At 40.8% G+C, this 450,770-nt stretch overlaps 4 protein-coding genes and 1 long non-coding RNA gene across 7 annotated transcripts; 2 read left to right on the forward strand and 3 right to left on the reverse strand.

Annotated features, from left to right (window-relative positions):
* Window positions 1-63,375: 63,375 nt before the first annotated feature.
* Window positions 63,376-129,284, forward strand: PRMT8 (protein arginine methyltransferase 8). The gene is made up of 10 exons (XM_068400479.1): window positions 63,376-63,948; window positions 95,181-95,366; window positions 100,998-101,153; window positions 107,328-107,391; window positions 111,092-111,234; window positions 111,624-111,711; window positions 115,323-115,438; window positions 122,361-122,511; window positions 125,759-125,880; window positions 127,715-129,284. The coding sequence occupies exons 1-10, from the start codon at window positions 63,874-63,876 to the stop codon at window positions 127,796-127,798; spliced, it is 1,185 nt and encodes a 394-aa protein (XP_068256580.1). The 5' UTR covers window positions 63,376-63,873; the 3' UTR covers window positions 127,799-129,284.
* A 14,509-nt stretch (window positions 129,285-143,793) lies between these two features.
* Window positions 143,794-197,876, reverse strand: CRACR2A (calcium release activated channel regulator 2A). The gene is given in 18 exon segments (XM_068400475.1): window positions 143,794-144,461; window positions 145,342-145,418; window positions 150,415-150,516; window positions 152,161-152,207; window positions 152,210-152,274; window positions 153,929-154,010; window positions 156,470-156,602; window positions 160,228-160,555; window positions 161,972-162,084; window positions 162,878-162,923; window positions 165,239-165,310; window positions 167,289-167,476; window positions 173,538-173,633; window positions 176,458-176,548; window positions 184,678-184,824; window positions 186,393-186,561; window positions 192,713-192,824; window positions 197,668-197,876. Coding segments are annotated over 18 exon segments (2,127 nt in total). The 5' UTR covers window positions 197,836-197,876; the 3' UTR covers window positions 143,794-144,370.
* Window positions 197,877-208,338: 10,462 nt separating this feature from the next.
* Window positions 208,339-212,612, forward strand: LOC137663343 (uncharacterized). The gene is made up of 3 exons (XR_011048174.1): window positions 208,339-208,502; window positions 210,767-210,928; window positions 211,940-212,612. It is a non-coding gene; the product is annotated as an uncharacterized lncRNA (long non-coding RNA).
* A 13,239-nt stretch (window positions 212,613-225,851) lies between these two features.
* Window positions 225,852-238,953, reverse strand: PARP11 (poly(ADP-ribose) polymerase family member 11). Of its 2 annotated transcripts, XM_068400477.1 has the most exons (8): window positions 238,835-238,953; window positions 235,044-235,172; window positions 234,825-234,945; window positions 233,456-233,531; window positions 231,830-231,902; window positions 231,612-231,742; window positions 227,600-227,751; window positions 225,852-227,158 (listed from the first exon to the last, which is right to left on the reverse strand). In XM_068400477.1, exons 1-8 carry the CDS (start codon window positions 238,868-238,870, stop codon window positions 226,845-226,847), a joined length of 1,032 nt encoding a protein of 343 aa, XP_068256578.1. In that variant the 5' UTR covers window positions 238,871-238,953; the 3' UTR covers window positions 225,852-226,844. The 2 variants fall into 2 exon arrangements, with proteins under 2 accessions (XP_068256578.1, XP_068256579.1); XM_068400478.1 differs by lacking the exons at window positions 234,825-234,945; window positions 238,835-238,953 and having other exon boundaries at window positions 235,044-235,156.
* A 13,311-nt stretch (window positions 238,954-252,264) lies between these two features.
* TSPAN9 (tetraspanin 9) lies at window positions 252,265-438,901 on the reverse strand. Of its 2 annotated transcripts, XM_068401620.1 has the most exons (8): window positions 438,821-438,901; window positions 351,504-351,583; window positions 261,425-261,616; window positions 259,677-259,751; window positions 258,047-258,148; window positions 257,353-257,484; window positions 257,152-257,235; window positions 252,265-256,345 (listed from the first exon to the last, which is right to left on the reverse strand). In XM_068401620.1, the coding sequence occupies exons 2-8, from the start codon at window positions 351,564-351,566 to the stop codon at window positions 256,274-256,276; spliced, it is 720 nt and encodes a 239-aa protein (XP_068257721.1). In that variant the 5' UTR covers window positions 351,567-351,583; window positions 438,821-438,901; the 3' UTR covers window positions 252,265-256,273. The 2 variants fall into 2 exon arrangements, with proteins under 2 accessions (XP_068257721.1, XP_068257720.1); XM_068401619.1 differs by lacking the exon at window positions 438,821-438,901 and having other exon boundaries at window positions 351,504-352,467.
* Between the last annotated feature and the right edge of the window lie 11,869 nt (window positions 438,902-450,770).

The following is a 450,770-nucleotide window of genomic DNA, read 5'->3' on the forward strand; positions in this document are numbered from 1 at the left end:
GGTCGGCAGATGGGCACCTCTGTGCCTCTCAATAGAGAGTCACCTACCACTATCACCCATTGCTTTTTCTTGGTAGCACTGGTCTTTATACGGGGAGAACATTGAGCTGCCTTACTGGGCTCCAGCATCTCTCCTGATGCAGCGGGTCTTTCCTCCTCAGACTGCAGAGGACTGAAGCAGTTCTGCAAGGGCACCTCAGGCTTCAGGGGAAGTCTCTTCCTCCTACTAGTCCTTGCCTTTGCATCCTTCCATTCTTCTGCAGTTTTATCCCCCCTTCCTTCTGTGTGTGCTGCTGGCAGCGGGGTTCAGCTGTTTGGCCATGGACTGCAGGGCCACTGCAGACTGCACTTGGACCCCGTGATCCAGCTCCTTCACAGCCTCCTCACTGCCTCCTGCAGCTCAGCCACCCTCTGCAGGAGGTCCTCCACCCGGGCACACTTGATGCAGGCAGCTCTGCTGCTGCCCTTCCCCGCCCCAGGCAAAAGATCCAGGCACTCACCGCATCCTGAGGTCTGCGCTCCAGCCTCTCCCTTCAGCAGCTCCGTCTGGGCGGAGGCACGGTCACGGCTGGGGTCGATGGTGCAGATGCCCGAGCCGGAGCTGCAGCCCTCCTTGCTCTCAGGCGAGTGCCCACCATTCTGCCTTGACGGTCAGGTAGGGTGTCTGCGCTTGACCTGCGGCGCCCTCCCGCGCAAACTGCCGTGCCGTGCCGTGCCGTGTTTGCCCGCTCCGGCCGCTGGCGCTCCCGGGGCCGCCTTTTGTTGCTCTGGCAGCGCCCCCGCCTCGTCAGCGACTCCCGCGGGAGCCGCCGGCTCCGGGCGGCTCCCGCCGCTGCCCCGGCGCTTGCTCACCTCGGGAAAAGCCCCGCTGCGCCGACATCTGCCGCTCCCTCGGCGACTGATGATTACTTGATTAAAGGTAAAATAAACGAGTGTAAAAAAGACTGTAGACTGCATGAGTCATTCTAAGCAAATCTTGTTTTATTATTTATTTTCAAAGTTGTTTTTGAGGCTGTGTGTGTTAAAATTCGAGCTCTGTGTCTGGTCTGTCAGCACAATAATTAGTTATTTGTCAAAGCTGTTTAAAACACTGATCACAATAAGTGACTGCTTCTACATTGGTCTTAAGGTGAAGTTTCCCCTAAAGTGGAAGGAGATAACATGAAGCTCAGTGCATCACATATGCATTTTGTTTGTGTCTACCTGTAAGCATATGAACAGTCTTTTTACCTACATTTGTAAGTCCAGCATGGGTTTAAACTCATTTTCAAGTCCAGATTTGTCTAACATGCGTATTGCACACATGAGCACACTTCAGACTTACACTCAGTTCTGTAAGTGTTTGGAGGAGGAGTGAGTCTGAGCATACTCAGGATCCTGTTGTCAGTCATGTGGCCTGCATACTTGAGGTATAACAGATCCCAAGCTTGTTTCTTATTAAGAAGAGTATAGATTGCTTGGATGTGAGTTACACCCAGTCATGTAGACAGGAAGTCTACATTGGTCACTTCTCAGCCACTCTTCATCTCACAGAGTAGATGTAGTAATAAAAGGCTTTTGCTGATTTGGAAATTTTTTGACAACTCATTCCGCTGGCTTTGGCCATCCCTTGGCAATGGATGAGTTTCATCTTACAGTGCAAGGTTTGGGGAGCTTTTTCTCTTTTTTTTCTATGTGGTGGTATTAAAACCAAGCTGCATATGAATCTTTTGTAGAGCAACTTAGCTAATTTAGGCGTAAAGTTGGGAATGTAGTATTACAAAATTTTCTTCAAAGGTCTTTTTGTTGATCTTTATTGTCATTCATAGTCTATTTTAAGGTTATGTTTTCCAAAGCCTATTCCCATCTGTGAATAAATAGCAAGGGAATATCTGTTTGGATATGTACCTATGTGGGCTGTAAGACTTTGAGGAGGTTATACTTCATAGTATTAAATAAACAATTGTTTGCCCATTAATAATCTTAGAAGTACCTCAGGGTGATGGAGAGTAAAATCCTAACTTTATGCAGCAAATGATATGTACATGATTACATTTCTAACGTGCTGAGTTCACATGCAGCTTGTTCCGTAAGACTAAAATTCACTGCTGTGTTAATGGGACCATATAAGCCCTGCAAAAAATGCTCATACATAGCTATTTGCTATAAAGTTAAGTAGTTATTTAAGTAGGTTCATTGGAATCAGTGTTGTGGCATCTGAGAAAGGTGATACTGCATTCCCTGTGTACTTTCTCATGTAGTCTTTGCTCTTTGCTTGCTATGAGGGTACCTAGGAAGTAGCCATTTTGCGTTTCTGTTAAGATGAATGATGCTACAGCATAAATCAGCACAGTTCATCTGTACACACTTTTCTTTATTTATCTTTGTCCCAAATTGTTGTTTTTCATCCTTTGAGACAAAATGGGTCCAAGGGGAGAAATACATATTTTGGGCTTTCAAGAACCCGAAATATGTAACAGGCATTCTAACTTAGTTGATTGAACTGTTTACATTGATCCATTTGAAGCTCAATGTGAATAATTTGAATGTGAAAAATTTGAATGTGAACATCTTGAATGTGAACCTCTTTGACACTTCCTTTTTTTTTTTTTTTTTCTTTCCAGTGGTTTGTTCTTACCCTACCCTAACCAGAAAGGGCAGTCAGACTCTTGGAGTATAGTCAGATGAAAAGGCAGGAGATTTCTTAAAACTGTCTATTTAGTCTGTGTCAAGCTCCTTTCCTTCCACATAATTTCTGTTGTTTCTTAAATTTGCTCTTTTCAGTCAAGACACTTGACTTGAAAGGAATTTAGATGCTGCCAAGCAAAGAAGTCCAGCTGTGGATTCCCATGGTGCTGCAGCACCATGGGGAGATGCCATTTTATTGTCATGGTTTGAAGTCATACTTGCTAGAATATTTTTTATTTGTACAGCAGTATACTTCCTCACTTCTTCCAAACCTGATGCTTTTCAGCCCTGGCCTCCCTGATACTAAGAAATACTGAAGACCAGCTGGCCTGCTTTATAGTGCTTCCTCATGTAGGAAGCAAAAATTTTGGAAAGAAAAGGTCATGTTTAGAAGAGAAGGAAGAATGAGAGGTCATAGGGAAAGATGCAATAACAGTAGCATTTCAACCTGCCTTTTGTCACCTTTGCTTGTATACCACAACTTTTCCACTCTGCAATGCACTGGAATGAACCTGCACAAAAACAAAGGAAGAATATTTGGGATGATCTGCTCTTAGTCTTACCAAACCCATCCCTGACCTCCTTACAAAGCATTGGCTGATCATCTGTGTCCAAGAGGATGCTGAAAATCCAGGCTTGGCGTTGGAGGTCACTGAGTGTTAGATATATTTTTTAACTTCCTTTTGTTCCTGTACTTTTCATAACTATTATTTTTTCAACTCAGTGCCTCTAAACAGAAGTAGAGTTAGTGCAGAATCTCTTTGTGGTTCTGGTCTTAAGACAGGTGAATTGTAAATTTCCCACTTGACCATAGTGGAGCCAGAATTGCGTGGTTTGTGTTTAAATAAAAAAAGGTACAAAGAAATAAAAACCAGAGAAAGAGATTCTTCTACCTGCTTCTCTGCTCCCCCATTTATCTTGACAGTCAGGGTTTAACACAGTCTAAAAGGAAAAAAATTCCATGGTCCCTTATTAAGTTATTGCCAGCTTGTATTTGCAGCTGGCCTTTATTACCACTTCCCGTTTGCTTCACACATGCAAGTATTATTAGCCTTAATTTATTATTGTGAAAGCAGCTAAAAGCATGAACCAGAGCAGGATTCCTTTCTTCCTAGGTACTGTGGATCAGATTCTTGAAGAACGTTAAATGCCTGACTTAAGCAAAATTAGAAATTGTTCGTATACATTAAAAAACCCAAGAAATATTATGTAATATGTTATATATAAAACCAAAGGGATAATACTAGAAACAGCAGGATAGAAGCAGCTAAGTAGGAAGTAGATGGTTGAACACATTAATGGATCTGTCCTGGTTGAAGCACATAGTAAAGGACTGCTCTTGAATAAAGGCATATGGTTTGATTTTTTTGTTTCAACAAATGTGTAGGGTTTTTAGTTTAAAAAGAAAAATACAGAAAATGGGGCGAAAAAATATTAGGAGTTACGTTATAATGCTTTAATAATAAAATGCAGCAATTGACTTAAAGTTAGATGTGTTTATGGTATATAATAAATGTATACAGCACTTAAACTGATATAATGCATTTATTATTTTTGCGGTGAGGTTCTAGTGATTGCCCCGTAGCAGAAGCATCCCTGAAGTATCCCAACCAAACAATCAAAACATGGCCTTGGAGGAAAAAAAATCTTCTTACCCAACCACTGCTTTGATGCAGTGCATCAAAGACCTAGTGACCAAGTGCAGCTGCACAGAATGTTGTGATAGAGGAATATATGTTTGCTATGTGAATATGATTATGAATATGCAATGAAAGACTGAAGAGTTTGCACTGAGAAGAGAAAGAAAAAACAATAGTGGTTTGGAGTTTATCCTTTTAATAAATGTTGGGCACTCTTCTGTTTTCTTTCCCATTCTCTTTAGGAAAAGGAGTGCAGGAAATCTTGCATTATATTTCTGCTCTTGGCACTTGCTTGTTTGATCTGCAGCAGTCACAGAACTGCAGAGTTCCTCAGCTTGTCTGTCTGTAAAATGATGTTAATATTCTTTGCGTAGGCTAGGACTCTATTGATCTACTGGGGTTATTTTCAGACCTCATAAATTTGCATATGAAATATTGTGTGCAGATTATGGTGTCCTTGCATTATTTAGCATTGTACCAAACCTGACTAGCCTCACAAATAAGCCAGCAGTCTACTTACAAGTTCTGCCAAATTTTTATTTTTATTCTTTCCTTTTCCAGAGATCTTTATATATGTGGTTCCTAATAGCTAGAAACATGGTAAACTTTTACTGGATTGTTTCTTTTTGGAGATTAAAGTGAAATTGGATTATAGTGAAATTCAAGTTTTGCAGCAAATTGAAAACATACAGAATATAGATCTGAATATATATTATTCTAAAGTAAATTCTTGAAGGTCTACTGACTGAAAGGCAGCTGTCATAAAGCCATACATATAACTCATTGTAATCTGTGCAGAGGTACCTTCTACCAGCAATTGGCTAGCTTTTTATACTGCCTTTATGTACTTCTGTTGGTTAAAACAACATACTTTTTATGTACATCTATTGATGTTCATATGTGTTGATACACTTGTATGCTGGTGCCTGGGTTTTGGTATTCCTGCCTATTGAGTATTCATTACTTGACCGAATAAGGTAGTAATATCATCCCTCAAAAACTGAGTTAGAGTCAGCTGTTGTAAATCTGTTCATGATCCCCAGCACATGAATGTAATCGACCAGTAGTTTCAGCCAGCAGACTTTAGTGAGTCACATGCTTTGGTCTACTTTTCACAGTTGTATAAGATATATTAATCAACAATGCATGCATGTTTAGAAAATACTAGGCTCAGTCAGGCTGTCCTGGTTTGGACTAGGATGGACTTTGTCCTGGTTTGGCCCAAACCAGGCCAATTAGTCTTAGAGAACCCAAGGTCACTGCTAAATTCCTCACTGCTTATGAGTGAGGAGCCGAAAGGGGGTCGTACCTGCAGGGAGGAGCAGACAGGGCAGGTGACCCAAGACTGACCAACGAGGTATTCCATCCCATACATATCATTCTCACTTTCCTATTTATCACTAACCCACTGCCTCCTGGAGGTGGGGCCCAGGAGGAGGGGCCCTCCTGTCTCCCACTGATTGGTACCAGCTTTGCCAATTTTCCAGTTAAAAGCCTGCAGGTGTGATGGCAGGGGGAGCTATTGCATTTTGCCCTCTGCCCGTGCTGGGTGGAGCTACTGCATTTTCCCCTCTGTCTGTGCTGGGGGGAGGTACTGCCTTTTCCCCTCTGCCTGTACTGGGGGGAGCAGCTCTGTCTGAGGAGGATTTCCAAGCTCTCAGTCTTGGTTTTGTATATATTTGTATATATTTGATTATTTTTATTATTATTGTTATTATACTCTTTTTCATTATTATAGTTTATTAAAACTGTTTTAACTTTCCAACCCATAAGTCTCTCTCCCTTTTCCCTTTCCCTTTCCCTTGGGGGGGGGGCAGAGGGTTAACAGAGAGCATCTGCCACCTGGTTAATAGCTAGCCCAGCTTTAAACCGTGACAGACTTTTAGTTAAGTTTCTTTCCAGTGACGGTATTTTCTGAGTTTGTTAACATGGAAACCAGGGTCCCTGCTGGGTCTCTTCATTCCACAAAGGAAAGGCCATAAAAGTGTCACACCTGTGGGGTGACCCGAACTGACCAACAGGGTATTCCCTCCCACCCACATGATACTCAGTTTAAAGCTGAAGGACCAGGAGGGTCGCGCTCCCTTCCCCTGTGGACGACATCCAGGGAGGACCCTGCCCATGCTCCTGCCGTCACTCCTGAACCCGGTTCCCTCGTGATGCCGCGTGTGCTCTGGGACTCCCCAGCACCTGCCCTGCAGCGTCAGCGGGAGCTCAGTAGTGGTTTTGTATATAGTTCATTGTTTATTATGCTCTTTTTCATTGTTATTGTTTATTAAAACTGCTTTAACTTTCCAACCCATAAGTCTCTCTCTCTTTTCTCTTTTCCTTTTCCCCTCTGGGGAAGGAAGAGGTAAATAGAGAGCGTCTGTGGTCCTGTCCCCTTAACAGCCCCCCAGCCTTAAATGGTGACACAGGCTTTGCTTTGATATTTTAATTTTTGACATTGCTTTGATGATTTTAATATCACTTGGTATAGAGGATGGTTTGCTCATCATAGTCCGATGATTTGCTTATGATTTAATCAATCACTGAATTCAGAGAGGAATATGACTGCACCTGGCTTCCCTGAGAGACACTACTATTTTTGAAGAGATGCAGGGCAGTCAGTAATCCAGGAATATGAAAGCTTTGCATGTTACTTACATTTAAATTTATTGTAAATTGGTTCATTATTTGAACTGTTTGTGCTAAAGGTGATTATGAAATCAATGGTGAATAAGGGACTGCCTTTCCCATTTATGAAGCCTTAATGGGACCCTGGACCACTCTTGCAATGTCCAATCAAGACAGTGGGAAGGTGACCCTCTGACAAACTTCATATGTGATTTGAGGAGCTGGTAGTGCAAGGTGTCTGCTTAGAATAAATGAATTTCAGTGACTAGTGTTAGAGAGAAAAGCACTCTGGCCTGACTGGTATAGAAAGGAAGGTGCCTTAATCTGAAAGATCCTACAAGAATTTACAATATCAGTATGCAAGTTTTTAAAAGCTTTTTCAAAGTATTGGGAAAGGAGTTTTTGTGTTTGCTTGAAATTTAAGAGTAATATGAGATTGTCAATGGTACTCTGCATATAGAGCTAGCTAAAAGATATATTGGTGATGAAGGTGAAATTGACTTTATAAGGCTTTTGTTTAAAGAGGCTGCAAAGTAGAGCTGGCTTTATGTCTGTTTATCAGTTCCCAGTGTAGCTTCCAGGTTCCTTATTTAGTATCCTATGTAACATTTAATCTATGCCCAGTTTCCATTACACATATCAGCTGAAAGTCCAGACATCGTTGATCATTTTTTAATTACCTCATTCCAGAAGTAATTTTCTGTCTCATTATCACTACTTTGTCTTCAGCCATCAGGTGTGATCTAACTAAAATTACTGTCTTGCCAAGATAAACAAGATCAAAAGGTACTTTTCTAATTCTCACGAGCAAGCTGTGACATGTAAATTGTTATACTGCCCACATGGTGCTCCTCTGACTGAGACTAACATTCCCTAATAGAGCCTGCAGAAGTGGATGACCATAATTTTTAGTCACTTTGTCTCATGGTCTATCACATTGTCTTAAAACATAGCTTAAAATGGTTTTGTGTTACAATACCAGACCACAAATAGAGTGTCTGAGGTTCTTATCTGTCCTGGCTACTCCACAATGGACGTGAGAATCTCGGGCAATCTGCAGTAACTAGCAAATAGAAAGTAGTAATATCTTGGAACACACAGTAAAAGTAGATCAGTCTTGAGTGTCAATTGAATTGGAACAGTCAACTCTCAGTGAACACAGGTATTTTGCAATTTTACCTTACAAACTTCTAAACTTGAAAGTAAAAGAAAACCTGGTTGAAAAAAAAAACCCAAAAATCTTCAAAATATTTAAAGTTTTATAGGTTGTATATTATATTTGAAAGCACTATGGACATTCTCTTCTAGGCAGAATAGTGTAATTTTTCTGCTGAAAATGTTGTGATACATTTGGCTAGTCTATTTAATTGTTGTAAATTATTACCTCCAACTGGCCTCATTATGCTGTATTATTATACGAGCCTTTCAGGTAGCCAGTCTACTCTGATAAATGTCTACATGAAAATGGCATCTTCTTATTGAATGGACTTGTTCTGTGTGTATAGTTAGAGATTCATTTCCTCCCTTTAGTTACTGAAATACCTCTTTTTGCTAGTTTTCATCTCTATTTCTCCTTCAAAGCCTGAAAAGAGCAATGAGAGCACTTGGAGAGAGTGATAATATGCTTTCTTTCACACCATCAGTCTTTTTGACCTACTAGACAATCATTTACAGCAGGAACTCAATAGAATTCCCTGGGAGTTATTACAAGAACATGACTGAGGTGGTACATTTACATAGATGGCAAAGAGATCCTAATTTATTCTGCAGAACTTTGTTGCTCATGGCAATAGGAAAGAAACTAAGTTTGGCTCAGATTCCAGACTGTATTTCAAGGGATAACAGCTAAACTGTAAGCAAAAACTATTTTGACGATCCTTTCATCTGAAGCTTAAGCTTGGTACTTCATAAAACTGTGCAATTAGAATAAAACAAAACCTTATGAGCTATACATCAAACAATCAATTGTTGTTAACATTGTTTAATATATGCTACTACCAATACATATAGCCCTTTACAGAGTGCAAAAGAGAACTCCTTACCTTTACATCCCACTCTGGTTGGGAATGGTAAAAATAAAGGAAGAATGCTTCAAAAGTCTTTTCACAAGAATGACACATGTTCAGACAGCTGACTCTTGGACAGGTCTGGTACTGGAATCTGTCTGTTCCTTTCCTGTCTTTATTACCTTCTAGTAGACATAAAGAAGTGCAGCGGTTCCTTTATTTGTTCAAGCTTCATGATTCACACCTGAAAGCTTGCTTGCATACAGTGAACTTTCTATACCTTGTGGTGAAAACAGTGTGCTGATGGAACAGCTGTCTATTAACTGTCGGTGTTGACAGTGTAGATTATAAGGGTCTCTGAGCCCTGTAAGGAGTGTCTTTGCTGTTTACTTAACTATGACAAACAAAAGAATGAGACAGAAAATCAGCAGAATAAAAACCAAGAGCAATAGTGGCAAGTACTACGATTTTGAATGTGATGACTGACAATATGAGGAGGTTGAAGAATATGGGACAGTAGTAAGATAGAGAGGCCTTTTCCCTGTGATCTCTCTTCAGAGAAAACTTCTCTTTTCTACCATAGTTTCTATGTAAGTTTGTATCAGAACTGCTCCTGATAGGGAGCTGAAACAACACATATTGCTTCTCAAAGGGTCAACAATGAGCAACTGACCATTCTTAGGTGTGTGCTATTTGGCTTGGTGCTGCCCTCATCACTCAAAAAACTGATACTTGTTCATCTCAAGACTTCCTCCTTGGATGAGCTACTATGTGGAGATGGCAACAGGTTGTCTCCAGAAAGACTGAACTTTCTTAGCATCTTAGATACCTTCTAGTCGGTATTGAAAATTGAATGTGTTGAGAAAAAGCAGTTCTTAGTGTGTCAGTGGATGGCTTACATGGGACTGCAGATCTAGGCCAAGAATCCAGCTGACAGTGTTAGATTTGATGTAGAATAACATAAATCAGAGACGAAAAACCCTAAAACATGAAGATGTTCAGTCCATGTCCGCAATGTTACAGCGTTGCCCTCTACAGCTTGCTTCCTATTAATGTTCTCAGTACTACTTACCATTATTTATTGACTTGCAAGAATTTTTAGTAGTGGATAAATTTGCCATTGTTTACTCATCTCTGCCAAATCCCAAAGGGTGGTGATTGCAGCTATGCTCTTTTTATTTTAAAGTTATTCCTATGATGTGCAGAGCTCAGTTTTAACATGTTATTAGTTAAATGTCTGGTTACTCAGAAACACCACAGTAGTCTATAGCATTTTGTAAATGCATTCTGTATGTTGAACACATCCTGCTTTCATACCTCTCCTGGTGAATACAAGCCCTAATGTTTCCCAGTTCAGTCCCTGTGAAATGAAAAGTTGCTAAGGTAGTTGATTAGAAAGAAGCTTAAAATAGGAAAAAGATAGCAGTTGCATTTTTAGGACAGCAATGTATGTAGGGGTTTTTTTCTTTTCTTTGCCTTTGCTTTGCCTTTTTTTTTTGGTTGGTTTGATTTTACTAAAAAGGTAGTATATCTTCAAAGATAAATGTAATCAAGCTAAAGAACAATATTGTGTTAAACTTCAGCCTCTTTCTGTAGGGGTTTTAGACAGAACTATAACATCACTGAATGGCTGCAAGGTAAAGCAGACCCTCACTCTAACTGCCCTGATTTTATTGTCTAAGATGAGTGCTATGAAATTAGCAAATGCTTGGTGCTGACACTGAAAAATTGATTAAAATCATCACCCTTTTTATTTCCCCCTAATTCATCTTAGGGTTGTATTAAAATAATCAGATGCCATTTTGATTATGGTATCAGAATCATATTTGTTGTTCTTACCCTGCTTCTGTAGCTGTTTTTATTCAATAATATTTAGTGGCCTTACGTGTTGCTGGCAGAGTTTACTGTTTAGTTGTGAGATGTTTATTAGCACTGTCCTGTACAATTTGGATTTATTTTCTTTAATTAGAATATCCTCTGAGTTCATAAATGAAATTTTGTTTAAAAACCTATAACATAGCTGATATAAGACATTTTTATTAAAATGTACTATGGTCTTAGTGGTCCCTTTATGTATATGCACTCTTTTTACATAGCCTGAAACTTCAGCAGTGATAGAATAAACCATGCTACATAGAATATTTTTTAAAAAAGAATGGATTGGATTCTTAGCTTCTGGTATAAATCACCATATCTGGAAGGACAACAGTAGTGCTATTCCAGTGTACATCACTGAAGCTCTGACCAGTGGTCTTTTAAGATATGTTTAAAGGTAAATTCAGATACATTTTATGTGAGAACTTTTTAATACAGGTGGTCCATCTTCACCCACCTTCACTCATATAATTTAATTTCCTTATGGTTTATATCCAAATGTCAGACATTCTTGTTGAGAATTACTGGATAAATCCGTTTGGTTTCACTAATCAGGATAGATACAACATTGCTTACCATGTATTTCTGTACATTTGTTTTATTTCTCATAGCAGGGAAGAAAGATGTATTGTTATTTTAGACTCAAATAATTCTTCATTTATCACTTATCCTTGCAATAGTCTTCATTTAGAAGTCCACAAATAAGGAGGCTTACTTTATTTTTATTTCTTTTTATAGTCTCAGTTTTCATTTACCTGTTGTTATTTAAAAATGCCAGTACAGAGCAGTTTTGGACCTAACCGAGGAGTTGACAAAGTCAACTTGCTAGTATGGCTTGCTAGTATTACGCGTCGATAAATCTAGAATTGCATAAAAATCGAAAATATTAACAATAATATTCTCAAAATGCCAAATGCAGATGCCTGGCATTCTGAGTTTCAGTACAGTCAATAGTATGTATATATGGTTAAATCTGTATTCTATGACACTAGCTCCCTTAGGATTGACAACTCAGCAAACAAAGCATCCATGACAGAAAAAAAAAGTGATGTTAATGTCTTACTAAAGGTTTTGTAGCTCATAATAATAAGTAGGGAGTTGAGAGCAGGTAATTTTTAGGAGCTTCCTACGTGATTTGTTGGAGGTTTAAAAATGCCATGTAAAACACATTTTTGACCATATGCAGCTGACTGGAATTACTAAGCAAGGGAAAGGAGGCTTTTAGTTGTTGTTATCTAGGTTTGGCTACAGCAGATTTCCGTGGTATAACTGCCCTCATGCCAATGCGGCAGTGAAACTCATTTGACCATAATGAATTTAACCTTGATTTCAGTGAGAAGAAAATTAGGCCCATAATTAGGAGGCGAGACTTGCCCCATAAAGCAAAACATTGTAGTGTTGACCTGACAAGCCTATTGGAATAACTGAACATTTTTTATATTGCACGCTGAATAGCCCCTAAAACGAAGAGGAATCCCTTAGTATTAAACTGCTTTTCTAGTAGGGTCTTTAAAATAATAAGATGATCTATCTCATGTCAGAATCAAATAACTACTGCAGAAATGTTTGTGGTAGCATCCCTTAGAATCCTTAAAATCTCTTACCATCCTTGCTGCAAAGTAGAGCATCTGTGTGTTCCTCATTATTTCAGTACAAAGGTCAGAAGATCCAGAGCTGGATGCAAGGCTTCCTCATCAGGGCAGGCAAAATTGTTTTCCCTGTATTTAAAGGTTCGGTAGAGGTTCCCAACTAGCCACAGTGTTTTTGAGGTAAATGTTGCATTTGAGTTAAAGATTACTATTTCTGGCAACCTCACTGAAATATCCTGAAACTTTCTTTACTGTTTAAATTACAATATTTTTGGCTATAGCTTACTTTGAAACAGGTAGCTGTACTGCAATATTAAGGGAGAGCAGGTTGTTTCTTTTTTAGTTTTGCTTTTGGGTGGGGTTTTTTTAGTGGTAGAAAAAAAGCATAGGGAAATTAATACTGTTTTTTTGAAAATAATTCCTGAGTTAAAAATGTGCATGAACAACTTGATTGTGTTTGCTGATTTTGAAAAATGAAAAAAACCTTCACATTTCAGATTTAAATCAAAAATATGGTTGCCAATTCGATAAACTTCAGCTCTTTCCTGTTTACTTCTCTCCCCTGCCAGTGTTATTTGAGCAAAAAGAGTTTATGAGGCTTCTCTCTAGGTTTTTGCATGTAATAACAGAGGTTTGGTCCACGCCCTGTATGTTAGCGGCAGTTAGGAAATTACCTTTATTAAATTTAAGGTTTATGTCTCAAGAGCCACTTAGTCAGGTAATCGGAGTTCGTAATGTTAACGGCATTCATATTCCCAGCTCTCTGTCATTTTGCCTCCAATCCATCACTCTGAATACAAAATTTACATTTTTGTTAGATATCAGGAGCAGTATTTTCAGATACCCTTTATTTGCTCTATTTGACCTCAGTTCTGACTTCTTATGCAGATGTTTTTGTCTGAAAGATCCAAAAGTTGTTCATCTTTAATGTTAGCCTATGGCCTGCTACCAGACTTTGTGTAGTTGGATATTTTCCTCTTGCTATATTATGCACCATGGACCAATTCCACTTGCAGTCTACACCTTTTGAATTTTAACTTAAGCTTGTATGCCTTTCAGACACTGCTCTCATCAAGTTGTAGCCACTTTCTGTCACATCTTCCTCCATAGCATCTCCACAGTAGCACATTTCCTAGGAATCTCTCTTTTATGTCCCAAATTCCTTGGTCTTTTTCTTTCTGCTGTTCATTGTCTCTCTTACTAACACCGCTGGTTCAGATAGTGCAACTGTTTTGATCATGTCTCTCCCATTCTTCCCATTCTGCCCACTTTCCCCTTCATCAAAACCTCTGGTTCAAACTTTTTGTGTTCATGCCTGCATCCTTCTCTATCCTGCTTTGAATGCACCTACATTACAATTGAAGGATGTGTTTGCATAGTGTGCCAGCCTGCATAATCTTCTTGGGTGCAGAGAGCAGGAATGTAAGCAGGAGGCCAGTAGTGCAGAAAGGGCCCGAGTACAATGTGCAATTATTTGGCTTACACAAGGCCTCAGCCATTGGGGCCCATTGAAACAAAGAAGGTGACTCGAGCACAATGTGCTGTTAAGCAGATATTCTCTATTAGCGGCGCAGGGGCAGAATTGGGGGGTTTCCACCTTAAATGCTCCCAAAGAGTGAATATAATCAAGCTCGTTATATTTACAGAATATATACATATTCATTATATTTCCGAGAAATCGTTATCTTAAGCCTTCCCAGTCCTAAAACTAATTACATAGTCATTAACTGAGTTATTTTACAGTTTCGTGCTGCCATCTAATGTCCGTTTTTATGTATCACAATCACTCCGGGGGTCTCTGGCGGTCGTTTACTTCCTCGTGTGGTCGTATCTTCCTCTTCATCGCGTGTCCTCTGGGTGAACTCGAGCTGATTTCTCCTTTGTTCTTGCTAACTTGGCAACTCATCCCGTCCTAAACCAGTTTGTTCTGGCCTTGTGGTTACTTCATCCCATTATCTTAAGTCCATAGTATGTGTTGAGCTCATGCTACGCATCTTCAAGGTTGTCTTATCAGTTCCTGTTTTATTAGCTAAGCTTGTTCCATCAATCACCTACACAATTAAGCAGCAACCTCAACGTCTCGAATTCACTGTTACACCCTGAATGTTTTGGGTCTGGCTGCTGGTACCGATCCAAGTGTCAGTGTGTGTGTGTTCCTGATCGTGGAGTGAAATTTGTCTCTGACCCCATACACTATGTTAGATCTATTATTTTTGAGGTTAAGTGGTACATATACTTTCTCTACAGTTACATAGTTTTCTGAACAGGTTTTCATTTCATGAGACTCTTCAGCTGGAAGATGGAAGCACTTTACTTATTTTGTCTTTATTTTGAACTAAGAAATAATCAATTACATCAGAAATTATATTGTCCATTTTTTTCTTCTTCGTGATGGGGCAGATTTGAAGTGGGACTTTCTATTGGATTTTATCAGGAGGAGTAGCTTGGGGTGGCAATAGAGAATTTTAATGAATCTAATCAATCCCAAAACATAATTTCTAAAATTTAATACATTCGCAATGAATTGAAAAACTTCACATGCCAGTTTGGGAAGGCTAAAAGACTGAATCACAGAATCAGCTAGGTTGGAAGACACCTCTGGGATCATCGAGCCCAACCTTTGACCTAACCCCACTGTGTCAACTAGACCATGGCACTAAGTGCCACCTCTAGTCTTTTCTTAAACACCTCCAGGGATGGTGACTCCACCACCTCCCTGGGTAGCCCATTCCAATGCTTAATAACCCTTTCTGTGAAGAAATTTTTCCTAATGTCTAACCTGAACGTCCCCTAGTGCAGCTTGAGGCTATGTCCTCTAGTCCTGTTGCTAGTTGCCCGGGAAAAGAGGCCAACCCCCACCCTGCTACAACCTCCTTTCAGGTAGTTGTACAGAGCGATAAGGTCTCCCCTCAGCCTCCTTTTCTCCAGGCTAAACAATCCCAGTTCCCCCAGCCGCTCCTCATAGCACATACCCTCTAGATCCTTCACCAGCTTTGTTGCCCTCCTCTGGACTCACTCCAGCACCTCAATGTCTTTCCTGAAGTGAGGGGCCCAGAACTGGACACAGTACTCGAGGTGCAGCCTCACCAGTGCCAAGTACATGGGGAACCATCATGTCCCGAGTCCTGCTGGCCATGCTATTCCTGATACACGCCAGGATGCTGTTGGCCTTCTTGGCCACCTGGGCACACTGCTGGCTCATGTTCAGCCAGCTGTCCATCAACACTCCCAGGTCTTTTTCCACTGGGCTGATTCCCAACCATTCTTCCCCCAGCCTGTAGCATTGTATGGGGTTGTTATGGCCAAAGTGTAGGACCCGGCACTTGGCCTTGTCGAACTTCATGCCATTGGTCTCAGCACATCCATCTAACCAGTCCAGATCCCTCTGCAGAGCCTTCCTACTCTCAGGCAGATCAACACTCCCACCCAACTTAGTGTCGTCCGCGAATTTACTGAGGGTGCACTCGATACCTTCATCCAGATCATCAATAAAGATATTAAACAGGACTGGGCCCAGTACTGAGCCCTGGGGGACACCACTAGTGACTGGATGCCAACTGGATGCGGTACCGTTCACCACCACTCTCTGGGCCCGGCTATCCAGCCAGTTCTTAACCCAGTGAAGAGTGCACCTGTCCAAGCCGCGGGCTGCCAGCTTATCCAGGAGAATGCCGTGGGAGACAGTATCAAAGGCTTTGCTGAAGTCCAAGTATACTACATCCACAGCCTTTCCCTCATCCACTAGGCGGGTCATCTGGTCATAAAAGGAGATCAGGTTGGTCAGGCAGGACCTGCCTTTCCTAAACCCGTGCTGACTGGGCCTGATCCCCTGGTTGTCCTCTATGTGCTGTGTAATTGCACTCAAGATGATCTGTTCCATGACTTGCCGGGCACCGAGGTCAGGCTGACAGGCCTGTAGTTCCTGGGATCCTCCTTCTGGCCCTTCTTGTGGATGGGCGTAACATAGGCCAGCCTCCAGTCTTCTGAGACCTCCCCGGTTAGCCAGGAGTGATAATAAATAATGGAGAGCGGCTTAGCAAGCTCTTCCGCCAGCTGCCTCAGTACCCTTGAGTGGATACCGTCCAGTCCCATAGACTTGTGAGCATCGAAGGGGCACAGCAAGTTGCTAACTACTTCCTCTTGAATTATAGGGGGTCTGTTCTGCTCCCCATCCCTGTCTACTGGCTCAGGGGGGCAGTTGCCCTGAGGATAACTGGTCTTACTGTGAAAGACTGAGGCAAAAAAGGTATTAAGCACCTCAGCCTTTTCCTCATCCCTGGTCACAATGTTCCCCACTGCATCCAATAAAAAATGGAGATATTCTCTTGATCTCCTTTTGTTGTTTCTGTATTTATAAAAACACTTTTTATTATCTTTTACTGCAGTGGTCAGATTGAGTTCTAGTTGAGCTTTTGCCTTTCTAATTTTCCTTCTACATGACCTAACAACATTCTTGTACTCTTCCTGAGTTGCCTGCCCCTTTTTCCAAAGATCATAAACCTTCTTTTTTCCCCTAAGTCCCTGTGAAAGCTCCCTGTTCAACCAGGCTGGACTTCTTCCCCCATGGCTCATCTTTTGGCTCATGAGGATGGCCTGCTCCTGCGCTTTTAAGATTTCTTTCTTAAAGTATCTTCAGCTTTCCTGGACCCCTTTGTTATTAAGAACTATTTCCCATGGGACTCTCTGAAACAGTGTCCTAAACAGGCCAAAGTCTACCCTCTGGAAGTCCAAGGTAGAGGTTTTGTTGACCCCCTTCCTTCTTTCCCCAAGAATCGAAAAATCATTTCATGGTTGTTGTGCCCAAGACGGCCTCCAGTCACCACATCTCCCACCAGACCTTCTCTATTTGTAAACAGCAGGTTTAGTGGGGCACCTACCCTGGTGGGCTCACCATTCTCATTATTCTCATTATGGAGAATAATGTTTCTTATTAATGAGAATAATGATTCTCATTATTCTCATTATGGAGAATAATGAAGGGAATCAAGGGCTGAATCTTTGTAGTTCACACTGCGTGGGTAATTGGAGTACTTTATCCAGTTTTTAGTTAAATATGAGAGTACAATCTGAATTTAAGTACCTTGCTGAGATGTCCATTCTAGATCTTTTCTGTAAATATATATCTTTGCATAATATTACAAACATTGAAGGACGTTTGGGAATCTGGAGAAAGTCTCTTTAAGAGCTACACCACCAACAAAAGAATTTCATTTGCTAGAGGTCAATTACATTCAAGACAACAAATGACAGAGGGAGACTGAGAATTAGTTTATGTCTGCATAGTTTTAGGTTTGACTGAAGTCAGTGGTAAAACCCCATGACTTTTAGGGAAGCCAGTATTTTACATACAGGATTTAAGACCAGGAGGAACCAATAAGATCTCTTCTGGCCTACTCCACAATGCAGACTGTAAAATTTAATTCCATAATATATGCACTGAAACCATGTTCTGGTTGCTCTTACAAGTATAGTTGGTTGAAACTTGCAAAGTAATTTAGCTGTTGCACCAGAATGATTAAGATCTAGACCCCTGGCTGAATTGTGTGGGCTCTGCAAGGAAACAGGACAGGAATAAAAAGTTGTAAAGGCATATTTTTGTCTTCGCGGTAAATAGATCTGACTCTGAATAAACACAGCAATCAAATCTGTTGAGTAGGAAGGTGGAATTTTTATGTAATCACTTTTGGAATAGAACTTCCAATAGTCCATAGAGTTATCCAGTTTTTAGTTAAATGAGTGAGTACAATCTGACTTTAAGTACCTTTCTGAATGTCCATTTTAAATCTTTTCTGTAAAATAATACATTCACCTTTCCCACTTGACCTTTCAGTTTAAACCTGAGTGCTCTCCTGGTCTCTCCTTGTTCTCATAGCAGCAGTTTAAATTTTATTGTCACCTTTTGAGTCTTTCACTACTTCAGCGCAGTCAGCTCTTCTTAGGTGTTTCTCAAGACTATGTATCCCCTGATTCTAATGTGAAGTGTATATCTATCTTTCTTCTTTATCACTTTATTTGTCTTACTGTTTGTTTTTTGTTTGCCTGGAAATGCATTTTGTCTTTCAAACAACACATAACTCGTGTTATGGAAAAGAACAAACTGCCATGGAGATTGAGAGCATTGTGTTCCTAAAGTACTCTTTGCACTTACCTTTACTACTCTTTGTGTGCCTTAGATCAGAAATTAAAAATTGAGTGTACCACCACATGCAGATTCTTCTTCTTTCCCTCTACATTTGACAGGTTGCAACTGTTTATGTTTACCTGTAGGCATTTATTTTGTTCAAGCATACAGCTTTAAATAAAATATTATATTCTACTTCTGAATCTGCTTGTCTAACTCATTTCTCTACACTTGGTTGACTTCACCTGTTTTCTATTAACTGCAGTGTTAACTGATTTTACATGGTTTAATTTGCATAAACTGTTAATGGAGTTATAACTTGCCCCTCACAAAATTCAACATAAAACATCTGTCTGCAACTTCTAGTCTGCTTTCAGGCTCTCACATGGACCCCAATCAATTTTATTAGTTATTTCTTTACTCCTTTTCCAATACATACAGTAATACCTGGGTGAATTTTCTTTGAAGTTTTCTGAAAGTGCAACTCTTAAAGGAATTGAAAGATCCTTTGTTCTGTAGTCAGTGAGTTTCAGCACAGAAACCAAATTTAACACCTCCTACCTTCACTATAAACAGCCCAAATCTTTCTTGTACCGCATATCATATCAGGATTTTTAAAAAATCTCAAAAAATTAGTCAGTGGTTTAGAATTAGCAAAAAATGTTAAAATTTTCTCAGCATTTGTTTTCCAGAAAATTCTCACAAAGGTTTTGTTTTGGTTTGGTTTTTGATATGAAATTTCAAAGAGAGACAGAGAATTTGTTTTTAACCACTCTCTCTCTCTCTCTCTCTCTCTCTCTCTCTCTCTCTCTCTCTCTCTCTCTCTCTCTCCCCCCCCCCCCCCCCACCCCCTTGTCTTATATAAACCATTGAAGTGTAGGAGCTACATTGCTCAGAGATAAGGTGTATCTGCTTGTTGGTAATGTTTCCCAATGTGAGTTGACATCTCTAGATGCTTTAAAGCTTCTGCAGGAACTCAGATAAACATCCAGATGAGGATAGTGTGGTAAAGTCGAGGCAGAGAAGGATATTGCAGACATGGAAGCAGGGAAGCATCAGATAAAGAACTGAGGAACAGAGCAGTGCAAGGTGGGGGTGGATAAGGTTAATTCCTGTTTTGGGTGAGATAAGTAGCAGTGACAGGAAGGTGGGATTGGATTTCTGATTTGGAGGTATAAGGATATGTGATGAAAGGGTTTGGGATTGATAGGACAGGAGATGTAGGATCACCCTATGTTTCAGGTCAGATTTCTAACTTCTTTTCCCATCTCAAAGAGACATAAAATCAGGGAACACCTGTAAGATCACCTTGTAGTCAGTGGTATGTTTTCTTTGTAGTATGGTGGTGCACATTTCTCAGGAATGCTCTGGTCACTCCAAAATAGCATATGTATGGGACATTTCTAGAGGCATGCAGTAAAAATTATGGGAAGTTGAGAAGCATAAGCTGAATATTTCTATGTGAGAAGCAGATAACCTGCTATACCCACTTAGCTTAGAAGAGGGAGTCATAGAAGGAGTTTTGAAAGCTACAGTAACTAATATAATAAGTATGGAAGGAGGATTTGGAAGGATTCTTGTTTTTATGACAAAATTTCAGTAGCACAACTAACTGATTTAATTAACTAGTATTCGTGAGTCTCCTTATCCAAGCATATGTGGTATACCAAGAATATTTGCTACAAGAACATAATGCAGGATTTGGAACAGTTATGAAAGAAATACTGGTGTTGAGGGGGAGGAGATGACTAAAAATGTACTGTTGTGGTTTAACCCTTGTAGGCAGCTAAGCACCACACAGCCACTCGCTCACTCCCGTGCAGTGGGATGAGGGAGACAATTGGAAGGGTAAAAGTGCAAAAACTCATGGGTTGAGATAAAGACAGTTTAATAGACGAAGCAAAAGCTGCATGCACAAGCAAAGCAAAAATAAGGAATTCATTCACTACTTCCCACCAGCAGCCAGATGTTTTGCCATTTCCACGATAGCAGGGCTCCATCATGCATAACGGTTACTTGGGAAGACAAATGCCATAACTCTGAATCTCCCACTTTCCTCCCTCTTTCCCCTAGCTTTTATTGGTGAGCATGACATCATATGGTGCGGAACATCCCTTTGGTCAGTTGGGGTCAGCTGTCCTGGCTGTGTTCTCTCCCAACTTCTTGCACACCCCCAGTCTCCTCGCTGGCAGGGCCATGTGAGAAACAGAAAAGGTCTTCATGCTGTGTAAGCACTGTTCAGCAATAATGAAAACAGTGGTGTGCTATTGACACTGTGTTTGGTCACAAATCCAAAGCATAGCACCATATGAGCTACTATGAAGAAAACTAACTGTCTCAGCCAAAACCAGTACAATGAGTACTTATCATTCTTTTAGTCCTATTAGTTGTTCATGGAACATCCGCGAATAATAAATATTCATAAAAATTGTGGACTTCTCTTCTGGCAGTTCCTCAAGAGTGAAAGTCTACTCCCGTGCATAAAGAAGACTGAAATGAGCAGATTTTGCATTTCTAGCAGAATGAAATACTAACTGTTGAACAAACCTAGCCTACTGCTTGCTGATGTCAAAGGAAACTACTATACTGTACCTCAGAGCACTTTGGATCATGCTACCTTTGGATACATTGTCTACATTGCAGATGGTTCATTTTATTTAGAATGCAGAAATAAAAGACATTCATTTAAATGCAAATTTGCTGATACGTTCTATGGAATTTCCTCTCACTGAACAGTGCTGTGGCATACATTTACTGTGACTGGAAAAATACTTACACTCATGTATGACTATCCCTTTTTTCCTACAGTAAAGTACAAGAGCTGTTAACCATCATGGTTCAGGACAAACAATTGCCAACTGCCAAGAAGAAACTTTACTTAATAAGCTGTTGACATACTGACGTATGAGTAGGAGATATCTGTCCGGCTTAATGCCTTAATTAAAACCAGAACACTGGACTATTAGCTTTTTGAAGAATAAAAAATTCATTTCCTCTGCATTTTTCTTGACTGATGCAAAGATTTCCAAAAGACAGTAACCAAATTTAATATTTCATGACAGACAATTTGTATATTTTCAACGTACCACCTTCTAGTAGTTGTCAAATCTCTCACTGTTGCTTCCAAGCAATGGCATGAGTCTGATTGCTACAACAAATATTAACAAGATGACCCTGAGTCATTTGTTTCTCTGTTTATGTGGTGTCAGGACTGCAGAATGGATCCCAGAAACTCACGTTATTGTGACATTTATGCTTTCAAAGCTGGTATCAATGTATCTGGGATTTTTGTTTTGTTAGTTTGGTCTGTATTGTTTTGTTTGTTTGCTTTGTTTTATTTTTCCTTTGAAACAGCAATTGGGATGAGGATCAAGCCAACTTAATTATGAAGTGTGTCTAGTATGTGGTGGCCTGGGTTCTAATCTTACATTCACTCTTACTATGAAGTGTTTATTTTGCTTATTTATTTAGTGTGTTTTAGTTTCAATCACATGAGATTCCTTAGTTCTTGAACAAATTAAACAGTCCTGCAGTTAAATCTAAACATATCACTTTAGTCAAAGCTACACTGGGCCTTGAAGTTGAGCATATGTTTAAGAAATTTGCAGAATAATATCCCTTATTTGTGTAGGAAATAATGCTTTGGAAAATCCTGTTGGAAAGTACATTATTTCATCCCTTTCCCTCTATAGAATCATAGAATGGTTTGGGTTGGAAGGGACCTTCAAAGATCATCTAGTTCCAAACCCCCTGCCATGGCAGGGACACCTTTCCTCTAGACCAGGTTGCTCAAAGCCTCATCCAACCTGGCCTTAAACACTGCCAGGGAGGGGGCTGCCACAACTTCTCTGGGCAATCTGTTCCAGTGTCTCACCACCCTCACAGGAAAGAATTTCTTCCTAATATCTAATCTAAATCTACCCTCTTTCAGTTTAAAACCATTCCCCCTCATCCTGTCACTACTTGCCCTTGTAAAAAGCCCCTCTCCCGCTTTCCTGTAGGCCCCCTTCAGGTACTGGAAGGCTGCTATGAGGTCTTCCCGGAGCCTTCTCTTCTCCAGGCTGATCAGCCCCAACTCTCTCAGCCTGCCTTCATAGGAGAGGTGCTCCAGTCCTCTGATCATCTTTGTGGCCCTCCTCTGGACTCGTTCCAACATCTCCATGTCCTTCTTATGTTGGGGGCCCCAGAGCTGAACACAGTAGTCCAGGTGGGGTCTCTTGAGAGCAGAGTAAAGGGGCAGAATCACCTCCCTTGACCTGCTGGCCACGCTTCTTTTATTTCAAGCATATATTCAATTTGCTGTCCACAAAACCTTTTAGGTATCATTTGGCATTATTGTTGTCCTTGTTTCTTTGTCCATGGAGTATTTGTAAGGTATAATGCTATTTAGAAAACGCCCCAGCCCTGCTCTGAGAATTGAAGAATACAGAATGCAATAAATGATACCATAATTAAAATTCAAGCTGTTAAAATTAGCTAGATGTCTCCAAGTTGTTGTTATGTTTGTCACAGCGGTCAAATAAAGACAGGAGACAGAAGGATAGTTCCAAGCAGGCAGCAAAGCAAGAGCAAAAGCAAAAAGAGCACCTGTGTTTATTTTGCTCCATTTTTTATATCTTCCCCCCTCTAGCTGGCTAGCTTTATGATTGGTTGCACTCGCTATTCACGCGCCCGACCACAACCGCTGATTGGCCGTCACGCGCCAGCCATGAGTTCATAGTTGGCAGCTGGAATGTCACTCCGTATCTTATTTTTCTCACATCCTGTTTTCTTGCTAAATTCCTCTTCACTCTCAGGTTTAACCGTTTCAAGGACATAGCTCCATTCCTTCAAGGTCAGGGCTGCCAGCAGCCCAGTCCAATCCCTCACCAAGTTGTGTTGTGTTCCCCAATTTTCCTCTTTCTGCTTTTTTCTCTCTACTGTAAAATTCTTTTCTTTAACCTGTGAAGTCCTGTTGTTTGATTTTGCAAGCCATGTCCTGGGGGATTTTTTATGTAAAAGCTCTAAATTCCTTTTTCCAAATCAGTAGCAAGTGTAATAAATAAAGCAGAACTTGGCACCAAACCTATGCTACCCCATTAGAGATGTTTCCCTGTAACACTCTTCAGTTTGGACTGGAAAGACCATAGGCACTGTAGTAACTTCCTAGCTTCCTCCTCTCCCCACTAAGTATAAAAAGAGTTATCCTTCCTCTGCCAACACGTGCATCTTTGGACTCTCTTCCAGTCTGTCATGCACCTGTTTAAAGTAATCAGTGAGAGAATGGCACATTCTTTATAAAACACTCACTGTATTAGTACCTGAGCAAGCTATGCTTTACATCAGTGTACCTGTTTATGCTTATTATTTATTCTAAATTATTATTTAGGAAGATCAGATGAGATTAGTGCACGTTGTTCCCAAGGAAGAGAAAGCGCATGATCTGACGAATTTACAGTCAAAATAGCTAAACCAGAGCGGGGAAGAGGAGACTCTTTTTTAGCATGTGAACACAAAGGCATATGTAGAATCTACATACAAGGTCTACATCTCCAGCTCATTTTCCTATTTTGTAAAGCACAATGTGCCACATTGTGTCAATCTATGGCAGTGTCATCATTGCTCTGAACACAAGATCATATATCAACCAAGATATAGACTTCACCACTATTTTACAGGTACCTCTTTGCTTAAGTGCCAACTATGTGGTTGTAATAAACTATTTTGTGTCAGGACAAAACAGATCAAAGGACAGTGCTTTTGCAGCAAAGATGATTTCAATGCACTGATCTTGTGATTGAGGTTTGTAGATCAAAGTCTCTTCACTTAATAGGAACAGTAAAAACTGGGGAGAGATTCAGTTTGCAAAATGCAGCAGGATCAAAAATTCAAGAGGTAACACAGGTGTCCATGTTTGCTGTAAACGTTGCTTTTCAAGAAAAGGAAAGTTCATTGCAAAACCTGATATTTTGATATCAGTTTGATATTTTTGTGGTAATTAAGCTACAGAGCCAAAAAAATCCAATGAGAATTCTGTAACAGCTAGAAGACCTCCTTTGCTCGTTTGACGTTGAATGAAGTACAGCACCTGGTTCCACCTCTTGGAAGGCTGAGTCCCCAAGACCTCGTCTATCTTTCTTAAGAACTTAAAACATATGTAATTAGTGAAATGACTTCAGGAAACTTCACTCACGATGAGCTGAAGAACTCATGATAAAAGAAGGATGTAGAGAAACTTGAAAAGGGTCCATCAGAGGGCTGCCACACTGGTGTGCAGCCTAGAGCACATGATCTACAAAGGGGAGTTGAAGGAGCTGATGTTTAGTCTGGCAAAGAGAAGACAAAGAAACAATATCTAGCAACCCATAAGAACCGGGATGGGCTTAACAAAGGTGATGACACCAGATTACTTTTCTCAATAGTACCAGACAACAAGAGGCAACAGCCAAAAAAACTGTGGCTGTGGAAAATGAGATCAAACATTAGGAAAAATACTTTCACCAGTAGGTTAGTACAGGACTGGAACAGGTGACCCAGAAAAATGGTAACATTTCCTTCCATTGAGGTTTTCAAGTGTCAATAGTGAACTGTTAGAGTGTCAAAAGGGCACAGTTAACCTGATCTAGTGTTAGTGATACTCCTGCTTTGAGTGGGATTGTTGGGCTAGAGACCTCCCGAAGTAATTCCAAACAACTCCTCTTCTTCCTCTTGTCCAGTGAACGTGACGTCAACTAACCACTTTCTTCAGTGATTTTTTTTTAATGTAAGGGAAGACTTAAAACATTCCTCCTTAGTTTTGTCTTTACCAGATGAAACAATCCAAATTCCTTTGGTCTTCCCTTTTAGGATGGGTTTTCTCAAACTCTTGGTCACTTTTATAGTTTATCTTTGAACTTTCTACACCTGATTTACCATTTTTTGAAGTCTGATGACCAAAAATGGTCATGTCAGGGCTGCAATTTCAGTAACACCTCACAAGGTAAAAAATTAATTCCTATATTTTTCTTATAATCCAGTTGGTATTGTATTCTGGAATGATTTTGCCTTTCTATGCAAGAGTCAAATTAAGGACTCAGGTTTAGCTTGTAAACTGTTGCACTATAACTGGCTATTTCCCACTTAGTTTTTACAGTTGTTTCTTCTTCTTCTGAGCTCTATCTTGTCCTTATCTTTTGTGGAACTGCATTTTCTTGATATCAGAGTACAATTTTGCAAGATCATTTTGAATTCAGAGTGTATTCTCTAAAATGTGTATATCCACCTCCTAAGAGGCAAACTCTGCCAGTGCATTTTGTATTTCAAAATAAAACATTAAATAAAACTGGATCCACTACAGACCAACACAGTATACCTTTAGATTGACAACAGATCACTGATAAAATGTTCTTTGAGTCTAATCTGTTTCAACCAGTTTCCCAAGTATAATCTACTTTCAAAATAAGCTAAAAATTTGTATAAACTACTAAGAAATTGCATGAGGATGTGTCTGTGTGAGCAGACAAGATAGTTAGAAATGCCATTACTGTGACTGGTAAATCCATCCTTCTGTCTACTTAAAGGAACCTACATTTCTGTGGAGGGAAAATTTAAATGATTCATGCATTTTAAAATTGCTGTGTGTAGGCAAAGAGTAGTAGAGTCACTATGAAATAAACAAAAATAAAAATTGTAAACACAATTAGTTGTTTCTTATTTAGTTTTATATATTCTGTGCAGCTTTACTGATTTCAGAAATGGATATGAATTATATGGGGAACATTCTGGAAATTTAGCACCTGTAAGTCAGTCCTTCTAGGAAGGTATTTGACCTTTCATATGTTAACAAGTAATTTTATAGGCAAAGCTCAAAACTATGCTCCTGTATTTTTACACATATGTGTCACGCACACAGTTGTCTATGTATTTATTAGCACACACAGTTTGGAAAGGCAATTTAAGTGCTTATGGTTCTGAACACTGCCATTTTCATCTTCAATATCTTTTCACAGTATGATACAGTGGGGAATTTCTTTTCTGTTGTTTTGTATTCTGTCAGGTCTCCTTTTTGGAACTCAAGTCATTTTAAGTAATTTCTGTTTCACTGTAAGGTTACAGCCTACTTTGAACAGTATTTTATTACTTTGATGACTGCTCCTTTGTTCTGATATGCTTAGCCAAAACTATCAAGTTTGCACTATCAAATGTGGCTGATATGGCTATTGCTGCTTCTACTAGTAGTAGTTGAAGTCTGTTAAACTTACTGCTCAGATTCTCACTGAAATGCTTAGAATGCTTTGCTAATTTTAACGGGACTTTGTGGGGTAAGAATAACTGGCAGTAATACTGCAATATATCCACCAATAAGCACCATTTGATCATGCATATGGATAACACCACAGAAGAAAACAGGTTATGTGGAACTTCTCTGCTATGTGTCTTTGTCAGCGTTATGAAAATGTGTTTTTATTATTAAGATATTGAGAAAGACCGTCGCTATCATCTCCCTTGCTCTTACCCTTTTTTAAAGCTGATTCGTATTTTCTGTATTAATCTGTAAAAAAGAGATTATCTAGTAGACACAGCTTTTCTCCAATTTTGATCATTTACATTTCCTCTCCCTTTTCTGACTGTGTAACATCTTTGTTGTTACTACAACAATGGGGACTCGGAGGAAGTATAGTGAGAAAAAAATGAAAATCCAGATTCTGATTTCCCCAGGCCAGAATAAATCTTAAATTGTCCACTAAAATATCAGGATTATCCTGAATATAGATGAGTAGAATCTGATGTCTTTTTTTATTTAATGCTGTTTGCTGTAATATATAATTTGCTCTTTTGACAGGAAAAAAACCACAGGAAAAATAACTTAGATGCACATACAAATAAGAATAAGGAAGTGGAGACAGCATCATACTACCTGATAGTCTAAGGACAACAACATGTTCCATTTATCACAGGAAGTTCTCAGACTGTAACCCTATAAATTGGACAAGTATTAAAGTATTGCATTTTAAGTTTTACAAAGATATAAGGAATTTGAGCACATCTTTTAGTACCAGTACTATTTTTGATCACTTTGACCATTTTGTGGGGAAATGCCAGTTTCTTCATAATTAAAGTGGAAGCTAACCTAAACCTAATTTTTATCTGCAGTGAAGTTTGTCTAGTTCTTTGGCCTGATGATGCTATTAGACAATTTGTAAGGATAGAAGGTGTGTCAGACATTGTCATGCAAGTATTACAAGAGTGTTACGAGAAATTCCACCTTTCTTTGGATACAGTTTCTCAGCAAGTCTCTTTCCCCTTAACACACCAATTAGAACATCATTTGCTAACTATATCCAATTTCCTTGCTATTTGTCTTGTATCTGAGTGGCAGATGCATGCACATGAGCATCATGCTCCCTGCCAAATGCTCATTGGCTTGGCTGCTGCTTCATTCATTTTGATCAAACAGATTTTTCCCAGACAGACACAGTTTTGACTACTTGGCCCACTAGTGTCATACATCATATTAAATGTATCTATGCTTGGATGTGCAATTTGGACCCTATTTCACTGCAAAACATTGAACTGATTTAATTTTCTTTTTTTTTTTTTGCAGTTTTTTGAGTTTTGGGTTATATCTCCAGGCTTTTTCATTGCTCTTGCATTGCAAAAACTGTGTTGCTAACTAATCTATATGAGTTAGTACAGACCTGTTTGCTTTCTCTTCATTTGCAAATGACACATGGAAACTACCTGAAGGCAATGACTTTGAAAATGTTGATGTTTCATATGGTCCTCCATCAAAGTCAATGCCACAGAATTAAACTGAATTGATTGCTGAGAGAGTCATTTATTTTACTCCAGGAACTGGATGTTAGTGGACATGCAATCCACTTTGGTAAGGTAGATCCTTACCAAAAAACTGAGCAACACTTCTTTTCTTGCAGTTACTGTATTCTAAGTTTCTTTCAAATTATATATTTTCTTACCTCTTCATTCCCTCTGTCCCGTATTCCATCCTGACTGATACCTCGATAGGGATTTATACATTTATGTGTATTGTTTTTATACATTCCCTTAACCTTGTGATGTTGTTCTTTAGTTTTTAAATAACATCTTGTCTGAGGTTAAACAAATTTAAAAGGTGCAGCCAAAGGTTTTCTTAGTCCTAAAATTATTAACCTTTAATATTAATTATTAATCTTTAATATTCAGCTCTCAGGTACCATCCCTTAGTTACTACCAAGCAGTGTGTTGTACTCTTCTTGCCCTTCTTGAAGATAATAGTGACGCTTACTTTCTTCTCGTTCTCAGGAATCAGCCTGGGTTGACATGATCTTTCCATTTCAAGAATGAACTCTGAAGAAAAAAAAAATTCCCATACTTATCTAGTACATTTTGAATATTGAGAAGCTTTATTTCAGTTTCTCCAAATGAAAGAATTGGATTGTAAGGATAAACAGTCTTTAACTTATATATCAAATATTCAGCTTTGCTAGGTGCTCTAGCTGCTGTAAAGATGAACTTACTCAGCTCTAAAATTTTGTGTGTTAGAAGGACTGTTCTAGAAAAAGCAGGAGAGAGCTCTCTGTTTGAAGCAGGGAAAAATTTTTCCATTGAAAGTCAACAGGTTCATGGGAAATCTCTAAGCCCACATAAGTTTTATTAGAAGCAGCAAAAAAAGACTCAAGGTTGCAATATTCACCTGGAGTATCAACCAGGATCTAGAGCTTCTTATTTTGGCAGGATTTTCAATTTTAATAACAGCATTTTTTCTGGTTATTCTATGCACTAATAAATTTGTGGTACTAGAATCTAACACAGATCTCTTCAGTGGAACAACTACTTCATCTAACAGAAAGAGGAGGAGCAGAAAGGATTGGAAGAAACTTCTGCTGCTTCCTGTGTTCTAGACATACATTGTATAGAGCACTGTGATGATCGGTAGAACTGCCATTCAGAGGGACCTCAGCAGACTGGAGAAATGACACAAGCCTCATTAAGGCACATGCAAAGTCCTCCATCTGTGACTGAAGAATCCTGTGCAGCAATACAGGCTGGGAGGTGACAGGATAGAACGCAACTTTGCAAAAAAATGAGCTAGTGATTTGGGGATTCTGCAAGCTGGTCTTGTGTAGTAGGTGACCAAGGACATAGTGGGGCTGCATTAGCAACAAGGTAGCCAGCAGGTCAATGGAAGTGTTAATTCCTCTCTATTCCACAGTTGTGTAACCACATCTGGAGTACTGTGTTCAGTTTGGGGCTCCACATTGTAAGAGTCATTGACATACTGGAGCAAGTCCAATGATGGGCCATTGAGATGGTCAGGGGACTGAAGCTTCTGGAATACAGAGAGAGGCTAAGAGAGTTAGATTTGTTCAGTCTTAAGATGAGAAGTCTCAGGGGACATGTTATTGCACTTATGTGCCTAATAGGGGGGTACAGAGAAGTTGGAAGCAGACTTTTCTTGCAGGTGCACGAGACATTAGTTAAAACATGAGAAATTCTGATTAGATGGCAGGAAATTTTTTCCATGGTGAGGGTAGTCAAATACTGGAAGATGTTGCCCCAAAACATTGTGGAATTCCTGGAGATTCTAAGAATTTGTGTAGATAAGGACCTGAGAAAGCTGATTTAACTTCATAGTTGGATCTAACTTTGCTTTGAACAGGAGTTCATAACAGCAGATCTTCGAATCATAGAATTATAAAATGGTTTGGGTTGGAGGGGACCTTCAAAGATCATGTAGTCCAACCACCCTGCCATGGGCAGGGACATCCTTCACTATATCAGGTGTTCCAAGTCCCATCCAACCTGACTTTGAACACTTCTGGCAATGGGGCATCCACAACTTCTCTTCAACAGCCTTCAGAGATGTCTTCCATTTTACATTATTGTCCAATTCTGTTTCTACATAGTATTCCGATTAGCATGTAGAAGGCCTCTGTAGCATGCAAAAGTTCCCAGGCTGCTCCCTCTACCTGCCTGCCCCACTCTGCCTCTAAAGAATGAGGGCCCGCTTGAGTCTACTGTAGCAGGTCAAGAAACCACATTATTATTGTGTGTCAGTGCATCACCAGGCTCAATTTGCCCTAAACAGCTTGTAACATTCTCTGTAATCTTGACAGCATTTTCCACGCTGTTAGCTCAGACCATCTTCAGCCATGAGCTGAGCACAAGGGATGCTAGCCCTTAGGCTCGACAGGAGCCTCGGGCTATTCCACAGCTCTAGAATGACCTCCAAAACCTGCAGGAGGCTGCGGCCTATAAAGGGGTCACAGCCCTATAGACTTTTTTAATACCACCTTCAACCACGGTGACCCCAGCCCCCTCCATAGGTCCCCAAACCCTTCACTAGGGTGAGGGCATGGAGATATACTTGTTGGATGTGGCTAATCTTTGCCACTCGCTGGGGACCACCTGACAGATGTTAGTCCCTCAGCAGTAATAATCTCTTCACTGTCAGAGACGGCCTTAGCTTGAGTCACCCTGTATGATCACAGAGGGTCACATACACCCTATATGTCATGACTATCCAAGGCCCTGAGAGCTTACTAAGGTCTTAGCAGTTCTTTAGTGACTGTAACCACATGGCCATGATTGACCTGCCTTGCTTAGAGCCCTGACTGAGAAAAAGTTGGCCTCTACCTACTCAGTTCAATTCACTAAGTGGACCATAGAAAGTAAATGCAGGTGCCTGTTGATACAATGTACTGGTTTTGGCTGAGACAGTTAGTTTTCTTCATAGTAGCTCATATGGTGCTATGCTTGGATTTGTGACCAAACACAGTGTCAATAGCACACCACTGTTTTCGTTATTGCTGAACAGTGCTTACACAGCACGAAGGCCTTTTCTGTTTCTCACATGGCCCTGCCAGCGAGGAGGCTGGGGGTGTGCAAGAAGTTGGGAGAGAACACAGCCAGGACAGCTGACCCCAACTGACCGAAGGGATGTTCCGCACCATACGATGTCGTGATCATCAATAAAAGCTAGGGGAAAGAGGGAGGAAAGTGGGAGATTCAGAGTTATGGCATTTGTCTTCCCAAGTAACTGTTATGCATGATGGAGCCCTGCTATCGTGGAAATGGCAAAACATCTGGCTGCTGGTGGGAAGTAGTGAATGAATTCCTTATTTTTGCTTTGCTTGTGCATGTAGATTTTGCTTTACCCCCTTTCTTTTACCCCTTTCTTTTCAATTTTTTTCAATTTTTTCTTTCATCAGGTCTGTGATGAGTAAGAACCATCTTTTGATTCCCATACATTTTGCTTTTTGTACAGTGTAAGAAAGAAAAGTCTCCTATATCTACAGTTGTTTTAAAGATTTGAAATCTTACCACATAAGTATGTGTTCTGTCTCTCAAGAGCTAGAGTTTAAAAGTTCTGCCTCTCATGCCTCTCTCATATTGTCAGTCCAAAAAGATAAGCACAAAAAGTACTTTCCTTTTGTACTTCATTGCACTGCTGTCTTTGTGAAACCTGACTTTGGTCTAAATAGATCCAGTCTAAATTCTGTCAATAACAAGAGATTTTTGCCTCCAGACTTTTGGTAAAAATCTTCTTTGAAATCAATTACTGCCAATCCTGTGATTTTACTTTAGGAAAAACAAAGCACTCATCAATTCCCATTGGCCAGATCCCAAACTAGTTATTCAGCTCAAGGTACTCTGAAAAGTCAGAACCCAGTGTCACAAAAATTGTGAACATATTATTTCCTTTAATTAGTCGTGCTTTTATACTGTCAATAAATAAATCATGATTCCTATTAAAAAGAAAAAGCCAGTAAGTAATATAAAATAATAGAAATTATATTGGTTTGACATTATTTTTTGCTTACCAGAAGCACGATTGTGACAAATGTGAATAACCATCTCAATATCTGAGTAAACATTTGAAGAAAAAAATGGAAGAAATGAAAAAAAAAAGACATGTTTGGAGAAAGTTCTTTTTAAAAAATACTGACTTGCTAGAGCTTTATGGAATTACATGAAGATGGAAGACTTTGTGTTTTGATGCATTGACTTTAGCAAGGATTGCATAAGCTCAAACACTTCCCCTAAACTTTCAAGGCAGCCCACAGAACAGCTTCATTCAAATGCACTGAGACCTAAATGACCAGTGGTATTCTGGCTATCCCTTTAGATAAGCTTGAAAATTCTGGTACATTACAAAAGGCTAGTTAGATATGTCATTCTGTAATTTCTTAAGATCATTAGTTATGCATGATTACATAAGTTTGTGTTAATTAATAAGTGTGTAAGACCAAATGCCTAAGCATTTCCAAATAGAAGTGCTTAATGAAAGACTGAGATTGTATATATTTTCTAACGGGGATCATTGGCACAGCACTTTGATTAGCTGGTTTTACTTCTGGATATCAATATGTTAACATCTTTCTAACACTTCTCGTTCCTAGATATCGAAGAGTGTCCTTAAAGCAGAAGATTCTTGACTTTTAATCCAAAATTTTATTACCCTTGGGGGAGAAATTTTGGTGCATCTCAAAAAGAAATTTCAAAAGATAATGGCTTCAGAATTCCTAAATGCATCAAAATTTAATCTGTAAAAAGAAATAATAACAAAAAACAAAACCCACAAATATGTGGAAGAGGCTCAACTAATGAAGATAACATCAGAGGCTTCTGACAGTAGATAGCGCTCTTCAGTTAAACAGTTGCTCACTTCTTGTTGATACTTTCACATTCCTAACAAAACTGGAGGAACTATCAAAAGAAAAAATGGGGTCCTTAGCCTCATTTTCTTTCCTATCCTTATTCCCCTATCAAACATGCATATGACAGTAACCCTGGCACTTGATGCGTTACAAAAGAAAAAGAACTGACAAATTGTGTAGGAATGCTGAATGCCAAGATAAAATCTATAGCTAATATGTGTAATGCAGGATACAAAAAAGACTGCCATACAAAGCCAATGATTATCCCAACACATTTATTGTAAGTGGAGAGAATGGAGAGGAGTTGAAAAGAAGACAATGTGCCTTTAATGAAAAAAAATTACATTTTAGCATATTGCAAGGCAATACTGAATAACTGTTAAAATGGAAGTCACAATGAGCAAAATCCTTCTGCTGGATTTTCCCTAGTGAGAAACACTTTACAAAGCAGGTGTCAAAAAAGCATAGGAGGCTTTGTATATCAATTAGCTGTGCCTCTTAATTATGAGACTCCCTCAGAACTCTTGGCAAGTCAAGCAAAAGCATGCTTATATAAAAATCAGCTGGCTGTTTTAAGTGCATTGTAGGACTTGTGCCGTGTACTGGCCTGACAGCTCTGGAGGCTGAAGTTGTTCAATAGTAAAGAAGGAAGCAGCTGTGCAGACTTTCCTACCTCTCTCCTGCAGAAGTGTCTTGTTTCTATTCTGTCAGAGTTCTCTCAAGATACTTACACTTACTCTCTGAGCCTGTTTCATCCAAGGCCTTTCTGATAACTACTCAAGGTTTAGTCCTGCCACCACACAGAGTCATGCTGCACTTATGCACATGACTTAAGTAGGGAGTAGGGAGTGCTAAGTTTGCCGCTGACGTAATCAATTGTGTTTTTGTGAATAAAGCAATATGCAATTTCTGAAAACATGCAAATGGATTTTTATCTGCTTTTACCCTGTAAGTTATTACTGTTTGAAACTTAGATAAGAATCATTTCTTAAATTTAAATGTAGCCTGTGCTCCTGTGCGAACCCTGGATTCCAGCTCAGAATTTGTGTCCCCACAGATTTATCAGGGGCCTGTACATGGAAGTTTATTGGCCTTTTTCCAGCTTCCCAAAGAAAGCTTAAAGCAATTCTTAATTTTAAACAGGTTCAACCAATTGTAACAGTTTTTCTATCTAGCATTGCTGCTGATCTACAGCTACAAATGGTCAAATCTACTTCATGTAAGAATTGAAGCATCAGCATATACAGGCTCCCATAAATCACCTTTGGAAATACCTTAGTGAGATCTGTAAGAGAAGACTGTTTCATCTTGTTTTGCAGAGTAGAATAAATTAAATACAGATAAACCAACTGATTTTGAGTGTGTCTGAAGTATCTGGAAGAAGGAAACCTTGATTCACGTGATCTTACTGTTCATTTTCTACTGTTTAGCTACTTCCTTTTATAATGATGGTTTCTTCTTAGGTTTGTACAATACAGTCCTTTCTTTCAGTAGCCAAGAAGACACGTTGTCTCTATAAATTTGCTAAAGCAATCATGCATTAAAACATGACTGTTAAAGCACTCAGGTCAGATTCTTACTGTTGTCATTTTTACTGTCTTTAGAAATGGTGAATTTCCTATTTGGTAGATGAAAAACTTTCTTATTCATCACATATGTTAAGCAGCACTTTGAAAAAACATGGAAATCAACTCAAAATTCAAAGAAATTATTTTAATTGATTTTACACTTGAGTGAAGCTGCTGTAAAGATGTTGGATATACAAGATATGTTGGATATATAAAGTAGTTTATCAAATTACCTGCACTGAAAAGGAATCCTTTAGTAAGAAATATAACTATTGGCTATAATTACAGAATAGAAATACATTGATTTGGATCACCATGCCTGATCTAACAGAAAAGAAAAACTAGGTTTGTCTTGGGGATGTTTTTTTTTTGAACAACATTTGTCAGTTTTTCCGTTTTGGATAAATCAGGCATTAAGCAGCTCTAGATGAATAGACTCAAACCAAGCGACTGTTCTTTCTGCATCCAGAGGATACAGAACTAGTTGCCAAAGGCAACCGATGGATTGATGGGAACAGGAGAAACCTGAACAGAAGACAGTGAGACACATGAATAGTGCATTGTCAGTTGATGTATTCTACACAGAATCTGATCGTCACTGGCTTTGATGGACTTTCATGAAATTATGAGAAGTTCTATCTCATTTTAAAATGTTCATAAGCAGAACATAACACTCGTGAAGAATGATTTAAGTTCAGAGTTTATTTTTAGGGGCAAAATCTCAGAGTAAATCTGGCAAAATTATGGTCAAAGCTTAATTTGCCAAGTTACACCTGAAGAGAAAATACGTTTTCCAATGAAAGCCAAACATTATTTGGATTATATACTCTAAACCTCTTTTTTTTTTTCCTGACAGAATCCTAATATTTAACTTACAGCCTTTACAGTTTAAGTTTTTACAATTAAGAGAGTTACATTTTCAGAGATTCACACACAGTCAACAGCAAAAGTTCCTTTCGTCAAGAAGTCCATCCCGACATACTTTGCCAAGGAGAGTGATTTTCAATCGATGACTTTGTGTTCTCATAGAAAAAAGGTTTCTCTGATTCACATTGGTTAATGCCTGCACATTTGGAGTCACAGTTAATAACAACAGTAGTTCTGCAGGTAACAAAGTGCTTAGATTTATGACTGACAGTATATCCTGGGATTAGACTTTTTAAAACAAAGGAGTACATGCATATGAGAAGGCTACCCTTTTTGAAGATGTACTGAATTTGGTATTATAGGAGACGAAAAACTCTGGAAACTAGTTTTTGTGGAGTCTGAGACTTCTGACAGAAGAATCTGCTGACTATCGCTTTGTCAGTTCAAGCGATTCCTGTCTGTAATTATCCCTCTTGGCCACTATCCTACTACCATCTGTTGTGGGAGTAAGGATGATGAAAGGGAACATGAGCCTTCATATTAACCACTTCGGTGGAAAAGCTTGTACCTTAACATACTCTGCCAATAAAAGTGGTTTGCTGTAAAACACCATGCTGTGAACTGGAGAGTTTGAGAAACAGACATGTGTTGTCTTCTTTTTATTTAGTGGTTGAATGAAAAGCTTCTATGAGCAAGGACAGAAGGCAGCTGGGTAATGCTATATCCTCCTTTAGAAAGGTGTCACCATTTAAAGCTGGGCGGGTGGTTAAACAGACAGCAGAGGCTTTCTGTTAACCTTCTCCTTCCCCAGAGCGGAAAGGAAAAGAGAAAAGGGAGAGAGACTTGTGGGTTGGAAAGTTAAAGCAGTTTTAATAAACAATAACAATGAAAAAGAGTATAATAAACAATGAACTATATACAAAACCACTACTGAGCTTGCCCTGATGATGACCACGTCCTCACTGATGCTTCAGGGCAGGTGCTGGGCAGTCCCGGAGCACACACGCGGCAGCACGAGGGAACCGGGTTCAGGAGTAATGGCAGGAGCATGAGCAGAGCCCTCCCTGGATGTCGGCCACAGGGGAAGAGAGCACGACCCTCCTGGTCCCTCAGCTTTATACTGAGTATCACATGGGTGGGAGGGAATACCCCCTTGGTCAGTTCAGGTCACCTGTCCTGTTCGTCCCTCGCCGCAGGTGTGGCACTCTAGGGTCCCTTCCTCTGTGGGACAAAGAGACCCAACCGGGACCCTAGTTCCCACAGCAACAGGCTGTGTAGTCCACTTCAGAAAGTAAAATAACTTAAAAGAAACTTAATTGAAAAGTCTGTCCTACTCCAAACCAGGACAAAAGGAAACACCAGAGCTTGCTTATGAAGATCCAGGTTCTTAACTAAGTTGTCCCTGGGTGTCTCTTTGCATTGTGAGGTTCTGCAGTAACTTGAAAAAGTAATCTATTATGGTTTGGTCTAGCTGCTTCTTTTCCTTAGCTGATGATTTTTATGGCATGTTAAGGTTAATTAATTTTATTATTTGCTGGGTGTTTAATACTGTATATTGCACTTCTGTTCCTTAAACGGAACTCAGACAAATAAAGCTGTGATCAGTGGTTTTGAAAGCAAAGGAATATATACTTGGAGTAGGAACAAGCAGAGTGCTTTGAAATTTTTCTGAGATTCACTTATGTATGACAAAGTAGGGTGTGTCTAATTCAATTAGCTCATTTGCTGTGTTAATAAATTGCTGTTCCTTTGGGGTCATGTGCTTTCTTTTATGGAATGATCCAGTGAAAACTTGTACTCTTGAAAAAGACCATAATAAGTTGCATCTGCAAAAGCAAGGTTGTGTTCAATCACTGGCTGTAGAAGTCATCCCACTGACAGTGATGCACAAACCATGTTTGTATTCACAATCCTCACACAGACTCCAAAAGTATGATTCTCTCCAGAAAAAAATGTTATTTCTCAATATATTCTTTAGCATATTTGCTGAGATTAAAAACTAAGGGAGTTTTGGTGGGTTGGCTTGTTTTTTCTTTCAGAACCAAGAATTTAAATCTCACCTTGAAATCAAAGATGCAGATTTACAATAAGTAATATTTGGGTTTAGCTGGGTATAAAATAGCCCAAGGTGTTAATGATTTTTTCTGATACAGAGGCTTGAGGGGTCTCAGGAGTTGAGAATCTGATTGTCTCCTGTGTGCTTTATATTTTGTATCTGTGCTGTATGTATAACAGTCCCATTCTTTCCTGCAACATCCTCAAGAAGAATATGCTGCATAAGAGCCATTTTTAGATAGCCATTTCTAGAGCAGAACTGCATATTAACTTCTTTAAAATTCCTGTTTGTTTACTCACCTGCAGTGAGTGATGATTTCTGATAGGTAAGTAAAATATCATTACTTTCTTTTCATTTTCTTTTTTCCATGAAAAAAAGGAGGGGAGTGGGTTTTGTCCCAACCTAGAGCATTCCATGTGTGCTTAAAGGGAGACAGCAGTGAGATCCTTCTAAGCGCACTGCAAAGCAGGTATTCAAACACCTAACAGAGAGTGATAGTATTGGCTAAACTTCCTCTGTTGAAATCATGAAGTCAGATCTCCAAGTTACAAGGTTCAAAGACCTGGGAAGAGCAACCACTGATATGTCACCTCACTCCCATGAAAGCACAGACATTGAGAGAAATTTCATTTATAGCTTCCCAGCTCATTGGACTAGCACCAGTTGCCAAAACTTTTCATTAGCAGTAGAGTGTAGAACCCTTCAAGTCTAAAATTCTTCTCTGCCATGTCTGTATTTTCCTTTTGGGGCAGATTTTTCTGCACTGTTCTTGTTTAAGAAGCAAATCTCCATTGAAATGGAGATTAAGACATAGAAGAGAAGTAGAGTAACGGTGTGTGAAGGAAACATAAGAGGCTCTGAAACGAAATGTGATAAAGTTAAGGATCACTAAGAAGTCTCAGAGTTGCTTAGTTTTCATTACCGTGGTTCAATTCTTCATTATCCTTGATTATGTTTGTAGGAAAGGCGTTACTGGATTTGCTCAAATTCAAAAGTAAGTCTGTCTTTTGAGGTGTTGCAAAATATTCATAAAACCAGAAGATATTAAAGGGAGCTGAAGGTGTTAGGAGTATGTTAAGGAACAGGTTTTGGAAAACATAATTTTAGAGGCCGATATGTGATTGGTAGGAAATATTCAGAAAGAAGTTCAACAGTATTAAATTCAGGATTATTAAAGAGAAGAATTAAAAATCAGACAAATTTTTAAAGGAATATACCAGCAAAAAAGGCCTGTGATATTGAACTTTGATTACACACAGCAGTAGTCTCTCTCTCCCTGGAGCAGACAGAATTGTCCTGTGGGCAGTTCTAGACATGTTCTTAAAGACAGATATTCCCATAAAGGAATAGTTTAAAGGGAGGGAAAGAAAAAAATTCTGATGGGTCTGTTTGGAGGAAAAAATACATGGAGAAACCTATAAATATGCCTTGCTTGGCTAAGGAACCATTAAAAGGGAGGAGGGACAGAAGTATCTACAGTCTTCAAAAAGTAAACAAGTCTTAAACTTATGATTATTTTTTTTCACTCAAACACGTATTTTCATTGAAATTCCCTAGAAAAAAAGCCACCCAGGACTAAACCCTTTCATATAAGCAAACACAGAGATCTACTATCTCTAATGGCAACATCAATCAATCTGCATTGTCTAGTATAAATTTTAATATGACACTTTATAAACAGAGTAGACATATTTATTGGGATTTATAAGTTGTATAGGTCAAAAAGAGAAAAAGTCAAGAAAGATTCATTTATTGGTTTAAGATAGTTAGAGATTCCTTCATCTCCCCTATGAAGCAAAAGTTCTTACATAACCAATATTCACTGCCTGAAAGACTGCATTAAGATGTGTAATGATGAAACGGAGTAAGCATTCTCACCATCCTCTAGTGAAAGGCTTTTGTAGCACTGCCTCTTATTAGCTCCAAGGATAGCGCTTCTCAGGAGTGGTGTATGTGAAACATTCTGGTGCTGTCTGGCCTGTGCTTTGTACCTTTAACTCAAGGGATCTGAGAATCAGGCCCTTCATGTTTAATTAGGATTGCTGCATTTGTCTTTTTTTAATTTACAGTTGACTGTTAAAATCAACATTTATTTTTAATTTACATAGATTATCTTTAATTTCTGTTCAAGGTCAGCCTACCCACGCTCATTGGCCTTCGGACCAAAAATTGTAGCAGGTGACAGAGGTTTTGCATGGAACAAGGGGAGCTTGGAGAAAGGAAGGGAGCAGTTACTGACACCAAGCAGGAAATACCTAGCAGGTCTTAAAGAGAAGGGGCAGGGCTGAAGGGAGTGAAAATCAACATTTAGCAATTAAAACCATATCTTACTGGCTTAGATTTAATCAAGAAAAAGAACACAGTAATACAATTAACACAAATACTACAATTAGGGATGATACAACTCTGTTTTGCAGTGCATGTGGCATGATGAGCAGAGTTAATTTTTCATTGCTTTTGGGAATGTGATGTTCTCTTGTTAAGGTGCAAACTGACTTGTCATCACTCCTGTGATTAAATTCAGCTATAGTGGTCTGGTATTATTCCCTGGGGTACATATACAGTGACATTACTTAACATACATTGGCAACAGAGTGTGCCTAGCTGTGAAAATGCAAATCCTGAGTTTTAAGACGTCAATATGGAATATCAACCTGGCAAAGAAAACTCGTAAATCTAAATTAGTGAGATTGGTAGATTTTTTTATTCTGTCATAGGTAATCTTCTACAACAAAAAGCCAAATTTTAAAATATTTTGTCTCAAGAAACCAAAGAAGATAAAATATAGTTAAGAGTCATACTGGAGTCTCTCTCTTTATTAGCCATAATTTAACAGATACTCTCCATGGTATTCTACAGTAATTTGTTAGATGACCGGAACAGTTTGAAACATACTTTTCATTCCATTGTCCATACTTTTCTTTTTACCTACATTCTGCAGTTCACTGTATGTGGACAATAAGACAAAGGTGATTTATTTAATTGGGCTTGTGGTCAGAGGATCTGATGCTCACTAGTGTCTCACTAACAAACCTGTTATATCATTCTTACATCATGACAGGTTAGGAGAAGATTAAGCCCATATCCTTAAACTGTTCTTTTAAGCCTCAGTTCAGAAGAACCTGGCCAGGAAGAATGCTTAGGCACACAAATTAGATGGGACCAAAGCCTGATATTAGAGTGTGTACTTAATGGTTTTTTTTGGATCCCAGATATTCCTAATACTCAAAGGTATTTAGAAATTCATTCATACACACACTTGAAAATGAACTATTTCCATTTCTTTTTCTGTTTATTTCTGTTTTGTAAACACCATTTGTCTACACTACTATGTACCAAATATGACTTTTCATGCTCCCCTCAAGGCTGCTGTGCAGCCTGAGCATTTTGGGCCAGCATAGTGCTCTGCTCCCATTAAGGCCATCCTCCCTGCAGGGTCTGGAAAGCTGTGGTTGTACCCTGCTCCCCTCAAGGCTGCCATGCCTTTGGGACCAGGCAGACCAGCATGTTGCCTCTCTCTCACAGAGGTCACTGTACCTCCTGGGGACAGTGAGATAGTATGGTGCCCCACTCCCCTTGAGGCCGCCCTGCCTCCTGGGCCTGGCAGAGAAGCTTGGTCCTCTCAGGCTACCCCACCTTCAGGGCTCAGCACTGTGCCCTGCTTCCCTCTAGACTGTCCTGCTTCTGCGATCTGGCAAGGATGCCTGGTCCCCTTGAGGCTGCCCCACTTCCAGGGTGAAGAGGGAAGCCTGCTCCTCTCAAGGCCATCCCACTTCTTCAGCCTGGCAGGCTGGTGTAGAGCCTTGCTCCCCTCTTGGGCACCCTACCTCCAGGCCTCAAGGACGCCCTATCTGGGGCATGGCAGGCTGGTATGGTTCCTTAATCCTCTCAAGGCAATCTTGCCTCTGTACCCTGGTGGGGATGCCAGCTCCCCTCTCATACACCCTGCCTCTGGGGCATTGCAGACTGGTGTGGTGCCCCACTCCCATCCAGGTTGCCCCACTCCCATCCAGGTTGCCCCACCTTGGGATCTGCTGGAGAGGACACTCGTGTCAAGAGCACCCCAGCTCCTGGACTAGGCCCACTACCCTCGATGCTTTCCCGCCTCCTGACCCTTTGAGGCTACCCAGTGTCCTTGACCTGGCAGGAGGACCTTCAGGGCATGGTGTTGTGCCTCACTCCCCTCAAGGTTGCCCTGCCTTGGGCCCAAAGGGACAGCATGGTGCCCTGCTTCCCTTGAGGTTGCTCTGCCTCCAGGGCCCAGTGAAGAGGGCTGCTCCCCTCAAGGCCATCTGGTGTACCCAGCCTGGCAGGAGGGTGCACTCCCCTCTTAGTTGCCCTGCCTCTGGGGTCTGGCAGGCTGGAGTGGTGTCCCGCTCCCATTAAGGCTGCCCTGCCTCGGGGTCCATCAGAGAAGCCTGTTGTCCTCCAGGGCACTCCAGGCTGCCCTACCTCCAGGGTCTAGCAAGGAGGCCTGCTTCCCTCAAGGCTGCTCTGCTTCTGGGGCCTGACATGGATGTCTGTTCCTCTGGAGAAACTTGGTCAACTTGGCTCAGGAGAATGCCCCACTTCCCTTGAGTCTACCTTGCAGCCAGGGCCTGGTGTGGTGCTCCACACCCCTTGAGGCTACCCCATTTCTGGGGCCCAACAGGGAGGACTATGCCCCTTGAAGCTGCCCAGTCTCCTTGGCCTGGCAGGTGGGCCAGTTGCCTTTAAGACTGTCTTGTCTTCAGGGCCTTGTGTGGTTCTCCACTCTCCTTGAGACCACCCTGCATCTTGAGCCCCGTGTGGTGCCCCCCCTCTGTGTTCGAGACAAGTATTAGGGCCACCTCAACCTCCTTTACAACTCCCTACTCCACCTTTAGATCAGGGCGGGGGGGGAGGTTTGCGTCCATCTGGTAATGTGGGAGGTGAGGGAGAGGGTCAGCTTCCGCCCGCGTATACAGAGGAAGGGGGGGGGAGGTGAGGGAGGAGTGAAATGGGTCACTCGAGATGCGTTATTAGAAGGAGTTATAATTCCACAAGCATATCCGGTGATTGTGGGTGCGGGTCCTGAGGGAAGAAATATTTGGCAACTGTTAGATTGGAAAATTGTAAAAGAAGCATTACCACTATAGTTAGCGAAAGACAACACAGGTGAGGACTGCAGAAAAGTTGTTGCAGGGATGGCAAATAGTAATGCCACCTTAACTGAGCTAATGGATGCTTGTGAGAAAGTAGGAACCACCACATTTCAGGTGGAGCATTTAGCAAAAACTTTTGCGGCGGCAATTAAGGTAGTTCATCGTTGTTATACATGCGAACAGGAAGGTCACTTTAAGAAAAATTGCCTTAAGAAGTTGAAGCTGAGTGGGAGAGATAACTCTGTTTTGATGTGTCATTGCTGTGGGAAGCTAGGGCATTTTGTGAAGCTGTGCAGGTCTCAGTATAATGCTCAAGGTCAGCTGATAACAACCAGCTGCAGAATACAGGGAAACTGGAGAAAGAACGCGGGGGGGGGAACTGTATGCTGACACAAATGAATCTTCCCAACCAGTTCCAGGCCTATGCAGTTAACTCGCAGCCCAAACCGCAGGGAGCGCAGGACTGGTGTTTCCACGCAGGGTTAACCTGTGCGGCCGCCAACCCTTGGACCTGTGGCAAACAGGGATAATGCTAATGCTGATTGTCAAAAGATCATTGAAGCTTTACCTGGAAAAACAGATTTGAATGCTATGATAAAGGCATGTGCAAAAGTGGGTACTGTGGAACATAAGGCTCAAGTTATGGCTGCGGCCGTACTTGGGGCTTACGTCGTCACAATTGCAGTCTCTATTCCAATTATTAGCAGGGGACACAACTTTAACAGCACCACGACACACTACTTCAGAGATACAGCAACTGATTACAGAAATAGAAAGCAGGCTACATTCCAAATTTGTACATCGTATTGATTTGAATCAGGAAATACAAATTATCACTTTGTTTGATAGGCAAATTCCGTATGCAATAATTGGTCAATGGAATTCAGAATGATCAGATTCGTTACAGAGCTATTGGCACAGATTATTCATCAAAGGACGGATGCGATGTCGGGAGCTTGTGGCCAGAGATCCCTGCATCACTAACCGTTCCTATTGCAGCTCAATATTTTGAGTGGTGTATGGCTAATAGCTTTGCTTTGCAAACAGCTATGGAGAATTTCTCGGGACAGGTTGTTTACCACTTGCCCTCCCATCCTGTTATAAAATTGAGTGCGGAACTTCCAATTGCCACAGGAGTGTGGTGCGCAGACACTCCTGTGGATGGAACTACCATTTTTATGGATGGATCTGGGAACACAGGCAAGGCGGGCCTTGTCTGGTATTCTGATGGCAAGTGGGAATCTATGGTAGTACAACAAAAGGGTTCACCTCAGTTGGTAGAATTACGAGCTGTATTAAAAATATTTCAGAATTTTCCCATTCCCTTTAATTTGATTACTGATTCAGCATATGTAGCTGGCATTATAAAGCAATTGGATAGATCTGTTATAGAGCATATATGTAATCAGTGTGTTTTTGAATTGCTACGAGCTCTGTGGCAAGAAATTCAAATCCGAACTGCATTGTTTTATGTTTTACATGTAAGAAATCATACTAATTTGCCTGGGTTTATTGCAGAAGACAATGCTCGAGTGGACTCTTTGGTTTTTCATCCTAAAACAACACTTTGTACCAGAGTGGAAGCAATAGCACAATTGCTTATCAAAGTACATAAAAGGATTACAGACATTACCGGACTAGACTCAGATGCTATCTATTTACCTATCAGAAAGGAATATCTACAGTGGTTAACAAATCAGTCAACTCTTTTTCAAATGGCCTTACAGGACTTTACTGGACAATTGTTAACACATTTGCCAAGAGATAAAAAGCTACAGTTTATTTGCAAACAGGATTGGGAAGAAAAACCTATCAGATCAGAGATACCTGTGACTGGACTAACTGTTTTTACTGATGCAGGAAAGCGATCACATTCAGCAGTTATTACCTGACAAAAGGATGGACAATGGAAACATTGTAAATTCTCAGGAATTTACTGAGGACTCATTGCAGACACTTGAATTTTTTGCGATATATCAGTTTTTTGTAAAATGGAAGGATTTACCTGTAAATATTGTAACAGACTCTCTTTATGCAGCAGGCATTGTAAATCGAATTGAAAGAGCTTTTATACGACCAATAAGAAATATGCGACTTTACACCATTTTGCTACAGTTGCATCAAGCAATAAACCTCAGAGAGATACCTTATTTGTCACCCACATTCGTAGTCATCAATTTGATCAAGATTTGAGCATTGGAAATAATAAAGCAGACACACTTGTGTCCTATACGCAAATATCACCAAATTTATTTGAACAAGTACACCTATCCCATCAATTCTTTCATCAATCAGCGAAAATGTTAGCGAAACAATTTCACCTCACCATGGCACAAGCACGTGAATTAGTTAGTGTTTGTCCTAGTTGTCAGAAAATTGGCATGGGAATTGGAATAGGGGTAAATCCTCGAGGACTGAGTGCGTTGCAACTGTGGCAAATGGACGTTACTCACATTGCAGAATTTGGAAGGCTCAAATATGTTCATGTATCTGTTGATACGTTTTCACATATAATATGGGCAACAGCACAAACTGGGGAAACAGGTCGTCATGTCAAATGACATTTACTTGCTTGCTTTACAAGTCTTGGGGTTCCACAACAACTTAAGACTGATAATGGACCAGCATACTGTTCATAAATTTTTCGTCAATTTTGTCAACTATGGGGTATTACACATGTCACCGGGATCCCTCATTCGCCTACGGGTCAGGCGATTGTGGAACGTGCTCATAGTACATTGAAACAGCTTCTGCAAAAACAAAAAGGGGGAGAGGAAACTGAACCTTCTGAGAGACTTGCAAAAGCTGTTTATGTACTTAACCATTTAACTTTAGCAGGAGATAAGGAGCGACCCCCAATTGTAATACATTGGGAGGCAGTTCGACAGGGAGCAAGCTATGTGCAAAACAAAGGCAAAGTGTGGTATAGGGAACCAGGTACTAACGAGTGGTTGGGACCAGGGGAACTATTACTAATGGGTCGAGGTTATGTTTCTGTCTCTACAGGCGCAGGAGTACGGTGGATTGTTTCTAAAAGGATGATTAGCCACATTATTAGAGGGAATAGTTTATATAGTTGTGATTATAATTATCATGGGGATCTGCGTGGGTTGTGTTGAGGCAATCATTGAGAATAGTATATGGAAGTAGTGAGATAATAAATCTAACTACTTCCAAAGGGGGAAATTGATACCGGATGGTTTAGCAACGGTTTAGCAAGAGTAGGCCTCAGAGTAGGCTCTAAAAGGCCTGATCTGTGTTACCTTTAAACAGAATCAGCTTTCCTGTCAGTAATTTTCCTTTCAGCTAGAATAATAGAGAATAACAGTATGTTCTGAAGTAAACTGCATGTTTTGTAGATAGAGTCTGCTTATGGGAATGTTTATAATAGGCATTATCCTACTTGTGTTACCCTGTTTGTTTGCATGTTTGCAGAAAACTGTGCAACGCATGGTCAATACAACCTTTGTGGCTCAACAACAGAGAGCAGGATTTATGGGTAACCAAGGCTGGGATTCTCTGACTGGGCTCTGCGAGACACAGGGAACCAGGTTTGAGTAAGAAACAAAAACACAGAATTAAGATTCTTGGGGAGGGGGAAGGATTCCCAGATGTAATTCCTGTCAACTACCAATCTCACATTTTACATCACCCTCTTTATTCTTTAAGTCATTTTGCCCGGGGAGACCAAGAGCGTGCCCCAATTGAGCAACATTGGGGTCCAGGGGTGCCAGAAGTGGGCCCCCCAGTCAAGGTTTGGTTCCCTGGGACAGCGGAGTGGGAAACAGGTTGGGAGCTGCTACATCACGGGAGGGGGTATGCCACCATCAAACGGGATGATGTTATACAGTGGGTCCCTACACGCTGTTTGCGCCCTGATTTAAAACAAAATCCTAACCCAAAGTAATATGTACGCTGTCCGAGCTTTATGTTTTGCAGGAGTACCTGTGGGGGAAGCCGAAACAGCACCAGCCTCGACCTTCAGACGTGAGGAGTCATGACAGTACAGAGAGTCTGGTAAAGCGGCGGGGCGCCAAGAAAGATGAGGAACGGCGGCCGTTGCTGAGTGAAACAAAAGCTTTAAACAATGCGCTTATGATTAGCTTGCTTTTGCTTTACATCTCAGGAGTTGCAGGGGAATCTTACTGGAGAACCTGGGCTCGGGATGTTGTATCCGCCAGCTACGCTTATGCTTTGACGCAAGGCTCCAGAATCAGCGATACGCTTTACTTTGCATGACTTGAAGCATGGGGAGGGGGAAATGTAGGTAGATTAGGGTACGGCGACCGGAAAATCTCGGGCTGTAACGGAAGGTAGGCGTGGCGAAAGGAGCAGGATGTGTCATTATCGTGCGAGTTCGTACGGGACAAGACGACTATATAAGGCTGTTGCGCAGTTAAATAAACGCCATTTGTTGCATCCTCACATTGGTGTCAGTGCTCAATGGCCCTGGGGTGCGGATAGCCTCAGGCCAGCCAGCAACCGAACGGAGCTTGCTGCAGACAAGCGGCAACAGACCAGAGAAGAACAGTGACTCCCGTGAAATGGACAACCTGTCCTGTGGCAGCCCCAAGAGGGCCGATAGCCCCACTATTCAGGTGTGAAACCCATCAAGATGTGTCATCAGGAGCAACCTTCTGATCACATTTTCAGACTGAGGGAGAGTTTATTGCCTGAGGGTGTGGTATACAATAGGGGATGTAGGGGAAGAGAACTTTGGAATTGCACAAAACATGTGCATGGGATGTTTAGAAATGGAACCAAAGGTGAGGAAAGGGATTTGTGGAGGAGCAAGTGTGTGAAAATAGATGGGTAGGGGGATAAAAAGGGCTGGTTGCGTACTGATAGCTTGCTGTTTGGTGTACTTGTCTTGCCATGCCCTGCGCCTGATCAGTGTAGTCTCTCATACGTTCTTATTAAATTCATTTCTAACTCTTTTCCTGAGTGTCCTGGTTTCATTGGGATTTTGTTTCAGTTTGTGGCCAGACATGGTGATCAGGGCCATTAGCAGCTAAATCCAGGGCAGCTGACCCAGGCTGGCCCACAGGTGTATTCTATATCATTAACAATCAAGTTCACTATAAAAGGGAGGGCTTGCTGGGAAGAGGTGGGGTTGTTTTTGCTCTCTTCTGGTCGGTTTTGGTTTTGGTTTTGGTTTTGGTTTTGGTTTTGGTTTTGGTTTTGGTTTTGGTTTTGGTTTTGGTTTTGGTTTTTTTTGCTGGTGATTGGTATTCTTGGACAACCTGCTGCAACTCTGTAGCTAAGTATACTTTAGTGTGTTTTGTGTTAGCATTTGTATTGGATTCTTTATTTTATTAAATCTGTTTAATTTTAACCCACAAGTCTTCCTCTTTTTCCCCATTTCCTTCCTCAGGTGGGGAAGGGACATTGGGTGAGAGAAAAACTGCTATTGTTTAGCCCTGGCTGCAGACTGAATGAAGACAGGGAGTAAGGGACTCTGCTTGGTGGGGGTGGCCGTGTCTATGGGTGTCTGAGAGCAGCAACTGGAATCAGATCACAGGTTGGAGGGTCCTGTTTGTCTGTGATACCAGCAACTGGAGAGACTGGAGTGAGTAGACCTAAGTGCTAGCACATGGAGTGGGACCATGGGTCATAGCAGCCCATGTCTGTGGCAATTGCAACTAGAGTGAATGCAAGTTTGTGAGTGCGTAAGCACTAGGGATGATCAAGCTGGACTAGCTGGCATGTAGGTGAAGCGATCTGGGAGCTACACGGTACTTGGCTGTTGGGGCCAGGGGAGTCCCAGCCAGCTCTGGGTGTGTAAGTGTGTGTGTGAGATCGTCTGTACCAGTGAGTGGAGTAGAGCTACAGCTTCTGGGCTCGTATGTTAGTGCAATCTGTTCATATGAGTGCTTCCCCTTCCCCCCTATCCCTGGAGGGACTTGCCACTGCTCTATGGGCTAAGTACAATTTTGTGTCTTTTGTATTAGTATTGACATTGGTTTTCTTATTTTATTAAATCTGTTTAAATTTCAACCCATGAGTCTCCCTCCTTTTCCCAATTCCCTTTCTCGGCTGGGGAGGGGAGATTAGGTGATATAACAACAGGTTATTGTTTAGCCCTGGGTGTGGGCTAAACAGGGACAGTATTGTATATTTGTGCTCTGTATGGTTGTGCCTACTGTGAACACACTTTCAGCTTTGCTGTTGGTTGTACTTGGGGACATGGAACTTCAGCAGCCTCAGCTCTTTCATGTTGTCAGAGCTGGCATGATATATTTTTCTCCTAACACTCTAGCTATAAATGGTAAATATCCTTCCAGTTGCAAGGTTGTAAAAACTTCTCTGACTGGTTCTCTCACTCCCTGAATATGTTAATATTTATCAGTTTATTTTTAGGGTAATGGGATGAATTTCCATGAATTAAGGTAATTTCTTCACAGTACCTAGAAGAGCTGTAAGTTGTTGCTTATGATGGCAGCTCCAATGTATTACAAGTGCAATGGAACATACGGGTGACCCTCCTGCACAGCCATATTTTAACCAGCAGTCTAATTTCAAAGGCTGATGTTATTCCAGTGCTGTGGGTATTGTATTCCTACCAGCCCCACTCACCTTTCAGTTGCTAGGGAATTCCAGGGTCTTCATCTGCTGTATGGTAAAGTTTGAGCTGATCTTTTGTGGAAAAGTCCCGATGTTAGTGTTGATGGGCAGCATGATGTAAATTCTTTTTCCCCCACCTGAATCCAAAATACTAGACATGATAAACTTGGGAGGCTTCTATCTGGCTGTTACATTTTGGTACGTGCCATGCTACTTCACCCGTAGCTGTTTCTTTCAGAGATGGCAGAAAAGTTTTCTTATGCACAGGGAATCTTAAAGAAGCACCAAGAGCTAATAACGTGCAAGTACTGTGAATAAGAGTGCTCACTTATTGTGAATAAATGCAAGGCTGATTGTAACCTTGTGTTTTACATTTTTCAAAATAAAATAGAAAAATCATGTAAAAAATTCTCTAGCCTCTAATTTGGAATTCTTTTTTGGATGCAACCACCTGACATTGATCTCTTCTGTGCTTATATTATCTTCTCAGTGCTGAGTATGGCAAGTAAAAAAATATGCATCCATTTATATTATCTCAGCAAATGTCCATAAAATATTGAGTGCTGTCTTATAACTAGGCAGATTGCTTGCCCTGCTGCCCCTAGTAGCTGGCTATTCCAGACTTCCTGCTCAGAGGACTACTACCAATTTCTAACCTCATTTTCCTTGTGTCAGCTTTCTCTTTTTAGCCGAGACACTGCTTCCCTGGTCTTCTGTTTATTCCTAGTATATTGATAGAGTAATTGCTTTCCGCTCAGCCTCTGCTTTGGTATACTAAACAAGCTGAACTCTTTCAGTCTCCTTTTGTGCAATAATGATCACTGATCTCTACATGATTTTGTAATAGCCGCTGTATCCTTGAAGATATCAACCCTCTCTTTCACTCTTGTCTAATATCTCACATTCACTTCTTATCCTGAGGAGTATCTGTACTGTTATTAAACACAATTTCATATTTGGCTCCTGAAAGCATATTAGTATTTGTGGCCATGATTTTTCAGGCATAAGATACAAGATAACCTGTCTAGTGGGAAGTAGTCTCAACAACCTAGCAGTTGTCCTCAGCAGGATTCAAAAGTATAATTTTCTGGTTGCTTCTAAATAAAGGAACAACGTTTACTTTTCTACCTACTAGCTGAACATTTAGTCTTCAGTTTAGTTGTATGTCTCTACTTAGAAATATATGGCTTGCTTGCAGATCTCTAGGCTCCCATAACTTATACTATGCTCCAGTTCTCAGCCAGTGAAGGAACACTTTAAATGAAATTAACTGTATTAAAGAAAAGTATTAATGGCTTTATTAACTTGAAAAAATGTCTATCAACATTTCTACATCAGAAATTTAATTCAAAAAAGAAACTACCCTAAGACCATCCAACAGGCCATAATCTTATTCCTGTTCCACTTGCTTGGTCCCACTGAAGCAGCCATAAATGCTCTCCTGTACAGAGAACCTCCACCAGGCTCAAAGTCTCTTGGGAAACAATGATGTTTAATACCATTTAGTACATGCTTGTGGTATCTAACCTGTGATCAAGGGCCTGAGGGGAGCTTTCAGGAGCTGTAAACACTCTGAAGGGCTATAGAAAGTCCCTTAAATTATACAAGGGAATTGAAGAAAAGACAACATGTCCTCAAGCATTCTGAGTTTTCCCTAAACACCACAAAACTGGGGACAGTATGAAGGCATGGGGGTATGCTTAGAGATGTCTTCTCTTGCATAGAAATTTGGATGTCTGTTTAAATTTTGGAAAATAAATGTAATAATAAAGGAAAAAGGAAGCTGAGATTTATCCATTGAGCTTTTGGTTATGCAGAATATTACAGGTAGAGCAATAAGAATATTACTAATTAGCAGAAATGCGTCAATACAATGAACTTCAGCATTTCAGTATTACAGCAGCAGGAACATTCAGGATGCAAATTCTGGGCAGTTTAAAAGTCCTCTTTCTTATTCCTCCCCAGGTGCTATTCCCACACCTTCCTCTGGTGGTGTTCATATGGGAATTCTTTTCAAGGAGCTGATTTTATGAGAAACCTCACCACCCTTCATTCTGGAATAAGTCAGTCCTCAGATGGTAGAATAACATACCAAAAGTGAGAAAGTCAGTGTTTCAGTGGCCACATACCGAAACCTACTGGCATATTCAGAATAATATTGGAAGCTTTACTGAAATTGCTGGTACAGGTGTTAATGAATCACTACCTCCACCATAAACATAGGATTGAAGCTGTGGGTTTAGTCACATTTTTCTTAGTGATAAAGGCAAAATTTCTGTACCTTGCCCTTTGGACCTACCCTCCAACAGCCTCAGCATTGTGCTAGTTCAACTTTTTTTTTTTTTTTTTTTTAGCTCTACAGTGAATTAGCTTGGTAAATGAAATGGAATAAAAGTAAACCCTCTAAAAGCACAGTGCTACACCGCCTGAAAAAAAAAATTAAAAAAAGAAATATTTCTTTTGTAATTCTAATTAGTGCCTTAATCTGGATCAACCTGCATCCCCACAGACAAATGGGCTAGCAAACAAAGGAGACAACAGTGTACAACCAGCCTTGCTGTTGAGAAAATTGCCTTGTTGAGCTGCATCTTGAGCTTGCCAAATCATTTCATACACTGGTTCACATAAGTGCCCATTAGAGGACAATAATTTCTATAACTATCAGCTTCAGCAAATTTCTGGTTCTGTGATCTAGGGATTAAAACCCCTGTTCCCTAATAATCTCTTGAGCCCCAGTTCCACTCTGGCATGCACACTCAGATTGATCCTTGTGAGATTGAAGTAGGACTCTCAATGGAAATAGTTGCATATCTTTCTGGAAAACAGACCTTCCCTACAAAGCCCGTACAGACCTACCCCAAAAAGTTTGCACATTTTGCAAAAACAAAACAAAAAAAATTCAACTTGCCACTTTCTCCAGAACACAGTGCATGGGATTTTCTTGCATTTTAGATGAAGGCAGACTAAAGCATTCATTAATTATTATGCAATAATTGGATCCACATGAAGGAGTTTGGGTATTTATTGCCTGTGTGCAAGAGTGGTTACTGATGCATAAAACACTACAATGTTACAGAGCAGTGGTTATTTCTATTTCCCTTTTCCTTGCTTACAAGAGCAGCAGCTGACTGTCAGTGTTCTGGAGTAGCAGGCTGTTAAGAGTGTTCATTCTGGCCATGTGAGCTTGGTTCCAGGTGTCCCTGGAGGTGCTCCAGAGTTAGCTATTGCAGAAGGCAGAGTTCTCCCCTTCAGGCCAAGATGGATGAGCAACTTCTGGATTTTTAACCTTATGACTGGTGGACTGCTCTGAGGTGCTATACGTTGATTAGTGTAGCAAGCTGCCAGGCAAATATCCTTTTGCAAAGCACAGTTTGAGGACTTTTTGCTCTTTGGTACTGCAAATTGTAAGATTGTACTGGACAATGAAGCATGTTTGGTTTGCAGTACATGGGATGATTAGTATAGTATGAGTTCGCAGTGTATGAGTGTTTACAACGATACTACAAATATCATTGTAGTACCTGATGATGTCCCATTACAGTACCTGAAATGATAATTCAGGTGGTCTCTGCCGTCCTTGTGTCACATATAAGAAATGCTTTAAATAATACTTTGCACTTAGGGAGACTTTTGTATTGTCTCTAGATGTGTACAACACAAAGTATGTGCAGTCATCAACTAATTCTCCACACCCCAAAATGCAGGCTAATATTACAGATTGGTATTAACTTAGATATTAAAATTACAGATTGCAAAACTGGAAGATAGATAAAATCATCTAGTAAATGGGGGCAGAGACAAGATGAAAATCTAATGCTTCTAACCATGTGTGTATGTCACCTATAGATGTTAGAAACTTCAATAAGCTTTCCCATTAAAATTGTTCTTCAAGGTTTATACTTCTGTTTGACCATAATTTGCAGGGACCATTATAGGATTCATTGTGGCGTAAGGTTGAGGGGTTTTTTATTTATCCTGACAGCAAAAGACAGAACAGCATATTATTTTTGAGACCAGTGTGTCTCAAATTCCTCCTGAGCTCACACTCTTACAGAATTAACATGACTTTTCACATGCCATTTTAAAAACGTGCCTTGAATTTACTTGTAACGTGAATCATCTGGTTTAGATTGCTGTAGGTTTCCTTTCTCCTCCTCACCAAGCTGGTAGTTCTTTGGAAGCTGGTACACACATGGATTTACTACTTATAAATCACCATTTTTATGTATTTCTAGAACATATTGGTGTAAGGGAGAGAATGTAAAGCAAGAATCAGGGAAGTAATGCTTTGCTGTCGTCTACTTAGTGGCAAACTACCAAAGCAGGATCTCAAAGGCAATACCTAGAACAATGCTGTTCCAAGCTTGATGGGCTCCTCTAGGCCACATCTGTAACAAAAATAGATAGTATCAAAAGCTCTTTCCTGAAGGAAGCTTTGCCTTGCCTTTAGTAGTACTAGTTATGTTCTTACTCCCCTTCCCTTTCCCTTCTCAGAAACAAGTTTTCACTGTCATCCAAACTGTGAACAACTCTGCTGTACTAACTTCAACAAATACCTAATACATCTGTATTTCCAGAGGTTTTTTATTATATCAAGCAGGTTTCTGAACACTACAAGCAAAACCGTTATGCACTGCTCATGAAATGCTTTTTTTCCCTGAAAGAAAATACAAGTATACCACATACAAAGTTCATGTACTTCTCAATTTTGGCTTTTTTGCATCTACCATCTTCTATTTTGTTTAGTTCGAAGAAAGAGAAACAATGGGTACCATTAATACCTAGGTCACATAATTACACTTATATTATGCAGAGTTTAGTATAAATAAGTCAGTCTTCTCTCTGGCAGAGACCACAGATGAACTAGCAGACTCTCCAGATTCTGCCAAAGTCCACAACCACATCGATTGCCAAAGTCCACAATCAGATCAATAACCCAGGAGGCTGAGCTCTGTTTGCAGCCAGAAAAATCATCATCTTAGGCACCTCAGAGTGCTGACTCTATAGTATAACCTGGCCAAAGCCTGATTGTATTTAATTTATTGGGGACCATCATCAGGCAACATTGTAAAGAAGTATGACTTCACTTTTGCTAAGTTCTAGACTGATTCTGGAAAATAAGCTACGTTGCTCTCAGCTCATGAAATATATGCAGTATTATCAAACTTTCTTATTTTTCATGTTTTAGTGGGAGGCAGCAGCATTTTGGCAATTTTTGTGAATAGAAGAGGAAGGAAAATACTGAACTGGGAAGAAAAAAAAATGCCAACCCACTATCATAGTTACAGTTGGTTGCTTGTCGACAGTGACAGCTGAACACGTGCATGTTTGAAGAAAATTGTTCACAACAGGAAAAAGTGAGACACATAGGAGCATGACTTACTGTATAAGACAGTTATGGAAGAGAAAGCAAGAAGACAGATGGCTATTTGCCAGATCTGACAGAGCCACCTAAGTGATTTTCATAGATCTTTCAGTTTAAATGCTTTACAAGAGTGCTCCCAAAGCCTTATGCATATCATTGAAGAAGGCAAATAAATATCTCTAGCATTTTCCAATCTAGCAAGAAATCAATAGTCTATCCCTCAACAAAGGTGAGAGGGAAAAAAGAGAGGAGAGGAGAAAGGAAGGAAAGAAGGAAAGAAAGGAAGTTTGAGAATAGGTGAAAACCAGAAAGCGACAGAATCCAAGAGTGCCTGCCATTGGGCAAAGAAAGAAAAGAGAGAAGTAATCTCAATTGCTGCAACTTCATCTGTGGTCTAGTTAAATTCCTTTAACCCTATGTGACACAGCAATTTAAAAGTTTAAGCACAGACTGTAGCCTAAGAAGAGAAACAACTAAGATTTGATACTTACAAAGCAACAAAACATCTTGTTTGAATGAATAGGGACATTTTTACTTACCTGGTCTTCACCTCAGACTTGCTAAGCATGCTATAATCCAGCAGCACAGAAAAGGAGGGCAGATGAAATAGAAATGGGTCTTTTATTTAAATATAGACATTCTATCTCAGATTCTAGCAAACAATATAAGGCAGAAAGGTAGACTTTTTTGCAGAAAGGAAAGTTTCTTAAAAGCTGTCACACAAGAGTAGAAAGTGACAAGACAGGATGGAAGCTGGTGATTTGCCTTTCATTTCAGTAAAGATGGGTTCATTATTCTAAGAGTATTACTTCACTTTCATTCTGATAAGCTGTGTGCCCAGATGCAATATTCGCTACCCATTGATAGCTTGTGTGGGATGGCATTATAATGAAGTTTAGCTCTTCAAACAAAATTATATGCCTTCTCTGAGCACTCAAGAACAGAATGCAAGCAACAGTCTGTCACTTCTCTCAGCATATTTTTTATGTGAAAGCATTGGCTGCACTTATCAAATCACCTTGGTACGAGAGTATACATATATAATTTTCTCTTTTCAAGGCTTCAAGAGTAATATGGAAGAGAACACAAGAAGACAGATGGCTATTTGCCAGACGTGACAGAGCCATCTAAGTGATTTTCATAGATCTTCCAGAATCACACAGAATCACAGAAACATTGAGGTTGGAAAAGACCTCTGAAATCATCTAGTCCAACCCCCTACTCAAAGGATTGTCAACTAAAGCAAGTTTCTTGGGGCCATTTATAGTCAGGTTTTAAATATGTCTAAGGAAGAAGATTCCAAAACATCTTTGGGCACCTGCACAGTAAAAAAGGGGGTTTTCTTACATTTTTATGTCCTGGATTTCAATTTGTGCCTATTTCCTTGTGTCCTTTTGCTGGGTACCACTGAGAAGAGTCTGGCTACATCTTCTTTACCCCCTCCCCCAGCAAGTGCTCTTAATCTATCTTCGTATGAGAGAGCTCTCCAGTTACTTAATAATTTTTGTGGCCCTTCAGTGGACTCAGTCCAGTATATCCATGTTTTTCTTATATTACATGGGAAAATATTTTGCATAATATTTCTTAGGCTACTCATATCTTGAAGATGACTTTGCTATCAAACTTCAGAGGTATTTCATTGTCTGTTCTCAATGCATGTATTTGTAACTGTTCAAAAAGTTAGGTGGGAACTGAACAAGGTATTATCACTTACGCAGGTCAGCATCTAACATACCATGATATTATGCCCATTTATCTCTGCCGTTGGAGGTATCTCAATTCTCAATAGCCTGCTTAGCTACTCTAATCCATAGAGGACTGGAGACCCACTTTGGTGGCCTTTATAGAAGTTATCAGAATAGGACTTTCTTTCAGCTTATCCAGTTAGAACTTTTTAAGAGTTTTGCACTCACCATGAAAAAAAATGGAAGGAACATTTTGGTTAAATTTAGACTAAGTTTTCAGTTTTTTGACTGCAAAATAGAGTTTCTGTTGTTAAATCAAATGAAGGCTACAACCTTAGAAAAATATAAAAATTCTGGTGATGAATCTGCAAGGGACAAGATAGTTCTCTGGTGTTTCATTATCTGTAAGCATAGCTAAGGGTTCAGTTCATGACATGGTTTCTACAACACTGAATTATCTGAGCACTGGACATATATTCTTGGCTTGTGGCAGCGGGTATCTCAAATCAGTTTAGCTTCTGATAGACCCTTCCTCACTCAAACCTAGCATCAATGGCTGAAAACTGGAGTGATTCCCAGGAGAAGGTTGGAATGTGTTAGTGCTCATGAAGAAGGATAAGAAGAAGATGATACATGGCAAAAAAGTTAATGAGGAAAGCTAGAGGACCAGGAAAGAGCAGCATAAATAAAGTAAGTTATTTAAATCCACAGTGTCAATTAGAATTTACAGAATTCTATGGGTGAATGAACATGGGTGAATTGAAGGAAATAAGAGAAATATTTGAACTACTGGCATTTTTGAGAGACATAGTGGGGACAGAAGATGCATGAAGAGATTGGAGAGATTGCCAAACATAATTATGTTTTGAGGCAAAGGAAATCACTGTGACTTTCTGACCAATAATATTACCTACAATAACAGGTAAAGAACTAACATCACTCAAACCCAGTAAATTTCTCAAGATTGCAGAAGAAAAGAAAAAAAAAAAGAAAAAATTATGAGAACGAGTTAGCCTTGGCTCATCACTTACGGCAGTTTTTCACTTAAAGGGCAAAACCCACAGCTGTTATCAATTCATGTAGTGCTATTAATTTGAAAGAACAATGCAAAGTGATACTACAAAAGGATCCTGACTCATGTCCTCTTTTGATCAGATAACAAACAAAATTTGGTGGAGATTTTGGAGCAGGAATAGATTTTTGCTACGGTATTTTCTCATCCAATTAGGAAGAGGATTTATAGCCCAATGGTTGCTCCCAGTCTCTGTGTAAAGCCCTTCCCCGCTTTTCCAAACAACCAACAAGGAAGAAAGGCACATGATACCCAGTCTTTCTGCCGAAGTCAGAGGTCAAACAGAAGGGGAGAAGTCTTTCCTAGACTGATTATGCCCTGTTTTCTTCCTTTCATCAAGGTATTAAGAAAAGGTGGAATTTCCTGGTTTAATCTTCCTTATGACCTGTGAATAAGTGATTGGGGAAGAGATGGCCAAAGCTGCAGAACTGGGGGTGGCAGGAGGGCTTGGAAGACCCAATGGAAGGACTCTGTTTTATATGACAGAACATTCCAGTGTAATAAATGTAACAGTTTAACATTGATCCAGGCCATATGAATATTATCTGTGTCACAAAGTGCTATTCTATTTTACCTTCTCCCGCCTTCAGCCTTTTCATTGCTGCTTTTCTTTGCCTATCATGGCTACCCTATGCTTCCCTATGCAGAACTTTGCTACACATTTTTTCACCTTCTCTGCCAGTACTCTTCTGCCAGTCATCCACCTGACCTCCTTCCATATTCATATTTTCTTTTACTCTCCTTATTCATCCTTGTATTTCCTGTCCATTGTTTGACTGGAGCATTGCTACTGCCTCCTACTTGAAATTATGCCAAATTGCCAATGTTTGAAGTAATTCTTACCTACTTCAATTGGAATCATCACAGCAGCAACTTGATTCGATCATCTTCCCCAAAAAATTATTTTGGGGAGAAAGTTTTTATCAGAGGAAAAACATGTTCTCCTGTTCATGTATGTCCTTAGCTTTATCTTTAGCAGATCCCATATTTCACTGATGTTATCCTCAGGCACAGATGTGCAATTGAAAAGAAAAGGCTTTCCTTGATGTATAAAGCACAAAGAAAGGTTAGCTTTTTTTATGTGGAGGGATACTTGTTTTGCTAATATTGAGTATGAACTTCCCAAGCCACAACTTGCAGCTGTTGCCCTTTTTCCTATCATCTGACTGTACCAAGAGAAGTTCGACTCATCTTAGTTACAATCCTTAAAGCTAGTCATAAGCCACTACTGGATGCCCCTTGACCTCTTTACCAAACCCAACAAGCCCAACTCTCCTTGGAGGTTAGTGCTCTAAGAGACCATCATATTAGTCTTTCACTGAACTATCTCCAATGTATCCACCTTTCTCTTGAACCAGGGGACCCAGCACTGGACACAGAATCAAAGATGCAGTCTCACCAGTGCCAAGTAGAGAGAGAAACATACTTCTCTTGCATTACTGGCCACTTTCCATTTAATGTAGATAATTATACAGTTCACCTTTTATGCAGTGAGAAAGCATGATGAGTCATATTCAGCCTAGCTCCACCCCTACCCCATAACCCCCAGATGCTTTCCATCAGGACTGCTATGCAATTTCTCAGTCTGTACCAATGCACAAGATTATTCCACCTCAAATGCAGACATCTGGATTTCATCCAAGCTAATAACAAAGCTGGCAACAAGTCTGAATCTTCTGAGGGCCAGCACAGTATTATTGCCATGCTCAGCAAGTAGCAAAGCAGTCTCAACCACAGCTGCTATTATTGGAAATCTGAAGTAATAAATGCTTCCCTTTCCATTTTCTCTTCAGCACCATCCCACTCCATTTGTAATACTTTGTGACCTTTACATGTACTTATACATGATATATTTAAATTCAGGAGATGCTTTTGACATCTCCTGGCTTTGCTACAAATGCACTTTTACTGCCATGACGTTTTCTTCATGATAGTAGTCTTTTTCTTGAGATTTAACAAAACAGGGGATCAGAAATATGTTCCCAAGCTCAGTTCCAATGGCCAACTATCACCCTTAGGTAACCACAGATGTCAGCAGGATTTGTATTCACATGTCTGAGGGCAGAATTTGTCCCCTAAACAGTATTGATACCAAACACTTAAATGGTTTAGTAAAAGCAGGCCCCCTTTGTGTAAACTTTAAACAGAACCAATTTTCCTTTCAGTGATTTTTACTTTCAGATAAGTAACTGCACTTTCTGAAACTAACTGCATGTTTTGCAAACAGTGCCTGCGTCTAGGACTGATAGCGCTCGAAGTTATAGTTATCACTGAGGTACTGGTGGGAATGATTTGCAGAAAGGCTCTTGCTTGCGCTTATTCCTGGAGAACCCAAGGTCTCTGCTAAATTCCGTCACTAATTAGGAGTGAAGAGCTGTAGAAGGGCCAAATATAAACAAGCCTTCAAACAACACCCTTGTGTCTTAAAACGACTTGATTCACAACTCTGGCCTACAACTGTGGTGCCAGAGGAAGAGATAAATCCTGCAGAGATAGAACAGTATCTTTTCCTTGGGACGACCTGCATGTGCAACATCTTTGCAACATGAAGGCAGCAACCACGCTTGCACAGAAGCGGGGTCATACAGCGGACAGCATAACTATGGGGGATTACAACCACTAGAGACCACCAGAGACCCCTTCCCCAATTTAGTATGCACGCGCAAAGACAGTTTCAAAATATATTAGCATATGCATAAAGTTTCTTAGAATAGGCGGGATTTTCTTGGAAATTGTATGAATATTCATTTTTTATAATGTATATAATGAGTGTGCTTTTGTCCCTGGGTGTGCATGCTAGGAGGAGAGATCCCCCATGCACCCAGTGCTGCAATAAACCAATGTCAGATTTCTAAACTATCATTTGGTTTGGAGAGTTTTCTTGGTTACTATTTTTCGGTAACAGTATGAAAGCTCATAGTCCTCAAGTTCAGTGTTCATGTGAATTTCAGTATCAACAAGAACTTACACTAAGCCCCGTATTCAAACTGATGGACTGGCCAAGTATCTGTGTGTGCACACACATCTATATGTGTAAACACGCTGCTTTCAGCCTCTTAACTGATATTACTAACTGATCCTTGCAAGGAATAACTTCTACCCATCACTGATTAAAAAGAGTCCAGAAGGACAAACAATTTTCCCTTTGGAATAGAACAGATTAAGCAAATGGTGTATGTTTTCAAAGCAGTTTCTGCAATCACATATAGAACATAAAAGCAGTGAGGACACCAACCATCTGGCAGGTTTCCAGTTCAGGACCAAAACATTCATCCTTATGCTGGAAACCATGAGACTGGAAGGTTTTCCTGGTATCTGTAAAGCATCAGCACCACGTTCAAGGATGAGCAGTCAGGTATCATCTGTGTTGACAAAGAGTTGGAGGAAGACAAGAATAGGTGCAAGGGCAAGTCATGCACTATCTGAAGCAGAAAAAGGAAGGATACATTAAATCTCTGCCTGACAGTTTTGCCAGTTGCTGAGTGCTTTTGAAAATCTGATGCCTCATTTAGCTGACTAAAGAGTGATTGAGCTGTACCAGAAATACAGACCCAGCTGTCAGAGAAAACTGGAAAATATGTCCTGGAGTAGTTTTGAAAAATCTAATTTTTTTTCTTTATATAGAACACTGGTTTATTTTAAAAGATTTAATTAGACTGAGTTTAGCTGCGTCTATCACCTGAAAATAGACAAGACACACTAAAACTATGTAGGTTAGCCCAAAGGCATGCTGACTAAAACTTTGTGCACTCACTAGCCACCACATTCATGACATAGCAGAGAAAAACACTGTGACAAAGACTGCAGACACATTACATTTTTATTTACACATTTTTTCCCTTATCACTCCACCTAGAAATGGAAGCACTTAATGAGAAAGAGTTCCATAGCCTAAGACTCTGAAGGTATACTCTAAAATAGCTTCTGTTGGCAATGGCTATAAGGGTTTTCATGTTTGAAGGGTTTTAAGACCTCCAAGAGCTCTATGAATGTCCCAAAGAAAAGGGGGAATGGCCTGCTTCCACTTCTGTCATTATTTGAGCCTCATGCCTAGAAGGTGTGAAATAAAAGTCTACTTTATAAGCAAAGGAAGTGTGGATGATTATCTAAAAAATTAGCAGTGGTGGGTGTGGAGCTAATGAAAGAACTTGAGATGTTAGGATAAATGTAAGCTGAAGGGAGCAGCAGGAGATCAGAGGCTTGTGAAAAACTGAATGGTCAAGTGGCTCTGCAAAGCATCTCACAGACATCCAGTCTCAAGCTGTATGGCGTGTGTGTCTATAACATACTCTCAAATTCTGAAACCTTTTCATATGGTACTATTGTGCCCTACATTACATACTCTCATTGTCATTTGACATTTCAGCATACCACACAACTTCTGCTTCCCTGGGTTGCTTACTTCTATGTGATTTATTACAAATCCCTGAAATCTATTGCATACTTACTGATCTGTGTCTGAACAAGAACTTGTGAGGGTCATTCAGGTAAAATGGAGAAATTTGCTTATTTAATTTTCTTGGTCCCACCTCCTCATCCCCATGGGGTAGGAGAATAATTTTGCTCTCCACTCTAATTCACATTCTCCATCTCCCATTTCCCCACCGCCAGGAATATTTCAGCCTCCTATGTGCCCAGCGACCTCCTGTTGTTCTGGCAGTACTTCATGGTACTGCATGGTATTCCAGAGGTCAGCTGAGGATAAACTCTAATTAAAAGACATTAAAATAGTCTGCAGGGGACAAAAATTCAAAACCCCAGATCTATCATAATCTGTTACTGATGTAGCATCTGAGCTGGCTATGTGCTTAAAATATGCATCGAAAGTAATCTTTCAGACCTCTTCTTTAGGTCTCCATTGGCACCCTCAGAGGAAGTTATTTCAAACTGTTCAGAGAGCAGCAATCCTGTTCTGGTCGTTGAAATCCTTCGAGCAACACACGCCCCCACACTGGCATTATTTTCTCGCCTCCTCCGTATAAAAACAAAACAGAAACGTGAGAACAGTGGGCTGGAAATGGAGCTGCGGAAAGTGAAGTTGGAAGGATTAATTATGTAACACGCCCCCTCTACCGCCCTTACCCACAGCAACACGAGTGAGGTAAACCTAATCCTCCAGCTGACAACTAAGAACTAGAAAGTGCCCGGAGGAGTTGAAGCAAGATAAACGTGTGGGGAAGGTGGCAATGCACTCCCGCAGAGGAAGATGTCATTAAGAAAAGGCTAAAAAGAAGTTCAAAACACCTTTAGCCCCTTCGCTTCCCCCCCCCGCCCCCGCTTTCATCAGGAGCTGCATCCGGATCGGGACTGTATTTCTACAGTTCCTGGCTATCTGACGGAGTGTGGATCCTTGCTGGAAAAGTTAAAGTAAAACAGAAGCTGGGAGCATACACACGAGAAGATATATTAAGAAAGTAGGTTTGCTACTTAACTCGGAGGAAAGAAGTTGGAACAGATTTTTTCGGTTGCTCTCTAAGAGCCTTGCCCAAAGTCCTTGCAAAAAAAGTGTTGCTGATTCAAAAGAAGAGGAGGGATGGGGAAGAAAAAAAAAAAATCGTGCATGCCTGTGTGAAGGAGACAACGTATGTGTGCGTACGTGTGAATGCGTGCTTGTGTGCGAAAGGGTTGTAGGCGACGGGGGGCGGGGGGAGCTTGGTATAATGTTTTTTTTCTACGGAAGACACGTGAATGCAATTCCCAGAGAAGGGCACCAACCTCTGCCCAAGAGCAGAAGGGGTAGGGAGAGGGAAGGGGAGAGAAGGGGGAAAGGGGAAGGGGCGGGGGGGGAGGAGGAGGAGGAGGAGGAGGAGGAGGAGGAGGAGGAGGAGGAGGAGGAGGAGGAGGAGGAGGGATTGCTATTTCAGAAGACATTCATAGAAAGAGGGTGGCAAATTCTGTGAGTATCTTTAAAGGTAGTTTCCTGGGACTTAGAAAGAAAGAAAGAAGCCCATAGAAGGAAAATAAAGGGCTATGATTTCGTCGTCCTGTTGCTTTATCTCTGGCTCCCTCTGCCTCTGGAAGAGTAGCCACAGGACACAAAGATGCCCAGCTGGTCACTGCACGCCCAAGTTCAGTTCAGCTGATGCTTCTCTCCTGTTTAGCCCGACTGCTTTCTCTGAAGGGGAGGACTCACAGCCCGACAGCCTTTTAGTTTAACCTGAAGAGTGTGTGCCGCCTCTCTCTGCTCATCCCAAGAGCTCGCTGGAGGTGGAGGAGGGGGGGAGAAAGAGGAGGAATTGAAAGTGCCCGAGGACCTCCCGATGCCAAGAGGAGACAAACATTCCCGTGGACGACGCAGAAAGGACAAAGCTGACTGATTTATTGCTGTTTTCCGTAATTTCTTTTTTACTCCCTACCCTTTGGTGTACACCAGTGTTTGGCAACCTTTGAAAACACTAAACAAAACACCAGCCCCGAAGCCCCAACCCCTTGGCTAGCTCTTATGGGAATGAAACACTCCTCCCGCTGCCTGCTCCTGAGGAGGAAAATGGCGGAGAACGCCGCCGACAGCACCGAGGTAAGGATGCGAGGCAGAGCCCGGCGCCCGAGCTCCCCCAGCCCCGAGCTTAGATTCCTTAGCAGAAGCAGCAGTAAGTGCAGATAAACTTTCCCGGCTCCTTCGGCTAGCCCCTGCCTCCGTTGCTGCTGTGATTTCCTGCATGTGCCCCCCCGCCCCGTTGCCCCTAGGCAGAGAACTTCGCACCCCGCTGAACCCTCCTGCCGCTCGGGCCGCTTCCCGGAAGAGGCCGCTTTACGGCTGGTTCCCCGGGAAGTTGGGGTGGGCCGGGTGGAGGTGAGGCTCCGTGCGGGGGACTGGGAGGAGAGGGGGGTGTGTGCGGCGGTGAGGAACGGGGACGGTTATTTGTCTGTTTGAGGAGGCTGAAAGGGACGGAGAAGGTCCCTTGCGACAGCGCCTTGGCCAGCTCTGAGCGCGTTTTGCCTGGAAGAACGCCGTGGAGCCTTTGCTGGGACCGTTTGGGGGACTTTAGGAGCATCCGTGTCTCTGCAGCATCCTGGATATTACCAAGCAGAGATGCCCGAGGCGGGGGCGGAGGGCAGGAGGAGCGCTCCCCCTTGTGCCCGGCTGGCTTGAGCAGTGCCGGGAATAGTTTTGCATTGCCTTCGGGCCAAGAGGGTACCCTGCGAGCTCTCAGGTTTTCCTCATCAAATCCGCCCCCCTCCGCCGTTACCTTCGGTTTCCTCAACATTGGGGCTGAGCAGCCCTTGTTTACTTGTCTAGGGCTCTCTTGACTTCACTGATACTTCTCAAGGGATTACAGCAGTGTGCGAAGTCTCAGATCTGGAAAAGCCAAAGGATGCAGGATGCAGTCACAGCTTCTCTGGGAGCATGTGAGAAAGTGCGAGTGTGTGTCAAACTCCCCGTTTCTATTAATAGACTGTGCCTAGCACTCCGAACGCTTAACACGTCGTTAAGCGATGTGCAGCACAGCCACGTACAGACCCCCAAGGACATTGCACCCCAACCAACTTCAACAGCTTTGCCCTAACATGCACGGGCGGCAATTGACCCCCCTCCTCGGTTGCCCTGCAGAGGTAATAAAGAACAAAAGCACCACTTCAGTGTGAGTGAGCACATGACTCTTCTCTCCTTTATTCTTTTAATGTCTCTGCCAAATATCTTCTTTCAGATAGTCCTCCCAGTAGGTGTCCTGTTCCCTCATGAATCCCACATTTCTCTTCCTATTAGTGCTCTCTCTTGCTTGACCTTCCTAAATATGCCTCCTTTGCCATGCGAGGTGAAGAACAGAATTTTCTTAAATGAATGTGATGTAAGCACTAAGTCAAAGAACGTGCCTACTACTGTATTACAACCCCATAGAGTACTGTTTGCAGAAGAGGAATCTATAAATAGCAAGCAGTCTGGCTGCGCATCTGTAAACTATTGTAATACTGACAGCACATATTGCATTAAAGGTCCCAGGATCCTGGGCAGTATTGCAAGGAGAAATTTACAAGTAAGCACGGCCAGTTCCTTTCAAAGCCATTTTTCAATGGAAATTGTCTTTACACAGGGAAAATAGGTGAGGGGAGCTCTTTAAATATTCCTCTTCTATTTCAATTCACTGTTAGTACATTTTTGTTGTTTGACTGCCTTTGTCTTTCTGCTTGTGCAATGCTGCACACGCAGCAATGTCATTTTATGGAGAAGGCTTTCTTAACAATGACAGTTGCATTCCAATGCTGCATACAGGTTAGGAGAACATTAAAATGCATGCTGCTTCTCCTCAGAGTATCCATCAGCGACATATTTGTGAAATGAGAGTGAAAATATTTCAGATTAGGCATATCCTGCTGTGCTTCTACCTTAAGAAAATCAGAAGGGATACATTCATAACACCTGCCAAGATATTTTCTATTTTATTAATTTTCATATTTGTGATGATCTGTTAAGTACTGAGAGAAGTAGCCTGCATACATGCAGACTTAGAAGTGCGCCAAGCAAAATATGCCAAGGCTTTTGAAGCTCTTTCACTCGTCAAGCATCTATATTTAGCAAAGTCATATGATACCAGTTTGACCTTCAAACCTGTATTTCTCTAACTTTCTCCTAAAGTTAGCAAATGTTCTGTGACAGAAGGAATACAGGACAAAGCATCTCACTTTTGGACTTACTAAAGTGTCAGAGCAAATTAGGAATTGGTATGAATTTGCTTCATTTGAAACCAATGGGGTACCAGTATTATGCATGATTTGATACTCACTAAATTTGTGAAAGTACTTTGATGCCATGGTGATAGGCATGATGTAAAAAATGTCAGCTATAATGAGAGATGAAGAGTTAAAACATTTAACAAATGGTCAAAATGCCCCACTTCCAAATAATTCCAAAAACCTTCTGGTTCTTACTCAGATTGATTTGAGCCAATTACTTACGTTACAGCTTCATAGTAATTTTTTTTTTAAATCTACCACAACTAAGAGCATTAATCAAACTTTTGGTCAAATATGGCAAGTATGCTGTTTTAGTAGTAGGGTAGTTTAAAAAGTTACATTAAGACAAAGAACATGGACACTGTATGAAAAACAGTGCTAGCTCACTAGCCTAAAGAGCTTAAAGAAATGATGACAACAAATACAGACAAGAGAAAACCAAAGCTACAATAAGACAATATTCACTGTTTCCTCAAATAAGAATACAAGAGAGCAGAAAAGGAATAGCTCACTAGCATTACTTTCCAGTCAAGGAAGACACCTTGTGTTATCAGGAAACTTACAGAAGTGTGCTCCCATGGCACCAGACTGTACAGACAATTTACATTACCAGTATCCCCATAGCCTTATATCTTTATACAAAACATAGTTAAGTGAGTGGAAGCGTTGCCACAGGTGCTATTGGATCTTGGATCAGGCTCAGAAAGTTTTGTAATTTTATTGTACTGATAACAGCCTGATATCAGTCTGTCTGCCAAAGTGTAAGTGGAACCGGTGTTTTTTTGTATGGGTTTATAGCAGCCTGAGAGTACATAATGCTTTGTATAAAAATAAAAGTCAAGGGGAATAAAACCATAAGTCTTCTCTATTTAGAGCCTCACTGAAGGCCAAACCAGGACAGGGTCCTAGAATGGTTTTGGATCCTTGTTTGGAGTGCACAGGGAAAAAAAGATTCAGAAAATCTTTATTCCCCTTGGCCATCTCATGAACTTTAAGAGAAGTTCCATTGGAACAAAAGCTGTAGAACCTCTCCTCACAATAAAAAAATTAACCTCTCTATCTTTAGTCATGAAAGATGACTTGTCTAAATAAAACAGGACTGCTTGCATAAATAACAGATCCAGAATTGAGTTCTCTGCAAATAATTAAAGGCACTCAGACAGAAAACAAGGTGAAAGAAATTGTTCTTTGTAGAACATATGCATGAAGATTCTGCAAAATTCATGGTGCTGGCCTGCTGTAGATTTCTGGTTTTGGGTCTCTTAAATGTATTAAATGGAAGCCATATTAATAGCAGGCCTGGTATCAGTGATGGGAAACAAACTGAAAGAAGTGAGATTTCAGAAGTGTGCCTGAATGTAACTTGTGAACCTATACCAGGTGAAGGGAATAGAATCATAGAATCATAGAATAGTTTGGGTTGGAAGGGACCTTTAAAGGTCATCTAGTCCAACCCCCCTACAACAAGCAGGGACATCTCCAACTAGATCAGGTTGCTCAGAGTCCCATCCAACGTGACCTTGAATGTTTCCAGGGATGGGGCACCTACCACCTCTCTGGGCAACCTGCCCCAGTGTTTCATCACCCTCATTGTAAAAAAATTCTTCCTTATATCTAGTCTAAATCTACCCTCTTTTATTTTAAAACCATTACCCCATGTCTTATTGCAACAGGCCCTACTAAAAAGTTTATCCCCATCTTTATTATAAGCCCCCTTTAAGTACTGAAAGGCTGCAATAAGCACAAAGTGCTGCAATAGCACAAAGCGCCAGGGTTTATGTACACATCCAACAGACATATACATCTACACGTAACAGGTTAGTTGCTGACTGAAACAATTCTAGAATCTAAAACTGGGATGATTTTGTACGGTGCAGTTGCACAGTAACTCCATAAAAGGCAGTTCTTATGCTGCAGACTTTGCAGTTGTAGAGAGAAAAGATGCCTGTTTCATTGCTAAGAATAGAGACATTGGGTAATTTATTAATGGTAGCAAAATAGAGCCCTCCCTGAATGTTCTGTTATACAAAGCTTGGGATTTGGTTAGGAGAAAAAATTATTTTGAAGATTTGGGGTAACAGACGTGCTTTCCCCATACAGATGAATATAACTGGCACAGTATCATGAGATCCAGGTCTGTGAAAGGAACTGCTCTGTTATTAGAAGTGAGATTATAATGTCCTATCTGCATGAAATCCAGCCATACCACTACTGAGGGGAAAAGAGATTATAAAATCTGTTGAAATCATGAGCTTCTGTTTATGATTATGAGTAGGAAGAGGGTGCCTAACAGAGAACAGTGGACTGAATTTATTCAGTAAACATTAAGTTTTGTTCCTGGCTATTACACTGGATGGTCTTGGAGATACAATTTAATCCCTCTAAGCTTTCCCATTCATAGTGTTGAATTCTGTGATTTATTGGTGAAAGGTGCTGTAGAAGATTATTATTTGGTGTTATTAAATTGCTTAGAACACCATATATAAATGAACATTAATGGTAGGTGATGTTTACCCAAGAGAGACATAGTGCTGCTATGTGGTGTACTTCTTAGGCTAACAGAAGTCACAACAGATCTGACATGGTGTCAGATAGCTATCTGAAGAAGCAGGTTATGACATACCTTTTAACCTTTCTGAATGGTGTGCCACATGCCTATGTCACATAACTTTGACCAGGGAAAGTTGTGGTAGCTGGTGTATGCAAGTAGTATAGGTGAGCTATAGAGACCAGAAGAGTGGCCCATGCTCTAGATGTTTTGCACTGCTAACAAGGCAGTCAGAAAGCTGACCCATGATGTCAGTGAAGAATCTTTCACTGTGGATGTAGTCAAATCTCCAAGGGCTATAGAGGCAGCTCTGCATTAAAGCAAGCAGTACTCCACCACATTTTGATCCTGTACAATGCTCCTACTAGGACTAAGTAGCCAATGCTACTTAGGCTAGTAACAAGGCAATTCTAATATAGTCATGGGAGCTTTTTTTTGTTTCTAGACAATTCAGGAGTGGGAGAGCAGAAATATGGCTCTGAGCCATCTTCTCCTACCATCTTCAGCTGTGCAGAACATTAATTTAGCTTTGCTGAAGATCTCTGTGTAGTTAAATGCATTCCATTCCTTTCTCAAATTTAATACTAAAAATTCAAGACATTGACCATAATATTTTGGTCCCATTGAAGAAATAACTTTTGGTTGGCATTAATAATATAAATAAGATCAAAAAATGTTTATGCTTAAATAAAGAATAACAGCAATCACTCAAAGCAGAGTTTAAAGATAAAGATATCTTAGCATGGATCATCCTCTGCCAGCATAGGGTTGTTCTAGTGAACAGCATTTTAGTGTGAAGATGACTGGTATTTTTTAGAAATTGTGTGGTTCATCTTGGTGATATCATGGGCCATATCATGTCATTGTGGCAATGCTAAAAGAGAGGTTCCCTGCTAGTGAGCACTTTGCACAGAAGTTGCCATAACAACTCTTTTTTCCAACCTTAGTCTGTGAAAAGCACCAAATTCTTCAGAGTTCTACGTCCATGCCGAAAGTGAGCTTAGCAAGACTGACTCATGTGCCTTCCAGAGCTTCACCCTCAGCCTGATTGTGAAAGATGAAGGCTTGTGCCCTTCCTGGTGCAGGCAGAGCAAAGAAATACATACAGGTAAAAAAGCATTGAGCCTAATCTTTTCATAAGATTTTTGCCTCATCCTTTCTGAGTTTGTAACAAAGTTCAGTCCATTGACAGATGAGGTGATGAACAGCTAAAGGGAGTGAATGATGAAACTGGTTGCTCCTGCCTCTCATTCCACAGAGAGTCCTGCTGCCTGCTGTTCTGCTCACTAGCTTTAATGCCAGCTTTATTTTGATCTAGAGTTTAGGATAAAATGGGATTGTCCTTTCCATAATGTTGTTTCTTCTTGGGGAATAACCTCTAAACAATAGAAACAAGAAGCACTCATCTTAAGGAAGCAAAGAGGAGATGGCCCATTAAGTGGTTGAGTTGATGGCCACAAGGGTGTCTTCACCATGCAAGATGGAGCAATTGCTGACTAATCACAGCCTACCTGGTTCTTTCCTGTGTTCTTGAACAGATACTGACCCCATGGAGTCCCTTGGCATGCTATTGCTTTCAAGCTGTTGCATGGGAGCTGAGACAACTTTATCACTTCACAGTGACTGTGAGAGGATGGCCACTATTTCACTCTTTGTATGTCAGTTTTAAACTGAGATTTAAGAGGTGTAGAAAGATGAAGGATGATGGCTTTATTTATTTCTTATAAGCTAGGTTTTTCAGCTCCCAGTTGTGAAAAAATTATCTCAAAAAATCCAAATTTTAAAAGGTATGTAAAATTTTGTCTTTTCCATAATCTGCGTATTTCTAAAAATAGAAACTCAGTTTGAAAATCTGGTATGGAAAATCTATTTATCTTCATTTTATTGCATCAGCAATTTTGAGATTTAGAGACCAGAACTGGAAATAAGGCAGACTTACCTGAAGAAGCACTCACTGCCAAGTTTGCTTTTCTGAAAGCTCCGTTAAGTGCAGAAATTAAAGATACTTTTGCTTTGTATTTTGAGTATGAAATGTTAGGTGATCATAAATAAAATCCCAATGTCTTTGCTTTTCAAAATTAAGAGACTATTTTAGTAACAGAACATTTGCAAGGAAATTATTTAGAGTTGCATCATTGTACTATTCATCAATCCATTGCCCTGAAGCTTGACCCCAGCTTGGGATAAAGACCAGCTACTGATTTTGTTTTCCTTAGTCACAGACAGAGTAACTAACCCTTCCCATAAATACTTCTGAACTCTTTCTATTTGAGGACCATATACCTCATGACTGTGCCCTATATTAGACATTGCCCTGTCTGCAGTACAGGACGCATAATTTTTTTTTTTTAGTCTAATCTCAGTTACATTGGGATATATCAGGAGTAACGCCACTGAGTCCTTTATAAATAGGAATCACAGTGTCATTGCAGAAACACAGATGTGTTGGTTAGAAAGGACTTCTATAGAACATCTCATGCAATGTCACAGTCAGTGTAGAACAGTGTCTTCGTTTAGCCCGCACCCGGTGCTAAACGATAGCAGTTTTTCTCTCACCCAATGTCCCTTCCCCAAATGAGGAAGGGAACTGGGAAAAAGAGAGGGAGACTCATGGGATGAAGTTAACCAGATTTAAGGAAATGGAGAAAATCAATATAAATGACAACCCAAAACAGACAAAAATATACTCATCCACAAATCACTGGCAAGTTGCTCCAGGAATCACAACAACAAACAGAGAGGAGGGGCAAGGAGAGCAAGAAATGCCACCCCTTCCCTGCAAACCCTCTCTTTTATAGTGAGCTTGATGTCAATGACGTAGAATACACCTGTGGGCCAGCCAGGGTCAGCTGCCCCAGATTTAACTGCTGATCACCATGGCTGGCCACAAACTGAAACCAAATCCCAGTGAAACCAGGACAAACAGTCAGCAGCATTAGATCACGTTAGCCATTGCTGTCTCTAGCCAAGTCTTTAAAACCTCCAAGCACAGAGACTCCACTGCCTCTCTAGGCAACCTCTTCCAGTGTTGCAGAGACCTCTCAGTGAGAAAGTTTTTCTTATTGTCCTGTCTGAACCTTCCAAACTGTAGGAAGGAAAGATAGGGAAATACAGTCAACATCCAGAGAAGCTGCTCATTTCCATAAAAGCAGGAACAGTAGAAATACATACTTAAATTTACTGTAATAAAGTCACAGAATCACACCGTGACTCCTGAAGGCAGGTCTTACCAGTAAAGACTGAGGTGAAGAACACACTGAGTACCTTGGCCTTTTCCACATCATTTGTCACCAGGGCCCCTGGCCCATTTAGCAATGGGCTCACATTTTCCCTAGCCTCCCTTTTGGTGCCTATGTACTTGTAGAATAATTTCTTGTTGCACTTTATTGTCCCATTGTCGGATTCAACAAATGTCCGCAGTCAAGGAGCTGTAGGTGGAGGTAGCAGGACGTCGTCAGGAGAGTAATCAATTCACCCTTTTACAGATTGTAAATAAGGAAATGATAGGGGGTTTTGCAAAAGCTGGTAAGGTCTAATGAAAACCTCAGTTTCTCTATCAGAGAGAATAAAACCAACATTGACTGCTTATTGACTACTTTAGTCAGTCACAGAATAAGAAGAGATAGTATGTAGTTCTAGCCCTGTGATTCACCCCAACCAACCATGAATGAGGAAAGAACATAACACAGAAAAACACAAGACTGTTTTAAATTAGTTACCAAGGTGTGTGTATTAAAGCTTCCTTGAAATTCTCCATTGAAATTTGCTTTTATCAGTATTGTCTCGCAAATGGTTAATCAATGGTTAATCCCACAAATAACTGGCTTACCATACTGTGAGAGAGAGACTCTGTCAGTGAAAGCTTTTCACCCACACTCATACCCTTGCACACACACATACTGTTTTCTGAGCCCCACCCCAATCACCACTGCTATGAGTAGAGCCAGGAGAAAATGCGATGCTCCTCACTAGTCTCCATGTCAGGATCTGGAGTAGCAGCTCAGCTCCACCTCACCACAGTTCCACCTCAGGCACTCATACCTCTCACCTCACCTCATGTTTGATCACAGTCACTATGTCATTGCTGAATTTGACATATTAATGAGAAGATAATTTTCCTAGCTTGCTGTTTTAACTACATTACCCTTCTATTAATATCTAATCTGCTGAATCTTTGTATTCTATTAAATCAGAAAGCTGATTGTAATTTTCAAGGCCATTCGAAGCATGTGTCTTGCTACCTATCATTTCTCATTCAGTACCAAGAGGTTAATTCAAGCCTCCAGTGCCAAACTCCATCTCACACTTATTAGATTTTGCAAATGTACTTTAATGAATTATAATACTAGTACTGTGACAGTATGTGTACAGTTTTAATGAAGGTTAGCCTAGAACTTGTAAAACGAGGCCAATTCAAAACTGGGTTTATGTTTCTGTTTTCTCTGTATTTGATATTAAATTTCTGTCCTGCTTTTCTGAGAGAATTTTTGTTTAAGCAGATAAACTTAATGGGAGACAAAGATAGATAAGGATTTTAAGCAGAGAAGGTGCTTTCACTTATTACTGTGAGATTTTCATGAAAATGTGAAACTATTCTTTTAGGATTTTTTTTTTAGTAGAAGACATGCTTTCATGTAGCCTCAATACAATTATTTTATTGAAGAAAAAAGTCTCTGTGCCATCTTTCTATCTGATAGGTCTGTTCCTTTCTCAACAGAAAGCAAATAATGCTCCTTAGTGCTCATAAAATATGTCTTTGTCACTTTGTAAAGTGGGAGGCAAAAGTATTTATGCTTGCAAGATCTATTTCCACCAGGTAAAACTGAGTATTCTAACCATGCCTACTGGAAACAACGGCATTCTGATCTCAAGATAAGTTTACCCTCATGTAAATGCACCAGTTTCAGCAGAATTATTTGTGATTTGTGCAGATTCAAAACCAGCTCACATCTATGTATAAAATTGTATTTAAAAGGATGAATCACCAGTGGTTTTGCTCAAGAATAGAGTTTTCATCATTCTGTTTCATGATTGTATAAAAATGTTAGGAGCATACTTTCTCATATCCCTTTCTTAACTGTGTTTGAAAGATGGGTCTGAAATAGCAAAAGCTTATTCTCTTGTTAACATGAAGCCATACAAGCCTGATTTCTATCAACATGACTATCAACAACTGCTTTTGAAATACACTATTTCATTAAGATATCTTTTTGAAATACACTAATACACTAAGATATCTTTTTAACGGGTGTAGCTCAGAACCTATTGGAGTTAACATTAATCGCTGAAGATCTTTTTTACTTCAGTAAATGTTCTATTAATAATGCAAGAAATGCTGAACACACTGGTTTGCTCATGTGTGTCAGTAGCACTCAGCATGATTATTTATTGTAGAATCAAGTTCCATACTGGCAGGATAGTTAAAAACACTCCCCATCCACCTTGCATAATATGGAGCAAAACTAATTCCACTTGAACTAGTGGGATTACCTGTGTTCTGAATGTTAGATACATATCCAAGTTTCTTAAATAACTGCTGAAAACACATTGAAGTTAATTGTCATATTTGCAGCCCTCTTGAGAACAAATGCACTACCCAAGCCTGGAGTTGATGGGTTATTAATCTCAGTCTCTTACAATGAAATTTCTCAGACTAGGTAAACCAAAACCAAATAATGTTTAATGGCCAAGTATGAGCAAGTGTACTTCATTAGGCTAAATTTACAGAGTGCTTAAGGACATATATGTTGTCCTTGCTATAAATGAGGACTAGTCAGTCTCAGACATACACAAGATTGCCTTTACAGTCTGCAGAAAGATTAATATTTCTTTGTCCATTACTAAGCAGACTTATGATAAGCTTTCCTTTACCAGGGTTTTTTAAACTCAAGATTTAAGTTTAAATAGCTCTTTCAGTGTGGTTAAAAAATACCATCACCGATAAAAAACCATTCATATCCAGTGTAGTTCCAGAGACTGGTAATTAATGAATTACCAACAAGATATCCAGTCACACTGACACAACAGTTTCTACTCTAACACTATTTCAAATCAAGAAAGTTACTCCTTGTCTTAGAACTAAAATGCAAATGCAATACACAACACTAGTTCTGAATGAGCAAGACTATGCTATTTAATAATTCAATGACAGCCTTAACATTGTGATCATTTGTCATTTCCGCCACATAGGAAAGTATGCAGTTCTTTAAACACATTAATATGCTTACTTACAAAATTATTTATCATGTGTATGTGTCTTTATACATATGCATATACACACAATGTTTTATATTTGCATAAATTCAAACTGCATGTTATGCTGTGACTTTCATTTCTCTGTGTGCCGAGGTTGTCAGTGTTATTAGAACTACGTCAGAGAAGACGCTACTGTGCCATGGTGGGCTCATATACTGTATAATGATAAATTCCTGGTTAAAGTCTTATACCACATCAAATGTTTTTTATATATGTTGACAGAGAAACTCTATGTTTGAAAAGGCAGTTTCACAGAAAAGTCCTAGCTTTTCATTCAATAACATCCTTTATATTCACTGTCTTCCTCTGTATGAATGTTCTGACAAAATTCAGTTTAATTGTGGAGAATTACAGGAAGATATGGCCTTCCATTTCAAGTTGAAATAACAAGCTCACATTTCAGATACAGTCCTAACAAAACTCAACTAACTTGGTGAGCTGTTAGGAAAACAAACTCCTGATTCAGAAAGGGAGCATTTAAAAATACTTGTCTGTTTCAGTTTAGATCACTTCCAAGCATTCACACCTTCGATTCAGCAATTAAATATAACTGGTCTTGTTTTCTTAAATTCTGTAACACCTACACATCTCAGAGGTCAGAGAATAAGACAGCACACTTACAAGTCAGACCAACTCAATTAAAATGCATAAAATGCAGTTTAATTACTCTCAGAGAGGTCATTCATTTGAACATTTTTGCCAGTAAGAATACATTGAGAAATATGTAAAAGCCTGGTTCTTAAAGATATTTTTTCTTCAAAAACCCTTTAGAAATTTAGGCACTGTTACTATCATTCCCTCTGAGTCACTCTGTTCATGGGCACCTTTCACCATGCCAGAGAATCTCTTGTAGGCCGAATATATTCAACTCAAAAGTACAAAGCAGTTATTTATTGTCTAACATAGCAAAGGCAGTCAGGATTAACAAGTTATTAGGCAAAGCACTAATACGCTTATCATTCCCAACAGAAGACACACAAAGAGACCTTCCTGGAAGTGGCACCTGTGATTTCTTGATAGTCCATCAGTTAGTTTGAGTGGTGAGGTTTGTTTCTTGCTGTTGTCTCCACGTTTGTTTTGTCAGGTCTGTGTCTCCATGTATTTTGTTTCTGGTTTCCCCCTTTTCCCCTTAGTTTCCCAACTGACAGGTCCCCAGTCAGATAACCTCACTGGAATAAACTTTCTCATGTTCTCACGTGCCGTTATCAATTGATGTGACTGACCAGGTTTGGTTCTCATCACTGCCTCCCTTATCATGTCAGTCAGGTTTGTGTCCCGATATGTTCTTGTTCATGGCTTCCTCCTTTTCTTATTGTCCCTGTTGCATTGGAAAAGGTCCTTGACCAGATGCCCTTAAAGGAGTGACACTCTCCTTCCACATACCCTTCCACATACCTTTGAAATCCTGGCCTTCGTCTTAGCTATCGTGTATGCCTGTACTTGCTTAGACATTTATTCTAGTTCTGTACAGATATTTTGTATAGGTTAGATTTAGGGATTTTGAAAAGTTTACCTGGGATTATACTGTAATTGGAATGGCTGAGTGAATCCTGTGTTTTTGAATGATGATTGTTCTGCACACCACACACATTTGTATAATTTAAACCAAGTCTGGGACTTGTAGTATAATTTAAACTTGTAGTATAATTTAAACCAAGTCTGTAGTTTATTTATTTAAACCAAGTCTGGGACTTATTGTGCGTATTGTACAGTAAGTTTGATGACTCACAGATGCACTGGATTTAGCACATATAAACCACAATTGTCTGTGAGCAGGTCTGACATTTCCTGAAACATATACTATATCTGTCCAATCATAGACAGATACGATAACTCTGTGTTAAGTGGTTCAAGACTCTAAACTGTACTGAAATATTTCAAATAACTATACATCCACTAAGAGAATGAATGGAAAAATCAGTTGTACCTTGTAGATTAACTATGCCAAATATGGATAGTGTGTTAAGTCATTGAAGTCCTAAAAAATAAGATATCTGTTTTGCTTCGTTTAGAATCTCAATGTAATAGTAATCATGAAGTCACTCTTATGCTCTTCATTATGTATGATCAAGACCTATCTTTCTTGGAAGCCAAAGTTATATCCCTACAGAAGTCCATGACCAGTACAATCTTACAAGGACAGAAATATATGCTACAAGTACCTAGTTATAGTGACAATTTTCAACAGGATTTAGCAAGTCTGAATTTTGCTATGTGCACAGAGTACCTTTTCTATAAAGAATTACAACAGTTCTTTAGCAGCTAGTATCTCCTAAGTCATTAGCAATGCATTTTCTTGTAAGATATGTCATGATAATAAACATCAATATTAATCATATTCTACAAAGTACCATTTATATTTTCCATGCCGTATATTATATTTATGGCCTCTTGACTGCATCTGACATGTTTCATTACTTGCAGACTTTTCAGAGGTGTGAAAGTCTAATCCCTATTAAAAACACAGAAGCCACTGGGGGTCAAGGTTTTTCTTAAAAGCCACTACTACTTACAGGTCCACTAAGGGACTTGTGAGTTATAAGTGTATAGGAAGAGTGAAATAACAGAGAAATAATATTTTTGCCAGAAAGAGGAAATCTGGTATGTGGTTCCTGTTTCCACCCATTTCCTTGTTTGGTGATCTCAAATCATGAGGAAAAATAAAATCGGAAAATAGCTCAAACACTGATTTTACATCCAAATAAATTTGAATAAGCAAATCAAGGCTGAATAAATGGGCTAACAGGAACCTCATGAAGTTCAACAAGGGGAAGTGCAAAGTCCTGCACCTGGGGAGGAACAACTGCATACACCAATATATGCTGGAGGCCACCCAGCTGGAAAGCAGCTTGGCAGAAAAGGACTTGGGTATCCTGATGGACACCAGGTTGAACAGGACCCAGCAATGTGCCCTTACTGCAAAGAAGGCCAATGGTATCCTGGGCTGCATTAGACAGAGTATTGGCAGCAGGTTGAGGAAAGTGATCCTTCCCCTTTATCCAGCCCTGGGGAGGCCACACCTGGAGTTCTGTGTCCAATTCTGGGCTCCTCAGTACAAGAGAGATGTGGACATACTGGAGAGAGTCCAATAAAGGGCCACAAAGATGATTAAGGGACTGGAGCATCTCTCATGTGAGGAAAGGCTGAGAGGGCTGGGAATGTTTAGCCTAGAGAAGAGAAGGCTCAGGGATATAATCAATATATACAAATATGTGAACGGAGAGTGCAAAGAGGACAGAGCTGGGCTTTTTTTCAGTGGTGTCCAGTGACAGGACAAGAGGCAATGAGCACAAACTGAAACACAGGAGGTTCCATCTGAATATGGTAACCAAGCACTGGCACAGGTTGTCCAAGGGAGGTTGTGGAGTCTCCCTCCTTGGAGATAATCAAAAGCCATCTGGACATAGCCCTAGGCAACTGGCTTGAGGTGGCCCTGCTTGAGCAGGGGGGTTGGACCAGATGACCTCCAGAGGTCCCTTCCAACCTCAACTGTTCTGTGATTCTGTGATTTCATAAAATCAAACACAAGATATAAATAAAATTATAAATCTAAGAGCTTTATATATACATTTTATGCATTGCATTCTTTCTCTTTCCTTGGTTGATATTTTAAAAATCTGCTAAATTTAGGAATCTGTGACAAAGGAACAAAGTCCCTGGGTTTCCTCAAACATTCAGTCCTGTGAAGTGCTGCATATTTTCACATCTCTATTGATAATGTTTTCTTTTACACCAGGTGAACTGAGGTCTCAATAAAATGAAAAGGACCAATGATTTATTACAGTCACTGGATTGTATGGTCTGCACAATCCAGAACAAAGGAAAACAAGACAATTAATTACTTCACCTACTTGCCAACAATTCCATATTTAGCTTTTATCACTTTGCATTAGTTTAAGTATTTTAACTGCTAGGTATGACTTCACTATCTCTGACACCAATTTAAGATCAAAATCCTACTTAATCATCTGTTTTTAGTGAGAAATCCTAGGTTGAATAAAGATGGTATTATTTATTTGGACCTTTTTAAGGAGGTAGGGGAGATGCTGTTCTCAATTTCCTTTGTTCTTCCTTCATCTTAATCATTTAGATCTTTCTTCATGGTATGGTCTTCAAAAGAAACCTTATTGCTTGTGATATACAATTTGTGTCAGTTGTGCTGCTGGTGGCAGAACAGTGCATTCCTCTGACTCGCATTGTGCTTCAGAATTCTGCTGAAAATTACTACGTTGTCAGTAAAAGGAGAAAAATAAGCACTGTTTTTATTTGATGCTGAATGGTTTTACCTCCAGTGATTCAGTGTCTCAAGAAAACCAGTTTTTACAAGCCTTTTGCAATGCTTATGTTCCTGAAAAGGTTCAAGAGTTATTCAAGGCACTCTTTCAGGATTTTCTTGATGGCAGTAATTTGTTTTCTGTGCTATTTTAGCAAATATGCACAACTCATTGGTTAGGGTCCTGATGTTCTCTGTCATCGGATCAACAAATCTTTATTATTTTCTGTTCTTATAATTTTACTTTAAATGGATGAACTAGGATCTAGATTCTGCTCACATAAATTCAAATGCTTTAAGAAGGTGTCTGAGTTGATGGCTTACTTGTCCTGTTTAATCAACAGAGACAAACACCTCTGAATGGCAACTCTGCCCATCTCAAACCTGAATCATACTTTAAAGAAGCCTCAATCTTTCTGTTGATCCTAGACAGAGACTAGGGTGGCTCGGCTGCCAACCTTCAGTCATATTAACAAACCAAACACAGTGTTCTTTCATTTGTATGACAGCCCTGAAAACATATTCCCCTGATTCATAGTCCTATAGAAAATCCCATTTTTTGCTGTTTTTCACATTTTCAGAATCTTCTTCCTGTTAGAAAGCTCTCTCTCCCTATTAATTCTAAATGTGCAGCCAGTTCAGAAGTAAGAGGTGATGCTGCTTCTCCTTTATCCCACTCAGCTGCCAATCATTCTATGAACAGGGGAAATATTTAAAGAAACAGGATCCCAAGAAACTTAATATGTTCCAAAAAGGAAAAAAAAAAAAAAAGCACTCTGTATCAATAAAACCTTGAATCACCTTGAATCTTCTCCCACTCTGCACATTAATTTATTGTGGCTTCCAAGAATCACCACTAGACAAACTGGGAAAAAGGTTTTTCTTGGAAATGAGGTATGAGTAGTACTGGAATGAGCCAAATGCTGTTCTTGTGGTCCTGAGATTCATGAAAAAGATAAATCAGCTTTGGCAGATCTGAATTCAGTGACATGGCCAGCAGCAGGCTATAGGGAAACACTACTTTTGCTTCTATTATTTTTCTCTCTTCTGTTTTTGTTTTCCTGTTTCTTAAATCATGTTAATGTTCAGAAAACCAGCAAGCGAAACTTTCAGTCCTATCCTCTGACTCACAGTTATCTTAGCCAATGCACAGATTTTGGTGGGATTTTTCTTTTTTTGGCACATCCACCAGCACATCAAAAGGCAAGAGAAACTGAAGGCCTGTTCCACCATGAGAACACAGATGGGACTGGTGCAGTAAAGAATTTTGCATTGCTGTACATCATGCTGTGCCCATACTGTGGCTAAAGAACAATAATGCCAACCTCATATGTGTAAAGGTGATAAGACTGGCTAAAAAAAGACACTGAATTTGCGTCAATGCGTTCCTTTTATAGGCCTTTTGGTACCTGGAAACGTTTACTCAGTGTTTTCAAGGTTTCTCCATAACTGTGAAGAGTAAAAACCTTTCTAAAGCTGAGATTCACTCCAAGCTTTTCAGGTTAAGAGAAGTCACATGAATCAGTGAAAATCACAGGTCAGAAGCACTTTAATCAGAGAACATCTGTCTTCATGCTAATCAGCCTATTTACACAGCATCAATGTAAGACTGATTTGAACAGAAGCCCAGTTATACAGATCTTTCTACCGTCGGTTACGTTTTCTGCTCATGTTGTCTCTAGTAATTTCCTTTTTGCTCTGCAGTTCTTCTAAGTGAAGACATTTCTTCAGTCTGTAGTGATTCTACAGCAATCAGTTGAATTACTTCTGTATTATTGCATAAGTAAAGAAAAAGATGAACCACTCATGCACATACATGCAAGTCTTGCCGCTCATGTGCTCTTGTGAATGCATTAGACAGAGCCAAAGCTTTTCACAGGAAGGAAAAGTCAGGACCCACACAGGATATCAACAGAAAAGCATGAAAGGGTGTGTGGCAGCTACAGAAATGGGGTAGCAGAATGCAGGCTGCCCTTTCATGCCTGAGACCTGCAGGAAGGATTCAGCTTCATCTGACACCATGTGGTGCAAGTAGCAGTTGCTTGTTGCAAAGAGGCAAAATCCAGGATGGAGACAGCCCCTTAATGAATAGCAATGGCTGTGGTTCAAGGTAGACTGTTCATGATATTTTAACTTACCTGAAACTGTTCAGTATAAAATTCATACATTCTCACTGCAAGTTAAGCTTGGAGAGGGAAGAGAACATGCACTCTTCATTGTAAATCTCGAGGGAAAAATGTCTTCCTCAACTTCCAGGTGCCCAAGAGAGAATGGAGTCAGAACTCTCCTCCCACCATACACTTAACCATGCTTGTGAAGCAGAAAAGCTACTATTTTCATTTTAGCAGCTGGGGCTCCTGAGCACAAGTTAAAGGCTTTTTGCCAGTTTTCTCCCCAATGATTTGTTTACAGTTGGACCCTTTACATTTGATAAAAATAAAGCTTTGAATGTCTTCACAAGAGTTTTATTCCAATGATTACAAATGAAAATACTAGTTGTATATAGGTGTTAAGAGTCTAATACTGTCTTGACCAGTTTTTTATAGATATTCCATGCATGGAGGGTGTAACGTCAAATATCAAATGTCTTATTAGTGTCTTACTTGAAGACAGTTGATGATACTTGGGATTTCTGATTTAGTAGAATGATACAAAATACACTGATAACACAATACAAATGTAGGTTACACTTAGCAAAATCAATCATAATACTGATGTGATTCCCATTAGTGGTTTTTGTAATATGCTCACTGTCATGATGCTGGGTGTCCCCAGTCACCGGGAAGGAATATGTGAGTTGAAGGCATCTCAAGCCCATTGCTCTCATTGAAATTATTCTGTTAGTTGTTCAACTTTTATACTTTATGTTGGGCTGAGCCATGTAATCACTTCCCCCACGCAGGTCTGGCCAACTCAGGGAGAGCTGGCGCTCTATTAATGAACTCAGGCACAAACATTTAAACCACCAGTTGATCCACTCAACTGTTGATAGCTGCTTATCTGAAGCAAAGACCACCATCTAGTCTCCTTTGTGTTGAGATAAAGTAAGTCACACCCTGCATTATTCTCTGACTTTCATGGGCACATCGCCCTTACCCATCTCCAGTGAGCCTTAATCCATTTTAGGGTTTGATTCAGAGAGTCACATCCAATGTCTAGGACTTTAGTAGGTCACAAGAGGATGCAACACTGATAACCCACACTAAGAAATGGGTGACTCCTTCAAGGTCACACTGTGAGATGGACTTAAAATCAACACAGAAGACAAAAAGTCTGCCAGCCTGGTTATGACCAGTGATCAAGAGAAAATCTGTGCTATAACATATTAAGACCCAGTGAGCTACAGCTCCAAAGGAAGTGGCAGGGTGTCTTTGCTCTGTGCAGGGAAACAGACTATTTTTTGCTAATTGACAAATGAAAGTACCAAATGTGGGATCCAAAATGATTCTATGATTCTATGTTGGTGCCTGTTTGCTGGTAGTTCTGAAGCAGCACTGAACTGTGTAAATCAGTGTGCTGATATTCTCTGGCACTTCAGCTCAGGAACTGCCATTTCTCAGCCTTGTTCTCCTTTCTGTCCTCATTTATCCTGCAGAGGTTAAAAAGTACTGATGGATAAACCTGGATACTTCTTAGGCAGAGACCTCCTCTAGAGCTGAACTACATCTGAAACTGCACTGAAGTGTAGATCAAAAGCTTGGCTAGGACATGGAGTAGGTGATCAACTGGAAATTTTTTTCTCCTCCCCCATCCTAAAGCTCAGGAAAGCCTACAGAATATAATGTCTTCCTACATCTGTTGTGAAACATCTGAAGCTCAGTGAGAGGGGAGGAGAATGACTGGGATATCAGATGGAAAGTGACTTTCAGGGATCAGTGCATTAGAAATTTGCTAAGCAGAGGAGGGCTTCCATTAAATTTTCTGCTAATTTAAGAAAATAATTTGTACAGATAGGATCCTCTGGTTAATTTTGTTAATAATTAGCCTCTAAAAATAGCAGAGCTCCACTTTTTCGTGTGAATTTCAGCTTACTGCCTGGTACTGAGAAAGGGCTTAAAAATAACTGGTTTTATAGTTGATTAGCACTTTCTGGTTCTTGTTCCCTGTCACTAGAGAGTCTGTCAAGATGATGATGGGGTAGGGAAGATGCTGTCCAGTGGTACAGCTAGATCCCCTACAAGAAACACATCATGAGCATTGATAATGGGGGCTGTAGGCCTCCCCCTCTTTTCTCAACAGATTTTCATGCACTTGCCAGGGTCATGTAAACTAGCTTTAAAGTACCCGGCTATTTTTGTTTCCTTTCCATTTAGCATCTACCTTAAGGAGTTTCTCATAATGGGGTGTATCAGTTGTTAACTCTTTGTACATCACTGGAACCATGATTCTGTTCAGTAAGGCAGGCACTTAGCAGCAAGGATAGTAACAACCAATAAGAAAATCACAATGGACAGTTCACACTTCTCTGGCTTTGTAGCTTCATAACTGCAAATGAATTCAATGATCTGCAACAGACTCTTCCTCTTCAATGTGTTCAACTTTGATATTTTCAGTACGGGCTCCTATAACTTCTGTTGCTATTTCTACAACAAGCTGTGCTTTGTGATGTGAGGCATTTTAAAGTAATCTGGCACATGAATATATCTCTTCACTTGGAGATGAATAAAAACCATCAGTCATGTTTACATTTCTGCTCACTGCTTCAGATAACAGTAGCATGTCTTCCCTGGCTTATAGTTAATCACAAAGTAAAAACAACTGCTAACAAAGCTAGGGTTTCATGCCTCAAAAAATGACCTTGTCCTTAATTTTTTTTTTCCACAAAAAGAGCTGAATTGCCTAGTCATCCTTAAAATACCACTAACTACCATCTGTTAACAGGCCTCTAATGTTCTGACTATAGATCCCTATGCACCATTCATGGCTTCATAGCCATGATGATAAATAGTCTGTAATTCAGAATTTATGTGGAGTTACATCAGCTTACCTGGACGACCCACCAGACATTACAGAGGCTTCTTTTATAGGGCCTTGCACACTGAATGTTGGACTCTGCAGAGAAGTGAAAGGGCAGTCTTTTTATTCTCCACTGCGGTTTATCTACACTGTGACCTGTACTGTAGAAAAGAAGTATTAAAGTGACACTGATGAATCCCCTCTGATGCACATAGAAGGGAAGGGGGCAACAAGGGCAGAGCAGTGAGAAACCTAGATCCTCCTCCCAGCTAGTCAAACAAGTTTGTGCAAAGGTAGTCCTAGAAAACTGCCTCGTTGTTTACTGAGCCTCACATTACAGGAAGAAAGGAAACTGAAGCATGACTTGCTAAATAACAATATAGGCTTTGAGCTACTCCCAGGGAAACATAGCATGGAACAATTTCTTCATCCTATTTGATTGCAAAGTGCCAAATCTACCCAAGCAGCAGAGAACATTACTCACCAAGAACTATCGGTGTTCATGTGCACATAGGAAGAACTATTACCCTTGTTCCAGTTACTGCTTCACAGTACCCAGGTGCCCTAGAACTAGTGCTGGATTGACAGGACTTGACGACTCCACTCAGCCACACATAAATCTGAGGGTTTCATCCTGTCTCAAAAAATGAGGCAAGACTGGTGCTATTTGACTATTATTGCAGAATACAAGGGGAAGGGAAAGACCAACAACTGTAGTTTAAGCCAGTGCTGTTCCAGCAGTGACACCTTTGCAACCTTCTCGCTCTGTCATGCCAAACCTGATAATGGGAGTTAGAAATGGTAGTGTGAGTTTGGCCCCTGAACAGCACACCATAGCTGAGTGTTACTTGTTGTTGGTATAGAAGTGCTTGCCCAGTCAGACTAGATGGGACATTAAAACATCAGTATCAGTCCAAGTAGTAAGCATTTAATGTTAACAATTGTCACTACCAAATATAGAGGTGACTCTGCAATGAATGCCTAGGAATGAAATTGATACAGTTTATTTTTAGATTCCTTGAGTTTGTGGGAAATATTTTAAAATCAGCTGGAAGACCTGATGCATTTTATTAATGCAGAGATATTTCTTCCCCTTGTGCAACTCCCTGAAAGGCAAATTAGAAAATGACACTGAACTTGGAAAAGCTCTTTATTACCCAGAGGGTATAGCCTAATTCAAATGGAAAATTCTGCTATCAGCTTTTCCTCTTTCATCACTTTCAACAATAAGCAGGCAATAGACATACCTCAAACCTTCCCTCTGAACTACCACAAAATCTAAGCCTCTAGTAGCCCTGTCAGAACAATAGTCTGTTTCCCCTTCTTATACCTCTGCATCTTGATTGCTTTTGTTATAGAGAGTTTTGGATGTAGTGCTGCAAAAAAGAAAAGAAGGCTGAGGTATTCAACGACTTTTTTGCCTCAGTCTTCACCAGCAAGTGCTCTAGCCACACGCCCAAGTCGCAGAAGGCAGAGGCAGGGACTGGGAGAATGAAGAACTACCCACTGTAGGAGAAGATCAGGTTCGAGACCATCTAAGGAACCTGAAGGTGCACAAGTCCATGGGACCTGAGGAGGTGCATCTATGGGTCTTGAGGGAACTGGAGGATGAAGTTGCTAAGCCACTATCCATCATTTTTGAGAAGTCATGGCAGTCTGGTGAAGTTGCCACTGACTAGAAAAGGGGAAACATAACCCCCAATTTCAAGAAGGGAAAAAAGGACGACCCAGGGAACTACAGGACAGTCAGTCTCACCTCTGTGCCTGGCAAGATCATGGAGCAGATCCTCCTGGAAACTATACTGAGGCACATGGAAATCAAGGAGGTGATTAGTGACAGCCAACATGGCTTCACTAAGGGCAAATCATGCGTGACAAATTTGGTGGCCTTCTACAATGGGTTTATAGTGTTGGTGGAGAGGGGAAGAGCAACTGATGTCATCTACCTGGACTTGTGCAAAGCATTTGATACTGTCCCGCATGACATTCTTGTCTCTAAATTGGAGAGACATGGACTTGACAGATGGACCACTCGGTGGATAAGGAATTGGCTGGGTGGTCGTACCCAAAGAGTTGTGGTCAACGGCTCGATGTCCAAGTGGAGACCAGTGACGAGTGGCATTCCTCAGGGGTTGGTGTTGGGGCCAGTGCTGTTTAACATCTTTGTCGGCGACATGGACAGTGGGATTGAGTGCGCCCTCAGCAAGTTTGCCAATGACACAAAGCTGTGTGGTGTGGTCGACATGCTGGAGGGAAGGGATGCCATCCAGAGGGACCTTGACAGGCTTGAGAGCTGGGCCTGTGCAAACCACATGAAGTTCAACAAGGCCAAGTGCACGGTCCTGCATGTGGGTCGGGGCAATCCCAAGCACAAATACAGGCTGGGCGGAGAATGGATTGAGAGCAGCCCTGAGGAGAAGGACTTGGAGGTGGTGGTTGACAGGAAGCTCAACATGAGCCGGCAATGTGCGCTTGCAGCCCAGAAGGCCAACAATATCCTGGGCTGCATCAAAAGCAGCGTGCCCAGCAGGTCAAGGGAGGTGATTCTGCCCTTCTACTCCGCTCTTGTGAGACCCCACCCAGAGTACTGCGTCCAGCTCTGGGGGCCCCAACATAAGAAGGACATGGAGTTGTTGGAATGAGTCCAGAGGAGGGCCACGAAGATGATCAGAAGGCTGGGGCACCTCTCCTATGAAGACAGGCTGAGAGAGTTGGGGTTGTTCAGCCTGGAGAAGAGAAGGCTCCGGGGAGACCTCATAGCAGCCTTCCAGTACCTGAAGGGGGCCTACAGGAAAGCTGGAGAGGGACTTTGTACAAGGGCATGTAGTGATAGGATGAGGGGTAATGGTTTCAAACTGAAAGAGTGGTATATTTAGATTAGGTATTAGGAAGAAATTCTTTCCTGTGAGGGTGGTGAGACACTGGAACAGGTTGCCCAGAGAAAGTTGTGGATGTTCCCTCCCTGGCAGTGTTTAAGGCCAGGTTGGATGGGGCTTTGAGCAAGCTGGTCTAGTGGAAAGGTGTCCCTGCCTGTGGCACGGGGGTTGGAACTAGATGATCTTCAAGGTCCCTTCCAACCCAAACCATTCTATGATTCCATGATTCTATGATAGATCTGTCAAAACTCCTGAAAACCAGAAATCTCAGAAGGAAAATCTGTTGCAGGAAAACATACAACATAGTTTATACCTACCGCTTTTTTTCTGGATAATTGAATGGAAGAGAAGGAAAAGTGACAGAGACCATTACATGCAACAAATCCATATTCTGTATATTTGGAGGGAAAGAGCATGGTTATATGAGAAGATTCGTGTCCAGATTATTGATTGCAGTAACTTAGTCTCTACCCCATGAAATGAAGAATGAATTTAGCCATCTGCCAGCTGTACTTCACTTTTAATATTATCCACCAGAGGGCAACGGTTCTAAAACATGATTCCCCACTGAGCTGAGGCTGCAAAACTGACTTCAATAGAAGCAGGTTTGAGACTTCAGCCAGCACTTGAGAAACTCCTTATCGTGCAGCTTAGCTCACTCTTCATGAGGCTCAAGGGGCTTTAAACAAACAGATGGGCAACAGATTCTAATGACAGACCATCTGCTTTACACAACGGAGTATAGGTGAAAACACAAGGCATTTCTCCAGCTGTTCCTTGTAACAAGGATCTTGTAAACCAAGAAGGTGTTTCAATAAAGTCTGTGACATTAAATCTAAAGCAATAATAGACATTAGATCTATCACATGCCAAAGATAATCAAAATTCAACCTTGTCCTAAAGAAAGATACCTCTCAGTACTTTTTAAATAATGCTTTGCTATCCTTTCATGAGGTGCTTTGCAAAGAGTAAATTTCAGTTAATAGTAATACATTTCTCTTATATTTCCTTCTGTTCTATTCTGAACTAGGACTGTTCATGCCCTGCACTGGACCTTCTGCTCTAAATGCATTGCAAAATCTCCATCTTTATAAAAAGGAATACAACTTCAATTAAATGTCAACACCCATAACTACAATTTGTCACCTGTTTTTTGCTGCTGTACCCAAGCTGCACTGTAATGTGCAGTAAGCAGTCAAGAGGGCAGGTTGGATGAAGAGCATTTTTATTACCTGCACTGTCACACAGAATGGTCTAGAACTGCTCAGACTTTATAAATGCTACAGGTACTTAACATCACTCCCATCCTTACATTCTGTCTTCGCATTTCCTATCATTTCAGTCCAATTCTGTTACATGTAGCTTCAAAATCTTTTCATTCCATAGTGTCATGTCCTTGTGTTCTTCTCAACGTGTGCACTTTAATCTCATGAAAACAGTTTCTGTTCCTATTGTGTGTACAAATCTATAAACCCAAATTTATAACCCACCCCATAATCTAAACTAGGCTGTTTTATAAGTTTGTCCCGCCATTAGCACCTGTATCTCCTGCATAGTACAAATATAACTGTCCATGTCTTACTATCATAGAATACTATGGGTGGAAGAGACCTCTGGAGGTTATCTAGTCCAGCATCCTGCTCAGATAAAAGATAACTTTAAAGCTAAATGAGGCTGCTAAGGACCTTTTCCAACTGTGTTTTGCAATCTACAAGGCTGGAGACCCCACAGACCCTCTAAGCATTTGTTTCAGTGCTTAACCGCTATTAGGGGGAAGAATTATTCCCTTATACCCAACTGGAAATTTGCTTGCTTAATTTGTGACCTGTCACTAAGAAGATGCTGGCTTTTCCCCAGCAGATAGTCCCCATTAAGAATCTTGACAGTATATAGTACCCTGGGTCAGATCCACAACGGTATCATAGTACCTATCTTGTATTAACATTTAGATATCTAAATTCCTTTTTAACTTTCAAAGAAGTAACAGATTTGCTAACCTTTGTGATCTTTGCATTCCTTCTTGCTACTTGGTGTTACTTCTGCTGCAGCCTAAATATGCCAGCCATGCCTTTATCATACTGAAGACCTGCTTGCATGTTTTACTTTGACTTTTTGTATCCAAATGATACACTTTGGACACTTAGTGTATCATCAAGTTCCTTGTATGACTGCTCAGTCTCAGTTGTTCTGTACAGAGGCTTTATTCTAAAGCAAACAATAGAGGCTTGGATTTTAGAACATGCCTCAGCGTTTTCACAATATTTTTACTATCACTATTACGTTAGGGATAATAACATGTAGCAATTGTAATGTACTCCAAGATATACTTGTCTGTAAAGGACAATGAATTTTCTGCTGATAATAAATGGACAGGTTTGTTTATGACAAGTTGATCTGGCATTTCAGACACTCCATGTAGAAAGTTCAGGGCAGTGTTTGACTTTGAAGTGGCTGAAAAAGGTGTAGCTTCAAAGCAAGCAGTTTTAAGAATCAGTTCTCTCTCCCAATTTTCTTACAGAGTCTGCCTGGCTAGATTTGCAGTTTTAGGGTTTAGAAAGATTTGCAGTTGCATTGAACTCATTGAACAGCCTGCCAGATTTACTTATAGGTGTAAATTGAAAATAAATAATACTTATAGGTATCTGCAATTGAAAATAAACTGAGCCTAATTTTTATCAAGCAGAAAGTCGATTTATAGCTGCTGAGGAACTGAGTATTTCATTCTGATTTTGAGAAATATCACAACATAAAGCCTCCACTAAGAAAAACAAAATCCACAATGAAAGGCAAACATTCTTTACTGGTCTTTGAGGGCCCTACTTCCTGAAAACATGTCCCTAATGCAGACATACATAACATCCTTGTTTCCAAGCAGTAACGTCTGTCTGCAGTTGAATGTTTGTCTCAACTGGTCTCTGTTGGAACCCCTTGATTTCTGGCCATTTTCCACTCCTTGTGGACTTCACATCCTTAGCATAAAAAGGTTTTTCCATGAGTAGGAAAGTTACTGAAATCTTGTTTCCTGCAAGTATGTGCTCATTCTCCCAACTTAGTTCTGAGCTCTGCCTAGACTTCTTCCTACGTCTTCATTACTGATCATATAGTATGGTTAGTTTGGAGACTACACATTACACATATTACACAAGCCAGTTAGCTTAATGAACCTAGAGCAAGTAGAAAGAATGACAACTGAAATCTGACTTCTTCAATTTCAGTGGATCATCAAATTGGCCATCCTTCTACCTAATTTCTGATTTTCAAGAAATGCATAGGAATACAAATGTGTGTGATATTTCCACTCTTCTTTCAAATCAGACTGAGTTGGACAAGCTCAAAAGTTATCAATGGGAGACACAGACAAGATACTCTGGCAGCTTCATTTCCTCAGAAAATCAGATTAAAACTTCTCAGAAAATGGACTAGATTCTTTGCTTAATCCAAAGATCACTTAAGATATGCTCCCACAAGCCTGGGACAAAGACTTATCTCAGAACGATAAAGGAGTCAAGGGAGGTTTTAGCCTGTACCATCGTGTAATGACTTCCAAGAAGCTGTTGTAGAAGTAAGCCGAAAATTTGGCAGGAGGATACCAAATACCTCTTATATTTGGCTATGCCTTTATATCTGCAGCAGGAAGATGTATTGTTGGAACTGCTATGGTGACTGTATATCAGGTGATAATCTCTTGCCTGCTAAAGGTGTAGATTAATAAATTCAGACTAATGAAAATGCTTCTAGGCATATTCTATTCCAGTAGTTCTGACACAGAAAGCTATCTGGCCCAAGAAATGAGTATAATCAACATTTATATACAATAAAACCATTTGTTTAAAAAGAAGAGAATGCTGAAATTGAATCATATTAAACTATAATTTCATTCTTAATAAGTGTAGTTTCTTAATGAAAGGGTAGGCATTATCAGACAGAAGATACTGTTAACCTCTTCAATGCCAGAAAAATGTAATGAATAACTAAGAATTTGTCAAGGAGAAAACACTGCAGCTTGAACAAAAGTTTTACATGGAATGGAATTTTAACCTCCAGCCCTGTGTCTCCATAGTAATATCAAGAAACGAACATTGAGATTCAAGTTTATTTGTACTCTACACACCTCAGCTTTTGTCACAAACCTCCTAAAAAATGAGTTGTGCATATTTCACCATCTTGCCTCTCTGTAGGCAGATGGATATATCTAAAAGGCTCAAATTTTCAAAATAGCCTATGATTTTTGAATACTTGGTTCTCTTTTGTACTATGGGAGTTGTACATCCAGATAGCCTCATAAGTCCATGTTGACTTAGGTCCAGTTTTCAAGAAAGAAGAATTTCAACAGTTTCCATTGATGCACATGGTCAGCTCCACATATCTGAAAGTCACATCCATGACTGAAGTCCCTATATGTGTTTTAGAAACCTATGTTAAGATGTTCAGATGTGACATTTTGAGAAATGAATGAGGGTTATGAATCTTGCCTTTTGTAAGATTCAAAGCTTTTAAAAAAGCAGTCTTCTGCTTGATGCATCTGTAATCTACCAACCTTGTCCACAAAGAAAGAGGAAAGAAACTTTATTTAATTTTTAAAAGTAGGAAACTATTTCCTTAATTTCCTTTGACTTAAGTGTTAAAATGGTACAGAACAGCAGGACCTAAGTCCCATAGTAATGGTAGAAAAAGATTGCTTCTCAGATCCTTCAGACCCTCCAACTCTATCTTCAGCAGCAAATGGGAGATGGAAAAGTAGAGGGCTGCCCATTTAGCACAGTGATGAATGGATTCTGAGGCAGCTACTTGCATTCTTTCAAACTTCATCTGCATTCACAGTGGCCAGTGGACTGTGTGCAGCTGGCAGGAATCCGCATTTGTAATAAATATCGTTCATTCAGATAGAATTTGTTAGATTCTTTTCATTGATATGAGGTTTACCTCAGCCCAGATGCTTTCCCTTTTCAGAAGTTACTCAAAAGATGAGTTGTTTCTGACAGTTGGGGTATTATGTGCTAAGCTTGTAAATCATGTCAAGGATTCTTTTCAGTTCTGGAAGGAATACAGGAAGCTGTCTTTCCTTGATAGCTTTTCTTTTGGAGGCATGTTTTCTCCTAAAGCATTTATACCATATCCCTAAAAGCTTAGTTGTTTCTAGTTTAGCAAGCACAGAGCTGTACACCTGAAGACTTTATTGCTTCTGATACAAATAATAGCTTACATTACATTTCTTTATTTTGTAATTGTCCACTGTGTTTATATGTTTTCCCCGGGTATTTGTTGTCATAGGACATGAGTTACTCTTGTCTGAAATTGTTCACAGTGTCTATAGCAAATCTATGACAGAAGGATTTCCTGAGCCCCACTCACAAAATTATTCTCATAGTTGTGACCTTGCCTTGGAGTTTCAGAATTACAGTGCTACACTCAGAAATTATAGCAGTGGGTATTACAGATGCTGAAAAAAATTGCATTTTAATTTGAAAGGTCTGTGTTGTGTTATGATACCTAAACCAGAATGAAGCAGCTGATTTAAGGTCCCTGTGACAGAGTGCTGCTGGCTGAGAAGACACCACCCCTATCCAGTTTTCTGTTACCTCTTCTGCATGGGGCTATGATACTCGTAGCATAAGATGGACAGTGCGTGGCCTAATGGTATTCACAGCCTAACATTGTCACACAACCACCATCAACACATTTTACCATTTTGCTTGGCTGAAAACTAAGACAGCTGAGAAACAGACCTAATAGGCTTCTACTTCTTCTGCTACATGGGATATATACTTTCTGGCAGAGAGGTAGATGGACAGAGAGCAGTAAGTCTTCAGGTACTTTACCTGAAGAGTACTAAAACCTGAAAAGTACTGTGAGTCAAAGGTCTAATACTGTCTCAGTGTCTTATTAAAAGTTATCTTGCCACTCCTTGGCCGTAGCAGAATTCAGCTGACTTGCAGCCTATGAGATAACCATGTTAATTCCTTTATAGCAAACAAAATAATTCAGACAACTTTCGTAGCCTGAGTTGCTGAATTTAGTTTCTTTCTGTATCTTTAGTCAGAACAAGCCTTGTTCTCACAACCATGTCTACACATATTCCATGCAGCCAGGAGCAGAACTGATACTGCCTGAGACCCAGACAGAAGATTCAACTTCAAGACTAGTCTCTTTTCCTGTAGAAAAGGCTTTCTCTAGTACAGCAAACCACATCTGAATTTGTAGTTTGTCAGCAATAGAAATGCCAATACCTCTTTGGTTTCATTTACAAAAACTGTCAGATCTTCTCCCCAGTAGGTAGCTTTTGAGCAACTGCCTGTGATGTACTATCTTGCTTCTGGAGACCTTCTTACCTAAGACAGGAACAGAATGAAGGGCTCAGTGACTATTCTATTTACGTACTTTGCTTGTAAAATGATGTGGAGGACAAGATTTAGGAGAAAAGTGTAGGACCTTACAGAGTTCATATGAAATTAAAACAAAATTCCGAACATCTACTGTTTAAGGCTTTGTAATCCAGCAGACAAATACAGAAAGGACTGCAGGGCAAAGTAACTGCAAAAATTTGATAGTGTGTACACCCATGGAGAAAAAAGTTAGGACATAACCTCAAGTATGTATTTAAAAGTATCACGATTAAATTAGGAAGGGTTGAATGTTGCAACCAACACGTTGACAGAATAAGCTGTCAAGGTGTTGCTTGCAATGAACAGGCAATGAAATAGTGTCTTAAAAGAAATAACTGCGGATGGACATTTTAAAACCAGACAGGACAGAAATACAAATACCAATTGGGAACAATTTTATTCTGTGTGGGAGGTGAACTGGGTGAGGTGATAAAGTAAAAATATCAGAAATAGAAAAGACGTCTGAATAAAGCACTTCTGGATCTTTGGGGATGCAAGGTGTTACAGGAACGTAAACGACTAGTATTCATTTTTCACAGATGGACCAAAGAAACCATCAAAAGATGGTTTAAATCTTCAAATGAACAAGGGAAAAAAATGTGGGTTTTTTTTTATATTGAAGTAAACTGAACTAGGCTAATTGATGCTATTCAGAGAGAGCAGGGATTGACGTCTTGCAGTATCAAGGTATAGAAGATAGAGTGAACTTTATGAAAGTATCTAGGAGAGGCTCAGGCAAATCTGGTCCCCACTGGGAAACTACTAAATCTGAAAATTAAAAAAAAAAGTACAAGAAGAGGTGACATATTTTAAGTAGGATTGACCTTCTTAATGTATGAAGTTGTTGACCCATAATTTGCAGGTGACTTAGTGCACGTGTGAAGCTGTAGCATCTTGCTCAGTCTTTCTCAGTTTTCAGCATTTTGCTTTATGTTAAGGATAAAAGATGTAGGTGTATGTATGGGCCAGACCATGGTCTGTGTCTCATGTTTGTGAAACATTCTGTCTTCTGTCTTAGATGCTGCAGGTGTCAAATCAGAGTCAAGGGGGCGTGAGCATTCTGGCTCTATTGAAATTTTCATGTTGGAGATGCAATATGCAAGGTAAAACAAAGTGCAGTGAGCCAGGGGATGTTGTTAACACCTAACTCCTGCATCTCCCAACAACTAAATTAAGGGAATGACATATCCCACACAGCTCCCTGCAGTGCTTTCTGGACACACTGAGAGACTTTTGGACAGTGTCAGGGACTTTCAAATATTGTGAGCATTCTCAGACCTACTTCATCAATACAGCCAGATATATTACCTGACAATTAAGAATTGATTGTGTATCCTGTCCTTGTTGGCAACACTGTGTTCAAAACCCTTTGATTATGAGCTCTTCTTTGCAGGGGAACTATTTATTTATTACAACTTACCTCTCACAAAGCTGTGGCAGCTTGACAGAAAAAGACACTAAAGGAGAAAACCTAGCTCTTAACTGCCTTGTGTCAATGTTTGGAGTCACCCACTTCAGACAACACCAATAATTTGTCATTACTTTGCACTGACGTAGGTATCTGCAGAGGAATATCAAGGAAAAAGCCATTAAGGAAATTTTCCAAGACAGAGCAAATAAGTTAAAGAGCCAGGAACAGAAGGCAGCCTAAATTTCTCTTACGATACCCCAGGTGTCTTTGGTCTTACTATCTCCTAGCTAGTTACAATAATATCACTATGCTAGACATAGAAAGAGATGTTTTCTTTTAATGATGCCTCTTAACGATATTCCATGTTCTCCTAGGTTTGCCCCATCCCATCCCAGACTCCTCAGCCTACTGTTGTTCCAAAGCCAGTTCAATCTGTCATACATGTCCCATTGCAACCAAGCTGCCCGGGCAGAGGCAAGATGGCAAAGTTTATCAATCCAGAAGAGATGACATCCAGGGATTATTACTTTGATTCCTATGCTCACTTTGGAATTCATGAGGTAATATTTATTTTTATTGCAGCAATTAGTTAATAATAATAATAATGATGATGTTTTCTTTGATTTATTAGTTATTTATCTCCCTCCCACTTGCTCATGAGTATATTCCTCTGCCTTTCCTCAGAAGATTGTGTAATCTGGTTAAGTGCCAAAGATATCGCCCACTTCTCTAGATACCTGTACTCAAAACCAGTGTCCCACTATGAGTTCTCCACAGAGCTTATATAAGCTATCTGTACAGTGGTGATCTTCATGAGTGCATCAATTTAGTGCACTTATGAGGGCCGCAAACTAACCCAACCATACGTGGAAACTATCTTATTGCTAAGTTAGGTCTTCTGTTCTCTTGGATACTTGAGCACAGGTGCCAGCAGAACAGCTACTCAACTGACATGAGAAGTCAAGTAATTTCTTGACTCTTGGCATGTTGCTTGGATGCACAGGCTGCATTAATGGGAACATATAGCCCAATAGCCTCCAGTAAATACACTCCTGGAAAGAATTCAAAATACACAGTGGACCATATTTACGATCAAAAAGTTGACTGTAGACCAATTCTAAAGAAGATACTAATATCTTATATTTACATGACCCAAGAGGATGGGATCTTAAAGACAAGGATGCAAAAAGGCCAGCAGTGTGAAATCAGTGGCACTTTTCACGAATCACGTAATAAACTATCTATTTCCATTACTCTAGTAATTGTTTGTGGGGCATATACGTAAACAGAAGATTTCTATCTGCCAATTGCATCTTGCCAGTGTAGCATTCAGAAATTCAGTCCAAGAATGGAAGAAGATAGAGGAACAATTGAGTGGGAAGGAGACCTAAGAGAAATATTGAAGACACATCAGAGACCTCAGATCGAGCTCCTGATGGAAGGATGCAGCTCTGTAGGTCTCAGGGAGTGCAGGGAGTACCCAGGGCCTCTTGCTGAGGCTGGGAAGTGGGAGGTTGACTCCTTGCCTGCAGGAGGTGTGCACTGGTAGAGGATCTGTGTCAACAAGTAAAGGAGCTGCTAGAGGAGGCTGGCAGATTTTGCAGCATCAGGGACATGAGGAAGAGACCGACTCGATCTTCTCCAAGATCCTGAAGGTACAAGAGCCTAAATCTCTAACTGTACTGAAAGGAGGGGCAGTCAGAGTCTGTACTTACCAGGTTTGGAAGGGGAGACTCCTCTGATGGTGCAGGCTGGAAACTTGTGACTTCTGGCAACAGGAGGAAGGCTCCTGATTTACCTGCAGAACTCTAGCTGCAGAATAGGTTCAGTGCCTTCCATTGTAGATGAGGGGCAGGAAGTTCTGTCCAATGAAGCACCAGAACCAGTTGGCCCTGAGCCACACAGAAGCAGTGGGAGAAAGCAACAAGTGATAGTAGTGGAAGGCGCTCTCCCTGCAGGGGACAGAGGCCCCCATTTGCTGACCTGACCTGCTGTCTAGGCGTTTGGATCTGGGACATTGTGGAGAGGCTGCTGACATTTGTCCAGCCCTTAGACCAGCCTTGGATTACTACTGCTACTCTTCCACATGAGCACCAATGAGACCTGCAGCATATCCAGTGTGACTACACAGCTCTTAGGATGATGATCAACAGCAAGGTGTGCCAGGTGTTTTTTTGCCTCAATCCTAACAGTGCAAATAAGGACTTGAGGAGAAGTGTTCCTCTAGGTCTGCAACTGGTTGTACAGCTGGTGTCAATGACAAGTTTTCAGCTTTTATGTCTACAGGACGCTCTTTGAGGATTGAGGTCTGCTAGGAAGAGATGGAATCCACCTGACAAACGAGGCCAAAAGCATCTTTGCCAACAGGTTGGCCAACCTGGTGAGGAGACCTTTAAGCTAAGAATGACAGAGGAAAGATATAATGACCCACAGTCACCTGGGGAAGTGGTGGACCGAGTTGGTATACAAAAGATGCAGGGTGGTGTGGACAAGACCTTATAGTCAGTCAGTAAAACAGAGCAGAAGGGGCCCACCCCAAGTATAAGCACACAACAAAAGAAGTACCAAGAAGCAGCATTATAAGGGAAGGTCTCATACATTGTCTGGAAAATCAACATGACAGACAGCCTCTCTGAAGTGCCCATACACTAATACATGCAGCCTAGGAAACAAACAGGAGGAATTAGAGGTCAATGTGCAGTTGCATGGCTACAGTCTCACGGGGATCCAAGAGATGCTGTGAGATTGCTCACATGACTTGAATGTCGCAATAGCTGGATACAGGCTCTTTAGGAGGGACAGACTGGGAAGGTGAGAAAGGAGACAGAGCAGCTGAATGCATGGAATCATGTCCACCATGGGACAGATGATGTTCCAGCTGAGAGCTTATGGTTCAGGATTAAATGGCAGATCAACATGGTTGACATTGTTGTGGGTGTCTGCTACAGAACACCTAATCAGGAAGAAGTAGATGAGGTCTTCTTCAGACAGCTGAAAGAAGTCTCATGTCTACATGAGATATGAGTATGATTTCTGGTCCATGGGAGACTTTAATCACCCAAACATCTGCTGAAAGGCAAACAGAACAGGACATAAGCAATCCAGGACATTTTTTGAGTGCATGGTGATAAATTCCTGGCACAGATGACCTGAATCAATGGTGGGGGGGTGGGGGGTGTGTGGTGCTCTGCTGGTCCTGATACTTACTAAAAACAATGAACCAGCTGGGGATGTGATGGTCAGGACAGGCTTGGCTACAATGACCATGAGATGGTGAAGTTCAAGATCCTGAGAGCATGGATGCTCTTTCAGGATCCATGCTATTTGTCTTGTTGACGGCCCTGGGTTTCAGGAGAGCAGTCTTCATCCTTTTCAGGGATCTGCTTGGAAAAATCTCGTGGGAGATGGTCCTGCAGGGAAGAGGGATCCAGGAAAACTGGTTGATTTTCAAGGCTCACCTCCTCCAAGAACGGTCCATCCCAATATGCAGAAAGTCAAGCAGCAGTGTCAGGAGGCCTGCATGAATGAAGAAGAAGCTCCTGACAAAATTCAAACAAAAAAGAAGCATACAAGAGGTAGAAGAAGGGTCAAGTGACCCAGAAGTAATTTCAGGGCCAGGGTTAGGAAAGCTAAGTTGCATCTGGACATGAATCTGGCAAGGGATGGGAAGGGTAACAAAGCAGGGCTTTTCTAGGTGTATTAACAGCAAAATGAAAACTGGGAAAAAGGTGGGACTGTTGCTGAATGAGGCACAGTATCTGGTGACAAAGGACATGGAAAATTACTTCTTCAGTTCTGGTTTTACTGATAAGACTTGCCTTCAGGAATCCCAGGTCCCTAAGATGAGTGGCAAAGTCTAGAGTGAGGAAGACTTACCCTCAACAGAGAACGATCACTTAAACAAATCAGACATATATAAGCCTATGGGACCTAATGTGCTGTCTCCATCAGGGCTGAAGGAGCTGGTTGATGTCACAGGCACGAACTTAATTGGAAAAGAAGATTCTTTACTGGGAGGTTGGTAAAGTTCTGGCTATGGAGCCTCCATCCTTGGACATATTTAAAACCTGATTGGACAAGACTCTGAAAAACCTGTTCATGTCTTTTGTGCCTCTTGTTCTTTAATTGGTTACCCCTGAGAAGACTCTGTCTCTGCCTTCTTTCCTCCTCCACTCAACAGATAGAATCCCCCTGATCTCTTCTCCAGGCTGAACAATCCTAGCTCTCTCAATCTCTCCTCACATGTCAGATGCTCCAATCCCTTAATCATCTTCATGGGCCTTCACTGGATCTGCTCCAACATCTCTTGTCCTGGGGAACCCAGAGCTGGACACAGGAACCCAGATGTGGTCTCACCAGTATTGAACCACCTCCCTTGACCTGCTGGTGGTTGTTTTTTTAGTGCAGCCCAAAATGCTGCAAGGGCACATTGCTGGCTCATATTCAAATTGCTGTCCACCAGGTTCCCAAGGTCATTTTCGGCAAACACTGCTTTCCAGACAGCCAGTCCTATACTACTGCATGAGGTTATTCCTCCCCATGTGCAGGACTTTGCATTTCCCTTTGTTTGCTTTCTTGAGATTCCTGTCAGTTCTTTCTTCAGCTTTTTGAGGTCCCTCTGATTTGCAGCACAACCATCTGGTGAATCAACCACTCCTCACAGTTTTCTACCAAGTGCAAACTTGCTGAGACTGCACTCTGTCCCATCATCCAGGTTATTAAAGGTATCCAACAGTATTGGTACCAGTATTGACTCCTGGGGGGAAGCAACTAGTGACTGGCCTCCGGATGGACTTTGTGCTGCTGATCACAACATTTTGAGAGGAGCAGTTCAGTCAGTTTTCAGTCCACTTCACTGTCCTTTTATGCAGTCCATATTTCATCAGTTTTTCAATGAGGGAAGCAGTGTTGAAAGTCTTGCTAAAATCAAGATAAACAAGCATCCACTCATCTGCTGTCATCCACAGAGCCCATTATTTCACCATAGAAAGCTATCAGGTGGTCAGTCATCTCCAAATCCATGCTGAACACTCCCAGTCACCTTCTTGTCCTTAATATGTTTGGAAAAAGTTTCCATGAGGGTGTACTCCATCAGCTTTCCAGTGTTGTTGGACTGTTCCTCTGCCTGTTTCTTTGCCAGATACCAAACTATGCTTTATGATGATAAAAATAGCCTTTTATTCATATACAGTTATTGAGCACATAGAGTCTCCTGCCAAGACAGGTAAATGAGCAACTGATATATGTAACAATCCAGTGCACTAGTGCTTCAGACTGCTGGGCAGTGAACTGATTCTTTTTATCCTAAAATTCAAAAACTCATTTGCCTACTTGCTTAAACTGTGAAATGATGGCAGTAGAATAAGCAAAAGTTGAGCCTTCTAGACCTAACAGAAGCATTTTGAGAAAATTAAAGTGTGTATTGAATGGCCTACCCTTCTCTTAAAAAGACACTTGGATCTTGACCTCAGTGCTCTTTATTGATACAGTTTGACTATGCACACATGAGAGCAAGGTGTCAATGGAACGAAATGCATGTACTGCTGCTATCAGTGAAGCAAAAATCAGCACCTAACAATGACAACATAAAATAGTGAGGTAGTGGTATAGGTTATACATTAATATCTTCTGGAAATTGGTTGTATAAATGAATGAACAGAAGAGCAGTAAGAAAGTATCATACAGCACAGTATCACTAAGCTCTGCTATGGGCTTCGTGCATCACTTTGGGCAAGGCTATCAAGACTGCTGTCTTATAATGTTTTATGGAACGATTTCTTTTATGTTCAAAGAGGAATCTCAGGAAGTCCCTCCACTGAGGCTCTAGGTTGTGCATGATTTAGGAAAAGGAAAGCTTGGGTTTCTGTTTGGCTTCTGTCTATACCCAAAGGTATAGACATTATATTCACATATATTCGCATTACAACTCAGTGAATTCTGGTTGTCAATTGTAAGTGAAGTAATATTTAGAGAAATAAAATTGTACAAATGACATCACGTTTCTTAATAATCCAATTCTGAATAGCTAGTATTTTACAGTTGCTTTGATGTGTGCACCCCAAATTACTTGAAATACTCTTCAGGCTGTGTGTTATTAACGCTTAAATTCTAATAAGGAAATGCATTCAGCAGCAGTGTTGAATGCATATAAGCACTTCAAATAACAACACAATGGGTTTTTTTCATCACAGGAAATGTTAAAGGATGAAGTGCGCACATTAACCTATAGAAACTCAATGTATCACAATAAACACGTATTTAAAGATAAGATTGTCCTTGATGTTGGAAGTGGCACGGGAATCCTCTCCATGTTTGCTGCAAAGGCAGGAGCCAAGAAGGTATATGGGGTAAGAAGACTTTCTTTCATATTTTGAGTTTGTTTGTTCATTTTGCCTGAGAATTTGGCTTGGTGATTTACCTTTTCTTGTCTTGGTTTGAAATTCTTCTTTCTAAGCTCTTGTATGGCTTGATTTACAGTGACTTCAGTGGAGTTCTGTTGCTTTCCATGACTTGCAGTAGTGTGCCTTTTCCAAATCGAGATATAATGTCTTTTCTTGTGTGGAATCTTTGGTGATCTGGTACATACCCACATCTCTTCTTGGCTGCAAAAAAATATTAAAGGAACTCACGCCTACTCAGAGGGGTCAAAGGAACTATCTTGCTTTTTTCAATTCCCAAGTTCTGCAACTTTGTAGTCTTGGAAACGAATGTCTTTAATACATTTTTCCCTGTGCATTACAACTCAGCGAATCATGCAAGAAAGCATGTGCCAATAATAATGCTTTTCAGAGGCAGAAGGGAATACATTGAACTTTAGGAGCATGAATGTGCAGTTCTCTGCAAAGAAGTCATTAGAGAGAGTATAGATTTGCTTCCTAAGTATATTCAGAGTTATTTTTAGTGAGTCTAAAATTACTTTTTGCATTGGACTTCTGTATGCCCTGCAGACACAACACCACATAGAAAAGGGGAACTACATTCTATTTCTCTGTGTACTTCTTTGACAAAATTATTTATTAGAACTTAATTGGCTACATCTGTGCATTTGAAGACACTGATGTCACTGAGTATCTAAACTGTGCGTCTTTGTAATGTTACATGAAATGCAAGGACTCCTGTTCAATTCTCAGGCTTATGTTTTCAAAATCCAATGTTAATTCCAAGTGCCTCATCTGAGTATCAGACTAGAGCATGGAAGTATAGATAGCTGAAATCAGAAGGTTTTGAAGTTTAAGCATGAGACTTAATATACAGAATTGGCAGCTAGAATGTATTTCTTGTAAACCAATTACACCATTTATCTCAAAGCCTAAGGGAAAATAAACCTGTTGCCTTCTCTGATGCAAGAATGAAGGTCTCATGCAAGGATGTTGCAGTGCTGTAAAAGTATAAGCATATACAAAATGATGATGCTGTGCTCCCACCTTCCTATCTCCCAGATCCCTGGCCATATGGTCTTCCTCCCTCCCTTGTGCTGGCACTGGTGTACCTCAGGCATTTATAAAGCTCAGTGGCACACCAGTGTCATGGACTGTTTAGTACTGAAGCTGGGGGTTGTGTTATCCAGGAAACTTGGCTCTCAAAGGAACTCACTTAGGTGTGAAACTCCTCTGCTCCAGCCTAAGAGTTTCAACCTTCTTGTCACATGAGCTACCTCACCATGAACCCTATCACACAGCAAGCTGCAGAGTTGTATTTGTGTTGGAAAAGCAGGTATTTCAGAGATCTAGCAGTGGCAATCTTACAGTCAAATTCAGACTTTATAGTCCTATTGGCAAAGAGTGCCAATTGAAACTGTGAGTGCTCCTTTTAAAAAGCAAACATTTGCTATGATTTATTACATAGAGCTGAGATGTTCCAGTTTCTTCTCTACAGTTGGATGTTATTTTGCTGTGTCCCACATAGCATGATGTGGGAACTGTTGACAAATGCAGAGTGTTGGTTTTCTGACTACAGTGCCTCTGAAATCACTCTCCTCTTTCTCACTCTTTCCCTTCTTCATGTTCAAATTCTGTCTGGTTCTTCCTATCCCCTCTTACTTGCTGTTGGAACTCATTCCTTGCCCTTACCTCAGCCAACTGCTAGAATCATCTCTGGGTCTTCAAGAGGTGTAAATCATAGAATCACTGACTCATAGAAAGATTTAGTTTAGAAGACCTTTGGCGGTATCTAATCCAACCTCCTGCTCAAAGCAGACTTAAGTTTAAAGCTATATCAGGTTGCTCAAGGCATTGTCCAGGCCAATTTGGCAAATCTCCAAGGATGGAGACACTAAATCCTCTCTCAGCACCTATTCCAGTGCTACAATCAGCAGGAATTTCCCGTGCCACAGCTCATGATAACTGCCTTTAGTCTGTCACTGTGCACTTCAGAGAAGAGTTTGACTTTGTTTTCTCTGCAAGCCCTTTTTACATAGTTGAAGATAGCCATTGGATTGAGGGGATCTCTTCTATAAGCTGAACAGAACCAACACCCCCAGTTTTTCTTCTTTCTTCATGTGCTCTGACCATTGTGGGAGAATAATGGTAGATCGTGCAATGATGTTCATCTAACTGGGGAGCTGTTGTAAGACATGTAGAGATAGGATTGGCATGTGACTGTTGGTGCTTGGGAGGGGCGAGTGAGGGACAGAAAAATATGTTCAATTATCCCTTGAAGCCTTGGTTCATCTGCTGCATTTAGTGATACAAAATTCAGGACAATCACTGCAGTAGAACACAGTGAATTCTGTGGTATTTTCAGACAAACAAGACAGTGTAGGTAAGAAGGAGTTAAACAGACACATAAAATGAAGGCACATGTCAGATATTAGCTGATTTGGATAAAAAGGTGGTGATGAGGACACAGCCCAGGGGAAGAGGAAATCTGGGAATGTGGTGACTGTTTCAGAAAAAGACCCCAATAAAAGAGGAGACATTCACAGCATTAGATTGAAGATTGAGAAGTAAAATGAAAGTAAAGATGAATATATACACATAGAACTAGATACAGCTGAAGAAACTCAAGGGTCCCTCAAGGGTCCATACTGGGACCACTAATATTTAATATCTTCATTAATGACATAGATAGTGGGATTGAGTTAACCCTCAGCAAGTTTGCAGATGACACAAAGCTGAGTGGTGCAGTTGATGTACTTGAGGGAAAGGATGCCATCCAGAGGGACCTTGACAGGCTTGAGAATTGGACCAGTATGAACCTCATGAAGTTCAACAAGGCCAAATGCAAGGTCCTTCACTTGAATCAGGGCAATCCCCAATGTCAGTACAGACTGGGTGATGAATTGATTGAGAGCAGCCTGCAGAGAAGGACTTGGGGATAATGGTGAATGGAAAATTGGATATGAGTCAGCAGTGCATGCTTACACGTCAGAAAGCCAATTGTATTGCAAGCTACATAAAAAGAAGTGTGGCCAGCAGGCTGAGAAGGGAGATACTCTCCCTTTGCTCCGCTCTGTTGAGACCCCACCTGGAGTACTGCATCCAGCTTTGGGGTCCCCAGTACAAGACATAGAGTTGTTACAGTGGGTCCAGAAGAGGGCCACAAAAATGGTCAGAGGGCAGGAGCACCTCTCCTATGAAGAAAGGCTGAGAGAGTTGGGGTTGTTCAGTCTGGAGAAGAGAAGGCTGCAGGGAGACCTTGTTGTGGCCTTCAATATATAAAGGGAGCTTAAAAGAAAGGTGGAGAAAGACTTTTTACCAGGGCCTGTAGTGATAGGACAAGGGGCAATGGTTTTAAACTGAAAGAGGGTAGATTTAGACTGGATATAAGGAAGAAATTTTTTACTGTCAGGGTGGTGAGACACTGGAACAGGTTGCCCAGAGAAGTTGTGGATGTCCCATCATTAGAAGTGTTCAAGGTCAGGTTGGACGGGGCTTTGGGCAACCTGATCTGGTGAAAGATGTCCTTGCCCATCACAAGGGGGCTAGACTAGGTGATCTTTGAAGGTCCTTTCCAACCCAAACCATTCTATGATTCTATTATTGCAAACTGAGGTACAGACATATGTTACTGGAACACACAGTTTTTGTAAAATCCAAATGCTTTGTGAAATTGGATGGATTTGAGCAGATCACTGACTTGAAATGGCATCCTGGCCTCTATTAGGAATAGTGTAGCCAGCCGGTCTAGGGAAGTGATCGTCCCTCTCTACTCGGCACTGGTGAGGCCGCATCTTGAGTACTGTGTTCAGTTCTAGGCCCCACACTTCAAGAAAGATGTTGAGGTGTTGGAGCGAGTCCAGAGGAGGGCGACCAAGCTTGTGAAGGGTCTGGAGGGTCTGACCTACGAGGAACGGCTGAGGGAGCTGGGGTTGTTTAGCCTGGAGAAGAGGAGGCTCAGAGGTGACCTTATTGCAGTCTACAACTACCTGAAGGGAGGTTGTAGTGAAGTGGGAATTGGCCTCTTCTCCCGGGCAACTAGCGATAGGACAAGAGGACACAGCCTCAAGCTTTGCCAGGGGAGGTTCAGGTTGGACATCAGGAAGAATTTCTTTACAGAAAGGGTTATTAGACATTGGAATGGGCTGCCCAGGGAGGTGGTGGAGTCACCATCTCTGGATGTGTTTAAGAAAAGACTGGACATGGCACTTAGTGCCATGGTCTAGTTGACAGGGTGGTGTAGGGGCAGCGGTTGGACTCGATGATCCCTGAGGTCTCTTCCAACCTGGTTGATTCTGTGATTCTGTGAAAGAGAACTGGGGGAAAACCTGACAGCACTGATTTTTTTTTTTCCTATTTCTTCACCTGCAGAATTCAGTATTTTCTTTTTCTGAAATGCTTTTTTTTCTGAGTTGCTTTTTAAAATAAAATTGTACCACAGTATAGAGTCCAAGTCAAAATAGAGATGAACAGCTCTAACCACCCTAAAGCAAGTTTATTTCCTGAAATATATTTTCCTTCCTGGAACATTTGATTGTTGTTTTTTTATTATTTTGCTGCTTTGAGAATGAAGGTTATTTTTGGAAACTCGTAGTCATTCTTGAAATAGAACTTTTTGTTTCTTTCTAACCTTCTCTTTAGAAAGGTTGGAAAGCCACCTCCAAACACCTACATACCCATGCTTTATTTAAAAATCTTCCAAAGCAAACAGAAAGAATGGGCAATGGAATTGAAAATGACAGACAGATGTGAATACAGACAGGAAAACTGAGTATCTTATAATGGCTGTAAGTATAGACCAGGCCTATAGTCTATACAGTTTACAGTAAGGGAAGAAAAAGCTGGATGGAGAAAAAAGACGGAGTTTTCCCCAAGGGATTTCTTTCTTGGACCCTCCAGACTGGCACTCCGGTTTGGTTTATGTTCAGGCCATTAAGTCAGACATCTTAAGAAGCAGTTTACATCCACAGGCAAGCTAAGTAGAATTAATGCTCATGTTCCCATGGGGACAGGGACTGATATTATGACCACTATTATGTCTAGCTGTTTCATGAGCTATATAAAAAGAATAAGGGGGTTTTGTATCCTTCCATCCACTGTCCTGCCATCTCTGAGTGCCATCACAAAGGTCAAGTACAGTTTGGCTTTTAGAGGTTAAATGGAATTCACTGGACATATAAACACCTCACTAGAGATAATGCAATTCTATTTGACATTCCCATAGGGGAATGAGAGAGACAACAATTATACAAAGTATTATTGGCAGTTTAATGTTAAATTTGGAAGAGGTAAATTAGGAACTGATTCAGTGACTACCAGCAAGTTTGACCCTCATGATTTTGAAAAGGCATAAAAACCAGAGATATTCATGGAATGCAGTATTTCTCTAAAAGATATCGAAGGTCATTGCAAACATGGGCTATTATGCTAGAACTCAGATTTTAACAAATTTAAGGGCAAGTCTAAAACTAGAAGGTACTTTGTAATTCCTTTCCTAGTACAAGCACAGAACTGGTCATAGGAAAAGACATGCAGATCTGGATGTTTTTGTAAATACAATAATTTCAGTCATTTCTTATGTGTAAAATGTCTGTATTCTTTTTTGATAGCATGCATGGCCAAAGATGATGATAGATTTTTCACAGAGAAAAGCAATTGCTTCTTGACACAGACCAGTATTGGCATAGTTTGAATTTTAACATTATTCACAAAGTTTGAATGTATTTTGTTTTAAAATACATGACAAAATGTAGCACCATGCTAATTCATTCACTTCAGTGGATTTTTTTGAGGGGAGAGGCAATATTCTGAAGTAGCAGGATTAATTTAAATAATATGATTAATAAATTATGTAATTTTGTAGTTAGGACCTCTTTTTTCCACATTTCAACAGTTTTAAAAATAATCTTTTCTATATGAGCCAGTTTAACTCAAACACAGACTGCAGTTTAAATATTAAGATATCATTGATCCTGCCTAACATTATAATCCTGCCCACAAAGGTTTGATTTACTCTTTATCAATGGTTACATGCTCTGTAGAGTCTTTGCTGTCTTCAGTAGATTTTGGTTTTATTCATATAGCTGAGATCTTTAACACATAATTACTCTTCCTCTTGCTTTTCTTTTTTTCTTTTTTTGCTAGATTGAATGCTCAAGTATATCTGACTACTCAGAAAAAATTATCAAGGCCAACCACTTGGACAACAGTAAGGCATATATAAAAATATTTTCTTCAGGAGAAAAAGAAGATAACTGTTTCGCTTTTTCTGATTAATTTATGTTGTGTAGTTCATATGTAAATGGTAGTTTTGCATAATTTACTTATGTAAATACAAAACTAAGCACTTCATTCTAGGCACTACAACAATTCCTCATGGGAGAAGTTACTTCTACATTTACTTCTAGACTCACAGGCGACAGAAGTGAATAGGACTCATCAGCAGGCGGTTTGATTTAGCAAAGCAGACAGAAAGCCCCATATTAGAGCTGAACTTCTCAAATTAATTCTACCATTTGAATTCCACCTTATCTCTTAAATAGAATCGACACGCACACATGCACACACTTACATTCAAATCAGAATAAGGTTCAAAGCAAAAAGTATTCCGTATCAATAAAGATTTTCACTGAGAGTTTCTCCTGACTTCCAATGTTAAAAAAAATATTTTTTTAAAAAAAATATATTGAAACACACACAATGAAAATGTTGAATTCTCAGAATAAAATTATCATAGAAGACTTATTTTCTTGAAAACTGTTGAAATTTCCAGGGATGTGGAAACACTTCAATTAAAAAAAACCAAAACTAAAAATAACCTCAACCTACTCAAAACTCTTAACAAAAAATAATGTCCAACAAGCTCTATTTCACGTCTTCAGTCCTCCTCCAAATCACTGCATGCAAGATGTCTTTTTAACAACCTGAAAAATAAGGCTTTTTTTTAACTGAGAAAGTTCTTGTTTAAAAGTGCTCTTTGTGAAGAGCTTGCCTTTGCTGCAGAGCAGCACAGGCCGTAGCTGACTCGACTGTATCATTTGCCCCCACAATTTCCTTGTGTCTGTGCTAGTGCTGTGGTAGCACATGCGCAGGAATAGATTTCTGTTCTGGTTTAGATCTGCTCTAATTTTTATTGCTGTCACTGGCAGCTTCTGACTAACATGGACCTGTTTGGGAGGAGAATTTATTGTACAGCATGCATATTCAAGTGGTGTGGTGTGAAAGGAACAGCAGTGACGTGGGATGTAAGAGGCCAGCCAGTGTATACAACTTTTGGTTCAGAAAAAGAAGCAAAGACCAGAAAATACTCTCCTCCACAGTAGGGATAAGGCACTAAAACAATGAGGTGTTGACCTTAGTTTGGTTATCTTGGACCTTTGGTGCAGAGCCATATATTCCCAGAATGGCCTTTCATCAAATAGCTACACAAACAGCATACCACAAATCAGTTCATGTTTGGATTTCCAGGAACAGGAATTGCGTGTGAAGGGACCATTGTCAGAATAAATAAGAAGGATCCAGTGTACTCCAGAGGTTGCAGAAGGTATTTATCTCTGCTGCTTCTTCCTTCTGTTTCTCCAAGGAGCAAGTCCTTGGAAAAACTGTGGAGGAAGAAGGAGAGACCCCTCCCCTTTGGCAGGAGACTTACCTGGACAGGTTCAGCGGTCTGTCCGTCTGCAGCTTGGTCTCCAATATAAACACACAACTGAACTAACATTTACACACTTTACACTGACCCACATTCACTTTTATTTTAATGCAACCAGGTACTGAGCCAAAGGATCTTGTTGCTCATGGAAATTTTTCTTTTTTTCCCCCCTAATTGTTTAGAGAAATGCAGAGTCAGCAAAAGGGGCTGAACCAAGAGAAAACTCACTGTTTCCAGAACAGGTACAATACAGCTGGGGACAGCACAATCTGTTCCCACATGGTGCCTTATGAAGATGTTTCATCAAAGTGAAAGGAGGTGGGAGGAACTTGTGCTGCTGCTGCTGCTTACACTGTGACTGTTCTAGGTACAGAGGGCTTCAAAGTCTGCAGGTGTGTCACTCTGGCAGCTATCAACAGTGCTAAAATTCACCTCAAAAGAATTGTGGCAGTCAAAGTTCTCAGGAGCAAAGAGAACTAAACAGAACTCATGGCTGGAGCTTACAGACATGGAGAGTCTCCAGTATAACAACAGGTGAACTATTGAGCTACTAACCGTGAAAGGAAGGAGTTTAAAGAATGGGAAGGAGAAGAAAACTGCTCTTTTCCAATCAGGTTGCTCTTACTAGCTCATACTTTTTGTTAGGAGTCTGAATTAGAGTGTTCACAACTTCTTAGGGGGCCAGTCTGGATTAAAAGTTTGCTATGCAAATAAAGTGGTTAGAGTAATACTAGTACTGCATGTATTGTGAAAAGATGAAAATTATTTTCTCTGGGCTGAGTTCTAAAAATCATTTAGCCCACAGTTCCACTCTTAAACAGCTAACCTAGTTCTAGCTAAAGGAAAGTACCTTCATCTTCCTCAAACTGAATGTTGACCACTTTCATCAATAAAAATTGCCATCTTTAAAAATTGCCATCATTAAAAATTGCCATTTATTAAGAGTAATACAGTAATCTTGTCAATTAGTAATAGAAAGTAAAAAAGTTCCTACTGACTTTATTCCTGAATTTCAAGTGCATCAGTTACCTTGTCAAGGAAGAATCCAGAACCATGAGACTTTACCCACTGCAACAAACAATATAAATAGCAGACAAACACAAGCTAAAAATTATTTGTCTACAGATTTTGGAATACATTTGTAAATAGGAAATATATTTTTAAAAAAGCAAGAATGAGAATGATTGGTGAATTGTGTAGTGACCCTAAAACAAAATTATTTGTTACAACTGAACTAAATACAGACCAGCATTTAATTTTCCTTTAAGCAAAATATCTGTTCTAATATCAACCAGTTCTATTAATTGCTTGTTGATTTGCTTTTGCAGTGTATACCCAGTCTCCTGTAAGTAGTATACAGTATTGCCAGTAATTTGATGCGCTGTGTTGTAATAGTGTGTCTGAGGATCTGGATCTACTACACTAAACTTCTAGGAAATTAAAATTAAACTTTCAAGGAAATTAAAACAATTTCCTTGAAACTAATTTGGTGACAAAATACCTGACAGCAGTGTTTTCCAGCAGTCACTTTAGATAGCTGTGGAAAGTTATGCAAGTCTAAACCAGGTAGAAGATGCAGAGTGAGAATGCCAGTGTGTTACAAAAGATTTGATCACGAAGCAGAAATGAATGAAAAATGATTTTTCTTAGGAGAACCATGTTTGCACAAACTTTCTTGTTTCTGTACTGTCAGGCTAGACTTTCTCAATTGAGTCAGCTCCCCAGAGTTCATGGAAGAAATAAGCTTTAGTTTCCTCATTGTGAAGCCAGCATAATATGTTTGAAAAGCAGATGAGAATTAGATGCTAGTTCCATAAATCTCTAATATCTCAGTTAGGAGATCATGTATGTGTAACCCTACAGGGATGTTTAAGGGATTCTAGGTGGATTCTTTGCATTCCTTGGTCAATGATCTAGAAATCTTCCAAATTCCAAAGGGCATGTAAAATAAGATCATGCAAGTAACCAGGTAAGGCCTGTTTTTCTGTTGTTTTTTATATATGGTTTTTATTTTGTTTGGGTTTTGGTTTTGGGTTGTTTTTTTTTTCCTTTTATACTGCTACTAAAACTTCTGTTTATTATACTTCCTGCAAGTAGTTTTAAAACAGTGTAAAATCCATTGAGTCGCATGGAGTCACCCCTTATCTACAGGCATGCAAGAAGAGAATCATATTGAAAAGGTCAGCGTGACATTCACCAGTAAGGAACTTAGCCAGGTGTTTTATTATGTGAAACATATTTCTTTGGATTCTTTTTTCAGTAATCACAATATTTAAAGGTAAAGTGGAAGAAGTTGAATTACCTGTGGATAAAGTAGACATCATCATCAGCGAGTGGATGGGTTACTGTCTGTTCTATGAGTCAATGTTAAACACAGTCATCTTCGCACGAGACAAGTGGCTGGTAGGTGCTCTGCATGTCATACTCCTTGCTGGAACAATCATCATTTATTTTCTGACTATAAGCCTTCCCTCTCCTACTGTCACCATAACAAGACACAGTTACATCTCCAAGTGCCATTTCTTAGGCTTTAACAAAAAGATTAACAAAGGGAATCCCAGCGAAAGAGCTTTGCTTTTGATTAACTGCTGGTGAAATTCATATCGACAATTCTAATGACATTGCCACAGGCTGCAAGAGTTGCTAAGATGAAAGCTGATGTGGCAATATGAAGAAAAACAATAAAGGCATGCAAGGGGTGCTTGTCTGGTTTTTGTATGTGCAGTTCAAAATGTGATATCTTTGTCAGGTGAATAGATTACGAGATCCATTTCCCCAAAATTCATCAACAGAAACCTGGAGGGCTAATGTTTCCAGACCGAGCTGCTTTGTACGTGGTAGCAATTGAAGACAGACAGTACAAGGACTTCAAAATTCACTGTGAGTAAATGCCTAACAGTAACCCTTTTCTATGGTTATTTCCCTAAAATATTTGATTTATAGTGGCCTACTGTAATCTCTTTACTGGCAAAGTTTTGTAAAAGCCAAGAAATCATGCTGCCCAGGCCAGAATTCCAATATAAACATGAACACTGAGGAAACTCTAGTCTGGTGATAAATTCAGGAAATTTGCAGTAATTTAAAGCACTCAAAGGAGAGATGCATGAATAAATTCATTTTATTGTAGACCTTGCTTAGAGTTATATTGATACCTCTACCTCTATTTTTAAATGTGGATTTTAGGAGATTTAGTTTTGTTGTTGTTTTGATAAATACATCATCCCACATGACTGCCATTAAAATTGGTAATATACTTTTGCCATCCAGGTGCTATTGTTTGTTTTTAAAATGACAAGAACAGAAAAATTAATAAGATGCAGATGAATTGTAATTGTTAAGAAATAAGCCTAGAAAAAATGATATCTCACTAATAAGCTTGTCAAGAAGAAAAAAAAACATGTAATGCTTTTTTTAACTTTTTAAAACATTTTATGTGAGAATTTTTAAATGAAGAATAAGGATTAGAAATTTCCATTTTACTTCGATGGGAAAAAAGTTCTAAACTTTTTTTGGTTTACTTCATAGATGCATAAAATTGACTTTTCCTTTACATTTAAAATGGTTTGGGTTTTGGTTTATTTTTTCCTTGAAGCTTCATTGAATAACTGGTGCTGTTAGGGATTTCTACAGGTCACCTAGTCCAGCCTCGTGCTCAAAGCAGGCCAGATTTCACAGTTAAAGCAGGTCGCTCAGAGCCCTGCCCTGCAGTCAAGACATGGGGATTCCATAGCTTTTCTGGGCACTTGTTCAAATGCTGAAGCACCCTCAGGAGTAAACATGTTTCTGAATATCTAGTCAGAATTTTCCTTGCTGAAACCTGCCTTCATTGTCCCTTGTCACCTGAAGGGAATCTGACTTTTTCTTTGTGTCTGTAGCAGCAGATACTGATTAGATCCCACTGTTAGCCTTTGCTGTTCCAGGCTAAGCAAACCCAGTTTTCTTGGACACACCTCATATCTTATCATGTGGTTCACTTTCATCACAAGGTCATACTCCTGGTTCACACTCAACTTGTTGTCCCCCATGTCACCCAAGTTTGGATTTATTTGGTCATAATAGTTTTGATGAAATGAGTAAGTTCTACATTATTTCACTCTTTTTTTTTTATTATTTATTTTTTTCTTTTTTGTCTTTTATTTCTTTTTCAGAGCTGGTCAATTTAACTTAAAGGCATTTTCTATTAGGGGTGAAAAAAACCCACAAAATTCCTAAGTAGTTTTATTAATTAAAGATACATGCAAAAGCTTGGGTAAAATTAGTGGGTTCAGTCAACCTTTAAATGAAAATGCCTAGCTCCTCATTCCTTGCCTCTCAGTTCCTCTCAGAAAAGAAAGTTTGGTGTTTCTGTAATTGAATTCAGTGCCAATACACAGAACTGCCAGTGGGTCAAAACTGCCATTTTGGGTCAAAAGCAAGCCCAGTGCAGTGGGGCAGTGACAAAAAGTCTGTGTAGGTGCCAGGGAAAATTATATCTACTCAAGCACAGCCTAGATTTTTTCCTCAGTTATGTGATGACCTTGACAGCTAAATTCCTTACAAAATTAACATATTTAAAAGGATGTATGAGGCATCCATTCTGTAAAGGAATCAAAGCCATTTTGGCCTAAAAAAATCTCTTATGCCTTCTTTCATCTTGATTTTGAACCCCTTCCTTTCTAGGCCTTGAGCCTTTTTCTTTTCTCACAGACAATACACCTGTTTTCAACTCATTTATTTTTTTATCATTTAAAAAAAATGTTTCAAGTTCTTTTTCTCTTCTAAAATGTTGTTTTCCTTTAAGACACTTTTTTTTCTGATTTTATAGAAGTCATGTCTTCAAGAAGACATAAAGGTATCTCTATGTCTTCTTATTTCCATCTCACTACCTATCTGCACCACCATCTTTTCTCTCTTCAGTTTATAAATCCTTGATGGTATCTCCTTACACTTAAATTTTTCTTCTTCCTTTTTTCTCTCTTAAGGTGGATATAGTCTTACCTTCATATGAGATTCCAAAGGGCACTCAAGAACCATCATATTGATTAAGAAATAATGCCATATGAGGTTTCTGAAAAAATCTGACTTCTGATTTCTCAAACTTTATTAATGCCACAGAGTACTACTATAGTCAATTACTCTGATTTCCTGCAAAATGTAAAACATATAATTTTATCTTTAAACCCCTGTGACAGGTCTCTGTCTAATACAGACTGGGGCACATATCTCAAAGGCATTCCATGTAGGCTTAAGTACATCAAGTGATGGAGGCCTCAACAACTCTGTTAGTAAATTATTACTTTAGGGTTTCCTAGTTAATCTTTTCTGAGTAACCGTGTAAAAACATATGGCTTCTATAAATATCATCTGAAGTTCCCACATGCTCATGATGCCCGAAAGGGAAATTTTCATCACCAGCTCCCCTGAAATATTGAGAAACTCACAGCCCAATAAAGAGATAACATATCAAAGAACTGTTCATGTCCAGATTTGTTCCAGTTTAGAAATATGCACATTTTTTGTTCATACTACATTTTCAATCATAGTCCTCTGGGAACACCAGTATCTCAAATGCTAGGCTCTGAACAAAACAAGACATTTCAAACATACTCACTATTGCTGTTTATCAGTTTACCTTGCTCGCGTTCAAACAATTTTTTAAAAATTTCACAGTATTCAGTTTAGACTTTGAGATGGAGCACTGAATGGACCTTGACTCATATGATTCATAAGACTAAGGTTTCACTTTTTTGGAGGTTTTTGTTTTCATTTTGTTAACCAATCTTAAAAACAAAGCCAGTGTACTTTTCAATGTTTCAAGGTTTTCATTTTGTTCAAGAAAAAAAAAGAAAAAAAAAAGGAAAAAAGGTAAGAAGCATTTGTCGGAACAATCAGAAGAACAGTTCAAATATAGAAGATCAGCATGGCTTTTAAATCTTTTAGAAAGTGGACATTTTGCTTTTTTGTCATGATGTACATGCAGATTAAAACTTGGATGCCCCAAATATTGAAACACACCTGTAATTATACTCCTGTCAGTAATTCACTTGCTGAAACTAAGACTACCTAAATAATCAAAAGAGCATGGAAAGTGATGGTTGAATAGCAAACTATAAAAAAAGGAAATATTGACCAGAATGGATAGGAAAGGATAGAATAATCTTAGCAGCTATTCCCAAGTCTCAACCTGACATATTATATGATTTTGGGCAACATTCTCAAATGTCTAAAGCCATGAAAATAATCGACAAATCTCATATAACACGGTTTTGGGGACACCAAAAAAAAAGGGCCACTTGTTCAAAGATGTACATTGAGGGGTTATTTTGCCACAACGGCATTATCTGTAAAATAGCAATGATGACATAGACAAGGCAGGGAGGAAAGAGCTAAATTCAGGAGAGATGAAAGTTAGGGGATGGTAGAAATTCTTTCAAATTAAAGATGCTTTAAGAAATAAAAAAAATATTTTTATTATTACTGCTAATCTTTGACACATCCATTTGCATTGACAGGGTGGGAGAATGTGTACGGCTTTGACATGACCTGTATTAGGGATGTTGCCATGAAGGAGCCTTTGGTGGACATAGTAGATCCAAAGCAAGTGGTGACCAATGCCTGTTTAATAAAGGTTTGGTAATTCCAAATATACCTAATTATGAATGTTTACACCTAACTGTAGGATTCTTTGGTGACCTGCTGCTTATGTTTTACTGCTATCTTTGTATGCTTCTAACTAGCTGCAGAAGCCATCATCATAGAATGCTATCACACTAAGAAGGAAAATTGTGCAGGTTTAAATTAGTCAGTAGTAATATGTGGCACATGCCCAATGCTGTCACCTGAGCTAAGCATGAACATTGATACCTTGATCACTTATGGAATACTCAAAAGCAAGACGTTCCTTGTGTCTCTGTACTCATCTGGCTATTGCTAACTGTAACTTAAGACTCTTACAAATTATACATATGCAAATACTGGATAAATAGAGACATTGTGTATTTCGATTTGAATTTTAATTGCCCTACCTTCTTGTAAACAGAGGCTGGAAATTACTGATGCAATGCTGCTGAGGAGAAGGGGTAAATTAATTCTGTTTGCAGTAAAAAAGACTGAAGCATCAGTTTCTGAATTGGTCTGCTCTGATAAAATAACTCTAATTTACTCCAGAGCATGAGATCAGAATTGGAACCTAATTTATTTTATAACTTCCTAATTCTTAGCCTTATCCAGAATGTTACTGTGCTCTCCCAGCCCCAACATCTGCAGCCAGAGGTTAGCTTGTACCCTGTTCTACATATAAGACAGAATGGTCACTACTCCCTGTTCACAAGATCAGGTTAAGAATCCATAGCCTACAGGAACACATGAAAGATCTAAAATTCCTTCCCTGTGAAGGAATCCTCCTCATGTGAGACTACTCTCATGAATAAGGCTGTCTGAATCAATAGCAGTGGTAGGATGAGGTCCATGGATCCAAGAGTGTGCTCATTTATCCCAAAGACTCAGTTCTAATTTTTCCCTTTCACTTTTTGCCAGTAACAAACACAGCAGTAAGTATTCCCTTATGCAAAAAGGAAAGACATGCCTTTAGACTGCAGAACCTTTACTGAAAGCAGCAAAAAGGAACAGAGGCAGAAACTCCGTGTGAGCACATATGCATGCACAGTCCATCTGCACTGAGGGGAACACAAGATGTCTGAAAACAGCCTGCGTCAGAGCAATTTAAAATTGCAAAGCACACAAAATAAACAGCTATTTAGACTGCAGAAAATATGTCTGGTAGGATATCAGGTGGCAAAATCAGTTGGCTTCTCTGGAATAAAAAGTTATAAAACCTGCATGCCCTTAAATGAAGTGCAAATCTAATGCTTTCTTTAGAAGGACTTTTAAAGTAATTGAGCTTAAGAAGACAGACAAAATTTTTCAAACTTCCTATTCAGGTTTTATATTTAATTCTACATTGCCTGACATCTTTTGTCTGTACACTGAATGGTGCTTTACCATGTAATGGCACCTTGGGAGCAAAGCAGGTAATAACTGCAGAAGCAGAAACCACTCTCCGTTCCAGAATCTGTCCCTAATCTCACAAACTGATCATTAAAAAAAGAGAAAATTGTCCATGAAAGGTAGGAAGGAGGGAGGCTTTTGTTCAAGCTAGCAATATGGAAGCAAGAAAAACTGAGGCCGCATTTCTTTTTTAAATTTAATTAACTTCTGCATATGGTTTATTTATATAAAGTGCGTTTCTTTGATCCTGAAACTATTTGTGAATCCTGAGAATAATATTAGCCTAAGAAAACATTTGAGAACAAACAAAGCAATAATGTTTAATTATTCAAATGTTTTATTGTAGCATTTCACGATGGCACAGCTTATTCATATTAGTTCCACAAAGGGATTTTTTTAGGGGTGTATTCAATCCAAAGCCAGCTAACTTAGGGTGCCTACCAGATGAGTCTGGTTTCCCTGTAATTAGTCAGTAGATGGACAGTCACTAGATGCATTCCTAACAGACCAGTCAGAGCCCTGTGCTTCTGCAGTTGTTTTAATTCCCAATTTAGATGCTCTGAATCGTTCTACAAAATCAGCAAAATAAGACATCAACCCCTCCATGCTATGTAACCATGACACATATCTAGAATGCTGGAGAATTGAGTCAAATTTTCTGATTTGTACTCTTCAGGAATTGGATATAACCCAAGTCTTGAACCCTTCAAGGAACTCTAGCCACTGAGCCACAGGTGCACTGGGGGTGGTGCACGCAGGGAATACAGCATCTTCTCTGTTATGGAGGCAATTCCCCTTTGAATGTTCTCTTAAATATATCCCAGGGGCACAGGAATTTTCCTGTCAAGTAGGAGCCCTCTCTTTAAGTTCCAAACCAAACCAGCCAGGGAGTGTAGTGGGACCAAAGCATCTTCAAACCACCAGAGTCAACAACTGATCTCAGGAAAAGTGTACAAGTGTCCTTCTGAGGGCCTACTGCTTTCAGTAACATTGCCTGAAAAAATGGAAAAGTTTGTTTCAAACTCAGTAAAACAGTTGTGTTTTCTTCTCTTATCCCCTTGCACATTAGAGATATACAAATGGGTTTGGGTTGACCCAAAGCTTTTCCTCCATGTTAATTTTGATTTGGTGTCAGCACCAGAGACTACAATAACAATAAATCAATGGTTCACACAGCTGTAGAAAAACCTGCAATGAGAGATTGACAAAAACTCAAAAAAAACAAGTAAGAATGAAGAACATGCCACATCCAATTCATAATAAAAGATACTGTTGGGACTTTCCTGAACATCGTCCCCTATCTAGCCACAGAGAAAGAACAAAAAAAAAGAAAGAAATGTACTTTTATTCTCTCATTTGTCCCACACTTTCCAGGAACGGTTTAAAGTTCCTGCAGGTCACACACTACTTTAAGATTACACAGTTTAATGCTACTTACAGCACAAACTGCCTTCCCTGCACAAAAAAAAAAAAAAAAAAAAAAAAAAAAAAAAAAAAGCAACATTCTTGTTTATCAGACAACATAGCATAATAGCAAAAAAACATTGACCTATATGTTCAAATATCCACTTATTTGAGAAATTTCCACTGTTTTGGAAATACCATGATTCATCTGTATGAAGCCTCATTTCACAGGACCTGCAGTATTTTCTGCAAAAAGGTACTGTTGCTCAGAGACATCCAGCCACACAGGTGTGGCACTTGTCTGTGAGCTCCGATGAGTCCCATGTTCTTCTCCCATAGTAATCTTGGCCCATAAGATTTAGGACAAGGCATTCCTCATGAGACTTTTCTCTTGCTCCACTGCAACGTCACTGAACTCCTTTATCACATTCCTTTCTCCCAGCTTCTCCTGAAGTAAAGCAAGAGGCACCTATGCCACTCGTTTTCCATCTTTCCTCAAACACTGCTCTTTTTTTCTCATTTTTCTTCTCTACTCTTTTCTCCACATGAAAATCTCCCTTCCCTTTCCTAAGTTACTTTCCCTGTCACACTTTCATTTCCAACAGTTCTCCCCACAGTCCTTCCTTTCAGCATCCTCAGATTCAACCTATTCACCTCCACCTGCCGAAAAAAAAACCAAAACAAACAACACCCTAGTAATTTTCAGGCATTTCCTTCTGTGCAAACAGGAAAAGATGGCATAAGAGGGGCCCTGGCAGGAGGCTGAGCTCTCTGTTATCTAGAAGCCATAGCTACACTTCCTTCCCTGTTATTTCATCTAATAGAAAACCAACATATGCTGCAATATCTAGTCAAAACAATCTCAGATATTCCATTCTTCCTTTCACTTCTTCCCTGAAACACCCAGAATTTAATGTTGTTTCTTCTCTGCCCACATTAATACTGTTAGTTCTCTGCACTCCTTAAAAAAAAAAAGAAAAAAGAAAAATCATTTTATTTTGGAAAAGTGAATGTGTTTTGGGAGCTGACTATTGCATTCAGTGCTCCCCTCACATCTGTATACATGTGTGCAACTGACAATATAGGTCATTTTCTCAATGCTTGTCAGAAAAGAGGGTTTGGGCCTTTCTGTTTCCCTAGTAATTAATTTTAGTTCTCAGCCTTCAGATCAATCCATTTCCTGAAGCTGGCAATACTGCTTGTATCAATGCCGCCTGTCCTCCAGCTTCTACATCAGTTCAGCATTTACCTGCTATGATTAGCGCTGCCTTCACCATCTCAACCTATGTTGGGGTGACCATTTCCCTCTTTGTCCAACCCAAGACAGCTGGTGCAATGGGAGAGCGGAATGGGGGAAAAACCCCAACCCCAAATCCAAAAAACAAACAACCCCACCAAAACTAGACATTCACTGAGATTTGAATCTTTAACTTATCTTCATGCTCACACAATCCTAGCTGAGTAAGCTGACTGGCTGGGAAGTGGATCAGAAAAGAGGTGTGGTGGCAATCTAGAAGCAACCTTAGTTACGATTTGCATGAGGAAACGGGTCAGGCAGCAAGTCGGCGTTTTTCCTATCAGCAAACCTGATTCAGGGCTGTTTCTCTCATTAGTTAGGTTGCCTTCAGCTAGGGTGATACCATTCAAACAAGAAATACGTAGCAGCTGGCAACACTGAATCTCAACCTCACTGTCATCATCCCTGTGATTCGAGATGATCTTCTGTACACGATTTGCTCAGTCCTAAAGCAGTTTGTGCCACAGGACAGCCCAAGAACCATTATTTATGCAGTGAATGTAAAAACTGGACCTTTATCTGTCTCTCTGCAACAGGGACATGTAGCATGGGATGTCTCACGGTCTTCCATGCAGTGTCAATCACAGTCTGGACCTCCTTATTTAGCTGATAATTCTGACACTTTTATTGTTGCTCAGGTTAACACATTTTATCTTTTTAGTATAACTAAGAGCTGCATTTTGATCAGATCCCTGCTTAACTATGCCCATTTTGTTGTTGTCTTTGAAATCTGAATGAAATCTGGTAAATCATTACTTTTCCACTTATTTTATGCAAAGATAGCATTTGTCCCCTGTGCTGTTAGCTGTAATTAACATCCAATGAACAGTGACATTTAATGTACGAATATACAGTAGCCAGAGTACGAATCAAAAAGATCACCAAAACAGGATCAGGCCAGTTTCAAAACTATATTATTTAATTAAAAAAACCCACATTTGTCTCATAACCTGCATAGTAAAAAAAAAAAGTTTTTGTCCTTAAAAAAAAAAAAGACTGCAAAAGTGACCACCATTTTATCCAGCACATCTGTTCAATATTTCTGAGTCATTTCCACTAACTTCTCTAATAAAAATATTTCCTACTGCTTTTCATTCCAGTTTACCCTGCAGAGCCAACACAGCTCAGAGAGAGGGAGCTAGATCCCTTTTATGTGCCTCATAATCGGACTTAATTCACAATTTCTCCCCACAGTGATACCACTAAAAAGCCACTCAAAATTACAGAAATCTGCAGCTATCACCCATTAGTCCAGTCTAGCTTGTCAAAGCAAATTTTGCAGGCTGCTATGGAGGTCTCCAGGAGACTTCAGAAATTCTTATTCCTAGTATGCTTTTTTCATTTTATCTTCTTTTGAGGAAAAAAAATTACATTTTAAGGCTGTCCCAGCTTTAAATGACCACTTATAAGCATGGGTCACTTATAAGCACTAGTGATTCAGCTTGACATTGCAATATAGTCCAATAATTTTCATTACGGTTAAGTTATTCTTGAACAGTATTGCTAATCAGACAGGCCAAAACTATAGCTTGCTTAAATCATCTCACCATATGTTTTCTAAGTCTCAGAAACACAAGATATGTGGTCCATGCAAAGACCTCAGTAACTGCAATATGGCTGCATCTTTTGATGTCTATTTTTGCAGACTTCTCTTAAATTATAGAATGCAATTGCTAAAAGAGCCCTCTATTGTGCCCTCAAAGAGGCTAAAAGAGCCTCTAATGAACATTCTAGGCTCTGTTCTCCATTTTTGCAGTGTAAGTCTGAAGTAATGCTGGTGAGGTGAGTGATATGATTCCTGGCTTATGTTGGTAGAGTAGCAGAAATTTGGATTTCTGCCTACAAAGCTTCTATTTCTCTGTATGCTTGAGCAGTTTTGTTGTTAATACTGACTTCCTGAATAATAGAGAGACAAATATTCTGGGGGTATCTGGCTCTTGCCAAATATGCTCTGACAAGGACAATAAGGACTGTGAAGCCAGATACGCTTAGGAAGATATCAGAAAGTGCACTGATAGGAAACATTTCCCATAGCATTAGAATACAATTGGTATTATTTCAGACTTAGTATCCTCCCTATCATGACTACAGGTTTTGGAAACAACCCAGATAAAAGCGATACCTAGCTGGGAAAATCAGATCCATCTAAAAAACTCAGTTTAAGCCTTGAACAGTGAGATTTAAATATTGATGGAAATAAGCAATGTTGGAGACTACATCATTGCTCCCAAATAATGCAATCAAGACAACATGATTTGCTTCTGTCTAGTTCAAGAGTAAGATCCCTGTGCTTACTATTTGGAATTCTGACACAGGACTAGAAAGCATTATCAGCAAAAAGCAGGCTCCTGTCATGTCTCAGATGTTTTAACTGCTTGACACAGTCAAAGCACATTCCCTTCCAGAGATGCTCAAACAAATCAGAAGTTTATTTTTATTAAAAACCCAACTCTGCCATCTTTCCTCATGCTGACAGTCCCTGATGATGAAAGGTCTTAGAACTGGGACCTGTATCTCCATTTCAACATCCATTGTGCCTACATTTGTCAAAGAACGGTTTTTACCTTGATTACCTCCAGCTCCTGCAGCCCCTCCCTGCCATTCCCAAGGATACGCACTCTTCTGTGAGTGGCCTCTCTTATCACTCTGTCAACTTAGTCAGATAACTGGATCATTTGCTGATGATTTGATATATTCAAATATACCATTGATTTCTTACAGTGTTAAAGGGCTACCAGTTGTTGCTGATCATTAAATAAAATGCTTAAGTACATCACTTTACACTTACATTAGAGTCACAGACATCTGCATGTAAATGTCTTTTTCGTTCTCCTCAAAACAGGAAGTAGATATTTATACAGTGAAAACTGAAGAATTGGCATTTACTTCTGCGTTCTGCCTCCAAATTCAGCGTAATGATTACATTCATGCCTTGGTCACCTATTTTAATATCGAATTTACGAAGTGCCACAAGAAGATGGGATTTTCTACAGGTAATCTGTATTTCTTTTCATTTCATTTCTGTTGCTATCAGTATATCAGTGCTGCTGGTCAGATGGTACAGGAGGGGTTACTGTACCATCAGGTTTGAATTTCAGTGATAAAAATTATTGTCACATTTTGGGATGTGTGCAGGATGGAGAAAGGACATCTGCCTGTAGGAATTCTGCAAAAACAGGCAGGATTTCACAATGGCTACCAAGCTTAGAGCTCAGTGGGATTTATGACCCAGGAGTTTATTCCCATCACCAGTTATATCTAAATCCTGTGTCAAGTTTCTCAGATTAGACACGGAATTGTCATCTCAGTGAGAGACAGCAGCTCTGCATCCTAGTTTCCCCAAAATGCAAAACTCAACAAAAGGTCTTGCTTATCCCAGAGTCTAAAACAAAACCATCATTTTTTCCAAGACATAATCACACACATACTGCTTCTGTAAATCAGCTCTAACAACTCAAATGTGAAACTCTTAACTTACCTTAGTGAGCAGATATTTAAAGGAATAATTCCATTCCTGTAAGGCATTGTTTACCAGAGTGAATAAACCAGCCAGTGTTGCAAGAAATGTAAAAACCTCATGACTGCTTTAATGACAAGAACAACAAATTACAGTTGGTGCTGGTTGCACTTAGCATTATTACACAACTCAAGCAGGTGTCAATGTCACTGTAAGGCTACCCTCTAACATCTTTAAAAGGTCATGGTGATGGGCGGAGGTTCTTGATGATTAGCTATCACACCCATCTTCATGAAGTGCAGTAAGCAGGATCTATGGAACTATAGGCCAGTCAACCTCGCCTCAGTTCCTGGGAAGGTTATGACACAAATCCACCTGGAAATTATTTCCAGCTATATGAAGGACAAGAAGGTGATGGAGAACAGCTAGCATGGATTTACCAAAGCCAGTTATACCTGACCAACCTGACTGCCTTCTAGATGACTAGCTGTGTGGATGAGGAAAGATCAGTGGCTGTTGTATACCTTGACTTCAGCAAGGCCTTTTGTACAATCTTGCATAGTTTACAGCTATATTGATGAGATACACACTGGGTAAGTAAGTGAACAATAACATGGGTGAAAAATTGGCTCAAAATGTGTCAATCAGCAAAGTCAAACCAGAGGCCAGTTATTAGTAGCATCCCACAGGTGACCAACAGTGAGGTCAATATTGTTCCTCATCTTTATTAACCACCTGGATGATGGGATAGAGTGCATCTCAGCAAATTTGTTGCTGATCCCAAATTGGGAGCAGCATAGGCTGGAGAGAAAGAGCTGCTATTTAGAGAGACCTACACAGGTTCAAAATGGGTTGATGAGAACCTTATAAAGTTCAGCAAAGCCAAATGTGAAGTCCTGCAGCTGGGACCAAAAAACTCCATGCTATTGCTTGGGCCAGCTGGATGGAAATCAGCTTTGTTGGAAAGGACTCTTGGATTCTGGTGAACAACAAACTGAACATGAGTCAGAAGTATGCCTTTGCAGCAAAACTAGCCAATCGTCTTGACCCATATTAGCATGAATGTAGACAGGAGGTTGAGGGAAGTGGTTCTCTGCCTCTATTCAGCACGTCATTATAAAGTAGGTGCAGAACAAGTTACTCCATAAAAAGGTCATTTGGCCTTCTGTAACTGAAGGAATAGACACCACTGTCTAGAAGACCAGTCTGGATTCTCAGATAGTGTCTGTTGGCAAAGCTCTACTGAATTCAGCAAAATATCCAAGTTTGTAGGACATGAGGAAGTGACAATTCATTGATATATCATTTTGAAGTGGACTTGAAGACCTGTGCCAACATTACACACACACACATACACTGTTCATGGAGCACAAGTTTGTACATGCGTCAGGCTTTTGTAAGGAAGATAGCTCTGCATAAGGTCATGCGCACATGTACATGTGTATGTACAAGATAGCAGCTAAGATTTAAAATATAAGTTCAGCTTAGTTTTGGTCTAACATATTTTCAGTTAGCAATTTTACAGAAAATTTTACAGAGGCATGTCCAAATGGAAAACAGATTCCGGATCTGAACTCCTGCAAGAAAATCTCTCTGTTTAGCAATTGACATTAACAGTCATTAAAACTGTCTAGACACATAGCCAGAAATTATCTGGTAAAATACTTTTCTTTGGAAGATAACAGTTTGCCAACACAGTTTCTGACAAAAGTTTGTTTATATCAGTCTTCTGATTCTAGAATTTTGGAAAAAAAGAACGGGCAAATATTCCTGTCCTGACATTTTTTTTAAAAAAAGCTTAATTTCCCCAGTAACTAACAATTTCTAAAGCCAGATTTTTTTTGAAACATTGATGTTGAAATGAAATGAGATCATTGTTTTATTAAACAGTGTTAAGATATTATTAGCATGATTCAATACAGGGGGCCCATGTCTGCATCAAAAAAGTGATTAGGGAAACAAACGGAAGAAAAATAAATTTATCAGAGGCTTTTTTGCCAGGTCAGGAAGTCTCTGAACTTGTATAGCTATTCTTATGTTCCCAGATGCTCTTAACTGCAAGAATGCTAGGAACAAGAAGAAAGCAATGCAAGTTCATCAGGCACTGCTCAAAGATTTGAATTTAAATCAAAAATAAAAACAAATAAGTAAAATAAAAACTTGAAATAGCAGAAGGTCACAAAAGTGATTCTGCTAAGCAAGACTAGAAATTAATTTAGACCAGTATCCATCTCTGGCAAATTTCCCATAGCATATGCCTTTACTAAGTCCAAAAACAGGTCAAGGTGCAAGTGCCCTTTACCCAGCTGTATCCTCCTGGAAGTCATAAAATCTGCTGTTCCCGGATCATGAGTCAAAGGTTTCATCTGTGTCATTGTTATTAATAGTTTTTGATGAACTTTTCTTTCATGTTTTTTTGTAATTGTTTTTGAGCTAATTAAGACTTCTGACTTTCAAAGCACTTAGCAGTAAATATTTCCTCAATTTGAATGTGTGTGGGTTGAAAGGAAAGCATCAAAAAAGTGCCTATCATGCCCAGTAGCCCCCTTTGTGGAATCCTTCTTGCTGGGTGTGATTCACACCTGACATATTCCAGTAAAAATCAGAAGACAACCCACTGACAGTCAATAGAATTGTGATGTTGTAAACATGTTTGCTAATATAGTATATAAGTTAGAGCATTCTATGAGAAGAAAGGCTATTTTCAATTGTTCCCAAGTCTTAATTTGATTTGTAAGACAAAGATGAAATTTCTATAAATAATACCCATATATATTTTTTAGCACCTGATGCTCCCTATACTCACTGGAAGCAAACTGTCTTCTACTTAGAGGACTATTTAACTGTGAGACGAGGAGAAGAAATCTATGGGACTATATCCATGAAACCAAATGCAAAAAATGTGGTGAGTCAGCATCACTGATTCTAATTCCAATTCTGTTGATCACAAACTATAATCAATAGTAAATGAAATGCATATAATTAAAAAAAGATCATGCTAAAGGCTCTAAATTAATGTTTATTAGTAAGAGCTCTAGTCACAGCTTCACCAAAGCTGGTGACAGCAATGATAATGCAGTGCTAATGTTACAGAACTCAGCTTGCAAACAAGCTAGCATGGGAAGGAAAAAAATTATTCAAGTACATCAACAAGTCAGCTGCCATCTGCAATCAGCTTGGCTCACATTTTGTGATGCAAGTAGGCAAGGGTCTCTTCATACTGTCACTAAAATCAGCAGTAAGATCCCTTCTGCCAATACAGGATGATCAAGAGTAAGTACTTAAGTTCCACATCTATAGCCAGATTTCCCACTCAGTCCCCAAGAACTCTCCTTCAGTAAATTAAGTAACAGATTTCAGCTGAACATCTGTATGAATTCACTGATCAAACGTACTTGGAACTCACTAATCAAGTGGTATGGTTGTTTAAAAATTATGGCTTTCCACAGAAAATACAGATGTTTTTTTTAAGACTAAAACTAAAGCATGATAGATATCACACTATCATGACTGGTGAAAACTTCCTCAATTTCTCTGCTACAGGCTGAATCTCTCACCAAATACAACAGTTATTCAGTGCTTCTTTTAACTTGTAAGGAGACTATGAGATATAGTCTGATGGACAATCCATGCCTGTATGGAAAAGCAAAACATGAGAAGTGTGGCTTCTGGGAGAAACACTGGCACCATTTTCTGCCAAAAACCTTGAGCAGAATCTCTTCATTTTCTATTACAAAATACAGCCATTAAAATAACCTGGTTATAATCCATCCATGCAATTGCTGTAATTGTTGAAATACTGCTTTTGTTGACTGCAGCAAATCTTAACATATCATTGCCTTCCTTTTTTGCATTACTTTTCCTTTTTTGTACCAAATCCGGATTGGATATGGTTTTCATAGTAGTGTTGATACAAGGGAAGAAATAAACACAAACTTGGCATTAAAACAAACATATTCACTCCTGAAGCTACTGCTTGCTGTGAAAGGAGAGGAAAATAGTCTGTTTCCCACCTTTACGTTGTCCTTGGGGGACTAGAACATTTTATTTTCCATTGAATGTATCAATTTTCTTTTGAGGGAAAAATGAGGAAAATATTGCAAATTTGTTTGCACAGCAGCAGGCACCTGAATGCAGATTTAGGTGCTAAAATTTACGTGTTCTTGGTAGTTATCATAAGACAGAGAGACCACCTCAGTTCAAAAGGATTTGTTAGTGCTTTGTTCTTCTGAAACATGAAGCCTTGCAAAAGCTTGTAGAGAGACAGCTTCGTTTTGTAGCGCTATGTAGTGCCTCTTTCCAAAATACATGTCATTGTAAGATAAAGAATGACTGAGGGCTTCTCTACAATGGGAAGTTTACTAGATGTATTCTGGAATAACTCCTAGTGTGAAAGCCCTTCACCCTAGATTAAGACCATCTCAATGGGGGATACCCTTAAGGAATTGTTACAGAATATGTATGATAGCACGGTATTTCAGAAGCTTCCTGGTTGTAACCAGGACACTAAATCAGCATTAAGAAGAGTGCACAAATATGCCCTAGACATAGATTGTATGGTGAATGCTATTGCACATCCTGCTTTTTCAGTGTTAGCAACATTTAAAAACAAAAGATGTTAGAAACCACAGTAGGTATCTCTTGAAATCTGCAGGTCTTTTCAACCTGAGCAATGATAACTGAATTCATACACTAAACTTATGGTCTTTCTTACATGTTACATTTAAATCTTCTTACAGCGTGACCTGGATTTCACAGTAGACTTGGATTTTAAAGGACAGCTATGTGAAATGTCAGTATCTAATGACTACAAAATGCGCTAGCAAGAAACCTTTCAGAGAGATGAAAAGGAGAATTTTATCAAGTCCTGAACTGCTGAACTTCAAGCGAGGAACAACTGTTCACAAGATAATTATATTAAATACTAGAATGTTTACTCTGATGGAAAGTGGTAACCTGATCCTTCTTGCAGACAGTACAGGGGGCTGGGATCCCACTGTGAATGTACAGTATACAGAACTGTAGCTTTTGTCAAACATATAGGAAAAATAAGCAACAGTCTTGAGTGTTCTGGTTAACTTTAGGATGGCAGAAGATGCGTATACAAATTGTACTACTTACTGTGAATTTCTGGTTCTTCCAAGCTTTGCATGTTAAAGATGATTAGGGCAGTTTTCTCACTATGAAAGACCACTACAGCACATTACTTTGACAGTATTACTGGACTTATATTCAATATAAATGAATATATATGTTGTACATGAGAAAAAAAAGTAATTTCATAATAGGAATTCGTTTTGTGATTATTTAATTCTCATTATGCGATTATGGAAAGACAATGATGTTACCTCTGGCAGTACTCTAGGCAGTGATATATTCTATTAACTGTCCAAAGTTATAGCTTTGGTAAATATTCCATGCAAAGTGTAGATAAGAACTGGGCTTTTACAGAAAGTTCAACAGCTATCTTTTTGAATGTGCTCTGGAAAATGTGGACCATTACTTTTAAAATTCACCTTCACAACTGGATGCCTGTTAGAGATTTAGAAAACATTAGCTTTTTATCCTTGACAATATTCTATGGTGAGTTTTTATAGCTGGATTTTGCATGAGACCTGAAAACAGACACTTAGTATTTAAAAGTGATGAATGCAAAGTCTCTGAAATGGTGGGTAATTCATGTTTCTTGGCCATGCTGTATTTCAGTTCTTTGCAAGATTCTTAATAAAAAATAATTTTCAAAAAATAGGAATTAGTGTTTCCTTTTGGTGATGTTTTAGATAAGTTTTAAATCGCAAATACTATTCTCAAGAGTGCAGTAATTTGCAGGAACAAGCTAATGTCTTTAAAAAAATGCCTATGGCTTCTGATATTACTAAGATGTCTGTAGCTTCCCCCATCCCCTTACGCCCCTTGTTTTTCTTACAATATTTCCTGCTTATACTTAAAATATTAATTGCTTGTAATTCTTCAAAGATATGTATCAAGTCTTTTTACTATATTAATGTTGACCATTTAATCACATGTAATTCGTCAAAAACTGCATCATCGGTCCTATCTACCCATTTTCCAGTCTGTCTGGCATTAGGCACTAAACCATGTTCCATCATGTATTGGATGAGATTGACTAGTTTTTTGCCTAAAAATCTTTTTAATCACCTGCAACTAAAGCATACTTGAAGATGTATTTTGCCAGTATTCGTCAACTTTTCACTTTTTAGAAACCTATTTCTATTGTTTTTCCCTTCACAAAAACTGTACAGTGCCTCCATTTTCTTATGGTCTAAAGATTATGGTCTAGAGATTGTATCAGATGGTATCTATGTAGAACGAAATTAAACTGTAATTGAGCAGTAAAACATATTGTTTGCAGTGTAGTTCATCACTGTTGTTTTAAAGCACTTTTCTTTCATTTTCTTGGAATGAGGATGAACAACTTTCCTCAGAAAATTACTAGGATTTTATCTGTCAAATATTACAGAGTCACAGAATCACAGAATCAACCAGGTTGGAAGAGACCTCAGGGATCATCGAGTCCAACCGTTGCCCTGACACCACCCTGTCAACTAGACCATGGCACTAAGTGCCATGTCCAGTCTTTTCTTAAACACATCCAGAGATGGTGACTCCACCACCTCCCTGGGCAGCCCATTCCAATGTCTAATAACCCTTTCTGTAAAGAAATTCTTCCTAATGTCCAACCTGAACCTCCCCAGGCAAAGCTTGAGGCTGTGTCCTCTTGTCCTATCGCTAGTTGCCCGGGAGAAGAGGCCAACTCCCACTTCACTACAACCTCCCTTCAGGTAGTTGTAGACTGCAATAAGGTCACCTCCGAGCCTCCTCTTCTCCAGGCTAAACAACCCCAGCTCCCTCAGCCGTTCCTCGTAGGTCAGACCCTCCAGACCCTTCACCAGCTTGGTCGCCCTCCTCTGGACTCGCTCCAACACCTCAACATCCTTCTTGAAGTGTGGGGCCCAGAACTGAACACAGTACTCAAGATGCAGCCTCACCAGTGCTGAGTAGAGAGGGACGATCACTTCCCTAGACCAGCTGGCTACACTATTCCTAATAGAGGCCAGGATGCCATTGGCCTTCTTGGCCACCTGGGCACACTGCTGGCTCATGTTTAGCCGGCTGTCGATCAGCACCCCCAGGTCTCTTTCCACCGGGCCGCTTTCTAACCACTCTTCCCCCAGCCTGTAGAGCTGCATGGGGTTGTTGTGGCCAAAGTGTAAGACCCGGCACTTGTTCTTGTTGAACCTCATGCCGTTGGTCTCAGCCCATCTATCCAACCTGTCCAGATCCCTCTGTAGGGCCTTCCTACCCTCCAGCAGATCGACACTCCCACCCAGCTTGGTGTCATCTGCAAATTTGCTGAGGGTGCACTCAATCCCTACATCTAGATCATCTGTAAAGATATTGAACAGCACCAGCCCCAGAACTGAGCCCTGGGGAACACTGCTAGTGACCGGCCGCCAGTTGGACTTTGCCCCATTCACCACCACTCTCTGGGCTCGGCCATCCAGCCAGTTTTTAACCCATTTAAGAGTCCACCCATCCAAGCCCCGGGCAGCCAGTTTGTCCAGGAGGATGCTGTGGGAGACAGTGTCGAATGCCTTACTAAAGTCTAGATAGACTACATCCACAGCCCTGCCCTCATCTACTAAGCGGGTCACTTGGTCATAGAAGGAGACCAGGTTGGTCGAGCAGGACCTGCCTTTCATGAATCCATGTTGGCTGGCCCCGATGCCCCGATTGTCCTGCATGTGCCATGTAATGGCACTCAGGATGATCTGTTCCATCACCTTGCCTGGCACTGAGGTCAGGCTGACAGGCCTATAGTTCCCTGGATCATCCTTCCGACCCTTCTTGTAGATGGGCATTACGTTTGCTAATTTCCAGTCAGCTGGAACTTCCCCAGTTAACCAGGACTGCCGGTAGATAATAGAGAGTGGTTTGGCAAGTTCGTTTGCCAGTTCCTTCATTACTCTGGGGTGAATCCCATCCGGGCCTATAGCCTTGTGGGTGTCCAACTGGCACAGCAGGTCACTAACCGTCTCCTCCTGGATTACAGGAGGTTCACACAGCCCCCTGTCCCTAATTTCAGGCTCTGGGGGCCGAGTCTCCTGAAGACAACCGGTCTTGACATTAAAGACCGAGGCAAAGAAGGCATTGAGAACCTCTGCCTTTTCCTTATCCCCTGACACTACACTACCCTCCTCATTCAGCAAGTGGTGGAGGCTCTCCTTGACCCTCCTTTTGCTGTTGATGTATTTGTAAAAGCTTTTTTTGTTATCTTTGACTGTAGCAGCCAAATCAAGCTCTAATTGAGATTTGGCCCTTCTAATCTTCTCCCTACACGACCTGGCCATGTCCCTATAGACCTCCCAAGTTACCCGACCCTTCTTCCAGAGCGAGTAGGTTCTCTTTTTTTCTTAAGTTCTAGCCTAAGTTCTCTGTTTAACCAGGCTGGTCTTTTTCCCCGACGGCTTGTCTTTCTACAGACTGGGACAGCCTGCTCCTGAATATTTAGCAATTCCCTTTTGAAGCATGTCCAGCCTTCCTGGACTCCTTTGCCCTTCAGGACCGACTCCCAAGGGACTCGGTCCACCAGCCTCTTAAACAGGCTAAAGTCAGCCCGCCGGAAATCTAAGGCAGAAGTTCTACTCTTGCCCCTCCTTACTTCCCCCACTATCGAAAACTCTAACATTTCGTGGTCGCTACTCCCAAGATGGCCACCGACCCTCACATCTCCCACTAGTCCTTCTCTGTTCACAAACAACAGGTCAAGCAGGGCCCCTCCTCTAGTGGGCTCATTTACCACTTGCATGAGGAAGTTGTCCTCCACACATTCGAGGAATCTCCTAGATTGCTTCCTCTCTGCCATGTTGTATTTCCAGCAGACATCCGGCAAGTTGAAGTCGCCCACGAGTACAAGGGCCGGCGACTGGGCGGCTTCTGACCGCCGCTTGTAAAACGCCTCGTCCGCCTGCTCATCCTGGTTGGGTGGTCTATAACAGACTCCCACCGTAATGTCCGCCCTGCCGACCTTCCCCCTGATCTTCACCCATAAACATATTGCTGTCATTTGCAAGGGTTCAGTTCATCGCTAGATCAGCTACTCTTTCAGTAATATCTTGGACCAGAAAAACCTCTAGAAGTCCCTTTCTACTACACTTCTGTGATTCTAGGACTTTAAGGTAAGGAATTCTACCAGATTTTTTCTCAGCCCCCTCCATTTATATAAAGATACTCAAACAATGTTTCATCTTCTCCTTTGCCAGTAATCAGCTGACTATAACTGAAAGAGGAAAGACTCTTACTTTGTTGGTCTAACTTACACTTTGACAGCACTTCAAACCATCCACTTCTCTTGCCCACTGCATGAATCTTTAATACCTTTAATATTAAAAGAATAATAAAGAAGGCAAAAAAAAGCAAACAACCTTGTTTAAAAAAAGAAAAGACAAATCACACACACACAAAAAAGAATTCACAGTCTACCTTTACTGAGAATGTGTCATTTTTGCCTGACAGAAAGCATTGGACAAGAAGCAGCAAATAAAACTTGATCAGAACAGCTCATTAACCAGTTTGAGAGATATTTTAAGCATTGCTATGTGCTGCCTTTTCTGCCTTATCTTTCACATAATGACAGTGAGATGTAGCTTTCTCTTCAACAGTTGCCATTTTGCCTTCTTACTACAAGTGCCCATTCACTTCAGTGTTGCAAGATTAAGTCTTTGCTGATATTGTTAATGGCACAGTTCTGGGGTGATGACTAGACTTCAGTCATATTCAGCCCTGGGAAACTGGCCTGTGCTTTTCCTCCAGTCAAAAGGATATCACATATTCCTCCATCACATAAAGAACTGAGAGTGCCTACTGCAGTGCTGAGTATCTTCAAATCACAGTGATCAAAAAGAAAATTGAGGCTTCCAAGGCCATTATAGGTGTTACCTATCACTAAGGTTTTGAAAGCATCAAGTTCAGCATACGTAGGATCTGTTAGGTCAGTATTAATGAAACAGATTTGCAAAGAGCTTGCAGGGCCAGATGCAATCAGCTGATAGGCTTTCCTCAGTAATCCAACAAGTCTGGGTAACTACCGCACAGTCTGAGCCTAATCTTCTCAAGGCTTAAATAAGAAGGTCTGTCATGGACTCCAGGGTTGAACCCAAGCCACTGATCTTCAAAGCTTTGCATTAAAATACTAATGACAAAATGACCATTGACATCTGGAACAGACATACGTTTAAAGCTTTTCTTTTCCTTCCCACTGACAGGAAAAGACCATGATCTGAGGACAGAACATGAGAAAGAAACTGAAATACAGTACTGAAATACACAAAAGACTGTCCCTGATGAGTAACAAATACAGCACTGGAGAAAAGAGAAAGCAGGTCGCTTCTGCCTTGACTATAATCTTAAGGCAAAAGTATTAAAACTCTCCTCAGGGATTGTCCTGTCACTTGAAACACAAAGGAGCATCCAAAAAAGCCAGATACTGAGCATGCCTCTAAAAGGCACAGTGTGCAAATAACACTTGCAGTGCTTATAGGATTAGGGAGGTAGTCCCTAATGTTGAGAGGGCCACTCTGTATTCCCAAGGTTTTCTACAGAACAGTATGACTGTATTCTCACAGGCATTTCTTATTCCCAGCACCAACTAGCCCTTGCCAGATGTTATTAAAGTTTCACAGTTTGGTTTGGTTTGGTTTTTGCAGGGCTTGTTCTGGGGACCTTCCTATGTGCAGAAACAGGAGTTTTAGAGCCTTTTTCAACTGTCTTAGACTTTTAATAGGGGTTGAAACAGTCCAGAATATAGACAAGAATATTAACCAAGACAGCTCTGTTTTTACTACAGAGCTAGTTTGAAGAACGTTCTCAGAAATAATTTCTTACAGGGTTTGTCTTAAATTCAATATTAATTCATGAATTAATTTACCACATACAGATTTGATTGTAAATAATGAATCATAGAATCACAGAATCATAGAATGGTTTGGGTTGGAAGGGACCTTAAAGATCATCTAGTTCCAACCCCCCTGCCATGGGCAGGGACACCTTTCCTCTAGACCAGGTTGCTCAAAGCCTCATCCAACCTGGCCTTAAACACTGCCAGGGAGGGGGCATCCACAGCTTCTCTGGGCAACCTGTTCCAGTGTCTCACCACCCTCACAGGAAAGAATTTCTTCCTAATATCTAATCTAAATCTACCCTCTTTCAGTTTAAAACCATTCCCCCTTGTCCTGTCACTACTTGTCCTTGTAAAAAGCCCCTCTCCCACTTTCCTGTAGGCCCCCTTCGGATACTGAAAGGCTGCTATGAGGTCTCCCCGGAGCCTTCTCTTCTCCAGGCTGAAGAGCCCCAACTCTCTCAGCCCGTCTTCACAGGAGAGGTGCCCCAGCCCTCTGATCATCTTTGCGGCCCTCCTCTGGACTCATTCCAACAGCTCCATGTCCTTCTTATGTTGGGGACCCCAGAGCTGAATGCAGTACTCCAGGTGGGGTCTCACGAGAGCGGAGTAAAGGGGCAGAATCACTTCCCTCGACCTGCTGGCCATGCTGCTTTTGATGCAGCCCAGGATATTGTTGGCCTTCTGGGCTGCAAGCGCACATTGCCGGCTCATGTTGAGCTTCCTGTCAACCACCACCTCCAAGTCCTTCTCCTCAGGGCTGCTCTCAATCCATTCTCCGCCCAGCCTGTATTTGTGCTTGGGATTGCCCTGACCCACATGCAGGACCTTGCACTTGGCCTTGTTGAACTTCATGTGGTTTGCACAGGCCCAGCTCTCAAGCCTGTCAAGGTCCCTCTGGATGGCATCCCTTCCCTCCAGCGTGTCGACCACACCACACAGCTTTGTGTCACTGGCAGACTTGCTGAGGGCGCGCTCAATCCCACTGTCCATGTCACCAACAAAGACGTTAAACAGCACCAGTCCCAATACAGACCCCTGAGGAACGCTACTCGTCACTGGTGTCCACTTGGACATTGAGCCGTTGACCACAACTCTTTGAATGTGACCACAAAGAGAAACTTCGTTCACTTATAAGGTAAATTTATAAAGGATACATGGTATTCTGTGTATGCAGTGAAGAACAAATCCCTGGTTTAAGAAAATAATCTAACAGTCATTCTCCTTTACCAGTAAAATACATCCCACACATGCTACTTATATAAAAAATACATACATATATATATATATATATGCTGTAATTTCAACATCTTGTCAATAACCTTGTCAGTGGCCCGATTCATACGGACTGAATTCAATGTAATAGAGGACAATCTGTCAGTGTTGGATAATCTGCAATGTACTGTGCATACTGGTAGATGTAACATGTTCTCTGTGATCAGAATACACCACAAGCCAATTTTTTTAAAAAAAAAGTGTAAATAACACTTAAGAAGAATGATTTACTTAACAAAAGCATGTCCCAGTGTCACTGGTATAATAGAAACAACACCACAGTATTATAATTACTTTCAATTTACAAAGCTCCATGAGTGTTATAGAAATGGGAAATTAGATTTTAGAAGACTGCTTTCATTGGTAAGCATGCTTTTCTTTTGCAGGCAGGAGTAGCAGGAAAGAGGGGTGGGGAGGGTGGTGGGGCAGGAAGGCACCACAGTGACCTACCTCTTTATCAGCCTGTCAGTTCCCTTGTTCAGGTGGAGTCAGAGGCTCAGAACTCCTTTCTCAACTGAGTAAGAGTCGATTACTTTAGCTACAGGCAATGACTCCCGGTATATATGGAAAGGACAGGTGAGGGGGAAAAAAAAGGCATTCAAAGTGCAAAGGGGACAGCAGAAGAGAGTAGCTGGAGCTATTTTGCTATAGAACCTCACAGAATCTTAGAATAATTTGTAATAGAAATTCTAACAAATATTCTAAGACTTCTGGAAGTCTTTAGTCTAATCACCTGCTCAGAGTAGGGCTAACTTCAGACCTAACTCATGTTGCTCAGGGCCTTGTCCAGACAAGTCCTGAATATTTCCAAGAACAGAGATTCCCTAGCCTCTCTGGGAAGTTGTTCCTCTGCTGTGCTAATCTCACAAGGAAGCATTTTATGTTCAACTGGAATTTCTCTTGTTATAACTTGGCACTGTTGGCTCTTGTTCTTTTACTGTTTGTCCTTGAGAAGAACCTCTCTCTGTTTTCACTGTAACTCCCCATCAGATACTGGAAGATACAATTAGTTCCCACCTTAGTCCCCTCATGGTAGCTCATCTCTTCCCTATACAACCCATGATTGCATCCTAGACTTTCATACGATTTACACCACCTATCCACTTGTAATCACTCCCCCCCATTTTTTCCTTCTAACAGAGGCTAGGTGTATATTACTGCTGTTACACACTGCTTCGCAAGTGTATCTAAGGGTTTTGCAAAGAATGTAACTCCAAGGGTCACTAATAAAAGACAACTTCAGGTTCTCTTACGTGTTGTGTTGTTGGCACAGAGGACACATGAGTAATTTTCAGGTTGGCATATGAGGTGTAAGTTTATGCCAGCGTGTGCACTTGCTTAGTTTGAACATACAAAAGAGCCAGGCAATTTCTCAACAGGCATTAAGCATTCACAGACTAGTTCCAACTGGAAAAGTGGGAGGTTTTTAGTCTTTTTTTGAAACATTCCTTTCAAAGTTTCTCAGAGAGAATCTCAGATGTTAACCCCCAGAGCACACAGGCAAGTGGGAGTAACGCAAATCTTTTCGATCATAGCTAAACTTCCTAAAAATTAAGTGTGAATTTACAGCACTTACAAATATTTTTAAAAAGTAACTAAAGAAACAAACCTGATGTTTCATATCTAACAATATGTTTGTTTTCTAATAGCCTCATTGTAAAAGAAAAAAAAACACGTTACTTTAAATTCATTTTTCATATATTGTTTTAGAGTAAAGAGGATGTGAATCATCAGCTAGAGACTCCCCAGAATATTGGTATTTCTGTGCAGTATGTTGACTGAGGTGAGCCAGGGTAGTACTATGCCTACTGGGAACAAGACTGTTCCCTGAAAATAGCTGCTGCTTCTGGAAATAGACACAAAATGGGTAAAAAAGGCATGTGCTATACACAGCTGAGATGGAGAAAGAGGCAGATCACTGCTCACAAATGACTGCTAAAGCAGAGCACTGGTCCTTTAGACAAAAAAAATTATTCCAGGTCTGGATACTGCTGAAGGGAAAGGAAAAGGTTTTTTATGGTATCAAAATTGTTACAATCTCTGCTATTCTCTTTACCTGTCTTTCCAGTCTCTATAGGTACTGATACAATTTCCCTGACTCCCTTCCCTTTCCCTTTTGTTAGTACGTTTGGTATTTTTCTCATTTTTCAGTGGAAACAAACATTGGAGAGAAGTAATGATGCAAACAACATGAAGATAGCATTTTTTGAGAAAGCTTGGAGAGAACTACTGTGTGATTGTGAAACAGAAAGGAACTGTGTTAGCTTTGAGATGACAACTACAACCAAAGATCAGTCTTACTTCCTCACAGAACATACAGGTTTGGGCTACAATCCAAACAATTCCTTTGAATCATCAAACATGGTCTTTTTAGAAGCACAGCAGTCAGCAAAATCAAGCCTGAGCTGACCCCTGAATCCTCATGTGGAAAACAGAACCTCCTCTTCTGCAGTTCAGTTCTGTGCTTTCATGTCTAGCCATTTTCATTTACTCAAGTATTTGCAGTACAACACAGGCCTAGAACCAGAAATGGACCCCTGTGTCAAGGTCACAACAGAATTTAATCACAAACCATACATGCCCTACCATTTTGATGCAGAAATATTACATAGCAGTCCAAAAAGTCATACGTAACTCATTATACTAACAGTAACTTGTAATGCTGATCAGTTAGCAGAAGTACTTTATCATCATAGTGGCATATTTTTCACATTTATTGGCATGACAAATCAATGTCATTAGCTAATGAGAACTGATTAAAGCAAAAACTATTTACCTCCATAATTGTCTGATTATCCTATAATTGCTATTATTACCACTGACAGAGCATCTCCGAAAAAAATAGCTCACTATTTTGCTTGCTTTCCCAGGGGATCAGTGTAGGTAGGCAAGCAAAGTAAGTGCTGTGTGAAGCTGAAACAGCAACATGAGATGGACAGAATTTGTATATCAAGTAGACAACAACAAAACACATGATGACAACAAGATCTGAGCTACGAATTGAGGATATGGAAGCAGCAGAATTAAAAAACTGAAGGTATCCTTTACCAGTAAAGATGTGGAGACAACTGAGAAAAGAACTTCTGAAAATATTCAGAAAATATTCAGAAGACGAGGTAAATTGGTCTGACACCTCCCACTAATACATGTAGTGGAGACATTAAAGCATAACATTTTCTGGGAGAACTTTCCATTTGAGTTCTATTGCTAAATGATACCATTAAGTAGGAGTTCTGTTAAGTAGAGGGACATCTGGTCTCAATCTGGGCAAATGCCTAGACCCTTCCAACCTAATGTTCATGCGTCCAAATGCAAAATTCACTTCTCCTTGGCAGAACACTGATGCTGTGTTACGTTCTTCCCATCGTTGTTCTTTCAACAGTACTGACACAATATGCTGTTTCTTTTCCTTCATCTCGAGATGTTTCTAGCTTGTACTTCGGTGATATACAGAAAAAGAGAATGCTCTTATAAATCAAAACCAAACCTAAATCAAACTTTTCTTCTAAGCTGTACTCATATCATATTTGTTTGTGTGTCATGTGTTCTTTTTGTAATGGTCCACACTCACGTAATTGTCTGTGGTAGTGAGGATAATTCTAGTCAGTCTGGAGATCCTGCTAGTCCCATAGGGCTTTGAACATTATATAGAGTCAGAATTTCAGAAGCCAGAAAGTACCACTGTGATCTACCAGTCTGCAGAGAACATCTTGTCCAACCTCACTGCTGAAGCAGAATAAGCTGGAGCAGCTTGCCCAGGACTGTTTACAGTTGGGTTTGAGTATCTCCAAGGATGGACACTCCACAACCTCTCTGGGTAAACTAGTCCAGTGTTTGACCACATCCACAGTAAAAAAAATAGTATTTTCTTGTGTTCAGATGGAATTTCATGTGTTTCAATTTGTGCCTGTAGGGTGGCTCCCTCCTCTTCATTCCCCACCTCCATCACGTATTTACACACACTGATAAGATCCCTCTTGAACTTTCTCTTCTTCAGACACTCTGGGCCCAGTCATTCAGCCAGTTTTCAAAGTACTTTCCTGTCCAATTATCTAACCTGTACTTCATCATCTTGTCAATGAGGATGTTATGGGCAACAGTGTCAAAAGCCTTACTAAAGTTGAGGTAAACATCCATGACTCTCCCCTCATTCACCAAGCTAGCCATCTCATTGTAGAAGCTATCAGGTTGGTGAAACACAATTTCCCCTTTGTAATTCCATGCTGACTCTTCCTAATCACCATCTTGTCCTTCATGTGTCTGGAAATGGTTTCCAGGATTGGATGCTCCGTTGCTTTCCCAGGAACTGTGGTAAGGCTTACTGCCCTGTAGTTGTCTGAACCCTCCTTCTTGCCCCTCTGGAAGGTAGGACAGATATTTGCTTTCTTGCGAATGTCTTGCACCATAGAGTGCTTTCATGGCACCCTTGCATGCTATGTTGCGGGTGTTGAAGCAGTCCTAGACTAACTTGTTAGGCTTTAAAGTTGGTATACAAAGCAGACATGCAGAATGGTTTGCTTGACTAAAAGATACCTGTTTTTTTCCATCTGTACCACAGAAATGTTGGTTGTAAGGAAAACTTGGAGGTTTCTAGTCCAACTTACTGCTTCAAGCAGAACTTTTCTCAAAGCTATGTCAAATCACTGTGGCTTTGTGTAAAACCTGTCCTGAAAACTTCCAAGGATGGAGATTTTATAAGCTATCAGCAGATCTGATAAAGCACATTCCCTTTCACGATAGCTCATGTCTTGCTTATTTAGCATTATATTTTGAGACCGGCCAGCAGATAACTTTTAATCATTTGATAGATGTCTGTAATGCTAATTTTGTATGACTCCACTTTCTTGATCAATGGTTCCCTACAGAAGTCTAAATATATTAAATTTGCACAGCTACATCATCTCCACAGCAATGACAAAAAGATACTTTAGCTACTGTTCTACACAACCCTAAGAATCATGTCAATGAGGAACAAATATTAAACAAAATTTCCACTACTTAATCATCTGTGTATATGTTCTCCATTTGCCTTGATGTGAGTAGCACTCAACTTTCATACAGCATGCCCTACGTGGGGCACAGACATGACAAAAGCAAGTGCTTCAGATATCCTATCTGAGATTAGTAATTCCTTGCACAACCTCCCCTGGGGCTTTTCTGACACCAATGCATTTCAGTGTAGAAGGTGACTTTACAATGTGGTTACAAATAAAAATGTCTATATATACATTTAGAAAGTTTCAAGCTCACCATTCATTTGTCTTTCTCTGCTGACAGACATGTCACTTAATGCAAATCAGTTTCTCCTTTAGAATATTTTAATAGATCCTGTCACTGAGAAGCTGCATTAGTGATTTATGCCTTATTTCAAAAGGCATTATTGGAGAAACTCCTCCGCTTAGTGACAGAGCTCCAGGAAGAGGTGAGCAGGTTGAGGAGTATCAGGGAGTGCGAGAGAGAGAGAGAGAGAACATGGGAATTGCACCCTACCATCCCCGGGACAGGCCCGGCAGGCAGAAAGGGCACCTGATAAGGGGGATTCTCTGTCTTCTCTCTGCTCAGCTGAATATAGTGACTTAAGGGATATGGGGCAATGGTAACAAGTTCCTGCCCTGCGAGCAGATACATCTCCTTCATGACTGCCCCACCTCCCCAGGTGCCCTTGCATAATAGGTATGAGGCCCTGCAAGGGGACCAGGGCATTAAGGAGGATGATGGTTCAGCTAGCTCAGAGGTGTTGCTGAGGTTAAGCGGACCTAAGCACTGCGTCGAAACAGCATCCATGAAGAAAAAAAGATGGGTCATTGTCACAGGAAACTCCCTTCTGAAGGAAACAGAAGGCCCAATATGCTCAATATGCCTTTTCTGCAACATGCTCCTCCTGAGCACACCAATCGTTGCAAGTCTTTTCCCATTCCCAGAAGAACCCAGATTCAGAGGGGCTTTCTCACTGGAAATGACTGATTTTCATAGGCTGAACAGGAAAGGAGTAGGGAAGCCAGTTGGACTGAGACATTCAAGTAGAATACTATGTGGCTCTAAGTATTACTCAAGTACTCATATTACTTGAGCTGCTGTTTGTGTGTATGTGGGTGATGAGCAGTGAAGACACTGCTCTCTGTGTTGTCTATGTGGCTGATGACATTAGTGTTGTGCGTCATCTGCATCTTTGCAATATGTGCTCAGCTTGGGGTTTGGCTGGACTTGCAAAAAGCAACAGCAGCAGCCACAACTATCAGTCTGAGATGGGAGAAACCTCCTGAGTCTTAGATCGCACCAGATTTGGCTCCAGTAGATGAAGAAAAAGAAATCCCCGTTGTCCCAGGATTCAGCCATTCCTTCCATTTTCTGCCCTCAAGTTGTATATGTCTTGCCAGCAGGGTCTCACTGCACAGTAAAAGATGTCCAAATAAAAATGATCCTCTAGAAGTCACATAAAGAAGATCCACCTCACATGTCACTTTCCTCCAAAATCAAGATGAACTTCAGTGAACAAAAAATTAAGGATCTGAATTTGGAGTTTTGTGGGGCTAGAGTTAGTGGTAGTAAAGGTGAAATTAAGCCTTCAAAGTGTCTTTCTGAGGCTGATATTAGCTGGAATAAATATTGCCAGTTCTGATATTGATGGGGTAGGAAACACACTACTGCAGGGGAACAGAACATTCAAAGTCAATTAGCAAAGCCAATATTTAAACTGATGACACTTCTTCCCTAACTGCAATTGGGATAAACAGTTGTTTTTGTTGAGGTTTAAATTAGGGGTTTGCATTAGTTCAACTCCAACCAGGACTGAACAGAGGTCATTCAATTCTGAGAAGATTTCCATGATGGATAACATGTAACAGTCGACAAAGTGATTAATTCCTCCACAACCAGTAATGGACTTCAAGAAGCAATCCTGGGAAGTGAACAGAAAGCCTACTGATTTTCATTAATGGACACTCATTTTGCTCCTTTTGGGTTTTAGGGGTTCTTAAGCACCTCACTGGAAGCAAGGGGAGTTTTTTTCATTTGGATGAGCAGACTCCTGTGAATCAACAAGGGAAAAACCCCTAAGCATTAGCTCATTCTGGGCTACTTGGTCCATCCATCATTCCTGATAGAAGGAAAATCCTGGTTCTTCTACTTGATAGGGAAAGGGGTCATGTTTGGATCCCAACTCATAGGAAAGGGCATTTGAGTGCCAATATGGATACAGGAATTGCTGTAGGGGAAAGTTTGCAAATCTCTATCGTATAGTTCTTGGTACCAGATAAATACATTTGATCATAACAAAATACCAAGAGCCCAATTAATTACTGATGAAGTTTTTATACCAAAATAAGAGTTGCTTATTGAGTTTGTGCTTAACTTTCACCTTTAGTTTCAAATTGACTCATTATTCAAATGAAAAATAACTTTTTTGAAACATTTACATGATCTAGGTAATCCTGCTCCGGCAGGGGGATTGGACTAGATGATCTTTCAAGGTCCCTTCCAATCCCTAACATACTGTGATTCTGTGATTTAGAAAATGGATTGAAAACATAATGTCTGTAACAGTTTCATATAATAAAACCTATAGTTTTGCTTGATACTTTAATGAAATAAATTATGCCATAGGTTCCACTTTCCCAACAAGCTCTCCATCATGAATAATCATTCTTGAATGCTTACCACAATAGCTGGATGCAGTGAAGACAAATACCAACAGGAATAATTGTTGATCATGTGCTGGCTAGGTGACCCACTCTCAAGTTTCTTATTTTCATTTATATTCTACAAAGGCTTCCAAAACTAATTATGACATTTGGGTTTCTTATGATCCAGGGTAGGCCATGATTTGCTAAAAGATGTCCCCATGGGTTTGATTTCTCAAACACTATATCTCAGTGCTATCAGGCCCTGGTCAAACCAAAGGGAAATGCTGTGTGGCAGATGTTTTGAAAAATCAGTCATGTATTTAGGTACATGAGGAGGAATTTTTTCTTAACGTTGCTAAAGAGAGCCATATCTAACTGGATTTTGGTGAGATTTTTTGCTCATTAAATGCTGGAAAGTTTCTCAAAATCTTCCTCAAAAGAAGATCTACTATTTCTGAAAATTCTGCCTCCAACATCTGGTATGAAACCTTCTGTGACACACTTCTGGAGACAAAGAGCTTTTCAGTCGGTCATAATATGCTTTGTACTACAACAAACTACACCAGTGAAATGAGCTTCCTATGTAGGTGTGTGTTTTCAAACAGCACTAATGACTGTGAATTGATTTGAATGTTCAAGCTGGCCACAGATTACTTTGGAACTCCTATAGGACACCATAGCCAAACAGAGGTTCAGAGCAAGCTCTGCAATGCAAAGCAATACAGCCATGTCAAATATGGTGAAGAGCACAGGCTGATTTGCTGTGAGTGCAATGCTAACTAGCCAGAGCAAAGCACTGCACTACTATGACTTTACTCTTTCTGGAAACTAAGCTTGATATTTGCATAGCATCACCTGACCATGCAAACTTGCCAGCTTATTTGCCAATAGTTCAGGCAAGCCTGTATGGTATCTCAGTGACCTGCCTAAACATACCTAATTCATCACATCTAAGTGGGAGGGTTTCTTATCAAGGACCTACAATATGCAACAATGTGTAGTATAAACGAGTTAATGCTACTTATAAAGATCTTCATAGTTCTTCAATCCTTTGCTCATATATATTTCACACTAAGCTTTAAAATATCACCTTATACTTTGCAATTGCTCATGTGCTACTTTTAAACAACCAACCAGCTACCTGTTTCCATTTTTAAAAAACTGTAACAAAGGTCAGCACAAAATCAGGATCTAAAGAGCACTGAAATGAACAGAAGTATTCAGAAGATAGGTCATCCACACTAGTAAGAATTTACTTCACATTCCAAGTAGTTTTCTTTCTATAAAATTATTTCTTATTATTAATAATGTGGCAGCTCCTACAAGCTTGATCACAAAGCAGGATTCAGTGCTGTTAGGTGTCAAACAGCATGAAAGACTCTTATTGCCCCAAATACGTTGTCAATTAACTAAAGGCAATATTTGTAAAAGTGAAGATCAGAGCATACAAGGATTTTAAGGTTCACTTACACCTACACTTAGAACATAGCAGAAGAAATATTTGGAAGATAAAGCAAATCTGATGGTGCCATGTAGTGTCATATAAATGCATGACTTTTGTCTAAACATGCCCCAGCATTTTATGGCCTGATACAGCAAGACTTTTTATGCATATCAGATTGAAGTTCAATGGTTTTCTCTTTCACTTTATCTTCATGTTCCTTTAAAATCCTGGGGGAAAGAAACAATACTTTTGAGAAAAAAGTTACCATATAAATACCCATAAAAGATCAAAACAAAAAAAACCCCATACCACATTTCCCCCAAGCTTATAAAATTGTCCAGAGATTAACAGAAAATGACAGAATTTTGTGAACTAACAAACAAAAGTGCCTTTGTTCATTTAGTTAGAAAAATGTAGTTGGTGCAGATTGTTAGCATTTATTGTATATCAGAGACTCAAAACAGTGACTTTCATTTGTTATTTTTGAGGCTGGAGCAAAACAAGAACACATCTGGCTATGTAGACATTTACCAATTACCTGACACATTCACAAAATTTCACTAACTTCAGCACCAACATTAAAGATCTGCCAAATCATTACCAGTGTTTTCACCTCTGTAAGTAGTTCAGAGGGGATGGATGTATTTTTACCCTCGCCTTTATGTAACTTCAAAAATCCACCTTTCCCTCTCTCACAGCCCCCAGGCAGGCAGCAGAATTTGAGCTGTAATGAGCAGAGGGAAGAAAGAAGCACATCCAATGTTCTGCTGCAAGGACTCAGCAGCATCCATTTCCAAGCATATTTCTCCAAACCTCCAAGAATTTCCTGCAAGAACTATCACAACATCCCAGGCCCTCAGCTTTCCTAGAAACAATTCAGGTGTTTCTGGGTCTATACGGAGCTTCACTAGCTTACACAGGACTCTCTATGAACCTGAGCAACTGCTCAATTGGAGCAATAGCATCAGGCTACAGACCAGTTTAAAAGGAACAAAAATTTTATCACTGTAAGTTCCTATCAAACTAATTTAACAAACAGAATTCACTCTCATCAGTGACAGGGAAGCCAGGCATGTATAGAACTCAGAGACTGAGTTTTCTTCTTACCTAGCTAAGTGAAGCACGGACTTTCTGGTATTATACCCAGAATACGCACTGCATTCATAGAAAATTAAATTGTAATCCTAAAATCAAACAGAAAGACCATTTCAATTAATTTTGCACAATATCTCACTCCAGCTTTAAAAAAGCAACACAGTTATACTGAAATATGCGAATAAACAGAAATAGATCCTCCTAGGAAATATTAGGATTTAATTCTAGAGCTAACAGTAAAGAGCAGCAAAAGAAAAGAAGTCCAAGTGTGCCTCCCAAACAACTATACGCATTTCTTAGCAGACATTTGTTCTATATAGTGGCTTTTGCTGTAAGACCTTGATCTCTCAAAGGCTCAAATACAAACATGCCTCCTAAGGTACTGAAGTCTTGTGAACTTCCCTTGTGATGATGAGGCAATTAGTACATCACTGAGTGCTTGACAAAGCAGGTGAAAATAATTCCAGTGATTTTTTTTTTTTAATCTTGGAAAACTTAAGCAGCAGTGTTTCTGACTTCAACAGTTTGAGACCAATGTTTCCCAGCAAATGACCAGTTAAAAAGCTCAGCAAAAAATAACAACAAATTAATTCTATTTCATTTTTTGTGCTTGTGAAACTTTTCTGCACCTTCTTTTGCAGTCAGCCTGCACCTTTGGTTTTGTAGCCCCTGGGAGTTTTGCAATTAAGAACAGTGGATAAATGATCAAGCCCCGGAGACATTCTCAGCACTTCAGCTGAAGCCTTATCACAATAAATTCAAGAGATCAGCTGCAGAAAAGCCTGACCTGGCAGCTATGATGGCAAGAGAAGTTTAAGAGGGAATGACAGATTATTCTCTCCAAACTATACATCTCACTACTTTCACAAGACATTATGTTGAAGCTCCCCTACATTGCCTCTATGGTATTACTACATGCCCTTTTACCCATACAGATTTCAACTTTCTATTCACTTTCCACTTTTCTATGTGTCTTATTGCTATTTATGACAGTAGCTTAAAATTCAAATAAATAAGTCAGTAGCTTAGGAAATGACAATCAATCACATGTCTGCATATTTTCATTTGTTTGCTAATAACTGTGGTTACTGCATTTGTACTTATATACCACCCTTCATAAGACACTTTACAATTCAGTTTTGAAAAGTTCCCATTAAAATGACCAGGTATTTCAGTTTGGGGTTGTTTTGCTTCCAAAATTGCACAGCTTTTTGAAATTTTTATCATCTTCATGACATTTCAAGACAAAATGGGGGGGAAAGAAGTTTCATAAATATGGTAGTTTATTTTAGCAGCTCTAAAAAAGGCTTCAGGGTTATCAAATGTCGGTTTTGAATATGTTGTCAATGGTTATATGGTTTGTTCTAATGAACATCAGGACTGAATCACTTCTAGTAATTTCTGGGTGGCCAGATAAGCACAGAAGAGCAGAGATGGGAAGAAATCAGGCAGTGTTAGTGTTGGATGGATATTTCATTTATTTTTTTTTTCCAAACAGTGTTCTGTATAATATTTACAATGATGTAACCCTATGATTCTCTTGCTTTCCTTAGAGAAGTTTTAAGATAAAATTTGACCGGCTCAAATTTCTTGCTAGCTGTGCAAACAGAAGTTTGAAATAAAATTTACACTCCTTTTTTCTGCTCAGCTGATCAGAACTCTAATAGAAAACCTACTGTGGTCGGTATCTAGCTACTTTATGTCAGTCAAGCAGAGAGTGATAGTACCCCTACATCTTCCCCACATATAACAGAATTTCACTAGAGGAGAACTCTCAGTGATGACAACATTTATGCTGGCATGACTCTGAATGGATTTTTCAACAAAAATACAACATTTATGCTTCAACAAATTCCATGGGTAGAGCAAATTCTTACTGGTGAAAGATAACAATTTAAACTCAATTGATATTAATTGCTTATTTCTGTCAGTCTGGCAAACAGGTCCTTCTCTGGAGGGGGAGTCAGCCTGGAAATGCAAAGTGTCATTCCTTTGAATCAGGGAGGAAACTTTTAATTGATAGCACACACAACAAGAACAAAGTAGCAGAAGGCAGGACACACATAATAAGCCAGGAAATGCCATCCATCTCCATCCAGATATTAGCTATTGAACCTGGGAGACCACTGGCAATTACTTCATTTTAAAAAGTTACATACAAATCAGCAGACATCTAAAGAACAGGGAGGAAAATGAATGATTACCAGAGGTAGCTGGGCAATTTCTGTCCTGTATAGTATCACTCTCAGCAGAATAGATCCCTCATTAGCAGTATTTGTGTATCAATGGCACTGACAGGTTGATAAAGGAGACACTGTATGAACACACAGTAACATTCCTCATCTCATGAAGCATACATAGTCTGCAAAGTCAAGGCAGACAAAGGCATTATTATCTTATTTTATACTTGAGGAACTGAGATAAAGGAGGATTATTGACCCATTTAAGATCATTCAGGAAGTCTGTGCAGGGCCAAAATAAAATCATGCTGCCCTGAATGCCTGAGCAGCACCTATATCATAAGCCATTTTAGTTAAATAATTGGCAGTGGTTACACTAATCCACTCAAATAGAACATCGTCTGTTCCTGGATGCTCACAATGTGATCTGAATACTCTCTGTACTGTTGTGCTCTTATGAACTCTTGATCAGTGGATCAAGCTAAGCTAAACAGAAATTTGTTAAATGGCGTTTTCCTTCCAGATCATCTGCTAAAAAAAGTTAAATGGACTTGTCTTTTTTTTTCCTTTTTTCTTTCTCTCTCTTTTTCTTTATACTCCCAGTAGCTCTATCAAGAGAGTTTTAGATGTTTTCCATCAGGTCATTCTTGTACTGCATGTGAACATTTTGTTTTGTGTCTGCTGTTTCTCCCTGCAAAGTCAATACAGCAAATTCTCCTTGCCATCATGATGTTTACTCTGTAATTCATCCAACTACAAATCAGCTTCATCACAGCCTTGTTGTTTCCTATGATCCCTTCCAGAATCCCTGTCCTCATTCTGTTCTCCCTTTCCCAGGGTATCTCATACACACTGCAACTACCAGTCTTCTCAAGGGACAAGGAACTGAAAGGACTCCCTTCAGGCTGCCATTCTTCCTTTTCATATGCTTGCCTGCCTTGCAAAGAAGTTATGTGCTACATGCATTATAATGGGAGCCTCTTGGGTTTCTGACTGAATTTGTAGTACACTGACTTGTAAGATGTGGGACAGAAGTAAAGCAAGAGTTAATACAGCTGATCTGCAATGCCCTCTTGACTATAGAAAGAGACTATAGAAAAAAACAGGTAAAAATGATCCCATCCTGTGAATCCTTGAAACAGTCCATAAAAACTGTTGGACTTCAGGGTCAACAGGCTAATCTGGTTGTTTGCCTGCACAAGAACAGGTTCAGAGTTTTTTTCACCAAATAGGGCTATACATATTTGTATCAGCTCAGCATCTAGTCCCATGTATTTTGGATCATTTGTGAGTAATACATGGGATTATTCACAAAATATGTAACTCAATTGCATTCACTAGTAGAGACAGTGGTATGTGGTTTCACAGGAATTACATGGCTATTTAGCAAGAATAATTCATTAAAATTCATGGTTATTATTAGCTCAGCAAGCAAATTGTTACAATTTAATTATACCTCCGCTGCTTTTCAACTAATCCATTGTCATTAATCATTCCTTCCCTTAGCTACCTCAGGCAGCACATTCAAACATTCACATGAGTCATTCAGATCCATTCATTTGATTATAACCATCTTTAATTTGACAACTTTCTTTGTTTCACTTATGCAAAACATTTTATTTTCTTGCATGACGTGTTAGAATTAATGGCCTGGTGGGCTGTGAGTTCTATATATTAGAATGATTCATCTTTGTTTTACTAGTACAATTTTTTAAGAGAGCTAAATGACACGTAAGACACCTACTCTGTCCATTTATCATTTGTGTCATTTGTTTTTTCACAGAAGGAGTCAATGTTACACCCTGCAGGCCCTCCTAGCCTCCAGGGTCTCAAATCTATCTTCATTTCCATGCATACAAGAAAATAAAGCAGATTTCCTAAAGGGAGAACCTTTGAGGGATGAAGTTCAAGGCTGATATTGCTCCTTTTTAAAAACAAAATAATGGACACAAACCTGAATACGGAGCTATGCTTGTAAAAAGCTGTATGAATAATCAAAATAAGATAAAGAGAGATCTGGCCCTAATTCTTTCAGTTATAGAGAGGTGCCTAGAAGCAATATTTCCTATAAACCAAGAACAATTCAGCTGCATTTCAAATTTTGAAAATATCCTTTTTGGTTACCAGCAAGCACAGCTGTAAATCTCTTTTCAAGAGAAACAAGTACATATGTGAAATTGAGCACATTGTTTAATTTAAGTAAATTCCTACCAACTCAGTTAATTTCTCAGGAATATTGGGATGACTTATTTCTAAATAAATGAATATTCTGGAGGCATTAGTGTTCAAACTATATGCATTTTATAGGGAGACTAAAAAGAAAAATTGATGGGCGTGGTACACAGGAATATAAACAAGTATCTGCTATTTGCAGTCCATTAATGCTTAAATTATGGCCCACGGATCACCAGTGCTCTGGCTCCTTGATGGACAGTTACTAAAAGTAAACATTTTCTACTCCTACCATAGGAGTAACAGATGGTTATCTGTGGCTTTACAGGAGGTAGGAGGGAGAAAAGGTCCCCAAATTATCTCTCTGTTAAGAATCCATCCACAGAGAAAAGAGGAACAAAGAGAGAGAAGAGAAGGGAGGGAAAAATAGAGAGAAAAGGAGAACAAAGAAAAAGAGAGAGGGGGAGGAGAGACAATGAGAGTGAATTCTTAAATATTTTTTGTACCACTCACATTTCATTTTTTTTTTCATCAAGACAGTTTTATAACCACTATAATTATCAACACTTACAGCACTGAGAGCTGAATTGATGAGTGTGGTGGTGTTTCTAATCTTTAAAAAAACTTGTCTGAATAAAATTAATCTGTGTTTCTATGAATTTAGACACATTCAGACTCCATTTTCAAACCTTCACCTTCCCCTTTGTAAGGGGTCTCCCTCTAAGTATAGTACCTTAGCAAGATGCTCTCCCATTCCCATAGGGACTTCACGTTCCTTTTCATTATCAGTTTTATTACCCAACAAAAGCACAGGTACATTCTCCCCAGTTGTCTCCTGCAGAACAAAGAATAAATATCAGCTGAGGCATTGTATTTAAAAAATCACAGATCAAGAGGATAAAAACTAACAAATGTCGCACTGCAACAACACTTTTAAGACATCACATATGAGCCAGCTAGGTCCCACTTTACTTACAAACATGTCAGGAATTAAAGTTGGATAAAAGGCATAAAAAAGACAGAATGATAGAGACTGCACTAACTTGGCATTTTTTAATAACAGCACAGCAGCTCATCAGACTTTATATTAAAATGGGAGAGAGTTTATAACCACTGCTTTTCTAATTACATGAACAGGAAAATGACAACATCTGGGTACAATTATGCCAAATAAATTACACAAAGTAGTGGAGAGATACACAGAATAGGCTCCAAAAAATACATAGAATAAGCATGAATTAGAATTAATTCTGAAAATAGTTAGAATTACCACAATGAGTACATTCATAAAGTGGGATGAATGCTGCAGCAGTAAATGGACTTGGCCATATGTCTTCAACTTAGCAACAGTCAGGAGCAAACAAAATTAGTCAGTAAAGATGAGTGAACTATTACAGCTTAGAAAAAGATTTTGACCACAATATTTGATTTTTCTGGATCAAAAACTGGAATCCTCCTCAAGCTTTTACCATACTGAATCATAACAATCACAGATTCGTTAAGATCATATACTATAATAAGCGCCTGTTCTTACAAATGCATGCTACTATTACTTCAGTGGAGCTACTCAGGTGAGGAATAACTGTGCCTGTTTGGAAACATTTGAATGAATGTGTCCTGATTTCAACTCGCTAAGCCACCTATTAGCCATTACGGAAAACAGTGTATCTTACTAGAACACTATGCCCAATAAAATCAGACTAAATGATCTTTGACATGCCAATTTGTCCCTTACTTTTTCAGTAGCAATACTCTGCAATAGTGAGCAAATAGGAAGTCACACTTTTGTTCTCTCTAGCGACTCAGTCCTTTATGGCAGCAGTCTCAGTTTTATTTTTATTTTTTTCTTTTGGCCACAAGAAAATTCAGCTGCTTGCACTCTCAGTATGTTGTCTACAAACTACAGAGGTATACCAAGAGAAAAAAAGAGGATTTTTAATTAACTGAAGCCACTCATTGGCATGGACTATAATTTTGTTTTCATGTGGTTGGAAGGATGATCCCCAGGAAACTGAACTGTCTACCATAAGACAGTTTTATAGCACTAATGTAGATACTACAATGTTCACAACACAGTCAATTTCCTGTGAGCTACATACCTGGTTGTCAAACTGCTAGTGATGATCAGTGATCATCAGACCGTCATCACTGATCCAAAGCACCTCTCAGTGCTCAGTGATCCGACGGGAGTCATCAGCTAGATAACCTTTATGAGAAATCAGAGGACTCCATGCTGGGCTTTTCCCACCACTCTTTTTAAATCCTTAAAACCCTGGCACTGTGATTATTTTCATGTACACAGAGATTCTAAAAACAGCTTTACTGGTAACTGTGCAGAGGAAAATCACTAACAAAAATGTAATTGTGACAATGCAAGAAACGTGCTGCTCTCTGTGCTTTGCCCTGCTAACACTCCCTGTCCAAAAGAAGATAGAGAATAATGACACCAGAGTTTAGATTTAAAGTTTTGTCATGTTACCTCGATGCTTATCAGCCACTGCTTGACAGCTGTGAATGTGTCTTTGCTGTTATATCATACATCACAATGACACCATCAGCTTTTCTGAAAAACTGCTTGGTAATACTTCGGTACCTACAAGTAAGAACCTGTTATAGCTCTCTTCAACAGAACTAGCAATCTGACAATATATGTAAAATTTGTATAGCCGATCTGCGCCCCACCACTGCCCCCCCCCAAGGAAGATGTTGCATACAGTTTCTTCTAATCATCCAGTCTTAGTAAGGGTTAAACCCCTGCTAATTTCATTTATGTACATATTCTAAATTCCATTAAACTAGACAAGGGAAGAAGCTGTAATACCGATCTTCACTGCAGATCCTGTTTGAAAGGTAAGGTTTATTATGAATTGCAGTAAGCAATCTCATTCTTCTTGAATCATCAGGCCCCTTTTCACCACTCAGCAGAACATTCACGGAGGACACTACTACCACAAATTAGCTGCAACAGCAAATAAATTCTTTGCAAAAAATATTTTTTGAAAGGAAGTGTTGGGAAAAGTTCCCTCTGTCTTCTTTAACCGATTCTGGGTTAGTCTGGATCATCAGCTGCATATCTCACCTTCTCCTATCCTCTTTCATTTTAAGCTTGGAGCAGAAATTTCCCCTCACAAAGTGCTCTGCCTAAAGCTAGCTAGATTTCTGTTTGGGGCTTTTTCCCCAAGCTTCCTGTAGAAAACATAAATCGTCATTATCATCCTTGCTTTTAGTAATAGAAAACTACACAATAGGTGAGGAGATGGGGAAGGAAATTACCACTGAAAACTTACAAAAACTTGGAGATCTTCAACTACAATAGGATTGTTTTGGTGAAAAAAACACCTCTTCTTTTTTAACTATTAAGGCATTTTCTGCTATAGAAATAATTCTAGGTATATTTTAAAATCAGCCTTCCTCCTAAAGAAATTGTGTGGTAACTAAACTTTTAAGAGCTTTAATAAGAATCTCTCTTTACCAGATTGGCAGTTTTTCAATGAACACTTAGCACCAAATCAGCATGTTATTCCTGCTAGGGAAGGATCTGAACAGTGAATTCACTGGCTCTATTAGGAATACTCTTATATTTGTTCCTCTCCCAAGAAGCAGGATTAGGTCCATGCTTACTAATCTTCAAACAGATGATACAAGGAAGCAAAACCTTACAATGTGTACTGGTTTTGGCTGGGATAGAGTTACATTTCATCATACTAGCTTGTATGGGGCTATGTTTTGAATTTGTGATGAAAACAGCGTTGGTAACACACCATTTTAGTTACAGTTCAATGGTGTTTACACAGCGTCAAGGCCTTTTCTGCTTCTCAGACTGGCCCGCCAGTGAGTAGGCTGGGGTGCACAAGAAGTTGGGAGGGGAACACAGCTGGGGCAGCTGACCCCAACTGACCAAATGGGTATTCCACACCAGCAATAGAAGTGCAGTGGGGAGAGAGGTTGGCCGAGGCTGCAGTTCCTCAGGGACTGGCTGGGCATCAGTTGGTTGATGGTGAGCAACTGGGATTTTTTTTCATGACTTGTTTTTCTTGGTTTTCTTTCTTTTCCTCTTTATTGTTTTTTTTGGTGGTGTTTTTTTTTTTTTTTAAAAAAATATTAAATTGTCTTTATTTCAACCAATGAGTTTTCTCACTTTCACCGTTCTGATTCTCTCCCCCATCCCACTGGATGGGGAAATGAGCGAGCAGCTGTGTGGTGCTTAGCTGACTACCAGGGTTAAACCACAACAGAATGTTTCTCACCGTTCTTGGCCAGCAGTGTCCCAGAGTTGCAGGGCTACCTGGGTATTATCTACTGTGATGATTTTCACACTGTAATCCACACCTATAACAGAAATACAAGGCAGGTTGTCTCTTTATATGCTCAGTTTGATCTTTGAAAACCTGATCAAGCAAATAGCAACAATTCCAGAAAGGTAACAAGACAGATACTACATTAAAAATTACGTCCATAGCCTCTAACTATCAGAGAACAACAAGAGCTTTTATTTGCCAGAAGTTCTTCAGTAATAAAATACTGAATGTTAACAGAGTAGTTGAATTTTGTAAAAACTGTAAGATAAATAACTTTCCAAAATCAGGGTACATGAGTCAAGGGTCCATTTGACAGTTCACAGCAGTCTAAGCCATTTAGCCTGGAATTCATTCTGTATAACTTCAGTTGTCTGAAATTTCAGCGTTTAGTCTGAGATAGCCACATAGGTGCCTTCTACACTTAGTGGAAAAACACAAGGCACCACACTAAGGGGACAGTGGAACCTAAGGTAAATGCTGAAGATAGATGGACTGAATATGTGGAGAACCTCCTCCCCTCTTCAGAATATAGAAGGAGATGAGCTGACTACAGTTAGGTTAGTCCCCTAATTTTTATGTGGCTAAATGGAAGTGAGACAAAAATTAATTTATATAAACTTTTAAATTAATCCTCTCCCAATTCCCCTAACCTGTGATGATACAAGTATCTTCTGGATATTTATAACAATAATTAGAGTCTTAAATATTAATCAGTCACTTCCTCCTCCTAATGACAACCTGCATTTTCTTGTATCATACTGTACTGCATCATAGAATCATAGAATCAGAGAATAATTCAGGCTGGAAGGGACCTCAGTAGGTCATCAACAATTTCTTTGGGGCCATTTTCCACATCAGTGGGATTTTTTACCACTGGCATTAATGAAGCAGCATCCAAGCCTGTGTTCCTTCAATGGCCATTTAAGAAATCTGGATGGAGGATATATCCATTGCTTATATCTCCAGGGAAGCAATTTGAGCTATTCTGTAAAAATTCAATGAGAACACTCTTCCCCAGGTTGTTCACTTGACTTTTCAACTGTCTGTATCTTGCCAGCCACAGTCCACACCTGTGAAACTGATTGATGTGAAGACTAAATCAAAGCTATGACGAATACTTTCTTGCCATTGCATTTGCAAGAACACTGTATGACTGCGAAAAGATGAAAAGATCAGACCCGTTCCTGTGCTTTTCCTCTGGAAGCTCCAGGCAATTGCACACACTATGTAAGACCTCAGAGTCTAGAGAAGTGTATCAGTCTTTTACAAGACAACATGGATAGGACATTGCACCAGACTCTTAAATGTAGACAATTGCATATAGGTGGCTAAACTCCCATTACAGTTAATGAGGATCTACTCAATGAAGAACTAGGACTCTAGGAAATTAATAAACTCACCCTGAAGTAGGCATCAAGGGTCAGATTAATTGGTCCCTAGGCTCCTCTGACTGGATTGATTTGGAGAGGATGGCAGGGTAGAATTCAGCTGTATGCTCACAGGCACTTAGTGCTATCTGAGATGCCATTTGGCATTCAAAATGCCTGCTTCATTCTGGCAGGGCACCCAGGAGACCCGCTCTCTTCCAAAGCAGCAGCTGAAGGCCAGGTGAAAAACCTTATAGTGCCAAAATTAATTTAAATCCCTATGCTAAGATCTTAAATCTTCCCTAACTCTAATGTGAATTTAGACACTCAACATACCACTAGAAATTTAAACTCAGGTGTCTTTATCTACACTGTAAGAGCTACAGCAACTGCTCACCTGAGTGTTCTTAGATTGTCACAAATGCAAGAAAATCCATTAATTTAAATAACTTTTCATGTGAACAAGTTTTATTTCATATATGCTGCAGAATAAGTAAGGCCTAAATACAGACCAGGTATAATGAATCTGGTAATTTACAGTAACTGAGCTGCGTTGCAATAAGCTATACTTAAGGTTTTGTACCTTGATTATATGTCTGAAAGTTCGGTTTACAACTTCAGGCAACGTAAGCAGAATGTAGGCCTTGATATGTTTGGCTTTGAAAACACTGGTCCAACATATTTCTTTGGTGCTTAGTATAATGCTAAACCATCATCCCTAATTCAGATATTCTGCTTTCTCTTTAAAACAAAATCAATCAGATTACTTACAGGGATAGAGATGGGGTATGGAGGTGGGATGGTTAGTACAGAGGACAGGATATCAGTTTCAGAACAGTGAGAACTACAAGGAAATTCTAGCTTCACTGAAATCAATAGGATTTTTCTGATTTATTTCAGTGCTGCCAGGATTTCAGTACGGAATCTACTCTGAAACCTCTCCATCAGTTATCTGCTTCCCAGTTTAGAAGAACTCACTTTGCATGCCCTACTCTCCTTTTGGATAATGGCTTTTACAACACCTGTATGTTTCTGTTTTATAACACAGAGCCTGATCTCAGTAGAAGCTGCTAAGTACTGTTGGAATAAAAATAATAACAGCAATAATGTTTCTTAAACTTACCTACAGTAGCAGCTGTGCCTGGGAAAAAACGATCTTCACAAAATCTCCTTAAGAACGAAGTCTTTCCAACGCTTGAATTGCCCACAAAAATAATCTTGAATAAGCGGTCTGGGACAGAGTTTATTCTCTCCTCCTTCAAGTAAGAGCAAACATTAGTCTCCAACTGTTCTATAAATCCTGTTGCATCTCCAATTTGCCTTGTCTTGAAGGCTAACTGAGATGGGAAAAAGAAGAGATTTTATCCTATCATGTTCTCCATTACTCATAAAGCAATATTCTGTTTCTTAAAATAACTCAGTATTTCAGATGTTTGCTATGCATCATTCTAGATCATTTGGAGTGCTGTGATTTGGACTGAGCTCTGGAAGTATACTGAATATGAACCTTGACTTGAGACTGCATTGAAAAATACATGAAATTGCCAAAAGAAAACGTTTTATGTTCATCCCTGGAAATCAAAATCCATAAAGCTTCACACAGCTCTGTTCAGTAGTTTCATGCTATACCAATGACACGGAGGAAATAGCACATCTTCACCGAGATTACAGAAGCAAAGTCATAATTTTTTGGCTTATGCCATCTATCACCAGATTCTTCTCTCTGCCAGTACTTTGGAGCCAAGAGCTTCCATGGCATTACTGCACTTCTACATCTGTTTAACATTACAGGTAGAAGCATGGGGGAAAGAGATGATAGACAGAGAGAGAATTAGACCCAGTTAATCAGGCTGTAAACATTCAGCTATGTTTCTGTCATTTAGTTTTTTAAGCAGAAAGAAGAACAATTTGTTCTGCCTATCCACGTCCTGTTTACTGCAGTCTGCGCTACGTGCATGCTGGAGAGAATATTTATATCCTCTATCAAGTAGGTCATTATTCCCAAGACCTTTCTATGTAGGTCAGGAGTTGCTTAGGGAAGAACACTGTAGCACCAGCTGGTTTGCAGGGGCTGGCCTCTTCTATTTTGTGCAAAGGTGGAGAAGCAAGAGAGAGAGAGAGAGTTTGTTCTTAATGCTGCAGAAGGGGAGCAAGATCATGGATGCTCCTGGCATTAGTTTGTTGGAGTGAAGGTTGTGAGGAGGGAAGGGGAGAGAGGGAAAGGCCCTCTGCCAGGCATTTGAGGTACAGAATCCCCGAGACTGCTGACTTCAAGAAGACATCAGAACTGAACTCACTGCCCAACAGTTCTTTGAACGAGACATTCAAGTCTGGCCTTGCAAATGTTTTCTACAAATATACTGAAGCCTTACAGAAAGAAGCAGAAACAATACAGAGCTGCACTTGATGGGGACAGAGCTGCACTTGATGGGGAAAAAATAAATAAAAACTCGAGCTGCTGTCTTCCTTAGTATGAAAAAAAATCACTGCTGTAAATTTTACGGACAAAAATACACGCCTTTCATGAGCTGGGCTAATAGCCCATTACAACTATATAGAGATTTCTTATCTCATTGTTTACTTCTCCTTTTCTATTAAAATCCCAAACTCCACTGCAACTATAGGATGCTAGTAATACACATACATCTATATAAAGCACATATTCTGTTCTGCTGAAAAACGTTTCCAGCTTATTAGTCTGCACGGTCTGGGAAATAAAACAAGTTAGCACACAATCATCAGCTTGGCACCATTTTCACAGTGCTTCTGAGAACAATAACTAAATACATGCACTACATGACCTGAAATACCTTGTCCCTGGTGGTCATATACACCTTAGTAGCACTAAGACTCAAAGACACCAGAGGCCTTCAGCCCAGCTTTATAGTCTGCTTCAACAAAGTGCTGATGGGAAAATGGAATAGCAGTGGGATGTAAATTTACTTTAGTTTACAATGCAGTCTGAAAAAGTCTTCCCTAGATGTGTCTTTTGAGTCACCTTCATATAAACAATAGCCAGGTCAAGTAACATACATAGCTTTTGTGCAATTTAACACAAACGCGGAAGACAGCAGGTATAAACATAGTGGTTCATATTGCATACTGAAAGAACAGAGGGGAGAGGAATTGCATCTCAGGCAGAGGTTTTGGACAGAAAATCGTGCTTTAATTTCCATTATGGTTCCTTCTCACCCCTCCCTGCTTGCTCTCAACTGGTTTTGGGGAAAAAAAAAATTACAAGAAACAAGATCTGATGGAATGGCCAGTTCTTACCCAGCTGAGAGGATGTGGTTTCAAGGGGCATGACTGCCGAAACAGAGCAGGCAGGACAGGTATGTCCTAGCTGGACCTGAAGACCTACCTGGCTTTTCCTGTCCTAAAGTCCAATGATGCCATACTTCGAATATGTGATACAAAATAAGTCATATAGCAAGCAAAAAGTATGCATTGTATTACATCATTTCAAAGGATGATACTCTGCTCTATGCCCTAAACTTTTTATTAAAATGTACCACTTAGAAGTTATTATATATCCATGGCATAATTCTATCATAATTTTTAAGATATGCTTGCTTCTTCTAAAAGAACTGTATAATTATGACCAAGTATACCTATTTTTCCTATCCTTTAATATCTTTAATATGTGCTTCAAGAATCTAAAAATGAGTAATACTTAACAATGATACTAAAATTAGAAAACAAGCACAGCAAGCTCTAAAGCAATAGCAGTGCAAGAAGGACTTTAGACTCCAAAGTAATGTATGTTCCAGCATATTTTTTTAAGGATTATTACTGCCTGCTGAATTCATTGTTAACATGCACATACAAGCTAGAGCTGAAAAAAACCCCTGGATTTCAATTTGCTAATTAAAAGTCTTCTCAAAAAATAATTAGAAAGTAAAGATATTTGCTCTTATTACTTCTCGGATAGTGTAACAGCTACCAAAGCTGACTCAAAAGTATCAGAATATGAGAAATGTCACTTTTTGGCAAAAAAACCCGCAACTTTTCAAAAAAAGAGTTGCTTCTTTTTTCAGACAATTGCTACCTTTCAGTGGATCTTCTTGTGTCATCTATTACAAGGCTTAGCTCCACTTTTCCTAAATAGTCCTTCAGACATAAGTCTACGTACACACTGTCTGCAGCTACCACTCCTTTAGGCTGAGTTTCCCTTCTTTGCACCTTCAACATTTATCTGCAGTATATTTCCATCTCCCTCTTCATGCAATGGCTTAATTTGTCATGCTTTAACTTAAAAACAGAAAACGAAATAATTTTAGATTCTAAGAATAACGCATTACCCTTCAACACCATTTCATTTTTTCCAAGGTCCTTTAGAATAGAATAGAATAGAAGAGTTCCAGTTGGAAGGGACCTACAGTGATCATCTAATCCAACGGCCTGACCACTTTAGGGCTGACCAAAAGTTAAAGAATGTTATTAAAGACATTGTCCAAATGCCTCTTGAACACTGGCAGGCATGGGGCATTGACCACCTTTCTAGGAAGCCTGTTCCAGTGTTTGACCACCCCCTCAGTAAAGAAATGCTTCCTAATGTCCAGTCTAAACCTCCCCTGGTGCAGCTCTGAGCCATTCCTATGCATCTTACCACTGGATACCAGCCAGAAGAGATCAACACCCCCCTCTTCACTTCCCCTCCTCAGGAAGCTGTAGAGAACAATGAGGTCACCCCTCAGCCTCCTTTTCTCCAAACTAGCCAAGCCCAAAATCCTGGGCCGCTCCTCACAGGACATGCCTTCCAGCCCTTTCACCAGCTTTGTTGCCCTCCTCTGGGCATTCAAGTACCTTAACAACCTTCTTAAATTGTAGGGCCCAGAACTGCACACAATACTCAAGGTGAGGTCGCCTTTGCCCCCTTACATTTGACAGTGTTTCCTTCCCTACAGGCTGCTCTCTAGAAGATGATGGTGAGTGTTCAATTGATTGTTCTGTGGTTTTCTTATCCATTTCCATCTCAGAAGAAGTTTTCTCATCTTCTCCAGTCCACCTGTTCAGCTGCTTATCAACAAGCCTGTCAAGAAGCTGGGGTAGGTGATCTTCCTCAATTGATATTATTCTTTGGAGATGCAATACTTTAGACATTCCTCCAGTGGCTCCAGCATCAGGCTCTACAGAGAGAATTCCACTCGGTCCAGCAGAATTCCTTCTCTTTGAGTTACTGAAAACATCATCTTCATCAAATGAATGGCTAGACAGAGAAAAAAGTAAGTACATCACAAAAATATATTGGACCTGGATTCCTATTGTTTTACTCTAGTGTAACTGAATTTAATCTCCCATGTTTTTACTACCCACAGCAGGCACAGCAGATTCAGTCCAATGTCTACTGAAAAGTCAGCTCATCATACAATGTGTATATATATATATATAGCATGCTTGATAATTGTAAGCATCATGGGGAAAGCTAATAACTTATGGGGAAAACTGGAACCAGAATACAAAACATAAGATTAGCCTCATTTCTAACCTCATGGAATAGCTAAAGTAAATTTCCCTACTGTGATTACCTACTCCCCCCCACTTATATTCTGGAAGAATAAAACAACCCCCCAACCCAGACCCTTTCTATGTGTAATCCTCTCTTTAACAGGTAGGAGGGAGATGGGTTTGTTTAATATGGATGAAAAAAAGGCTAAGTGGGGATTCAATAGAAGGGTGAGTGTAGATAAAATAGATCCAGAGTCTTCTCAGATGTGTGCAATGACCACAGATGCAAGCTGCAATAAGAGAAATGCTGACTTGATACAGGGAACAAAATTTCTTCATGAGACTGGTGCAGCAAGGGAACAGGTGCCCAAAGAGGCTGTGGGACCTCCATCCAGGTGTTCAAAATGTCAACTGAACAAGGCCCTGAGCAACCTTATCTAGTTTTGGGGTTCTCCCTGTTTGAGCAGGAGATTGGACTAGAGACATTAGAGGTCCTTCCCATCTAAATTTTTCTATGATGTTTTTTGTGCCATAACTGCTTTTCCCAATTGTGTTCCACTTCTCAGTACTGAACTTACTGAACTGTGTCTCTGAAATGTTTCCTTCCTTCCACTTCATGACCCTGTGCCTGCAGGGACATTGTCTTAGCTGCTCTTTCAGAGTGAAATACTAGTCTTTCCAGCTCCTCTTGTCTCAAAGGAAACATGCTAGTGTTTCACTGAGATCACCATCTTGTTCCTGTTGATTTCAAGTTTACAACCGTGCAGTTGAGAACTAAATTCTCCATGTTTTACTAGTTCCACATCCCATACTTTACAACAGGAATTTACAACAGGACTGCGGTCCTCTACGAGAGGGGCGGAGGTATACTCTTTCAGGGGGTTACCAAGGACATTGTACCACATCAACATACGGTAATGGGCAAGCTTTTGCGCCTCCCAGCATATACGCATCCACAATGGGGAAGTCTCTTGCCTTTGCAGACAGTACACTTGTTTTATGTGAAAATTTGTCTCTTTTTTTTCAAATTCCTTAAAGAGCACAGTAATCTTATACTGACAGACACTTTCGAAATGCATGCTTCGAAAAGTCCAAAGGTATCAGAAGGAAAACATTCCACATCTTTCTATAAGCCTCATCATACTCAAACAGTGAACACATGAAAAAAAGTTCTTACCTGTTAGGCAGCATCTTGCTCTCTATGTATTTCCCAATGACAGACCCTGATCTTTGCTTCCAGCTGGCTTTTGGAACACTTGTTTTGCATCTCTGCAGAAATACAGAATACTTCTTACTAATTTACTCCTGTTGTTCATTATGGTTGACTGCCTTCATTCCTAATGCTTAAATAATGCAATGAATATGAAAGAAAAAATTCTAGAGGTATAAGTGCTTCAAAATCCTGATTGATAAACAATCAGAACATGGAAACTCCAGATCCTGCAAGAATTCATCTTGTTTGTAAATTAAGTGGACCGCAATAAAATAGCATAATGTCATGAAAAGAAGTCAATAGATATATGGTGATTTACACTAGCAGTTTCTTGTAGGAATAAGAACACAAGCAAGTGTAAACTAAGTGGCCTTAGTCTCCTTAAGCCAGGGTACTTCTGGAACTTCTTAGGGGCTCATTCTCTGCTGCTGGATAAAAAGTTAATGTGATCTGTTCTCACCCAGTGCCGACAGGCATTCAGGTACTGATTCAGGTACTCAGATATTATACTGTTGTATAAATGTTTCAGGATATTAGCTACTCTTGACTGAATAGATTAACACAATTTAATTGTTCACTTTTTAGGTTATTTCGTCCTCTCATGATTGCGTCCTTAGCGTCTTATAAAATACATTCATCTCCCTCAAGATAGCTCCAACTTTATAATTCTAAAAATGTAGCTCTTAAAATTGTTCAGCAAATTTAAAAATGTTATTCCTAAGTGAGAAAAAAGACGATACAAATTAAGAATGGGGCAACATTTAAGTAGCACAAGAGTCTGTCTCTTGCACAGCCTTCTGATCCCCTTCTTTTGAGGCTGTTCTGATATGTGTTTGCTCAACACTGGGTTTGAAAATAATAGTTGTTTACCTGTAAAAATATGTCACGTTCATCTTTGAGGTGTTTGTTCCTCTCCCTGCAAAGAGAACACAAATAAAAGAAACACTGAGGCCAAGTATTTAGAACTGATGACTTTTCTACTCAACACTAACAGACAGACTGGACAGCTGGCAGCGTAAAAGGCAAGATAAATGCACTTTAATTTGGCATATCTCCACCCTTGATCATGCTTTATTTATATTCTCACCACAGCCAGTTCCCTGTCTGGGCCATTGAATCTCCGGTAGGGCTATGCTGACTAGAGCCAGCTGGCATCTGGCCCTCATTCTGTAGTTTATCAAAACAAATGCCTTAACACACAGAAATCAGTTCTGGTCAATATGCCTTCACTTACTCTAAATTAGAATGTTTAAAGCTTTTCACAGTAAAGATGACTTCTTAATGCGGAGAGGGTGTAATGAACACCATCTCTATTCATCTGGTGACAGCTGTGAAGGCCAGCTATGTCCCTCTGAGGGCTACAGCTGGGACTGCCATGGAAAAGTCTCCCTAGGAAAATATCCATCTTCCATTCATTATGCAGAAGAGATGAAAATGTCAAGAAATGGAGACTCCAGGCAATCAGCCAGCTCAGATCAGATCTGACAACACACCTGCTTAGTCCGTCATTCATTGTCTCCATCTATTGCTGGCCTGGCCATAAAAGACACTGAACAGCCATTACAGCCTTAGTGAACAGAAACAACTTCTGCTGTCAGATGTTTCTGTCTATGGCCCCATTACCAGCAGCAGGTAAGATCACACCACATGGAGTGGCCTGTGGGAAACACACTGCAAAGTAAGAGCCTTTCTCAAGCATGGGAGCTTTTTTGATAACTTTAAAATGAGACGTCCTGAAGGAAATGCAGTGAATGAAGGCTTAGAGGCAAGTACAATCTATAGCCCCTGCAAACTTATCATTGAACAAACAAAAACTAACATTGCTGCACACTAAAAAGAGGGTTACAATTGTCTGAACACAACTCCAAACTTTGAAGTTTATCAATACAGAAATGTTACAGAGAAAATTATCTGACTATATTTTGATATAATTTTACAAATAAACATTTTGGGGAAAGAATCTTCATTTTGGCTCTACTCCCACCACTTTAGAAACAACAGAGCTTTTTAGTAAGCTTCAAGTCTCCTGTGGCCAGGCTTCTACCACAGAACCAGTTTAGAACAGTTCACCATTGTTTTGTTTTACATTTGACTTTTGGAATGGAGATTGTCCTACAACACCGAATTGCCAAAACAAAGCAAATCTTTCATGTGTAATGCCTTCTACTGTGTGCAAGAATGGGACTTACAAAAGACAACCATTGTTGCTATCTTTTTTAACCATCATTGCTATCTTTTGTGTCATTATCCTGTGGCGGGTTGACCTTGGCTGTCTGCCAGAAGTGCACCCAACGACCCTCTCACTCCCCCTCCTCAACAGGACAGGGGAAGAAAATAAGATGGAAAATCTTGTGGGTCAAGATAAAGACAGGAAGATTGCTTACCAACTACCATCACAGACAAAACAGACTCAGCTGTAGGATGATGAGAAACAAAGACAAAACTAACATCACCTTCTCCCCAACCCCCTTCTTCCCAGGCTCAACTTCACTCCTGCATTCTTGACTCTTCTACCTCCTTCCCAACCCCGAGTGGTGCAGGAGGATGGGGAATAGGGTGGTTGTGGTCAGTCCGTAACAGCTTCTCTCTGCTGCTCCTTCTTCCTCACACTTTTCCCTTGCTCCAGTGTGGGTTCCCTCTCACAGGATACAGTCCTCCACAAACTGCTCCAGCATGGATCCTTTCCACGGGGTGCAGTCCTTCAGGAACAGACTGCTCCAGTCTGCCCAGGGTCCCCCTCCAGAAAACCTGCTCCAGCATGGGCTCTTCTCCATGGGCCATAGCTCCTGCCAGGAGCCTGCTCCTGTGTGGGCTCTGCACAGGCTGCAGGGCAATCTCTGCTCCAGTGCCTGGAGCACCTCCTCTCCCTCCTTCTTCACTGGCCTTGGTGTCTGCAGGGCTGTTTCTCACACATTTTTTTCTTACTCCTCTCTCTCAACTTCTACGCATTGTTTTCTACCCTTTCTTACAAGTGCTTTCCCAGAGGCGCCACCATCTTGGCTGCAGGACTCAGCTGTGCCCTTTGGTGGATCCACTGGAGCCGGCTGGAACCGGCTGTGTCTGGCACAGGGCAACCCCGGCCTTTCCTTTCTGGCACAGAGACCGCCCCTGCGGCACCCCACTGCCAACACCTGGACACCTACACCCAGTACATATCCCAACATAATTTCTTCATTTAATGTACCTCTTTAGAATGATGCAAGAAGTTCTTGAATGTAAGGTCTGCATTACCTTAAAAAATCCAGCTGCTTCAGGAGTCCTGACTTCTCTCTCTGTAAGGTTTCTGTCACTCGGTACACCTCCCTGTAGCAAAAAGAAATAAATAAAATTGTTCTAACCATGGTAACAACACTGCTAAAATGCTTCCCCCTAGGAGTATCCACATTTGAGACTTCAGCTTCTCCAAACCTGTAGACTTTATTCTGCATGAATGGTCACTAATTTTTAAAAAGTTCATTCAGTGTAAGGCCCACAGTACAACAGCAATTTGAGTCAGTGGAGGAAGGAGTAGAGGCTCTTTTTAAAAAAATTATAGCTTTATAATTTCTTCAGCCAGAGAGCTTAATACACGCTAACACTGGCACTTGCATCATTCAGAGAAGAAATACTGCTGAAATCCTTCTTGCTCATGGCCACTAAAGACCGTGTAACATTTTATCCAAAATTAGAGTTTATCTTGCTGCTGGAACTGTATGTCAGGCTCACACATCTACATTTCCTACAATTTTTTTTCAGTTCATGACTTTAACAGTTATGCAGTCTTAAAAATTGGACACAGCATCTCAGATTTTTACACTAGATTTACACCATTTACTTTGACTTAATGCAATTCAGTGTCTGGCCTTAAATATTTTTTGCCTTTCAGTGAAGCCTCAAGTTCTTCCTGTGCACAGTCTGAACATTACACCTGCTTCAACAGCTCAAGTCTTACCAGACTGATATAGATGTTTAAAGCAACCCTGCAGGTGCAGTTGAGTAGGGCTGAGCTCTAATTCCATAAAACACTATTGAATCCAAAGTGCTTATTATTCAGCAGTCTGACCACTGGGCAGATTTCCTCTGTAGCTTTAAAACCAGATCATTCCACAGTCTTTGCTCTGGATCTGAAAAGAGAGGCCTCAAAGAGGAAACAAACCACCTTGAGGAGGAATATTTCTACTGTCTACTTCCAAAACACACATCAAACATGCAGACCTAAAAAGTGTTCTAAATGCAGTGGCCATTCTTCAACAATCATTTATCAACAAAGTTCATTATTTATACCCTCAAGAAAAATGAAATTAGTAATAACTAAGTAGAGCTTGGCACAAAGCTTAACAGAAAAAGAGTATGACATTTGATCTAATATTCTGCTCTATCCTGATATGCCAAATAGCCACAGCTCTGAGTTACGTAGTTCATTGCTATATATGTATATGCTGAAATGTATAGAGTCTGGAAAGATATGCACCACCGTGGTATCCATGTGCTGTCCATTGGCAAGAGGGTTTTACAGATCCCTGAGCATTTTTAAAAAAATATCTTCCATTAAATGGACTTCAGTGAACACTTCTGCCAATTACAACTTCAGGGTAATGTAACTTTTGCTTTGTGCAGAAGGCTGGAGCAAGACAGGTAGATTGATCTGTCACTTAAAGGCTATTTCTATCCCTCAAAATATGAACTGTAAATATTTCTTCTTGAAAAACATTATTTAATTCAGAGTCAGAATCTGAAATCTAAAACATTTGAATTGGAAACCCCAAAATGATGGTTCTGGATCACCATAAGGTCTTGTGCTAATTGTGGTTTAGCTGCATGAGCTACGTTTTATCTTGCTCGCCAGGCTCCTTGGTCAGAAATTATGTACTAGACTTGCTTTTGATGAAGAAAAGAAGCACATCCTAGCTGTCTCACAGCCAGAGTACATTCTGAGAAGCAAGTTTCAGATAGACTTAGCTTTGAGGAGGATGGAGCATCATGTGCAACAACTGTAATTTCTGTAAGTAATCACACTGGTATTTCAAAACTAAGACATACTTTTTAACCAATTAAACTGATTTTTAATTACAAACACCCTCAACAAAAGGGGGGCGGGAGAACACTGACATTTTGACAAAGTAGCAGAAGATTCTGTAGAAGCCAGATGTGCTACAGAAAACATGCTGAATTACTTGGGAAAAAATTACTAGAACTGCACTTGGCTTTGCTGGTGGTTTCTTCACAGCACTGAATACCCTGAGAAGGAGGCTCACTGGCATGCTAAGCAAATGCACTAGAACCACTGTGGCTAGACACTTACATTTCCTTCTCCTCTTGTAGTCTTGACGCCTCCTCCTGAAGCACCTGTAACTGTTGTTGAGCCAGCCTTAGTTCTTGAGACGTCGTCTCCAGGTCTCTCAGCAGCTCCTGGTTAGTCAGCTTCAGCTTCGTGTTCTCTACTTTGGTTTCTTCTTTGCCACTGAGAAGTTCTGTACATTGCTGCTCTAACTGGGATGGAAGAAAAGAGAACAGAAAGTATTATAACTAACTGAGGTATCCTGGGTTTGAGGCTTTCAGTTCAAGTCTTAGAGGTTAGTTGAATAGGGAAGCTATTTCTACCAAAGCCAACATATGAATAAAACACATATGGTGCTCTTCCACTGCTCCGTGTACAGACATAATTATGTTACATGAAACCAAAGCCACTCCACTCTATGACTGAATTTCATCCAGTTCAAAAATGCACCAGGACAAACCACAAAAGAGGTGTTAACAGAGCAGATTAGCAGTACTTCGTTGATATTCACAACTGCTATTTTAGACAATTTCCCACAATGACAAGGCCTACACAAAGCAATTGAGAGTTTTGCCTAAAAACTGTTGGATTTAAATCTGGTAGCTGATAAACCTTCCCATCCCCAGTAATATCAACAAGCAGTAACTTTTCTGCCATCTCTGCTAAATCTACCAAGAAGTGTGAATTAGAGCTTTTTCATTCACTTTTATATTCACTCTCCAAAGTATATACAAAGGAAAGATACACCTTCCCTATGAAACAGATAACAGCAGATGACACTGGCTTCTGGTGTGTAAAGAAGTTCCACCTGCTTCTCCCTGGCTAACTGAGCAAATTAAGATGACAGAGCAAAAGTTAAGTAGACTAAAATTAGTCCACTTCATATTAGGGAAGGCACTGCTGACCTGAAGATACAAAAGCACTTTTTTTAAAAAAAATTTTTTCAGTATGCATTCTAAGGGATGTAAAATGTACTAGGAGCATTAAAATGATACCAGTTCAATCCTCCAGATCTGAAACGCAACAGAGGTTTTTGTTAGAACTCTCATTTTGCACATTTTGCACAGAGCTCACCCAAACCAAAATCTGTCCTTACTCAGCTCTGCCTGTCTATTCATGCTCCACAACACTGCTGTTGTTCTAGTCTTGGTTTTGAATGCAACCTTAAGGCCCAGGTTCAAAACAAAAGCAGAAAATACTTTCTAGCTGGGATTGTGAAAGGTCAGGAACAAGAGTAGAGTGGGAGCACTTAGCAGCAGCACCAGCTTAAGGTATTTGTTGAACTGTAGCCTCAGCAGGCTCACAGTTCATATGGAACACTGACTAGCTGGGCATCATATTACTGCTGAGCAATGTTGGTTTACATTGATAGATCACTTCAGTTTCTGATTATTGCTTCTATTCCTTGACAGAATGAAGTTATCTATTCTACGTAAAAGACCAGATGCTTCAGGTACTAGAAGACAAGACTTTCTTATCCAGAGGAGTGGTTTTGGGAGAAGCAAAAAGTGATCACACAAAGACAAACTTTCAAAAAGCTTAAGAGCAACAAATGGCAGGCAGAAATCCCACTTACAGAATACTATGGCCATCCGAAAACTTACACAGAGACTGGCCTGGAAATGTAACTGCAATGGTAGCCATCCTCATCTCCCAGAATCACAGGTACTTGCTATAAATCCTGGTGCTTACTCTTGTGAGAAAAACAATTATGTTGAAACTATGCTCAATAGCAGATGCTCATAATATTTAAAACGCAGGACACGACAAGAGGAGAAAGGGCTATTTCACAGCAATACACAGGTCCTTCCTTTCATTGTATCTATACAATCCTTTAAGGAATGCCAAACACTACTGTTAAACCATTCATTTAAAAAACTCCCAATACAGTGGAATAACTCATTAGGTGGATGCTCAGCTGGTACAGAATGGCATAGACCCCACAGGCTCTAGCTACTTATTGGAGCTGCAAATTGGCTCCCATGGTCATCAAGTAGATGAAAATTGATTGGGAAAGACTCATGTCCAACAGTCATATTTAACAAAACAGGGAGCAAGGAGAATTAACCAATTACCACAGGTCAAGCAGAGACACAGTAGCCGATGGTGTATATTCTCTTTTTTTGACAAAAATGGAAGGAAAAACTCACAAGTTTAAAATCGAGTCAAGAACTAGGAATGTCCAATATAAACAAACTGTTGCTGAGGTCAGCTATTGGTGTCCCTCAAAGACATACATTAAGCACTCTCCATGCATTCTCTTGTTCTTAGCTCAGCATCCTTTCTGTATTTTTTCTCTTTCTTTTTTTTCCTATTTATTTCAGGTACGCCTGAAAGATGAAACATTTACACAGTATTATAATTCTGGGGATTATTTTGTTCTTTATGCCTTTCTTAATAATCCTATCACTTGACTTGCAGAATCCCAAGATCATGCTCTTCAGTGGCTGTCATCAGCACAGAATCAATCATTTTATGTGAGAAGCCCAGTAACTCTCCTGCATCTTACCTGATCCACATCTACTTTCCTTCCCTAATACAAGATTCTGTGCCCTAGATATTAGGCTGGACATCCTCTGTCCCCAGTGCCTCCTTCTGAGACATGCCATCACACATCCCTTGAGGAACACTATTGAGAATACCTTGTGCCTTATCTAAGCCATGTAGAGCTAGCTGACAATTCAAGATCATGGTAGCCAGCAAAAAGGCCTAGCCAAAGGAATCTTGGCCTACAGAAGGCCAGTCAACATGGAATCAGATAAGTATGTCAGTCCCACCAGGCAGAAGACCCTCACAAGGGAAAATCCCTCTGGCTAAGATAGCAGAAACAACACTGAACTCGTCCTGTCTGGAAGTTCCCTTTCACATTTTTGCTAATAATTTCCAACACAGGTATAATTACATGAAAAGAAAAAGACTTATTAATGAAGATTGGAAAAAAACATTTGTATTACTCCCAAGAGATTCTCTCATACAATCAAGCATGGAAGCTGTAATTAAACCAAGCTACCATTACCTTCTGCAAGAACAGATTTAATTATCAAAGTATATTTCCATGCAAGAGGAGGAGGTGAAAGTGACAGAGCGCTCTGGATAAGGCAAACATTAGACAGGTGGAAGCTAACCTAGCACACATTGATATTTAGATGAATGAAGAGTAATACCAGAAAATGAGTGGGGTTATAGTATTATAAAAACAGATCTGAGGAAAGCTGAGAGTCACTCTCAGAAATGATCATTAGGAATTAGAAAAATATATGTACAGAACACTGTCTCTAACTATACTGAGTTAAGTATTCAAATAAACAGGCTAGGCTTCTATACCAGAAAAAAAAGTAAAATATTTCATATAAGATTGACAACGGATACCAATCAGCTGGCTGAAGGACAAAAGTTTCAAATGCCAGCAATCATGTGAATAAAATTATCTCACTCATCACACCATTAGAAGTAGTGAATTTCGTTTGTCCAACACAGCTTCCTTTCCATAAAAATAAAATGGGATAGTTTAATATTTATAGTAGCATGAAGATCCTGTCCTTCAAAAGCACCCGTGTTGAGACTCATGCAAATTCATAAGGGAGAGGGGAAAGTATAAATAATAGAAATTACAAATAAAATAGAAAACATGGTAATACTATTAATAACAAACAATGCAATTAATATAAAAGAAAAACATAAAATTGGATAGAAAATAATACTAATGAAAATAACACAGATATTGTCTTATGTTTTCCAAGATAGGCAATAGTAGACAATAGGCAATGTAGACAATAATCATAAGATAAAACATCCTGATACTGCTGCCTGTATTACTTGATTAGACCAGGCTTAAAATTGAGTGTAAGCCTTTGAATAGGTTCTGTGTTTTTCATACTAAATTTAGAACACATATTTTAGAGAACCACAGGAAAAGGGCTTTACAGAACTACTGGTTGATAACTAAGTTTTAAACATAGCTTTAAAGCAAAAAAACCCCACCAAAAGAGGAGAATATTAAAATATAATCATTAAAAAATTATGATAAATAATTTCTTATATTTTTGCAGTTAGCCTCAGACTAAAAATGCCTGATTTGTGTGCCTGATTTTGTGTTTTGAAGTATAGGTTATTCACTATAGTGCTGCAATGTGGTAAACAGCCTGCATCACATCTATTCTGATTCACAGTGATACTGAACAAAGGTAATTAACATCAGACAGTTGATTTCAATTATGTAATGGTCTTTTAGTTCAGTCCTATATCCTCATCAGCTAAACTTTCATAATTATAGTAACCTAGAGGTTTGTCTCCCCTCTTACTTAAGCACAGTCCTACAATTCCCATCAGCTTCAGCAGCACCTGGATTCATTCCTCAGAAGAGGTCTAAAAACTACATGCAACTAGGAAACTGCCCTCAAACTTCTTTTTCCTCTTCCTTCCCTTCCCTTCTTACTTCTCTCTTACTTCCCAGGACTGGCACTCCCAAGCACTGCTGCCAATAAAAGAATTTTTACATGTATTCTATATTCACATATATTACATGTATATCCTGTGTCTAGCGGAGTCCCTCAAGGGTCGGTACTGGGACCAGTTCTATTCAATATATTCATTAATGACTTGGATGAGGGAATAGGGTGCACTGTCAGCAAGTTCGCTGATTACACAAAACTGGGAGGAGCGGCTGACGTGCCGGAAGGCTGCGCAGCCATTCAGAGAGACCTGGACAGGCTGGAGAGTTGGGCGGGGAGAAATTTAATGAAATATAACAAGGGCAAGTGTAGAGTCCTGCATCTGGGCAAGAACAACCCCATGTACCAGTACAAGTTGGGGACAGAGCTGTTGGAGACCAGCGTAGGGGAAAGGGACCTGGGGGTCCTAGTGGACAGCAGGATGACCATGAGCCAGCAGTGTGCCCTTGTGGCCAAGAAGGCCAATGGCATCCTGGGGTGTATTAGAAGGGGTGTGGTTAGCAGGTCAAGAGAGGTTCTCCTCCCCCTCTACTCTGCCCTGGTGAGGCCGCATCTGGAATATTGTGTCCAGTTCTGGGCCCCTCAGTTCAAGAAGGACAGGGAACTGCTAGAGAGAGTCCAGCGCAGAGCCACGAAGATGATTAAGGGAGTGGAACATCTCCCTTATGAGGAGAGGCTGAGGGAGCTGGGTCTCTTTAGCTTAGAGAAGAGGAGACTGAGGGGTGACCTCATTAATGTTTATAAATATGTAAAGGGCAAGTGTCATGAGGATGGAGCCAGGCTCTTCTCAGTGACATCCATTGACAGGACAAGGGGCAATGGGTGCAAGCTGGAACACAGAAGGTGCCACATAAATATGAGGAAAAACTTCTTTACGGTGAGGGTGACCGAACACTGGAACAGGCTGCCCAGAGAGGTTGTGGAGTCTCCTTCTCTGGAGACATTCAAAACCCGCCTGGACGCGTTCCTGTGTGATATGGTCTAGGCAATCCTGCTCCGGCAGGGGGATTGGACTAGATGATCTTTCGAGGTCCCTTCCAATCCCTAACATTCTGTGATATTCATATTCTACAGAGGGAGTTGGTTTCACAGCATTCCATTTCAACCCTTTAAATTCCAGTGCTACCTCCTTTCCCTATCTCTAGTCTTTCATGCCCTGACCTTGGAGACTCTTTTCCAGCAAGTTTACACATGCAGGAATACTCTGCTTCCCCAAGCAGGCCATGCATTTTAAGAAGTAAAACACATCAGGCTTTAATATGGGAACTTGACAAGCTGTTACCATGCAAGAGAACCATGCACTGCTATAAAACTATTATCACAGAAAGATGTATCAGGAGCAGGTTGTTCAGAAGGGAGCATTTCAAGTTCATAGCACTGAATCATCCAAAACAAGTAAATGAGTAGTTGGTACAAGCTTTGAGCAAAGGTGTACACTATAAGACCCAAATCATCGTTCTCTGCTCTGGGCATTAAGCCAGTTCCTAGCACATTGAAGGCAGTGGAATTCTGCTACGTTTTCATAAAATTAATCTAGTACCTGGGGAAAATACCTCTAGCATTTTTTTTTCATTTTATCATATGAAAGGAAAACCGCTTTAGAAATAGAGGGTAACATTTTTCCTAAGCACATGTGTAGAAGTCTAGCAATCATAACTTCACTTTAAATGCATTCAGGTATCTACACTTATGACACATACAACAGAGGGTTACAGTTCGGCAGAACAACATCACACCAACTTGCATTTTTGGGACGTAAAGAAAATCATATGAACAAATAAAAATGATTTATTTTTTAACTCTGAAGGATATCAGTTAATACCCTTTTCTGTTTTTGAACCAATTGTTCCAGTTCTTGTTCTTTTGACAGGAGCTTACACTCCAGCTCTTGACTGTAGGACTGAAACCTCTCTGTGTCCTGCAAAATTCAAAGAGGAATCGGATTAACAGAGCAGCATAATTTCATCAGCAGGAGGAGACGTAAGGAATCAGGCATGAAAATAACAGGCAAGCTTTTCACAGTGAACATAACAAGCTACTGATAGAACTCAATTTCGGGATGGTATCACTCATGAATCTAGACTCTGAGCTTCTGTAAACTGGTGTAGTCCAGCAACTTCAATCACTGCAGTTGCTACAGGATATGCTGATTGCACATGAGCAGGCATCAAGTCTACAAAGTGGTGGCAAAAGTCTTCTATCTCAGGCACAAGCCTTAGAAGCTTAGCCAACCTATATCAAAGAAGCTAGAATGCATCCTTCCATTTCCAGCTACACATACCCTCATTCTCTTATACACTAGCATTCATGCTCATCTGTTGCAGCAGTGAGCTGTTTCAGAGAGCTAAATAAGCAGGAAAAAAACAGCAAAAAAGTGAATAGCTTTCTGCACATTTGGTTTCCTGAACCAGACAACTGTTGACACAGAGAAGTGATGTGAATGCACTGATGGAAACAATCTGGACAAATTTAAATTATTATGGAGTCACATTGTAACTCATACAAGATATCAGGATCGACAGGGGAGACACAGGCTACTGACACATAGCACAGCAACTCAGGTTGAGGTAAAATAAACAATACCTGCTACCTTTAAAATCCATCACTAACAACAATTTGTCACACATGTTCCACTGGTATAAGCAAGTGATCTGGGCTTCAGGCTCTGCTGTTCACTTAGTCATTATATCAATCTGTCCATTATCTAAGTATCCTGCAATCACTGGGAACTCCCAGGCCTATTTGAGATTACTCCTTCAGACATTCCTCAGCTGAGACAAATTGTCAGACCTCCCCTGAATAAAATCGTGTTCCAGCAGTTCATATCAGCTGAGGATGTGTCCTATTCCTCTACAACAGGCTTCTACTCTTTAAGGTCCCCAGGAAAATGTCTCTAAACAAAAATAAAAATTCCCTCAAGACAGCAGTGGTTCCTACGTGCTTTCCCCCTTCAGCAGTACATGTAATGGGGTAATCAAATGCATGTTAACTGGCTTCTTATGTAGAAGAATATATATCCAAGTGAAAAAGGCAAACCGCCCCTTTCGTAAAACCTTCAGTTAACGGGGTATTAAGTATCGTAAATAGCTACAATTTCGACTTATTTGCATCTTACCAATTTCTTTAAATGTATTCTTCAAGAGCTGCTCTTCATTCAAGCCATAATAATTCCCCTTTTATATGGCATCAATGCATCTCTCCAGGCTGTAAAGTCTTTGTGAGAGTTTGCATTAGAGAAAGAATTTAACAGTCAGATCTCCCCAAATCCCAAATTATTCATGCCAAGAAACAATACTTCTTGAGTGTCTTGACAATTAGTGTGAATGCTGACTAAACTGTAAATAGCTTCAGAGGGCAGCTTTAATGAAAAAGCTTGAAAGAAATGGCTTTACCTCAAATATACAACTAATTAGGAGATCCAACAATCATTTTATGGAAAAGTCTCTGTTGCTTTAGGATTTTCAATACAACTTCAGTTGCAGGCTATTAAGAGCATATAAACCATTTCTTCCACACAACTGCTGTCAGGCAAAGTTGCAAATACTTTTTATCCTTCAGCTGCTATACAAACTTTATATAAAGGCTTCATCTCACCCACCACTAAAACCTGTTCTCAGCTTGGAATGGAAAAAACTTGAAATTTATGAGTCAGGTTCACTACCCTGTGAGGAAAGTGAAAAGACTGATTCCTTAGCTGATTAAGCTTCTTTTTGCTTTAACACACATTCTGTCAGGAAACAAAAAATACTTTATCTATTTGGATCACAGAAGGATTTTTTAGATATCATATTTGATTTGAGAATGGAAGCAATAATTGATGGATATTCACTAGTTTTGGCAACATTTTGTGTACCATGTGTTGTCTGAAATTGGTTTCATTTATATGACTGCTTTCAAACAACAAAAAGGCATGAGCCAATAGTTCATGACTGGTTGTCCCAGGCCACTCAGAGAAGCTCTGGAATCTCCATCACTTGAATACTCAAAACTGAACTGGACAAGTCCCTGATCTAGTTTGAAAGTTAGGAGCAACATAGGTGCCTTCCCACGTAAATGATTCTAAGATGACTCTTTCCTGGAGCATACTGGGATTTCTTGTTAGTTTCCTTGTTTTAGGAGAAAAAAACAGGACAGAAAAATCCAAAGAACAGACTATAAAAGCAGTAGAGGAGATTTAAAGGAGACTTCGTAAGAAAAGGAAATTCATTGACAGATGTTCTGAAAGCACCATGGCAGTGACAAAAGAATCTGACCTATGATTACTTTGCAAATAGCTGTTGTGGTTTCAGAAATTACCATCACTTGATTTATCTGTTGTTGCTCTTCATTCAGTGAGAACTTATCCCCTCTCCAAAAGCAGAGATTGCAGAACTCAGCGGGATTAGTGCTGCTCTGAACAACCTCAAATAGCATTCTTCCTAATTGTGACCAGAAGTTGGACCTACAGCAGCATCATAATACAATCAGGCTGTAGTTCAGTTGACTTTCAAAAGAATGGCAGCTACTACTGTATGCCAACCACTGAGCACAGGACATCGATGCTCCTTTCATCCAACAAGTCACTTTTAAGTTTGAACCTGCAGAGCCTGGATCAGCACTGAAAGAGGAGTGAGACAAATGATGTTTTTTCCTATTCTGTTGTGAATCACATTTTGCGGGCTTTCATTTCACACTCAGAATGAGTACAAAACCACTGGAAGTGGGAGCAGAATCCATGCCGACAATAACAGAGACACACTCACTTTCAAGAGAAACTGCTCTTTCTCCTTTTTTATTTGCTGTTCCATTTCCTCATAGAGGTGTTGAATTTCTTCATCATAAGCAGCAATTTTCCTGGTAAGAGATAAGAGTACACCGAGTGGGTCTTTGTAGCATTACTTCACGTCTGCTACAAGTCATGGCTCACATTATGAGCTAAACCCCACATTTCTGCCTTAACACAAGACTCCAGAGAATGTTCTAGGGTGAAGAAAATATGAATTTTTATGCAGGAAAGGTCACAGATTAAATTTTCATTTTTTTTTCTCATGGAAGGAAAGCCCCAACAGCTCAAAGGCTAATAAAGCTACACATCTAATGTTTCCATATAAAGCAGATGTACTTTATGCAGTTTTAATGACTACTGTATCTTAGGTTTAAGGAACAGAGCTTCCTACTGACAATCCTAAGAATACCAGAGCCTAAGTTTGCCAGTTAAAAGTATTTTCACTGCATCTTCATTTTTCTACTCTGGAACTGCACTGTTCACCATTCAAGAGCATTGAACGAGATACTTCTATCGTGTCTAAGGCATTCTAGCTAGAATGGACTTCTTGAGAGTCCTTCTTGAAAGCTGCCTTACTGCCTCTTTAACAGCTTTATTGAAACAAATTTGAAAAGCACAGCTGAGGAACAGAAATAAATATGCACAAGTGTATCTGACTGTAGGAAAAAAGAAGGACTTACAAAGCTCACTTTTTCCAATAGAACATTGCAATTAATATCACTGCAGTTTGATACATGAAGGATTACACTGAGCAGATGCTTTAGTTCGGGCAGAAAAAATTTAACTGTTGAAAGGGAACAAGACAGCTGCTTTGTTCCGCTAATATTCTGTTCTACTCTAATTCTATTCTATACTCATTAATCCAGAAAAGCAAAAATCACTTTGCATCCAACTCAGGGGACATCCTAGAAAGATTTTTAGTAGAGACTAATAGGGCCTTTATATGACACTACTATATATTCCCCCACATTCCTCTTGCTAGAGCTGTTCCTTGAGCAATCTGCAGAATGCATCTGTTACAAATAAAGTAGATAATCTCCTAGGGCATTCACATCAATAAAAGCAAGACAAGGAATATACAGTAGAAAAAAAAAGCCATTAATTTTTTAATCTGGGTATCTACTAATGTACCTAATGCTCTACATATTCTATGTTTTCACTTATTAAAGGCCTGATTCTCTTCTCAGTTAAAGCCAAGCAAATCGGAAAGAAACTTCAAAAAAATTACCTAAGCTAAGAGGAGTGAGAAACACCAGAAACAAGTTTTTCTTTCCCCCTTTCAAACATCAGAACACTTGACATTGCCAGCTTGCATTTTCAGTCACAGATAAAAAATGAAGGGGGGAAGGCATTTTCTCAGGATTTACAGCAGCAATGAACAAATATCAAGCTACACTAATTTGAGGAAAATGATTGCTGTCACTTAAGATTTTTGTAAACTCTGATTAGGCGAGAAAAGCAGCCCAGACAAAGGTCTCTTCATGTGACTTCAATGCTTCAAATAGAGAGTGCCAGAAAATTCAGAAGCCCTTTTTGCTGCCTTGCTTCCCTTATAGTGTAAAGTCAGGTCATGTTCTGATCTCAAATTTGATTTTCTTAAAACTAAGAATATGCTTCATAAGAAATTAGCACTCGTCAATGGAATAAAATTACACAAATTCATAAAGAATTAACAAGTATTTAGAAAGGTATGGTAGAGATGCTAAGGTCATATTTAAAAATACTGTATTCATGCAATACAATGTCACTTTGATCAGGGCTAGACTGACTATATACTGAAAAGCTCCATAACTTTGCACAGGCAGAACACATTGCACAGCAGTCAGTGTTTCCATGGGAATCATAAAGATTTTCTTTGCTTCTGTGTGACAGGGAGAATAAATTTAGTCCCATATTATTAAGCTGCTGATTTAGATATTTCTTTCCTCTTATGTGTATGGAAGCAAAGGATATGGCAGCACCATCAAGACTACATCCAGGAGGTACCTCTGGATGTAGGAATCTTTTTAGTTGGTCTGGCACATAAGCACATGCCATTTCTGCAGGCTGAATACTTCCTCAAGTATTTCACTCATGGCTTACCATTCTTAACTCTGATCATATTAAACAGAAAGATAAAATAATATCCTGTTATAATCAAAAGTATAACAGAATTATAAGTAACATAATTAACAGCAGCAGAAAAAATAAGGGCATACCATTGTTATGTGAAAAATGTAAAATGTTTTGATTAAAATTCCTCTTCCCCAGGATCATGCCATACAGTTTTACTCAATGCATAATTGTATAATTTCAGCAATATCTGATAATGTGATCTTTCTCTTTCCATCAATGCTGTGGAATAAACAGAGATGGAGATGAAAGGGAGATGGTGCTGTTGTCGAGCACATTAACCAAAATGGAATGTGAGTTCACTACGTTCAGATGGTGAGTTCAGGATCAACACACTCACAAGGGTTTAATTTTTGCCCATTCATGTAGCTGCAACGCGAATTGTTTGGGTTTCACAATTACTGTTCATGCAGTTTGTTGTAATGGTTCTTCTTTCCCCTTAAAAAAAGTGATTTGCGCACTTTGTGCACTAGTCTTCTGAGATGCTCATTCTCTTCTTCCACCGAAGGTGGACTCTGACATTGTCCCATGCTAAGCCCAAAGAGAAGTCAGTTCATCCTTCCCTTCCTGTTTACCCTTACATTTATCTTCTCTGTTTGAAACACAATCCACCTTTTTACTAGGCTTGTCTTTCAAATGCAAAGCACAGCAGCAGACAGAGCTAATGGCAGTTGAAGATTTTATCCGCTATTAGAAAAAAAAGGTCTCTTTCTCATCTGTTTTAAGCTTACTTCCTTATTAAATGGCCCTTGGTTCTACTGCGAGGAGCTTGAAGAATAACAGTTCCTCATTCAGCCTAGTCAGGGGTCTCATGGTTTTGTAAAGGTATATCATACCCCACTCCAGCCTTTACCTCCTCACTGAAGAGATCCTTCCTTTTAAAAATAGAGCTCTCAGAATAGCTGTTCCATTCCTTTAACCACTGAGTTGCTATTCTCTGTACCTTTCTTCATTCCACTTACATTCTTGTGTTGCGGAGACCAAAACTTCACTCAGTACTCAAGATGTGGGTGCACCAAGATTCTACGTAGTGGCAAAAACATGCTTTGTCATGTTCTCAGTACCCTTCCTTATCATGCGCTGCATTTCAGTGGGGTTTTTCGGCTGCCATTGCACCCTGAACTGATCATTTCAGGAAGCTCTCTGCAATGATGCCAAAGGCTTTCTGTGAAGTTGTAATTGCCCACTCCAAGCTCAGCATCATGTAAGCATTAGTTAAATTATTTTAACTTCCTTACATTTATCTACAATGAAGTTCATCTACTGCTTTTTTGCCCACTCAATACATCACCCTGTTATTTGAAAAACACCACTGCTAAATTTAAGAAGCCATCTAATTTTAAATTAGCACTTAAACACAAATATCAGAAAATCAAGGAGAACTAACTTACCCTGGGAAACAAAAATTGTATGCACTGAGTAGATGCCAAAAGCAAAATGGATGAACGTATGGAGCTACTAGTCCACACTTCCAGTGCACAGCTGAGCTATTGCTGATCCCAGCAGCAGACCAGATATATGTACAGTATTTGGCTTGATAAATTACTTCAGTAAAAGTCTCACACTTTTTTTTAAATGAAAAGAAATAAAGAAGCAAATGAGTATTTTTAAAAGGTGTGGGTTTAAACCTCCTATTTTCATCTTGCCTTAAAATCTACAAAGGTAGGCAACAGCTCATCATCAATTCCTTTATTACAATAAATACTAGTGAGAAGAACACCAGTTCTGGGATAAAAATGTGGCCATTTGCTTTGTTTTCCTTAAAGTGTGTTCAGTTCTATGTAAAAACACATCGGCAGTATTTTGGCTGTTGTTCTACTGAACCAGAATTACAGATCACCTAAAAGGAAAAACATGCCCATGGTTATACTGGCACAGAATATGTCTCATGCACTGATAGACCTCTTCTGTGAGTGTATCAGGAATACATTTGATATCTTGTTAGGAATCTTTGTTGAAACTCTTTAACTAAGGGATCACAGTGGTAGGTTTTAAGTTTCTTCTCCAATAATCATCTTAATTGATTAAAATAAAATATAAAACTGAGGTGAGGTTAATATCCGACAAAATCAGAGTGGGTCAGTTTACCTGAAATACTAAAGCAGACCTTTAATACTAGAAAAAATTATGGCCTGTTATTAAGTAATAAAAATAGTCACACACTAAGTGTGCACAGTGCCATAATTTACATGTTCAGAGGACAAAAATACTAGTATCTGTAAGAGCGTCAGCAGTAGACAGTAAAATATGCACATCTCTTCTTCAAGGCTATTTAAAAGTTATCAACATATTTTCCTAGGAAAAAACTTACTTGGCATATAGAAGGTTTCTTTAAATATATGCACTCACATATATATATATATATGAATAGATATAAGGACTTTTTACAAGGGCGTGTAGTGATAGGATGAGGGGGAACTGTTTTAAACTGAAAGAGGGTAGATTTAGATTAGATATTAGGAAGAAATTCTTCACTGTGAGGGTGGTGAGACACTGGAACAGGTTGCCCAGAGAAGCTGTGGATGTCCCCTCCCTGGCAGTGTTTAAGGCCAGATTGGATGAGGCTTTGAGCAACTTGCTTTAGTGGAAAGGTGTCCCTGCCCATGGCAGGGGGGTTGGAACTGGATGACCTTTAAGGTCCCTTCCAACCCAGGCCATTCTATGATTCTATAAAAATAAATATATATATAAAAATAAAAATTCACAGGGAGATCAACCTTGTGCCTTTGAGTAACACCCAACGAAGTACCACAAATTTCCTCTATGCAGGAGCATGCTGCATATTATACATATGTATTATAAACTTATTTATTGAGATCTACAAGAACAGGTTTGTAAGAGACATGTTGACACTGGTATAGATTAAGTGTTAAAGTGTTGAGATGACTAGGCCTTAGCCTGAGGAGTAACCAGCTGAACAGAGCATGAGAAACTACTGGGCATTATGTAAGAAATTGCTGGACATAACAAATAACGTTGAGAAATGGACAACAATTACAGATAGCACCCTGATGGATGTCTTTCACAGGTGTTCTAGGAAGAGTTATGCAGTAAACGGCTAACCTCATAGCTATCTGAAGGAGAGTATTTGGCACCTTTTGGGGAGACAAATCTTGCCAAGGAAAACAGCATCTAGATATCAGTAACACCATATAAGGGCAAGATTACTTAGGTACCAATATCAGAAACATGAAAGTTGCATACAGATGTAGAAAAACCGGGACCAATGTCAAAAAAAGTATTTAGGGACAAGTTTTTTATTTATGAGGAGACAAGGATAGAGAAATGGACCAAGGTGGATGTGAAGGGGGGATAAGTGGCTTAGTCAAGTCTAAGCAATCTGATGGTTAGTATATTTGTCTGGTCGAGCCCTATGTTTGATTATTGCAGACTATGCTATCTTCTTATCACATCCTATTTCCAACTATATGAACTCAATGTCTATTCTGTGTGGGTGTTATTCATTAGCATACTTCAAGCTAAACTAGCCAGCAAGGAAAAGTAGATCTCCATCTGGAAAAACTCAAGGTCTGAGTTGATGACTGGAAGTAAAGGGACTAGGGTCTCAGCATGGGCATGAGATGGACTTAAAAAGCCTCATGTTAATATCTGAAGGATCTGTGACTGTTAATAAGTGAGCAAATGAACACATTCTGGTAGCAAACTTCAAGCCAGTTGAAACAGGCAGCAAGTAGGAGACCCACATTTGGAAAGTCCCAAGGTCTGAGTCAAAGCATGGGTAAGGGACCCAGGGTGCAGGCTGGGACATTAGGTAGACTAAAGTCCATGCTAATATTCAAAGGATCTGTGAACGCAGGTTTATTTCTGAACAAAGTAAGTGTGGGAGAGGCCTGCATGTGTGTATGTTTTCACTAATAAAATTCACTCCTGATAAACTGGATCGGAAAAACAGGATCAGGCTTCATGTTTGTGTGAATGCTGCTTGTGTTTAGGTGGGTGCCAGTACAGGCACTGCTTTCTAATCTGTATTAGTCTGCACAGTCCCTCACGTGTGGTGTATCTGCATGTGTGTGTATTGAGAATGTACGTTCAGCATCACTACTGGCTGGACCTACAAATGGGAACAGCAGCAGCATACTGTATCTATTGAACAAGGACAGGAGGAAACCCCTGGGTGTTTTAGACCACAAGATTCAGGTTCATGAATGAAAATACACATGTGAAAGCTCAAGGATAAAAGACAAAAAAATAGGTATAAAAGAATGACATGAGTTGACAGCACAGATTGGCAGTACATAAAGATCCCAGCACATGCACATGAAGATTCTCAGGGCATCCAGGTTAGAAGAAAAAAACAACTGAAGACAAAAGCACAGCCTACATCCAGGAAAGGAGACAAGAGGCTCAGAGTAGACTGCGTTATTGCCTAATGACTCGAAGAGGTGAGTCAGGAAGGAAAGATGAAAGATCAGATTCATTCTCAGCTTCCAAAGGGTACTATTGTCACCAATCAAGAAGAACCCAGGAGACATGATAAAACCTCAATAACCAGCATCCCTTATCTTCTGTGACCCCATAGTAAATCCTGGCCAGTCTATGTGGACACATGCATCTTAGTGCTAGTAAGTACATGGGTATAAAAAAAATAATTTTTCCCCCCTATATGGTCTTGTCTTGAGCTTTGCTGTTATTTGTACATGGTTTAAAATAAAACAGGTTATTCATGCCCACTGTTACCAAAGACAGTATTACTCCTCTGGTAGTTCTGACTCCTTTCAGTAATTGATTACAAACAAAACAACGATCTATGTGCTGAAATTAGAGACGTTATCAGGAGCAACAGAAAGAAGAAATTAGCTAAAACCTGTTTTTACTACAAAGGCATAAAAATCCAATACCTTTTTAAGGTAAAGAGATTTTATGTCAGCCAGAAAAGTCAGGTAATGATGATGTATTCTCTATGCACTTCCGTGCTGATCGCAGCTATTAAACAAATTTATTCACTCAGTTCTCAAAAAAACACTAACAAGAGTCTAACCAAAAAACACTGACAAGATTCAGACCAAAAAAAACCCCCAGAAAACATAAAACAAACCCCTCACCACACATGGTTGTTAATAATCTCTAGTCTAAACCAGACAGCACAGCTATCTTTATGCGGTTTCCAACTGACTAGCTGTCTGAGGCTAAAACCACACTTGTAGACTTAGCTGAAAATCCTGCTATCAATAGAAACCAATTGTCTTTAATGACCATAAGTTTTCAGTGTTTTTCTTTCTTCAGAAGCCTTGTGGCATTCTCAGAATAGCCAGGAGAGTGCTGAACATATGAAGCAAATGTTCAACTATATATTTGCCTTTATTACTCAATCTGTAAGAATCTGAAATTCAGAAGTGACATTTTATAATAAAAATGCAGGGGAACTTCAACTATAAGCATCATTTTGCATTCTGTTTAGATTTAGCATGACAATTTTTTCCCCCTAGATAGCTACATATTAAAGGATGATCTATTAATTTTTAGTTCTTATATATTTGTTTTTACATATGTGTTTTATATATTTGTTTATATACATACACATTTTATATATACATTTTTATATATAAAACCACTATATATTGTTTACTATATTTCATATGTTTGTTTTATATATATTTGTGAACTTACATTTTCACTGGCATCAGTGCTTTGTGCTGCTTTAACATCTTAAACCTCTAATTTCTCTGGCCACTTAATCCAGATTTATAGTTTTTCTGCACGCAATGTTTGCAAAACACACAGACAATTTACAGACAATTTACTGGTAAATCTGACCTCCGGAATCAAACTGATTAAGTAGAAGTGAATTGCTTACCATTGTCCTAAAACTGTAATGCAATAATAGACATCTGCAAAAGAATTTCAGTCAACAAAATCTGTTAACTGGAAGAGAAAATGTGATTTCAGACTGTTCTGCATTATAAATAATTTTACTAGTACTCTTCATGACTAATAGAATTTTATGTTACGGGAACTCTTGTGATTATAGTTCTTCACTGAAATACCTTGTTTATTTCAAAGGTTCAACTAGTAGGTAAGACAGCTGTAAAACTAAACGAACAGCCCAGCAAAGAGAAGTACTAACTTTTTTAGAGCACATTCCAACTCATTCTTTTCATTATCCGCTTCTTGGAGCTGTGAAAAAATTCTGACCAGGAACTCTTCAAAATTGGAAAGTAAATGAGGTTCGTCTTTTCTCAGCTGCAACCAAAGTTGCTTCACATCACTCTCACTGGAATAAGAGATCATTCATTAAGAGAGAACATTTCTCAGGCTGCAATAAATGTTCATAGCATCCCAGTGGATGGAGGCTTCAGGGCATCACTAGTCAAAACATAAGGCTTATTAAAAACAAGGGTTACTTAAGCAGTGCCAGATTTTAAAAGAATGAGGTGGGTGGGAAATTATGGAAATTGCATTTATTCAAAAAAACACCTCATAAAGTTTGGTAATGCATGACTGCAAAGAACCATAGGAACTGCTTGTTTAGTGGGTGACTTGCCAGACACTTAATCTAAACAGGAATGAATAAAAAAGGAGATAGATTAGATACACTGTACCATCCCATCACTTCTATTAGAAGTAAAGAAGATCCCATGAATCTAGTGGGGAGGGGACAGTGGGAAAGCTAATCAAAAACACTTGCTCATGAAAAATGAATGAGATTCATTTCCTAAGTTACTTAGACAAGTTAACAAATTGCATTTGTACTGTCTTCTTTCATTTTCAACCCATTTTAATTCCACAGTGGGACTGCTACAAAAATCAGAACATGACATCTTGAAAATTTTGATTTAAAGATTTACCAAGAGAATGTTTTGTTTCCAATCTGTTCAGCAGATACTGAAAAAAAGAGGTTCTCCTGTGAATGATAATGGGTTTTTTAATACTTTGCCAAAATTCTCCTGAACAACTTTTGTTTGTTTCTTCCTGACTCATTCTCTTCCATGTACATTGTAAGCCTGAACCTAGCCAGCAAAGAGTGCTATATTTAAAGGACAAATGAGGATAAGGATAGAAAAAGTGGGTGATAAAAATCTCTTCATAATGAAAGCCTTTCAGGATGACTGACAATCAATTCTTTCCAGTAACAGGCAGTCAGGAGAAGAGAAGCACTGATAAGTACTTTTATTTCATGGTAAGGATCACTGATGCATTTCTTAAACATTCCTACTATATGTCTGGATTCTCTCCCATGTTTGTCCCATGCTTTTTTTTTGATCTAGAACATTCATTGTGACTGACCAATGAATGTCAGACCAACACACAAGAAGCTCTTAGAGCATTTTGGCATTCTGCGTTTCAGTGTCAGTCATGCTGGTCCTGGAAGAGGTAGTGTTATCAGAGCCATCGCAACATGCGATTATGCATGGAGGAGAGAAAAAAACAGAAAAAGGGGAGAAAACATTCTTTCTTATGGCTAACAGGTGCGTTTTAAACACAGCCCTTGCCAAAAAAAGCAGTCATCATGCATTATTTCATTGGAAATCAGTCGCATTTGTGTATTACATGCTAGAAATTATCTACGTTCAAAACCCATGGTATGTCAGGGGATTAATGGTATAGCTTTCATATGGCACAAACACATTTCATATGGCTGCAGTACAACAGTTTTGGTCTTGGAAATCTTGGTTGAATGGCATTTTGTCATCTCTGACAACCAAGAAAATTCATTTTTAAAGAATCACGGTGTTATGAGCAGCCTTGGTTCTCATCATTCGTCTTGGATCCATTAAAATCAAACCCAGAGCTGAATCATAAAAGATCATATAATCTGTTACTATTGCTGCAAAGACTCACTCATCCAAAACCTTTTTAGCTCCAAGACGATCCATCAGATTTGAGAACTGGAATTCTTCATCCTCATCATTACTCACGGTCTCTTCGCATTTAAGTGGGCAGGCTGTTTCACCTTCTGATTGCTGCATCATCTCATTACTCAAAGCAATCTGCCCCAAAAGAAACTGGCCTAAAAATTAGAAATTACACATGTCAGCATTTTCAGAATTTACTATAAGAAGCAATGTCATTAAAGATCAACATACTAAGGATCAAATTTTACAGTAAATATAATTTGTGATGGAAACATGTACATTTGTTTACAAGAAAAGGGAGTATAATGAAACAACAAAAGGATGAGGCATGGCAAGAGGATCCTTTGTCCTCAGTTTAAAGTCTAACCTTCAGTAAATCACTCACCTCAAAATTCACAAACATACTGAAAAACTTCAGATCTCCATAAACAAAAGGCATAAATTGCAGCAACAAGCACTTGATAAACATTGTGGCCTTATTTCTTGATATGCTTAAACAGAAGTTAGGAATCTAAAATAACCACAGCATTGCTACTGATAAAATGTACCTCCTATTCTAAAATTCTTTTTAGTGCATGATCAAAGACACACCTCAAATTCCTATACAAACTGTATATAGAAAGCTATACTTTATTAACACTTATTTCCCTCCATTTGACTCACATGCATTTTAATTCCCCTAAACTTGACCCCTACAGCAGTTTCTTCCATCTATTTGAGATATTTCTATTAATAACAGAAAGATCGGATCATGGAGACGTGGTGGGATGGTTCCCATGACTGGAGTGTTGCAATGGAGGGATACAGGCTCTTTAGGAAGGACAGGAAGGGAAGACGAGGAAGGAGAGTTGCCCTTTATGTGAGAGAGCAGCTGAAATGCATGGAGCTCTGTGCGGGGACAGAAGAGGAGCTGATGGAGAGCTTACGGGTTAGGATTAAAGAGAGGACAGGCAAAGGGGTCAGTATAGTGGGTGTCTGCTATAGGCCACCCAACCAGGAAGAACAAGTGGATGAGACCTTCTACAGACAGAAAGGAACAGCCTCATGTTCGCAGGCCCTGGTCCTCATGGGGGACTTCAACCACCCTGATATCTGTTGAAGGAACAATACAGTGGGACATAAGCAAACTAGGAGGTTCCTGGAGTGCATTGATGATAACTTCCTCCTCCAAGTGACAGAGGAGACAATGAGGAGAGATGGTCTGCTGGACTTCATACCCACCAACAAGGAGGCTCTCGTTGGGGATGTGAAAGTGAGAAGAAAGCCTTGGCTGCAGTAACCATGAGATGGTGGAGTTCAGGATCTGGAGGGCAATGAGGAGGGTGAAAAGCAAGCTCATATCCCTGGCCTTCAGGAGAGGGTTATGGCCCTGGAGGGAAGAGGGGCCGAAGAAAGCTGGTTAATATTCAAGGATCATCTCCTCCAAGTTCAAGAGAGCTCCATCCTAATGAATAAGCAGCCAGGCAAAAATGCGGAAGTACTGAATGCCTTCTTTGCCTCAGTCTTTACTAGCAAGACTGGCCTTCAAGAATCCCAGGTCCCAGAGATCAGAGAGAAAGGCTGGTGCAAGGAAGATGTACCCTTGGTGGAAGACGATCAATTAAGTCACGGAATACTTAAGTAAACTGGACATATATAAGCCCATGGGCCCTAATGGGATGCACCCAGCAGTGCTAAGGGAGCTGGCATATGTCGCTGTGAGGCCACTCTTGATAATCTTAGATTGATCATGGTGACTGGGAGAAGTGCCAGAAGACTGGAGGAAAGCAAATGTCACCCCAATCTTCAAAAAGGGCAGGAAAAAAGATCCAAGGAACCACAGGCTAGTCAGCCTAACCTTGATCCCTGGGAAAGTGATGGAGCACCTAATCTTGGAAACCATTTCCAGACACATTAAGGATGAGAAAATCATCAGGAGTAGTCAGCATGTATTTACCAAGGGGAAGTCATGCTTGACCAACTTGATAAACTTCTGTTATGAAGTGACTGGCCTGGTAGATGAGGGGAGAGGGGTAGATATTGGCTGGATGCGCATTTAGTGAGGTGGACTGAAAAGTGGATGAACAGCCAGGCCCAGAGTGTGGTGATCAGTGGTGCAAAGTCTAGTTGGAGGCCAGCGACTAGCATGTACCCCAGGGATCAATACTGAGTCCAGTTCAGTTTAACATCTTCATTAATAACCTGGATGATGGGGCAGAGTGTACCCTCAGCAAGTTTGCAGATGACACTAAACTGGGAGGAGTGGGTGATACACCAGAGGGTTGTGCGGCCATCCAGAGGGACCTCAACAGTCTGGAGAAATGGGCTGACAGGAACTTCATGAAGTTCAACAAGGGGAAGTGCAAAGTCCTGCACCTGGGGAGGAACAACCTGTCTTCGTTTAGCCCGCACCCGGACCTAAACAATAACAGTTTTACTCTCACCCAATGTCCCTACCCCAACCAAGGAAGAAAATTGGGAAAAGGAGGAAGACTTGTGGGTTAAAGTTGAACAGATTTAATAAAATCAAGAAACCAATATCAACAATAACACAAAACACACTAAAGTATACTTAGCTACAGAGTTGCAGCAGGTCATTCCAGGAATACCAATCATTGGCAATGAGAAAAAGAGAGGCTAGAAGAGAGGAGAGTAAAAACAACCTTACCTCTCCCCATCAAGCCCTCCCTTTTATAGTGAACTTGATGTCAATGATATAGAATACACCTGTGGCCAGCCTGGGTCAGCTGCCCTGGATTTAACTGCTAAGGGCCTTGATCACCATGGCTGGCCACAAACTGAAACAAAATCCCAATGAAACCAGGACACAACCCCACACACCAATATATGCTGGAGGCCACCCAGCTGCAAAGCAGCTTGGCAGAAAAGGACCTGGGTATCCTGATGGACACCAGGTTGAACAGGACCCAGCAATGTGCCCTTACTGCAAAGAAGGCTAATGGTATCCTGGGCTGCATTAGACAGAGTATTGGCAGCAGGTTGAGGAAAGTGATCCTTCCCCTTTATCCAGCCCTGGGGAGGCCACACCTGGAGTTCTGTGTCCAATTCTGGGCTCCTCAGTACAAGAGAGATGTGGACATACTGGATAGAGTCCAATAAAGGGCCACAAAGATGATTAAGGGACTGGAGCATCTCTCATGTGAGGAAAGGCTGAGAGGGCTGGGAATGTTTAGCCTAGAGAAGAGAAGGCTCAGGGATATAATCAATATATACATATATGTGAACGGAGAGTGCAAAGAGGACAGAGCTGGGCTTTTTTTCAGTGGTGTCCAGTGACAGGACAAGAGGCAATGAGCACAAACTGAAACACAGGAGGTTCCATCTGAATATCAGGAAACACTTTTCTACTGTGAGGGTAACCAAGCACTGGCACAGGTTGTCCAAGGGAGGTTGTGGAGTCTCCCTCCTTGGAGATATTCAAAAGCTGTCTGGACATAGTCCTAGGCAACTGGCTTGAGGTGGCCCTGCTTGAGCAGGGGGGTTGGACCAGATGACCTCCAGAGGTCCCTTCCAACCTCAACCATTCTGTGATTCAGATATTCCTGGCTATTGACACCACATCATAGTCATGAGAGACTTTCATGAAAGTCATGAGACTTTCTCAACAATTTTTCACTAGCCAACAACATATGATGTTGCATTTCCTCTAGTAAGTGTTGAGAACACTATAGAAGATTTTATTATAAGAAATAACCATAGATTGACAAATGCGTTGATTCCATTTCAATTAAATGTGAGGCTAAGCAAGAAGAGATATTGCTGAAGTCAAGTGCTCTGAAGGGTTCAAGTAAACTAACAAACAGGTGAAGCTTGAAACTGTCTCAGAATTTGAGATTAAAAGGGTGTGTATATATATATATATATATGTAGACAAGAGAGACAAAAACAGAGACCTGCAAAGAATACTAAAACAAGCAGCTACAGGTTTTTTAGCTACATCCATTAAAAAAAAAGGAAGAAAGAAGTACAGTAGTTGCACAGTGAGGATGCAGAAGTGAAACTGCCACATGAATAATCAATGCACTTGTGCTCAGTTGATGAAGACAAGATACATTCCATCAAACTCCAAATGTGTCAGCTATTTTATTGAACATCTGCAAGTCAGAATGTTTAAGCAATCTACACAAAAGGAGTATTCTCATTTTCTGCAGAGGATCTTTGGTTATATTCTAAATTCTAGTACAGAAGTTACCATAGACCCAAGGAAACAGAAATACTGGCATGGTTTTATGGTTTTATCAACTCTATCTTGCATTTTTTCTCCTAGCACCCAGCAGAGCATGTTGACAACAAAGACAATAGAATATGTTGCAAAGAGAGGTTACAGTAAATTTCAGATTTGCCACCATTTAGAAATATGAATGGGATTCTCCCACACTAATTGGTACAGTAAAAGTTTTATCCAGACATTACTCTGCTTTCTCCATTCTCTAGTTTTCTAAAGCAGCCTTTATCTAGTACAGCTTCTGCTTCTACTGGGAATGCCAACATCATCACCTAGCCAAATGTATGACTACCCGGCCTGGATCCCTAGAAAATACCTGTCAATCCTGTGTAGCAGGTTAAAATGTAGCATGCTTTACACTGTCTATCCTTATGTTTTATGTGAATCCTATCCATAGGTGCTGTTGAAGGCAGCGCCTTATCTGTGGCAGTCTGTGTAGCCTGCTGTGTCCATGTCCTTTGTGTGTCTATGTGTGCACATGTGTGGGTGTCTCTGGGATACATGTTTAACTTCACTACCAGTTGAACCTGCAAACAGGAAAGCAGCGGCCACATCCACCTGGGTCTCTGGACTGGGCTCCAGTACTTGGGCAGGAGGAATCCCCAGGCTCTGGAGCTGCTGGAGATGGCAGCCACACAACCTCCCTTAACAGAAATTTTGGTTTTGCAGGGACTACTTACAAAAATAATCTTCATTTAACTAAGAAATATGTATAATTTACTTATGATAAGTAAAGTAGTAATACACTATTTCATTTTTAAATAATGGCAATTTGCAGATTAAAGCATACTCTTTATTAAGATACTTGATCTAGATCTAAAATGGGAGAAGTGGGACATGAGAGAATTAAAATTTCAAACGATCGATGATTTGCAAACAAAAATGAAGGTCCTAGTTGCTGGGCCTATGCAGACTATTTAAATGGAGATTTAATGTTACAGTTCACACATAAAAGAGATTCCGTTTTCTAGAGAAAATGCTTAAACTTGATGTAGTCAGCAGAGCTAAAACTTAAGTACAAAACTGATTCTGCATAAACAACCAAACACAGTCTCACTAACATTGTCATCTATCTGGAACCTCACAGCTGAGGAGAAAACAACCCTTTCACAAACACAGAGAACGCGACAGTAAGAGTGCTGTTGCAAAGCAGGCACTTACAAGCTCCCATCATGCAGTAATAGTAATTGCCTCATCCTGTTTCGAAATAAAGTAACATCACTTGAAGAATTAATTTGTTGTGGAAAGCATTCCCACAGCTCTAAGGACAGTTGGAGAAGAGGAGACTGAGGGGTGACCTAATTAATGTTTATAAATATGTAAAGGGCAAGTGTCATGAGGATAGAGCCAGGCTCTTCTCAGTGACATCCATTGACAGGACAAGGGGCAATGGGTGCAAGCTGGAACACAGGAGGTTCCACTTAAATATGAGGAAAAACTTCTTTACGGTGAGGGTGACCGAACACTGGAACAGGCTGCCCAGAGAGGTTGTGAAGTCTCCTTCTCTGGAGACTTTCAAAACCCGCCTGGACGCGTTCCTGTGTGATATGGTCTAGGTAATCCTGCTCCGGCAGGGGGATTGGACTAGATGATCTTTCGAGGTCCCTTCCAATCCCTAACATTCTGTGATTCTGTGATTCTGTGACAGTGGTATTAACACATTTTCAACATTGTCTTATATTAATCTTCGAGATAATCTTAATAATCTCTCAGGTCGTATGACCTGATACTAAATAAAACACAAGATTTTTTTTCCCCACGGGAAACTTTCCAAAATTTGTTCACAGATCTATTCCACAGCTTAAAACAGGTGTAATTCAGATGGTAACATCATATGTCTCATATCATGCTATGGCCTGCCATCTTACACAGAAGAGAAAGATCCTGGAACCCTTTGTCTACTTATAGACATAATTTGACCACTTCTTCATCTGTTACATATATCTGCTTTATCTAGGGAATAGTCTGGCTCCCCGCATGCATCGTTAAGTGTATTGTTAAGATAAAACGCTTCTTTATTGATGCAGACAGTATAGAATATGAATGAAGCTCTATACAAGAGACATGCTTTCCAAACTCACTGAATCCTGTGATGAACTCCTTTGGGGTAAGTGAGCCATTGCCATCAGCATCCAACGTAACAAAAACTTTTTCAAGCTCTTCCAGGCTAAGAGGTAACTCAGGATGCAGTCTCTGAAATGACAAAACATGCAGCAACTTTACCAAGTACTATAAAATGAGAGGAAGACATCCATACAGAACATCCATAATACAGAAGGACAGATCCTTTTGTTTCCAAGAGTGAAAATTCAAATACATCACAGAGTAAAACACCATCAACTGATGGAGATTTTCTTTTATGACTTCATTATTTGCCTTTATGCATCCTTTATGACAGAGCAGTGAGAACAACCTCCTTGTAACACAGATTCCAATCACACAGGGAAGAGGTAGAATTCGACGTGGAGTCTCAGCATCCTGGTGAAATGGCTTGATGATCTTGGTGAAATGGCTTGATTATCATGCAGCTGGGCAAACTTGCCAGCTCCTTCCACGTCATGAGGTCAAGCAAGAGACTCTCTAAACAAGAACATTATAGAGGGTATACTGTCCTAATTAAAGCTGCTTTAAAATGTGTAAATACATAAATAAATAAATAAAGCAAAGCTAAGAAACCTGCATGGTCCAAAGAGCAAACCTGATGCTTCTGTGATGAGTTAAATGTAGTTTATGACTGTCTATTTCTGAAATGCAGGATGCTCACACCAAAAAAGACAAAACTTCATGAAATCAGCTTCATAAAATCACGTATTTTTTCCTGAGAAGACAAGCATAAAAGAATAAAAAAATTTCTTTAAATCTGGCCCTAATGGTTTTACTGTAATCCTTTTAACAGTATAGACAGATTCCCAGAAACAGGAGAAAACTGGAGTGGCAAACAACCACAATGGCAAGGATTTCCACTGGGAGACAGCACTAAGTAGAGCAAAACCTTCCCTCAGCTTGGGAAGCAATATAAATATACACCAGTGAAGTCCTCTGCTTTATTAGTTAATATTTTAATCCATTCCCTGAACTCCTATTGTATATACAACATATTAAAATTGCAAGCTAATAGGTTGATAAAGTTCATCAGGACAAAAGTGCTCATCTCTTCCACTGTGGGGAAGGGATTTAGGGACCAAGGAAGTCTCTCCTGCAATCCAAGAACAATAGAAACCATTATTCAATATACAATATAGCCACAGTAAGAAGTGGCTGAGTGCATTAACAGGACTTCCCTGGCTTCAACAAAAGGTTTAGGGTATACCTTATAAACCTGTATGAGTTGAGAGGAAGAGCAGTAGAAGGAATTCCAAGGTGATCTTGAGAAGGTAAAGCAACAGAGCTTCTAAAGCACAGAAGTATCTGGAGTAGTCCCAAAGGGATTTCTGAACAGGATTAAATGTGCACTGCTGCCTGCTTCCAAAAAACTAATAAAATTTGATGTACACTCAGTCTAAATAAGTTACTTCATAAGCAATACACCTGACTTACTATCAGTTTCTCACTTAAACACACCCGTTTTCCCAAAGCTTTGGATTTTAATATCTTAGATCTAAAGGGAAACTTTTTAAAATTGGCTTCTATTGTAAAATTCTTACTGCCTACACAGCACTGATGAGGGAGGAGATGCTTCAGACAAATTACTCTTTTTACACTTAGAAAAACAGAAACTGTACTCCTACTGCCAGATCTTTAGGACCTGCTGAAGGTGTGCTTCTTGAGAGCTGGCTGTCTTCTTCTGACAGGGTCATGAACAGAGCCACCTGCTATTCCAGTACAACTGCTTGTGGGTCTTGCTGCAAATGTAACTGATAAATATACGCTTCTCCAACTACAGCTGGAGTGCCCTATTGCAGGGTTCAAATTCTGAACTGAATTATACTAATTTTGCAGTAGAAAACATCACAATTACTTGCATTTTCTTGAAAAAATATGAAAATAGGAGATTTTGAAGAATGTACCAACATTTTGCTCCATTAAATTCCCTGAGGATGATTTACTGACTTTGATGAACTGGCGCCACACTTAACATTGTTACTAAGATTAAGTCAATGTTTTCCCAAGCTCTTGCTTTTATTCTTCAAAAAAAGTTTTAAGGGTTTTTTTTGTCTGGTTGTTTTTTTTAGGAAAACAAAAGGTTATTGTTGGTCTCATAGGTGTGTTTTTGTTTATTTGCTCATTTTGGGCTTACAGTAAAAATACGTAAATCCTTTCAATATGAGGCTCTTAAAAATTAAAAAAAAAAAAAAAAAAGTAGTAAAAGATATCCAAACATACCACTGGAGCTTAAAGAGAAATTATCTACATTGCCACCCAATATGCTCTGTGCTTTCATGACATTTGTGCTTACTTATCCGAAAATACCAAGCTTTTACTTGCTAAATAAAAAGACAGAGGTCAAATAGCTAAAAGCAAGATCTGAACTCAATTCTGCTATATGCATTAAAACAAAACATTTTGCAACACTAATTCTTGTTACTCATGACAGCTTCAAGGCCCAAAGTGCAAAGCTGTGGTTTCAAGTCTCCAGTAGAGTTTGCTTTCTTTGGAATTTTAGAAAGCCTCATTTGTTTGAAAGTTGAGCACATTTGATATTTTGAAACTGAATGAAAAATTCCAACCAACCAGTATTAACATAATCTCAAAATAAACAGCATGATATAATCAGGGAGGAGTAAATCCTTAATATAATTACTATATCATAGAACCATCAGAATACTTTTTTTGCAAGATCTGTTCCACTGAAGTTAGATACTCAGCACTTTTTAGATATTCAGTGCACTCTGTTGAAAATCATGCCTCATATCACATGACTAAAGATTAAAAAGCTTAATGTTAGCATCTTGTATTTGAAGCAATGCTTCATTAATGGTAATTAGTACTGAACTAACAAACAGCAGGATGCAAAAGTGATCAACACTTGGTACCTTTTAAGGAAAAAATTGATTTACTTTATTGATTTATGTCTTTGCTATAAGGACTGAACATCATGAAAAGTGCAATTAAAATCAACTATACTGATTTTAAACTCATGTTTGCAATGCAGGGATTCTAGTTAACTAATTCTAATCAAGCATAATGAATAACTGTAACAGTATATGTCTAATGTACAGTTGCTCAGTATAAAACATCATTATTCTGTATATTAATAAAATAATGGGTACCAAATCCATTAGAAAATATTGTAGATTACTGTCACTGGTGTCCAAATAAATCTCTATTAATCGACTACTGAATTACAAGGAAGATGGGACAATAAGAGAGCTATCACTGGCTTCAAAGTATCAGGGTTTCTCAATTGCTGGTATTAATGTAAAAGATTTTTATTCACTGTCACTAAATTACTTTGAAGTCAAATGGAGGATATGGGTCTCACCCCGTTTTTTTTGTCAATGGAACTGCATTGATTTCAGTTGAATTAATACTAAAGGGTTGAGAGGAATAAGGATAATCCACTATCTTCAAAAGGTCTGTATTTGTAATATTATCTTTAATTGGATCAGCAGGAAATAAAAGCAAATATAAAGAAACATCTCGAGCGTTCTGAGTACCCTTATTTCTTTATTTAAATGAACTAGACACTTACATACATACTGAAGTTGTCAGATATGGTAAACAAATACTCATGGTGAAATAGAAGAAATGTACTTTATCTTTCTTTGCAACCCTTTTTCTACTGCATCTTTTGCAACATCTGTTTTAGAACCTGAAGTACAAATTTATCATCATTCTAAGCATAAAACCTACAATCAAACAGAAACAAATGTTTTTACATTCTTTGCAAAAACAGATATTGACACTTTTTATATACACATATATACACATACATAAATGGGTCTTCCACTAGGTGAAAATATATGCCATTCAGTTTTTGGAAAGACAATAAAATTATAATCCATTAAATTCTCTATGGGTCTGGATTTACCAAAATTACCACTAACAACATATTTGTTTGTTTGCATTCAGTTCCTTCAATGGAATAATGTACATTGGCAGAGCCTAGAGCACAGCAAGCATCTGCACTCCTATCTTTTTTTTCAACTTTGCAGAATTAGCAGAGGTCATCACAAAACTCAGCAACACACAACTGCACAGGAAGCTCTCAAGAGCTAGCAATCTGGGCAATTTACTATGAGGTTTTTGCTTTTTCAACATAGGTATATGTTTTCCTATACATAGACACATCTTTGTTTCTGAGGATATGCAAGGTTTCTAAATTTTATATTAGATGCTTCCGTTGCTAGCAGTTTGCACTAAATTTATTTTTCTACCGCTCCCCAATTTTATTTCATCCACAAGTAGTGAAGTAGAACACAATGAAATTATGCTTTGCATGTTAAGCATGATACGTTCTTGTTTTCTGCCACATACTGGTTCAAATAATCATTTCTGCAATATGCACCCAATCCCATTTTCAAAAGATTTTGTTATATAGTTGCTATTTTTCATCAATATTTTCAGCAAATCTGATTTTGGCCCCCCAAACAATTTAAGAACAATTTGGTAAGATTATTGTGAACACTGAATAATGCTAAAATACTGTTCCTCTATACTTCCTGCATATATACATGATCCACCTAAGAGTTCACCATCGTCTGGCAAGTGAAGTCAAAGTAAAAGACTTTACACAATTTTGCTGAAAAAACAGAAGGATAAAATTGGGGGACTGAATACATTCATGATGCTGTGGCAAATTGCGAAGAAAAGAATTTACTGGAGCTTCAACTTTCTCAATGAGAATGGAATTAAATTCCTGGGGCATTTTTTTAAACTTCACTTATTTAATTTTCCGCTTTTTTGTTGCTTTGTCTGTGGAAATAAATGCAAGCATTACGTAAGACTTAAAACAATCTCTCTGAAATCCTACATATCCCTTTAAAGTTATGAAGAGAGAGTTACAATTTTTAACTCTAAATTAATCAGTCTCAACTCATTAAGGGCCTTAGGATCTTCTCTCACTGCACATTTCACATAGCCAATTTTGTTTTACCTGCATGTCTTGACGAGTGATGAAGCCTTTGCCTTCCAGATCACAAATCTGAAAGAACTCATGTGCTTTTCCCAACACAGTTACGCATGGGACTTGTTCTCCAGTCCTGCTCTTCTCTGCATCTCCTGGTGGCACAGGGCTGGCACAGTCTCCTTGTATTCTGTCCATTGTCAAATCTCAGCACAGGAATATTTTAGGGTGCTGCCATTCCATTTACTCACAAATTCTGATCTGAAACCTTTGCACAGAAGGTAAGGAAAAGAGCAAATCAGACTCTCTTAATGATGCTTTCCACTATCTCTCAGCCACCACCTCTTTAATTAGGCACTAAAGCTTAGAAGAAGAAAAAGCTTTTTGAAAATGCCTACCCTTGATGGGGCTGCACTAAAGACACTGCAAATGGGATGATGAATGAGGAGGGGAGAGTCCTAGGGAAGGAAAAGACAAAACCAGCTCTGAAAAGGAATCTCAAAGCAAAATCAGTCAGTTTAACAAGAAATATAGACAACCAATTAACGTGATCAAGAAAACACATGAAATATGGGTAAATGAAAAAATAATTTAAAGACACTACAAGTATCCAACTGGTATCCTTTTGACTCTGATCATCTTAACACCACATACCACAATTTGCATCCAGTGCTTTGGAATACAGTTCATATGATAGCTACAGAATGGAAGATGATTGATGACTGATGGAACCTGATGGATCATTGTGTTTAAATCAATGAAGTAAAATTAAAAGAAAGTTAACGGATTATGGAATTCTGAAATATTTCTTTAGATTCACCCTTATTACTTAGGGCTTTAACTTTCACCTGTGAAGGAGAACTAATTGCTAGTGAACTTGGTGGGAAGACTTCATAAGTTAATCGCATTCTAAAGAGTCTCTGTGAAAATTTGTATTATACCCCCTGCATGAAAATATTTGTATATATTCATGTTTAGCTATAATTCTGTCTTAAATTAATTCTAGGAGGTCAGATGTAAATGGTTTTCCCTTTCCAAACTTAAACAATTGTACAACACACAGTATCAATAAGGAACCAACTTTCCCGAAAGCCTATTGGCTCAAAGGTACTACTGACTAATCATGATGGGTTGTCATGCCTCACCTGATGTTTGTAAGACTCCCTGTATGATCTTAATTCATTATCATGTGCATAAACCAAGTAGGGAAACAGCCTACTTCACTGACATACTGTGTATTTGTGACAGGCCAAGAACATGTTTACAGTTGTCAGGGCTCAGACGACATGCACAACTTGACTTCACATCTGCATCTTGAATTTGTATTTCTGTTTTTCTAAATAGGTCTACCTAAAATAGCCACAAATTTGTCTGATAATTTTTAACAGCGAGAAGTATTTTGAGAGGCATTTGACTATTACAAAGGAACATAGCCTGATTCTCATCCGGCATGACTGGCACAATCTGGAACAACTCCAAGAGAGGTCAGTGAGAATTATTTGAATCTGAAATGTATGTTGTCTTCAGAGTACAGGCCTTGGCATCGCATGGATATGAAGGCAGCATCTGAGGAAACAAGAACTTCAGCTTGTCTACTCAGCTTCTTAAGGAGAAATGGCTCTGATCACATCAACAGAGTAAGTCAGCCAGAGTCTGCTTTATTCTATGCTTAAGTTCAAACCTGGCAGTGCTTTATACCTTTTAAACCACAGCATCTTCCAAGAACTTCTTAGATGTACAGATTGTCACACTTGCACCAGCTTTGCACGACAAAGTGATTTCTCCAATAGCTATGGGCCAGGCTGTTGGACTTCCCATGTTACATCTAAGTATAAAAGCACTGTAAACAGGCCATTGACTTCAAACCAAACTAGGACTTCGATGAGCAAATCTGCCACCCCCTCTGACACTACGTGGTAAAAAATTGTAAATATAGGTAAATTTCCCTCTCTCTCCCTCGCTCTCTTCTGCAACTCTGATCATCCAGGGACTGTTGTTCAAATACTTTCCAAAGCTGAAATAATTTTGGCTTAATGACCAAAGAACTTAGCTGTCAAGAAAAAACATTCTGAGAGAAGGCAAAGGATGGCTACACCCAATACCATCCCGCTTTAGGAAACTCCTCCTCAGAATGGGTCTTACTCCAGTTTTAACGTATGGCAGTCAGGGGTGCCTTACAAACCCCAAGACCAGCTATTTGAATGGAGCTGTTGCCCCTCCGCCTGCACACAGCGTGCAGGCACTGGGTACTGCTCACTGCAGCAGCAGCTGAGCTGTCTGCTGGGGCTCACCACACTCCACATCCCAAAAGGCACCAAAGCCTGCCACAGCACCCGTGCCAGCAGCCAAGCCAGCCCTGGAAAATTAAAGGCTAGGAAATGCTGTCACAGGGAGTATAGCTCAAACATAGCAAGGGGCATTTGGCTATTACAGCTGTCTGACCAGCTCAGAAAGTCTATCCAACCTTCAGTAGCTGGGAAGATACACAGAGGAAAAGATCACTCTATAACTGCCCTGTTTCTTAATCCCTTTCCTGACATTTCCAATATTAGACAGTCTCAAAAAACAGTATACGAGCTAGATGAATCTTTGCTCTGATTCTATATAGCCACCCACAAGTGGATCAGATGGAAATGTCACCGCAAGCCACATTCAGACTACAGTGGTATAATAGTCTGGATGAGATTCTCTTTTCATACTGGTTTTACACACCTAAACTTCACTTACTTCAATACAACTCGTTCTTGACTGACACCAGTGTATGAGGTAATCAAAATGAGGCCACCAATTTCAACTTTGCAGTGACACTAACTTAAAAACAGGTTTAAAAATACCAAAAATCAGTGGAACAAGTGCAGCCTAAAGATGGTCCTGACCCAAACTCCAAGTGTTTTGGATGTAACATATTTTTTTTTTCTTTTTCACATCTCAACAGTTTCTCAAAAGGCCACAACTGCAGGAACTGGCCGAACTAATCATGATAGTAACTGCTGCTAGTCCCTCTGCTTTCTGCACAGTTCATTAGACTTCCTTAAGAAAAAGAAAAAAAGAAAAACTGTGCAAGCAATAGATAACCAATTGCATGTGAAAGAATAGAAATACGAAACCAGATTAAAAATGGTGGAACAAAAAGGCACTATATACAGTTTGATAAAGGTGTTTACATTTAGCAAACACTACAGATCTGATTCAGAAAACGTCACCATGCTTTCTAAATACTTCCATACCACAAAATGAAATTATGTGCATCACAGGAGCCTCACCTTCTTACAAGTTGCCTCACCTTTCATACACATCATAAAAACTTGCTACACAGCAAGCATGTTGAATATAGCAGAAAATTAAATGAGAGCATACATTAAAATTCTTAATCCTTATGGCAGCTTCCAAAGCTGGTACAGTTCATCTTAATTCCTAGAGTGTCCTTTGCAAATGCTGGTAATAACATGGAAGATTAAAACTGCAATTTGCCCCACTTTACTGGATCAGCAATATAATTATTCCAAGGCCAGTTTAAAATAATATAAATAGTTCCATTCATTCACCCATCTACTTTAGAAATCAAATGGCTTACAAATTCAAAAGACTGTTCTATTCTATTAAGACCTTTGATTTCCATTCTTTTAGCTATGAACACACACTTCACCATGCAAAATAGGTTGTATCATGAGCTGATGCAAACAAGCAGAGCTCCAAATAATACTAAGCAAGGATGTGGGCTTTATAAGGTTTTTACAGATGATTAATCATGAGGTATTTTTGGACTGAAACTCCTTTCCACTGCTCTTCCAGCGCTCTCCTGATGACCTGCCATCCTTCTCTGGTCTCTGGGCACCTATTGCTGGCCCTGGCATCGGACTGGCTGAATTGGGATGGACTGAGGTTCCTCTCCCCCAGCAGCTCTAGTTTAAACTCTAGTTTAAAGCCCTCTTTACCAGCTTGGCAAGCCTATGACCCAAGACACTCTTGCCCTTCTCTGACAGATGGACCCCATCGGCTGCCAGAAGACCAGGTTTCTTGAAACGAGTCCCATGGTCTAAGTAGCCAAACCCCTGTCTGTGGCACCAGTTCTGTAGCCATATGTTGATTTGCCTAATTCGACTGTCCCTTTTAATCCCCTTCCGTTTGACCGGGAAGACGGTCATGACACACACGATCTCTCATGATTCTTCATCCTAGGAGACAGTGTGCCATGGGGTGGGTGCAGGGAGTTTAACTGTGGAGGGAGAGATCTGAGGCAGGCTGGAGTTCCTGTGAGGGACCACAGCAGGATAGTCTGAAAGAAATGTGTCATGAAAATAATTTCAGGGGAGTAGCAAAGGCAGACAACAAAGAAATCCTGCATCCACTGGCCTAAAAAAGGAAAACTTTAAATTATGCAAAAATCCCTTTCCTGTGAGTAAATTTGTGTGGGGAAGCCAAATTCTGTTTACAGTCAGTCTTAACAGAAATTCTCCAACCAGCCCTAACTGTAGCTTTTAAAGATTAAGGGAACCATTAGTATCACCTACTCTGATATTCTTCATAATGCAAGCTCAAAGCTTCATTTATATCACAACAAGTTTATAGATTTCCATAAAATTACTTCCAATTTATTTCAAGGTAAGAGAGATGAGCAGAAATCAAGGAGGTAAAAGACCTGGGAGAAGATCCTGTGGGTTATAAATACATCTTAATCATATAAATGAAATTTCTCATTTTCAGAAGATGACTGGTTAAACACACCTAAAACTAAAGAAGAAGGAAAAAAAACAGGTCATATATCAGAAGTACAGTCTCCACAATAAAAGCAGGAAGCAGGAGAAAAACAGAAAAAAAACTTAAAGTGACAGCATTAACAATTCCAAAACAGGCTACCGAAGACATCGGAGAGAGACTACTCACTCCCCACTTGGCATTTGTCCCTAGATGAATCCACAAATCCAAATGTTGGAAAAAACCCAAACTATGTCACTTCTATACACAATGATGCAGGATTCCAGCTCTCTGACTAGTGATTGTGTCCTCATTAACCTTTTTTATTTTTAACATGTCCATCCAAGCAACTAGTTTGCACTGGGTTTGTAAGAAAATTTGCCTCTCCCAAAGGCTAGCTTCCCACACAGATGAAGAAGAAAGTCGCCTGCTTGGATTCTCGCTGGCTTCTATGGAAGTAGCAAACAAAACTATCCATGTGTTAAAATTAAGATATCCAAAGGTAACTTAGGTAAGCAAAGGCAGCAGGCAGATTCATTTATTCCCCATTCTGCTCCTTCACTATGGAAACACTAAAGAAAAATAACTAATGTGTAGGCAACAACAATCACAGAACCTCTCAGTTTCCTTTCAGCACTACCTTCTCTGATTTTTATTGCCTAAATATTAGCAGTTCTTAGGGATCCATACTGAAAAGGCAGGGTGAAGTTAAATGGACCTGCTTAGGGCTGCTAGGCTCCTTGAGAAGTAAAGCTACTATTAGTTAGGATTTTCGTGGAAATGCGTATTTTCCTCTTGCTTCATTGCTTTGGATGCTTCCTTTTTAATGTATTTAAGAAATGAAAAGCTAAGAACTGCCTAGAAATGCAAACTTCTTATAAAAGGACACTGAATTTAGGGGCAGCAACCATCATGGAAATCACTGTTGCAGAATAATCATGGGCTCATCAGACCTGTGAGAGCACCCTGTCTGTAGTCTCTGCATGCTTCAGGAACCCACGCTCTCCTTCTCTCCCTCCACCTGCTCTTCCTGCCTTGGTCAAGGACACTGATTCCAAGAAGACCTGTTCTCCCTCCCTCTTCTTTGCTGCCTGCCTGCTGGCTGCAAGAATGCTAAGTCTTCAAGAAACTGTTGACCTACCTAACACCTGAGCACGATGGTAGTATAAGTGTGTATGTGCATGTGAGTGTGTTTTCCCCACAAGTTCTGTCTCTCTTTCTCTAACTTATCAATAAACCTTTCCTGCATACAAATACAATTTGGCCAGTTATGTATTTTGGGCAACAACTCTGGCTAACATTTGTGGCTGCAGCATTAGTTTTTATAAACGTTTGCATGTAAACAGTAATGACATTAGCAGTTATAGAACTTGTATCAGAACTATTATAGAACTATTTTACCATTATTTTGACTTCTTTCAAAACATAAAATGTTAGCTCAGAGAAGTAAAACCTATTGTCAAGAAGGAGCACCTTACAACATATGCAACACATTCCAAGCATCGTGAAGTCAAAACCAAGCCGACTCCATCTGAGTGCATGACTTATTGTGTTGCATTGTCCCAAGCACTGAAATAGCATGCAAATAACTATATTAATAACAGCATTATATTAATAAAAGGTGTAACCTGTAACATGATGTTCTGGCATGAGGTATTACCAATTAATATGAGCTGTTCCATTTGGTGACAAATTATTTGCATTGGAAACAGACACACACACCCCCCCCCTGCAAAGTAAAGGCCTGGAAAAAATTTAAGTAAAGCAGAGTATGTTCCTTTTAATTGTCTTATCTTTCAGGGTTTCCTAATGACTCGCTGCTAAATGGAGCTACTTTCAGCTGGTGAAATCTGGTTGACAAGAACACCTTTGCAGTACACCATTTCCACAAAAAAAAAGCTTGAAATATTCTGTGTCCTCCAAAAGTCCTTGCTAAAAAGGTAACTTCTGGAAAAAAAAATCAAAACCTTTTATATGCCTGAAAAACCACAAAAATTTGGCTTGAAATCTAAAATATACTCTCTGTTTCTAGTTTGTCAAGGAATGTTACATCTTTAAGCTAAATTAAAGGAATTTCAGATGCAAATTAAATATTCTCTTCAAACAAAAATGCATTTTTAGTGGAAAAAATGTTAGTGGAAAATTTCAGCCTACTCTGCCACTGACCTTAGTGGACCCAAGCTAATGCAGATTGCAGTAGAAGACCTGAGAGGCACGTTCCAAGTATCTCCTTAGTTATTTGGCACTTGCTTTGTAGTTGGATTTGCAAGAATTCTTGTTTTCAACATTTTCAGAATTTCTAAAACTATAAACTTGCTCCTGGAAACCACCTTCACCTGAGTCAGTGGCACATTTTTTATGGGACAAGACCATGTACGTGAGGCACGGGAATATTTAATTTGCTAGTCCACTGTTTTTCCATTGCAAGAAGTAATGGTAAAATACGATACAAGAAGCGTCATATTTTCCTATATGCAGTACAAGATAACCTTCATGCTATCTCTTCTGCATGGCTTGCTTCCAAGGTCTGGGAAACATATAAACAAATCCACTTACCTATATTTGATTAGTAGGCTTGGCATACCGCATCCTGTTTAGTTCTACAAAAAACTCTAGCAACACAAACAATTAAAAATGCATAATTACAGATTCTTAATTAGATTTTAATTCACCGCTGCTTTCAAGTGGAAATACAACTTCCACATTCTCTGTGAGTCAACTAGTCAAAAAGTTATTCTTGCAGTTGTGCAGGATCACTGCCTCCATTTACGCTGCTCTCTAACAAATGGAAGTTGCCCAGCAAGACCCTTCATCTTTCTTGACACTCCCTCTGTGAAACTAAGGGATGAGATGAGTCATGTGAGGAAAAAGGGGCTATTGCATGATACTGCAGATAGGGTGAATATCTTCTGGTGTGGCTCTCTGGAGGTCACAGGCTCTTAAAGGGGCACATATGCTGGCCATGGCTCAGCAACGTGATAACTTCCCACCATGCAACAGGTATGGCTACTTCATCATTTCTGTCTGGCAAGAATCGGGATCAGAGCAAGGGGTAGTCTGGGACACAACAAATCAAACACATGATACAGAGGCACAGCAGAAAGAACATGAGAAGGAAGTCAAATTAGACTGAGATGCGACACACCATAAATCTGTGAGTGACTAATGAGGCAGAGTGGGTAAAACTCCCAGTAAGCTATCCTATACCTTTCTTATCTGACCCTGTGGTGATCCAGCTTACTAAATGTGGGGAAGAACTACCCCAGAAAAGGGCACTGGTGCCTAGAAATGTAGGCAAATATTTATCACCAATTTTTTGTTTTCTCTTAGGAGAAAACAATAAAAAATAAGTCAGGATAAAAAATAAGTCAGATTCAGACTGAAAATTCTAGGCCTGACCTGGTTAGATCTTTGCCTGGAGAGAGCTCCAAAGTCTTTAACTGAGTTTCAGTCAGTTTATTGACACAGGCATCCTGGTGCTTCTGCATGGATAAGTCATGGACAGTGGAATCAATTACGTCTTTACATCTGGTTTACGTAAACTGATTAAACCTGCATTTTTTAACAAGAGAAATAAACCTCTAAAGATGTATTAATCCCTCCTTACTTGTAGAACTGTACATTCATATATACTTATACTGCAAATTAGTGAACGATGGAGAGGGAATCTGGACAGACCACTATATTCTTTACCCTCCATATGGCCACCATTTACCCATCTAGAAAATAATGACAGTATATCATTTGTTAGTGAACTGAAACAGGAGGAGGAAAAGAGAGAGATTTGTTAGAAGCAGCACATGCATCCTGTGGGCTGAAGAAATCACAATAAAAGCTTGTGGAGTAGTGCTCTTTAGTGCATTAATTTCTTCTGCTTTCTTTGCAGTTCTCTTCTAGTCCATCACAAGATAGGAGGAAAAGTGAGGAGAGGTGTCTCACCCAGAACCAAATATACCTCCTTCATTTCAGCAGCAGTGAACTTAAGTCTCTAAGAACTGGCAGATCAGGAGACTGTAAACTATCATTGCCCTAAATCTCATTGCTACTTAATCCATTCACAGAAATCATCTGCTCTTTGTACTTGAAAGACTGACTTTTGATTTCTTTTCTTAATGTCAAGAAAGATGAGAATTTAGTATAAAGAAAATTGACGTTTAATTTTCACTCTTTTAGGTGTAACTGTTACCTTTTGAGTTGTACAATACTGGAGTCCCTAATGATAAATGACCAGATATCTGAGTCTTAGGACATCCCACAGACAACCAATAAACTTTTACCAGTGCATCAGAATAATTCATATATGCCATCTAAAAAGAAAAGTGAAACTAACCTGGAAACTATTGTTGAAAACCACAAAGTTGCAACTAAGAAAATAGAAAAGTATGTTCAATTAGTCAAAGTGTTCGAGAGGGATTTCATTATTCTCCCAATTGTGACGCTACCCAAGTTTCATTAGATGCCGTTATGATCGGTTCTATTGGTACACACTAAGAAATCGATTATCCTGGTAGCAGTAAGTTTCTTTTATAACTGTCATTTACAGTCATTATAAGCATTCAGTATCAAGAAAGACAGAAAACTAAATCAGATACCACACCAGTGCTACAGCAGTCCAAGACTGACACCAGACTATTGCAGGGGAACACAAGAACCATTTTTACTACCATCAGTAGCAGCACTGCCTTCATCTTCACTAAGCACTTGGTGGGCCTGTTCCCCCCCGAAAGGCAGCCACCAGCCACAAACTCAGTTCTCTGTCTGCAGGGAAGTGTACGCTGAAAATCAGCTGAGCAGCTCCTGAAGTAACCAGCACATTAAGCGATTTCTCTGTGACACTGTCGGCCTCAGCGCGAAGCTACGTGAGGGAAGCAGAAGTGCAAATACAATCAGTCAACAGCACGTCTGGGCACCACCTTTATGAAATATTCTCTGTGTAGGAGGAGCCGTGACACCTCACACTCCAGCACACCCAGCTGTCGTTCTGATCGCCAGCTTCTCACCCCGTGTTGCTCCAGTGCTGGTCCCAGGGCTGTACAGAGAAAGGGAACGGGGCAGAGTGGGCTTAAGCAACTTGCCCGCGTTCACGCCGGCAGGCAGGCGGTGCGGAGGCAGCAGCGGCCTGTTTGGCAACCGCTGCGGCTCTAACCCTGCTGCCTTCCAGCCTGAGAGCGAGGTGAGGGTTAAGGGAAGGGCCCGGGGCTACGAACGCAGCAAGCGACCCTCACAGCGGCTTCGGAAGCGCTCCCGTGCCGCCCCCGCGCCGCTGCCAGCGGCTCAGCCCCGGCGAAGCCGGGGGCAGCCCGGCCCCGCCGGCTCCTCCCCGCTTCCTTCCGCCAGGCACCGCCCCCGCCGCGGGGCGCAGCCCACCGCTCCCAGAGGAGGCGGGGGCGCCGATGGGCAGCGGGGGCGCCGATGGGCACCGGGGGACGGGACGTGGGCTACTAACGGTTGTCCCTTGCCGGGTGCCCTGAACCCGCTGAGCCCCGGCCCCGCAGAGCCCGCCGAGGCGACGTCCCCTTGCAGACAGCCCTCGCGGGAAGCAAAGCTTGCCGCAGGCGGAGCGCGGCGGAAGAGCAGGGCGCTATTGCCACACCGGGGCTCTGCAAGGAAGGGTGAAGCGGCGGCCGCGGGTGCCTTTCCACCAGCGGCTTCGCTAGGACAACGATCTAGCCGCTCACGGTCCTCTTCTTCCTCCCCCAACTCTTCTGGCCCGCGATACTTTTCCCCCGACTCACCTTCCGCCGCTCCCTGCAGGCGCCCAGGCGAAGGCGCGATACGAGCCCTGCGCGCAGGCCGGTGCGGCTGTACTCCGCCTGCCCACGCCTCGGGGTGGAAGTAAGACCGCAGAAAGGTTGAACCAACTTTCTAAACTTTGTTTCAAGCACGGGTGGCATAATAGGGCGAGGCGGGCTGTGCCCCGGGGGCGGGACGGCGAGCCCGTCCAGCCCAGCCCCCTCCCCCCGCCTCCGTCCCGGCGGGGCCGTGCAGCTGGAGCGCGGGCGCCCCGCCCGGGGGGCCGCTGCGGCGCGGGGGCCGGTGCCACCGCACGTTTGGCAGGACCAACTCGCCCCCGGCGGCGAGTCAGGTTGGAGAGCCAGGGGAAGCCGGCGAGGCACTGCCTTCCTTCGTCTCTCTTGCAGCCAGGACTACGCGGACGATGGCTTTCGAGGGTAAGGGCGTGGGGTTGTAATCCCTGTAACCTAAACGGCGCAGGGCAGAAGGGTTTGGAAGGGCGCAGGAACGCTTATCCACAGCAAGGTCTTAAGGTGGCGAGCAATAAAAATGCACCAACTAGGATCTTCCATGCTTTGTGATCTCAAACTGTCCCAAGTCTAGTTACACATGTACAGAAGATGGCAACAGGAGCCAGAACTGATTTCACATTCATTTGACTCAGAGATTTCACTTAGCCCAAAGTATATTTTGAAAAATGTGTAGATGTCTGCATCTGGGATCAGGTTCTCCAAGTAGTCCCCCAGGAAGAGGAAAAAACGCAACATAGTTCTCATCACTGTAAGATCTCCCCACTGCAGAAGAGCTCTTAGGGCATGGTGCTTGAAGAAGGCTTCATCTGCCTCTTCTTGATCGGGTGATTTGGTAGCAGACAGCTACTATGGCATAGGCTGCACAGGTCTGTTCTCTGGTTTACCCACACTCTCCATGGGTTCATCAGCTGTCCCAAGGTAAAACTCCATGCACCCAAGGCACTCCTCTTCACAGTGTACAAGCCCTCCTACATGCCTTCCCACCCCATCTTTCCTGAACAGCCTGGAACCCTTCAGGTTTATCTCCTTAAAGTAAGCTATAATACCAGAGCACTGGTAAAGAACAAATTTTGCATCTATAAAGGGGAATGTGAGGAAGACCTGCAGGTAGTTTGCATATATGCCTGATATATCTACTTACAAAGCACTACAAGTAATAGTTTAGACCAGTTAATAAATGCTGAGTTGATGATTATGTAACTTGAGCTTAACTAGGATGGCTTTGGCAAAGGGAAATTTTATTTTACTAATTATTATGATTCTTATACTATAGGCTTGTACAAGTTTCCACAAGGCAAGCTTGAGTGTGGATTTGCAGTACATTAGAGTGCTGCTTGACAGTTACTGCTCACATCCATGCTCAGTAATAAAATAAATATTTGAAACTTGCTTACACTGCCTTATAGGTGCTGTGGGCTAAAATAGGTACACAGGTAGTTACCATGAAATTGTCAGCATATTGAATAGCTATAATACTCTACACATGCTGACTTAACTCAGGCTAACTTTTCCATTTAACTTTTTGCTGTGTTAGTAAAATAGTGGATAAAAGATGGAATTCAATTTCTCTTAAAGGTGTGGACAATGTTTCTTACAAGATTCTTCTGGAGAAATTAAGGCACACTGTCAGCCACAAGGTACTAGACATAATTCAGAAGCTTGTGGAGAAACTGAAGACAGCATATAGAAAGTTAACTTCTTACCATGTTGACAACTATTCTAAAGGGCTCCACAGCATTCCATACTAAAACAATTCAGGGAAGACAGGGTGAGAAACAACATAGAAATATTTTCAAGAAACATCCTGAATTCCAGATTAGCTAAGACTGAGGAAAATTCTAGAACAGCAAAGAGAAAGAGCATGAGGAAAAAAGCTTGTGGAAGTAGCATTTGCAGACCTAGCAGTAACATTAATGTATTAAGGCCGCAGAGAATATATCTTGAAACTGGGGACTGCTTAGGTGCCTTGTTGCAACAAATAATTCCATCTTCTTCCTTATTATGATGCAGTTTAGACTTCCCAGTTTCTGTAAGAAAGGTTTGGGGCTTACTAAGGAATAATAGAAGAGCTGGTCACTGAGGTTGTCTAGGTCTTGTCTAGTCAGCTGATGCTGTCTTTACATGTATCTATGAATACTTTGGAGTAGAGCCTTACAGAGCCAGCTAGAAATGGGCTATTGCTCTCTGTTTTCATTCTCTCTCATAACAAAAAGTTATGGATTTTAGCTCTTCATTAGGAAGAACAAACAGTGGAGTAAGACACAAGACATACAATACTTACCAGTGTAGGACCACTACTATATTGCAGTACCCATGTAGATACACGTCAACTAGAAGATAGGGCTTTGCAGTAACTGTCATAATTCACTATTTAAATTATTTAGCCTGATATTGTTGAAAATTTGTGTTAAAGCTGCAGTTTGAATTGAACTGTCTTGTCTAGGTCTCTCAAACAAAGAAATCTTCGCATTTACTTCTTGTGAGTAGCAGTCGTGGGAGCTGCTGGATTTAATCACATTAGCCTACAGAAGAAACTGAGTATTTATTATTTCCAACTAACTGAGTGTCCTGAGTGAGTGAGTGTCACCTGACAGGTGAAACTTGCACCATGAGACCTATCCTCTCATGTCCTCTGCTTTAAAATGGATCTTTTTTTCTTGTCTTTTTAGCAAAATTGGGAAGAATATTGGACTTGAATCAAAGTATTTGCAGACTGGAGGAGTAGCAAGAATAACGAGCAGCTACCTGTCTTTCAGAGGATTGTAAGCTACTCGCTGTAATCATCAAACCCCAGAAGACCCACACAAGGAGTGGACTACTTTGACATACAGGTAAAGGGCAAATTTATCACATTGAAATTTGGTGGGATTGGAACATGAGATTCCTATATACTACCATGGAAAGTCAGCCTCTGAGGCCTTGAAGAAACCTGTTTCAGAATAAAATTACGCTTTCAAAATTGCACTCATGTACTGCTGTGATTTCTTTCAGCAGTTTCTGATCATATACCTTCATATGCACTCAGTTCCCTAGCTGATGAGGGCAAAGACAAAGACCCTGAGAGGTTTCAGCAGCCACAAGTTTGTTCTTCATGAAAAGCCAGAATCAAATCCATTTCCATACCTCCCTCCTGGAGTAAGTGGAGTAAAAAGCAATAAACTCATATACTGAGATGTCAGAGACTATGACGCTAACTGCAAAGAGAAAAAAGAGTCCAGGAATAAAGATGCATGTGCATGAATCTACTTCTTAGCACAGGCTTAAATTACAGCGGTAAATGGAATACTTTAACGAATCCCACCCTTTTGTGTGGGTCCAGAATTGTCCTCTATGAAGTCGAAGTACAAACGCACTTGATTTCCATCAAGGACTAAAACCAAGAGATTTTGAAAAACACCAGGGTGCAAAACATTATTGTCCACAGCTAGGATCCTTCAGACTGCCATGTTTAATGTAAAATGAGTTAGACACTGGATGACAGTCTCTACCACTGGGTTATACAAGTGCCAGAACTACAGCCAGAAACAGGTGTTAGGCAGAAGACAGCTTGCAGCTCTTAAGTCAGGAAATGCCAAGTGCAATATAAAAATAAAAACCCCACCCTTTAAATAAAACAGGCTGTATTTCACAGTTTATTTATGGTGACGTGTGTTTATTTCAGTCTGGAGAGCGATCATACTGTTGGGATGCAAGGGGTCATTTTCTTCTGCATTTAGGCTGTTTGTAACAGGCCTATTTTGGCTTTCCACACTAATGCAGCTTTTAATCGCCTATGAAATGGCATCACCCTGAGGGAACTTCATAGTAACATTCAAAATGATGTTTTCTTTTTTTATGCTCAGGGGTCAGAAGAAAAGTTACAGAAACTGGAGTTGTAAACATAGTGCAAGAAATGTACAGATTGGCTATAAAATGGAAATTGTATTAACTGACAGCTAGGAAACCAGAGGTCTTCCAGCTTGACCTGCTCTAGAGTCATCCCACTTGCCAGAGTAAAGGAAATACAAGTTTGACTTCATGCTTATGTCATCTGCAGCAGTGTAAGTTTGATCGTGCTACACTGCAAAAAAAAAATATGTGTGTGCTGGGATAGACTTAATTTTCTTCATAGCAGCTAGTATGGGCCTATGTTTTGAATTTGTGCTGGAAACAGTGTTGATAACACAGGGATGTTTTAGTTACTGCTGAGCAGTGCTGACACAGAGTCAAGGCCTTTACTGCCTCTCACCCTGCCCCCCCCCCCCAGCAAATAGGCTGGGGGTGCATGAGAAGTTGAGAGGGGACACAGCCAGGGCAGCTGATCTCAACTGACCAAAGGGATATTCCACACCATATGACGTCAAGCTCAGCAGAAAAAGCTGGGGGAAGAAGAAGAAAGGGGCGCAGCGGCATTCAGAGTGATGGCGTTTGTCTTCCCAAGTCACCATTACACATGATGGAGCCCTGCTTTCCTGGAGATGGCTGAATACCTGCCTGCCCATGGGACGTAGTGAATGAATTCCGTGTTTTGCTTTGTTGTGTGCGCAGCTTTTGCTTTACTTATTAAACTGTCTTTATCTCAAGCCATGAGTTTTCTCACTTTTACTTTTCTGATTCTCAGTGAGCAGCTGTGTGGGGCTTAGTTGCTGTCCAGGGTTAAACCATGACAGTAAGACTTTTCTAAAAATCAGACTTTAATTGTGGAATTAATCTGGCTGTAATCTATTCCAACCCCTTGCTCTGCCCCTAGCAGAGTCAGCTAGAGCAGGCTGCCCAGGGCCATGTCCAATTGGATTTTGAAAATCTCCAAAGACTGAGACTCCACAAACTCTCTCTAGTGTTTGACCATGCACACAGTAAAAACTTTTCTTATGTTTAGGTTGATTTTCCTGTATTTCAGTTTGTGTCCATTGCCTCTTACCCTTTCACTTTGCAGTACTGAGAAGAGTCTAGCTTTGTCTTCTTTATTACTCCCAACCAAGTATTTATATACATCAATAAAATTAACCCCCCAAGCCTTCTCTCCTTGAGGCTGGACAGTCCCAGCTCTCTCAGTCTGTCCTCAGGTGTTTCAATCCCTTAATCATTTTAGTGGCTGTTTGCTGGATTCACTCCAGTACGTCCGTGCCTTGTACTGGGAAGCCCAGAACTGCACATGACACTCCAGATGTGGTCTGAGTGCTGAGTAGAGGGGAAGGATCACCTTCCTCAAACCTGCCAGAAACACTCCTCCTGATTGCGAGTGGCCTTGCAGTGATGCTGGCCAGCTCCCTCACTTCTCAGGGATGCATCCCATCAGGTTCCATAGACTTAGAATCATAGAATATCTCAAGTTGGAAGGGACCCATAAGGATCATCAAGTCCAACTCCCAGCTCCTCGCAGGACTACCTAAAATTAACCATATGACTAAGAGCATCATCCAGACGTTCCTTGAACTCTGACAGGTTTGGTGCTGTGACCACTTCCTTGGGGAGCCTGTTCCAGTGACTGACCACCCTCTCAGTGAAGAACCTTTTCTTCTAGGGGAACCTGCTTTGGCAGGGGGTTGGACTAGATGATCTCCAAAGGTCCCTTCCAACCCTAACCATTCTGTGATGCTGTGATTCTAAGGTCCAATCTGAACTTCCTCTGACACAGCTTCATTCCATTTCCTCGCATCCTATCTCTGGTCGCCAGAGAGAAGGTCAGCACCTCCTCCTCTGCTGCCCCCCTTGAGGAAGTTGTACACTGCAATGAGGTCACCCTTCAGCCTTCTCTTCTCCAAGCTGAATAAGCCAAGTGACCTCAGCTGCTCCTTGTAAGTCTTGCTCTTGAGGCGTTGCACCATCTTAGTCACCCTCCTCTGTAAACACTCTAATAGTCTGATGTCCTTCCTATATTGAGGCACCCAAAACTGCATGCAGTAGTTGAGGTGGGGCTGCACCAGTGCAGTGTAGAGTGGGACAATCACCTCCCTCGACCAGCTAGCTATTCTGTGCTTGATGCACCCCAGGACACGGTTGGCCCTTTTGGCTGCCAGGGCACACTGTTGACTCATATTGAACTTACCATCAACCCAAACCCCCAGATCTCTTTCCACGGGGCTGCTCTCCAGCCTCTCGTCCCCCAATTTGTACATATAACCACGATTACCCTGTTCCAGGTGGAGAATCAGGCACTAGCTCTTGTTAAATTTCACACAATTGAAACTGGTGATTGCCCAGCTCTCTAGTCTATCCAGATCTCCCTGTAAGGCCCCTCTACCCTCCACAGCTCCTCCTACTTTAGCATTGTTGGCAAACTTACTTAATGTACATTCAATTTCTGTGTCTAGATCATTTATAAAAATATTAAAGAGCACTGGCCCTAAAATTGAGCCCTAAGGAACCCCATCGGTGACTGGTTGCCAGCCTGATGTAAACCCATTTACTATAACCCTTTGAGCCCGACCTGTCAGCCAATTGCTCACCCAATGTATTACTAACTTGTCTAGCTTTGTGCTGGACAGTTTATCCAGAAGCATACTGTGAGAGACAGTACCAAAAGCTTTGCTAAAATCCCCAAACACCACATCTAGTGGCTTCCCTTTGCCAGCTAGATGGGTGACCTTGTCATAAAAGGAAATTAAGTTGGTTAAGCAGGACTTTCCCCTCATGAACTTGTGCTGGCTATGACCAATAACTGCAATGTCTCTCAAGTGTTTTTCAGTAACTCCCAGAACAACTTGCTCCATAATTTTACCAGGCACTGAAGTGAGACTGACAGGCCTGCAATTACCAGGATCTTTCTTCTTACCTGTCTTGAAACCTGGGACAACATTTGCTAGCTTCCAGTCAATTGGGACCTCTCTGGACTCCCAAGACGATTGAAAAATAATGGAGAAAGGTCCCACGATGACATCGGCCAACTCTTTCACTACCCTGGGATTAATCCCATTGGGCTCCACAGATCTATGTGCATCCAGCTGGGGCAGCAAGTCTCGAACAAGTTAGGGTCAGCTGGGAGTTTATCATCCCCTCAGTCATAGTCTTCCAACACAGGGCTCTGGAGGTCCCAGGGCCCATTATTGGTGTTGAAGACAGAGGCGAAGAAGGCATTAAACATCTCTGCTTTGTCTACGTCCCTATTTGTGAGGTGACAGACCCTGTCAAGCAACAGATTAATGTTATCTCTGACTCTCCTTTTGCTATTAACATATTTCAAAAAGCCCTTTTTGTTGTCCTTCACAGTGCTGGCCAGCTTGAACTCTAAATGAGTTTTGGCCACATGAATTTTCTTCCTACAGTGGCGAACAGTATCTCTGTAGTCCTCCCCTGTCACCTGTCCTTGCTTCCAATGTCCGTACACTCTCTTTTTTTGCCTAAGTTCTAGAAGAAGATCCCTGCTCAGCCAAGCCAGCCTTCCACCCTGCTTGCTTGACTTCTGACATTGTGGAATTGCCTGCTCCTGTGCTCTTAAGAGATGGCTCTTAAAAAGTGACCAGCATTCATGGACTCCCAATACCTTCAAAAGCAGATTCCCAGGGGACCTTATTAACTAGCTCCTCCAGCAGCCCAAAGTCTGCTCTTCCCATATCCACGGACGAAGTTTTGCTGGTGGTTTTTCTCCTATCACCACCAATTTGAAACTGAACTACTTCATGGTCACTGTGACCAAGACAGCCGCCAATCACCACCACACCCATGAGATCCTCTCTGTTTACAAACAACAAATCTAGGAGGGCACCTTTCCTAGTCAGCTCCCTTAGTACCTGCACCAAGAAGTTATCTTCAACGTGCTTCAGGAATTTTCTGGACCTATTTGTGTCCGCTGTATGATATTCCCAGTTATGTCTGGGAAGTTAAAATCACCCATAAGGACAAGGACCGTTGATCTAGAGATATCCTTTAGTTCCTTGTAGCATAATTCATCAGTGTCGTCATTCTGGCTGGGTGGTCTACAGTAGGCTCCCACAATATCTGCTTTATTTGCTTTCCCTTTTGTCCTTACCCAGAGGTCTCAATCATATCATTGCCAGCTGCAAGCGCCATACAATCTAACCCCTCCCTTACGTACAGTGCCACCCCCCCACCTCATCAGCCCTGCCTATCCCTCCTGCAGAGCCAATAACCATCCATCATGGCACCCCAGCCACAGGACCATACACCAGTCACCTGATCCGACTCTACTGAGGGAAAGTCTTCACTGTGCCAGACTTCGCCACTTGCCTCAGGGTCCTGGGAATCCTGATGGCATATCTTACCATTGAGGCATTGAGTATCTCAGCCTTTTCCCTGTCTTTGTCACCAGGTCCCCTGTCCCATTCAGCAACAGGCCCGTGGCTTCCCTAGTTGTTTTGTTGGGTTTTTTTGTTTGTTTTGTTACTGATATACCTGTAGAAGCCCTTGTTTGTCGCCCTTCAAATCCCCCACCACATTCAACTCCAAGTTAGTTTCGGCTTTCCTAACCCTGTGTGTGCATGCTCCAGACAGCGTTGCTGTATTCTTCCTAGGTCGTCTCTCCGTGCTGCCACCTCTTGCGTTCTTCCTTTTGATGTCTGAGTTCAGTCAGGAGCTCCTTGTTCATCCATGCAGGCATCTTGCTACTTTTGTTTGACTTTGTGGATGCTGGGATGGACCATTCTTGGACATAATGTATAATAAATAAAAAGAACTAACAATAAAAGTATTTCCTTCCATATAACCTGCATTAGAAATGTTTTTCTTAAAACATGGGTAGCTCAGCATTGGCACACAATTAATTGGAACTGTTGCATAAAGTGGCACTTTTCCCAGTAAGGCAACATCAGCTCAGTAATAAAGCATGAATTAACAGCTGTATTTATGTAAATCAAGAGTTTACAAAGCAAGAAGACTTAATACCTACACTGCTTATTTGCCCTGTCCCTCAGGAGACAGTATCCATTCTTCCAGATTGCAGCTCAGCACTTTCTACCTCTTGTGGCTTTAAAGGAAACCAAATTAGCTGTCTAATCTACAGTGACCTATTTCTTCCCCCTTAATACAGAAAGTGCAGTCTTTGTGCATGCTCATGTCTACCATGCTCTTCCAATCCCTTCCCCTCAGGGCTAAGCAAACCCATTTCTGAAATATTAAAAACCACAACATTCCCAGGGGAACATTCAGATCAGTTCATGTTGATTTTTTTCCTGTCACATTTTACAGCCACACTCTTCATATTATTCAAACTGAAAAGGATTAGCATTTAATTTTTATTTTAAAAGAAAAACACAAATTTGGAAAGTTCCATTGCGAGGATGTGGAGCCAGCTGTACAGTAGATGGACTTCTCTCAGTCTGTGCCATAATACAGTTCTAGTTTTACTCAATATTCCACAGCTTGCTGAGCCATAAACCAGTATTAAAAACATGCTGCCATTGAAAATCTTGATCTACTGTCCTAAGGGAAAGGTATCCTTGATCAAATCCACCATTAATTATATACTGCCTTACCAAATCCCCCTGCAGTTATGCTGAGGGGGTAAACTGTATATTTTTCTCCACAACCTGGCAATCTGTGATGAAGCGTTACATAGGCTCCAGCCAAGAAACAGCTGAAGTGCACTGACAGCTAAAAGCTCTGTTAGTCACATCTCTTCTGCTCAGGGCTTTTCAGTTTAAATGAACAGTTATTATGAAGAGAACTATATTGTCTTCCCTAATGCAATTTTCATAAATAGAGTGTTGAATACTGTTCAGTGAAGGATTTTGTGCATCAAAGGAAAACTTTTAGAAACTCACCACCTTATGAGCGTGCTTGATAGAAACAAAGAGACAGAGAAAGTTCATATTGTGAAACTGGAAATCAGTCATATTTACCACCAAAGCAGCTAAAGGACAAGAAGAATTGAGATCTATTGCAATAACTAGTGTACGCACACAACAGAAAACAATTCCTGTCCAGGACCAATTGCTTCGTAGAGCAGAAAGATTTAGAGCACTGTTTCCTCTGATTCACCACTATAAAATGGAACATTTTTGCTCTTTTTGTCACACTAGAGTGATCAATTAAATACAGTAAAATTTATATCACACACTTGCCATAGAAGAGATGCAAAGACAAGATGTATGCAATGTCACTGGTGTGGGGATATTCCAGGAAGCATGTTGGCCCCACGAGAAGGCAGTTATGCTTACAGCAGACAGCAATACTTTGCTATCCCCATGCTCCTTACAACAGTGCTTAGAAGAGATGCTTTAGCTATGTCTCTCATTTCTGACAGTTCTGTATCGTTCATGTACCACTTCTGTAAGTCTGCCCTCATCATGAAGCGCCAAAAGAGATGAAAATTTGACTACAGGTCCCCTGACTCTCCATCCAACACTTGGTCCCACTGAGAATACATAAGGTTGCTGAACATTCAGGAAGATCATCAGCATGAAAATTGAGTTTAAAAATTTTAAAGGACAGATTTAAAGTAGTGATATTTTACGTTCTCTCCCCTTCTTGCTTCCACTCCCCAGCCCCAGTATATATGCACACACATGCACTATTTCACTTATGTAACCATTTTTCTCCCATTTATCGTTTTTTTCCCAGGTTTTCCATCTCTTGTCCTTGTCTTATTCCATTGCTTTGGGTCATATTTCTTACACTAAAAAAAAAAAAAATTCAAAAACGTTAAAAAATTCAGTCTGGAGCTGCTACTTAAGTTACTGCCATACACATCCAGTAATTAGTTGACAGTGCTTTGTCAGGGATACAGTATTCTCAACAGTTGTGTTAACATAAAATCTATGATGAAAGTATTTGTGTCAGCCAGCCCTTTTATAGAAAAAAGTCACCCCTCTGGTTAATACATAGACAATAGCACAGTGTATCCAACCACCCTTTGAAAGCTTAATTTGCACCAACTGTTCTCAGTTGGGATTACTTTCTTGGACAACCTTCACCGGCTCAAAGGTAGATATTGACTGGAAAAAAAATTACATGTACTAGCTACTTGGTCACCACCAGGTCTGTAACCTAAACACATCACTTAATACAATAAACTGCATTAGCATATAACAAAGAGCATCTGGGGGTGCTAGTCAAGCTCAGCTGCAAGCTGCACTCCATAAGAAGGACATGGAGCTGTTGGAACGAGTTCAGAGGAGGGCCACGAAGATGATCAGGGGGCTGGAGCACCTCTCCTGTGAAGGCAGGCTGAGAGAGTTGGGGCTCTTCAGCCTGGAGAAGGCTCCAGGGAGACCTTATAGCAGCCTTCCAGTACCTCAAGGGGGCCTACAGGAAAGCTGGAGAGGGGCTTTTTACAAGGGCAATTAGTGACAGGACAAGGGGGAATGGTTTTAAACTGAAAGAGGGTAGATTTAGATTAGATATTAGGAAGAAATTCTTTCCTGTGAGGGTGGTGAGACACTGGAACACGTTGCCCAGAGAAGCTGTGGATGCCCCCTCCCTGGCAGTGTTTAAGGCCAGGTTGGATGAGGCTTTGAGCAACCTGGTCTAGAGGAAAGGTGTCCCTGCCTGTGGCACGGGGGTTGGAACTAGATGATCTTTAAGGTCCCTTCCAACCCAAACCATTCTGTGATTCTATGATATGTGTTGTAAACACAAAAGAATAGATGAAATGGGAAGTGAGGCATAAAAAGGTGAATAAGTAGGTTGAAGGACAAGTGCATTTTATAACTACTGCTTCAATTCCTATGCTTTAAGCCCTATACAAGGCTATTGCAGCTAATGTGGTCTTTCCCTATGTATGTTTTAGGTAATTAGGTGATCCTTCTCTTAAGGACTCCTTCTCTAAATTAAAAAACCCTACTGTGACTACAACAGAAGTCATGTGCTCACAGATGCTAACAGCTGTTGCCCTTCAAGTCTTTTCTACCTCCTTTAGCCTGATGGCCTTCTGACAAAGTTTGAGTTGGAAGTTTTTCATTAGAGCTGACATTGTTGCATGCACAATGCACCATAAATTGGAGCTACTTCCAAAGATGCAGGCCTGTCATTCCTGTTACTTTTTTCCCTAACATTCTTCTCCCATTTTCCTTTGTGTCTTGTCAACAGTAGATAGCTATACTGGAGCCATTATTTATGCAGCAGTGTTAATAGACCAGAAAAGAAAACTGAACGGCACTGTAACTAAGCTGAACCATGCTTCCCACTACGAATTCGTTTTTAACAAAGATCCAGATCTTTCATCTGTTTCACTTTATGATGACATGAATGGAAGCAGAGTATGGGAACAGAAAGAGAGGTGAGCAGGCTAAGGCCTTATGTTGCCTTATATTGTTCGTGAAACCAGGACACGAGTGAGATAGATACTCACCACCTGTTATTGGTTTACATATTACATTGCTTTATTACTCAAAGGGAAGAAAACCATATCCATGGAGAACCTGAGTAAAGAGAAGAAACATTTAAGGTTGTTCCTTTTGGTGTCAACATGATTTCATTCCCTCTAAGTAAAATTTGGCATTTATTGGATAGCAGACTGAAACAGGAAAGTGATCTAACTGTTCTTGGTTTCAGATAGGAAACATAATGTCATTTCTACTATCTGTCTTCCCGATAGGTGCACTCTCAGCACATGGACCAAGCAGCTTCCCCAAAATGCTAATACATTTATCCTTTCTTATTCTTCTTTTATCACTCCCTAATTACAAAATATGTTTTTCTAAAAAGGAAAATACTGAAACAAAAAACCTCAAAGACATTCTAAGGCAATAGGCAGGCAAAATATAAATACAGAAATTAATGACATTTCTAGTTAACAAAGTTAATAGCTGAGAAGAGCCTAGCTTAAGACTGTTGTTTCTAGCAGTGGAGTCACAATCTCTTTTGCAAAAGACTCCAAAAGTAGTAGCTGTAAATTAATCTTTAAATGTCTGCAAATAAGTGTGCAAATAGCCAGGACCAGCTGGTTTGCGATCCTTAACATGACCGCAGTATAAAACTCATAACAGCTTAAAGCACACAAGGAAGAGAAACTCATTTTATGGTATTCCATGGAACTGATTAATGTCTGCATGGGCAGAGTTTATTTTCTTTATCCTTTTCCCATACTGTACAGCCTCTCTTCATTACACTGCAATTTTTTTCTTGCTTATTCCACTATTCGCCAAATACCCTACTACTTCTGTACATTCAAGTGGGCCCTTTAAAATTAAAAGATCCACGCAAAAGAACTTGCAAGCTTCCAGTCTTTGTCTTTACCCTGGCTGTCTCGTGTTCAGGCATCAGGATGAAAACTCAGTGCAAACGATCCTACTATGTGCATTCATTACCATGGGAGTGAAATGTGACCTCTCCAACTAAATCCCAAAGTTAGGACACATGTGGGACCAGAACTGCAAGACATGTTATGTGGCATAATTATCTGTAAGGGTATGTGGAAGGAGAGCGTTGCTCCTTTAAGAGTATGTGGTCAAGGACCTTTCCCAATGCAACAGGGACAATAAGAAAAGGAGGAAGCCGTGAACAAGAACATATCGGGACACAAACCTGACTGACATGATAAGGGAGGCAGTGATGAGAACCAAACCTGGTCAGTCACATCAATTGATAACGGCACGTGAGAGCGTGAGAAAGTTTATTCCAGTGAGGTTATCTGACTGGGGACCTGTCAGTTGGGAAACTAAGGGGAAAAGGGGGAAACCAGAAACAAAATACATGGAGACACAGACCTGACAAAATAAACATGGAGACAATGGCAAGAAACAAACCTCACCACTCAAACTAACTGATGGACTATCAAGAAACCACAGGTGCCACTTCCAGCAAGATCAGCCTGGACTTTGCAACTGATGATATTGCATACAGGGGGACCCCGGACTGTGAAGGGTGCGGGAATCGACAGAGCTGTACAGACCCACGGGGTGGGAGATGCGCAGGGGAAGAGGGAGCAGGGGGGAAACAAAGACGAGTAGACAGAAAGGGGCCCCAAACGTCTGTAAAATGGGGCTGGTGACTACGCTTGTCTGGCCGAGCCCTATTCCTGATCAACAGTCGGGCCTGGCTTCTTATATCTTCTTATTAAATCTTTTCTTAAGCATTCCTCTGCATATGCTCACTCTTCTTCCCCTGTGAATGTGTGCTGCAAGGACTTGGTGCCAGCTACTGGCGAGACCTGTGTGTGCATGAGGGGAATTTGGTGCCAGCTCCTGGGGTCAGACCCGGGGGTGGGTGCCCCTGGCCTGTGGTGCCAGCGACTGGAGTGAGAGGGGTCTCCATGCCACCTATTGGAGCTAGTGGGGGTCTTTAACCCCCAGCCGCAGGGGTGGGAACAGTGTCTGTTACCAAAACCAGCTGTAGGGGGGACAGCATGAGTGAGGCAAATGAGGAGCTCAACCCCGCTGGAGTGGGACCATGGGTCACTACGTGTGTATCTGGTGCTGGCTGTGGGGGGAGAGTCTGTCTCCCCCAGTCCTGATGTGCCTGGGGTGTGTGTGCACATTCACCAGCAAACTTTAAGCTGGACTAGCCCGTGACTAGGATCCCCCACTCCATTTGCTATGCAATATATGTTTTTTTTCAAAAAAAAAATTTGACCTCTCATGGGGCTTACCAACATAGGCTTTTCTACTCTGTAAATGACAGAAATCAAGTCAATGAATTTACCAGCAATGTGAGTGGATTCTGTCTCTGATAAACAAAAAATGCAGCCAAGCAACCACATTCTTATGTTGGCTGCTCAGAGATTATGCCTCTAAACTTCCTCACTAACTCTGCAGGGTTGTGTCAGTGGAGAAAAGCAAGAGAAGCACGGGGGAAGCAAACACATTACAAAGTATTCCATCTATCACTACCTGAATTGCTGAGGCCTGAGCAATAGGCCCCGAACTAAAGTTGACCTCTAGACGAATCTCCAACCACACATTATATATTAGTATCTGATTATTAGTGAAATATGCATGATCATTAACGAAAGATGTAGCTTAGGTAAAATACAATCCTTAGTGAAATGAAAAGTCATGAGAATGTATCCATGTCATGAGAACATATCTATTTTTCCTTGCTTAGAAGCAGGCTGTCAAGGCTGTGAAACCAGGTGTCCAGCCTTGTCTGGGAACATGTAGTCAGAGCCAAATAGATAAAGACACTCCCTTAATTCCTCCTTGAGCCCTGGCCAGGCTTTGGGTGGCATGTAACAGAGTGAAACCAGACTCTTCCGCATTTTACATTATGTAAGCTTGTTTATTCAATAGTATGAAAGCTGGACCCTCTTACAGCGACTTTGGAGACCTCACCTATGAGTGGACACACTGCGCAGGACCTCCCAATTGCTGGGAAAGGCTCTCCAAATCCTCGCTGCAACCAGGGCTCCCCAGCTGATGTACGGATCTGGATGATGGTAAAGTATTAAGGCAATTGGTGATGAATCTTTCTTCATCACTACGCTTAATTCTATGTAGTAATGATTAGGTGCATCACCTTGCTTTGTTTTGTTCCTGCTGTAATATTTCCCTTACTATTCTATTGCTGCTTTAAACTAAAGTAAAAGTAAGTTTATCTTTTGAACCTGGTGTCTGTGTCCTTCGTGCTGACCCCGTCTATTGGCAAAACAGTTCCCACAATTTTTTGGTGACTTGTGAAGAGGAGATGGCTATACTGGAGCAGACCTATGCTGTTCTGAGAGTCTTCTCTTTTGGACAGTACCTAATAATAATCATAGTTACAACACTGACGGGACATACAAGTGAAAGGAATTTTAAGACTGATGTGCTCATTAGATGTACAGTCTGTATAGGCCACTGAGAAGCACATCAATTACTGATGAGTCTTTCCTGAAAGTAATCTCCACCTATGTAGACTGCACAAACTCACTTCAGCCTTCCTGCTATGATCTTGTGTGCTGATAATGGTTTAAAAAGGATCAGAGTTATCCTCAAACCACCAGCTGTATTGGCATCCAATGTACTCCTGGAATTTAAGTCACTAACTCCAGCTGGTACATTAAGAATCTCACATCTAGCTTGGAAGTGAGGGTACTGGGACATCTATTAAAAAACAAAGCTGTATCCTTTTGTTCTGCAGATTTTTACTTGAAACCAAAAGTTTGTAAAAACTGTAAAAAATGAACTGGAATGAAGCTAGACACTCTCCTAAACTGCTTTGGATGAAGTGAGATCTGTTCAGCAGTAATTGAGTACACATCCATTCTAAAAAGCAAAGCTGGCACAGGAGACCAGTATGATATACGAATAAGATCAGCCCATACTGAAGTCTTGTGCCCACATGAAAACATTCTGCCACAAGAATAATTTAGTAAGAAATCTCTACCTCAGATCAAGACACATAAGAGAATGACACGCTCTCTTGCACAGGTGTAAAAAGAAAATGGAGCATAAAGTTTCGCTACACGAAATACTAACAGAAAATAGCAGGTTTCCTTCCCCAGAATCAGACCAAATCGCTTTTCATTTCTTTAACGCTCCATAGTCTAGGAAATTATTTTCCTCCCTTCCTCTCTCACTGTTCCTTTTAAGTCCAACTGTTTCTTGTATTGGCTACTTGTAGAGTTCTGGACTTTGCTTGCTATAATCATCTCTCTCCCCTTGCCAGCAAAAGGATGGCTACTTTACAGATACCTTCAGTATCAAGATTCATCAGCACAAAAACAGACAACAGAAAGCAGAACAGTACATTAAAAGAAGACCTGAAGCTACAGTTGCACAGTGATTTGGTAAGATTAAGATTCTGCCGTTCAATTTAAGTGAGTTAAGTAATAAACAAGACACCACCATACAAACAATTGGAAAAGTCACTAAGATCAGTATAGATTATGGTATTTTGTGTCTGTGAGACACTAAAAAAAGAACTTCAGTTTTCTCTAACTAAAAAGGTCAGTTCAGACCTCAGAAGAAATAAGAGACCAAATCAAAGGAACAACAGCACATATATTTGTTAGTCTCATAAACTGTATGTCCTGTAGAATAAACTGTGTAAGAATAAAAAGGAGTCAGTAATACACAAATTCCCTGCATGATTTGCTATTAAATATTTTATACAACGTGGGGAACAATGTGCCTTTTGCACAGCTAGCATAGTAGTGAATCAAACACAAATCATGCCTACAACAGCAGAACCTAAAGTTCCCAACTGGAATCAGAGATCATACTTCCCATGGCACTAAAATTAAGGAAAATGCATCTTAGCCCTAAATGGTTTACGAACAGAAGCAAAAGGAAAGACTGCCGTGAAATTATAAATACAGACACCCAACTTGCACAAGAACCACTGACAGGCAAAGATAACAGCACTAAGGAAAAGGAAGAGGTATTTGCATCCACAGTTATGATGCCAGATACGTAGTCATAGTCTGCTTCCAGTTCCATAGGTTTAATATGATTTTGAGCAGACTTGGTCATGCCAGCTGCAGTGCCTTTTAAATGTAATAGATTTTAAACATAGCCATTGATCCAAAAAAGGCCATTAACAATTCCATGACAGACCAATACAGATCATTCTATATCTGCCATAATTATATACTATTTCTATAGGGATTTGTTACTGGTCATAGCCAAAGAAGGAGCCTGGAAAGGCTCCCACTTAGACATTTTCCCTCAAGTGCTCCTTAGGTCCTTTAACAAGGTAAAACACTAGGGACACAATTTCATAGCAAATTGTTTAACTTTTCAGTGCATTTCACCGTGACAGCCCCTTCTTCAGGCTCTTCATGTATTTAGGTACTCAAGTTTTTTCTTTACCCAAATATTGTCTCTTTTGATCTTTCTACGTGTGAAAAATACTCTTTAACTTTACAACTATACCAGTTATGAAAACCTGATCTACACAAGTGTTATTGAAAGTTTACTATTAAAGTGTTTAAAAATTAAAGGATGGCAACTATTGAAATTTTCATTGTTAGTTTAACTATATTATTTCCAGTAAAGTTAATGTAAACATTGTCTTCAGTAACAGCAAATAGACAAGCACTGAGTGCTTCTTAAACCCTGACCAGGCAAGAATCACAGCAGCACAGCTGCATGAATGTAAGTGCATGCACATACATACTGTAACAAGAGGGAATAAGAACTCAGAAAGGTGTTGCTGATATCCCAACACTGAGCTCAACACTTACATACCAAAAAATTAACCACCACAAGAGCTTATGGGCATCATTTCCATCAAAACCAAAGTTCAAATCCTAGTGCAAGGGTTTTGTAATCTTGCAAGTATATTAATAAAGCTTTGCAAGTATACAATTGAAGCTTACAGGAAAAAGTACCTGAAGTTAAACATAACAGCTTTGATGAACTTTATATGTCCTTCATCAGTTTTCTCCAGATGGATTTTTTTTGTAGGTTTAGAATCCTAACTAAGAGACCTCTAAACACAAACCAACATTTACTACAGAACACAGACATACACACATGTGTAGCCAATTCCCCTTGGGTTTTTTTGTTGTTGTTTTTGTTATTTTTATGTTCTACAGACAATCTTTATAAAAGATTAGTTTCATCATATGCATACTATATTACAGGCTTGTTTCTACCACATGAATAAATCACAGAATCACAGAATACTTGTAATATATTAAAAAAAATCAGAACATAAACCTTGCCTTTGAAAACTTACCGATACCCAATGTATTTAAGGCTCACTAAGCATTTTCAAATTTGTAATAGTCTCTACATTTGAAAAATGCATTAGTAAAGTTTACAGATTTTTAAAAACAATTCGACAATCTCTCTTAAATGTTTAATAGCTTCCCTCCTCCATAAACATATGCTAGATTTCTTTCACCACTCTCCTTTCACACTTCATGTTTTTATATTGTTGTCTTTACAAAAGCAACAAAAATATCAAAAAAGACAAAAACAATATTCAATTCAGCTCCTTTCAAACTTAAGAAAATTCTATTAAGTACTCAGGGTAGATTTGGTTGGCATCAAAGATAACAAAGATCTTTGGGTTCCAGGTATTATCAACACAGCTGTCATACAAGTTCACAAAACTTCCATCTTTTGAAGGAGGCCTCATGTATTTTGGATCACCGTTGATATAGTCACCAGTTAATACACGGGCAAGAAACATGACTTTATCTGGTCTATGCAGATGAGGCTGCAGATTCACACCATGAATTTGAAAAGTATCACCATGCTTCATGTCCTCTTTGCAGAAACGACTGGAATATGATGCATCTCTTGCGAAATAGGTCCCTTTCAAATAAAAAAAATCTGATGACATTCTTACCGTGACAGCTTAACTACTATGGCATGTATATAGGTATCAGAATGATGAAAGATGTCTATTCTTTTATGTTCATTAGCAATCCATTTTTTTTTCTACATCATTAGATTATAGCAACATGACCAAATATTTTTAGTGGTAACGTTTTAGTAGGGAGATTGTCTTGTGATCAATACTGTTTTGTTGGGCATCCCTTCCCCATGCTCTCTGGTCTTACCAGCCAGATGTAACAATTACATTCCTTACTGCATCCTAACTTTCTTAATTACACTTGATGTAAAAGCAGAACTATATTAAACAGCTCTTAGATAAACACATGGAGCACATGACAAAGAACATACTATAGGGAACACTTAACAATGTTGAACTCTTAAGACTCCTGAACTGTTGTATGTGACAAAAGTACTTACCTTTTCCATATACAGCAGCATGCATCCCATTTATTCTCCAGTCAAAGTTATGAATACATATTGCTTCTACAAATTCATTACTGGTGCCATGAAATAACATCTGCTCATTAATAATTGGGACACCTCTTTTCTTCTTTAACTGAGCTTTTTTCCTACAGAGACACACAATACAGCATTACAAACATCTGTACAATCAAATTAAGCTACTACTCTGAAAACACTGCAGAGGGGACAGATATAAAACATTCCATACATTCCACTTTCACAAGTGTCTAGATGATTCTAGTTTTTAAACTGATCAGAATTCTCAAGGTACACATTTAGAAATCACACACTTCTGGATGCTGTGGACTATTTTGAGAAGTAATCCAAGATTAGGAAAAAAGATCTTTTATACCAATTTTATAAACATTGTTCATTTAGCATTAGTTTCAATGTGGTCATTTTCTGCAGACACATTTTTAAAAGAAAGGCATTTTTCTCCTATTTTGTTCCCTCCACCTACTTAAATAGCATGGTGGGAGGGATTACAAAATTAGGGGATTATAAAGTATAATTAGCCAGGTAAACCAGCAAAAAATATTAAAAATAAAATTACCTAAATTTTTAGGTAAAATTACTTCAGCATGATCACTTCATAACAGTTTTCTGAATTTATGGTTCACATACTTTCTAAAAGAAATAAGTTGTGCATTGGCAGGGTTACATCAGTCTAAAATTTTGAAAAAAACCCTTATACTACAGGTGAATGTATATTACAGTCTCATGGGCAGAAGGCCATAGCACACCTTCAATTAAAGAACAGATATATTTTCCATCAATCATTTTAAAAGTGACATTCTGTCAGCTGGGTTTTCCTAAGATCCACAGATAATTTGACTCTGGAGCTGTGTCTAAATCACTGAGCTGTTCATAGTTATGATCCCTTGACTGTGCAGACAAAAATATGTCAGAGTGCATCATAGCTGTGATCTTGTCTATGTACCTGAATTTTCTTCCTATAAAAGCCACAGTGCGTGGGGCACTGTGCTACATACTTAGGTTCATCAGGCACATACTTAGGTTTATCAAATTAAGCAATTTGCTTATAACTGGAGTGCACACTTGATTTGGGGAAGTGTTCTCAGGGCCTACAGTTTAGATGTAGTCTGAGGAAGTCCTATCAACCAGGTCAAGGGAAAGAGACAGGCAGCAAAGATTCTTTAGGATATTAATGGCATTACTTTGCAATTATGCATTATTTATCAATAAGTACATTTCACAGAAGTGAAAATCTTGTAGTACTTAGCTTGAAAGATATGTTTATTCTGTTTTATTGTTCAGCTTTTTTTTTTCTCCTCCATTTAGTGCAAACTAAAATACCTATGTCTTGGCAACTTTTTTTTTTTTGTGTCTTTTTTTTCCCCTACAACTGCTTTCCAAATCATGTCAGTAGTAATGTCAGTAGAATCTGAAGGGTATCTGGGAGGTTTCACTAATAATCTCATTTGTGATATTTTGTGTCAGAGGCAGAGAGGTTCCAGGCACTCAAGTTCTACTCTATTAGCAATTCAACAAAACCCAGGAGCCAAGATTCCCTGCATCTTGAGAAAACCACCTGTGTGAGGCAACACCTCTGAGCTAAGGGCTAGTAATGCTGAACATTTGAAATTTTTCAATCATCAGCAGCCCTCTATTGTTGGCTGCTGATCTCTGACAACGTATAAAGGTAGCCTACAGTAACTTCTCTTGAAATAGGGGAACAGAACAAAATTACAGAAAATGTGAATAGTCAATTGTCCAAAAATGTTCTGTAACAGTCCATCACCATCTCCAACCAGTTGATTTAATAAAACCAATTTAAAATAGTAATTAATATGGGAACTATTATAACAGGAAAACATGTTTTGACCACTATAATGATGCATATAATCATTCAAGCCAATGCTCAAATTTAATCACTGACTTTATCAATGAAACAAAACACTTTCTGAAAACCACAAAAGTTTTAAGTAGCAATTGTTCCTCATAAGTATTAGAATATACTGAGCACACTGGGAAGGTGGTTCTGCAGAATGCAGAAATGCCACAGCAGGACTTTGGTTGATTTGGATGTTTGGATGAGTTGGAATGTTTTTCCAACTATTCGAAAAAACATCATCTTAGCGCTTTCCACCAGCAGTGACAAGCTCATCCAGTAAAACAAAACTAAGTTCATCCACCACTCAGAAGGCTGTCATACAGCCAGTCCACTCAGTAAAGAAGAAACCTAAAGCAAAACTAAATGCTCAGAGACATGCTCTTTGTACGTATGCAAGCACACAAGCTCTTTCTAAAGATGGTCAGCAATCTCACTGACCAAACACAGTTTTCTACTTGCTGTAATCCTCTACAACTCCAAACTGAGATGCATAAAACAAAAATATGCTAGACTAAGATTCATCTTCTGTTACTTTCACTTTCCCATATGGGACACCCAAAGAACTTTTAGTGAATTTGAAATGCTGGAATGCCTACTACTTCTTAACATACTACTGGGCAATAATTTCTTCACCAGTGTGTGTAAGCCCATCTACTCCAAGGCTGTATTTTACCCTCAGCAGAAAAGCAGTTAAGCCCCAACTGCGTACACTTATTCTAGCAATTTTCATTGTTACTTGTATTTTTTTGATACAGGAAAAAAGTTTTAAAACTGAAATTACTCTTCTCCATATACTTTTATACTGTATAGGTAGGTACTAAAAAGTACCTTGTTTTGTAGTCAGTCATATGGTGATACTGCAATACTCCTGACGTATGATATTCTAATTCCTGTTCTCAGTTTCGTACCTTGCGAACATTCTAGCACAGCATCCATAGATTCAGCGCTCTTAAATCATGAATTCTACGCAGTGACCAGTCAGGAAAACTGGTACACTCTCCAAATGACATCAGTTCCTAAGCTAAGCAAATAATGTCTTCCCCTGCCCCACTCTGCCATCTACATTGGACACTCCAAGGACATTTACTTTGAAGTCTGCTTGCTACTCCTATTCTCAAAAACTAAGACCGGTATTAAGATGGTATAAACACACCTCTACAAAAATTTATTTGTAGAAAGGTAGATGTTGAAACACTAGGCCAAGCAAATAAGCCTCAATACTTAAACAGGTAAATAAAACCAAATAAATTTGCAATGAAGAGAAGGCTAACTCTCTTAACCAAGAACTTAAATTCATTTCCTTATGCATATTCATGATATAGCTTTAAATTAACAATAAATTACATATCTTTCAAAAAATCATATAACGTAACAAATTTTTAATAGACATCTGCTTAGTTATTTCCTATTTATCTTAGTTCAGTGGGTTTTAATAGTGTAATACATCTTTAAAATGGATTCTGATATGTACTCCTTTTAGAGGCTACACAAATAACTTTTGTCAAATACAACTCCTTAAGACTGATACTATGAAATAAGTGGAAACAGAACTCAGCACCTTCTACTTCTTCCAGGCCAGCACAATATGACGAGGGAAAAGCAGAGAACCTAGAAAAAGCTTCTGTAGCACATTAAACTTAAAGAAATTACATGAATATATGCTAATTGGACAATTAATTCTGTCCTAGGTTTAACAAAGTTGAGAAATTAAACAAGCCACAAATACTCATTTGCTTTGTTCACTAAAAATTAAAATACAAGCCTGTCAAGGAATTATTTTTCTAAAAAGCTTATTTTTGTTCTTACTTCACTATAAGTATCATGGGCATCTACCACATGGACATCCTGAACATCTTTAATGCATTAGTCTTATCTCTGCTACATCTACATCTAATGCATTTCTACAAGTATTACATTTCTGCACCTGTAGAAGCTACAGAGTCCTGAAAATTGAATTTTGAATACAGAGGAATAGTAACTAAGAAAATTTTAAAACAATAAAAAGTAACATTCTCATTAATAATAAAAGCAATTAAACATAGTTCTGCTGCATGCTTTCAAGGTTTGCTCCATTAACAATCCTAAGACTGTTGGTTTTAGAAATAATCTCACCTGCAAAAAAACTCCCACAAGTCTAGATTTTGTATTCTCTTAATTCTTTTAATTCGGTGGCTATCCATTGTTTTTCCAAAGAGACTAGAAACTTCATTATATTCATTTGTTTTCTTTTGCAATGGAATAAGCTGGAAAAAAAGAGGTTAGTACGATTTCAAGTCAATGCATGATTTCATTATCACGTGTTTTTGACCAGCTTGCATACCAACTCTTACCTGATATGGCTCCTCAGTATTTACATTCTCCCAGTGTGAAGGCATAGGGATAGCCTCATTTTCACAGATGAAACTTCAAACAAAAAAAGGTAAAAACACATCATATCAAAGACATGAGGCATTTTCTTCCTGTCAAACTCTGGCTCCGAACAATACAGCATGCAAAAAACCCCCAAAACTTACAGAAAACTACTTAGGGCTTTAATTCAAAGGCTGTTGTCAGCAGATAAGGTCAAAGGCAAGACGTCTTATTTTGTATTCAAATTCTGGCTTAGCTTCTTATAAATAAACCACAGTAATGAACAGTGTTAATACACCACCTACCCAACAAAAGACAAACCAGAAGAGATGCTCAGAAAGGTCCACAGCATCAGGAGAGCAACACTAATTTAGAAATGTGAGAGTGTAGATCTAGCCTGAACATTCCAAACTATCACGAATTACAACTAGCCTAAGCCTCTGGAAACTGAGCCCTCATTTGAAGTATTTAAAAGCATCATGTTAGAAATACACACCTGAAAATTATAGTTGAATTTGTTTTTAAAAAACCCAAAACCAAACCCTCAAAAAAAAGTGTTTTAAGCATATACACCACATACATAGCAGCTTTTAAGCCTTAAAACCAGGACTAAAAGAAGTAATCTCCTGAAAGTGAAGAATGGTGTCATCACATGGAAAGAGAATACTGAATGCAATTATTCAAGAAACAGAAGAACAAAAGTGAATTGCCACATTATTGCATGCGCTCTTCAGCAAATATCCATTGAAAAAACAGTTGACACTTAAAAAACCCACACCTTCTTGAACGTCAGTGTAAAAAGATTGCTACTACATTTAGTACAAGTGCCAAATTTCTTTTTGAAAGTATAACCAGACTACAAATCAGAACTAAAATTACTTCTAAGAAACTATTTGGGGAAAAACCCCCACATATTCAATATAGTCAGTTTTACCTGTGGTAGTATCACTGCATAGATCAGTTTATTGTTTAGTGAGTACAAAATTTACATCAGCACAGCTTTACGTCCAATGACTGATCAAATGGTAAGAAACTTACAATCTAAAGCAATTAGACTAATAAAACAATCTGGCTGTTATGATGCAATTTCTTGTAATTTCAAATAATTTTAGAGTAAATGATTAAAACATACAGGCAAGAAAATATAACTCAAATCTTTTTTGCTCTTACATTATTTCTAAATAATTTATGAACTCATTATTACAATGGAACAAACTACTCAATTTTTTGCTGCTGCTTCTTCACAGGAACTCTGATTCAGCAGGTATTTACAGCAAGGGACTCCAATAGCTAAAGTCAGGCACAGCTTTAAGAACCTTGCCAAAGGATATCAGTATTCAGTATGACTTGCCTCTCACACTATGAGTTCCTTACTTTCTCAGAAAAAAAGATAAAAAACAAACTAAAAATTCTTCTGTCACTCTTCTCCTCTGAAATGTCTTTCTTCTTCATTTGACTAGCTCTCCCACCTTGGTTCACCTCTCAAATTGTTTGATGCAAAAAGTAAAAAAATATAAACAATAAATATAAAACATATTTTGGTTTCATTTTACTTAGAAGAATCAGGAATAAAATAAAAATAAGGAGTCTTCCTTTTATTTCCTTACCTGAAAGTACTGACAGAAAAGGGAGCTCGCTTTATTGGACGTTGCTTAAGGGTACTTAGGTTGGTTTGTTTCATCACTGAGCATAAAACAAGAGTTAGGATGAAAGTCTCTGGAATTCATCTATAGCATACGAAACATTTACGTGTCATTTTTTTAAATACCATTACTACACCCAAAGCTGCCTGACAGGAATTCCTATTTCAACAATTAACAAATCAGCATTTTTGATAAATGTTTCTAAATACTGGCCTCAGAATCACTGTCATTTATATAAGTTGGTAAAATGTGCAAATACCATACAAACAAAACATTTATTGTTAAAATACCCATCTAACATTCAGCCTCACTAAATCACTGGCAAAACTTCCACTGACTTTAATACAACTAGAACGACAAAGCATATTACTACTATCCTTAATGCAAGACATCATGACCTACAAACAGTAACATAAAATCATTCTTTAGCATTTCCATTTAGAGTTTCTATTCCAGATGCAAAACAAAAGTTTTTAAAAACAGATATTTAAACACAAGTAAACATAAAACTCCCTGTATTGTTATATACCACTTTACTCCCAGTATGTTGCCGTCTTACCCAGTCCTCACTTTCTGTATTTGAAATACTATTATTTTCTTTGATTTGGAAGACGCTTCTACTTAAGCATACAGCTATTTCATAATTTAATCAGAAAATTAACAATCTATGGAAGGAAAAGTTAAAAAAAAAAACAAACCAAAACAAAAAACAACCCAGGAAGTCATCAGACATTAGAACACACCTTTGAACAAAGGACAGATTAATTTATAATTAGCTACATGCATTAGAATCCTGTAATATTCTGTAATTTACAAGCATGGCATATCTGAGATGTTTACAATCTACTAGAAAATCCTTTTGCCTATCTCCTTGTTATTCTGACAACAGAACTGGCTTCAACTACCTGCTGAATTATTAAATCACTTTGATGCCAATATTTTGCAGAAAGCTTCCTTCATATCAAAGTTTCTTATACAGACTCTGAATGGAAGAGGTTTTTTCAAGCTTACAAGCAGTTGCACATTAAAGAAAAAAGGTTCAAACTTCCCAGTCCCACAGATGTATGCTACATATCACCTACAGCTGAGGTAAGCGGCAGTAACAGGATGGAGTGCTACTCATCAAGACATGCTACTTTATAAATAAACTACACTAGAAAATGTAACAGGGCAGCTGCTTCTAAGAACTCCCGTGTACTTGCCAGTAAAGAAGACATTTCCAATCACAAGTTTTTGCACTAGATATGAGGACCATAATTTCCTGAATGAACAAATGAACTGGTGTATCTGGCACCTTTTATTATTTAAATTTACTCTATGCAAAGATACATACCTGAAAAGTCCAGCGTGTAGTTAAATTTTGAAGTAGTAAAAGAAACAGAACCACGTGGGTTTGTTCGGAAGCTCTTTTCAATATCTTCACTGCTAACAGAGCAATGACTGTTTGAATCAGTCTTCAAAATAAATGAAAAAGCGCATTTAGACAAATTCAGCAATAGGTAGTTTGATGTATGGAATCCATCACAGCTAATATAACTTCATAGGTATTTACCTGAAACATATGCCATTTACCACATTCAGCCAAATAAAACCAGCCCCACTGGGTGTCAGAGGTATCCATCTCTTCAACTGAACTCTCCATCTTTGGAAAAAAATCTTCTGATGTTCTTTCAAGCACTTCCTGAAACATTCACGCACATACACAAAAAAAGTTGGGATACTATTTGTAAAAGTGCATTATTTGAGAAATTCATAAAAAAGCAAAATAAAGTGAATTTGCAATACTTAAAAAAAAAAAAACCCTGTCAGGCTGAGGGCAGATTTGTTTTCTCTTTCAGAGAAAAATTCTCAATTTGCTACCTATCCAGTATTATCCTTTAAGTTAGTTAAACATTTTCAGAACTCTCTCAAATGTCTGTAAGTGTGCCACTAAAGGCAAGAGCTATAGGTTTCATCAGATCAAAGAGAGGTGCTAAATTTCATACTGATGGTCATATGAGCAAGGCCATTCAGATATACAACAGGCCCTGAGTTACATACCACTCAGGAATAAGGTGTTGGGGTTACATCTGATAGCTTGATGAAAACATCTACTAGGTACTCACTAGCAGTGAACAAATCAGACTGGATACCAGAAGTTCTTAGAAAAAAATTTAAAAACTAATACAAAGAATATAATTATTTAACTGCGCAAGTCCACAGTGCGTTACTCCTCAATACTGCATCAAGGTTTGTTTCCCCCACTAATGCACCCACTTAAAAATGATACTCTGTACTTGTAATTACAGAGAAGGTTCACACCAAAAGCCAGAGTGGCTTCCACACAAGCAATGACTACCATAGTTGAGGTTCTGCAGGATGGAAGAAAAAGGACAGAGGAAAGGATATGGCAGTGGTCTACAAAATCATGACAAAACTGAATAGGGAGTAACAAATCACATTTTCTTCCAACATAAGGAGGAGACACCTATCAAAGGTTGCACATGCCAAGTTCAGAACAAGTGAAAGAGAAACTTCTTCATAGAACAGATGGCAATCTATGGAATTCCTTTTCATGGTGTGCTGTGGATGCTGCAAATTTATGGAAGTTCAAAAAGCAGCTAGACAAGTTCAAACCTACCAAGAGCTATGCTGGAATACCTTTAGAAGAACAGTCCCTGCCAGGTCTCAGCTCCTTCTTCATTCATCAATAAAATCCTGAAAACCCTGAAAGTACTCCACTCTACTTGCATATATCTCCTAACTTGTCAACTCTGTCTCCCACACCCGCCAAAAGTGAAAATTCTAAGTAGGCTCGGGGGGAATCTTTCAGAGAAAGAAGCCTGCCCTGCTCCCAGAAAAGGTCAGCAATTCATCCACTCTAACTACTTAACCAAGACTGGCACTCTTCCCAACAATTTCCTCAACTTCCAAGGAGTGGAACAACACCCTCCAGCACTAAGTTAAGTCAATGTCCAGTTAATATCCTGGATGCTTCAGTTGTTTCCTGGACACTTCCATCCAGAAAAAAGTAGAGACCTGAAGAAGGCAAATACTGGAGACTAGAAGTAGGCACCAGCTGGCCAGTGCTACTGGGACAGGAGTTGAGAGCGGAAGGTACTTCTTCTAGCGCTACAGAAGGCACTTCTAGCTCTACCCTTCCCCCTTATTCTTCCCAAGCTAACCCTCTGGGGTTGTTTGAAAAACAATCCCAGACACCTCTGTGTGGTAATAGCTAGAGACGGTATTCTAATGATCAAAAGCTCCAAAGGGCTACAAAAATCTAGATGCTTAGAAAATGGGGGAATCAGAAGTGGACCTCCACAACATCTCTAAAGTGCAGAATCCAAGGGCAAACCTAGTTTAGTACAAATGGAAGCCTACCCAAGGCTACATACATGGATAGCTGCCTCAAGCTCAAGCAGAACTACACTAAAGGTATATCAGCTGCACGGAAAAATATTTTGAAAGAGAGAAGAAAACTGTTCTCTATTTCAGAGGGCATCTGCCAACATCTCTTCTATTCCTCACAACACAAAGTCACAGCGCCCACATTCGGTTGGTGTTAAAGCACAACTGGCCAACATCTTTTGATGATAATCTTTCACCTTCAACTTGATTCTTACTCTCAGATGAGTATTTGGCTATGTTTTCTCTTACAGAGAGAAGGCAGAGGTAGTCTACGCTTTTTTAACGCTAAGAGGAAAGCAATTCAGGCTTTTTTGGTAACGTTTGGTTTCCTCATGTTCTCACTAAAACAGCCAGACCTCAGCTCCTTTCCGATGTTAGTTCAGGGCCTTGAATCTTATCAATCAGATCAGCAATGCCTTTTGAACAAGTTACAAACAGAGAAGGCATGTTCATCTGTGCCCTGTCAACACACTTAAGATTCCTCTGGGGGCAACACAGCCTCCAGAATAAACCATTTACCAAGGAGACATTCCCATAGCTTTCAAAAATGTTAGATTCAATCCACGTGTATTACCTTAGTCACAAAGTCTAGTGTAAGGAGATAGATTCCAGGATACTTAGAAATACAGAAGAATGACCCAAAGGCATGAATATGTAAAGTCATAAAAACAAGAGAGCTGTTCTCAAAGGTGATACAAATCCAAAATGCTTGAAGGAAATTACTCAACTTACTGATGAATTTAAAGTCAAACCCACACCATTTATAAGGAGCAGGAAGCTTTTTGTCCCAAAACTCTGAATGCATGCACAGTGAGCAGAAAAATCTCAGTGGGTTTTTCTGGATGACAGGATGTCAACTATCAAAGATGCAGCAATGAGGATTTTATTAGCAATGCTGTTGCTAACAGGCAGCCTCTCAACTCCCATTATTTCTACTGGTCCAGGAGTAACCAGAACAACTGAAACTATACACAATTACTCTGACAGCAAAAACATCCTCCTAAACAGGATGAATGTTCTTTGCGTGTTGTGCTGTGACTGAATGTCTTTACGATGACTTGTAATGCATTGCTTCATTTTTCCACAGGTACTTTTAAGTTTGAATGATAAACACGCTTTGAAGTGCGTAGAAACACAGAACGGTTTGGGCTGGAAGGGAGCTTTAAAAATCATCTAGTCCACCCCCCTGCCATGGGCAGGGACATCTTTCACTAGATCAGGTTGCTCAAAGCCCCATCCGACCTGACCTTGAATGCTTCTAATGATGGGGCATCCACAACTTCTCTGGGCAAGCTGTTCCAGTGTCTCAACACGCTCATGGTAAAAAATACAGAGGCAGCCTGATGGGCTATTCTGTCTGCTTTCTTGTGCTGTCTGCTTCTACTTGGCAGACTGTGCTTTATTGCCAAAGACTCTTTTGCCAACAAACACCAATTTTGTATAGTTCCCTGCTGGGAACACTAGCAGTGCTCAGGGCTTCTCTGGCTCCTCCTTAGAGAACAAGGCACCTGAGCAGGAGACTTGGCTGAGGTAAGAGTGCAGGGCTAGGGAGGGGATGCGAGAAGGCAGAACAGCATTAGCACTAGTACGGGACTCAACGTGAAATGACAACACCCTCCGCAGCTGTATCACTACCTACCCCCTTTGTGCTGCAGGGCACCACCGTTGCAGTCACCCCCGTTACCCCCCTCCAGAGCTGATCCCATTAGAGCTCAAGGACAGGACACGGCGGGGTGGCACAGCACCAGCACCTCTCCATCTGGGTCCTAAGCGTCCCCAAAGATGGTGGCCTACGCCCCCCAGCCCCTTCCCAAACCCGGCAGCGCGCTCGCCGGCGGGGGCGGGGCGGGAAGGGAAGCGGCCTGCGGGGCGCGCGTAGTACGGAGACGTGCTGAGGAGAAAAAAGACGAAAGGAGCGGCCGTTTCCCCAGTCCCCCTCCCGCCCGCACTCACCTCATCGGCCGCCCACCCCGGGCTCGGTCCCCACATGCTGCCCGGAGACGGGAGTTGGGTGGGCGTGTGTGGGAGGGGTGGCACACGGGCCGCGCACAGGGTACGTCCCTGCTTGGCCTCCGGGCACTTCCGTTACGGGTGGAGCAGAAAGGGGCGGGGCAACAGCTGTTATAGGTCGCTCTCGATAGGCTCGTGACACAGAGGGGCAGGGCCTGGTATGCAAATCTGCAGCGCTGTCGGTTCGGTTCGGTTCGGTTCGGTTCGGTTCGGTTCGGTTCGGTTCGGTTCGGTTCGGTTCGGCTTCGTTCCCGTTCCCTGTCGTGCTGCTGGGTGGTACCGGGTAGAGCCGTGAGCTGCCGCCTCCCTCCCTTCCTCCCTCCCTCGGTGGGCATCTGCTGGCCTGCCCGGCTGCTGTGGCTGTCGCCTGCCAGTCGTGCGGGCTCTGGCAGGCTTCGCGGTGCCGTGCGGTGTGGGTACCACTTGGCACCACTTTGGTGGTGAGGTGCTGCGGTGCAGGGCCTCTCACTGCTCGGGACCCCACAAGTTTGGGTTTTAGTGATTTTGGTTCTTGACCGTCCTCCTGGACAGCTACAGGCCTCTGCATTACCACAGAATTTTTACAGCCCGTATTTTTCCTGTGAAATATACATATACGTGAGCCTGTGCATGCATTTAATTCTGCACACATTAGCATTTTAAAAAACCAATACCATGTCAGCGCCAGGCAGGGCAGCAGAAGTGACCGTTCATGCTATGCATGAGGTATATGGTTACCTAATGCAAAGAGGGAGCAAGAACTGCAGCCTCTTGCAGGCATTCATCAACTGGGTGCTGAGGGCCCGTGGGCAGCTTTACGCTACAACAGATCTAGAAGCAGCAGCAGCAGCTCTAGGGCTGCTTAGGAAGAGAGGCCATGGTCATGAATGTAGCTCACCCCAGCTTTTTGGTACAGAGACTCTAGGATGAGAGCTGCAGAGTGGAAAAGCAGGCAGCGACGCCTGCTAAAGCAGTCTGCAGTCAGCCAGTGGGCTGGTAACTTTAAAAAACAGGCAGTCCTCATAAAGGTATGCAAAGTCGTTACAGCGCATCCTGCTGTGGAGGATTTTCATTGAGCAACATACCAAAAACAACACAGGTGGATTGAAAATTATAAGTTTCTCAAATTCTGAGGGAGTATCAGGCAGGATGTGTATCCAGATTCTGGCTGTGCTGACCTTGCCTCTGAATACAGAGTTAGAAAAGGTTATTTTTCTGAGTTAAAACGTTAAGCAGCCTGCAGTGAATCACTGGGTGTATTTCACTGGCATGAACATGATACATCTGGAATAAAGGAGTTTTCTGGAAGTAGGGTCATCTTTCTTCACCCATGATATTTGTATTGACAATGTTGGAAAGCACATGAAGATTGTGGGAACATATCCTGCCTGTGCTGCCTTGCTTTATAAATCTATACACAGGATTCCTATGAAGACAGGCTGAGAGAGTTGGGGCTCTTCAGCCTGGAGAAGAGAAGGCTCCAGGGAGACCTTATAGCAGCCTTCCAGTACCTCAAGGGGGCCTACAGGAAAGCGGGAGAGGGACTTTTTACAAGGGCAAGTAGTGACAGGACGAGAGGGAATGGCTTTAAACTGAAAGCGGATAGATTTAGATTAGATATTAGGAAGAAATTCTTTCCTGTGAGGGCGGTGAGACACTGGAACAGGTTGCCAAGAGAAGCTGTGGATGCCCCCTCCCTGACAGTGTTTAAGGCCAGGTTGGATGAGGCTTTGAGCAACCTGGTCTAGAGGAAAGGTGTCCCTGCCCATGGCAGGGGGCTTGGAACTAGATGATCTTTAAGGTCCCTTCCAACCCAAACCATTCTATGATTCTATGATTCTATTACCGCCTTAGATGTTGCAGAATGTCTGTTGAACAACTTTTTTATCTTGAAAAGATGCTGGCAATGCCTTATATCTAACATGGGCCTCTTTGAGTCATCTATTCCTATTGTTCTTAACTACCTGTTGTGTATTTTTTAAATAATAGTGTGTGAGCCGACACAGGCAGGACGCAGGAACAGCCACAAGACCATGGATAAAATGCAAAGAACAAATTTATTCCCGTTACCTCGCAAACCGGGGGATCTCCGAAGCAGCACCCGGGGCAAAGGCACGCAAGCGGGGATGCAGGCACTGCGGAGCTCGGTTCCTGCTAGAGAGAGAGAGAGAGATTCCGGGCCTGCTGCTTTCACCTGTATATTAGGGGTTTCTTGCAGGTGGTAGTTTTCCACTGCGCTTTGATCTTTCTCACAGCAGGGCAGGAATCTCAGGCATGAACAGTTAGGTGCTCTGAGTCTTATCACAGGCCTATGTTATCTGAATGCAGATGTTCTACTTGTCCAGCACACAAGTCTAAACAACAGTTACTAGTATGATATATGTGGTTTTTGACACCCCAGGTGCAAGTCACTTGAGCGTGTTTACAATCCTCCTTGCCAATCTTCTGTTATATTCCCACAAATGGTCAGGCTTTTTACAGAATTTGTGTAAGTATATCCGAAGTTACAGCAGCACAACATGCAGCTGTCTCACAGCCAAAAGTTTTAAAGAGGTTTCTGCTGCTATGCCTTGAAGTGTGGGTTAGAGTTGAGATTTTTTTTGTGTTTCTTCCCTTTCTTTGTATGTATAGACTGATGATTAATAATGAAGCATAAGCCTATCTTTTGAGGTAAGACTAGCTTAGTTACAGTGAAAGCGTAACTTAGCACAGCGTTCAAAAATGACATTACCATCTTCGCTATCTGTTTTAATTTCCAACCCCTCGTAAATCTCAAAGGAAGAACTCTGATACTCTCTCAGCTGACCTCTCCGGGTCTCCTCCCACTGGAGCTGGGATTCGACTTATCAGAGCAACCCGTCAGAGCTTCTCTCGAGCCCCACGTTGGGCGCCAATAAATCTGTCACGGTTTAAAGCTGGGCCGGCTATTAAACCTGTGGCAGATGCTCTCTGTTATCCCCCCCCCCTCCCCCCAAAGGGAAAGGGAAAGGGAAAAGGGAGAGAGACTTCCGGGTTGGAAAGTTAAAACAGTTTTAATAAACTATAATAATGGAAAAGAGTATAATAACAATAATAGAAATAATCAAATATATACAAATATATATACAAAACCAAGATTGAGCTCCCCTGAAGTCAACCACGTCACCACCGGCACTGCAGGGCAGGCTCCGGGAAGGCCCAGGCTGGGCCTAGCGACGGTCGAGAGCTGGATTCAGGAATGCACGGATCGGGATCGGGGGCAGCAGGAAAACAGATGGCGTCCTCCTCGGACACCAGCCATAGCAGAAAGAGAGCAAGACCCTTGTGATCCCCCCGCTTTATACCGAGAATGACGTGTATGGGATGGAATACCCTTGTTGGTCAATTTTGGGTCACCTGCCCTGTCTGCTCCCCCCTGCAGCTGCGACCCCCCTTCGGCTCTTCACTCGTAAGCAGTGAGGAATTCAGCAGTGACCTTGGTTTCTCTAAGACTAAGTACAGCAAGAGCCTTACTGCACAACATCCCTACCGGTGCCTCAGCGATAACTACAAACTTCGAGCATTATCAGTCCTGGAAGCAGACACTGTCTGCAAAACATGCAGTTAGTTTCAGAAAGTGCAGTTACTTAGAGGAGACTTAGCTGAAAGTAAAAATCACTGAAAGGAAAATCGGCCTGGTTTAGGCCAAACCAGGACACATAGCTTGTTAGGATGACTATTCTCAGCAAGCCTCATGCTAGTGCTGGACTCTTCATGGCAACAACAACTTAAAAACCTTTAAAATCCAAAGATTTCTGTGGGTATCTTACGTACTGTGTGCAGACTAACAGTCTATCTGGAGAAGACGTAATTGCATTAATTGATTCTCATGAGCCTGTACTTCAAGCAGCAAAAAGGCAGAAACTGGAGAGGTTTGGTGACATGACTCGAGTTACAAACACATTTTTGTAGGGAATGGTCAAATGGAAGTGAAAGAGAGAACTCCCTGGTACTGTCTGGTACATAAATTGTAGAATCATGGAAGGATCTAGGTCTGAAAGGACTCATGAAGTTCTTTAATCCAGTTTACTTACCAAAGCAAGCCTAACTTCAAATCTAGATTAGGTTGCCCAGTTCCTCATCCAGCCAATTTTTTTTCTCCAGGCACGTGTGCTGAACTGTTTTCAGGGGCAAAAAGTTTTTTTTTTCCTTTTGTCCAGTCAGAATTTCCTGTGTTGCAACTTGTGCACATTGCCTCTTGTCCTTTCACTGTAACCCTGTGAGGTGAGCTCCCTCAGTCTTTCTTCTGATGCCTTTACCTGGATAAGGAAATAACAGGCACAGTGTCTCCAAGCTGCTAAGAATCAGCTGAAGTGGAGGGAAACTACAGTCAGTACCCGAACATAATGTCTTTTTAATTGGATCAGTCAGGGGATTAAAAGAGGATTCAGGTTGGAATGCACCTTGGTCATCTAGCCCAACTTCCTGCTTAAAGCAGGGTCAACTATGAGATCAGGTCATTCTGTTCAGGGCTCTATCCAGCCAGGTCTTGAAACCTACAAGGATACAGACTGCACAACCTCTCTGGCCAACCTCTTCCAAAGCTTGATGCTTGACTGTTATCATGGTGACGAAGTTTTCTCTATATCCGTTTGGTACCTCTCATTACAGCTTAAGCCTTCTGTCTCTTGTCCTGCCTCCACACACCACCGTGAAGATCCTGCCCTGGTCTTCTTTATAACCTCTGCAGGTATTGGAAGATCGCAGTTAGCTCTTCCCACCTGAGCCTTCTCTTCCTCAGGCTAAAGAAGTCCAGGTCCATCAGTTTCTCCTCACACGGTAAGTGCTCCAGCCTTCTGACTCTCTTGGTGGTCCTCTGCTGAACTCGCTTCAGTTGATCAGTGCCTTTCTTGTACTGATGGGCCAAAAACTGAATGCAGTATTCTAGATGGGGTTTAACAAATGCTACTAATCCTTTCCTTTGAACTACTGGGTAGGGTCGCTATTTTACAGCCAAGGATGCAGTTGGCCCACACTGCCGCCAGGGCACACTGCTGGCTCACATCCAGCTTTCCATCCACCAGGATCACGACTCTTTCATAAATGCTGCTCACCAGCTAGTCATTTCCTAACCTGTATTGTTGTTAGGGGTTATTTCTTCCCAGGTGCCGAACTTTGCTTTTGTCCTTATTCAATTTCATGAGGTTCCTCTGAGCCCGTTTCTCCAGTTTGTCTATGTCCCTCTGAATATCTGCTCTCTGCCCTTGAATGTATCAACTAGGATAAGGCAAGGAAGGTAAACTGCCGTTATACATTCTCTTAGAGGGAAAAGTGGGTGATTCTTTGGTATTTGCCATTTCATAGTAGATTAATTTTTAGTAATCAATGTAATGATGCATTCATGCAATTAAGTGATAATGTAAATGGTAACAAAACATAATTCTGCCGGCATTAACTGAAAGTAAGCAGAAAACAAACAGAACAACCAAAGAGGAATAAAATATAAACATTCTGTGCCAAAAAACCCATAACAATACAATGACTGTGCCGTGGGATAAAAAAAAAAAAGATTGACAGTGTTTTGTCACTTTGCAGAAAACTAAAAGATTTTGTGATGGGCATGTATATTGCAGAATAAAGGAAATTGTCGGATGCATGTGAAGCCTGTGACATCCACAGACTTGTACATGCACAAATACAGTTGCCCAGAGGAAAGATTAGAGAATGAGGAAATATTCTACTTATTACAGAGCATCACATCTGGAGGCAATGGCTGTCCACCTCAAATATGGCATTAGTCTTGAGATATGGAAGAAGATGTAGAAGCAATCATTATGCATTCTTTCCTTGAAAGTCTACATCATCTTGATTTGTTGTTCAAGTAGTTGTTAGATGTGTTAGGTGATCTTTCTTAACCTGACTCTCCTGCATCCTTCTGTTTTCTAGAAGATACTCTTCTAGTCCTGTTCCTGCTGTGCTTTCCCCAATTATGCCTATTCTGCAATCTCTGTGAAATGGAAAAGGTCTGGGGACATCTCAGTTCTTTGATGCCTTTTTTTTGGTGATACTGACTGAAAGCCATGGTCCCCAGCAGTATTTGTTCTACCCCTTAATGATGGAGAACACAGCCCACAGCCAAGAGACTTCTTTGTCTCTCTTCACTTTTCTTTCATATTCCTAGGTGTCCTTTTTTTTTTCCCCAGTAGTCTCACTCTCATACCTAATACTTCACCATTACTTGGTTGCTTAAAATTGTCACTTGCCTGTCTCCTTTTATAGAATCATAGAATCGTTTAGGTTGGAAAAAGACCTTTAAGATCATCAAGTCCAAATGTTAACCTAACACTGCCAAGTCCATCACTAAATTATGTCCCTGAGCACCGCATCTGCACACCTTTTAAATACCTTCCCTGGGCAGCCTGTTCCAATGCTTGATAACCCTTCCCATGAAGAAATTTTTCCTGATAGCCAATCTAAACCTCCCCTGGTGCAACTTGAGGCCATTTCCTCTTGTTCTATCACTTGTTAATTGGGAGAACGGGCTGACACCCACCTCACTACCACCTCCTTTCAGGTAGTTGTAGAGAGCGATAAGGTCTCCCCTCAGCTTTCTTTTCTCCAGAATAAATAACCCCAGTTCCTTCAGCTACTCCACATAAGATTTGTGCTCTAGACCCTTCATCAGCTTCGTTGTCCTTCTTTGGACTTGCTCCAGCACCTCAATGGCTTTCTTGTAGTGGGGGGCCCAAAACTGAACACAGTATTCGAGGTGTGGCCTCACCAGTGCTGAGTACAGGGGGACGATCATGTCCCTGGTCCTGCTGGCCACACTTTTTCAGATACAAGCCAGGATGCTATTGGCTTTCTTGGCCACCTGGGCACACTGCTGGCTCATATTCAGCCAGCCATTGATCCACACCCCCAGGTCCTTTTCCACCAGGCAGCTTTCCAGCCACTCTTCCCCAAGCCTGTAGCATTGCAGGGGGTTGTTGTGACCCAAGTGCAGGACCCAGCACTGGGCCTTGTTGAATCTCATACAGTTGGTGTCAGCCAATTGATCCAGCCTGTCGAGATCCCTCTGCAGAGCCTTCCTCCCCTCAAGCAGATCAACACTCCTGCCCAACTTAGTGTCATCTGCAAACTTACTGAGGATGCACTCGATCCCCTCGTCCAGTTCGTTGATAAAGATATTGAAGAGAACTGGTCCCAGTACTGAGCCCTGGGGAACACCACTTGTGATCGGCCGCCAACTGGATTTAACTCCATTCACCACAACTGTTCGGGCCCGGCCATTCAGCTATTTTTTTTCCCAGAGAAGCATATGCCTGTCCAAGCCATGAGCAGTCAGTTTCTCCAGGAGAATGCTGTGGGAAATGGTGTCAAAGGCTTTAGTAAAGTCCAGATAAACAACATCCACAGCCTTTCCCTCATCCACTAAGCAGGTCACCTTGTCATAGAAGGAGATCAGGTTAATCAAGCAGGACCTGCCTTTCATAAACCCATGCTGACTGGGCCTGATTGCCTGATTCTCCTGTACATGCCATGTGATGGCACTTAAGATGATCTGCTCCATCACCTTCCCCAGCACTGAGGTCAGACTGACAGGTCTGTAGTTCCCTGGGTCCTCCTTCCAGCCCTTTTTGTAGATGGGTGTCACATTTGCTAATATCCAGTCAACTGGGTCCTCCCTGGTTAGCCAGGACTGCTGATAACTGATGAAGAGTGTCTTGGTGAGCACTTCCGCCAGCTCGCTCAGTACCCTTGGGTGGATCCCATCTGGGCCCATAGACTTGTGTGTGTCTAAGTGGTGTAGCAGGTCACTAACCATTTCCCCCTTGGATTATGGGGTCTTCATTCTGCTCCCCGTCCCTGTCTTCCAAATCAGGGGGCTGGGTACCCGGAGAACAACTCATCTTACTACTAAAGACTGAGGCAAAGAAGGCATTAATCACCTCAGCTTTTTTCTCATCCTTTGTCACTATGTTTCCCTCTGCATCCAATAAAGGATGGAGATTCTTCTTAGTCCTCCTTTTGTTGCTAATATATAGAAACATTTTTTATTGTCTTTTACAGCAGTAGCCAGATTAAGTTCTAGTTGGGCTTTGGCCCTTCTAATTTTCTCCCTGCATAGCCTTACAACACCTTTGTAGTCCTCCTGAGTTGCCTGCCTCTTCTTCTAAAGGTCGTAAACTCTCCTTTTTTTCCTGAGTTCCAGCCAAAGCTCTCTGTTCAGCCAGGCCCATCTTTTTCCCTGTCGGCTTGTCTTTCAGCACATGGGGACGGCCTGCTCCTGCACCTTTAAGTTTTCCTTCTTGAAGGATATCCAGCCTTCTTGGGCTCTTTCAGGACTGCCTGCCGAGGGTCTCTGTCAACCAGGCTCCTAAACAGGCCAAAGTTTTCCCTCTGAAAGTCCAAGGTAGCAGTTCTGCTGAACCCTCTCCTTACTTCTCCAAGAATCGAAAACTCTACTATTTCGTGATCGCTATGCCCAAGATGGCACCCAACCATCGCATCACCCACAAGTCCTTCTCTGTTCCCAAACAACACATCCAGCACGGCACCTGCCCTAGTTGGCTCACTCACCATCTGTGTCAGGAAGTTATCATCTTCCACACACTCCAGGAACCTCCGAGACTGCTTCCTCTCTGCTGTATTGTATTTCCAGCAGACATCTGGTAAGTTGAAGTCCCCCATGAGAACAAGGGCTATGGATCGTGAGACTTCTTCCAGCTGCTGATAGAGTATTTTGTCTGCTTCTTCATCCTGGTTGGGTGGTCTATAGCAGACTCCCACCATGATATCTACTTTGTTGGCCTTCCCCTTGATTCTTACCCATGAACATTCAGCCCTATCGTTACCATCATCAAGCTCTAGACAATCAAAACACTCCCTAACATACAAGGCTACTCCACTGCCTCTCCTTCCTTGCTATCCCTTCTGAAGAGTTTATAGCCATACATTGTAGCACTCCAGTTGTGCGAGTCATCCCACCATGTTTCTGTGACACCAACTATGTCATAGTTTTCCCACTACACAATGGCTTCCAGCTCTTCCTGTTTGTTGCCCATACTGCATGCATTGGTGTAGATGCACTTCAGCTGGGCTATTGATCCTGCCACCTTTGTGGGGGGAGAAGCCCTAATTCCTACCTGACCATTCTCAGGCACTTCGTGGTTTCTAACACATCAATAGCCCTTGTGTCTTTGCTGCCACATGGATCTCCATCTCCTGCCTCCACTTAGACAGCAGACTGAAGGACCTCGCTAGCACACCATCCCTCAAACATTGGCGTGCCGCCCTCAGGCTTATCTCTAGAGAGCCTGGTTTTATCCTTTCCCCCTTCAAATCTAGTTTAAAGCTCTTTCAATGAGCCCTGCTAACTCCTGTGCAAGGATCCTGTTTCCCCTTTGACACAGGCGTACCCCATCTGTCACCAGCAGGCCTGGTGTCATGTGAACAAATCCAAGTTCAAAAAACACAAAATCCTGCCAGTGACACCAGGCTCTGAGCCAGGTATTGATCTCCTGGGTTTTCCTGTTTCTTCTCTCATCATTCCCTGCAACTGGAAGAATAGAGGAGAACACTGCTTGTGCTCCTGATCCCTTAATCAGTTGTCCTAAGGCCCTGAAGTCTCACTTGATTGCCCTTGGACTTCTTGTTGCAACTTCATTGCTGCATACCTGAAAAATCAATAATGGATAGTAATCTGAGGGTCATATCAGGGTAGGAAGCTTTCTCTTCACATCTTTCTTTAATCTGGGCCCCAGGGAAGCAGCAGACTTCCCTAAGAAGTGGGTCTGGTCTGTATATTGGGCCTTCTGCTCCCTCCAGAAGGGAGTCTCCTATGACAATGACCCATCTTTTTTCCTTATGGAAGCAGTTTTGACGCAGGGTGTAGGCCAACTTAACCTCGGAGACACCTCCAAGCTAGATGAACCATTTTCCTTATTATTGTTTGTTTTTACTTGCAGAGCCTCATACCTATTATGCAAGGTCATCTGGGAAGGTGGGAGAGATGTGGAGGAGGAGGTGACGTGCCTGGAGGAGACGTGGAGGAGACGTGCCTGCTGTGTAAGGCCAGAACCTGTCGCCATTCTCCCCCATTCTTTAGGTCACTGTGCTCAGCCAGGTGGAGAGAGGGGAGGGAATCCTCCATATCATGCCTCCTGTCTGCCTGTTGGGCCTGTCCCAGGGTAGGTAGGGTGTAAGTCCAGTAGTGTCTCTAGAGAAGGACATAGCAGAACCCAGGGGAACCAGAACACTCTGCGCTCATTTTGCACTCCTGCCTTTTCTAGGCTAACACAACCATGTATCACTAACTGCAGCATTGCATAATGACGTTAAGGCCTGAGCCAAACAACCAAAACAGATAGTCAGAGAATGAGATTGATACCAGATGGTTTAGTAAAAGTAAGCTTCAAAGTGGGCCCTAAAAGGCCTACTCTGTGTAACCTTTAGACAGAATCAACTTTTCTTTCAGCAATTTTCCTTTCAGCTAAAATAACAGTATGTTCTGAAGCTAACGGCATATTTTGAAGACAGGGTCTGCTTCTGGGACTGATAACACTTAGAGTTATAATCATCACTGATTCTTGCTTGCACTTAGTCTTAGAGAATCCAAGGTCTCTGTTAAATTCCTCACTAATTACAAAGAAAGGCCAGAGATAAGCAAGACTGTGAACAACATCTTTGTAGTGTCTTAACTGACTTGATCCAGAGCTCTGACGCCAGGAGCAGAGATAAATCTTGTAAGAACCAGAACAGGATCTTCTCTTTGGAGCCACCTGCATGTGTCAACAGAAAGGCCTCGACCATGCTTGCGCAGAAGCAGGGTTATACAGCGGACAGCGTAACTGTGGGGGATTATGACCACTAGAGACCACCAGAGCCCACCCAGGACCCCTTCGCCAATTTAGTACGCAGGCGCAAAGACGATTACATAATATATTAGCATATGCATAAGGTTTCTTGGAATAGGTGGGCTTTACTTGGAATTGTATGAATATTCATTTTTCTATAATGTATATAATGAGTGTGCTTTTGTCCCTAGGTGTGCATGCTAGGAGGAGAGATCCCCCATGCACCAAGCGCTGCAATAAACCAATGTTGGCTCTCCAAACTATCATTTGGTTTGGAGAGTTTTCTTGGTTACTATTTTCCGGTAACAAGATAACCTCAAAAACAGTGAATCTGCCAGCACCAGTGCAGTGTCTCACCCATGACACAAACAGCTGAAGGGGGCTGGTTCTCATTGACCCTGCAGTGCTGCTCCCTGTGCATTGTTCTAATGACTAAACTTCACTCACCACTCTCCCTCCCTTACAGCGTGTGTACCTTGACCCAGACCCACTGGTTCAGCTTTCTTGGATGTGCTCATCACTGTGGACTTGCTGGGGGATTGCTGGGCTGCATGTGACCCACTGTCTGTGGCCCTCATCCTTGGACATGCCATTCTGCATCCTGGCTCCTTCTTGGTGAGGCCACTGCTTGTGCCTGCCTTGTTATTATGTTCCGCTCCTGACTAGCTTTCCATGGTGGAGCAGCTAGCCCTCACTGCTCTCTGACACAGAGGCAGGACTGCCAACAAGGCTGCAATGTAGGTCCAAGGTCCACCCAGCCATGAGTGAGACACGTAGCAAGATTACAGCCCTGGACTTGAGGAAAGCAGGCTTTGGCTTTTTGAGGGAATCTGGTAGGCAGTATCCCATGGGAGTCGCCCTGGAAGGCAAAGGGGTCCAGGAGAGCTGGTCAGACTTCAAATGCAATCTCCTCAAAGCACAAGAAGGGTCCATCTGATGTGTGGGAAGTCTACCAGGCCTGGCAGAAGGGCAGCATGGATGAACAGAGAACTCCTGACTGAGGCTGACAGTGCAAAGGAAGTGCACAGAAGGCAGAAGTGGGGCTGGGCTGCTCTGGAGAAATAGAGCCATTGCCTGAGTGTGGTGGGGTGGAATCTGGAAAGCCCAAAGCTCAGCTGGAGTTTCTTGCCTACTTTTTTTCCACGTTTCTGAGGTTAGTCTTTGTTATCCTTCACATTTGTAGGCTTTATGCTATTTTCTTACTTTCTCTGAGACTATTCTTTCTCTGGGGTACTTTCAGTCTCTTTCCTAGTCTCTCAGGCTCTGCAAGGCTTCTCTCAACAAGGCTTCTCTCAAGTTATTCGTGACTCTCTCAACCTCTCCACTTCTTCTCTAGCCTCTCCAAAGTTGCTATGGCTGCCTTTCAGGCTTTCAGTCTGTTCCTTCCTCTCACTGAAGTGACTTCAGAGCACTTTCAGTCTTTCTGCTGTTTCCTCCCCCACCCCTCTGCCCTTTTCTGAAGTTAAACTGGGTTTTCTGGGGCTGTTTCAGTCTCTCTTCAAGGTGTGTGTCATCTCAGCAGCAACTCTTCTTTCTCCTGGGACTTTTCCAGCCTCCCTGCTTGTTTCTTCCCTTCTCCAAGGCTATTCTCTTGCTCTTTTAGCCTGTCTCCTTTCTTAGCAGCTGCAGGCACTCTCTCCTGGTGCTCTTTCAGAATCTGCTACTTTCTTGTTATTGTCAAGGTCTCTGGTGTGCTCACCATGGTTCTTTCAGGCTTTCTACTAGTTTCTTTGCCTCTTTGAGGTTACTCTGTGTTCTCTGAGTCTTTCACAGATTTTGGCTCATTTTCCCTTCTTTGATGCTACTCTTTGAGGCACTTGCAAGCTTTCTGCCTTTTTTTTTTTTTTTTTTTTGGCCACCCATGGTACTATTGAGTACTCTAGAGCTCCTTTAATATCTCTGATACTTTCTTGTTATTGCTGAGCCTCTTTGGTATTCTCTGAGGGGTCCTTTGTCTTGTCTATCTCTTTCTTGGCCTCTTTGACACTGCTACATTTTGTTTCCTTAGGCACTTACAGGCTTTCTTCCCTTCTTTGAGGCTACTTTTATGTTCTCTGAATCTCTTTCAGACTCTCTGTTGCTTTGTTGGCATCTGGTTGGGTCCACTGTTTTTTCTGGGGATCTTTCAGACCATATTCTACTTTCCTGCCATCTGGAGGGGTATTCTGTGATCTTTCTCTATCTCAGTGTTTAATCTATCTCTGTCTCAGTGTTTTTCTGAGACTCCTCAGTGTCCTCTGGATGTCTTTCAAGCTCTCTACTACTTTGTCCTCTCTTTGACTATTCTGTATTCTCTGGGACACTTGTAAACTTTGGTATATTACCAGGCTCTCAAAAACAATTTGCTGTTCTTTGGGGATCTTTCACACCTATTTCTGTTTTATTAGAGGATTGTTTTGAAGGAGGATGAGAGAGGATGGGGGGGAGGATATTTTCAGAGATGCAACAGCTTCAAGAGCTCTGGACTTCAACTGCAGTGGAGCTGGAATAGATCTCTTCAAGTTACCTTTTGGAAATTTTGTCCCCTTTTGGTTTTGGTGGTAGTTTGGGTTAGGAAAGAAATGAGCTCAAAGAGGCACCTTTTAAAAAATCCTTTATTTTTATATCATCCTAGTAAAAATCTTTTATATAAAGGCGAAAGTAGGTATTGCATAGAAGAAACACTGGTGCAAACATCACCTGGTGGGAATGGCATGTTACTTAGTGTCCACTATCTACTGCACAGCAGATGGCTAGCCCATAGGCAAACATCTCCAGGTTTCCCCATGCCAGCTACAGGATGAAGCTGCTCAACTCTATGGAAAGAAGTTACATCGTAATTATGTGTGCCCTATTCCATGCTGCTCCGAAGAACCATCTGCTGGGAAAACACCCTTTTCCTCCTTGCCTTTTCTATGCCTGACCAATACGTTGCCCAAGAAAGACCATGAGGATCAGTTTGGCTGCCCTCTGCTTGCACCCTTCCTGTGTGTGAGTTTGTATTTCATGCATACAAATGGGGGGTGGAAACAGGATAGGAGAGTTGGCCTAACAACATGACCACAGTCCAGGAACTCAATGCATGACATATACAAGGCATCTTCTGTCATCTTGGAGACATTTATGCCATTGTTTTTATCATCTCCCATGCTACTTCACTATGGGGACTTCTTTTGAGCACCGTCCACCTCGGCTTCCTATAACTAACAGCCTTGGTACCACCAGGAGGGAACAGAATTCACTGCTATCACTTCAACAGCTTTCAAATAGAGGTTCTTCAAGCAGTTCTCCTATTACGTCTCTGCTTAAGGTCTGCTGCAACTTCCAAGCATGAAGCACAGTGGGACAGCAGGTATGCTACAGTGTGAAGGAACACTCGGAGAAACAGCACTTCCACACACTTGAGCTGTGCTTTCATGAATTAGAGATACAAAGAGGTATGCATTTATACAAATCAATATTTCTGTATATTAAAGATACTTTTACTCAGTATCAGTTTTTATTTAAAAACATGCTAAAAACTTATAGTTAAATAATCAGAGTGACATTTGGGAAAAACACACAGACAGCCACCCACCAGCATAAGCAAAAAAAGTGCATACATACATGAGCCAAAGCTCCCTTTGACCAGTTTACAGGACAGTTAGTGCCTTCTCTGACAAACTGACTGATGCAGCCTCACACTTTCCAGGGCTGGTTTTTATTGCCTGGAAAATGGCATTACTTTTCTGCTCCTTTCAGGACATCTGTCATCACCGCCCACATCAGAGAGTCAGCTAGAGACACAAATCAGCCCTGCTTTAGACTCCCTTCCTGTAGGTGGCTTCATAGAGATGAATACATGAAGCTTGTGTAACTATCTCACTTAATACTGTGCTTGAAATGCCAAAAGTAGTCATTAAAAAAAGATTTCAGGATCTATGCTGCTAGATCGTGAAATGGAATGAAGCATTCTAGAAAAATAAGTTCAGATGGAAGGCAAAGTAGCTGAGTTTGCAACTACAAATTTCATCTCTGAGTTACTCATAAACATTTTTTTATTTCCGTACTACTTTCCCTAATATATTTTACCATTTTTTGTACAAAAACTGTCTGCAGATTAAAATTTAAGATGCGGCAGGTACCACTGTGTGACCCAAAAGGACAGAGATGATGCTCCTGCTCAGCCCTGCACCCTGCTCTTTTTGAATGCCAGAGAAAGCTAGAGAAAGCTAAGCACCTCTGCCCAAAGGGAGAATGAAGTGGAGCCATTAGATGAAAATCGTCCTGTCTTTTCTTGCAAAAACGGGACCGCATCTTAGCAACTTTGACAGTCTTACATGTAGCAGCAAGTACGCTGGGCATCAGAGCCCCTTCTTCAACATGGAACATCCATCTCCAGTGGGGCTCAGATGCTCCTGGTCCCAATTTTTGTTAGAAATGGAAGTAAAACTGGATTCAATTTCTGTGCTTTCCCTCTACTTCTTCCCTGACTCTTTCAAAGGCAATCTAAGTGAAATAGCTGAACCCATATGGCATTGTCTGCTTCAGTGGGAAGCAAGAGCCCTGTGAAACTTTGGGCATTGTGCTCATACGGGCAAGGGCCATGCTCTAAGAATAGTAACCTCCTTCACTGCAACACCCAAATTGATCTCCATCATCTCCCACACATTCACACTCATTCCTGTCACACTGATTCATAGGAGCTCAAAAAAAAGTGACACATAGGCCACACAAAACACTATTGCTGCCAGATGTACAGATGCATGCAGGACCTACTAGGAAGATAAACAGGGGACTAAAAACTCCCAGATATGAAGTGACTCAACAGCTATTTCAGCCCACAAGGAAAAGATAGGCTGAATGATACAATGAAAATGATATATTTTAAGAGTTTAAAGTATAAATATTCAGACTGGACATTAAGAGAAACTCATTTACCAGAGTAGTTTGACGTGGCATGGCTCTGAAAGGCACAAAATCTCCATCCTCAACACTTTCTGAAACTCAGCCCAATAATGTCACAGTAAACCCCATCTCACATAGATGACAGTACCCCTTTGAGAGTGACATTGGATGAGGTAACCTCTGAAGGTCACTTCTGACTGCTGCTAATACAAAAAAGCAGTGTTTCTTTCAGAGCTGAGCCGAGTCCTGACTGGAGTTAAATCAGAATATTCTCTAATGTCTGAGCCTTTTCATCTTCCTTCACAAAACAGCAAAAACCTGGAACAAAGGGTAAATGAGGGCTGCTTGCAGTGAAGCAGCATTCAAACTAGAGAAATATATGTTCAAGTTTTCTAACAGGAATGTTGGTAAAAATATGCATTGCAGTGAACTCTAAACTTCCCCATTGGATGGATCTGGCAATCTGTCAGGAAGAACCAATTCTGTACTGAAGATGCGACAACACATACTGTCTCTGAGTGCTGTTTTGGAAATTACCGCCTTCCTGCATCATCTGGTCACCTTTAATCAAACCACCTTTTCCAGCTCAGAGAGACAGCTGTCATCTGCCTGAGGAAACCCCTTCAATGAAGGGCATGGCATGACAATATTGCCATGAAATTGCCATCCCCTTCCCTCATATCCAGCAGCGTGTCACGCCTTGGGCAAACTTTTTGAAACAGACAACACAATCTGTGAATTCTGCTGCCAGCTGGCCAGTAGGTCAGACTGCAATCTCTCCTTTGTGCCAGGGAGCAGTAGCTTGCTTAGTCAGTCCTTTTAGCTTTCAAAGAAGCATGACATCAAAGCAGCCGGACACTGCTTTGGGTGAGTAAAGGCATTGGAACTTTGCATCAAAGGAGTAGAAAGCTCACCATCTGGTCCAATGGGAAGGCATTGCATTCCATCTGAGGAAAGAGCCTCTGATTTGAAAGGAACCACCTTTGTTACAGTAAGGGCATCAAGGCCCTGATAAAGGTAGACAATGCCTCCCCATGGACTTGAGAAAAGTTATGTCTTTATTTGCCTGCACGGTCAACTTTGAAAAACATGTCCTCTGGAGATCGCACAGTGGTTCCCAAATTTATGTACAATAAATGTGTAAAACCAAAACCAGTAAGAAGTTATAAGTCAGGCAACGAAATTCTAAGCTATATCCATCATAATAATCATCATCATCATTATCATAATAAAAAAGTATACACCGTAAGATACAAGAAGCTGCAAAGCAAAGCAGCTCCAATTCCTAGGACTCTCAGTTAGAGTGGCTTTTCTGAGTCTTCCAGGAAATTGGACATGAGGGTTGAAAACTTAATGGAAGACTTTGAAGAATTCTCCCTTGAAGTTGAACACACTTAATTTTTGCACATATAGCATGGATTAGTAGAGCAAAACATTTTCTTAAGAAACATTCTTAAAGCAGATGTATGATTTCGTCTGGAAAATCCATTTGTTTGGGGGGTTCCCCCCCTCTTTGGCAAATAAATGGCAAATGTGAAACAGACAAAAAAAGTAAGTCAAATAACAAGTCGTGATAATAACTGGACAAGTAACAACAAAGTAGATCGGTCAATGGGACGGATTCCCTCAGCAGGGCTAGGTTTGATACTGTTTGTGGTCATTCCTTTTGTTCATTTTAATGATGAGACAGAAGAGATGATGTGATAATGTTTCAGAGGCTTTAGGCATCATATTTTTTGCCAGTCCTGTGAATCTGCTGGAAGAGTGTCATGGAGAAGGCCATGCCAAGAATCTGAAGGAAAACAAACAATAAGGGCTTCAGTACGGGGAGGCTGCCAAAACTGTACTGCTGACCTGTGTTCATGGTCCAGCTGTAGTTTCAAAAGTCATTCTACACTAGCCATATTTCTCAAGCTTCAACACTGATCAGTAAACTTGGATGTATGTTGTTCAGACACACAGTGATGTCCGGAGATGTATCTGTCAGAGCACAGATGGAGGCAAAAAGCTCTCAGGGCTCTTTGTCATACGTGCAACAATGTTTCAGAATCAATACATACAAGTCACACTTCCTTTTTACCCAACAACTGCGCTTGTTTAGCCAGATAACTGTCACTGAAAACTTCAGATTTAGGTATGCTCCCCTAAAAGCACCGCAGTGATACAGGAACCCCAAAATCTTAACAGATTAGGATGATACTTCTGCATTTCTATTTAAAACACGTTAACCTACTCAGTTCAGTGGCCATGATTTGACTCATTTTGGCAATTTTTAGAACTTGCTTCCAAAATTTAAAAAAAACAGTTCCCTAAGGGACAGCGTAACAAATGGCTAAACATGGGAACTCCAAAGTGGTGCTCTGAAGTTAAAACGCAGGTAAGTAAAACCCCACTGTCGCATGTCTTCTTTGTGGGACTGGCTACTGACCTGCTTCCTTTCTGACTGGATGACCTTAAAGGAACTCATAAAAAAAAATCTGACATTTTTGAAATCATGATCAAATTCAAAGCGGTTGAGCACCTCTTTTCACACACAGCAGAATCAAGAATGCTGACAGCAAATCAAAGCCTTGTTGACAAACATCATAGCAGTATTACCTGCATTATGAGGATGCACATCCCAATTGAACCAAGGACATGCTTATTCTCATCAAACCAGGTCATAACTCTCTCATAACATCCCTGAAATGATGAAAGATCAAAATTGAAATCCCAATCACATTTTCTTTCACATGCTTTCCCTCTATTTTCTTCCTTCCCACCTTCCCTAAACCTTGACCTGGGGAAAGCAAGCCTTACCGTTTTCCACACTAATTCAGTGGAGTTCCGTCCACAGTCTTGGGAGTTTTCTGTACAACATCGGTCTGGGACAGTGTTTTCTCCCAGCACTGGGTACCAATCCGTAAAGTCATTCACACCACAGCATTTCATCTATGGCAAAAGGATTAATAAAATGACTTAACTAGCACAATTTCTGAATCATGCATCACTACAAACTTTTACTTCCACTAAACCATTTTCAAAAGGTCTGCCACAACACTTTTGTTCTTTTTAAAGTGCTTTGTGCTCAGTGATCACTAAAAGCAAATACTTAACAACATAAAAAAAAAATAAACGGTTCCATGCCCAAGGTTATGTTAGTCTTCTTGTCATAGAGGCATGAGCCCAAACACCAAAACATAAGGTAATCTGCCCACAACTGCTGAATGGCAAAAGCCTAGCTGCCAAAGCTGCAGTTCTACCTTCTCCTCTATTTCAGATCATCTCTGTGCCTGTGATAGGCACAGAGAATCTCAGAGGTAGGTAAGCATCTTTCACCTTACAGAGTACACTTTGATCCTCGGTTTCACAGTATTCCCTGGATGTTCAGGAGTGCAAAATCAGAAACCAAAGCTTGCATTAGCCATCTTTTAGACTTGGCATGGATGCCACAGACTGCAGCAGCTTTTATAGTCAAATTGTTATTTTTTTTTCTATTGAGAAAATATGTTACCTCTGCTTGAATGATATTCCATGCATTTTTCAGTCCAACATTATTTTCTGAATTGTATAGCTTCATACCTTCCTTCAAATCCTCCTTTGCACTCTCACTGACCTGCATCATGTAAAAAATACAGAAAGTCAATGCACAGCTGTTTAGAGTAAAGGACCAAATGGTACAGACTTGCATATAGAATGTATCATCTCTCTTACCTTCTCTCTCACCACAAACTTAACATGGGTAGAAAAGCTCCATCATAGCTTCAAGACTTTCACAAGTCAGTGGAACCTTTCACACCCGCCAAGGCCTAGTCTTTCCCTCAGATTGCAAAATACTGGATTAATTCTCATGAGACTGGAGACCAAACGGCTTCCCCTCTATTAAGAGTCAGAAATCTGCTGAGCTTACTTTAAGTTTGCCAGAGACCCCACAGCAGCCTCTCCTGCCTGTAACCTATGGTCTGCTTTAATTTGCTAGTATCATAAAACCAGAGTCCCAGCCTCCCTACCTTAACATAGTTATCCCTTGCACAGCTTCAGGCAGGCTATAATAAATGGCCAATACAAAATCAATTGAAAAAGTGCATTACTATTGTTCTCCTTGTGGGCACAGGCTTGTAGGATTTATTATTTTCAAATGTGCTCTTCTTTCTTTAGAGGAGAAAGTTGGAATGCTTAATGGGAGATCTGAGATGTCCCATTTCTTGTATAAATTTCAGTCTGAGCCTGGAGTCCTGGATGCAGGTAGGAATGTACCTTGGCTCTGACAGCAGTGAGCTGGCAACAGAGAAAGGATTAACCTATGGGTCCTGGCATAAAGGTCAACTATTTTATAAGATCTGTTTCATCCCTCTTTGACATCCCATTCAAAACCAGCAGTTCACCCCAGCTCCCTGAAAGTGGCAGGCATCATAATGACAGCCTGTGAAGAGATACAAATCTCATAGGAGCTTAGTTTTCAAATCAGTCTGAACATGCTTACACTGTAAGGCTCTCTCCTGTGTTTAGCAGGGTTCTATAGTTCCCCAAGGATTTTTCCAGTCTTACCTATCTGACAGGCCCGCCAGTTGTGCCTACATCACTTAGTCTCTACTAGATAGCAGACTCCTACAGATGGGCTTCATGAGAAGCTGCCTCTTGATCCACTCCACACCCTTGTCAAACTCTCTGGGACTGCCCAGTCAAGTGAGACAGCTGGTGGCATCTGGAATAATCTGTGAATATTGCAGGCCTCTCTCCTCCAGTCCTGTTCAAGGGTTGGCCCTAAGAACCTAATCAGGTCTTAAGTAGGACTTCCCACAACCAGGTCCACGAAATGATCAGCTTCTTGCAGAGACATCAAACAGCTGTGTTGAAGGCTATTTTAGTGTTTAGTAGAAGGCTAAAAGGGAGGCCTTGGACCATGGGTTTATTTCAGGGAGGAAACTGTAAAGCTCAGCTGGTTCTTCTCTCCTGTTTGCCCTCCTCATCACTTCCTCCTTCCCCTACAGAAGCATCTTACAGAAAACAGCCAAGATCTCAAGGTTAAACCTTCACCAAAGTGAAGAGCAAGGAGAACGTACACACCTCTATCAAACAAGAGCAAACTGAACCTGGTTTACATGCTAGTACAGATAATTAATCTATATGGCATATTTGCTTACCTTGTCCATATAAACAAAGAACAAAATGAGTAATATCAGCTCTGCCAGGAGAAGTATCAGCAAAACGATGAAAAACTAGAACAAAGGAAAAACAGACAGTGTATACACACTTGCCAACTGGAGAGCAAACCTGTGGCTGCTAGAAAGTCTGAAGATTATAGGCCTTGTCCTCTAAACCTTTCCTTTACTGCCAAAAACATGCAAGTTTGATTTCAAACTATTCAGGCATATTGCCACCAAAGCTCCTGTAGGCCTCACCATCAATGAGGAAACTCACTGTCTAGCATTATCTAAATCTTTTTTTTAGTAGGTTTTGTCCTACTATCAGTTTGCAGGTTTCAGCAATGCTTTTGTCTTGCTTTTTTTGACTGCTGTCACAGCACGCAGCCCTCGTAGTCTCTTCCCTTCATACAGATTACAGAACAGATGCTAAACCCATTACCACAAATATCAATGTGATGTGCCTCAGGAGTGATTCCCTAACAGGTGGGCTTTAACCACATCTTAGTGCCTGTTGGGATAGTCATTATATTACTCAGCACTTCTATTCCCAACTCTCTGTAGCTGAAATCTCTCTCTGCAGGGGCATCCCAAGTGTGTGCTCCAGTAGTTTCTTGCTACTTTTCATGCCCACTAGTTGCCTTTATGTACTAGTGGACTGGCACATAGGCATGGCATCCCCCACACAGACACCAGGGGAGATGTAGTATGCAGTGCAGCAAGCTCTCCAATTGGAAACTTATGATAGTCATGATAGTATAAAAAGACTTTTGCAGAACCTTGTAAGACTACAAACACTCTTAAAAAAAAAAAAAAAACAAAATTCAGCTGGTGTTGCAGTTTGTGTGGATGAATAGCATAGACCTCATTACTATTCTGTTTGCTTTCCTAGCTGTACAACACACAAAACCAAGCAGCAGATAGCGAAAAACAGGTGCACATTTGTCTGCAGTTTAATTCTCTGAGGTGGTCTAAGGAATGCTGCCCAGCTGTTCCCCAACACCATGTAAGGGAGACTTTTACACAAGGAAAAGTCACGTGCTCCTTAATGCCACAGCACCTGTGATTCATAAACTGTGACTGAATTGGAAGCTGTCTGCTTTGAAAGCCCTCCTCTCACCTTCTGCCACAATACCTCTCTCCTTTGGGGTGGGGAGAAGCATAATGAAGCCTCCTGAGTTTATGCAAGAGGAGTGACCCACACTGTGTTTTCTAAGAGGGGTTCCCAACCTCTGTGCTTCAGTGCTGGACAAAGATTGCCAAGGATCAGATTATATTTTGTTTTTTCGATAAGGCCTGGCAGAGACCTTGACTTCTTAACTTTGGGTCAGATGGTTTCCACCAACCTCTGACAAAGGCCTTAGATAAAAGCAAAGTAGAAAATACCCATGAGAGGCTTTGAGTGGCATAAAAAGCAACTGCACTTAAGATTTTTCAGTCAATCCTTCTAACAGACATAACCAGAAGGGCTATCCAGGTTGACCCTACAGTTCATGTTTAACGATTCAGAGGTAACTGACAGTAATTTGCTTTTCTATCTAATACATTAGGGCACACAGTAATGCTAATACACCAATGACATCACTGTGACCAAAGCTGTGAGATGTCATACTGCAAGCATACACAAGATTGAAAGCCAAGGGCAATGTTACAGTGATCCACAAGACTATTTTGCACTGGTCATTTAAATAAAATAATAACAAAGCAACAATCGCTGGTCTTAGTGAAAAGAAGTATTGATGTCTTACACTCAACAGGAGGCACTTGTTTTCCTTGATAGCACCTAGGCAGCCCAGAAAGCCGGTCACCATGATGACTGTGCCAATGGCAATGACTAGGTTGGCAGCTGAAAGTGATGGAAAGCTAGGAGAAAATGTGGCGAAGTTTCCTTGTGACACTGACAGCCAGATGCCCACACCCAGCAGCCCACAGCCACATAACTGCAAAGAGATAAACAAAAGAGAGGTTGCACCATTAAAATAAATTGTACTGGCTCCTTCCCCCCACTCTGAAAGGAAAGAATTTCTCAAGCAAATTCTCAGGTAACTGTTCTGCAGTAATGCTCTCACTGGCTTGGTGCTGAAACAAAGTGAAACTAAATGTTCCTATCTAGACTTGGTCATGTCACCCATACTTGTAAATCTATTCAAAAGCCATTGGATGGCAGGTTCTCTTTTTAAAGACTAAACATATGAAACCAGGGCTACTCACTGATCTCCGAAAAGCACAACCCAATGCAATTTTTCTGTACGAAGATAAAAAACTTTATTTGAAAGAATGCTCCGTTGCACTTGTTTCTGCAGTCATCTACAATGTCTCAGAGTATCCAGCCCTGTATTTCCTCATCCTAGGGCACGCAAGAAAGTCCTGGAGATAATTACAATCAATAGTATAATTTCAATAAGTGTTTGTGATAAAATGCCCAGTCTCAATAGCCAGGCTGAGTTTTAGTATGAGTTCTCATAGCTTTATTGTTGTTTGTCAGTGTTCAATGTCACAAAAATCAGATTTCTGGGTTTATTATCTACAGGAAGCTCAACTTCTGTTACTCTCTGTCAGTGACAGAACTTGTAGGAAATGCAAAGCTGCTAATAAAAGATAAAATTAACTTCACTTTGCTTCTCACTCTTAACAATACCATGTCTGGTTAAGGAAATAAAGTTTCCCACCCTAAGTCATGGGGCAGGTCTTCACAACAATGGCCAAGTGTTGCACTACAGGGGGCCTAAACGCTGGACATCTTTTAGTACTTGCTTAAAATGGCTGTTATACAACTTCCCATCTGATCTGTGATCACTGTGCAGTGAAATCAGAAGCAGGAGTTAGTTGCACTTTCATTAAACCTGTGAGCTACTAAACAGTACTACTACAGTTTCCTGTCAAATCTAGCCTTTGCCAAGGTCAGAGGTGAAATTCACATCACCTTCACTGGGAGGGGCATCAGAGTACCCCCTCCCAATGCAGAGTATTTTACTCCAATTTCCTTGGACTACTGCACGGGAAAAACAAAACAGCACCTAATCATTACTCACATATCCCAAAGATGATGGTGCTTACCTGTCAGCACTGAGGAACAAGAGGAACAAAAGTTCTTGCTATCTAGCAGGTTCACCACACCCAGCCCAGCCCATTGTGCTTGCATAAACTGACAACTTTTACTCAAACTGGAAATTCAAGGTTTCCACTATAGGGTTCAATCGTGCGTTGTGATGAGCACTAATCTAGCATGATGAAGAGCTACAGACCTAACTTTTTGTGAAAATATACCCACTTCTGTCTGAGGTGATTTTACCAGCAGGGCAGATAGTTCAGGGTAGAACTGGCTCCTTTTGGTTTTTCTGCTTCACAGAACATGAAAGAAAAACTAGAATAATATCTTCTTACATTCATGTCACTTTATCTATGAGTCAGGCTTATGTTTTCATAATCATATGCATGGTTACCTTCTTTTACTTCCCCTGTGACCCTTCTGTCCCCTCTGAGCCCCCTTCCTAGTTTGCTTGAAGCTTTTGAAACTGCTTTGCATCTAGGGAGATTCACCAGTTTGGTGAAGAATTGTGACCAGGAGCAGGCCTTATGCAAGATGCTCACAGGCATTCCCATGGGAGGCAAAGTAAAGCATCTCCCAATGTACTAAGTCCACGAGAGCTAACATAATGCAAAGCATAAAAATATAGGGTTGTGTAGGCAGAGAAGGAGAATAAGAGACGGAGATTAACTATACTGCATTGGTGGTTATTTCCAGGCCTCCTTGCACCTAAGCATTAGCTTAGCAATCTGGAAAAAAAAACCCCACAACTATCTAAAGCTCACAAGCACATGCATTGGGTAACACAAAGGAAATTTTCTGCATTCTTGTAGGAGGCTGGGATGTACCTCTGCTTCCAAAACTCAACATGCACAACTCCACAACTCAACATTCAGCTCCGCAGAGTTGGGGAGCTTTGCATCACTGGGTGTCTCAACATCTGTTTCCTGTAACAGAGCTGGATGCAGCTGCAACATGAGTGTAAGTAGCAGGAAAAAGTCAAACAGCTACTATCCCTATGAAAAGATTCATACAAAACATACACACATGCATGTGGCAGGAAAGGGCTACAGGACTTTCATCTCTTCCCCCAGATGCATCCTCTCCAACTAACAGTCTTGAAGTGATTTCTCATTGCCTTTCATAGTATGTCAGCAAGGTCAATGGGAACTTGGAGCAGGAGAGAACTGTGGGGGGATTCAAAACAGAAGTCTCCTGATCACATCCTGCTGCAGTACCCAGTGGACATCATCACAGGTTTAAACTGTCTGCAATTAATGGAATCAGTCACCCTATTGCTCCTACTTTAAATTTCATCTACTCTGTCCTTGAATTGCTGCAGTTTTGGTGCCTCCAGCCCTCTCAGGAATCCACTCTGTGGGTCAGCTGCTTCAACCGTTAGATGGGAACTGCAGGCAGTTGCTCAGGCTGAGAGCTTGATGGTTCAGGAGGTTAGAAGCAGCTCTCAGCACACAACATTAATTTAAGGTTTTAAATGGCATTTCTAAACTGCCAGGGCTGTACATTGCCAATAGCTGGTGTCACTTCAATCAATGACTTCATGACACTCCATGGGTGAGACTGTGTTTCCAAAGAAGTTTCTACCAAAGACTGAAATTGTTCAGTGTAACTTTCTTTCAGAACCTGAATTCAGACTTTAAAGGCTATTCACAAATGTGTTCCTTGGACTTTCATACTCTGTCAGGCTCAGAAATCACAGCCCTAGCTCAAGTTTTTTGGAAGAGGGCAGTGAATTCTGGAATCACCAAGCCAAAAGCAATAGATCATTGTAGATAAACAAGGTGGTGGTAAGAGCAAGATCAGGGCAAAAGGCTTACAGAGGAAGGTCAAGTAAAGGACAAAAAGGAGCATATGCAATCAATAGAAAGATCAGCCCATGAAGAATTGCACCTCAGTATCCAACTCCAATTATGAGGATAGTAGCAAAAGAGGTAGAAGAAAGAAGCCTCTACCAGCATCTCTTTACCATTTGGAAAAAAACAACACAATCCTTGACAGAGATTTGGTCTAGAAGAGAAAGGTGGCTAGGAAATTACTCTAGAAGGCTCCTGTTTATGCTTATTTAGACAAAGTTAGAAGCAACTGTTTGCTTACATGAGGGAAGGGAGAGCTACCTTCAAGTGTAGGAAACCAGGAAAGTGACAGGCTGACTGGTGCTCCATGGGATGGACATGAAGACAGAAAAGGACCAAGAGCAGGAGAATCAAAGCTGGAGAGCAGAAAAATGGACAGATGGCCTCTGTCCCTCTGACAGAGTCTCAGTTCAGGAGACCCTCTATATACACTTCCATACAGGAGAGAGAATTCCTTCATTTGCTTGTTGTAGCCACCCAAGTATTTTGGTAAACTCAGGAGCAAACCACTTTGCTTTTGGCAGAAGACTGGTCACCTACTGCACCTTCACCTTTCCACAAAGCCTCTAGCAGGGAAGAAGCATTTGACAATGTGAAACGTGCAACAAAGGTCTTGTGGATTAGCAACACATTTGTGCTGTCCCTAGGCAGATCACTATGGAGAAACAACTTGAATGCCAGACATCTGAACACATTGGGAGAAGAGTCCTTTACAATGTGAAATGAAGTGGTATGCCAGCTGAGGCAGCAGACATGTCAACATTTCCTCTTTCTTCCTGCAATTCTCATGTCCCACTGAAGATAACCACGGAATAACTCCTTTCCAGTTGCTGTAGTGATTGGGTTAATATGCCAAAGTGCACAATGTGATTACAGTTCCCTTCAGAGCTTTCTCACAACAAACATTAGTGCAATACTACAATTATATCACAGTATCTGCACTGATCACGCTCTCACCATGGCTGATATATGCAAACAGGATTATCTACAGTGACTGAAGATAGTCACTGAAGGGGACAGGGAGAAAAATGAAGCCCCCATAATCCAAGGGGAAATGGTTAGTGACCTGCTACACCACTTAGACACACACAAGTCTATGGGCCCGGATGGGATCCACCCAAGGGTACTGAGCAAGCTGGCGGAAGTGCTCACCAAGCCACCTTCCACCAGTTATCAGCAGTCCTGGCTAACCAGAAAGGTCCCAGTTGACTGGAGATTAGCAAATGTGACACCCATCTACAAGAAGGGCCGGAAGGAGGACCCAGGGAACTACAGACCTGTCAGTCTGACCTCGGTGCCGGGGAAGGGTATGGAGCAGATCATTGTCCTGGTTTCATTGGGATTTTGTTTCAGTTTGTGGCCAGCCATGGTGATCAAGGCCCTTAGCAGTTAAATGCAGGGCAGCTGACCCAGGCTGGCCCATAGGTGTATTCTGTATCATTAACATCAAGCTCACTATAAAAGGGAGGGCTTGCTGGTGAGAGGTGGGGTTGTTTTTGCTCTCCTCTCTTCTAGCCTCCCTTTTTCTCATTGCCAGTGGTTGGTATTCCTGGAACAACCTGCTGCAACTCTGTAGCTAAGTATACTTTAGTGTGTTTTGTGTTATCGTTGATATTGGTTTCTTGATTTTATTAAATCTGTTCAACTTTAACCCACAAGTCTCCCTCTTTTTCCCAATTTTCTTCCTTGGCTGGGGAAGGGACATTGGGTGAGAGAAAAACTGTTATTGTTTAGCCCCTGGTGCGGGCTAAATGAAGACAATCATCTTGAGTGCCATCACATGGCATGTACAAGACAACCAGGCTATCAGGCACAGTCAGCATGGATTTATGAAAGGCAGGACCTGCTTGACTAACCTGATCTCCTTCTATGACATGGTGACCTGCTTAATGGATGAGGGAAAGGCTGTGGATGTTGTCTACCTAGACTTTAGTAAAGCCTTTGACACCATTTCCCACAGCATTCTCCTGGAGAAACTGACTGCTCATGGCTTGGATGGGTATGCTCTTCGCTAGGCAAAACACTGGCTGAACGGCCAGGCCCGAACAGTTGTGGTGAATGGAGTTAAATTCAGTTGGTGGCCGGTCACAAGTGGTGTTCCCCAGGGCTTGGTATTGGGGCCAGTTCTCTTTAATATCTTTATCAACTGTCTGGATGAGGGGATCAAGTGCATCCTCAGTAAGTTCGCAGATGACACCAAGTTGGGCAGGAGCATTGATCTGCTTGAGTGAAGGAAGGCTCTGCAGAGGGATCTGGACAGGCTGGATCGATGGGCTGAGGTCAACTGTATGAGGTTCAACAAGGCCAAGTGTCGGGTCCTGCACTTGTGTCACAACAACCCCCTGCAATGCTACAGGCTTGGGGAAGAGTGGCTGGAAAGCTGCCTGGTGGAAAAGGACCTGGGAGTATGGATCAATGGCTGGCTGAATATGAGCCAGCAGTGTGCCTAGGCGGCCAAGAAGGTCAATGGCATCCTGGCTTGTATTAGAAAGTGTGGCCGGCAGGATAAGGGAAGTGGTCATCCCCCTGTACTCGGCACTGGTGAGGCCGCACCTCGAATACTGTGTTCAGTTTTGGGCCCCTCACTACAAGAAAGACATTGAGGTGCTGGAGAGAGTCCAAACAAGGACAATGAAGCTGGTGAAGGGTCTAGAAAACAAGTCTTATGAGGAGTGGCTGAGAGAAGTGGGGTGGTTTAGCCTGGAGAAAAGGAGGTTGAGGGGAGACCTTATTGTTCTCCACAACTACCTGAAAGGAGGCTGTAGTGAGGTGGGTGTCAGTCTCTTCTCCCAAGTAACAAACGATAAGATGAGAAGAAATGGCCTCAAGTTGCACCAGGGGAGGTTTAGATTGGATATCAGGAAAAATGTCTTCACGGAAAGGGTTATCAAGCATTGGAACTGGCTGCCCAGGGAAGTGGTTGAGTCACCATCCCGGGAGGTATTTAAAAGACGAGCAGATGTGCTGCTTAGGGACATGGTTTAGTGGTGGACTTGGCAGTGCTAGGTTAGTGGTTGGACTTGATGATCTTAAAGGTCTTTTTCCAACCAAAACGATTCTATGATTCTAAAAGAGTAAATAGCAAGACTTGCAAGAGATTTGATAAGAGATATAACATCCTAAAAACTTCCACAAGGTGGCATCCCATACCAAATAGCACTAACTGTTTTCTCCTCTCCAGGGCTCCTCAATTTTTGTGCTTGCTTCTCTGTTTTTTTCTCTGTCATTCTACTGAGTAGCAGTACTGTTGATGCTAAAATTTATACTTTAAACCTTAGGTCCGAGGCCAAATGCTTTTTCACTCATGCTCCTTAAAAAAATCCCAAATAATTCCACTGATTTGGGACTTAATTGCATACAACCATACCAACCAAAGCTAGCTAGAATTCTAGCAATAAAAGAGCTTTCCCTGACACTTTATTCTCTACCAATCTCACTTTTTATACAACGTGAACACTGTAAAAATGCTCTCATAGCTATTTATTCTCACAGGATCCACCTCTTTCTGTTTGATACAACTGAATCCTGGAAGGTGAAAGCAGCAAAAATAGATCAAGTCATCTATTAATTCCTTTTTCACCATATAATTTAATAATATATGCTGCTTGGTATTTAATTGCATGAGAGTGATGGCACTGACATTCCTTCCCCAGGGAAATGGTTCAACAGTATAATACATGTCACTGGATTCTTCTTCTCAAAAAATGTTGGCTCATTTCCTTCTCATGATTAGAAACTATTATCCTCCACACAACCATCAAATCTGTCCTTCCCCTGGTGTTTATGTCATGAAGGTAACTGCAGAACACTATCATAAAGTCAGTCACATACAGTCTGACATTGAAAGCACTACCAAGAGGAAAAGGGATGAGGCCATACTCTTGTTGACTTTTGCAATCATTCCATCCCATGCACACAATGGGTGATGGAAAAGCTGCATAACTACGCATGTGAGAGCGAGGGAAGATTTATTTTTGACATCAGACTTTCTACTGTTGGTTAAACACCAGGGGCGCTCTTAACAGACTTGGCATAGAATAGAGACATAGAGAAACCAAATACTGAGACACAACCACTAAGGACAAAAAGAAGCAGCAAGTTCTGTTTATACCTCCACTTTGAATAACATGCCCTGGGCCATCTGTGGCCCAGTTACAGAGAACAGAAAGCTCCCCACCTTCCTCTGTGCTGTGTTAAAATAGGTGATCTTGCTTGAAGCAAAGATGATACAATGAAAAATACATGGAACAGCTTAAATATGACCCCCATAAAAATGGCCAAAACCACAGGAGGTTTGTTATGAGGAATTACTAAGAGCACGACTGAGAAAATAAGTGTCAATGCTGGGAACTCACTTCAGGACAAGTGCAGTGACAAAAAGACACTCTGAATTAGGCTTTGACAGGCCTCTACTTAAACAATAAGTCAACAGGGAGATGACCTGCACCAAAAGGACAAGCATGAAGAAGCTATGTGGACAAGCAGAATGGACCACCAAAGCCCAGCACAGAAAGGTTCTTCAGTGTCCAGGTGGCTTTTAAAACCCTCCCTTCTGTTGGGGTCAGCAACACTTTGGAAAAGCTGCCAGTAATATTTTCCTCTGTTTGCTAAGTCCTACAAGATAAAGGTTACCTATCTTAGCTATTCTTTTCAAGACAGAGAGATTTTCCACTGTTTCTTCAATTGACTCTCAGACCAGTCAGTGTGCAGAGAAGATGAGGAAGAGAATGGCCCGTATGAAGAAGCACAGTCTTCTCACGCTGTCCTTGTTTGGTTTCTTTTTTTTTTTTTTTTCCCCCCCATTTTCCCCCCTCCTTCATTTACAGTATCTTAATGAGCTCACAGGTTTCATATGGAATCAAGAAGCAGCACATCTTGGAAAACAGTTTGAAAGGCTGTTCTTTCCCACCATGCAGGAATTTTTAAAGAAAACTTCTGTGAGACATAAAGATGGACATCATCTTCTTTAGCAGCTGGAAACCTGATTCAAAGAGTCTTCAGATCAGCACGAAGAGTTCACATCTCCTGTGCATTTTGGATCTGGTGCTTCATTTGAAAGGAGTTTGATGTGGAGATTCAAAACAGTAAGAGATACTGTTCAAAAAAACACTGTCTTCCTGTCTCAACAGAGAGAGCAGTCCCTGTTCTTGTTTCAATGCATATTAGCCTAAGTTTTGGAAGATACTAACTTGATTGTCCACAAAGATTATCACCATAAATAACAGGATTTTTCAAACTATCACAATGCATTAACTGCTCTGTTGAGCAGTTAATATTAATCAAAGCGGCGGCAGGCGGGGGGAGCAACTTAAAGGGGAAACGGGACTCAAAGCTCAGCAGTAGAGCCATTCCATTCATTTACTGTCAGAGGTGCTCATCTTTTGCTTTTGCAGTATTCTTCCCTGAGTTATGGACCAGAATGATTGTTCTGGAAGAAAGCAGGGATGGGAACTACATGGTTTCTACCACTTCAAAACAGAGATATACTTTCTGCAAATTAAGTTTTTGGATGCCACTTGCCATCTCTGGATTTGAGTGGTTCATCCAGCTCTGGAAAGGGCTGCTGCTTAAAGAAGATTTTCAGGTAAGCCCAGATAAATTTTCCTACTGTGTCTTGATAATCCACAGGATGAATCAAAACCGGGGTTTCACAGCCGAAAATCTCAGAGAAAGACTCTTGCAAAGCAAGATCACCTTCTAAATATGATCCAAAATATAGCAAGGACACCAAAATCTGAGTATTTCTTAGGCCATAGACTAGAAAATGAGAATGGAGTATGTAATTGGGTGAATATACTTAATGATACCTACTTAGTGCTACTGCCATAACGCTATGGCAAAGATTTAAACTCCTCTACAACATTCCTATGAACTGGACATTGATGCAGGACAAAGCAATTATTTTGATGTCTCCTATGAGTCTAGTGCTGTAGCAGTTGTAATAACAGCCTGTGTGTAACAGAAGGTATGGAACTGGAATCTGTGCAAATGTTGAACCTCCTTAATTCATCTGTCAGAGAAAGCAGTTATCCTCTTCCTAGAGTCATCCTCCAGCAGTACTGCTGGGATGGTCCTGAAAAAGTGAAGTGAGGTATCAGAGACTGTGATCTTTTGTAGGGCTAGCAGAGGGAGAGCTACCCTGAGGAGCATTAAATTCTGGAATTTTTACCAGTCTGTGTTTTTAGAATGTGTAAATTTGCAGCCAGAAGCCACAAGCTTTGGCTTGGATGCTCTTACCTGGTCACATGAGAGTCTTCAATAAAGGACACATTTTGTAAAAGAAAGTTGTAAGAGGTGGGTTTACTTGGTTTGTCGAGGACAGCTTAATCTATTCTTTACTTAGTTGAAGGGCAGTTTGTGTAGTTTATGTTGCACATTAGGAGAAACTTTCACTGAGAAATTAGTACAGCACTGGAAGAAGTTATGTGGAGGTTGTGGAGTCTCCACCTGTGGAGATATTCAAAACCTGACTAGACACTGTCCAGGGTAAGCTGTTCTAGCTGACCCTGCTTGAGCATGGGGGGTGGACTAGATGATCTCAGCAGGTCCCTTCCTGCCACACCTATTCCGTGATTCTATTAAGGAGATACGCTCTCAGATCTCAATCAATAACTATATTCCAGCTGTATTCTCTACTATGTACACACAGTCCCTTTTTTTTCTCCAGTACCCAGAGTCTGCCTGAACAGGTAAAGAATAAGCCCCCTCCATTATTCACAGCTTGTGACCAACACGAGCACAGCCCTGATTTGCTAATGATTGTCATTAATTATTAGGTGGTAAACATCTTGTTCATGAAATTCCTAGGTAATAAATTATCAGTAGTTAAAACATAAGTGTGGAAAAAAGTAGCAATAGAAAGGGACTTGGAGAGACTGGAAAGAAAGGATAAACTTAAAGGAAACATACAGCTGCAAAATGATATTCCCAAATACAGACTTTCTACAGGACGATTTGGGAAAAGTTGATATAAAAAAGTGTCAAAGCAAATGAGACATTACTTTGGACTGCAGTAATTCTTCCCCCAAAATTTCACAGCTATTTTCAGTGCCATGCACGAAGGCAATAAAGGGAAACACAACAAAACTGTCCCTGCTTGCAGCTGCGAAAGGTCAAATCTAGTGGTGCCAATGTCAGCATTATAATCTTTTTGTATGTAACACACAACACCCAGAGTGCAGTAGGTAAAAAAGAAGACTTAACATTTGAAGGGGATTCAGAGATGTGTACAACATAGTTAAGTGATAGTTAAACTCGGAGGGCAGGGAGGAGAATGGGGGCAGAACCTGGAAACAGTATTAGGTCTCTAAGAAAAAAAAATATTAAAAATTACAGGTGAACTACAGAGACTCCCGAAATCAGAAGGACTGGCAGGACCCTAGTCATTTATCTGCTGGATGGAAAAACACACGAAGACCAAATAGAGTTCAAGATATCACAGGTAACATATATAAAATCCAGAGAATAACTAAGACAGAAGGGATCACATAGTCACTCCACAGAAGACCTGATCAGAAGGGTATTTAACATATAATTCATAAAGGCTATATAATTCATAAAGCACATAAAGGACTTGTGATTCCTACAGAAACACTAACCTTATGTATATATTAGAATGTGCAGCTATGCTGTCCTTGACAACAGATTGACATCAATAGTTCATTTAAAATATAGTAAGTAAGCATTATAAATAAATAATTTTCTCATGAGTAAGCAAGGGGATAGGAGCAGAACAATTCTTTAAGCAATTCATCAGAATGAATGAAAATCCATCAGCTTAACAAAGCAGTTCTGAGCATTAAGCCCTATTTCCTAAACATACATAACTGTAAAGACATCTTTCTGAAATGCAAAGTTTTGGGATTAAAGTCTCTGTAATTCTTGCAAATGATCCTATCTGCAGGAAAATGCAATGCTGTCTTTTAATGGCCCACTTTTTGAAGCTACCTGTCAGAAGATGTAAGTTTAGGGCTTTTCCCTGTGTAATACCATTAATTCAAAAATAGAAATCTGCCATGATTTTAAAATGCTTTTATTTTATTTCCCTAATTATTTCCATAAAGTTAATTTCACTTGAAATGAGAATCCAATCTGAAAACCAGCTGGACAGAAAGATCTCCTGAATTTACCTGCTCCACAGAAACACTCAGATCTGTTTGATAGCAAAAGCAAATACATGTTGCTGCTTAATCCCATTAGACCTGCAGAACAGAAAGAGAACTGAATTTTGTTCTTCCAGTTCTTCGAATAATTAGAAGAATATTTTACTGCAATCCCTAATTCCTGTGCAAGCATAACAAAGTACAAGATTTGCACATGTTAGCAACCATGATTTAACTAATAAAAATATTTTGATTTGTCTCTTTATTAAAACCTCTTTCCAAAAACATCTGATTCACAGAGTCAAAACCAGCACTCAAGGCTTTGGAAGCTGGACGGAAACTTCTCAACTACTTTCATAGATATCAGCAGGATATCATAGTCCAAATTCCAGGATATGAAAGCCCCAAGAGAAATGTATCAGACAAGACAGGAAATCCTATTTTATTCCATTAATAGTAGAGAGAAAACCAAATGGAGTCATGATCTGTTGCGTTCCCCCAGTGCTCTAATTTTAGAGCAGCTGCATTAAAGCCTTTTGAGAACAGAACTGTATGGCTGTTTAAAACTATATGCTAAATTCGTATGTTATGTATTTGCACAAATGCAGGAGCATGTATCTGCAGTACTTCCTTCTGAGATGTATGTCCCCACCTATTTATTCATGGACACTCTGCCTCACAAGGAGCACAGTCAGATTCTGGTCAGCCTATCGTCAAACATATATTTACAATGTTTAGCATTTACTGGCATAACTTCATGAAATCTAGGCACCTCTGTTGGTCACGTGTTATTAATCTGTCTCTTCTTCCTGAGCTAGTTCTCTTGCAGCCTCTTTATCCTCTTTGTTAATTTTAATCACAGCTGCTTAATTCTGCACTATCTCTTAATACCAAATAAAAGCAGTAGTAAGAAAAAAAAAATCAGATGTTTCAAGGACTTGGCGGGCGAGGGGGAACAGTGAGCAACCCTCATCCAAATTTGTCTAAAAGGACTGAGGACCTTTCCAGCCGCAAAGAAGTTACCATGACTTAAGATACTCTCTTGAAGATGTACTACAGGGCGCAACCAAGAACCCAGCGTCTCAAACACTTAGTGTTCTCCATCAGCTCAGAAGATGCTAACAGGGGCTTAGACTGCATTCTGCAAATCCACTTGCATCCTTCTCTTTCAGCTGTTGGATGCACTTCTGAGAAAAGATGCAAGGAATCAGTGTGAAGAAACTACCTACAGGAGTAGGTAAATCAATCACTTTATATGCATGAAGTAAGTCTTGTGCTGAATAAGTTGGACCACCATAAGCATTTTTCTCTTGGTAAATTTGTATGTTAAAACAGCACATAACTCTAGGGGATTCACTCCCCTCGCTAATTCATGACACCTTGTGGCACCACTGATATCTGACTAAGGAGTAAAACTGACTTCAGTTTTACTTACTTTACATCAGATACTAGCATGGCTTCCAGTTCCCAATGACCTTGTTATTGTTTAAGCTTTCAGTAGAACCAGTATGCCAGTACTAAAATACAACAGACAACAGGAACGAAGGCAGGAAAACAAGTTGTTTGCCCTCAGCACTATCTGCTCTTCTTGGTATTGAAGTACAATTTTGTGATAAAAAAATAGCAATGATAATAAAAGAATGAATGGTTTTTCTCAGCATTCATTAGGAAAAAAACATCAGTAACTATATTAGATCTACCACAGGAAAAAATGTATTACAAGTGACTAATTCAGTGCATATTTAATTTTTCTTTGGTAGTATTCAGAGCTATCCTACATCTTTCCATTAGTATGTTCAATTTTGAAGCTACTCTCTGGCAAATAACATGTCCCAGTGGACTAGGAACACCTCCTACATATCCTTAGATACTCTGGCAAGAGGTCTTCAATTAAAATTATGTTATCCATCCATTGCCTGGATCATCTGTATCTCATTACTTTCAAAGACTTCAAAAAGCTGAGGCAACCAAAACCTTCCACCTGCAGCTTGCTGGAAATACTGCAAGGCTGAACCTGATTCTCTTCAGAGAGACTGATAACAAGGACTGATATTATAAAGAGGCGAGATAAATAAAAAGGGGCAGAAGAGCAGCCATATGCTACAGTGGGGAGAGTTATAAGCATCAGAGAGTAGGCAGATGACTTGTCAGTTAACTGAATCTCACTTTTCCCTTCTCCTCAGAGATCTGTTAGGGAAATGAAAACCAAGCAATCACACCAGCTCAGGAAGAAACATGAAAATTCAGTAAGAAAATTCAGCTAGTTACAGGAGGACAATTACCTTTGCTACCCCAAAGCAAACACAGGACAGTGGCATTAGACCACTTAACAAATACAGATGCATGCTGCAAACTCTCTTTGAGTCCTGCATTGCTTCCAAGAAAAAACATTTTTAAAGCTTTCATTGACTTGTCTGAAAGGAGACTGAGGACTACTTATTGTGGAAACAAGAAAAAAAGGAAATGCTCCAATTCTTATCTAGAATGCTTTAACAATATGTTCCTGCCAAACCCACTACGAGAAGAAGGAACCCGCAGAGAAACAGATGCCAGAATGGTTTAGTTAATGGAGTACTGAGGTCAGGTCTGATCCTGCTCAGTGTTGATTAACTTCCATAGTCCAGCTACCATCAGAGCAAATCCAGCTTCCCGTTATATCTGCCTGGATATCTAAAGATACTCCTTAGTATTCCTGAAGCTTTCATTCACAGAGCCTTCATATGGAAGGGAGGATCAGGAAAAAACAACCTGAAAAACATTCAGGAATTAGCTCATAAAAGAACTGTGTCATGGGGCTTCTTCAGATTCCAATTATGCCACATTAAAATAGGCAAAACTGAAGTAAAGAACAGAGTATTGCAAAAAAGGATGAGAAAGACATGGGGCTGCTTCATTACCATTATGCTCTTTTTTTCACATACCATGACGAAACAATTTTCATATCAGAAAAGTTAGTCAAGAAGTCACTGTTGCCAGCTAAGAGCTCTGATGTTATCTTGGTATCTGAAATGTTGGGGCAAAAAGAGACTGGGACAAAAGAATGTCTAGCAACCAACACTAAATCTCAGCAATGATTAACAGCTCTTGCAATCACTGTAACTAACAACTGAGTATTCACGATGTGTATACATTTAGTCTTCAGACATGCACTGCTAATAAAACAGCACAGTTTGTGATGCAGTGATTTCTGAAGAATAGGAGGTAAACCTAAAAGGGGCAGCCCTAGAAAAGGTGAGAGAAAGCTACTAGAACAGGAGGACAAACAAGGCCATATAAGAAGCAGAAAACTAATGTATCTTTTTTCCACAAGCCAGACTGAGGAGGAATTGGGTCAGCAAACAACAATCCAAGGCCTTAAGGACTCACAACTGATAAAATAACTTCAAATACTAACATGAAGGGACTCTGCAAGGAGTATGTATGACAATGACATCTGATGTCCCTGATACCTAGGGAAAAGTGCAAGGAGTGGCTGGCTTATCTGTTTTATATTGTCCTTTCCCTAATACATGTTCAGCCTGCTAACACAACCAATGGATGAAATATTTCAGGTGGCAGTCATTCTGTGTTTTCTCTGCCTTTAACAATCTAACTGAATCTAGCGTGAAGGAGAGAAAACTGCTTCCCATTGGAGTTCAATTGCACTTTAGTGTTCTGCAATGGATATAAATGTATAGGAAAACACTAGACTAACAGAAATCTGCATTCTCAAATATATCTTAAATAAAAATAACTTGCCGTACAATCTGTAAGACAAAGTTACAGGACTTGATTCCCACTGTAACACAAAGAATCATTGGGTTTCTGCAAGTTTTCCACAGACTTCCCATATGTTCTCATTTTTGGGGCTGGATTAGGTTCACAGAAAATATTACCAGAAATAAGGAAGATTAAGTGAGACTGGTGGTGGTTCATCCTTCCCTCTCATTCAGTGAGCCCCTCTGTCTACCATGCAAGCTCAATAAAGACAAAAGCTGCTGTTTTGACAGCATTACATTTGAACGTGCTGACAAGACTGCAGTGGTCACAGCGGGGAAGTACTGGGACTACAGAAAACAGTTCCATCCCACTGTACCTTCTCTGACAGTTTTCTTTGTGCCCACTTCTCCATAGATAAAAACAGTTATGGAGCTTTTACACCAGACAGACTGGGAGGAGTAAGTGTGTGTTATTTTGCAACTCAAATAAAATTCAACAATCAACAGAGAAGGTGACAGCCGAATGAGCGGCAGTAGCATAAAACAATTTCCCATAACTTTTGTTGACAAGTTACAAAGTGTCCTGAATGCTTTCTTGTTACCAGAAAGAGCAATAAATAAACTAACTAGTGGTAACTATGTTGAGGGAAATACATCCTCAACAACTCATACTCACTTGCCATGGCTTTGCACTCAAAATTATTTTGGTTTACTTTGTGCTTTTACCTAAAGACAGTTTCAGAATGTGACTGCATTTAAAAATGTCCTTTCAACAATCAATGAAGATAACGAAAAGCACACTTTATTACAAAATCTTCCAGAATAAGATATAAAAAGCTTTTGGCCACAACATCATAGGATCATAGAATTGTTTTGGTTGGAAAGAACCATGCCATGTAGGACATCTCTCAGTCTCTTATTTCTGCTCTGCCACTTCCACACATGTGAAAACCAAAATACTAGAAACAAAAGGTAAAATGCAAAGCCCTGTCTCATGGGCATATTTTACTGCTTAAAGGGCTCAACTACTGGTAACAACACACTGATACTAGCAGTGGCATCACTATTGAGAAAATCACTATCTACCTACATCATATGCACACAGCAGAAGAAAAGCAGTGTTCAAATTCTGTAAGGAACAAATGTCTGTGCCCACAGGATTCATCTGGGCATGATGCAGTGAGACTACTCTTAAGGGCTCAAGTGTTCCATGCCAACACTGAATCAATGTAATATTTCCTATGTGTGATTCTTTCCACATTCAAAAAAACCCAGCAGTTCTTCAGAATGATTTATTTATTTTAATTTACAGGAGGGAAATATATCCTCAACAACTCATACTCACTTGACTGTGGCCTAAAAAAAGCAAATCACTCTGCCACAGAAGACGTAATGAAACCTGGATTCCTATAGATTTGTGACTCATGATTGGATTCTCAGCTTTCTGATCCATTGTGAACTAATGTCTGTTAATGCTTGCCCTCTCAGAGGGCCCACAGAACAACTTGCTCACATGTGGATTCTCTGGCATCTAATAAAGTTGGAGCTCCTTCTGCAGGCTTCGTCTAAGGCAATCAGGGTCAGTGTCCACTACCCAGTCACATTTTCAGTTTTATTTCTGTCCCTGCAGAATTCATTAAAATGTAAATTATGTTCTACTGAAAAATCACAAGACTCTGAATGAAATTTTATCCATTGCACTATGCAGATATCCAAAACAGACAACCACTTTGAGCTAGTCATGATATACAGTGAAAGTTAGCCTCAAAGCTCATCTCGAAAAGCAAACACACTAGGTTTGATTTTTTCTTATCCCAGGTGCTATTTGTTTGGTTTATGGACACATGTTTCACTCAAAAACTTAGCAGATGGAATGAATGAAAACCTTCAAGTGTGGCCTAAAAATACCTCCCATTTCCCCACCTCTAATTCTTTACTCCCAAGTTAACTGACCCTTGGAGCAGTTTTTCCCTCCCATTTCTGCAGGTCACCTGTAAGTAATTTATCAAGAAACCAAACATCTTAGGTACAGAGTAGACTGCTCTTTTAGTAAGGCCAGACCGTACTCTCCAGTCATCTCTTTGGCTTGCCTGTTACTAAGAACAAGCTACCTGATTCACTTATCCTGGTGTCAGAAATAGTTAATGGTTAACCACTGAGAAGAAAACCAACAAATAATGATCATAAACAATGACTTATGAACCCCTATTTTAAATATATTTATTCCAAACAAAGGATTCATACCCTTCTTGGTAACTCATCCAGCTTTGTTATGAAAAAAAATTAACTGATAAGAACCTAACATGAGACTACCCAGTAGCCACTCTTTACAAGCATAACTGCAATGTTACATTACTTCAGTTTTTACCAGAGTCAACTGCCTTAGTTGTCAAGCTATGAATATATTCTGTAGCTATGGAATTGACTAGACTCACACCTGCTAATAGCAAATGTGACTTCATATTTTCATACTCTAATAATGAGACTCCAATGGAACTACTTGGTTACAATAATTATATCCACAATGAAGAGAAATACACATATTTTCAAGCTATTCCTCAGTGAAAAGCCGCACTACCCTGAAGCTAAACTTCTAAATTTAGGGCAGTATTGCCTTCAAGAGGGAGCTGACTCAAGAACCAAACCCAAAGAAATTAACAAACCTCTTAACAGAAGTCTCACTCCACTGCAAGGAAAGCTTCAGCAACTTACACAGGAGACCTCAATTCAAATCTCTACTGTTGGCAAACAGTTAGAATTTCTCTGTCCTGTAATTTTATGTATTTCCTACGACACTCTAGTTAAAAGTGTCATCATCCTGGCCTGCCTGTACAGAGAAACATGCACACCTTCAGAAAAAGACTTATGCCACCTAGAAGTAGTATTCATTTTGGATATGCACGAAGTGGATAACAGCATCCTACATAGCCCACAAGAAGAGACAGAGATGATTCACATAGACAAGTTTTGTTGTCTTTAAATTCAAGTTGTGGTATAAAACTGCAAAGCCGTATTGCAAAACATGTATCAGGTGGAACTAGAATTGGAACACACCCCACTTCAGAATGCATGCTGATCTAGACTGCTGAAGGTAATCTGTATTCCACCTCTACAAGTAACATGACTCATGCAGATAGACAGAGAGATAGAAAACAATATAGTACAGTTCTAATGGGATGAGACTCTGTATAAAGCAAACTGGTATGAATTGCAATTGGATTCTCACATCCATCTTTTAATTTTTCCCATCAATCTGAATATTCTATACAAATTAGCCATTAATGGGGGCAAAGTCATTACTGTACTTAAGTACTGTGACTTAAGGGGGTCACAAGCCTTCTATTATTTCTAAAAGACAAGATTCCCCATGTGGAAGATTAGATAATAACCCTCTGTAGGGCAGAGACTCTACGGAGATATTTTCTTTCTCTAATTACAATATCCTTATCAGGAAAACCTAACAATTAAAGCACCAGAATAAATCAGGGAAAAGCTTAGAAACAAAAATAGAACACATAGACAGAGTATGAAATAGGAAAAACCCCTTCATCTTATCACCCCACACATTACACTTTTTTTTGCATGCATTTTTTGTGATTTTTTCTACTTGTATGGCACTTTTGTAGTGTCTACAAACTTTGAGCATAGAATCCCTCAAGAGGTAAGCCATATCTCTGTCTTCAGTTATGCTAGTTACCTTCATGAGCCTTACATTGGGAATCATCTCAAAGGACCACTCCTCACTGAGAACAATTTCTGAGTGGCAGTCTTTCACTCCCTGGATTTTCTTGATGCTTCTCCTCTCAGTGCCATTTTGTGTATTTTGGCTCGTTGTTTCCATGGCTTAAACTAATGTTCAACACTAGCTATCAAGAGTCATTCCAGCAAGGTAGTTCCTTCATACCAACGATGGTTTCACTGGCTTTACACAAGGACAGATACATGCAAGCCATGTGCATGGCTGAGGCCTGCGGAGCCCTGAAAAGTCTCTAAAATACAGTAAAACGTAACTATAGGCTCCTAAATCCATATGTGGATACCTTTGTGAGTTCAAAAAACAAAGGAAAGAACACTTGATCAAAATGAAGTTTTTTATTTTTCTTGAGAAAACCCCAAACCATTTCAGGCTAAACTCATTCTAAGCCTGGACCCGACAACAACATTTTTCCCTCTGATGTATATTTTTGCCCAGAATGATGTTTTTCCCTTATGAAGTCAGTGGGAACGCACGGCTGTACACAGTCTCCAAAACCAGCCAGTCTTTTATAAAAACTAGCAAAGTTTACTGCTGTGAAGGAGTATGCTTACTTGCCTTTATTCACTGCCACAGGATACCTCAGTGTGCATGTAACAGGACTAGTGGATTCTGTGGAAGGTGACAACTCATAACGCCCACTACATGGAAATGTATTTCTTTATACAGCTCTACAGGACAACAGACAATGGAGATGTCAACATCAGTTTTTGAACACTCGACATCTTAAGGTATATATCCTTCTATGCTTTTTGTGATCGACTTGTGTATCACAAATTCAGCTGTCCAGAAATGGCAATTTCCAGAGTCAGAGGTTTATTGATCTTCCAACTTCTCATGATTTTGTCTCTGGACTTCCTTTCTAGTCTTCCTTCCAAGCCTGGTATACCTGGAATGTCCTTTCCCACATGGGATGCCAAGTCATCAGCCTTTATGCATTACAGTCCACCTGGAGGGACCTTGGGTTGTGCTGAGACTGCTCATTTACTATATACAGACCTGAGAATTATTTGTGATTATGCAGAGACAACATACTGAACAAGGCACAAAGATGAATCACAGAATCAGAGACCAGTTGAGGTTGGAAGGGAACTCTGGAGGTGATCTGGTCCAACCCCACTGCTCAAGCAGGGCCACTTCAAGCCAGTTGCCCAGGACCATATCCCGGCACCTTTTGAGTATCTCCAAGTATGGAGACTCCGCAGCCTCTCTGGGAAACGTCTTTCAGTGCTTGGCCACCCTCACAGTAAAAAAAGTGTTCTTGAGGTTCAGTTTTTGCACATTGCCTCTTGTACTGGCACAGGGCACCGAGAGCTTGGCTTGGTCTTCTTTGCACCGTCCCTTCAGGTATTTATATACATTGTTTGTAACCCTGACCTTCTCTTCTCCAAGCTAAACAGTCCTGGCTCTCTCAGCCTTTCTCGTATGAGAGATGCTTCATCATCTTAGTGGCCCTTTGTTTGACTCTTTCCACTATGTCCACATCTCTCTTGCACCAGGAAGCCCAGAACTCCAGGTGTGGCCTCCCCAGTGCTGAATAAAGGGGAAGGGTCACCTTCCCTCAACCTGCTGGCAACACTCCTCCTAATGCAGCCCAGGATACCGTTAGCCTTCTTTGCAGTAAGGGCACATTGTTGGGTCCTGTTCAACTTGGTGTCCACCAGGATACTCAGGTCCTTTTCTGCCACGCTGCTTTCCAGCAGGGTGGCCCCCTGCATGTACCACTTCATGGGGTTGTTCCTCCCCATGTGCAGGACTTTGCACTTCTCCTTGTTGAACTTCACAAGGTTCCTATCAGCCCATGAAAACTGTATCCACATCATATTTTGTTTGAAGCAGAAGAAACTCACCTGAAGCTATACTGGGGCGCTTGGTAGCTAAAAGCCCAAGCTGGTATATTTTGAGCCAAACAGTAAGGGCCACCAAATGGGCCCTAGGCAACTTGTTCTTCCTGCAAGGCCACACAGAGACAGGTCTGTCACTCGCATAAAATCACTCTAACGGCTTATGCAGCCCATGAAGAGTTCATAATCTGGCAAAAATAGAATCATAGAATGGTTTCGGTTGGAAGGGACCTTAAAGATCATCTAGTTACAACCCCCTGCCACAGGCAGGGACACCTTCCTCTAGACCAGGTTGCCCAAAGCCTCATCCAACCTGGCCTTAAACACTGCCAGGGAGGGGGCTGCCACAACTTCTCTGGGCAATCTGTTCCAGTGTCTCACCACCCTCACAGTAAAGAATTTCGTCTTAATATCTAATCTAAATCCACCCTCTTTCAGTTTAAAACCGTTACCCCTTGTCCTATTACTACATGCCCTTGTAAAAAGTCCCTCTCCAGCTTTCCTGTAGCCCCCCTTCAGGTACTGGAAGGCTGCTAGAAGGTCTTTCCCAAGCCTTCTCTTCTCCCGGCTGAACAATCCCAACTCTCTCAGCCTGTCTTCACAGGAGAGGTGCTCCAGCCCTCTGATCATCTTCACGGCCCTCCTCTGGACTCATTCCAACAGCTCCATGTCTTTCTTATCTTGGGGACCCCAGAGCTGGATGCAGTACTCCAGGTGGGGTCTCACGAGAGCAGAGCAAAGGGGCAGAATCACATCCCTTGACCTGCTGGTCATGCTTCTTTTGATGCAGCCCAGGATATGGTTGACCTTCTGGGCTGCAAGCGCATGTTGCCGGCTCATGTTGAGCTTCTCCTCAGGGCTGCTCTCAATCCATTCTCTGCTCAGCCTGTATTTGTGCTTGGGATTGCCCCAACCCACATGCAGGACCTTCCACTTGGCCTTGTTGAACTTCATGCAGTTCGCATGGGCCCAGGTTTCAATCCTGTCAGGGTCCCTCTGGATGGCATCCCTTCCCTCCAGCATGTCGACCGCAACACACAGCTTGGTGTCGTTGGCAAACTTGCTGAGGGCGCACTCAATCCCACTGTCCATGTCGCCGTCAAAGATGTTAAACAGCACCGGTCCCAACACCAACCCCTGAGGAACGCCACTCATCACTGATGTCCACTTGGACATCGAGCCGTTGACCGCAACTCTTTGGGTACGACCATCCAGCCAATTCCTTATCCACCGAGTGGTCCATCCGTCAAGTCCATGTCTCTCTAATTTAGAGACAAGGATGTCGTGCAGGACAGTGTCAAACACTTTGCATGAGTCCAGGTAGATGACATCAGTCACTCTTCCCCCATCCGCCAATGCTGTAACCCCGTTGTAGAAGGCCACCAAATTTGTCAGGCATGATTTGCCCTTAGTGAAGCCATGTTGGCTGTCACCAATCTCCTCCTTGATTTCCGTTTGCCTCAGTATAGTTTCCAGGAGGATCTGCTCCATGATCTTGCCAGGCACAGAGGTGAGACATAAGGCACAGAGGTGACCATAAGGCAGCAGAAGACAGAAAGAAGAGCTGCAAGGAGCCACATCTGAAAGCTTAAGTAACACATAAACAAAATATCCAAATCTGTAAGAATGGAAGTGTTTAAACAAACCAATAAAAGCAGTTCTACCTGTTTCAGAGGGATGTATCACTCAAGCCATATGCTGGGATTGATTACCTTCTTATACAGTCAGGATATCCTGTTATCGCATATGAATCTTGAGTTTCCTTTACTAGTTCTGTACAATTCATAACAAAGCTCCAGTTGCTGACTTTAAATCTGTGCGGTGTAATCTGTCTGCATTAGTCTGCTTGTCACGATAAAGTAACTTTGGGGACATTTTCTTATGTGACATCTCAGTCCTGACTTGCCTCACACAAGGTATCTGACTGGAAAAGATAGATAATCCTAAACTGCAAGCTGTGCTATAGATTTTAATACAAACATGGATTACATGAACACATTGACCTAAAGAATCTTCCAGCAGAGAGGCAGCCATGGGATTTTGACCTTTCCAGTCTATATCCAGAAAGCTTTCCAAAACTTCTTCCCATTCCACAAGTTAAAATAGCTTCTGCTTCAGGTGGAACATCCCAAAACACAGCCCCTACTCACCTACCTTCCTATATGCTTCCATCTCTTTTGCCACATACAAAGAGAAGATACAGAGGCCTTCAGTTATTGTTACAAAGTGTGAAATCCATCCAGCAAGACCTTGATAAGTCTTTAAGATAAGACTTTTAATTCCCACTTTAACTTTATATGTGCTGACATGTTTCTCCAATTATCCTCTGACCTCATACACATTACAAAAATACAGAAACCTAAGCGGTGATTGCTTTGCCATTCACAATGCATGTCTGACCGAGGCGTGAGCCCTGTGCCTTGCCCTCATGAACTACTAGCTCATGCTTTTCTATACAAATTAGAATACAACTGAACACACCTCTCAGCTATAAAATGGAAGGCAATAAAAAAATGAAGTTGGTGCTGGGCTGTGATAGTCCTCTACTCCTATGTAGAGTCAGAACGTTTAGTTCAAACCACCTGTTATTTGTTTACTGTTTGCATTTGCAGCAGGCCTGATCTGAGGAAAAGCAAGTAAACTCTGCAACAGCAACTAACATCATCGCCTCCCACAGATTAGGAGCTGGTATTCTTGCATGGCTTCCTATCTACCTTGTGTTTAAAAGGCAGTTCAGCCACGTGCAAGAGGCATAACTCTTATCTGTCCATCTGCTTTAGGAGAGAGGTGAATGGGGACCAGAGTGCTCAACAGTTTGAGTCTGTAAACTTGAGTATCAAATGAAAACAAGAGCATAGAACAACATATGTTAAAAAGACTCATGTATCTGCACTCCAGACACAAAGCCTAGCTTTGCTTACTCTGAATATAAGACGATGAACGGCACATGGCTTGCAGCAATGACAGCTGGAGAGAGATCTCACCACTCTCCCCAGATGTGGGAAAGGAACACTCTGCTATCTCTATTAGGAACCCTTTGAAGTGACCTCTGTTCTCAAAAACTCTTTTCTAATGGGCCAGGGTCAATGCAGATTGATTTAAGTCACAGCTATTTAAACCACCAACTTCAATCATAATTTAAATCAAAAGCAAGAAACGTTGAATAAGTCATGGATTTTAACTCTGTACTGCTTTTATGTCCTTCACTCAGCTTCCTTCTGTAGATATTTAATGCATCTTTTTGTCAGGTCAGAAGAGAATCTATGTTTATACACTTAGCCATCTTTTTTTGTTGTTGTTACTATGTTAGAAAGCAGTGAATGATGTTTTTATTTCCTATACGATTTCTTTCTTATTCATGGTAACTGAATTTTGGTAGAAATTGGAATTCAAAAGCCACAATACAACATTTCAAAAATATATGCTATTAGTTACATAGTACTATGTCTAGCGTGCTGTATAGATAAGAAACCAGGAGAACTGCCAAACCATAGTTTTCATTTTAAATTACAGAATCACAGAATTGTCTTGGTTGGAAAGGACCTTTAAGATCATTGAGTCCAACCATTAACCTACGACTACCAAGTCAACCACTAAACAATATCCCTAAACAATATCCCTAAGCACTATATCTACTCATCTTTTAAATACCTCCAGGGATGGTGACCCACCACCTCCCTGGGCAGCCTGTTCCAATGCTTGACAACCCTTTCCGTGAAGAAATTTTTCCTGATATCCAATCTAAACCTCCCCTGGTGCAACTTGAGGCCATTTCCTCTCGTTCTATCGCTTGTTACCTGGGAGAAGAGACTGACACCCTCCTCGCTACAACCTCCTTTCAGGTACTTGTATACAGCAATAAGGTCTCCCCTGAGCCTCCTTTTCTCCAGGCTAAACAACCCCAGTTCCCCCAGCCGCTCCTCATAAGATTTGAGCTCTAGATCCTTCACCAGCTTCATTGCCCTCCTCTGGACTCGCTCCAGCACCTCAGTGTTTTTCTTGTAGTGAGGGGCCCAGAACTGGACACAGTACTCAAGGTGCAGCCTCACCAGTGCCGAGTACAGGGAGACGATCACTTCCCTAGTCCTGCTGGCCACACTATTTCTGATACAAGCCATGATGTTGTTGGCCTTCTTGGCCACCTGGGCACACTGCTGGCTCATATTCAGCCGGCCATTGATCCACACCCCCAGGTCCTTTTCCACCAGGCAGTTTTCCAGCCACTCTTCCCCAAGCTTGTACCGGTGCATGGGGTTGTTGTGACCCAAGTGCAGGACCCGACACTTGGCCTTGTTGAATCTCATACAGTTGGCCTCAGCCCGTAGATCCAGCCTGTCGAGATCCCTCTGCAAAGCCTTCCTACCCTCAAGCAGATCAACACTGCTGCCCAAAAATTGATTTATTTAACAGTGGAAGTATTACCTATAGTTAATAAATTGAACATTTCTGATGACCATGCTCTTTAAAGATCTAGAAACTGTGGCTCTTTTATGCTAATACCTCATTCTCTATGTGTTCAAAAATATAAAGCAAGTTTGTCTGCTTTTTCAGCTACCAGTTTTTCAGTACTGAATGAACTAAATGTTGAGAAGAACTAAATGAATAAGCTGAAATGAAAGCTACTGCTGTCAAGAAGTGGTTCAGGCTTTCAGTCAGCTTTGCTTCCAGCTGCTAAGACTTCTACCAGGTTTTTTGCTTGCCTTCTTTGCAGAAATTGACAGCAAGTATCCACTCCTTGAATATTTTTATTTACTTGCATTTTCAGAGGTTATACTCATAAAATGGGTTGTCAAGATTTCAAACAGGTTTAGTTTTTCAAATGAAGTTAAATGGAGTTAAATTAAGGGGTCTCTTTTTTTTTTTTCTTCTGCTCCAGCTTAGAAAGCAGACTGCTAACAACTAGCAAAAACTGGAGAGGACTCTCTTGCCAAAGCATGAAGGAATACTAGTTATTCTTTATGTTGTCCTCATTCTTTCAAGTTCTTCTCCTTTTCAAAGAATAAAAATTATTTTCACTTTCTTCTGTATTTTAAAAAAGCCCATCTCCAGTAGTAGTTGTGATGGAAGAGCACAAAGATCAGATGCTATAGCGATTCACACTGTGGCAGGAATGGAACAGTATCTCTTCATACCATGGTCAAAATAGCAGCATGAAATAAATATCACATGCAAATTCACTCAGCTATAACAAATAAGGAAAAATATGTCCCGAAAAAGCAGGAACCTAGGAATAAGAGTAAAGACGTTGGTCTCTGCTGGTTCTCTAGACACCTCAGTCTATTAGGCTCCTCTCTCACTGTTAGAACAGCACTGTTTTCAGTTTGCTCAGGTGTTTTTGTCCCACATATAGCTGATGATTTTGCAGTCCTACCTCACAACTTACTGTCTGTCCCTTAGAAATGTAGACAAACCAAATGCTCTAGAAACACTGTAGCATTTCCACAAGTTAGCATTCAGTTCATTCACCAATCAAGTGAAAGTCCTTCCTTCTTCCCCATACCACAAACATTCTTGCTATTTCCTTTTTTTAATTTTGTTTTTTAATATATCCATTCCAGACCTGCATTAACCAGAGTGAGTTGCTCCCCATATGCAAATAAACAAGAGCATGAAACACTGTATTTTACATGCAAAAACAAGACTTATTTTGATTACATAGCCTCTGCACCTGAAAAACCTAGTAGTAGGGACTACTTGGGTGAGATTTCATAAGGGACTACAAAGCTTGTACTTCCTAGTGAGAACAAAAATAATGAAATAAGTCATTTTTTGCTTTTGTAGAATTCTTGCATTTCTATCATTATTGTATGTATCATTTTACAAGTTAAGGTATCTCACTTGCTTAATTTATATGTCTGATATTAAATAATTGGTTCTGGCCATAGGAAGCAGTATAAAAGCTGTGATCACAGGTATGGTCACGAGCAGAAGGGCAAGAAAATGGAAAACTCCAACAGATGGTTCCATTATGCCATTATTAACCAAGAGAACACTGTAGATTGCACTGGCTCAGCATGTGTGAGAAGAAAAAAGGGGCAGACAGATGAAAGACCTTGTGGGTTTTTTTCAAATTAAAAAAATAATCAAAGTTGCATAGATAAATCTTCAATATGTAGCTTAGCAAACTAGCAGTACATAACTGAAAATAACACTCATTTGCTTCACAGTTAATGGAAGGTGTAAAATGAAAATTCCTATAGTTTATCAATGTGAAATGGTAATTTTACTTCACAAATTTTTGTGGAATGTTTCCTGGAGGCACACATTATTTGATCTTGAGATGCACCACTCCTTTCCCCCCGCAAAAATATCACCAAAATCACTCTGGCATATGCCCAGTACATTTTAGACACTAAATTAAACCTCTGTGATGACCTCTAATACTTTTCTCTCCCTTGCCTATTTCTGTAAAAGTAGTTAGGTTAAGGCTTGCACCATCCTTAGCACTGAGAGAATGAGAGCAACTTCCCTTTACACAGTTTAAAATAGAAATAAAAACCTTGCCAGAATGATTTGAAAGCACTGGCAGATGGATGAAATATTTCTGAATCTACATCGTGTAACATTTGGCAGCTAACATGACTACTGAACAGCTGACTTTTATGCAATGACATTATTAATTATATCTTCCTTGCCAAACAAGCACCGTAACTGAGCCTTTGCAATATTCTTTCATCAAGCAGTTCATGCATGTCTGCTAAACTGATCATATGGTAAGTAATGTAGCTGTCCTGTCCCATGCCTACTAAAAACATCAGTTTGATCCAGCCAAACTACCATCTGACTGCAAGAGCTACTATATATGGGCCGAAGACAGTGTGGTAACCAGAAGGTGGTATGTTCCACCCGTCTCATCAGACATGGGACAACAGCCATTCTCAACATTATTCCTGGCTTGCCAAGACCACCAACAATGCAGGACAGTCATTCATGACTATTGACTATTTTGCATAAAACTTGCCTGAAGGCTGAAATGTCTTTGTTTTGGACATTCTCCATTTAAGGTTTTTTTTAAAATTGTAATCAGCAGAAGCATCTCAAAAGTTCATGTATGCCTGCTGACATATATTTACTGAGCTCAGATTTGCAGTGTGCAAAATTAACTCAATGAAAAGCCAGCAGTTGTTTCAGGAAATGGAAAAGCTGACAGAAGCCATCATGTCCCTAATCCTTACTGCCTTGAGCCTCAACATTGTGCAAACATGGTGATCCTTCTCACTTCAAGCCAACATGAGAAATATTAGATAGATGTGTGGCTGCAGTACTAAATTCCAACAAAATACTGAAATGTACTCTGTCCCAAATCCCAACAGCCACTCATACTCAGCAGTCATGTTAACGTATCTTTCTGACTTCCCTGTTTCACTCATCCAAGCTCTCAGCAGTTCTGTTGACTTCTGGAACTCAGTTCCTGGTGTTTGACACAGAAATTTCCTTCACACAGGAATTCCTGGCGACTGTCCTTCATACTTTGGCTTGAATCTGATGGTCTCCCTTCACTTCCATGCTAATTTCCTCCTAGACAGTCAAAAACCAGGTGAGAGGCAGCACACACTTGATTTCTCCTCAGGCAGCAGAAGCTCCTAGACAGCCATTTGCCTTGAGATCCTTTGGGTAACACATAACCAGGGTGGGATTTTTGCTGTCCTCCAACAGACCTCCTAGTGTGACAAGATCCAGAATATTCAATTACATGTCAAACTTTATGAGCATTTCCATTCTCCATAAACGTGACTAATTCTGACAGCAGCTTACTGGAACAGGTAAATTAATAGATCAAGGCTCCAGAGCCACCCCAGATAAGGTATGCATGCATTTCTGAATAAAAAGACCATCCACATAGCAGAAAGCACCAGAAAAAGGTTGGAAAGAATGCACAGTAACTTCAATGACTTCTTACTTGTTTGGGTTTTTTATGTAAAAGGTGGAAAATTGGAAATTATGAAGTACCTCAAAGTGACAATCCAGGACAAGGGAGTGGGCAGGAATGCTAAAGGAACACTTGCTTTATGGAGTTTGTCCAATGGACTCTCACTTCTGAAACTGAAATTTCCCTCCAGATATGTCAAAGGCATGAATAAGGGATCATATGGAAGCTGTGAAACTGTTCACTTCTGGGAAGAAGCCTCTGTGAAATGGACAACACTCTAAGAGGCTGAACTGACAGGACATATGCTGAATTAAGACACTACACTGATGGCTAATTATGTCCCTTAACTCCACTGTATAGTTCAGCATGGTCTTAACTTCCCCTGTTCAAAGGATTTGCCTAGGAAAGTTACATTGCCCTAGCCACAGAAGTTGTGTACTTTATTATCATGATGATAAACTTTATCATCAAGATTCGTCTTTGTATGGGGCTGAGAAGAACTAGACTAGTCTCTGACAATGGTTGTGCTGTGTTATCATTATGTTTTTGATTTGCTATTTGGAAATTACATTCACCTGCTGTTGTAAATGGCTTTGAAAAACACTGAAGCAAAGCAGCAGGATAGTTCTAAACAGCATTCTTACTGCTTAGGTCCTTGTCAAATGCGCGGCTTCACTTCTGGAATTACTAACCCACAGTTCCAGTTTAGAAAGGTGGAACAGAGTAATCCCAGAATGGTTGAAATGAATGAATGAAAACACTATGTTGCAGTTAAACTTCCCCTCCAGTTGCAAAGAAGCAGCTATTTAGTCTTAGATAAAGCAGTCCCCTGTTTTGTTTTCTCTGAGAATTTTTTAGAAACCAAACCTACAAGAACTCTGATTCCAGCTGTATGGGGAAAAAGAAGAGGCAGACAATATTTAATCCTGCCCGTGTTGTAGCATTTTTCTACAACACAAAATAGTCCTAAAATAGGAAGGCTGCACCAGACCTACACAACCCTTACAGGGTGGGAGGAGGGGTGGGAGGGAAGCATTAACATAAACTTGGTATTAATCATTAGAGTATAATATAGAAGCCTCTGCTTTCAAATCTCAAGGGAAAAAAGGTTACTAAATAAGGCCTTGAACACATCTGAAGACAGCATGTTAATGACTGCTTTAGCAGCCTCTTTTCATTATCCAAATGAAAATTTAAGAGTCACAAATAAAAACAGCAAGCTCTGTGCTGCAGTTCTTTTCCTTGCTCATATAAAAAGTGAAAATGACAAGATTGTGTGTTTCTTCCTGGAAAAAAAATCTGTTAGCGCAGCCTGCTGGTTTTAATCGAAACTGCAAAAGAAAAACCCTTAAAATTTTCCTTCAGAAATCTTTTTTCTTCTGAGGGTCTCTCTTCTTGAATATTCCTGACTGATAAAGTCATGCAACATGTGACCAAGGAATCCCAATTTTTAACTTACTCATCTTGCAGACAAGGCTGTACTCAACATTGGAAACTACTGAGGTAGGCATATTACTCACACTACTCTGGACCCAAAGTTGTACCTCAGAAATAAATTTTGGTGACATTTGTATCCATCTCCTGCTCAAAGCACAGTCAGCATAAACCAAGTAACTCATGGCCTTGTCAAATTACAAATACATCCAAAGATGGAGAGTCCAAACATCTCTAGGCACCTACTGAAAATTTTAACTTCCCTCAAACTGAAAATTCATTTCCTAATAGCTACTCATAATTTCCCTTGTTCCACTTTACATCTGTTGCCTCTTGTCCTATCACTGCACACCTTCAAGAAGTGACTGGTGCCATCTCCTCCACATCCTCATATGAAGTAGCTGAAGACAGCAATGAGACCATCTCCTCCACTCTCTTACACTCTCTTCTTCTATCCATGGGATACTGCCTACCAGATTCCCCCAACAAGCCAAAGCCTGCTTTCCTCAAGTCCAGGGCTGTAATCTTGCTACATGTCTCACTCATGGCTGGGTGGACCTTGGACCTACATTGCAGCCTTGTTGGCAGTCCTGCCTCTGTGTCAGACAGCAGTGAGGGCTAGCTGCTCCACCATGGAAGGCTAGTCAGGAGCGGAACATAGTAACAAGGCAGGCGCAAGCAGTGGCCTCACCAAGAAGGAGCCAGCATGTAGAATGGCAAGTCCAGGTCAGGATGAGGGCCACAGACAGTGGGTCACATGCATCCCAGCGATCCCCCAGCAAGTCCACAGTGATGAGGCACATCCAAGACAGCCGAACCAGTGGGTTTGGGTCAAGGTCCACATTGAGCAGGTACAAGATCAGCCCTAGACAGAGCTGCTGCACAGCTGTGGTGTAGCAGAGGCAGGAGCCTGTGGCAAGGCCTCCACTTGAAAACAGTTCCCAAGGGAAAGGAGGGACAGGCCCTCACTCCTAGCTTTCTTCCCAACAGCTCTTACCAGCAAAGGAGCTGGACTTGGACCCAGCCACCTAAACTCTAACTTAGCCAACTAAACTCCTAGAAGAGGGATGCACTCTGGTCCCTGACACACTGATCCCATCTCCTTCTTCTCCTGACTGGACTCTCTGGATGGACCATGACCCGATTCATTACCGTGCCTTGCCTGGGAAGGTCAGTGGACCCTGTTGTCAGCACACCTGCTCTGCCCTCCCTGTTCAGCTGTGGGAGTGCCCTGGCCACTGAGGGCATTACTTGTGCTGTGGCCAACCCCAGCTCCTGGTTTGCCCCCCTTGCAGCTCTCCAACAAAAGTGTGCATGCCCATTTCACCAGGCACTTCTTTCCTGCTTCCTGTGCCTCCCCTTCTCTTCAGGCTTTGGTCACCATCCCCTGATGAACCTAGGCTCAAGCCCTCCTAGACAGGCTGGAAAGCCTTTTGGAAAACATGCTCTTGTGCCACCCCTGTGTGGGCATCCTGTGTCTCCCCAGCACTCCCCGTTCCTCAAAGAGGGGGCCCATGGTCATAAAAGCCAAAGCTCTGCCTGCGACACTGGCTGTGCAGTCTGGTGCTAACCCATAGGTTGGATGCCCTCCTACCCAAGCCTTTCCTACATCCCTTCTGCTTGTATGGGATTATATACCCACTGGTCATTCAAATTCAGTCTCAGAGTTGTCACTCCTTTCTTGCATTGCAGGGCTTAGGCTCTTGCCTCTGTAGAAGCTCTGCAAAGATCCTGTCAATCTCCTGTTTTCTCTGCCCATATGACAATCTGTGCATATCCCTCACAGGTCCTTTTGTGGTGACTTTGTGACTCAATCATGACTGCAACCCTGACATGCAACACCATGTTGCACCCAGGCACTCTGTTGTCCAAGGCCTGGATTGTATCTGCTTTCAGGGGCTCTGTCTATTCTGAAGACTCCAGTATGTCAGTGTCATTTCTCCAGGCAGTGCCTTGGAATGTGTCCTATTGTACAGAGTCCATTGCTGCAGAACTCTAAAGAGTCTCATGCTGTCTTGAGCAGAGTTTTTAACCCTCTTTGCATCCTCTTAGAATCACAGAATATCTCAAGTTGGAAAGGACCAACCTCATCAAGTCCAACTTCCTGCTCCTCACAGGACTACCTAAAACTAAACCACATGACTAGGAGCGTCATCCAGATGCTCCTTCAACTCTGACAGGCTTGGTGCCATGACCACTTCCCTGGGGAGCCTGTTCCAGTGACCAACCAACCTCTCAGTGAAGAACCTTTTCCTAACATCCGATCCGAACTACCCCTGATGCAGCTTCATTCCATTTCCTCCTGTCCTATCGCTGGTCACCAGAGCGAGATCAGCACCTCCCCCTCCGCTGCTCCCCTTGAGGAAGTTGTAGACTGCAATGAGGTCACCCCTCAGCCTTCTCTTCTCCAAGCTGAATAAGCCAAGTGACATCAGCCACTCCTCGTAAGTCTTGCTCTTGAGGCCTTTCACCATCTTAGTCGCCCTCCTCTGGAAACACTCTAATAGTTTGACGTTCTTCTTACATTGATGCGCCGAAAACTACACATAGTACTCGAGGTGGGGCTGCACCAGTGCAGTGTAGAGTGGGACAATCACCTCCCTTGACCAGCTAGCTACGTTGTGCTTGATGCACCCCAGGACATGGTTGGCCCTTTTGGCTGCCAGGGCACACTGTTGACTCATATTCAACTAGCCGTCAACCCAAACCTGAGGTCTTTCTTAGACATGTTGTCATTCTTGCTCTGATCACTTTTAAGCAACACAAAAAGAACAATGTAATTGCTGCAAAGAAATGCAACGCAAATGTCATGGCAGAGGCTATATAGCAATTGTGTCAGGCATATGGCATTCTTAGACTCAACTTGTAATTTGTCTCCTGACATGTCATATGACCCCAGACTAGTCAGTTCACAATCTGAGCTAGCTGTATCGCCTTCTTTGACCTGTAAAACTAGAAGATCTTTGGACTAGCAAAGTATCTTTGTTATCACTCTATAAGCATGTTAACTTTCTCAAACATTTGATCTATTGCCCCAAAGCCGTACAAAACCAAAGTACAGATGTGGATATACGTACATGTGGCAGACCATTCAGTCAAGTACAGTCACTTTCGGTTTATTCCTCATTTCCCTCCCCTCATTCCACACAAGAAGAAAATTCAAGATACTTTTCAGTACACTGGTTGTACAATGATAGCACAGTCTAGGCAAACTAACTGTGAAACTGGGTGCACAGGGGACCTATGTCCTAGATTCAGAAGAGGAAGCTGAAAAGCTCGACTGACTCTAGACCTGAGCCAGGAGGGCTGTGCTGTGTAACAAGTGGACTTAGTGGCTCAGAGCAACACCAACTCAGAGGTCTTTTGTTTCTGCTTTGTTGACCAGCACAGCCAGCCTGCTGTTGGAAAATCCTTAAGGACAACTTGCTAAACACAGAGACACATTTTTGTGCAGTAATAATGTTTTTTTTTCTGCCTTGCCACTCTGAACCAAACATTTTCTATGCTGTTTTCCAAAGCCATTTTAAAGATTTCTCCATTCATTCTCATCCCATGCAGATTTTTTTTGTGCACATACTAAACCACTTGCCAGTGAATGTACAGCCAAGTTTAAACTAAACCATTAGAGACAGCTCTCCCATTTTTTTCTGTAGCCTCTGCAAAAAAAGGTAGAAACTAAAAATGACCACTAAGAATTCAAATTAAACAGCTGACACGACATAAAACTTTGAAGGAACAAGGAGGTCAGAAATTAAGCAGGACTAATGAGCATAAATGAAACGTTCTGGGATTCTTTGTTTGTGCATCACTTGCTTTGTGCCTGACAAGAATTAGATCTGTCCAAGTACATTTATAAGGAGGCAGCTCAGGATTAATTTCTGGCTAAATGAATCCTTTCTTGGTGACAAGCAGTACACGGTGATTGCTCTGTTGCAGCAAAAATTTTCAAAGGCTATTTCCTCCATAAATTCCAGAGAAGTTTTTAGGGCAAGATGGTTCTTTAGTTCATTTTCTAACAGTCCTTGTAAGAAGGTGAAATGTCCGAGGAAGCTTAAATATTTCTTTGATAAAGGCGGCAGTAGCTCCCACTTAACATTAATGCAGTCATTTCACTGATTTTGAGAATGGCAAAAAGCCTTAAGGAATACTTTTGTTAGGGAAAGACTAGTGTCCTTAATATATACAGATTGTAAATAACTTTCCAAGCAGTTTTTAGGCTAAACTTTCAGATTAAATTAAGGCTTGGCTCACCTAATCAAGAGATCAGATGCGTTTTGTGCAGGGGGTAGCTGGCAGAAGTTCATTTTAGGAAGGTACTACATTCAAATCCACTATTCTAAACTTATTTCTGAACCAGTCTTTTTCATCTCATTGTCATTGCCATACATGCATGTGTGTGAAAATCTGTCACATGTATCTGAAATGTCTAGGCCTGGAAAATAAGCTAGACAGATGACAGAGATGTCAAAATATTCCATTCATATCTATCTTAATTTCCTCATAAAAAAAAAAAAATTGACCCATTGTTTCCTGAATAGCAACAAACTACAGGTAGAACTGGGAAAATTAAGTGGTAAAAGGGTCTGAGCATAATCTGTTTTCTTAAATAGAAAGGATAAAATTCTGGCTGCAGTGAAATCAATAGCATAACTTCTGCTGACTTCATCAGGATCACAGAAAGGAGGGAAGGAGGCCAGCCTTCCTGATCCTCTTCATACTAAATTTTTCATAATGTAAAGATACATAACACAAAATGCAAAAAAATCAGAGTAGAAGGAGCTGATGAGAGGGGCAAGGACCCTAGCTTACCATTGGCAGCAGGATCTAAGCAATCCCACTGCCCCAGTTCTGAACACACAGCTCGGTGGGAATGCCAGTTCTTACCACCTTAACTGAACTGCTGTTTTTCAAGAAATAGATTAAATGCTGCTCACCACTTCTGGGAAAACATTTTTGGGGAGCCATAAACAAAGATATAGAAAACCACTCATGTACCCAGCTTCAAAAATGTAGTTATCTATTTTCTTCATATTTTAGAGACTAGTGAGCTGAAGGACCTTGCTCCTTGGAGGATTTTTTGGCAAGAAAGACCAAGTTGGAAATGGAATAATATGTCCAAGATCTTGGTCTAATCTCTACTTAGCGTGTTCCTGACACCTACCAAAAGGGAAAAGTTACACATTACCTTTTTAGTGCAACAATTAGCAGCTGGACAAAAGCAAAAGCAGCTAAAACCAGACATTTCAAATACAGAGATACAGCCAAAAGAGTACAGAATTGCTGATCTACGTAACACGGGTTTGCTGTAATATGGGCGCTTAGTGGCACTCAGAGAATTTCAAGCACTTTTGAAGTATGAAGCAATGCCAAATATTAGCACAGATGTGTTAAATACATTGTCAGGTGGCTGTGCCCTGGTTAAATACAATAGAAAATGACCATGTATTCTCACAGCATTTAGCTTTGCAACAAGAATGTAGAAAGAATGAACTTTATGCTACAAAACTGACAGAGGAGGGCACCAACTGTTCCACTCAGAAAGTGTAACTGAAAGCATAAAACCACATATCTGATCTAAATTTGTTCCTTTTAGGCCTTGCAGTAGAATTGAAAGCTACTGTAAGTAACTCAAACCTATTCTGCTATACACAAGGATAATGAAAGAGGGCTCAGTTCTTACCAATGATACTGGGCTCCCCAGTGACACCTCTAATAGTATTTTGTTGGTGGGTATGTACGTTAGCTGGTTTTGCAGTTGAGGCATACTTCCTTTTCTGTGGGTGTTTTGCCTGGCTTAGTGCTGGCAAAGAAAATAACTTAGGAAGACTTTACTTAGGTGATCACCTGTAAAGTTCTAGTGGGAATGGACCTAAGTGTCCCCAGTGAAAGAGTCAAGCCCACATGCTTGCTTTATTGCTAAGAAAGAAAATATATCAAGGCTGCTACAGAAGTGTTATTGCTCAGAACTATGTGAGAACATTTAAGACTTTGGAAGTTACTGACACGTGCAGGTTAAGAAAAAGAAAAACAAAACAATCAAATTCAAGTAGATCACAGATATACTTTCCTGGAATAGACTCATTCTTGCATGTGTCAGTATGATGGTTGTGGCTGGAATAGAGTTAATGATGGCGTTTGCCTTCCCAGTAACTGTTACACTTGATAGAGCCCTGCTTTCCTGGAGATGGATGAACATCTGCCTGCTGACACAAATGAATTCCTTTTCTTTGCTTCTGTGTGTGGCTTTTGCTTTACCCATTAAACTGTCTTTATCTCAGCCCACGAGTTTTCTCACTTTTACCCTTCCGATTCTCTCCTCCATCCTACCAGGGGGGAGTGAGCAGCTGGGTGGTGCTTAGTTGCCGGCTGGGGTTAAATCACCCCAGGCAGCAAAGTGGGGAACTATACACAAGACAACTTTCTCATTTCAGCATGCTAACACCCCATAAATAAATATTAAAATCCAGCTGATTAAAATAAAAGGAAATGGGAAATTCTCATACACCATTTTATGACTTCGGCTTGAGTTAGTGGAGCCTTGCCCACACCAGCCAGTCATCTGCTGATTTCCAGGTATGAAGGCATGAACATCTGCCAATGAGCATATTAAGCAGAAGAAAAAGAGACTGTTTCCCTTTTACAGGAACAAAGGCATCCCCAAGAATCAATAGCTTTTAGTCATCTACCCCATTTTTCCAAAGAGAGATAATACACAACGTTCTATCCTCAAGTACTCTTGCCTTTCATATACTCCACCGGGCTCAAGAGTGTTCACAATAGCAGAATCCTGCCAGAAAAATTAACTGTTTGGATTAGTCTCAAAACAACTCAAAACAACTGTTTGAGACTAATCCAAGAACAAAGAGCAAAAAGGACGATTTTCAAGCCATTCTCTAACTGCTGTGTATATGTATTAGTTTATTTCTTCACCGCAGCCCCTCCATGCCCTCCCTCCTCCAAAAAGAAGCTTTTTCACTTGTGTAAATTCTCCCTCTCAGGGCAGCTGATACCCTTCCATTCCCAATGTGGCTGTTTGGAATATTCAGGGAATCAAATTAAAATAGATACTCACATTAATAGTTTGGATTTTCTGGCCCTAAATGCTAGCCCCTGCCTAGGGGTGCTAAGATTGGTACAAGATTTGAGAGGGCCATATTTGCGGTTTCCTAATTTTAGATCCTTCCTGTGAACTATATGAGCAGCCAAGAGAGAGGTAGACTGTCTTTGGCCATGCCCTGGCTGGGCTGAATTTTTAAGTGACCCAAACCTATGGCTCTTTCATGTAGGCAAAGTTGTGCAAAGCAACCCCAGAAAGACCTTAAAAGCAAATTCTCTTTTTTCTGCCAGCTAGCTAGGAGAATGAAGATGTTCTACACAGCCATTAACCAAAACTTCCCAAATTGTTTCTAATCACAAATGAATTTTTAATAACAACCCAATATCTACACGAAGACTCAGTCAATTAAGGCAAAACAGAAAGAACAGCCTCTTGTTCACTTAGTAAGCATTACAGATTGCTTTCAGACAAATTACATTAACTTTTTCTCACTTAATGAATAACATATTTACAACAACAGAGGGAGAATATCACCTGAGATTTCCATGTTATCAACACCCATAAATCACAACTCATACATAATGCTAATACTATATCTATTATAATATTCAATTTCACAGTACGGATTTGATGAGGACTAGATCACTCCGTTTCTGGACAAGGGACCCAGAATCTTCTCCACTTCTCACAATGCCTCTCTACTCTTTAAAATAGGAATTACAGCACATGCATATAAATTTCATCCATCTCTGGTGTGAACACTTTCAATATTCAACCATTTACAGAAAAAACACAGTATCTTCATAAAGGGAACACAGCCTTCCATGTCAAAACACAGGCTGCCATTTGCATTTTTGCTAAGCTGAACTTCTTTTTTTTAAATACTGGGCATTCATAACTGTTTGAAATTGAAAGAAACAGAAGATAATCAGCTCCTTGGTAAATCAGGCCTGACGTATTAGTGGATGCATGAACAAGAGAATAGTGTGACTCTCAAGATGTAGATTCTGTCCTCAACATGATGCTGGCCTGCTGGAAGGCCTGCAAGGAGTGGTTTCATTGCCTGTGACTTGGTTTCCGTTAATAAAATTGGCCTAAAGGTATTTAGCTCTTCTGAAAGGTGCTTTTTGATCTGCTGATGAAAACCATAACAAAAATCAGTCCTGTTCTTTTCCTGATTCTTTGTACAATTGTATTTGTACAATGAGAACCTAACTAGGACTCAAGGGTTCTACACCAATGAAAAACAAAGTAAGTCTGATGATAGAAATCACCAGGAAGAGATTTTATCAGGACAGTCATTTCTACTTGATCATCAAAACAGCAAACCCCAATCATCTCAAATCTAGTAGCCCCTGTGTAGGTTTACCTCATGTTACAACACTAAAAGTGAAACATGCTCTTTACAGAATCAATCCATCCCCTTCTTATAGTAGCAAAGTTCTTCTAGGTGATCTGTTATCCACACAGCCACCATGTCCAAACCTGCTTAGCTGCTCCATAAAATGAAAGTGAAGTTGTCAATATCCTGTTTTTCAATGGGAATTGGGCTGACTCTTCATACATAAGGCAGATATAAATTAGATGGCAACAGATCTGTTGCTAACAACCTGAGCTGGATTTGAAACTGTGACCTGCTGTACAATGCTTTACATCTCAGTCAGATAAGCAGTTCTCTTTTTGCTTTGTCTCAAATGTAAAAGAAAATACTAGGGTGGTATCCCTTCATCACAATATTTTTTTTCTTGAATCTTACCTCATTACATAGACATACATTGCCCATTGCTACCATACCCTCAGCCACATGGCTGTCTCTGGAGACAGCATCTAGCCAAGACACATATTGATAATGGACAATTTGTATGTGCATAATCTGATAAGATTAAAGGAAAAAAACCCACAACTAGGTAGTATGTGGATACTTTTAAGTCTCTAAATACTAGTAGAAGACTAACAAACTGCCCTGTCAGCTTATTACTGGTCTGCATTTTGCATTACTGAATGAAAAGCCCTTAGAACACACTAATGAAGATGCTGCACTCCCTTAATCCAGTATACCTCTTGCACTCTATATAACAGCAATTATTTCAAGAATCCTTGCAAACCCATGGATTTTTTTTTTGGAGTAGAAGGCCTACACAAATTCATCCATGCTATATAACAATCAACATACAACTATAAATGAATCCTTACCCCTTAGGAAACTACAGAACAAAAAAACAGTCAGCAAGTCACTACCCCAACACATCAGAACAGAGATCCCCTCAGGACAACTTGGATTATGTCCTATAAAACACAAGAAGTTGGCTCTGGAGAATTTTTGGAAATTAAAAAGGAAAATTCAGGACCAAATCTACTCTATTTTCAGTGAAGTTTAGTGTTACATATACCTTCTGAAAAATGTTGTACACAGCCAGACCAAGGGAGATTCTTCAGTATAGACTTAAGACTAAATAACATGTGGACCAGTTTCAGTAATGTAATTTACTAACTTTCTCAGTTCTAAACCTGGCCAAGTACTGCATCTCAATGAAGCTGATAATTAGCCTTATTTTTAAGCTTCCTTATTTCATCCACCAGCTATTCCTGCACAATAATAAGCAAAGTATTTTTTCAGTCCTCTTGCAATGACAGATTATTGAAGTTTACACTTGCAATCTTCTCTGTAAAATTTAGGAAAGTACAGAAATATCTGTGGGTTAGAACAGAAACAATATTGCAACAGGATAGTCCAAACACAGGTCAAGAAAAACCAACCAGCTGGTGTCCTTTTCCCATCTCCTCTTTCACCCCTCTGTCCACACAGGCATATGCATACATAATGAATAAGCCATATGCTTTCTCAAAAACAACAACAAAAAAAATAATCTATTCCTGTGTCTGTTTTGTGCATGTGCAAGCAATGTGTGTGCATATAATTAAAAAGTGATATTACACGTTCTATTTCAGTATATTCACATGGGTGACAGAAGACTGCCATTACAAAGGTCAACAAAATTCTTAGCCATAGACCTAAGAACATTTCAATGCCTAACCATTATTTCCTTTTGTTAGCATCTGCTTAACTAATTCATTGTAAATGGGCTGATGAAAAGTTCCCTTTTCTAATAGTTCCACGTTTTCTCCTCAGCCAAGGAGAAAGTCAGAAAATTCCAGCATCTTCAAAGACAATCAACAATAGCAAGCAACACCAGAGCCATCAGAGTCTTAGTTTGTCAAACGTTAATGTCATTTCTTTTTAATAAGGAAAAATAATCCTGATTTTTCACTTGCTGCCTATACAATAAAGAACGGAAGACGAGTAAAAAAAAGTTTTTTTAACTTTGCCAGCCTCCCTGAATTCTTGCAGCTAAAGCTGCTTTTACTATATTCTATATATACACTTACTGATTAAAAGTAAGTTACACAATAGAAGTGATGCCCAGTAGCTTTTAAAAGCCTACAAAACTGAAGGCTCCATGACAAGGATTTTTTTTCCTAATCACCTTAATGTCATTTCTCTTTTTATGAAATGATTAATTGCTGGCTCTTCTATGAAGTTACAGTCCTTACAATCGCAAGTGTGTTCGCAATGGTTTCAGTATCTGCATCTACAGCTCACTTGATATCTTGCTATTATGTTGTTACTTCTGTTTCTCAACTGTTTAGTTTGTGCTAGTCCTGCCACTAAGATTAAACCTCCTAGCTCACATTCCCTTATGGAGCAACCCATTCTTACTGCTCCCTGACATGCTTAAGTACATGAGAGTCCCATAAGAGAGACAAAGGCTCCAAATTATTTACAGTGAGACTTGGGAGCCCAAGTTCTGTTAACTAACCACTCTTGCAATTATGAAGAAAGATATTTTTGAAGACTGTAACTATTATTTACAAGTTTCTTAGGGTCCTGTGTAGCTAGCAACATTCAGATCAGAGCAAAGTGACTACATAGGAACCAAACAAAGCTAGAGATGATGAAGGATAAACAGAAATAAACACTTTTTTTTTCCTATTTAATAAAGAAAAGGTAGCACATAAAAAATGCCAAAAGAAATGAAGAGCAAGAACAAAAAAGGTCATTGAGCTTGTACTCTTTGCATATGCAAGTAAGATCCTCAAAATGACTATACTTTATTCAGTGTTCTTTTGCAATGCACATTAGTAGTAAAACCTCTGGGCCATGCTTTCTCACAAAGGTATTAAGAGTGATATTTATTCCCTCATGTTCTATTAAGATCCTTCTTAATTAGTGTTATTTTAAAATACACACACAGGACCATTTCATAAATGCAAGAACACATCATGAGGCAAGTGCATGATACTGTGAAAGCATTGCTTCATAGCTGGTAGGAGAATTGCGCTCCAAATGTCACCTTCGTTTTTCCCTGGTTAAAGAACAGCGATGTTGTAGCATGACAGTATCTTAGTTGGCCATGGCATTCTTCCTGTGTTAGATAATTCTGTGCCACTGAAGCTGCACTACCACTACTTGTAAGAAGGTTAATGGAAACAGCCTTAGTCTAGATTGCCCCTAACAGCAATTGCTGGTGTCTATGAGAACAAGAGCCTTCCCTCTATTAACATCAACAGCATGGGACTTAGGCATGATCAATGACTGAAGTACTTTGAAACTACCCCACAGAGGCTGGGCAACTCCAAGTAAGATCAGAAGCTACCAGGACATGAAGTGATGCCATACGGTGATATGAAAGCATGGGGTAAATTGTCAATCATATTTCTTATTCCAAGTTGAGTACCATAATTTCTAGGATTCTGCTACAGAAGAACTGCCATACTAGATCAATTGTTAAGTCCCCACCACTCCAGTAGCTTGCCTTTGACAATGTGCAAAAACCAGACACATCCAAAGGAAGCCCAATAAGCAAAACACACTCCTGAAAGTTAATTTAAGAATGTCAACTGACTCCCTAGAGACAAAGATCAGATTAAGTCACAAAGCAAAAGAGATTTCCTTTTCTTCTGATATTTGACCAGTGTTATCATAGAGAAGCCCAAATTCTCTTTGAATCCTTTGAAGTTAATATCATCTCATAGGGAGTTCCACAGCCAAAGCATGCACCACGAGAGCAGCATTTGGGAACTTTTGGGGTTTCAAGTGTTTGGCATATTTACTTGCCACATGCTGTGGAACAAGATGAAGAGAAACTACAGATTCCCTTCTCTATCAAGTTTCATTATAGTGCATTCTGTTACAGTGTTATTTATTCAACTCGTTATTTCATTATTCAACTCATTTCTACGACAAACAGTAGCAGTCTTCTCAGGCTCTTCATACTTGTTGCATCTCTTTGAAGCAAAGAAGAGAGCCAGCTTTCTCCTTCAATGCCAAAAGTATCTTTGAGAAGAAGCAGGATCCTCCCTTCATCTAGGAAGCTGCTTGCCTTAATTTGCTGACAGTCAATGAAAATACAGAGAACTTTTACAAGGAATTGGACAGTTTTATATCAAGGTCATGTGACTGCCTCCCCACCGAAGCCCATATACCAAAGCAGGCAGCTGCTAGCCTGAGAGTGGAGCACAGCATTTATTTTGACATAGGAATTACTGTGTCACTTGGCAAAATTCTGTTCTATATTCAGCGTGTGACATAAACCACAGCAATGAACCCTGGAAGCTGAGTCTCTCTCTCTCCCCCCTGCACTGCACTTGAGGTGAAATGCCAGCAAAACGAAACCTGTCCCGTGCCAGGGAAGCGTATGCTGAACAAGCATTCTCTCTGTCTTTCTTGGTCCTTTACTCCAATAAGCAAAGGCTAGGCTCAGCTTCGTTAATAATTAAAATTAGATATGCATAAAATATGTTCATGGAAACTATGGAGAAGTTAAGCTGACCAAAGTGAGAAATAATCCTCTAGCAATACATATTATACTCAAAAATATTACTCTGTGCTAACATACTGTATGCTACTGATTGAGAATTCTATCTGTCTGAGCTACAAACTTTTAAAAAGAATAAAACAGATTTATTTCTCAATTCTAAACTGGCATGAGCCAGAGCAGGAAAAAAACAATCAGAAATATTATGCTGCAGAAAGAATAAGACAAAGCTGTCTGGCGGGAGCCGCGTACACTCACTCAATCTCCATGCAGATTTTTTTTTTTTCCCAAAGAAAAGAGAGTTTTTGGGGTTTCTCATCATTTATTTAAAAAATTACACCTATCTCAAAAATGTAGCTTTAAAATTGGGATATTGCCAAGGAGCTTAGGCTTAACGTTCAATCTAGTAATAAAACTGACAGATTGAAGGAGAGGACAGAAATGAATTGAAGTGATCTACAATAAAGACAAACGGGAAGCGATTCACAGTGATTATTCCTTTCTAATGCACAAAAACAGAACAGGGGGTAACTGGCTTGGCAGCTGTTCCACGTGGACAGATCTCGTTGGTCAGACTGGGCAGCAAATTGAATACTGAATTTGAATGCCAAGATGATAATCTTCTCAAAATGGAAAATGGCAGCGTGGCACAGCAATCTCAGCTGATGACATATGCATGGAGAGTTTTTTTATTTATTTGAACATAAATCAATGTATCAGGTTGGACTGGTTTTTTAAAGCTTAAGGCAAATGCGTGGCAAATTGTTTTTCATTCCCTCTTTAGCCACCAAAAGGTAGAGGGCTTCTCGTTCTGACGTACTGCTCACTAGCTAACATAAGCTGGGGTTGCAGGCTGGCAGCTTGGCTTTCCAAATCCTGGAGCTGAGATGCCTCACTAGGCACCCATGCCTTGAAATCTCAGCCAATATTTTACTTGAAAAAATCCTAGACATGAAAATCAATTCATCAGTGCAACTAAACTTACACTTATTTATTGTACAAGTGTCTTTATATTGCTTTTCCCATGACCTTCTTAACTCTTTATGTATTATTTACTTTCTAGTCTTCATGTTTTGCCTTTCTTAACGAAATGTGGCAAAAGCCCTGCATTAAGAAATTAATATTTTTTATTTCTTATTCCTTAAATAAGTCTCTCTTTCTTTAAATTAAACTAACTCTATGCTTTCTAATGAGTAATGCCAGTGAATGTGGGGCTACAAAAACACAACAAATTTTGAAAGGAGAGATGATATATGCACAGCTGAGAGGTCTACTCAGAATGTGGAAGGCTTACTTAAAAAGAGAAAGGCAAATCTCATTTACCCATTAGTTAATAGAAACAGAATTAGAAATCCAGCTTGACCAGGCTACTGCAGAGAGCTTAAATTTAAGTTGTATTTTGTTCTATGGAGGTGAAGAAAATAGAAATAACAGCAAATTCTATCAAAGAAGTGGCAGACAATGAGTGCTGGAAAATTGCAGAGCCATGATGACCTTGGCAACCTGAGGGTGAAGGAATTCAGTCATTGTGCAAAATGAGGGGAGAAATTGAGGATCATCAGTCAATAACTGAGCTTGAATGCTGGGCACATTTTGAGACATCTGTTTTTTCTTAGAATGATAGTGGTATTTTTTTCATAGACAACAGAAAAAAAAAACCAACCAAACAATCCAGGATGCAAAAACCCTCAAAGTATTAGGAGAAGGATTGGGAGTGTGTGGTCTTTTGGTCATTTTATATCTTCTTTGTCTATCCTGTACTTCACAGCACACAGCTACCTCTTAGCCAAAATTCAAGTGCTCACCCAACGTCTTCCCAAGCAAGCAGCCAAACTCTTCACTAATCCCACCGCCTGTTCTGGTCACCACGGAGGAGAAAAATGGAGAAAGACAGAATGGCAGAGGACTCTGCACCAGACTGTCTCCTATCTCCTTACCCCACAGGTGTCTCACCCTTATCTCAGCGTGGTAGGCACTATTAATTCAAAAAAGGGAGGGAGGCAAGAAAAAAAAGCAGCTTTCAACCTTTCTATAAACAGCCTGTACAAGCCATTCCTTTCAACTTTGTCATAGGATTGTCTTTCACTTCCCAAAGCCCATTTCTGATGGTCTTGAGGTTAGCGCTGATGTTTTGCTGGATCTGTGGCTGCACTGTCACATGTGAAAAGCTACCAGCTGACTCTGACATTTCAGCTTCTCCTCTGTCTCCACTGTTGGAACAAGGCCACCTGCACGACTGCCCCATTTAACCGGCATAGTGGAAGCACTCCTTCACCTGAATTTTCCTGTCTTTCCAGGGTTATAATGCTGCCCAATAACCAGAGACCATGCGCCATGTTTTGACGGGGCTCTGACTGTTTGTTCACCTCCAAGCAGCCCAGGTATATATACCAATGACTGCAGTTAAATGTTTTTAACAGCTGTATAGGCCACGACATTATCATCCACTTCATAAATCTTCAGTCCAATTTATTTCTTTTCACACCACCAAACAGCTGCCTTTCAGCATAGATGCTTCAGAAGTGCTTAACTATAGGATTTAAATTACATAGGAATTATTCACAATGAGCAACAATGATGCTACGAAAGCACACAAGTCCCTTGCAGACCCTTTTTCTTCCATGAAGTGAGTAAAAGGGATGCTTTAGAGAGCATTCACAGTTAAATTCCTGTGAATTATTAATGCACCTCTCAGATGTTTAGGTACACATCCAACCACCAGATTATACACGTGGGTTATCAGCAAGAAATGGAGAATCATTTCTGCAGGGAATTAGAGTTACAGCTGTCTAGCCAAGAAGAAAATCTAGAGCGAGACAACTACTGCTCTCCCCTCCTGAAGTGTTCCCATGTTTGGAGTTTGCCTGCAATACAGAACACAGTTTGTGCAGAATTTATGCACATGCTTCTATTCATAATTCTACACTTAAAATCACACTAGACATAAGAACACATACTCTTGGTGTACAAAGCCCTTTCTTTTATGCAAACAATGTTGCTTTCTTAAAAAAAAAAAAAAACAGGGAGCTCTAGATTTGATTTTGTACCCGGTCCTTTTTCCATTCATTTTGAATAAGAAGGTGGTACTAATGATGTGAGAAGCAATAAATTTATGTGCTACTCTGAAAGAGAAGTAAATGTTAGGTATACTGTCTTTCTGTCTGTGCGTCTGACTTGGACCAAGGCAGAAATGCTGTCTTCCTCTATACGTATACGCATCAACAGCATTGGCACAGCAAGTATAAATAATGGTGTTCAGCAATTATAACAAAATATGACATAATTCATATCAAACCCTACTGGTGAACACTGGCTGACAGGACCGTAAAAGGAAAGAGCATGTGCAGAGAGTTCAAAATTGAAGAAGGAAGGAGGGAGGGAGCAGCTGAAGGCAAGACTGGGAATAGACAAAGCTCTTCTCTCAGGCTGCAATGGGCTTGACACAAGAAAAGAACAACAAAGTCTAGCCACTTCATGGCAGTAAGCATACAGAGTTGTGAACCAAATGCTTAACTACAGATGACAGCACACAGATATGGGTATAGGGAAACAGATCACTGAAAAACACACGGCTTTTAAAAGTGCCAGAGCTCAGCACTTGAAAGGGAGAACCAGCTGACAAAATGGTGAAGGAGTCTGGGGGCTTGGGGTAGAGCTGCAAGACACCAGAGTTGTGAAGCTAACCACAGTCACAACCCAGCACTCACTCCTCCCTTCCCAACTTTCCAAATCAAAAGACAACTGGAGGCTGAAATGAAAATAGTCAGTGTATTTAAACCATCAAACCAACAAATCCAGCAGTGAGGATGCTAGATGGAGCTATAGTGCATGCTGGGGTTTGTTTTCTCATTAAGCTTTATGAGGGGCAGGGGGAAATGGTGTGTTTGATGTTTCCAGTTAGAAAATGTAACCTAAAGGCATGCCAGCTAAATGCAAGCTAAAGGTCTGATATCTGAATTATTTCCTGGAGAAGCAACCTCAAGAAAACAATGGGAAAGCAATGGATGTTGACCCCTTCCCTTCTCCTTCCATGTTCTCAGCCTCTTCCCAACCTCCTTCTCTTCTTCTTCATATTTGCCCTCCTCTTTTCCTTTAAACCACCCAAATCTTCTGTTTCTCCCCTGCAGTCCTCCTACTACCCCATTATTCTGTTTTTTACTGCTCTGTGGCAGTCAACTTTTTCTATTTCCCTTCTTGAGTGCTACACTACAAGCATGTTGCCTCACTCCTCTGTCACCTCAACACACATTATGTGACCGGTTTGCATAAGAGAGAGTGGAACTACCTGTCTTTTACTAAGAATTAGCTAGTACACAGAAACGTGAGCTGTCAACAGTTCTCACACAGGGCAGAGGAGATCCCAAGTGCCAGGTCAAGGAGAGGGAAGGGAATTGCCATTAGGAAGTGGCAACTCTACCCTGGACAGAAAGGCAGGCTTTGGCGGCATCATCCCTCCCTCGTGTCCCTCATCACATACCTGTAGTTCCTTCTGAGAGCTACTGAATATATCCATGCTCTCACCATAGTTACGGTGAGTGCTCTTTAGCTGCATTTATGCAGTGGAGTTAGGCAAACGTGCCACAACAGCTGCACTGGTAGAATAACCAGAACATAAATATTGTCACTGTTTAGCAAGGCTGAAATTAAACCACCTTGGACTACCGGAGCCGAAGCTGAGTTCTACACACATACTGAATAATGTAAACTATTTAATTCTGAAGTATGACATACCACAGAGGGATATTTTCCCCTATGTTTTACGTTCTCAGTAGGGCAAAGCAGTAATGGCTTTTCCCCAAAATGGAAGTTTTGCAAAGCAGCCAAATCAGACCCGAGCTATACTGTTCCTCCTCCAACCCTTTTGTTTCCCTTCCCCATCCATTGCCTTTCCTCTAATCAGAATCCTAGGCATATTCTGGAAGGAACTAAATAATTTTTCATCTTATCTTTCATGGAAACATTTTGAGATACTGAAGTTGAAACATACTGCAACAATAAAGTCAAGAAATAACCACTGTAAGGAAAAGCAGTGTGATACTTCCTGTAATTACTAGAGGGAGAATTAAAAATATTTAATTCCACTCCACAAATTCATAAATAATACCATTTAAAAAGTATTATAAAGTGGGTGACTAAAATATAAGACTTTTTTTAGGACACACAAGATGGATTTGTTCTACTCCATCACTTTAATTTCATTTTGTCATAAAAAGCTAACTATTAATACAGAAAGCAAGCTTTACTTATATAATGGTACTTATTTTAATGATACACTAACTAGCAAAAAAACCCCACACCCACAAAGACATAGTCTGAAACCTTATCTCTATGAATAGTCTTTTACACACAGATGATGTTAAACAAGAACTTCCCATACTGGTAGGAGGAAAGGGGCCAAACACCTAGTAAGCTATTGCATACTGTCATGAGTCCCTTTAAAAATATCTGCCACAAATATAAAAAAAAAAAATTTCTTTTATGATGCTACATAAATATATTTGACATGCTTTTCTCTCCTCTATCTTTTCTATTACCACTCTATGGCAGCAAAAGCTGCAAAAAAACTAAGCTGGAAAAAATGCCCAAGATGACAACCTAGTGAGAGCTATTAAAAAGGAATAAGAGGTTCGTATGGTTTTACAGCTAATTATTTTCTCAGGTTTGGAATTCCAGCCTGCAAAGAACACATTTACAGTTCACAAACACGATTAAAAAGATTTTTGCAAAATTCATAGCTGTCACAGATGGCAATGGTTATACCTTTCAGCACAACTGCAACAGCTGGCTGCATGAACTACAACCAGCTGGATGGAAACCACTTTCAAGGCAAGCAGTAAAAGCTACAGACAACCATACTACCTCTAGTACTTTCATATCTGAGAATCAGAAAGAATGTGGAGGAAACATAAATCAGAACAAAACTGAATTAATTCAACATCTACCTTCTGAAAAGCTTCAATCTATCATCTCAAAAATATACCATAAAATAGTATTGATAGAGAAGATAGAAACACACTTGTGGTAGACATACAGCACTAGTGCATTCAGTTATATATCTGGGAGGAAGATCAGTCAGAATAAACTGTATCTTGGTCCATCACACTCAGCAAGAGTTATAGATGTCTACAAGATTTCATCTTATTTTAAGAAGGTGTATTTGCTGTAATTAATCATATTATTTTAATGTATTTGACTCCTGTCCTAACAGCTAACAAATTAGATTTCAAAATAAAATTAGTTCTAACATCAGTTCAACTTGGGTACTAATATTACTTTAGTCATTAAAGATAATAATTTATTACACCATACTACAGAAGCACGCTCACCAGGTTATTAAAAAAATCAATTTGTCATACATCTCATATGACCACATCCTATGTAAGTGAAGTACTTGCAGTCACAAGGTAAGTAGAAAGCTGAAGTGATATTCATCAAGTACTTTCTCTGACACTCAGCTTTTCTTTATTGTTTCCTAAACACTCAAATAAATAAATAAACAAACACTGAAAATGCAATGTACCTGGCTTTTGTGCACCGCAATAATGTTGCATGCATTTCTCACACTCCTCTGCTTCCATTATAAGCAGGATTTGTCCTAATTCCAAATGGATCACTTCAGATACAACATGCAAGATATCCTGCATGCTGAATAACACAAGTCTGACTGAGCATAAATTATGCCACACTGTTCTTACCCTAAACAGAAGCACTACCATTTATTGTCAGCCTATTAGCTTACCTTTAATTAATATGGGTATGCTTATCATTTTACAAGTGATTATTTTACATTGATTATACAATCAATGAAAAAAGTTTTCTTGTGATTCAGATTAATTTAAAAAAAAAAAACAGAATCTACAGTCTATACACCTAAGGAAAAGCCAGAAACTCAGAGAAGACTGATACACAGATTAAAAGGACTACATTTAGGTAAAGATATATCTATACCTCAGTGTATGTGACACACAAAATTACTAATCACAATCAGGTCTGATGAACAGAAATACTGAAACTGATTTTATGTGCAGAAGTAACAATTAAGTAGGTCTTGAAATGCACATACAAGGTAAAACTTAGCACTACTTATTATGGCACTCTAAAAGGCATTAGTAAACTACCCAAGAAATATTTGTATGTCATTACAATCATCGTATTTTAGGAAAAATATTGCTGCAGAAGACAGCAATTTGAATGACTCCACTTTGTGGGTCTGGGCTGAGAAAGTCAATTATTCAGACATGGCATTTACAGGTCTGACAAACAGAAATCAGCAAAATGTTGGAGACAAAACAGACTCTGAAAAGAAAGGAACAGATTGACACCAATACGCAATTTCAGATTGTACCTAATTTAATCATAAACCAAAATACAGTCAATATTTCTGAACTCCAGAAATAAATACACCTGTAAACTTCACCTGCTTTTGCTCAAGATCCTTTCTCTTCCCCATCACAAAAATATTTTCTTTTAATAAGGTCGTGTGTTGTAAAACTAAATGACTAACAAATACAGTGATAACAAAAAACCTATAGGGATGACACCCAGCTTGGGAAGAAGCCAACAATGACTCTGGATATAGCTTCCTCGCTTCATCTTCTCAATTATTAACCATTTAACATTGCTAAGGCTTTTAATTCAGATTCCTGCACCAGGAATTCAAACAGAAATCATTTTAGTATTGCAACTTTTGACAGTGCTGCAGCAACAGTGTATTTAAACAATTAAGTCTCAGTACCTCCATGACATGGGTACCACTGCACCTTCCCACAAAGAAAAGGAAATCAGAACAGAGTATACAGTCCAGCTAAAACGTCACAGCAAGTCAACAGCAGTCCCTGAAATGGAAGTCTTGTGACTCACTTCTCAGTTCTCTGTCCTAGCCAGTAAAGAATGAATGCAATGCAATTTATTTTAAAATTTATTTTCAATGGCACAAAATGAGCAAGGCATCTGACTTCCACTGAAAGGCAGCTAGAACTGGTACGGGCAGGAGGAGGGAAGCTAGGTCTCGCCTTAGGTCTTTTGAAATCCCTCCCCCCAAGCACCTTAAAGTACCTCAGTCAAAACAACATTTGACAAAAGCTCAGGGAAAAAAAAAACAACATTTAAAGCTGAGAGAAATTTTGCAAGGAAGTGAAATTAAGTTGCTAATTGTTGGGAGCTCAGTGAAAACCTTAATGGGTAACAGATACCCTATAAACTAACTATTAATTAATTTTATCGAATACAGCAATGGTGGGATGCTCATTCCAGGTGAGGAAGGAGCCAGCAGACCATTTCAAGCAGGGCTCTGCACTGAACTCATCAGAGTGGGCAAGCAGCTGGCACCGGAAGCAGCAAGGTGAGTGCATGTCCGCAGAGCGTCTGCAGGGGAGCAGGCTGCAGAGCTACACAGGACAATCCTGCTCATCTCGTAGGACCTGAGGCAGTAAGCTTTATTAAAACTCAGTGATTAAACTGGCAGGTCACAATGAACTCTTCCAACATATCACTTGTTAAGTCATTATGATTTTTCAAAGAGAGACAAATGTAAGGACACAGACATAAAACTAGCTTTTTAAATAAGTAATGAGGAAGAGGGAAGATACAGCACTGTGCAGATTTCTGGGCAGTCTGCTCTCCCAAGAAGGTGCACAACCTAAGTCTGTTTCTTCAATTTTACCACATGCAATTCCACACAATAAAATGACCCCGATTAATGACCTTGACGTTAACTAGCCTAACCTGCGTGTTGCATGTCTGGTGCATTCAAGTTAGCTGGTTCTCCATTCCTCATTAAATTAGATGTTAAACTAACTCAGTAATTCCTTTCTCATCCTCTGCAGTGCTTAAAGTCTCAGGCTAATTGAACAAAAAAAAGGCGGGCAGGAAGACAGAAGAAATGAAGAGTAAATGCTGGACTTTTAAGCATAGAGATGGTGTCAGCATTGGCAAAAGACGCACCTGAAGAACAGATGGGTCTTTCAAGCCCCCGCTCACTGGTGACAGACGGAAGTACCCAAGAGCATCAAAGAAGCCTGATGGCATCTTTCAAACAGAGTAAAACAAAAAGTTCCTCATGAGTTTCCTATTTAGACTTCTTTTACTTTTTTTTTTAAATAATAAAAATTATAATTAAAGAGCAGGAATCCTTTTGCTGATTCACTTGTCTTTCAATCATTCCCCCACAACTGCCTGAAATACAGCGGAAGAAATGAAGCCACCTTCCATTCAGAACACCTGCATTCACAGACAGTGTTTTCACACAATTCTTATCTCGCTTTCAGGGTTTTCTTTTAATGTCCCTATACAACTTGCCATTTTTAAGTGTGTTTACTATTTGTCACTTCTTATTCTCAGTTCAGAAGTTTTGCTGAGGCAATGTTTCAGTTGATAATTTAACAGTAAAAAAATCTCAGGGTCAACAGCATGTCATTATTTACACAGAAAGATGTACATTCCCCTCTAAAAGATTACTAATTTTCTAGTGCGAATCAGCCTCCTCTTCCTCCCATACCTATCAAAAGTGTCAATGACTTATTTCTAGACATGTTAAATCTATTACAATTATCAATAAACTCTCCCTCTTTCCTTTCTCTCCTTTGAGCTAACACAGAAGCACAAAATGGGGATTACATCTTTGAAAGGAAAAAGAAATCATTATTTGACTGGCACACTTTGGATTCTGCTCTGAGTTTCCCTGCATAGTATTAGAGATGGGAACGCTGGAAGGCCAGGCAGAATGGTTCTCTAGGTGAGATCCAGCCCAGTAGTTTTAAACCGTGACAAGTTAGCAACGGGTTTAGGACAATTTTAGCAATTTTTTAAGTAATTCAATTCTTTCAATTTTACATTCCATTCTTGGCTGGCAGAATGCCACTAGAGTACTGCCAATTTAATACAAGCCATAGCTGTCACCAGACATACTAGATTGCTCTATCCATGGACTGTCTTACTTATATATTAACTGATTGAAGAGCTTGCATAATTAAGGTTGCATTTAGAAGTCTCAGCTATGTAACTAACAGCTCTTTGCAGTGAGCTTTCATTATATATGGAACACAAGCTTTTCCTCACAACAGTAATTTTTCTTCTCCAAAAATGCCTCAAATGTTTTGATGTTGTATTTTACAATAATTCTCCATGTTAACAAGGGCTCTAATTTTAAAACCTGGTGCAATTTCTTTGAACTTTTAATATTAAACTGCAGATTTTTCTTTCATATAGAACAGAAACCGAATTTCATTTATGAGTGTTTTAATACCAAGGAAGAGTCTGTATCTTATTATTACACACTGGATTGTGAAACAACTGGAGACTCCTTTTCCTGAGACTCATCAAGGAGTCCATCTCATTTCATACACAGCACAAAAAGAAGGGTCAAAAGCAGGAATACCTGGAAAGCTGCCAGTAAAAGTTAGATTTTCCACGGAGTTGTGTACTGTTACTTCCAAAGGAAACCAAACACATCTAAAGTGACACAAGACTTTCCCTTCCCAGGCAGTAAGCAAGATGTCACGAACAAAAATTTGAGATGACACAATATAGGAGGTATGGCATTTCGGAACAGTCCACAGGACTACTTATTACTGCATCTTTTGGTTGTAATTCAGAGGGCTTTCTCCATCAAAGGAACCCTAGTTTTTGTGTATCAGTTATGCACTTGGGTACTAATCCAAAGAATAAAAAGAAAGCTGTTTTGAACCATGGAAGCTAAACAATAAATTAATTAAAAATTTGTAACAGTAACTTTAGAAACAGTCCATTTTTTTTTTTCTTGCTTGGCACAGGACAATGAAAATAAGTTAGGTGTTTAAACACTCAGTACATTCTTTTCCAAAACAGTGGAATCTCAGCACCTTTTGCAGGAGAAACAGGCCATTTATTTGGTGGTCAAGTAATTCACCAAAAACATCTGTTTTCTTAGAAATAGCAGTTGCAGGACCTGAGGCATGCCACCAGCTTACCATTACCCAAGGTTCTTTTGAATTTCCTTTCAGTATTATTTGTTCCTCTGTTATTCTAAGAAGTTGGCAATAAGCACCCAAAATACCCAGAAAATAAGCACTGGGTCTTCTAACAAACTTTCACAGCTACTGGAACAGAATTCAGTTCATCAGTTCTGCTTTATGAAGCATTAAAGTTATGCAAAGGCTCCACTTACTTTCAGAGGCTTTCAGGACAATTTTTGCACAGGCTCTATTTTGCTCATTTTTCAATAACATTAGGAGTGGTCTATTAACCTCAGACAAGTGTGGACCATTTTGACCCTATACATATTCAAAGCAGTCAGAAATCAAGTGAATTGAATTCTCCATTATGCAACTCTGTGTATCGTCCAAGAAGCAATAAGACAGAGAAAGTCTCACCCTCCTTTTCACTTCCTCCCCCTGCCCCCAGGGGTAAATATGCAGTTTGAGTCAACAGTAATAATCCCTATATGAAAATTGTGACTGTTGTCCAAACCCTTTACTTTCACATCTTATGGCATAAATCCCTAACATCACAAAAAGTAAAATACTCAATCCTTAGAACGACATTAGAAATGCACACAACATGCTCTGTGCCTTATAGCTCACTTACCACCAATACCTGTGCATGCTGAGACTTTAAAAAGATGTTACAATGAGACATCTGTTGTGAGCACCCAGGTAACCTCATCTGTAGGTAGTGTGATTTGCATTTATTTATCTATCTAGATAATTATATGGCTCCCTCACTGTATTACTAAGGCATTTCAAAGGCAGTAATGAAATTCTCCAGGAAATACCCTTGCAAATAAGCCTGATTATCTCCAGTTGAGAGGTGAAGAACAGATACACACGGGAACGGAGTGCACTGCTGAAGGTCACATTGGAAGTCTATGAAACAACCATAATCAGACCAGAAGTCTCCCAAAATCACAGGTTAGCTGTGACTTCTCCCATACTGTTCTTCCTCCAATGCTGTTTTGGCTGAACAGAAAGTAAAAAAAGAAGCAGTAACATGACTTTTGCTTCTCAAGTTTGAGGCAGAATTATTACATCTGACTGAAATAATCTTAAAATGTTAAGAATGCCAAGATTTTCTGTATCATGCCACCACAAATACCCTTAATATGCATTTATCCCCTAATATTCTTAAAAAATCCTTATAACTGTCCTACCAATCACTACTGCTGCTAGTGGTAGCTGTGTCAGAGCTGAGTAACAGTGGCTATTTTCATCATGCAGAAATAATTCTGTAGCAGCTCATATGGAGTTTATAGCATTTAGGAGTAAAGATGACATCAGTCTACCATTCAGGAGTTTCTTAGAGTCCTTGTCCTGAATGTACCGATTTCATTAACTTTAAATCCAACATGGGTGTATGTCAAACCTGGCTGCTTCCTAGTAAAATCTATGGAGGTGATTTGAAGAAACATAGGGATGAGAGGGATTCAAATCTAACAAAGAAGTTGTATGCCTGAAATCATCCCTTTGTGGGGTGGGGTATCAATTGGTATAATAAAAGAAATGCGTTCCCCTACAAAGTATTGCTTGCTTATAGCCTCTGACCTTCATGGTACCATAATGCTAATCTTTCTCGATTTTCATCCTAGAACACTAGGAAAAAACTCAACGTTAATATTAGAAATCCCCCACTGAAAACAGCCAGATAACACTAGGAATGATGGCTGGTAAGCAGCAGTATTATAACTTGGTTTGATAGGCATTCTGTTTCTTCAGGACCACAAAACACAGACTTCACGGTTTTGTAATGCTCCTAGCACTGAGAAACTACCAGGAAGCTTACTGATACAACTTGACTGTGAAAGAAAATTAAAGAGAAGCACAGATTTAGACTCAGAAAGGAGTTTCCCTGAAGCAGGAATTCTAGGATCCATGGGGGGTAATTCACTTACTCTGTCCACTCACAAGGATCACATGGTCATTTCTGACTAACAATGTCCATACTACTGTACAGACCTATAAGTCTAGTACTTTCCTGCAGCTTGTGATATCTTTTTTGTATTTCTCATCTTTTTTACAAAAGACATTTAGTTTGTTTCAATCTACCAGAGTGTTTTATGACTCATACATGTGGAGGGCAGGTCTCTGGAGGGGTGTTCAACAAGCCTTTCTGCACCATGCATGTATCACATGTTGCCTGTCTGAACAAGTTTGATTGTTCTCAGACTTTTTCTGTCCCAAGTTCTTATGCTACCAGCAAGCCTGAGAAAGCTCATCCTGTCCATATCAACTCTGTCATCAGGACTGCAGAAACAGTACCACATAAAAGTCTAATATAACTTGGAGGATGAAGAAATCACCATGTGATTTAAAAATCTGTGAGCTTTCAGCATCATACACAAAAGCTAGCTGCAAGCAGTACTTCTCAGGTGCACCGCTTCTCTTAAAGTAGCTTATTAATGATCAGAGGCACACTTAACGAGTTTGAAGCAGCACGGTTTGGGCATGACACAGCTTAGGCTATCCCAAGGAAGACATAAATTTAACCAGTAGATGAATGTCTCCCCTTTTCCCCAACAGACAGACCATCTTGCAAAAAATGCTAATTCATAATGGCAGAAAACCATCAGGAAACCCATTTCACACCAAACAGAAATCAGCTTATGCAGGAGCTACATCATAGTACAGTCTATGTGTGATCCTTTCACACCCTTGACAGTAATGTAACCAGCCATCAAGTCGACCAGCCAACCCTTCCTAATACATCATAAATCAGCATCACAATTCAAACATCTATAGTTGAGACAGCATGTGTAACAAATGGTAGCACTGAGATTAGAACCTGGTACTATTCTCTGGGTCTTTCCTGTGCCAGAGAAGGCTTGAAGGCCAGGAACATACATAAGCCCCCTGAAAGAAAACTACACAGGTCATAAAAGGACTTCATCTTACAGAGATGATAACAAAACTTTAGCTTGAAAATATGGCAGCTAACTATTTAATTATTTCTGAATGGGAAGACAGAGCATTATCTGCTGATTTCCAACATCAAATCCTGCAGCAAACAGCAGCCCTTTAGGATCACCCAGTCTAGTCTTCACCATGCCCAACTCCAGCATAGATTGCAAGATCAGCTCAGCCCACCATGGTGTGATATAAGACTGTCAGATTCCACCATCTGGTGTGACAGGAAATTGTTTTTCATTAAAATTTTAGAAATTTATTGAGAGCATTTGCTTCAGTACATATTTTTCCCACAAAAGGCCTCTGGATTGTTTTAAGCACTCCAAGGGTCCCCGAATCATTCACTCCAACCACCTACTTCCCCTAGCAACTCTTCACCCTCATCTTCCCCTTTGTTAAGCATCTAGAACAGACGTCAGCCATAAAGGATCTTCTTTTATCTTCCTCTGACACTTTTCTACACAGTTAGGATAAGATGAGAGTTTTCACCAGTATTTGTCAACTCAAGGTCACCTTCAGCCTCTGCCCCTGCAACAGGTGAATTACTTACTACATTCCTCAGGAGAATTGAGCATCCTGGACCCATTCCTTCCTTCCCATCATCAACTGTGAAGAAACGTTCACGAGCAGTAGACATTTCAGGTTTTTTAAATGTTCATGAATTTACTACATTTGAGCACAAGAAGAGTGATGGCACCAGAGAGAGACCCTGTCTTTGCATCCCTTTTTTGCCTCCCTTCTCATACCTGAACTCACATAAAAGATAAAAGTGCTTTCTTTCCCCTACATGCATCCTTTAAAAAATGTGCATCATCCTTCAATTTCTTACAGTACTCCACACATCCTTTTGATGCACTAGTAGATCACTACTACCATTTTACTAACACTCCTCAGCGAACCTTGAAAGGCTGCAAAACAGAATGATGCCATACTTTTGATGTGGATAGTGTGTTACAGTTCCTTCCTTCACAAAGGTGGCTGCCTGCACACACTGCATACTCTCATGAACTTGTTTTTATCCTTCATCTTTCCCTTCCACAACGACAGGCTCATTGTGTTTCTTTATTAAAGCCCTTCAGTTTTCTCAAGTGTAAAATATATTAAATGTATGATAACTTTAGCAGGATAATATAAGACTTACAGCAAGTTAGCTTCAAGTCAGTACTTCCATTCTCAGCTTCTGGCTTTAGTTAATTCTACCACTAAGTATTAACACTGGCACCCAGCTCTGGTGTTGATATCCAATGGCCAGCAACTTGCTGTGTAACCCTGGCCACATCATTTTCAATATGCTTCCCATCCTTTCTTACTTGTAAAGAGCTCGTAATTCTCAGACAGGGAAGCCACTCATTCCAAATGCAAATATCTTACAGTAAGCATGTTGAAGTCCCATGATGAAAGGCTCTATAGAAGCGTAAAGTGATAGTAAAATGTTGTTATTAATGTGTGTATGAAGATATTGTCACCTGAACTTCCAAGCAGCTTTTCACCCCTGGAGAGGACATCAGAACCCAGAAACAGTTGCTGCAAGAAACTAGCAATTACATGAAGGGTACATTAATAATAATGGAAATTTTTTTCTCAGATCAAGATGGAACCCTTTTATTTTCTCCTCAAGTGTTAACACACAACATTAATGACATTTTTGGAGTTCCTGGCATCCATCAATACTAGGAGTAATAAGCAAGGTGTTTTTCCTCCAACTGAATGAGACCGGAGAAAGAAGAAATTCTAGCAGTTGAAAAAATAGCCGTAAATGCTTGACATCCTGACTTAGCTCTAAGTTTATACATTTGACACTCATATTCTTAACTTTCTTTTCATCTACAGAGAAGATTCCTTTATAACAAAATAATTTGAGTTGCTGTGCAGTATAACTTCTATGTAATATTAAAGTCATAAGACACATACACACACACACTTCTGGACAGCCAAACGAGCAATTAACTCATAGAGTGATAAAGTAACTTCAATTTTTAACATTTTTGCAAAGTGGAGGTGTGTAGATACATAGCTGGGCAAATTGATTTTGGAATCAGGCCAAAGCTAAAGTTAAATGCTTTGTGACAGCTGTCACTATTTGTCTGTCACGCATCAGAGAACATCAGGCCATACTATGACATCGGCTGAAGAACACACATCCTTTTGTCTAAGCTACTGTCTAGTTCAGTGCTTTCATGGCAACTCTTGTGCACATTTCTTATACCTTGATTTGATACCTGGCAGGAGATTACAAGTGAAATTCCACTTGCACCACTCCCTTGCTTCTTTCCTATAAGGAATAGAAATACGCGTATGGACTCAGTCAACTTTGAAGCCTTTGCCAGGTAAAATGCAACAGTACAATTCAGGAGGAATCTCCAATCATTCAGCACCTACTCCAGAGGCCTTCCACTACCTCTGTTGATTTGCAATTACCATTGTTTATTACTCTTCTCTACCCACAGAAGATCCATAAGCACCTTCTGAGAAAGTGAGATGTAACAGCACGTTCTCATTGCTCCTACCCTAAACTTTCTCCAATATGCAAACTAGGCAAGTGAAAAAAAAAACCTATAGTGGAAAATACTTCAAGTACATATATCAAATTAATTTACCAAATCACTTGCTGACAGTCACAGAAATCAAACAGCTGCACTTACTTACTTTGTTTATTACAGGAGGAGTAGACACTCTCCATTAGACTGAGCAACTTGCTTTGTTAATAGCCAATGGGCCAATTTTAGGAGAGCTTGGGAATATGTTAATGTAGGCATACCAAATACAACTCATCATCTTTGTCCACAATAGAGTTGCAAAAATGGCAAATAGGAGGAAGACAGGGTCAAACACAGAATACAAAACATAACATCCTAAGAAGTCTCAACATGACCAAAGACTTTATACTTTAAAACAAATGAGGCAGCAGATACTTGGAGACAGGCATCTGAAACTGAAGGACAGATAAGGAGCCTACCTGTTTCAAACAAAATGCTGTTGCACAATTGTTAATCAAGATAGCTCAGCCTGATGTTTTTCATCCTTCTTTCCATAGTAACCAACTTTTAAAAGTCCTAAGAACACATACTGTAAAATTTTGTTCAAATTAGCTTGGAAATGGACATGGAATTTAGCTACAATTGCCTGTGTTTGTGCCAAGTATTGCTGCTATAGCACATTTCTCGTTAATGTATTTAAACTACGAGCACACTGCAATTACTCTGCATTGATTTGAAATGCAGACTTAGCACAATAACATCTCCAATTTGTAAGCAAAACAGCAGCACTATAAATCAAACTGTTAAAGTCACTATTTGAGCCAAACATGAGCAAATTAATAGAGAACAAGTATGGAGATCTGTCTTTAGATTTCTATATATTAAAACTGTGGACTTTAGCACCCACTACATTGTGCTTTATGTTATCCACATGGCACAGGAAGAGAATTGCTGAATGATGGTACCTTTATTGCCGTGTCCCTCACAGTTAGTCAATATACACAAAGCTGAAGATGACTTGCAGATTCTGCCTTCTGCAAGGTTAAGAAGTGCAGACACAGGAAAGCCATTTGCTTGACATCACAAACCTTTCACATAGGGCCTTACAGTGGAAATAGTACTAAAATCTCCAACCACTGTGCCATGAAAGTATGACAGAAGAGCAGGATGTTGAACAAGCAAGTAATAATTACTCAATATAAGATTCGATTAGATGAATCTCTCTCTATAATGTAACAAAGCACTTTATAACAGCATAGATCAAGCCTCCAGTGTACTGTCAGGCAAACAAAACTAGAGAAATACATTATATTTAGTAGTTTCTGGCTCAGAAGACTAGAGATATTTTATGGTTAAACTTGTGATGCTTACAATAGCATACATCTGAGAAACAGGCAACAAAGTCAAATTAAAATTAGGCTCTGACACCTTGTCATCCATACCTGAGCAAATGTGTCCAGCACACAAATTAAAGGCTTATTTTTAATCCTGCCAGCTTCCAAAGTGACACCATAGTTCTAAAAGATGTGCTAAGCTTCCTGATTTTTGCTTTATCCATAACAGAGGTGTCAACAATTCCCTTGTCTGTGAGATACACAGCTGAACGTAACCCCAGCACCGCACTGGATCTGCCTGGACACTCTGCAGGCACTGAAAGTTGCAAAGGTGCTCTGGACAGCAAGGGCTGTGGCATCTGCGCAGCCAAACCCCTGCTCTAAGGGAAGAATACATAGAGCTGCTTTCTGATGGGAATCAGAAAAGGGGAGTCTTGGAGTATATCAGGTATACTGGAGAGGGAGGGAATGTCTTCTTCAATGGTCCCAGCAGATGGACAGAGAAAGCTGTCCTCCAGAAATGCAAGAGCCAAGATCCCACCAAAAAAAAAAAAAAAAAAAAAAAAAAAAAGGAAAGACGACAAGAAAGAAAGAAAGAAAGAAAGAAAGAATAGCACATTTCCTCTGACTGTCATTTTAGTACCAGAATAAGAAGCTGCTGTTGCTGCACTCTAACCAGGCAATGACTGCGAGGCACTTAATTTTCCAATTAATTCGATCCTGACTCTAAATGTAGAAGTAACTGATGTGTCAACACAGGCAAATGAAACAACTCTCAACATAAAAGCAAGAGAGTTGCTTCTATCACTCACTACTGGATGATGGATTCTATTTTTTCGTAAAGAACTGCTTCAGTGAGAAGCAATGCCACTGCAGCTCTGCAGCCATGCAGTAGCATATTTATTATATAAATCATTCCACACTTTTACTGGCAACACATTCCTACAAAACCCACCACCTCTCTACTCCGGCTGTAAAAACTCCTTCATCATGTTTTGAACATCTATGGTTCACCTAAGCATTCACTGACACCTTTATCTTCCAAATACTATTTGCTTTCTTCTTTGCCCAACACACTGCATGGGATCAATTCAACACTTAAAATTGTAAAGATAGATGCCTAGTCTTCTTTTAAAAGCTCTCACAAGAATAGCAGCCAACTGCCCGCAGTTAAGATTAACTGTCACCAACCAAGACGTAAAGCACTAAGAACCTAACACACATCAGTGAACTTGCTACTTGGCCTTAATTTCACTTTTTGGCTGAGCATCAACCATTGCACTCAATCAAATTTCTTTACTACAGCCTTTAAGGGGCAAGGACTGTTTCTTTGCCTTCATTTGTAATGACCACTACAATGGGGGACTTACTGGGTTCTACCAAACCTTACTGAAGTAATAAACCTGGCAGAGAGAAATACAAGAAAGCCAAAGCAGGTGTTAGTTGGGAAGCTTACATGATGTCAGAGCAATTCTTCCCTGTCTTTTTTGTTCTCGAAACACACGCATGCACGTGTGCACACACATACACAGAGTTAGCAAGCACTGTCAAGAATCGTTGTATGCCTTTTTGTAATGCTAGCCTCACTGTTTGAAATCTATCTACATTACTAGCTTTGGGTAGTAAACTTTGACTAGTCTACCTCTAAAATGCTTGCTGGGAAGTTGCCAACTCACTGTCAACTGAGGCATTACAAACAAAAATATAAATCTTTCACTTGAGCCATGCAGCTATTACAGGACACTGTCAATGTGTTGTACAATACTTCAGTTTGGAATACTTGTGTTCCTACAGTTCCACTACCTTGCTCATATATCACTCCTAATCTTCCTTTAAAAGAAAAATGTATTAACGGGATACCAGAAATTCAGTCATAACTGCGGGAGACAGGTTTCATGTAAGTTTAAACAAGGTTCTTAAGAAAGACAATAAATGTTTTTTGCTTTATCCGTTTAGTGCATGCAGCCATGAAACCAAGGCACCATCCAGTCTCAGCATCTGAACTATAAATGCAAACATGAACGAGCCAGATGGCTCCAGGGATGACAGGCTGGTCAAAGGATATTCCATCTTCCACCTTATCTAGGTCAACAGTTTGAAACAGACTGAAAAAATAACCAGCTGACAGGAAAGGACCTGCTGACCCATCCCAGTCCCCATGCTCCCCACAGCAACTGGCAGCTTTTCTAACATCTTATCAGCAATATCAGGGGATAAACAAACACAGAGATGACCTCAAGCAGTTCTCTCTGGAACACTGTCAGGGTGGCCATGTACAGGTGTAGGAGGCTTGCTTGACAGAACTCAAACTCCTCTGTTCTGCAGCCAAAAACCTGCTTATACTAAGGCTAGCAGACAGTTAATTTTTCATTGATACTGAAGGCTTCAACACAGAAGAACAGAAGAGAATTGCCATTTCAAGGAGGTAGAAAAAATAGCTCAGCCCCTTCCCCCGGCAACACCATCTTACTCAAATGTTTTCCAAACTCTAGCACACAGCACCCAAGACAGATGAAAGGCTGATTCAAGTCAGTTCTTACTTCAGCTCTTTCTGAAATGGTCTAAAAGCTCATCGTCCTCTGAAGTTGTTTAAATACCAGGAAACATTACTTTAGCCCGGTGAAATGTTGCAACAAATTTTATCTCCCTGTTCATTCAGGTATATTCAAAATTGCATACAATTGGAGACAGTGGTTAAAGTAGCTTATGATATAGCTGAACATAAAACCCCATGAAAATATTCAGAAATGTATTTAAAATTTAATCTCTGTTTAGAGACTTTCATTTCAAGATGCTGCATGTATGACGACAAGCACTACATGTATTCTCCAGTATTCACAGCTATATACTACATCTGGTATTCTACATCTGTGTCTCATTCTATACAGTATTCTCTATTCTATACATCTCTGTTCTCTATATATCCATACATATTCTCTATACATTTATCTCGATACATTATCTATTCTATACACATCTGGTATTCTCTATTCTATACATCTCTGTTCTCTGGTATTCTCTTAGTCAGCATGGAAGGTGCTGACTAAGAGTTTGCTCTTTTTGTGGAAGATTTCAAAAGTAACACAGCACAGGTGATGGCTTGTTTAAAAATCAAGCAGCCTATGCTAGGTTTCTGTAAGAAATTTTGGTGTGTGGGGAGAAGGAGAAAACAAGTTCTACTTTACTGGCATTACTGTTTGTTTGCGTGCAGTAGCACCCATGATAGGCAAAGAACTGTTCTAATGCACAAGGAGGCAGAATTGTTGCCCCCAAAATCTCCACGTGAAATCAGCGTTGCTGTTTCAAATCACAGAACAACTAATAAGAATTAGGAAGTATTTCAAGAGTGCTGCAGCTACTTGATAAAATCTGCTTTGGAGTATATTGCTTTGCTGTCTCCTCCACAGCTAAAACTTGCTCTTCACCATTACAAGCAGGAACAATTTTACTGTTCTCTAGAGTTCTTACTCACTTTTTTGTATTAACTCCCTCACTCTGAACACCCCTTTCAGCTATCTATCTCAACAAATGGATCAATTTGGACAGAAGACAGCAAAGTGCTGAGTCATCACCAAGCTCCCACTGAAAATAGAAGGAGCTGAGCATAATCAGTCAATGGAAGGACTTACTAAGTCTTCTAGTTGTAAGGTACTATGAGAAGACTCTTTCACTTCCAACCTCATGCCAGTTGCTGTTATTACAACAGCCTGACCGCTTGCTTTCCAAATGCACACTTCCTCTTTTACTCTTTACTCCCTTTGTTTACAGTAAAAATTAACTGTCAGGTCCCTCTAAATTTCTGGGTTCTTTTTCTATCTTTATTTTTCCCCTTATACCTTTTGACTCATGTTTTCAAGCTTTTCTTCAAAACTGCCAGGGGTAATGCTTTGTCTAGTTTTTTAGTTTGATTTCTTTTCAGCTAGTATTTTGAATAATCACATGACTCTGAGATCAAGGCCTTAAGATAACTCTTGAACTGAGATTCAAAGTCATGATATTTTGCAATATTGAAACCTTTCCAATTCTAATTGCTACATTGCTGTCTTATCATTTGCTATCATGGTAAAGTCACCCATCCATCTTACTGGTTTCAAATGGAGCTTTAATTCAGTCAAGGAAGGTACATCATTAGATATCTTGTATCTACCCATACAGTACTAGCACACACACTTCATAATAAAAATGCACTACTACACAAAGAGAAGGCATTTATTTTGGATCAAGAAGGCAGAGCAGCAAAACCAAATCAGGATAACGCTGATGAAAGAAACAGCTCAAAATAAGCATGCATCACTGCAAGGGTTTAATAGAACTTGATTTTTTTTTCATAACTTTGAGAGACTCTTCATTGCTTAATTTAGTCAGAACACTATGAGCAGGGTCAAAAACCAATGTACCAACCCCCCTATTTCTAAGACTCCATCTCTCCTCCTCTTTTTCCATTCTCTGCATCTCTGCTCACTGAGCCAAGATACACTATAAGCATTATAATACAAGATATCCTTCTAGAAGTTTACACCTTAAGATTTGCACAACACAAACAAGTGGAAAGTTGTTCTCTTGGGTGGTCATGTGCAGCTGCTGTTCAGTAGTGGGGTAACTACGGAATCAGAACTGAGGACAAGAATCATAAAAAACCAAAACCAGAGTAGCTGAAGCAGTGAAAATACACTGGTTTGCCTCTCATCCAAAGGAAATAAACCCATCATCTGCTAGGATGGCTTCTATCCATAAGGAGAACACACTTAGATAAAACATAAAACTTACTTCCATTCAGCAGTCAAAAAATAAATGTAGACCTGTCAGGGATTTGGTTTTTGACAATAAAAAGCGCACTAAGGAAAATGTGCTGAGCTCTCCTAATTCAGCACAAGCACTGCAAGAAGTAAAGAATTATTCTCTTCCTCAGGCTAGGCTATTTCAAATGTCACTTGTGCTCACGTAGCTATGGGGGCCATGAGAAGCCAGTGAGGAAGAGATCTTACATCTACCTCACTGTGCAGGCCAGTTGCTATGGTATGCAAAAAATGACTTGCCAAACCACTTTGCTTTTTATATTTGGTTGCTAAAAGACAAGCAATCAGCAAGTTTTACAGGGAATAACTGAATGAAAAAATCCATTTTTGCAGGGATAATTTTTACATAAACTAGCATCATAAAAATTAACTATACTATAGGACACTAACATAAACAGCAGATGTGTTTATGGCAAGTGTCCCCCAATATCACAAACAAATAGCAACATCTCCACAGTAGCTGGAAGATAGCCATTTTGCAAGCATGTGGTTTGGAGAACAGTCTAGCGTTCTCTTCTAAGGACTTTTCCAATCAGAGCATATTCCTCTCAAAGTAACAACACTAATCTGAAGGTAAGAGCCCTCTTCTCCTTGCTTTCAAAAGCAAAGGACAAAGCACAGAAAGATGGCCCACCTAAGCTGCTTAAAAAGCTCTGTACTGTTTTCATTAGTGACAGAGTGACTGCACAGACCATAGCAATCGACAGTTACATGAGATGCTCCATCCACCTCATGTGCACAGGCAACGTTCAGTGGAAAATGAATGACGAGGCCAAGGTGGGACTATCTGTACTCCTCAAAGCATTTTAAATGTAAGCTCTGGAAATACTACTCCCCCCTTTTGCGTCCATAGACACTTATGCCAACAGTCTTCCACACTCACCCCAAGCCATGCAGAACTGGGTACCAGGAACCCAGACCCAGAGGCCAAGCAAAGGGAATGAGTCCTCTCTTGTTCCACAGTAGGAAAAACGGGTGCTGATGTTCACATCAGTTTCACAACAGAGTTTTGCCTGGAGAGTTTCTTCCCTTGTTCTAATCAGCTGCTTGCTTAAACATCAGCTTTCACAGCCTGCTAATCTCAGCTCTTCTCTAGCCAGTTTCCCTATCTTCTTTGGCCTAGAAGCTCATGAAGTCCCATTTCTTCTACATTTCTTCTCCCTTCCTATATCTTATGAATTAACTCACCACCTCCAGAATGAATTCCACTCCTGTTTCACCAGCAAAAGTTCTACCTGTCACCCCATCATTCCCTCTGCTTGCACACTTTTATCCCTTTACCTGCCTCCTCTTCTGAGTGTCTAAGCTCCCAAAACAGGCCCTATCTATTAACTCTGCACTTACACAATACCTTACACAACTGGGCCCAGGTCTCTACTAATCTCTAGACATTGTTCTTACACTTCTATTAAGGCTTTTTTCTCCAGCTATGTTATTTGGTCAAATAATGATATCATCTTTTCCTACAAACTTCAACACAACAATAAGAGGACAATAATAATGGTGGTAAAAGCAATAGCAGTAGCACTGCGTAAGATCCACATAATCAACACAAGGTACAGCAGGGAAAATACCTAATTGTGATATTGTGTTTGGGACATGAATTGAAGAATAGTCTGCCCACTTGGACACCATGTGGAATTTAAGAAGGCAGTGCATAATTACCCAAGCTGTCTTGGCTAGGATGCCAGGATTAGCACTTCCAACACTTCTGAAAGTGGCCAGGGAAGGCTGTTTTGCCTCTTATCCAATGGAACTAAACCCATCATCTGCTAGATGGCCCCCAAACACTACGTCAGGCATCATTTTTACATAGATTTGAGAGAAGTGCCTTTACTCATCCACCTGAGTGACTTTCAGCATCAATACATCCCTTAGCAGTTCACTGAACCAGTGTCAACCCACAAAACCAAGTGCTCCTCCCTCGTTCATCAAAAACATACTCTTTGCTACCTCAATTTTTCCATACGTTTCTCAGCCAGTTACACAGAGACATTAAAGGAAACAGTGACCTAATTTTGACACTGTGGTTTCATAATGTAAAAACAGCCTAATTCTTCACTACTCCCAAAACTCCTCTTCCTGATAAATGACCTTCTCTCTAGAGTATTTAATATTACTTTTGGCAATAAAAAGACTGAACAAAATATGCAAACTGGAAATTAAAATGACTTGCTTTTCCTTGAGATCAATTCAGAAGAGGTACACAAACACAGAAAAAGAATATGACATACATTAATGTGCAGCTCTGCATCCTAAGATACGGGCAATCAAATCTCTTTTTTCTGTAAGTACTGACATCAGGGTCATGAAGGAAAGTTGTTTTCCCCCCATGGTACAACACTGCTTAATTGCTTAGATGCATAGAAGTTTTCTCTAATTTTCTTCAGAAACAACAGGTCCTAAATAGGGTCAAGAAAGGTCTTGGTACAACAGTTCCATTTAGAGTTAGCAAGTGAGTATAGCCAAAGACATTTGGCAAATAAGAATATGATAAATTCCTACCATATTATTAATCTGATCAAAAAGGGCTTACTATATAAATAAGTAAAAAAATATCTTGGTCACTAAGAAACAATTTTAACATAAAACTGCATTGAAAAGTAAAAAAGAGACAAATCAACCAGGAAACACATCAGCTTAGCATGACTTACCCTTATGCACAGCTTGAAAGAGTAGAGGAGAGTAAGACAGGGAATGATCATGGACTTTTCAGGGAACAGGCTAACTGTATGTGCTCGTTAACCACAGGTAATGAAGTAGAGAAGAGCTTCTATGCAGCATGATGCTAGGCATGAAGTATCAGCATTCTCAGAGGAATGCCGCTACTTCAGTAAGGAAGTGAAACACAAAGGTAAGTTTTACCTTCCATCACCCCTGCATTACCAGGAATGCAAGTAAAAAAGGGTTAATTTCTCTTAGAAGTGACATCTTATAACTATTACACCACTGTACACAGAATCTTCACACACACACAAAACCATGTAGCTATTTGCAGCCATCGTTAAAATACTTATAATTGGATTATTTCATTTTATTTCATAAAAACACTAACAATAATGCTAACAAATACTTTATTAAAATGATGGCTATCTACCTTTTTGGATTGCTTTCTAGCCAGAACGCTTGCTCAGCATTCACTCTTCATTTCTGCAATCTTCATCCCTTTAGGGATGTGGCCACATTTGTGCATGACAGCCTCATGTTACAGTATCTGTGAATTTCATTGCACAAAACTCAGTGCACTTTCTTTGAACAGTACTACTTGTGACTTCCCAAGACTTCTTTCCAATAACATCAATGGCATACACTCCCATGGAGTGTAAAAGCAGCAAGGTTAAGCCCTCCACCCTGGCGTAAGAACTTCAAACAAGATGTTCTTTGAAGTGGCAAGACTGCATGTGCTAAACAGAATGCCAGGCTTCACCATGAAGGCTGTGATCAGCTTGGACAACCCCCATTACTGGAAAGCAAGCAAACGGAAACTTCCTTTCATAAGGACAACTCAGCTACTAAGAGCAATAGGATGAAACTTCCAAAATCCTCCTGGCTAATACCTGTTATTGTTGTATCAGTGAGCAGCATCCTACTGAAAGGTACACACTGTATCCTTTCTCTCTCCTTCACAATAACTGTCATCTAACAGATGGTCAGTTTACATGTGGTAAAGACCCACTGTAATTAAAAACTCCATTCTCATTAGCCATCCTCCAAGAATACAACAGGTCTAGCTCACTTTTTCTGATTACTATGTGCTTCATTTCATGGTAAACAGCAGCCAGGAAACCAAAAAATACAGTAAATTTCTATACTGGAGTTGAACAGAGGGGCTGGATTGCAGATCCCCAGGAGACAGTCAGACAGACCATTCACCCAGGTTGGGAACACTAGCTTGGGGTTCAAGACAGACCCTAGTAATCAGCATGTGAAGTTCATCTGTCTTCTGTAAGGATTCAGAGAGTGTGATTCACATTCCCTTCACCTTTCAGTTACTTTTCTCATTTCAAGACCTCTCACCACATATACAATCAACTGCTCTGCAATTATTTTTGGAACACAACAATCACAAACTAGAGAGACATTAGCAGGACTCTGGCTTTATAAAGGCACAGATTTACTGCTTCCCCCTTCCTGCAATCCCTCTCCTCCTCTCCTGTTGAAAAAGCCAGAGGGACAACACAGAGAGAAATCACCTTTTTCAAGAGTCATTTACCTTCCGCAGAGTCTACAGACCATTCTGGATTCAGCATCACTTCAGAATGGAGACATTGTGGACTACTGGAAGTGTCTGCAGAATTACTGCCTTCAAAAATCTCTAACACCCTAAAAAGATCATCATCATATAGAGGTCCTAAGGGGAGGAAGAAGTATTTCAGTCAAGACCTTTAATCAAACCTCTGGAGACACAGGTTCCATTCTCAGCTCTTTCATAAATCACACTCTAACTTATATTCCAGCTCACTATCTGCAAATATATATGGAGAAGTATTTTCCATTTCAGATCACAAGCTCACAGCTGCTGGGAGCATTTTTACTGTCTTTTCATTCCGAATCTCATCAAGCAGAACCTCAATTGTTGAAGTGGTATCCTGAGATGGTACTTTCTGCACATGGCAACATAGGCAGAGCCCCACTGTGCTCCACTCTAGGTTACCTGCAGGGTCTCGAGAGGAGTAGTAGACTCACAGACACAGATATAATAGAAGTTAAAGCCTCCTCCCAGGACAAACTTCTTGGCTGGCAGGTACATACTATGTAGCAGGGCTTAAGTTAGTTTTAGGCTTCTCTTTGCAGCTCACCTAGCAATTTTTCACTTACTTCAAACTTCCCACAAGCCTAGCAAAGACCTGGTTGCAACAACCTGTCTCAGATCTTTCTGAAAATGCGTATTTGTGACCCATAAGTAAGTGAGTAAAAAGCAGCTATTTTCTACTGCCAAGTCTGACTCCTTGACAGAAAATTCTAATTATCAAGACAAGATTATTTTACATGGCAGTGATGACACACAATCCCTCTCACAGCAAACTCTACTTTCCATTTCAAGAAAATAGATTTTCTGTCCTGAGCATCAAAAATTTAAACGACTCCTATTCCCCAGTGCTTTCCATTGAGCGTGGCTCTCTTTCAAAAGAGAATGTTAAAAAGCAGTAGGGAGGTCAAGTGTTACATTACAGTTTTTTTGCATCAGTTTTTTTGCATCAGTCATGTTTGGTTTGCAGTTATTAAATACAGTTTTGTGGGTTTTTTTTTCCTGCTGACTCTGAACCCTGAAACGTCAGCCTTAGGTTTTAGAGACAGATGAGCTATTTTCTTCTGTCACACTTTCACTAATAGCAACACTTCGCAGGCAAGTTCTCTTCTTTGAGAAGTTGGTGCGGTTCTACTGTGCAGGGTCTCACTGACTCAACAAAGCCACTATTTCTGTGAAACATGCAGATCTGCTCCTGGGCTGGATAAGCACTAAAATGATGAGAAGTGAAAAGCTCTCCAAGTTACTTCAGTCACCAAAGTCAACAGATATGACTACATACGTCACAGGTGGCCATGGCATTTGAGCCGTGTAAGGCTTGAATGCTTTGAGTGCAGATGACACTTATGGATCAGCCCTATCCAACTACATACCCAGGTTAGTTTCATGCAGAAACAAAGCAAAGATACCTATAGGAAGTTGTTGTCACCTCACACTCTCGAATTACTTATAGAAACCCCCTTCCCCAGAGCTCTCCTAAGTATGAGGTATGTACCCTGTGGCATTCCACTGCTGAGAAGTTTAATTCAAGTCTCATAGGACTGGAAGAGCTGGACACCAATAAGATACAAATGGCTGTATTAAGTGTCACTTTCATACAGCTCTCAGACCACAAGCAATATAGCTAATAAAATGTCATCTCATCTGCTTGATACTCCAGAGGTCATTACAACTACAGCAAAAAATAAAAGGGGAAAAAAGCAGAGAGATGATCTATAGCAGACAGGGGACCTGACAAGAAGGGAAGAGAAGCACCCAGTGATACTCTCAGGTCTACCATGTCCTCCTCCATGACCCTGGTTAAGATAGTTAAACCCTCTGTGTCTCAGGTGCCTACCTTGTAATCCTTAATAAAGGGCTTTGAAATTTGAAGACAAAAGGTGTCTTAACACTCCTTGTCCCTATCTTCATCTTTGATTTTTTGTTAAGTTTTCCTTTCAGGAACATTAGCACTGGAAAAGCATTAGGCTTCTCCCGAGTCTTGACTTTATATATTTATTTGACTTATGCTCATGAAAGGCAACAGTAGAAGGCAACTTGCACACAACCACAAAGCAAACCAGGTATCTCTCAGGTTCTTGGGCTCTTCTCACTTTTGACCCCCAGTTTTTGCTTAGGAAATGAAAAAACTACAAGGTCCTTCATCTACAGCACAGATAACCACAATATAAGACACTGTCATTCTTCCCTCTGCCAGTGTATGAAAGGCATCATCACCAGACATGTTTTTGTGAGCAAATCTACTAAAGGAAACCTCTGTAAAGAAACTGCCTCAAGGCTACAGTTCAGTAGTAGCTACAGCAGTGTTCCTGTGCTGTTGGCTTGCACTCACTGTGGAAAGTCCCCATGAAGTCATGAATAAATGGAGCTCTTTATACTTTTGCCACGGGATCACATGAGTGTATCAGTACAGAATGAGCAGGAATCTCTTTTACAAAACCGCACCACTCTGAAGACAGAAGAATGGATTCATTTAAGCAGGTCTTCCCAATTCAGTACCTTTGAATAAAAACTGTTAAATAAAAGCTCATGTCATTTGTCAGCTGAAAAGTATTTTCTATCCCTATTGCTATTTTTGAATGACTCGGCTCTGAAAACAACTTTTAAAAGTCTCTTCCTAATTAACACCTTAAACAGAGATAATCTGCAGTCACAGAATCACAGAATCAGTCAGGTTGGAAGAGACCTCTGGGAACACTGAGTCCAACCATTGCCCTGACACCACCATGTCAACTAGACCATGGCACTAAGTGCCATGTCGTCTTTTCTTAAACACGTCCAGAGATGGTGACTCTACCACCTCCCTGGGCAGCCCGTTCCAATGTCTAATGACCCATTCTGAGAAGAAATTCTTCCTAATGTCCAACCTGAACCTCCCCTGGCGAAGCTTGAGGCTGTTGCCTGGGAGAAGAGGCTGACTCCCACTCCACTACAACCTTCCTTAAGGTAGTTGTAGACTGCAATAAGGTCACATCTGAGGCCTATAGTTCCCTGGATCATCCTTCTGGCCCTTCTTGTAGATGGGCGTTACACTTGCTAATTTCCAGTCAGCTGAAACTTCTCCAGTTAACCAGGACTGCCGGTAGATAATAGAGAGTGGTTTGGCAAGTTCATTTGCCAGTTCCTTCATTACTCTGGAGTTAATCCCATCTGGGCCCATAGCCTTGTGGGTGTCCAGTTGGCACAGCAGGTCACTAACCGTCTCCTCCTGGATTACGGGGGGTTCACACAGCCCCCCCCCCAACTTCAGGCTCTGGGGGCTGAGTCATGTGACTTAACAGCAACTAAATCAAGGTGAGAGTTTTTGCTTAATGCCAAAAACATTTTAAATTAAGTCTCCCACTAAATGACAGACAACTCTATTCATAGAAAAGAAAAGAAAAACAAGAACAACAAAAACCAGTAAAACATTCTAGAACAAGTCCACGTGCCCTGGGAGTCTGCAAATGGAAACATCCTTGTCATTAATCACACACACAGGGATGTTAAACTGAATATTCAAGCTAAGATCCACCTTGCTTTGTTTTAGCCATCTACAAAGTAGCAATTTAGAAGCTCTTGTAATCTTGTTTAGCTGCCTGATCTGAAGCATCTACATTAGAACAAGTTTAACCATTGCCTATCTGTCAACTACAAAGGGAGCTTTTGGGGAATCTCTCAGATACAGCATCCATAGCATAGATTTCCATAGCAGACATCTCTTAGCATAGATAATTAAGGCAAAATTACTCCTGTCCATGGAGCTGGAAAGACAACGGAGTTTTCAAGACACTAAGAACCCTGTCACAAGCTGTTGAGAGCAAACTTAACAAACCCTCAGGCACTAGCATCTGGCCAGTCACTGAATAGGGTACCAGGCATTCAGGAGTTTGAAAACTGGCCATCAACCCATTCTTCTTTCAGAGAGCTGACTTCAGCAGCAGCAAAGCCCAGTGAGTGGTGAAAGCTTCCAAAAATCCTACTTTTGATTACAGATGTTTGAGGTTAGGACTTCCCTTGAAGTTGTTGGTTTGGTGGTTGTTTTGGTTGTCCATTTCATTGGGTTTTTATGCAATTGATGGCTCGGGTATTATTTTCTAAAAATGTATCTCAGCTAGGACTAGAGTATAAGGCTTCATTTTCTAAGTACTTGCACAAGTGTTATTGTCTTCATTTAGCCCACACCAGGGGCTAAACAATAGCAGTTTTTCTCTCACCCAATGTCCCTTCCCCACCTGAGGAAGGAATCTGGGAAACAGAGGGAGACTCATGGGTTAAAATTAAACAGATTTAATAAAATAATGAAACCAATATAAATGCTAACCCAAAACATACAAATGTATACTTAGCTACAGGGTTGCAGCAGGTTGTCCAGGAATACCAGTCGTCAGCAATGAGGAAAAAAAAGGAAGGCCAAAAGCAAGGAGAGCAAAAACAGCCCCACCTCTCCTCACCAAGTCCTCCCTTTTATAGTGAACTTGATGTCAATGATATAGAATACACCTATGGGCCAGCCTAGGTCAGCTGCCCTGGATTTAGCTGCTAATGGCCCTGATCACCATGGCTGGCCACAAACTGAAACAAAATCCCAATGAAACCAGGACAGTTATAAAACAACAACTTTACTGAAAACAATACAGTCTATTAAAAAGGCATATTTTAATGGGCTCAGCTATTGTCAAGTACTCAAAAACAATTTAAGTTAGCTATATTCATGACCAAGAGTACTTAGTCATTCTCCCTGGCCCACTGTTTCACCCTGGAGAACCAAAAATATTTGCATCCTCTTCTTGCTTCTTCTTCCTGGAGCGCTAGGCAAAAGGCTGCCTCTGCTCAGTCACAAAGAGCTGAGCTGTGCCTTATCATTAGAACAATCTCAAACTCAGTCATGTGTAATGTCACTCTATCTGTGTTTCTTAACCATTTTTAGATTAAAATAATGGGACACCTAACGTAAGCAAAACAAGCACCACAAATACTACCTAATCTTTCAGAGGAAAAAGAATTCAGGGTCCATCCAGCACAGTGATGACATTGTCCTGTCTCTGTGGCAAGCTCTGTGCTCCCGAGGTTTTTCCTTTCAAGCATACGTTCCTGATTCTGTACACTGTCTTTTGTTTCAGCACTGCTGTGCTCATTCCGGCCCTAAGACAGATCTTAAGTCTATATAATAGTCTATATAATCCTAAACAGCCATAATTCAGTAAGTCTGGTTTTCCTCTTCATGCTGTTGGGTTTGAATGTTTTCTTTGCTAAGCTTGCCCACAACACACCCTATAACACAGATAACCTTGAGCTGACTACCCAGAAAATACATTGCATCAATGACCAGACATAAATCTGCACTGATACTGCAGCAAAAAGAGCCACTGCTGAAATGAATGTCACATCAGGTTGCAGTCTCGGAAGAACAGACAATAGTAGGAGACACTACAAGGCAGAAACAATGAAGGAAGAAGCCTCCCTCTCTCCCCCAACCTGCAATGAAGCAAAAAATTATGACAAAGACTGCCATTAAAGCAGTACTGTAATTACAGCTTCTAGAACCTTTTACCAATAAATTGAGGACAGAAAGAAGGTTCTTTAGAAAGTGCTGAGCTTCTTTCAACAGAAAACAGAAAAAAAATCTACTGATTATCCACTCAAAAATCTGAAGTCATGTCAGAGAACTGTATGCATGCAGGCACGGTGCTATCAGATTTATAAAAGCGGTGCCTCACACAAGTGCAAATGAACCCTCTCAGCTTTCTCTGATGGAGGCTGGGAAAGAAAGCAAATAAGCCGGCAGCTGTTATTCCTCAGAAACCCGATCATAACCTCATCAGAATCTTTGCTTCCCCCACTCAGTTACTCAAATTTTGAATTATAAAAGGGCAGGTACAACATTAGTACCAGCAAGGCTGGGCATGGAGAACAGATAGGTAGGTGTACAGCTAAACGTGGGGCAGCAACAAATTGTGTGCTGTGGATTCTGATGAAAGAAAGGAAGAGGAAGAGACTAGGAGGGGACAGAGGTGAAGAAATGAAGGACGCTTTTATCTTCCCCTTTTCTTTCATATTTCTTTATGACACACACAGTAAAGCTTTAAAAGACAAAAATACTTCTAGATATATGTTTCCACAAGTAAGAGACCATATAGAATTACAACAGCGTTGTTTTCCTCCTTTTGTATTAATTTTATGCACATCCTTCTTGAATATATTTGTTGGAGAACTCTTTGTAGATCCAGAATCAGGATCTCCTAATTGGGGTGGTAAGAGTTCTTGAATAATAAGGAAATAGAAACCATCCAGATCCAAACAAGAAATTCTTTCTCCTTTCCATTGTTCTGGCTCCACTCTCCTATCTTCCTGCTGTGTGGTAAAGCTATCTGTTCTTCCACACTCCTGAGAGTCTCCCAAGATGCAGGAACTGGGACAGCCAACACCTATGGAAGAGTTATACACAGAACCATAAAACAAGGTGGGACACCACCAAAAAACACCAACATCAGGGATATAGCAGATAAGGACAGCCTCGAGGAAGAACAAATCTTTTCCCACCTTTTGCATGTCACCTTTTGAGATAAAAAATAAGGAATGCTGAACAGAAGTATCAGTTTTACAAGAAACACATTCCAGGGTGGGAAGCACAGAGAGAGAAAAAAAATCAGTGGTTAAGAACCAGAAAAATTAGAAGTAAGTAACAATTTAAGTATCAGTGAAATTTCTGATAATGTGTCTAATTGTACAATGCAGAAGAAAATTCATCCTTAACTTTCTCATTTGGATTTATGGGAGAAGTATATAACTCAGTGGATCTTCAGCGTGTAACATACAGCAAGTACTTAAGCTTTCCAAAAGCATGCCCTGCTCCAATCAGGATATGCCATTTGGAATAAGTTGGGGGGAACTCATTAAATCACTTATTATTCACACTACAGGAATGTGAATTCTATTGGCAAAATGAATCAATCAGACAGCGTTGAGCTAGTCTCTGGAGTCTACATTAATCAGTCCGACAAGCTGTCGCTAAGTATTGGGTCAGGCTCGTAACACAGCATCCAACCAGTGGGGAAAAAAATCCCTGAGACTGCTGAAATAGGAAACAGTTCACCCATATAAAGTTGTCCCCAGAGGCATGTGTCAACCATTTATTACTGCTCACACACAGCTGCAGAAGCTTTTAAGTGAGAAACGTGCATTCTTGGATGTTATAGAACTGTGTGTGTTGTGGAAACACGCTTGATCCCAGCTATTTCTGTGAGGACAAGCAAGATGAAGTATCCTGAAAGAAATACTGCTGGGCTCTAATATGGCCCTCTGAAGAAAACACATTCAGGAACTTGAAAAAGGACTAAAACTAGGACACACGTCAGAACAGATACACAGTTTGGAAACACACAGAGTTGTCACGCAGTCTGCACTTCAATAAAATGTTTAAAAAAAACACCACCTCTATTTCTACAAACTATTTTTCATACAGACCCATTGTTTTCAAGGTTTAGCTGTTCCCTGACCTCCCCCAACGCAAGTCTAAAATATAAATTATCATTTAAAAAAATGCCATGCATGAGAATACACAAAAAATTTAGCTTTTTATTAAAAAACAAAACAAAACAAAATCCCACAACCATTAACCCGTCCCATCCCCAGCCCTAGTAACAATCATGAACTCCTAAAATCTCACGATTCTGAGATATATAACCTGTTAATGACACTGAACGTAACAGTGAAAACAAGCACTAGTTGGACTGCAGGAGCCCTGATCAGACCAGAAATAAAAGTACTGTGAAAGAAAAAAAGCAGTCAGCAGTTCCAGTAAATACTGTGAAGCAGTGTAACACATATAGCAATGCATAAAATCAATATACTGTACTAGAGAACACAATCATCCACTGCCACTGCTTGGATGGGGGAGTGATAAGATCAATGTTTTTGTTCTTGTCAGCACTTGTGCCAGCTGTACATTCAAGCTAGATGGAGTTTAAAACTAAGCATGACTTACAGTGACACAGCTGCAGGATGGGCTATAAAAACTGCTGAATGGCTCAAAGAAGCAGAAATGTTTTGGCTGAAGTGTACTTCAGGAGAGGCTACAAAGGAAAGCAGTCAGATCCACTCTCAGAGGGAAAAATAACAGAAGGATGGAAGTGTTTAATTGCAGCAATGTATTATGAGGGTATATGCTCAAAAGTGAGGAAGAAAACATTTATGTCCTCACAATAAAGCTGCTTCATCTCACTGAACTCTATACGTGCACGCTGCTGCTCTAAACTTGACGTTAAAAGCTACACCACAGTACACCAGGATAGCATAAATATTAGCATAAGCATTTAAATCCTCCCCCAGGCTGCATGGCAAGACTATATCCACCAGATCAAGGGATGTGATTATTCCACTCTACTCAGCACTTGTTAGACCACACTTCGACTACTGTCCAGGTTCTGTTGTCCCAGCTCAAGATACTAGAGACCATGCAGCAGAGTGCCACCAGGACAAACAAGGGGCACAAGTTGCTCCAGAGAAAATTTTGGTGTGGCTATGAGAAAAACTGAGAACAAATTGAATGAATTGAAAACAATCAAACATTGGAATAGATTACCAAGAGAAATGGTGGAATCTCTCTTGCTGTAAGTACTCAAGGCTGAGCTTGACAGGGCCTTGGGTAACATAATCTAAGACCTTGCTTTCAACAGAATGTTGGACCAGATGTTCTCTAGAGGTTCCTGCCAACCTAGAATTTTTCTGTGATTCTGTGATCTAACCTTATGCTATGCTAAGCACCAATAAATACTACTTTTGCAGTAACCTCATTTTAAATCACAATTTCTTTGATTTTTCTTCCCATTCCAGTAATAAAATAAAATAAATAAAAACAATAATGACATGCAGAAAGGAGGGCAGTTCACTGTTTTTCAGAATATCTGTCAGCATCTACTGAAATTATCAAGCAGTAGGCTTAAAAGGAAGGACTCTTTCACAGAATACGTTAATTAAACAAGTGAACTTACTGCCAGAGAATTTAGGAAAGCCATAGGATAAATGACTGAAAGGAGTTCCATGAGTTTGTTCAATTCCTTTAGTGTTTATTATGGATTCTTTACCATCTACTTTCAAAGACAGGATATGCAAACTTTTGGTCTGATCCAATATATCCAGTTTTATATCTGAGCCTCATGAATGGAAGATAAATCAAACCACTAAAAGTCAAACATAGTAGTCTTAACTATCTTAACTTGTGACCCCACTACAGTTTATTTGCATCATCAATTTAAATGCTCACAGCAGAATGATAGAAACCTTACCACTAACATCTAATAAATCATAAAGCACAAGAATGATTTATTCCAACTAAGTTGTAAATGGAAGAACAGGCTAAGAAACAAAACAAGAGGAAAATCCAACAATAGTGACAGCTTCCATTTCTATCTAAAAGCAAAAAGAAAGAGTTAAAATTCCCAAGAAAATGGGATTCTAACCTGCCAAAGTAACAGATAGCTCTATCACACCAAGGTCATATATTATCACCACCTCCACAGATCAATTCTATGAGCAGAGTGATAACACCTAAAAAAAAGCCTAAACAAACACAAAAATAACAAAATCGGATCAAAGATAACACTAGCTATCTGCATTTTAAAGTACATCCCATAAGACACAAAACCAATGTTGCACTGAAAGACATAAACCCAACATCCTCCCAGATGCTGACAGTGGAAAAAAAGATCCCACCAGAGAGTTCTTTTTACATTCCACACGCTGAAAAAGCCATTAGAGCAAACGTTGCTCTGACAGTAGAAGACAAACATATGGCTTGAGGGGCTATGGAAAGTAGGAAGAACTGTTACTGCCAGACATGCAACAGGCAACTTTTTCTTCTTCTTATCTCTACCTTCTTTAAGTGTTAAATACAATGTTGGTTTATTTATTTATCATTTATGAAATTATTTTATTATCTGGTTTGGAGTCATAAAAAAAAATTTACAATGGACACCATTAAGAGAGACATCCCATAGCAAAGTCTTCACCCTGACCGTCATCTATTGGATGACAACCTCACGAGGAGAACTTGAGCTTTCTTAGTGACACTTTGCAGGTGGTGGGGAAGGTTAGGATTTATGTCATGTGTCATGAGAAAACTTCCACTCTTCTAGGTACTTCTGGAAGTCTGTGACATGCTAAACCTCTGGAGTACACAGCCAAATAAAAGGATGGTCTATGGGTCCTAAATCTGAAAGGAGTTTTGTGCCTGTGGACTATGCTGCACAAGCATGTGGAGTTCAGAGGCGACTTGCTTGCATCAAGCCTCTCACAAGGCACGGCATGTAACAGATGGCCTCTTGCTTAAGACACTTACTAAGGACTTCAGAGGTCCAGATTCAATTTCAGTTTAACTTTGTACAAGTCTGTTAGTAGGACACATCCACACCATGGATATAGACAGATTTAAGCTGTCTCTGCCCAAGCTAATCTGTAAATGAAAGTGCAGGGAAGATCACTGCAAAGACAACCAAGCTTGAGAGAGGTGATTGGCAGGATTTCTGAGCTCATGGGCAATGCCCTGCACACATAGCCAAGCAGAACTCAACACATGCCTATCCATGCTGAACTGGACTACATGTGGACTTGCTAGTTCTTGCCACCAATAGCTCTTAGTCCTCTACCCTGTGCTCCATTGCAGATATTCTCTTTGTTTTGCTGTCTCAGCTTTCCATCTCTATCAGGAGGATAAAAGCACGGCCCATACTTAGAAAGCATCAAGAGGATAAATATATTTAAGTGGTCCTAAGGCACTCTGGGATTAGGACAACAGATGTAATGTCAGTTCTTAAAGCAGTGAAAATGGAGATGACAGGGCAATCAAAACTCTAGGAAAGAGCAACTGAGAGCATAAAGTTGTTTTTTTTTTTTCTAATTTAACTGTGTCTTTGCATCCAGAGGACACTGCAGAAGAAACGGCACTCTTTAGGACACAGCAACAGCTAGATGAAGTGGAAAAAGGAGGGGAGGCATACAAGTAGAGGACAATAAGATTCTTAACTGCTGACTTAGTTTAAAACTACTATGAAATGAGATGTTTACATTTCTGAATTACAATCCATTGACAGACAGCTCTCTTACCTGTTTAAGATCATAACTGGTTCGAAACTCTCCAAGACAATACAGAGGAAGAAATGAGTCTTGTGGAAAGCCACGCTACTCAGCAGTGACACAGCTACTAACAAAATGTAAGTATTCGACAGCATCATTTAAAGTAAAGTGTGCTTAATACATCAATCAAGAAACCTAATAGAACAAACCTCTGATTCAGAAGTAGCCCTTCTAGTAACTTTCAGTTCTCTAAGATAGCAAATTAAGCAAGAAAATTTGATTGACTAGTACAGTGCCAATTCTTTTCCCTCCGTTTCATTTTTGCATCATTTCAGACTCAGTGATTGTACATTGCAGTATATAGAGATGATTATGTATGACAGAATTACTCCAAGTTAACTGCTTCCACTTAACCATTACACACATTATTTGCAGAGTAAACTGCTTGGTTTAACTTAACATGCTTTGCATCACATGTGCAGCATGGTAGAAACGTGCACACAAGTAACTAATGCATCTCTGCTAATGACTAGTAATTCGTTAAGCTGATGAAACCCTACAGTTTATAGTCATCTGTTCATAATCTTATCTTCATCCATAGCTCATAATTGTCTTGCTTCAGTCTTCTTTACCATAAAAAAATTAAAACCTATTAAAACTCACTTATTTCAGTAAAAAAAAAACAACTTATCAGTCATAACTCCTTACAGTGTTAGAAATTAGTAATCCAGTAAGTAACAAAAGATCAGCATAACAGTTTCTGCTGGTTTTAATTCCTTGCAGCAACTCTCAATACGTGTCATACACTTTTAAAAATCAACAGTAATGTGTTCATTTCCTACTGCAGACCTACAACTTGTACCTACAGCAGTAGAAATTGTACCAGAATGAACATAAAACAGAAGTATGGGGAAATCCACAAAAGAAATAAAAAAGGTACAAATTCAATCCCTGATGCCTCATGACTTGCCAGTGTTATATGGGAAGAAAGACATACAGACACTAGTTCAATGTATTTTCAAAACTATGTATCCCTGGTGCATTGATTAGAAACAGCACAAGGGGTTTTCATTCAGGAGTCAGAAGACAGGCAAAAAGACAAGAGTATCAAATGCAGCTTGCATTGAGGACCAAGTAGATTCAACAAGAATCCATGGGTACAGAATTCCTTCTCCACTAAAACAAAAGTAATATTTGCAAGCATTCTTTTGACTCTGAAAAGTTAATTCTCATTTACTGCATTTAACAACAAAAACATAGCAAACATAAGGAGGCAAATAAAGAAATGAAAGAAATGGCAAGCTAGTCATTCTGTGCTTCAGCTTGCATCCCCTTCCAAGGGATGCAAGGGATAACCAACAGCTCTGTGGTCCCAGACAGCACACAGGCTCTGGGTGAGAGAGGAGACAAGAGCGCCAGCATGTTAACTGAGACACTAAACACCTAAAGATGGGTTCAGATTGGTTACTAAGACTGTAGGGACTTGGCTATGCCTTGATTAAGGACAAAACCAAACATTGCCTGGATGCATTGTAACGCTGTGGAAAACCTATCCCTACCTGCATTACCTGAGCAGTGATAAAGCTATTGGCCATGGTGCAAAGTTTTGAGAGACGTTATTGAACATGAGCTGCCGATGACACTTAAAATTCCAACTGGCAGCAGGTCCCAAGAATATTCACAATCTCTGCTACACCGGATGGAGCAGTTAAATGAAAAAGGTTTGGACAGCCATGTGAACTTTGGCCCAGCCCAAGAAAAGCAGGAAGAAAGAAGAATGATCATCCCAGTCAAATTTCCAAACACTTGGAAGTTCAATTATCTCTGCTGAATAAATTCTGCAATTTTAGTTGCTCCTAAGCAACAAGGGACTGAGCTGAATGGAGATCTCAGTTGATTTAAAGCTAATTTGTTTCAGAAAATTGTGAAATTGCTTTGAGTTCAGTGCCTGCAGTCATTTCTGTAAAGTCATATTAAGAAAATTAAGTTTTATGTGACCACCCCAACAAGTTCAGCAAACATTCACTGTTTAATAACACGTCTTCAGTAATATTAAGCTCCTTTACTTTGTTTGGAAGGTGTGGTTTATTTCTGCAACATATTTAAAGCAAAGCCTGAGATATCCAGCAGAATTCCTCTTTGATTCAGTTTCCATGAGCTGCTGAAAGGTTCGGTAACTTTACGAATTATATGGGATAAACACAGAGAAGCTACTAAGTATAGTATACCATATTATCTGTGACAACTTGGCTGCCCATTAGGAACATCCTAACTTTACACACAGCAAAACCCCAATTAACTGAACTTTACTTTCCACAAATTAGACTGCATCCTCCCGTCTTTTCCACCTAGGTCTTGTTCCGTGTCAGCAGCATTTAAATAAGCAAAATTAGATGCCTCCTCGGACAGCCAGATAGTGGAGTTACAAGCTCATCCTCTACTCGCGTGATGAAGATTATACCCCTTCAGATCAGCTTCTTGCGTACTTACTTACCTGGAAGGTAGCAGGAACAGAGAAAAAGGGAGCATGCTAACGGAGGCCCAATCAAGCACCTTACTGAAATGTTCTGCGGGGGTCTAGGCATCCAGAGGTAAGTAAGAAACATTACAGTTCTTAAGCTTATTCAAATTTAATAATAATTGTACCCCATGATTATAACCATCGCTTTATAAAAGTTGTATCATCATTATTTTTAAAAGTTAGGGGAATTGAGATGCAGAAGGCTGAAGAAATTTGCTTAAGGTCATGCAGCTGGAGGATATGAGGAATAGAACCTGAGTCATGTATTTAAAGAAAGATTTAACTCTGGGAGTATGCGGGGGGCAGCGAGTGCTGGAGGGGAGTAATTCGTTGTCCAATTTGAAATTCTTATTCCGCTTCTCACTTTCAATGACTGTAAACCTCCTCATATACAAATGATTAAACTATGTCCAGTAGGCTACGATATAAGAGATATATACAACAAATCTGCTTTTTGAGTCATGAATTAACTCATTGTTTATCCAAAGTAACAGACACAAATGGGTCTCATACCTACCTACAGCTAGAGTAAAAACACTTCTACACTGAAGGAAAACAAAAATCACTAAAAAACCCCATACCAAAAGAATAAAACAACCTGAATAAAATATGGTTTTAGCAAAGAACAGTTAGTGAGAGAAACACAGTGAAAAATGCCATATCAGATGTCTTGCCTATCAAGTTGAAACAGCTTAGACCCTAAAACCGGTTATGGGGCCCTCACCACCTGGATTAACTAGTCTAACTCAGCTCTGAAACAAACCTCATTATTTTAAATTAAAACTAATCTCAGGCCTCTAATAATGTTTGAATATTATTCTCTAATGTTGTTGTACAGGTTTTTAAATTATAGAATCACAGAATCACAGAATGGTTGGTGTTGGAAGGGACCTCTGCAGATCACAGAATCACAGAATGTTAGGGATTGGAAGGGACCTCGAAAGATCATCTAGTCCAACCCCCTGCCAAAGCAGGTTCACCTAGAGCACGTTGCACAGGGACATGTCCACATGGGTTTTGAATATCTACAGAGAAGGAGACTCCACAACCTCCCTGGGCAGCCTGTTCCAGTGCTCTATCACCCTCAAAGTAAAGCAGTTTTCCCTCATATTCAGATGTAACTTCCCTTGTTTCAGTTTGTGCCCCTTGTCCTGTCGCTGGGCACCACTGAGAAGAGTCTGGCCCCCTCCTCTTGACACCTGCCCCTAAGGTATTTGCAAGTATTGATAAGATCCCCTCTCAGTCTTCTCTTCTCCAGGCTAAACAGACCCAGCTCCCTCAGCCTCTCCTCATGAGAGAGATGCTCCAGTCCTCTGATCATCTTTGTAGCCCTCCGCTGGACTCTCTCCAGTAGTTCCTTATCTTTCTTGAACTGGGGGGCCTAGACTTTATTTACATCATATTCATTAGGACACCACACCGTCTGAACTAAATATTACCTCTCCTTCTCCTCCCAGTCAAAATGCTGACATGCTAAAACATTTATCTAATTGTTCTCCCTCACTGAGGTGCATGTTTGCATAGGCACACCAACAGTGCTATACCATTTGGAGGGGAAACTAAAACTGAAAGCTGGAATCTTCTCACAGCTTATCAAATCCCTATTAAAAACTGAATTCTTCCTGCTAATGTGACTGAAAACGTTAGTTTTTTCCAGATTTCACTGTCTTGCTTGTTTTCTTTGGTTTTTGTTTGGCAGGGGGGCATTTGTTTGGGGGGTTCTTTTTTTGGGGTTGGGGTTTTTTTTTATTTTGTTTGCTTGTTTGCTTTCGAGTAGTCTTACTTCATGGGATTGTACGACAATTGTCACCACACTGCTGACTTATGTCATTAGAGTCAAAATATGACAGAAGTAAATATCGCTATTATGTCAAGAGACAAGCATCCCAGGGCCACTCATTGTCTCTCCCTGCCATTATTCCCTGTCAGAAAACGGGGGATATCAGATAATGCAGCCAGGGGGAGGAGAACAAAAAAGAAAGATTTTGAATGTGTTTCCTGTTCTAAACTGTCTGTAGGTAGCAATTTTGTTCTCATTTTAGAGACAAACTGTCCACCCCTCTTAAACCTCAGAGATTAACTTCCAGTTATGCTTAGGGTCAAAGTCTCTTCATAAGATTTAACTGTCTGTCCAACAGGTTCAGTTAAGCACTACAGCTTTGTGCTTCAAACTAAACAGTGCACTATGGCATATGTTCCAGTTTGGTGTAAATAAGTATGGATTACCTTTTATTAACCATTCTAAAATTCTTAGATGCTTTACAGTACCAATAGCTCTGACAGCAGCCAGACCCAGTGAATGGACATGCTCCCTTTCTTTTAGTCTGATCTGAGACTTTTACAGTAGAAGTGACCTGCATGGCTGCTGTACTACTGTCTTTATACTCACTGATAAACACACAACACTGTTATAAAATTTACTTTGAAACTGAATATTAAACATCTGAATTTGTAAATTTGACTCCATTTAACTTAGATAAGTGATAACTTCTGCGTATAATTATACCGTTAATAAACAGGTATTCTTATCAGATTTTTTTTAGTAGTTTAAATATAAACAATTTAACAAATAAACCACATTAAGGATCTTCTTGACTATACTTAGCTATTCCTTAGCTCTTCCTGAAACACAGAAGATCAGGGATTCAATAATCTTGCCATATGTTCCCCCTAATAAAATGCATTTTGTATTAAAATTAAGCAACGATAAAATCTAACTAGATGTGTATTATAAATGCTTCACTGTAAGCAGACTGATTAACCTTAGTTAAATGAATAGAACAACCCAAAATTTAACCACGACCACCGTCTGCTTGCAACGTTCTCTAGTGAAGTTTTGATAACTTATTCTTATCACTTCAAAATTTCCCGTTTAGGATCCTATGAAATTCTGTTTTTTTTTTTTTTAATTTATGTTTTATAGAATTTCCATTTTATAGCCAGTAAGATTTTCTGATACATTTTGTGAAAATAATTATTGTAATCCTTTTATCTAATAAAACAATGAAGTGAAATCTACCCTAGAAAGATACATACCCTAATGTTTATATTTGGCGATTACCTTTCTTGACAATTAAGCTGCTATCTGTAGAATCAAAAATCAATATTTTATTTCTTCTGCAGAGCTATATTGGCTACTTTGCAATTTCCATGTTTGCACATAAATATTTTTAAAGGCAAACTAAATCAGCTAACATTTGTTGTTGCCCAGTCCCTTCGCAAAACATATTATGCACTTAGGATGAATTTAGTGTAAATCATCATCCTAGTCACACAATTAAATACTATAAGCTTCCTTAACCCTCAGCTCAGACTTTCCTAATCTCTACAAGAAAGCAATGCCAGATGGCCAAGAACAACTGCTAAGAATCAGAGGGCCACAGAGAAATACCTGAAGCTCTTAGTGATATGGTGGAGAAACACCTTCTGTTTCAACTTAGTGCTGGGCCCCACTTAGACCAATTTGCTTTGCAGAACTCATATGCGATCCTTCCAAGTTAACTAATACACACACTAATAATTTTCAAAAGCTATATTTTGTGGTCATGAATCTAATTCACAAACACTGAATTCTTGCCAGGCAGAAACAACGCACCACCTCTTTATCGTAGTTATCACAGTGACAGTATGTTTGCTACACAACGACAGAGAGAATCCACTAACAACTGCACTTCATCACCTTCAAACATATGTATGTGCATTAATATATATATATTAAAATATATAAAATATATTCTATATAAAAATAATGTGTATAAAATAGAATATACTGATATAATCGGTCTTCAAATATATATGAGCTGGCTGCCAGGCTGAAGGAGCAGTACAGCTCACTGCCACAGAAGGGGACAGATTAGGTCCCAGCCTTTTTCTGTATGTCAAGAAGCAAATAATGGGAAAAAGATTCCTCTTTTTCTATAGAAGAACATCTTTCTTTGGGCCAATACTGGGACTCATTCAAGACAATAGTGGCCAGCATTCTGGGATGCCAAGGGATACCACCAGTCTTCATTTTCAGAGGAAGCATCTCAGAAACACCATTACTTCCCATGAGATGGGCTTTCCCATAAGACAGCAGGCTCAGAACAATGTAGCTTTGTGGCAAGCAAGCTGGTCAGCCAGACTGCCTATTGCAGCTGTACAGCTGCTAGACTGGCACCTGTTTAAAGACTCCCTGAAACACATTTTTCCCACCTCTGTTTCTAGTTGCCTAAAGCAGTTCCTGTATAAAAAAAAACAAACCAAACCAAACCAAACCAAAACACTTCTTGCCTTTGTCAGAAGATAACAGTGAGGCAGTGTTCTCCTCGCCTCTGGAGACCAGGTGCCTCATTCTGCTTTTGAATAACAGGTTCAGAAAATTTCGTGCTTAAAAATAAGTCTTCTCTTTTTAAAAATAAATCACCTTGCATTACAAAAGATGATAAGTCATGCTCAAGAGCAGGCCACAACTTCATGTTTTTGGACTTGGATTTCTTAACAGAAATTCAGAAGGAAGGAATGAGAACAGGCAAACCTGAGAATGGAAAAAAATGGGTTAAGAAAAAAGACAGGACTGAAATAGCAGGGAGCGCTTCAGGACAGGTTAGGAACACAGAGCACTGGCAGAGCTGCATGTGGAGCCCAGGGCTGGGCTAGCAGGAGAGTTCAGGGCAGGAGTGAGAGATACTGCAAGTGCACAGTGTCAGCAAGGAGCACATACAAAGCCAAACATCCAAATCTGTCAGACAGTTACAGTAGAACTAACATAGATTCTAGGTATGAAGCCAGAGGCAGCAAGCTACAGAACACCTGCCTGTAGTATTCTTCATTCTAGCTCGCATTTCCATGAGTAAAAAGATATTATATTTGAATGGCTCAAAACAATAAAATACCCTTGTTAAAAAAAAATAACGATCTAGCAAGACTGCATCCTCTGGAAGGAAGCATGGGAACATCAAGACTGGCTTACAAAATTGAGTATAAGCCAGCTAAAGCGAAGAAAGGGGGACTTCTGAACAATTTAAATGAGGCTGGTGGATCAAAGTTCTGGTGTAAACTACTCTGAAAAGTACCTGACGTCTTGCATTTAGCATTTTTCTATAATCTCTCAGATTCACCATTCCCAAGTATCATTTTCATTCTGTATAGCCTGGTTCACACAAAAAGCATTTGCATAATATTAGACAGAGATGTGGTGACAAAGTTTAGTAACAGAAAGAAAAGTGGCATAAGCCTCACAACGAACGACATGGTGGGGAGGGTATAAAGGGGATTAAGAGATAGGAGTAAGAGTTGAGGAAGCACAGGGTACTAGAGAACTGTTCCAGATGGTAGACTAGTTTTAACCTAGGAAGCAATGTGTTTGTATAAAAGTCCAGTGGGACTGAGCAGACAAAGATGAGCACACAGATGAGGTCTGAAATCTTTTTGCAAGTTCAAGGAATGGAAAAATGGACTCTGAAGGTCCTGTGCAGAGTCAAGAAAATTGCTGCTTGGGAAGGAGATAAAAGCAAAGAAAGATACTACATCTAAAGAGGTGAGGGGTAAGAGATACTTAATGACTGATCACAGAGGACCAGAGTAACGATATCAGAAAAAAAGCTGTTCCAAAACTAATCACAACATATAGCATATAAAAACAATACTTTCAAGGTGTCAATGCAGCATCGGGTCAAACAGCCAGTCTAATGTAAATCTGGTGTGTTCAAAGTGATTTATCCCAGAAATAGTTAAGGCAACTTTCTGGTAGGATTTGTGTACAGAAAAGAAAAAAAATTTTAAAAATCACAAGTGAATTTTGATCAGATGTTCTTCAGTGACCAGTTCTACCTTTCTATTTAAGTAAGACTCCCACAAGTTCAGTGATTGTATAATTTTGATCTATTACCAATAAAAGGTCACTGTTGCATGAGTGGTACACCAGCGTACCAAATCTCCCATTAACTACTGCTCTTAAAGGTTATTTCAGTAAGTGGGTCAAGATAAACAGAGAAGCTGCTAGTAAGACTCCTAATTTGAATAATGATATCTCTACACCAGAAGTAGCTATCTGAACTAGACTGTTAATGCCCCTTTTCCCAAAATAAATCCAGGGATAGCGTTTTCATTTATTTGTGATGCATGCTGTGTATTTCTGGATCACAACCATGAATAATTTTGTTCATGTGCCCAAGCTTTGCAACCATCAGGAAAACAGTGGCCTTTGATTTCAAACTAAGCAAACCATTTCACACTGGACTATATCCATGCATACTCAGTATTTCAAATAGCCTGTGATTTGCTCAACAATACTGTTCACTCAAGGATGCCTAGCTGCCAGATGACTTTTCTTCCCTCCCTTGCATGTCACAATACTTTGCTCAAAGTAGCCATTACGCTTTTAACTTGCTTGCTGAGGCATTGTTACAACTCCTCATGCCTCTTGGCTGATGGAGCAAAATCAATTTTGATCCCTCAGAAGCAAGTGCAAGTCTCCAACTTCACACGCCAATGTGGACAACTGCAGCTGAAACTGAATCCAGATTAATTCACCGTTCCAGTCATTTCACATTCATGCTGATACCTTAAGAGGTTAGAACATACATGATTTATTGTTTTTAATTGAAGAAATGGGACAGAACTTCCTTCAAACAAATAAAGCAGTTTGTCAAATGAAGTTTACAAAAAGCAAATGAGATTTACGATGACAATGAGAATGTACTTCAAATTTAAATTAACCTGCAGCTTAATGCAACACGAGGTATTACAACAGAATGCAAAAATATTGCCACTGCAGGATTTTAATGCTACAATAATTCTGCTCTTTCTTAGGTAACCCAATTCAAAACACATATTAGAACGGCATGTTTGAGGAGTTAGTAGCCAAACTACAGTAACCAGGTGGTAATAAAGATATAGAAAGTATGTACATTTTCCCAACAGACACGAGTTTAACACTGAAAATATTCCAAGCAGGTATGAGAGAGAGGGAGGGGGGAACTTACGGTACGGCTTCAAGGATGCACTATACACATAATGCAGCAGTACAGGGTACCAAATGAAGGCAACTAAAAAGGCAGTACTCACCCAAAATATTAAATTGAAAAGGAACATCATGTATTTCAAACAACACAGGCAGCCTCTTGCCATGTTGCACTTCTTAAATTCTAAAAGGAAAACAAAGGATAGATCCAGGTAAAAGATCACGTATTTGCTGCCTTTGGGTGCGCTGTATTTGTCACTTTTTACACCAGTCCCAGTCCCAACGCCGGTCCCGGTTCCGACCCCAGTGTTGCTCTGTGTGCGTGATCCAGTTGTACCATAGAAAGCTCCAGCAGTAAAACCTCGACCAAATTGCCTCCCTGAGGTAGAAGGTTTAGCAAAATCTGAGTCTTTGCTATCCAAAGATGGACTCCGGTGAATTGAAGAATCCTCACTACTTGACTTCTCCATGATCTCTCTTTTCACAGTTGTCAGATTTAATGTATAACATCTCTCAGCATTAAATGCAGTGCCTTGCAAATGCCACAGTGCGATAAGAGCTGTCTGTGTTTGGCTTCTCTTTTTCTTCGTACATAAATCAGCTAATCACTGCAGAATTTATTCACTGCATTGTTGCTGGTTTTATTTTTTATAGCAATGTAGGCTGTACTCTGTCCATCTGTGGCATGGATTTATACATTAAAATTCCATGCAAGAGCATACTCATGATTTATCTTGATGAATCAGTTATGCAGAACTTCGATTTTTATTCAAAAGAGACATAAGCTCTTTCTCTCCGCTCCTAGTCTACAGCTCTCTAATCTATAGGCAGCAGATGGTCCTTGCATCCATTTCCAAAAAGCTTCTGCAGTACACCTGGGAGACTCTCCTCGAGCCGGAGCACTTTCCTTGCTCTCAGCTTCCCTCTCTGTGTCTCTCCGACTCTCTCACACGCTGTCTTTTTTCTTTCCACCCATTTGCAGTATCTCATTCAGTAACCAGCTATCGGAGCGCACTCTGCGTTTCACTGCTGTTGCCGTGAAATCATCAGCAACTGCAACCACCGGGCATTTCCCACAGAAATCCCTGACCTAACTATCGAGTAATAAATCCACCCTCCTGCTCGCCCCTCCCCTCTGCTCTCCATCGGGCCAGTCAGCAGAAGCCTTCTCCCCCAGGACACACCTCCATGACATAATATCTTTAATAGGATTAGAATTACTCTTGACTATACAAGTGCACAACAGAAAAACTCTTTAAATGTCAAGTACTGTTTAGCTGTTTATGAGCTAGAACTGTGAGGTACTGATGCACCTTTAATGCTATAAAATACTGGAAAATAATGGATAGAAAGACAGGTGCTAACCTCTCCCTGCTCATTAAATTAACAGTGACTCACATTTTTTTTCTGGCTTAAACAAATGCCATGGGACAAGGAACTGGAATAGACTAGCACCCAACACACACTGAATAGGCACATGTCTCAGTTATACATGCACATAATGTGATGCCATCACCTGTGACATAATTAACCCTAACCAGAAAAGCAGAGCTGCTGTCTCTTGCAGGGTCATCAATCAATTCTTAGAACTCTTTAAATGTAAGGATATCTGAATCTGCAGCTATTTACACTCTGTTTAACTAGGATGTCAGAGGTTGTTCTTGTGCATGGCAATAAGCCATCTTACATTGCAGCTAGTCTGTGAACTACAAACACTGACCCAAATGCCACATATGTTTTTCCACATAGTAGCGCAACACGCCTGCTAGGACTCTGAAACAGGGAGGGCACGACCGTGCACGTCTGTGTGTGCGTATGTGTGCAAGTGCCTGGACGGGAGGAAGAGAAATACTTCAGGTCACGCCTGGTGCTTCCAAATTCGTCATTTTGTCATAAGCGTAAAAGCAGCACACTGATGGTGCAAAGTGATACAGCAGATTTAAAACGCAGGTTCTTCTTTTCTTTTTGTAAAGAAAGAAACCATATTAGGAGGCCACTATGAAAGAAATCCAGCTACCAGGAAAAGCAAAAATTATGCACGATTTTCAGCTGACCCTTTCACATGCAGATTATAATGCCCTGTTAATTACTTTATCAGGTATCTTAGAGAAAAGATAAGATAACATTTATTCAATCTTAGATATCTGTGCCCAAAAGCCCCTTAAAACTCTGTTATTTTTATGTAACAACATCAGAATCAATGCCCTAAAGCAGTGTTGTACCTTTCTCAACAGGATTTTTGTAAGAAAAGATCCCTCCACCATAAAGTACTTCATGCCATGAAATATCCAGTGTTTGTACAACACCTTTCTCTCACATCTTCTGTTCTAGAATAACATTTTACCAACAGGCAGGCCCAAGCCTATATCAACGGTGTTTATCCACTTTGCTTTTCAAAAGTCATTTCGGAACTACTTGCATCAAATGTGTCCATCGGAAAGGCAACTGCAAGATGACCACTCAAGCAGCGCATATGATAAGAGAAAAGGCTACACACAAAACACCCAAGTAAAAAAAGATAAATTAGCAGCGACCAAGTAGAGTGGGGCATTTCTGTGCATGTCTATGGTGCACTTACAAGCTTCAATGTGAGCAGTTATGAAGAACCAACTTTCTCAGAAAAGAACATGGAAGAGACTTGTAGGCCACAGCCAGGTACCTGCCTCGGACACCAGAGCCTGCAGGGTAAGTCGCATTCAAACACGAGGCAAATGTCTGAGTATGGTTTTAGAAGTCTGATAAAACTCTTCTGATTGAAAATTCATTTACTGGCTCTGTAAAGTTGTGCCACTGCAATCTTATGCTGCAGCTAGATACTTTCAGTGGTTTTTACTTCATACAAAATTGAGCTGTCAGCCAAAAAATTATGAGAATGCACAAGTATTTTAAAGCATTTTTTCCTGTTGCGCCCATTGGCTCCCCATAGAATTTACACTGATGCAGACTAGCTTCAGGAAAAAAAAATGCTGTGCACTTGTGAAAACTAATGCGATATAAACATTTGCCTTAGCTTTCCACATGAAGTTACATGACAATAGTAACTAATCCACTCTCCTCAAGGTTAAAAAAATGAAAGAATATTTTGTAATAAACAAAAAATCTCCACAAATCCAGTGAGAGTTTGTAAATAGTGGAAACATTTCTATTGGTGGTTAAAAAAAAAAAAAAAACAACATGTCTCCCTCCAGGCTTTTTTTTCCCAAGTTTTCATTATTAGACCGTATTGAAGTTTTCCAGTTTTCCATTTTTGCCTTCAAATACTACAAAAGATTAGTTTTCTTTACCACTACCTGCAATGCATCTTCCATTAAGAGTTCTCCATTACTGGTCTACATCACAATTTAATTTCAGAATGAACAACTAAAGACACACGTATAGCCAACAGCCAGCTTCAAAATCCAAGCCTGAGCAACAAGCACTAGATCAAACATGGTTCCAGATCAGCCTCCCCTCCTGCTGTGTACAAAGGAAACATATGCCCCTCTTACGGTTATGCTGTTGCCACCAGGGAGACTTTACAAGCTTCAATAACCTTCCGCCACTTGAATTTGCGGCCATGGAGCAGCTTTACAGATTAGACGCCACTTCCTCCTGCTGGACCTCTAACTCAGTATTTATGTAGCTCAGTTAATAAATCTCACAGAACTGCTTACTTGCTGAAAAAATCAGCAGTGAAAAAGCTGTAACCAGGTCATCCAGCTGTGTTTTGACTAGCCATTACACTTAACTCTCCCTCTGATTGAGACTTCAGAGGTACGTGTTGCTGCAAGGCCATTCAACAGTACCTTACGGTGGTCCCACTTGACAGAGTAACCTCAGCACGGGAACAAATACATTTTGCTTCGCTACAGATCTCACCTCTGTTGAGCAATTAGGGCATGAAAAACATTCAAAGGCTCAATCTGTACTTCATTAAGCTTTGATTACTGAATCACAGGATTTCATTGCTGAGAGATATCTCCACAGCAAGAAAATCATTTCAGTCCCACACACAAATGCCTGGGACAAAGCAACGAACATCAGTCCATCGCATCTAAATGGCTCAACCAAGTATTAAGGGTAAGAATTCAGGCCACTTTCAGATACCAGGTATGAAAATGGATGTCACAATGGGTATAGCAGAAAAATTGAAAGGAATGGTATTAGTAATAAGGCCTGAACAACATAGGCTGGTTCTCCTACTGAAACTGATTTACTTTGTTCCCTCCTGGGAACATTCCACCATAGTCCTCAAAATACAGATCCCAACAACTTCAGTTTTTACTGGAAGCCACAAAATATTTAATATTTTTTTCTTAGCCCTTAGTTTTATCCCACCAGAATTTCAGTGCCAATTATGCCCAGCTACAGTGCCCCTGAACCCCTCTGTTTGCTTCTGCCCCGTTCGGCTGTTTTTGCACAACTGGTTTGTGGAACCTTGCTGCAAGACAGAGCAAAAGCTGACCAAGTTTATACACATATTTATAACCATGTATTTATAAAGACATCATATGGATATAAAACGTATTTCAGCAATATATAAAAATTATGCTTATTTCTCCCCTTATAAAAGTTCCAAATCCATTTTACAATACATTCCCCTTAAATGATCTTGCTGATCCAGTGAGAGGGAGATGGACCACAAAAGGCAAGAATAGGAACAAACACTGAAGGCTGAGCAAAAATATCTTAAGCTTTTGTTATGGTCCCCCATGATTCCTGACTTGAAAATATGAAACTCTATGAGTTTTCAGAAAGGGAAAATAAAAACTCCAGTCACCATGACACATTAGCCATTTTACAATTTATTATATATTTTACCTTGCAGTTTCTATTACGTAGGATAGTGCTACTGTCACCATTTTAAATATGGGGAACTCAAGGACCAAGACATTTGCAGAGGATGAATAGGAAATTGCTGTCAGAGAAGCAAACTGAATCTGTGCCTCACATGGCCTCAGCTAGTACACTTAACCATTGCACCATTCTCAAATTAATTATTTTCAGAAATCATGAGTTTTAGTAACTCTGCCACATGACTTCACAACAATACTGAGCCCTGCAGAGAGACACACAAATGCATATGCTACCAAGTGTTCAAGGGATATTGTTCTTAAATTCACTCTTCTCTTTTGAATGATATTGACCAAGAACTCAATTATACAAGCCTTCCTCAGGGTACACTAGGTCGACAAAGAACTGAGATTGCTGAGTATAAACTCAGTGACTACATCTTTCCAGTCACTGCTCTGAATCCTGGAAGGCCAAGAGAAGGAGATATGGAACAACAGTTGGAAAGAATAGCTTATGACTTTGGCATACAGTTGTATACGGATGAAAGCTCAGATTCAAAAAACAATGCAATGATTTTGGAATAAGCTTAAAGGAAAACGAATGTCAAAAAAATATCACGAGACACAAAAACATGGAGTTCTCAGGACTTCCATGCTCCTGGTTCCACAACAAAGAGCTTACAGATTCCAGCAAGTCGAAATACCTGGAGTTCCCAGGGCTCCCAAGACTGCAGGATTTATAACCAAAAACCTGGATCCTCTGAGCATTGTATCTCATATCCTGGGGCCTTCCAAGCTCCAGGCTTGCATGCTGTAAATTCAAAGCATTCTGCCCATCGTGGGATTGGACAGAAACATGGTAGGTTTCAAGGACAACTTTGTATGCTAGACAAGTTTTGAAACCTGCTTGTGTTTTTCAGAATCAAATATCCCAAGCTATATTTTACCTTTGACACACTTTCATCTTCCAACAGGAAAAGTTTTCCATTAGAAACAGACAGAACTACTACAACTTCAGTTTTGGAGTCTCCAATCACTGATCATAGCTTCCCACATTATTTAGAGCATATATGAACAGCTTGTTTGTTATAAATGCTAAAAAGAACCACTACCAAGTGTTTAGAGAAGAGTGAAATGCATACTTAGTTTCCCTACTAGCATGAACAGTGGCCATTTCTAATACCTTCAGAAAACCACCACTTCCTTGGGCAGTTGGCCATACAGACAATGGAGGGGGAGACTGGATTCATTAAGAAACAGGCTTACTCACAGCTGGTACTTGCAATCTGACCAGTAAATTATTATCTTCTAATGCTTTGTGAGATAGGACAGAGACAAGCTCACGCCCTTCTCTCTTCAACCCTGTAGCAGGACCAAGAGTGTCCAACAGGCATCATCTGACCCTCAGTTCCACTTGCAGAAGAAAGCTACCTCCAGAGGCCAGGTAGAAGGACCTGGGGCAGGTAAATGTGCATACAGCATAAGTTGGAAGGAAAACACAGACACTCTGATGGGTTCTTAGAGGCTGGGCTCCATGTTCTGGGACTCCGCTTAGCATTGGCATGGCTGAGGAAAAGAAGGTTGGCAGAGAGACATGAGTGGGACAGCACTCCAAGATGCAGGAAACGTGTGAAGCAGCACCCCTGAGAAGACACTGAGCTTGAGGTCTATGGGAAAAGGATCTGTTCTTACAGACATAGGAATTCAGTGTCCAGCCACCTCAATCCAACACCCACCTTCAGCAGACCTGACTTCACCCAGAGAAATTATCTTTCTTGAAATTTCTACTGGGGAGGAAATGAATTAATCTGTTTCCTCTGTCACAAGGGCATGAGCATAACAGTTTGTGGTTGCCTCATCAGCAGCACAGTAACGCTCCTTGCCTCCCCAAAGCAAAGAGGTAAAAGCTCTTTGAATGGCCTAAACTAATACTTTCTAGTTTATACTTACATATACCAATAAGAACAGTTTATCCTTCTGACATGCGGCCCTCACTGGAGGGATGATCAAGAAAATAAGACCCTGTTACAAGACTTTCCACTGTGCCAAACATTCTATATCATTTGGTCCCTGGGATTTCCATTAAAAATCATTCACTACCAACAGTGCGTAAGTGGCTGAGATTTCTCATTTAGGATTATGCTCCAGAGACAGAATGAGATTCTGTCTGAAAATTGTATAAAGGAATTAGCTGTAAACGATGTCAGGGACCTTAACCCACTGTGATCAGATGCAGATGATGACTTGATATGCTAATGCACAGGAGACATGGGAGGTGGGAGTCAAAGTGCAATATGGGGCCCCAAAGCTAAGAAATTGTGATTATGTCACACCGTCATACCAGCTGTCCCTCAGGGGCCCTCAGACTGAGTAGAAAGAATGTCTGAGTTTCCAAAGCAACAGAAAAACATAACTTTATAAAAAAATAGAAATCCTGCTACCTACATTTAAATTTTTAAATCAAAACATTTGCACTAGCAAAAGGGTCTTTTGAGGTTTTGTTTTCACTTTACAAAGAACATCATGAACTATGCCAAAGTGAAAGAAGCTCTCTAAAGATTAGGTTAGAATGCAATTCACCATTGATGTTTTCACCTTTAAGAACTAAAATCTAGAAAGTTTATTTATTGTTTCTTTCTGAGAATCCCTGGAAGTGAGAGTCTTCTTGGGCTTGGCAGTGTACATAAGGAGACCAAGTCAACCCATACAACAGTCTACAACGCAAGCAGAAAACAAGATATTAATAGCTAGCTTTGAATATAACAACTATATTGGATATTTTTTTAAAGTCCCAAAACTACCTTACCAATTCTCCCACTAGCAGGTAGAAGAAAATAGAAAATATGAAGGGCAAGAGTGCCCAAGCAGACAGGTCTATCCTGCCAAGGCAGCAGTGTACCAGGTGCTTTGGAAGAGTCTATTTATGCCTTTTAGCATAAGAATCTGTATCCCTTTTAATTACAGGGCATTCATCTCATCTTCTGTAGCAATGAATACATTGTTCCATCTCCATCAACAGCTAATCCTTCTTAAATTCTGCTGAGAAATTAAACTTAGCCTCAGTATCTTACGGCAGTGAGTTCCATAGGTTCCATGTGTTAAAAAACACAGCATCTTCCTCTTATTCACTGTCAGTATCAAGCCTTCCAGCTCTGTCCTCTGTTCTGGCATTCATGCTCATCCCATAATTCATTATTTTGTAATCCTCTATTACATCCCATGTCATTTGTCCTTCATCAATTTAAGCACTTATCTTTTCAGTGTCTCCTGTTACTAAAAACTCTGACTCCCTAATAATTTCAGTTAACCATCTTAGGGCTTCTTTCTAATTGAGCTATGTTTATACCATAATCTTTTCCAATCTGCTGATGAAAATATCTTCTTCTTTTTAAAGGACAAGAGTTAATATTCAAATTCAAAATTAATTTAATAAATTCTGTTTCTATCAATACCTTACCTTTATGAATGTGAAGTCATTCAGATTCAACAGACCTTTCTTCACCATTCCCATTTGGCTTTTCTATTTCAGATTCAAAATTTGGTCTCTGAAAAGCTCAACATTTCAGAACCTAACAGGAAAATCCTTGTAGTTTAAATTCTGTATCTTATCTGTAGGAGGAAAGGGGCTTTTCTCACTACAACAGCATTAGTTTAATACCAGTTACTTGTAAAATCGTCAATAAGCCCATTTTCGAGTCAGGGACTCCTTGTAAAGAAACTAACATAAGCCGAACCAAGCCTTGGCCATCAATGATACAAATAAACGTGTGGTGCCAACTGCTGTCCCCTCCCAGTACACAAAATAGCATATGCAGAGAAGTGCTTTTTATTGCACACAGAGAAAACAAGATCAAGGGAGTAGAAAGCTGTCAACCACAGGCAGGAAGGTGGCAACATCATATCCCTGATATCCCCATGGGATCACAGAATCACAGAATCACAGAATGTTAGGGATTGGAAGGGACCTTGAAAGATCATCTAGTCCAATCCCCCTGCCGGAGCAGGATTGCCTAGACCATATCACACAGGAACGCGTCCAGGCGGGTTTTGAATGTCTCCAGAGGAGACTCCACAACCTCTCTGGGCAGCCTGTTCCAGTGTTCGGTCACCCTTACCGTAAAGAAGTTTTTCCTCATATTTAAGCGGAACCTCCTGTATTCCAGCTTGCACCCATTGCCCCTTGTCCTGTCAAGGGATGTCACTGAGAAGAGCCTGGCTCCATCCTCATGACACTTGCCCTTTACATATTTATAAACATTAATGAGGTCACCCCTCAGTCTCCTCTTCTCTAAGCTAAAGAGACCCAGCTCCCTCAGCCTCTCCTCATAAGGGAGATGTTCCACTCCCTTAATCATCTTCGTGGCTCTGCGCTGGACTCTCTCTAGCAGTTCCCTGTCCTTCTTGAACTGAGGGGCCCAGAACTGGACACAATATTCCAGATGCGGCCTCACCAGGGCAGAGTAGAGGGGGAGGAGAACCTCTCTCCACCTGCTAACCACACCCCTTCTAATCCACCCCAGGATGCCATTGGCCTTCTTGGCCACAAGGGCACACTGCTGGCTCATGGTCATCCTGCTGTCCACTAGGACCCTCAGGTCCCTTTCCCCTACGCTGGTCTCCAACAGCTCTGCCCCCAACTTATACTGGTACATGGGGTTGTTCTTGCCCAGACGCAGGACTCTACACTTGCCCTTGTTATGTTTCATTAAATTTCTCCCCGCCCAACTCTCCAGCCTGTCCAGGTCTCTCTGAATGGCTGCGCAGCCTTCCGGTGCGTCAGCCACTCCTCCCAGTTTGGTGTCATCAGCGAACTTGCTGACAGTGCACTCTATTCCCTCATCCAAGTCATTAATGAATATATTGAATAGTACTGGTCCCAGTACCGACCCTTGAGGGACTCCGCTAGACACAGGCCTCCAACTGGACTCTGTCCCATTGACCACCACTCTCTGGCTTCTTTCCTTCAGCCAGTTCACAATCCACCTCACTACCCGATCATCCAGACCACACTTCCCCAGTTTAGCTGTGAGGATGCTGTGGGAGACCGTGTCAAACGCTTTACTGAAATCGAGATAGACCACATCCACAGCTTTACCATCATCTGAAACATCACAAATCAGATCTCCAAAACCATGCTTTAAAAATTAAAGACCAAAAAAAGAAAGCAGGGGTGAAGAAGGGAAAGGGTTCTTCTCATTTATCACCTATTTTTTGCAGAGGTAAGGTACATGATCCAAGTGCTTCTCTTCCACTCCCACTATAAATGACAGTTTAGATTTTTATGTCTTCCCAATTCACTACAGATTAAAGAAAGCTAGCACACAGCAGAAGGCTTTTTTGCCTGTCATGAGAGATGGCATCCCTTCTTCCTCTTGGACAGTGTAGGAGGACTTCATTAATACAAGAACTTTTCTAACCCTGTCCAATGTGTACAAGTCCCTTGAACAAAATCAGGTGAATACTCTTTAACCTCTATTCTAAAGAGGCTGTCTTTCATCAGCAGTCTGCTGTTCTGAATTAACTGACAGCTGGTGTCTATGAATTACCAGAACTACTATTAAACTTTAAAACAAACAAATTTAAAAAAAAAAAACCTCATACATATGGCTCCACCTGAAGAAAGAACAATGAGAATGATGTGAGCATTAATTTTTAGAAGGCAGCATGCATCTCTGAAACCTCCTCAATTATGCCACTAAGGAACATTTCTAGGCACATTCCTTTCACAATTGAGTGAATTCCTTCATTGCTAAAATATTCATTTTTTGGCACTTAAGCATAAACAGGTGTGATCCCATGAATGGGGACATTTAAAACCACTGCATCAAGGCTGGCAGAGGCCCAGATGTCTACAATGGGCAGCAAACTTACATCATTATTTTAGGCTCCCCTCCCCATTAACTCATCACCAGCCCCAGCCTCCAATTTAAGACATCACTGAAAGTGACAGACTGATTGCTTTACTGGAGAGCGACCCCCTCACAGGCGTGTGAGTTATCAAAAGGCTGTTTACCAGCACCATTTCCAAGCAAAACCTGATCCCAGGTTCCACCTTCAGGCCAAAGAGACTCAGCTTTCGTAAAGGAGTCAAACTGCCAAATGAATTAAGTACCTGCCCAGAGCCAGTAGCCTCACCACTGAAAGCTGTCAGTAGAGTAGGCTGAGTTCAAACCACAATACAAGGTTCCCTTCTGCTGGGCCCTCAACATGACCCAGAGTAGAAATGTCTGGAAACAACGGTGGGATCTAGCCTCCACAGCCATTAAGTCCCCAGCCTACTCCTGGCCCTCTCTGAGGTCTACCAACTGTGGTAACAAGCTACATTGCCTAACAATTCCCTGCCTGTACCTCCTTTTGTCTTTCAAGGGAGACATTCCTGAATTAATGAGAAAGAGTTTTTGAATAATTCAAGAAAACTCGAACATACGTGAAGTGCCATTAACAACACTTCTCAAGTTCTGATCAAACCACTGCATAACAGCCACATTTCATCCTGCTGGTTTGGGCTGGACTCTTTTCAATGGCTTCCAACAAACTTCTACAACATCTAGCCAGAGCAAAGTCCGTGGACTCCTTCCTGTCGTGAAGCTCTTTAGATTTATAAAAACCATCCTATCTGAGCATCTGCATCTGCCCTTGCAATCAAGCTTATCTACCCTCACAGTAAAGCTTCCTGCATGTTGTGTGGTAACACTGTGGGATATGGTCAACTTCAACATTAAAAATAGGATGTGCCTGTAATGTAACAGTCATGCAATTAATGCTTTTTGCTTTGCCAACAACAACAAAGTCAGATTTAAATCCCAAGAGGAGGCAGAAACTTTAGCCACCTTACTCAGCTCACAAGAATGAGGCTAAATGGTTCTCATCTATTCTGCATGAGATACAAGAAAGGGTGTAAAAATGAAACCAAGGTAAACTCTTACTATAATCCAGCAGGTTTATGTAACGGTGCTGCTATTCATGAGCTTCGTGATCAGTGTCAGCTCTTATTACATGGGTGTGAAAGATTTAAAATTACAAAGGAGGAAAGGAAAGGGAAAAAAATCAGAGTACAGTTTGACGTGATCCTGTCTGTCAAGTCACAAAAAATCATGTAGCAGCTCAATTACCTGACTTACAGTAGGAGCTACTTAACTTTACAGTATATTAATTAATGAGCTTTTGTAAAGGCAGAATTATACTGGCAAAACATAGTTTCATGACCTTATCAGCATTAAGGAGGACTCATTTACACTTGGTGAGAATGCTGTGTGCTAGCTGCAATACCAGGCATTCAGAGCCTAATATGGGGTGTAAAGAATGGATGCAAGCATGTTTGACTCTTTCCCAAAAGCCAAGCCCACATTCACTTGAGTTTTGAAAAAGTTTATTCGTACCATCAGTGTCTCTCAGAGATGAGAAAACCAAGATACCCTTGATCAGCAGCCAGAAACTAAGAACCTTGCAAAAATTCCCATAGTGGCATCTGAAAGACAAAAAAGTGGGTTTTGTAGGGGAAAACTACTTGTGTCATTCAATCTGCTCTGATCTATTTAAACGTGTAACAAGTATGTGGTAGTTACAGTACGAAATATCAATTGGCCTTTAGAAGCAGCACTTTGTTAATTCATCACAGGCAGATATTTTCCATTTACAAATTAATTGGGACGCTGACATTCGGTTTCAGAAGCAACCAACACGACGCTTCATGCTATGCTCTGCAGACTGATTCAGAAGAATCTATCATCAAATACATGGCCATAAATGCTTAGTAAATGGTGTGTATCCAGACAGGTTTTTAAACAACATGAACTAAACTAAAGGCTTCCAAAATGCAGTAACACATAAGGGTAGAAAGTACTAGTTTTGGTCCAAATATGCCTTGTAGGAGTCAAATTTGATGCCCATAGCAGCGATATATATATGATTTTTCTCTCTTCTCTCCTAAATGTCCAAGTCTAGACTAATTTCAAATCTAACCTAATTTACTGAAAAGCTTTCCAGACTTCTTCCTTTCAGAAGAACAAGGTAATAGTAAATCTGCAATAATATAATCCACGTGGTAATGTTTTGTTTGCTTTTGTTGTTGTTTTAACCCTCAGTGTCTATAAAACAGATCTATACAAGTTTTGACATCAATGCCCCAAACATGAAAGATACTTAGCTCCCTGGATTTCATCCAGCCTATGGGCTCTCCTTCTGTGTTATTTTTCTCATATGCTCATTTCTTATGTTGCACTAGTCTCTTTCCTGCCAAGCATCTGGCCAGAAAACATAAAATTCTCTCAGGCCACTCAGACACTTTTCAGAAGAATTTTATGAACTCATCATCCTATCCCATACCTGAAACCCAACTTTTCTAAATTGACCACATCTCATTCTTTTCCCGCTCCACCTCCTTCTGTGCTGTTGGTTTTATTACAGGACACTATTGTATAGTACTCAGTGTTTCTATTCCAATAGCACGGATACTGTTATATTACATATTTATCAGTAATGGGGTTAATCCCTTCTACTGCAAGCTGAAGCAAGATAATTTGGCATAAAAAGATTCTGTAAATTTGTCTCTTTTTGAAGAAATGCTATACTCAAATACACAGCTTTAAACATGATTCCAAGTAAAACCTGACTGCATAAACTGCACTCTGAAATCCCATGCTTCTTGTATTCCAAGGACTGCTAAACCAAGTCAGCTCAGTTCCCTGTGTTTTTTTTCTTTTAAATCAACTTGAATGCTTTCTGCCTTCTCCACTGAAAACAAAGGTTCAGAAATTGTAACTATGGTAAGTAATTTGGCCTGAGACTGAAAGTAAAGAAGAAAACTCTTCTCGCTCCCTGACAGCTGTACCACTGGAACTCTGTAGGTTTAAAGGAAACAAAAAGGAATAAAAGCTTAATCAATAGAATCAGGAGTTATGGATCTCTGAACATACAAAGGGAACAGAGCTGATGAAATGGAAGGTGCAATTTCTCTTTCTACACAGAATATTCTTCCAAACAGAATGATGCTTTGCATCTGGAATTCGATGCCACATTTACGTATTATGCTGCAAGAAAGACTAAGAAAGTGTCTTGATAATTTCAAAGAAACCTTATTCCAATTCAGTGCCTCCCGAAGAGTGCCTATCACTATTCTGTAGCACTTTTAGCTCCATTTATACCGACACCTCAGCTTTGTCCCTACCTAATACATCTGCTATGTTTATATAGTCTCTCTCAAATATTGATGATCTCTAACTGAGCCTAAAAGACTACATCGATACCAAGCTGTAGGCGGGGAGGAAGGAGGGGGAAGTAATGAATTCTTCCCTACGAATTGTTCCCTAATGGATTGTTCCCAGGCACCAGAGCCTTCAAAATGTCTATCACAGAACTATCTTGATACATTTTAAACATCTTTCATATTTAAGATCCGGTTATTTTTATTTTAATATAAAGAACAAATACTTAAAAGCCAAAGAATCCAAAACAGATTTCTACACAGTGTCCTGCATTCTCAAGGAGTGAAAAAAAAACCCCAGACTTAAGGCCTGGCATGATACAATGCTACGTCATTGCTGCAAAGTTCTGTCAACCAGATTCCCTCTCAGATTTCATAGGCTGGTCACCAGTAGCTCTTATGCACAATTTGTAAAACCTGATTTTTAAAGTAACCAGTGACCCTTTCAAATGAAAATCCAGATACACGTTATTGACGCACATTTCTCAATACTGGGAAATCTTAAAGCATTGACTTCTATTATAGAAGATAAGAGATAGACACTTAGGGACAGAATTACAAATGAAGACACCCTCAAGAGATGCTACACACTACTTTGAAACAAAACTTTCAGCTGATAAAATGTTAATATTAGGGCCTTAGGCAGACACTAAGATCAGGACAGATGTGCTGCCTAACGCCTAAAAGACTCTTATTTTCTAGAAGGCTAATTAATGTCTGTCTTCCAATAACTAAAAGGCAGTTACAGAAGATGGTGGTACTTTGTTCACAAGGATGCATGTTGGCAGGACAAGAAGTAAGTTGCTCAGGGGAAAATTTGGGCTGGATATAAGGGAAAAAAAAACCTTCAGTGGGAGAACAATTAAACACTGGAACAGATTGCTTAGAGAGACAGTAGAATCTCCCTTACTGGAAATAATCAAGACTCAGCTTGAAAGGGGCCTGGATAACCTAAACTGAGGCCCTGCTTTCAACAGAAGGTTGGACCACATGTTCTCCAGCATCTCCTTACAACCTAGACTTTGCTGTGATTCTAACATTTTGTCCTAATAACCAAAACTTGAATCAGTAATTGATCTCAAAAATGGGCTGTGCGATTCCCTATCACAGCATAACACCTTCCCGGAGTGCGAAAGACTGACCCTGAACTCCATGGTGAAGAGCTCTCTAGGGACAGAGTAGTAGTGACTTGCTTACAATATAAGTACACTTGCAGGCACTGAAAAATTGGCAAATTGAAATTGCTGTCACTCTGATGAGGAGGGAAAACAAAGATGTTTCTTATCAGTAGCTAGATTTGACAAATTAGGAACATCTTCATCCTATCAATTGAGTATCTACAGATCATAAAGCCTGTCTGTCCTGTGTGAGTTAATTTGGTAGTTATCTTTTCTAATTTGTTGACTATTCTTGGAAAACATGTTTAACAGAAGAAATGACACAACAAATTCCAGTCTTTCCCATCACCAAGTTCTGCATCTTTTTTGCCCTACTGGAGTGTGAATCGCTTACAGGGGTGTATTTATCAGAATGCAGGACCTTCCCCAAGGAAAGGAATGTAATTTATTTGCAAAAATAAGGATCAGTAATTATTTAAAGGCAATCCATCTGCCCCTAGAGATGTACTGGCTGCATAGATGAAAGGCTGTTTTAATCCTCTCAAGAGTAAATTGCTAAAAGATCCCAAATTACAGCTGTTTATACGGGAGAAGAAACCTTGATCCTTGGCCACAGAGATGCTGGAATTTCTTTTGGTATTGCCACTATGTCATAACAGTGGAGAGCCATTTAAGGACTTTGATCTGACAAGCTGATACAGTTTTAGATGTACCCATCATCTCCTTAACTGGGCATTATAAACATAAAATAGTGTCAGTTTCTACAAACAGTCTAGAAAGTTGTTTCAGATACATCTTGTGTTGCAAGTCTCTCCCTACAGCTTTCCTATCATACTGTTCTCTTCTTATGGCCCCAGTGAGGAAGAAAGGAGAGTCTGTGAAACTTTGCACAAAAACAGCCAGTGGAGAAGAGGGGAGGGAGAATAAGGAAAGGGGTGGGAGAAGAAGAAGGGACAAAAATCCTTTTGCTCACTCAAACACCTTAGTTCAGGACATCTCAGATGCTACTGTAATAAGAGTGAATAAAACTTTTTGGAAGGAGTCTGACTTTAGCAGCTGTTGTTCCTTTAAGTGCTAAAAGAAATATTAGATTGAGTATACGAATAATGTATATTGGTCTGATTACTAAAGCTTTTCCTCAAAATACTGAGTAAAGGACTAGTCTTTCAAAGTAAAAAGGCAATTTACCAAGCAAAATGGTGCTACATCTGGCTACATCCCCAAATAATTGCTTTACTGTTAGAGCCTTTAACAGTTCAGACAGTCTTGTCATTGGGCTGAGCCCACCTAGATGTTTCATTCTGCAGCAGACATACACAGTGTGTTATTTTCATTGGGATTTTGAATTATTATTAGTCACATCATTGTCTCTAACCTCTTTGTCAAGAGCTTTTCTAATGGCAAGCACTGGCATATGGAAATACCTCCTCTGCAGTGTTTTGCTGTGTCTTTACTGTCTTATATTACAAGAAGCATAAAATATGAAGAAAACAAACAAACATGGGTTTATTTCTTGGGTGCTAATAATGCTGAAGAGCTGTTTTGAGGGAACTCGTAAAATAACTGAAATCTTTTTAACTTCCCAACTTCCAGTACTCATATGACTATAAAACACAATTAATTTTGATGATGAAGTTAAAGAATCCTATGCACATACCTTCAACATGCTGTACATTCCTTTCGTTCTTACAGAATCAAAATGGATTTTCATACCCTGACATGATTTATCTTTTCAAGGCTAATCTGGGTAGCCATGTAGGTTGACAACAGACAACACTTTCTTTCCATAGCAAGTGACCATATTCTACTTTAAACTAGCACTGCCTGCTGTAACTCAGAGGCAAAACAACCCACTACCGTCCAAAATAAAAACCCATGGCATAGTTCCATATTTAAAAAATAATAAGCAATTCTTCTATTCCTAACAGGATCAGGTCTCCCTGAGATTTTTAAAGTCTCATTTCAGCATGTCAGTACAGGTAAGTGCACACTTAAAGCTGTTACAAGAGTCAAAGAAGGGAACGAACACACAGAATGAACTTCCTTTTTAAGCTCTAAAAGAAAAAGAGCCAGTGATAAACCTAAGTCACTTAGTGGTCAATTCTAGTTTATCCTGGTGGCCTCTTTGCCTCCACACTTCCTAAACAAAAAAACAACAAAAAAATCTACCTCTTTGCTATAAACAAAGCTGCAACATGGCAACAGCAACAGATCCTAGCCTCTCTTCCTTCCCCAAATCACTGACTTATTTTCATTCTGGATTTCTAAAGAAGTAAGATTTATGCAACTGTACTGTCTATCCACTTCGGTCAAACCTGAGAGAAGGGAGCAGGCACGGTGCCATACGAGTCCTGGAAACCCAACCCAACACACAGCAGCATGTGTTTGGGGTATCAATAGCAGCAAGGCGGAGAAGTCTGCAAGGCTGACCTGGAGCCTGCGTCAGGAACGGGCATGCACGTGGCTCCGGGCTCGCACTCCACACGCCGTGCTCTGACCCTGCACAGCCCTACCAGAGGGACATAGGGGAGATCTTGGAGTCTGGGGGTGGGTGGAAGGTGGGGAAGGAAGGGAGAAGTCTGTAATGAGGTCAGCCATAAAAGTCCAAAAGAAAGACAGAACTCATCTGTTCTGCTTTTGGCAGAATTTTAAATGGTAGAAGACAGAACTGGAGCTGGGCGGTCACACCTTCACCTCTAACAACGTGCAGAGCAGCCCCAAGTACACATCGCACCAGTAGCAGAAAGTCAATATTCCCAAGTTGAGTCATGGTAGTTTGACAGCTGTACTCATGAACCTTAGGTATGTGCAAAGCGGTCCAGGCTCTCTTTTCCAGTGCAGGGCATTCTGCAAGGAAATTTATGGACTCCCACCATAAAGGGGCCATGACTTGATGGGACAGCAGAACCTTCACGTATTAACCTGAACATCATTTTTATTTATACGCCTATCAGGATTAAGTAAATACCTTTTTCTTTTTTTTGCAAACAACTGAATCTGATTCTTATGACCAGGCATAGGTGTCCCTGGAATCATAACAGCAAGCTAAAAGAAATTATATGCCTTATATGAGAGCCAGACCTCTGAAGCTGAGACTCTGTTTCACTAAAGACATTACAGGGAGTTTGACTGAAGTTGTCAGTTGAGCAGCAGTCAAAGCTAATGCAATAACCAAAGCAGCATGGCTAGGAGGAGATGAGGCAGAAGCTCACTTTAAAGGCTGCCCTCATGTAATCATTGAAAAAAGGATCCCAAAATACTCAAATATTTCAGTCATTCCACACACAGCTCTTGCAGTTCTCAGGCAATGCTCAAATAGAGCACTCCCAACAACATTCAGAGTAATTTTCAAATTTTTTTTACCACAACTGTTATTTTCTACAATACGCACAAAACCAGGTAAGAAAACAAAGCAATGCACTCCACCCTAACAGCACTGAGTCATCCAGAACACAAGATAAACACTAAGATGAAACTGAAGACAGAAAGTACTAGTGATAGTTCAAGCTATTAACTTTATACATAGTCATACTAATATCCAGCCGTGTATGCTTATTTCTCTGCTTCAACCAGCTAATAAGTCTTCAAGAGCCTAGCACAGCCTTCTAACTGGGATCCAGTCCTCATTCAGTACATTCCTCATATAAGCATCTCTCCATGGGCTTATGTTCTGACTGAAACTTACCTCCCCAAAACCCCTGTGACCCCTAATTTAGCCAGCACATTAGCCCCGAAATTCCTCCTCCAAGTGTAAAAACAACCCTTACCTAAATTATAGCTGTGCTAATGCCCCTCTCAGTAGGCAGAGAAATAAAACAAAACAAAACAAAACAAAAAAAAAACAAAAAACAAAAAACACAAAACCACAAATCTGGCTAGGGATTGGTCTGATCCTTGACTACCTCTAAATAAATAATTAAGCCCATCTGAGGTTAAAAATTCTTTTCAGGTTAGGAAAGTGAGGTTCACTCCCTATCACATATCTTTTTTTTTCCTCCAAACTGTGATCTTTCATGCAATGAGATCAAATGTACATACTACATCCTTTCATGTAAATGAGAATAATTCACATAGGACAATATCAGCTCTCAACTTGCACCTAGCAAGGTAGAACTGGTCTTGTCTGGCAAGATTGACTTTTTACGAACTCATGTTGTTATTGCTTACAATTCTGTCACCCTGCAGACTCTTAGTTTTGCATCCTCTTTTAATACCAGGCCCATTATTTTACCAGCAGTTACGCTTTCAGGACAGTAATTGCTAAGAAAACCTTGCCTTCCTTTTGAAGGTCAACAGTATAGTTGCCACTCTTCCTTCACACTGACACTTCATTTTAGCTACCATCTTGCAAAAACAATAATCACACGATAGCGGCACTGCAAAAAGGCTTGCTAAACACAAAGTATTTAAACTCAGGGGTAAGGAAGAAAAAAAAAAATCAACCTCTTTTTCACACACTCCCTTAATCACTCTTTAACATTAGAAGAAATTTTAAGTCAGCCTTCTGCTACAAGAAAGCACTCAGTAACACCACTCGGACTTGCAGAATAATTCAGGTTAGAAGGGACCTCTTGAGATCACCTACTTTGATCCCATGGCCAAAGCAGGACTAATTTCAAAGCTATATCATATCACTCAAGACCTTGTGCAGCTGAATTTGGAAAACTTCCAAGGTTGGTAATTCCACAGCTTCTTAGAGCAACCTCTTCCCACAGCAGCACTGTGAGGGAAGAATTTTTTCCTCACCTCCATTTGGGACTTACTCAGCCACCAACCGTGACCATTGCCTCTTGTCCTTCCTCTGCATCTCTGAGAAGAACCTGACTACTTCTCTACCACCCCCTCTAGGTAAAGTAAGACTGTGTAAATCAGACTGTTCTTCAAGCTAAATGAATCTAGTTACCTAGGCCTTGTAAACAGCATGTGCTCCAGACCCTTAAAAAACTCCTTGCGGGCCATCACTGAATTTGCTTGCCAGCATCTCCCTTGTACTGGGAGGCCCAGCACTGGGTACAGCATTTCTGATGTGGCCTCACGAGTACTGAGCAGCAGGAAATAGAAATAATAGAAATAGAAATAATCACTTCCCCATTCCTATTATAAGGCATGTGACTGCAGTTTCTCAATCTCACTTTTCCAGGTTTTCTCATAGTGGTAAATTTTAGTATTGATCATCCTGCGCAAAGGGTTTCTAATCACACTGAAAATTCAATCTTTGAATTGATACATTCAGCAAAGCTGGTGTTTAATAAACCAAATTATAAAATTTGCACTTGATCTATAGAAGCCTCTGTATGCTTTTAACCAGTGTTGCTCAGTCAATCAAGCAACAACTGAGCAGAGTGAAAAGCAGTTTACTGAAGTGGCTAACACATGGAGGAGGAGACATTTGACCAAAGTCTCCTGTTTGTACCCTAGTGTTAAAGAAAAGGAAGACAGGGAAGTTGCAGACAGGATCATCAGCATGCAGCGAGGAAAAGCTGACGTGCAAGCCTCAAAGATGGAAACAGATGCCAAGCAGAGTGACAGAGAGAAGAGCTGCAACAAACAGGCCAGGTAAGAGAAGATGGGAATTCAGACCTAGAACAGATAGGAGCAAGCAGCTGTACCAGCTCAGTCAGTTTAGAAGGTTCAGATTTCAGTAAGCCAGGAAGGGGTAAACACATGCAAAAAGGAAGACTTTCTCATATGTATGCTTAAAGCCCAGCAAGATAAAGCTCTACCTTGGCTGAGCTTTTAAACACTTTCTGTGCTGCTGTTTATATTAGATTGGGAAAGAGATTTCTCAGTATTGGACATATTGCAGGGAACATGGAAGGTGAATAAGAGAAATGAGTGAAGATGGTCTGGTTTTTTATGTGCACACTCTGTCACAAACCCAGAAAAAACAAGGTTAATGCTCTTCTGGTACATGGCACATAATGCTGGGTTCCAGCTCCAGGAGAAACAGAAATACAGCGTCTGACACCTGAGAGGGGAGCTCTTTGAGACCAAGAAGTAAACAAAGTGGTATCTAGCCCTGTAACTATCTCACAAAAAAAAAGTATAACCTAATGTCATTTTGATTTTCTACACTTCTAGTGTTTTCAAAGTTCTTGGAAAAGGAAAAGGGCTCAGGCACTAAGTGACACCTGCAAATGCTTCAAAAACATTTCCAGCATGGTTACAGAACACAAGAAGTGCACCTCTATATTCGGTTACATACAGAGGTTTTATTTTGTAAAAACCTGTGCAAGAAACATTTCTGAGCCAAACTTCACATGGTGCTTCATCCATTGTTTTACATTCCAGCTTCACAGTCCAGGATCACCAGATGAGTCACATGTAAGTGGACAATACGAAATCCACTAGAAGTTATTTTTAAATAAATACACTTTTATGACTTGTCAGCATTTGTAACAGCATTCATAACAGCATTCTGCACCATCAACAGAACCAGCTGTGCATTTCTGTGCAGCTTGCCTTCATAATTAGATTAGGCAAGCCATTCTACTCAGGATGCACTAGAATTCAGGCATTCTGTGTCCTTGAAAATTTTAGTGGGGACAGACCAACGTTGCTATTCAACAGTAAGACATCAGAGATGGAGAAAGGTCAATTGGAAGTGCCAGAAGGAGGTAGAGAGTCTAAGACATATGAGTGCAAGTCTAGTCTCAGTTGCTAACACAGGCAAATCTCTAAGAATATTGTGTTACAGCTCAGTTGTGTAAAGGGTACCGAATTCTTTGTGAACCACTTTGTTCTCAAATGGCCAACAAAAAAAACCCCATACACACCAAACCAACCCCATTTTCATCCCCATTCCCATCCCCAGTATTTAAATGTCAGATTTCCAGCCATCCAGTAGAAAGGGTAACTAGAACCTCCTAAAACCTGCCAAATCTGATAGCTCCATAGAGGCAAGGCTGCTGCAGGTCCATGTCCCCACATCCAGTCAGTAGCAAAGCCAAGCATATACTCCCAATGCACGTGCACACATACATAAAATATATATATACACACACATGGCCAGTCACACAGATACAGACAGTAGGAATTGCTCTGCAAGAGAAAAGGACTAAGGCAAAGGAAGAACAACTGCTTTGGGGTTCAGAGACAAATGCTATGAACTGCATAGCAGAGTAATAGGAGGAGACCCAGTACAGGGAGGTACATTCAAGAATAAGAAACACTGGAACTGCGTGGAATATAGATTGTGGGTGGAGGATGAACATTTCTCAACACACTTAGGGTGGGCTGGAGAAAACTCTAAGAATTTTACTTTAAGATGCTGTTCTGTACCAGCTTTCAAGCAAGGAGGACCTGCACACCAAGTCTGTGGAGAGTAAGGCTTCTTTGTACTGATCTGTACACAGCAGTTTATTTAACATCATTATTTCATCACTAACATAACAGTCTCTTTCTAGGTTGCAGGGCTTTGGCAACTTAAAGCCATTGCAAATCCAAACTCCTGAGTTTCTCTGGTCTCCTCGCTTCCTCTGCAGCACCCCGCCCTTCCCAGGTGCTGGCATTCATATCTATTCAGTGAAACATTTCAAGAAGTTGAGCTGACCACAAACTATCCCTATGAAAAAAGCACCATCAATCTGGCCAGGGCAGCTCCACCAGCACAACGAGGAAAGCTTACTCAGGGGAAAAGGAGGGCAGGGCTGGATCACAGCAATCCCAATTTAAGGTCAGCTTCGAAAGCTCTGCAACCACAGCCTAAATGTGTTGATTCTTGAAGACATACCCTCTGGATATTCTTGTGCAGTAGGACATGCCTATTATCCCATTTCATGGATAGCAAAGAGATGCCAGGCAAACTGCCAAAGCTCACACAGGAAACCTCTGGCAGGAGCGGGAAGCTGCATTTAGGCTCATCATGATTCAAGAAATGCCTCCTCCAACAAATGAACCCTGTCTCTTGAAGCTGTCTCTGCAGCAAAGAACTGGAATCCTAAGAGACAAAGGAAGTACTATTTTAAAGACGGGAAGCAGATACCCATATGAGAAAAGTGACTTTCCCAAAGTCAGCTGCAGTCATTCCAAACCATGGGCAAAAACCACAGTTGACAGAACCACAGGCAAAAATTAATCACAGCTACAGAAATTCATGTTTAGAAGACAGACTTTGCCTAATATTATATATCCATATCTTCTAGGATTCTGAAATGAACAGTAACTTTTTTTTAAATTAACCCCTTAAGTTCCTTTTTTTTCTGATGAGGAAGAAAACAGTTAAACAGCCAGCTGATGATCACCAGAATACATTCTGAGCAATGTTTCAGTTTTGCTGCTTGGTTCTTGAGAAGACATCTTTTGGCAAAATCAAAAGCAGCACATGCTGAATAATTTCTTATCAAGGGCACAGAGGAGAGACTACAAATGCTTGTGTAACAAGTCATTCTATGCCTCATAAGGTATACAGAGGAATACAGAGAAATTGTCCAAGAAGCCAGAGATCAGGTTAGGAAAGCTAAAGCCCTGAGAGAATTAAATCTGGCCAGGGATGTCAAGGGCAACAAGAAATGCTTCTATAGGTATGTTTATGATAAAAGGAAAACTAGGGAAAATGTGGGCCCTCTCCGGAAGGAAACAGGAGACCTGGTTACCCAAGATATGGAGAAGGCTAAGGTACTCAACGACTTCTTTGCCTCAGTCTTCACCTGCAAGTGCTCTAGCCACACTGCCCAAGTCGCAGAAGGCAGAGGAAGGGACTGGGAGAATGAAGAACCACCCACTGTAGAAGAAGATCAGGTTCGAGACCATCTAAGGAACTTGAAGGTGCACAAGTCTATGGGACCTGATGAGGTGTATCCATGGGTCCTGAGTGAACTGGTGGATGAAGCTGCTAAGCCGCTATCCATCATTTTTGAGAAGTTGTGGCAGTCTGGTGAAAAGGGGAAATATAACCCCCATTTTTAAAAAGGGAAAAAAGGAAGACCCGGGGAACTACAGGCCAGTCAGCCTCACCTCTGTGCCTGGCAAGATCATGGAGCAGATCCTCCTGGGAACTATGCTAAGGCACATGGAAATCAAGGAGATGACTGATGACAGCCAACATGGCTTCACTAAGGGCAAATCACACCTGACAAATTTGGTGGCCGTCTACGATGGGGTATAGCGTTGGTAGACAAGGGAAGAGCGACTGATGTCATCTACCTGGACTCGTGCAAAGCATTTGACACTGTACCACATGACAACCTTGTCTCTAAATTAGAGAGACATGGAATTGCCGGATGGACCACTTGGTGGATAAGGAATTGACTGGATGGTCGTACCCAAAGAGTTGTGGTCAACGGCTCGATGTCCAAGTGGATACCAGCGATAAGTGACGTTCCCCAAGGGTCGGTATTGGGACTGGTGCTATTTAACATCTTTGTCGTCGACATGGACAGTGGGATTGAGTGCGCCCTCAGCAAGTTTGCCAACAACACCAAGCTGTGTGTTGCGATCGCCACGCTGGAGGGAAGGGATGCCGTCCAGAGGGACCTTGACAGGCTTGAGAGCTGGGCCCGTGCACACCGCATGAAATTCAACAAGGCCAAGTGCAAGGTCCTGCATGTGGATCGGGGCAATCCCAAGCACAAATACAGGCTGGGCAGAGAATGGAATGAGAGCAGCCCTGAGGAGAAGGACTTGGGGGTGATGGTTGACGAGAAGCTCAACATGAGCCGGCAATGTGTGTTTGCAGCTCAGAAGGCCAACCATATCCTGGGCTGTACCAAAAGCAGCGTGGCCAGCAGGTCGAGGGATGTGATTCTCCACTTCTACTCTGCTCTCATGAGACCCCACCAGAAGTACTGCGTCCAGCTCTGGGGCACTTAACATGAGGACGTGGACCTGCTGGGCGAGTCCAGAGGAGGACTTGTTGGAGCGAGTCCAGAGGAGGGCCATGAAGATGATCAGAGGGCTGGAACGCCTCTCCTATGAAGACAGGCTGAGAGAGTTGGGGCTCTTCAGCCTGGAGAAGAGAAGGCTCTGGGGAGACCTCATAGCAGCCTTCCAGTTCCTCAAGGGGGCCTACAGGAAAGCTGGAGAGGGACTTTGTACAAGGGCATGTAGTGATAGGACAAGGGGTAACAGTTTTAAACTGAAAGAGGGTAGATTTAGATTAGATATTAGGAAGAAATTTCTTTACTGTGAGGGTGGTGAGACACTGGAACAGGTTGCCCAGAGAAATTGCAAATGCCCCCTCCCTGGGAGTGTTTAAGGCCAGGTTGGATGAGGCTTTGAGCAACCTGGTCTAGTGGAAAGGTGTCCCTGCCCATGGCAGGGGGGTTGGAACTAGATGATCTTTAAGGTCCCTTCCAACCCAAACCATTCTATGATTCTATGATTTCATTTTTTTCCTGTGTCTATATCTAGTAAGAAAAAGACATATTCTCTCTTTAGCTTAAACAAAAATAATAGTACAGTGAAGGTATCTCACAACAAACAGACTCTCTGAACTTCCACCTCTTATAACCTTGCAAGCTTTTACATTCTCCCTGTCACCTTTCTCAGCTTTTCATGATTTCCATGCTGCTCCATCTATGGTAGTGGAGACAGTGCTTTACCAGAGGCTTTAGATACTAAAGGATATAAGAAAGCAGGTTATGCAGAAAGCATCTATTTCCAGCACAGGAATGCAGCCTGCAACTATCCTATGACAGGGAGCTCAGCTCAAATAGAAAGTGTAAGCCCAAGCATATCAAAGCACCAGGAGCACTGCATCCTGAGATACCAGTGGGAAATCGAGAGGTGGAAATGAACAAGCACTTAAGTCTAAAAGAGGAAAGGAAAGGGTAAGGCAGATTCTGAAATTTTATAAGGGAGGCTGGAAAGCACCTCACAGCCTTAGACTGAAAGACTTAGCATACAAAATACCTGAAAACAAATCACAGAGAAAACTCAAAAAAAAAAACCTATAAGGGAGAAATTCATTAATTCTTCAAGATGGAAGGGGCATTAGCATTAAAGCTCCTGTTTTAGCCTCTGATTCTTAAGAGAGTTCCGAGCCCAACAGCCTTCCTTTCTGTATCCAAAGACACTCAGCACTCTACAGCTCTTTCACATGGAGGACTTAGTGTCTCAATAGACATTGACAGGAATTATGGATTTTGAGGTGACCACGTGAGAACTAACACATTTTACAAAATCTATTCCTATGTGTATCCCTTCCCCTAAAACTAAAATGAAGCAAAACAAACCTTGCACACTCAGTGCCAAACTTAGGTATTGCATAACTGTTTTGAAGGTCACATCTTGAACGCGCTATGCATACAGTTTAGGAATAGATACATCTTCATTCCAGCTCTCCCACCCTACGGACAACAGAACTGCAGCTTTCCATTTACGTACAGAAAATGTGAATCATGCTGCCCATAGACCGTTCAGGACCCGTTCTCATCAGTTGAAATGATCTTTCACAGTTGAAGCCTATAGAGCTTAACTCTGATCACAACAGGGTGTTAGTCAGATCATTAATGCATAATTTCTTTCCCTTTCTCCATATACTCTTGCTCATTTGTGTGCTAGAACACAAGTCCAGGTGAATACCACCATGAAAAACAGTAAGTATTTAAGGAAATAATTCACAATTATAGGTTGCTTCCTTTATGGAAGGAGCAACTAAGTATCATGAAATTACTCTGAGACAGCAGAAGCACTCAACAGATTGGTCTTAGATTCTAAAAGAAAGTAGGGAAGAACACATAACATTATTAGGGAGTTAAATGAATCAGCCTCATGAACAAGAAGGGACATTCAAAACAACATCACTTTATCCTCATGCAAAATGACATTTTGGGCAAAATGTTCTTCAGAAAAAAAAAAAAAAAAGATGTATTTACAGTCAGATTTAATGAGAAAACAGTACAAGTGAAGAAAAGCCAACCATTTCATAGTTACCAAAATCAATCCCAACAGCAGGCCATATTTGTAGTGATGAAAATAGAAATACATTTATTTATATTTATAAAATGTGTCTTGTCTTCAAAGGGGGCTAAATACCAGGGACACGTTCCTCCTACATGTCTACTTTCCACATAAGGTGGTTTGTCAAATAGTGTATAGGAGTTCTAAAGCACACCAGAACAGTGTGGAAAACCCATCTGCTTACACTGAAAGCCCAGTACCAGAGGCACAGATCAGCAACAAACAAGAACAAAAATATGAAAAATCTGTGGAGCACAGAGACATGAAAAGGCCAGAGAAGAAGGAGGTGACTAAAATAAAGCCACAGATAACAAAAGTCACCACTGAAACTTGATAGTAGAGAGAAACTTATCTTTGAGGGAAAGGGAACTTCCTCCAAAAAAGAACTCACTCCTTATCAGAGTGCAGGGTGAGACTCAGCTGCCTTTTTAAATATCCCACTGCACAGCTAATAGCTTGCAAAGCCCAAAGGCAAAGCGACCAACACACAGGACAACCACTCAGCAAACTCTGACGAAACAGACACCGTCAGCGAAAAGGGCAGAGATGAGTGCTGTGAATCTAGAACTGCCTGCTGCAATGTATGACAGCAGCACAACACATATGGAAGAGTTGAGGGGGATTTATGTTTGCTTTTTTAAAACCTGGCAAATAATATGCCGAGATTCACATTAAAAGGACATTACAATTGCAAATTCACCCACTAAACACTGGGAACCATCATTAACAGCCCACTGCGGGTCCATTCATGCGATCACAGGTTTATTTTCTCTATGAAAATAAAGTGGCTTCCACACTCCATGTGCGTGACCAGCTTGCTCTAGGGAGAAAGAAGTATCGTGTACAATCTAATCATGTAACACGTGAGGATACAGGTCTTGCGATGGAGAAGGCCAGGACTGCACAAACAGGACCAATGCTCTGACAGTCAAGGCAGTCAACTCCTGACCTTGAAATCCAACATGATCCTTGCATTTACCACAGACTTTTTTTGCAATGCATAGCAGAATTCCTCACATAGTCATGTTCCTACTAATCACATTCCTTGCTTCTTAGTTTTGTCACTTGAGACCAAGGTTGCTCTGCAGGCAGAATGGCCAAGCACTTACAATTACAGTGGGACCTGCACTGTGAACACAGGCTGTTATTTAACACCAAGTGTCCTGAAAAAATACAGGGTCTAAAACCAAGCAGGCAGAAAAGAAAAACCTTCTGAACCTCGTTGTGTCCAATTCCCATGCATTACAACGAAGAAAAGGCAACCCTCCAGTTTCCCTCAAACGAGTGCTCTGAAAAATTAAGTCCTAAAATTTTATGAGGCACTCCAATGTCATCACAATAAGCTCGTTGCAGGCTGTCTTCAGAGCAAAGTTTAAACAGCACACATTAATTACAACTGAACAACGAGTAAAAAGCAAAATAGGTGCTCCTTGGCTGTACGGTACAGCACACTCCCCTTGAAGAAAATGGGATGGCATCTCAGGGAACTGAAAAGTGGCATCACTGTGAATCCACATAAGGCAATTGAACAGAAGCCATGCAGAGTACCTTAAGCCCATCGTTCCCCTAACTTTCACATAATCAGACTCACAGCCAAGTAGGGCTCAACAATTCATTTAGTATACCCTTCTCCCCAAAAGCAGTATCAACAGACACAGACATCTGCTCAGCAGGAAGCTGTGTCCCAGTTCCAGCTCTGCCAGCTGTTGCATGTCACACTCACAGCTGGGAAAGAGTAGAGATGTCCTGTAACTGCTCCCCAACACACCAGCGGAAGAAGAAAAACACTACCTCTCACAGCCCTGTGGGAAGTATCTCATGTCTGCCAGACCTCACAAAAACTGCAGAAAAATCTACTCGCTATCCAGGGCTGTACTCTCCATCTGAATAGCTTGCACAATACATATCCCTAAAAGCCTCCAAGGATGGAGGCTCTGTACCTTCTTCAGTCAATCTGTGCCAAGGCTGTCTTTTCCCTGGTGTTAGAACAGCCACTGTGAGCTCCCTTTGCTTTTTACTTCTTGTCAGTGCTCAACTTCTGTAGCCTCAGTAATGTTCTTTCAGTTTCCTCCTTAGTATGTAAAACCAGTATAGTTTATTCCTATTACCGGTTTTAGTATATTTGCTTTTAACACTTTGTTACGTGAAAACAATATTGTGTTTGTACAAAGTCTATTTGTAGCCTAGCCCTCCCTTACAGTCTGTTCTGAAACACATGCAGTTATTTTTTGGTCACAAAAGTTCAAAGGAATTCAGTCTCCTGGGTCTCCTTCTGTCTCAGCACCTCTGCTGACACTGCAAACAGGGACCAAGCAGCAAAAATGCTTTTCTCTACCAGAAACCTCTACTCACTAAGGCCTGGATGGTAGTTCATTTCTCACAGCCCACCAGAAGGCTATCAGTTGGAAAAGGCTTTCAGACCTTATCACCTGGGCTGGATGCAAAACAGTGATACAGATATGGAGAGACTATTATAGATCATCACATACATGTTATCTGTCCTCCTGGAATTTTGTCCCTTAAACACAGTGGAAGGGTGGGCTTAATGGGGAAGGTCAAAAGGAAGATGGCTAGCAAGAAAAGGCAAGCTGCAATGCTCTACAACTTGAAGGGTTTAAGAGCAATTCAGAGAACTACCTTCAAGTTTCTGTGTGTAGAATCTCATCTTGACCAAAAGAGGCTCTTTCAACCATCAAGATTTATGATTACTCATAATCAGCATTACTTCCACAACGATTTTACCGCAGCAATTTCTTACTTCAGTACATGGCCACCAAGATCACATGGGAAACAGCTGAAGCAAGCCTTAAACACAATGATCTTACCACAATATATATTAAAATGGAAAGTTGTCTTATCCCTTAGGACCTCATCTAAATGCTCACCAGCCTCCTCACATCAGCAAGGCTTTTATTAGAGAGAGCGAGAGAGGGATTCCCTGATGGAGAGACCACCATTCAAGTATTCCCTCTCACAGCTGCTCTTGTGCAGAGGTCCCTAAGGTTTATTTCATGATGACAAAGTTTTTGTTTTTACTTCAATTTTTCCAGAAGACAGATAGATGATATTTATGTTTTTAGCTACAGATTCTCACAAAATGAGGTAATAAAAATCTCCCCAACCATCATTTATAACATGTAACAATAAAAATTAAGTTCCACATTCAGAAACTGTACCAACTGTTGCTGAAAAAACTCCACATTGACTCCAAGAATGGGATATCACGGCAACTGTAACTGAGACTGATCAAAGCTGCTTGTCTTTTATGGTCTTCATTTGCAAAGAACCAAATATAACTGGATTACTGGTAATACAGTACAGCTGAGAGTAAAAGGACATTAATTTTCTTTGCCTGGAAAAGGCTCTTAGCTTTTTTCTTGTAATTACACCAAAGTGCAAGACAACTCTAGGGCTACAAGGGAGCAACCATGAGGAGAAAAACAGGAACAAACCTTCGTGGGACTTGAACTTGGGAAAATAATCCTGGCATGTTCAGAATGAGCAACACCACTTTCACCTCCTCTGATGAAAGTTCACACTGCTCAGCTCTAGGAAAGCATTTGAAACAGGAGGGAGGAAGGAAATCACAGCAGGATTGAGAGGGAATGTGCCTCTGATGAATGGCACAATGCCCAGGCAGCTGCTGCGCAAATGCCAAAAGTGGGACCTTCGTTGCTTCAGCTGGATCCCTCTTAAAGTTTTGAATTACAGACGGGTACCTCACTTTATGGGATTCTGCTGCAACATGGCAATGCAAAGACTGCTTGCTACATGTGTCTTTTTCATTGTGAAATGGAAACCCTGATGGGAAACTAGCCTCTCCAACAGTCTTGCACAGCAGCTAAAAAAATATATTTCAGCACTTTTACACCAGACGTTGCAGGAATTAAGAGTATCCCAGATCTTTGTTCATTTTTCAAATGCAAAAATCTACATCAATATCGTAATTTACTTTAGGCAGCTGTTTTTTAAAAACAAAACCTGAAAAAGCTAAGGTATGCAGAGTAACTGAAAGAAAACCAATTCTTTAAAATACTGTGAAAAACTTGGAGGGTAGTTGCTGCATTTTAAATGAGTTGCTGCATTTTAAATGGTGGTTGCTGCATTTTTCCATGTCATTTTCCACATAGTAAACACAGTAGGTAAAAGAATGAGCCATAGAATCATTGAATACCTCGAGCTGGAAGGGACCCATAGGGATCATCAAGTCCAACTCCGTGGTCCTCGCAGGACAACCTAAAACTAAACAACATGACTAAGAGCATTGTCCAGGCGCTCCTTGAACTCCAACAGGCTTGGTGCTATGACCACTTCCCTGGGGAGCTTGTTCCAGTGAGCAACCACCCCCACAGTGAAGAACCTTTTCCTAAGGTCCAATCTGAACTTCCCCGGACACAACTTCATTCCATCCTCATGTTCTGTCGCTGGTCACTAGAGAGAGGAGATCAGCACCAGGATTACCCATCCCAGGTGGAGAATATGGCACTTGCTCTTGTAAATTTCATACGCTTGGTGATTGCCCGGCTCTCTAGTCTATCCAGATCTCTCTGTAAGGCCTCTCTACCTTCCAGGGAGTCCACAGTTCCTCCTAGTTCAGTATTGTCGACAAACTTACTTAATGTACATTCAATCTCTGTGTCCAGATCATTTATAGAAACATTAAAGAGCACTGGCCCTAAAATTGAGCCCTGGGGAACCCCGCTGGTGGCTGGCTGCCAGCCTGATATAACCCCATTTACTACAACCCTTTGAGCCTGACCTGTCAGCCAATTGCTCACCCAATGTATTATGGACTTGTTTAGCTTTGTGCTGGACATTTTGTCCAGAAGGATACTGTGAGAGACAGTATCAAAAGCTTTGCTAAAATTAAAAAAAAACCCTGGCTTCCCTTGGCAAATTGGCTTCATTTGGTCAACTAGACAGGTGACCTTGTCATAAAAGGAAATTAAGTTAGTTAAGCAGGACTCTCCCCTTGTGAACTCATGCTGGCTATGACCAATGATTGCATTGTCTCTCAATGCTTTAAGTAAATCAGATATACCTGCAAGTATAAGGCGTATTTTCATCTAAAATGAAATTCCTAAAAAATCCAAGTTGTGACAACTTCTAAGATCTAAAAATTGCCAAGGTATTAAAATATTTCTAATTAGATAAACATGTTCAAGTATTCCAGGTTTGCTGTTAAATAAAGTGTAGAGTAGAACTGGGGGACTTCACCTTTGGCAGCAGCAATACATTCCCAGAAGCTAACTGTTCTCATTACAGCCGAATCAACTAGTTCTGTTTCATCACCACCTCATATGAAGTTGTAAGCAAACAAAAAAAAGGCAGGGGGGAGGAAAGCTTGGTTTCTTCCCATCTAAAAAAAAACCCTTAATACACAGGGATAAGTTCCAGTTTATACTTTAACACAGTGACTTTAATATACTATAATACAGTTCAACGTCCTATAGATACTTTGCCCTAATACTAATTTTAAATGCAAAACACGTTTTTAAAAACATTTTTCTTTAAGCCTCCAGCACAATTAATGTAGCCTTATGTAACCATAAAACAAATTTTTATAGTTTTAACTCATTTCCAGATTTCAAGTCACATCCAATTTTATAGAATCTTAAATGAAATATTACACCAGCAATATAAATAATATGTAATTTTTGAGTTTTTAACATAATGCAAACCACGTGGAAATTAAAATTCACAATCAATGGACCATTCATTACATGATGAGAAGTAGTAAAACCCATTTTCCTATTTCCCTCTCTCCCAGCCAAAACTAACACCAAAGTTAACACCAAATCTGTTTTCCCCCAGAGGATAACAACTAAATTAATGATGCAAAACAAGATTAAACCAGATTGTTTCCATTTTGTTTAGATTATCATAAAATTGGCAATTTAAAACTGCATTGCAAAAAAATAAGGATTTTTGCTTAATACCTGTTTTGGACATCTGGACTTCTTTAACACAGTAGAATGAAAAAGTTTGTTTTTCACTGTTTTCTGAAAATGGACAGTTCTGCTGTGGACCTGTGGTTCTTCCATCCTTAAATTTCTCATAGAATTCAGAAAGCATTGGAATTACATTTAAAAAAAAAAGATAGGAATCTTTAAGTAATAATTTATTTCCAAATTAAAGTAATTCGAAAGATGTAATGCCACTACTCTCCAATCACTGAAAAGGTCTTTTGATGACAATAGAATATAGAACAATAGAAACCAGATCTGAGTTTCTATTGTTATGGGTCAAGGAAACACGGAAATAATCTTCCAAGTTTTCTTTAAGCACCACAGATGAGAGGAAAAAAAACCTGAAGCAGCTAATTTTTCCTTCTTTATAGGTCAGCCTACTATAGGTCACTCTATTGCAATTGTCAACCTTTTTACAGTTCTTTCACTTGTTTTAACGAAGCTGGAATAAAATTTAACTTAGAAGAATCCAGCACAGTTCCACAAAAGCCTTTAAGGTCACACACCTCACTTAAATCACCTGAAGACAAGTAAATTCATATCTTTCACTGGAGTTATTGCTGACTAGTAGCTTTCTGGAAGGCTGGGAACACCAGTATATCTGTTTATATCAACAACCTTCTGTTCTGACAACTGCTAGAGGTAAATAGTTTAGGTTTATTTTTAAAAAGAAGCTTAGAATGCTCAGAATTAGAACTAGGAGAAATAAAACTGGAGGTTTGATGTGAAGCAAAAAAAAATTGTTAAGATACACCTATCACAGCTTAAACTAGAAAGGTCACCTCAAATATCAAGTGTCTGAGCTCTTATCGAAAATTTCTAGAATGATTGGGACTTTGTTTGCCAGTGTCATTCTGACCTGGAAAGAGCTGCTAGTAAATACCGTCAGCTATTTATCTATTACTCCTCCCCCTTTGTACTTTTTTCCATTTCTCTTTCAATGTCGATGGTGAGTGAGAAAAAGCTGAAGGGGCAACTACTTGTGATGCACTGTACACTTTTCTTGTTACCATATTTGCACTCAGGGTCCTTATGTAAGTGGGTTGCACAGGGAGTCAAGTAGTAGCACAAAATGTCTGTAGCACCAAGCGACAGTCCATCCTTCCCTCCACTTCCCCCTCTCCTCTCCAGCTCCACTGCTTCTGCTTGGGACAACACCAAACCCAGCCTTATACAAGTGCCACACAGCTATACGCTACTAACAGGTAACCAGTGTGGATTTTGACCTAACAAGACACAGCACTGCATAAGGAAGGACTCCTGAGTGATGGTTGCTACTTCTCAATTTGACACATGGCTTGCAATGGGCCATCTCTCAGCATCATTTCTTTGCCCTGTTGACTGACTGTCCAGGCTCTTTGGTTCAAGGTTACCTCTTCAGGCTGTTTTTCACAACAGATGTAACTTGGTGCGGGATTTTTTTGGTTAGGGATTTTTTTTCCTCTCGTCTTTTTCATAGTTTACTAATATTTTTCATCTGGACTGTCAGATAAGGCCTAGTACTTTGCTGGCAAACCCAACCTGTTTGCAAGAGTGAGGACAACAGAACTGACCACTTCTGTGCCAATAGCCTGTCAATCGTTCCCCAAGTTCTTCTTTCCCCTGCAGTCCTTACAAACCCCATGCCCAAGTGGACAGACAAGCTCTCCTACAGTCAACCAGAAGATAGTCTGGATTACTACAGCACAAACACACCCCCACAGAGGTCCCATAGACACCCATACAAGAAGCTGGTTTCCAGAAAGGACACAGTCAAGCAGACAGTCTTGAGTTCAGCTTCAAGGTGTATATACTCACACCCAAGTGCTAACCATCAGGTATACCACTATGGTACTATGTATACACAAGACCTAGTAATTTTGTACTTCTGAGCATCACTGTACCAGAAATAATGATTTCACCCCACCCCCAATCATTGACAATGATTATAAATAATTATAGCAGGTTTAGCAGTGAGACAGTTCAGATCAGACTACTGCCCATACTCTTAGATAGTCAATATGAAAAGTTAACAGCAACAGAGATCTCACCAGATTTCAACATTTGTATGGACTGTTTCATCCTGTAAGGACGCTTTAAAAAGAGGAGGTAAAAACAATACAATCTTTCCACAGAGAGAGACTCCCAGTTCCAGTGTTATGATCTATGACTTGACAGCATTTCATCTTCTTCTGCGAAGTTTTTCTTTTCTTTTTTTTTTAATACAGTACATAGTTTTATCTTAAACAACAGACTTAAGTAAAATTCAGTCATTCATTTTTCTTAAATGGTGCTGCATCGTCAGCACTCTATAATTATTCTAGTGTATGAATGCAGTAGTTCAGAATAAGTCTTAAATTTATGCAATCTTACAGCACCTTTGGCATAAATTATATGCTTCTAGATATTTTGCATGATAATTCAGCCTTTACAAAACCTGCCAGCTCTTGAAAATGCCTTGTATTATAGACTACCCAGCAGATTGTTACATTTATAATATTCCTACCATCAGCCAGTACTATGCAATTAAATTTAATATAAATTATCACAGTGAAAAAATAAGATCCAATTAAGTCCAAACTGCCAGCCATCCAGAGCAAAAAGATCTTACCTTAAAACAGCTAGCACCTGTAGTTCTTTTTATTGTGTCATATTTCTTGCATATACTTGCCTACCTGTTGGTAGTCTCACTTCCAAAAAGTACACAATTACAACACATTCCTCTTTACACATAGGCGTCTGACCCTCGGGATTGAATATTGAGACTAGAAAATCTAAAAATCCTGGAATTCCCAACGTGGTGCTTGTAAGAAGACCATGACTTTCCATGCTCAGGACTTCTACCAGCTACAGGTATCCCACCCTTTCAATAAAGAAAGTTCCCCTCTCAGCATCTGAGACGTGATAAGACTTTCATCCAACTCAGGCACTCAACCATGGAGAAAGAAGAATCCTCACATGCTCAGGGTACAGATAATGCACAGCTTTCTACACCCATGCTCCAGCTACACTCCTGAGACAAGCCAGCATGCTGCTACAATGCAGCTAAAAGCTAGTGCATCAACAGAACTCCCTTAAACCAAGCAATAACTCATTTTGTTCTTGCCCCAGCACAGTGCTGTAGAAGGTCCTGACTAACTTGCTGACTGACTCACACAGCAATCCTTAAGAGGGTTGAAAAGTCACAAAAAGACATTAGAGATTCAAGATAATATTCATGATGAATGTGAACTACCTAGTACTTCTCAGATGTTCTATCAAGTTTTCAAAACTGGATGATAAATAGATGATTTGGGGGTTTTGAGAGAAATTAACCAGTGAAAATGTCAAACAGGAACTCTTCAGATAAACACAGAAACCTCACATCCCAAGCATAATGAGGATTGGTGGTGATCCAAACTAAGAATACCGACTAACTTTTCAAATTTGTTTTCTTAAAGTTCTGAAATTCATATTTAAGGTCAATTTGTAAAACTGTCAATTATCCACAATCTTGGTAAAAAACCTTTTAATATAAAAAAATGGAAATATATTAAAGTCTGTATTTTTTAACTTCAAAAGTTTGAAACTGTTGGCCTAAACATAGCTCTATTGACAGAGTTAATTATCTCATCTATTTTGAATCAAAAGAAACTATGAGGAGTAACTTCGTGAATGAGACAAAAAAGTAGAAGTGAGACTAAATAGATTTGTCCAATTGTCTTGAAGGGGAAGAAAGTTTTGAATTCAATCTTAAGATTACAACTAGCTTATATACTCAGTTACGGTTTTGCATTTTTTTTCTAGTTAAACTAGACTTTTTTTATTGATACAGTAAAAGTAACAGAATTTTTGACACTAACTTTCGTGGATTAAAACTTTAGAATTGGGGGAAAAAAGCTTTCGGATGAGATTCAAGCACTAAACCTTAACAGAACCAATGACTCTTCCAGGAAACAAAGAAAGAAACTAGTGCTGCAATGATCCTATTTTAAGATTAAAACATAGAAATAAAAAATTTTCTTAACACATGCAAGGATAAAGTGACACTATCTACCTTCAAAATAGGTAGGAAAGGCATATTTCAAAATATGCTCCTTTACCCAAATGGCACTGATCCATCATCATACCCTCAGTTGGTTATTCTTAGAGGTATACTAACACCCAAAATAAAGAAGGCACTAAAGTTCCTGAGGGTGACAGGAAACCCAGCAGAGTAAGAAATTTTATACAGAGTTATTTACAGATATTTTCCTGTGAGAAAAGAATGGTAAGAATGTAGCCTGAACATTAACAAATCCACTAGAATATCAGTCTGCCTGGTGGAGTGAGCAGGTTTGGAGTGGGATTCAGTGGGGCTGGAAATTTAAACTTTAGCTTGTAATCAGAAAAATCCTACTTCGGAAATTTGAACCAGCAGCTAGAAACATGTAATATAATATATAACTCTCCTAAAAAGGTACCCAGCTAGAGGGATCTTACTACTGTGGATGTGAAGTCAATAACTACTTAGCTGAAGAAAAAAAAAAAAAAAAAAAGCCAGTGACACTGAAGCTCTTTATTATTCTGCAGGGACCTATTCATAAGTGAGCGACATGGGCAAAATCTACATTTCCTTCCTTTTCTTTCCCTGGGAATGGTGCTGCAGATTGTGTGTGCAATCCCTCTATTAGGATGTTGACAGAGCAGAAATTAAACTGAAATAAATTTCCAACTGAAAATAGTCTAGTCTATTCTATTCTAAAGATACACTCATGGAAAATAAAGTAGAACAACTGAATTTTAAAAGAAGATTATTCAAAATGTTTATTCAGATTGTTTATGAAACAATTATTCAGAATGTTTAGCAACAGTTTAAATGAACTGGTTACTAGTTATTAAAGTTTTACTGTCAAGTAGGAAGGCACATGCAGAGGGGTTCTACGGGAGATCCAGTTCATATCCTGCAAATAGCCAAGAATTTCATTGTCAGCTTTAGAAATGAGAAGTTCAGTACAACACAGGAAGCCCAGAATTAACTGCTTCCCTGTTGCTTTAGCGTAGCAGAGACAGGCAAGACCTATTTCATATTATTCTCCTGAGACACCTCCACATCCCTCAGGAACGTCATTATGTAGTGCTGATTTTCCAGAGTACCAGTGGTTCTTCAAAGCGAACTGACAAATACACCACGCTGTACAGAAGCTGCTATGTGGTTCAGCCAAGCAGCAGCTCACATGTTTATGCTTCTTGGAGAAACAAAAAATGTTTATTTATTAAACAAGCAACTCAATAATGAAAATGAAGGAATAGATTTGGGGATTATTAGGGAATATTTATTTGGCAGGAGAAAGCAGACAGAACCTGATGAGACTTATAAGAGGTAAGTCCATACAAAACATTGTTAACAGAACCAATGAGTTAAGTCCACATCCCCAAAGCAAGTTGGCCATCAGTTTTCAATACCTGTTTTCAGACCAGTGCTCGCAGAGTTTAAATGCATTGTTTATAAAGTGATCTCCCCACAGCCTCTGGGTGTCAAGAAACACAAGGTAAAAATGCACTTTCAGGATTGCTTACTGTGAACATTAGCCGTGCTAGATGCAATTTTCAACTGACATTGTTCAGCACCAGGTGGAGGAGGGCTGAGCATTCTGTCCTGAATGGAGCATATCAAAATCACGTGGCCAACAAGTCGCAGACTGCTGAAGAAAGCAGGTCCCTCCTGACTAGTAAAAGGAAGAAACAGAAAGGTCCATCCAAGATAGTCACAAAGCCATAATTGTTTACAAAAAAATACATTTCTCTTAACTTAAAATGTGTTGAGCATTACTCATGTACACCTGCAGCCCTCAGGGCTTCCTAGAGACTCATAACGATTTCCATCTAGGATCTCTTTGACTTACAGACCAAAGGTAAGCATCAAAAGTACTCATTTGAAGTCTTCATTTCAGCCTGTACTGTAGGAAACACTCTGCACTGTAGGACATCATTCCTGAATAATTAAAACACATATAGTCCACATACAGTCCTCATCAGTGGGGAATTCGAAGAGCCCTGAAGTGGAGGAACACTCTCTTAAGCTTTACACAATGGAGCCATACTGCATCCAACAAACTCTCTTTCTCCCTAGGTCACCTGGCAAAATCCTGCTTTCACTCTGAGCTCACTTGGAGCTACCGAAGTAAATAAGAATTTCATTAAGCTGTATTTGCCACTTTCTCTCCTTGACAAGTTTGCAGATGATACAAAATCAAGAAGAGCAGCTGATAGACCAGACGGTTGTGCCACCATTCACGGGGACAGACTGGAGAAGTGGGCTGACAGGAACCTCATGAAAATTGACAAAGGAAATGCAAAATCTTGCACTTGAAGAGGAATAATCCCATGCACCAGTATATGCTCGGGGCAGACCAAATTAGAAAGCAGTTTTGCAGAAACAAATGTGGAGGTCCCAGTGGACATTGGGTTTAACATGACCAAGTGACATGCCCTTGTGGCAAAGAAAGCCAAGAGCATCCAGGGCTGTATTAAGAGCAACATCACCAGCCAGACAAGGAAGGTGACCATTCCCATCTACTCAGCACTGGTGAGGCCGCACCTGGAGTACTATGTCATGTCCTGGGCTCCCCAGTACAAGAAAGACATGGACATACTGAAGTGACTTTCGTGAAGGGCCACAAAGATGATTAAGGGACTGGAACATCTTCCATATGAGGAGATGCTGAGACATTCTGATTAATCACAGAATCACAGAACATTAGGGATTGGAAGGGACCTCAAAAGATCATCTAGTCCAATCCCCCTGCCGGAGCAGGATTGCCTACATTATATCACACAGGAACGCGTCCAGGCGGGTTTTGAATGCCTCCAGAGAAGGAGACTCCACAACCTCTCTGGGCAGCCTGTTCCAGTGTTCGGTCACCCTCACTGTAAAGAAGTTTTTCCTCATATTTAAGTGGAACCTCCTGTGTTCCAGCTTGCACCCATTGCCCCTTGTCCTGTCAAGGGATGTCACTGAGAAGAGCCTGGCTCCATCCTCATGACACTTGCCCTTTACATATTTATAAACATTAATGAGGTCACCCCTCAGTCTCCTCTTCTCTAAGCTAAAGAGACCCAGCTCCCTCAGCCTCTCCTCATAAGGGAGATGTTCCACTCCCTTAATCATCTTCGTGGCTCTGCGCTGGACTCTCTCTAGCAGTTCCCTGTTCTTCTTGAACTGAGGGGCCCAGAACTGGACACAATATTCCAGATGCGGCCTCACCAGGGCAGAGTAGAGGGGGAGGAGAACCTCTCTCCACCTGCTGACCACACCCCTTCTAATCCACCCCAGGATGCCATTGGCCTTCTTGGCCACAAGGGCACACTGCTGGCTCATGGTCATCCTGTTGTCCACTAGGACCCCCAGGTCCCTTTCCCCTACGCTGGTCTCCAACAGCTCTGCCCCCAACTTGTACTGGTACATGGGGTTGTTCTTGCCCAGATGCAGGACTCTACACTTGCCCTTGTTATATTTCATTAAATTTCTCCCCGCCCAACTCTCCAGCCTGTCCAGGTCTCTCTGAATGGCTGCGCAGCCTTCCGGTGCGTCAGCCACTCCTCCCAGTTTGGTGTCATCAGCGAACTTGCTGACAGTGCACTCTATTCCCTCATCCAAGTCATTAATGAATATATTGAATAGAACTGGTCCCAGTACCGACCCTTGAGGGACTCCGCTAGACACAGACCTCCAACTGGACTCTGTCCCATTGACCACCACTCTCTGGCTTCTTTCCTTCAGACAGTTCACAATCCACCTCACTACCCGATCATCCAGACCACACTTCCTCAGTTTAGCTGCGAGGATGCTGTGGGAGACTGTGTCAAACGCTTTACTGAAATCGAGATAGACCACATCCACAGCTTTACCATCATCTATCCACCGGGTTACGTCCTCATAAAAGGCTATCAAGTTGGTTAAGCATGACTTCCCCTTGGTGAAGCCATGTTGACTGCCCCTAATGATCCCCCTATCCTTGATGTGCCGAGAGACAGCACCAAGGACAAGTTGTTCCATCACCTTTCCGGGGATGGAGGTGAGGCTGACCGGTCTATAGTTACCCGGGTCCTCCTTCTTGCCCTTTTTGAAGACTGGAGTGACATTCGCTTTCCTCCAGTCCTCAGGCACCTCTCCCGTTGCCCACGACTTAGCAAAGATGATGGAGAGTGGCCTAGCAATGACTTCCGCCAGCTCCCTCAGCACCCGCGGGTGCATCCCATCAGGGCCCATGGATTTATGGACGTCCAGATTGCTTAATTGGTCCCTGACCCAGCCCTCATCTACCAAGACAGATTCCTTCTCTATCTTGACTTCTTCTGGGGCCTCAGGGGTCCGGGGCTCCTCAGGACAGCCTCCAACAGTATAGACAGAGGCAAAGAAGGCATTCAGTAACTCCGCCTTCTTTTTATCCTCTGTCTCCAGGGCCCCCACCTCATTCATCAGTGGGCCTACATTGCCTCTAGTGTTGGCTTTACCTGCAATGTATTTGAAGAAGCCCTTTCTGTTGTCCTTGACCTCTCTTGCAAGGTTTAATTCCAAGGAGGCCTTAGCTTTCCTAGTTGCCTCCCTACATCCTCTGACAACAGACTTATATTCCTCCCAAGTGGCCAGCCCCTCCTTCCACGATCTGTACACCCTCCTCTTCCACTTGAGTTTGCCCAGCAGTTCCCTGTTTAACCATGCAGGTCTCCTGGCATCCTTAAAATGTAAGAAAAAACTTTTTTTCTTCTAAGAGTAATCAAACACTGGCAGAGATTGCCCAGAAAGCTTGTGGAATGTCCATCCTTGGAGATATTAAAAACCTGGCTGGACACAGACCTGGGCAGCCTGCTCTAGCTGACTCTGCTTTAAGCAAGTGGATTGGACTAAAGGATCTCCAGAGGTCCTTTCCAACCTCACTGATTCTGTGATGAACCCCAGACCTATACCAGTGTTCAACATCACACTCTGGCAAACCTTCAGCTTTGCAACTCCTGCCCTCAGGAAAGCGTCCTAAGCCCATGCATCATACAGAGAACTAACACTGCGAAAGGAGCTGCATCCTCTATCTCTTTGCAAAGGATTTAATGAAACAAACATGTCAGAAGAGAGAAAAATACCTGGAATTGTCAAAGCATTGTGCAAATACCCTTGCCACCTTTTGCGGGGAAAGAGCAGAAGATGAAAAGTCCAATCAGAAGTATTTTGCTTTAAACTTAGATTGCACAAAGTAAGGTCATATTTGCACAACAGAATTCACAATATGCAGCCAGTGTAGAAACGAGCCAATATACAATGGCATGTAACACTGAACACAGTTGCTTTCAATGCTCATGTGTGCAAAGAGTGTAGAAGCTCTGCATCAGTGAGCACAGATGTCCCACGACTTCATTTTATACATCCAAAGTCTCACAGTTTCTTTTGGCACATAGACACCCACATGTAGGCTACATATGCAAGTATACACCAATGTGCCTCCTACCAATTATGACTGAAAGGCCTATTCTATCGCTGGGAATGAGGTTCTCCTCCCCAGTGGTCTAGTAAGTTAAATTTACAGGCATTGTCCTAGGACTTTTTATTTATGTTCCAGATACTCTCTCCACCTAGGTATTATACACTTTTAAAAAAATCTAAACACCATGTCTGAGGAAATAAGACGTGTGTTAAAGAGAACCAGAGGGAACTAGTCATGTGGGTCACAAATGTGGCAAAGGAACATTATAACTAACATCTATTTTAGGCCATTTTACGGGACCTGCAATTCCTACCGCACATGTGAAAAACCTAATGGCTTGCTCAAGGTCTCTTCTACTCACAAATGATTCAGTAAGAATTGTGTAGATACAAAGAACAAGACAGCAAGACAGGTACAAATAAGTTAGAACTCCAAGCTGACCCTTGGGTCCAAATTAAGATGCGCTGCCAAGCTTGCAGGAGTCCAGCAGAGACTCTGTAATCGCAGAAGACTGTAAGGAAAGAGCAAGGGCACTGACAGAATTTTGCTGGGAAGCCAATACAAGTGCAAAATGGATATGAGGCAGAAATAAAGACAGTGGACAGAAAGAACTTCACAAAAGAAACTGATTCAAAACACACATTTACACAAACCTAAAAATCGGCTAGAAAAACCCGACCAGATAGATAAAGAACATTAAAATGGGTAGTGGTTTCATACCTGCAAATCATTTCTTAGGATAAGTCATCTAATATATGATACAACTGCAACAGTCAGTGAGTGACATGACACTAAAACTGCCAAAAGGAATAAATATGCTGGCATCCAGTGTTAAATCAAATACTGATAAGGCTAACTACAGTGCAAAGGCATTTGAAAAGCTGAGCATGGGAACAAAAAAGCTTAACCATTTTCTGCCACCAAGTCTGCAAAACTCACCCTTTGATATTTCTGCATCTTATGTGTGCCTCTTGCCAAGGAATTCAGCCTTCCAGCAGCCAAAGGTGTAACTACTGCTTTGGCTGCAGATCACCTAACAATTAATACACATGCAAAGCACACAAATGACATTCCCCTTAGCACAGAAGGAGCTGTGGTGCTAATGGGAAATGTGGTATTTGGAGACGATGATGAAATTCTAACAGCTGCAGCAGACTGGAGGGTGGAGAGAACAAAAAAGAGAGAGAGAAGGGAGATAGGAAGGGGGGATACGGGAGGACTGGAGCCAAACCAACAGCTGGATCAAAACAGCTTAAGACGAGAGGTATCTTTGGAGTTCCCACACCCTTTTCATCTCTCATATTTTACCACTTATAGGGAAAAAAGTAATATCGCACAAATAAATTACCTAAAATTGTTCTCATCAACCCTGTCAGGTCGTCATTCATCATATCGTGAATCTTCTTTATATAAGCACATAAACACGCTGATGATAAGCACTACAGAAAACACCTTAACAGAAAAATAAATGCAAAGATGACCAGAAAGCCAAGCATCAATCACTATCACATCCTACACAAAGAGCTTTTGCAGCTACCCAATAGTTAAGAATTCCTGAACGAGAGTCATACAAAAAGAGAAAGGAGGGAAAAAAATTAAATTTCTTCTGCTCTGTATGGGAATGATTGGTAACCCAAAGGCTGGTGCCTACTTATTTACCTTCCTGTAGATGGTGACAGTTTGGTTATGTGATAACCAAACACACACACAGGAGAACAGAGGCAGGTGGAGGAACCCCAGTAACACCTTGTGCAGCTATTCCCAGGGCCATCACGAGAATGAGCATCCTCTCAAGGGCTTTTATGTACACATACACACACATACGCGCACAAAGGCACGGGGACTCCCAAACACTCAGTCAGGAAAATAGAGCCCCATCCCTGCTACGGCTGACCCAGGAGAGCCATCAGCCCCATTGCTCAGGTGTGACCTCTGCCAGATAAGTCAACTGGAGAGGCTCTCAGGGTCACCTTACAAACTAAGCTGGGTTACTGCCCAGGAGTATGGGACACATTACAAGATGCAGAGGAAGATCATTTTGGGATTGCACAAGAACTATTATAGGATGTTTAGGGTAGGAAACAAAGGCAGGGGAAGGGAGCAATCAAGGTGATTTAGGGGGAAACAAGCATGGAAAATAGAGGGACAAGAGGATAAAATGGGCCAATCATGTATAAATAGGTTTGCTGCTTGTAGTGGGACTACAGGTCATAGAGCCTGTGTGTCTGTGGTGCCAGCAACTGCAGTGAGTGTGCAATTGCTAGTAACTATCAAGCCAGACTAGCCAGCAACTACTTGCTGGCTAAGCAAGTTGTTAAGCTAAGCAGCTTGGCAGACAGGTATGTGTGCGCCTCTGGGAGTGAGGCAACTGGTGGAATTGGCTTCTGGAGAGATCAGAGTGGTCCTGGCCAACTTCCAGAGAGACTCAGTCTGGAGGTCAACTGGAAAACCTGTTACTGGATGGACTCTATGTCCATGGCTAACTACTGGGGGATCCACAATGCAGGGGGCACAGGAATGGGGGGCTGTCTGTGTGTGCCTGTGAGGGAGGGGGTCTATACTAACAACAGGAGTGGGGCTGCAGCCTTCAGGACTCATATGTTCAGGTGCCAGCAACTGGGAAGACTTGGATCTGGGGGCCAGCTACTGAGTAAACAGTGTCTAAACCCAGGTACTGGAGGGATCCACATTGCATGTATGTTCCACTAACAAACCCATTCTGCTCAGCCAGAGAGAGAGGAACAGGATGAGGCCATTGGTGCTGTTTGCATTTGTGCGAGTGCTAAGTGTTTCCACATTGATCTGTGTGACCAACCATGTATCACATGTGCCTGTTTGTGTGTGCTCCTACTGGGAACACATGTCCAGCTTTGCTAGCAGTTGCACCTGGAGACACAGAGCTGCAGCAGCCACATCTCTACCAGGTTACCAGATCTATCAGTCCCCTAAGAACAACCAGGCTTCCTAGATTTCCATACAAAAAGCAGCAGAAAGAAGTCCAAATACATGCACTGCACAGCAAGCAGTGACCTTTATGGGTTCACACGCTTCCTCCAGTTCTGACAGGGTCATCATGAAATCACAGGCAAATGGCAAGTTTCTCTTTTTCTGCCTTGTCAAAACAACAGCCAAAACCCAGCTCTTATCTTGACAAGGAGACAATTCAAATGCTCCTGTCACCTGCAAATTCCAATGTGTTTCTAGTGTGGCAATTTGATAACATATTGAAGTAGGAACAGAGGAAACCATCATCTGCTGCTGGGAGGGCAGGAATGGGTAGAAGATGAAAGAGTCAACTCCATGGCTACTTCCATAAGATCAAGTGTGCAATACTAGGTAGCGTCAGTGAATGACCATAATTCCTTAGATGCACCAGTACATGTGTCCAGTGTTATCCCCCACTGGCAACTTTACAGTTGTACCGTATGTTTTGAAATTGCAGATATTTCTTTAAATTCTAGTTTATACAAGCAAAGGTGGGGGGTGGGAAGGGAGTGGAGATTTTGGTTCTGGTTTCCAGGGCTGCGAAAAATAAGCTTGAAAGAATGAAGTTTAATGGCAAATAAAACAGGTGCAAAATAGCTTTAAAAAAAGGATGAGTGGCAGAGAGAAGGGACAAAGATTTAACGTGTACCCTGCCCCCTTATTTCCCGTCTCCATTTCCCTCACTTCGTACTAACATCAGTCTTGCTTCCACCATACTGCTATTCTGAATTTCTAGTGTAGAGGGACAAATAACCTAAGTAAACAATATATATAAAAGCAACTAATCCCTTTAAAGTCATTCTTCACATGGTACAAAAGCAAAAAAAAAAAAAAAAAAAAAAGAGAATGGTTTGGGTTTTTTCCTCTGTCTCTTATTTTCACATTATACTTATATGAGCTTTAGAGTGGACCAAGAAGCAGCAAAGAAATCAGGCTTACAGGAGGCCATCCTTAAACACATTAGTGGTAATTATTTTCTGATTTTACATTTACTTTCTATTGAATTGATTCTTCTCATGCATGCTTATAGACTAAGAAAAACACACTGCACCTGGAGTAGCAGCAGACATTTGTTCTTTGTTCTGAAAGGACCAGGATTAGAGTAATGCATGCATGTTTTTCAGCGCCACTCCTTTTTTTTTATTATTACATTTAATTACATTTTCAGACTATGCTGTCCTGTCCTATATATATACTTATGCTACATGAACACACACAACATCCCTTTGTGTTGCTGTGCTTCTTGGACACTTGCATGCTCCTGATCAAACAATGAGCTGGCGGGAAAGGGAGCTGATCTTAACTCACTGAAGAAAGAGTTCAGCGAGACATGAAGATGCACAGTGGCATTTTTTTCCAATCTAAGGTTGTCAAAATAAGGCTCCAAATGAGCCACTGTCTCACACAATACAGTTTTGTTCAGTGCTTGTTTGTTTTTTTGTGGGGGAATTTTTGCTTTCTTCTTATTACTGCTAATTGTACACTAAAACACTTTATGTCACTAGATAACAGGAGACAAAAGCAAGAGGCACAGGCAGAGGGTATGTCTCAGCCGAGCCTGGGTATGAGAGGGAAATTCACTGAAATGGACAGACACAGAGATTTCAGCAGTGCAGAGGCAGCAGCTGTTGCACTTACAGTAATTAGACCAGGTTGAAGACCTGAGGACTGGAAACGGTAGAGCAGTGAAAGAACACAAAGCAAAGGGAGACTGAGTCCTTTCTGAATCAGCAGGTTATTACAAGTTTTAGAGAACCAGGAACAAAATTCCCCCACTCCTCCTGATTATATCCTTTTGCCCTGGGTCACGGCTGCCTTATACAGCCAACACACTCCTCACCAGCCCAGGCTCCTAGTAAAATGCTCTTTGAAGACTACCGATCATTCTCCCTCTTTCTTCACTCTCAGTTCCTGGAGTTTTCTGATTTAACGGACACTTCCAAGACATCCAAGTGAGAGTCAGTTGACCACCATCTGGAAGGCAATCAGCAGCTCACTCTAGCACATGAATATGAATCAGAACACGAATCCCACTCCTGTACTGCAGCAGGATAGGAATGCACAGCTGTTACTACATCTCATTTCAGAGAGGCATCAGAAACTTGACATTCATGACCACCACACGCACATTCTGAAACTCTGCCCTACTCAGGTCCTCGCTGGCAATCGGCCAGGCCCTTGGTGGTTGGGACCACTATGCATAAAACATATCAGATGGCATATTGCCTTTTGTCATTTCTGGGAACTGGATTAAGTACGATTAAGACTGCTGCAACACTTCATCTTGGTCCCACCGCCCTCCTACCTCAAATAGAGATGGAGCATTAGTCTGTAGTCTTACAGAGATGTAGCCAACAGATAAAACACATCCCAGCCTGCACTGCATCTCTCTGATTCTAGCGACTCTGAGTTACAGAATATGGGATGACACTCCACAGCAGACAAATAAATGTAGTGCAGCATGTTCATTAAAAAGAAATACCCCTAAACAGTAATTCCTTGCTGCCTTGTCTTTCGAATCAAGGAGGTGCTGCTTAGCGCTTATGTGTTAGCAAAATTCTTGGTAGAAGCTGCAACAGCCTAGGTCTTGCACATATTTTATTATTAAAAACAAGACTATAAAAAAACAGGAAGACAAGCAGTAGCTGGGTGAACAAGCTTTTACTTAGAAGTTATACCTTCAAATGAAGGCATGTGGTTTAACAGTTCAAGTAGGAAACTACGAAACTACAGCATATTGGCTGCAGGAGATTTTTAGCTTTTCTTCTCAGTTGCAACAGGGACTTCACAGGTAGCTACGTCAGGTCACTTAGTGCTACCAATGCTTTGGGATCCCACATCCAGAAAGCGAATGGTAATAAACACCCTTCCTTATAACACACTTTGGGATCTTCAGTTCTACACACCAGCAAAGCTAGGAATTAAAGCTCAGTTAGTCTACAGGGAAGAGTGAGGAAACAAGAGGAGAAAATGGGGGTAAAAAATGAAAGGTTTCAGTGCTTTTTCCCTCTCAGCTGTTTGACCACCACATTTGCATTGCCTTTTTTTTTTTTTCTTTCAAGAATGTTCTGGCAGTTCCCTTTTCCAGCTGTAGGGAGCAAGAAGCTGATGCAGCATGTTTGTTGCTGACAAACAGTTGGAAGTTTTGAGCCAATGCAAACAGCAATGTACATGTACACTTTATGTTGGAGAACCAGCCACAAAGTGATTATGGAAATGAGCCCTCTGGCCAGAGGGCAGGATTTACATAAGGAAGAGAAACACTACCACTTAAACCAAGAGCTCAACAGTATCCCCAGTTGATTACTGGAGACTATTTTCACTACAGACTTTCTCCACTTCTACAGCTCCATTCTGCAGCTACCCTTTAAGTTATTTCATCTCCACTGAGCTTAAGTTCGGTTCTGGTTTCAGTGCAATAGAAAATTCATTTACGAAGCATATCTTGGACACCTTGGTGTTAACAATTTTTTTTTTTTTTTTTTTTTTTTTTTTTAGTGCGGAAAGACTCACACTGTTTGCGCACGGGTATCTCCTCAAGCTCTGTGCATTTTAACACAGGACTCGGATTCTGGCCGTAGCTGACATGCAAGATTGAGACGTGGACTGCAGCCGACACACATCAAAGCAACTATGATGCCACATCACGTCACATAGTCTGAACAGCTACAGTCTCTATTATTACCTCAAGGATCTCCACTTAGACCTGTATTCTGCAAAGCAGACCCAACCTTCCATGTACCAACAGTCTTCAAGCCACAGCCTTTGCCCACAATGCCTTTTAACCATGCTTACAGAAACAAGGAAATGCAAGAAGCCGAAAGCAAGGCTAGAGCTCTAATGAGCACTACTGACTGAATGGGCAGGGTACAACACTGACCACAAAGCACTACTTCAGCAAGTACTGCCACCAATAGGCCAATGAAGGCTTGGGGTCCTTTGTCTACACCTCAGTTTTGCCAGTATAGACATGCTGTCTGCCTCAGTTCCATCCTTAAATTGACATAGATTGGAAATTTATACTGTGTCATCACATAAATTCAACTTGCCACTACATATCTTTCCAATTAAAGAACTGATTTAAACTGCATCTCCAACAGTAAGCTTAGTGATATACCTCAACAAAGAAAAAGACCTACAGTACAGTAAGTAAGCTGCAATACTGAGCTCCTGTATGGTTATTACTGCATACTCACAGTTCATTTACAGACTGATGCTTTTTTTTTTTCAACTCTTAGCGTTCCAATTTGTTTCCATGATACAGAATGGCTATCATTCCTGAATTTGAAAGCTCCCACTTCTTACACACCAGTTTCTGAAACGTAATTCACTTGGTTGGCACAGTTACACTGAAGTAACTTACAGACATTCCACCAAATTACATATTTTCTAGTCTGCACAAACCTCCCATTTTTCCTGCTTACCTGTAGAAACCTGAAGTTCTTCTACCACAAAGAGATTCCTTTCTTTCCAATCTCATATCTTGTGAGAAGTTCTGATTTTGAATTTTCTCTCAGGCTGCCTTATACAGTTGAATAATTAGCACTCCCAGCTTCTTTTATCATCCACACAACCTTCAGTGTTGCTCATCTGTTTTAGAGTTACTTTATCTACCCTGTGAACTTTAAAAATGTGATCTTTAAACATTCAAGAAAGCAAATTATGTAGAATAGCAAGACTGCAATCAAATTGTAAAGAAAATACGAAGAAAGCACTACTAGTGACACATAACACCTGTAATATGATCTGGGGCATTCATAGAAAATCTTGCTAAAACTCATCCACCTCTTTTCCCCGACCCAGACATGACAGTACTGGGAATAAGCTTACTTAATGATTTACAGTTTGTTATTAAGAAAGGTGGTGCCCAGTCAGTGCAGAACCACTCTAAATAAAACCATGGGAGAAAAAAAAAAAAAGCACTGGGCACAATAGCTGGAAATCATCAGATCCAGTGAGCAAAAGAAATGCACCTTTCCAGCAAAAGTGAGGCCTTTTCATGCCACTGTTAAAGGGTTAAACACATCCCCTGACATTCTGCTTTACCTGGTTATCTGATGGAGCTTGGAAGTATCAGCTGCAGCTCACTGGTCCATCTCCAAACCCACCTTGCTCTTCATGGAATAACTTTAGTTATTATTTGTTTTATATTACTAAAGGTAATTGCCATTAATATTGTATAGGCAGAAGGTAGCAACTACCACACTACCATATTCTGCAAAGGTTTCTTGTTCATGAATTATTGCAGCAAATTATCAAAATTCAAACACTGATAAATAATTGAGTTTTTAAAAGTCTGATAGCTTAAAAAAAACCACACAACTAACTTAACAGAAAACTATCTGCATCTTCTCCTTTGCAACTCTTTTATGGTCATGTTCTCCCCGCCTCTAAGTACACAGAATACTGAATGAACGAAGGCAGTTCCTGTCATTTTAACCAAAACCAGCACTCCTGCTAATTGTCAGTCTAGTCTTTTGAAGGTCTGTGCATCTCTCCATGCAATACCAGGAGCAGCTACAATGAAGTTGCCCATCTGGACCACCTATTAAGGAAAGTATTGTTTTGCTATCACCCACCAGAAGGGTATGTTCTAATGGATTTACATGATTAAAAAAAATGAAGAGCAACTTGAAACTGGAATTAATAATATAAACCGCATGATAACTGTATTCTGATAGAACTCTAAATCCATCCTAAATTATCAATAAGATCAAATTGGTAAGTGTTATTCACAGTGGAAAAACCATTATGAAGCAAGAAAAACTTGCCTGCCAAGCTAAGACTTATTCTGAACAAGCATCTAGGTTTGAAACAATATATATAAGGTGGGGCAAACATTCCCATTATGGGGGAATAAACAAAACTCACAGACACGTAGTGAGTTTTTACAAAAATATACTGAAGACACTGCTGTTACCTAAATGTACTACAGAAAGTAAACATTCTAAGTATTTTTTAGAAAGACTGACTGTGCAAAATGCCCGACTAAATATTGCTGGTGATTTTGTAGCAATTATCATGATCTGATTTGATTTTTTAAAACAAATTTCAATAAAAGTTTCAAGGTACTGGGCGTACAAAGTAAAACAATTTAATTAATTTTATAAAAGGCTGATTTAATTAACTTGTCCTGAGTCCTCTTCTTCCTGCAAACTGGTCCTGGTGCTTGTATTTGTTCTCTAATCCAACTGAGTTTGTATTCTGTGACTCAGAAGTGCTTTTTTTAATCTGCTTAGCACTTCCCTCACTTTTTTATTACAACTGACATGGAAAAGCCTGCAATCATTCACAGCCTTCATGTCTGTCTTAGACAAGCTACTACAGCCCTAACTATAGACAACAAATCCCTTTTCTTGAATTCTGTATTATGATGCAAAGTAAAGGCTACTCCCTAGGAAATTCTGCATTTACCTTTGGAATAAATTCTAAAGGAAAGTACAGAGACCTTGTTTTAGCACTTTATGCTATGCTAATTGTGAGCTGAGACAGCCTCCAGCTCCAAGGGGCTCCTTCCTGAAACTATGGCAATTAGAAAGGGTCCTGATAGATCAACAGATAGGAAATAAAAGGATGAGAATTCATTAATGGGCTCACTCCAGGAAATGTCAAGACACTGAGCAAATATAAGTAGTAAAGGTGGGCATCTTTTTATCGCTTGGGAAGCTTACAAAACAAGGGCTGCAGGTTTAACATTTCTCATGCAGATATCTATGCTACTGCTGGTCCTGAAGAGCATATCAGCAGTGGTCACTAAATGCAGGGCTTCAAAATAGGGAACGCATCCATCTTAGAACTCTAATAAAGGAATACAAATAACAGAATTTTCCCTAATCTGCTTTCCCCAGCTTTCCACCCACAATAGTCAAGACTTCCACAAAGCTTCCTTTACCTTTGAAGTTTACCTCCTATCTATAATTGTTCTCAAGCTCTGAGAGGCTTGCCTAGCTGGAGAAGAGATTGCTAAATGCACTAGCTGTGTGATTTGAAGCACAAGACTTCTGGACTCTCTCCTTCTAATGCCGGGGCAATAGGGGGTTTACATCTGTACAAATCAGGGTGCCACAGTTCTGCACAATTAAAGCAACAGATGCCCAACAGGCAGGGGAGAGGAAAGAACAGGGAAAAGACAAGGTAAGCTCTGGGTTCAGTTTACATCTGCTCCAGGTGAATCATGTACAGATCACTAGAAAGAAGAGGAAAAAGTGTCTACACTGATTCAGCTGTTCCTCTACATGCTCTTTACTCTTGATAACAAGGCACCCAAAAATTTAAAAAATCCCACTTAGAAGTTAGATAATGAGTTTCTTCCTCATCAAAAGTCCAAATCATCATACTGCCAAGAATATGCCCTTTTGTTAAGATGGAAGTTTTGTTGTCAATAAATCTATCAATCAATACAAAGTAACTATTTGGGATTTGAGGAATTTCTATATTGCCAATCTCCATGACTGCACTGAAATCTCACTATTTCTCCTAAAGGCTCGGCTCATGCAGTCCTGCTATGACATAGGTTCAGATATGTTTTTTAAAGTGTATTTCTATTTCAGATTCCAGAAATCATTTTAAAGCCCTCTCTGTGAGCTCAAACACCAACAGAAAATAACCTCCATTGATCTCACCACAAAAATAAGAATAATCTCTAATTTTAAGCTGTTCCATCACATCACAGAGGATTGACTTATACTTTAAAAAAATAAGTAGGATAGAGTATTAAAAAACCTTTCCATCTTCAAAGCAAAGGCATGTTTTACATGAGAAAATCTATTCTCTAGAAGATCATTGAAAAGTAACATAAAGCATGTCTAAACTATTGCCCAGACAAAACCTATTCCCTAACCAACCCTTCCAACCTATATCTCAAATACATGCAGCCTCATATTGTGTTCAGGGGACAGACTGATGAAACTATATGTCCCAGGTCATTAGAATTACTGTGGCTAGAAGCTGCACTGGATTTCTTAATGAGCTGAAATCAGACTGTTAAAGAATTATAGCTGAAGCCACAGATGCTCTATTATGCTCTGACAGCCAGTACTCTCTCTCTTTCAAGTGTTGGAACTTGGTGGAAAACTTTTTTATTAGCTTCAGTATCTCTGATCTGTACCTCCCTGCAAATATGCTATGAAGCTGCAACCTATACAAATTACAGATACCACCACTTACTGCTACTTGTCCTGTCCCAGTAAAAAGCCAGATGGAGGACTAAGCAAAAACCAAGCAAAAGATAAGAACAGCTGTGAGTGAGATTATTCCTAGCAATATGCAATTTAGGTGAAGCCGAAGTTCCTGGCAAACTGCCCATGAGAAAGTTGCTTGAGCCAACTCGAATACTTCTGATGTATGGATGTTTACAGAAAGACACCAATTATGGAGTGCTGCAGGGTCAAATTACTGGGACTAAACAGCTTAAACAAGAGAAGAAAAACCCAGCACTGGACTTCAAATTTTACAAATACTGTGAGTTTTCTTAGCTACAGATGAGTTATCCATGACCCTGAAAACAGTCTGAACTCTTAAGTATTTACTGATTCCTGAGTCATTCATTCAGCCTAACTCTAGGTTAAAATAAATAAATAAACCTGAAATTTTAAAAATGCGGAAATGAAGGAGTTTGCATTTCTTTTTGATAGCCTCAGACATATAGACTAATAACAGATTACACAGATTTGCTGAAATGCCCATCAACCTTAGATGTTCTACATCTTAATTCTAAAGTAGGTAGTCAGTTGTACAGAAAGAGGGGAAAAAACCCACATAAAACACCATCTGTTGTACTTGTAAAAGTTAATTGACATTTTCTTTTTTGTTCTCTCTCTTTTTTATTCCTATCTTTCATTTCACTTTTCTCCCTTCCTCTCCAATGGCCACTTTGCTGAGAGGCTCAGAAAACCTACAATCTATGCAAAGACAAAAAGGAAAAAATGTGCATACAGCTTGTGAAAGACTCTGCCTAGATCTGAGCACAGTTGAGTTTCAGTAGTTTCTACAGGAACACTGTAGGGTGTTAATCTAACCTTTCGTATGTTCAATTTTTCTGGATTTTAATAAGGCTTTTGATACTGTCTCTCATAGAATTCTTCTGGACAAATTGACCAACTGTGAGATGAGCATGTTCACAGTGAGCTCTGTGAGGAACTGGCTGAAGGGCAGAGCTCAAAGGGTTGTAGGGAATTGGGCTACATCTAGTTGGTGGTCAGTCACCAGCAGTGTCCCTCGAGGCTCAATTCTAGGGCCAGTTCTGTTCAATAATTTTATCAATTATCTGGATGCAGGAGTTCAACACACCAATAGCGAGTTTGCTGTCAATACTAAGCTGGGAGGTGCTGTTGACTCTCTGGAGGGACAAGAGGCCTTGCAGAGGGATCTGGATAGATTGGAGCATTGAACAATCATTAATGGCATGAAATTTAACAAGAACAAATGACAGATTCTGCGCCTGGGACAGAGTAAAGCGAGACACAAGTATAAGGTGGGAGAGGAGCGGCTGAGAGCAGCCCTGCAGAGAGGGACCTGGGGGTGCTGGTTGACAGCAGGCTCAATAAGAGTCAGCGGTGTGCCCTGGCAGCAAAGAAGGTAAACTGCATCCTGGGGTGCATCAAACACAGCATAGCCAGCCAGTCAAAAGAGGTGATTATCCCACTGTATTTAGCGTTGGTGCGGCCTCACCTTGAGTACTGTGTGCAGTTCTGGGCCCCACAATTTAAGAAGGTTGTTAAGGTACTTGAATGCATCCAAAGGAGGGCAACAAAGCTGGTGAAAGGGCTGGAAGGCATGTCCTGTGAGGAGCGGCCAAGGACTCTGGGCTTGTCTAGTTTGGAGAAAAGGAGGCTGAGGGGTGACCTCATTGCTCTCTACACCTTCCTGAGGAGGGGAAGTGGAGAGGGAGGTGCTGACCTCTTCTCCCTGGGATCCTGTGATAGGATGTGTGGGAATGGCTCAAAACTGCATCAGGGGAGATTCAGACTTGATGTTAGGAAGCATGTCTTTACTGAGAAGGTGGTCAAACACTGGAACAGGCTTCCTAGAGAGGCAGTCAATGCCTCATCCCTGTCAGTGTTTAAGAGGCATTTGGACAATGCCCTTAATAACATGCTTTAACTTTTGGTCAGCCCTGAAGTGGTCAGGCAGTTGAACTAGATGATCATTGTAGGTCCCTTCCAACTGAAAATATTCTATTCTATTCCATTCTGTTCTAGGGGGTTTTTTTAACTTTTGTCTGTTAGGTTTCTTCCAAAACTTCTGAAATCCTAAGTCCCTGGCCAGTTATAATTTATATAGCATAAAGCTGTACTATCCCCCTTTTTAGATCCTTGCCACACCATTAGCTAGAAGTCCTTATAAGCTGTTAGCTCCAGAGTAGTTTTCAGATCAACCAGTCCTGTAAAAGCGCTATTAGAACAATATATCGGGTATTTAAGCAAAACCAAAGTAAGAATTTACCAGGAATGGGTCCCAATTAGAGGCTATAGCCAAGAGACTATTTTTCACCTGCATCTCATTGTACTGCATTGCTCGTCATTGCTGGCTCCAATCACATCTTGCCACAGTGATGCATGAACTTGTCACCTCAAAATTAGACTGCTGTGACCTACACGGTGTGATGCCGTCCAGGCCCTGCTGCTGGCAAGGAATGCTGAGGCTCATTTATGAAGTGGCATGGTGCCACTTGAGCACATCGGGCTCGTGTTTCAAGGATCTGTCCTTGTGATTTTAGTCATTACAGCCAAATTGCTTGAGAGAGAATTATCCAAGAGACTGAGCCCGGCTGACAACTGCTGATGTAACAACTTGGCCTTGGAGATAAACAAAAAGAAACTACCAAAGGGGGTTCTCAAAGACAGGTTCTTGATTTGGTTTGTTTACGTCCACTGAGAGTTCAGCACAGTCTAAATTCATTTGGACACACAAGGACGTTCTTTCTCACTCCTCCCAACCTTTCCCAAACTCTAGCAAAAGGATGGGTTGGAGATTAGGACTGACTTATAAACAGTCCTTTTATCTGCATTTCGTTTGTCAACAAAGGACCTATACTACAAAACAGGCTCTTACAGACTTTCAATAAACACAGCCTTGCTGTTAAAAAAAAAAAAAAACCTAACAAAAAACAAAGCCTTTTTAACAAAAACCCTTTACCCATGCAGATATTCAGACCACCTCACCTGACCACTGAAGCAACTGAGAGCACAGGTTTTCACTTAGTAGCTCGTATCTGAGAATCATCACTTCCAGTTCAGCTTTTTTGGAAAAGTGCTTTGGAAAGACTTGCCATTTTTGCTTTAGCTATTTCCAATTAAGGATGTTCAAATCCATTTTGAACCAATACAGTCACCAGAAATTCATGAAATCACTAAAGAAATCATTAGCACATAAATCACACACTACCCATTCCTAAAATCACGTAACTGTCTGTGTATCTCTTGGTTTATACGTAACAACATGATAGCCCCTTTCAACATAAAATATAGTTTACATTTCCAGGTAAAACAGAGAGGTGCCACTGCCAATCCTGTTGTGCTCCTCTAAAAACATGTAACTTAAGTGTATTATCAAAATGCAATAATATACCTCTTGAAATATCTTCCAATGCTTCTACACTCAAAGCTTCTAATCCCATCTTTTTAGAAAACACTGAAAACGATTTTCATTATTAAAAACTGAATTATTTTCTTCTCCAAAACATTTCTCACCGTTTTCCTTCATTTCTATAACCTGTAGTTAAAAAATATCCTAGATATTACTTAAAGTCTAAGCTGTTTCCTACAACTAAGACATGCAAGTCAGATTTTAAGCAACTGAATAGATACATTACAAGCACATTTAGCTTCGTACAGAAGGAAGTAGCTATAGGATTGCTTTAGGAACAGAGTCACATAGTATAGATGTGCTGATCCACAGCATCCAGTCTCACCAAGAAGCAGGTAATATCTGAGCGGGTTAGATACCAGAATCACTACTACTGATATCCCACACTGTTACATACGGGAAGCAACCGTAACAGAGTTCATCTGTGTGAAGTTCATGCACTGTATGACTCATGGCAAAAAGAAGTCTTCTTGCAAACACATTTCTTTTTGGGTTTTTTTGGTTTAGTTTTTCTTTTTTTTTTTTTAATACAGTTTACAACCATTGTATATGACCCAGGATAAAAAAAATCACTACGACAGGTTTGGTTGTGGGAAGCTGTAACTAATCACGAGTCAAAGCTGATTGAAAATAAAATGCTTGTAGTTTTGCCTCATTCTTACAGAATGACTTTGTTGTGCAACAAATAAACCTATTGTGCACTGCTCCCTTTTCCCCCAAAAATCCTCTATAAAAATGAAATGTAATATTATGCCACGTGGCAACATATCAGGATTTATTGCCTGTAAAAGGACAGCTAAAGGCTGTACCAGATGGTTCTTTATCAGAAAACTAAGAGAAACTGGAGCAAGACAGAGGACGCTTTTGTTATTGCTAATGCTTCCATGTTTGTTCTCAGGAGCTTCACACCCTTAGGGAGGAAGAGACCATTACATTAGTTCCTCACAGACTTAACTAACTTACAAGGGGAATTTAAGCTATTCAGATCACCAGCCAAACCAACGCAGTGGTGCCTTTACAGACAGCAGTCCAATTCACTTTATACTGAAAGAAACACAGAATAACAGAATGGTTGGGGTTGGAAGGGACCTCTGGAGATCATCTAGTCCAACCCCCTGCTAAAGCAGGTTCACCTAGAGCACGTTGCACAGGGTCACGTCCAGGCAGGTTTTGAATATCTCCAGACAAGGAGACGCCACAACCTCCCTGGGCAGCCTGTTCCAGTGCTCTGTCACCCTCAAAGTAAAGAAGTTTTTCCTCATATTCAGAGGGAACTTCCCATGTTTCAGTTTGTGCCCATTGCCCTTGTCCTGTCGCTGGGCACCACTGAGAAGAGTCTGGCCCCATCCTCTTGATACCCGCCCCTAAGGTATTTGTAAGTATTGATAAGATCCCCTCTCAGTCTTCTCTTCTCCAGGCTAAACAGACCCAGCTCCCTCAGCCTCTCCTCAAAAGAGAGATGCTCCAGTCCTCTGATCATCTTTGTAGCCCTGTGCTGGACTCTCTCCAGTAGTTCTTTGTCTTTCTTGAACTGGGGAGCCCAGAACTGGACACAGTACTCCAGATGTGGCTTCACTAGGGCAGAGTAGAAGGGGAGGATAACCTCCCTTGACCTGCTGGACACACTCTTCCTAATGCACCCCAGGACACCATTGGCCTTCCTGGCTACAAGGGCACATTGTTGGCTCATGGTGAACTTGGTGTCCCCTAGAACTCCCAGGTCCTTCTCTGTAGAGCTGCTTTCCAGCAGGTCAACCCTCAACCTGTACTGGTGCATGGGATTATTCCTCCCTAGGTGCAGGACCCTGCACCCGCCTTTGTTGAACTTTATGAGGTTCGTCTCTGCCTAACTCTCCAGCCTGTCCAGGTCTCGCTGAATGGCAGCACAGCCTTCTGGTGTATCGGCCACTCCATCCAGTTTTGTGTCACCAGCAAACTTGCTGAGGGTACACTCTGTCTCTTCATCCAGGTCATTGATGAATAAATTAAACAGGACTGGAACACAGCGGCAAACAAGTAGTACCTAGTTTCTGCTGTAAAACTCTTCCCACTGGGAGAGTGTTTCTCAGCTCCTGATCTTCCAGAGGTAGTGGGATTATGGAGGAAAGTTCACATATTTCACTCCTATGATTTCCTCATACACAACCATGCCACACTGTACAACAGAGGAAAAATGGCTATTGCTCCGCTGTCCCCATCCCACCCAGACAGACTGCAGTGGAGTACGAGAAGATATCCAATGTCTTCCTCACACTGCACAGAGAAGAGATTCGAGGTGAAAGAGAACAAAACTCATGGCCTACCACAGGACTTTTTCACCAGCTTGATTTGTTTCACTCCTTCCGACTTCCCCAGTCTCATTTGCTCTATGTCATGTGGCATAGTGGTGTGCTGGTAAGCAAAGCTCAAACAAGATCAAAATAAAAGCCAATGGTGTAGCAGAGGTAAATGGTAATGAATGGTAGCACCATTTTCTATGTATGTCAAAAACATCAAAGCTTTGTATTTTTGGAAAAGGACTGTTTCCTTTAAATTCTCACACACTAGAGGAAGCTGTAAAGGACTATCAAAATCTGAACTTCTGTTAGACCTTTTCTCCTGAGAGCACAAAGTAACTGCTGCCAAAACATTGCATAAACAGGCAAAAAATTAAGAAAGCTACTAAAAGAGGCTAGTCTCCCAATCGCTCACATTTTAAATAGGAAAGGAGCAAGGGGAAAATACCAAAGCAAAGCTTATTTATCTACTAGGACCTTTAAATATAAAACCTTAATATTAAAATACAGAAAGTGCCTACTACAAAGTGATTTCTTTTAGAAGAGCCACATCTGAAGAGGGATGGCCTATTAAGCAGTCAAGTTCAAATGCAATTTACTCTCAGTGTTATCAGAATAGCAGTGTCTTTCCACCAAGTCTATTCCCTACATACAGCCGCAGTTTCATCTATTAAATATAATGATAAAAATAGACAATGAAGGTTTATTGCTCCTTTTTGTCCTATGAAGGCAATGTAGCTCAGAGAGAGGAAGCAGAAGTTTACCCTTGACTGTAAGTCCTCAAAATAATTTACAGCTGGTTTAATTTCTGCACATCTATAAACAACGAGATTGCATAGTGACAATTCAGGGCATAATCACAACCCAACAATTAAACCTCATAGGAAGAAAATTTGGCCCTCAGCAATTTCTCTTCTATTGGTTATAAATAAAGCCTGCTATAATCTCTCAATTTGCAAGGCTGGCAGTTAGGAATAAAATAAAAATGCTACGGGTTTGCTCATTTTAATTGGTTTCTTCTTGTGATTCAAAACCCGTAAGAGAAAGAGAAGTGCTCTATTACTGCATTTTTTTTAGAATCAGTTCTATGGAAATCCAGCTCTTACTAAAGTAGTGCTATGGCACCGTCCAAAAGCCAAGCAGCCCTACACTTTGCAGAACCCCATATGAAAAAATTAAGCAAGCATCAACCATTTTCAAAATCTGCACTATCAATCAGCACAGGCTGGTGAGAATGCTTATGTTACGTCCAAAACCGCCACACAAGTGTCATAGAGAATAGATATTCTCTGCAACATAAAAAGGAAACGATGTGAGAAACCAAGCAAAGGCACAAAAACTGCAGCACTTTCAGGATATCACAACAAAAAAGAGATAAAGCCATTCCATTCTCAGTGACTCCAGCTCGGGCTTTTCTGTCCTCAAACCTGGGAAATTGCAATCCACAGTTTTGCGTCAGTGTCAGCATCACAAGCCAAACCACACAGTGCACTGTCTGAAACCAGTCTTTTTTTTTCTTTTTTCTCCAAAATAATAAATTACACATTTTTTTTTCTTATTGTTTGTGCCTATAGCTTAGGTATTTTGATTCTTCTCTCCACTTCTGCAAGCTAAAGAAAAGCTTTTGATAAAAATAGACAAGATTTTCTTATAACTACACAATTCCAGCAGCTTAGCTTGTAAGAAAAAATTGTGTACTTATTGTCACTACATAATTGCTAGGGCGCAGTATGCCCCTAAGAGAGGCATGGGTTGCTTTTCAGATCACATAATTTGTAGAAAAGGAAACAAATCATCTGACACCAAGTCAAGGAAAAATCAGATTCATCTCTTACACTAATCACGAGACAAAGAGTTCCTTTCTTGAAGGCTTACTGATATTATTTTGTTACTGTTCCAAACACCATTCGAAGTTCAAGTGCAAATAAGCATTTGATCACTCAGCTGCTGTTCAACACTTGCAGTAAACGCAATGGATTCTAAACAGGAAAAGGAGAAAAAAAAATCAAGAAGATACAAAAGCAACCAACTCACAAGACAGGAGAGATTCTTACTTTACAGCTGGAACAGATGAATATCACATCTCCGAAAATACACCCTTGAAGCAACTCACAGAGTACCATGTTTCACCATGTATTTCATCATACTTTCTTAATAAAAAATGAAATGTTTCAATTCTAGGTTTAAGCCAAGAAGAACTCCTGTAGCAATTTTCACGTGAGCTCTGAAAATAAACAGTTTTAACTGTTTTGACCTTTCCTTTCTAAAGTCTTCATACTGGATTATGTTTTCTGATTCCTGATAGGGTAGAATAACCTCTGGAAGGACAGGAGTTGCCATTTTGAAGCTCTGCTAGGGAAAAAAAAGATTACTTTGAAGCAAAGCATGACTAAAGTGTTTTGGAATTTAACTTAACATTATATACCAACGAAAACTACAAAATTAATTGGAAGTGCTATAAAATACACTTTTATTTTCTTGAGAAGAATTAACAGTAGAGATCTTTAATATATTCCCATCTCTGGCATCTCTCTCCTAGTTTCTGAAACAAGGTCGTTCAAAACACCCATCTAATCATACAGGAAGTACAAGCAATATGTCTTCATAGCTACTAAAATGTGAAACTACTCTCCCTTGACTGCTGATCAGTCTAACTGCATGATAGACCTATAAAAGCACATAGAAAGCTAGAAAGTTAAAAGCTAGATTTTTAGTTTTTAGAAGGACTCACAGAAATAAAGCAAATTAATTGCTAAAAAATAAACATCCTATAATAGGCAATTAACAAAACTCCTTTCTTCTGGTAATGAAAAATGAAAGCTGTCTTCATTTTTTTCATTGTTTCCTAAAGTTGGGTTTCTGAAAGAATTGAAGTGTTTCAACCGCCCTCTAGTGTTAAAATTAATGCAAAGGCCAGCCAAGAAGAACCGAAAAGATACCTGAATTAAGAAATTATTATGGTGTCTTGTTAACCACTGTAAAGCTAAAAATTAAAAAGTAGATTTTTGAAAGAGCAGTGGGCCAATTTTATCTTTAAAATGAAAAGTTTCAAATGTCTTTCTAAGGTGCAATTCTGCCCCACAGCAGCTGGCTACATGAAATTGCGGGAGTTTTTTTACTCAACTTCAGCTCTATATTTCTATGAAAACTGAATACAGTGCCCAAGGAAAAGTTCTGCTTCATGCTAAAGAAGGAAATTATTAGAATTTCAAAAGAGGAAAAAATCAATCATCTATTTCCATAGCCCAAGCCATAAGCTAAGCAAACATTAAAACTAAAGGAGAACTACTGGCTTTTATAATTCACTTTATTTTAAATAAGCTGTTTATATATAAGCACAGCTGAAGAATTCTCCTTTTCCTCCTCAGGCCGCACATATGAATTTTAACTTGAGTTTAACTAGCATGCAGAACAAGGAAAGCTCAGAGAGAAACCTTCTCTGAAGGGCATAAAGTCTTTTACCAGCAAATTACATGAAATCTTGAGCACCAATAACAAAATAAAGTAAATATGCCAAAAAGTGAGACTCTCCTAGGAATATTAGGTATTGATGGAACAAAGAGAAATATTCTAACAGATAAGCTCTCTAGACAAGCTATCTAATGGGTTAAAAAAAGGAAAATACAGATCAAGGATTTAATGACTAGGAAAAAAAAAATCACCATCACATCCTGATTGCTACATCAAATTCAGCCAGGGTTACTGCTGAAAGAGTCAAGGCCCAGTCTAAAGCGGGATATAATGCACATAGTTCAATGGAAATCGGCAGATCCATTATTCATCAGTGGGTTTGTTGTATGAAATACAGAGCTTTTACTCTGAGCTAGTACTGACCAAGTTTACTGCAGAACCAGTGACAGTGTAACTGCACCAGGACAGTGCTGGTCCTGATCTAATTAATCCCGCTGAGAGATAAGGGTGATTAGCTCAGTTGTAACACTGTAATAACACACCAACTCTGCTTTCAGAACTTAGATAATATCTCCATGTGGTACCATAGGTGTACTACTTCAGACAGCAATAGCTGTGGATTTTCTGAACACGGTGCCTGACATTACATGTGTACTTACTGTCTTTGCAAGACCAGCGATTGTATTTACTATAGCCTACCCGGAGGCCTGTCACATCACTAAACCCTGTATAAGTCCAGGCCTGCAGTCTCAGGAAAGTCAGCAGACTAGTTTAGAACGAGTGACCTAGCTCTTCCACCAGGGAAGGAGAGGCTGGAAAGTCTTCGACAGCAACCTCCTCAAAGCACAGGAACAGTCTGTTCTACTACTCGGGAAAATAAGTATACATATAGGAGATTGGCTTGGCTAAACAAGGAACATAGGACTGAGCTCTACTGCAAACAGGACATTCACAAAAGAGTGAAATGAGGGCAGGTTACAGAGGAGGAATATAGAAGCCCTGCCTGTGTGCAGTGGTGTTAGGAAAGTCAAAGCTCACCTAAATTTGAAACTGGCAAGGGACACCAAGGGCAGCAAGAAAAGCTCATGAGCAGCAAAAGAGTAGATGACGAAAACACAGGCCTGCTGGGGGCAGATGATATAGTGTCAACAGATACAGATATGGCTGAGGTTCTTAATGTCGTCTTTGCCTCAGCCTTCACGAGGAAGGTCTCAGGCCCCTACATCTAGAGACGGGGCTCAAGGAAGATAAGGAATATCAGTAGCAGAAGATAATTGAGTCAAGGATCTCTTAAAAAACCTCAACCCATAGAAGTCTCTGAGACGAGACAGGATGCATTCTAGGGTGCTGAAAGAATCGGTCAATGTAATAGTGAGATTGCTCACTATCATGTTCGAAAGCTTGTAGAGATCATGGTAGGTCTCCCATAACTGGAGAAAGGCAAACATTCAACCTGTCCTCAAAAGGGGAAAAAGGACAATCCAGGCAACTACAGGCTGGTCAACCTCAGTTTGGCACCTGGGAAAATCACAGAATCATGGAGGTCGGAAGGGGGCTCTTGAGATCATCTGTTCCAGTCCCCTGCTCATGCAGGGTCAGCTACAGCAGGTTGTCCAGGCTTGTGTCCAGTTGGGTTTTGAGTATCTCCCAAGATGGAGACCCTGCAGCCTCTCTGGGCAACCTGTTCCAGTGTTTCACCTTGCTCACAGTAAAAACTTTTTTTTTTCCTTGTGTTCAGATGGAATTTCATGTTTTAATTTGTGTCCATTGCCTCCTGTCCTGTCAGTAGCCAGTACTGAGAAGAGTCCGGCTCCCTGTTCTTAATTTCCTCCCCCCCAGGTATTTATACACATTGATAAAATTTTTCGCCCTTGAGCCTTCTCTTCTTCAGGCTGAATACTCCCAGCTCTCACAGCCTCTCCTCATATGAAAGATGCTCCAGTCCCTTAATCATTTTTGTGGACTTTTGCTGGACTAGCTCCAATATGTCCATACCTTGCCTTTGCTGAGGAGCCCGCAACTGGACACAGTACTCCAGATGTGGCTTACCAGTGCTGAATAGAGAGGAAGCATCACCTTCCTTGACCTGCTCTTCCTAATGCAGTCCTGAATGCTATTGGCTGCCTTTGCCATGAGAGTGCATTGCTGGCTTATGGTCAGCTTGTCATCAGCCAGGACCTCAAGGTCCTCTGCAGAGCTGCTTTCCAGACGGTCAGACCACAGCATGTACTGTGCATGAAGCAGTTATTCCTGGAACACATTTCTAGGCGTATGAAGATACTGTTGGTGAGTGGGAACAGTCAACACAGATTTACCAGTGATAAATCATGCCTGACCAACTTGACTGCCTTATACGATAAAACAACTGGATTTAAGGACAAGAGGAGAGCACTGGATGTCAATTACCCCAGCAAGTCTTTTAACAGCCTCTCACAGTACTCTTGTTATCCAGGTTATGACATTACAGTCTGGATGGGTGGACAACTAGATAGGTAAAAAACTGATTGGAAGGTTGGGCTCAAACAACAGTGGTTGAAGTGTCATACCCTATGCTGGAGGCCAGTAACAAGTAGAGTACCGCATGGGTCTGTCTTGAGGCTTGTCCTTTTTAACATCTTTATCAATGATCTGCAGAAGGCAACAGTACCTTCTCATCAAGTTTGTAGATGACAGCAAACTAGGGGAACACAGTCAATATGCTCCAGGGCAGGGCTACCCTTTTGAGGGACCTAGACAGGTCAGAGGAACAGGCCATCAGGAAAGGACTTCTGTTGAAAAGGATTTGTGGGTCCCAGTGGACACTAGGCTAAACAGGAGTCAGAATTACACTGTAACAACAATGAAGGCTAAAAGCTTCCTGGACTGTATCCACAGGAACATATACAGTAGAAAATGGAAGTGATTATTCTCCTTCATTCAACACTGTACTAAAACTGGTTTTGGGCCCTCTAGCACAAAAAGATTTTTATAAACTTGAGCGAGTCCCGCCAAAGGCCACCAAGATGCTCAGGGAGATAGAGCACTGGACCTGTGAGGAAAGGCTGAGGAAACTGAGCTTGTTTATCCTGTGAATGCTTTGGGGGAACAGAATAGCAGATTTTCAATTCCTAAGAGAAGGTTAACGAGAACACAGAGTCAGGCTCTTTACCAACGCATACAGCTGGAGAACAAGAGACAATAAATTGAAGTTGCCACAGGACATAAAAAAATCACTGCTATGAAGTACTGGAACAGCTGTCCAAGAGGTTGTGGAATCTACATCCATGTAGATTTTCACGACCCACCTAGACAAAGTCTGAGCAACCTAGTCTGAAGTCAGCATTGATCTTGCTTTGAGGAGGAGCTGGGCTAGATGATCCCTGGAGGTCCCTTCCAACCTGAATGATTCTGCAAGTGACCTCACCTTACAACCCTAACCACAAGGGAGTCAGGGGTATCATAGATTCAATATCCTTTCTGATAGTAACATCATTGTCACGGTTTAAAGCTGGGCCGGCTATTAAACCTGTGGCAGACGCTCTCTGTTAACCCTCCCCCCCCCCACCTGAAGGGAAAGGGAAAAGGGAGAGAGACTTATGGGTTGGAAAGTTAAAACAGTTTTAATAAACTATAGTAATGAAAAAGAGTATAATAAGAATAATAGAAATAATCAAATATATACAAATATACAAAACCAGGATCGAGAGCTTGGAAATCCTCCTCAGGCAGAGTTGCTCCCCCCAGCACAGGCAGAGGGGAAAATGCAGTAGCTCCCCCTGCCATCACACCTGCAGGCTTTTAACTGGAGAATTGGCAAAGCTGGTACCAATCAGTGGGAGACAGGAGGGCCCCTCCCTCCTGGGCCCCACCTCCAGGAGGCAGTGGGTTAGTGATAAATAGGAAAGTGAGAATGACATGTACGGGATGGAATACCTCGTTGGTCAATCTTGGGTCACCTGCCCTGTCTGCTCCTCCCTGCACGTGTGAGCCCCCTTCGGCTCTTCACTCATAAGCAGTGAGGAATTTAGCAGTGACCTTGGTTTCTTTAAGACTAATTGGCCTGGTTTGGGCCAAACCAGGACAATCATAAACATCAGTATTCATTTATTTTTGTGTGCTCACCACTCTGAAGCAACTGCATTTATAAATGCTTTTAAAATGGTATTTAAAATAGCATTAACATCTGGCAAATGCCTACACCAGGGCTTCCTGTTCTACATTCACCAGGAGTGCTGGCATATGTTTCTAGCATTGAGGAATGCTTGGGCTGCTCACCCACAGCTTACATGCTTTAGTTAGCAGCATTTGTTTCAAGAAAATTTAAATCAGTGTCCCCACTCCCTCCAGTACAAACATACCGATACGGGTACCAAGATGCATAAGGTCATATAGACACAAGGCTTTCAATCAGGCTGAAAGCAAGTCTTTGGAAAGTTTTCATGATGCAGATGGTTGCCCTTGGCCTGTATATCACCTCTATAGTGCCATTATCCTCACAATATCCGCTCCATCAGAACCATCATTAGCATGAAAATTGACAGTTGTAGAATAGTGTCAGGAATCTGACTACAGTAGTCATTGATGGGATACACATTTAATGACATTTAATGTCATTAATCTAGATTAAAACTTCATGTCAATCATGAGCAGACTTGCTGACACAAACTCTGAGAGCAGCAATAACCCAGCAGGGCCAAACCAAATCGCTGCCTGGTATGCAGAGTCTGATGTAATACTTGGCTTCGAGTTGCTCCTGTGACTCTCAGTTACACATACAGAAACAGTCACCCACATTACACAGCTACTTTTGTTGAGCAGTTTTGTGGAATCTGTCAAAAAATTCTGTGCTGTTCACACCACTATCAGCAGTAGGCATTACATCACAGTAAGCACCCTGTATCTCTGCAGCACAGTTAAATATTTAGGAGGACAAAAGATAAATACAGTTTTAAAACAGGGAATGATGTTTATAAATATTTCATAGGAATGTCAAAGTCTCTACAGCAGAGGAGATCAGAGTTCATCAAGTACAGAAGTTTTAAAATCACTTTGCTCAGCTACATACTTTCATGGCAGTGCTGCTGCTTTATGCACATTCTCAGCATGGTAATGTAATTCTGCTGCATGGGCATGCTCAGAACCACAACCAGCACATGTAGCATCCTTTGGGAATCTCTGAGTTAGTACAGCATCTAGTCTGGCATCCATCCACTTTTACAAAACAACTCATCTAACCCAAAGGCCATTTCCCTTCATCTTTGTTGACAGTCCCACAGCTGTGGGCAGACTATTTCCCAGGGGCCTGCAGCCTGCTTCTTTTCTCTCTTTTTCCTGACTGTCCCATAATGCACTCCCATTGCATGACAGAAGTTACTGAAACAGGAGGAAAATGCCTCCATTTTTTTCTGACTAATAAGCATGCATCCAATCTCATGCAAAAACCTTCCCGTCACATGGTGACGCTCTCATGTGCCATGTTCTTACAGTATCAGAAGTTCTTACTTGACAGGAAGTTTGTGGGCACCGTGGTCAGATCAGACACACCATGATGCAGAGCCTGCCCGTGCTTCACTTAAAAAAATATTAGATCATGTGCAGTCTTGAAATGCTGAGTGCTACACTATCACAGGAAGGGACAAGAATCTCATAGCAGTCAGTAAAGAGACAAATTGTTCCCACTTGAAAATCCCTAATTGAACTTAATGGGTGGAGAACAGACTTAAGAGCTGAAAGCAAACATTTAATATCCTGCTCCAAGTAGGATTTCTTGAGTATTATATTTAGGTATTCATTACCTAACTGTACCCCCAAACTGTTTTAAATGCACTAAACTCACAGCCCCACCACCAACCTTGATGATGACTTCTACAATCTATAATAATGATATGCCGTATGAAAAGAAGTACACAATTTTCTTTCATTGTTTTCCTCATCTTTGAGTTTCAGTGAACCTCCCCTTCTTGTGCATGACAGAAAGCAATCAAAAGCTTTCTTTTAAGAATCTTGGAAGACTACCAAATTAAAAGATAGGATGGCATGGATAATGATACGACATATTTTCAATTTTAAGTTCTTACTTCGCCTGTTTGTTCTGAGTGGGTATCCATGGAATTATGGTAAAAATAAAAGTGCATAAGGTGAATTAACAGATGTTGTTTTGAAACAAGGGTACACAAATACATCTACAGCTTTCTGTAAATTGAGTGCAGGGAACAAAAAGTGGACAAAGTCACTAAACAGTTTAAGTATTTTAACCTATAAAAATGTTGAAGATTAGTCTTTTTCTCTCTCTTTATACACTCTCCCTTAAAAAAGAAAATTTCCATGCTCATACTACTTTATTTCTTTCCACATACTGCAACTATCTCTCATTCATCTAGGGTTCATCAGCTTCATTTAATACATTTCAAATTGGGTAGCTGTGGATGCTTTAACAAACAGGAATTTGTCTGAGCTTGGCTGGATTCCCTCAACTGCACCCTCATCCACCAGTTGTAGATGACTGGTACTAGCCAACTGTAAACCACTGTTCCTGAACAAGTAACAATTGTTAAAAAACCAAAACAAAACAAAACAAAAACAATGTAGAGTTTAATCTGTGTATTGTTCTGTGCTGCTATCAAAGGAAGCACTCGCATGAAAATACAAAAGCAGGAAACATTAAAAAAGTACATTCCTTGGCACCAGCTCTTTGCCGGTTTAAGTCTTCATTGCATAGTGCATCATACCAATAAATAAGAGATGCACTGTGGGCAGCTTTAAAGCAAAAACAAACAAAACCAAAACAAAACAAAAATCAAGCCAACCGACCAACCACACCCCCCCAAAAAAAAAACCCCAAACCAAAGAACAAGTAGACTGAAGACTAAAGCAGCAAACACTTGTGACTTGTAAAATGTCTTAACAAAGGTCAGTGTTGCCCCCGAGATTTTTATTTCAGCCATTAGCTTCGAAAGCCAGACATATACAAACGTCAGTAAATGCCAAAGGTAATAAACAGTACTCCTTCACAGCCATACTCACTGGCTTTCCACAAATTCTTTTTTTAAATTAAGTAACAAGGATACAATAATAAATTACAAGTTCTGCTAGCATACTAATTTTCTTATTCAAAACTGCAAATTATCAATATTCAGTTCACTTCTTGAGTCCTCTTCCCATCTTGCACGTCTCTGGAATGACCCAAACAGCACCAAGTATCATAGGTGTGACTGGACAAAGAGCACACTTGACAGTTTTTCTGTGTGACATCTCCCATACAAAAATCAGCTCTTAGCCCATCTTTACTTTCTAGTAGGTGAACAGAACTTAGAATCACCAGCCACAAGAAAAAAAAGAGGTTTAATAATGCATATTTTAAGCAACGCTGCTCACAATGCTTTAAGTTTGAATTGTATAGCAACCATCAAAAAATTAACATCAAAATAGTGAACAAAACATACACGTCACAACATGCAGCCTTCACTAACTTCTTCCTGACTGCTTCTATATTCTCTTCAATATACACAAGGCATGCAAGAAAAAAGTAGGAAATGCTGTCAGAGAAGCATATAGCACTTAATAATAAATTAGATATATAAACACTACTTAGGCTAAAAATAAATCCCTGGAGACAATATAAACTAATTGTTAGACATTACCTTTTGAAAAGTATGCTTATAAAAAAGCAAATACATTTATAATCAAAATCACTTAAAAAAAATGACATCTGAAACTACCTAGTTTTTTGTTTTCACCTTAAATTGCACAAACACTTTAAAAAGATTACGAAAATTAGTATGACAAAAAGATATATGTCATTATATGAGTTTGCCCAGTAAATGATATTAACACACTTATCATTTTTAGCAGTGTTGTGTGACAAGTCCATCACCCCTCAGCTTTTTTAGGCTGAGAACAATCCAAAACAACTACAGTGTCAACACTCTGTGTGTGAACACTCATGTCAGAGACAGAACCCCTGCAAAGTCTGATTGTGCTTTAAGCTTACATTCTACCCAAATTCGAACTAACTTTTCTGTAAGGATTAGTTTGTGCTTTTGCAACTGCTCCCCACAAATCTGTGTCATCTGTCCTGCTCAGAGTCACAGGCACCGAATTCCGTTTCTGTTCTTAGTCACGCACGGTTCACTCTCCATGCCCACAGCGTCTCCCGTCTTTCTTACCACTGCTAGCAATGTGCAGTCAAGCCTGACTTAATGCTCGTTCCTGGAACAGAAGGTAAAACTAAACACACAAAGGCAAATAAAATGCTAGCAACCTTGGGTTGAAATTTTATTCATCTTGCATAGCATCAAAAAGGCCGGCTTAACCTCGTCCTGGTCCATACGACAGGCTTTTGTCAGTTGGTATGTCTTTCAGTTTCCATCTGACTTTATTGTCTGGCTTTGTACTGAATACCTTATCAAAATTCAAATAGGTTTTATCAACTGTCAATTCGATCAAATAATTGAATCAGATAAGGGTCTGGGATTTGCTTGATGCAGCCCACTTAGAAAAAGAAGTTTCCTGGTGAGTTGCTTTGGGGCATCTCTCCATGAGCCTCGGAAACCCACTACTGATGGCAAATTAGAGGAAATACAATAGACTTTCCATCTCTCGCATCCTGAGCTCTATATAGCAATAGTGCATTTATGCCATACTTTTCCCATAGTACTGCTTTGTGTTCTCTGTCCTCAGATGTAGTGCACCAAATCCCAGCTAACTGACCATTTGTTTCCTAATTCCCTCATTTTCCTTCTTAAACATTCCAGGAGGACTTTAAAGCAGGAAAAATTCTACGATACTAGGTCAATTAATCTCCATGTCATCCTGAGGGCAACATAGACCTAAGCAGTGATGGAACTGGCAGAATGGAAAAGATAAAACAGCTGAATAGCACAGTTTAGTCAAGAACAGCACAGGGCTGAGCACAAGCTAAAAGCCTCCCAGTACTGCAATGGTAGGAACACAAAGAGGAAGAGTGATTAATTAGCTTGATAGAAGGGAAACAACTAGGATTAATGGCTATTCTTGTTACCTACATATATCCCCAACTTTTTTTCAAAAGCAAAACTGTCAGCCCAAGCAACAGGCTCGGCCAAAGCCTTGGCAATGACTTCTACAATCCATAATGATACACTATATAAAAAGTATAGAGTGTATCAGGAAAAGACTTCTGTGCTTCTGCTTGGGGGGAAGCTAGCTGCCTGAGGGGCACCCAGCTGCCTGAAAACCTGCAGCAACTGAACCAAAGTGCCAGGAAACACATTAATAGGCAGCAATTTGATATTGGCTCTATAAAGGGCTGGAAAGTTTAATGGTTTCCCCCCACCGCCACCTCTAACCTCTGTGATACTACAAATGCTTCTGCTGAGTGACAGAGGCGCCCCTTCGAAAATTATGGGGAGATCGGGGCTACTAGCAAGGAAAGTAGTGCAGCTCCTGAAATCTCACCTACATCCACATGGAGCTACAGATAGGTGACCTAATTTCTCTCCTACACTGAAGGAAATTGGTGAGGGATTGTTCGGGGCAATGATTTTATGCAAAAGAATAAAAAGAAAGAAAGGATCCACTGACAATGAAAGTTTTGGTACTCTAATGAGTTAATTTTCTGGGCTCCTTAAGACACATACACCTAACCATACATAGCCTCTCTGGAGCTGAGAAGCATAAGTGTGATGTGCAGAGCAGACATAAACAGCTAGGTCAAGAATTTAAATACAGCAGCTGAAAAATCAGAGTTCAAAGTGGGTTTGAATTGACTGTAGCCTCCAGTAGAAAATGTTTGCAGTCTGATAATAGAAAGACTGAAAACTACTGCTTTAAGAAAATTAATTCAATTCACAGCTGCCCAACAGTCTAGCATATGAACATATACACATCACTATAAAAATGACGCCTTTTAATTTCATCACAGAGATGCAGACAATATGCTGCATGCAACAAAACTTGACCATTGACCAGCTCAAACCAGAGAGAAGCACACCCCAGTTGCTTTCAGAGGCAGCCATGCTCAAGAACTACTGTATGGAAGGCAGCCGGGGACCACAGCTCTGCGGGAGCTTGATGACAACCAACAGGGACAACAAGCTCAGGAAGAGCAGAAAATGGTGCTCCATCAGTGATTGCATTCCTCCACGCCTTCTCTCACATGACAAACAAGTAAGAGACAGCCTCACCTTATCATTCATAAGGAGATTTGGTTATACATGTCACTAAACACTCAAGTGAAAATTTTTCTCCGTATTAAGAAACTTAAATAAAAATCTATCTATGGGAAAGGGTCACAAATCTGATATTCCAAGGGAGGAGAAGTAATAAGAAAACATGTTTTCTTGGTGACAGTGGTAGCACCAAAGAGAATTTCTTAATTAACGATAGGGGCAAATATTCCAGGTTCAAGCAACCTGAGAAGAGCCAGTGATTAACTCTTAACAATATCTCTGGAACAATTCGTTTTCCTTTTCCCATAACTAATTTATCTTTTGCCAGTGGGTGGCTCTCATACACGGAAATTTAAGTTTATGGCACATTAAAGCTTAGCGATATCGTGTTACTTAGTAACTTACTGGACAGGATCATTTACAATTCTGCCTTGAGGCCTCAGAATCCAATTTAAAACAGAGACCCCTGTAAACAAAATTACCCTGACCTGGCCAAAGGCCAACCCCAAGGCTGCTGCCCAGAGGAACCTTCTTTTCCTCATGCTACCTCAGCAGGACTTCTAATAGTGTTCCTGAAGAGCTGATCTAACATTATCCATTTAATTGGGCAAGCTCTTTTTACGACAAAGAAGAGAGACCAATGCCAAGAAGTCACTCAAATCAGACATGAATGAGGTGTTGGCCCAATTGTGGAACACCCCAGCACATTACACACATTTTATAAATACACACCTTTGACACAACCAGGTCATCAAGTTATTTCTGTAACTGTAAGACAGACAAATAAGTTAACTAAAACTGTTCTTATACTTCCCTTTCTCATCTTGCTTGTCGGATCTCATTTTGGATTAAACTTTACAGTCTATATTTGTACAGTACTTCCCAGGCCCTCCTCTCTGCGCCTCACTCTGCCAGGCACACTGCAAAGAATTTGGGAGCAATAACCCTGCTCACAGTCCAAAACAAACTAGACAAATGAAAACCAGACCTGCTCCAATGAGGTATCCAGGGTCATCCTAGAAGATTCCACAGTCCACCAGATGGGTAATACATAGTGTCAACTTGCCCCCCATACAACAGCACCTCAAACATTTAAAACCCATTATTAAACACAACCCATATGTTAAAATATCCATCTTACTTAAAATGGCTGCCTGCCAAAAACATACCATCACAAAGCATCTCACGCCCTTTTCGATTCCGTTACACAACACTAAGAACAATTAGAGCTTACAGTGCTTTACGGACATTTAAAAAAATTCACAGTAAGTGGTGGTTTTAAGATACAACTGAAGACCGTCTCCACTAATCGTCTAGGTCTGACTTCCCTACTGAGCAGTTTCCTTTTGCAATACACTGCATTTAATTTTGAGTGATGAGTAGGAGTATTTCACTCAATTTCAACACCACATGCTAGCAAGGCATTCAATAATTTTATTTTAACAACAAATGTATTGTTCAGATACTAGAAATTCAAGTCTGGCAAGCTGCTTAATATGCATTAGTATATTTCACAGAAAATAAAAAGCACGTTCCCCATTCTGCTCAGCACGACAAAGTCCTATCTTCTTAGCAGAAATAGACACCTTTGAAAAGAAAATCCTTGAATTACAGTAAAGGGTATCTGAAATCCCATAGCTAACACTGATCAGCAAGGTAAAGAAAGTGAGGTAATTTCTAGACCTCTATTAGAGATGGGATACTAATTTTTCAATCTGCTGTGAAACCGATTTCAGTAACACAATGGAAAGGGGAGAAAATTGCATATCACCATGCATGCAAGAAAAAATGTTTGAAATATTCAATTTGTCTTCTCTCTCTGAGGAATATGGATTCCTTTGTACTCCTTGATGATGTGATTCACAGACCAGCATTCTGGGAATCAAGTCTATGCCCATTTACAAGTGTAATATGATCATTTAGCATAATTAGCGTATGATATTTTGACACTGCCATGGACTTGGTCCAGATTTGACATGTAAATATTTGCCAAATAGTACATTCTAGTGCCCAGTGCACTAAGGGTGTAACTTAAGACACTCACTTGATGTGCTTTCCCTTCTGGTGGCAGAGTTAAGGCTGCTGTGGGAATTCTCACTTTCATAACATAAGGCAGTTTAAACATTATAGATAGTGTTACATTAATTTCTGCAGTATCAAATTTTAAAGGGGTGGAAACAAGATGAAAGAGCTCACAATACAGCAATCATTTCAAGTGGCACAAGGGTGAACAGAAAGAAAACTCCTGGAACAAATAACAACCATTTCAAGCTTCCCCAACTATCTTTTCCCTGCTGTAGTCTATCACCCAAGAGGAGAGCCCCGCTCTCCTGGGACACAGGAATCAAGAGAGCACCATTCGGTATGATTCAGAGCATGACACACATGCAAAAAGTAATCAAAAAAATCACTGCAAGATGCAAACACACAGCAGCCTTACAGGACAGGCATTTTATGCCTAAGCCAAGGCTTTTTATAACCATCTTAAATTCTACAGCATGAAATTTCATAGTTTCTCTATCTTACATACTGTAACATTTTGTCTCATCTACTACAAACACAGATGTTACCTATATCAATACCTAACACCCCCCAACCATCTCTTCATTCTTTTTCTTGCAACAGAAATATCCAGAAGCTGTTCATGTCCAATAGCAAATGTACAGATTTTAAGCTAGTTGTGTACTTTATTAATACATCTTATTACCAATGTTTTCTCTCAGAAACATACAGGTCCTGAAAGTGAAATTTTCCACAGCAGTCAGACAACAGAACTACTGCCTTGACACTGAAAAATCCCTCTCAGTGTATTTCTCAGTTCTGCCTTATATAAACAGTATCCCAAGGTCAACGCATCTTTGCCATATCGCCAAGACTGAGTCATTGTGTGGCATCACCTGTAATGATGATTTACACAAGAGTAAAGCAAAGCTTCAGCACTTCTTTTTTCTTAGCCTCACCTAACATGTTCTTTACCTTTTCCAATTACAGGGAGATTTTTTCCTTCACAGACCATAATCTCTCGTCACTCATCCCAAAATGGACAACAGTAGATGGTCTTTGCCTGCAGTTGTCTTTATAAGCTTTACACAAGCAGCACAGAAGTATGCAACAGTCCTTGGCAAGCCAAGTGTATGAGTGGACTATTATCCCCCTGCTGCTCCCATTGCTAGGACCTACCAACCTGCTCTCCTTGCAGCCTTTGGCAGAACACGTGGTATTCAGCAGAAAGGTGGCTCTCACCTTTCTTTTCCCTGAAGCACCAGAATTTGTCTCCTCTACTACGTCAGAAATGCAATGAAAGGTAGGTACTGCCACATTTTCCACTCACTTCTTATCCAAGGCTAAATCCCTGAAGAACACAGGGAGTGTAAAAACACAAAGCAATAGGTCGACAGATGCACTAGGACACCAAACGTGAGGGTAACAGTGGGTCCCTCCAAGATGAGCCTATTTTTCCAAGCCTCTTTATAAAATTACACTTGTACAAAAGGACAAAACTTATATAGACTAATGAAAGTGCTATCAGTAGGAACCTGTTTGGTTCTTCCCTCCTTCCTTTCCCATCAAATGTCAGAGACAGGTAAGAAAAGAGAGGAAGAAGAATATCTGCATATAATGAAGAGAATTACTGTCCTCCTCTGTTACATTTCCTTGGGTACCTACAGCAGCACTTGGAGACAACCCCAACAACAACCACATTACTCTGGACTCTCTCTGCATTTGTGGCAAGAAAATAACAGATCACAAGAAGGTTTCATAAGGGCTCAGTGTTGGCCCAATTCATCTCCCCTTAACGTGAGCAGCATTAAAGATCAGACTGACTGACTGATCCCTCACAGAAATCTTACTTACTTGAGGTAACTGGATGTCACAGACCAAACCTGGAGAGATGAAGTAGACCAAAGTGAATTTTGTTGCCTTTTGGACCCATCTCCCATCACAAACATAATTACCTCAAGAGTACAGAAAGGAGGGATTGAAGGGGAAAAGAAAACCAACAGGTAAAGTTATGCTAAATCCCATCTGCTTCTGAACAAAAGGAGTAAGTCTAAACACTGGTCTCTAGGGCATAATATACTGATTTCATCTGGACTCAAATTTAAATAATGACAACAGGCAAAATTTTACAACTGACTCTCAGAAACTAAAGGGAAAACAGAGATTAAGGGAAAAAGCAAAACCTGTGTGTCAATTAAATCAGAAATACTAGTCAAAAAATCCAATGTTGCTTCTCCTTCGCATTTAGGTCCCCCATCATCACCAAGACACCTGATGACCTTCTTACATGTGCAAGAACAGAAATTAAGCAAGACCTTTCCTGCTGAACTCTCCTGCACCAGTCCCACTTTCTGACTGGTCTCATCTTTGCTTCTAGTACAACAAACCACTGCGGGAGTGAAAAATCACACAAAACCAAACAACAAAAAGCACCCCACTTTCTCCAATTCATACGGGTACTTTCAGGGCTGTAACAGCACCACCCCAATGTTAGAACTTTGCAAAAATAGCAAACTGACAAGAGTGAGACCAGGACTTCCTCCAACCACATGGAGGAGAGACACAGAACAGTACCATTTCCAATGTTTAAAACCCCATTAAAATTACTGCAGCTGCATACAAAAAGTACAGGCTGATTATTAAAAAAAAAGTGATTATTCACCAAACTTAGTCAACAGAAATGTTTCCATTATTCCATTGTTGGTGGTGGTTTTTAAGTGAATGCTTTCCCTCAGCCTGCCTCACTGTATCATGTAAGATTCTGAAACGCTGTTTCCAGAGCCTAGAAGCCACAAAAAGCACTCAAGCATATCTATCAGAAAATAATTAATTTCTAAATGTTTTCAGATTTCCAATATAAGGCACTTTTTAAAGGTGATAAGAAAACACAATTTCAAGAATAGTGTTTTCAAAACTAACAACTGCCCCTTTCAGAACAGTAAAGGAGCTAATTAGTTGCCTTCACCTTCAATCATTTCACATTCAGTTTTAAGAATTAATTTACCTCAAATTAACCATTGCCTTTGTTGCCAAGAGAAGGTCTTGTTCATTTCACAGTTCACACAGTCTATTTAGTACACCTGCTGGAGGACGTGGACACCTCAACATATCATACACGTCAGTTCTACACATCTTCCATAAAGTGAACTAATACTATATGAACATCAGGCTTATTGCTGATGTTAGGCTCTGTCAAGCACATGCAGGCAATCAACCAACCAAACCAGCTCCCTAGAGACACAAGAGACAACTTTATTTCAGCAACTGAATTAATCATACTAAAGTAAAATGTGGCTTAGCATAAAATAAAAATATTTTTTAAATTTCAATAATTAAATAATCCAAGCTCCCTACAGTTCCACTGCATAGCCGTTGGCTTGTTAGTCAAACTGATGCCACACACAGTATGCTGTCAACTACATTTAAGGATTAACTTCATTCACCACTGATGTCAGCCTGTTATGAATACAGCATGATCTCTAGCAAAGGCAGAAATGGTCTGAGAGGAGTCCTTCAAGTCACGTAATTCAGTGCCAGGTAGTGGTCCTCGCCACATCACAGGTACGCTGCTTGGCTTGATGTAAGCCAGGCCTATACAGTAAAATTAAGAAAGGAAAATCAAACGCTTGCAAGAAAACTGTTAGAGGAAAGAGATCTTGCTGTTCATAGAATCAGAGAATGGTTTCGGTTGGAAGGGACCTTAAAGATCATCTAGTTCCAACCTCCCTGCCATGGGCAGGGACACCTTTCCACTAGACCAGGTTGCTCAAAGCCCCATCCAACCTGGCCTTGAACACTGCCAGGGAGGGGGCATTTGCAATTTCTCTGGGCAACCTGTTCCAGTGTCTCACCATCCTCACAGTAAAGAATTTCTTCCTAATATCTAATCTAAATCTACACGCTTTCAGTTTAAAACCGTTACCCCTTGCCCTATCACTACATGCCCTTGTAAAAAGTCCCTCTCCAGCTTTCCTGTAGGCCCCCTTCAGGTACTGGAAGGCTGCTGGAAGGTCTCCCTGGAGCCTTCTCTTCTCCAGGCCGGACAACCCCAACTCTCTCAGCCTGTCTTCATAGGAGAGGCATTCCAGCCCTCTGATCATCTTCGTGGCCCTCCTCTGGACTCACTCCAACAGCTCCATGTCCTTCTTATGTTGGGGACCCCAGAGCTGGATGCAGTACTTCTGGTGGGGTCTCAGGAGAGCAGAGTAGAGGGGCAGAATCACATCCCTCAACCTGCTGGCCACGCTTCTTTTGATGCGGCCCAGGATATGGTTGGCCTTCTGGGCTGCAAGTGCACGTTGCCGGCTCGTGTTGAACGTCTCATCAACCATCACACCCAACTCCTTCTCCTCAGGGCTGCTCTCAATCCATTCTCCACCCAGCCTGTATTTGTGCTTGGATTGCACCAACCCATGTGCAGGACCTTGCGCTTGGCCCTGATGAACTTCATGAGGTTTGCACGGGCCCACCTCTCAAGACTGTTGACCAAGGTAAATGTTGATAACAAACTCAAAGAAACAAGAATCAGTCCAGAACTGGCGAGATGAAAATTCACAGGCAGATGCAACTGAAGTGCTTAGCTCATGCCCTCCAAGATTCACTACAGGGCTCAGGAGGTGCAAGGCTGTTGCAACAAATGATGATGCAAGGAACAGACCTCCTGCAAATCCTTCAGAAACTTGCATCTTTCACCATGTTGTCTACATGAGTGGGGAACTATACTCAACAGCCAGGCAATCTGTCCAATCACTGTTCACAGCAGAAGGAGGTCAGAAGACAGGGCTGCCTTCCAAACCAGAAGTCCTATAACATGAGGGCTAGCAAAACCTTGAAAAAAAAAAAAAGTAGATCTTTTCTCTTCTAGAATGCTCAATGATTGGTAGGCACTTATCTCCTGATAACTGTTAGGTACATCACCACACTTGGTCCTCTAAAATAAAGCCTACTTGTCTTTCAGTTCCTCAAATCATGTCCCAAGGGTAAGCAAAGTCTGTTTGCTTTTGTAAATGGATGCCCTGGACTAACACCATCAGCACCAAGTAAATACCTACTTCGGCTGTCACTGACAGTTTCCAGTTTGCTGTGGGGATATTTTGTACCTGAAGCATGGGATGAGTGTATTTTTATTAATAAAATTAATACCTACATCTCTAACCACTTTCAGGTCTTTGAAACGGTAACAGGGTTGTCTAATGATCCAAGCAGAAACAGCCTGATCGCTATCTACTTCTACTGACTTCAGAGGAACATGGAGCAGAGAACATAATCTCTCAGTTACAGCCTCTTAAGGGTAAAGGAGAGGGATGCCTTAGCAGCTCCAAAAAAGACAAGTGCCTTAAGAAGATTTTGAGAGGTGACTTTCAAGTTTAGAAAACAGAGGAATTAAATACTATTTGCTAAAGAAGGAAGAAAGGTGGACATTCCTGCACAAGGCAACATTTCTCTTTAAAGCTCTTTAAAAAGCAGTTCAGAAAAAACAGTTGCATATCTAAATGACTTGAACTAGTTTTGTTTCCCCTGTTGTGGTTTAATATAAAAACAGCAAGGAAGAAATGGACTACAGACAGCAAAACAGAATGTGTGGTTCTCTTACCACAGAATGAACTTCCTCACCTCTTCAAAGAGGAATTGATGGAGAACAAAACGGGAAGGAAGAGCTGAAGATGGAAACTACACAGCTGGGAAAACCAAGCTATGATGAGACACAACCAGGACTTTTTGCTTTCATAAGAGAAAGCAAGATGTAATGGTGATTTCTTGGGGGTCCTTGAAGAGTAAGAAACTTGAACTGGTGGAGTAAGAAAAGGAAAGCCTAAGAGCAAAAAGAGAGAACCTAATGAAGGCGAATTTTTTCAGGGAAAACTGACTGCTTTAAAAAAGATGTCTTGAGAAATTATTTAAAGAAAAACAATAAAAAGGGGAGAGTTTCTTATATAACTCTTAGGAGATATTTTGTGGTGACCATCCCACCAGGAAAGGGTGGGACAACATGGGACTTGGAAAATGGAAGCCATGCAGAGGAATTTACACTGGTGTAGGAACTTAAGACTCTCTCTGTTCTCATTTCCTCCTCCTGGTTCTCCCTAGAAGACCCCTTCTCTGCTTCACAGTTCTCGTCACTTTGCCTTCTATATTCGGAATAGAGAACACTTCCAAAAAGCTCCTGTTGACAATTAAGTCTCTTCCTCTCTCATATCCCTCTACAGATCACTGGTCTGAGCAATTACTTTTACCATGGCTTTCTTATCCTAATCTATGACCACATTCACCTGAAATATTGTCCTGGGTCTTCCCTGTTACCCACTTGAAACAGGAGAAGCTTTATAGGGTAGGATCCAGCCCCTCTTCCACCTCGAGTGATTGTGAGGGGAATAAGTTGGAAATTTTTCTAGAGTTGCAGTTCTTCCCCCTTGCTCTTCATCTTTGATGGCACCAAATAGCTCGGCAATAGGTGTCTACACAACTTATATGCTCTGCATAGCTGTCTCTGCTGCTATCAATAGCGTCCCAGGTGCTACGAAATGCAAAAGTCTTGCTTGTCCTGCCACTTTCTCCATTGCTGGGAAACAGATCAGCAAGAGCCTTTTTAACACTCAGAGCCACTGCCACTTGGTGAAACTTTGTGAGACAGCACAGCAGCACTGGAGAGATCCAAATGTTCTGCTGTATGAAAGAGAATCACGTTAAACTATTCATATTTGGAAGGTTTCCTTCACAGGCTTTTAAGCCAGCCATTTAGTTTTTTATTTTACAAGGAGACATGCTCCTGTCTGCTTGTTAGTACATCTCTTCTATTGCCAGAGCCATTATCCCATTCCCCGATGGTATTTTGTCCACATGTATATAAATACATATAAACAATACTCTGCACACTATCCTCAAGTGGAAACAACTTGCTAGACATTTTTAGAACATTGCTTTCGTTCCTTCATAACTTCAGCTGCACTTTCTTCAAACGAAGCAAAGCAACAATCTTCATTCGCATAAGGTTACAGTCTTAACATAAAATCCAATGCGAGGATGATTTTAGGATAAGTATATATTTGAGAAATCAAAGAACTGTTCAAAATAAAGCTAGCTGAACATCCTGGGCAGAACCACCTTACACTGAACTGTATACAGAGTTATGGGTAAAAAACAGCAATAGACACAGAGAAAGGAAAATATGCTTTCAAAAGCATTCTTGAATTACTCAACCTTTAGAAATGAGCAAATCCAAACAGAAAGTCTCCTTGCCTGTACTCAACATGAGTTTTGAGTATGGCTGCAATCACCATAAAAAGTGTTTGTCAACATACCGCCATAAGGCACTTGAGCAGACAGCATTTGCTACCAAATTGCAAAAGACAAGGAACTTGGGTTAGTAACACTAGAGGATGCAATGCTGTCTCTCAGGCTTTGCCCCTCTATAGCCATATTCATTTAGAAATTAGTAATGATTACCTAGAGGTTACAGTGAACATTGCGAGCCTTGAATACAGATAAAACTACCAGTCAGAAAGTACTACTCATCTACCTTTGTCGCAACATATTCTTTCCTACGAGTCCTTCCCACCAGTGTCCTAAACCCAGGATTCCTTCAACTTCAAGCCCTGCCTCCCTCAATCCTTCAGGTCAAATGACTTTGGTTAGGAGTGAACTTGAAGGACACCAAATACAGGAGAGCTCACAGAGTCCTCTGCTCTCTAGGATTTGAGTTGATCCCTGTTCTCTAGGACAGTCACAAGATTTTGAGCTAAGTCTCCTTCAAACCTGCTGGGTGTGACATTTCAGCTCTTTGTTCAGTGTACCACCTCATCCTTCCTTTTCAGATCTTCCTCCCAGGGGAGGGCCGCAGACTTCCTCTCCCTTAGCCTACTGCCTTCTCCAGACTCCTGCATTTTCATTTACTCCCCCTGAGTTCCTTCTCCAGTCTAGCTCTGCCTCCTCCCCAGACATGCCACATAAGGATAACACAGCTCTTGTGGTCCTATGCCTGCATGAGGCTGATACACTCCATCGTATCCTTATTATGGGTATACACAGACCAGTCCAAACAACTGTAAATCAGTGAGGACTACCCACAGCAAAGGCAGCTCTACTTTGACAATACCAGTGTAGAAACTAAAGATCAGCTCACACAATTCAGCTGATTCTAGAGGCATACAGTGACTTGGCCTCAGAAATATAATCGGTTTTTCACTAGTTAATGCAGTTTGTTTCCTTTTTTGCATTTGTAACAGGGAACATGGAAATAAACACCCTAGCTATTAGTCACTTCCACCTTCAGAAATATCAGGCGTTAGAACAGCATGACAGAGTTTGCATTAGAAAGGAGAACTCTGACAGCAAAAGGAAAAAGTGCTTTCAAAAGAACTTAAATAAGAAAAACTTTCCTGTTACACCTTTTGAAAGAAAGATTAATGCAAACTTGAAATCTTTTAAACTGATGTTATTACTTCAGTGTTATCATAATATCACAACATCATATTCACATCACTGCAAAGAAATGCTAAGCTTAATTAATACCTTGGTCCCCTTAAAGGCTTATTGGAGCATATGTTTATGATTTAGTTTGCCTCATCTCCCTGGAGCTATCCCCAGAACATGCCTATGTGTTTTATACTCTTGATTTTAAAAGCTTTCAACAATAGGATTTTTTCACCCCTCCTCAACAGGCAGTTTAACAGCCTAATACATCTCACTGCCATCAAAATGCAGTTCATTACCTACTGGGGATCCCATGTTTCCTATCTCTTCTTTCTTCTGTGTGAAGCACAGAGGTCAGATGCCTCCTGCTTTTCTGTGCTTGCAGTCAAGTCAAAGCAGCAGGGCTCTGCTCAAGGGTCGCACCTTATTCTACAAACTCTAGCCTTGAAGGTTTATTTCTGACAGCAATGAATGTAGGTGCTTGGAATATCAAAAGAAACAGTTTAATAGAGCCTGAAGAGGAAGTGCTTTCAAAAGCAGGCCAAGAAGGAAAGGTGAGGTAGGGGTTGAAAGACAGCTGAAGCACAGTGCTGTTTAACTGTGGCAATAGACAACTCACAGAGATGCATGACTTTCCCAGAAACACCTGTGCAAAGAGGAAATCATCCAGCATCTTTCACTGGAGAACAATGTCCTGCCTCACTACAAACACACCACAGAAAGGACGTCACTGAACCAGAGGAAGTGACCCAGGAGACCGATTTGATGGGGTTTTTTTCCCAGGAAACATAGCACTGACATTCAGCAATGCAAGTTTCATCTGAGAGAGGCTACAAGGAGCAGCAGAAACAGTCTCTGGAAGTCAGCTTTAGAAGACAAGGAGAGATGGAGAGAAAGGACAGAGTGCACTAGTGATAGCTCTTTTGTCTCCAATAGAGCATGTTGTTACACAAGCAAAATACACGTTTGTATCTTCCCAGTGAGCACTTCTCAAAATTTAACTCTAGTATGCATTGTACTGAGTGAAGAGAAGGCAGTTCCTCAGCACATCCCTACTTTACCACAATTTCACTGCCATGTAGAGAGGAAAAGACCAAGACCTGTTTCTGATCCACTCACATTCTCTGGGTATTGCTAAGCTGGCCCTACCAGCATTGACTCAACCCTAAGGTCTGTTAACAACCATAAGTTAAGGGCCTTCAGTCCCTACCCAAGCTATGTTGTAGGTGTTCCTGTCTCCAGTCATGCCTATGTATGATCATCGACCCTGTTGATCCAGCCCCTGACCCATGGTGTGACTTCCTCACTTGACCTCAGACCTGCCGCATCACTATGGACCTGCTCAGTGATAACTGGACTGTGTCTGACCCTAATTACCATCACTGGGCCTGATCCTGACCACCTGATTCATGTCTCAACTTGATCTTGGACCTGCCTTATCACCACAAACCTGCCTGGTGATCTGGACTCTTGCTTGGCACTGGCTGCCTCACTCAGTACCATGGGCTGGGGCCCTGGCTGGTGGGGCACCTGCCTTGCCAGCTGGGCTATCAGACTTGGCTCCCAGCTCCCCATCCCTAACCGAGGGCCAGCTGTTCCACGACATGTGCTCCAGCCCCCAGTGGTCCTAGAAGCCCTCCACCAGACTAGCTCCCATTTATCCATACCTTTCTTGTCTCTGAGGGCAGAAAACTGGAGGCAGCGTTCTAGACTCTGTCTAACAAATGCCAAGTAGAGAGAGATAATCACTTCCCCTGGCATGCTGGCTGCAGTCTTATTAAGGTAGCCCTGCATATTGTCAGCTGCCTTTGCTTCCAGGGCACACTGCTGGCTCATGCTCAGCTTCTTTAAAGCGTTCTCATCTCTTTTTATGTATCAATAAATTTAGTGACATTCTTGCAATGTAGAAAACTAATGGGGCATCAGTCACTTGCAAATAGCACAACACTGAAACATGACAAAAGTGAAGAACTGAGATGGGTTTTCAACTGTCAAACCCAAGTGCAACAGGAATGTTAAACGCACTGCTTCTAAAACAAGCAGTCTCTTCGAGGCCCAACCAACTCCATACCAGCTCTCACAGAGTAATACTGAGACAAAGTCTTGGATTCTCTAGTGCAAACTTGCTAGTTTCACATGCCACAAATGTGAAAGTAACTCCTTCAACCTGTGCTGCAGCCTCAAGTGTTGTTTTACCATTTCATTTTGTGCTGTTCCCATGTTTCACTTTTTCATTGCAATGTTTCAGTTTGTATATTGAGGAGGGAAGGGTTAAACACTAAAAATACACAGTTGTGTTGGAAATACCCTCGTGGACAGGCTGAGGTTTGGCATGCTTTGGAAGCAAATAACTTAAAATAGCATCGAAAGCAAAGACTGCAGGATATGCATATTTCATTTTCTGTGAAAATAGCCACAATAACTAAGATAACACTGACATTCCCAGTTAACCCTCTATCCTCCTCAAGAGAGATGAACAGGATCATTCTAACCTCAGAGATTTGTCCGAATAATGCAAAAGATGCTGCATTAGTTATATTCCCATCTTAAGGTCTTCTCATGAAGCTTTATCCATGACAATTAAAGAAAGCGTAGATGCCCAAAACCAAAACTGCCATGAGTTCTATAGTCCCATTATAGAAAAGGCCTTGTCTGTAGGATTTGCAATTTGAACAGCACAGGTCTAAAAATATGAACGGGAAAGATCTGGAGGCAGAAGCTACATTAGCTCCATCAGTTTTCACTCTCAGAGCTCAGAAAAAATGCAAAATGGAAGCCAAGGGCATAGAAATACGAGGAGTGATTTTTTTCCTTGGTGTTATCAACCATACGCACATCACTGATAATTTATTTTTGATATCTTTTAAATTATTGAGTGCTAACTATGGCCCCATATTCTATGCTGAGATAACTCACATGAATGCATTTCTTCAGTGGCTACTATCCTTTGCCATTATACGCCCTGGCTATAAAGAACTTCACCTATCAACTTAACAAACAAACCATTAAAACTACCTGTGGCACCAGCTACTAAGAACTTTGCTACAGTAATATGATAAGTTTTGTCATCCGCACGTAAAGTTTAGAAGTAACAGCACAAACAAGCTGCACGATTTGACTCTCATGGCTGGAGAATAACCAACTTTTCCACAGTCAAATCTCAGATAACTTACCCCAAAGTCTTAAAATAAGTCCAGTGCAGTCAGGTAGGAAAATCGGGTGTCCCAATTCCTAGCCCTGTGCTTCAAACCACAAAACCATACACAGCAAAAGCATTAAAAAAAAAAAGAGTTGATAAAAGGACTAACTAAAGAAATGCAGCTTTATTCACGCTTGGAGTCTAGTTTTTCCCCCAAAACAGCAACCCCATACCACAGGTCCTCCTCTCTGCCCATCTGAAAGCCCTTTTGAGAGAGGCTGAGCTCAGGGAGCTCCCACCTCCCATCAGCAGCACGGTGACAGGCGGATATCCAAGGTTCAGCAAGAAAAGTTTCCAAAAGCTTGAACAGGAAAAGGCGAAGCTGGAGACAAGTTTTACATAAGAAGGGAGAAGGCAGCAACCGTTGGCACCACCTCTTCGGGCAGCTGCCGAGGGGAGCTGTCAGCCCACCGGCCAGCCGTGGGCTTGCCCCCCATCGCCCCCCGGACCGCACCCTCCCTCCCGCCACCCGGGCTTCCCTCCCGCAGTCCCACGCCTGCTCCGGGCCCCACGGGGGCTTCTCCGCGCTCCCGCCCACCCAAGGCTCGGCTCTGCGCCCTCACACCCCGCTTCAGCCTCGGGGAGTGTGCAAGGGGGGGGAAGAAAGGGAGCCCCGCGCCTGCAAGCAGCGCTGTTGGAGGCGTATCTTCCCGGTGGCGGGGAGAAATCCCCAGCCGAAGCCATCTGCTCCCGTGAGGGATGGGCAACGCGGGCCCTCCGGCGGGGAGCAGGACCGCGCACGGAGACGCCGCTGGGCTCGTCTCGTCCCTCTGAACTAACTTTCCCATTTCCGCAAAAATTACACCGACAGCGGGGAGTTGGGGGTTACTGTTTTCACCGCACGCTCCTTACCCCCACAAGCCTCCCACGCCCGCCCGCCGGGACCCCGCCGCTCCCCAGCGCCTCCAGCCGCCAGGCCAGAGACCCCCGGCCCCTGCGACCGGCACCTCCCGGCACCCCCACCCCCGGCTGCCCCCCGCTCCTGCCATCGCCCACGGCCGGGAAAGCGCCTGCAACTTTCCACCGCCCCCCGCGGCGCCGGGTCTCACCCGCGCGTCCCTGGGCCGGGCCGTGCCGGATGGGGCCGAGTGGTGGGGGAGCTGCGGCGGCACGGCACGACACGGCTCCAGCTCCTGCCAGCGGAAACGGGAGGAGGGGCTCGGACCGGCGCTACCGAGCGGGGAGGAGCAGGGGGCGCTGCCCAGGGGAGGCTCCAGACCCGCGGAGGAGGGGAGGGTGCGCTGCCGGCCCGATCCTCCAGCGCGCCTCACGCCGCCCGGGGCGGGCCTGGCTCGGTCCGGAGCGAGAGGCCGCCGCCTTCCCGCGCCGGATCCTCCTTCTAAGAGCTCAGCCTGGAGCCTGCTCCCCTGGGGCCCGCCCCGCTGCCTGTGCCGCCCACGCTCCCTACGGCAGCCCCCCGGAACCCCCTTGGGTCATCCCCCGCCTGCACCCTCCCGGAGCGGGGGGGGCTGCGCTGAGGCTGGGGGCACCTACCGCCTCCCCCCCTCAGCTGCCTCCCCTGCCCTGAGGGTCCTGCGGTTGAAGGTCTCGTCTGGGTTCACGTAGGCACGGGCAGTAGCCACGCTAAGCTGTGAGCCAGCAGGCTGGGATGGGTGTAACCCACTGGCGCCTAGACCGCTGCTGCCAATGGCAAACCTATGGCTAAGCTGCTCGTTGGTCCCAAGCCCACGGCTGCCAATATATGGTTGTGGCTTCTAGCACGGAGGGTAAGCTCGTCTGAGTGCTCGTGTGAGCTCTCTGCTCTGGCAGCAGGAGACTGTAGTGTCCACAGCACGTTCTCTGTGATGCTATGTGAGAGAAGGCCATGAGGGAGATCCTCTGAGATCCTACAGAAAGTCACCACCTGCCTGCACCTGGGTGTCAGTGGAAGTGCAACAAAAAGTTAACGGAGCCAACTTTACACACTGTCTCCAGCACAGGTGTCTCTCTGGTCTTAAAACAGCTGGGGAAGGTTCTGGCACAGGCCACTGAGCAGTGTCATGTGAGGGGGAAGTGGCCTAGAATCGGGACAGAGATACCTACAGAAATAGACCAGTGCAGTTATGGACATGGGCCTGCTGGGAGGAACTGTATTTTACAGTCTATGAAGAGCAACTCAAGGCTCTTCCGTAAATAATTCTGCAGAAGGAAGATCTGTTTCACATTCCTAGGTCCCTTGTGTATTCTCATTTCCTTCTCTGGTGCTGCTGTTTTTATCACACTTCTCAATTCAAGGGCTTGTTCACATCAAATATATTCTCTCATACCTTCCATTCTGTCCTGTGTGGATTTTTATAAACTGCTCAGTTCAACAGACTTTAAGCATCCTAGTGTAGTGCTGCCAACAACGCAACTGTCACCTGCTACATGTTTGTTCCTCTCTCCCTCAGAAGCAAAGCAGCATTCTGTCCTTCATTTATTTATGTACAAAAGTACACAAATGTTGCTATGTGTTTACCTCAAAGCAAGCAATGAAGGAAATCTGTCTTGCAATGCAGCAGGAGATAGAGATCTGTGGAGAGAATTTCATTTAGTTCTTTGGTTTTAGGCTCTGAAAAAGGTCCATCTCCTGGATGCTGTAGCTCTAATGCAGTAACTCCAATTGTACCTGAGGACTGAAGGATCTTCATTCCAGAATTGTTGTCAATCTATGAATAACTCAGGCTCAAACTTTGGAGATAAAGAACCACTTCCACAAAGATGAGCAGCGCAGGAAGCCAGTTGACAGTGAGGACAAGTTTGACAGTTTTGGTGGTGGTGTTACTGTTTGTTTGTTTTAACAGAGACAGCATGATGTTGTGTTCTTTACCTGTTTGTATAAGCACAAGCAGCTTTATACCCAGGTATATGGGATTTCTGTAGTTCAAGTCAAAGCGAAAGATGAATAGATGAAACCAAGTCATCCTTTGGAGTCTATCTTGGAAAGAAGGTAAAAAATGCTTGGAAAGAAGCTTAAAAGTATATGGGAGCTTTGTATGAACTTGGCAATCACTTAGGGAAGAACTTGAGGATCACTCTGAAACTGGGGACTGGAGTGCTGCTACAAGATGCACTTTCTACCAAGGAGGCTGCACCAGGCTGCAGATCTCTTCTCAGTATACTAGTAAGCTTAGGAAAGTAATCTCATTAGACTTTCGTTTCAGCTTCAACTAGCTGTCTTCTGCATGTGACCAAATCTAACATGGGGGCACTCTGGTGTGGTCCATACAATAAGGAACAGAAAGAGTTGCACCTCATCAGCAGTATACTTGAATTTACGGCATCTGATCATCAAAACTAATGGCTACATACAGCTTTTGAAAACAGCTTTGAGTAGCTGCGTTTGAGGCATCTAGAAACGGACAAACAGCTTTCCAGTGTGATTCACTGGGTATACAGCCTCTCCTGTAACAGACACAGCTTTGAGTCCCAGCCACCAGTTTCAGATGAAATAATAGTATGGCAACAGTACTGAGTATTGTGGGGAAATTAGGGAGGTTGAAAATGAATGTTGGTCCTTCTCTTTTTGGCAGAAAGAGTTCATCCATCTAGACTCTTTAACTTTGCTATATTCAGGTTCTTCCCATCATTATTGCTATATTGCCTATTTGAAGGAGGTGAGGTGGTGCTTTTCTTTAATGATACACTGATTGTTTTCCTCAGAATGAGCACTAGTACTTTGTGGCTCATTTAAGAGGTCAAAAATGGTATGGATCACAGATCTGGGGTCTTGACTAGTTGCTGAATCAGCGTGATAAATTACCCAAATGCAGGCAAAACACGGCTACCAGTGTAGTAGATCTGGATCTGATGTCCAAGAGGAGCTTTATCTATGCTCAGGTCTGGACACTCTAGTCATTGTCTGAACTATGTTGTAGGTCTGTCTGTGTCTAGTCCTGGATTGACTTCAGCCCTTACTCATTACAAGGCCTTTGTCTGACAGTAAGTGGACTGTCAGTGGAACCTTTTGCAACCCTTGCTCTGCTCACCTGCTTAGATGCTATGGCACTATAACCCAGTCTCTGAGGTTACTGACAGAGCTGTGGTCAACCTAAGTTTCTGGCTAGCCTTCTCTTGTGGAGTAGCCCTGCTCTTGCTGTTCTGTTGCAAGCATGCCAGTTGTTTGCTGCCTTGCTACTTGGTTTTGATGTAGACTGTGCTTGTAGGATTGATGAAGCAGCATGACTCCCTGGCAGCTTCTTGGAGGTTCAGCACATGTTCTCTCTGCCTCTGCTACAGCTTTAGAGCAAGTTTGAGGGCATTCTCACCTGTCTGAACCAGTTCTTATTTTTTGCTGTCACCACTCAAATTCTTCAACTCCTTCATCTGGTCCAAGATGCCAAAAAACCAAGGAAAAATGAGCTGGATAATGGGGAAGAAAAAGTCACTGGGAAAGCATTGCACCAAAGGCTAAAGCAAGTATGTAATACTCAAGGAAATAATGATCCTTGGGTCTAGATATTGAAGTAGAAAGAGATTTAAATTCATTCCCTACCTCTGCCTCTAGCCCTGCCTACATGATTTCTTTGTTGGCAGTGCCAGCTTAAGAAGTTCCCACCCCCTCATCACAGATAAATGAATGAATTTAAATGAACTTGTTTTACCTGAAGTGTTTCTTTTGGCTTTGAAGTGAAGATGAAGGGAGGGCTCCTGTCTTACTTAGTTCTGTGTTGCTCAGACCCATGGTCTGTTGTGTCTTATCTCAGAAGACTATCTGTATGTGGAATCATTTCAGTAATTGGGTTTGACGTGATTCCACAAGCAGATGTAGCTGCACAATTGAGGGCTGATAAACTGAAGCTTGGGGGTTAGAAAGAAAGGAGCCACAGTTGAATGGAAACTTTTGAGCTGCTTTCTTCTAAAGAAAGCATGGATATTTGGATCTCTGTTTTGTCACTTTATCTTCTAATGCCTCAGTGTTGTGGTTGTAAAGTGATCAGGGGAATCAGCTTTTGCTGTTTTGTCTTTGATTTTACAGCAAGTTCTTATAGGCTATGGTTAATATTTCTAGCATTTCTCCCTCAAGAGAGATTGCACTTGTAAGATGCTCTGATATCCTCATTTATTGTTGGTTGTTTAGAGTTCAATTTAGCCTTTTCTCTTGAAGCTAGGCTAGCTCTTTTTTAACATATGCTGCTTTTTGGTGTTTGCTTTTCTTAATTTTCAGCAAAATTGCAGCTGGCTCTTAGTTCTGATATACTGTCTGGTTTCTTCTAGTGAAATTCCAAGAAAGGAAGCTTTGGGGACAGAGATCTAGAGTTCTTTCAGTCTTTGAAGTATTTTTGCATGGATCTCACCCAGTCTGCAAGGGGACAGAAGCCTTTTAGTCCAGATCAAAATTTCTAGCACTCCTTTTGACTCACAGTTTTATTAAATCTTCTTCATCTGATAACCTCCATAAAAGTGAGCTCTCCCAGACACAGGAATTTTCTGTTGGTTTCTCCAATGAGTTTGAAAAGTAGGTAGATGTCTCTTGCTGACCCTGGTTATAGACACCAAGGAGCTGTGAACTCCAAGAGCAGGAGCAGGAAGGAACAGTGCCAGAGAAGAGGCTTTCATTGCCACTAAGTGAAAAAAAGACCTCCATGAGTGTCCCTAAATCAACTGTCCTAAGATTTCATCTGTTCTTCAGCCTGTTGGCTTGTATTCATTGCTTTGATAACATCTTAAAACTGTGCTAATGTGGTTTTATTCATGATCAGCTGATGGACTAAGTAGACTTCTAGGGCTCATCTCCTTTATGGGGTCTGCTGTACGGGTGTAAACCTGCAGTGGATGCATGCAAGGCACCAGGCTCATGTTTGCAGAAGAGTACTAATACTCATCACAAGCAATTTTCCATTGCTGGGGACTAAACACTGCCCTTTCTCTGTACAGACTTCTACTTCAAAACTTACTTCTTGTCTGTGTTGGCCACAAATACTTTCCCTAAGAGTCAGTCTTTTTTCTCATTGGTGAAGTTTTATTTGATTTGTTGTCTGCTCCCACACATGGTTCAGAGATCGGGAAAGAAATTGCTTAGGGCTGAAATAAGCAGGTGCATGCATCGGTAATGGACTGTAGCCAGTTGGTGCCATTCATACCTATGCAGCCGACTGTGGGGGCTGGCTGGTTTGCAGAGTAGTTAATTCAGTCCTGGGTAGTTTGGTCACCTTGCTGTGGCTAGCAATGACACCAGATGGGCAAACGCGGGACTGTGCTTGCATGGATTTTTCATGTGTAGCACAGAACAGGCATTTCGAGATGCTCTGTTTTCGAGGTGTTTAAAGTATTTGTCTTGTCTTTCTCCAGGCTTGACTGATTCTGGTTACCAGCCATACAGATCTTATGGAAAGCCATTGGCATCTGTGTTCTCTGTTGCTGTTTGGAAGTCAGTTCTTGAAGGCATTTGTTTGTCTTGGAGAGAGTAGCCACGGCAGAAACTTTGTGCACAGGAAGGAAGTGTAGATTTTGCTTAATAGGTGCAAAAAGTGCTTCTGTCCTTTACTAGCCGCTTTTGGCTCCTGCACAGAGGTTAACAGCAGTAGCCCTGCACAGTCCTTAAAAGCAGCCTCTGCGAGTGAAGGGTCTGCAAGGTTGGGGGAAAAAATACTTCATTATATATATAAAAAATAAATGGAGGCCCTTTCCCATACCAAGAACCAAACCATTTTTTCTATCATCTCCTACTTCATGGCATCATCTTTGCTATCCTCCTTACCCACATCCTTTCCTTCCCATGCTTCAAAGCACAAGTTGTGACCTAGATGCACGCCATGAGCAGCAAAGTCAGTGTGCATGGCAGAGACAGTATCATGTCACCTGCTACACAGTAAGGTCTGGTGAAGACTCATCCCTGTGAGGGACCTATCAGGCATAGTCCACATGGGTTCACAAAGGGAAAGTCCTCTCTAAATGATTTGATATCCTTCTACAATAAGGTCACCCACCTAGTGGGTGAAGGGAAGGCAGTGGACGTAGTTTTTCTGGATTTTAATAAGGCTTTTGATACTGTGAGATGAGCAGGTTCATGGTGTTCTGGGTGAAGAACTGGCTGAAGCGCAGAGCTCAAAGGACTGTAGTGAATGTAGGGCCAAAGCTCAATTAGAGCTTGTTTTGGCTGCTACGGTCAAAGATAACAAAAAAAGTTTCTACAAATACATTAACAGCAAAAGGAGGGTCAAGGAGAACCTCCACCACTTGCTGAATGAGGAGGGTAGTGTAGTGTCAGGGGATGAGGAAAAGGCAGAGCTGCTCAATGCCTTCTTTGCCTCGGTCTTTAATGTCAGGACCAGTTGTCCTTAGGAGACTCAGCCCCCAGAGCCTGAAGTTAAGGAGTGGGGGCTGTGTGAAAACCCCGTAATCCAGGAGGAGACGGTTAGTGACCTGCTGTGCCAGTTGGACACCCACAAGGCTATGGGCCCAGATGGGATTCACCCCAGAGTAATGAAGGAACTGGCAAACGAACTTGCCAAACCACTCTCGATTACCTACTGGCAGTCCTGGTTAACTGGAGAAGTTCCAGCTGACTGGAAATTAGCAAACGTAACGCCCATCTACAAGAAGGGTCGGAAGGACGATCCAGGGAACTATAGGCCTGTCAGCCTGACCTCGGTGCCAGGCAAGGTGATGGAACAGATCATCCTGAGTGCCATTACATGGCACATGCAGGGGCGCATGCAGGGGCATCAGGGCCAGCCAACATGGATTCATGAAAGGCAGGTCCTGCTCGACCAACCTGATCTCCTTCTATGACAAAGTGACCCGCTTAGTAGATGAGGGCAGGGCTGTTGATATAGTCTATCTAGACTTTAGTAAGGCATTCGACACTGTCTCCCACAGCATCCTCCTGGACAAACTGGCTGCCCGGGGCTTGGATGGGTAGACTCTTAAATGGGTTAAAAACTGGCTGGATGGCCGAGCCCAGAGAGTGGTGGTGAATGGGGCAAAGTTCAACGGGTGGCCGGTCACTAGACGTGTTCCCCAGCGCTCAGTTCTGGGGCCGGTGCTGTTCAATATCTTTATAGATGATCTAGACGTAGGGATTGAGTGCACCCTCAGCAAATTTGCAGATGACACCAAGCTGAGTGGGAGTGTCAATCTGCTGGAGGGTAGGAAGGCCCTACAGAGGGATCTGGACAGGTCAGATAGATGGGCCGAGACCAACGGCATGAGGTTCAACAAGAACAAGTGCCGGGTCTTACACTTTGGCCACAACAACCCCATGCAGCTCTACAGGCTGGGGGAAGAGTGGTTAGAAAGCGGCCCGGCGGAAAGAGACCTGGAGGTGCTGATCGACAGCCGGCTAAACATGAGCCAGCAGTTTGCCCAGGTGGCCAAGAAGACCGATGGCATCCTGGCCTCTATTAGGAATAGTGTAGCCAGCCGGTCTAGGGAAGTGATCGTCCCTCTGTACTCGGCACTGGTGAGGCCGCACCTTGAATACTGTGTTCAGTTCCGGGCCCCGCACTTCAAGAAAGGTGTTGAGGTGTTGGAGCGAGTCCAGAGGAGGGCGACCAAGCTGGTGAAGGGTCTGGAGGGTCTGACCTACGAGGAACGGTTGAAGGAGCTGGGGTTGTTTAGCCTGGAGAAGAGGAGGCTCCGAGGTGACCTTATTGCAGTCTACAACTACCTGAAGGGAGGTTGTAGTGGAGTGGGAGTCAGCCTCTTCTCCCAGGCAACTAGCGATAGGACAAGAGGACATAGCCTCAAGCTTCGCCAGGGGAGGTTCAGGTTGGACATTAGGAAGCATTTCTTTACAGAAAGGGTCATTAGACATTGAAATGGGCTGCCCAGGGAGGTGGTGGAGTCACCATCTCTGGATATGTTTAAGAAAAGACTGGACATGGCACTTAGTGCCATGGTCTAGTTGACAGGGTGGTGTCAGGGCAATGGTTGGACTCGATGATCCCAGAGGTCTCTTCCAACCCGATTGATTCTGTGGTTCTGTGATTCTGTGAATGGGGCTACATCTAGTTGGTGGTCAGTCACCAGCAGTGTCCCTCAGGGCTCAATTCTAGGGCCAGTTCTGTTCAATAATTTTATCAATTATCTGGATGCAGGAGTTCAACGCACCAATAGCAAGTTTGCTGTCAATACTAAGCTGGGAGGTGCTGTTGACTCTCTGGAGGGACAAGAGGCCTTGCAGAGGGATCTGGATAGATTGGAGCATTGAACAATCATTAATGGCATGAAATTTAACAAGAACAAATGACAGATTCTGCGCCTGGGACAGAGTAAAGCGAGACACAAGTATAAGGTGGGAGAGGAGCGGCTGGGAGCAGCCCTGCAGAGAGGGACCTGGGGGTGCTGGTTGACAGCAGGCTCAATACGAGTCAGCGGTGTGCCCTGGCAGCAAAGAAGGTAAACTGCATCCTGGGGTGCATCAAACACAGCACAGCCAGGCAATCACTAGATGTGATTACCCCTCTGTATTTAAGATAAAAATATAATAATACTGCGGCTTCACCTTGAGTACTGTGTGCAGTTCTGGGCCCCACAATTTAAGAAGGACGTTAAGGTACTTGAATGCATCCAGAGGAGGGCAACAAAGCTGGTGAAAGGGCTGGAAGGCATGTCCTGTGAGGAGCGACTCTGGGCTTGTCTAGTGTGGAGAAAAGGAGGCTGAGGGGCAACCTCATTGCTGTCCGCAGCTTCCTGAGGAGGGGAAGCAGAGAGGGAGGTTCCGACCTCTTCTCCCTGGGATCCAGTGATGGGATGCATGGGAATGGCTCAAAGCTGCGCCAGGGGAGGTTTAGGCTGGACATGAGGAAGCATTTCTTTATCGAGGGTGGTGAAACACTGGAACAGGCTTCCTAGAGAGGCAGTCAATGCCTCATGCCTGTCAGTGTTTAAGAGACATTTGGACACTGCCCTTAAGAACATGCTTTAACTTTTGGTCAGCCCTGAAGTGGTCAGGCAGTTGGACTAGATGATTGTTGCCGGTCCCTTCCAGCTGGTTCAGTTCAGTTCTGTTCTGTTCTACTCTATTATACCCTATTCTAAAATTGTACCTGTATATGAAGTACATTCAGTAGGGCTTTGCAAGTAGCCTATATTCTGATCTTCTGTTTGAAATCTCCGTTGAAATGGAAATCCTTAGGATTTCTCACATGCTAGGCCAAATAAAACACCTTTTGTAAGGCCTGGCATCACCTCTTCCATGGGTAGTGAAATCTTCATCCTCCAGCATATGTCTCCATTTCATTGATTGCGTAGCACCGTGAGACTTTCATCTGACTCTCACATCTGTGTCACTGAAGTTTAGTGTTTGTGCATGTATCCTTTGACCATTCGTTCCAACATGCTGTCCAATTTTGGATCATGTTCTGACTGTATTCCTCTCAGGCACTGATTATTTTTCTGATAATTTACCTTTCCTTTGCCATATTTCTCTTGTTCTTCTAAGGACATTTTAAATTACATTTCAAATAATTCTTAGTATTTATTCACCCAGTTCAAGCCCAGTGTTTCAATGGTGTTCAAGTCGCTCCAGTTCTCTATACATACTCAGCTTGCAAAAATCTCCTTTAGTGCTATCTGCAGATTAATTTACCCTGCTGCTTTCTTCCTCCTCCAGACCACTTATATTAAAAGAGAATGAGTCTATACTCATCTTTTTCAGTACACACTGCCCCTCAGTTAACAGAGTCATCTGTCATCTTTCTAAAGGTCCTTTTAGTCATTTGCTTTTCATCTAACACTAATGTGAACTCATGCTTCAGACAAAAGCTTTTAGGGGATCCCATATCAAAATTTTATTGTAATAAACTTGTCTAACTCACTTGATTTGTATGGTAAATTTTAATAGTTCATTCTTTACTGTTTCTTGAATATTAATTCCTTGTGAGGAATCAACTCACCCAGCTGCAACACAGAGACAGAAAAGATTGTATTGAATCCTAAGGTCATAAACTAAGTATTACAAACCTAGAAGGCAGCATTATAGGTTTGAATAATTTTTACACAGGCTTTGGAAAACAGTTCAGAGAAAGAAACTCTATACTATCAGCCAGCAACGAGCCAGAGGAATACTAAAGATTTAAGTCATTGAGGAAAACACTGCATGTTTCTTTACACTTACAAGCTAGCAAAGAGCAATTGCTCTCAATACCAGCTTCAAAAGAAAACCACAATGATTCCAAGGCATCAGCAGATTTCTCCTTAGAAGTCTTGCACAAAGTGGTTGAAGCTACCATTATCTAGTTAAGTTCAGTGTTTACCAGAACTTGTTTAAAGCTGGGTAAGAGAAAGCACAGCTAGTGAAACAAACATGGAAGCTCGTGAACACAATCAAGAAGAGCTAGTGAAAAATTAGATTGTTGAAACAAGCATCTAAAGCAGCAGATTGCCCAAAGCATCTTGTGGGGAAAAGCTGAGGAGCCTGAGAACCCCTGGGAAGTGAAAGAGCTGAGAGTTGATGTGAAAAATGCCAGTGCTTTCTCTGAGCATAATGAAGAGTTTGGAGGAGACAACTGAGTACAATATCAGATTATGTTTTAAAAAGAATGTGTTCCAGTAAGGGAACCTCCCCTCCTTTCCTTCCTTACTTCTCCCTCCCTCCCTGCACCAAATATCTAATATAGCAAGTAGAAGTGATGCTGATGGTATGCTGGAAGGTGGCTGGCTGAGCATTTTTCATGAATTTCAGCGAGAGGATGGAGAATATTCAACAATACTTGTGAAAAATCACAGTGGAAACTTAAACATTCAAGTACTCGAAGGATTAATCTGAGTCCACAAAGCACAGGAAGAACATTCTCTAGGAGTGGAAGATTTAAGCTTTGAAGGGAGTTGAGATTTAAATGTGCAGGAACAAAATCATCAACCAGTGAGAGGACTCCTGGAGTACCTTGTAAATGAGCACAACTTACAACTTCAAATACAGAAATGAAACATTTTAAAGGACAGGAAGATGGTTAGAAAGCTGGAGGAGATATTTAAGTCTGCAGGCCTCTATATATGCTCTGGGAAGAGTTGTACAGTGTCTTCATGGGATCCACAGAGCCCTTTAACTAGAAGACTAAAAGCTGTAGAAGGGAGTACCAACAAGCTCATGAGTTCTTGAAAGAAGCCAGATGTTAATCTGTGTGTGGCTGAAGCCGTTACCTTATGGCATTCTAATAAACCCTTGATTCCGGATGGTATCTCAGATTCCTCAGACACCCATGAGTACTTTTCTCTATGCCAAAAATGCAAGCATTGAAACGTCTGAAGTAAGTGTGAGAGGAGTTTCCTAAGGTGGTGTGATGCATTGCAGAAAGAGGAGATGTAACACCATATATCCAAATCTGTGCCACGGGACTGTACCTGGCCACCCAATAAATTGCCTGTTCAGTGGCTGCCAGAGGGCATCATGCAGCCCCCCTCTTCTCTCACAGTAACATGAATAGCTGGATCTTCCCCCAGATCAGCAGCATTGTGGGGACCAAGATTATTGTCTCACGGTGACTCTTGAGTAAACAACCTCAGTTTACAAGTAAAGCATCGAGATTGTGTTTGAATGCCTTGGGTACATGGAAAGCTAACTCTTTTCACTATTCTCTCTCATCCTTCTCCTGCAATTTGCTGGCCAATGGCATTCTTTGCAATACTTGTGTGCCTCACTGTCTGCAACTAACAGGTGGAACAATTTGATCTCTGTAAACAATTATCTTGCTAGTGTACAAGAAAAGAGCAGAGTCTAGCTTCCTGAGCAGTGCTAACTGTGCCAGGAGAACAGAAGCAAAAGCAGCAAGAATTGCTTTATTCAGTCACGTCAGCAGACTTGATACATAGAGGAAATCTGCTGGGCAAGACAACATGATTTCACATACCCAATTTTCTAAGCATAACTTCATTTAAAAGGCAAAAGAAAGGTTGGTCTCTCACTATCATGCGCAGGAGAGAGGGAAACTGTATCCAGCTTCTACAAGGAGGAAGGTTGAAGGAGCCACTGATGGCACACCACTAAGGTGGACAGCTGGAGAGGCAGATATGTAGGTTATTATGTGCAATCTCTATACACATGCATGTGCCCACACATGTCTAACTGACATCTAT

Source organism: Nyctibius grandis, chromosome 5 (assembly GCF_013368605.1).
Source record: "Nyctibius grandis isolate bNycGra1 chromosome 5, bNycGra1.pri, whole genome shotgun sequence".
NCBI lineage: Eukaryota > Metazoa > Chordata > Aves > Nyctibiiformes > Nyctibiidae > Nyctibius > Nyctibius grandis.

Coding starts and splice junctions, on each gene's coding strand:
- TSPAN9 (XM_068401619.1), bottom strand. CDS start 351,869: ATGGAGAAGTCAAGTAGTGAGGATTCTTCAATTCACCGGAGTCCATCT. Junction 261,617..351,503: donor TTTTCAATTTAATATTTTGG/GTGAGTACTGCC, acceptor ATCTCTTTGCAG/TTATGTGGCTGTGGGCTGCT. Junction 257,236..257,352: donor CTGAATTAGTGTGGAAAACG/GTAAGGCTTGCT, acceptor TCATCATTTCAG/GGATGTTATGAGAGAGTTAT.
- PARP11 (XM_068400477.1), bottom strand. CDS start 238,870: ATGTGGGGACCGAGCCCGGGGTGGGCGGCCGATGAG. Junction 235,173..238,834: donor CGGGGTGGGCGGCCGATGAG/GTGAGTGCGGGC, acceptor TGAATGTTTCAG/GAAGTGCTTGAAAGAACATC. Junction 231,903..233,455: donor TTTTCTGTCAGTACTTTCAG/GTAAGGAAATAA, acceptor TTTTGTTTGAAG/TTTCATCTGTGAAAATGAGG.
- PRMT8 (XM_068400479.1), top strand. CDS start 63,874: ATGGGAATGAAACACTCCTCCCGCTGCCTGCTCCTGAGGAGGAAAATG. Junction 101,154..107,327: donor GAGCCAAGAAGGTATATGGG/GTAAGAAGACTT, acceptor TTTTTTTGCTAG/ATTGAATGCTCAAGTATATC. Junction 122,512..125,758: donor GAAGATGGGATTTTCTACAG/GTAATCTGTATT, acceptor TATATTTTTTAG/CACCTGATGCTCCCTATACT.